Below are 517,973 nucleotides of genomic sequence, written 5' to 3'. Positions count from 1 at the left end.
ATTTGAAGGCAGTACTATGCTTTACCCAACCAGCAGCAGTGTTCATTATTAGTTGAAGTAGCCAAAATGGCTAGCTAAAGCGTTAAGGAGTCTGAGACAAATCTGACATGTTAAAGTGATCAGTCAAGAGCACTTTCCTGGTTCGTATTGTTAGAGTTTGTGTGTTGTCCTGATTGTTGTGAGCAGGTGGTCCCGCAGCCGCCTGTTCCATTCCGGTGCCTGGCAAACACCTGGATAGGTTGCTGGAATGCACTGACAGACTTCGCTAAAGAGAGCATGGCCCAGCTCACCACACCACACAGATATTCACACTCCGCCGAGCATAATAAGGCTTCTCACAGCTCACGCCAGCTTTTCTGCTGGAGCACAAAGTGCCTCAGGAATAAAGCATCACCTTAATGACCCCGCAATCTTCTCATGGGCCCTACAAATGTCTCCACAACTTAATCATGTATTTAAAAGAAATTTACCAAATCAACCTTCATGGCATTTTTCTAATCACACATCTATAACACAATATACAACAATGAATGCATGATGTGCTACAGGGACACTGTGGGGACATTTTTTATGCATTCTTACTGATAGTATTATATACAGGGTGGAGTTTGTATGGTGGCTGTTCTCAGACATAGACTCTTGGGTGACCGCACAATTGGGTCTGGACCTTTTCCGGAGATTTCCTTTCAGACAAGAACAGGAGCTCCGCTGCTCAGATTTGTTAACAACAACACCGACAACTCCTCAGCGTTCAGGTGAGGGCTGGTGCAGCAGGCAGGGGCAGGATATAACGTATTAATTCCGATGTAGAGATCACACGTTTTTCTTTACAGCACATCAAAATCGGCCATTATCACCAAAAACTGTCTTGACATCTCCGTCAGTGTCTTCTACGTGTGTGTCACTGCTTTATCATCCTGAGATATTTGTATTGTTTTCATTTTTGTCATTTTTATATCTATCACGTGTTAGAAACATCCCCAACACGCCCATTCGCTAATGGTGAATCCTGCAAAGGATCTCTGCTGTATCCTCACATTGGCTCATTCTGACATTCTCTAGAGTTTTTACAAGGGGGCTGGATGGGGGAACTCAGGTGAAGTTGTGTATGCTCTCACTCAGACATTTGCCTTCTCGCATATAGCCACTTCAAAGAATGTCATGAGATCATCTGGAGTTCAGTTCATGTCTGAAAGCAGCCTATGTAGGATACAGAATGTCATTTTACTGGACTTATATTTCAGTCTCCTTGAACAATTCTACTACATAATCAAAGGTATAGTGAGGTAGATTATATAGTGTATAGCTTTTTAATATCAGCTCTAATTTTCTTCCTTGCTTCATTTACTGGTACTTTTTATTAGTACAAGATGCAGGACATCAGTCTCAGCACAGGCTGTTAAGAAGTTAAAGGGAATATTCTGGTTGAGCACATGCCAACAGCACATGGAGAATCCAGAACTTCAAGCTTGAAAGCAAGTGAAATTACTTTATAATGTAGCAAATGGGCCACTGTCTGTTTTTGAGATTTCTTGTGTAGCCAATTGTAGTAACACACAACCTGTTGCTGTAAGCATCCCAAACAGGCTGCACATTCCACATTGCATGCCAAAGCATGCAGGACACATAATCATAGCATCCTGCACATTTAGGCAGCAGTATGGTGGGGGAGCTGCAGATCAAACATTAATATTACTCGCTTAAAAGTTAGATACATTGCTTTACTAAACAACAGATTTTAATCTAAATTTCATTTACATAAACCACATTTTCTTTTGCTACTCAGATGTGTTCCAGCAAAGGACCCTCCACATCCACACGTTTCATCCTTAATATTTGTTTTGAGCAGCAGAGCCAGAGCCAAATGCTTTGACATTGTCATCTTGAAAGTTTACAGCACTGCACTTCGCTCCCAGGGGGGGTAGAGGAGTCACTAGCATGTACATAAATGCATCAGTGAACAAGGGGGTTAACACTACCCTCTATCACAGGCTGTTGATGTGTTGTTTTCTTTCAAATAGGCCTACTTTATAGGAAAGTGTGCATACACTACCTGAGCATGGACCAGGCGGGTTCGGACAATAATCTTTAGATGATATTCAGGTTTGGGTCAGGTTCGGTCATGTTCGCTCAGCATTCTACTAGATCTCCTTATACTGCTCATGCCTATAATTGGGGAAACATCAAACTCCGGTCGGGTTCGGATACAAAAAACAGAATGCGTGTGAGGTTCATATCAGCCTTGGGGGGTTTAGGCCGAAAATTGCGGGCCGAGCCAGCCTCTAGCAGGTATGCCCCCTACACCTAGGTACGTTCTTGTTCTGTCCCAAAAAAATAGTGAAAGCTGAAAATAATGAGGCTGTAAAATGGAACTACCTCTTTAGGTCACTGATAAGCAGTGTGTTAGAAACAAATACACTCAATGGTTTCTCTCTCTCCTAATAGAAGATGTCATATTATGGCACAAACCTCTTCATGGAAATAGATGTCCATATGATTTTATACCTCATTATAGCGTCTCCTTGTCATGTAGATATAAGATGCAATTTTGGTGGCCATGTTCTCAGCCTCAGTGTTAGTGGAAGTGTCAGTGATTTGAGGTTGCTGGGAAATTTGTTGCACTGTACTTTGGAGGGTAATTGCACTGTCATCTGCACATTCAGATAGAGTTACTGAAGAAACTCAACCACAGCGGTTCCGCAGTTCACAGCGATGGTCCCGTAAGCTTGTCCATGTTTGACACTCCAGCTGACTACCTGATTACTCTGCTTTGGGCCCACCTATTTGTTTCCATGTCCAGAGCCAAACCGAAACATACAACATTGAAATTGCAGAAGTGGAAAGACTTGTGGCCTCAGAGGCCGATGTGGTTATTGTCCTTTGTTTCTTGCCTTTTCTCCCACACTGCTGATTGGTTTCTCTAAGCATCTCTCCCTCTGAAAATGGAATTGATCTGTCATGATGGCTGCAGATGTTTTTAAATCGGAACAGTGTTACACGCCGCTGCACCACAGCTCGTCGCACCATGCCACAGTGTTGACAGACGAAGTGCTTATTTATGGCAAGCTAAACCAACTGTCGGAAGCCCTTAGCAGTATCTCCCTCTCTTGCTTACTCTCTCACAAGGTCTCTCCTTCAGTTGTGTTGTTGAGTTACCAGGGCCTGTCAAGCCAGTCCGTTGTTTGTTTCTACAAAAGCAATACAACGGATCTAGTTGCAGCTGGAAATATAAGCAGTTGGGTTGTCCGGCCAGCGATGGAAATAGACCGTAGGATTTAGAGACCACACTGAGATGAGATCTATCCCCTACGCCTTCTGTCCTGAGAACCGCACGTGAGAGGAACCAGAGTCAAAAGACCCTTTGACAAGTAAATGGTATCTTAGAACTCGTAGACTGCAATAATATACCTCCTCAGACATAATGTGTTTGAACTCAATGGGTAAGAGCATATGCATGGCATGAAAACACTTATTTACAAGGTGGTTCTCAAAGCAGTTTATCGTGAGGGTGAATATGGTTTGCTTGACCCCTTGCTACTTCACTTTAAACTTGCTGCTGCTTCATTGAATTTACAGTGAACATTTTTAATTCTCGATCTACTCCAAGTGTGATTATTTATCAGCCTCTGTCTTGACAACCACGGTGCCCAGTGGATGACTCCCAGTGGCTTTGATGAACCGCTCATCTTGCATCTCACGCCACTGACATGTTCTCACTTATCCTGTGAAATGTCTCAACATCTGCTGCAGGGATAGACACAAGATTTTGCACAGATGTTCATAGTCCCCTGACGATTAATCCAAATGACTCTGGAGATCCCCTTACTTTTCTTCTAGTGCCAGGACGAGCTTAAAATATCAATATCATATTTCCTAGTGTTGTGTCTGAATGTCAACAAAAACACAATGACAGTAAGAATTAGACATTCCACTCCTATAACTTGGTTCCAACTGGAGTCTTTTTCGTCTCATCCAGTTTTGTGAAGGAATACAATTTACTTAGTGCTATCAAGCAGCCCACCCATGGAACAATATGCAATGTATTTTGAGGTGGTTCAGGCATCTGATCAGGATGGCCCCTGGAGGCGCATTCCACTGGAGGTTTTCCAGGCCGGTCTGACTGGTATGAGGCCCCAGGTAGACCCAGAACATGCTGGAGATACAATACAGTATATCTCATCTGGCCTGTGAATCCCTCAGGATCCCTCAGGAGAGGCTAGAGAACTTGCCTGTGAGAGGGACATTTGAAAAACCTTGTTTAACCTACTTACTGTCTCAAATGCTGCAGGTTATCCCCACACTCACAGTCCTGAGTGGATCCTTGGTTCAGGGGATGAGCTGGGTCCCAGTGGCATCACTCATCAGCACTTATACATTCTTAAAACCCCTGCACCACAGAGTTACCCATGGAAGATCCCTCTCATCCAAGGTTGAGTCTAGTGCTGGAGAAAGTGGGTACATGCTGTTTCTAATTAGATGCTGGGCCTATTTACTGAACAGTCAAACACTTGAGTGAAGCCCTAAGAGGAGCAAGCTGTTACCTCAAAAGTATGTCAGCCTTTCCCCTGACTTCTCCGCTTTTAACTTTGCTTTTGTTTGTATGTTTTGCCTGTCATGTGGCACTGCATTTTCCAGCATGAGCTCCAGATTGTAAAAACTCTCCTCTCTCCTGTCCTTGCCTCTCTGCCTGTATCTGGTCCTCGTTTCAGACCGTATAATTTCCCTTCTGCCTGTATCTGTGGGACGTTTTTGGAGCAAATCTCTGTTTCTATTACCAGGATTATTTTTGGCTGTGTCAGCCACAGCGGCAAGCATCTGTTTGCCTGTCACTCTCGTTTTGTCCTTTTGCGGCTCTGTGTGATCAGTACTTCCATGAGGACACCCAGAGTGCAGGCTAACCACGCACAGGACATATGTGCTTGTATCAGTTTTAATCCGTGTCCATGCCAACATGCCTGAAACGCACATCACATGACCACTCACGTACACTGGGCTCGTGCGTGTCAGTATAAACAGGAAGGCATGCACTTGCTGGTGTACACAGATTACTCAAATAATAGCTAGTCTCCTACACATGTGAACAGTTGTTTCATTGTAAAATACATAATTTAACTGCACAACAGCAATTCGCAAAGACAACCGGGTCAGTAACACTTGTAATCGATTATTCATATTGCATTCTACACTGGTAGCCGAGGCTGATGCTGGTTGTATTCTTCTCGATGGGGGTCAGGTGATAGGAGCAAATCAGCAAAGGCTATGTTATGACCAAAAAAAACAATCAGCAAGCAGTTGTGGGTGTCTACATCATGTTTCAAAATATCTCAGTTTCTGTCCATCAAGACTAAAATGCAGCCGGAGAAACTAAAAACTAAAACAGGTCCAGCAGCGTTTCCAAACGTCTCCATTTTGCGGGTTTTAAACTCTGGAGTAGTGTGGACACCAGGCATCTTCGTAGCAGTGTTGCTGTGTTTTCCACCAAAAACAGAGTGTGGATGAAGCCAGAGAACCACACTCATGATGAATGTGAATGCACACAGCAACTACAGTATATGCCCCTGTGTGTGTGTTTCCAGTGTTAGTCAGTGTCATTAATGGCCTGACCTTTGTCTGGCTCTTCTGCAGCCAGACCTTCTGGCACTATTTGGTAGTTTTGAGTATATATATTTCTTTTCAATGGGGGGATTCTTTTGTCAGTTTTCTTTTAATGAAAACCATAAAACTAGTAATTTTCTATTATTGTCTACAAAATGATGCATTACACCAGTTAAGTCTTTTTTATCAGTGAACTCATTCATCCATTTGCACCCTGCTCTGTTGTTAAACGTCTTGGGTTTCACATAATGTTACCATAATGACTTAAAAAGATGCTGCTCTTGAAACCCTGTATTTAAAGAGTTGGAACATCTAAAGAATATTTACAAAAAGGAAATGACAGCTATAATCATCTCACACCTTGCCACTGGGAAGAAAAATTAGGTATATGCATATCCAAGAGTGTGTGTGTGTTAGTGTAGTGGGATTTCCCTACTTTCACTTTGAAGTCAAAGGGATCATTACATGAAAAGGGAAATGTCATCAGTTGTCAGCCAGGTGCCAGGAGTTAGCGGAGAGCCAGAGAGACCATTTCCTATCCCATCAGCACCTGGGATTTCTGTCTTTGATGACGACAAGTGGGCCCGTGCCCGTGAGGGTGCAAAGGAGTGTGTGTGTCTGTGTGTGTGTCTGTGTGTTTTTTTTCATTTGTTTTTGTTACCAGGCAGAACTAAAGCCTGCTGCCCATGTGGCACCGCAAGAGACTATTTTCAGATTCACTTCGTCACTGGTGAAATTTCATTAACAGAAAATCAAATGAATGTGGGTAGACCCTTGTTCTGAATAGTGTCTCAGTCTAGAAAGCTTTCCCACTCCACATGACAAATAAAGAGGAAACTTGGTGTAGAACATATTTCCGTCACTCGCAACACGCTCTGTCTATATAATTGTCTCATAAAGTACTTTGTAACACTGTTTTGACAAGTGCTCGATTCGTAAAGGCTGATGTAATAAAAGTAAGAACAGTAAATCAATGGCAAGTCATTTGATGTGCATCATTGTTGTTAATTATTAACTCAATTCAGAGACACAAGCTCCTTTTTCATTTTTATGACTAATATATTTTATTTGTAGTCTGAGACTGGCGGGGCTTATAATGAATATGACATGAACAATAAATGAAACAGGACAGTGGCTTTTGCAAAAGGTAATTTTATATTAAATAATTGTTTAAAATGTCGTTTTCTTCAGGTCTATGAAGCACTTTAGCATCTTCTAGTTCATCGTTTGGGTTGAAAGGCATGCCAATGACTTTCATCTAAATATAAGGACTCACCATCACGATGCTATTGTGTCAATGTCAATGTCAATTTTATTTATACAGCACATTTAAAACAACTTGGTTGACCAAAGTGCTTCACAGGTATAATGATGCAACAAGAGGACATTTACATGTAATACAGCTCCTTAACTGGAGTGTGCGTATGGAGAAGTTTGGCTATAGGGCGGTGCCAATCCGTTTAGGGATGTAAAAGTTGACGGATTTTAAAATCTTAGCAAACAGGCGACAGGATGGTTGTTATATAGGTATAATAATGTTTAAGGTATAATGTGTATCATGCTCACCATCTTGGTTAAATATGTTAGCAAGCTAACATTAGTGAATTATAATCGAGACTTCGATTCATCGGTTTAACAAACATGCGCACAAGGAAAGTGATGTGAAGTCTTTTAATGTTTTGGACCCCTATGTGATGTCATGATTCTTACTTTGCAAATGTAGTTTTCTAGGAAAAGCGATGACGAAATAATGAATTTATAACTCAGTTCAATATTTATCGGATAAAAATTGTGGGGTGATATAGCTCTTGTTCAAATGCAGCTGAAAGCTAATGTGATAAAAGAGACATGCAAAATAAAGGTCTGGGAAACCAAACAAAGTAAGGATCTTAAATCAAAATAAATTTAAAGTCAGCAATGACGAACAGGAATTAAGGTCCGAAGACCGAATGTTAATTAGGAAGGGTGTTGAATGAGGGATGTATAATGTAAAAAATAAGTAAAAAGGTCAGCAAAGGACCAGACTTAAATAAAATATTATTTGACCAAAGAAAAATATTTAGGTCCAAAAAACAAAAGAAATTATCAGGTCCGACGACCGAACAGAAATTAAGGTCCAAAGACTGTGTTGGGATTGACCAAATGTGAAGATCTGAGGAAAGTGCATTTAAAAAATGGAAAAGTTGCTTTTGTTACCAGCACAACCAAAGCCAGTGAGTGATATAGTGCAAGTTGAATGAGGGATGTATAATGTAGAACGAAAAAAAAGTCAGCAAAGGACAAAACTTGAATAAAAGGTCATTCGACTGAATAAAAATTAAGGTCTGAAGACCAAATTCTATAAAATGCCAGAAGAAATTTAAGGTCCTAGGACCGAAAATAAATTAAAGTCTGCATAATGATCAGAAATTAAGGTTAAAAAACTGAGCAGAAGATGAAGTGCACAATGCAAATGTAGGGAAGACCATATGCAGTCCTAAAACCTTGGAGAAATGAAGACCTTGTATGGAACAGGTCTGGAAAATTAGTGAAGATCTGAAGAAAGTGCATTTTGAAAACAGAAAATGTAGCTTATATTACTAGCACAATCAGAGTTTTTTTTTGGTCCTTTGTGGCCTTGAACAGGTGCGGCAGGGCAGCCGGCTGAGGTCGCTGGATTGTGCTCGCGATGGGATCTGCGATCAGGTAGAATCGATTAACAGCTATTAACAGATAACATTTTATTCTAATCTCGAATGGTCATTTTAACTAACTTTAACGACACTGTTACTTTTGCAATGACCAGGTGTGGAGGTATGAATATATAGCAAGATTTGACCTTCTCTCCGAAGCTCCATTTTCTATTCTTCACAGGTTTAGTGTTCATCACCTTTTGTGTGTAATGACCCAAATTTATTGGAGGTGAGACTGTCACCAGCTTTCCTCCCTTTTCCCCAATTGTATGGTTAATTCAACAGACCTTTAAGGCCTAATAACAGGCATAATCTTTTCCTCCAGATTTGGTTGGATAACACACTGCATCGAGCCCCTGAAGATGCTTGCTCATTGTCTCGAATGGCACCGTGTCATCTCCAGACTGTCACTGACACAATAGTGCAATGTAACAGAAGTATGGTAGTGGATTAATGGCATAATTTCAGCCCTACAGTGCTGCTGGCATTTTTTAAAACATGTATTTAGGAGACAGGACAGAAATTAACAGCCTGATGTCACTTCTACTTTAAATACAGTACACAAAGTATAGATTATTTTCAACCACAAAACCAGGTTGGACTGACTCACTATTTTCCTTTGGACGAAAAGTCTTGAAAATCAGAAAATAATCACTTCAGTGCCCACATAGACACAGTTTACTATTTTTAGATGACATGAAGAGAAAACTGGAAAAAACACACCCATTTGTAAACCATGTATTCTCAAGAGTACTGTACATGTGTTTGATATAACACACACACACACACATACACACACACACACACACACAGACACACACACACACACACACACACAGTTCCTACAGTCTTTCAAAAGATGACTCAGAAGTGTGTGGCCAACTCTCCTTCTCAGTGATGAGTAGGATGATGGTAAGGCCGAAAGGTTTAAAATATTACAATGGAAGAGAATCCAAGCAGCTTTCAACCCCTCCCCTCACTCACTCTCCTGTGAAAATAGGAAGCCCTTTATAAAACTCTTATCGGACCAAAATATTTATAAGGTCTAATTCTTTGATACCTAAATATTCCTCGACAAAAGGGCAAGCCTGAGCCAGAGATACTGGGAGGCCGATTGGCTGGAAGAACCAGCAGCTTTTAACTCACACAGGGGAGTTTGCCCTGCTTTCATACATGCACTAAACGACCAGCATTTTCCTGAGTTTTTCCGGAGGGGCTGTATGTGAGAAGGAACATGTCCAAGTCAGTTGCTCTGGATATTTTCTGGAACTTTCCCTGCCCCCCAAACCAGCAGGGAAATGTCTGGAAAGATTCACTGCAAACAGGTGAGTATGATGATGTGCTGCAGGATGCAAAACTGAAAATTTAAAAAGAAAAACAAATAACTAAATTTTTACAGACATTTTCTGGAGAGAAAAACGTATGGGACATTTGACTTTTCATCAATCAGTCAATAAAGGTTTATCACCTGTTTGTGTGGTTGTACTTGTATGACTAAATAGGAAGTTCCCCATCTGTGTGTACGTGTGTGTTTGTGTGTGTTTGTGTGTGCACGGGTGTCCACTAAAGAGAGAGGGTAAGAGAGTAATTGCGCGTGCACATATGTAAGCGGAGCAGCATTACCTCATCGCATTTCCTGCTGGAACTGCAGGTAAAGAATAACAGAGGGCGTTTGTTTTGTGTCACATGGCGCCCTGGCGGCTGCAGATACCTGCTTAATGGCTTTACACAGACAAAGAGTTGCAGGCGTCAGGTGACAGGTGATAAAAAGAGCTAATGTTTGGCAAAACCTCACTGTCAGCACTATTCCATTCATATCTAGGTCTTTTCAGGCCCCTGCAGTAGACTGCTTTCGTGTTAAGAGGCCTTCAAGTTACAGAAGAACACCATATCACTGTGAGCATTACTTACAACACACCTGATTGTGGGGCGCAAACATGGCAGAAATTAACATCGAGGGTAGGGAATTAAAAAACATCGTAAAGTGTGTTATCGGTCAGTCAGGTTTGCTCAAATACTTTTCGAACATCTTGATGAGGTGTGAAGGTTCATATTTTTTGTGAATAGTTTTTGGAACACTGATTGTACAGCAGATGGACAGATGGATAACAGTGTGTGGGAGAGGTGACTTTACCATAAGCTGCACGATGGTACTAGTGAAGGAAAAGCTAACGCTGGTTGATTACTTAAATGAAAAAGACAGCTGAAGAGCAGTCTGATTATAGAATGAGAAACACTCCAATGGGTGCATTAGCTAGCCATTACCTTCATCAAACACATAAATTATGATAGATCATATGTCAGTGGGCGAAATAGAAACAACTCCTTTAACCAAAGCTGCATAAAAATGACATGATCCTAGATTTAAGTAAGAACAAGGCCTCATTAAGTCTCACTAGGCCATCTATACAAGCCACCAGCTGAGCGCAAAGCTGTAAAGCAAAGCTGAAGATTGTTTTGATGTCTACCCCTGTGTTAAAAAAAGGCAACAACTCTAAGTGTAGAGAAACATTATATGATACAGACCATTCAAATGTATTACTGAAATAGGAGACGAAGCTGTAGCATAAGATAAGTATCATGTACAGGAAAAGAGTGGAAGCTAAGCCACACGGGAGGCACACAGAGGTAGTGAACAATTACTAGGGTCATCATTTACAGTAAGATGTGTTAGAGGCCATATCTCTGTCATCTCTGTCGTTGTGTATTCAAACTTGTTCTACAGGCAGAGGGTGTTTTACAGCTGAACAGCATAACCTAAAGTAAGACCCATTACTGAAGCTATCTGACCTGTCCTCTGCAAGGAACTTTTGACTTGTGCTGTGACAGTACCAAAGAGAAAAAGAGCAGATGGGTCTGGACAGATGAATGTCAAACCGCTGCTCTTACAACCACAAATTATATATAAGTTCTCGAAAGCCTATGCCACACACACAAGCTTCAAGATGTGTCTCTTCAGACTAGAGACAAGATGTTTCCATATAATAATGTGATTTTAAAGAATTCTAAAAGGGTCTACTTTTAGAACATGCTCCAACAACAAATATATGGTGTGGAAGTTAAAGGGATGTTTTATGAAGCTGAAAATTAGTCCAAAATGCTAGCACACCTTGCTAGCGTAGAAAACGATTAGCCCCAATACAGGGAACTTTAGAAATTACAATTTGTCTCAAAGGCCTTAACAAGGGGCAACATCCTCTGTCCTCTACCTTCAACAAGAGTAAGGAAAAACTCCCAAAAAAACATAGAAACCTCAGATTGAGCCATATGTTAGGGATCCCTCTCCCGGGACAGACGGAAGTGCAATAGATGCCGCTTGTAGCTGAACACGTAGAATTGTGTGGTGTGTGTCAATGTGTGAAGTGTTTAAACATAGGAAAATATCTGTTAGAAGTGAAGGGAAAAGCTATAACAATAGCAACGGAGGAGTTATTGCCATTAATGGTAGAATATCTGATGAGGCGTATGTATATCAAGCGGTCTTGTTGAAATCATAGTCTATGATCAGCTGCTACTACGATCATGATCCGCCATCATGTGGATTGTTGTTATTGATGTTTTGTTTGTTTGTCTCTCAAAATGTTTTCCTTCTTCTCAGCACTTGTTTCACTTTAGAGAAGCTACAAATCCATTTGAATGGATTCACATCAAATTTGAGCATGGTAAGCTTGTGCGTGCTAAGCCAACTTGTCTGCAACACGCTCTTGTTCACTTTAATTCCACATTTGTGACAGTTCTATTCGGTGACAGTTCTCAGTACTTGTCAACAAACGATGATATTCAATAGCTTTTTTACACGCCATGTATATACTATATGGGAGGTTTCAAGGAGGCTAAACTAGCTGTCAATAAACTGTTATTTAACATGGACAGAGCAGACACTAGGGAAATAAAACAGATAATATTAAGATGAATGTCTCTTAGCTATATAGCTTGGTATAGCTTAAATATTTTATTTAACAAATGATTTTAAGTGGTTATTTGTCTCCCTCTCACTCTACTTGTAGGGGTTAAAAAGAAAGAGTAGAATAATTAAACTATACTTAGCCTGAAAATACAGTGGAAGAAAGAGGAGGATGACGATGCAGCAGCTAAAACAGAGTGAGAGGGAGAAAGTCTGCCTCAGTGAGTCACTTCAGAGCTGCTGGGATAACGAGGTCCGGCCAGGAGCCTCAGACATGCGATTCTGTTTTCCACCGTGGTACAAACACAACGTGACAACTGGCAGCTCTCATCCCTCTCCATCGGCGAAGGCCCTCCTGCCAATGTCCCTCCCGTCTGCCCTCCCACTCCGCAACACAGCTACCCCAAACCCATCCCAGTCATGTCAAGGCCCACTGTCTGTTGGCTCGCCATCAGTGCAGGAACACTGGCTTGGCCCTGCGTACTTGGATTCCCCATATTCAGTCCTGGTGTGCCCCTAAACCCCCCCTCCCCCTGACGCTGAGTCGGGCCCACTCACTTCCTGGGGGGACGTGACAGAGTGCAGGTCCGTAGCTGTGCTGTCATGCCATGGTAATATGGGCTAATTGCCGCTTACCATGGCTTTTTTTTATACGACACGTCATTGATATGATTGCGGTCGAGACCTTGGCCCAGAAAATAACTGATGTGAACTTTGATAAGCACTGACTAAACCTTTTATGATCCACAAATTATTGGGGCTATATTCTCAGATGCTAACTCTTTGCACAGAGTTTTTAGATTATGTTGACAAACAAAGGCCACATCTGTCATTGGTTCTCCTGATAGTATCTGGAGAACATTTCTGAAATCTGGTTTTTCAAACGGCTGTGTAATCTGTTGCAGTCTGAAATTAATCGCTGATTTGGTTCAACAGTGCATTTGAGAGTTCTGTGAAGTTTTATATAACAATGTTACTAATTATTCAGAATGCTTATGTGGAGAAATATGTGAACTCCACACAGAAGGGCCCCAACCTGAATGGCAACCAATGGGACACTGTGTCAAGTATAGTGTTCAGTAGAATTGCTTTGTTTCTGCATTATAAAGCTGCTCTCAGAAAAAACCTTAAAGATTCAGTATGTAGAATTTAGTGACATGTAGTGATGAAGTTGCAGGTTGCATCTGGATGTCCCTCACCTCACCATCACCTTCCAAACATGAGAGAGAACCTGTGGTAACCTTCATTAGTCTAAAAGGTTACTCAAAAGGTGTTTAGTTTGTACAGGTTGGACAACTAAAAATTTTTAATTATAAGGATTATTTTATATAAAATTTCTGCCAATAGATCTTTTTCACTTTAGGCCCAATCCCATTTCACCCATTCTCCCTACCCCAACCCCTACCGTTTTTTTTTTTTTAGGGTTATCTTGCCCCTTGAACCGGAGTCACAAGGGGTGGCGGTTGATTCCCCTAGGAATTGGGACAGCCCTTCAAGAAGCCATTAGATCATCACTAGTCGTCCCGGGAGCCCAACACGTCATCAGTAGTCGATGTAAACAGACCTGACAAAAAGTTTTGCCAGGGATGTCATGGTAATACCATTGTCGAGATCTTAAATAAACGGACGCCATTGCTTGCATTTAATGAAATGAAAATCCTATAATATCGAATAACATCTGTGCTAATGCAGGTGAATCAAATTACCAGGTAAATGCTCAGGACATGTTTTCCTGATTTCCCTCACAATGACATTTACCATTCATCCAATGGAAATTGAAAAGCTTTGATGCTTGTCATTATTTCATGTATAAATCAAAAGCTCACAGCTTCAGGCTGCTAGCAGTGGTCTGTAGGCAGCTCTGCCAGGATGCATTGTTATTAGAGGAGCAGTTAAGTTCAGTAACATCTCTGCTATACAAAGGATAAATCAAGTGCATCATGTACAGTATCTTCAAAGACGGGAGGATGCGACATGAAATTATTTCAAAATTGGGGATTATCATGCAAAAACGATGTAACATTAGCATGCTAGCAACACATTTAAACCATATTAAACTAAGATATTACAATCATTATCGTATTTTTTTAATCCTTATTAATGGAGAAAATACTACATCTGTCAACATCTTGCCGGAGATTTGCAAGGCATTCTGCGATATTCTCATTGTCCTCGGTTGAATTGTGGGCCTGAGAGATTCCCAGTTCAAGTGAGCCCAAGTGAGAATTCAGCAGGAAAATGTCAGGAAAATCCACAGCGAGGGAGTGGGTGTAAGGATGACCTTTCTAAGATGCAATGGACACAAAACGATAAGAAGTGCTATACACATATCAGATGCTGATGAAGATGTCAATCTGGAGAGACAACGAGATATCAGAGCTTTCGGTGATAAAGGCCCAACGCCGGTGTTAATGTGCTATAAAAAAAATAGAGATTTTCGCAGGGGAATTTATACATCGTGTCTTGCTTCTTGCATACTCTACCCTGAAGCCACTCCTTGTAAACATTTTCCAGATATTTTCCTATTGTGAACACATTTAACAAACTCTTCTGTTCTTCATAGTGGAAAGTCAAACTCAGTTCATGAAGCAAAAAAAGCTCAAGTCATAGAATGTCCCTATGCCTACCTCTTGCTCAGTCCATATTTTGATATTCCCCAGCCCCTCACAACCCTGAAGAGGATTTTATATAATAGATGGACTGATGGATTACCAATTATGGATTACTTAAACAATTTCTTTTTAAAACAGAAAACACATGCAAATACAACATGGTGGAACAAAAAAGTTGTTGAGTATTGGCTCAAAATAAGTAAAGTGGGAATTAAAATGGGCTGCATGGATATGGGGAAATACTGTATTCTTATTTTTGATTGTGTAAGCCCTTCTGTTTTGCAGCAGTGGGGATTTAAACAAATCAACCCTTGGTTTGACTGAACCTCTTTAAGTCTGTCTACATATATAACAAAACCCAAAAAAGAATCAATACGTGCTGAAACAAAATTTAAAAAGTGTTGATTTTTGTTGAATTTCTTATGTGTAGTGACTGTTATCCATTCATGTAGTCATTAATAGATTACATTGTGCCGTTGTGTAAAGTCAGTGATACAAGGACAGAGTGGATGACTTATGCTCCACGTGTTATAAAGAAGTAAACAACTGTATGTTAGTGGACTGCAATAGATATTTTCAGACTTGAAGCCGTCAAAGCACAAACTCAGCATAAATCAGTTTCAAGTATGAAGCTTTTCAGTAGCCAGCGTCCTAACCTTATTAGAGGTGATACCCGTTGCGCCAGTATCGTTATTGTATCAGGCAGAGGAGAAGCTGTGCGAGCAGCTCGGCCTCAGTCTGTGCTAGTGGTCAGCAGCCACAACCTCTTTCCTCCCTCCAGAGTGCAACAGACAGACACAGAGACGGATGGATGAACCAAAATTACAGCTCAACTGGCATTTTAAGGATAAACATCTCCTGTAAAAATACACCAAGCAGCTAGGGGCAGAAAAACCAGCAGGTTCGCCAGGGCGCAGTGGGGGGAAGGCACGTCGGCCTGCTGTATTTAGAACCTGTCTTTTCAGGGATAATCTCATCCTCTTTTGCACATGCATCTCAATTTGTGGCTTCTCTGAAGGACTTAGGGTGGAAGGGCCAATCTTTGATGTATTTATAAGTAGGCATTGCTTGTTTGTAAAATTCACCACAAAGTAGAAGGGAAGCAGAGTGCACAAGAGAACTTTAACCACAGGGAGGTAATTTACTTATGTTACATTTTTTTTTTTTTTGGCGAAACCATCATAGTTATTCATAAGAATTGAAACCCTCTGTTTTGGGGAAAAAAGAGATTATCTTGGGGATATCTTGGAGCATGGTGAAAAGCTATACTTTTAATCCCTAATGTCTTTCATGCTTCAGGTGAATCTACTTCTGATTGAATTTCAGTTAAATTGATTATTTTCCGACAGTCAAGACCAAAAATCGAACTTGCCGAGGTGTGAAGTCCAATGACCTCTCTGACCTCTTCTATCTGAACTTGGAGCCATGTTGTACTTTGTCAGTCCCGTCCGCCTCCAAGGGCCCCATTGTCTGGGGGTAGAATGTGGAAACCCTCCCCTGGCTCTAGCCTCCGCGGCTGAACAATGGGCGAAGACAGACCCTTGACACCCTGTCCTCCAAGGGGACAGCACTGGATTATTGCCGGTGATGTTGACTTTTCTATCTCCTCTCTTCTCAGTGATGTGTATGTGTGTGTATGTGTGTAAGCCAATTTGCTTTTTCAATATAAAGAAAAACACAGAAGGAAATACAGCGAGAGAGAGGAGAGGACAAAAGATGGAGGGCCTCAATGATGAAGTGACCTGAAGAGAGGTGAGATCATTTCAAATAGGATTACACACACACACACGCATAGACACGCACACACACACACACACACACACACACACACACACACACACACACACACACACACACACACACAATCTTTATTGTCACCCACCCTCCTCAACCTACACAATACGGACCAGGATATTGCTGCACCATGCAGTCTTTTCACACTGTGGTCTCAAGCCTGCTGAGTTAACAAAAGCTAAAGCTCAAGGATTTTGAGAATTGGCAAGCACTGAATGTTCTCTTGAAGTCAGTTACAAAGCAAAGCATCAATAGTAGAAAAGACAAATCATTTTTCCGTCCACTTCTCAAATAAGCTGAGGTAAACAAAAATGTCCCACTGGTGCCCATGTTAATAATGTAATTTGCAGACAGATGTGTAGACACAAAACATCTGCAGCATCTTCCTCCTCTGCAAGTAGCCCCAGGAGCTGGCATAATGAATCGAGCAACACAGCAGCACCGGGCGACAAGTCGACTTCATCAACGTGTCCCTGGTGCAAGTTTGTCTTTGTGTGCATGAGACAATGAGATGCTGTGTTCCAGTTTGTGTCAATAAAACAGTGAGATCAGGACAGGTAAGACAAGCAGTGCTTAGTCAGTAAAAGCTAAGAATAGAACAAATCCCTTAGAATGAAACCACAGTAGATGGCTCTACTTACAGCGTTTCTTGGACATTTGCACATCTCTTTGATGGATGACTATAGCCATGTTTGAGAATTTTTTGATAATTTATAAGATTTCCCACATTATTGAAAACATGTACAGACCTGGGTAAAAACATGTTACTTACATAGAAAATCATTTCAACAGTAATTTCTTCCCGAGCATTAGTAGGCGAGTAAAAGGGCAAATTACACTGTTGTCTCAAAAGCAGCTTTCAGACAAGAAAATGTCCGCACAATGGTGTCTGCCTTACAAGTATGATAAATGAAGCAGGAGATTCTCCGATCAGACGCGTTGGGAACATAAACATCTGTTCAGGTGAGAGACGGCATATAGCATGCAGGAGGCAGACCATAGTTTTGTGAATTCTGCTGCAAAGATCACATGTTTTTGTTTACAGCCCGTCAAACACCGGCGTCCATCAGTGTCTAGTACGTGTATTGCTCCTCTTCGGATATGTGTACTTTTTAAAGAATTTTTCAGTCTGTGAGGTGTTGGAAACATCATCAATGCCCCCACTTGCAGTGAATCCTTTGCATTATCTCTTGCTGACTTCTTACATGTGCTTATTTTGAGATTTACTTTGGGGCTCCCGAGAAAGTACACAGCCTCTAACTCTGCCATTTGTGTTCTCACATACAGCTCCTCCAGATAATTTAACAATATCATCTTTATATGTATATGTGAAAGCACTGACACCACAATGGGAGCATTCTCTCTCATTACAGATTGGGACATTTATGAAAAAACAAAACATACAAACTGACAACATTTTGATGCACTTTATTCAGTACAGCATATGACAACAATTTTCCATATCGATTTTTATCGATTGTTGGTAGCTCCGAACAGATTTCCTTTAGTTGAGAACGAGCTACTGGGCAAATAAGAGATATCTGAAATAATTTCCGATGGGAACACAAAATGTTCCAGGACATTTAACTATGTGAACCCTGCATCAAGTCTCTGTCCTATAGAAAAGAGATTAAGAAAAAGGGTTGTCTTTATATAGTAGAATTGATCCTCTTTCTCAAAAGTAAGAACATAATCACTTTTATTATCCTAATACAAATAATAATAATAAAATACAAGCAATAACCCCATCAGGGTTAGTTGTTGAAATAATCCACACTTCCATAATGTTAACCAGCTCAAAAAATTAACACAAATTAAAAATAATAACTACCATTAAATTTAGCTAGACTTTAAGGACTTCATGCCTCAGAAATACTTTGATAAATGTATCCATGCCTTTATTTTAATAGACTTAATTTTTGTGAATTAATTATTGTGTCTTTTAAACTGCAGCTTATTTAAAATGCTGCTGCCGTAGGCCTCTCTAAAACCAAGAAAGAGGAACACATCAGCCCAGTTATCAGAGATTTGCCCTGGCTCCCTATTAAATAATTGATTGCAGAGTATTAATAATGATTTACAAAGCACAAAATGGTTTGGGGACAAAATACACGTCTGATATGCTGTTCTGTGCATTTGTGCCTTAAATATGCTGATAATGAAAAAAAGTATCTTGTCTGTATGACGTAGTCCACATTACAAGGCAGACGCAGAGACCTACGCCATTGCTCAAACTCTTCATGAAGCAAAACAAGAATTTGCAATAGTTATATAACGATATCCACAGGATAGGGCTAAGCCTAGTATAAAACTTCAGTAGCTAAAAGTAGCACCAGTTGTGTTATGTAAACCACCTTTAAAACAACAAAGAGCCTCCCCACATGAGTAGATTTTGGTAACTTGTGTGATTAAGTCGTACACTTATTGATAGTGGTAGCTATTTTGAAGGCTAAAACATGGAGGCCTCATGCATACAAACTTTTTTTAAATAATGCAAATCAGTCACTTACCGCTGTCGTGGGAGTGATTACTTGGCAGTAAATCAGATCAGTCGAGATTTTTCCTTTCCTTATTACAGTCTCGTTTTCCTAAGCGTTACTAGGCCTTAACAAGTAAAAGAGAGAATTGTGCTATAGTCTCAAATTTATTTTACCAGTCCCCTCGGTCAACATGGGTGGTGGAGGTGAAGGGGTATACCCGGTTCTTCAGTTCTGCTTGTCACTCCCCCAGTTCATTAACAAAGTCCAACAAAATCAATCATGGGACAATCGTGCATTGTTTTGCATCTCAGGGAATCTTGTCACTAGATTTTTTTCCTCTCTGTGTTTTAAAATAAATACTTAATTTCCCCTCATCATTCTGTCTCATATTCTATATTTTCTAAGGAAATGCGGTGAATTCTTTCTCTGTATTGATCAAATGTCACTATGTGCAGCAGCATCTTGTGACATTAATGAGGTCACAAAGTTGGAAGACACAGTGACACGCAGCTCCTGTGGTAGGACAGTACGCTCCTGGTGCTTGGCGGTGATTTCAAAGCACCAATGGTACAGTGCTGACTTGTGCAGGATGGACGAGCCGTTCACAAATGACCAACCTGAATCAAAGGCTTGTGTGGCAAGGGAAACAAAGCGCCAACTGTTAACCCACTAACGGCATTGTAAACAATGTAGGCTGGTATATTTACCATTAGGATCTGCATGACTGAATCCAAATAGAAAAATGACTAATAGTGCTGACTTTGCCATCTGCTGACGTCCGTTCAACATTGGTGGGATATAATGTCTTAATGGGGTGACTTGTACTTGATTTATATGTTCAACAGGCAGTGTTCCCACAAACTTCAGCCATGGGACCTGCCACTCTCATCTTATAGATTTGAATTACAATGTGTTTCACTGCCTGCTGGTATGCACCATGCCAGGTAAACCAAATCGAGTGCAGCACTGTAACACTACTTGAACAAACTATTCCAAAATTTACAAAGATAAAATCATTCAGCCTAAGCCCTGGCAGTTAAGTATGACAGGGCATAATCTGAAGTAACTTAATTAAAGGTGTTTTGTAGAACAAAAAGAAGAAGAGAAGTTGAAGAAAAAAGGTAATTACATCTTCCTTTTAATTCCATCTTCATCTAAAAAGTATGAAATAGCAACAAATATAAAAATACATTAGTTTTCTCTCTTGTAGCCTGCTTGCTACCCCTTCTTAGACAATGTTCAAACTATGCCTTGTCCATATTTAAGGTCTGTCCATTCATTTCCACAGATAGAGCAAGCCACCAGTGTCAGCAGGCATGTACAGAGACACGTTCAATCCATCCATCCATTATCCCAACTGCTTATCCTGTGAGGGTCACAAGGGGGTGCTGATCCCAGCTGACATTGGGTTAATATGTGAAATTACTGCTACATATCTTAATCGTAAAACATATCTTACTGGTCTCTATTTTTAACATTTCCTAACAGTGTATCACAACATAACCCACTCTAAATAGCTGGTTTCAAATAAATCTAGAGTCCCATGATACAGGATAAGCTCTTCACAACCAAACAAGAACCCATGGAAGTGACTGAAAAGCACACAATCACACCATCAGTGTGTGAGATAGCTGTACAGCAACAAACACACATCCCATTCAAACACTTGACCTAAAATCAACCATCGGTGGTCTAACAAAAACATACTCAGTGATGTCTAACCAAACTGTTAAATCAGATTTCACCACAAGGCAGGATCATTCAACAATGCCCTAAGTTGCCTATTTGATGATATATTAAATGAAGTATATATATATAAACTTCATGAGTTAACATGAGTTTCAGAATCTTAATTATACTACTTCAGAATTAAACTGCATTCTTCTCACAACCATATGAGGACAATCAACTTCGGTAGAAATATTTATCAACAGATATAACAAATCTGTAACAACTATTGTTACTACAAAATGAGTTTGTATTTATTACACTGAATTCTACATGAGGAGAGATTGTCGGTCCTGTGCGTATGCCTGCTGAGCATCATGTTTTAGAACAAGAGAAATGTGTCCTTTTCTCATCTGTATATCACTGCACTGCTTTGAGCCAGGACAGCTGTAAAAGCACACTTAACAGATGAGTTCTCAATTAAGACTCCACAGCCAGTTCACTCCCCGTTTAACACCAGCACAGAGACACCAGAAGACTTGTGAACTTTGAAACGCTGCCTTAAATCATCCTGCTGACCCCGTTTCATCTAGTCGTTACTCTGCCACGCAGCGTCCCTCATCAACGTCAAGTACGTGAACATAAAATGCGTTCTTGTTTCCGATTTAAGGGGAATTCAGAGGATGTTTGCTTGGTTGTTGTTGAAAAGAAACGCTGAGGATTAAGGGATTTTCTACATGGTGGGAGGTTTCATCTCTCCGGTGATTTGGACTGAAAGTGATTTAATATCAGTATCAAAGAGACAGAGAACTGAGGCTCATTCATACACACTGCAGCCAAGGCAGCTAAAGAAAGCAGAGGTCTTTTGATAATCTTTCATAGGGCTGACTAATGAAGGTAATCTAGCCATCAATGTGACAATGCCACATTATTCCTGTTGCTATAAGAGCCCTGTGACCAGAGGCAAGATATAATCTAGCTGCGAGTAGCTTTAAAAAAGAACATTGTAATGTTATATTCTTTATCACCGAATGAAGAGTGTAAACCCAAGTGCGATGCTGCCAGAGGCTTCTGTTGCCTGCTTTTACCTCCCTGAAGATATAGGCTTCTACTGTTTGCAAAATTCTGTAGGCAAACAGCTCACAGCTCTCTCACTGCTCCTTTGATAACATTATACACTGTTTTAAATATTACATAAACTGTGGTCTACTTTGTGTCCCAAAATGGCCACTTGGAAGCAGTGCGAATATCTGCAAGTATAACATTTACATCGCATAATCTTCTGATGTTATACATGGCGAAGTTAATGAAGTGTCTCTTATTATACAGTGAACAGACATCAAGCAACATTAGAATGGATTTGCTTCTGGCCGCCTCAGCCCAATATCAGTCCTATAATCACTCTTCCTTAAGCCAACTCTGTTTGCGATTACAGCGGGTTTATAACAGCACTTTTCACTCAGAACAGCTGCCGGCATCTGGAAACCACACTGATGACAGCAGTGAGAGTGAATTCAAACAGCAGGAGATCAAGACCAAATAGATGGCTTAAAGATGGTAAATTCTCTGTTGAGGAGAACCTCATTGTATCAGTGGATTCATCACCATGAGCATCTCTTTCATATTTTACTCAGGCATCTTATCCATCAAGATGAATGATATTGATTATGGTAGGAAACAACTTTTTTGTAGTACTTTAAAGTTTTGTTTACTGGTAATTAGGGCATTTAAGCATCTAAAAGTCTGAGTCCAAGCTTCATCTGGTAAGTATTGGTTTCACAATGCAAAAAAACGTATTTTAATACTACACATGAACTGAACCATGGTTCACTTTGATCCGGGCCAAGACCACCTCTTTTGGTCTGGAGGTCTGGACTGTGATCTGAGGCCCTCTCAGGATTATTAATTTGGTTTGAACTGAACTGGAAAGTCAGAAGATCCGGAGCAAACAAGGTTGGTGTGAAAGCACCATTAAACTAGACATCAGCTCAGCTCATGGGCAGTAAAGTGAGTCCTTCAAGTTTTGTGCTGGCAGCGATAAGTGCAACATAAGGCCATTAGTAAAGGAGCATTGTGCATTATGTCCCTCCAAGCTGTAAACAACAGGAACACCTGTCTTCTACAAGATGGGATGATCTTGCCAGTAATAACAGACTTTTCATGGTTTCTGATCTGTGCTCTTGTCCACAAAGAAGCTGCATGTCAGCGTAACCAAACACCGACCAGAGTAAATAATGATAACAAGAGCGACCAGCAGGCACATGAGCTCATCCTCCGACAAGCCCCACCCATCCCACATCGGCGTGGCAGTGAGCTTCAGAGTGGTGACACGGCTCTTCTAGTCATCTGTTACAATGGAGGCCTAACTCATTTCGTCTGATCCCAGCGACTGCTTTCATCCGCTGCCAGGGCCATAGGAAGCCAGTCATCATCAGTGTACAAGTGTGTTTGTGTGGAAGGGGGAGTAGTTTATGTGTTTGTGTGTGTAAGTGTGTGTGCGTGTAGCCAGCAGGGAAGGGGTCTCTTGTCCCTCGATTTTCCGCCCTGATTGGACTGAATGAGTGGTCATTCTGTTGCTCAGCTGAATCTGTGTATCTCTCTTTTTCTCTGAGTTCACAGCGTGGAAGAAAAATAACTCTCTTACAGCTCGAGACATGACATCATCTCAGGCCTGATTCTTGTTTACGTGCCAAGGACGCACATGACTGAGAACTGTTAGCCTTTAAAAAGGCTTTATATTTGAGATATTTAATGTCGTTGCTTCTCAGTTTTAATGGATTTTCGATCAAAAATAGGGCTTTTTCAAGGCAACATACAGTATGGATTGAGAAAATGACATTAATAACTTTTATGTAAGCAGGTCTAAGATCCCTCTGAGAACAGGGTCCGACATCATATATCAATAAAATGGAGGAAAAATTGGAAAGACATGGAAAGTTTCTGTTTCATCCACAAATAAATAAACCACAAGAATTGTACTGACATATTTTTTTTTTTTTTTAAAGGAATTGAGAGGAAATGCCAAAAAAGCTGGAATATTTGCAAAAATGTTCATATCAAAATTTAACTTTACGAAAGACTTAACTTCTTCATTGAGAAAAAAAAATGTATGACATACTTGAAGCATTGGACTCAAATGTTGAATGATGCTTCCATGACACTGGCGATACAGAAATTGTTCCAGATCACATCAGATTTGTATATGAACCAATGAGGAGACTTTAATGTGTTTTCAAATGAACACGTGTAAAAACATAAATGCCATTGTTCTATCTTTTGTTTTGTTCATTTTGTTGCATTACAATGGCTTAATGGCACCCAACTATTTATATTAACATGCTGACTTCCTATTATTTTCATGACAGGAGTGCATGGAAACACATATTATCATAGTTTTTGGGAAATAAATCCAAAACGAGTGCTGTATGCTGCAGCCTGATGTGCACCTCCCAAAGTGTCACACACTGAAACAACTGATTGGTCTGCTTGGCTGCTTCTCATGTCATCCATTCATGTCCTTCAGTGGCAGAACAAGCAGCCTCTGTTGGACTTTTCTGTGTCGTAGTAATTTCAATAAAAGTAACTATTGTTCCATATTTACTTCTCTCAAACACAATGCCCTTGTTACCATCGCCATCGTTTAAAGTGCACAAAGGGGCTCAAGACACTTAACTGACTGGTACAGAAATCTGGGCAGTGTAACTGCAGAGCGGCGCAGACACTTGAGCACTTTTGTGTCGCTGTTCATATGCAGAAGTATAAACTTAACTTTAGATCCTTCACGTCACAGTGTTAAATGTAGGTAGAGATGCAGAGCTCAGCCTCAGGCCCGTTCACAAAGCACCCTGTGTGTGTGTGTATCATATAAGCTCAAGTTTCAGGTTCTACATGTATGTCACAACGCTCACTAATACACTACATCTAACACAACAAAGAGTTTTCTTTCAAATCAGCGCTTTTCCTTTCGACTAAGCTGCCGCCTGCAGCAACCCTTATTAAATTACTGTATACATGAAGGCATGCTGGGTCTTGATGGTGTGTGTCTGTGTGTTTGTGTGTATGTGCAGCACAGTTTGCAATTTTTTACAGATTTGTTTTCACTGTAGCCAGGGATTGAGTTTAAATATGCCAGACTTCCACCTAATATCTCTTCAAATCGCTGTGAATATTATGACTCAATCATCGCTCGGGGTAATGACTGTTTACACTCGGGTTTACAGCGTGGTTGCGTTTTTTTTATAATCAATCTGTTCAGTGGGAGGGTTAACGCCCAGACCCGTATCCCTTGCTCCGGGTCTTTTACTAATTTACTTCAGCAAGGAACCGCTACGATAATGAGCCTTTGCAAAGTCCTTGGCCTCGAAACGTGGAACAGACATCGCATGTAAAAGTTGGGCTGAAGGTGGAGAGCGAGCAGTGAGAGGTTACATGGATTGAGGGTGCTCTGGCAAGCACGAGCGCTCACATCCTCCCACACACCAAGAACCAAACCATGCAATTTTCATCATCTCACACACACACACACACACACACACACCTCTTTCTTTGTGTGAGAACACTCATTGGCATAATGCTTTCCTTTACCCCTTTTCCTAACTTTCATCATCACAGCTAACAGCCTACTCCCAACCTCCAAACTTTCCTCAACCTGGAAACGTAAAACCTATAAACCTGACATAAAAGTAATTCAAACAGTCACTTTAAGCAGGACCTAAAAAAGTATGTTTGACCTCATTAGGTCCAAATGAGGTCCATTGGTCCTGAGAAGGTCCGGGTTATTGTCATATGTTAGAGGTACCAAAAACAAGCACAAAAATGCACTTGGGCTTCTCTTTTTGTGGGATTCCCTAGACCTTTACATTAACCAAAACCACAACTTAATGCCTATCCCTAACCCTGACCTATACCTAATTCTAACTTTAACCCTTAAAAGCTAGTCTTAAGCCTCACGCAGCTCTTTGAATTTGTCAGCACTGAGCAAAATTCAGTCAGTCATCATCATTGTTTTTCTGTGGTGGGGCTGAGATTTATTACTTTTTCCAAGTCAGCATTAATAAAGTATAATATGCGCCATGGTATAATGCGAGCTTTTATGAATGAGAAACATGATCTTAGAAACCATCAAATTTAAGTGTGAGAGAAATCCCCTCATCTGCTCCAAGCGTCTGCATAAACAAGTCATTCAAGCGCACAGGTCTGCACAGGAAGCGTTACCTGTAGCTGAACGAGTGTGAAACTGTTGTTTGAAGAAAAATCAAACCTAACCAAAAGCCACAATTCTCAACTTGGATTACAAATGAGAGACGATAGTGCCAGAACGTCAACACAAACAAAAACAGACCATTATCTGTGCACTGATTGATAATGAAGCATTTGAAAACTGGAGCTGGAGACAGAACATGAATGTCAGAGATTGTCATTTTTGACTGGTAGACATTGTGTCACACACACAACAAAAAAACTGACACAAACTTAACAGCCAAGAGTATGGTTTCAACTACAGTCTAATTATGTGAACTGGTCTTCAACCGCCGCGTTTCTAACTTCCTACTGGAGCTCATTTGAGGATGTGATTAGATTCATGCCAGCAGAGCGCTTCCTCTCAGCAGGTTGCTCTCCTCATGTTGCCCACCAATCGTGTGTGACAATATTTGCCTGTAATTTGGTCCAACCCCCGGGAAGAGTTCTGGATTGTGTGTGAATGTTGACATTGTGGCAAAAAGTGCAGATCATGTCATGCACTTTAACCTTGAAAGAAGAATTTAAGACTCACACACACTCTCTCAAATTAGTCTCCACATCATCACAACATAAACCATTGGGTCAGTGTGTAGAGTCTCAGAGGGATACATGACGCATGTGTCCAGGTCCAGCACCACTGATAAACGTTGCTTGGCATGTGGTCAGAGGTGTGCTGGGTTGAGTTGCACCAGTAACCACGTCCAGCAGTCCAGTCCCTGTGTAGTGGCACATCCTGCACAGCGTTTCCACATCGCTGCAGAGAGGTGAGAAGTTAATCCACCGGAGATCAGCTCAATCGATACGCTCTGCAGCTGTGAAAGTTGTTTTTAAAAGCTGACAAGTCGTATTAGCATTTTTTCTTGGCATTGGTTTGTGCAGGCAGTCAGCTGGCTCAGCCTACAATAGGCATGTTTCTTATAACAATTACAGCTACCAGTACTTTCCACTGACAGAGGTGTTAAAGATTTTATTTAGGCATTTACGTGCCTGCGCATAGAGACACACCAGCACCACCCTACTGGTCAGATTACATTCAGCACTGGTGCAGCTCTTTCTAGGTTCAGCCGCACCTGAGTGTATAGGCTCGGAACCTGCAGCAAAACGTCGTTCACGGTACTAAAATCTATCTGAGAGAACGATGAGATGACACTTGTATTTCTTTACACGCATTAAATTAAACAAGCTTTTATATAGAATCATCCCATTCGATTTAATGATTTCTAATAAGCAGAACTGGGCGGCAAGAAGTAGAATTTTTCTGATTTTGTTTTATTCAAAAGCTGCACAGCATTGGCAGGGCACAGGCATCTGCAATACCCAAGTGCAAACATGGTCATTTAATCAGTTATTCATAGAATTCCTGTTGCCTCAAGGCCACCCTTGTTGGCAAACAGTGCTTCGTAAGGCAACAAACGTGCACTGAAATGCACCAGTGTATTATGAAGCTGTTATTGGAGCTGGGCTTTTGATACACACCACAGAACCAATTAGCAGCAGACGAGTCTCAGGGTGCAGGGGAACGGGGAAGCAGTTAGAATGTGGCTCATTTTCTCATCGGCCCTGTATCGACTGCAGGGGGAGACAGGGCTTTATTATTTGTCATACATCCAAACAGAAGAAAAATCAGTTCAGCTTCACTCTTCACTTCATTTCTCAGCTCTACACATACAGCTCAACCACTTTGCCGGCAGAGAATATCACAATATGTAATATAAGTTCTTTGTTATTAAAATGAGAGCTGAATATGTCATATTTTTAAGAAGAAAAAAAAAGCACCAAATAATGAAGTATTGTGTTTGATCGTCCATCCGACCATCTATCTAATAATCAAATAATTGATTCACTCACACACACAGATTCGCTTGAACCTTTCTATTTAAATACACATATGGAAACTTTGAACAGGACATAAGTGCTGAACACAAACCGCATGATATGATCCCTTCACTCAGGTTCATGTCCATATAGCTGCTTTCCAACATGCATTGAACTCTAGAGAACCTCTTGAGTATCTTTGGAGGAGGTGTACGTGTGAAGGCATTTTTCATTTTTGCATCTGTTGCCTGTTAGAAGTGTCATCTACCCCAAACGTTTGCAGTCAATGCTGCAGGGGATCTCCTGCTGTGTTCACGCCTCAAATTCTTCTGACTTTCTAAGGACTTTATACTTGGAGGCCAGGCGGAGAAAGTCTGCAGAAGCTGAAGAGGCTCTCACTCGGACATATGTGTTCACGTGCACCTCCTCCGGAGAAAATCTGCAGAGTTCAGTGCATGTCTGAAAGCAGCTTATGACTGGTCTCCTAGTATAAAGTCCTCAGAAACTGTAGGAGACGACACAGCAGGAGATCCTCTGCAGGACTCAATTCGAGCAAGGAGAGGGTTGTGCAGTGATTCAAAATGAAAAAAAACTAAATGAAAACAATTATCTCTGCATAAAAAAGCGGAGCCATACATGTAAAAGACACGGACAAGATGTCAACAGAGCTTCTGGTGATAAGAGCCGACACCGGTGCCAAATGATATCCGCAGCATAATCAATATGTTATATCCGGCCTCTGTCTGCTGCAACACCCCTCACCTTACTCCTCCCAATTGTGAATGAGTCTGAGTGGAGAATCTCCTGCTGTGCTGTTCAAGTGTGACAGGAGAACTAAGGAGAAAGCCCAGACACTGTTCTGTGGAGTTCCTCCGGAAGCCATGTCTGGAAACAGATTGTGTTTGCATTGCCACACCGGGTGCCTGCACTTTGGAGCAAGTTCGACTTACACTTATTTCATTATTTCTCACTTTACATTAAACTCCTTGTTCCTGTCAGGGTCCTGAGGAATGATGATCTCTGCTGTTCTCTCGTCATCTCTTATCACAAACCCTACCTGCTCCGGTGTAAGCTAGTGGTTGAACATATCTGGTTCACGCTATCAGTTCTATTCAGGCCAGGTCAAAGTGATAACCAAAATGTACCACGAGGAATTCCCAGTATTTTTTAAACAAGGAGGTGCTGACTTCAGGAAGAGACAAAAGCAGGCTCACGTTCAGCAGACGACCCCGACAGAACCACTTGTCTGGCTTGAATAATAAATGCAGCTGGAACACTCATGTATCAGAGCAAAAAGACTGATGCTGTATGTCCCCACAAGACATTTTAACAAAGGTGGAGCTATTTAGTTACGTAGCAAAGAAAGTAGGTTGAGTGTTAATGTTATTATTACTATTCTTGTTTTTAGTTTGTAGCTTAGCTCTTTCTGCAACTAACAACTAAATGCTTCCTGTTTGACCACAACCACTTCACTGTACGTTAGTGGTCATGTGATATGCGTTTTCAGGAATGCAGGTAGGACGGTGATTTTTTTTTGTTTTAAACCAATAATCCACTGCTTTCCATTTTGGCATCAACAACATGGCCAAATGGCCAGATATCGCCAAGATACACACACAGGGCATTTTGTATGACTAATTATACATAGTCTGAAAGTGCAAGCAGCCCTCCAACCATTTCCTGACCTTGAAATGTGTGTTGCCCAGGTGGGAGGTTTATTCGGATGAAGACATGCAGAGTGACTTGTGGCTGTTGCAGTACTAAGATCTCAGAAGCACGTCTGTTTCTGTTTTTCGGTCTTCTAGTACTTTGGTGATTTCATCAACATGAGCAAATCCAATTACTTCAGTAAAAACATAGTAATAATGGTATAATGCTTCCAATGTAAATAAGATCTTTATATGAAATACTCCCCTGCCAATAGATGCATTTCAATCTGCAGAGGAGAATTGATGTTTAATGTGGTTAAAGTAGGTACCCTGTGGTTAAAGCAGCCTGCATTGATTTACAATTTCAGATTTTTGATTCTGACAGTATCTGTTGTCCACAGTTGATTTATATGGTACGAAAAGATTCTTCGGTTCACACACGCCTCTGATTGGAAAGTGTCACAGTGCAGATGCAGTATCCACAATAGTCCACCATGTTAAGCTATATTTGTTGAGAAGCTCATTAATCCTGTGCACCATGACTCTTTCTTTCCAAATTAGTTTGCAGGTTTTTCAGGGGTTCATGTTATATTCTTGATAGTGTTGAATTAAGAATACAAATTGTAAAAGTTAAATGGCCTCACCAAACGTTTTCTTTAAATATCTTTGCTAAGTTTAAAAAAAGTAATTGGTTGTGGTTTTGTGGGTTGCCATCTTCCTGCTAGAAAACAGAAAACAGAAGCAATTTCTTCATTTCCTCACCAGCACTATGATGGTGTGATTGTAGTTCATGAGTAGTTTCTCCCAGGAGCTGTTCATTTTGTTTGGAGTTGTTGAGTTTAGTTAGGTAAGAGAACAGGCTGAGCAAGATGACCTTCATCATCAGTATGTTGCAGCAGCATAATATGGAGGACTACTTTGTATGTTATATAAAAATGAAGCTTTCAAACAAACAAAAAATTATAAAATGAAATAAATGGTGAAATACTGTCCACGCAATTGTTAGGGGATGTAATGTTTCACTTTGTAGTCACAGGTGAGGCCATTGAAACACTATTTAGAGGTACTTTGTTTGGCTTCCCCACTGATTTCACTTACATGATCTATATCTATATTTTAATTTAGACAATTTATTTTTGTATACAAGTCTGTGTCGTAAACCTATTTGTTTCATTCTACATTTATTATATATATGAACATTTAATACTTCAACCTGGTAAGGGCTATCTGTCTGACTGTTCAGTGTATTGGTGTTTATCGCCATCATGTGGCTTGTTTTGGTACTGCTGGGATGAAAAGCAGTATTAAGTATAAGGAGGGTCTATGTGATGCAGTACTGACCTTTAAGACGTTCTGTCGGTCTCCATGTGCAGTGTCAGAGGTCACGTCAGCAGCAGAGCAGACACACAAGATGTGACATGAGAGATTAAATCATAGATCTCGGGCAAGTGTAATGAAAGCAACAGGAGAACACATTTTAAACTTTAAAACTCAGCATTCAAGGTCACAGAAATACACACTTCAAAGGCCTGAGCATCAGAACATGTGTTCATGTGATCATGAATGTTTGTGCATGAGTGTATATTATCACACCTTTTTTGTATTCTATTTTTGTGCTTCCTATCCCTTCTTCATGTTCCCTGCTGTTACTTTTGCCACTGCTTCCCACAGAGATCAGTACAATGTTGTCATATCTCATTTCAACCAGAATTATATATATATATAGATATACACTGTACAGATGGAGACAGAGGGACGGACTCTCCGACCGCGACAAATGTATGGACTGACAGGCAGAGATAAAGGCGATGTGAAGGCAAAAGAGGTATAATCAGCTGACAGTGTTGGTCAAGCACCGACATGACACCAGCAGATGTGACGCTGTTTGAAGCAGCTTGTCACCCTCCTGGTGGTTAGTGTGGAAGACAGATAGCTCGACAGACCACATGTCCAGCACCAGGGCGACACTGATTTATAGGGTAGACTTACTGCACGGTCAGGGTGAGGGAGGAACACGGCCCCATGTTTAAACCCCACTCCCACTGTGTTCACACTGTGCTGGACTCTGCCTGCAGGGCCCTACCATGCAAAAAATAGCTGTTTTAAAACTCTTATAATCCACAGGTATGCAATCATTCATTGCTAATAAACTTAACATTTGACGGTTTCCCTTTTTTAATATGTTTCTTTAGAAATATTTTTTTTTATGTATCTGTACAGGTGGAAATATGTTCATTTATGATTTCTCCCCTCTTTTGATGAAAAGACAAAACCTATAACACTGATTTAAAGAAGACAAAACCTATAACACTGATTTAAAGAAGACAAAACCTATAACACTGATTTAAAGACATGCTCTGACTTTTGAAATGTACAAGGTTTGACTTTTGACCCGATTCTATTTTCTCCTCCAAAGGCAAACTGTATTTGTAACACTGTGTTTGACCACAGGGGTCAGAGGGCAAGCTCAGCTATTTTACCTCTGGAAAAGGTGCAAGTTCAGATGCCCTTTTTTCAGATGTTTTCCACAGCGAGTCAAACAGCTGCTCTGTAGACTCTGCAGCAGTGATGTAACACACATGGGCTTGTAGGTGGTTTGATAAAAGGTTTATTAAAACACAAAGAGAAAGGGCAAAGGTCTCCTGACTATTACAACTAACACATTGTAGTGTGTGTTTCATACAGACACTACCTGTAATTGGTATAGTGTAGTAACACTGAAACTTGTAGCATGGTCCGACCCAGTGTGTCTATATATATGTTAAAAGAGAAATCTAAGAAACTATCAAACCACAATTAAGAAGAGCCTAAAAAAGATGTTTGATCTGATTTGCTGTTATACATTCAGCTAAATCCAATAGCTGAAGTCTAAAAACAAGTATTGTACTGTAGCAGGTTTGAACAGAGACACCGAAGGTGGATGCTATTTACTGCTGCTTAGTGTTGCTTTACTGGTGATGACCATCACTTTCAAAATGCATTTTACCAAACACTGAACCCTGAACTCCTCCTGAGGCACAGATCTATCAGAAGACCTGAATAGAACATCTAACTGGACTTTGTCAGTGAAGTTATGCTTGAAGTGCTGCACATAGCAGGAGAGCACTCTTCATAATTCAGAAGTACAGAAAGTGGCCGTAGCCATTTCCCTCCTCCACATCTCAGGTCGTCTTTTTCTTACCTCTATCGTACATTTTATAGGTGTTCCCTGCTAATAGCCAGACCCTCCCTGACTCTGAGTGCACCAGGCCAGGTTTCTTTCCAGTACTCTGTCTGGCTTGAGTTCACTCCTGTCCTCAGCAAAAAATGTCTCTTTGTCAACCTCCTGCTGGGAGAGGTTTCTGTCAGACAGACTGGGGTACCCCCTCCGGTCTCTGTGCAGATTTTCCATCATCCTCAGTCTGGACCTGCTGCTCCTGAGTAGCACACACACAGCAGGAGGTTGGACATCGCTGTCCTCCACATCTTCCTTTCTCTTTTCTTTTTTTTTATTTTCCAAAAAATCCCGCCACCCTGCACCATCCTTCTGTCAAACTGCCTGTCTACCATCTCCTCTTCCTTATTCTACATATCTTCTTCACTGACCTCCTCTATCGGTCTCTCCAGCTCCTCCTGTCTTCTTCTGTCAATCTGCAGAAAGCATTAACCCTCATATGGGTTCAGCCATGGACAGAGGAGAGGATCAGTTTTCCACAGGAAAGGTAACACTTGTCTGGGAATTTTCCAGTTCTGGTATGTCCATATCACTCTCATACAGCTGCCCCCTTCCAGACACAGACGGGGGAGTGTGTAGATGGGAGGATGTGTTCACACTGTCGTTAATCTCAAGTACTCCCCATTACCGGGGAAGGTTTGTTTTAAAGCACTTCTTCTCATCAAACCATATTTCTAAAGGGAAAGCTAGCTCCAGATCCCACAATGAACTCCCTGGTTTAAACCTGTCTGTCCTTAAATCTGGACATGATATATTATTATGTTAGAAATTTACAGTTAACTATTGTTGTGAAATCTTCAAGTCTAATCCATGGTCCATAAAGTCCTGAATAATGAACAATCCAATTCGAAGCCCCTATAAGAAGTTAACACAGTGCAGAGATACAGTTATAGGTTCAGCCTGCAGGTTTGCTGTCAGCACCCAATGTCCTCCTGAAAAACTCTGATCCCCACAACGGCGTCATCAACTCTTTTGTATAAAGTAAATTGTTATTGACAAACAGTATTTATTTTAGCCCTGTAAACTATTCCACAAATTTAACCCTATATATACACATAACAGCACAAATTGAGCTGTACATCAGCATCAAACGCTGCCATGTATCTGTTTTGAGAATAATTAGCATAGCATAGCCTCCAGATTGAGCCAAACAGTGTGACTTGCCATGAAATACATACCGCTACTGACTTTGATGTGTTCCAGAGGGTGAACTTTTCCTCCGAATTTTCTTCTAGCACCATCAGAGAGTCAGATATTACTGCAACAACACGTTCCTGTAGATACAGTGCCTTGCATAAGTATTCACCCCCCTTGGACTTTTTCCCATTATGTACTGTTACTAACTGGAATTCAAATAGACTTAAATAAACTTTTTCCCGTTTGATCAACAAAACATGCATAGTACTTTGGAGGTGCAAAATAAATTTTATTGTGACACAAACAATAATGAGAACAAAAAAGTTGACATCTGTTGGGTGCATAAGTATTCACCCCCCTGTGTCAATACTTGGTAGAACCCCCTTTCGCTGCAATTACAGCTGCAAGTCTTTTGGGGTATGTCTCTACCAGCTTTGCACATCTAGAGATGGAAAGGTTTGTCCATTCTTCTTGGCAAAAAAGATGAAGCTCAGTCAGATTGGATGGAGACCGTCTGTGAACCGCAATCTTCAAGTCTTGCCATAGATTCTCTATTGGATTGAGGTCTGGGCTTTGACTGGGCCATTTTAAGACATTAACATTCTTTAATCCAAACCATTCCTTTGTAGCTCTGGCTGTATGTTTAGGGTCATTGTCCTGCTGGAAGATGAACCTCCGCCCCAGTCTCAAGTCTTTTGCAGACTGCATCAGATTTTCTTCAAGGATTTCCCTGTATTTGGCTCCATCCATCTTTCCCTCTATTCTGACCAGTTTCCCTGTACCTGCTGAAGAGAAGCATCCCCACAGCATGATGCTACCACCACCATGTTTCACTGTTGGGATGGTGTGCTCAGGGTGATGGGCAGTGTTGGGTTTTCGCCACACATAGCGTTTTGCATTGAGGCCAAAAAGTTCAATTTTGGTCTCATCTGACCAGAGCACCTTCTTCCACATGTTTGCTGTGTCTCCCACATGGCTTCTGGCAAACTCCAAACGGGATTTTTTATGGATCCCTTTCAACAATGGCTTTCTTCTTGCCACTCTTCCATAAAGGCCAGATTTGTGGAGTAGACGACTAATAGTTGTCCTGTGGACAGATTCTCCCACCTCAGCTGTGGATCTCTGCAACTCCTCCAGAGTAACCATGGGCCTCCTGGTTGCTTCTCTGATTAATTTTCTCCTTGTCCGACTCTTCAGTTTGGGTGGACAGCCTCCTCTTGGTAGGTTTGCGGTTGTGCCATATTCTTTCCATTTTCTTATGATGGATTTTATGGTGCTCAGAAAGATGTTCAAAGCTCTGGATATTTTTTTATAACCTAACACTGCTTCATATTTCTCCACAACTTTATCCCTGACCTGTTTGGTGAGCTCCTTGGTCTTCATGATGCTGTTTGTTCAGTAATGATCTCCAACAAACTCTGAGTCCGTCACAGAACAGGTGTATTTATACTGAGATTAAATTGCAGACAGGTGGACCCTATTTACTAATTATGTGACTTGCAAATGTGACTTGTGAATGCAATTGGTCGCACCAGATCTTTGTTAGGGGTTTCACAGTAAAGGGGGTGAATACATATGCACTCAACACTTTTCAGATTTTTATTTGTAAATAATTGTGAAATCCATGTAATATTTCCCCCCACTTCCAAATGATGCACTATTTTGTGTTGGTCCATTACATAAACTCACGATGAAATAAATTTAAATCTGTGGTTATACCATGACAAAATGTAGAAAAGTCCAAAGGAGGTGAATACTTATGCAAGGCACTGTACATCAGGAGAATACGCCCCCTTCTCACTCAGAAGGAGGTGCAGGTTCTAGTCCAGGTTCTGGTCCAGGCTCTGTTCATCTCACTACTTCAACTCCCTCCTTGCAGGTCTACCTGCTACTGCCATCCGACCTCTGCAGCTCATGCAGAATGCAGCAGTTTGACTGGTCTTTAACCTAAACCTAAGTTCACTCACGCTCCTTTTCTCCCTTCACTGGTTACCACTGGCTGCCCGCTTACATTTCAAAACATCATTGAACATCAGGGACATGGTCAAACCTTACACCCAAGCACGTTCACTCAGCTCTGCATGGGCTTGCTGCTCTCTCACTTCAAGCTAAACACTCAACAAAGTCATGACTGTTTGCTTTCCTGGCTCCTAAATGGTGGAACGAGTTCCCCAATTACATCAGGACAGCAGAAAGTCCACACATCTTCTGCCGCAAACTAAAAACACATCTCTTCCGACCATAACTTGAATAAAAAGAAAGTAGCTTTTTAGTAGCACTTTGTAGTTTGGCTTTCTTGAAGAAAATTGTACCTTCTTGATTCTTGTTGTTCTGGGTTTGTACCCTCATGGTTGAATGCACTTAATGTAAGGCGCTTTGGTTAAAAGCATCAGCTAAATGAAATGTAATGTCATTTAATTATCAGTACAGCCTCAGCTATGCTACTACAAGCGTGTGTCAGCATGATGTTTGCATATAAAGTACAGCCACAGAACAGCCGGACTGCAGTGTGGTTCTCACCTTCATTACTTTATATGGCTCATGTATATTCAGCACTGCTCTAACAACCAGAGTCACATTCATCGTTGATCGATTCATTTCAGCTGATTTCAAAATAATTTGTCCGTAGTGGCAACTCTAGGGCAAAGCAATTAGAAACTCCATGCATACAAGCAAATGAAAAATACAAAATGCGATGGAAGGTGACAGGAAATAGGGTTTTTCACAGCAGACATTTTTGAAATGTGACAGTAAGAAGAGCACAGGCGTGACTAATGAGTTTAATGAGAGGACACCGTGTCTGTCCTGCTGTGGAAACGTATTTAAAACGGTAACCATTTGTAGATGCTGAAGGCCACTGCTGTTTTGTTTAGTTTAAGTTTAGCTTTATATTGTTTTGGTTGATCTATCATTGCTTTGTGATTGTACTTGTAAAATTCTGAGCATTGCAAGGGAGAGAGCCTGTGACCCAAGCATTTCATTACCAGCGACTGCTAAATGTAATTGTTGTGCGTTTGACCACAAGCTCTTGAATCTTGATTGATAAGTCCTAAGTTAATGAGCTGGTCTTTGTTGTGGTTAATTTGTTAACTCTGCTTTCCTTGTATTATCCTTTGCTTTCACCGAAGAAGCGAATAGATCTTTGTATCTGCCTTGCAGTGCTAGTATTGTGTACTGAACATTTGTTTTCTGTCTCTGTTTGTTTGAGTGCACTAGGAACGGTTGCAAACGTGGCCGTCCGGATGGTGGAGGGTTTGGTGACAGAGTTACTCACCTGTCTTTAGCTCCCCCAATAATCGCACGTCCTTCACCATTTACATATTTTTCCTCCAGCATTTGCTTTACTTTGTAGTGTGTGCGTTTGTGTATGTGTAGGGCACGTGAGCTTGGTGAGTACTCCATCCCAGTATAACTTTGTCCTCTCACTGTCAGCAGCCACAGCCAAATCACCCTGTAGCACTCCCCTTTCCTATTTTTGATGTGCCCTATTAAGTATTCTTTATAAATATGGATTTATATATATGAATTTTAATTTTACGTTTTCTTGTAATTTTCTGAAATCCGGGCCTTGCCTGGGCGCGTGGTCACACATACATGACATACATAACATATGGCAGAAAGAAAGATCATAACATTCTTGAAATGAGTAACCCCAGTAGACACAGCCACAAAGAAAATTTAAAAAATAAATAAAAAGGGTAACATAACAAAACATCCCACTTAATATAATATATATAATGAGCACAATGTGTCAGGACCAGGTTTTCCATCCTTCCCTTGGGTCGGATTTATAAAAGAGAGCGTAGGATTCTTACTAAAAGTGTGCGTACGCCCAAAAGCAGGAAGTGGCTCACTCCAAAGCTAATTCCAATTTATAAAACCGTACGCATGTAAACCTGAACTCCAAATCCGCCCTCCACACGCCCAATTGCTACTATTAATGGTCAATGCAAAGCACGTCAAGAATATTAAATTATGAAGCTGACCAATGGGTTTCCACCGTGGGTCCTGACGGAGGCACTGCATCTGTCACAGTTCTCTGCCTCCAGTGCCCCTCCTCCTCTCTACTCCCCTTTTCCCTCAGGTGCAGCTCATCTCAATAGATGACTCGGCGGAGGCTCACCAAGGAGCGCAGCTGCACTCATCAACCTCCTGCTATATCTACCCTGGCTGTGCGCCGAGTCACCGCCAGTTCGTCCTTGTCGCTACCGTGGTAGATACTCGATCTCGGCCCCTCAGTCTATTTCTCCTGTTGCATATATCGTAACCCCGTGTTTGTTTCTCCTGTCCTCCAGGACGCCGTCATATTGCTCACATGCTCTTCCTCCCCGCTGACGATCTCCCAGAGCTATCAGCACTCAGTCATTCTGCAGTTGCCTACATCAATAAACACCCATGAACGCACCACCCTTGAACGCACCACCTCCGTGCGCTGTGCGCGCTCTGCACTTCCAACTTCTCTTTATAAATGGTCAATGCAAAGCACGTCACGAATATTAAATTATGAAGCTGACCAATAGGTTTCCATCTTGAGTCCTGACGGAGGCATGGCATCAAGCAATGTGAAGAGGAAGTGAAACTTATGCGCGCTGTCCGCTGTGCGCGCTGTGCGTTTCCAACTTCTATTTACAGTTTTTCACAATTGTTAACACACGTTTTTCAAAACAATAACGGCTTTCTCAAAACTGCACACAGAAAACTGAAAACATCACACACAAAATGCTAAACCTGACACTCCCTTTGCAAGATGACTCTTTGATATCAAATCTCTTACCTGTTCACAAAATGGAACTCGTGTTTTCATTTGGTACACAGCCATTTTTTCAAATGACACACACATACCATTCATTAGGAACACACAACTAAGCATTTGCTTGCACACTACCAAGCATTTACAGCACACTGAAGTGCAAAACTGAAAACACAATCATCAAAATGGAACACACCATATGAATGACAGTGACTCTGGAGAATGAGCCATTTCTCCTTTTGTAAAATGTCTCAGTTTAGGCCTACTTTTTTCATAGTCAAACATAAAACAGCACACAAATATGCAGCATAAAAAGGTTTATTTCGGTACACACAGAGAACAGTACAGTACTGTACACCGGCCTGCTCCCCCCCCCCCCCCCCTTCACAAAAATTACAGTTTTTCACAATTGTTAGCACACGATTTTCAAAACAATAACGGCTTTCTCAAAACTGCACACAGAAAACTAAAAACCTCACACACAAAATGCTGACAGGCCTCGCCACTCACGTCGCCACAAGCCTCCTCCATGGCCTGGAGCAGTGGAACCGGTCCTGTGGGTTCCGTTCATATACCTTCCACCTCCAAGCTGAAAATAATTCCTCAATGGGATTCAGGAAAGGAGAATAAGGTGGAAGGTATAGAACGGAAAAATGTGGGTGGTCCTGGAACCACTCACGCACTTGAAAGCTCACATTGTCCCAGATGACAACGTGATCGATCCGCTGTGGGTCATCTATCTGACCAGGTGGTACCAGCAGGTCATGCAGGCCATCCAGGAAGACGAGGAGACGGGCAGCGTTATAGGCCCCTAGGTGGGTGTGACGGTGCAAGATCCCATGGTGATTCATTGCAGCACACATTGTGATGTTCCCGGGACACGCTGGCCAGGGACCTAAACAATGGCCCGCTGGCCAATTACATTTCTGCCCCATCGCCTCCTCTTCACCAGGTTGAATCCCACCTCATCAATAAAGATGTACTGGTACAACACATTAGCTGTGTGAGGCTTTCTACCTCAATATTTTTTATTTTATTCTATTGTATTGTATTTTATTGTATTCAAATGTACCGGCTGCTATGACGACTTAATTTCCCTTCGGGGGTGAATAAAGTAATCTATCTATCTCCTGGATCCGCTAACACCGACAGCATGAGAATGCAAGTTACAGTATGGACACAGAGAGGTCAACACAGTGGGCTACACTGAGACACTGTAGAAAAGGAACAATATTGGATTACAGGTACAATACATGCATGTGTCAGTGCTGAATGTTGGTACTTACAAGCACAAGCTCTCGCTGTAACTCCTTCATGCCTGTGTTACGTTCAAATGGGACCCTGTACACTTGTTTCATCCACATGGCAGTCCTATGAAGAATACGCTCCAATGTAGAGAGGCTGACGGTCTTGACATTTCTAAATGTAGCATGGTCAGCCAGGATCCTAGTTTTTATTTGTCTGAGTGTGATAGAGTTGTTCTCACGAACCATATCTACAATTTCAGTCTCCTGTTCGGCTGTGTAAATGCTGTGAAATTGCTCAACAGACCTGAATGTTTAGAGATTTGAGTATTTGTGTGTTGTAGGTTGATGCTTTGGGATTTTACTTGAGAAGTGTGTGCAACAACTGAACATTGTGTGTAGTGTTTTGACAACAAGGTGATGTGTAATTGACATCAGAGTGTAAAGAATGAAAGTCAGAGTATAATGCAGATAAGGGAATGTGAAGTGGTGCCAAATTGGGTCGAGTGATTGGTACATGAAGTGAAGGCCGAATTTTAGCTTCGTGTGTTGTACCAGCTCATGTGTTGTACCAGAACATCTTTATTGATGAGGTAGGATTCAACCTGGTGAAGAGGAGGCGACGGGGCAGAAACGTCATTGGCCAGCGGGCCATTGTTGAGGTCCCCGGTCAGCAGGGTGGGGACATCACAATGTGTGCTGCATTGAATCACCATGGGATCTTGCACTGTCATGCCCACCTAGGGGCCTATAACGCTGCCCGTCTCCTCGTCTTCCTGCATGACCTGCTGGTACCACCTGGCCAGAGAGATGACCCACAGCGGATCGATCACGTTGTCATCTGGGACAATGTGAGCTTCCACCGGGCTGCTCATGTGCGTGAGTGGTTCCAGGACCACCCATATTTTTCCGTTCTATACCTTCCACCTTATTCTCCTTTCCTGAATCCTATTGAGGAATTATTTTCAGCTTGGAGGTGGAAGGTATATGAACGGAACCCACAGGACCGGGTCCCACTGCTCCAGGCCATGGAGGAGGCTTGTGGCGACGTGAGTGTCGAGGCCTGTCAGCATTTTGTGTGTGAGGTTTTCAGATTTCTGTGTGCAGTTTTGAGAAAGCCGTTATTGTTTTGAAAAACGTGTGTTAAAAATTGTGAAAAACTGTAATTTTTGTGAAGGGGGGGGGGGGGGGGTTGAGGTGGCCGGTTTACAGTTCTGTACTGTTCTCTGTGTGTACCGAAATAAACCTTTTTATGCTGCATATTTGTGTGCTGTTTTATGTTTGACTATGAAAAAAGTAGGCCTAAACTGAGACATTTTACAAAAGGAGAAATGGCTCATTCTCCAGAGTCATTGTCATTCATATGGTGTGTTCCATTTTGATGATTGTGGTTTAAATTTTACACTTCAGTGTACTGTAAATGCTTTGTAGTGTGCAAGCAAATGCTTAGTTGTGTGTACTCAATGAATGGTATGTGTGTGTCATTTGAAAATATGGCTGTGTGTACCAAATGAAAACACAAGTTCCATTTTGTGAACAGTTAAGAGATTTGATGGCAAAGAGTCATCTTGCAAAGGGAGTGTCAGGTTTAGCATTTTGTGTGTGACGTTTTCAGTTGTCTGTGTGCAGTTTTGAGAAAGCCATTATTGTTTTGAAAAACGTGTGTTAACAATTGTGAAAAACTGTAACGTCTCTTCATCCTCCATGTCCTCCAGATCAGAACCACCAGAGGGAGCAGGTGATCGCAGAGCTGAAGCAGAAGATAGCCGAGGTGATGGCGGTGATGCCGAGCCTGTCTTACTCGTCGGACAGCAGCACCCTCAACCCCGTCGCCCCGCACTACTCTTCCAAGTTCATGGACAATAGTCCCTCCTCCCTGGACCCCAACGCCTCAGTCTACCAGCCCCTCAAAAAAGTGACTCCAACGTCCACACTTTGTGTCAGACAGAACTTTTTCTCTTTCCTTATTTCAGTGATGTTCTCAGTTCTGGCTTTTTGTTTTTCAGTTTACCAGCCCCTCACACACACATTCACACAGACACACAAACACAGTGCACACAGCCCCTCTATATATGTGTACTTGGGTTAGATTTTGGTTCTATTGTGAGAACTATTATTTTTTGGGGGTTTGTGTACAATCGGATTCTTTTTGTTTTTACTATTGAGTTTTGGGATTTAGCCATTAGACGGCATTATCTGTTTAAAGGGGGAGGTAGAAACATGCAATTTGTTGGCCAAACTTTGACTTAAGAGCCATCATGCATCACGTCATGTCAGTCTTCTTTTGCTGTACAGTATAAATCCCCCCAAAGCCATACTCACTTCTATAGTGAACTCACTCCCAGACCTTTTTATTTGAAAACAACAATTGGCCTTCATGATTGTTTATATAAAGACAGAAGACGTGTTTAGATGTGTAAAGTAAAGCCAGGTGTGAGATACATGAATGTAAAACTATTCATGTTTTGATATTGCCATCTACTCAAATCAGTGATTGTTTGTTTTGTAACGTTTCAGTTCAGTTACACTGATGTACATTTCCTAGAAGATAGTGATATTGAGCAGGTACACGTTTGCTATATTCTTCAGATATTCCAGTACAATTTTGCCCCTTAATGCTGGAATATAGTAGATTCTCCAGGATTATCAGTAAGTGGATGAAGCAGATTCCGTTTTGTCCTAAAATAAAATAAAAATGCTGTTTGATTCGTACCTGGCACTGCCAAAAGCGTTCACCTGTTTGCTGCCGAAACCTTTCCTCTCCCTCTGGACCAAATTAGAACCCGTTACGCCATATTGTCCACTGGATTTATGATGTCAAGGTAACCAGTCGTTACCATTACTTGCAGATCTTACAGTGCCTTTCAGTTTCTCTTTTTCAGACGCAGAAACCACATACCTGGGATCTAAAAGCATCAGACTTCAAAACCGTCCCTTTCTCTCTATGGCTGTGAATCGCCTGATTTCTCAAAATCCAAAAATTGCAATTCAGTATTCAATGGTTAAACCAATGAAGTGTCACCTCAGAGACGTTCGATCGCTTTGAGCTAATTGATCTTCGCAAACCTAAAAGGGAAGACCTTACTTTGGACAAGGTGCATGTCATTTCACAGTGACACAGTATTGGTATGCCAGACACCAGCCAAACCGATTGTCTATTATCATGCCCTAGTCTCAGCATTTAGCTGTTTACAAAAATGTACGTTAAGATATTGAAGAAGTATAAGAATATTTATTTGTTTGTTTCTTTTCCGTTCTTAAGTGCCAAGTGTTGATGTTCGGTTTTCATCCATACTTTGATCGATGTAGCTAGCATAAGGTTTGCAGAAGAGTGCTGTCATTTTGTTTTGTTATCATTAGAACATATCGGGGTGGTGTTGTGTTTACATGGGGCTGGGCTAATCTTGATGACGCAGCAGATGGTCAGTCGGACCAATTGTGTTATTCACTCTTTTATTTATTTGTTCCAGACCTTTAATTGAGAGGCACAACTTTGATATCTCCCATCATGTTCAGTTGATTTCCAAAACGTCCACCAGTAAAGATTCAGTGAATGTGTTGTGTCGGGGGAACGGTTACCCCTTAACCGTTAGACCATGTTGTGCTGTCATGTTTCCTACCTGGGGGATTGCTCTGGCGTTGTGTAGAAGGAGGAAAAGGTTGAAAAAAAGTGCTTTGTTTTATTTCATCTTCGTTCCACCAAGCTTATTTTCTAAAAGTGAAGGTGGCTATGTCACCCTCCTCACTTTGACCATCACTATTAAAAAAAGTATTGCTGATGGCAATGCAAGCCGTTAAGTCTGAGTTTGTGTCTTTATCTGTGTGTCTGGTTTTACTCTTTCTAGCTCAAATGTGAACAAATTTTATCTGTGACATCCAAACAAAAAAGCTATTCTAATCAATGTAGTTTGCTTTTTTTATTTATTTCTAGTTACATTACAAATTTTACTACAGTAAATGCAACTGCAATGTGTGCCAACCTTTTCTGTCGTAACAATTAACAAAAGTTAAAAGGTATCCAAACAATCCTTTTCAATTTTAATTTCAAGACGTTCTTAGTTCAGAAGCTACAATTCCATGTAACTGACAACTGCTTGCAAGCTGTTAGTTAGGGCCCGAGCACTGAATGGTGAGAGGCCCTATTGAAGCTTCAAGGATTCCTCTTCTTATTATTATTATTGTGACGAAACTGAATTGGCTTTTTGAGGGCTTTAACATGCTGAACTTCTTACCAAACTTTGCAGCAAATGGAGAAATTTGAAATGGGCGTGGCAAATTGGCTCAACAGCGCCCCCTGGAACCAGCCCTTAGGTTTCCCCTAGATCGATCTTCAGCAAAATCGGAACACAGGTGTATCGTGACCAGTCATAAAAAAAAGACTCAAGGGATATTGTGAAAAACGCAACAGGAAGCCCGCCTTTTTCCATTTAGTGGCCATTTTGGCCATATTCCACATTTTTACTGTGAAGTCAGAAGACAAAGATATAAGGGACTGACTTTAGTTATTCAGTTATTGATGAGAGTTTTATTACGATAATTATTGATATCATGTTATTGCCTAGCTCCCTGTATTATTTGCAAACTCTTTCCCACCAGTAGAGGAAAGTAATGTTCAAATGTTACGTGCAGTTATCTTTTCACAAGATATCAAATATTTTCTTAGATAGCACTTTTAAAATAAGACTCACATGAATCAGATGTGCAAAAGCAGCCCGTTTAGTTCTGACAAGTAGTTCTGACAAGTGTGGCATGTGAAAAGTTGTCCACAGTAAACATGTTCTTAACTAGAACATTTACAAATCAAACGTTCCTATCAAATTCACACTTGCATACATGGGACATTTTTTACCCATGTGTGTAAACTTGATGTAGTAATACAAAAACTATTTTAGTTAAAAAATTAAGAGCGAGAAAATTAATATAATCATTTGTGGTAATCAAAAACAAAATATTTGAATGAATACTTTGTAATATTAAATAATTAAATAAATAGATTTTAAAAGATATAGCAAAGAAGCACAGCCATGCATGAAATAACATTTGAAATGAATACGGGTCATTTTTTGACCCATGTTGTGCTTTAGAAGGGTAGTGATACAAAAATTATTTTTATTAAAAAAGTTAAAAAGGACAAATGAAAACAAGAATTTGTCATGATCAAAAACAAGTTAGTTGAGGAATTCCTGGAATTCTGAATGATGAAATAAATGTTTTGCAAAGATATTTACAATTAAAACTCCATCGGGTCACTTTTGACCCATGATGTGTGCAGATTTTCCTTTGACCTTTATGTTGTCATCACTCCTTCTCCACCTCCTTGCTAAACATCTCCTCACATCCCACCAGATTGCTACCGAGCCACGACAGACGCATCATCAGGTAATTTACACAACTATATTTACTCTCCTGCTCTCTTCTTCCACCATCATCATCATATCAGTTAGCTGGTGCCTGCATGCAAAAAAGGATCCACAAGGGGCCTAAAGTCTCTGATTTGAAGCCCTGATCCACGAATTATTCCCTGTTTATTGGTAAAACTTGTTGGAAATGTATATAATGTTACTTTGAACTTTGCCTTAAATAAAGGCAGAACGCAGCAGGGGGTTGTTTGAGTCTGACACAAGACATTGTGTAAAGATTCTTCTCCAGAAAATGCATTTTTTTTGTTATTAACACATCAGCACAGGTTTCGGCCCTTGACATCTTTGTTGGCGTCTTCCACGTCTATAACATCTCTTTTGCATTCTGACATGTATATATGTTTTTCTCAATTTTGTGTCCTTGATCACGTTAGACGGATCGTGACTGACTTCTCCATTGGCAACATCAAGTCCATCGGCGAACTTTTGAAGCTCAAGATGACAACGGCAACCGTCATGCATGACTGCGTGGTCAAGCTGCTGAACCACAAAGACGAAGAGTCATTCGAGTGTCTCACCACGATGGGCAAGATCCTTAACTTAGAGGAGGCCAAGGTGAGCTGGTCGTATTCAATTTTACATAAATCTTAAATTTATTTTATTATGGTCTTAGAAAGGTCTGAAGGGCTACAGATTGAAAGCTTCGAAATTTACAGGATAATATGCGGCTGGTTTCCCTTTCCAAAATTAAATATTAAGAGAAATGCATTGTTTGCAGGGATGAAGATGTGATGTGAACTTTTTGATAGCAGTGTTTTTGACATTAGTGCAGCCGAAGATCAGTTCATGTCTCTGCTTTCATCCCACCAAGATGTATTCTTCTGCACGTGTCAAATAAGTGATTTAAGAGGTGATTCTGATTTAGAAGGACACACTTTCCAAGACATAAAAGAGAAAAGTTCCGGTGTGATTCAATCCCACAGCAGATGCTTACAAGTAGCTTATGTGGAAACGGGAATATACCCTCATTGTCCCCACTGTGCCTCACTTGGTGACTCCCAGCTGGACTCAGCCGGAGTCCTCAGATACTTTGAGAGACATGAATGATCCCCTGGCCTTTCTGCTCTCTCTCTCTCTCTCTCTCTCTCTCTCTCTCTCTCTCTCTCTCTGCTGCACTGTGATGTGTGATTTGATCCTCATCTTATACCAGTCACCCTGCAAACAAAACCTTCTGATCACGGAAACTTAAATAAACTCCAAACTTCCCTATTGGGCTTGTTTGGAGTTTACGGTTTTCACGCTGCTGTTGATGAAATGTTCCGGTTTCATCTTGGGCGGTCAGGACTGTTCCAAGTGATAAACTGGACAATTGGTCGGCTCTGTAGAATAATAATATCTGCATCTGCTGTCTGGTAGATTGAATGGAGACATGCTGAACATGAACTTCAAGTCTCAAATTAACCGTCTCTCTCCCTCTGTGTCTCACCAGCCTCAGATGGATCATTATTTTATCCATATTGAAAAAATCCTCACAGAGGGGAAGATTTCATCTCGCATAAGGTTCATGTTGCAGGACATCATAGACCTGAGATTGGTGAGTGGGTCTTCGCGATTTTTCTTTTATTTGCACAATTGTTAAGAGTCCAACAGTCAAATTCTTCAAAGTAACATGGATTTTACCACAGAGATTTATTTCAACATTATACTATATATTCTGGTCATATTCTTTTTAACGAATATCTACACTGCTGTTGTTAAGGAGATCTAACGCTTTTTAGAAGGACTGATTAAGATAGATACATAGATCATGGCAAAGAAATGTAAGTAACAGGGAAAAACTTGAAGAAACCTGAGGAAGACGTGACGACTATTGATCTTTAATGAATTCATCAGTGTGTCCCCAGTCAGGGAATATTCCTCTGTGATTGACTGATTCCTCTGTTTATCCAACAATGTATCTAGCACTGTGTGATCAAACCCACACATGCTCCTAAATTCTCTGATCTGTCAAAGATAAAGAGCAAAGAAATCTGTTTTACACTACAGAATCTGTCTGATTCAGGTTTGAAGTCATTGTGGTTCTTTACATTTTTTTTTCTTCAGCACAACTGGGTGTCCACAGGACCCGACCAGGGTCAAGAAACCATTGATCCGAGCCACAAGGTGGCAAAGATTGAAGAGCGGGAGGAGCCGAGAAAAGTGCAGCAGCAACTCCTCGCCAAAGACACCAAGAGACAGCCAGGTGAGGCCTGAAGTTTAAATCCTCTTTAAGGCTTAGAATTACATCGACACAGCTATAGTGACTCGGGAAGCCAGTCTGTAGACCTCCTGTCCCTGTAGCCTGCAGAGATGATATTGTTCCCAACAGCAGACAGGAGGCCCCCTCACTCCCTCCCATCTGCTAGCTGAGCTATAATATTTCATCTTGTAACGCAGCATGCCACAGAAACAGTCAGATATGTCACTCTGTCTGCCACTTTCACAGCCGTTTGACTCCATTGTATTTTCTGTGAACTAATCTTAAACCTGTATTTCCCTGTTTGTTTGTTTTTATGTTTTTTGTGTGGGTGTGTCTCCACAGATCCAAGTGAGCAGAAGGATCAGCAAGTACAGAGAGAGGAGCCGGGCAACACTGTGCCCATGAAAAAGAACAGCCCCAACAATATCCCAACGTTCTCTGAGGTGAGAAGAACTGCAGAGGCTTCGACACAGAACTTACCATTCTACCTTTTTCTTACCTTCTACTGTGAGGGTTGTACAAATGTACTGCATACAGGAGACGTGAAGATGCTATTTACTTTCTGTCATACATAGTTGATTTGCTCATATTTCTACATTGGAATCACAAAAACAATGACAAACAATTACCATGTGGTAACTGGTCGTGCTCCATGGAAACTTAAATCGTTGTCAGACGTGACCTCTGGGTAAAATCTGAAGAATTGGCTACAGAATTCGAAAATTAAAATTACTTGAGCTGAAATTTTGATTAATGATAGTTTGATCTGACAGATTTGAAAAGTACATTTGAATTAAAGCTGGAACCTAAAGCAGAGTCAGGACTTTTAAGATTCTGCTGTATAATCAGAAAAATATCATATTTTATGATTTATACAGATATTGGTAAACAAGTTTCTTAGATTTTCTACTTATTACTGATAAAAGACTCATAACAGGGGCATTTGTGTCGATTCATTCATGCTTCCTCCTCACGCCCAAGATTTTCAGTATGGCAGTGTAAGAGAGGGTAACCTAAATGATATTTATGTTGCCTTACTTATGACACTCACACAAACTTAAACACTGGAATTGAAAATCCGTTATTTTGGCTAATTTAAAAGATATTGAGTCATGGTAATAATACTGTTTTTCCCTTTCTTCCTGGTAAAGCTTGTAAACCGTTGGGCGCTGCGACCACAACCCAGGGAGATCATCGTGAGCCTGCCTGAGGATGAAGTAGTTAAGCTGAAGAAGTCAGAAAATGCCCGGAAACCAGGCAGGAATAGGGAAAACCTCCCAACGGAACCAAAGTCCAAAGGAACACAGGTACGACCAAATATACACAAACTGTAATCCACAAAGCAGTGGGCATATATAGAAATGACATATACATACTTTTCTGATAATTAATGTTAGTCTACGTGATGGAAGATTTTCAAAGAATTGGAAATTCCAGTAAAATTTTTATTTAAATCTGTAAATATAGGAAAATCATTGTGAGTATTTCATTTCCGTATTACTAGTAGCTTTACAACAGGACTAGTTTTTCATGTGGAGCGAGAGACTGGTCTTTGAGCTTGATGACCTCAAAGTTTAAGTACCTGTTATGACCTATTCCTCTCAGGTTCTGTTCAAGAAGGTCCGCATTATCCTGGACAAGCTGACGCCTGAGAAGTTCAACATGCTGGTGAAGAAGGTGACGGACGTGACCATCGACACGGAGGAGCGGCTCAAAGGAGTCGTGGACCTGGTATTTGAGAAAGCCATCGACGAGCCCAGCTTATCGGTGGCCTACGGGAACATGTGTAGCTGCCTCGCCGAGGTAAGCAGTTCGCCTAGTTGAGCAGAGAAGTGTGTCAACTTTGGAACGAGAGAGTCTTGTGTATATGAAATGTAATTGTTTGAATTGGATTTAGAGCAGTACATAAATATAGCTTTTTCGTAAATTGCTGCATTCATCTGATGCAAAAAAACAATGGAGGAATTAAGGGATCGTTTAACCATCCATTGGAGGGGTGTGCACAAAGTGTCTCAATATGCAGTCAACAACTTGTTAAATGTTTATGCAGTAAATGGATCAATTGGTTCATATTCAGCTCTGCCTTGATACAGAATAATGCTGTGAAAAGCAACACAATTCAGTACAGTGTGATGATGAGGTTTTATTGTTTTGATGCCTCTAGAGTCTACACCAGACGACACACACTATTTATTAAGGAGTTTAAAAATCAGTCACAAATAATCCTTTAAAACACAATTTATTAAACGTGCATATCCTTAATTATAGACTCTATTAACAAGAGTTCTAGAGAAACTAATACATTTTCTGTCTGCCATCATTTGATAAAATAACCTTAAATATATATCAGTCATTCAAATCGAAATAATCCAGATACGAAAATGTTAATTTGTCGATATATAAAAACAAATGTTAGACCCGCAGAAAACTTCAGTTTTTCAGGGTTAGTTCATTACTATTTTTATTTTAATGCTCATGTTCTCTACTGAATTAATTCCACTTACTGTTCATGTGCAGCTCAAAGTGCCCATCCCTGATGAACCCAATAGCACAGTGAGCTTTATCAAGCTGCTGCTAAGACGTTGTCAGAAGGAGTTTGAGAAAGACAAGGACGATGATGTGGTGTTTAGGACGAAGCAGAAGGAGCTAGACTCTGCTGCACGGGTAAGTGTGACACCGGATCTTTACCGAAACGTCTTTTACTTTCTGTTTCAACTCTGTTCAAGAGGTTTGTTTTCTTGGTCCCATTAGAGGGATCGTCACAGACTTCGGCTAGAGCTACAGGAGGCCAAGGATATTATCCGGCGGCGTTCCATTGGCTACGTCAAGTTCATCGGCGAACTCTTTAAGCTCAAGAAGCTAAAGGCGTCCGTCATGCATGACTGCATTGTCAAGATGCTGAAGAATCAAGACAACGTGTCTTTGGAGTGTCTGTGCAGCCTGCTCACCACCATCGGAAAACACTTTGACTTAGAGGAGGCCAAGGTGAGCTTGTGGTAGTATATCTGACATAAATCTTAAATTTATTTTATTACTGTCTTAGAAAGATCTGAAGGGCTACAGATTGAAGGATGGTTTCCATTTCCAAAATTAAATATTAAGTGCAATGCGTTGTTTGCAGGGATGAAGATGTGATGTGAACTTTTTGATAGCATTGAATTTGACATTAGTGCAGCCGAAGATCAGTTCATGTCTCTGCTTTCATCCCACCAAGATGTATTCTTCTGCACGTGTCAAATAAGTGATTTAAGAGGTGATTCTGATTTAGGGAAGGACACACTTTCCAAGACATAAAAGAGAAAAGTTCCGCTGTTATTCAATCCCACAGCAGCTGCTTACAAGTAAGTTATGTGGAAACGGGAATATTTATAATGTGGTAGTTTCCTCAGCAAGGAAGCATTAATGGTGAACGGTTACAGTGAATCGCCTCCGTTTGTTTCTGGCTATTACGGTTTTCATGCTGCTGTTGATGAAATGTCCCGGTTTCATCTCGGACGGTCAGGACTGTTCCAAGTGATAAACTCGACAATTGGTCAACTCTGTAGAATAATAATATCTGCAACCTGCTGTCTGGTAGATTGAATGGAGACATGCTGAACATGAACTTTGAGTCTCAAATTAACCGTCTCTCTCCCTCTGTGTCTCACCAGCCTCGGATGAATCAGTATTTTTACCAGATCAAAAAAATTGTCAGAGAGGGAAAGACGGCCACTCGTATACAGCTCATGTTGAAGGAAATTATAGACCTGAGATTGGTGAGTGGGTCTTCATGACTTTTCTTTCATTTGCACAATTGTAGAGAGTCCAACAGTCAAATTCTTCAAAGTAACATTGATTTTACCACAGATATTTATTTCACAGATCTGTCTGATGGCCAGGAACATGATACTATATATTCTGGTCATATTCTTTTTAACGAATATCTACACTGCTGTTGTTAAGGAGATCTAACGCTTTTTAGAAGGACTGATGAAGATAGATACATAGATCATGGCAAAGAAATGTAAGAAAATTCCATAGAAACAATGAACAGGGAAAAAATAGAAGAAACCTGAGGAAGACGTGATGATTATTGATCTTTAATGAATTCATCAGTGTGTCCCCAGTCAGGGAATATTCCTCTGTGATTGACTGATTCCTCTGTTTATCCAACAATGTATCTAGTACTGTGTGATCAAACCCACACATGCTCCTAAATTCTCTGATCTGTCAAAGATAAAGAGCAAAGAAATCTGTTTTACACTACAGAATCTGTCTGATTCAGGTTTGAAGTCATTGTGGTTCTGTACATTTTTTTTTCTTCAGCACAACTGGGTGTCCACAGGACCCGACCAGGGTCAAAAATCCATTGATCCGAGCCACAAGGTGACAAAAGATTGAAGAGCGGGAGGAGCCGAGAAAAGTGTAGCAGCAACTCCTCACATCACAGATGTCCTGTCTCCAAAGGCTATAGAGGAGGTGGTCAAAAAATTGAAAAGTGGTGGAAATCCACTCCCATTCTCTCTTCACACCGATGCTTCGAATAAGGGAAATCGGAAGATGTTTCCCTTGGCCGTGCAGTTTTTCACGCCAAAGGATGGGGTTGTCAACAAGGTGATATATTTCTTTGAAAATCCAGATGAGTCTGCACAGGGAATACTGGAAAAAATACAAAGCTCTCTTGAAAACATGGGTCTATCCCTAGATCATGTTTCTGCATTCAGTGCTGACAACGCAAATGTCAATTATGGCAGCCACAACTCGGTCTTTACAAAATTGAGAGAGGCCAACAGTGAGATCCTTCGTGGCAACTGCCATGCACATATTGTCCATAACACAGTGAAGAAGGCCCTGGACAAGCTCTCAGTGGATGTGGAAAATATTGTCCTCAAGATATATAGTTTTTTTTCCAACTCTGCCAAAAGGAGAGAGTCCCTAAAGGAGTTTTGTGAATTCTGTGATGTTGAATTCCATGAAATCCTGCGCCATGTGGTGACAAGATGGCTGTCACTCAACCCTGCAATCACCCGCCTGCTGCAGAACTGGGTCCCACTGAAGTCTTATCTCATCAGCATTGGTGAAGAATGTCCAAAGCGCCTGAAAGATTTGCTGAGGTTGACAGAAGATGCTGCTGGAGTTGAGGAAGAGGCAGACATTGTCGAAGTTTACCTCCTCTTCTGTAATAATGTCCTGTCCCTGTTTGAAGAGGTGGTGAAAAAGCTGGAGAAGAATGTAACCACGTCTGTTGACCTCTTCTCAGGGTTCCCACGGTACCTGGAAACCATGGAAAACATGGAATTTATTTTTTCATTTTCCAGGTTTGGAAAAGTCATGGAAACTGAGCAAAAGTGAACACTTACATGGAAATTGAAACAGTTATCCTGGAAAATTGTATTGGATGATGTGTAAAATAGTAATAAAATGAAACTATTGAGCACAGAATTAAGATAAGTTTATAAAAACCCTTTACATGTGAACAGCTCTTACTGTAGATAGAAATGGATGATCCCATGTTGTAGAACATGCTCTTGGCATCCTATCTGGTGTATTGGATGTTGGAATTTGATGAGGCAACCTGGTGATATGGACTTTAAAAGTATAGTTTCGGATTGGTGGACTTCGGGAATAATAACCGAGAAACATTACTCGCGATCTCAATAGAAGGGTCAAATACATGCATTTCCCAGCCAACACGGGAGCCTTGACATCTACAGTGAAACTTCTTATGCAAGTTTATCCTCAAATGTAAGAAGCTGTGTTTCAACTGTGTGATAAACCTGGGTTTATCAACGTTAGTTAGTAACCTGTGCAATCTTGCTAGCTAGCAAGCTGCAACTTGCTAGCTTCAGCTTACACTAGAATTGTTGACGTAATTTTTACCTTGCTTTTAAAATACTAGAACTATGTTCGATCCCCATATGTATTTCACTCACTGACTTTTCCTAAAACCGTGTTATTCACCACATTTAGGGGAGTTTGTTTTGAATTTGGATTCATTAATGATGGTTAGCAAGCACACGCAGTGCAATCTTGCTAGCCAACATTCAGCTTGCTAACTAACTAGCTAGTGTTGGCTAGCTTGCGTTGCTAGCTAACTACCAATACATTTTCACATTAGGCTGTGACATTACTTCTATACTAGTTGACATGACCAGTCTAGTCTTGATAAATTTTGTAACATTCATTCTTATATCTACTTTTAGCTATTTTGTGATTTTTCGTTTTTTCTTTAAAAAAATGATACTACTAAATAGGAACATTTGGGGTGAGACATTTTTTAGGTTGCTGTACTGAGGAACCACAGGGGAACCAGCCTTATGTTTTTCCTTTTAGGTTCATTAGTTTGATTTACAAAAGCTTTTACAGAGTAAGAGTAGGCATACTACCCCTTCTACGTAAGACTCATAATCTCAAATGTGTGATGCATTACAGGAGTGAGTGACAATGACACGCTGTAGATTCAGGATGAGGAAGAGAAGAGGGGAGAAGATGAAAGAGGAGGATACAAGAGTAGAGGATGACAGAGGAAAAGGGAGAAGAGTGGAGAGGAGTTGAGAAGAGTAGGAAGAGAAGACAGGAGCGGATACGAGAGGGGAGGTGTGGAGAGAAGAGGACAGGATAAGATAGGAGAGGAGTGGAAGAGAGAACAAATATCAATCACAACGCTCATGTGTCTCAAAATTCCTGTTCAATAAATTGTTGTTCATCTACAGATTGTTGCATTATTTCATGCATTGATATATCAATAAGACATAATCTCTAAGCATTTACAATGTAGTAGTGATGTGTCGGTCGTGAACGATTCGTTCGTTTCGAACGAATCCTTACAAGGACTCGGGAGTAACGAGTCCTCTCAAAGAGAGATTCGTTCATTTTCTCGTGGCCGCGCATCGGGACTGTTGCATAGGCTGATGCAGGTCACGTGAAAAAGGATCCAAAGACTCGTATCCGGCAGATGAACGAATCACTGATCCGAAGACTCTGTTGGCAGAAGAACGAAACACTGATCTGAAGACACGGTCGGGAGGTGAACGATTCGTTCATCTGCCGGGTACGAGTCTTTGGATCATTTTCTACGTGACCTCCATAGGCTCAGAAAAGGAAACAGTTACCTCATCCCCTTTCACGTGACCGCTGTTAAAAAGTAGCCATGACTTTGTGTGGCAGCTCATTTATTTTTTAAGAAAACCTCCTCTATTATATACAGTAAAACATGACAGTTTGTATGGTTTTAAATTGTCATTTATTGTCACACTGGCATTTAATTATCACGGGAAATAATTACACTGCACTAAACTGTAAGTGTAAATGTAAAGTAAAAATAACAAAACCAGTCATTATGACTTGTGAATAGGGCTGAACGATTTGGGGAAATAATCGAATTGCGACCCCCCCCCCCCAAAATATTGCGATTAAGATTTAATATGCGATTCTTTTATTTTATCCTCTCTTTCCCCCCCCAAAAAAACGTAATGAATGATTTAAATATGACCAACAGAATATTAGATACTGTACAATATTCTTTCCCACATTTTTATTTAACTGCTTATTACAGAAACAAGAATAACAAATCGGTGTGCATTTAAGTAATTTAATCAAAGTCATTGTAAGTATAAACCCAAGGCATGCACTTTTTAAAACCTGTGTGCAAATTTACCATCTTGAGAATTTTTTTTTTTTTTTAAATATAGGTGTCTCACTACTCTCAAGTCAGTAACATTTCCAGTGTTGGGAAGGATACTTTCAAAACGTATTCCGTTACAGAATGCAGAATACATGCCCAAAAATTTAATCTGTAACGTATTCCGTTACATTAACTAATCTGAGTAACGTATTCTGAATACTTGGATTACTTCCACATTGAATTGCATTTTATAAGTGTAGGAATGCGGCGTTGTTATAGTAAGTGGAGCAGCAGCAGTTTAAGCTCTGTGTCCGCGGATGCGGCGGGCCAGCTGGATGCGCTGGAAGGGCAGCTTGCGGATCAGATTGCTCCGTAGATTCCCGTTCATGTCCGGGTGGACGTGCAGCGGTATGGAGGCTCCGGGCCTCAGCAGGAACACCCCCATGCTGAACACCTCCGTCTCGCAGATGTGCATGTAGGCTCCGTCCGCCGCCCGCACCGCGGTCACCGGCGAGATGAGCTCGCTCTGTGTGGCCGACACGTCGGCCGAAGACTCTGTGGGCAGATTAACAAATCATTGAACCGAAAACACGGTCGGGAGTTAAACGATTCGTTCATCTGCCGGGTACGAGTCTTTGGATCTTTTGCCCCCCCCCGTTGAAACGAACGAATGACTCAAAAAGAGATTCGTTCATTTTACTGAACGAGATTCAAAGAACCGACACGGTAAAAAGATCCGAACTTCCAATCACTACAATGTAGACTTGACTGGCACATCTTTTAAATCAAGTTAGTAGTCAGGTGTCTTGGGGGTTGTGTTTGTGAGGGGAGGGGGGCGCGGAAAGCTTCAGGGGCCTATAGATCATTACTTAATATGGTACCTGGAAAATCAGGAGGTAGCATGGAATTTTTTTTCAAGGCAAGCGTGGGAACCCTGGTACTAGTACCTTCAACAGCTCAGCCAAGTCTTTGGCCAAGAAGGGCAGCACTGGTTCATCGGTTTGGTACTTTGTCAGGATGGGGTTGAAGGTCCTGGAAATCGCCAGGAAGAAATGCAGCTTGGGAATGATAAATGGATCCCCTTGTTCTGCCTCAATGGTGTCATACGAGGCAGGTTTGGGACTTTCTTCTTCTTGACAGCATCCACATACATCTGTAGCATTGGCCAAACCTCAACTGCTCTCTCTGCCACAGGGACATTTTCAATCCATCTGTGGCCACAGAATGGTAGTGGGAAGCTGGAGGACTGAGTCAGGCTAGTGAAGTCCTCTCTCCTTGCAGGAACATTGTGGAAGAGGAAGTGCATTGCTCTCAGGAGCTTTTCCAGATGCCACATGGTGAAGCCTGCCTTTACTGCGTTGTGGAGGGTGTGAAGACCACAGCTTCCAACCAGGACCAGCTGAGCACCTCCATAGAGCTCTGCATGTTCTTTCTGGAGAAGTTCCACCAACTTAAAGTTGACATTCGGGCCATCCATGCTGATGGACATAAGGTGCCTCATATTCAGTTTTACAACACATTCCTGTGGGTTGACAAGGCAGTAAGTTTATTAATGACAATAATCCTTGAACATTTATTCTTGAAATACACTGGCATTCAGACAGTAAGGTAGAACTATTGTCCAGATTCTAACTTATTATTGCATTAAAATTAGTTATTTTAAATAAAATTATTGTAGCAATCGTGATTTTGTGTTGCTCTAATTGCCTGAAAAGAAAATACAATATAAACCTAGATTTTGCTCAAACAAATTACAAGGGTACTGAACAATTATTGGGAAATTTGTGCAATTATCTTGTTTGTTTGTACACTAGACCTATTGACCAACTGTGTGAATATTTTACATCCAGGTCATGTTACTCTGGCTACTTCCAAGCCATTCAAGTCAATGTTAATTGCATAATTAGACAACTGCACTCCCAAAGAGTGGAACAATTTGCTGACATGCTAAATTGTAACTTAAATGCAATTCTAAATCGAAGAAAATTTGTCAAATCTGTATCCCAGCAACCAACCAAACCAACACAACATTTAATCATCAATACAAAAAATGCTCGGAGATACACTTACTTTGATGTGATGCAACAAGTCATGGGCTCTGCCATGTCCCAAGAATTGAGATCCAAGGTACCTGGATTGGACTCTGTCATCCTCCCAGTATTGAACGTGGACATCGAGCTGTTTGTTTTTTGTGGACTGATTGAGGCTCTCATCGAACATTAGCACAAACTGCCCAGCTTTGTTGTCACCATCAACAAGCTCTTGCTTGAATGGTGTGGAATTGTATGGTGCTAATCCGAATTTTGTTATGTACCCGGTTTTGTCCTTGCCGCAGGTGAACGTCTTGGCGATTACCGAATCGGGAAACATTTCTTGGAAAATTGCTGAAATGCCTTCATTTGATGTTAGAGAGTGATGTTTCACAATGGTGTCCAGACACCACAACACTTCTGCGCGCAGCGTAGGTGTGGCTCCCAGCGTCACTCTGAGGTCTGTTGCGGCGGCAACTGAGTGAACGTTAGCTACGCTAGCAGTAACGTTACCAGCTTCAGCTGTCTGAACTGTACTCGTTGTGGGCGGTGTAACCATAGATATATATATAAAGGCTAGATGTGTCGGCCAATGGAGTCGAACATCCGCACATGGCGGCCATCTTGCCACAGGCAGCTCGCTCACCCATAACATTGTGTTGTAGTGGTACGTACTTTTTAAACAACCATAACTTGCTAAATTCTCAACCGATTTTTAAACGGTTCGGTTTGTAACAAACGTCAGAGATTTAGTTATGACACTGCATACTTATTAATAATTATGTTATTTTCTAAAAAATTGAATAATGTTCTATATAGGTACAAGATTTCCCTTTACAAATATACATTAAGATTTTTTTCTTTTATTTAAAAAGTACATGTTTCACTACCATCACAATGTTATGGGTGGGCGAGCTGCCTGTGGCAAGATGGCCGCCATGTGCGGACGTTCGTCTCCGTTCGCCGGAAACGCGGACGAGACATCTAGCCTTTATATATATACATCTATGGGTGTAACAACCTTAACCGAGGAAGGTGTTGCCCAATGCTCGATTAACACCTGCTGTCTGCGTGTCGCAGCGGATTTGTGGCTTGCTCCTAGCATGTGCGACCGGAGCGCATTAATCCCCATTGAAGTTACGCTAATCTTCTTCTTACAGAACGAACAGTACGCCACCGGTCATTCCCAGAGACGGGCTTCAGCCAGGGCTTGAACGGCTCGTGTTCAAGCCACGACCCAGCGAATTTACACTTACCCATCGCGGCAATATAAATAATTTATAGCGCACTGTTCGCAGCCAGCCGTCCTACATGGAAGATTCCATGACTCGCGCTCTGAGCCCGCTCGAGCCCCGTCCCCGCTTGAACGCCAGGTATTTTTTTGTTGCGTTGTTGTGAGGATTAGAATAAATTAATTCACATAAACTTTTAACAACTTTTGACAAATATGTTATACACATTGAGAAAAAAACACATCTGTAAGCTATTTTATTTAGTGGCTTTATTGTGGAAGGTTGATGTGTAGTTCCTGTTATAAGCGAGGTGTTGGTTGGGACTCTTGTTTTGAAGGGGGGTTCTAACGGAAGGGGGTGTTGTCGAGAGAGAAGTGCAAACGAAAAAAAACGAGAGCGATCTCCCGATTCAATAACCATCTCTCGTGTCATTTTTCGACTGAGGCCTGACAGTATAAGAGGAAAAAAAACATCGGCTAAACAGTCTTGAATTCGAAAAAGATTCAAGACTTTTTAATACTGTCTCTCTGTCTGCATTTGGAGCTGAAAGAGACAGGTATGGTTATGGAGTGTTCCACTTCTAAGTGTCATTGTTACGTTTAATGCATGCTACTGTGACAGCTTTCTGAAAGAGCAATATAAGATGGCTGTAACGTGTAAAGTGCTGAGTTTGAACAGTTATTTCAGAAGTTAGGGCTGCAGTGTTTTCCCTTTGAAGTGCGCCGATTCGCGCCGCAGCAACCCGCGGTATTATGGGAAATGTAGTTTTCTTGTGGGATTTGTGCATTGTTTCTTTTCAAATGTTGTTTGTGAACCCACATTAAGTCATTGTGTATACTCTGTGATGGGTTAGACATGTAAGGCAGGGAATATTTATGTTTATTTTGTCCTTTGGTTTACATAATTATTTCATGCATCCTTGACAGCAGTCTAAGGAGATGGAACTGATGCAGTCCCTGTTACATGTTTTATCATTACAGTTATGATTGTCAAATTAATCACTATACGATCATTGCAATTGACTGGTTTTGTTTTATAATGTATATATGTTTTGTTATACTCTGTCTGCATTTGGAGCTGAAAGAGACAGTCTAAGGAGATGTGAACTGATGCAGTCCCTGTTACATGTTTCATCATTACAGCTGAAAGAGCCAGTAAAAAGATATCCAAAGAGAGCTGTGGTGTCGGGGTGATTTTGTGGTGTGTCGCAGACTCGCTACAAATGCAAACCACGTCACGAATATTAAATTATGAAGGAGAGTTTCTTCATTTCTTGTAAGTGATCTCATGTGCGCTGTGCACGCTGTGCACGCTCCATATTTATTTATAAATGGTCAATGCAAAGCACGTCACGAATATTAAATTATGAAGTTGACCAATGGGTTTCCACCGTGAGTCCTAACGGAGTCACGGCATCAAGCAATGTGAAGAGGAAGTGAAACTTTCTGACACTGACATCGACTTGTTAGTTAGTGAGGTGGAGGTAAAGTGATCTCCTGTGCGCTCTGCGCGCGCTGGGTGGCTCTGCGCGCCTGATAGCTCAGTCACGTTCACTGCAGTGAATTATTGATACACGAACAGTGTTAGAAGATATTAATAAAACCTGTTAATGACTCAGCTCCGTAACTCCGCGGTTAAATCTTATCTGAACGTAATTTGCTGTCAGTTGTTTCATATATTTTTCAATTAAAAGGCTTGTGTGGTCACCAACTCATGTCTGCGTCTCCACTTTCCCTTCTCCAAAACGTTTGTACGCATAGGTCAGAGTTTGCGTGGAAATACTCACATTTTCCCGTCAAGTTCGTTTTTATAAATCCCAACTTTGACGTGAGAAGTGGCGTACGCATGTTTCAGGCCCCGTTTTGTGCGTACGCAACTGTTGTAAATCCGACCCCTGGACTTTTTGGATCCCCACTGCCTGCCACTGCACTCCGGCTCTAACAATGAACCTTTTACTGCCATCTATGTGCTGTGTTCTTGTTCTGCACTTTTTGGGTCTGCTTAAATAAGATCATAAAGCAATGAGAATATACTCTGTGCAGAGGAGGAGGAAGTACTCAAACCAAAAACGTAAGTTCAAACTTAATTAATAGACAAAAACGTACTCGAGACAAAGCGCTACATTAACTTTAACACTTGAGTAAGTATATTTGTATACTTGCTGAGATTATCCTAAACCCCAATGCAACACTATACTACACCATTAACTGTCTCCTCTGTTTAAATGAAGTGGAGTAGAAATAACAGATATTTGCTGATTAATGTAGTTAAGTAAAATTGTACTTCAAAATAAATCTACTCAAGTACAGATTCATGAAAATGTACTTAAGCACAATAATGAAGTACATGTACAAATCGCACCACTGACATCTTTCACATAGTGTTTGTTCTCAGACTCAATCTTGTTTGTTCATTATTAAGCTGCAAAAAGGGTGTGTCATCAGTGTAATAATAATCATCACATCCTGGATAAGGTGGTATCACATATTACATGCATTACATATCTGTAACAGACTGGTGTTCTTTAGTGAGCTGCTGACAGTGACTGTCGGGCTTGAAATAAATATGGGAGAACAAATTGGAGCTTCCTGTGCTTCTTTATTGGAGGGAATACGCTGTAGTAGGCTGAGTTGTTGTTGGCATGATGCTTTAGCTTATTTTTGGTCAACCATATGAAAGTGGCTCTTCTATCAATTAAACCATGGATTTGTGCCCAAATACGGAGCCAAGCTGTTTGATATGGACTGTTTGTACTGAACGTGCTGCTTCCACAGAGCAATTCTCCTCACATTTTGTCTTCTTACACTAACTCTGACCAGGGGTTCTCACCTTATTTACTTCAAGGCCCCCCCTTTCATACATGTAGTGGTCCAGGGCTCATTAACACATGTATACCTAATTATTTTTTGCTAATCAATTCTATTCTTTGTTCTATCGTAACGGTATTAAATATCGACAACAAAAACTCCCTGTTTTACAGAAAAAAATAGTCTAATACAATGAATTCATAAAAACAAACAGGCTCTTTAAAAATGATATGGGTGTGACAGATGCCAAAAAAACGATTTCTCTGGCCAGAGGGATTTATTATACAAAAGTATATATAAACCTGCACATGCAACATTCCATATTTATATGAACCTTAAGTTTATGATGAACCAAGAGGCTAACAGTTCATGGAACTGTGTTCAAACTGCCGACTCTCTGTGTCGTTCCAGAGTGGGACTGTTCAGCTTCTCGCGGCTGCCTCCCCTATCAACATAGCCACAGCGGCAGGCAGCACCTATTCCTGCGCTATCGTGAAGGCTTTCTTAGTCCACACGTCTCGCGACCAAGTAGCTGGCTTTCAATGCAAATTTTGGGTTTGAAGTCAATGAGATGATAGACCTTTTCTGTGTTTGTAGTCCAATTTTTTTTCTTTTGAAGTTGTCTACTGGCTTCCCAGCAAGAGTTGGGTGTCCGGTCTCAAGATGCTGCTTTAGTTTGGAAGCTTATGAAATCTGGGTTTTACCTACATACAAATTTGACATTTTCTGTGGATTAGTAGCGTTACCTTCCTGTTTTTTTCGCTTTAGAAACTGTGGAGGAACATTCCACTGACCAGTGTCTAAGGCAGTGGAAGTCCCCTGACTAGGTGTCTCACTGCTGTGACCTTGACAAACAGGGAGTTTGCTACAGCGGACGGATACAGCAGATAGACACAGATGATGATTGCATGTCTTTTTTCATATGAGTTTTTATGAACTTGCGGCCAGTTCCATTTTGAGCACCCGTGCTTATTGTATAAACTCTGCAGAGCTAACTACACCGCGTTCCACATTATTATGCAAATTGGATTTAAGGGTCATAAACATTCATTTTTTAGTTTTGAATTAAACTCATGGATGGTATTGTGTCTCAGGGCTATTTGGATGAATGAAATCAATCTCAGACACCTGTGATAATTAGTTTTCCAGGTGAGCCCAATCAAAGGAAAACTACTTAAGAAGGATGTTCCACATTATTAAGCAAGCTACATGTTTCAGGCAAAATGGGGAAGAAAAAGGATCTCTCTGCTGCTGAAAAGCAGCAAATAGTGCAATACCTTGTTCAAGGTATCACAACATTGGTGGTTTCCAAAAGAATTGCGCGTGATCATCGGACGGTGAAGAAATTTGTCACTGATTCACAGCACAAGCGGGTTCGTTCAGACAAAGGCAAAATAAGGAAGATTTCTGCCAAACAAATGCGTAGGGTTAAGAGAGGAGCCACTAAAATGCCATTGAATAGCAGCAAACAGGTGTTTGAAGCCGCTGGTGCCTCTGGAATCTCGCGAACTTCAAGATGTAGGATGCTCAAGAGGTTTGCAAGTGTCCTTAAACCTGTTATTCGCCACCCCTAAACCAAGTTCACAAGCAAAAAAGGTTGCAGTGGGCTAAGGACTACATGAAGACTAACTTCCAAACTGTTTTGTTTACGGATGAGTGCCGTGCAACCCTTGATGGTCCTGATGGATGGAGTAGAAGATGGTTGGTGAATGGCCACCATGTCCCAACAAGGCTGAGACGTCAACGAGGAGGTGGCGGAGTAGTTTTGAGCCGGAATCATGGGGAGAGAGCTGGTAGGCCCCCTCAGGGTCCCTGACGGTGTGAAAATGACCTAACCCTAACCCAAAGTACGTAGAGTTTCTGACTGACCACTTTCTTCCGTGGTACAAAAAGAAGATCCGTGCCTTCCGAAGCAAAATCATATTCATGCATGACAATGCACCATCTCATGCTGCAAAGAATACCTCTGGGGCATTGGCTGCTATGGGATTAAAAGGAGAGAAACTCATGGTGTGGCCCCCATCTTCCCCTGACCTTAACCCTATTGAGAACTTTTGGAGCATCATCAAGCAAAATATCTATGTGGGTGGAAGGCAGTTCACATCCGAGCAGGTGCTCTGGGAGGCTATTATGGCATCCTGCAAAGACATTAAAGCAGAAACTATCAAAGAACTCACAAGTTCAATGGATGCAAGAATTGTGAAGGTGATATCAGAGAAGGGGTCCTATGTTAACATGTAACTTGACCTGTTAAGATGATTTTGATTAAAACTTTTTTTGATTTCAGTAAATATGACCTCTTAATGCTGCACATTCAACAAATGACAATTTTTAGTTCTTTACAACCTATAAAATATCTTGAAACTTTGAAACTCAGAAACTCTGCATAATAATTTGGAACACTGCATTTTGAGTTTTTTATTTTTGAAAAAAATACTGTTATCATTGGGAGGTTTGTTCAATAAAATTTGAATTATACTCTAACAGTTGATGACTTGAAAATTATACTGACTGGCTGTGCATTACTATTTAGGAAAATCTCAGCAAAGTGTAATTTGCATAATAATGTGGAACGCGGTGTATTATAAAGACTCAAAAGCAACTCCAGTCTGAGAATTTCATTATTTCAAATCTCAAGATGAATTTCCATCACAAACTTTTTCCATCAACCAACACACTACAGTCTAGCATTAGCTCAACTGTCAACTGGGCGTCTCAAGATAATATTGTATTCGGCCCTCGCGGCCCACTAATATCAAATGGAAAACATTACACGGCCGATCACAGGGCCGATCACAGCACACAAATTGGCTCCAATTTTTTTGATGGTATGATCTATGCAACAACATCCATACAATACTTGTTGGGCAACTACTGCGCATATAACACTTTACTGTACATCTGTGCATCTCCTATGTAATGCTGGTTTAAATATCACATTACACACCTCACTATTTATCCCATTATGTTGCCATAACATCTTTTCTCTGAATGTCTGAGCATTGATTAAAATTACAGGGCTGAGTAAAAACAATCAGCTCTACGCTGCAATATTTTCAGCTCATTTAATGGACTGATGTCTTGAATCTCAGACATGTAGCTGCACAAAGTGAACCACTTAAAAGACAGAGAAGAGGTGTCTTACCAAGCTCTGTGTTTGTGTTTGTTTGTGTGTGTGCGTCTGGGCTTGATGCCGGAGATGTTGATAGATCTGTGTCACCTTGGCTCTCTTGATGACTACAACTAAATGATTGGGTCACTGCCGCACCGGCCGACTGTTTCAGGGGACCCACAATACACTGCTGTCCTGCTGTCCCTCAGAGGACAATCTGCTCTCTAGATAACACACACTAATACAATGTCAATAAGCTGCGGTGATGACTGCGATTGTGTTATCAATCAATTAGGAGTCATTTAAACATACTGCAATAAAATGAATCAGGGTCAAAGGTCAAGGCCCTGTGTTATTCTCATGACAGCAGGATGATGATGAGCTCACTAAAGAGGCCAGCACGCTTCATCACAACTGCCTGGCTGATGGTTGAATAGCTTGGGACCCCACTCCCCTAAAACTCTCTGCTGTTAAAACTTGGGTGGCGGGTTTATGTCCAATTATTTCTGTACCTTTATAACCCTCTCATCCCAGCAAGGATAGCCGAGGTGAGAACTGATACACCAATCTATTTATTTGTCACTTTTTCTGTTAGTACAACAGCAAGAAGGCCAAAACATGAAGAACTATAAACAAAGTTTGGTGTATTTCTCTATCAGGAAGCCGGGTATCATGGGTAATATCAACCATGCAGTTGTGTTTCGGTTAAGTGAGTGGGATTACAAAGTCAGAGCATCGCCAAACACAACGAGAGGCTTTGTTTGAAAACCAGTCGAGGCTGATGCACCACTTTATTTCCCCTTCCTACAATTGCAGGGACGTTCCCGCCTGGGGGTCAGTCGGTGCAGATTATCTGCCCAAATAATCCTGAAGTGTGAGGGGTTTACAAAATAATCTTAATGCTACTGATTGAGTCAGAGCCTCCCCGATCTTGACATCAAACATGTTGGATATTTACGATAATTTACAAAAATCAGCAATAGCCAATGAGAACGGGCTGACAGGAGAAGGGCCACCAACCAGATGATGCCTACTTGTATAGCAACAACTATAACCAAAAATAAATTTCCGACCTACCTTCAGCTCGTGATGCAAAATGTAAAAGCCTTCTCAGCCATGATTTCATCCGAAGTATTTTTTTTCTACTGTTTTTTCGCAAGAGTTTAAAATCCTGTAGAGTGCACCATGCTTTAAACTCTGAGACAAGGAGCCAAACAGAATGAATTGCAACATTTACCTGCAGAGGGCACTATTGATCAGCAAAAGTTACATAATGTTGAGGGTGTAATATTTACCATCTAGTTTAGCTTGTTAATATTCAGGAAAAATACAGTAAAGTAAAATACAGTTATTGAGGAGGTTTTTCAAGTATTAAAATAAAAAATTCATTTGGACTTGATGATGGGGTTGGATGAAGAGTTAAGGTGTCAACAAAGTCAGCAGAATCCTGAATAGGGACTGATCCAACAGTTGCTGAGACTCGCAGTCAAGGAGGATTCATCCTCAGGGTACTTGAAAGGTAAATTCATAGTATTTCATGGCTATTACAGACGAGGCTAAAATGCAACCTAGAAGACACAAAGGATTTTTCAGAAAGGTCAGCGATCACAATCTACCAATTATTTTTCTTTTGACTGATGTTTACATGATGTATGGATGACAATCACTTGTGGATGGGCCGTATAAATTCCCCTGTGGTTGGCCACCTGCAGACTAAATACATTATTATGGTGTTTAATCTACAGTCTGGCAGTCACCTACATCTCAAACACAGATAACACCCAGGGAGGATGTCCTGCTGTATTATAGCAGGAGGTGTGATAGAGATACAGCCTTTTCCCCCCTGTGGCAGCTGTGCTTGCTTCCATGGGACACATCTGTATAGTGTTCAACAATCAGCATACTTTATGCGTGTGTCATCTCTGGTTATGCTTCCAAACATATATCTCTAAGGAGCCACTAAAGTCCTGAAAGGGGATATTTTTTGTATGTGTACACAAGATAATTTTTATCTTGTGCACACAAGTTAATTGTCCTTAGTGGCAGGAAAAAGAGAGAAACCAGAGTTGACAGATAGGAATACATGAGATGTGCTTTCACACATTTGCGGTTGATATAAATATCACCATTATTACTCAGTGTTACCTCTTATTTAGCTGACAGACCTTGCATCAGTCTCAAGGAGTAATCATCAGCCAATTATCTCTCCATCCTCCTACTTCTGTACATGTGTATCCAGTTTAGTTTTATCTCTGTCTTTAATCAGTGTCGTGAATCTATTTCTAGCTTTATTTCCCACAGTCACGTTATGAAATACCATAAGGCCTGTGACATTAGTGCTGCTTCCTGTTGGTCACTTATGTCCCTTCTTGTTCCTCTCCAATCAGACAAACAGCAGGGCCTCTGGACAGCTCCTACATTTGTTTGTCTCCCCATTCTGGTCACCCACCTCCTGAGTGCTCTGGTCAGAAAACCTCAGAGCAGCGTGACCTGTTTTCTGCAGGTACTGTGTGATGGTCATGAGCAGCACAGAGAAATTGTTGTTATTGTTAATTATTTCCATGAGGATGCATTGGTCTGTGCACACTATTGTCACCTTTGTATAAATGTATCCAAGTCAAATTTCTAAATTGCAACAAATATCTTTAAACAGAAACAGTAAATTGTTAGTAGATATATTGTTTGTTTATGATCTTCACTATTCATTATATGAAAATGAAACATCTTAGAAACCTGAGCGCATATCAATTAAATTTCTTGATCTCTGCTGCGTCCTAGTGGACCAATAAAGCATAAACTCTTAAAATGTCAGGATGGGCATCTTAACTGGTAAATGTGACGTCAAGGTTAAATCATGACAGTATGCTTCTTTGTGGCTTAACTTCAAATAGTACTGGACAAAATAAACATTTCCAAGTATAAATTCTTACACATTTTCTCAATCTGCCTGTTCTCAGTGGGTGTTATTTACTCAGACCATTGGCGGCATATACATTTGGACAAAGTGAGGGCTCCTAAAAAGTGTAGCAAAAACATCTCCATTGCCACCTAGTGGCTGGCTGCAGTATAGGTCATGCATACTGCCTCTTCCTCGATTATGGAGGTGAGATGGATAAAACAAAAAGTCATTTTCAGGTTTAAGTAATTTAGGCCTTCTCACCCTGATGTATGTTGAAATATTGAATTCTTCCAGTGACTTTTCCTGTAATTATCAGTTGATGTAAAAACAGGCAGCTGGGTCTGACTCATGATGGGTCAAGCACTTGTCAACGGGTCCTTGTTTCCCTTCTATTCCCTCCAAAAGTGCAAAATAGCTGCATCTGGAGTAGGGTTTAGTTTAAAAAGGAATAGAGGTAATGATGTCTGATCTGCTGAGCGACCACATGGCTTTCATAGTGCTGCCATATAAGCCAGTAGCCAATCAGATTTACCTTTAGCCTCAGTGTGCCCTCAGGTTCGGCCTGTATTGTTGATTACGAAGCCAAAACACTTGATAATGCTAAAGTGCTAAGGGAAGTTATGTCCCTGGTGGCCACTAACACCTGCTTACATCTACTGATAACCTACATTTTGCAGAAGACCTTCAAACTTACGTGGGATATTTAGCATCTTGTTCTATATTCTTAATGAAAAAAGGTTTCATTTCTGGATAGTGGGTGGACGTGGAGACGTGTGTTTATATACAGCGTATGATTCAGACATAAAAACCTAATAACATAGTATAACAGTATTCTCTGTGAATATTACCTGACCTTCATTTGCAAAATTAGGTCGCCTTTGGAGATCCTTATTGTTAGACAGAAAATGTCCAGAGTCTAAAATAACATGCAAACTCAAGAAGATACAAACGTCAACAAAAGAAATACAAATACAACTTAAAATCTATTTAAAACCCCTTACCTATTATTCAGAGAAAATTATTCTTTTGGATTTGTCTTAGTGAAGAAGAGATTTATTTCACCAGCGTGCAAGTTGATTAGAATACATCTATGAGGCAAAGCTTGTTTATCTTCTCCACTGGCTCCCTCCCACCTCTCTCTGACAGTCAGTCAGAGTTGCATGCAGCAAACGCACTTCAGGGGCGAGATGCTGATTGATACGGGGTTCAGACAACGTAAGTGGGTGTAACTGGAAGGATCTGATACAAATGCCAAACACGCCCCCCAGGGTTGTGGAAGTCACGCTCCATTTACACTACAGTCTCTGCCAAGGAACAAGAGCTTTTTCGCTTCATGTGGAGTAATTACACGTCCATACTTGTTAATCACATAACTGTAGAATAAAAGGGGATGTTCTGGTTGCAAGCTGCACTTATATAGCAATTATAAATGCAGCTTCTACAGCTGATAGTAAAGTGTCACATGTGTAACGTTTTCATAATGACTTTATTCTGGTATTTTCAAAAATACTTCTTTTAAATGAAAAGGGTAAACAGCACACACACACACAGTAACAAGGTTAGGCAGGTTCATCACAGTGATGATATTCAGAAAGGCACGCTTTAAAAATAGAGAACCTTTCATCATTTCTACATAAGGTTGACAGTATTAGTTTCAGTTGCCCACATTCAACAAACCAGGATTTTTCCCGCCACTTCAGATGAGCAGTAGTCATTGTCATGCAGAGCCCCATTGTGCAGAAATGGGCCTCTCAGAAACTCTATTTTGTAGCCTCTAACATTCACAGAAACCATCACACTGGTTAATGCAGTGCCTATTGTCATGCAGGAGACTGTGCATGCACAGAGGTAAGAGCACACAGAGTTCCTCTAAGAGAATCTCAACATAGTACAACACACACCTAACGCTGACATGTCTGTATTTTCATATTTAATATATATTGTTAAACTCGAAATTTGATATTCTCTGCAGTGGTTCTGAAATTATCTAATTCCAAAGACCTGCTGATACTGTGACTGAGGTTTACAAGGTTCAGTGTGTAGAATTTAGTAACATCTAGTGGTGAAGTTGCATGTTGCAGCTGAATACCCCTCACCTCACCCTCCCGCTGCAAACATGAAGGAAAACCTGTGGGAGCCTTCAGATGTCAACACACACAAAACAAATTGTGTGTTAACATAAAGTATTTGAATATTATAGGGCCCATACAAGGGTAAAGAAAACAACAAGTAGTACAAATTAGATGAAACACAATTGTGAAAATATCACTAGAATTACTTTATATTCAATTTCTGCCAATAGATCCCATCACCTAAATCTTAGACACGGATTCTGATCACTTTGATCAAGATCCATATTTTCATTTTTAAGGAATCATAATAAATGTAACATTATGACAAAATTCACCACTTTCTGTTTCACATAAGTTTCAAGAGGGAGCCAATTTGGGAACGCATCTCTCATGAAACAGTATGCATATTGAATTGCAGTGTTATTGCTGGTGAATGGTTACAACTGAGCCTGGTTCATGTAGCACAGTTCATAGTACACCTGATAGCCGGGGCACAACATTTTAAACTGATTGCTAAGCAACACCAAACGTTTTAAGAAACAGCTCCACATTCTGTGAAAGATGCTGCTTCACTTTCTAACAGAACATTCGAAGAGAAGATTGATACCAGTCAGATAAATGTACTGTGACAGCTTAAGTCAATTCAGCCTCATATCCCTTTATACATTTGGACGAAATGTAATATTCTTCCTCCCCTTCATTGTTATTCATTTTTGAGTTATTTTATAAGAAAATATTTAGCATTGGAGAAAGAGTAAGCTGAAAGTAGATAGCTAAATGGCACTCTGAAAAAGCACATCCCAGCTGGGAGACTGAACTCGGTACAGCCATTTGAAGACATGAACTCCGGGTCACGTCTGGAAAATTGGGTTAGGATGTTTGAAAAACTTTTTAAACATGAGGAACACAGCAGGAGTTTGTTTGGGTCGGATGTTTTGACAACAACGGGAAAATGTCCGGAACATTCAGGCAGTACATTCGTCTGTATGGAGCTTGATGGAGGCCGGATATTATGTATAAATTCTGCTGCGGAAATCCTGTATTTTTCTTTACAGCACATCAACAGCCCACCGGCCCAATCGTCAAAGGCCCTCAAATATAGTTATCTCTCCAAATTACCATCTGTATGAGCCTCTTCTACATGTATAGTTTCTCTTTTGAAACATGAAACATTTGCATTTGGTTATAGAACCTAGAAACTGAAAAAGGGAAAGTTTCCCTTGCTTGTGAATTTCCTGTTGTATTCTGACATGGACTCACTCGGACATTTACCAAACAGTTTACTGGGGGATTGGCAGGAAAATCTCAGGAAAACGTGCAGAGCAGGAGTTCAGTGTCTGAAAGCAGCTTCAGTATATTCATACAAAACTGGTGGATGTGCAGTATATTAGCCATTTGGGCAAAGTGCTGAAACCCTTAGAGCAAAAGTTGCCAATCTGTGACCTAGGGTAAGAGGTGGCATTTAATCAGTATAAATCTTAATTTGATATGCAATGCGGTCGGAATGCGGAACTCTGACAAAACAAATATGTGTAGAAATAAAAGAAATAAGACACTAACTGACAAAAAAAATTGTTTAAGCTTGACCTCTAGATGTAATATATAATAATACCTGCCACAATCTACGGACACGCTCATCTACTCCAGTTGAAACCTCGGCTTAGCGCTTCAGTTGCTTTTGAAGCAGAACATGTGCAGCTTAGAAGGAGTGGGTAGGAGAGAGGTTCTCTTCTGAATATGTGGGATGGATCCTCAGTCGTCCTTACTAGACCATTTGATGACTATACTGAATAGGGGCGGGACAAGAGGGTCTAACATTGTAAATCTAACTAACAGAACAGGGGTCATCCTTGCAGGGCTTGACATCCCCCTGCAGTAACTGGATCATAACCGCCTTGGTCAGATAGCTGGAGGTGCTTCTTTTTCCCACAGGAGCTGTGTTGTAGAAGGCCTCCATACCATCCTGGGACAAAGGCAACAGAGGCAAAGAGGGAGAGAGATCACATTCCTGCAAGAATTATAAAAAGTGCTCATTATGAAGCAAAGGCTAAAAATCTAATGCTGTTTTGGTATTAGATGCTATAAGAAAAGAAAATAACTGCCTCTGGGTTGTGCACTTGCATCAACCAGTCAAGTTGCAGCTTAAATCTCCGTCTGCCCACACTCATTTACTGTATATTCTGAGGACGTTAGGGACCTATAAAAACTGATTGTCTCGACTATGTGGAACTCTACAGTTCTTGTTTCACTTTGACCACTGTATAATTATGTTAATTTACAGAGTGAAACAAAAAACGGTCAAATTCCTTAGGTTTTCACATACTTTGTCAAATATGGATGTTGCTACAAAGAAGCCATGAGTTATAAATCAGGTTTCCACACAAGCCTGCAGCCTGGCAGCACAGAGGAGCTTTACAAACACAGAATGTGGGTCCCCACTACTTCAGTATCTGACCATATGTAATGAAATGTGGTCATAAATTGCCAAAAAAGTTTGATCATGATGTCACACTGAAGTTTACCTTTTGCCCAATCAGATATTTGTGGGAATGGCCAAAACATGTTTTGTGAGGCTGTGACAAAAATGAATCAGTTCATCTTTGAGTCCAAATGAACGACTGTGCAGAAATCCTACTTAATTCCCTCAAGTTGTTCCTGAGCTTTTTATTTAATGAATTCACTGCTGGACAAACATAATACCTTCAGCCATGTCTGTCGCCGGTGGAGTGACATGAAAACATCAGGGAAGGATTAAATCTCACAAATCTAATAAGGCCTTGGTGACTTGGAAAATGTCTGTCCTGGCCATTTAAACACCATTTAATTAAACTAACCCCTCAGTTGAATTAACAGTGTGAGGCTGGAACAGTAGCTCATTTCAGTTTGGAAGCATATTGACTCTAAAAAGGTGATGAGATCATTTTGTGGTTAAAGGAGAAAATATTAAAATCCACCAGGAGGATGACCTCTACCTGTTTCTCTTTGCCCTCTAAGCTGCTGTGATCCCTCTGGAAATCACTGAAGGCTTCCTTCACCAGAACGTCCAGATCCACCTGGTCGCTAAACTCCAGCTCCGGGTTTCTTTCCAGCAAGATGGACACCACCATCAGCAACTACTCAACCAGCAGAGACGGGACAAAACAGTGAGGAATTAAAAAAACAGCAATTGAGTCGAGTGCATTCTTTTTCTTAAGGTCTTCACCAGGCTTTGTGATCACAAGGAAGCTTTAAATTAACTTTAAAGAAAAAGACAGCCAGTGGAAATTTGCTCCTAATGAAGTCAGTTAATGATCCTGCTTGACGCTGCTGTGCCTCGACAGACTGAAGTGAGCAAAGTCAGTGTTTTGTCGATTCAAAATCCATACACGTCTAATTCAATTTAAGTTATTATTTGTTTATTTAGAATATATTCTCTGCAATTGTGATGGTCTGTTTACCTCCACTATGATTTGTCTGTACTCAGGCAGGACAATCTTCTTCAGCTTGTCCTCCACCAGCAGGGAGAAGTTCATCTCGTACATGGTCATGTCAGACAGTGTGGGCTGCTGCAGAGACCCAGCGGGAAAACAGAAAGTGGTTGACATGAGAGTGAAGTGTCATGTCAGCTGCTGTGATTGATGATCACTGTGGACGTCCTCTGTCAGTTAGTGGACAGTATAAATGTATCACATGGCTGTTGTCATTACGTGGTCCTGTTTTACTGAGATCGAAGGGATCCAGGTCACAAGTGCTCAAAAATCATACTTACAACTACATTAACAACTGGTTGTGAGGCAACACAACAACCGGCTACAGTTTGTGTGTGTATTCTTTGTGTTCCAGCTGTTGGTAGTGGTGAAGAGACCAAACTGCATCCTCAAACAGGTGAAGCTATTCTAACTTCTTCAGCAAAATTGAAGGATATGTCAGTCTGTTTGAAAAAAATATATCCAATTCCATTACCAACCAGTCACCATTTGATTTGATCTTGTTGCTCATTATGTACATGAACTTCAGTGGCCTCCCAAGTCACGAGATTCAAGACATTTGAATGTGCAGCTGGTAAATCTGCAGACAGTATGTGATGGAGTCATCTCAACATACAGCTGAATCTCAGAGAAACGTTTCCAACATGTTGTTGAATCCATTCCAGAGAACTGTGATGGGACATTTTGTATTTAGATAAGTTTGATGAAAGATTGACAATCGATATATATAGAATGTTATATCCTAAGATGTTTTCTGCAGTTAGACTGGTGAAATCCTCTGTGCTGATGTGTATTGGCTGGAGACTCCTGAGCCTGCTACTGAAAGAAATGGTTTTCACAGCAGGGGCTATCTTACTGTCTGCAACAGAGTGACCATAGGTGTTAACGGCGCAGACGAGGGGGTCTGAGACAACGGGGGTTTCACTGAGAGAAACAGGTTTGAGTCTCAGCAGAGGCCTCATCTAAATGTGTAGTGAGACTTCGAAGGGGTCCTCATTCAGATTGAAGGTGACCAAATCTAAGCCTGAAGACAACACGCAGAGAGCTGATTGGATGGACATTCTACCTCTGTGAAAGGAGGGGCTTATTTAGTATAAATCAAATGTGATTCCATTGTTCTGTGCCATTGACCCAAGTCTGACTAAATGACGAGGGTGCTCTGGTCCCTAGCCGCAGCTAGGTTGAATTGTATGAACCAGAAGATAATTGTTTGTTGTGTTATGTATTAAAAATCCCAATACAGAACTGAGACTGTTTAGAGAGCAACAGAAGCTCTAACCAGTATTAGGGCAAGAACAGACATATGTGAATGTAACAGTCGCTAACCGCTTCCTCCCGGTCGCTTCCAATCACCGGGAGTAGGGGGGTAAATAAAACATTATTTTCTTGTGAACTTTGACCAGCGATATTCGCTTTGCATATGAGTGACCATGCCCTTGGTATTGCATTCTAAGTGCTCAGTGAGGGTAGTCTCAGTTGGATTTTTGGGAACTAAAACCAAATATAAGTATTATCCTTAAAGGATTCTGCTCACATATTTTCTCCCATATTTTTTTACCCCAATGGAGTAAGAAAATATGTGTATTTAGAATACAGGTATCAGTTTACCTCTACCGACACACATTCTTATAATAACAAATACATACAATTAAACCTACAGAGCAAAAAAATCTGAATCAGAACTAAGAACATTGACAAAGGATTCATAAACGGGGAGTCATTTCAAACTGAGCTTACAAAATGGAATTCAGCCATAATAAATAAAAAAGATAGTACATCATCAATAATGTCACTAAGTCCAATTTAAATATTTCTGACGATTAAAAAATTATTCAACAGAAAACATTACCCCACCTCAATAACACCCAAAATGTACTTTAATTTTAATGGAGACATTTATAAATACTTTTAGGGATTTTGTATTCGTCAAAAAAATCTATGAATATCAGCACAGGCTAAATGTATTGTGCATGTGATCCATAATGAAAAAACTGTTTTGTGGATGAAACTGTCACTAGAACTTAAACCAGCAACACAAAATACATAAAGCCATACAGATCTGAGTCTATGAGGTACTGATGTTTATACAGGTTTCTATAACTGCTAGCTGTTTGTGCAGCAGCACACACTGATCAGTGTCACAGGCAGGTACCTGCGGGAGGTGAGTCCCAGCCACCCGAATACCGTTGGGGGTCCTCTCCAGGATCTGCCACACACGGTCATAAAAGCCCAAAGGGGTCCTGTTCAGAGAGCCATCGATCTGACGCCTGTTCAGCCATGACCTGCGGGCGACACGGGGGCGAAAATTTTGAACAGGTTCTTAGAGACAGGGGTAATATAACGTTGACAGCCAGTGTGCTGAAGGAAATTGTGTATTGAGTCGATGTGTATTAGATCAGATGAGATAAGATAAGAGTTTAATAATTCCCATGGGGAAATTGGGTTGTGGCAATAGCAGATAATAAGATACGGATGTAGACAAGACAGCACAGGAGATAAAACAATTGCAACCGAAAAGATTATACAAGTAAAGCATTAAGATACAGATGAGGAGTCTTCAGAGGTATGTTTGTGAGATGAGAAGGATGAGAAAGCATAGATAATAAATATTGTCTGTAGAGTGAGGGTGTGTTTAAAGAGCACCTGCCGGTGTTCTGCGGCTGCAGGACGTCCAGCAGGAGCTGCTTGATGTCGCTGGGGGAGAGTTGGTAGATGTCCTGGGGAGGCATGTCTCCTGCCCGGATCTTCAGCTCATGTTTCATGGCCTGGACGATCCAGCTGGAGATACAGGATGAGGATTACATGCTTCATATCCACGCACTCGCTCTAACCTTTACTTCCCTGTGACACCATGGTGGCTTCCTTTAAGCGGTAGGGTGAGTATTTTATAGTACAACTTTCATCATATCGTACACTACAATTTGGGGTTCAGTATCTTTCCCAAGGACACTTCATAATGCACACTGAAGGGGCAGGGATCGACCCACTGCCCCTCTGTTTAGTGGACGACCCATTTTCCTGAGCTACAGTCGCCACTTAAGCAATTATTAATGGGTTCAGAATGCCTTAATGGGCCCCTTGATGTTGGGGTCAGCTGTGGCTGTGTAGAGGGGTCGTCCACTAACAAGAGGATGGCGGTTTGATCCCGGTCTCCTCCATTCCGTGTGTCCTTGGGCCAGACACTGAACCTCGAAGGGCCCCTGATGGCTGTACCCGCAGTGTGAGTGATATGTGATAGAGAAAGTGCTGCTCATAGACTGTGTGAATGTTTGTGTGATTGGGTGAATGGCAAATCTGTAATATAAAACCCTTTGAGTGCCCATCAAGACTAGAAAAGTAATATATCAATTCAGATCACAGTATCGAGGTTGGTAGAATACTGTAATGTTAAAAAAAGATTAAAATGAGAGTTAGATTATGTACCTCAAGACTATATTTGAGTACAGCCAGTATTGGAAAAAAATGTCTTGTTAAAAAAATGAATCATTCTTAGTTGATACAAAAAAAATGCTACACTGCTCTAAACCTTGCAACACTTTGTATTTGTATTCTTCTTGCCTGACTGGAACTGTGAGGAATCTCTATGTGCAGGTGCACTGTGCTTCATTTACTGAGAATCAATACACAATGCAGGGTCTCATTGATATGGACACAATATATTTGACAGCTCGACGTATAGACTGCTTCATGTTTTGTTGAGTGGTCTGAGCTCCAGGGATGGAGATTAGCAGCAAAGAGCACATCCTCTATGAGTCCACCTTTCATCAGTCGAGGTGCTCGAGTTGTGAGGCAGAACCGGACTTTCTCCTTACCCGACTCTGATCTTGAGCATGCCGCTGAACAGCTCTGGGTTGTTGGAGATAATCCATCCGATGTGGATGACCAGCTCCTGCTGAAGAACAGCCTCCCGCTCGCCACCGTGAGGGGAGCACTTGCTGTAGATGATGCCCTGGATCACCCCAGGCGACAGCGGGTTGGAGATCACCTCTTCCTCATGGCCGAAAAGCCCGAGAGTCACCTGGTAATCGCAGATATTCGCGCACACATGCACACACACATACGCACACGTGGAAAAAGAGCAAACACAGAACCACACACGGTTAGGAAGTTGTGAGCAGCAGTGTAAAAGGTGTACATGCGTAGACTTGCATGTGCACACAGTTCTACTTCTGAGGTGCAATTCTCACAAGTATCTTTGTTCCATCACGCTAAAATTGGATTCCTCTCCCGCAGTCACATTAAAGTGAGCAGGAGAAAAAAAATGACAGATTCAAAGATTACTCTTTTGTATTTTTCTCCTTCTGAAAGGCATTTCATGAAAATTGCATCTCAGCAGTATAGGGGACACACTTTTATCCTCGTCTTCAGCTGATGAAACCCAGCACTTTGAAGACTTAGCTGTTGTCATTCATCTTTACATCTTACTGATTCTGGCTGAGGAAAAAAGCAGGAAGCCTGTATCTAAAAAATAAGGATTGGAAATGACTAGCTTTGAATTGGAGGGGGATACATAGCTGGATTTCAATACTGCCGTGAGATTTAATCAAAACTGAAGTCAGGATTGACTTCAGTGGGGCGGTGCCTCTTATTTCTTCCCACCGAGCTGTTATTGTAAGCAGAGGAACACAGCCGTCTCAAATTTTAAATCAGCATTTCCAATCATGTTGAAAGGAGCGTTCCCTCCGGTAGGCAATCTATATGCAGATTCACACCTTGAGCTACTCCGGGATAATGAAACGCCTAAAACTGTTCAGAAGGGTAAAAATGGGCCGAGATAAGCGACACTCTTGAGAGGAGTCTAATCTCTGAATAACACTTGACGGGAAACGATGCCCAAACTCATCCAGTGTTAAGTTGGATAAGGGATTGGCATCAGACAAAGTCCTGCGTCACAATATATCAATCGTCTTGTGGAGTGTGTCTAGACACATGGACACGGTGCATATTATGATTCTCCGGTGGTCATGCTGGCAGCCTCGCTACAATTGAAGAGCTTAGTTACACACACACACACAAAAACACACATTGGATGTGAGCCGTGATGAGAAACATGAACATGCAGCTAGCTGAGTGATTCCCATAGGATCACAGCATGAGGAGCTGATAATCACATCTTTCCGAATTCCCGTTTTCTAAATCAGTGAACATTAAAATCGTTGTCCTAACATGCTGTTTCCCCCAAATTGTCTCAAATATATCATTCTACAAAAGGGACAGTGAACTACTAAGGCCTTGCTGTCTGCGTGTCCACTTACCTGCTTGCCATGCACTAAAACACTAGTTATACTGGGAGCAAGGCTGTCCACTAGCTTAGTTAAGAGACTGGCAGCAAGGCGAACAACAGACCTAGTGGGTGAAAAGACACAAGAACATTTTTCACGTCATGACAGATGAACAACTAAAAGCTACGACTTAAACATCTGTTGTTCATTTGAAACGAAAGGCAGAGGAGCCAATCCCTCAACTTTACTGGCACGTATGATACAGTGTGCATGTACTGTGTGTGTCATAGTAATAGCACTGGAATGAAATGGACTTTCAATTCTAGATCACTGGCCTTCCTCAAATATTTGATGAATATTTTTAGTAAATATTTATAAGCTTTATTAAAATGATTGGTTGGTGCTAATTTCTTCCCCTTTGCTTATTGAAACAAAATCCACTGAGCTGATTCCTTCTCTAAACCAAAGTCAATCTTCAAACATTTTCTAAATTACAAACAAAAAGTTAGAATTATATTAATTCATTAATTTTATTTAATTATCTGAAGCCCAAATGCAAGTTTTGGCTTCTCACAAAATATTTTAATGTTCACTAAATATTGGTATTCATTATTCTCAAGCGTCTGTGCAGCATCACACTTCCTCCTCTTGCGTGCAGGAATCCTATGAGAAAAAAGCAGTACACACATATCTATAGGTTATCTTCACATAGGAGCCTACAGCCAGGGTTGATAAAGACGCACACACATATGGAGTTGAAGCAATCCTCACAGAAGCAGTGGACAAATGACATGATTTCACGAATAGGGAAATTATTATAATCATCAGAAAAGCAACTTCCTCTTTCTATATGCTGTTGGCAACTCAGATTTGTGTGTGTGTGTGTGTGTGTGTGTGTCAGTCAGTGTGTGTGTGATCGTGTGTGTGTGTCAGTCAATGTGTGTGCAGTTATTCAGTGCTTAAACCTGCGAAATGTGCCGGCACATCTTGAGCACAATGAATAAAAAGGCAACAAAGCTGTGATGTTTAGAAGTCATGATGTGGTGTCAATCCACCGGTGCTTTGTGCAGGAACCTATTTCAAGCTTCACTTCCCGGCCATGTTAGGGAAATGAGAAAGTAAATTGAACTGAGTATCGATGCCATTTCCCAGCAAGTTGGAAATCAGCCTCCAGGCTTTTTTTCTCCCTCTACGGGATAATCAAATTTTCTATTATTTTGTATTTAATTAATTAGTAAAACTTCATACAATAAAAGCTTTTATGTCAATTAACCTTACAAATTCCAATCAGAGCATGGACACAGAAAACACTGACGACTGAAGAGTGGGACAAAAGCTCACATGACATATTGGAACAACTATTAAAGTATGAAGATAATTCCTTGGGGAATCAGCCGAGCAATGTACTACAAATACAATGTTGGTAGCTTTGTGGTAAAAAAATCAAGAAGGACGATTTTTTACTCTCAACGGTGGGCACTGGACATCTTCTTAAAACTGTATTACTACACTAAAAAAACTCTGCAGACTTCTTCAATAAACATCTTAATTCGCATCTACAATGGAAGCAGGTCCTCGTCCATGGAGTCTGTCATGTTGCACTTTGTTGTTTCAAACTCTTCTCTAAAGAGGGGCTTTTGCTAGTTTCGATATGCAACTCTACCACTAGAAGCCACAAAATTCTACAAAGTCCTTTGTGCCCACTGTTATTAAATATACTTCCATACAGTTGCACTACTTCTTATACTTTATGTTTACTTCCTGTTATGATACATATCTGTATCTTGGATTATACAGCCATCCTGAGAGCATGAGTGTCCAGTCTCTGGGATGGTTAATGGAGACAGAAAGCAAAACAACGGCAAGTTCCTGTACACATCTGAGTCCAGGAGCCTTCGAGCTTGGTCTTGCTGGTTTGGTCAAACTCATAACTGTGTGAGAGGAAGCCAGTTTACCATGTTCAACTCAGTGGTTCAACCAGAAGTGCCTTTTGCTGCTTAATATTTTAGCTGGATGCTGACTACTGCAGTACACCACTTTTACCAGCGTGTCTACTGGCAAGTTAAATTGCCTGGATTATGTTACAGTATGTAACCAACATAATTATGAGTACAGTCAGCCTTATAAATAATATAAATAAATAATAGTAATAATAAGTAATATATTTAAGGAAAGACCAGACATATCCACTTCCTCCCTGTACAAAAACATAGCCAAAGTATCCTGGAGCTTGCACAGTAGTTATCATGCTATCAAGGTTCCATCAATACAATCACGAGTCATCCTCAGCTGCTGGGCGTGACATTTCACCCTGTTTTTATAGCATCAAATAAGTAATTTAAACCAAACATAAACACTTGAACAAACATCAGTGTGATAAGAACTACCACAATGGATGCGTATTTTCGTTTTTTCACTGCCCCGTCCACTAAACTGGGTCACAACCTAAACAGCAGCCAGCCATCAGGGTTGGTTGAGATGATTTGGCTTCACTTTTGGGGAACTGGCATGAGGCATTTGACTATAATTTAATTATGAGCTAACAGGAGGAGATGTAGGGACTTTTTGAAATATTTGAGTCACAAATCCAGATTTTGCAATTGTCTAATCAAATTAGTCCTCCAACAGTTTTTCTGTCGACAGCCTGGTTATGAGGAATCTCAAAGTAGGATTGGCAAAACCTCACACAGCTCTCAAGGTATGCCTAGCTGTAGCTAGCCAGCTACCTGGGAGCAAACATGCAGAGTCTTGCGTCATTCTTGGCCCGAACATTACCTGTTTCCCATTCACCAGAATAGTGGTGATGTGAGGAGCTATAGAGCTGGCAAACTTCTTCATAATGGCAGCAGCGTGGCGCACTGCCAGCCTACAGTTCAGCCACATTAAATCAAAAAAGATTTTTTTTAAATGGATGAAAAAGTGTGGAAATAGCAAATAGACACACAAAATTTGAAGCACAATTCTAACATCTCATTCAATTTTCTGATACAAACTACCAATTCTATGTCTATAGAGCAATGACTTATAATAACGTACATCTTTGGAGTTCATGTGGATGTATCTGGATGCTTAATTTTACTTAAAAAATCCCGTCTGTTCAGAAAAGATCATGAACACAGACTGATCTGGAATCCTTTTGATGTCACATAGATCGATGAAGCATTGTAAGAGTTGTATGTGTGAGAATATCAGACCAAAGCTTTCTGCTGCCAGCTCTTCTGTAGATTCTCTCCAGTTCAGCTGCCAGGTTCTCTGCAAGCACACATGTTTTTGTATTTAGATATTAAATAACATTATAAAGACTAATACAAATCCCAGCATTCTCTGTAATACTCAGCTATTATACTGAGAGAGAACATATTAAATGTTAAGGGTAATATTGGCAAAAACTGCTAACCGATGACACTTCAGACTTAAATTTCTTTTGCATTTAATGAGAGAACTTGACCTCTTGTTATTGAAATGCATACTCACCATCTTTAGCAAGAAAGTCTGGTCCTTCCCTCCTCAGAAGGATCCCTGCGAGCTGAGCCTGGCTGGCCAAGCAGTTGGAGTCCTGTGACAAACATAATTAAAAACGAAAAGCTTGTCTTAGTCATGGATACGACACACAAATAAAAAAAATAAAGACATAAACAAACAAATAAACTCAAATATAGTACAAACTAAAAAGCCAAGCTGAAAACAATGTTTTGTTTGCAATGCTAAAACATGTATACATTGGTTTGTATTGTGTTGCCTCATAAACATTTGGAAACAGTCTTAATGTATGAAAGAGACAGACTTTTTCCAGCATTGTAATGTTTGGTGGCCTCTATATGGCTGCTAACATGCATAAATAAGTAAAACACAAACTTACATGACAGAGCATTAGTGCACATGCAAAGATGCTGCAGATGGGAACATTAATTCATTATAAAATAGAATAAAAATCACTTAAAACCTAACAAAGTCACATGTAGATTCAAATTTGTTCTGCTGACTTCTATCCAGAATTTCTCACAGAGCCAACAAATAACAGTTAACTTTCAATGTCTTTAAAATGATTATGAACACGTTTAAAATATGATGAAGAACAACTTAAACATTTTCTTGTTAATAAGAAGATATAATGGGAGCGACAGGAGACACGTGGCCAGGTGAGCCATGACAAGACCGTTGTGTGACAGTGAGTCGACAGGAGGGAAGAGCGAGTGTAAAGAGTTCATCTTTCACACAAATGATGAAGCAAAAGTTTCACAGGAGGATCTGTGAGTTGTTTATGTATCGTGAAACAAGAAAGCTAGTATATATTGTATGTTTAATTTGTTTTAATTGTTCACTATCAGTAAATACAAGTCAAATGTTTTTTGCTTCTTCTACATATTTTTTCTTCACTATTAACAACAGAGAGTAACTCTAACTGCTCATATTGCCATTAACAGCAATTTCGTATAATATAGTAGTATATTAATAAGGAATACTACAGTTCTGAAGTAAATGAAAATAATGTTAATCTCAACATGTCTGTGTGTGTGTGTCTGTGTGTGTGGACCCTTTTCTCCTGAAGCCATTCAACTCACATGGAACTTCTGGATGATCTCATCGGTGGGCTTGTGCAGCCACTCCTCCACACTGATCTCTGGCTGCTGCTCCAGGTCTGAGGCGTTGGGCGTACTCATCTGACGCTTCACCTTGGAGTGTTTAGGCAGCTCCAGCTCCTCAAAGCTCTTAAACTCCGAGATCCTATGCCCACACACACACAAACACGTAAGCCGCGCCCAAACACATACACACACGTTACTCTATGTATGTGCTATTTTTTAATAGAACAAATATGCAGTTAACTGTTTTTCCCATTTGCAATATTTCCAATTTGAACTATTGAAAAAAATATAATGATGCGAGCATCGTTCCTTGGATATTTTTTTATTTTATGCTAAATTACTCTATTGATCCTGAAAAAATCTCAGCTCAGGTCTTTGTGTCAGCTATGCTGCAGTTTAACAACTTTGACCAGTACAAGAGCTCTGACCTCTGACCAATCATGCATGAGAACTGAAGGAAGCTCTTACTCTGCCTCATTAACACGCAGGAAGTCCAGCTGCTCCACCACTGCTCCAGATATCAGGGTCTAAAAGGTTGATGAGAGAAAGGATCAGAAAAATTTCATAATTTGCAATGTGATTATATACTACAACCTTACAGACTGGCTGAAATATATCAAATGGAAAATGGTCTATATTTATATAGCACTTGTCTAGTCCTGATGACCACTCAAAGTGCTCTACAGCACAGTTTTACATTATTTTTTCTATGAGAAAGGGCAATTTGGGGTTCAGTATCTTGCCCTAGGACACTTGGCACTCGGAATGGGGAAGACTGGGATCGAACCGCCAACATTTTGGTTAGAGGATGGCCGCTCTATCCCCGGAGTCACAGCCCCCCCAATAAAAGATTGAACCGTAATGTAACTGTCAATATGTGTGAACAGGAAATTATACTGTAGGGCTCAAAATACAAGTAGCTTTATAACTCTCAGAGGAGAGCTTTGCTCCCTGACTCAGACAAACAACTCTTTGAATACTGCCGTTCATAACAAATAACACATGGAGAAGTGAGGTATGAACGAACTCAACTGTTTCAAAATATTTACAAATTTGTACGGCTGCAGTAACAAGTGAGCGTCTAACAAGGTAATATTATGACAAAAGTTTGAGTTTCTTAAAAGCATTTCTGTGTGGGAGTAAAGAACACAGTTGAACATGACTTGCTCCTGTGGTCAAAATGTGATATTAGCCATTCCAACTGAAGTCAACTCCAAAACAAAAGTAAGAGGAATATAGAAAAGGAGCCATCCTTCTCCCCATAATAATGAGATGATGAAGAGGGGAAGTATTTCAAAGCTGTAGGAGTTAACTGTGAAGTGAATAGCAAATAGGCGAATGGAAGGAAGCACTTAAAAGCCTAACCGTATCAGGAAGTCTCTGCTGAACAGCACAAACACTCCAGGAGAGAAGTTCGGTTTGGAAAACCTGTCATGAGTTTCACAAAGCACTTGCTAAAAGTTACCAATTGAAAATAATTCTACTGCTACCTTGGTCCCTGCTATTTGCCATCATGAAGATTGTTTGTTTTCTGCAGCTTAAACCAACAATCTCAGCCATGGTAGACTGTAAACAAACTGTCTAAAGTAAAATGTTGATATTTCATTTTAAATTAGTGAACACTGCTGGAAGTATTCCTCTGACCTAAACTTGCACAGAGGAAGCATCTCCACATTTAGCAAATGAACCAGTAAAAGGATGGACATTATTGCAAAAGGGCTTTGGATTGGTAAGAGTCTAGTGATATTCAATTTAGATTACAACATTCTTTGCTAGTGGTCAGTGTTGAAACGGAAACTAACATTAATAGATTTTTTTTTTAATCAGTAAAGTATTACAATCTAATACTGCTTCAATCAAGTATATCAATATCTTTGTAACAACCCCAGAATGCAATAATAGGATGGGCATTTTAATAAAAAATATTGAAAGATTTTGAGAGAATAATACGAGAATTCGAAATCTTGATGACCAACTTCATTGTTTCTGTAGAAAACCCTCTTTAATAACATGCAGATATAACCAACAATAACCTTGCAGTCAACCACCTACAAACATTTCCACAAAAGAGGCAATTTCCTACAAGTCTGCGCGGCTCTTTCTTGAGAATAAACACAGTTTACTGTGCAATATTTTCTTATGAGCCAAACGAGTAAGTAGTACATAATGTGTGAAACTTTTACCAGAGCATATACGTTAACAAGATGCTACACATTCCTCATTTTAACACATTGTAACACTAAAGAAATTTCGACTTTATTCTCTTCCTATTATGTTTTTTCCCCATAATATAATGACTTTTTCTTTTAATACTAGGCTTGCAATCTCAGATGTGACCGTAATACTCAATCATACAAGAATAAGAGGAATAGCAAGGACCTATGCATCTTTTTGATATTGTTGGATATGAGGACCTTGTTTGCTCACTCAACCAGCAGAACTGGAGATATAGAAGTTTTCATCTGGAATCATGTTTGTGTCCAAATGCTGAATGTTCCTCCCATATTCACTCTACTTTAGCTCCATTTCTGGTCTCCACCAACTCATGAGAATCACACCTGGATCCCCAGCTGCTAAATTCTCAACTATGTTCACCAGTTAGTGGATTGTGCAGTGTCTATTGTTTAATGCTGGGTAGGTGACATGCTTAAGATGTGACAGTGCTCCAGAGGCAGCACAATAGCATCTGCAGAGGCAGGTGAGAGATCTGGTTTGTCACTGTGACTTTGCATTACATTTGATCCATTGTCAAAGTCACAATAGTGATTGCAGCAGTTTCAAAGAATCCCCTCTCCAATAACTAATTGAGTAATCCTCTCGAGGAAGCTGGGAACAAAGTTAACAGTCATTACTGTATGACAGTATGATTTTTACTGCAGCTATTTTGTGGTCCTTTCTTTTTAAGATGTGATTTACTACCCCTTTGTGAGGGCATGTTAAAGTCCACCAGGGAAACACCGACACTGAAACCCTATCTGACTGCTCCTCTGTTGTACTGTGGCTGCCTTTATTAGCATCTATGTCACCTCTTATTGTTCCATTCATCTCTCATGTCAAATGCATAGTATAACTCAGAAATGTAAACTGGTTGTTTTGTGCATGTTGGCACTGAGCCTTTGATTCAGATTTCTCTACAGCTTTCTCAGTGCCTCAAAAGACACATTTATGGATTTCTAATCTTTTAATATACACCATTGAAATTTCTGTTGCTGCTCCAGTGTATTTTCACTAAAAGCTGCACCCCATTTCTCTTAAAAAAAAAACGAGGCTGAATCGAGCTCCACCTTTCCAGGGCAAACAAAAACAGACCGTCCTAGAAATTGAATCTGACACATCGAGTTCAACACACAGATAAACACTTGCATTGCAATTGGAAAAGGAGGGTATCAAGATTAAGGGCTGGGATTTTCTTTTCACATTTCACCAGAAAAAGAGGTGAAGCCCTGAAAAACAATTTGTTGAAACATTTGTAATATTAAGCCCCCCTTTATTTCAGAGACAGCTGTAATATCCGCAGTAACTGAGCAAACAGAAGAGAGCGGGTGGCATGTTCTCCCCTGACATAATCTGCTATGAAACCCTTCACAATATGTAAACCATCAAAACTGCAGAAACAATGATAGCAACAATGATCTGATTGAATTGATATGAATGTTTTAACACCACTGAGTTACTGTAGAGCAGGGGTTTTCAAATTGGGTGAATGTGAGCCTCCCCTTAGAGTAGGTAAGGACAGCCGAGCCTCCCCTCCAAAAAAATGAATCCCGTCCGCCTGACCTAACCCACACACGCCTCTTCAGTAAATGCCATCTTTTGTGTGTTCCAGGCAATGATGATTTTCAATAACTAATCAAATGTAATGTTGAAGACATTTTATTTCCACAACTTTTTTAAAAGTGCATTCATAAACGATTCTTTGCAACAGCAAATCGCCAAAGCTACAACCAACGACATCCGACGGCTGATCGGTGCTGTGTGACCGGGCTTTAAGCGCACATTTGAAGGAGATGCACATCGTCTCGAAAAGAATCTGCACAATGGACAACTCTCTGATCAATGAACGACAACGGCATATTATCAGATCGAACAGATTCACATATTTTCATGAAATTTGTTAACGATTTCAGCCACGTACAACCTCAAATTTAAACAACAAACAAAATGCGTCAAATTCACATCATTTGCGCTACGAGCGGCATCAACCCTATGGCCCACCCAATTCATGGATTCAAGACAACACAACATTGACTTTCAATTGAATCGTCCATATCAGTGGGAACAATGAGGCCTCGCTTTTGATGCACAGAGGTGTTCGATGCGGGGCTGCAGTGCAGAGAGAAATATACACAAGTCGTCCTCCACCTGCAGCCTTGATCTGTATTTGTTTTTAATCACGGTCAGTGTGGAAAACCCACACACACACAAGTACGTGGAGGTAAAGGGGATTAAGACTTCCATAGCCCTATTGGAGATCTGGGGGAACTCGCTCTCCACAGACAACCAGAAACGCATTCAAGATCATTTTTCCTACGTTTTTTGCTGGGTCCTGTCTCCTCCCTTAATGCTGACTCCTGTTGACTTGGGACAGGGAAACGATGCATTTTAAAACTAATACACGCACGCACAATTATCGATATCACTAGAGCTGCATACAGATGTGTATTTTGTTTTTGCGAGTGTCTCGTGTCGCGCCTCCCCTTTGGCTCTTTGGCGCCCCCCAGGGGAGGCGCGCCTCACCTATTGAAAACCACTGCTGTAGAGTATACAGGATATAGCTGGGTGATGTGGCCAAAAATGTTACCAATAAATATGTCTAAAGATTATTTCTTTCAAGTTTAAAAACAGATCTTTGTTCCTGAGGGAAGGTTGTGAGATCGACAAATGATAAAACGGATCATTTATGTGTTATACCTCCTCATTGTGCTTACACAATGCAAAAGAACTATACATACATATAATGAACCTCTTTTATATTGTTATTATATTGTGATCAGCCCCAGTAAACACCTGAGCATTTGTGTTCAGCACTTGGATGATACTAAAGTGAGCCATCAGTGCTAAACACACTGAACTCCCCTGATCATTAAGCCATAATAATGTGTATATTCTTCCTTAAAACCAGTGAGACTGAGGCTGTTGCTTTTTGCTACTTTATATTTTTATTTTCTACTTGCTGACAGTTTTGTGCTGTTGTACGGTTTCAAACCTTCTTGTCAATACAAGAATAATTACATAAACGTCTGTCTTAGAAGTTATACACCAGAATTTGTTATATTCAGTATTTGCTGAATGCTGACAAAAGGGAGTCTGAACAAACCATTGTATTATATCATAATTAAAATTATGTTTATCAATGATTAAATACCTAATTACATTTTTACAGGATGGGCAATGCTGTTGTTATACAAAAAAAACACAACGAAATACTTTGACTGACTAGTAACACATCAAATAATCCATTGAGGACATTGACAAGCGTAATATAAAGAGTGTTTAAGAATGACAGAATGACAGACATACATCAATACATAATAAGCTCATTACATTAATTAGATCCACAAACCTGAAGTCTGTCGACATGAACCTTGACCCCACCGATGTTGCCTTTCTTGAAAGATGCCAGCATGTCTAAGACTGGGTTGAAGCGGCTCCCCCTGGCGACACAGAGGTCAAAACATTTTGCGCCCTTTCTCCATTTCCTCTTTCACAATCCAAACATCGGCGTCAAAGCCACCATTAGCATTGAATAATCACAGCTCAAACCTGTGAATATTAAAGCGCACTTCAACCAAACCCTCAATGCTTTGTTTCGCTCCGCTGTCATCGTCTCTACAGGTCATCATCCCGATCAATAGCAAACTAATGACTATTGACTGTGAGAAGCCACTGACTCATCCCAGATGCTGCGGTGTGAATGTACAAGCGTTCGTATCACATTAAACATATGGTTCTCTGGGTAATGGTCAATACTGCTGTAATCAGCCCACCAGCCAAGCAATAGTGATACAAATGAGCAACATTATCACCGAATCAGCAAGCACCTACAGTAGCACCTTCCTGATAAATTGCACTGACTCTGACAATAAGTTTTGTTGTGAGCTTCAGCCGGATCAGACAGAGAGAGAGATAAAGGTGATATATGGAGAGATTGGAGGACGAAGATTATTATGAAAAAGCTATAATAGGACAGGTAGAGCGAAAAAAAAGATAAAACGGCTATTATGGAGTGTGTGTTTATTACTTGATGTTATCCTCACGGATGAGAACCAGGAAGAGAGGACGTCCCTGCATCTTCCAGCACTGTTTGATGAACTGCAGGGCGTTCTGCAGATACACACACACACACGCACACGCACACACACGCACACGCACACACACGCACACGCACGCATTTGAGATTGGCATGTACAGTATTTGTTGCAGTTACAGTAAAGGTGTTTTTATTTTGAACAGAACTAACAAGTGTGGTTCAAATATTGATAAAATTATTGAGGGCAAGGATTTAAATAACGAAATTTATCGTTGACTTATGTTCAATATTCAAATCAAATTATTCAAAGGATATACTTTAATTTGAATGTGATTATATTAACTATTATTAGTTTATCTGTTTGTTTTTTACTTGCTGTCAACACGATGAGTGGTGAACATGCTTGATACAAATGTGGCATTGGCTTATTATTAACCTCAACCAAGGGGGCTATATTTAAATTTAATTGCAGAATTATGCAAATAAATCTGGATCTAGGTAATTTAAATGTGGTTTCATAAGGGGACTGTTGGGCCTTGGCCCCGGAGGGATGAGCTCGCCGAGTGGCATTCTAGTGTTAGTTCTGTGAGCACATCACAAGTGGTTGGCTGTGGAACAGTGACACTTCAGAGTTCTGCAAGTGTGACCCAGACTTACCGTGATGTCATCAATCAGCAGCATTACATCCTGGGACAGGTAAAAGTCACTTAGATCAAACACTATTGGGTAGCACACCACTGTCTTGCCCAGGATACGATAAATCTGGAAGGAAACACACAGAGACACACACACACACACACACACACACACACACACAGTATTGCATTAGAAGACGGATGGCTCACAAGTAGCCACGTATACATTATTCTGGGCAGCGTATAAAACAAGTCATCAATCCTTAGATAAGGAGGACACACAGGAGCTACACAACCACTCCTGATGACACACATATAGAACATACGCTTCCATACAGAATCACTGTTTCACACATGCAGATTGTCACAGGAAACACACACATACAAGAGCATCTATATAAAGACACACTGATGAGGATAATGTCCTCTGGCAGTCTGCCATTTTCTCCATAATTGTTCCATTATAATATTGTCTTAGCCATGCGTTGGGAGCCACGATTCATTTGCTTGGCGATGCCTTTGTATGAGAAAGCTGCTACAGCTCAAATTATTTGTTCGTGTTGTGACCTTCATTTGAGAGAAAATGCGAATAACATGAGCAAGAGATATTAGCACCAAGCACAAATGCACAATGACACACACACACACACACACACACACACACACACACACACACACACACACACACACACACACACACACACACACACACACACACACACACACACACACACACACACACACACACACACACACACACACACACTGCCTGACAGCAGTTTAGCCTATTAAAATGCAACCCGTCTTGTGGAGAAGTCAAATCTATTCAGCATTCATTGATGCGTACTGTATGTGTGAGGAGGAGAAAAGTTCTTGAAGCTGAATATTTTCTGTGCCTGTGTGAACTTTCCAAGCAATGGTTGACTCCTCTGAGCTTGAGGCAATGTATGCAGATCAATATGTGGGAGGTGTTATGCAGTCACCCATGACCTGTGTCGCAGGGCAACATGGACTGCACATATCAGTGAGTGTGTACATGTAAGTAGCTGTGCAATTTCATACCTTGCAGGTCCCGATGCAGCCCACTGGCCTCTCTGGACGCCCACTCAACCCCAGCTTCTTGTTAATGGCAAGGAAACGGTATGCCTACAAGAAAAAACACACACACGAACACACACACACACACACACACACACACACACACACACACACACATAGAGAGGGAGATACAAGCAATTGAGCAAAGCCACATATCATTAAACGTAATTCGAATAATTGTTCCTTGTTGTACCTCAAAAAAGCAAAGAAAATACAAAATTCTTGAAATAATAGTTACTGTTCATGTAAGTATATTTAGAAAAAAAACGTCTAATAAGTAAAGGGGGCATTTGAGGGGCCAATCAGACTTTAATTGGGGCCAGTGCCCCCCTGGCCCTGTCCCTTGATAGGCCCTTGGATTTCAGAGAAAACTAAATTGTTTATCTATGCAGTTCCCTGCGATTGCATCAGCATTGTTTTGAGATTAAAAAAAGCATATTTGATACAAAATGTTAACACAGTTCCATTTCTTGACGTAATGAAAGTGTGAGTTCGTCATCCGTTTGATCCACCGAGACATTTGTGTTGTTGCAACTCATAATCTGAAATCACCTCCATGTGGCTGAACCACCTTGCGTATTAGCTCTGTATAATGTTACGAGATGTGGAGATAATTACAGGTCCCCACGCTGCCATCAGTGACATGGTTAGTGGACCCAAGTGCCCCGGAGCCGATAACAGTGTTGTTGTGAGCTGCAGACGCCCATATGAAGAGCTGAGTCCTCATTACAATGAATAAACGACAGCACGTTGCTTGATGGTTTACATATGAGTCACGGACTTAATGAACACAACATTAAAAAAAATGATAAACTCAAAACAGTGGATCTTTAGTTTCCAGCATAAGCCAACAAAAGCAGGCTTCTCCCTTCTAGCTGACAACTGTTGACTCTGTCAGCTGAGACGCTAACTGTTGCAAGGAGATTTAATCTCATGGCCAATAAATGTTAACTTCGAGTTGTGTCTCCAGCTGGTTTTAGTTTCCAGCTGACTTGTTTTTTAGAGGGAGAACCTGTGAAAGGGTCTACAGTGTGCACATAGACACGACAAACATGTTACTCTACAAAAAATATACCACAAAAGGCAACAAAAATGTAATGTTTAGGATTAATATATACATATATATAAATATATAATGTATTTTCAAATGATTTCTCACGATAAGGACTTATTCGTGAGTTTTGAAAATTGAACCCGAATTCAACAGTCTGTGTCATGGGTTATAACTGCCACTGTGCTTTACATAATAAGTTGCTTTGGTAACATGTGCATATTATGTAAGAAAAGTGAATAAGCTCTTTCTACAAAAGAACACACCACCTACATACATGAGAGCAGTGAAATCTATATACCACTCTATATAATCTACTATATACGAGTAGATACTATATATAGTGTAAATGGTTGTCTTTCTCTGTATGTTGGCCCTGCTATACACTGGTGACCTACCCAGGATGTTCTCGCTCGATGACAGCTGGGATTGACTCCAGAGACCCTCAAAGGAAAGAGGTATAGATAATGGATAGATCATATGTATTTATTAGATCTATATTGCTAATGTTTCTGACTGATGGCAATTGTGATTAACATTTCTTTAAATTGAAACTTGTAAAATGTTATCTATAACAGTCCAATTAATCATCATGAGGAAAATTACCAAGAAAACCATTTGTAAAATGTCTTCTGTGGTTCAGGAGGATGTTTTTCAAGTCTGACCAAATACCCCGGATGTCAGAGCTATGTTGGATGTAGCATTTAAATGCAACATTTCAAAGTAATACATCACACTTTTATAATTTAAAAAAAACATTTGTAACAAGAAGTCTGTGTTCCAAACGAATAAGCTGGTGGAAGGTTCTTCAGAATAGAGGATTACAGGATTGATATGGACTGGAGGTGGGATGAGGTCCTGTATTTTGACTGTGGGAGGGATTTCTGCCTGCTCATTGCATAATCTGTTCTCACACTGAAACTCCATCTGGTAGAGGTACAGTATGTGTGTCTCCAGACTGCAGCCTGATCACAATCCAGAGGTCAAGTCCAATCTCAAGTATAAAGTTCATGAGCAGAAAATGTTAACATCAGCAGAGTCGAAGTGTCCAGAGCAAAGAGGCTGGAGGAGAGCTTGACATTTAAAACTCAACTTCAGTAGGTTTTTGGCTGAAGAAAAAAGACGGGTTTAGGTTAGCGCTCACATTTAATTGGTGGAATGAAATCCTGTGCAGTCAGTCAGAAAGAGGATGTTTCACCTTCAAGTTCAATTTATGGGCTGACTCAGCTTTTTTTTAACACAAGCACAAGTTTACAACATTGTTATGGCTGAAGTCTAATTGTAGTAATGCTGTTTTGTGGAGACAAATATAAAGGAAAAAAAGCAGGAATAGAAATCCTTGAGTGTTTTGCTGCACTAATTTCCCAATTATCAGGTCAAAAGGCTCCTATACTAGTCATACAAAACAGACGACTAAGTCCTACTGTCTCTGAGATGCATTCAGCGATGGCAGCAAGGAGGATACAGAGGCTCAATTTCCAGAGCACTGCTTTAGTGCTTCAGTTAAAAGCTTCTCACCGCTGTGTCGCCCGCAGTCAGACCACGCTGATACAAAGAGGCAGAGAGAGATGAGATGGACATTGATTTTTTCTCCTCTGCTTGCTTCAAGCCCAGTGGTGTGACATGCTCGCCACAAGATGTCATTTACTGTACAAGTGCGTTTGTTACACTTCTATGTTCTGATGTGTCTGGCTGTGAAAGCACTTACTCTCCTTGTGACAGCCTATAAATGCAAAATTTTAACATCCTACCAGGAAAAGACATCAGCACACCCACACACTAAGGGTCTGTAGGAAATCTGCCCATCAAGCCCTCTGTGCCGCATTCTACTCTCACTATAATTGCAATACACAATGTCAGCCAAAAGGTGGTGCTCTGCTACTCCTGTGCACTTGCTAACTGTTGCGAAAGGCTTGCTGTGGACACAGGAGTTGGTGTTGGAGAAAATAGCAGAAATTAAACAAAAAGGGAGGGAAAGTACAGTCTTTAGGTTTTAAAGCAGAACAATGCTAATTGAGGATAAAGTGACACTGCAAATCACTGGCCAAACAGACAAGCATGAGACCTGGAGGAGGAAAGCGAGGGAGGCTGGAGGAGCCTTCGCACCCAACACTTCCTGTGCGCAGAATACCAATGAAGAACGACAACTCACAGACAGACTATCAAGGCATCCTTTCATTTTCTCACATTTCCACTGACCGCAGCACAAACAGCACGCCTGACAGGTGGGAGGGACCATAAAAAAGACATATTTATAGGCTTCCTTTTAAATGTCCACAGTGGTCACAAGGTGTGAGAGGATACCACCGGCTCCTGCTTTCAACTGTTGCAATTCACTACAGAGACATTCCTGTTTGATAGGAGCTCACGTGTGCTGTCATTGCTGGGTCAGTGCCCCAAACAGGGTGAAGGGGAGGATCACAGATTTATTTTTTACATTTGATGTTGTCATCCAGAGGGACTTATAGTGTAGGGGCTGAACATCTCTCCATGGGTGTTGAAATAATACTTTTCATGTTTTTTAAATTTGGAATCAAACTTTCTGCTTCAGTAACAATTTTTCCTACCTGCTGTTTCACCCCATCACAATGTGTTCAAATAGTAGAATAGCCTTTTTTTAATGTATATCTCAAAACAAGCAATCCTCATATGTTCAATGAAAGAGTTGTTGGTTGCTATAATTGTTCTTCTTGTGGAGCAATCCCTTCCTAAAGGACTTGGGAATTGGGCTAAAGTCTTCAGTCCTGCTTCTGCATACAAATGAACTGGTCTGTTCCATTCACGTTCAGCGCTTTTTCAATAAGGTACCATTCATACACTGTCTGCACAGCTGTCAGAGGCAAATTTGAGTTAGAGTTTTTTTTGTACATAACATGAATACTAAATACATAAATGAAATGTTAAAGATATGAGGAGGATGTGGTAGAAAGCAGGTATGCCTTAGATGAAATCATCTAACTATAACACAAGAATTAAATATAAATCATACTAATTGGGATTTCAGTGCGTTGCCAAATGACATTTAGAATGCAGACTGGAGGTGCCAGGGATTGAACCAACGACATTCTGGTTTGTGACACAGCCGGATTTTTAACCTCAGGTGACGTCAGGCTTCTCTAGTCACAGATGTTTACATCAAGCAAACCTCTTCCAAATGTACAATGTCTTTCAGATATACTTCTCTTGCATAACCTTGTCTGCTTTGGTGTAGAGACAGCTACACAGGGAATACTTTTTTTACTAAAAAAAGGTTTGCTACAACAGCAATCAGTGCTTCTATAAGACAACATTTTGTGTTGTTTTTGTTTGAAAAGGTTTATTGGTTTCTTAGCATGTTTATGTAAAAATTACTGTACAGATTTGGTTATTATATTATTAAAAGAAGGGGGTATAAATCAGGAAAGAACTCAATAAATGTTGGTGCGGCTCCAGAAGAGGGGGTGAATCCAGGAAATCTGATATTAAACACTCTAATTTCTCAGTGAATAATTTATGGACCTTGAAAACAAAATGTTTACATATTTAGGGGACTGATATTTACGAGTGTGTGAATTTGGTGCTGATCCAAATAAAAAATTGGATCTTGTGAATTAAGGGCCTTGGCAGAGTTATGCAGTCATTGCCTCTTGTTTCAGTTCAAATTAAATCTGTAGCAGGCTCGTATTTCCCTATTCAACAGTATTTCCATGAGCTCTTTAACAGAAGTAGTGCAACTGCTTATTGTTATTCTGATCAATATTTATAACTGACAAAATATTAAAATAAGACCCACATACAATAATACTGGAATATTCCTTTATAGTCTTTTGAGTCCTTCCCTCAAAAACAGAAGGGAAAAAAGAAACAGCTAAAAGGGAGGCTATTTTTGGGCAAAGCCGTGAGTTGCAAGGGGATAAGCACTAGAGTATATGGGTGGGAATAACACATTGCAAAATGTAATTGCCACTCTCCCATCGTCAGGCAGCTGTTGTCAACACAATCAAATTGCTGCGAGGGACGAGGTGAGGTGAGCAAACGCAGCTCGCAGCACTGGAGATGGTGGCGACGCCGAGATAAACAGATTCTGTCGAGGAAGAAGGAACCGGCTTCGGATTTAATATTCAGCACAGGGCTCGCTCTGACTCACTATTGCATATCCATCTGAGAGGCAGCACGCAGCAGAAAGAGGTGCAAGGGGAAGGAGGGAGAAAAGTAACAGGTATGACAGTTCAAAGGGAGATGATAGACCTGGAAGGGGTGAGTTGTTTGGCGTAATAGACATAATGCGGGAGGGGCAGGATGAAGGCCAAGAGGGGAGAATAGGGTTAGAGAAGCCGATGTCATGGTATACTGTATTAGCAGAGGGACAGAAGGTAGAAAGGGCCCAGAGGAGCGGAGCGAGCCCAGTGAGATGACATGATACGAGAGATTGTTTATAGAACAAGGTGTGGAAAACAAATGCCCCATCCCCGATGTGACAGCCGTGGAACAGAGGCTAGGGAGGAGGCCAGGGTTTGAGTGACGGATAAGACGGGAGAGACAGAAGATTGGGAGATGGTAGACTTCAAACAGTATAGATGTAGATGAGGGACAAAGAAGACAATGTGTTTGAGTGAAGGATACAATTGGAGTAAAAGAGACGTTACAAGCAAGGGATGTTGTGCTTGGTGTCTCAGATATGACAGTACAAATGTTGTCATCTGCTGCAGATGAAAGAAGAGGGGTGGACAGGATGAAAATAGCAGCTAGTGTTGGATTTATTACTCAAAAAGTTACAATAGACCAAAAAAGTGTACTGAAAATAATTCCAGATGTGATAACCTCTCTTTTGTTATCTCATTGGAATATTTAGACCCAGAAAAATAATTTATCTGCTATTTCTAACCAAGGATTGGCATTACTTCCATCCAGGCAAAGCCACACGTAATTGAACATATTTTGAAAAATTTTCTTTGTTCAAATACATTGAGTATTTCAAAAAAACGTAACAAATTGTATACTTATGGACAGGACATAGGCAAATCAGGGGACAATCAGATTTCCGTTGGAGCCAGGCAAAGTTGGGTAGTTTATTTTTCCCATCTTACCTTCCCACTCGGTTTTCACTAGGGTTTAATTTGAAAGGGATGAGTCTTCTTCTATAGAAATAAATCACTTGTAAAAGTGTGGTATATTCAGCTACCTTTAACCTGGGTATGAACCAGAATTACATGTTTAAGCATGCAGCCACCATCTTCAGATTCTCAGTAATTCTTCTATGCATTTCCCTTTAGTTCATTCCCCTAGGGAATGATCTCTGACCTGTTAATGGATGAGTATAGAACATGGGTTTTTGTCTATTAAGCACGAGGCATGTCCTTATGAATTCATCGTTTCATTTACATGTTATGCGCTCAGATACATGCAGTCATGTACCTCTCAACCATGGGATGTGGGACGTTGTCATGGGCGTAGGCAACCTCTATATAATGTGGCCTCAACTCCTGCAAAGCAGGCTTCACTATTGGCTTGTGAATGTCTCCGGGTATACCATGGTGCCCGTCCTGATCTGTGAACTTCTTTGTAATAAAACTTAACTATACAAGCAAGTTCTGGGTCTTCGGAGAATTCTTCCTTCAGTATCAACTTCACCATCATCGTCCTCTCGGCTGCCCAGAGTATACGATAAAAGCCTCCTACTTACACTTCGAAAGGAACACCTTACCACTCAGAGAGGCTGTGTCTTTGATTGATTGGTATCAAGAAACCAAAATTTGCCCAAAAAAAAACAACCCGACACCATTTCTACTCCAACCGATCTGGCCATCCTCCTCTGACCTCTGCCATCAAAAAGGCGTTTCCATCTGCAGCTGGATGCAGCTCACTTGATGTTTTCATTTTAGGCTGCAGTCTGAGTAGAAACTCTCGAGTCTGTTGTGCATGAAAATCCCAGGTGTACTAGCAATACTTATACTAGTCTGCAATGATGCCAGATTCAAAGTCACTGGGATCGCATTCCTCTCTCTTTCTGTTTTTCAGGGGTCCCTTGTTTATGCGGCCACTTAAATGTCTGACGGGCTCCCCAGCTAGCTTCAGCTCGCAAGCTTACTGGGCCGGTGGAGCCCGGCTAGCGTTAGCTCGCGAGCTCGTCCCAGGCCATGTAGCGAGACTCCCTACATGGGCATGATGTGACTATGACGTTTATTTCGGTCGTAATCCCATTCGACGCACTCTAGCGTATCATTTCTGAAATAGAGGAACCAAAACAAATCGTGGGAGTTGTTTTTTCCACAGTTTTTGGGACGGTAGACATGCCAGATACCCAAATTAACGTGTAGAATTTTACTATAGAATATCACCTTACACTTGTGAGCGCCATTAAAAGAACGGTTTTAATCAAGTTTTTAAAAGCTTGTTTTACTTTTGTTTATATGTGGACAGAACCCTATGCACATGATTGCCTAATAAGCATATAAGGCAATCATGTACTTAAAAGATCCCTTAAAAGAGCTGTTTCTCTCAATTCTAAATACACATTTTCTAAAGTTACCAGGAATACCACCCGCAGCCCACAGCTCTGTTATATTTCCCTCAGGTTTCTAGGCAACTTATCTGCTCATTGTGACCTTTAAGTGCTTAATTGCAGGAGTGAAACAGTTGTGGAGGTAATGACAGAAGTGAATTCAAGTTATATATGTTTAATCTCTCATGCGATCATCTAACACACCCTTCTGAGAACAAATTTAAAAGCCACTCAGATCCATGCATCTCCAATTTGCTAGAGTGAAACAGTGGCCGCTCCGCTATCATTCTGATCAATCAACATGAACAATCACTGTTCGTCTAATCAATCACCTCAAACAATCCGGTGTTTCGCTCTGATTGATGGGAACATCTTAAGAGCAGAAAATCTTGTACTGACAAGAAGATGGACTGAACGAGCCAAGTTCTGTCTACTCAGATGTAATCTAGCTGACGGTAGGATTGATTTGTGCAGTTGTAGAGGAGGAGGTGGTGGCATCAATAGTCAGTCACAGATGACTGGAAATCTTCTTTACACTTAAAGCTACGCTGTGAGGCCAGGCAGCAAGACAAGGCAGATAACCCTGCTCTACAAAATGTCTGCAATCAGTGAGGTTTCAATAGAGGGTTGTTAAAACCCCTCCCTCATACGACATCTGCTTAATTAGCAAGTGTTACTAGGCACAGCTGGTCTGTCAAGCTTTCCGTTCATGGGGCTGTAGTAAGAGGAGTATTCCAGATATAAAGGGTTTAGAGGATGGAGGCTTTTTAAAACAAAGAAGGCAAGAGCAAAAGTGAAAGGAATTGAATAAACTGTGTTTGTCTGCTCAAAGGTAGACTGTTAGCAATAGAAAGCTGACACATTCATAGCACAAGCTGATTTAACAGATACTGTTAGCAGCCATATCGAAATCACAGTTAAGACTTGGTATTAACATCCGGCCTGAGTGATGTGATCATTAGAGATCAGCGCTAAGTACAGGTCTGAAATGCACACCCATGCATCCGTCCATGTATCCTAAGATGTGATCACTCAAACCACAGTGAGAGGTGTTCTGGGACGCATGTGGCCACATTCTTGAAGCTGCATGAAAGCACCAGAATCCTCTCTATCTTGTCTTCTAAAAGGCGAATCATTGTCTTCACATTGGCTATAGACATTTTACCTTTCTTTACGCACTGACAGTGATCTGCCAACTGTTTTGCAAGCTGTTAAAATGAATTTGTCCGATCTCATCTGTGGGTTGGAGCTTCTACATTGTCTGGACCAATATATGAACTGCATTATTAGGCAAAATGGCGGTACGCAGCTGGTTAGCATTGCTAGGATACTTAGTATAGCCTTGTTTTGATGTTTGTAGTCCAAAGACCAGTGGTCACCAAGCCCAAGATCACTTCCCCCCTGGGCTGCAGTGTTGTAAGGTTAACAACACAGTGGTGGGCAGGTGACAGGTGTGTTTGTTAGTGCAGTGGTGTAAAAATGAATATGTCCACCCGAGCTGGAGATCGTAAATACCTGTGACTAGTGCAGAGTCATTTGACCCAGGAATCAATGCCGATTATATCCTTTCATACTGCAGACAAAAGCCGGATACGTGTGTTTAAGGTGGTTTTGTTCAATGTGACATTTGGTACATTATACTATAACTCTGGGGCAGACTAACTTTGATACAGAAACATTGTTGCTCCTTTACTTACATTTTAACACATGGAAAACTAGTGACAGCTTAGTTTGTGACAGGCGAAAATGCAGCAGGTTTCTCATATTGATAGAAGCTAGGGGCAGTAAAAAGTCTGCTGCAGATGGAGTTGCAAATAGGTTAGGCTTGATACTGGAGCTAAATCGTTGCTAAAAACACGCTCCACTACTTGAAGATCAACAGTCCAATTGACAGACTGTGTTTGGGCAGGATTTTTGGTCTCAATATGACTTTCTGATCCTTAACACCCGTCATCTTCAGCTGCCCAATAGAAATGTAAAAAACTGGATGAGGTTTACTTGTTCCTGAAGTCAAGGACACAGAGAAATCATGAACCGTATCACTGTAATTTGAATATGTGCAATTCAATAACATAGTGCTTTGTGTAGCAACAGTAGCGCGGTGTAAATTCATTACCTTGACCAGTTCTTTCTGAGGCCAGATCTGGATCGGCTCCACCTGCTGGGGCGTCTGAGTCTGAATGCCATAGGTGTTCAGAAACACCTGCAATCTGTACATGCACAGAGAGAAAAGAAATACTATATCAAACTGACTATTTGAACAAGTAGCTGTAGCTGGACAATAACACTCACACTGGCCTCCGGCAGCTAAAAATAAAGCTTCATTATTTATAGTAAAAGCCATACTTGCTAGTACAACCTTAAAGTTGAATGAGTTAAGACCTGTCTTGTGTTCCTGTAAATATATATATATATCATGTAAATCAGCTATCTATTATGAATAGAGAAATATTCACAATATTATGAATATCATTTAGCTGATCCACAGATTATTACCGTATGTAGCGGTACACAGCTGTGAGAAGAGGCTGTAGGAGTCATAATGGGGTTTTGGCAGAAGCAATAATTAAAGCTACAAGTTAACAGCCTTCACATTCCTTTGGCCCTGTTTAACACTCATACACCCACTCTCTTGGACATGTATCCTAGCACGCCTACACAAACAAACTCACAATGGGATAAGTGACAGATGACGGTAGAGGTCAAGCTGAGCTCCAGCTTTAAGAGCTCACCACAATAACAACACAGTCAGATCTGAAGGAGAGATATGTGGAAAATAGCCATGCTTCATGGTATGCATGAACACATACACATATTACCTCTGGCTCTCAGCAATAAGGGCCACGTGAATCACAACATCATTCACTATGGGGCCCTGTGAAAAAAGACAGAAAAGAGAATTCAACATGTGAACCACGTCCCTGCTACAGGTTATGTTGTTAGTTACATACATTTTACTTTAAATGAAGGCACAATGAACTTTCTGTCTTGGGTTTACATGTTCGCCACATGTCTGTGTGGGATTGCTCAGCGTAGGCCGGTCACCTCCCATAGCTTTAATTCATGTGTCTAAATTGACTATATAAGTGTGAATGTGAGCATGAATGATCACTAAGTGCCCTAGTGATCTGTCCAAGGTTCACCTTGCCTCTCGCCCAATGTCATGGAGCTGTGATTGGCTCCACACATTCTGAATAACCAACACAAGTTCATGAGTGTTCTGCGAGCTGTGGGTTGGGATGGAAGGATGTGGGAAGTGAGAGAGACGAGCAGAAACTGAGAGAAGTATGAGGCTGTTAGACTGATGCTTTGTCCACTTTGTGCCCACATAGTGAGACGAACTGAAACTACATTAAAGTAGAATAATAATATTCTTTGCATACCTCAGATTTTCGTTTGTTGTACCATGTTATATGTCATATGATACTATGTTATATGTTATATTGTTATCTTGTATTGCCCATCTACTGAGAGAATTTCACTGCTCTGATGACGCTAAGTTATTTGGTGCATGTGACAATAAACACTGATTGATTTGATTGATTGATTGATACCAGAACATGAGTTCCAATCTAAAATAAATGGAATGTTTCACAATACTTTTGAGCCTTTTACTCAGGAGAAATGCATTTACTTGTTGCAAGTGAGTTGACTATTTTCTCTTTTTCATATCCTCCTGATTTTAAATATACTGAAGTGACTATAACCCTAACGATCAGACAAAACTGTTTTCACACACTATCCAGGGGTCCCACATCATGTCAGATGAAGTCCTGTCTTATTGGCAGACAATCCATCAGATTCAAATTCTTCACCTCTGTAATATCTGATTGGATAAAACATTGAAGTGGTAAACCACAAATATTCAATAGTTCAGGGATACGTCTTGTCCTTTTCACAGGGCATCTAAAAAAATTTCGTTTAAAAAGGTCTGTGGAGCTTCTGCTTATGACAACTTTGTATTTAAAACCTTCAGCTCTAGTTTATAATACAGTTAATACATTTATAGATTACATTATAGCTTTGATTTACCCCCCACATCTCTGGAGTACATTGATCCATTTCACAATTTATTAGTATTACGCCGGGTTCACACCGGACGCGGAAGCGACGTGGAAGTGACGCGCATTACTAATAATATCACATACTTCTGCTGCTATCAGCCTGCAGTAAAAACGGCATTTAATCATTTTTTTCAAGCATATACTTACTTGTTGCTCCAACATTAACTGCAACAGCGTCCCAACATGTGTCTTTTTTGGTGTTGTCTTTATACAACATATGCTAAGAATCAACAACTCAAGTTACTTCTCCACTTCAATGATTCATTTAATGTGATCCTTGTTGAAGAACTTCTACGCTGTTTGCTCCGTTAAATGTCGGGTGTCGAGGGTAAATTACGTATTCTCCACTCAAGCCTATGTGGAGAATACGAATACTTCAGCGTCCGGTGTGACCGGCACAAAGGTTTAACATGGGAGTGGATGGGAGCCAGAGGCTTGGCGCTGCGCTTACGCCACGCTTCGGCGTCGCTTCCGCGTCCGGTGTGAACCCGGCGTTACACAGACACAATGGCCGTTAATGTATACAGTATGGAAAGTGCTTTTGAGGCTTTGTGAATGTAATACAGGTAACATCAGTGACAACGGAAACTTCAAAAGCCTGTTTTTCCACTGCTTTCCTATAGGAAAAAAATCAAGGTAACACATCATAACACTGACAGTAACAAATGGCCAGAGTGGAGCATCACGTCACTCATGGTGCCTGCAATGCAGGGTGAGAGACAACATAAAAGAGACAGAACAAAGAGAAAATAAAGATAGAGAGAAAACCATCATTACAGTGGTTTTATCTCCATAATTCACAGACCTTTTAGGCTTGTGGACAATCAAGGAAAACACAGACAAGACATTGCAGTTGTTTGTCTTTTAGCGGAGCACCTGAACACAGAATAAATCACATGCAAATTGAGGCAAAAATGTTGAAAGAGAACTTGAATTTTGAAGCTTTCGCTTTGCAAAGCCGAGACTGCATCAATGTGCTTTTGGAATTTGACGGGAGAATAAGGAGAATATCTTTACACAACCTGTGTTGTCTTTAGTGATGGAAGATGCTTTATTTGTCTGTTTTCTATGACTCTTTCTTTGTTTGTTCCCCTTTTATATTTATATGCTGTAAATATGAAATATGAGTGTGTGCCTCTATCAATTTGTCCTGTCTTTACAAGTCGGATTCGGGAGACTGTGTCAGTATTTCTTTCTACTACGCTCTGCTAAAATGCACATTTACAACTCTTTGCCTTTAACTTTTATTCATGAGTGGTTCTGCGTTATTAACAAATATTTATTTTTCCTTTTCTTGCTTTTTCTCAATACAAGATTGTATGTATTGTTATATCTGTGCACATTTAAATGTCTCTGTACTGTATGTCCGTCACTGCCTTTCATCTTCTCTGTTATTGTAGAAGCTCTATTGATGTGTGTGTGTGTGTGTGTGTGTGTGTGTGTGTGTGTGTGTGTGTGTGTGTGTGTGTGTGTGTGTGTGTGTGTGTGTGTGTGTGTATGTGTGTGTGTGTGTGTGCATGTGTGTTGTTAGTAAATTGCAAAGAAATATGATCATCTTCATTGCACTGAGTAACAGTGTATTCAGAGCCGTTTAGAAAGCAGGCTGCAGCTTCTGACTCACAGGAGCAGCGGCTTTTCATCTTTTTCTCATCGTGGGTATTCGTGCACTCGCGCACACACACACACACTGATACATGCATACACACAAAACAGTCTTACACATAAAAACCAAAAGAGCACAAATGCTTAGATTCAGCCAGTGACAGAACTGTAAGAGAATGAACAACAGAGAAGTAAGCATGCACATTGAGGTGTGTGTGTGTTCATGCACATGCACATACAAACCTTCACAAGAGATGACACTCATTGACTTAAAACCTTATTATAAGTGTTTAACCCTTACATAGCCCATTGATGGTTTTTCAGAAAATTAAAAAGTGGTCCTTATAAGCACACACAATCTTCTACTTCTATCTTAGTGAGGACACTCATTGGGGTGATGGATTCCCTAACCCTTACCCTAACCTAATTCTAACCCTTACAGCAGATCTTAACCATCAAAAGAGTGGGAAAGAGAGAGAGAGAGAGAGAGAGAGAGAGAGAGAGAGAGAGAGAGAGAGAGAGAGAGAGAGAGAGAGAGAGAGCTGGGAGCCATTTTGTTTGGTCAATCTTAGCTAGTTGTAACCAACAAGCTCATTTTGATCAATCAGAGAGTAAAAAGACAACAGAGAGAGTGGGGTTGGCTGAGCAGAAGAAAAGAACCAGCTGAGCACGAATCACTCCTGATGAAGAGCAGAGCAATTGCTCCTAAAATACTGCAATGCAACTCTCATTAGCGCTGGTCTCTGAGCAGACAAAGGACTCATTTGGCAAAGGACAAGATATGGAAATGCATAATGGAGACACGAGAGAAGTGTACGCTTGCTCGCGTTCTCTCTCTCTCTCTCCCCCTCCTTCCCTTCTTCTCTTCTCCGTGCACCACTGTCGGACTATGTCGCCAGACAACTGAGAAAACCGCAGGGAGGAAAATGAAATGAGGCCTCAAATGTTTCTTTAAACAACCTTTTCAGAAGAACCCGAAAAAACATCAATGCAGTGTGACCGAAATGGTGTCAAGTCTCAAAGGGAAGTGGAAAAGATATGCCATTTCTCCACAGGGACTCTGCAACACACTGCAAAAAGGTATTTAACCAATCATACTGGACCCTGGATGTCCCCGATGGTGGTCACACCACAGCTCAGGACAAATCTAACAATTAAAAGACCTTTGTACCACTGGCTGGATTAGATTTCAGATTAATTAATGAAAAGTAAAAAAAGGTCGGTTGAACAAATGAGTCGCAATTGAACACAGGTAATTCAATTTCTACTGCAAATCGCTAGGTGCAGTCGAAGAAGACCAGGCAGGCTTAGGGAGGTTGAGGGGGGTCAAACGTTAACTGCATCACTTCAATAGGAGGCAACTCTTAGAATGCACTCAACTTTTCAGACTTATGATATCTGCCACGTTAACACTGCACGACTTTGAACATCATTGGATTACTTTGCTTCCTCTGTCATGCTTGCACATGTTCTTGTGGCATGAGTAAGCATCCTGGGCCTTGGCCAAAACGATGGCATTAAAGTCGGAAAGAGGAAGAATTTCTGCGCGGCATAGAACATGGATATGGATGTTTTGAGGATTACCAGGAGAGGAAGAATTGAAACATTGCAAAGCAACTGGATGTGTTGATGCTCCCACTACTGCAGTGTGGGGCTAGAGGCAGGTTGCAGACCAGATTTCAAAGGAATCTCACTTCTACGGAAAACAAATCAGTTTGATTTAACTGAAAAGCGCAACCACCTCATAGACTTGTAAATACCTTTGATAACAGGTTTGCCACATTGAGATAATAGTCTTGTTTTTAACAAATTTCACTGAGCATAGGTCAATGTATTATGAATGCCTATGCATATAAACAACAAAATTTAACAAATTGAATACTTAAAGTTTAGAATGTCTATGACTTTGTAAAGACTTCATGGACTATTTACGTGTACTCCTTGCGTCACAATATATATTTAAGCTGCCAATTTTAGGTCTTCTTCTGATACTGAACTATTCTTGCAAATATAAATAACACAACACATAATATCAATGTTTAGTGTTCCTTAGGGAAAATAAAGCTACACCATTAATGAAATACCCCTTGTAGGAGGAGTGCTTGAAAACAAGCAGAACAGTTTCGTGAAGCTTTTGATTTTAGGAGTTGGAAGGTGGCGAAAGCAGCGTGGCTGGACAATATAGTTACACACACTGAAGTTTGGCAAAGAGCTTTAAATATGGAAATGAAAACAACAGGAACTTAGCAAGATGGAATGACAAAAGGTTTTCTCGTCCTCTCTGTTCCTAAATAGAGCATCCTGCAGAATTTGGTCTGGTTCGACAAAATCCACATTTAAACCATTTTACCAAAAACTTGCTCTTAATCCAATGACTTGAAGTATAAAGATATTTAATCAAAGTGAAATGTTAAACTATAGCACTTAACTTACAGATAGGAATAACAATTACAGAAGTCTGTGCCAAAGGCATTTAGGGCATTTTTCGTCACATAGAAAACACCAGCTCAGCAGTCCCAGAGTCACAGCCCTATGCTGAGGAACTGGTCTGAGCCAGGCTGACAAATAGTTATTTTTATATGATAAAGTTATGTTATTTCATCTTTCATCATAAAAAAAGATGAAAGAATGATTTAAACATAACGTTCTGCCGAAGCCTTAGGAAACTTGTTTCAATGCATGTACCTGACTACTATAATGTCATTACCCTCAGTAAAGCTCAATCTATGGCTAGCTTTTAGAACTTCCTACCTATAGATTGACCTCATACTGATACCTATGACATGGACCTGTTCGACAATTAAAGGAATCGTTTAACATATTGGGAAATATACATTTTTGGTTTCCTTGAGGTACTCAAGGGTAAAAAAAAGATAAACTTGGGAGGCCAGAGTGACTTCTCATATCTCAGGAAGTCACTGTCTGCTGATAACATTTTTAATTCAGGTTTTTAATTTAGATTAAATAGCCAACATTTTACAATTGTCGGTAGGCGCTGGGTTGATGCCATCTGTTTTTCTCAATGCACCTGAACTTCTCCATCAAAGAAGCGGTCATGTGAGTGTGTGTCTGTGGCTGGAAAAACAAACACAAGGAAAGGAGTGAAAAATTTACGAAACAGGTACGTCAACAAAAAGAAATAGCAGATACCTGCACCCAAAAACTAATTTGAATAAACCGACGCTTCCTTTCTGCACAATAATAAACAGATTAAGAAAAGAAACAGCTCTTACTGTTATTGTAAAACCCATCAAAGGGGTTTGCTTGGATTCAACAGGCTCGATCACTACTCAGTAATTAATATTACAACATGATGCATCGGAAAAAAAAGATGTTAATGACAACATGGAAAGATTCATGTGTCCTTTGACCTGTGGCTTAACAATTCAAAGTATCCACCTAGAGAAGAAGGTGTAAAATGAAAGAAAAGAAAGAGAAGTGCTGGGTTGGACTTAGGGCTGCAGGATATATCGGCTATGTACGATATATCGATATAATTTCCACGGGGATACAAGATTTGACAATATCGTTTATATCGATATATGCGTTAAAATGGTCAGTTTCGCCTCAAGCGTCTGCGTTTGCCTTGGGAGACTGTGAGCGCAACCGCGACCCCTCCCACTCTGTCGTTCCGAACGTGCCGATTGCAAAGACGCGTCTTTCCCGCCCCCACCACCCCCTCACAACAAATCAAGCATGGAGGATCCCAATAAAAAAAACGAGACGGCGGAGCGAGACGAAATTGTTTCTAAAAGGAGAAACAACGGCTCCATCATATGGAAATGGTTTGGTTTAAAAAAAAAAGATGAGCAGCAGCTGCAGGTCATCTGTAGGGAATGCAACAAAACAGTTGCGTCCAAAAGTGGAAGCACGACCAATCTTTTCCACCATTTGCAGCAGCGGCACAAAGTGCAATACGAGGAATGTGTGAAACTCCGTGGCTGTGCTGCTGCTGCTGCATCACCGACCGCGAAAGCATCTTCTGCGGCTGCCCCAAAACAATGGCTATTGCAAGAATCCTTCACTCGTGGTGAGCCATATGACAAGAAAACCGCAAAGTGGCGTGAGATCACTAAAGCGGTAGCCTACCACATTGCAAAAGACATGGTCCCGGTCGCAACGGTCGCCCAGGATGGTTTCAAAAAGTTGCTCCGAACAATGGACCCAAGGTACAATTTGCCAAATCGAAACTATTTCTCTGAAGAAGTGCTGCCAGAGATGTACACCACTCTCAGGCAAAAGCTGACAGCCCGGCTCGCAACAGTAAAATATTTTGCGGTCACTACCGACATGTGGTCCAGTAGGACCTGCGAGCCGTATATGTCATTGACAGTTCATTTTATCGAGGACTGGAGAATGGAGTCGGCGTGCCTCCAAACCAGCTACTTTCCTCAAGATCACACCGGAGAGCACATCGCTGAAGCCCTGCAGGATGCGCTCTCAAACTGGAAGCTGGAGGAAAAGCGGCTGGTGGCCATAACCACCGACAACGGGAGCAACGTTGTTAAAGCGGCCCAACTGCTAAAATGGCTGAGGATGCAATGCTTTGGTCACCGACTTCATTTGGCCATTGGTGAGTACAATGGCAAAGAAATAGTTACAGGGAAGAGAAAATGTGTGCATGCTTTAAAACGGTTGTTTGCCATAACAACTTTTTCACACAGTTAAATGGTGTTTGAATTTGACATAAAATCTAAATCACACACCTCCCTCTTAAACACAGGTGATCTTCCTTTTTTAGATAATAAAAATCAAAGAAGAATTACATTTTTTAAATACTTTTATTTTAAATGTTTTCTATTAAAGAACATGAACACACAATTGAAAAAGTGAATACAAAAACAAAATAAAATAACACGGCGTACTCTACTTAACAGGTTTCTAAGACATTGTTTAAATTAAAAGGTTAAATGAAAAAGTAAATGATTTAAAATATTTAACAATTTTATTTCAGGACATGGCATGGATGATCACCGCATCACAAGGTGCATTGCGCTGTGCAAGAAAATGGTCAGCAGCTTTTCCTATAGCTGGAAACGGAGGAGAGAATTGGCTGAGGTGCAGATTCAGCTGGGTCTACCGACTCACCAGCTCATCACAGAGTCAGCCACACGTTGGGGATCGAGACAGCAGATGATCAGCAGGGTCCTGGAGCAAGAGGCAGCCCTCTCCAAAGTCCTGTTTGCTGACAAGAAGTCGAGACATCTTGTCCTTAACTGGCAGGACGTAGAGGTCCTGCAGGCAGTCCAGAAAGTCCTGAAGCCCCTTCATGACTTCACAGACGCTCTCTCCGGTGAAGAGTATGTCACCCTCTCCTACGTCAGGCCTGTGCTACACCTCTTCAACTCAAGTCTCCTAATACGGGAAGAGGATGATAGTGAGCTGTGTAGGTCGATCAAGACCAGAATCTTGGATTACCTTAATGCCAAGTATGCTGACCCAGACACAAGTGACCTTTTGGATATGGCATCACTTGCGGATCCACGTTTCAGGGTCCAATACATCCCAGGTGAAAGAGTTGAGGCACTGAAACACAGAGCTGTGTTGGAGGTGGAGGCCTTGCAGGCTGATTTGGGCGGCGGTAAGCCGGACCCGGCTGGCCCTGTGCCAGAGGAACCAGGAATGCCACCACCATCCACAAAGAAGAAGTCACTGGCCAGCTTCTTCAAGCAGAGCACAGCCACCAACACCAGGCTGACACAGAGGGAGGCGATTGAAAGTGAGCTTACAAGCTACTTACAGTCAGCTATCATCGACCACGACACAGATCCTCTCCAATGGTGGAAGATGCATGCCGATATTTTTCCAGCACTGAGCCTCCTGGCAAAAAAGTACCTTTGCGCACCAGCAACCAGTTCCCCTTCTGAAAGGGTTTTCAGTTGCAGCGGCAACATTGTCAACTGTCACAGGGCATCCCTGAAGCCTGAGGCGGTTGATAGACTAGTTTTCCTTGCACAAAACCTGTAAAATATAAGAGCACTGCAAATGAGAAACGTTTTTTTGGCCTGTTCTGTTGGTAATTTTGTTCTGTTTACATTCTTGTTCTTTGCACAGCTGTAGGAGAAGAAAAATCTTAACCCTTTTCATTTAATTAAAACTATTTAATATATTTGTTATTTCACACAATGTTAGATGTTGGCACCACATAATTTGTCAAAGAGATTTAAAGATTTTATTTATTTTGTTAAGAAGCATAAAAACTGTTCTGTTCATGTGTTCATGTGTTCATTCAATTTACCTTTCTTGCACTTGGCACATGTGCCAGCCAGAGTTCCATGTTCCATTCTGGTGAAAATGACTATACAAAATCACATGTTGATATATGTTGCAGTCATACTGATCTGTGTTTTATTAAAAGTGCTTGCAACGTCTCACATGTGGCTTTTGACTTAAAAAAAACCATCTAACCCACTCTATAGAAAATATCGAGATATATATCGTATATCGCCATTCAGCCAAAAAATATCGGGATATCATATTTTGCCCATATCGTGCAGCCCTAGTTGGACTGGCCGGATGTTACAACAGGCCTGGTAGCTGTGTCAGGTCCTCAGAGATATGACTACACTAAATTTTGATACAGTGAAAAGCCATTTGCCGCAGAATTCTGCTGTGAGTCCCTGCAGAACAGAAATTAATTTCAGCTTCGCTTCATTTGACTTTTTTCTCCAAAAATTAAAAGCAGTCAGTTGTGAAACAAGATGAGAAAATTGTCTGAAAACCCTCTTTCTCTCCGTACTTCCTACTGTTTTCTATATATCCTCCCTTGTTTTAGTCTTTTCTTACTTGATTTCTCTATTGCTCCATCAAATCTTTGTTTTCTTCTTTCCCTTCTTTTTCTTTTGGTCCTTCAATCTCTCTGCTCTCAGTCCCATTATTTTGCCCTCCTACCCTCTCTTTTATTTGTATGTTTCGCTATATTTTCTATTAATATTTCTTATTATTCTTTCTTTCTTCCCATTCCTCATCTCCTTTCCACCAACCCTCTTTTGAATTGTTACTTCTTTCCTTCTTTGTCCATTCATCCAACCACCTGTTCTTTTCCCCAGTATTCATTATATCCTTCATTACTTCCTTTTCTGCATATAACCCCTCCTTTTCTTTGCCTTTTCTGCTTTCTAATATTTCCAATGTTCTTTCTTTGAATCTTTCTGCTGGAGCTTCAACCCTTCATTTTTTCCTTCTCCATTTTATCCAAACATTCTACCTTCTGTCCTTCGTCTTTCCTGTCTTCAATCTCGGTCTCTTTCCATCCTGCAGTATTTTCTTAATTTCCTCCGATGTATTTGTCCTAATGTTCCTCCATCTCAATCTTTAAATTTCTTTCTTTGTTACTGTTTCTCCCTTTTCCTTTCTTTCTTTTACTTCTCTGCTTACCTTCCTTTCCTCTCACTTACTTTTTCATAATATCTCTCTCTGTCATTACCTGTCTCCATTCTCCTCAGTCTCACTGTCTCTCAGACCTGTCTATAGGTCTGAAAATCATCGACCTGCCAAAACATCAAAACATCTGAACCGAAACTTTGCGCTTTTCTCTTTTTCTTAATTACGATAATCTTTAAAGATGGTTTCCGTAAGTGCAGCAATTTAACAGCACTTTAACTGTCTGCTGTGCATGTCTGAAAGTAGAGTATACAATAAAAATGATTTATACTGTGTGTTAGGATGAAGAGCACTGAAAAGATAAGGAGGAGCAGGTGAGAGCAGTGTGTGTTCATGTCCTGAGGCAGCAAGTAGCAGCTGGGAGTGTTTACGGAGACAGTGTTAAATGCTGCTGTGAACGTCTACTTTAGAGATAACACACTCACATGTGCACACCCAGACAGACACTGACACAAAGTGATACAAACTGACACACACAGACACACATATTCTTCCCTACGGACAAATGTTAACAAAAGTACACAGTGACTTTTTAACTGATTGACTAATTGATGGGCTGACATTCCTTTATGGATTATTTTTTAGTTCAGTATTTAATAATTAAAAAAAAAAAACTTTTTGAATGCAACAAAAGAAAAACTACTCCTGAACTCAGTGAGACGCTACGATGTGATTTCAAGGTCAGATCCCTCAGAGTGTGGTGGCTGGCAAAGCGCAGCACGAGGAAGGCAGCCTCAAGCGAGCATCACATCACAAAGGAATAAAACATTCAAAGACTTTCATGAAGTTAAAAAGCAAGTGAGGGAATTTATCCACCACGTCCCCTACCAAAGTAAAACTATTAGAATAATCCCTTCTTTTCATGCCACTGCACAGACGAATGACTCTGGGCTCGGTATCGTCCTCGGGAAGTTGGTCTCTGTGCAGCTCAGAGATTCATATTTTGATGTTGGGTTTAGGAGAGATGCATTGGGAGGGGTTAAAAAAACATGAGAGAAAGCTTAGTCCTTTTCAACCGTGATTCGGGAGAGGAAAATGCCTTGTGTACGCGTTTAAAGTTAGATCTTTTCAAAAGGTCATCTTGTGGTAATAAAGACGAGACCATGACGAGAATCTGTCACCATTTTAAATTGAACACAGTCAGGGGAAGGTGCTGAGGTGATGAGGTCGGAGTTTGATTTAGGGAAACGCTTTCAGTCTGAAGAGGAGGAGGAAGAAAAAGGGATGGAGAGATGGTCGTAGAGAAAGAGGGAAACAGATGGAGGCTGGAATCATCTCAGCAGAGGGGAAGCAAGTGAAGAATTGGATTGCATGCCACTGGCGGGTGTAATTGTGAAGGCGCCCTGACTGAGAGAGCGATACATTGTTCCCTGGACTCAGCTTCCCAGGGAGGAGAGAGAGCGTACACACTCAGTATGTGTGTGAGTGGAAGAAGGTGGTGTTGGGGGGGGGGGGGGTTGACATTACACATTATGATTTCCATACCGCAGTGAAATATAAATGGATTTGAACATTTGAAGCAACATATGAAAATTGAAGGCCTAGCAGTGACAGGTGATGTTATTATGTTGTTCCTTGTGTGTGATTGTGTGAATGTAATTCTGGATAATGCTCTAACTTTACTTCACAAGTCATTTCAAAGTCACAAACACAAGCCGGCAAAAGGACAGACCCACAATTACTCTATAATCTGTCAGTGTGTATGTGTGTGTGTGTGTGTGTGTGTGTGTGTGTGTGTGTGTGAGCTCTGGCAATGACCCTGTAACAAATATGTCCTCAGTCCCTATGATGAGCTACACTCATACACACTCAGCTGTTTGCACAGAAAGATGTACGACACACATTATTACAAACGTTGGGGACAGATGGTCTTTATGGCTCCAATGTGTGCTCTCTTTTTTTCATTCCCATTCACACACAGTCACAAACGCTGTGGACATTTTTTTGGGGAGACTAAACAGACTGCACTGTTATATCCTTTCTGCCAGAGGAGCAGTTACAAATTGGTCCCAACACTTCCATTTGTACTAAGAGACATGATCCAGTGTGAAATCAGATGTCCAACCACGGAGAATATATAGAAGAGGGACATGTCAGTCAGCAAGCCTCAAGTACCAAGGCCACATCAGCAATATATGGTCGCCATCTCTTTGTATGCTTATACAGACTGACATATATTAAATACAAATTCAATAGTTCTAGTTCCCTAAAATATTGAGGAAATCAGCACAACCCCTGATTGGCTCAGTGTCCTCAGTTAACGCTTTAGGCCAACAGGTAAGGATGCCCAAAACAGTTTGATAGGATCTTTTTCTCCCTTTTCATTCCTCACTGTGCAGAGCTTGCAAAAATGCATTAAACTCAGAGATTTCTCGCTGGAAGTACTTGGGATAACATAAATACATAACTCACAAATGATAAGAAAGGTTGAGCTATAAAAAAAGAGTGTTATATAATGTTGGAGACATGAGGAAAGGAGTGATGAATAAGTTCAAGCTAGTGATATATGTTAACTATAGTTTACGGCTGTGTTTGAACAGAAAAGAGATTTGGGTCAGACACAACTCTACTCATTTACAAAGCAGACATTAGTGCATCACATGTACGAACCAATAACTTATCCAACCTGAATGACAATATCGATAGTTTGATCCTAAAATTGGACACAACCCACCTGAAATACTGTATATGACAAAACAATAATGAATGCATCTCAAAACCGTCATTGGTAACGATGACCGTTTGATATAAATGGGAAATGAGAAGCAGTTTCCTTTATCAAACCCCCCTGGTTGGTCTTATATTACTTCCTGTGTAATGACTACAACAACAGCTATTGTTTATGAATTAGTTGTATCAAGGTATCTTAAAGAGGATAGGACATCTGTGAACTTGTATATCATAACACAACGCAGCAGTGTCCAGTGGACTTTAGGCGTATAGGTGACAAGGGAACTGAAGTAGGCAGTAAATATTTAAATGACCACAAAAAAATAGGACACTTTAGAGCGAGAAGAAAAAGTATGTTGGGTGTATTAATGCTCTTAATGCCAACACATATAAACAATCAAGTTACTAGGATAATAAGATCTTGACAGACGAAAGGAGGTATAACTCATTCTGGGTGTAACACATATTCAGTCTAGTCTCATATGCCGACCTTTTCACGATAAAGTCTAGTGCCACATTGTCATTGGAATTACTGCCAGGTGGAAAAAGACTCAGGACTTGGTGATTAAAAAAGTCAAAATGAAAGAGGAAAATCTTTTAATAACTTTCTTAAAAACCAGCAGACCAGCCTAACAATGCAGTGCCATTTCATCTACCTTGAACTTTTGGTTGTTAAAGGTTTTCCACAACAATACTGAGGGTGTAAGCAGAGCTGGTGGTTGCACTTGGGAGAACAAGTCCCTCACGATGAAGCGGGTGCTTGTACACTGTCATCAGTACCCACCAACCAGCAGCTAACAGAGGCCAAGTTTCCTCCTCTCAACACAACTGGCTCCAAACGCAAACTACATATCCACCAAACCCTCTGAGTATAGCAGCGGGAAGCGTTGATGTACCTAAATGTGCGAGGAAAGTGACAGCCTCTTGTTCAGACGAGGGTTCGTAAGAATTGAGCACAGCAGGTTCAAATATTTGATCTCTGCTCGGGTCTTTTTCTTTTTTTACCATCCTCCCTGAGGCTGTGTATCCTGGCAGCCTGCCTCCCTTTTGTTCCTGTGCGATACTTCAGGAACAGGAAGACACTGTACACCGGAGCTGGCCAATAACACTGACAGGGAGATGAAGAAACAAGCGGGGCCAAAACTATCAGACACCACTAATGGTTCCCCTCTGGCACAGAGTACAGGCTGGAACACAGAAGAAGCCGTGGAGGTGTTACTACAGGGGTGTGTTGTAAAAGAAAAAACGCCACACACGCACTTAGTAAATATATATAAAAATAGACTGTACATGTGATGGTACTAGGGCGCTTTGTGGATGCTTTTGAGCACAGGTGGTGTGTCAAGTGTTAATGCATGCAAAGGGTGCCACTATGTCTGATGAGTGATATCCGTTTCCCTGCAGCTTAAGGTCAGTTGCCATCTCTCTGGGGCTCTTACTGTCACAGACCACTGGGCTCGACATTTCCTGCCCGCCACCAGGTCATTTGGCAAACAGCAGGGTTTAGAACACACTCAATCTGGGTGTGTGTGTGGTCCTGTACTTACACCGTTGTGAGGACCATTTTAAGCATAGACCCTACAGAGTAAATACATTATTGCAAAGTGAGGACATTTTGACCAGCCCTTTCTTTTTTAAAGGGCTGTTTGTGGGTTAGGGTTAGAATTAGAGTTAGGGTTAGACATTTGGGTTGGATTGATAAGGTTAGGGTAATGGGCTAGTTAATAAGTGTGTCTTCACTCAGATATAATTTGTTTACACTCACAATGTGTGAACTTGTCCTCTGTGTGGGGATATAAAGTAAGTTAAGATTACGATTAAGATCCATTTATTCATCCCAAACACATGCACAGACATGCAAAGGCACACTCATGCAGGTAGGGAAATTTAATCTCTGCTTTTTACCCATCTGGTGCAGGACACACAGAGCAGTGAGCAGCCGCGTACGGCGCTCGGGGAGCAGATGTTGGGGGAGTAAGGTGCCTTGCTCAGGGGCACTAGAGAGGGTAGGGAGACTCTTGGATTTTTGGACAGATCAATCCAGGTTCGTCTTTTGTTGTCTCTCCGTGGAGTTGAACTGGAGACGAACCAGAGACCTTCTCTGCCCATAGTCCAAGTTTCTGCCACTCGACCACTGCCTCTCCCGTGATCATAATGTAAATTATTCCATTTTAAGGTGAAGACATGTGTTAACGTTAGGATTAGGTTTAGATTAAGGTTAGGCTAAGGTTAAGGATAAGGTTAAGGTTAAGGTTAACGTTGGTTTTAGGTCAAGGTTTAGGTTTAGGTTTAGGTTAAGGATAAGGTTGGTTTTGGTTTAAGGTTAATCTTAAGGTTAAGGTTAAGGTTAAGGTTCAGGTAAATGTGAGGGTTAAGCAAGTAGTAAGTCCTAACAAAAGTAAGAGTAAGTCTCCAGAAAAATCTATTAAAGACAATAAAATGTATTCGGAAGTCATGGAAAGACAACTCTGTGTGTGTGTGTGTGTGTGTGTAGACGTGTGCATGGGTGAATGCATCCATCAGTTCCATGCTGCTCAAGGTGTCTCTTTGCCCTCCATCCAGGGACAGTCCGAAGATATTCAAAATGATTTACTTTTAACATGTGTTCTGCCTTTTGAATCTAGACTCATATTCATATTTCATTGATCTTAGCAGGTGTCTGTACAATACGAGCTGACCACAGAACCGCTATGTCTTCCACCATGACAAGCGATTGCCATGCTACATTGTCTTGTCCATTTACCGTCACAGGAAAAACAACAGTGAGGAGAAACTCAATTAAAAACATTCATGTCCTGCAGCAAATTGACTGAAAAGTATTGTTCACAGCAGGGTGAAGCAAGGTCACCTCTCCTCTCCACCTGCACTCCAACAAATAACTGCCCACATCACCTAGATATTTAAAGCACCTGTTCACATGAAATCGACTGCAATAATAATCGGTATATTATCTGAAAGCTTTGCCACATATGCCGATCTTGAACCAGGGTGTCTGATCAAAAAGTCCATTGGAGAATTTCACAGCTGTAAACAGGCTAAAGGGAGCCACTAATGGAAACTTCAGTTATACATTTATTTAATCATTTTGGCTTTAAAATAATAGGATACATATCCTGAATCCTATTGTTTTCCTATCTGGCCCTACAACAACTATTCACTATAATCACAGCCCTTTTTACAATCAAGGCGTTGATCAAGGCCTGGGTTAAAAGCAAATAAGGAAGCACCATTAAATAGAAGCTTTAAGGTTTTCAGAGTTTGTGTTTAAATGTAAAAGTGACTCCTCAGCCTTCCTGAAAACACTTCCTGAGACAGCAGAGGTGCAGCCGAACATCCAGAGCAGCTTGAAGTGGCAACTGTGAAGTTTCATTCTGCAAACATCTTTAGCTCAAACAGATTTTCCTGTGAAATTAGCAAAATCCTGGAATTCACCTGGTGATCACTTCACCACTCTCATTATAGATCCTGGTTGATTTAGCAACAAACCTGTATCGTGTATAGTTTTCTGAAACTGTGTCTTGATTCTTAGTGTATTTAGTTTCTTTATCGCTGTTCTGGTCTTTGTGGATTGTTATTACTGAATGTATTTCATTTAATCTTGCAGTCCCTTATTTACCTCTTATTTTTCAGAAAAAACCCTCATAGGGATGATATATAATATATATATCAGAGGTTTTCAATGTGGGTGCTTGGTCTCCCCATGGGGGGACTCAAAACATTTTGAGGGGAGGCTCAGTGAATGGTAGGGAAAATAAATATTACATAAGTTACTGGATCAGCTATAAAAGGCGGATCACGTACAGCAGCCTAAATGCATTCGATTTAGCCTAAGAGATAAGGAACTTTACTGTTTTTACACTTTTTCACAGTCAGACATGAGTAAATGCCTCAGAGGCACATAGAAGTTTGGCAAAACTATGCAAGTAAATTGAGGTCGAGTGAGAGGGCAGTTTTTCCCCAAACTTTGTTTGTAGGGCCACAGTCTCCGACTTTAATCCTGATATTCACATTCAGTCAGAACATTAAAAGCGGTAACTTGTAAAACAGTTTCAATAGTTCAGTGCATAATTTCATTGGGGACATTCTTCAGGTGCTATACAGTTGCAATCAGAAATATTCAACCCCCCAAAGATTTTAAGGATTTATCAATTAAAGTTGACAGAATCTTGCTCTTTGAGTCCATAAAGTCGACTTGAGAGCTTCGGATGACTTCTTTATTTTATTTATTTTTATTTTGTTAAGATAGCCATGTCACAATTATTCAACCCCTATATAATATTGTTGTTTTTAAAGCTGTCTAACAGTTTTTTTGTCCTAAAGTGGAGTTGAAACATTATTAAGCCTTTGGGAACTCTATATTGATCCTTCATTTGCTTCAGCTGTGATGCATATATAAACACTACCCATGAAGGTATTCAAGGTGAGTTGCAATCATGGGAAAGACAAAGGAGCTTCCACAAAAGCTGAGAGAGGAGATTATTTCATCACACCTGAAAGGCCTTGGGTAGAAGAAGATTTCCCCCAAAAATTATATTCCAAGAGACACAATTGGGAAGATTATAAGGAAGTTTAAAACTGATGGAGCAGCTTCAAACCTGCCTGGCCGTGGAAGAAAGCCCAACATTTCATCAAGGACCCTCAGCAACTTAGTCAGAACAACTCAGATAAACCCCTGTGTGACTGCAAGACACCTACAGGATGACCTGATGAAGGCTGGTACAAGTGCGTCAGTGGCAACTATAAGACGTGCACTGAATAAAAAAGGACTTCATGGCCGGCTTCAAGACACACTCAGCTCTTGACCACAAGGAACATCAAAAGTCGACTAGAATATGCCAGGAGGAATTTGGATAAGACTACTGAGTTTTGGGTGACTGATGAACCCAAACTGGAACTGTTTGGACGTATGGACCAGCGGTATGTCTGGCGTGTGAAAGGACAGGCTTAGGACCAGAAGAATACCATCCCCACAGTCCAGCATTGAGGTTGGTCAAAGAGGATGTTGGGCTGTTTTTCTGCGGCAGGAACTAGCAATCTTTATTGTGTACATGGCATCATGGATTCACAGAAATACCAGGCCATTTTAAAGAGGAATGTGATGCCTTCTGTTGACAAATTAAACCTTGCTGATCATTGGATTTTTCAGCAAGACAATGATCCAAAGCAAAACCTCCAAGTCCACCAAAGCTTGGTTGAGAAAAAGATCCTGGAACATCCTGGAGTGGCATTAACAGTTACCAGATTCAAATTTGATTGAAAATCTTTGGTGGGATTTAAAAAAGGCAGTTGCAGCATGGAAGCCATCAAACATCACTGACCTAGAGGCTTTTGCACTTGTAAAATGGGCAAAAATTCCAATCGAGAGGTGTAAGAAGCTTGTCCGCACTTACCGAAAACATTTTTTATAAGTTATAAAAGCTAGAGGATGCGCCACAAAGTACTGAAGCTGGGGGGTTGAATAATACTGAACATGCACATGTGTTGAAAGAGTTACATTTTTCATTTGAACTTTAAAGTTAAGTCAAACTCTGCTGTCAAAATAACCAAAATACACATCAATAAATATCCTTTGTTGTTTGATGAGGTTTTTTTGTAATTTATTGTCATTATCTGTCATCCACATCACTATAATGTCTATTGAGGTGAGGGGGTTGAATATTTCTGATCGCAACTGTATGTGCATAGTTATTCTGTGCTTCACAAATTTGTTCTGTAACCCTAACTAACACATTTTTGACCAACACAGTCCATAAAGTCGACTTGAGAATCTTGATTAATTGATAGAAGTATGTGACATTACCACTTCACGACAGCAAGAAACACGGGTAAAAAAATCAAATGTGTGACTAATTTAGTTTATGGTCGGACTCATTGGTGGTGAGCCACACTGGGATGTTGATTCTACATTAGATACTTGTGCTAAGATAAAACATTTTTTAAATAGAGCAATGTATTTGTGGTGCCCAGGTTCCTCTGAAGAAAGCCAGGTTTCCGACAAACAATCATTTTAAATATACAGAATGAAATTAGGTCATCTCTCTTTTTCTGCCTCCCTCCCTTTCCCTGTATGTTTCAGCTTCATTCCCTCTCTTCTCTCTGACCCTCTTAACCCCCCTCCTTGTCCTGCCCCCACCCCTTCGTTCCTCTTTTCCACCTCTCCTCCAAGGACGTACACTCGTTCCCCAAGCAGTTCTATCCAATCGGGGGCCTCTCTTGACCCACGCCTTATCTCTGATTGATGAGTGACGGCTCCAGCAGAGTGGACCACATAGCAACTTTTCCATTAACCTTGTTTTCACATGGTGCCAGATATGAATGTATAGATATGAGGGAAATCGCCAAAGCCAAAGGTTCCTCAAGAGTTTTACAAGGTCACAGTTGAGTGGTGCGTCGCTTTGTTTGTAATTCACACAAGAATTGCTCTTGCAAGCATTTGGGTGCATGTTTGTGAGAGTACGTGGCCTGTTGAATATACACCAAAAAAACAGAATGAGGCAGATGGAGGAAAAGATAAAGAGAGTGTGTGACACTGCTGCCATGCCAGAACAGCTTAGTGAATTAGCAGGGTAACATTAAAAGCAAGTGTGTGGCATAAGGAACATAACCAGCTAATTCACTTTTTATAGCTATTCGTGACTTGTCTAACCCCCCCAAGTTGCTACGCCTGCTGCGTATTATTGCATGTTTGTCAGTGGGATGTCACGCCACACTCCCAAGGGTGCGTTTGATCTGACTCACCCTCACAGCGCCGGCAGCGAGCTGTCTCTTGTGCAGATAAAGCCCCAGCACAGTTGACCACTGCTCATTGGTTGCTTAATATATGGAAAGCTGCACTTATCCACAAAGTCAAGCTACAAATAAAATCTATTTGTGACTAATATTTGGACACAGTAGTGCCAGCAGCACTGTAGTAAAGCATTTAAGTTGATTTTGCAAAAAATATCCACATATCTAAGTTGAGTAGCTTTATGTTCGAGCTTCATATTATATTTAACATGCTTGAAGTTCATTGCATAAATGCCCCATTCACCAACTAAATCTCCACTTCCCACCCTCAAAGTGCTGCTTGTTTGAGGTAAAGCCAGTGTTTCCGTCCTGCTAAGATGTACACATGATGCAAATTTAATACATCTCGCCTGCACCGACGGGGGGGGGCTCCACAAGTATGAGACCACTTTCCCACGTGCAATATGGGGAGTATGTGCTGTGTAATCGTAATTAAATTTAGACTTGCCATATAAAATTGATGCTGTGTTGTGCACATTCTTAAGACGTCCTGCCTGGGCAGTGTTGCTACGTCAGCTGCAACACGTCGGGAGTCACTACTTCTTCTGCAGGGCATTTCCGGGTGTCATAGCGGGGTTTATGTGGGAACGAGATTGAAATTATGTGACAATAAAAAAAACGGTTACATTGTGATGTTGTAAACTATCAAGTGGATTAAGCTGCTAATTTGTATTCAGGGCGAAACACATTAAGACTGCAGATGTAATCATATTTTTATGCAGCTGATACTCAAGTTATGTCTCGTGTCGTATCATCCGATTGTACAAAATTGGGTGCAGTAGATATCTAGGTGCAAAGGATGTACATGATGCATTAGCTACTTAAAGTGGTATCTGGACATTATTGTATAAGGTGGGTACAACCTTGTCAGCTCCTACGCACATTTTTCTTTTCAATTCTGAATCCCAGAGCTCAAATAACCCTGAGGTAACCTTATGTAAGTCTATATGTGGAAGCACACAGGACAATAGTGGAGTCTATTCATGTGTTTAATATTGTGCAGCATTTCATTCTCCCCCAGCTGTGGAATGAATTCATGCAGGGACTTTAAGTGGTAGCACAACATTCAGTATGAATAATACACGCATACATAAACACACAAACAAGCTTGCAAATAACAGCATCCAGGAACACACATATGCACACGCACACACGCATATGTCTTATACATAGACTGAGATTGTGATATGTAAAGATAGATCCATGCTCATACATAGCACATATTTTTGAGGGGAACACAAAATGGGATGTAAATAATACACATACACAGAGGAAGAAAGAGGGAGTGTAGACATCACGCCTTAACTGCATGTGAAAGCTCAGCACGCCCATGTGCCTTTCCTGCCTGCAGACCAAACACTCGATGTCAATGATGCAGAGGCAACAAGACAGCTGCTATACACACACACACACACGCACACAAACACGCACAGGCGCGCGCACACACACACACACACACACACACACACACACACACACACACACACACACACACACACACACACACACACACACACACACACACACACACACACACACACACACACACACACACGCACACACAGGCACACACACAGGCACACACACAGGCACACAAACACACAAACACACAGTCTTCCTTAAAGCGTAAAATAGTAAACTAAAATAGTGTAGCTACCTCCACCTACTTTCCTGTTTCTCCCCTTTTTTCTTTTCCTGTCCTCACATATTTTTTCTGCCAAGTTCAGACATCTTAGCCAACGCCACATGTATGCAAGTTGTCTGGCTCAGATAGTGTGAGAGAGACAATCACACGAATAACAATCGATAATAAAAAAAAAAGGAAGAATAAAAATCAGGGAGAGGTTGTAAAAAGCTATTAGCAGAACAAAGAGGTAGAAGCAGCAGAGGATAGTAGGAGTAGCGAATTGGGGCCATTTGACCATGAAAAGTGCTCAGCTTAGCGCCAGTCAAATAAATAAATAACAAGATTTAATTTCGCCTGGCTGGGGGCATAGTACAGGTTCTCTTTGAAACGTAAGGTCTCTGCCTTTGGGAAAAGTAAACAAACATTTTATGTTGCAAAATTAACCGTAGCTCATGGATGTATGAGAGGAAGTGAATACATGTACAACACATGGTGATGGTCTGTATTTTGAAAATACATTCACATTCAGACATATATTCTTAAAGTGCTTATATGCGAAGTGCTTTCTATATCACACACCATTAACACTCACAAGTAAGGAGTAATTTGAAGTTAAGTTTCTTTCCCAAGGACACTGGAGGAGTCGGGGATAGAACCACCGACCCTCTGGTAGACCTTAGTGGTAGCTCTCTCTAGATAGTGTGAACTCTTTTGAATGAAATTCGCCTACTGAGCTAGAAAACTTCTCTATCTTACGGATTGCCGTTGACCACAGCGCTTGAACATAGTATTTATCCCACTGCCCCCCCCAACACATCCTCGCTGTGCTAAACTTTGCAGTTAAAGTTCAGGTGTTCTTTCATCGGCCCTATACACAAATTCATGCTCTAGCTGCACTTTGAGCTTCTATTTCTTTATGTTTTGCTACAAGCAGTTCCCGATTGCACTGCTACCACAGATGGACAGACGACAATAAGTGGATTTGGCTTCAACCATACTACTATGTTTTGAATCGAAAAAAGCATTGACTTCAGAGCCGCTACAACAAGAGAGGTTTGGAATCACTGCCGCGCGACCCGGTTTTAGTTTGAAAACTCCGAAAGCTGAGTTTAAGTCGGGACAGTCAGAAATGTAGATGTTTGGAAACGATGTAATAGACACGCACTGATGCTTCCTGATTTGGTCTTTTCGTTTACGACGTTACTTTGGCAGATTGTTCATCATACTATCACGGGACCCCCTTCCATAAGAAAACAACTGGCATTACCCTCGGCTACCAGTGTAGTACGCAACATGGATAGTCGATCATGGGTTTTGGTGACCCTGTTGTCTTTGCTAACAGCTGTTGTGCAGTGAAGTTCACTTTACAATGATGATGATGGCACACGCATGCCTAGTGTATGTAAGTGGTCACGGGACAGGTGCTTTAGTATGGATGGGGATTTAAAGTTGGAAAACGCCACAATGCTTTGTGTGGACAGAGTTCGTTTCAGTTTGACCCCAGTCCTTTCCTTTAAATTTTGGATTGGTCATCTGTGGTTTACAACAGAGAATGTGACACAGTCGGACAGTGTACTTATTATGGCAATATATGTCTGTACTTTCAGATGTGATGTGAGGCACTGTCCAACTCTGAGAAGATGAGAGTGGAATCTACCGGGTTCAAAGGGTTAATGGGCTCGCATGAGCACCAAGCCTTCATCTCCCCTTCCCTCTGTGTCCCCCCCATCCATTGGCGCCGTGCACTACAGCGTATGTGACAGCAGCAAACCATTTACGGTCTGAAACATTCACCTTGACGCTCCAGTGGGTGGGCCGAAGTCATCAACTCCTCCCCACCGATACACCCTGTCCACTGGTGAAATGGAGCACAATCAGTTCGCCTTCACGGTTTGCCTTAATCTCAGTAACAAGTTGTCGGCTCTTTAATAACCTCATTAACAAGTTGTGTGGTTCCGTTTAAAATGGAAACATAGTGCCTCATCACTGGCAACAAAGCACCACGCCAGCAATATTAGTTTTTCCTCTTATATATATTAATATAGTCAAAGTAAAACTACCCATTTGAACATTTGAACATTTATTTGCTTGGACCACATGTGGCTGAAAACATCATACTAGATGTGATAGGCTTTTGTTGATGGGCTGCCCGCAGAGCGCTGCCTGCTGCCATTAGAGGCCGGGCTCACAGCAGGCCATCATGCTGCCTGAACATCCAGTACTGACAAAGTGTATTGTGATGAAACTTCAGATATACTCGACGAAAAATGCAGCCTACCTGAGGGGAGTCTGGCATTGCTCACACTGAACACTAGTTTGGAGGCTGGATTCATAATGGCATTGCGGCGCTGCATGTATTCATCCCATCTCCCTCCAGTGAAAATCACTCTGCATCACCTAACACTTGTAAGCTGATGTGATTTTATACTAACTTAATCCCAGTTGAAGGTTTTGACAGCTTGGAAAGAAAATCATTCACAATTTTACAAATACCCAGTTTGTTCTGTCATCAATGATTCCCTACTGGGGTATTTTTGTACCCTTGTGAGACATTAAGTTATCACACTGTTGCTGTCTGTTTTATGAATTATATAATAGAAGAAACAACAATTATACCGTGACTGTGACCTTTACAACAGCTGTGGCACCCTGGCAGTCGTAAAACACTCAGATCTCAATTAAGCCTTAATTGACCTGTTAGGTGCTTTATGGCAGGTGAAGAGATGACATAATGAATCATCAGATTATGAAAATTCCAGACCTTGATATGTGAAGAAGAAGAATAGAAGTTCTGGAAGATCAGAAAAAAGTAGTGCACATCATAAGAGTGTAAAAAGCAACGGCTAGGAGTCGATCTGGAGACACAAGCTGTGGACAACTGAAATCAAAGTGGAGCTCTTTGGCCACAATCAGCGATGGTGCATTTGGAACCAAAACAGAATGCAGTTGTACATTCTGTTTGTTTCTGTTATGGGTCATTTTTGTATGCAAACACTTGACCAACACATCCCAAACAATCAGCCCACCCACACTGTAGAAGCTGGAATCTCTCAAACCAAGCTTTAAATGCCAAAACATGTGAACAAAATAATTATAAGGGCCTTCGCTGATGAATTCTGATATGTCTTGCAGAGTTTAAAAAATACATTTTTACCTGTTAGAGGCAAATGTTCAACTCTTTCTCTGTTTCTGTTACGTTTCCTAATGGCTGTCATGCTCTCGTCCATCTCTGTCTTTCTCTATGTTTCCCCTAATCTTTATTTTCTCTTTTGATCTTTCTCCATGCAACCAATATGAAGAAAATTTCACCGCTGTGGATCTATGCTGCTACTTGTTCTAGCTCCATCTTAACACCCCAGATACAAAAAAAACTGAACTGAATACAGAGCGCAGGAGCAGAATGGGACATAGCAATCCACACTGCAAAGCAAAGAGAGTGAACCGTCAGGGCCACTGTGCACGTATGTCCAACCTTCATCTGTGTGAAGCTCAGAGCTGCTGCTCAGATATGGATTAAACCCCAGACACCACCACTGTTCAGAGACACTGTTTGTCATGGAAATGAACTCAGTTTCATTCCATCTACAATAATGGCCTCTTGCCTAGGAAACAACAGAGTACCCTTCCCAGGTGTTGATGGATGAAGTACATTATTAAAACTTAGCACACATGAATTACACAACAAAGGGAGCAGAGTAGTAGCAGAGTAGTAGCAGCCTACTGGGGTGTTTTTTTATGTTTCGTATAAAAGCAGGTGGAGTTTGATGTTGGAGTTTTGGTGGGTTTCCCGTTGTGTATTAAGGAGTTACTGCATAGCTCCAAAGTTTATTCTCATAGCTGGTGTAGCTATGCCTTAGCTGACGTGTGGCTCATGACATATTTAACTACACACTGGGTTTTGTAATGAGACAAAGTCACTTCAGGTCAAGTACAAATCCATTCCACTCACTGTGAAAAACAAAAATCCAGGTCAAGAGGATACTTCCACCAATCACACATGATTTTAATCCATCTAGTGTTGTGAGTGTGCAATCAGTGGGTTTTATCTGACACTCAACTGTAAAACCTATAAATTAAATGCCTGAAGTTAGGGTGTTTTGACACTTGGTGTAGTTTCATACAGCTCAACTCACTGAATATAATAACAAGACTGCTATCATGTATTTTATAAATATGTTGTTGGTGCTTGCCTTTTATGGAGTAGCTGGTACTATCTGCTATACATTTCTTTTTTTTAAATACATGTATTGGTTTATACCATAACTGTCATGTCTCATGCTATGACCAAAGGTCATGTTATTGTTTTTAGTTGTTTCACGTATTCAATTCCTTGTTTTATTTTGTAGTATGTGTATTGTCACCTCATTTTAGAGATCTTCACTTCCTGTCCTCATGTGTGTCCATGCCACGCACAATAGCTGTGTCTCAATTTGGGGGCCACATCCTTCGGAGGCTGCACTTGAAGGATGATCTGCAGTTTAAATGTCTGTGCAGCCCATGACGGATGCATCTTACTTCAGCTGCGTAGACCGGGTCTAGCTAAGTGATACAGCTTCTAAATTGAGACACAGCTTTTGCAAGCATCCGCCCTTCTCTGACATAGAAAATAAACGCAAGACACGAACAGGGGTTCATTTTATGTTGCTCATTTTACTCGCTCAAGTTATATTAAACGATAACTTCAGTGATAACAGTTACCCAGATTCAGCTCCTGGAGGAGACAATGAAATTCCCTAAGCTGTGTGCACTATTAGTCTAGTCTTGTTGGCCTCTTTGTTCTTCTCAATTAATTATCCAGAGCAGACTCCAATAAGGTTTTGTTAAAGGGCAGTAATAAAAACAAAATTACCGCACCACAGCCTAAGTCTTCATATATTTGTCCCATTGACAACTGGTTAAACATTTCAATGAATTTGCTTAATGCAGACTTGATTCATCATGTTAAAATAAAAAAAATTGTGACCGTCGACCTCTCAAATGTAAGATGCAGCCATTTAACGGCAAATCTGGCAAATACTTCAGAGAAAGTGTGTATTCCAGGGCTTTTCTCCATTCTTGGACAATGTGGGTTCAGAAATTCAAAGCAATATATCAAATCACTATTTATGTAAAGATCAAACAGTCAAAGTTGACTTTTTTGTTACCATGTATTTACTGCTTGAAAATATCATATACATTCCAAATATAAAACTTTTAGTTTCTTTCATCATGAGTGGGCAGTTCACTTGCAGCCAACTCTCTGTATCTACAGCAGAAAGCTATTAGGCTACTTGATTTGCTCTCTAATTCACAAGGGCTAGTACAAGTTTACAAGGAGCACTTGAATGTAGTAGCACACTGAGAATGAAAGCCAGGGACAACATTGAATCACAGTCACATTAAAGCGTATACCTGATTGGAGTATCGCATGCTGACGTTACGCTGGTCCTGTCGGGGCACGTAGCGGTGGATAGGATCAAGATCTTTAGGGCTGATCAATTCATCCACTGTAATATGAACGCACACATACAAACATAGACATGTAGACAATTAACACACACCCACATTTACAAGATATAGAAAGTGTTAAATATATGTATAAATATTTCATATTTTTTACATAATTTAATGACACACAAGGATGAGTCAAACTGAATCCTCTGTAGTAAAAATTACATTTACATCGCTTCATCATTAAACAATCATAAATATAATAAGAACGAATTGATGTTAAGCTAATTTAAACTTATCTTCTGTAACACAAAATGTGGTATAATAAACCCTATGGACACATTAGTAATGAGCTTACAGACTGAAATTAGAGCAGAGTGGCTGTCACACACACACACTCACACACTCACACACACACAGTATACTGGCATACCCAGCAGTTTGGCGATGTTGTACAAGGCCTGACCCCAGAGGAAGACCTTCCCATCACGTCCAGAGTTGCTAGGGAAACGCTTCTGGCTCCCGTGCTTGTTCTGCTCCGCCTCCACAAAATCGGCCGGTACGTAGTAGTATTTGGGGACAACAGCATGACCTGGCAAGAGGGACAAGGACCGTGAGCAGTGTATGTGTGAGTGTGTGTGTGTGTGTGTGTGTGTGTGTGTGTGTGTGTGGAGAGACCACCCTTTACTATACTACAGAAACCAAACTAAAGTAAGACTTCAGTAGTGACAATTAGAAGCAACAGTTCACTCTCTAGAAAAGTGCTATTATCTTTTAAACCAATTTCCTCCTCAAGAAAAACATTTTCACGTTTTGGCATACATACTTTCTTTATTCAACTGTCATTATGAGACCTCTTCTTTACCATTGGCACCATTTCCTTATACCAAGAAAGATAAGTATAGTGGTGAATGCATCCAAGACAGATTGAGGACACAGTTGAGATCCTCACCACAGTCACAGTCACAGCAGTGTAAATGCAAATGTGTCCTGTGTCACATTAAGGGACTGCCAACACGGCTGATGTCCTCTGACCTGCTTCAGTTTCATCATGAAATAGAAATATTTGTACACCTCTCAATGGTTCACATAATTTGATAAATTGATAGCAACCTACCAAATTCTCAACATTGACTCCCAAGATGTTTATTATTAATTTCTTTTTTTACTTTTTCAAATGAATAAAACCTTAATTAACCGCAGAGCTGACACAAACAGGCCTGTCCATTTATATTCAGGCTGGCTACAGACAGCAAAATATTTGCTCTCTGTGAGCAGAATTGATATAAGTGTGGTATTTGCATATAGAGCAGAGAAGAGGTCACAGGAAACCCATGGAGATGCTTATATAATGACACACATTCATACAATGTATCTGTCTGCAGCCCTTTCTCTTTCACACATCATTCACACATAATGTAATTTGCAGTTCTGGGCATGCGGATTGGAAGAGTTTCATGTGTATGGGTATTTTATGTCTGCTCAACTACCTGTAACAAAACCTACAAAATCTAAAAAATTACACTTTCAATAAAGGATCTGTGTCAAACACTGATTTTACAAATGATAAAGGTTCATAAAGGTATTTATTAATTCAGTATGAATTAAACCTTATTAAAGGAAAATACTGACTCAAATGCTGACACAACTGGACTGAGATGTCCACTCATAATAGCACAGTAGCATGTTTGCAGCCTACATATGTCTATGCATCATGGGGACAATGGGAGCCCATGACTCCTAGGAGGTCTGTTGGACCTGCACCAGAAAAGACAATGGCAGCCTTTGAAAGCAGCAAACTAATTTGCAGGTTAAGACTTTTCATTGGAATTTAAGAAAGAATAAGAAATCATAATAGTAATGGCCTTTAAAGCCCAGACAATATCTTCATGGGTTTGGTAAATTCATTCATAACCAGTACAAAGGCTCTGTGGAGAGTCAGTTCTGTCTCACATCATGATCCTCTCTGCTCTCCAATTATTATAACCTGTTCTATTATGAACGGACTGATAGAAACTCAAAGCTCCTGACATCCCTATCATTTGACTGTTTCCTTCCACAGCTACAGGCACTGGTGCATATAGAATTCAGACACTCTGCTCGTGAGGAGAGTATGAGTTCACTCGAATGTAACGCCTCTGTGAGCCTCTGTCACTGCATGCGGCGGATGAATATGGATGACACCATTTAATAAGTGAAAGATTTTCATTGCTAGGAGGGAGCAGGAGTCGACTCCGAAGCTCCAAAGTGAATCATAATGATGTCTGATGAGATAAAGTTATACGTGTCTGAGTGTGCGTTTGTGTATCTGTAATTTGTTTACATCAATCGGGAATTACTCACCCTCATATGACTGGAAGATGATGGGATCAAGGAGATCCTGGTATTCTTTGACTTGAGCTTTATTTCCTCTGAACACTCCTGCAACACACAAACACACACACACACACACACACACAGGGATGAAACTTAAAAAAAACACATACTGTCTAAAGCATTAAAAAAATCAATAACAATACAATAACAATACAATAACGTGTGCTGTAGTAAGTATGTGGGGAATGGGACACTATATATGCATGCCTATGTTTCCATTAGTGTGTTTGTATGCATCTGTATGTGGACAAATGTCATTGTCAATAACATTAAAACTGCAAATGATTTAACTACTTTTGATCAGGTTTGCTTCCGAAGCTAAATGCCTCCCCTGTATTCACAAGCTATTGTCTCTAACTCTGTCCGCCCTGTGGTGGTGCTCTACAGGGTTTTTCTCCTGCTGTTGCTCCAAGCATGGCTGTTGACAGAAGTGAGGGTGAAACGGCAAACTCATGGGCCATAAAATCAAAACAATGAGCTGAAAGTTGTTTGAATGCTTAGTAAAGTTGAGTGATCATGGGTGATAATTGATACGTGGGTTCATCTCTGTGAACCATCTGTTTCATATGCACATACAGCAGTAACTTCATCCAGTGTTAATAGAGAATACAAAAGTTGATCAGGGCAGCTTGTGTTTATGTGTTTTGTGTGTTAATGTTAAAGTACTGTTGAATGTGTCACAAATCAAACCCTCTGGGTCTGCCTATCCTGTATGGAAGTGATGAGTGTCATGCTTGTATGGCCTATTGGTAGTGTGGTAATCGGCAACACGGGGGCCATACAGTGCATGGCAGCATTTCACTTTTCAGGGTAATATATTGCCAAATTGCGTACATTTTAGCTAGCTCTGGCTGGCGCTACATAACCGGAAATCAATTATTTTCTCACCTGTCTAAAAAGAGTAGTGCAGCACAACTTATGATTTGGAGCAACGATTTTAAAATGTAATTTCTGTCTTCCTTCCCAATGACTTAAAGCATCACAACAAGCAGCTATGGATAGAACAAGGCTTACCGTCAATCATCATGTAGATAAAAAATATGGGAAACTCGCACTCGATTCCATCAAAAAGCTGGAGAGAGACAGAGAGGGAAGGAATTATTGCCTCTCCACTTCAGAAAGAGGAGAGCGGCACAGGGACTTTAAAGGCTGAACTTTAGTAGCACCGAATATATAGAACAGCAAGGCACAGGGAAAAGATACACAAGAAATGACATTGTGAATGAAAACTGACAAAGAACAACTTCCAAGGTAATTTTTATCTTAATACAAAGTTATGATGTTTGTCGCGACAAGGATAACTGAAGGTCTGAGATGTTTGAGTGTTTATGATAGATTTATGAATCAGTCGATCATTGAACATTTTGAGATTCCAGATAGGTAGACTGGAGATTTCATATTCGAGAGGCCAATAACATGTGTGCGAGGCAAACGTGACCTTGACTTTTGACCACCCAAATCAAATCAGTTAATGTGTGAGTCTAAGTGAACATTTGTGCCAAATTCAGAAAAGATTCTTTCTAAGTGTTATTAAGATAACGTGTTTACAAGTCCAGAACGAGCTTTGCAAGGTCACAATGACCGTAACCTTTGTTTGACAAATGAATGTTTGTGCCAGATAATTTTAGCCAGAAATTAACTATGGCTGTTTCTGATAAATCAAATTCACTAGAACATGAGGTCCTGTGATCTTAACCTTTGACCGTGGACTGGTGGGATATTGGGATTTTCTTTCATACAGAGACAGTTCCAATGTTTAATTTCAAGCAATTTTTTTAAGGTACCTGACAAAGGTGCTACCATGGTTGCCAAACTATCTAAAAAATAAAGAGTCATACATATACAGATCATGATCTTATGTTGGATTTAACAGTAGTTTGACTTTAAGCTGAATCCATGATCTATTATCATGAAATCCTGTAATACATTTGTAAATCTCTACCCAAGATTGGCTGACAGTATGAACACCAACCTAACCAGACGAAACCAACCAAGGGGGGCAGATGTATTTGTGCGTGTTTGAACTGCATTTAACAGGCTAGGTGTTAAAAGCTCTGAGTGAGATGATGGACCATCGTTATGGAAGTCTGTTGATCTATGGATCAAATTTGATTAGCACAATTTTGACCTCTAGTGCCCCCTAAGGAAGCACGTGCGTCACGTTGCTCCACTAATTTAATCAGGTTTTTCATTTCATTAAACCTCTGACTCTTCTTGCCAAGCCGTGATTGACTGAGAGATTGACTCAGTGACTGACCAACTGATCGATCTGAATGATTAACTGATTGACTGTGGGTCCGTGTTTTTTTCAGCCGATTGAATACAGATAAATAAAATCCAGCATGTGAAAGCTGGAGAGGAATTTTTCCAGGACAAACGCTCACAGCGCTATGAACATCATCACTTGTTGGATTATTCTCTAAATATTACTAAACCATAAATCCTATCGCATACCACAGTGTCACAAGTATCACACATATTCACACACCAGCCGTCTGAAGCCGTTAAGTTACACATCACAAGCAATCAAATGATCTTATTTAATTCCAATCGTTCATTCTAAGCTTGTGGTCGCCTACAGAGGACAGACACACAAACAGCAGCAGCGTTAGCAGCTCTGTCTTTACAGAATAACTGTAAGTCTTTAATTCTATATAAACACAACAACTTATAAAGGTCAACTTATAAAAAAGCTGCAAAATAGTAATAGCCATAAAATCCATCATCGCCTCTCTCTCTCGCACACACACATGCACACCCACACACATATACAAACAAAGAGTTGTCTTTCCATGACTTCAGAATACATTTTATTGTCTTAAATAGATTTTCTGGAGACTTACTCTTACTTTTGTTAGGACTTACTAGGGGAGAGCAGGGTAATGTGGGACATTTTTTACATTTGCTCCCCTCTAGGCGAGCTAAAACGATACATCAGTAAAATGTACACATTTCCCATTAATTCAGGATGTTTTCTAGCAATGGAAATGATCAGAATGTCTTCAGGACAAAGGGCAGTGAAAATATGATTGTTTTAAAAAAGTGGTCACACACACACACACACACACACACACACACACACACACACACACACACACACACACACACACACACACACACACACACACACACACACACACACACACACACACACACACACACACACACACACACACACACACACACACACACACACACAATGTCTGTAGGCTTGACTGTGCTTAATTAAATGGTTCAAGTTTGCACCACGTGATTCTGAAGGTATATGCATGGCTTCAAACTGTGTTTCAGCAGAGATAAGAAGCAACAGTAGCTATCAGATGGGGGGAGAGAGATGAGAGGGAGACAAATGAAAGACTGGGGGAGTGCGTAAAGAGACACCGGAGCGGAGGAGGAGGCATATTTAGAGGGAGGGGGAGAGAGTAAAAGAGGGAAGGGTAGAGCTGAGGCAGTCACCCAATGAGGCCTGTGCTTTTTGGTCCACTGAGGCTGTAAACAGGCAGGGATCCCTGGTGGTTTGTGCTTGAGCAGCTCGACTGATTGGTAAAACTGTCTATCACACAGGCTGCTGCTCTCTGTCAATGGTACACAGACAGGGAGCACAGACGTCTGCCCTGCTGTGAATTCTCTCTTAAACAACAACAACAACTTCCCTTGATGTCTTCTGCAGGGAGACCATGTCCAACTGGGTTTTCTCTTCTCCATATGGAGCTCATGCTGTGTTAGACACCCCTCTGGCATTTTATTAATCTGTACGTTGGCATATCACTCAAGGGAGGGGAAATTCACCTTTACTTTTCGACTTATTATCATGTTACACCTAAATATGTTTTACTTTTCTAACATTACAAAAACGTAGGGAGTGCGTGTTTTAAAACTGCCTGTTTGGAACTGTCCATTTCACAGTTTATAATAAAAACTGTAATCCAGCCTGATATAAAGCATTTCAGCAATGAAACATTTTTTGCGCTTTTACTTGATTGACAAATTCCTCTAAAGGAACTGATTCTATTATCGAGTGTTATTGTCATGATGGAGACGAGCGCCCGCAACACCTGAATATCTTCTGAGATTTCTGGAAGGGGGATAGATCTACAGTTTTTTTTTAAAGCCCTAACCATGCAATCTTAAATCTTATGTAATATCTACTGCATTGGGTAATAAATAACACAATGCAGCACTATGTCCTTGTATAATTCGATTACTTTAACTTGCAGTATTTGCTGATGTTGTAGCAAATATATTGCTGTCGGTAGATGGACGGCAAATGGCAACAGCAGTGAGCATTAGTTTACTTTCTGATACTTAATTGGCATCAGTGTCTTCCACAATAAATCTGCCTGCTGGTGGAACTGAGGGCAGGATGGAGCAAAGGCATTACACTCTTATTTCTTAGCCTTAAGAGTCTCTGTATAAGTATTGCTGCAGGATTAAGGAAAGCTATTTTCAAAGTAATCCACATGGTTCAGAGATAGCGCCCTATTACTGCACTACCACTGAAACATTTTTGTGTTTGTTTTCACCTGCAAAACTCTCATTTCCACCTTTCTCAAGTTTCTGACCATTCGGAAGATAAAAGAACAGCCAAAAGCAATTTAATTTGGTGAAAGTGATATTGTTTCAAACATTTTTCAGAGCCACATCGCAGCTGTGAGCGCCACGAGCAGCAATCTGTCAGGTCCTGCTAAAATACATTACAAATCAGGTCACTGCCAGCCACAAGGCTGAACTACATTTTATGTGTGTAGCTGTTTGAAAACATATTTAAAGAAAAGCCTTTTGGAAGTTTTTAGCAGTATTTTCTTTGTAAAAGAGAATTCTTCGAGAAAATAAATACCTGATGGAAGTACCTCAATATCATCATCCGTACTTACTTAATATATACACAGAAACACTAGACTATAATGTACGTTAAATCCGTGTTGTTGATTTTTGGCCACATGGAAGCAGCGCAAGTCATAAACATAAAGTAGATATTGTTAGCAACAGAGTTTTTTCTTAATTCTGGCCATCTGGTTATTGTAACAAAGTACATCTGTTTTGGTCTTCACCAAATATTGATCTAAACATCCCTCTCTTCAGCTGCTTGGCTGCTTTAGATCTTTGTGACTTCCTCCATCTGACTCAACCAGCTCATTCATTCTAGGGGTTCGTTTTGCAGCTTATGCAGTAATATTTTTAGCATCAAGAGTCCAGCCTTGGATGTTTGTTCTTGGTTCACTCTCTGAGCTGAATCTGACATTTCGCCAGGATCACAGGGGATCATAAAAGGACAACGAATATATATATTTGTTGCCTGAGCACACACACAGTGAAACGGGAGAGGTCACGTCACAGGAGGACCTCTTAGCATCATAAAAGGAGTACACCTTTCCAGGCTTATCCGTTTCAAATGTCACACTCAAACTTTTTCAGGTTTGCAGCCAAAGACATGTTCCTTTTCCTCAGATTCAACAGGTGTTTGGCTGAAATAAACTCTAAGCCCATTATTGAACATTGTATTTATACTTGAAGAATTGCTCCTGTTTTGACAACACAGTGTTTTATTACTTTTTAAATATCCATGACCTGAAAATCTGCTTGGGTTCCAGTGGACCGTGACATTTATTCACCTGTCTGCAAAGTTGCTGATGTAGAATTGGTTTTGCTCGCACCTTTCGAAAGGGTCATTCTCTTTATCATGACTTTTGTCTCCAGTGGTGCTTCCCAAGGCCAAGTTCTTTCTTGTATTTTAGTCTCATAGGATAATGTCGACTAGCACTTTCAACATTGCAGTATTTGTTGGGGTTTATCTATTGTCTACAACACCCACCTTCATTTCAGCAGGTTTGTAGTAGCGACGATCCTTGTCTTCGTTGGCCGTGCGGTAGCCATCGCGGAGGAAACGTTTGAAGCCATATTTTCCCTTCAGCTTGCGAACTATCTTGTCCAGTGTTTGACTGTACAGAGCATCATCATCCACCGCAAAGGCAGGATAGCTGATGGTTGGGAGCAAGGCTGCATCAGTGTTCTGCAAGTAGAAAAAGGTATCGGTATTACTATTGGGAAGGAAAATCTCTAGAAACTCTGAGAATGACCTTAAGTGACCCAGTCAGAGCCGTGGCTTGAATCCAATCAACACACACTCTGAATAGACCTGAAAATGGCTGCCCCCCAATGGTCACCACCCAACCTGAAAGAGCTTCAGGATCTGCAGTGAGGAATTATACATGATCCTCAAATCCATGAGTGCTAAGCTGGTATAAGGTTGCACTAGAAGACGTTGTAATTGATGCCAGAGGTTCTTGAAATATGGGTCTTAATACTTATGTATTTTATCTTTTAATAAATTTCTTAAATGTTTTAAAGTTCAGTTTTCAATACAGATTGATAAGTGGAAACATATTTTTGTAATAATAAGTGAATTGAAGTCTGGATTCACTGCTTAACAGAGAAAGCCTTTGGTTAAGAACAGCACAGTTGCCTTATTTAAAATCAAGGACTGCCAAATTAAATTTCAATTGGAGCAATCGTTAGGAATGAATATTGTTATTAGGCCCGACAAACTCTTATGACTGGTCATATAACTGGTCTAATACTCTCATTACATTTTGTATGGTTACTCTATTAAGCAATGGAAATGAAAGCTATTAAGTACCAGCTTCACTGCAAAGAGCTATGAATATTTAAGCTTTATTCAAATGCAAAAGAGCTTCCATAAATTAAACTTGCTCTCCATGTTCTGTATGGGCTCTGCTGTCTACGCGCTGACAGAACTAATAACAGCAGTGAAGTGTTTTCTTTGTGTCACAAACAGCCATGAACCAGTTTGTCAGTGTGAGATGTGTTTAACTGTTTGATGCCACTGTTATGTCTTGAACTATAGTCTTATTTTTAATTTGCGCGGATCTCTACAGTTCATGGAGGAGCCAATTGCTGCTCCGTCTACTCCAGTTCTCTCATATTGTTCGACTTCGTGTTGCAACCCCAATCTACATGTTAACATCCTCGACAGCTGTGGCAGCTAACAGATCACATTCGGTGCTGGTATTGAATGGGTCTAGGATTAAATATTGTCTTACAACATTCTGCCATAGTAAAAGAGTTACAGATTATGTCTTGATACTTTGGTTCTCTTCACTTCATCTGGTATGTTCCTCTCTCGCTCTTAACTACACTTTTTAACGTCAATCTCTACGGCTACAACGCCATGTCGTCCAATTACACTAATTTCCCCACACGCTGATGGCGGCTATTCTGCCTGAAATATTCAGCCCTCACAGTGAGAGAGTGGTGATCATTTAAGTGCCTGCAAGCGGTGGAGTGGAGAGAAGGGAATGACTTTTCTCCTGCTTTCCCTCTGTTCATTCTGCTGCCTTTTTTTAACTTTACCTCCCTGCAGCTCTGCCACCACTTGTCAACAGGGAACCATCAAAAGCACAGGGATCGACAGTGCCGTGAAGGGCACCGTGAGGGAAATGCACCGTCCAAGTACAGATATTCACTTGACGTATTGACATTAGTAAGTGGTTTGTTCGATGTGTGAAATTAACCTTTTAAGATTTGGCATGTGTGTGGCAGGCTTCTATTTCAGTCTTTGATTGGTAGAGATTATGCACACAGCTGCTCCTCAGAGTGAAAGAGAGCAAGAAGGGGGGGATGAGGTTGCAACAACATGCAATAGACAACTTTTTTCTAAGATCACACAGAGATCAGCTTACTAGCTCTGAGCCTAAACTTATTTAAATAAACAAAAATAATATGTTATGCAGTGATATAATTGTGTGACAGTGACAGTGTGTCTTTTTTTTTAAACAAGACAAAAAATTCTACAGTCCTTCCAGATTCTACCTGATGTTGTAGGCAGAGTTTAAGTTAAATGTTAACATCAGCTTGCTAGCAGGAGTAACATCAACCATGTAAATCATCTTGGATTAGCTGGATAGCTGCTAACATTTGCCAATAAGCACTTAAGTCTGTTGAGATAAATTAAAAAATCACTGATGTTAAACTCATAGCTGTGGTAGATAAAGGGTTGTAGGATCACCAGACAAAGTTGAGTGTATCCTCTGGGCACTTTGAACATTGACCATTTACAATCAATTTCATTGATGTTGCGATTTTTCACAAAAAGATCTCCATTAGTCAGTAGACTTAACGCCATCGAACCAAGACTGTATAAAATATTATGATAATGGATGTTAAGATATGGTCTTGACCAAAGTGAAGGAGAGGTTGACATAGTCGTCCCTTAAGCCACTGTACAAACATGGCTTAACATTTCAAATGTATTTTTACAATGTGTCTAGATTTTATATAATTGCTCATTGTAAATGATCTCTACAAATCTGGCAGGGACTCACATGGGAGCGAGACTCTCTGGGCAGCAGGGAGCAGAGGGTTTGCCTGTTCCTGTTGTGGGCGTCCAGGTCCACAAATATCACCGACCACGAACAGCCCTGCAGAGCAAAACACATACATAAGACATCATTGAGACGGCTGAACTATTCACCTTTCACAGAGACAACAGCAACGTAGGTTACATAACACTAGAGATTCATTATTCGTATTATTCTTCCATATTTATCAGAAAAAAATAGAGCAACTTTTGCTTAATTTGTACATTTTCTTTGCTAACAAACAGCTTTTGTTTTTACCATGATGTGTTTGAAAGACATGAGAAAAACATAATCTGAGCAAGGAGGCTTGATGCTGCAGGATAGGAAAGTGATGACCTGGGCCAGCAGGGTCGGGACTAACTTCAGCAGAGGCAGCTTTCCACTGCTTTGGCAAGTAGAGCAGTGACATTTTATTCTGAACATGAAGTGTTTGCACTTGATTTGTTAGCCCTCATCTGTTAAGGCTAACATTGGTTATGTAGCATTAGCATACAGCTTACGAATAGCTCCTTTGAAACCCACTTTAAAGTGCCCACCATCACAACTCACACCTCCGCACATCAAAACACACTCTTTCACTGTAAGAGGCTGATCTTTTTGGGTTGCCTGTGTTTTTGGAGTACAGTGTGGGAGTGCTTGAAGAAGAGTGAGTCAAAAGTCATCCCATCACAACAAAGTGATGCTAGTACAAAGTCAGCCTGTGTGTCCAGTGCACTTAAACAACTCTGGGAGAGAGGGAGGGCGGCAGTTCATGTTTTTACTTAGTCAGGCAAGTGGTCAAACATGGCCCGTTCATCCGTCCATCAGCTTTGCCCACATAAAACCAACTGAGTCAATTTCTGCTACCTGCTAAGGAGTTTCTAATGTAATGCTAGATGCATTATGTATGAATATTGTCAGATTCTATTTTTGTCCCTGCAAAAACAGGTCTTGTCTGGACTTTTAGTCAAATCAGCAAGCTTTCTTGTGGTAGTTTGCATAATGCAGTGGATTGCTGGCCAGCTATGTAGGCAGCTGCATGACACATCAGTGAAGTGACCCTCTCAGAGAAACCTTTTCTGCTGTTACTGCAGCACAATGTAAGAAGTACGGTTTTCCTTGAATGTGTGCTCAGGCTGTGGTTGCATTCAGTGGGTTAACGTTTTCTTTATCTAGCAAAACTGAATATTCCAAACCGTCTTTTCTGTTGGTTAACACTTTACAGTCTCATCTGGAATAAGAGCAGCGGAGAAATATTTGTATTTGTTTAATTTTCTATTTATTTTGAGCTTACCACACAGTTTTTAAGTGATGAACCTGTGGTGTCCATCTATTCATCATATGTACTGCTTATCCTTTGCGGGTCACAGGGGGAGCTTGAATTAATCCCACTCAACATTGGGCGAGAGGTCATGAGTTTATCAAAGGGCCAACAAGGGTTGTAGTGTCTCCAATTAACAAAACCCCAATCTGCATGTCTTTGGAGAGTGGAAAGAAGTCAGAGAACCCAGAGAAAACCCACACAGACACAGGGAGCACAAGCAAACTCCACACAGTAAGAAAACCGAAATTTGAACCTGGATTTGAATAAAACCAGGATTCGAACCGAGAACCTTCTTGCGGTGGGGCTACTGTGCTCAACGCTGCATGCTGCTATTGAGATATCCATTTATGGTAAAAGTGACATCCAAGGCATTTTAAAATTATGTTGTATGTTTTGTGGGTCGGTTGATCTGCTTCTTGTGATTTTCCTTTTATTCTGGATTTCTGTTGATTTTAATGCTGGTAAAACACTCACACTCCTACCCCGATCATTTTTACAACAGTTGCAGTGCTTAAACGAGTCCAGCTGCTTTTAAAGCACATCTATGTATTTTAGTTTTTTTGGCCTACATCATTCAGTTCAGTGACGCTTCTGAAACTGAACAACATTAAAAAAGGTCATATTGCTATAAACAGTTCTGTAAGGAAGGGGGGTTCTGAAAGCTGAACTGCATGGCACCCAGGGGACACATACTGGTCAGGAAGATGGATCAAATATCAACAAGAGGTAGAACAAATCAGAACCACTACCACCTACTCAAGGGATTTAGCCCTGATAATGTGATTACAATATGAGTCAATTATGAGCCACCATGATCTATTCCAGCAAGGCATCAATGTCAATGCTGTTATTATAGTATATAATTAAAGTTTGAAAGTTGAATATGCATTCTCCTTTCCAAGACCATATAATGACACAATGCGTATCAGCTTTCTGGGCAGTGATATGCACAAATTAAACTCAAAGATTCATGTGTGCAAACAAATCTAAACTATTCTAGGGGAATTAGATAACTAAGGAAAAATGGGGCATTGCTGGATTGAGGTAGGTGTGTGTCTGCTCCACTGCATCCCTGCTCTTTGACTGTGTGAATTAGGTGACAATCCCTGGATAGAGAGCGTAACCTGTTAGGATTTGATTGTCCATCCGTGTGTGTACACAGCTCTGTGAATTTAATGACTGGCTTTAAAGCTGAAGAATCCTCCTCTCGCAGAGATGAATTTAATCCCCCCACTTCGACTCATCGGCCCGCAAAGCTGCCATCTTTGCATCGGTTTCTGTGGCTCGTGAGGATCATGGAAAATCAAAACTTCATATACCGAAGGCTGCCTGTCCATTGATCAAGTACAACGGCTAAATGTGTCACACACCCACCAGAGTCTACAGCAGGTGTAAAATGTGATAGAGGACTTCATAATGTGCTTAATGTTGCAGTTAAAGGCTTTTGGGCAGGGGGGGGGGGGGTATGACTTGGTGTTGGAAGGATGAGAGTTACCTGGAAAAGCAAGAATGATAGTGATAATTTATAATCAGGTGAATAACTTGAAGCACTTCCACTCCCACAGAGGGACAAGAAACTGGATGTAACACACACACACACACACGGAGAGTGTGGATCATGGATCATAAAGCAGCACTTACAAATGGATTCTGAAAAAAGCTGCACTCGATGACAGAATCTATTTCCAGGCATGGTTAAAGCCCATAACTGTGCAGCTGATCAGAAGAGAAATACCAATGCTGACTTTAACATGCACTCATCCTCACGACACCACACCATGTTCAGAAGCATTAGGTGGCTTGAGAAGCCAAGTGGAGAAAATGGAGCACAACTGGAAAAAAAGAGGAAGAAGCAGAAGATAAGATAATAGGAGGAGGCTTGTTAAGTGGAAGGCTTCTTTTTCAAACCTATTAGCAGTTGTAACGGATGTCCCCCGAAGCAAGAAAAAAAAATACACATATGCACTAATGGACATTGTAAAGCAGAGCGGGAACAAACATCAACTGTTTGCAGAACCAAACACAAAGTAAATGAATCTCCTGATGGTGACAAAATGTTGCATCCATACTAATTATGCTTCAGATGTCTACAGCCATGCCTTTCCATTCATTGACCTACTGAGGGTGCTGCACGCATCAAGCATCTTGTTGAGGTATGGAGCTGTAATGAGGCCTCTGCAGGCCTCTCTTGAATTAGAAAGTAGACCGTCTAACTAGAATGCGATCTTGTGTCATGAGACACAACTAGACACAGGTGAAACAGGGCAGGAACATTTTCGAGGAGTAGGTGAATTATTCAAATACCTGGTTTCCAAACAGGTTGAATCCATTGATGGCCTCCAGAGCAGCTTTTGCCAGACCCACAGAGCTGCAGAGAGAAGAAACTGATTTCACTGATTCAAATATACAAAAATATCTTACAATCCATGAGAATGACAACAATTCTTGTGTTGTGATGAGGGCAGTGATATGAACCAATTTAAGTGTCCTTAAATTGTCAAAAGCCCCCCAAAGTACAAAGCACTCAGGATGACACTTGGCTCCTAAATTGCTATGAGCTCAGATTCATAAACCTGAAAGGTCTGAGATTGAGATGCAGACTAAATGTGAATCAATTTCACTGTCATTTTGTCTCCCTTTCTACCCTGCAAACATTTCCCTGGAAAAGAAAAAGGGGGAGGTAAAAAAAATTGAAGCAAACTTGGCGAAGACTGGCAGCAGATTTGCTGACATATCAAAAATGGACTCAATGCCATTAGTGAAGCCTGAATCGACGCTTAAAATACATTGGGTGGTTGGGTTATTCAGCCTGAAAAGATCTCTGTGAAAGTAGCCCTGTAGAAAGCTCTGATCACACACATGCACACACACACACATACAGGAAAATGGCCAGTAGTGGCCAGTGGGGCTGCTAGCACCTCACACAGAGATAGAGGGCATTTGATGCTTCGTCAGGAGACAGGGGTCGTTTTTTTAAATGGTGATTCTAGATAACAGCATCATGATGCAACACTTTACTCTAACAGTAGGAGACAAAGTTTTTGCATGATGAAAATGTTGCTGTAAGACTGCTGTCCATGATATTGTTCTGTGGACTGCCAAAACAATATGATGCTACTCTTACAGTCAATGCCTTTTCATACAGTACTGTCGAGGTCATATTGGGTTGATTGCTTCATTTGCTTTCTTTGTAATTCGGATATTCTGTGGGCCCCTCTTGCCAAACACCACACAATGTCTTATCCCTGGTGCATTGTGTATGATCCCTGTTTGCCCAGGTTTGCTGTGTGTCTAATCAGCACAACAAGATGTTAATGCAGCAATAACTGGAATGGCCCTCAGTTGAGCCCATACCTCCAGTCCCATTAAATTCAATCAGGCTGCAACACATACATATCAGTTTGCTCAATGTGTGTGATTTTTTTCATCAAGTTCAATGAATTAATCCCTGGGAAATCTGTGAAAATGGAAAACATCCTATCTCCCAATGTTAAATAAATAAATAACACTATTCCAGGGCTCATCCCCTGATCCTAATCCATGACAAAGTGTAATGGGTTCTTCCCTGACAAATACCACATATTTCCACCAACCTTTGTAGAAATCAATTTAGTTGTTTTTGTGAAATCTTAATTCTACAAAAACATACAGGCGTGAAAACACAAACTCTTTTGCAGAGGTAATTAAGATTTGCAGATAAGATAACAATCTAACAATGATACAATTCTGGTGGTCATGAAGCTAAGGAGAATATTACCCTGACTATCTGTCCAGCTTTATGCCACTTCATACTGAGTTTGTCAGTCGTTGCATTTAGCTCTGGACCAAAACATAATTGTGTTCTTTCACACTCACAGCCCTCATATCATCGTTTTCCCCTGTGTAGTAGATAGCTGCTCCTGGTGAAAAAGCAGATTTTTACACAACTGAGCATTTAGCAACTAAAGAGACAGATATTTCTCTCTGGTGTTGGTTGAGACCAAATGTTGAGCTAAAAGAGATTCAATATTTGGCTTAAATTAATCGAACAGGACTGAAAATGTTGGTCTGTAACTACTGCTTGTGTAAACAACCAAATATTAGCTGTTCAGCATTTCAACTAAAAAGCTGAAGATAAACCATTTTTGTGTTCATAACTTGCTTCCACTTATCCCAAATGCCAACAATAATAAACAACAAAAGAACAAAAGAAGAGTTACTGAAGGTCTAAGATTGACACTGGCATATTAAAACATGTTTTAAGTCGATGTGGGGAACATGCTCACTAAAGGTTTTTCATTTACACATCAAACAGACACAGAGCAACATTAGCATTCCTTTGGAGTAGTGCTTCTATCAACCTGACAAGTGTAAGTTAAGGTGTTTATGGCCTGAATTTATGAGGGAAATATGCTCTACGCGGTTTATTTGCTATGCTTACTAGCTTTGTGTGTCAGTTGTGTGGTGCTGAACAGGTGCTTCAAGATGGATTTATCAGTTGATGAGAGCGATAGGAGAGAGCTGGCCAGAAAGATAAATAGGCAAGGCAATTCATTTATAAAGCACATTTCATAACAAATTAATTTATTATACTTTATATTTAAGAAAAATACATAAAAATAACAACTAACATATGCTGCCCAGCAAACACACAAACTCATTCACACTAACATTGCTCATAGTCTTTAGAAAAAAGAAAGGTTTAGAGCCTTTTAAAATGCTCCTCAACAAGAGAGGACCAAAATATTTTCTAGTTCAGGACCCTGTGTAATTAAAGTTAAAAGTTGTCTAAAGTCAATACTATGACTCATTAGTTAGTAATACAATTACGAGAAACCATTTAAACTGTTCTGGCTATGACACATTTTCAAAATCAATGGGAGGGCAAAAATAGCAAATTCATCCTGATTATTTTAATTGGGCTGTTGTAAAATTTAATTTAAAACACTATCATGAAATATTCATAAACATATGAGCACAGTCCTGTTTAACTAATTGTAATAAAATTACATTTATCTCATCACAACTTGAGATATTTCAGTACAGCTCATGATTAAGAGATTAGATATGTTACTTTAAATAAACCGCTCCAGTCTGTCTGTTTGACCGAGTGTGGGGATAAACATGACGCAAAAAGCAATTTAAATGATTGATTTGATTTGATATGGATAAACTACTTCTCTCAAATACTCAATACAAACACATCCTGTCCTGTTCTCGTTTTCTGTTTTTGTGCCCACCGGCACTCTGGGAGTAGAAATGACTGCTCAATTAGATTATTTACACATCCTATTTGCATGGCACAATTCTGTATCTGCCCCTGCCCCAGTTCACTATTTGCATTTTTAATCATATTATGCAACTACGTGTGTAAGCTTGCTCAGTAAACGTGGAAATCCAGAGCATGACGGCGAGGGAAAGGAAACAGAAGAGGCACAAGACACAGTGGCTGTACACTACATTGAATTTGTTATCTTTTCTTGAGGATATCTTGGCAAGCTGCTGCCAATAGCCTTGAATTGCTGGAAAAAAATAACTGAAACATTCCTTCTCCAGATAAGCAGTGGTAGAAACTGAGGATCCTTATCATGACACTGGGGGAGAGAGAGGCCAGTTCGTCCTTGGAAGATGAATCAGTTCAGACCAGGTAACACAAACTAAATGTAATTCAGTGGCAGTGCTGGTGTTTTAACATGTGGTCAGAAGTCCATTTTATCATAGAAGTTATTAAGTCAAAGTATTGATCCATCACATTTTACCTCAATAAAGCTTGAGTTACTCATTGATAGAGGTTATATAGTGAACACAGTGTGTATGTAATGACCTTTCCATCAGTACATAAACACCATCCCTAGACACTCATCTGAAGACCCCCCCCCCCTTTTTTTTTTATACATACAGCATTTGCTGCTGCATCATTTTTGCAAAATTATTGTTGCCCCTATATTTGAACCCCTATTTTTTAGTTGGTTGGTTGGTTGGTTTGTAAGATTACACAAAAACTAAGGGGGCAGATTATTATGAAGCTTTCAAGTGTCAAGTATGTGGAATAGGTACTGTGTGCTACAGCATATCCTGCTGGTTTAGATATGGGTTAAGAAAGTGTAACTTATTCAGTTGTTTTATTTGTAATAGATTGTTTTGGGTTTACGGTCCAAAACTTTACCTATAGTTAATTTATTTCTCTGTCACTGCTCTCAGCAGCATAATTTTCATTTCAACCAGCAAATGACCAGAGTCAATAGGGATAATGAAGCATTAAGCAGCCGAATAGCCAGATATTTCCCTCAGGAATAGGTTGAGACGAGTTAGTATTGGTGAATATAGGTCTTCTTCCATCAGGTGTACACAAACACCCGCACAAATGCTCAAGCTGCTCTGTGTCTATAGCTTTCCCCATATGAACTTTATGAGGTAACTAGAGGGGCATTTAAAGAGCATACCTCCGCAGAGGCCCAGCAGTCTCTTAATGAAACCACATTTAAATTCATTAGGCCAAATTTTTATTTTGGATCTGCACAAACTCATAAATATCAGTCCTCTATATAATAATAATTATTCTGTATAATAATAATTTTAATTTTCTGAGAAATCAGTTAAAATGTTGAACGCACAAAATGCCACAATGTTTAAGAGAGTGAAAGAATTCCAGAATCTGCCCCCTGATACAAGTCTGCACCAAAATGTAATGGTGTCTCTTTCTCATTTAAAGAAACTAGCTTTAATACAGGCAAAGAATACAGCAACGGAAAAAAGACATTTATTTGGAGGTATCCATCAGTTAAAATTAAGACCAAACAAAAGCTGATTAAAAGGCTCAGTATTTGTTTTTTAATTAACCCATTTCAGTTGTGTAATCCTTGTTCAAAGGGAGAATTAAAATTACTTTCCTTTTCAAAACAGATTTACTTTTTGCTTTCTGACATATAAAATGACTTGTATATGGTATGTTTTATGTTCTGGTCTCAGTTCATTAAAAATAAAATACAAAAATAAAAGAAATCTGCATACGTTATCCTGTTATCCTTCCCCCCTTCCTTCCATTTACATCCTCCCTCTCTCTCACAGTAGTTGAATTGACTATTTATCCATTTAAACATTGTGTTAAGGTTAGAGAGACATTAGAGAGACGACTTCTCTCCTGTTGTATTTGGCACAGATTTTTACCTTCAGTTTATTTTTGAAGACCCTCCTGCTATCACATACACCCACATACCCACAAACAAACCCACATACAAACACCCACCCACACACAGACACACACCATGGGCATGGGCAGCAGAATCTATGAAACGCTCGAATTGTTGTAAAATGTACAGCAGTGACTCGTGACACTGTTTTATAAAGCTGTGGGAGTATATTCACTGGGAGTCCATGTTTTATTTATTCTTTACAGCATGCTTGCCATCTGCAGTTTGGAGAAAATTAAAAAACTATTTCGGTCAGACCCTTCCTGTAGCTTCTATGTGATCCAAGTATTGTTTATCTTTTATTGACAGCAACGTACGCTGGTGATTGGTGAACTACATTGAGGCAGCTGGCAACAGGGATATAGGCAGCCTTGGTTAAGTGTTTTTGATGTTACAGATACTGTATGCCAGCAAAGTCTTCCCCTCAGAGTGACTGCATATCGGCAATTCCCAGTCATTCCAATATGTACAATTATTGATGTGTGTTTGTATGTGTGTGTGCGTGTGTTGCTGAGCTATTGACAGACCTGGAATGCAGCTCAGTGCTGCCATTGTTGTATTTGCTGCCTCGTTCCCACATGCCGTAGTCAGGCACCCTGTAGGCCCTCTCCACACAGAACACCAGGTTCTGGATGAAGGAAACCTGCACACAGAAAACACAAATCAAACACAGGAAGGCAATAAAGACTACCTGCATACAAACATACAGCATCTTAGACAGACCCATCTTTTGCTGCAGCTACACATAACATGCACAGTCTCCTGTACATGCACATACAGTAATGCGCAACCTTTGATATTGATCTGGGTTGAGGTGTGTGACTCTCATTGGAAAGGTTAGTAAAGTAGACATGAAAGGCTACTCCTCATCAGCGCTCACACTCAAACTCGCCCTGCAGCCACATATGACGTGTAATTAAATAGCTATGGCTGCAGCATGTGTAGCTTTAGCATCGTTGTCTCATGAGACTTAAGGGACACATATCACAACTTCATTCCCTTAATGGCAGATTTTTAATTATCAGTGAATCACCCTTTCATTAGAGACTCCAGGCACCCATCAGCAGTGTCCTTGATTCCATCACCTCAAAAAAAAGGACAGTGGACTCATGATTTCTAAGATATAATTAAGAAAGTTGGGAAGTTTTTCGTATCTATCATCTTGCTCACATGGGCTGGGCTGAAAAAAAACAACTCAAAACCAATGTGAACTTCCAGAAAAAAACAGAAAGAGAGAGACATGGAATGTTTGATGACCTAAAGGCCTTGAATGATTAAAAAGACCTGAAAGTAGCAGTGTGTGTGTTTGTGTGTGTGTGTGTGTGTGTGTGTGTGTGTGTGTGTGTGCCTGACTGATGGGAGATTTAATCTAAAATGACATAGCAGGGGAGAGAGAAGAGAGAGATGATAGAGTGAAGGAGAAAGATGGAGAGAAGCAGATAGAACCTGTGTGAGGATTTAAATAGGCCAGATTGTGAAGGAAGGAGGGCAGGGAAGGAGGGAGCTAAGCGACGAGAGAAAGAGAAAAAGGTGTTTGCTCTGCCTCTTATTTGGGGTTTTATGAGAGGAGTGATTAACTAGGGGAACTTTTTAGTATCTTAATGGTATCTTAATGAATGTTACTGCCCATCAGCCAAACAAGGCTCTCTGTCACCCTGCGGCCAGAGTTGCTTTCTTTTGGAGGGTGTTTGCACACATTCTCAAGAACCATCATCTTAAAATGCATACACCTGTATCATTTGAAAAAAACTAAACAAAACAACACAAAGATGGAGATACATGCAGGCTAATGAGATGCTCCATTTCATGCTGAATGAAACTGAAAATGGCATCTGGAAAGAGGTTGATAGTGCATCTTCTCAGAGAACATGCACAGGGCCTTTCTTTACCACCTCAAGGATAAAAAAATAAAAATACTGCAATGCATCTTTCAGCTCAGTAAAGTAAATGCCATTGGACCTCACAAGCAGTGGCAGCTCACAACAAAATAATAATGCGATTAGTCCAAATTGAATGCGTTTCAGTGGGACCACAAATCACAAGTCCTTTTTTGCTCAGTGGATTTGATGTTTGATCTTACAAGGGCGGGTGGCGGAGGACGATGGGTGGTCAGACTGCTTTAGTTGGAAATACACAACCCGATAAGTACTGTTTAAACATGCAAATTACAGCTGCTGCAGAAACAGGGCAGCCCTCAGACAACAATACAATATGTCAACTCCTTTGCCATCAATGATTGAGAAAATGAAGGAAAATGAGAGGTTATTGAGGAGGGGTTGTGTAAACACAGTGAAGACAGCATGCTCTCTTTTATAAGTGCCCACTGGTCATGTCCGGACTTTCTTAAGATAAGGCCCAATCTAGAAAACAAATGGTGAACTCCATTACCAGCAGCAACAACTTTGTCGCTCTGTAGCAGTTAGTAAATCTGCAAAGGAGCCGACTATAAAAACATGACAGAATAAAGGAAGTTCCAACTACTCCTGAAGGCCACACAGCGATGCGATGATGCGATGCATCTGTAAATGTAACAGATGCATCGCCTTGTTGGTTTATTAGGAGCCGAGCGTAAAGAAGACAAAAAAACTGACAGCAGACAGATACATCAAACTAAGAAAGAAGCATTCGAAGAAGCTTTTCAGTGGTAGTCATGAATAAAGCTGGTGAGCTGCCAAATAAGAAGTTACTGGTTGGATTCCCAGGACAACATTAAAGCCCCCACAATGAAATCATCGAAACGTTTCCCTGTTGAAAGTCGATTGAGCGTCTCAGAAAAAATATAAACGTGAGCCGAGCAATAAAAGTGAGATACTGTCCCCTGATCCTACATTTGTGTCGGCTCTAGGATATCTCGGAGGGATTTAGGGTACATCTAACTAGCTTTATAAACCTCTAGGTCTCACTTTATAGCAGCTAGTTGGAACCTCAGGAGGTGGCATCACACTTTTGTATGTTTGTGAATATCAGTGGGTCTAAAATTAGTTTTAGTGTAAACACTGTTTTACAGTGAGACATTTTCACAATAACATTTTTAAATGAAAAGCTTAAAGAGGCTTCAGGACATTTTATTAGAGAACATGTTCATCCATCTAGCCATAACCTGTAACGCTTATCTTTAAGGGTAGCGAGGGGGCGGTAGCCAATCCCAGTTGACAATGGTAAAAAGGCGAGATAAAACCATTCAATCTCAAATCCACACCTTTTAGAGTTTATTTTAATTTCTCCAGTTAACTTAATCCCATTCTGCACGTCTTTGGACTGTAGGATGAAATCAAAGAATTCAGAGAAAAACCCACGCAGACACAAGGAGAACATGCAAACTCAACACTTAATGGGGTTGGACCAAGAACATTCTTGTAACAGTGCTAACCACTTCACCACCGTCCTGGCAGACCATGATTACACAATCTGTAAAACTTCTGACAGTATACTCAAAGACAGACAGTATACTGTCAAGTCAAGTCAGGAGAAATTTGACTAAAACGTCAAACTCCACACTTCCTGAGTCCAAACTGTAATAGTACTAAAAGCTAATATCAGTATTCTAATGAAAATGCTAACATGCTGCTATTTAGCAGGTACAATGTTTACTGCTTTCTCCATTCACGAATGGTGTGAAAGTGTTAGCAAGTTTATGATTAGCAATAACAAGCCAAGAACTCATGATGCTGATGGTTATGCAATTTTTCTTGCAGGTACTTGGCTTAAAAACAAGGTAGACAAATTTTGATTTTGACCTTCTCTTTCCACTAAATAAATTCCAGAATTATCCAGTCCGTAGGTTTCACCCGACCGGGATCAGGGTGCATACATCAGTTAAGATATGTCAGCTTCAACCAATGTTGTTGACAGACACTGACATTGCTTGAGCTACTATACTGTACTAGCAAGACTAAAAACACTTCCAATTCAACTAAATTACTTATTATTATTATAGTTATTATAAAACGATGTCAGTGGTTATACCTAAGATGGACAATGATTGCTGCTGGTAGATGGAACAGAAAACATCACATAAAACCAACAGGTCAGGGTGTAAATCCATAAATCAATCACCTCAGCAGCCATTTAAGTGTCTTGTTTACCTCATCAGTGTTGTAAATGATCTGAAGACCAGAGCAGATCATCTCCACCAGGTACAGCAGAAACAGAGAAACAGCATCGATCTGAAGCAATAACAGAGAAAAGGAGAGATGAGATACCAACAAAAAAAAAACTGCCATTTGTACACTGTGTGATATTTCCAAAATTGCCAATACGTTATTTTTTGATTTCCTACAGACTGTATGTAGTGACTGAGGCGCAAGCAGTATATTAGCTATTAGGCCTTTGGCATTGGATTGGGATCATCAATAATCCAATTCACTTCACGGTAAAGTTACTGGAAAAGAAATAACAGCCAAGAAATGAATGGCTACAGAGTAACATTTATACAGCTTTGATGATTTCTGTGTTTTCCTTTGTCACAGGCCAGTAACCCTGTGGTTTTATTCTGATTTTCCATCTACCTCTATTGATTTATTGGCCACCATCCATCCAAAAATTACACACCAAATTGACCTCTGTCCATTGCATTGACATAATAATAAGTCGTTTAGTTCCAATTTAATGCACATTCACCTCTGAGGTCAAGTCCCTTTTACAACTGTACATGTATGCCAAGGTCAGAAGAATTGTTTATCCTGTTGTCCATTCATCTTTAGCGAGGGTCACTTCTCATTGAGTTTCTTTTCTCACCAAAGCCAGTCCACTTATTTCTAATATTGTTAAATCACACTGCATATACAAATGAATGACATGACTGCTCCCTAAAATTAAGCCACAAAGTCTCGATCTCCCCTGGTGGCTCGCTGCTGTATAGGTCATAAACCCTGCCGCCTCCATGTTAATGGATGGGACATGAGGCAAACTACAACATGAAAATGCCACATTTTTTTTTAAAGATGTTCATTTAGTTATGCACAAGTGTAAGTGGGACCTTGCTACGTAAAATGGCTGTATTCATATAATCCAGGATATTTTAGCATAATTTCTGGGTCGTGTGGAGAAGTGGAGACATGTCATCCATCTTAATATACAGTCTATGGGTGAGATTCACTCTTCGAAACCAGCAACCTTACATATGAGCAATTCATCAGGATATTTCATTGAAGTGGATATATACACAAACATAGTAATGCATATTTCAAAAACACAACTATACATTGTTTAGATATATGTAAAAGATTTTTTTGTTGAAGGATTTCTCCACATGTCTGCTCAATGGCTGACCTGCAGGTGGTGGTAGTCGCTGTAGGAGTGAACCTCGTCACCGGTGTCTACGTCAAACACTGAGTGCAGACACTTAGAGGGGCTGGGATCCTGTTTAAACTGCTCCACCTGGTAAAAAGAGATGCAAAGACAGAGGAGAGGATCAGAATGAGAGGTTGAGGGAAAGCAGTGAGCAAATAAAAGAGAGCGAGAGACAGGGTGTAAAAAACAACGTGACCTGCAGGTGCAGAGAAAGAGACAGACAGAAGACTAAACTTCAAAACAGCCAGATCTTAACTCAGACAGCCCAGGGTCGTACTGAGGTCAGCAGTCTGATGGAGTCAAACAGTCACAGGCAAAAAAAGAGTAAGTAAAGTATGAAAAAGTATGAAATCAGAGAGCAATGCACACAGAATCAGATACACAGACAATCTGCCAGAGAACAAGGGAACACAGTGCATTACTTAAACAGGTTCAAAAGGAGGGAAACAGCAGGGGCAGGTAAGCAGGCGGAGATCAGGTGAGGATTGATAAAAGGCCGGGAAACACATGACGACAGGAAGTAAACTGACACAAGATGTAAAAAAAATGTAAATTTCCTCTGTAAAGATTGATCCTTCTCTGAGGAAACCTATCCCAGGATTTTGTTGCTCTTCAGTCATGAATTTTTTTTCAAAGACATAATGGTGACAGCAAGCAACGATTTTAAAAGGTCCAATGTTTCGAGTTTTAAATCTACCAGGCTACAACTGAACCGAAAAGCTGCATTCAAACTTTCTCATCAAGTCTAACTGCAGATCTGTTGTTTGGTTTTCCAGTGTTGGTTGGTTCGGACTCATACACCTTCTGTCATTGATACTTAATTGCACCTTGTGGGGCGATTGTGAGCTGATGTCGAATCAGCTTTTTTATCCCCTACGGAACCAACACAGGAGTAGAACACTTCCTCTGAATGAGGCGGCCCCTGAATTGGGACACAGCTACAGTCTACCACAGTGGCAGCTTTAATCACAGTTGGAAACCTTCTGTTTTAAGGTCATGCCTGATAATGATCCATCTTTGTGCTGGAATGTGTTATGCTGCAATGGCTGCTGTGTTTATTGGATATTAAGGCCACCTTCTCCCTCGGCTACCACTCGGGGCCAACTCAGCTTCTTCTATTCCTCTAAAAAAAGTTAGCTTTAAAGTGTGAAGCCTTAGCCTGAAATTCAGGAATGCATGAATCCACAACCACACCAGCGACACACATAATATGTTGTTTCTCACATGAAATGAACTGGAACAGTCAGCCATGTGCCTGTGCTGTGAACAACAACCCGGGCTGATACACTGTTCAACATAACACAGACTGCTAAGAAGCAGATAAGGGCCAATCAACATGTTAAGTTGTGTTTTTGTGTGCATTGGTTTGTTGGTGGCTGTGTGTGTATGTGTGTGTTTGCCGCATGGACCCGACTACACACTGAATCACGTCTAGGCCGCCAGCCCCATCGCACAGAGTTATAAATAATTGGCCCTTTGTCCCATTTTTACCTCGTTTGTTTCTCTTCTCCCCACCTCTCTCCATTGTCAAGTCCCCCATTGCAGTCTTCATTTTTCATTCTACCTCCCACCCTCCCTTGCTCCTCACTTCTACCTCTCCTCTCCTAGTACTTTCGATTATTCACCCGTCTCTGTCTTTGTTGTCCCTCTTGCTCTCATTTTCTCAGACTCCCACGCTTTCCTCTTGTCCTTTCCCCTGGCACACTCCGTCTGCCCACCTTTCCCTTTCTCGCTTTGCCTCCAAGTCGGTCATAGTGGAGACCCTCTGTCCTACTTTTACCTAAACTGCTCCACTTCCTGCCATCCCACAGCGCCTAATGTGTGTGTGTGTGTGTGACTGAGAGGGAGATAGAGAGCTACCTCCGTCAGCAGCTTACACTAGGTACTGTTGTTCATGCTCATGTAAAACCTACTTTTTTTAGTCTATGTCTCTCCGATTTTCGTCCAAGCCGAGCCACAGAGTCAAGTGGCTCTATACTCTCAGGATATTCTGAATTGCCCCACACATTGCTTATTCTTCCAGGTGCTGCAATACACCATTACAAGCTTCAAATTAGAGGAAATGCCTGCTGCTCCACACGGTAATAGGTTATTGTACAAGTCCGCCTTAGTGCATTTATTTTGCATCTACAGCCAACCAAAAAAATTATTCAATCTCATCAAACAAATGACTGCTTGTAATTTATGATCATTCAAAGATGACTAAATGGGAAAGAGCCAAGATAATTGCAGGAGTTCAGACAGCAGGGAGTCAGGAAAAAGGCTTTTTACTCTAAAGGAAGAGATCTACAGTTAAAATGATTGAAGGCACTTCTGAAAAAGTTGGAAAATCTACCTAGGCTACAACTTCCTGCGCTGCAACTTCAGCTCTTTTCACTCTCATGCTGCTGCCGTATGAAATGTCTGCTCTGAAACTGATAGACCACACTCTTAAATAAAGATAGATAGATAAAACATATGTGATTGCCTAAACGTAACAGTAGAAAAATATTATAATGCTGAGGTCACTACGTATGGATATTATATTGCAAGATCATGTCATGAATCTGCCCGACCCAAAAGACTGAAAGACTATTTTGGTTATTTTTATGGACTCTTTGGTTTATTCAGTTTAACCTGGGTTTGTGTTTAGATCTGTGTTTTATTTTGGAGTTATATTTATAGAGAACCCAATTACAGTCCGATTATGTTTCGTACCAACATATGGGTTGTTTTAATTAATGTTATTAAGGTTTCTATCTGAGGAATGACTTTATATTTCTGTACTTTGGTACCAGCATCTGCATCACTTTATACTTTAAACAGTGAACTCTTCCAACTCGCACGTGGTTGGTATGAGTCATTACTCATACTATGTCTTCATCAAAAGAAAAAGAAGACAAAAAAATACAAGTAAAACAGTCTGAAGGAGACTACCTTGGTTCCTTATACAATCACATAGGATGACAGCGGGGATCAGCTGCTGTATTTGCTCAGGGATATTTGCTCCGCAGTGGCCCTGTGTCACGTCTCCATTAAAAATGCCATGTTCTCAGTAAGCGTCGGAGACAGGCCTGTAACAAAAGCTGCTCTGTGTAATTAACTGTGTAAACGTAGCTTTGTAATTAAGACACAGAAAAGCTCTCCCCCTAAATTAGGTCGTCAAGGTCGAAGCAAAATTAAACACAAAGGCTTTCAATGGCAAACACTGTACACATGCACATACACAGTGGCACAGCAGGCTGCTCTGTTTAAAGATGTTGCTCGTGAAGAATCAAAAACAAGCATACCAGGATATACTTGGTTCTGCTTTAGGTGCATAAAATGGTTAGTTTCGCAATTTTTCAGTCACAGTCTGCGACAGACGCGGGGTGAAATTTTCCCCTTCAGAGCTAAAGTCTTTGGCAATTAACAGATTGTTGGTTATTAAGCCCTTAGGACTAAAGCAACCAACTCCCATTGTCCTTTTGTTATGATATGAAAGTGGAACCAGATGTGTCCAGTGCTCCAGCTCTGAGTGGCTTTGATGAATAGCAGCTCTGGAAATACGACTTTGATCTGTAATACAGCATGTAATTGCGAGGTGCTTTTCTGCAAACACGCAGTGTGAAGGCAAGAGCTGAGTGATGGCTGGTTAAAAAACTCACCTTATCAGCCTGTCTCATGTAGCAGTAGAGGATCCCTCTCATACACTTGATGGCAGAATGCTCCAACTCATGGGTTCGCCCCATGTTGTCATCAATGCGTCTGCACAGCAGAGAAAAGAGGGAGAACACATGAGGGGAGGACAAAGTGTTTTTAAAAGATAACAATGAATAGCTGGTCTAGTTATTATAGTGTTTCTTTCTCTCTCTCTAATGGTAATATGTTTTTAACAAAGTAAATAAGGCAATCAGCAGTCAGAGGATCAGACAGGCTGCAGACAAGACATCAGAGAGTAATGCCTTCAAGAGATGAAGTTTTCAAGATGCACTTACAGCATGTTTACATTTTAACTTAATCATTAAACCATCAAACATAAAACAGTTCAAAGATTTCTCCATAATTCCAAAGCCATCATTCTGACATTGACAGACTTACAAAATGTGACCACCACTAGGTGAGCGGCCCCTATAGTCCCACCCAAACCTGACCAAACAATAATAAATGAGTCCAAATCATATCTAATTAATTAATTACCTATACACAATCAATGGACAAATACCAAAAATATGGCTGCTACGACAAACCACATTTTTAAACTACTTTCTTTGGATAGATAAAAAGTAGGGCTGTGAAATGATTAACATTTTTAATCAAATTAATCACAGGTTTCTATGGATTAATCATGATTAATCACATTACCGATTTTCTCTGAATATTTTTGTGAAAACAAGATTTATGACATTTAACTTTTCTTTTGTGCTGCAACTCAGCAGTTCTTCAGCAGTTATCATTGCTTTTCCATATGGAACATTAATATAATCTTCATCCTAAACAATATTCGGGCTCCTTAGCCATTGTGTGGTTGAATAAAACTTTTTTTTTTTAAATCAAACAGAAATTATTTGAGCTTCTTAGCCATAGGATGGTTGACATTTTTTATATTTTTTGTCACACAACCATTAACCACACCATGATACAATCTAATGCCTCTAAAGGCCCTCTTAGCTACTCGGTCTTTAGCCAGTTGGTGAGGCAAACTAACTTGTTCAAATTCTCTGACAGTAAAGCTGACCGCTTCTTTTGCACAATGTGTCCTGCGAGTGAGTCTGGTTTGGCGCATTCCACTTGAACGCCCCTCGCCGACCAACACATGCTTCGCGTTGCGAACACGATCTTCCCGTCCAGAAGGTCCTCAGGTTCATCAGAATTATCCATGTTGTTTGTTTGTTTGAATGGCAGCTGCCGTCTGACTGCATTAGAGCGGCGACTTACGCCGGGTTCACACCGGACGCGGAAGCGCCGCCGAAGCGCCGCGCATTACTAATAATATCACATACTTCTGCTGCTATCAGCCTGCAGTAAAATCGGTATTTAATCATTTTTTTCAAGCATATACTTACTTGTTGCTCCAACATTAACTGCAACAGCGTCCCAACATGTGTCTTTTTTGGTGTTGTCTTTATACAACATATGCTGAGAATCAACAACTCAAGTTACTTCTCCACTTCAATTATTAATTTAATGTCATCCATGTTGAAGAACTTCTCCGCTGTTAGCTCCGGTAAATGTCGGGTGTCGAGGGTAAATTACGTATTCTCCACTCAAGCCTATGTGGAGAATACGTAGCCCCCCCCCTCTCTTTTTTATCTTTTGGACTGCTTGTGTGGCTGTTGTGGATGGGCAGAGGGGGACATTAAATAATGTGGTTGGTAAAAGTGGTAAAATTAAAACTCCAAGACAACAGAACGTGAATACAAAGTATGGGATGCATATTTGATCATTTATATCATATAAAATATGTCATCTATATCGTTTAAAATCATTTTTCAGTGTGTTTCCTGTCGCGATACGCTCGCGTCAAGCGGAAAAAATAGACTCGACGCCGAAACGATCGCTTCACGGCGCTAGGCAGCCGCGGCACAACGCTACGCTTCAGCCTCCGGTGTGTTCAGCGCTGCGGTTTAACATGGGAGTGGATGGGAGCCAGAGGATTGGCGCTGCGCCTCGCTTCGGCGTCGCTTCCGCGTCGCTTCCGCGTCGCTTCCGCGTCCGGTGTGAACCCGGCGTAATGCAGAGGCGGCGGAATTGGAAGGTCCTTCTGCGCATGCGTTAAATGCGTTAAAAAAAAAAAAACGAATTAATCCTGTAATTTAATCATAACGCGTTAACGCGTTATTTTTCACAGCTCTAATAAAAAGAAATGCACGCAAAATGTTGGTGATCCTGCAAACCAATGTTTGCTCAGGAAAACTGTTCACATGCAAATACGACAATAACCGCAGGTCAAAGTCAAAGTCAAATTTAACTTTATTGTCTTTCAGACCATACAACAAGAAGTGCACAGCAAAATAAATTGTGTTTTTCCCAGCTCTATGTGCAAAAATAATAAGGAAAGTAACTTAACACAGCAAAAATAGACATTATAGACAATACCAAAAGACAAACTAAGCCATAAAAAAAAAAAAAAGGTGATTTGAAGCCACCCTATGGAAGGTCCTCTCTGCTGAAAATAGATCTTCGTTCTATGTGAGCACCTTCAAAATAATCCAACAACTTTTACTTTCCTGCTGCTTTACAAGCAGTATTTCTAAGGTAGACTGCCTACAAATCTCATCAATGGCTTAAAAAACCATTGTGCAATTTGTAAAGCCTTAAACCTATACTATGCTAACAAGTATATCATTAAAAATTCTGAGTGGAAAGACAAGCTATAGTAATAAAATCACCTGTGGACCAAAATTGCGGTGTCAATTTTAAGGGAGTAATCTTGGCAACATATCACTCAAAAATCAGTCAACTATGGCTGTGGTGGCAGTCAGTGTATTCCTGTCAGGGCTAGTGGATCTGACATGCACATGACAAAGGTCATCCCAATAATGACTTTGAATATCGACAAAGGAAAGACAAACCACTGAAGTGGAACCTGTTTGAATTTCCGTGCTACGCGGTGCATTAATCACGCTGTCTTTTAAATGTGATCCTCCACATCAAAACTGATTGCAGGCAGAGGGTAAAGCAGGCGGCTTTTCATCTCCCAACGTCCTGTTCCCACAGTACAAGCATCTAATATGCATGAGATGATCCACGAGTGACCGCGGGGTTGCGGGAACATACCCAGCTCTTTTAATTTAATGACAATTAATCAGAAAAATACAACGTGTGTCAGTAAGGTTAAAAAACAGCCCAGCCCCCATTAAAAAGTTATAACGGATTAAAAGTCATAAAATAAATAATTAAATGTGACTGGACACGGTAGTGGATAAAAACGTACCTTGGCTACTTAGGTAAGAAGTTTGTGGAAAATCCTCCTGCCAGTTCAGTCAATGACTCTCACACACACTCAAACATATACCCACAGCAGCTGGGCGTGAAGTAAGTAATGACACTAGCCAAGCCTGTCAGATGAGAATAATCTTAATTAAATCCCAGTGACAATTCTAATAGGAGGCAGCCATGACTGATGACTGGGATCTGCCGCTGGTCACTGCGGTACACTCTATTTTTACCCCTGTCTTCCCCCTCAATCTCATTTCTTCACTTTCTCTCTCTCTCTCTTATCTCTCCTTTCGCTTGATTCCTCCCTCTGCCCACCTTACCCTCCAACTCCCACCTTATAACTTCCCCTTCAGTCTCTCTCGCTCTCCCTCTGTATCTTTCTTTCCATCCACTCCTCCACACTCTTTCTCTCGTATGAGATGCTCACTTTGTAGAATTTCTTAGAGACTAATCACTGCAGGCATCAAGAGTGGGGACAGTTGCTAAAGGAATGTGGGACCTTGATTCTTCTCAGTGAAATTATTCTCCTCGAACCAATAAGGAAAGTGTGCTTAAAAGGTAAAACCTTCAAATCACAGAGGCAGATTGAAAATCAGGATCAGTAAGTGTGAAACTTACTGAGAGTTTAACAAAACCATAACTTCAAGACAAAAGGGATATGGGGGAGAATATTGTGAAATAAAGATTGTAAAATGATGTTAGTGTTGATTCTTGGTCTGTTTTCCAAATTATGTTTGATGAATGTATCAGAAGTGATATTTCTTCACTTTTCAGCAAAGGATGGAATAAGTTCCAACCTTACGACACACATCAAACTATCACACAGTGTGACTAATATACTAATATCTGTTGCATCATTTATCAACCTGATAAATTTGGGAAGTTATTCTTTGTCATTGATACTTTATTATTCACAAAATGGTTAGTCTTTATCCAAATGCTTTTTGTCTGAGGTATATAGCTCTTTACTGTCAGCATTTTAGCACAATATTATGCATAACAATAGGCTAGCTCGCATTAGCTACTACAATATGCTGTTTTTATTGTGAGAAAAGTCGTTGGTTGCTGGCTGAAAGTCAGAAAGTATGAAATTCTTTCTTTTGTGTATGTCTGCAATGGACAGTGTTCAGCTCTAAAATAAATCTGTATGAGATAGTTTGCATTCCACAAAGCTGACAAACAGGGTGTATTGTTCCTTTTGCATCTGTGTGTACATCATACACTAACCTGTAGGCCAGGGCCAGGGCCCAGGCACCAGCAGCACAATACAGGGAGTCCCGGACCTTGGCCTCTTTGCACTCGGAGCATGTTTTGACAGGGAAAAGGCCTGTGGTGGGACTCTGGTAGTTCAGAATGGTTGTCTTGACTAGATGAAGAGAGAAAGCAGAAGTTATGACTCAACAGTTCTTGTATGATGGTTCCCTTATTAGTTAAAACATCAGTGAAGAAAGCACATGTAACACAACGAGACAGTAAGCACTGCTCCGTCAGACTTTATCAACCTAAAGTGACAGTAGGTTATTCAGTTCCATTCTTTACTGACAGTACTGTTTTTGAGAGCACACACACTCTCATGCCCACCCACATAAAATTACCTTATTTTGTAAGCAGAAGGGGCATCACTTCTATCACTCCCATCACACTTAACAACTTATTTTTGATCCAGTGTTTAGATGCAGGTACTGTACATTTTATACATATTCAAACAATTATCCTCTTGTGGTTGTATCCCTCCAAACACCATATAAGATAAGATGCAGTTCACTGTCCAGACCATATACTGGTTAGATAGGCGACATTCACCCAAAGTGAAGACAAAGCGTCTCGGTCAGCACCTGGTGCGGTGTAGGTCATAGATCCCCATCTCCTCAATTTAAATGCATGGAACACGGGCCAAAAAGTAAAGGTAAACGTCCAATTTTTCTTTTTCAAAGATGTGTTTTGTTGTTTTAGGTAGCTCTTATAACACTGATGTATGTTCAAGTGTTTTTCCACAATACTGGTTTTAATTAGATTCTATTAAATTGTTGTGAAACATCGTGATTGACAGCAGAGACTGACTCAAGATTGTATGAGTTTGTGTAACAATGAGACATCGCAACCGCGGCTCCATTCCCAAAACACTACTGTGCAGACTCTGGCCTCAAATGAACAAGATAGCGGTGATCTTATCCTGGATACTTCGGCTACTTCCTCCCACTTCAGGATAGCGGGAGGAAGTCGAGACACGTCGTTCCTCTTTATATTCAGGCTATAGCCCAGACTCATATAGTAAAGATGTTAAAGGGATTGAATCAAATGTATTAAGTGAATTTTGTCCTTATAAGCTAATTAATTATTGAGTTACTGTTTCATCTTTCAGTCCTAGGGAACCTTTGGACCAAATTTCAAGCTATTCCCTCAAAGCATGCCTGTGATAGGCTTTTTCATTTAAGAGAGTGGGACAAACGGACAACATGCTAAATATATAACCTCTGGTAATGGCTGTCGCTGGTGCAGAGGCATAAAATGGCTGCAACTTTTCTGTTTTTATCAAAGTAAACCTTAGTTCATGTAATAAAGTCCCTTGGAGCTCGTTCAGTTTGTGTTATGTAGACATTTACAACATGCGCTGTGCAAGTGCTACAACAGATGGAGTTAGATAACAGATGAATGCCTATTTAAATGCGGCAAAGTGTGAACTGTGATAAGTGTTAATGGCTGCAACAGTAGAGAAAATCAATAATTATCTGAAGAATATAATCTTTTAACTTCAGTGCACTTATATTGTGACTGCACAGGCTGAAAAGAGGCCGTTTTGTCCATGTCAATGTTTTGCGTCACACTGGCAAGACAGATAAGTTTCCAGACTTGACTCACATGACTGTAAGCAGAAACAGTTACTTTAATTTGTCAAAACAGCTCATCTCAGTAGCCTGAGATAATTATTATTCTTCTACTCGGATGAAGAAACTTCTAAAATAAAAACAAGCTGACCCCATTCCAGCTCCAGAGGAGTTCTGTAGCTGAACCTGACCTCTGATCTCTCTCTGGGAGACTTCGCTATTCTTACACGTGTTTAAAACAGTTAACAAATATAACATTGAATAAACTTAGGTCTTTCTCGACTTCTGCACCAGTATCAGGAACTGAAGAAATCAACCAAGGAAACATGGATGATGGATGTTTGCACCTGGAGCACAAACTTCAACCCAACATCTTGCTCCTTGACAATTGACTGAGGAAAAACAACACGGCTAGTTAATGTGAAATAAGACTATCAGTCTTACTAACAGTCAACTACAACTTAAATAGTACAGGTCAAAATCATCTGCACGTAACCCCTGTGAAGCCTTTGGGACACAAACTGTTGTCCAGGCATTCATGTCACAAAATAAATAAACTCTTACTAGTGCATGTGCTGGTATTAGCATTTAGCTAAAAGTGCTAATTTGTCTAATAAAAGCCACTAGCATGGCTGGAGACCAGTTTCTCTTCTGGCATCGATTAAACCCCTAAAAATCGTCTCTGTTCCTTGAAATTATATATTTAGAAGCTTGTTTTGAATCCCATCACAACCATAAAATGTCTTGGAGGTAACTCATTGCCTCATTAAGTTCTTGCTAATCTATAATTATGCAAATTAATTCCACCTCTATCTCCACCCACCTCTCAGCCGCCCGCCTGCAGCTTCGACTCTGCATCATCACACACGCAATCCACTGCTTGTTTCTTATTTTGCTAGCTATTGTGTGCTACACAATGTGGCGGTGAAAATAGGGAGCAACCAGAAAGCAACTCAAAAGGCTGAGGAAGAGTGAATTGTACAAGGTTGGCGTCAAATCAAAGAATCAAAATGGTGATGTATGTATGTTTCACTATCACTCTGTTTGTAACATAATCCTGACATGAGTCTTCAACTTCATTACTTTATTAAACTGCCAATAACATGCTGCTAATGTAAGATAAATCTTAGTTTTTTTCACTCATTATATGGTCCGATGAACATCATTACAAAGCGTATTTCCATTTGGGGAATAATTTATGCACTTCTTCTCCTTACTAGCTCTAGTCCTCACTTCAGACTATTATGAACTTAGTTGTTTTATAAAGTCAAAATAACCTAAATACAAAATGTTTAATGATTTGCGACAATAGCAACTAAATAAATTACATTATGAAATATGTGTGAACAAAACCTTTCAATACAGACCTTCAGAATATAGACAGGGATATATCTGGAAAGTTAGGTGTTACAAAAGTTGTGATTTCTGGCTAAGAGCATGACAGATCGTATTTCGAGAAAATGGCCTTCGAAAGATTTGTATTGAGATTGCAATCTGAAGATACAGTAGGTGTATTAGGGATGTTTTATTTCCTCATAGTCTGGAAGAAAACACGTTTTAGAATCAAAATAGCCTAAACTCTCAAAAGAGATTAGTGTATGAAAAAACAAGGTTGTACAATATAATGTCACTTTTATCGGATTTGAATCTGTCCAGTACTAGTTTATATATGTTCATATAAAAGAACATTTACATATTAAGGTAAAAACCAACCAGGCTACATAAATGAATACATATAAAGTCCTACAGAGCCAAGAAACAGCAGTTACATAATAACCGAGCGCTGGAATTCAGCCCACAAGATAATTGAGTTGTTTGGACATCTCTTGATCAGATGAATACTTAGTGGGGTGAGGGTGCATGGGTAAAATAAGCTTGAATTCCTACGGTGCAGTGCTAGCATTATCAACTTTAAGGAACCAACACCTTTTCATTATTGCTGGTGTAATCAAAATGACTGGAAAGCTCTCCAGTGCATAATAAGGTCACTTCTGTGGAATTAGGGGAGACTTTTTTCCGCCAGGGATATGACTTTTCCGACTGCACTAAACTGACGAGGAAAGATTAACTAAGATGGTTCAAGTTCACTTAAGTTCATGCTTGGCATTAGTTACAGAGGAGAGGACAATGAAGGGAAGCTCTTACTGCTAGTAGATCATAGTCGCCAATAATATATGCTGAAATATTACATACTCAAACAGAAGGCCTCCGGGAAAGTAATTTATCTATTTCACAAACACACAGAGACACAAGCACACACACACTCGTATCCTTCTCTCCTGCAGAGGTCTCCTCGCTGGTGACTAATCTGTCTGGAGGGATCACTTCATTTTTCATCAGAACATTATGCCGGTGCAAATGAAGGGGACATCCATTCTGCACTGTTGTTTGCCACAGAGCAAAAGCGAGTCAGAGAGAAGGAGAATGATAGAGAGAGAGATGGGAGGAGACAGAGAAGAGGGGAAATAGAGATAGAGAAGAGTGTGTGTGTAAATAAACAAGAAAGAGAGAGCGTATGTGTGTGTGTGAGTGTGTAGGCATCCGTGCATGTGTGTGTGCGTTTGTAAATGAAAAGCATCAAAGTAATGGGCACTGGGAGAGAGACAGGGGGTGGGAATGTCAATCGGTTTGCCTGCTTGTGTGTGTATTGGTCAATTGAAGGTGGCAGTCACACTGGCAGTGAGATGAAAGAGGTGGATGGGGGTGAATAAGGCACATTATTAATAAACCTCTCAGGTAGTCCACCACCCAAGTATCAGACTAATGAAGTGTACACTCGTGCATGCACACATGTACACACGCATTTGTATTACTAGTGATTCACCTGCCTCATACCGAATTTGGCGCTAGACTTATTAAAGTAACTGCATTTGAAAAGATGAACGCTGAATGTTAAGTGGCCTACATGCAAAAACAAATACGGATTGATGTCTGTGCCCTTGTGTGGACACTTGGTCTCAATGTAGAGCAAATTAAGTGTAAATACACATGCTTAGACACAAACTCTCTCTCACATACAAACACACACACACACACACACACAATACCCTTCATTTATCTGGCTTGCACTTATATTGTTAATAGCCACTGGGTATAGCCTACCTTTACTGTGACTATGGTGATGGTATGGAAAAGACCAATACAATCTATTGGCTATCACACACTGGTTCGTGTCAGTATGCTGTGTGTATGGTTAACAACAATTCCATTAGGAAAAAGTATTTGATATATTCTTCTTCATTTTGTTATAGATTATATTATTAGTCAAAGCCTGTGCTTGAATCTTCAAATTTTTCTGGGTCTACCTCACACAGAACACAAAACTTTGACTTTGCGACATCAATTATGTATACTGACAAACGTATTATTTTGGGATAATAGGACGAAGAGTTAATATGCTCTGATACTGCTTAATGTGCACTTATAAGGGATTTATGGGCTGTGTCCGAAATCACCCAATCACTCACTATATATAAATAAATATATATTTATTTAAAAATAAATATATTTTTTTCCCGCAGTTTGTGAGATGATGTGCTGCTCTGCTTGTATTTACATTGGTACGACAGGTCGGGCTGTTCCTGCTGCCCTCACTCCCATCGTCTCTTGCCCGCGAGCGCAATGCATGATGGTATATATTGCTCAGTATGTGACCATCGGTTGAACACTACTTTTCACGTTTGTGGGGAACAATCATTGCAATATATTTGGTATAAAAAACATTCAGACACCACTACAAAATGGCAACCTTACTATATAGCGCACTATATAGTGATAAGTGAGTGATTTCAGACACTGCAATGGTTTCATCTTTGCGACACAGTAGAGCTGTGGAGGTCATCATTACATGCAGAACATGAATGATGAGAATGCTGAACGGTGTTCATTTTCAGATCCCAAGTTTCTTGGAATGCAAATCCACTGTTGTTGGTAGTTTTGTGCCATCCATCAAGCTAATGTCCCACTAAATCAGCAGCTAATGTCTCAGACGCACACAATCTGCTCTTTCACAATGGGCCATTTCACTGCACTGACAGGGTGGAGAAAATGAGAGAAGATGATGAGAACGAGGGAAAAAATACTGCAAAATAGATTGAAAAGAGAAAAACAATTGAGAGGAAAAAGCAAGATGACATTTGTACAGTTCCACAGCAGATGCTACAGGATTCCAAAATTGGAAATACACAGACATGTGATTTCCAATCTTCATGCCAGTGTCTACTTCTACTGATGCTAACATAATGTTCCCTCAATATAACGTCTTTAACAGGAGTTACGGTTTAGTGAAAAGAAAAATACACTGGCCATAAAAACCTACTATGCTGAGTAAATAAACTTTCAGAGGGAACCTATTTAAAGGAATGTTTAATAATTTAGGGGAATTTGCTTTCTTTACAATGGTGGGATGAGAGGAGGAGATCAGTATCCATCGCATGTCTGGAGAAAGCTAACGCAGGAGGGGGTGTTTAGCTTATAAAAAATGCTATAAGGGCAAACAACTAGCTTAGTGATGTGTTATAATCGGCCAATATTGACACTGGTGTTATTCATCAATACATATTTACAGGATACAACTCAAACTTTGAATCATCAAACAAGGTACTGGAGGCTTTTTATTTATTTGGAAAGATCCCGGTATATCTGCAGTTTCTCCCTGCCTCCAGTCCCTATGCTAACTCATCATGTCCCAACTGAATGTACAGACTGTTGCTGATATCAAACTCATTCAGATCATATTAGATGATTTCCCCAAATGCACTATTCATATAACTGTGTTAGGGTTGGGTTAAGGTGATTTGACTTAAAACCTGTGCAAGGCTGCGGCATATGACAATAAACTATGAACAGTCATGTAAATATGACACAATGATGTCATGGATATGCTTATTAGCACATTACAGTTCCACGACAGCTTTTAACAATGTTATCCATTTTGCACATTGACCATATTCGGTTTTACTCTTGCTATTGATGTAAATGTGCATGACCTAAGCATTTTGAAATGTGTTTCTCAAATGTATTTTCATTTGCTGTAGCTCATTAGTAAGACCATTCTGTGATTACAGCAGAAGGTTTTACAATTAACTGCTTTTGTCTTTTACTGGAGTGTCACAACTTGCACCATTAACCATAGATTGCATTACCCTGATTTTGTTTCATATTAAGTTGTTTTTACTGAAACAAATCCAACGTCAATTAAAATCCAAGTGTCAATAAAAAGACCTGCTTTGAGAACAACTACTTTACAATTTCATGCGTAGGATTATGAACTGAGGAAGTAAATCACGGACACATAACATAATTGAAATGGTCTGAAATGGCTGAACACTGAAAAAGGTGAGGGGAGACTGAGAAGTTGAAAAAGAAGAAAAGCAAGAAAGAGTGAAAGAGAATCAAATATTGAAAATTACAAAGGAGAGTTCAGACAACCATATCTTTTTGAAGAAAACTCACAAAAATAACTATAAATAATAAAAGTATTGAATGAAAAAAAGAGAGTTTTCTTTTTTTCTCCATTCCTTAATCGCTGTGAGCCAGACGGCGGAGCGATAGTGCCTTCTGCCTCCAGTATTATCAGCAAGCAGGGTGAGTCAATGGAGTGTGGCCACATTGCCACATAAAAACGAAACCATAGAGAGGTGAGGGAGGGAAAGAGGAGGGGAGATGATGGAGAGATGAACTAGAAGAGATAGGGGTAAACTTTCCCCCTGTATATTGTTTCTTTGATGACAGAAAACAAGTCCCCTATCACATAAGCTTAATACCGCTGCCATCGACTGAGCTGGGGGGCGGCTTTGCAACAAAACAACAAAGAAAGAGAAAGGAGGAAAAATTTAACTGGTTTGATTTGTCATTGTCAGCCCAGCCTCACCCCTCTCCACCTCTTTTCCTTCCTAAAACTGAAAGAAAGCAGGTATATTGGCAGGCAGGTCTGGGTGCCGGCGATAACAATGTTGGCTTTGTTCCCTGCTAGAATTGGACAAGCGCTGCCAGCCGCCACCCAACTCCACAATTAAACAAGCCCAATGTTCAACGCTGCGTTTTCAACACACTGCAATCTGGCGGGGGCTTCTCTCTGCAAATCTATGGAGTTGCAACGCAGCTGATGCTGGAGGCAACGCTGCGCTCGCTGATAGCAGCAAATCAGTTCCTACTGATGCCTACACCTGTTGTACACTAAGCTCTGTTTATTGTCTTCTGTTATTTTCCAAGCACACATTCGCATGCAGTCTAATGAATACCCACCAAGCAAACAGCCATAGCATTTACCACACACACAAACACACACACACACACACACGCGCGCGCACACACGCTGCCCTGTCTTCATCAGGGCAGACCACTGGGTTGTGTCATATCTGCCAGCAATGCATTCATGTGAGAAAACGGTTCATCCAGACCAGAACCAAAGTTTTAACTCAGGACGCATAGACAACCACCCAATCCTAACACACCTGGGTTAGAGGAAGTGACATTTACTTTTACTCTGAGTATTTGTACAATAAAACAACACAACATGAGAATATAACAGTTCACTTCTGGCAAAGCTGCAATTTTCCATCTATCTATTAAGTAAATCCAGTTGAATCCTGACCCAGAGCTGTGATTTTAGGGCCCGAGCACTGACAGTGGGAGGCCCTATTGAAATTGTAGGGATTATTATTATTAGGGCCCGAGCACCAACGGTGAGAGGCCCTATTGAAATTGTAAGCATTATTCTAAGAGTAGTAAATGGGCTTTTTGAGGGCTTCAACGGGCTCATAAAGTTTCTAAAGTTTGCAGTAAATTAGAAATTGGTGAAAATTTACGTATTCTGGATTATTTGGAAATGGGTGCAGCAAAAAAGCTCAACAGCGCCACCTATGGAAAAGCCCCTCATTTAGCATTTAACGATCCTCATGAAAATGAGGACAGTTGTGTATCATGACCAGACGCACAAAAAAGCCTCAAGGAGCATTATGAAAAACGCAACAGGAAGCTCGCCATTTTGGATTTAGTGGCCGTTTTGGTCATATTCCACATTTTTACTTTGATGTACTTGCCGTAGAGCTTTCATCAGATCAACTTAAAATTTAGTTGAGTGTCATCACAACAAGATGTAGATTTAAATTATTCAAAGATCGATTTTTTTTGTCACACCGTGTGACCGTGGCGTCAAAGATTGATTACAGGCCATCTAAACAAGAGTTTCTGTATCTTGGACATATTTTATCCAATCAAGTCCAAACTAGACATGTAAGACAAAAGTCGCGACCTGATGACATCTACAAAGAGACCATGACTTAAAATCATAGCGCCACCTGCTGGCTACAGGTAGTGAAGCGATTATCCTTGCCGCAGTGCGCAAACGCATGCAACGCGGAGACGAACGCTTGCTCATCGAACGCTCTTTCTTCACCGACCGCAACAGACTTGAAATCGCCTGTGCTCGGGCCTTTTAGTGCTACACCGTAGCCCTAGTTAGGGCCCGAGCACTGACAGTGGGAGGCCCTATTGAAATTGTAATGATTATTATTATTATTATTATTATTATTATTATTCAGGCAAATTAATTGGCTTTTTGAGGGCTTTAACATGCTCAAATTCTTACCAAAATTTGCAGAAAGTTAGAAAGTGGTGAAATCATACGTATTCTGGAAAAATTTTCAATAAGCGTCGCAAAATGGCTCAATGGTGCCCCCCGAGACCCCCGGAACGTGTTCACATGGACCAATCTTCACAACGCAACAGGAAGCCTGCTATTTTGCATTTAGTGGCCACTTTTACTCTTGAATCTCAATAAATGTTTTTTTTTTTCTCTACTGTTCAGAGCGATGGCATTTTATACCTGTTAGGCATTATTGATGGATACTGAGTCTAAAGTATCATAAACATCAGTCAGCATAAACAAGTTTTGTGCATAAAAGTGTACAAACAAACAAAGGAAAAAATAAACTGTTTACAGATGAAAAAACAAATGTGACATTTTGCAATGTGGCAATGACAGCAACTTGTGTCCAACTGTGATTCACTTCCACTGGTTTTGTAGCCCTGAGCATCCCTGTGCATGGCGAGACTGTATTTATATAGTGCTTTTCTAATCTTTACGAGTATTTTGCAGCTTGAGTCATTTACACACACAATCATTTAACTTCTTTACTTAAATGTCTTTATATCTAGTGCTCTCTCCTCCTCTCTCAAACCCAAATCGATTCCATCTGAACCTACTTCTGATGAGAGGATTGCCTGAGAGGGAATTCTGTTGATTTTTGGGAGTTTTCAGCCCTATAATTATTTAATATCCAGCACTACAGTCCAGTTAATGTAAGCTGGAGTAAGTAACATAACTTTTTAACTACCACATGATGGAGGATTTATAGGTGAAGCTGCGTCTCAATAAAGGGGCCGCATCCTTCAGAGGCTGCATTTAAACACAGATTGTTTCATGGCGGTGGGATTAAGCTGTTCAATTCTGAAGGTTCTTCCAACAAATGCATTCTCAATTCCTGAGCATCCAACAGTTGGATCCTACTCAGACAAACCTATCCCAGGAATCATTGTGCACAGCTATCTGGATGGCTTCGCTACAGCAGTGTCTCAAAGCAGCTAATGAAGCAACGGTAAGAGCAGGACAAGTTTGTGACACAATTCTCTGTGAACTGGAAACACTTACATTTTCAGTACTGATTTAAGTCCAGCTGTTTAGTATCTGCTTTAGAGAAGTGGGAGGCGTCCCCTATAAAATGATTTGTGACACCCCTTTGGCCTATTTGAAGACATTTTTTGATGAACTTCTGCCAAATTCAAATTAAGTACCACCTTTAGGTAAGTCTTAGTTTAAGAGGTCTGTAATCACTTTAATGTCACAGGTAGAGATGCACTGGCAAGCCGCACCAGGCATCACTAATTGCTAAATCACTATTTATGTAATGTGTCTCTTTTTATTCCTAAAACTATGCACAGTGCATAAAGGGATATCTGCACATAGCTTACCAAATATGTATTATTACACATCAATTTGTCTTGAAGAAGCGAGACGGATTGAAGTATAAAGGTGTGGATAAACTCCTCCTTAGAGCGTGTCAACATTAGTGTGCTGTACTGAATCATACATTTTTGTTACCTCAAAAAGAGCAGCTGAGCAAAAGCCTGGCTTCTGTCCACAGTGGCTAAAACCCAGCCCTGATCCTTAGGGACAGCCTCCTGAGCTGTATTACCAGAATCTAAGGGCCACACACAGCCAGAGGCAACGCATGGTCCGGCCCTCTGCTCACTAAACTCAACTCTATCTGCTTAGAAGAAGTGGTGTGCGTGTGTGGCATATCCCCTCTTTTGCTCTCTGCCTCGACCCATATTGATTTTTAATGTGAAATGAAAAGGAGAATAAATCTAGTTTGCAAAGCACAAAATAAACTATTTATATATATATATATATATATATATTAAATATTTTAATCGTTTGACAGCACTAATATATGTATATATATATATATATATATATGTATATGTATATATGTATATATGTATATATATATATATATACATATATTAGTGCTGTCAGCACAAAAATATTTAATCGCGATTAATCGCATTTATGTCATAGTTAACTCAAAATTAATCGCAATTAATCGCAAATTTGTATCTATTCTAAATGTCCCTTCATTCATTTTTTTTCCATAATTTTTTTTTCGTTTTAATGCTCTTATCAACATGGAAAAGTGGATTGGCTTGCTTTATGCAAATGTTTTATTTTATTGAAAAACAACATTGCCAAACAGGGCATTACAAAATAAAATTATAAAGTGCACATTTCAGGTAAACAAGGACTCAGCCTATAGTGCAGTTTAACCATGGCTTAATATTTTCTTTTTTTCATGTTTGCTGTGAACATAGTAGTAAGGCCTCTTATTTCAGAAACAATGAACCGTAACAGTTAGGTTACCAATAAAAGTTAAGCCTACTACTTCTTTGCTTTCAGCCATCTACTCAAACAGACAAGCAACAAAATAACAAACAAACTAAATACACAGGCAAGTGCTGGCCTACTTTGAAACTACTCAACACAGAACTTTGTAGGGCTATTTGAGTCCTGCCCAGATTTGTGGAAAAATTTATAAAATAAGAAGTACCCTATTTTGAAATGAATAAAAACATATAGCTGCAGCCTAATAGCTTGAAAATGTATATTTTAGTTGGCGAAATATTAAAACAAAAAGCGAGAGCAGGTCAGACTGGAGGCGAACACAGATACTGAAGATCGATAGAAACCAACTGCAGTTTCTGCTCTGATCAAGAAGCTGCGGCGCTGATCTCTGATCAGCTGAGACCAGAGAAACTCTGTGTTTTCACTGTTTCCATAGTTAAGAAGCAGTCAGTCACTGAGCGGCTGCTTCACCTGAACGAGCTCTGATCTCACTGTGTCTCTGAGCGAGCGAGCGGGGGCGGGGGGTGGAGCCCCCGGACCGGTGCGCTATCTGGGAGCACACACACACACACGCACTCGCCCGCTCCTGGTACTTCATGACGGCCTGATACGATGATGTTTTAAAACTTATTGTGACTTAGTCACCAACCAAATGCGTGTGTCACACGGCGAAAGTGTGAGAGTTGGCAGCTCTGCGTTAATCTCCCGAGAAAAAAATTGACGTTGTTAAATTGGGTTTGTGTTAACGTCGTTATAAACGCGTTTAACTGACAGCACTAATATATATATATATATATCGTTTTTGGATAAGTATTTTCAGTACAAATGATCAAGGCTGAACCATAGACTGTGTGTGAAGACGGATGACGCATCTCCACTTGTATAAAAGCGCTGTCCTCTTGCACTTTTGATGTCACTTGGAGCGTGTGCGGTAGTGACCAGGGAGTGGGACAATGTTCTTCAGGTCCCTCTGATACCTGTGCTTGATCAATCTTGACTCAATGAGGATGTTATGTTTAGCATCAAATAATTAATTAAGAGGAGACTATGTTTATGACCTATACTACAACCAACCACCAGGGGGCGATCAAGATGTCTTGGCTTCACTTTTGTGTAGCTGTCACGCTGTATATAAATATATATATAAAGTTATACATCCAATTACTAGCTGAGAGGTTCAAGCAATAAGCATATCAAAAGTTCAGAATGAGACACACACACATTGTTGAGTTTGTAAACACAAAGTAAGCAACAAAACTGTAAGTCAAGGAGGAATCAAACCTCCATACATGAGGTGCCCTCTTAAAATAACACTGAAATACTGTGCTACTAACTTCAGACTTCAAAGCACCATAAATGTACCTGACCACACCTCATTTTAAGACCAACAAGCCCAACTGTGCTCAGATAGGCACAAATACATTCTCTATTAAACTGCATGGGCACTGGATGAAAAAAATAACAACTTTTCTAAAACTTTCGTAAACAGCAAAGAGACAACTTGAAAATCTTATGAATGAAGAAGCTGGTAGGCAGTTGCTCTAAATGCGTAACCTGCAGATGTGATGACTCCAGTGAGTACACTGACATTGCAGCCCCAAATAGGAAATATCATATTTGACCTCTGCCACCCACACAAGTATTTTATGACAGTAATATTTCACACCATTTTTTATTGATACTTCACTTTTGTAATAAAAGTTGGTTTTACTTGTTGAATGAGAAATGGAAGGGTATTGTGTATTCAGCTTTGGAGCGGTAAAGTGTGGTTCATCTTGTGACCTGGAAAGGTTCCTCTCGCTGATCTAGTGCTGCACTCACAGCTTCTGGTAATTCAGTAATCAGGACTAATGTGTATCTATCTCTGCTGCAGCGAGGCTCAAGTCTCCATTATTGATTACACATGCCAGCAGCATCACCTGGAGTGGGTTGCACCAGTGATTTGTAAATCGGTCGCTGAGTTTCTGTCCTTCTCAAGTTTGTCTTAACAGCTTGAATCGAGGGATTTGAAACAACCATTCAGAACCACAGTCTTTTTTACCTCTTTTACACCTCCATTGAAAGGTGCTGTATTCAATCAGAAATATAAGTTGTTTAGTTCAGGTAGATTCTCAAAGCCAGTTGGTATGGCTAAATATTTGTGCATTTCAGTGATGTGCAAATCTCTACACAGTGAATATGATTGATGTATTGTCCTTTGGGGGAATATTAAAACAATGACTAAACACAAACCCTTGGTGTATGCATGAGACATCCTCTCAGTCAATATCTGTTGCAACCAGGACTCGGACTTCTGCTGTGTCCAACCTCCTACCCCTGCTTGCAGAGCCTCTGGCCAGTCAATCTAAGAGCCTCTAAACGTTAGCACCCACAGGATCCCTCAGTCAGTTCCCACTGTGAAACACTGCCAACTGTGTTCGGTGCAGGGCCAAGTCAACAAAGAGCACCTTTGCATGAAATTAAATTCAAGTCAGTGCATCCTGGGTAAATGTGTTATTTTTATTTTTTTGCACTAAGGAAACCCCCATGCATTACTTTTCCTCTCGCCAGCCAAGAGCAATCTCTCTGTAAACAATATGGTCTGTCTGCAAGATGTAATCACGAAACCCAGGGCTGCAATTTTGGAATATTGGCAATGACAAAACAACTGCAGCCTTTACAGCTGCATACATTAGAGCAACAGTGTGGCCATGTTGAAGTCAGGCCTTGTGGTTTCAAAGACAGAAATGATAGAGAAGCTAGTAAACAGGTTTTTCTTTTCAGTTTCACAAAACGCACTTACTAAAACTGATGGTCTGGAGGTTGAGGGCAGTGCAGATTGTTTCAGTTAACTCGCAGTTCCTTCCGCATTTATTGCTGAAAACTTATTTTGGATATACGAAATACATCTTTTTCATGAGCAGCATTTGTGTCATATGTTCCTGACCTTTTTTTATTTAGAACATAGGTCAATACGTTTACATTTGTTCTGCACTCGCTTGATGGTAAGTTGCCGACCAAAAGTAGATGTTAGGGACATATCGTCAGTTGTGTCCCAAAGTGTCATCAGGTGTGACTGCAATTTCTGGTGTTAATAAAACAAAATCAGTTTGTCGGTGTGTGTAGCCAGCATAAAATGTTTTGTTAAGGCTGAGATAAGGGGTCAGTTGTAATAACTCGTTCCTAAGCTGAGCAGCCATACAAAAACAAACAATGTGAACGATCGAATTAGTTTTCAACATTTAAAATTTAAATATTATATAATAAAGTGTTGTATTAAAATTACTTTTCAGTGAACTTCTTCCACCTTCCTGACTTATACTGAAATATAAAGAGACTGAACAACATCTGTTACATCTGCACATAACTCAAAGAAGGTCGGTTTTACGTATAAACATAACACAAAATCATACATACTTTCAGTTTACTGTAATTACTGAAACAGGGCTCAAAAGTTAAAAAGTGAAACTTTGAAGCAACGGTGGTTAAAACGTCTAAGAATTACGTTTTAACCACCGATCTCAGATCTGCATCTATCCCTTGGGTTGGGATCAACTGCCACAGCTAAATTTCATGGGTAACCAAATAATCTTTGAATAACTGAGAGAAATGCTAAAAGTGTTATAAATGTCTCCTTATTTTTAGGTTCATGCCACTAATGCCGCTGTACTTACCAGCATTGTAGTAGCGGTCCAGCTTCTCCCATAGGGGCTCATCCTCACGATGGAGACTGGACAGCTTAAGAGGTTCATAGATGGAACCTGGTAAAGAAAGATATCTGTTCAGACACTAACTTTACCAGTGGGGCTCTCCTAAATCTTACGCTTTAGTTGTCCATGGATCCTTTTCTCCTTGCTTTAATAAACATTACGCCTAAAGAAAGACTAAACTAGAGTCAGGAGAAATCAATGTATCAATAGCTTTCCTGTCAAATTTGCATGATTATTACTCTTTTTTCTTGAGACCATTGTGTTATTTCTTATGTTCCAATATGCAAAGGAACAAAGGTTTGCAGGTAGCATAGCTTATGGATATTTTCTTTCATTAAATCATCCCCATTTTTCAATGAGTATAAAATAAAACGAATACTAGAGGAAAAAACACATAAGACACATGCCATAAGTAAATTTGCTTTTCACTGCAACACACTGCAACTCAGACAGCTCAACATACAAAACAATATTCAGGCCGTGAGCGTATGAATTCAAATGGTAATCTGACTCACCACCAGATACTCGAACATTTCCCTCTGAGCTGGGAGCGAGCAGGCAGGAGTTTGAGGGAAACCCCCGTCTCTAAGACTTTCTCTATTTTCAGAGACTTTTCACTACTGAGATTTGCATTTTAATGGGTTCGACCTTGGGTCAATACCACAGGTACTGAAAAATTCACATTCTGACTTAAATTAGCATAATTTCCATCATGTTAAAAGTTGCAGGGGACAAAGCCAAATCCATCTCTTTTTACAGATAATACTTTTAAAGAGCATAGAGGAAGTCAAATATCCCAGCTTTAATTTCAGATGAGTAGAATCTGGGCTGTCGTGTTTGGCTGGTTTTCAACAATCACATGACGAACCTGAGTGATGCAGACTTCTTACAAACTTAACAATGCAGTAAAATACTGTATATGACTTCTGTAATTTAGTTTGGTGTCATCTATGGGTCTTTCATCCTTACAAGAAGAATAACAAGATGATTGAAAGCTAAAACCACATGGAAGACTGAGCAATCAAATCATAGTAAATTATTTGTAATGTTTGACTATTCGGCACATCCACATTTCATCCAAGACTTTAGTGACCATTAGAGATTGAAAATAATAGGTCTATTTGTTTGTATTTCCAGTTATCAACATATTAAGCAAAGGTGTTCTCATCATGAAATAATAAGCTAGCTTCTGATGTTCAGATAACAAAATGATGTCCTTTGATGATATTTGTTGATCACCTCCCTACGTCTCCTCTGCGTGTCTGACCACATTGCTTTCCTCAGATCTGCTGCCACTACTTACCAAGTCGGACAACTTCCCGATGAGGCCGGGGGGGCGCGGCCACTGAATCAGCCATTCTCAAAAGGCGAAATTAAGGCCAATCGTCCCTCTCTCTCAGCTAAATCACAAATCTACAGCAACTCACAGGAAGGAGTTAGTAGCACAGTTAGATTTTAGACATGCATGAATCAACAATGAATTACACCCTGGAGTTATAATGATGACCATGATCACGAGCAACATGCACAAACAATGAAGATGGATTGTATTTAATTAGGATTGAAAGATGTTTTAACCCTTAAGCAGAGGTGGATCCAGGAGTAAGGTCAGGGGGGCAGTGGCCCCAGCTGCAATCTGATTGCCCCCTAAAGTGCCTCTGTACTATCAGTTGTCTTACTCTCACTTACAAACAATACTAACGATAAATATTACTTCTGTAAGGTTTTTTCTCTTTTCCTAAATGATTTTAATGAACACAATGTGCTTGAACAAGGAATCGATGTCAATAAATATTTTGTGATCTGTACCTTTGCTCCTAGTTATAGAGCTAACAGTAAATAAGGAATGACTCAAATGTGCACCTCACTGGATCAGGAATGGTACATGGATTATGGACATATAATTGACCCCTCAGAGTAAATTGTGGCACCTTTATGGCCCCTGGTTTCTGAAGATTCTAGATCCACCACTGCCTTTGAGAAATGTAGAGTAATAGTGAATTATTATGTGGGCAATGTAAACAATGTAATAGAATAACTGCGTCACTAAATTAGGTCAGTTGACAAATTAATACCTATAATGCTGCATAACATCCACCGGAAGACGGTGTGGTTTCAGAATATTATACTGCTGAGTTAAGTGGGAAAAAGATTCAAATCATAGCTAGTTTAATTGATAGAAAATTAAGGATCTGTGTGCCTCCAATTATCCTTCATGCTGCCTTTTAGCAAATTGAGTTTTCAATCCAAAGCAATAGTAATGACGCTATGGGGACGGTGTATTTAGGACTGAAGTATTACTAACAGGTTGAAAACACGTAGATTGAATAGCTTGGTTAGTTTACAATCCTACAATGATATGGATTTATTATGTGTGAGGTACACCAGAGTGTAGGAAAGACTCATTTAGTGGATCTGTCACTATTCAGCAATGATAGTGTCAACACAGGTGGTGACAACCAAATGTTGCTGTGGTGTTTGTATCCCTATACTGTTAAATACTGTAATGCAGTGGCACCACTTTCCCTCACGTGTTTACCACTGTATGAAAGGCACAGTCTGTTTACACAAACACACAAACAAACCCAGACACACAAACAACACACAGTAAGCTCAGGTTGAGATGTGACAGTGAAAGCAGACCTGGTGAGAGGACCTTAAAATAGCTCCTCTGACCTTTCATGCCTGCACCGTCACTGCAGTGGACACATTAAATGGGCAGATCGAGTCATATTATTTAGCACGGCCACGTTCAGGGGCTTCACAAACACACAGTGTCACACAAGCAACGGCACTCAAGCAACGACCGGACGGGTCATGCAAAGTAACAAGTCAGACCTGATCGTTTTGATCGGGCTTTGAATTCCAGGAGTTTCCAACCGACATCTGCCAGGCTCGCCATGTTCAAACAGCGTCCAATTCGCTAGCACGTTTTAGCTTTTCCGGCATCGTCTTTCAAAATAAAATACATGCAGTTCTGCTCCCGTGCAGCCATGCTTACAATTTGAGGTGACCTTTTCATAAACCATATACTTACTACTTGAGCTTAAATTTACATTAATATAAGCGACTTTAAATGTGGTATGTTTGTAATCCTATCTTTATTTCAAGTTATATTTATGCTACACGTTTAGTCTGAAAGTAAACTTCCTCCTATTCCAAGTTAGCTCTAGATAACTCTAGCTAGCTTGATACAGCTGTCAACTGTCAAACGTGCGGGAGCACGACATTGACGTAAACAAGGAAACGCTGATTTCACATGGTTTAAACCTTATCTTGCATGTTCGTTCTGGGTGTTTTCAGACAAAATGAGAACCTAAGAGCACATGTCTGACTTGAAGATGGATTTTTCGACATAATGCGTCATTGAAGTGAAATACCCTGTCGTCCAGCCTGTCGTAAAGCGGAGTGCCGTACTGCAGTCGGTGTTGTTGTGAGGAGCTGAAACAGCAGAAGGATGTGGATATCACAATTAAACACTTTGGCTATTTTATTAGCTTTTGTAGGACGGTACCACACGTCAGCTCTTCAGGATGTAACTGCGGACCTCTTCGGTGCCGAGAACTACGGGACGGTGGCGGCGTTTGGGGATTTTAACTCGGATAAACAGACAGACATCTTCATGATCAGAGAGCGTACGTGAACGCCTCAGCACTTTACTGCTAATTAACCGCGAGTACTATGAGACCTGGCGACATTTACATTATTTACAGATAAACTGTTATTCAGCGGTGTCGCAGTAATGATACAGACATTGACTTTTGAAACGCAAATATGATTTAATTTGTCTGTTGAGTGTCTAACGTCTAATGTGTGTACAAGCTATTTACAGTGTCGTTAAACAAACGATTGAGAGAGAGACTCTGACGGAGATGAACCGATTTAGCTCATTTAATTTATTTACTAATAAGTAATTAATATACATGTTGTTGACTTCTTCCTGTTTCAGAGTCTGAACTGGTCATATTCCTGGCGGACTCGAAAATACCCTACTTCAAGCCCAAAGTCCAAAACGTTAAAAACTCTTTGCCAAGGTAAATCATGTTAATAGTTAATTTTGCATCGTTATTCCATTTACACTTGATCTGTTATATGCAAAGTCCTCATTTCCATTTTTCTTTCCTTCAGTACAGTGAAGGTGTCTTTCCTCATAGGGAGGCTATGTTTGCTCTGTAGGTGGGAAATGTTTGTATAGGAGTGGAAGGAGCACCATGTGACCATGTGACCACTAACACACAGTCTTTCCTCCTGCTGCAGGAACACCATCATCACCAGCGTGGTCCCTGGAGACTATGATGGCGACTCACAGATGGATGTTCTTCTCACAGCTCAAATCAGCCCCTCCACAGCAACATCTGTTTTCATCTTCTGGGGGAACAACCAGACATTAGGTACACCTTCGACAGCGAGAGGAAGCTGCACACTTCTGACTTAAATGATTGCAGACCCCACCCGGGGTCTGCAATCAGGGTTACAGGGTTACTCAGGGTTACTATTCATCTTTAGCTCCGTAAACTGACCAAGCATGTGCAGTGGTACGCCAATAAACATGTAATAATGCGTAATATTTATAAAATATACAGTTCAGCTGGGCTATAAAACAACATCAAGAAGAGTTGCACTCAGTAGAAGATTTACCTCTGCTAAGGCCCAACAGCCTCCTTAAATTAAAGACCGCACAACGTGTCTCCGCTTCATGTAGGAGTTAAAGGTGTCTCTCCCCATTTGTTACCATACAGCAGGTGGAAAAAGCCTTCACTCCTATCCAACCACATTTAAATCCACAAGATGAGAAACTCATACCAACCCTCCATCAATATATATGAATTTTCCATCAAGATTCACACATTGTTCTCAGATAAAAACGACCCTATCTCACAATGTGAAAGAAAGTGACACAAATTCTAGGATCTGCCCCCTGATTTGGATCAGCACCAAAATTGGATGGGTTCTTCCCTGACCTTTACCAAATTCTCCCACTAAATATTGTGGTAATTTGTTTAGTAGTTTTAGTTTAATCCTGGTAACTAACAAACAACTAACAATGATGAAAACATAACCTCATTGGCAGAGGTAGTAAATGTCTCAATGTAATATTCATCAATAGCAAAGTTACAAAGCTATACATATCGATATAATCCTTTTTACCTGCACAGTGAGGAGTCAAAAGACATAATTGATCTACCTCAGATTTGTAAAAATGAGCACAGCCTGCTCTCATGTTTTCGTCATCCTGTATATTGAGACGTGACACAGTTGTGGCTTTATATTCTGAATCAATCCACAGTTACATTGTCATAATTTTGCCCTCAGTGATGGCTGGATTTTTTTTTTCAGTGTTGGGACTGTTTATGCCTGCTCCCTGTTACAATGTCATGGCTTGAATCGAACAGAGCCTGTGTGGTCTGTTATCATTCATCCCAAAACAGGACATCTGTGAAATGACTTAACATGATTTAATAAATTGTTTTTATAAAGTTACGTGTACAGTGATATATTGTTGAAAATTCACTCTTTATTCTGCTTCGGTTTATTCATGGCCTGTTCATTCTGTTCATCCTTTTTTTAGATATGGATTTGCTCAGACTGAACAAGACCTTCACAGATCAACCCCTTGTGATGGAGTAAGTATCCCTCAGAATGGTGTTCATATAAACTGTAGTTTCGATATTTTGCTCAAAATGATCGCTGTTTTTATGTTTTTTAGAATCAAATTAAAACAGTTTTACATTTTTTTGTATTTGTGTATTTCATTTTAGATAATATTAAAATAAAAAGTGTATTAGGTATGAGGGCAACAAAGTTCAGTGAAGGTAGACTCCGTAGACAGAACCACAAACTGGAGAATCATTGTCGTTGCCCCATCATTGTCGTGACCGAAGACGTAATTTACATCGATGAGTCGCAGCCGCTGCTGCTATAGAACACTGATCGTCTGTTTATTCCAAATTTTAATATTGTAATCTCACCAATTTCATCACTGCGGCCCCTTGGGCCCTTAATATTACAACTGCCACATGTGAAGTCAATAAGATGAATGGTTATTAAGATATTTGAGTCATAGGTAGACATAGATTTATGGAATTATTAGAAGTATATTTAAAACAAATCAATATAGTGCAGTTCATTACAACAACACACTTGGGTCCAAACCTCCATACCTCTCCCTGTGTGAGCAATAACTTAATATTAAGAGCATTTTCTGCACGACTGTATTGTTTGTACAGTATCTAATGAAATGTCAGCTGAGTACACACGTTCTAATTTAGTGTGTTGTCCCACAGCTTCAATGGGGACATGATCCCAGATATTTTTGGAGTCACCGACTCGGCACTTACTGAAGTCTGCTATCTCACCAACAGGTAATGTTACCATTAAACTGACTTAACAATCAGTATGTATATTTCTGTTGTTCTCGTTCTTTCTAACAATCTTACATTCTGCTCTTGCCTGATGGTTTTTCTGCCCTTTAGGGTTCAAGTGTGGCAGAATGTGCTGACTTCACCTATCAAAATGCGAAACCTTCACTCTCATGCTTTCATTGACCTCAACAAGGACTTCACAGCTGGTAAGTCAGTGATATTTAAAAGAAGTCCTCTTTTTTGCTGTTGTTTTAGGTCCTGCAGCGTAATTCTTCTGTGATGTCTTCAAATCTTTGAATTTCTAGCAAAAATCTGCCAAAACTCTTTTATAATCTCTTACATGTGAAATCTATGGGTTTTTGTGGGAAGGGAATTTGTTAATTGGAGTTCAACCTTAAGGTCATGTAAAGTAAATACAATTATTTTTTATTTATTTCTCTGTCCAAATTTTCCACTAGGCCTGAAATATTTGAATATAATCAGATTGTTTTTGGGATGGCAGGTTGATGAAGTGAGCGTAGATACACATCACATTAGATACCTGCAGATGTCATATCAAAATAGACATTGGACTTAAAATGGTCATTCTTCATCTCTGCTCTATAGTGTGAAACCAGGCCGCTGCTTTATTTGTGTGATGTCTGGAAGTTGTAGCTGAAGAACAAAAACACAGAGTGACTCAATGGTATCACAGGTCGTTTATGTCGTTGACTAATGACCTGTTTCCTGTTTGCTTTAAATATCATGCATAGATTTACATAGCCTGCTCATCCTTACTGATATACTGTACAAAAGCATGTGACTACACCTCCCTTTACTTTTTGTTATTTATATAAATAATACAATTGGTCATCGAACCTTGATTATTGAGCTTATGAAAATGATTTAAATAATGTAAAAATGTTACTGTAAAGCACAATTTCCAATCCAAAATATATATATATTTTTTTTTAACTTATAATTTCGGTGTTTGAATTAGCAGCTCATTTGCAATTTCGTTACATGTTTCTCTCTTTATTTTCTATCAACTCAAGCATTTCTGAGTTGAAACTGTTGCATAAAATACGTGCTTATTGGAAATTGCCATTATGAGTGTCTCCCTTCAGCTGAAAACATTATTTCTTAGTGCGACAAAAAAATCCATGATCTGCTTCTTTTATCAAATCCGGCTATTTGCCGGTGAAATGATCTCCTAATTTTCTGTGGCTGTCTGGTTTATAAATTCTGCCCCAAAACGATGCTGATCACAATAGGAAACATGAAGTGATGACGCTTTAATCCTAATGCAAATACACAAACGTTGCTTCATGAAGTGACTTCCACAAAGTTTCTCATGCTCCTCTAGAAGAACTCCAGCAACCAGACAGAGATTGAAACATATATTCGATGCAAACATTTTTCTAGTTGGCCAATAGAGAAGGGAAGAGCCATTTTCTTAACCAGTGAATGGAGAAATCACTCCGTTCTTGTTTAACAGCATCTCTCTCCTGCCCTGCCCACTAAGTGTAGCGCTGTCACTTAGACTTATGGTAGGATTTTTTCTTTCCTCTGGAAACTAATCCTTGTGTTCAAGGTATTCAGAGAGGATTTAGTCATGTCATACTCATTGCAGGTATCTTTTTGTGCAATGTGGTTTTATTCCCAGGGCTGTCACAGTTTAACCAGAGCAGATTTATATTCATATTTAATACTATCTATTGGGATTAGGAGAGTGTCAATAAACGTGCACTTTTTGAGAGAGACTGAAGAAAATGAATAATGGTTGCAATATTTTGGTTGTTTGTTTGAAAAGAGATTGGATTAAGTTAGTCGGACATCAATGGTTTGTTCACTGCAACTCATCTGTCAGTCAGAGTGTTGTTCTGCTAGTCAGCTGTCTTCTTTCTTTTGCTTTTGTCTTCTGTAAGAAATCACCTCTGATGTCCTTTTCTTAAACCATGCTTAGGCACACACACACACACACACACACACACATACACATACAAATACACAGACACACACACAAGGAGCAATGTCTACATATAAATGTGGAATATTGATATCCCTGTCCTCTGACTCCCAGTCATAAAAACAATATATGTATGTGTTTTGGATAAATTCATTATTATCCATCAACCTCAATCAATTATTTAGATAGACGTTCATATGGTCGAAGGTTATTGCTTATTTTAAAGACTAAATCCCACCCAGAGACGGCACATGAAGATGGAGAATCCCACTAGCCAGATATTAACCCAAAGTATCCCGGAATGTACGATAGCTGCTATATGGTGCCAATTACATAATTTAGAGCTAGAGCAAGTGCAGAAAAATATTACAGTTAATGCAGATGCAGCATTACATTTAAAAAAGCAGGAATTATGTTTCTTTCAGAAATTAGTTCACACTTTCTGGAAATGAAGCTAAAACATCACAGATGTTAACATCGCCATTTTGGCTAGCCAGTGTTTGTGTAGTAGCGCTCAGGAGATGGAGCTGTGATAGTGACGCCCCTAGAATGCATACAATTGATCAATCATGAGTCAGTCTCAGTCAGATAAACCATTTCGCCTGGTTTATATTGCATTAAAAAGGTAATCAATCCATCTTTGAGAAAAAAATACTTTATGTATACTTTTGTAGATTCATAAGTTTTGGCCTGCGTCCCATCCACTAACACGCAGAAGAAGAGGTATATGACCTATACAGCAGCCAGCCAGCAGGGGGAGGACAAGTGGCTTCACAATCGGGGAGCTGTCCTGTCATCCATCTTTACATACAGTCATTAACAGTGATGATTAAATCCTTATTTTCCTTGTCTTCTGTGGGTTAATGTACAACATGTTAGACTCCTTGGCTGCCACTGTCTGTAAGGGGATGCAGATGGAGGCTTGGCGCGAGAGAGCAGAGGAGAGTATGCAGGAAGTGAGGGAGAAATTAAGCTGAGTAGTGGAGAGGATAAATGGTTGGATGAATGGTCTGAAAGAAAAGGATGGATGGAAAGATAAAGAGCAGAGGAAGGGTGGGATGGGCAGGGTGAGCAGGGCGTTTGGTAAGGCTTCAGCACAGCTCGGCTCACTGTCTGTTGTGACCACCTGCTCCTCTAAGCGGCACCTGCTGGAGCATCACAGTGCGGCTTATCCAGGGAAAGACACGTTTTGAAGACAATCTGTGGCCTGCTAGTTAGTAGGTTTAAGATTAATTCAAGTTTGAATCATAAGCCCCCTTTTCCACTGGCCAAAAAACTATTAAAGGGGACATATTATGCCCATTTCACCACAGTTGATATGGTTCCTTGGGGTCTTAATGAAATGTCTGTAACATGTTTTGGTAAAAATACCACAAGGATCATTTAAAAAAGCACCCCTTTACCCTGTCTAAAACAGACCTCCTCAGATTGACCTGTTTTGAGGGCCCCGCCCCCCTCTCACCCCGCCCCCATTTTACCCCACCCCCTTTCACCCCTCCCCCTTCTCACCCCTCCCCCCTCTCATGGAGGTGTAGGACATAACGTTTTTACCTCCATTAATTAGCCTGTGTTTTAATGTGTTCTCACTACAGAATGCATTCAACATCTATAGGGCAGATTATGGGCCTTTATGTCTAGGAGGAATAGAGCAGTAATTTTTTTTTTTATGCATGGGATATCAGTCATTTCTGCAATACAAATATGACTGAGAAATAAAATACATAAATTACTCTTCCCTCTGTATTACTTTGCTAACTGCTCATCTTACACGTGTCAATTGTTGACATGTTACATATCAAACACTAAAAGCACTGTTTCTATACACTTTTATTGTCAGAAAGATTGCTAGAAAGAATGCCACAGACCTTTTTAAACAGTTATTAAATGTAGTGGCTGGGACAGAGGTAATAAATACAAAAAATACCAAGTATAATAAAAACATTGATTACAAAAATACACTTTGTGCCATTAGTAGCCATACTGTAAACAAAGGAACACTTTATATTTGTGTGTCACCTTTTATTCTCTAAATACAATGTAAACTTTGCTCAGCCGTTACAGGTATTTGGCGTACAGAAGCTTTGTTAGCTGGTGTTGTTGGGGCTATCTGGGCCGGAGAATCAGGGTGGTCCTGCCCTCCTGCGTGGTGCTCCAAATATGCAGAGTGTTCCCTGATGCTCACATTGCTGGCTATAACTTCCTGCTTGTCAGGTTTCTCATACTTGGCAGAGAGATCCTCTGGTATTGAGATCTTCAGCACCTCATTCACATATGGGGCCGGGTCCTGAAAAACCTCGTGAAAGATGAGGTCCAACAGGTTATCCACGTAATCTGTAATACAAATTGGGGGGAAAAGTTGGACATTTTGCACTTTTTTGTATTTATTATTTTCTTTTTATAATTATTTTGTAATTGTATTATTCTATTTATCGTGAAGACGATAAATAAATGGTCTTTAAATCGTGAAGACCATTTAAAGACAGCAGTTAATTGATATGTTTCACATACATTGTTTGGCTTTTAAATAAAGCCTGTGAGACTCACGGAAGGTTGCATCTGCTTTCACCGGCTTTGTTGTGCACTCGCCCTTCTTATATATTACATCTGTCCCCCGCCGACACACAGGACACACCTCAAACAGCTCCAGGAGGCAGTTATCATAGACAATATATGTGGGTGTCTTATGAACAGGGTTGGACGATTCCATTCTATTACAAAGACAAAGATTTCACCAAAAGGCTGCAACAGCTAAAAAAGTGTAGGATGGTAATCCATCTGATTATTGAAATGTTTAGATTAAATATTGAGTCACTCACGTCACATCTGCTGACTCAGTCAAGACTGTGATCGAGTCATCAGGATCATAGGTAGCATCCTGTGGCTCTCCGAAGTCCATACTTGAACAACTTGGGTTGTCCTGTCCCTCCTCCAAGCGAGGTCTCTTACAGCTGAGGTCCCAACACCGACATCAGTGCAGCACAGTTTTCTGTGTGCCTATGATAAAACAGACATTCAGTATCCGTGGAGTCACAACAAATTAGATGCTGTTACAACTTTAACACGGAGACACAATCAATTACATGACGAAGTAACTGAGGGTAAACAAACCTGTACTTTTGTAGTGAAGTCACAGTGTTTTCATACAAAGCTGCGTGCCATGTGTGCGCATCTGTGGTGGGTCCGTCTGGCATGCTACGTGATGTAGCCTAGCACCGTGAACAGATGTGCTTGCCTAAACACCAAAAGCAGCAATTTTATTCATGTTTGTACTACTGTCATGCATACAAAGATACAAGGACTCATTTCCCCAAACTAGGGCTGGTAATGAATAATCGTTCTAGTCCCGCACATTATGACAACAACATCCTCCGGTATCTTGCGAGCGCCCGTAACAGCAGCTGTAGCTGGAAGTTAGGTTTGTGAGTGTTGTGCTCTCCACGCTCTTCCCCCCCCCCCCCCTCCGGCCGGAGCTCGTAGCCAGCCGGGCTCGCAGCCGCAGCTACGAGCGCTGTAGCTAACTTCCAGCCCAGTGCTGCCGTGGAAAAAAATCAGCGGCACAGTACTCACGGGAGGACATACGAGCGGAGGGGGGGGGGGGGGGGGGGGAAGAGCGTGGAGAGCACAACACTCACGAACTAGCCGTCCTCGATTAATTGTTCAATAACGTTATTAATAGTCGAACATGAAAACTCCTGTAAAGTCTCTACCTACTAGACCACTACATACTAGCCCCCCACCCCCTCACACACGGCACAACATGCTAACGTCACTAGCCTCCACACAAAATGTCTAAAAGAAGCAAATACCAGAATTATAAAAAAAAAATACTTACATTTCCCTCGTCTTCAGTATTGCGATGGAAAGATGGCACCGACCCCTCTTTCAATAACAACCTTTTCGAGAATCCGGCGTTATATTGGCCCAGGTTGATAAAACAGTCAGATACAGATATTTGCCAACTCTTGCAGGAACGTTGCCATCATATATGAATTAAATCCATCTCAAGCTTGTTTTTGGGACGGTAGACATGCCTGATAACCAATGAATGTGTAGAAGCACTACAAAAGTGGAGTTTTCATAATATGTCCCCTTTAAGACCCAGTAACATCTGTCTTTTTCAGCTCTGTCACTGATTGGCAGTGATGGAAACATGACACTCAGGTGATTGTACTAATATCTTCTTCTTTTCCTTATTTGGTTGCCTACATACTGACTGTAGCATATTTTCTGCATGTATTGAACCTGAGGACAGCGGCGCATTAAGAGCATCTTCATTTTGCATCTTGCGAAAAACGTACAACAGTGCAAAATTAAAAAATCTTGCAAAATGCTAAAATCTTGCTAAATGCAAAACTGGCGTGACAGCGAGTTGAAAAGGTTTCTAGCACATCCGTGACATCAAATATACGTCAACAGGGGTTTGAAAAAGTGACCTGGCGATGGGAGGGGATTCTCAGCAAATTATGGTGTCTGAAATGTCTTACTGAAAGAAACTCTAGACAGTCACACCTTACTTCATGTCATTTTTATGCATAGTTTTTATGTCTAGAAGTCCTGAGTGTTCACTTTTCGCACCTGCTACTAAAGTAATACAGTGAGGTGTTTCGTCAGTGCAGTCCAAGGAGTTTCAGGGCCGTGTCCAACTCCAATCTCAGACCAGTGTCATAGCTGTAAACAGTCCTTTGATTGTGTACTGGCTGACCTCACTAATGCTTTCAATGAAGGAAGTCTGGAATTATTTCCTGGCTGCCGTCAAGGCCTTCTTTGGCCCACTACGGACTCTCCAGCCAACCAACCTGGCAGCGGCACACTGCATATGGCTCCTAATCTCTTTTGTTGCTATCATCGTCCTCCAGCCACTGTCTGTAACAGCAAAGCATTCCTTACAGCCTTGAGTTACTGCTGTTTTGTTGCAAAAACAAGTTATTATTTTTGCCTCTGTGCTCACACATTTCAGGCCTCTACAGAAGGTAATTTTTGTTGGTGCTCATTCAACTAATTTTGTTCTTGATTCAAAAAAAAATACTCAATGAAAGGAGTCATATGATTATAAAGAAAGGCAGGAGAGAGGAATGTGTATAAGTGTTACATGCATGTAAGAGAAGTTTAGAAGATGGATTGCAGTCCTCACAGTTTCACGGATTTTCCTCTTTAAAGTTACTTTCCCAGTGTTAAAAGAAAAATCCACTAACACCCGCTAACTTCTGGCTTTTGTCTGCAGTGGAAATCAATACAATTAGCATTCACTCTTTTTCTACTATATCAATGCTGACCCTGCAACTTTTCTGGCGTAACATTATGACAAGGATTGAACTTCTAAGTGATCCTAAATTGTTCAGTCACCGTTGAGCTTGAAAGAGGGACTGTAGTAAAAAATCTAAAAGTGCACCGTTGTCAGTGGTCTCCATGGGGCTTTCTGCTGTTGTGTGTTATGTTTCCTAGTTCTGACTTTTGGTTTCTGATGCATTTATGACGTCAAACATGCATTACCAGTAGCCTGGATGCCAGACGAACTTAGCCCCTCCCACAACATTTGAGGTCAGGAAGTTCGGTCTGGAGTCGCTCCGTTGGGGAGAAATTATGCCCGGTTCGAAAGTGACCGGACCAATCAGATTGTCAGGGCGTGCTTTATACGATGATGGACAGATGATCAACGGTAACGTAATCAACCACGTCATCAAAGAGCGCTTGGGTTGAATTAGTTTTCAACAAACATGCCTGCCGCTGGAGAGCTGAGATGTGTAGATGCTGCATTTGAGTCTGTTTTAGAAGACATCGACAGCGCATTCATTTTGAAAGAGGAACAGAGAACGCGGAGGCGACGCCAAAGCGCCGCGCCGCGCTAATCCCTATCGCGCCGGCGCTTGGGTGTTCACACCGGACACTGAAGCGACGCTGAACCGCCGGGCAGCGCTAATATTATCAATATAACTCACAATGTGTCGCTTAACATACGTCACATACTACGCTGCTATGATTGGTTGTAGGTCTATCCAATTGAGACAAGAGGCATTTTTTTTCTGGCTCGGTTGAAACACGCCCCATAATCACAGCCCAATGGAGCGGTATCAGACTCACATTCTGACTAGAATTGTGAGTATGACAACATCAGGCTACATTACCAGTGGAAGAGCCCCAGAAAGGAAGTATTTTCTAATGGCAATGGGATATGAGTCAATCATCTGTTTTTACTGGGTCTACCTGAATTTAAAAACCTGCTTTTCTTTAGTTGGCACCTAGAAACAATGTTAACATGAAAGACAGTTCTATGTACAATATATTGCCATAATGTCTTAGTCTTTTACCACAAAAGCAAAGACATCATTAAGCATTGACTGGCTTTGAGGAAGTAATTGCTCAGGTTAACATTCTCCACAGTGACAACCAATTAGCTTTTTGCAGGACAGCCAAGATGTTCTGTTTTGTAGAAAAGATGGCTGATGTGAGTTGGTGCTAAGATAATTTGTCATCGTCAAATCGCCAAATGACCAGAGGGATGTCCGTATTATTTGATTGATATACATTGTGAATGTAGCCCAGTATTAGATCTGTCTGCACAGAATCATAGTAACTCACAAGGGCCAAATCACATCATGTCAGTTCAGAAAAAGGACGGCTATTGTCGAGCCCGGTCCCGTCCGGACCGGACAGCGTCGTGTTCGTTGATTTGAGGTTCAGATGGGAAAGGCAATGATTAGACAAATTCAATGTTCAAAAGTTTCACAGTAACAAGTTTATTGTATAAGAACAATACTTACAGAGAGTCTCTGGGGTTCTGCCGGACACGTCACCAGGTTCACTGGATCATGTCGAGAAGAAGCCCAGTTCAATCCTAAATCCACAGTATATATAATCAGACACAGGGTGAGCACAGAGGCGGTTCTTTTTCCCTGAGGGAATTCAGCCATTGGCCAGATGTACACTGTTTCCTCAAAGTGCAGTTTTTTGCAAGCACATCACTTTCAACTGACCAGGTGTCCCACTACTGTGGCCTTGGCAAACAGGGAGCTTGCTACAGTGGAGAGACCCAGCAGATTAAACATTTCAGGAGGATTTCATATCTTTTTCTCACCACGTTTCATGAAGCACCTCATTGTATTAGTTCTGGCTGATACAATGAATTTCCATCACACACTTTTCTCCGAATTGTATTTTGGGTCAGATTGACATTCAGATTGATACCTGCTCTTTCAGTGGTCGTGCTCTGGGCCGAAACAGTTGTAGCATTATTGATTATATGGATTATACATCCAAAAATGTTCATAGGATATAGGTAAAATATAATCACAAGATACAGAGAAACATAGATATCTCAACACTATTCAGGAAACTATGACGAGCACGATGAGAACCTGTTTTGAGAAAAATATGGTAGTAATTGCAAAGTAATTATAGATGCTATTTTGGGCAAAACATGCTCAAAGACAAGAATATTGGCATAAGGCTCCATTGCTAGGCAACGGGTATGGTAATGCTGTGTGAAGCATCCAATTAAGCTAGCTCTGTGTTAGAGTGGTTTGTTGATTGTGTGACTAATAATGCACTAGTGATGGTGGTTGGGGAAGAGAACACCTAACAAGGGTGGTCAAGAAAAATACGTGATTAAACAGGGATTACATTTACATGTGGATGGCAGAATGATGCGTTTTATAAAAGCCATGTATTGTGTTTTTGATAAGTTCTCCCATCCACACAAATATATCCACTCATGCGAGGACTTTCGAAGGCTCTGTTTTCAGTGGAGGGATAAGCTGGCATAGATTGAATAGAAGGCCTAATTAACTTTGGGCTTTTTTTCAAGTATCTAAACAACTGTCTTTTCAGTGTACACATTCCAAGGCAGAGAATAACATCTCCTGGTGCTAAAGCCTCAGATACCACAGCCACATGTAGCCTACATCTGCATCAACACTTCAGTTGCATATGCTTCTGCGCCTATGTCCTAATTTCCCCCAATTTATAGTGATTTGGAGTGAGCTCACAGGCATGTAAGGGGCGCCTCGTGCGTTGTGCCAGCCCTTTGAGGTGTGGTTCGTTTGTAACATCTCCGCCTCAAGGAAAGCTGGCGCAGCGTCAAACAGGCAAAAGAGACGCCGTGTTTATTTTGGTAAGCATGAGTGTTTTTGCAGAAAAATGAATAATAGAAATAAATGAGGCAGAGCATTTTCCCTCTAATAATCACAGCTGTTAAGATCCTTCTTTTAAGCGGACCCAAAAAGAGTGCAGACCAAGAACACGGCAGATTGAAAAAAGGTTTATTTGGGAAGTCCAAAAAGTTAGGCAGGCAGGAAGGCAGGTAAACAGGCAGGCAGGCAGGCAGAGCTCAGTGGTAGGAGACAAACCAGGAAGGTGCGCAGCATAATCACACAGGTGAACGGACGATCTGGCAAAGATAGGGGGAATGAGCTGAGGTTTTATGGAGTGGAGGTGGAATTGATGAGATGAGTCTCAGCTGCGAAGGTCTCCCACAGGAGGCCCCTCCCAGCTCCAGGTTGAGCCATCTGTGGGAGGAGCACAGTGGGGGAAGGGAAGACAAGAGGTGGAGAGCCTGGTCCTGACAACAGCACTGTGACTGTAGTCTTTGGTTACAAATTATTGATAAAACTATGGGTTACGAGATATTCATACAGTTTGACTAAATGGATAATGATCTTGTCAGTCCACCATAAATGTTTCGAGACACAAATGACATCTCGACATCTTTAAACATGGGGTGAAGCACAATGACCAATCCCTTAGTTTGGCTCCATAAATATTCTGTCAATGAATTGCCATGAAATTTGAAACATATATCTTTTTGATTTTGAGACATTTATGGTCACCACTAGTATTTTTTAAATAACCAGTCAAATATCCGAGCATATATAGATGAACTGGCTATAAATTCGGGAGAACACAATCCCATTTTCATTTGTAGTTCTGGCATGCAAAAGACTCAATTTAATTATTAAAATGGTAAACATTTAACCTGTTAAACATGAGCCTGTTGCATTGTATGCAATCTCTGAGTCCATCGCCTCTGATGATGAATTAGCCTCTGTGGTCAACAGGCAATATTTGGTGCGTTCTGGTTAAGAGAGCGGATATCCGGGCCAAGTACTGTCATCTGTTGGCCGTATAGTGTTAACAGTCCGAAACGATTCTGTATCACACGAGTCAAATGTTTCTCACATTAAACACAAACAGCTTTACATTGTATAGATGTTTCAGTTCCAGATAATATTTTGGCTAATCTCTATAAACAGCATATGATGTGGATAAATTAAAAAGCCAGTAGCTGATGCATTTTAGTACATGTGTTCCGCCTTTTTTATGCTCTCCATACGGAATGTTTATTTGCAAGCAACTAAAGCCTGCTAAAACTTGATCGTTCAAACTGGAAACAGGCTTCCGGCCCGAGCATCTTCTCACCTACAGGTTCTGATTCTTCACATGCATGCCATGTTGTACTGTGCCCTCTATAAATGAAATCACTTAACAAAAATAGACACACATACATATCACTGTATTCAGTGGTAATACAATGCATGTCGCTCTTGATGTTGGCACACAAACGAGCATACAATTGCACACACATACACACACACGCGCACCTATTTAAGTACACATACACACTTTGTTCCAGTCCATAGAATAAGCTCTTCTTTGCTTGTTACAGGAGTTTTGTGAACTGTTTCTATTTACATAGACGCACATGTGCAGCATAAAGAGTGTTGTGTTGAACAAATAGGATAAAATGTTTGTGTGTGTGTTTGTTTGTGTCTTTGAGTCTTTAAGAGGGGTTGGCCATAATCCTCCCCGTAGCTACTGCACCTACGTTGTTCCCTGTAATGGTTTTAGGAGATTATTTTTTCCAGGAATAGCATAGCTCCATTCTCTGCTGGGGTTCTCTCACCATTTTTGTGAATGAGTCGTTTTGATGGATCAGTATGGAAGTCACTCAGTGTGGAGTAGGCCGACATATTGGCTCAGAGACAGATTTATCCTGTACAGCTTTTCACTTCGTTCCCATACTGGATTCTGCATTTATCTGAGCAATTGTGTGTGTGTGTGTGTGTGTGTGTGTGTGTGTGTGTGTGTGTGTGTGTGTGTGTGTGTGTGTGTGTGTGTGTGTGTGTGTGTGTGTGTGTGTGTGTGTGTGTGTGTGTGTGTGTGTGTGTGTGTGTGTGTGTGTGTGTGTGTGTGTTGGTTATGTGACTGTTTGAACATCAGAACTAACACCAGGGTGTTTGCTACAGTTTAATGATTTTCCTGTATGTGTTTGTGAGACATTAAGTTGCATGTCTGATTTTCATCAGTTTGTAATCAGTAAACTGTGCAGCTTTGTGTGTGTGTGACATTGGTATTGAAATAGTTTATTAATGTAAAACAGTGCGGTTGCCATGACATTGATAGACAGCATTCCTTCTTTATTGAAAGTGTTAAGACAGAGTTACTAAGCAAGCCATGTTGTAGCCTGTGGGCAAAATAAGAAAGAGAAAAGCATGTTTGAAGAAATCTCTCAACCTCTCAGCCTGTGTCAGACATTTTAACTGAGGGTTCCAAAGTGACTGACATATTTCACTGCATTAAAAAGTGACGTGTCTATAATGGCACGTCTTATCCCGACTGTTCTCCCCCAGCCGACAAGGTAGCAGCACAAATATATATATTTTAAAGCTTTTCTTCTGCTCCGTCTTTTGACACTGTAGTAAATCGTCTCTGTGGGCTTTGGGCAAGTTTGGAAAAGCTCGTTTCACAGTCTGCTGCTTCCTTGCTAGCAGAGGGACAGGGCCACATATCAGCAGAGGTGGCCAGTGAAGATTTGGCACCAGCCTGCTCACTTCCTTCTGTCCCACACCTTTGAAAGGGACACTCTGACATTGTGCATTTTGCTTTAAATGTTGAGGAACATCTTGAAAACCTTTGAGGGAACATTACAAAAATATAATCAATAATAATTTTCTGCAGTACAAATTATAGATGTGTTCATTTAATATTGCTGTCACCGCTTTAATGGCTTCTTTACCTTTCTTGGCAGAATGACTCTGACCCTTCAGAATGGTCCAATAATTGGGATGATATTGGATTGAAACCATATTGTTATTGGTCTTTTCATGTTGTTACTTATTACTTTAAAGGTCTGTTGTTGAGAATTTAGAAACATTTATAGACAGAAAATGAATAGATAATTCTGTTTTCATTAGTGTATTATCACGTGGAACTAATAATCATTGTGTTTTGTTATCTTTGAATGAACCCTTCACATTTCCATAGGAAGTGGGTCCTTTTCCAGGGAATCCGCCATGTCGCACCGCCATGTTTCTACAGTTGTCCAGAATGGACAAACAAGACATTGGTGCTAGAGAAAGCCATTTGTTACATGAAAGCCATTCTAGGTACTCCTACCCCAGTGATCCCCAAACTTTTATAGCCCAAGATCACTTTATAATTATAAAAATAGCCAGGATCTACAACCCTGATATCTTCCTAAAAAACCACGTACAAGGGTCATATTCATTACTTTTTGCAATTTATCTTAAAGGTTGAATGTACGAGCATAAATATAAACAAAGAAATGGCAGTTGTGCAACTTAATCTATACCATGCACAATATTCACATTAATATCAATTCAACATAGACTTTGGAGTGCTTTTATTTTGAAACGCATACAGAAATTGCTGCAACCATTTAGTATGTGACATATGTCACATATAGCAGATAAATTATCAAATTGAAAGATAAGTTTCTCTGATTTGATTGTTATCAACAGACCGGAAGATGCATGTCTATATACCATAGTGTCCTGGTGTTTAGTTTAGTACATAATCCAATTTGTATTGCAGGAAATGCAGTAGATAAACCAGCAGCTCCGCTGGCAGTAGCAGACACACATTGTGTTTGAACAACAAACAACTAACACACAGCTGCTCTGTGGCGAAACTGCAGCCTGTGACTGCGAGTTAAGGGACTTACATTGAAGGTTTTAGAAATCGACCGGTAGATTGCGGTCGACAGTTTGGTGACCACTGTTCTACACTCTTGGAAAGGGAGGTTGCAATATTCCACCTAACAACTAGATGGCACTACATTTTACACACGCTGTAAGCTTTGTATAGATTCAAGATTCCGGATTCTTATTATCAAATGCACAACAATAACATTAAGCAGTCGCTGGCAGTGAAATGCTTGACTCACAGGCTCTCTTCTAGCAATGCTCAAGTAATTACAATCTAAAAAATAAAATAGAATAATAAAGTACATATATATCGAAATATATATAAAAACAGCTGAAGAGAAAATGAAACAACAATAGTGCAATGGTGCAAATATGCAAATATTTCACGGTGCTAGTTTGGTGGAGTTATTGCAGTTCAGAGGAGTTTAAAAGTCGTATGGCCTGGGGGATGAAACTGTCTCTGAGCCTGGTGGTGCGGCCCGGATGCTGCGGTACCGTCGACCAGACAGCAGAAGGCAAAAATGTTTATGGCTGGGGTGAAAGGGGTCTTTAATAATCTGGCTGCTCTTCTTCCTGCACCGCTGGGTGTAGAGGTCCTCTAAGGATGGTAGCGCCGTCCTGGTGATGTGCTGGGCAGACTTCACCACCCTCTGTAAAGCCTTACGGCTCAGGGCGGTGCAGCTGCCATACCAGGCGGTGATGCAGCCAGTCAGGATGCTCTCTATGGTGCACCTGTAGAAGTTACAGATAATCCTTGAGTCCATGTGGAGCTTCCGCAGCCTGCGGAGGAAGAAGAGCCGCTGTCTGGCCGTCTTCCTGATGGAGTCTGTGTGATGGGTCCAGGTCAGGTCATCAGTGATGTGGGCCCCAAGGAACTTGAAGCTGCTGACTCGCTCCACCGTGGTGTAGTTTAAAAGCGGTTGATGGAGAGGGGGGGGGGGGGGGGGGGGTGTTCCACTCCTTGTCTCTTCCTGTAGTCAACGATCAGCTCCTTCGTTTAGCTGACATTGAGATGGAGGTTGTTGTCCTGGCACCAAGATGTCAGGGCTCTGACCTCCTCTCTGTATTGCCTTCTCATCGTTGCCGGTGATCAGGCCTATGACAGTGGTGTCATCAGCAAACTTAACAATGTCGTTGGAGCTGTGGGTGGCCACGCAGTCATGCATGAACAGGGAGTACAGGAGAGGACTGAGCACGCAGCCCTGGGGGGCACCGGTGTTGAGAGTCAGGGTGGAGGATGTGGTGCTGCCGATCCGCACCGCCTGTGGTCTGCCCGTCAGAAAGTTCAGGATCCTCTCTCGGAAGGCGATATTGAGCCCAAGGTCTCTGAGCTTGGTGGCGAGCTTCAGGGGCACGATGGTGTTGAATGCTGAACTGTAGTCGATGAACAGCATTCTCACATATGTGTCCCTCTGGTCCAGGTGGGAGAGGGGAGGGTGAGGGAGATTGCATCTGCAGTCAACCTATTTGACCTGTAGGCAAACTGAAGAGAGTCAGGGAGGGAGGAGGTGATGAATGGAGGAGGAGGTAATGAATGGTATCCTCTTATTTTAAGTGTATTCCTTGCGAGTCTTTGTTCCGTGCAGCCCGACGTCTTTGGACTGACACCTCGAAATGTCTGAATTTCTCCAAATGTGCTGTTGTTGTATGTCATCCGAATTTTGCACAATTCACATTTGTTTTGTGATAATTTGAAGTAACCCTATACTTCCGAAGCCTTGGGGCCTTCGGAAACTTATATACTTAGCTGTGTCAGATTCTTCTGCAACTGCCATTCTAAGACTAAGTACTGACTGGAGCATAGACTGCATGTATAGATGAGTCTCCCCTTCTTCCCACTATCCAAAAATGAAGCCAAATATCCTAGATATGAATGCTGACATCTTGCACCAATGACATAATTTGCAACCAGATTTGGCACAGTAGCGATCAGAGGATGAAGAAGTGGTACTGAGGACCTGCATACGCACACGCTCAACCAATCACAAGACAGTCTCAAGCTCTCAGCTGTCATCCATGATGTTTCACACTATTTTTATAGCATAAAATAAGCAACTAGGACCAATCTTATCAGAAAAAATAAACTCTTTAAAATATATAATAACAGGGTTCCCACGGTACCTGGAAACCATGGAAAACATGGAATTTATTTTTTCATTTTCCAGGTTTGGAGAAGTCATGGAAACTGAGCAAAAGTGAGCATTTACATGGAAATTGGAGCAGTTGTCCTGGAAAATGTTATTGGATGATGTGTTAAATAGTAATAAAATGAAACTATTGAGCACAGAATTAAGATGAGTTTATAAAAAACCCTTTACATGTGAACAGCTTTTACTGTAGATAGAAATGGATGATCCCATGTTGTAGAGCATGCTCTTGGCATCCTATCTGGTATAATCGATGTTGGAATTTAATGCAGGCCACCTGGTGATATGGACTTTAAAAGTATAGTTTCGGATTGGTGGACTTCAGGAATAATAACCGAGAAGCATTACTCGCGATCTCAATAGAAGGGTCAAATACATGCATTTCCAAGCCAACACGGGAGCCTTGACATCTACAGTGAAATTATCCTCAAATGTAAGTAGCTGTGTTTCAACTGTTGGGTAAACCTGGGTTTATCAACGTTAGTTAGTAAGCAGTGCAATCTTGCTAACTAGCTAGCTGCAACTGGCTAGCTAGGAGCTTACACTAGAATTGTTGAGGTAATTTTTAAGATAAGATTAAGATACATTTATTTTCCCACACACATGCTCGCATGCACCCACACACGACATGCAAGGGGGGAAATTTGTTTTCTGCTATGACCCATCTGGTGTACACAGGAGGACACACAGAGCAGTGGGCAGCCATGCACCGCGCCCCGGGGAGCAGGTGTTAGGGGAGTCAGGTGCCTTGCTCAGGGGCACTTAGACAGTGGGTCTGGGGTAGGCACTTTGACAGTGTGGAACAGATCCAGTTGTTGTCCAGGTGTTGTTCGTCCAGGTATGTTGTTTTTGTTGTCACTCCGTGGATTCGAACCAGAGACCACCGTCGGATTTCCTGCCCACAGTCCAACTTTCTGCCACTAGTCCTTGCCTTTAAAATACTAGAACTATGTTTGATCCCCATATGTATTTCACTCATTGACTTTTCCTTAAACCGTGTTATTCACCACATTTAGGGGAGTTTGTTTTGAATTTGGATTCATTAATGATGGTTAGCAAGTACATGCAGTGCAATCTTGCTAGCCAACATTCAGCTTGCTAACTAACTAGCTAGTGTTGGCTAGCTTGCATTGCTAGCTAACTACCAATACATTTTCGTATTAGGCTGTGATATTACTTCTATACTAGTTGACATGACCAGTCTAGTCTTGATCAATTTTGTAACATTCATTCTTATATCTACTTTTAGCTATTTTGTGATTTTTCGTTTTTTTCTTTAAAAAAATGATACTACTAAATAGGAACATTTGGGGTGAGACATTTTTTTTAAATCATTGATCATGACCAGACTGATTCCATACATCTATACTGTTAAGCTAAGCTTACTAGTGAGGTTGCTGTACTGAGGAACCACAGGGGAACCAGCCTTATGTTTTCCCTTTTAGGTTAATTAGTTTGATTTACAAAAGCTTTTATAGAGTAAGAGTAGGCATACTACCCCTTCTACGTAAGACTCATAATCTCAAATGTGTGATGCATTACAGGAGTGAGTGACAATGACACGCTGCAGATTCAGGATGAGGAAGAGAAGAGGGGAGAAGATGAAAGAGGAGAAGAAGAGAGGAGGATACAAGAGTAGAGGATGACAGAGGAAAAGGGAGAAGAGTAGGAAGAGAAGACAGGAGCGGACACGAGAGAGGAGGTGTGGAGAGAAGAGGACAGGATGAGATAGGAGAGGAGTGGAAGAGAGAACATATATCAATCCCAGTGCTCATGTGTCTCAAAGTTCCAGTTCAATAAATTGTTGTTCATCTACAGATTGTTTCATTATTTCATGCATTGATATTATCAATAAGACATAATCTCTAAGCATTTACAATGTAGACTTGACTGGCACATCTTTTAAATCAAGTAAGTAGTCAGGTGTCCTAGGGGGTTGTGTGTGTGAGGGGAGGGGGGCGCGGATAGGGACGAAAAGCTTCACTTACAGTTTTTTCCTATCGTTTTCGGTCATGTACCAATACTATGGTCACTTTTCCCTATCACTTAACACAGTGGGCTTTAGAGACACACACCTCTGCATATCTGTTAACCTTTGGTGCAAAATGCACTACAACAACCACACCACAAACAATGCTGCCATAACTTAACACATGTTTCCTCTCAGAACACTATGACCTAAAAAACACTAACATCTTGAAGCATTGCCAATTGCATATATAAAATGTTGCTGTGTCCTCCAGTTTGGCATAGATTTCCTGTAGTGTTGCATTGAAAAAAAGAGAAAAAACACAGACAAACACTTCTTTGGACTACAGTAATAAAGTTTGTAATATTACAGTATGACAATCCAAGCCAAGTATCTGCTGACAGTGTTCATATGTCGGTTTACCTCCCACAAAAGATGTCACAATTGAGTGTGGTAAATGTACTGTAATTGTAAATACTGTAAGTGTTTTATGAGAAACTGATAATAACAATTTTCAGTTTTTGTAATGCAAATTACATACAGTAAGTATGTAATATATGATCCAGAAACAAATCACAAACACAACAGTTTTTTTCACTGTGCTTTACTTTTTGGAGATTCTGTCACAGTGCAAGTGTTACACAAAACAGAAAATACATTACAAAGTCCACCTCCACCTCCACCTTCACCTTCACCTCCACCTCTTCCTCTTCCTCTTCCTCTACCTCTTCCTCTTCCTCCTACTCCACCTTCACCTCCACCTCCACCTCCACCTTCACCTCCACCTCTTCCTCTTCCTCTGCCTCTGCCTCTTCCTCTGCCTCTTGCTCTTGCTCTTGCTCTTGCTGCATCCATTTTCCTATACCAACTACGTAAAGAAGTCCAAAGCAAATGCCAAAGAAGGCCCTTTTTCAACGAGGCACAAATTACATGTAAAACACCTGAGTAGGTCTTTAGCTGAGTAGGTCTTTAGCTGAAATGACCACCAGGTGTTTTGCATTGCAAAACTTATCCTCTGTGTTTTGTACAGATCATTGTATGTAGTGTTGCTTTTACGTAAAAAAGTAATTCCATGCCAATTCACCAAGAACTATGGTGCACAGGGGGAAAAAAAATCTAAATTACTGTAAAATAAAATAAATAAACTATAAACTAAATATTTTTTCTTATTCAAACATGTAACTTCATTTGTCTGTCCAAATGCAGCATCTTTCCATCTACAGTGATCTAAATTACTGATAAGTTAGGTTTTGAACAGAAAGTTCACTGTTTTGAACAGAGTATCTAAACATTGGTAAAATATGCTGTAGTTCCACAGCGTTTTGCCGGTAGTGAACATTGACTGGGGCAGGTATCCATGAAATTTGGAAGAAGGCGTCATTGCCAGCATTTGTATCTTAGCATAGGGGCAAGTAACCACAGTTTGGTTCACATGGTCTACTGGTATGCTCACTGTGTGAAGTGTTTAGGGAATGTGAACATGGTTTAGGTAAATTGCCTAAAACGATAGGAAAAAACTGTAATATGGTACCTGGAAAATCAGGAGGTAGCATGGAATTTTTTTTAAAGGCAAGTGTGGGAACCCTGAATAAGAACTACCTAATCTGACATCAACAATCTTTTGCGATTATGTGTATTTTTGACTTTTTAGTTTTGACCATGTACAGTTCACTTTCATCAAAGGTGTCCAAACTTTTTTCACTGAGAGCGACATACAGACAAATATAAGAAGGGCTGGACCACTCACTAAAGGTGAGGTATATACCGCCTCACCTTTAGTGTATTAAAGTTACCAAATCAATAAAATGTGGTAAATTGTGCTTGGTAATTTAATATGCTTACAGAAAAAAACAGGCTACATCACAGATTTACATAAATGGGTTTTCATTTGTTTGGCTACAAACGGGTTGGCACTTCATTCTCGAAACAGTAGCCTCAGATTGTTTCCTAGTCAGGATGGTGATCCCCCTTCACAGCCCTTTATAAAGTGGGGAAAAGGTGATGGGTATATTTCAAGATTGTTATGCAAATACATTATTAGGCTCGTTAACACATCAACTAACGTTGGAATTTTTTTTCAACTTTATTTGACGGAAATTATTAAGTAATTGGGCTTATTAACACATTTAAACTCTGAAATACATTTTAAATTCACCTATAATGGGAACAGCATTGCAGTGATGCTGTGCTTTGGACTGAAGGATGTCTGGCAGGTGGTTGAGATGCGAAGGACATCACAGAGATGGCTGCCGGTCATGTTGGTCCTCAATCTGCTATTGTTCAGAATTAACAGAGAAAATGACTATCGCGACCATCGAGTATTAATTGTCACAGTAATGATATAAGCATGAATTATCTGTGTTTCGACAAGGTGCATTCAGGGACCTTCAGAAAAGCTAACATCCGCTAGCTTAGCCTTCCTGTGGGCCATATTCCATTATATCTTTAGAATTTGCTGGGGGCCAATAAAAAATGGACCACGGGCTGCAGTTTGCCCGCAGGCCGTAGTTTGGACACCCCTGACTTGCATGGAGGAGGCAGGTTTTATGAACTATACTGTAGCCAACCAGTAATCAGGCAATCAAGATGCGTTGGCTTCACTTTTGGAAGCCTACCTAGCACCCACTGACATTATGAAGCAAGTAGATATAGTGAAGGAAAACTTTCGCTGTTATGAATTGTATTGTTGTAATTGACCCTCAAATGGATGGATGTTTTCATTGATTACAGCAACTAATTGTGGCAGCTGGGCTCTCGGGCCTGCTCTCTTTGAGAATAGGAGTTTGTCTGTTTACAGGTGATATGAATAACAGAGTTGTTGTTGTCTATGGGATTATCCGCTTGTGTGATCACTGGAAGTATTGTTAATGATGTCGTTTTGCTTGTTTGGAAGAACTGAAGGTCTGTCGTTGTCTGTTTGTTTTTTGTTATTGGAACAGGCAGCAGATATCAATAGATTGGACTTGAAGGTCTGCATATTTGACTAATCATAATGCCTTGCAGTTCGTGCTGCAACCCACAATGTCTGTTGGAGGCAAAGTGTCTGTTTCACTTGTGACGGCTGTGACATTCCCTCAGAATGCCAAAGGCCCTCTCGCTGTCAAGCTGAGGCATGGATCAGTCGGAGGGTTACAGACGGAGGGAGCAAATCGATGCAAACAGACAGACACAGAGGACTTGACTGATATGCTGCAGGATGGGTTATTGCAGGACTATGGACAAATATACACAAGACACACCAACACAAGAAGATACAAGTGCAAGTGCAAAGATTTTTCTGTGCTTTCATCCTTCTCATTTTGCCCCGTTACAGTCAGACTCATTCAAACGCCCTGACACACACAGCAACCTAAGTACACACACAAAGTGGACATTTGTCCCCTAACTTCCACAAACAGCGCAATGAGATCAGTGGGCATGGCAGCCTTCCTTGAGCCCATCTCCCCAGCAGCCCCGAGGGGATAGAGCACAAGACTGTGTGTCTGCTTGTGTGCGTGTTTGTGAATTTCTACGTGTGTCTCTTTGACAGCCAATGGGGGAAAGGAGTCACAGCTTGTTCACTGAGTAACAGGCTAACAAATAACCTGCTCAGGGGCATTAAGGACATGACAAAAAGAGAGTATCAATTCTGCCTCACTGTCTGTCCTTCTCTCTTTTTTCTATCACGTTATCACGGTGTTTCCCCTTAACTCCATCTCATTTTCATTTTTTTTGGTTGCTTTTTTATCCTCCTATGTTGCACTTTTCCTTTTTTTGGGGCATAAAATTCACTTAATGTTGCCCTACGAACACACACACACACACACAAGCACACTAACCCTAACCCAACCAGCGTGGAGGGTGGTGATGATGAGTGAAGTGACAGTACACATGCACAAACACACACAGTGGATCAGACATTAATGCTGGAGCCATGGTGCTGGCTGTCAGATCTACTCTGCACTGCAGCCTGCAAAAACCACCACTACTGCTGCTGCAAGGGCTTTTACAGGTACAAGGATCGAGTGTAATGCTACTGTTACTCTTGTTGTTCACTTCAAATTTTCCTGTCTAGACAAAAAAAACAATGAACAGGGACTGGATAAGTGCTTGAAGGAGGAGCAGAAGAAAAGAAAACTAGGAGATAAGTGAGAGGGGAAGTTTAAAAAGTTTTTATGATATTGTAATGACTCACTGAATAATCAGTTTCCTCATCCGAAACTGCCATGTCTTCTGTAAAGATCCTTCCCCACTCTGCCTTTGATTGGCTTTCCAACCATTTTACCATAATAATTGTACCAAACATAGAACTATAGCCATTCAGAGTAGAGAGAGGCGGGTCTTCACAGAATGTAGGAAATTCACTTGCTTTTCTACCGTGAGGCTGACTAAAAGTATTATTGTGATATTTACAAAGAGTAAGGAAACCATTAAAGCCAAAATCAACCGAGGAAAAGGAGGATAAAGCTCTGCAAATGCTAGAAATGGAGGTTTGGAGATTGGAGAGTTGTACAAGGTTTGCTACAGTATAATGTGGAGGCTATTGTGATGAGAAGCAACAGGAACAAATCAAACCACCCCTAACCTGAATGTTCAGGACGTTTACTCAAGTTGTCAATGCATCTGCCATGGACAAACCCCTGCTGTGTGAAAAGCAAACTCTGGAAAAGGACTCGACCAAATTTTCCAAATAATTTCCACGAACGTTAGACACAAAAGTGAGATTGAAGCAAAACAAGGGCTGCCTTCCTCCACCTGGAGACGACTTGGCTAATAGAGGAATTAAGTATAATTAAGATACAATATTTTTTGCTATTATTGTCAATCAGCAAAAACTCGCACATAGGCCCTTTTAATAATGTGATTCCATATGAAAGAATATAACCGGATGTAGGATGGTAGTCAGTGCACTAAAAATTACCACAGTCAGGTGAAATCACACAACGATTTGAAAGTTCCCCAGTTTAACTTTTTGAAAGTTTATTGATCAATTAGGGACTTAATTCTGGTTCTGAGTGCCAAATTCAAAATTATAGGCCTGGCTTTCTTTTGAGCTGACAAATCTTGTGAAAGAAAAGTTCTGATATAAATATTATCTATCAGGTTGCACCACTGTAGAGAACAGTCAAAGGTCTTTACCAAACCTCTGTAAAGACCCGTGACTGTTCTCTGTCTGTCTGAGCTCCTGAGTCACAAAACTCTTGATCCACAGCAATGATAGTACTGTCCTGGGTTACAGAGTGTGGCAGATAAGAGGGTCAGCGTGTGAAGAGAGACAAAGATAGAGGGAAAGTGATAGTGAGACAAAACAAGGAGATAGTACAGGCTCTCTCCTGCTGCTGTCTTTTCTTCTCAATGTCAGAGTTCTCGTGCTCTGCCGAGTCTTAGCACCCGCCTAGCATCACCCTATCTGTTTATACAGAGGCTAATAGGAAGCCTGGTCTTTATCCCCACACTGCGGCTCAACATAATGGAATAGAGAGACATAATGCTTCTCCAGTCAAACAGTCAGCGGAGGCCTTTAAATTGCTTCCAATCCCCTTAACAAATCTGATGGAGAGGCTATGAATAACTCAAGGGCCACTCATCTCCCCATGCTCTCTTCTCTTCTATTCTCTTCTCTTCTCTTCAGCAGTCTAAACCACAGTATTAACTTGGATTAACTCACTTTACTTAAATTGTTTAATTAGGAATTGCAATACACTGATCTTTTGCAAGTCCAGCTTGCATTTCACGTTGATGATCCCAAACAAATGTCACGTGCTTGCAGCAGAAATGTTAATGGAGAACATAGAGTTGACTCCTGCCTGACTGACTTGTTGAAATTACTTGAGGTTTTTCTTTCTCTCATGCTCACCAATGCGCTCTCCCCAATCTCTCAAGGATTAATTGAAATGGACTTTTGAGAAATCCTTAAAATCATGAGCGCTAATGTTTGTTTTTTTTATTCTATAAGCACTCCTTACCGAGACGAAAAACAAACAGTTTATTTACTCCTGTGCAAATGGAAATAGTTCATATAGTGTGCTGGCAGAGTACAAAGAGTGTCAAAGTCTCTCTGCAAATAAGCAGCCTGTGCAGTGGGAGTTAGACCATACAGATTTGTTACAGCGCAGAGTCAAGATTGGACTTAAATGTTCCTGATCAGCTATTGTCGCATTGACTCTTTATGAAGTTTCTTTTTCATTTAGGCTTGTACAAGCAGAGCGTGACTTGGGCTGCAATTTTTTGTCCGAACTAACTGAGCCTGGTGTGAACCCAACAGGCTATTTTCTCTTGTGTCCGAACCAGAAATCATTTCAAGTTTGGTATCCCAAATTAAACTGTAACAGCAGATTTATGATAAACACAGAAGGGATCAATACATTAGCAATAACTTATTAATTAAGTGATATTAGATGTTTTGGTGAGTTGACACATACAAGTATAAAGTGTTTTTCTCTAAAACAACCGTCCTTGCTCATATCAGTATGAATAGAAACAGCACAGAGACCAACAGTATCATCTCAGTTCTGTGTTGCAGTTTACCTTGTGCTATTCGTTTCAGTATACTTGAGCTGCAGCATCTGTTGCTCTTAACACCCTGCTATTAGCAACAGTTATACTTGAAATTATTGTCTTAGTGTGAAAGGAGCGGTTGATTGAGGATGATTGGCTGGATATTTTAATAATGTGCAGAAATCAGCCATACGGTGTGGGTGTGGGTGTGGGTGTTTGTGGTGCTCGGCTTCTCATCATGTACTTGTTCATATCGGTGTGGCTGTGTGCTTTTTGAATTGTCTTTGTTCGGGAAAATGAAATGCAACAAGAGAGAAAAATCTGACAGAGCGGAAGAACTCAAAATAAATAATCAAGTGATTATAGATTGCCTCTCTAGTAATTAAAGGATGAGCATGCTTTTGCTTTGTAGTGATTGTGTTTTGTAAGCCTGTTTTACATTCAGCTGCACCTTGAAAACTGGGTGACCCCAGCATCTGGTATCATTTGCTTTCTCTCTCTCTGTCTCCCTTTGCCATGTGTTTTCTGATGCCTTGTGTAGCTGCAGCTCCAGCCTTCACAGTTAGAATGTCTTTAATTACCCGGCGACATGACATACCACTTAGAGCTCTGAATCCCTGTTGATGTTATGCAACCCCACCCTCCCACACACAAACACATTTATATACCTCAATTATGTATGGATCTTTTCCCAGTGGTTGAGTATGACAGCGGTATTAGCTTATACTTAAAATGTGTGTATGCACTCATGAGACAGAAGGCCAGATCGGTGCTGTCGTTCTAGGTTTGGATTGTTATGAGGGTTCTTGTTGTTAATCTAAAGTTGATAAATAATACCGATGTGTGACACTGCATCCAGAACAATTGCAATAGCTGCATAAGGTGTGTGTTTTTAAATAATTTGTGATTTTGTGTAGTTAAGGTAAGAAACAGCACCCGAATTTTTGAAAGCAATATATAGACTTGTCAAAACACAGGTATTAAAAGCATAAAAAAATACTGCACAGTAGCTGGGGGGGGGAAAACGAAGAAAAATGAATTAAGTTCAGAATAAGGCCAATTACAAAGAACATTTAACAATGTCACAAAGTGGTAGTATTTAATGGAAAATGTATTTGTATGAGGACTTTGTGTTGATAGGTTTTCTAATGAAATCACAGCAGTACCTATGGTTTCAATAGAGGGATGAACACAGACATTCATGTGTAAGAAGGAAGTAAGTAAGTAATCCAAATCCATTCAACCATCTATCCATCAGCTATGCTGCTTATCAATTGAGGGTCACAGGGAGGCTGTAGCCAATCCCAGCTGACACTATTGGAGACGCAGGTTACACCATTGTTGACACTTAGCCGGCTACATCCACATGAATTTGTTTTTGTTTTAAAATAAAACACTCTTGCTACATTTACACCTGGCATTCACACTACTTTGGAGAAAACACTACTGGACTGTTTTTTGTCTGTCTGATTGGTCCTGGCGTGTTGGTTTATCCTAAATAAGAGATGAGCCGGACTGGTCCAATTCAAGTATTTATTGAGACGCAATGAAATTTGAACAACATAGCTATGGACAATTATCACAGCCTAGGCTAAATCAGTTAGCAATAGGTAGTCAATAATGGCCCCGAACAGAAGGGGTTTGATATAATTATAACAGTAGATTTAATGTGATTGGTTTAAAATATTGGAGGAGAGTAACCGCAAATCAATTTGGTTCTCCCTTTTTGGTCCACAGCTGTAGCCCCACACCTCTTGTCACGGAATCCAGGAAGTGACAAGAAGACGTTTTTCGTCACGCTACAACCCTACGCTGCCGGTTGCTAGACAACCCTCCCTCTCCTGATAGTTTGATGTTGTTTCATAAACTAGCCTTGAGTAAAAAATATTATGTTCCTGCTCCCTCGGCTGTACGTTCTGTTTGTACAGACATTTAAACCAACTGCCTTGCTTGGTGTTGGCCGATGGGAGGAAGGCAGAGAAAAGTAAAAATGGAACAGGAAGGATAAGCAGACTTCACACAGATAGAAGTCAGGGAAACCAGTATTTAAACACATGGATCCTCGTTGCTTTGAGAGTGCACTGTAATGGCCAAAGAAATTTGCTAAAATTGCACTGTTTGTGCAGAATTTTTTTTACAGCTGTCTGGAAACAGCTTTTTTGGAATGATGGCAAAAGTGAATCTACCCCTAAAATTATGCAAATTAAATGATTTCAAAGGAATAGTTTGGAAGAGATAATCAGGCCTCATGAATCCTTTGATTCAGGCCATCTTGGCAGTTCGCAACATTACAGCTCGGTTCCTGCTCGTCTTTTACTTCTGAGCCGAGGCTTTATGGGATTAGCTGGCTTTGATGGTCGTGTTGGTCGGCAGCAATCATACAGGTCTAACAGGATTACTGGTGGCTCGTTATGATACTAGGACAGCCACAGTGCCTGCTTGATGTTACTGTGTGACCTCACAATCACCTTTTATCAAAATCCTGTTTGTGTTACCTTCACTTCTGTACGCATCCTGTCTGTCTGACAGTTCTGTCATTGTCTAACATGCTGTAGTTTTGTTGCAGGATTGGAAGGTGTCGGCAGATTTACTCTTTTGTTTCAGCAGTAGATTGTGTGTCTGCATAGAGTAGGAGTTTTAAATTCACTCTTGGACTGGATGACTAGGGTAGGACTGATGGTTTGTGTACATTTTCAATTATCTTTGCTTAGAAAACTGAATAGCTCATCAGTAAGTCATGTTGCTTTCTTGAAGCATTAAAAAAGTCCAGTAATCCTCAGAAAAGACTTCAGCAATGCCGTAATTTTTTTAACAAATTTAAGGTGGCACCTAATTCGTTGGAATATATTGGAATTCCCCCACGCATGGATTCTGTTAGACAAGGTTGAACACTTGGGTGGATAGATTACAGGTGAGCCCAAATAATTGTTGAAGAAAAGGGGAGGTTGCATGGTAAAAGATAAGAAGCAGCCTTATCTTAGTTGGTTACACTGTCTATGGTGTAGAACACAAAATACTTCCACACACCACTCCCCAGATGCTATGGTATCATGACTGTCTGATCAGGAGGGCATTGCTTGCTCGTCTCCAGCATAGCCATACCAAAACAAAGTAACTCTGCTGCGTTACCTTGCTGATAGGTCAAGAGGGCATGCGATAGGTCAAGCTGATAGTGAACACCCTCTGCTGGATCACGAGGCAAACTGCGTCAGAAGCTCTGATTCGTTTCTCGACTGCATATTTTGAATTTGAACAGATCATTACGGTTCAAATACGAACTTTACTCCTAACGTTCGAAGAAATGTTTGGGTATGAAGGCAATAGGACTGTCACTTTTTATTTCAATTCGGCCAGTTGTGTTCTAAGACAATAAGACCTTGCCTCTAGTGGTTGGCGTAGTCTTGAAAGAATATGCCAGCAATTTAGTGTTGCAGCATTGATGCAGATGACTAAGTTTATTTTTTTCCAAGTTTTCGCCTCCCTTTCAAAACCTGGGGCAAACATTTCACGCATGCAACTATAGCACAGATGGTTCAGTCAGTGATACAGGTGTGACATGTCAGTAGCAGCGATTGCAACCTTAGACCTCAAGTGGGGATAAGAGGCAGGCTCCAGATGTCTGGTATCATCAATATGTGTGAATCCACATTCCCAGATTTATAAAATTTTCTCAATTGTAATCTTCATCCCCAACCAACCACTGCATCCCTTGAGACAGTGTATCCGGTGTCCCATGGCTCCTACAGGGCCCTCAAGAAGTTGTATTAAATTAGCAACTTCTCCTTATTAATGGTATGTTAGACTCAGAGGTGAGAGTTGGCCACCAAACTGAAAAAGTAGTATCCATTCAAAGTTGAAGAAATTTACATGGTCTACAATATCAATAATCTTTCCAGGAGATTTAATACTACCAACAGACATAAATAGTTGAATATTTGTACATTTATTTTGGATGACTGAGCCTGTCCAGAAGAACTGGAAAGATTAATGGTACATCAGGGTAATAGTATGCTTTGTGAGTACACTAATTTGAAACTAAAATCAAAGCATGGCAATGAAATTAAACTACTTAATTACACAAATGACTTTCACTTAGCCTCCACTTTGTTTATGTTCCTCTCTGCTTGGGGTGTATAATATTGCTTTAACTTGAAAGAGGCCCTTAAAGACCCTTGGTGGAGCAGTAAAAGTCCCTGAAACAGTAAAACTGTGTTAAAGTGAGTGATGGTGGGAACAGTTATATTGCTAGCTACCCCTTTATGAGACTGTGTTGAATACTCTTTGGCAGGAACCCTGAGGAAAGCAGTAGAGACTGGAGCAATTGCCAAGAGGAGTACAATAAAATCCTCTAATTGCTAATTTAGTGAACAGATTTGGCTTTTCGACGTGTTTTTTTCCCTCTTGACATGTTCCTAGAGAGTAAGTTCACGTGTGTTACAGTGTCCAAGAAGAGAGCAGGTTGAAGTTCAATGTGCTACTCAAAGGCACTTTCAACTTTAATGTCAAGAGTTTACACCATTAGTACATTGCCGAACAGTGGTGAGAGTCATACCGGCAAAGTGAACAGCAGTTGGACTAAAGGAGGAGAAATTACTTGAGAAAATAGTTTGCAGTTGCCAACTTGGGTAAAAAAAATGTAATAGAGGCAATTGGCGAATTGAGGAGCGAAGAGAGGAAGCCCCCCCCCCCCAGCGAGAATGTTAAGTGTTTACAAGATGAAGATGTCGCCGTGCAGCTCCTCTGTCTGCCCCATGCCTCTCTCACTGACACTGTGCCATTACACCTAATCAGCCAATCACGACTGGATTCTGTCTATAAAGCCTGATTGGCTGATTAACCAAGCTCATCAACACACCACCCGGTGCGCCCCCATACACACTAAGTAATCCAGGCAAGCACATATACGCTCTGTATGTGTGTGCGTGTGTGTGTGTGCGCTCATTTGCCTAATCTATGCATGCATTTTTTTAACATTATTTGCATTTGTAAAATGTCTGTGTGGGCAACATGTCTGCAAGTCCACAAAGTTACAAAGATTAAAAGTTTAGCTTGAACTGTAATGCATCTTAAAAATGGTTTGACTTTTTAATTGGGTCTTAAATATGATGTCATATGGCTGTGCGTGTGTGTCTGTAGTTCTGATTCATGGTCGGGGGTATTGGTCAGAAATTTGAAAATTACAACCTTTCTGCAGTAGCTGTAGTTTGGTTTATTTAAATCGCCACTATCGTTTTCCTGTGAGCACACACACAGTCCAAGAGCCACTAATTACGTAAAAAAAAACAAAAAAACATTTAAATACAATATTATAAATATTAGCTTTTGATAAACTAGAAAATGTGTGTAAAATATCATCTATATCTGGTTACAGTCTGTACCATAGAAGCTCTTACTGGGACTTGTAACACAAAATAAGTTGTCGGACTGTCAGTTTGAACTAATTTTGCATTAGCACAATCTGTTTTAATGTATTGAACAACACCCCTCCCCTACTGCCCTCACTTCAGTGGAGAGCTAATAGGTGTCTGCAGATGTGTTCCTACTGAAGAGGAAGATGGTTGCATGGAACAAAGTTGACGGACAGCCTTACCATTGTTCGTTACTTTGCCATAACGTTGTGTTTTGGTGTGATCATTGTCTGCTTTGCTTGCTAGCGCAGCAAAATATAGGAGCATTAGAGGGCAGGCTGTTAGTGAATGTCGTGTGCTGAATCAAAATAAAAACAACTTCACATGGTCTGATGCACTTTTAGACTGTATATTCTTAATATGAGCTGGTCATTAAAGTTCAAATATTACCCCACCCACATGTTTGGGTGAATGATCAAAGTTTGAATGAATAGTGACGGCACAGATAGTTGATTGAATGATATTTATTATGAGGCCAGGTTAATTATACCTAATAATCCTGATCATCAGATGGATGTTGCATAGTGGGAAATACAAATTACTTTGGATAGAAATTGCAAAGCAGGTTATCAACAGCTAGGTTTAAAAGTTTCCTCTGACCAGATGTTCCTGGAGACGAGAACTCTCTAAACCAATCAGTCAATCCAATATTTTATGTATAGCAGCTTTCACACAGCTACGTTGATGGTGCTTTGCACTGGTGAAATAAGAAAAGAGAAACCTCCTCAGAGTTTTTTGTTCTTGAGAGGCCCCCTAACCCTGACTACAGTGGAATCATGGGAATCGTGGGATAGCATTTCATAGATCAACCATTCGAGTTAGGGGCTGACTTAAATAGACTTGCTCCAAGAAACACAAATTCACCAGAAACAGGGTTTGATACTTTCTGTTTTCTTTAGATATAATATGATACCTTTAGTGACAAGTCTGGTTATAGCCTATGTATATTTCCACAGCTGCATATACAGTATCATTACACACAACCATCATTCTTCCTGTCGTTATCGCTCTCCCCTTTCTTCCCTTCAGTCATTCCCCCTTTCCATTATCATTTGTATATTCCCATGCAGAGCACGGCAACAAGTAGAAGTATAACCGAGCCCAAAGGCAGATCAATGCCAATATTTATTTTATGTCCAATTACAAGGGCAGAACCGCAGTCCGGAGAATGCAGTGATGAAAGTAAACGTCCCCTCACAGAGGCAAATAGAAAACCACATTAGATTTGCAGCCTGCAGCCTGAGCTTCAAGAGCAAAGCATATGAGTACACGTGCAGGTTATAGGATTCCAGACGAGTGAGCTGCAGGCATTACCAGGGGGAGAAGCCTCCAGTCAGCAAAGTGAAATCCTGTTGCTTTCATCGGTATATCCCTGACTATCCTTTCCCCCTCTTTTCATCTGCTTTTCTTTTGATGCTTTAAGAAGTCAATTCATCTCTAACTTGAGGAGTCTCACCTATACTCTATCCTTCTCTATGACGTTTCCACCTTTTGTGTTTTCCTTTTCACATGATAATGTTCAAATAGTCCTGATATTTGCAATAGAAGTTACCATGCACATAATTCTTGATGTTGTCCGGAGTGGGTGTAATAATGCTAATTCTCACCTCATCTCAGTAACAATGATACTTGAACCATTTTCAGACATTAATTCCGGACCCAATTGTTGGATTAAAATTGCCAAACGAATCAACCTATTGCTTCATGAATTGCACCCTCTCTTTTGTCTCTCTGTCATCCCATCACAGATTTATTCCTAACAACTGAAGGCCCAGCATTTGAGACCTGGCTCAGCAAGGTAAGACGTTTTCTTGGAATTGGACCCTACTTCCTCCTTTTTCTCTAAATCCTGTCTTTGAAAGTTCCTGTTAAGTTCAGTCAGGGCAGCCATGAGTGAGTCAAGCCTGATTGCTGTGTGCATCATCATTTTGTAGAATTCAGAAATCAAGTCAGAAATGTTTCGTTAGTGCTTATATTCTCCCTCTTTGAAATAATACATAACATTCCTCCTATAAAGTTGATAATATTACAGAAACATTGCTGGAGTTATTACTTTAGATAGGACCAAAAACACAAAGCTGTAGTAACAACACCAGTGATGTTTGAAATATCTGTGGTCAAAATCCCTGATAGATAATGATGGGAGGTTAAAATCAGCAAATATATGATATTATTATACATTGACCATAATGACAAAAATGTTAAATTTCCTGGCTATGTTTTCTCATCTGGAGAATTGGGTCCAGCCTTTACCTGCGGTTTGCTTTTCACACATGAACAGCGCAGCAGGAGGTTCTCTGCACAGGTTCGTTTCCCAACAGCAACAAACCCTCCACATTATTCAGGCGAGAGTAGGAACAGCCAGGTGAAGCAGGCAGAGGCGAGAAGTAATACATCAATTCTGCTGCAGGGATCCTGAGATTTTCTTGACAACACACAGACTCTCTAGATATCTTCGTATCCCCGCTCGCATCGGATTCTCTACGCTTTCTGCAGACTTTGTACAGAGGCCCAGGCGGAGAAAGTCCACAGATAATCCGAGGGCCCTCACTCAGACATTTGGGTTCATACATGCACCTCCTCCAGAGAGAGTGCAGAGAATCTCCGGAGTTCAGTGGATGTCTGAAATCAGCAATACAGATCAGAGGGGTGGCTCCTGGGGAGAGCACGCCCACTCGCTCACTGTCTATATTTTAGTAATTTTCCTGCTGTGCTCTCACATGTTTCGGTCATTTTATGAGGGGCAAAGCAAGCAAAGTTTTTGAAAATGTCGGGAGTAACTGACTTGCATTCTAACATACAGTCCCTCCGGAAGATTTCAGGAAAATGTCCAGATTGCATGCATTTCTGAAAGCAGCTTATGTTTTCCGTGAAGCAGACATACAGAGCTAATGATCACTTTTGTTTAGATTACATTAATATCAGCCATTGATTGCCACTAACTATTGCAACCATCTAAATGGTCAAGTGTGCTTTTGTTAAACGCAACCAAAGGTATTCTCATAGTGATCAGAGAGTGATGACCCATCGACCATCAAGTCATCATTTCCTTATTGCAACAAACTGATCTACAAAGCTTTAGTGGGGTTGGGGGTGCAGGACTGTTGGCACTGCTGCAGCACTAGTTAATATTCTGGGAGAGCAGAGAGGGGAGACCGTGGCTCAGGGTTTTTGTCGAAGGGGCCTATTTGAAATTCAGCAGGTTCAGGCACCAGGCGAACAGTAGTCTATCTTATCACAGAGAGAGGGAACAGGAGAAAGGAAGGGGAGGAGGTGAGGAAGAAGACAGAAACAGAGGGAGATTGAAGGATTTGGCAGAGACAGAATGTGTGTAAGGTGGAGAGAGTGAGAGAGAGACCGAGCAGGAGCAAAACAGAGCAAATAAACTGCCATGCCCGAAGACCAGGAGGATCTGTGATGGGTGGCAAGAATGTTGATCAGGTGAGGGGAAGAAACAAGAGAATTTTCAATGGAAAACACAAAGATTATTCCGAAACAGTCCAGTTTGCGGTTTTCCAAATAACTCATTTGGCTGAAAGCCCAAAGTCATCTGTGTTTATAGCCGTCTGAGCAGCACGTCTGTAGGGATGGCAGTGTCTGTCTGCCAGTAGGTCAGGACAGCACTTTGGTCCACACTGAAATGCTGCATCTTGTCAACTCTGTGATGAATTGCCAACAAACTTGGTAGCGATGTCCCTGGGGTTGATAGATAGGCAACGGGTCTCTACTTCCTCTTACCATCCAGAAATGAACGCAAAATATCCCAGATATAAATGCTACCATCTTGAGCCGAAGCCGTCATTTGTAGCCAGTTTAACTCTGTTTCATCAAATACGTAATTGAAAAAGAATTTAAAAGGAACATGAACAGTTGAGCATTCAACAGGTTGATAAGAATTACCTAAAACAATTGTCTGCTAACATGGAGGCGGATGTAAAGGACTGTACTGCAGCCAGCCACCAAGTGGTGTTCAGGAAGTTTCACTGATTGAATGTTTTTTGTGATTCCATGTGAATTAAGTTTTGCACAAATTGCCATAAAACTTATATTCAAATCCATGAAGGAAGAAATTGGGTTGACTTTTACTCCTTAGTGCTCGAGAATTTTTGAATTCTATTCAAATATTGTATCTTGACAACTTTTCAATGAATACGCATGTATTTTTTCAGTTCATGAGCGCCAGAAGATGATTTGTTAAAAGACCAAAAAACCTTGTCTGCTGATCTTTCATCCAGTGCCTCTTTAAGTTTACATTAGTTAATGACATCCCCCAGTCTAGTATAACCACTCTGCGCATCCATGCTGACATTAGCATTTAGCTCAGAATGTCATTGAGCTTCAGCTGCTACTCTGCCTTTATACTGTTTGCCTTGCTTGATAGTTTTTAATAGCAGGATTGAGTATGCTATTTTGTCATAAACTACTGAATTTGCTTGAAACAGTATAAATCTTTTATCTGGTGATTTATATGCAGATTTCTATCTATAGCCAAAAATAAAAACATCAAAACAAAATGTTTATTATTAAAGTGTTCAACCTTGGCACTCACTGTAATCCTTTGTTTGTCTGACATAAAACAAAACGAAATATGTAGAATATGCCTCAGTAAAAACAGGATGCCATTTGACAGCAGTGTTTGTGTATTGTATGTGACCATATTCCAATAGAAGATGTGTGCATTTGTCTCCCTGAGTTTGTGTGAAGCATCCTTTTGTTTTTCTTCCTGTCATTTATTTATAATAATTGACTTATCGTTCAATCTGTTAATAGTTCTTCTCTCTGTAGGACAGGTCAGTGTCTCAGGCAGTGTGTCTTGTAATTGTGAGCACTGTTCCAGCTGCTAATTGACTGATAACGTTTCATTGTTTGGTGAGGTGGAACGAGGGGATTTGGGAGCAAGACAAAGTGTGAACACACACTCAGTTACAGACAGATAGAGTTTTAACCTTGTCAGGAGAGAATCTTGTTCTCTGCAGTCTAGCTGTAGCCCTTCGTCTCATTCTCTCCTTCAATCTATGGAAAAGCCATGCTCTCAATCTATCTTGCCACATTTTCAGGTTTTTCTTCTTACCTCAAATGCCCAAATATAAGATCTCACGTCTGGATACATTCAGAAATACTCTTCATCCAAAGGCACGTGACATACATGACCGTGGACGAACACGCGCGTACTCGCAAATAAATACACAAACACACAAGGCCGAGCAGTTGCCCAGCATCCTCAGAGCATTAGACCCCTGTTAATCCCATTGCGGTCTTCGGTTCAATGCAGCCGCATCTATCGGTCACAGGCCAGCACCCTCCTTGTTCTCCATCACTCTGTTTTAATTACTTTTCTCTGTTTTCTTTCCCCCTAAGTCTCTCTCCATCCCTTCCTGTTCCTCTGTTTTCCTGCGATTACACAGGAGAAGGCAAACACAGGGGGGGGGACAACAAGCCAGGGAGAGATGAGTGAAGAGAGATGTTTTCATTGGCATCCGGGTAGAGTCAAGGGGTTTTAAAAGGCAATTCTGCAATGATTGATATAATAATTAAGTGAATTAGTGAGTGATTGTTGTCTTATTCTTATGAATATATTGCAGTCAGCTTCATTTGAATAGCAATGTTTTGGATGTGTCTCTTTATTTGTATTTCTCTTACAAATGAGTATACACATCTGCTGGTTTGTACCACCCTGACACAAGGACAGGCGAACAGGGACATAACTATTACACATGTTCCCTCTGGGTTTAAATGCATAATACACACATAGTACAGCTTACATAGGCCTTCCCACCTAGAGAGAAACCAATTACCCTGCTATTAGATGGAAAATCCTTAAATTCTGACATTTATTATTAAAGATGGTGTATTCTTGTTTTCTATTGATACTTAATATATAATTGTATGACAGTCAACACATAATTGCAGTTTCATATTCAGTGCAACCAAAATCAGTCTTGTTCAACGGATAATCATATGTTTTATTTGACAGGCTTTATTTCGTAATGCATGGCATCTTGTTTTACAATCTTTTTCATTTGAAAAGAAGTTTATCCTGGCTAGTATAGCCATACATCAAATATTGATACAATGCATGACTGCAGTGTCACACACAATGGCACTTTGAGTAGATCCAGCTTTTAATACCATTGTTTCTAGTGCACATTACTTGACATATACACACTTTCCCCATTAGTCCTGTCATTAATACTGCATGATTTTGTTGTTTTAGTCATGTTAAAATCTTCCGGTTTCCAGACTTCCTCTCCTTTAAAAAAAACAAACACGTAGGCATGTGTGTGTGTATGTGTAAACATGCATGTGTTTGCGTGCATGGCTGCCTTACATGTGTTAGATGTGATATGAACAGAAGGGAAGGATAATAACAAGACGTGTAATCCTTTCATCTTCACACATCAATCATCTGTTTCTAAACTGTCACACACACACACACACATTGTTTTAATCATGACATGTGCAACATTGCAATCAAGCAACCATCACCAGTAAATCACACCAAGATCTCATCCTCAACACATAGAGAATTAACACGTGTGTGTGTGTGTGTGTGTGTTTGTGTGTGCGTGTGCGCGTGTGCGTTCGCGTGCGTGTGTGTGTGTGCGTGTGTGTGTGTATAATCTGATTGACATGTGTTCACCCTCCCTGCTTTTGAACAGATCAGCTTCACAGTTTGTCATTTTCTTGTCCATGGCATGTAAGACACAGAGTTGTTGTCTGTATCTTAATACAAGTTATTTAGTAAATTACAGGTTATTCCAAAGTTAAATGAATTCACTGTGTGTTGCATTACATTTTTGGAAAGTTGTGTATAATAACTGTGATAACTACATAATTACATATCTACTGTGACGTTAAGGGTTTCTGTCAAAGTCGGCAGTATTTTAGTGTTATTAGATTACAGGCGGGAATTAAAAGATAATAAATCCATGTGACTTTCAGAATAAAAGCTCTAAGGTCATAAGGGTGGTTTCACTGTAAATGATAAAAAATAATACCTCATATGTAAAAAATAAACACATGTATCTCAATTTATTTTTCCAAAACTAAATCCAAACTATTAAGCAAATTATATACATGTATAAAGCTATTTGGTAATCATAAAAAGATATGCTAAAATGTACAAACTCAAATCCCCAAAAGTCTAAACTGATAATCCAAAAATGTATAAACTGATACAAACAAATATAACATGTAAACCCATATCAAAGAAATGTATAAACTCATAAAAACTTAAACAAAGCATATGAAAAAAAGATAGAGAAAATAATAAACTCATATAAAAAACATATTAATTGATATCAAAGAAATATATAAACTCATATCAATAATCGATATAAGTATTGAGGCCTCCTACAGCTCATTTGATCATTTAATTGATTCATGAAATGTATTACAATTCATTATTAATATTTTTAAATGTTTTTTTTCCCTGTCACTCGTTCTTTCCACACATGTCTCCAGATTCAATATATTCTTTTATTATATAAGTTTGATATTCTTGTCAAAGATGAGCGGTCATGGGGAAGTCCTCCTTCAGATGTCAAAATATTGATGTACTAACCGACCTAAAATTCAGGTTACACCATCATGAATCTACTGGACTATCACATTGGCAGCAATATTCATTAGTCTGCTAATCTAAATGTTCCGAGGTAGTCTGGCAGTAGGATGATCAATATGGCACTTTCTGTGACATTCTGTCTGGAGGATTGAGAATCATGATACCTCCAGAAGAATTAACAAGTCTTTCTGGCATTTCTGAAGTTTCCTCTCAATAAATATTACCATCACTCTGCCTGTTGTTAGAAGCTGAGCAGATTTATGATGAGAAGAGAAAAGCTCAGCTAAAATAGACTGTAGCTTTCAGTTCCGACTAATCAGTTGATGTAATTTGGTTGTCATTGAAGGAATAACTCACTGTGCTCCCATAAAATACTGTTTCCACCTTATCAGGGTCAACAAGTGTTTTACACACATTCACTTTGGGAAAACTTTGGTTCAAACAAAGACGTCCCGATACCATTAGACAGCAGTAGATGTTGAAGTCAGTCTGACAGTGTGTTGATTTACAATGTCAGTGTCATGGGGACAATGTTCTGTGTAATTTTATGTAGAGGGCAATAATTACTAAAATTTATATGTTTCAAAATCTAATATTATATATTTTTTCTTGTACATGGTACACTGACTTATTATGTTACATTTCATTCAGGGGACATTGATGTGTGAATGAGTTTGTTGCATAAGTTTGTGACTTTTAATCACAATTTGTATTTACTGATCTGTACTAGATGTCTGTCTGTTCACCTCCTGTTGGCTTCTCATGTCTTGATATTCATTAAATGACACTATCACTGGAGAATACTAACATGCATATATAACATGCAAATGTTATGCAGTTTATACATTTTTTTTCTGACCTATTATTGTATCTTTCTCCCTCTAACATGCACACATAAACACACACACACGCACACACGCACACACACAAACAAACACACAAACATGCACACACACGCACACAAACACAATATACCCCCAATATGCTTATGTCATCTTCTGTTCTTCTCTTGTTTCTCTATTTCTCACTGTAAAGGGCACCACACACCAGTGGCATTCAGTGTGTGTCAAAACACTTACATCTATTGGTTTCTATGTGAGCCCACACACACCAGCTGCATCAAGAAGCATATAACCTGTGGTGACACAATATGTCATTACACATCTATCTGATCACTTTTTAAAATAACCAGAGCCTTGGTTGCATCATGAAGATCAGTTAGTGCTGATTTGTTCAGATTTGATCTCATGTCCTAATATGAATCTTTATTTGGGGGGATATATGCACCACAGTTTTTTAAGATGTATGGTGCATGCAGTCATACAATGTCATCATTCAGTGGAGGTTTCCTCGCTGTAAAAATCATGCTCACAGTCTGCTGGTTCTTTAGAAGCATGCAGCTGTGGTTTTCCAGCATCTGATTAATGTATTCATATATACAGCTCCTGGGCAATGATGCTTTTGCACATGTATGCACTTTGCATGTTTATGCACACACTGCACACTGACAGACCCACAAAAACCATCCTGTGTTACTTTGCAATAGTTTGTTGAAGGCACCTGAACCTTGGTCCTGTAGCACAGAGACACTATGCTAATGGTTACACCTACTCTCGATCTTTATGTCTCACACCAGAGACACTGGATCTGTGACATTATACACTACATTTATTGGACTGAAGTTGACTTATTCATGACACGTGAAGAAATCAGCAGCCCACGGTCCAATATGTATGATTTTTTATGACAATGCTTAATCCCCTTCATTCTCTTCTTTTCTCCCTCTCTCTCTGTCTCTACGTAATTGTTTTTTCTATCAGGACGGGAACTTCACCAAATCTGAAATCATGCCAGCAAAGCCACCAGCCAACAATGTCGGACAGTCCTCCTTTGTCGACTTCGGTGAGCAAGAGAGAGATTTTTCATTTTTAAAGTCCCAGTATGTTTGATTTGTGTGGATACGAGAGAGACGCATAACCTATAAACCTACATCAGTGGCTTGTACTGTGGGGATTTGGTTTGTTATCAGACAGTCAGAATGTAAAATCTCCAAAGCACTGTTAACACATTTACAGTAAGACACTTCATATATATGAGTGTATATGTGTGGAATCCAAGCTCACTTCTCATTTGAAGCTGCATAGTTTTGGGTTTTGGAATTTTCCCTACAGCTCTCTCATCACACAACTTTCTTTTTCCACACACACACCACACATGCTTGGCCCTTACCAGAAAGGCTAATCTTATTCATGGACACACAGACACACACTCTGATATACACACCCAATCCCACATATAGCCACAGTTTTCTGAACATCTTATCCCCTAAAACAATCTTGGCCAGTAGTATTCATTGTTTTGCTCAGCTTTACATTTATCCTCAGCAAATCTCTGCAGGCTCTGTAATCTCCAAGCTGCAGCCTGTGTCCCACAAAGTGGCCACTGGTCGCTCTTGTATGGTTTTTGAAGGTAGATCCCTCACTGATAATCAACCTAATGGTATACAACAGCCTGGTTTTATTACCTGGTTGAATGAGAAAAAATAATAAGTAACAGTCCTCTCTTTCTCAGCTTCTGCTTCCAAAATAGACAATGTGCTGTATGTCCATGAGCAGCTGGTCAGGTGACCAAGGGTAGTAGACCTCCCATTGTAGATGTAAATAACTCTGAGTGTGAAACTCTGAACACATTATACTAAGCTTTTTGGGAGCTTTCATGTCGTCAATATTTGTACATACAATTTATGGGTTGAACCAGACCAGCTAAAGGCTAATTGACACTTTAGATTTGCACTGTGAAATTCATTTTTGAAAAATATGGCTTTTCAAAATGTTGTGGCTGGTTGGCAAACTAGTGTTGCTGACAACTGCTAGTTCTCAGTTAACAACCTATCAACAGACACTACATTTGGACTGCTGACTCTTGTCTGCAACTGACTGCTAACCATGTCTCTGTGTGAGTCAGTTTATAGTGAGACAGCAGAGTGTGCAGTACAGCTAACAAGCTGTGACATGTCTCATGTTTCCAGCTTTCCTCAAAACTAAACAGCGAGGTCACCGACACAAGGTCATAAATGTTTTCTGTTGGTCAAAGGAGAAAATTCTCATGTCAAAGTTCACCAAAACTGACATCGACAGAGTTTCTTCACCCCTACAAGCCAAGCCACTGATTGTATCGGTTCCACCCAGGGTAGTTATTTTTGCCCACAAAATGTCAGTGTTTTTAATTCTGGTGTTACTGGACTTCTTTTTCGCAGCAGTGATTTTTAAGAGAGGAAAGTTAGCTTGTCCAAAAACTATGAACATTTTATTGAATGTCTCAAGTGGGAGAAACCACAGTACCTCCAATCATGTTCCATCTCTTTTTCCTTGGATTAGTCAGCTTGACTCTGCTGTATTGATGTTTAGCAAACAAACCCGAATCCATCACAATATATAATTGGATTCATCCTACAAGACAATAAAAACTAAATCAACTGAGATCACAGGAAGACTTGTGGTTATTTTTATGAGAACAATAGTACTTAAATTTGTTATGAAAATCAGGTAACTACCCACATTTACAGCATATTTAGCTTTCCTACTGTTGTTCTTTCCATTTGTCAGTGGTTTATTTTTCTTATAACATAAAGACCCTTAAAAGTAAGTTTAGGCTTTGTGCTGTCCTCAGCTGTGCTATGTTGGGTGCACTTATAATTAACTTTTGTGACTCCTGTGAACATGAACATACACAAATGCACACAGAGCTTTGCAATGATACACACATCTCTATTGGCAAGATTAATCTGTTAATCTCACTGCAGCTAAGGGTGTCCATCAAATATTTAGTGAACAAACTTCCCCTTCCCAAATTGCCAATAAGAATGAGCCGGAGGGGAAATGACCTGTGTGTGTGTGTGTGTGTGTGTGTGTGTGTGTGTGTGTGTGTGTGTGTTTGTTAGTGTTTGTTAGTGTGTGTATGTGTGCGCGCATGTGTGTGTGTGTCCTGAGGTAATCTGTGTGACTTCCTGCCTATTTTGCAATTTGCTTTGGAAACATGTATGTATTAAAGTCATCATCCCTTGGGCGGTGATCTTTTTTTGTTTAAATCTGAAGCTTAAGCTTATCTCAACAAAAACTTTCATTTCTTTAATCTTTTCCTCTTTTTTTTCTCCCTGGGCTCTGAAATGTCACTTCAAGACGTTGCCCTCGTTAGCTTGGGATTGGATCCTTTGAGGGTCACGCTTATCATAATCTGCCAAATTCTAAGAGAGAGATGTCTTGCCGGATGAAAAAAACTAATTGTTGGTCCCATTTTGTCTGCTTTATTGAAGCCCTCCTCGCCTGTCGCTATCAATCTTTATTTCTCTTGATCTGCTGTTTGCTTTTATATCCACAGCTTACTCGCTTTTCACGCTTGTTCCTCCTTCTTTTCTTCATCTAAACAGCTTTAGGTGTCACATGGATCTTTATACTTAATTACATTGTTGGAAAAGAACTTGAGATATGGGAGGCTCTAAATAAGGGAGGAGGTCACTCCTCTCTCCTCTAAAATAATACATATTCACCAGAGCCTTCCTACTCTAGTAATAGTATTTGATAGTAAAGAGTTCATAATATGGGTGTTATAAGCAATAATTGAATCCATGTTTGCAATTGAGGCAAGATTTCCTAAAATGTACTTAATCAAATAATATTTGATTTGAATTTGAACCACATTCATCTCTCTGCTTTTGTATTTTTTATGTCTCCCATACTGTCAGGCTAAAACAGAGAGATACTCTGTGTGAGTTAGGATTTCTTATCAAATAAATTGGGCTCAATGGAAGACTCAGTATGAGTCAGAGGACATTGACTCTGACAACATAATTGGAAAACAACATTCAAACTCTTGTGTAAAAATTATTTCAATATTTAAATGCCACTTGTCCATGGTGGATGTATTACAGCCTGAAGCATCCATTGTTCTTTCCTTTATAATGTGGTGTAGATGTAAAACAAGTGAACGCTGAAGTGATATCTCAGTATATCACATATACATATTCTCTATATGTTCAAGATTTTGAGGTAGGCAAAAGTCAAGAATTCAAGTCTAAACCAATCATTGGCCATGTTACGTATATCGACTGAGTTTAAAAGAGCTTGAATAAAATCTATTTATAGAAAAGACCGTTTTTTTTGTTAAATATTCTATAAAACTATAGACCGTGTGCTGTTGCATTAGCGAGTTGGTATTTTAGTAAATTTTTCTCTGAATTTTAATATCAACTAAAACAAATTTACGATAAAATATAGTGACAAATATAGGGCTACAGGTTTTCCCTGCATAGAGAATTGCGAGGTGGCTGCCTCTGTCAAATTTTGTGCCGCCTCCGCCTTCTGTCAAAATTCTAGTAGAGTTGCAACCACTTATACTAGGGATCCCTTTTGTCCCAGCCAAATTCGTCACTATGAGCAGTTGATTAGTGTAAAATAATTGCGTAGCCTCTATAGAAGTTCTGTTGGTGTTATTATCAGTCAGTGTTTGTATCTCTGTGTGTTGCCATCTTATGATGACCAGCTTCTCTCCAGGCTAACTAAAGAGCACATCTTGGCTTCCCCTTGATTCAATGACCACAGGGAGGCTGAAAGGAAGGAGGAAAAAGTGAGGCAAATGAAAGAGTGAAGTGGGAAAAGCACACTTCAAAGATGATATGAGCCGAGAAAGTAAAGAGGATAAAAATATGAGTATATGCTCAGCTGGATGATCTGGAAAGTGGGGAGGTGAAGATGGCAGGGAGGATAATGAAGGAATTAAGGAAAAGAGGAGGGTGAGGTGAGGAGGAGGCGGTGCAGAGTGCTGCATTGCATCCCTGTCTGATCGAGAAAGGGAATTAGTTCCATCACACATCAGTGTTAATTCTCCCTCTATCCTTCTACCTTTACCTTTTTCTCGCTGTCTCCCACTACAATCTTCCCTGTATCTGTCATCAAATTCCAATGTATATATTTGGATTTGAAATAATATATATTATAATATGCAATAATAACCGCTGCAATAATGATTCTAAACCATACATTAGAAAGGAAATCGATGCCTACCAACAGTGGCTGCTGAGTGTCATCCCAGTTGTGTTGTGTTCATATTTCTGCTGGCTAGTTGCAGTGCTGTGAGGCTGCACCTCTGCCTCCTTTCTGTTGTGTTGAGCTTTATCGAGGATCTGTTGGAGAGCTCATTTACTAAACTGCAGTCACTCTGGGATTCACAAAGAACTGTGTATTTAAATGTTTAAAAGAAGTTAAGCCATAATTGCATTGGCCGCATATATTTATTCCCTATGTAGCTATGTTCAGTTATTCCTGCCTCTCGCTTTGTTCAGTTTGTAATGAATACAGCTGTCTCAGAATCTGTAATTGTCTTCTGTTCGAATCATACATATTGAGTTTGTGTTAAGATTGTGTAGTGACACATATCCTGGCATTTCCATCAGCAGGGAGGTCATTGAATTGCTGGGAGCAGCCAGACCACCTGCCCAAGCATCTCTTTGCATGTAATGTTATGTGTAGCATGTTTTCACATTGTGAGTTTGGCATTTGGTGTCTGACGCATCATAGCTAATGGCTTATGTGCCATCTTACTCTCATATACTGTATCTTTGATGGTCTCAATCCACCACTCATCTATTCCCCCTCCCCCCCAGCTCTAAAGGATAAACGATACAGATAATATACGGATGCCCTCTCTCTCTTTCTACATTCACATAGCAAATACAGTTAACTGTCAAATCAACTTTGAGTGGCATTTTTATGTTAATTGCAGTACGTGTACCTACTTAGTAGAACCTGTGACAACTTTATTTATAACCTCCGTGAAGAAGGTTATTATTTCACCCTTAATTATTATGCAAAAACCAGTGAAATTATTAACATGAAATTTGCCGGGAAAAATGTAGTTTGAGTCAGGGGAGAACCCTTTCAATTTTGTTCAGTGGTCCTTCAGAGAATCAGTGATTTGCCAGAGAATACTTTTTTTTTCTATTACTACTTATGGGATCCAAATAATACACCGGATCTGGTGAATTTAAATGTGATTTGATTAGGGGACTGTAGGGTCTTAGTGCAGATGTGCATTTATTTATTTATTCATTCAAGTTTTTTTTCCCGGTGACCAGCAGAGCTTGACTTTGTATTTAGGGTCAGTGACTTTTAAGTTTGGCTTTTATGCTAAAAACCTTTATCTCATTCTCAGAAAAACTAATTTGTAGATATAAATGCAGGGAATTTTTTTATTTCATAAATTTAGTCTTAAATCTGAACATGGTTTAACTGTCAATGTGTCATTTTTAACTGAACATTCAGGGATTTGACACTTAATAAGTAGCACCCGCAATCAATTGAATACCATGCTTTGAAATTGGATTAAATAATAGTGATAATTAAAAACTGACACTAATGTCTCAACTGCAGGACTGACCTCAGAACAGTCATGCTCTCAACGATAAATACTGTAAACACCAAACAGGTAGAAATCATTTAGATCTGAGTGCTATGTTTGCTCGTTTTACATATTTTTGTGAGGTGATGTTTTTGTGTATCTTCCACGGGCAGCAAACATTGGCTAAACCTGCAGTGTGTGTACATGCGTATGAATAGGTTCATGGATTCATACTGTAACCCGTCCTCATGCTTTGTCTTTGTGTGCTTGTGCCGCTGTTTCCAGCTCGAAACTCTTAATAGATGCACAGCATATGCCAGACAAAACAGGCCCATCTGCCTTATCACTGAGGTAATTGCATTTTTCAAAGTGACAGCGGCCGATGCATAATTCATCATTAGGTAAAGCGCAACAAAGTCCCACAACGAAGTGTGTCAGCGAGCTTCACCGCAGGTAGGATGGGGGGAGGCTGCTCTGTGACCAGCAGTTCGCTAAGATAGGGAAATTTTCAGACAGCGAGACGGGATTGTGTTTGGAAGTGATATTTAAAATTGGAAAGGCTGTCATCATGCTGTGTGTGTGCGCGTCTGCATGCAAATGTGTGTGCGTGCAGGTAAGTCAGCATGTTAACAGGACGGCCTTTTTCTCTCTGCTCTCCCCTCAGGCATTCTTTCCTTCACTCATCTTATTATACTGTGTTACATCCAACCTCTCCTCCTCTCCCTCTTTTCTGTCTGCCTCATTCTCTTGGTAACCACTGCATACATTCCACAGTTTTTTGTTTTTGGCTGCCTTGTCAAGTTTTCAGCCCGTCTACTCTGCTTTTCCAGTTTGACATTCTCCATCGCTTTCTCTCTCTGTGTCGCACTCCTTGAAATGGGTTTACCTGTTAAAAAAATCCAGAGGTTCTGGAGCGCTGCCTGACGAGTAAACACCCGAGCAAGTTGTGTAAGCAGCATCACATTACAGCATACATCTGCATTTTTGTTAAAGGCATCCCCCCAGACCAGATTAAATGTGGCAAAGGAAAATATAAAATCTCCTAATCAAGCAGCATTTTGTGATATTTCTTGCATTTAAAAATATTCCAGTCCAAATGCAAATTACAGAGTCTCCCAGGCTTACCGTTTTCTGAATTCAGATATTCATTTGCACATCTGAATATGCAAACGGCAACGCACATCTGACACAAAAGTGTCCTTCATTAAAGGTTAAACCCACATCTCCCTCTTTCTTAGTCTGATATCTACTGCTCAGTAATTATGCATAAGTAGTACTCTCAATTATAAGAATCCACCCACAGTGATCTATACACTAATTAACACTTTATTTTTGAAGTCATTTTAAAACATCCCAGTGTGGCATGGTACATGTGTTCTGCATTTAAAGAGGAATTCAGGATTTATCATGCTGTCTTTATACATTTTTATAATCTGCCACAGATTTTGAAACGGACAGGGGCGTACTGGGTTTCAGGAAAGGTCAAGGAGGTCAGGGAGTTGTAGTGGGGCCAGTTGATTAGACCCATTCACCAACACAGTCCCAGGGAATTCTCTCTTAAGCTTCAAAGCCACAAAATGGCATTTAAAACTGTCCTCAACACCTGCACACCTGTTGTTCATGCAATTATACAATTAGCCAATCCAGAATAATTTTAGTTTGCATTTTTCATGAAGCTGCTGATCTCCTGGGATTTTCGCACGCAACAGTTTCTTGAGACAAATCAGAATGGCGGGAAAATAAAAACACACCCAGAGAACCGCAGTTCTGTAGACTGAATCAATTTGTTGGTGAGAGAGTTGAGAGGGGGGAAAGGCTGCAGTAACTGAGATAACCACTCTTTAACTATGATGAGAAGAATTTCATCTCAGAGAGAACAACATGTAGAAGCCTGGGGTGGATCAGCTAAAACAGCAGAAGAGTGAAAAATGCAGCCAGTTCTGATGAGTCTGGATTTCTGCTGAGTCTGAATATGCAATCAACAGCATGAATCAATGGAAATTATGTTAAACAATCGAGTCAACCTGGAGCAGAATCTCAAAGCAAGATCCACTCATAAGCTTGCGAAACTTGCTTAATTTGAATTATATATAAAAGTTAAATAGTTTTTTAGTTTCTCTCAGTCTTGAGTTTCAAGATCTATGTCATACGACCCACATTCCTCACTGTCTATTATGCCTTTAGCACACACACTTATAGAAAATGTGCACATGACAGTGGCACACACACAAAGCTCTGCTCTATGAGATCATAGGGTTCATAATGAGGCACAGCATCCCCCCATTTTGGATTTTCATGCATATTGTAATTTGCATTGTATTTGGCGCCCTGCTGTATGCTCTGAATTCCAGTGTGTATTCATACAGTGTATTCTCTTTTCATCCCTCTCTTTCTCTCTTTCCTACCTTGCCTTTAGCTATTTTCTCTTCCTTTTTCCCTGCGTCCTCTCCCAGGTCTTTCCTCTCTTCAAAGCCCTCTCCGTTTCAACCCTACCTGCAGTTCCCTCCCTCTGCGGCTCTCTTAGCCAATATCCATCACACCATACACAGTCAGCAGGAGGGAGAGAGGAAAAGTGGTAGGGAGGGAGGAAAGAGGGGAGGCAGAAAATGGGTGTGAATAAAGAGGAGGAGAAATTACCGAGACAAAAACCCAGCCATTAACAGTGAGAAGGGAGGAACAGAGGGAGTGACAGAGAAGTGAGTGTAAAGAGAAGGAGATGAAGGAGAGCGTAGCGGGAATAAAAGAGAGACAGATGAATAGATAAATGAAAAAGGGTAGTGATGGAGGAAAAGACAGGGGGGACACAGGGAGGGGACCTGACTGTGTTTAACAGAACTGACAGTAAAGCATGGGAGACAGAATGGTGAGTGATAACCTGAGTTAGGCTGATTTAGTTCTGAATTCTGTCTCTCTCTGCTGCTTTGTTCCTCTGCTTCCAGTTCCTCATATCGACACAGCGCTGTGTCTATTTGCTGCATAATACAGCTCGCATACTCAGTCCCAGCTTTTTTCCATTACACCCACAGTGATGCAACTCATTCGAACTCATTGCCCTCATCTAAATGTTTTGTCTAGAAAAAAGCACAGTTTTGGCTCTAGCCAGTAAGGAATAATCGGCAGTCGACATTTAGAGCAGGCCTGTAGCCTTTGTGAAGATTTGTGTTAATTGATGTGCACTTTAGAATGCAGGCAGAGTGGGAGTTAGCAAAAGAGTTAGGAAATAATCAAAGTAGGGCACTTGCACATAAGTCAGGAGACTTTGTAAAAGAGTGAATGTTCAAAATCAAAGCTGCAGAGTCTGAATATCTTTTCATTTAGTTTGACCCTCCCTGCCTTGAAAAAGTTAAATATCTGTAGTCCGCAAGCCCTCTCATAAGCAAATTGATTTGGGTTTCAATTTGCTGCAACACCCCATGAGTTAGTCAATAGAAATCAAATTCATTAATGACAACGTTGATCTTACATTATTACATTTTTTAGATACAAATATCTAGTAGTGGAAGTTTTCCAAAATGTTATTTGCTTGCGTTCCCTGATGTACTACACTAAACGAGTTAATGAAAATCACATGGTAATTTAGTTATCCGACATTGTCATTTATATGTTAAACAATTAAGCAATAAACCAATAAATATGTTGGAGAAGATTAATATTTCTTAATTGGAGCCCACAAAATCTACTCTAAACAAGACATGTTATTATATTTAACATCTGTTTAAAGTGTATGCAACACTGTCCCGAGAATGCACAGAATAAAAAATGGTTGTGTGATTTGATTTCCTCATCCCACATTCCATTAACCTTTAATTCAAGTTAGCATTAGACACAGGCTAAAATCTGAAAACAATGTATCAACATCTGGACCTTGACTGTTTTGTTGAACTTTTTAATGAGTATGATTTTCAAAATGAATAGTGCAGTTAAGGACTTGTTGACTTAATATCTATCCCACTGTATCTCATTATCTCCCCCCCCCCCATCTGCCTCTTGCATAGTTGCCCCTGACAGCCACGTTCAGGTTCTCCTCCTCCCATGCTTGGTACTGTCATTTATCATCAGTGTCATTCAGCTCTCGCCTTCCACATGGCACAACATCTGTTTGGGAGTGTTGCACTTGCACTGTTGAAACAGATTCAGATCCGCTGTGTGACGAGAGGCCTGGAAGCAGTTTCACCTCTTTATGTCTGGTGTCAATGTACATGCCAACCCCTGAGTGCGTGTGCAGTGTATTTTTGAACTCACCAAATCTCAAAGGTGATATTCAAAGGTTCATTGTAGGTTGACATTTAGGTAATCAAAATGAATGAATTTCATTTTTTTTGTCAAAGATAGTCTTTGTCTTGATTGTCAGGTGAGCTACTACAACATCCTACCCTTGATGGGGGCTTGAGTTGCAGAATATTTTGCGTTTAACGTTCATCTTTATTTGCTGTTTATGTTCACAATCCTTTAAATATTGTTTTCCCATTCAGTCCGACCAACAGTAGGGGAGAGCGGGGTAATGTGGGACATTTTTTACATTTGCTCCCCTCTAGGCGAGCTAAAATGATATATCAGTAAAATTTACACATTTCCCATTAATTCAGGATGTTTTCTAGCAATGGAAATGATCAGAATGTCTTCAGGACAAAGGGTAGTGAAAATATGATTGTTTTTAAAAAAGTGGTCTTGTGTCCCACTTTACCCCAGCTACGGGGTAAAGTGAGACACTTATTTTTTCAACTTTAAAACTACCATAACAACACATGTTGTAATAGTTATAATCCCGACAGCTAGATTGACAACCACTAATATCAGACTAGTAACAGAATCATGGGGATTGGTCAATTAAGCACATATATGATTATTATGAATCATGTGATCTCTTGCTCACTCTAGCTTACCTGCACATTGTTTCTCTTTCCAATTGGCAGGGACAGGGATATTGTTTTTCTCTGCGTATTCAAATGCCAGTTCACGGCACTTAACTGGAGCAAGGCCATGGAACTGGTCAACTACTGGTTTCAAGTGTTTGGCAAGCTCCTCCTCCATCTCATCTGTGAATATTCTCTTTACCTCAGCTACTGCACCCCAGGCTACTGATTTTACTTCCCCTTTCTCTTTTTTCTTTATGAATCTTTTGAGGGTTGTCTTATCAATATTTCTATCCCTTTTTCTATCCCAGCTTTTCTTAAGGACTTCTTTCCTTGCATGACCTCAGCGGCTGCACTCTCCATCTCTGTGAGGGGTGTTTGGCCCCAGGTTGTCTTCCTGGTGTAGTTTGTTGGCATGAAGGCTTTTCTACAATGTTTATGACATTAAAAATAAAACATATATAATGTAATATAACACTAGAATATGTTTAAGACTAAACTTAACTTGTGCTTCATGGTGGGGTAAAGTGAGACACTGTCCCACTTTACCCTGCTGCATAAATAGGGATAGGGATTTTATTTATGTTGCGGCTCTAATCTGTGCAATTTGGACTAGTTTGAGATGTCTTTATTTTCTCTTGTGCGTGCGTGCGTGGGTGCGTCTGTGCGTGTGTGTGTGAAGCTGTGAACCTTGTGTATTCTTTGAAGAGCTGTTGTTTTGATTTGGGAGCCTCAGTCCCTGTCCAAACATTAGACGCATGAATTACGATAATGATAATTAATAGCGAGGAAATCAATGAAGAAAATGATACTTCAAGTGAACTGACATTATTAAAAGGCTTCAACGATATGACTGCTGCTTGGATCTGTGTTTGCTCGTAGGAAACAAGCAGGTGTTCCTGTGATCCATCTTACAAATGATAAAATAAAAAAACACGTACAACTTTCTTTCTGAGGTATTGTGATCGAGCAAAATATTAAAATACCACATTTTTTGAAAACAATTCAGGCGGCTTCCCACTGGCACAATTCAGCATTGTTGATTTAAAATCAAATTCTTTGTCCTTTCTCTGGCAGATGGTGATGGCTATCAGGACCACCTCCTCCCTGTGTGTTTGGATGGAGCCTGTCAGCGCAGTGCCATCTACCTGGCCAAGTCAGGCTCACAAGAGGTAATTAATAGACACATATACAAGTCACTCTCCTGAGTTTATTATCTATCCAGTAAACCACTTTTTCGTTTGTCATTGTTCTGTGAGCTATTCTTATCCCATGCTAGACAACACCTCTGTTCTCTCTGCCCCTCCTGCTAAAAACACTCCCTTCTGAACACTGCTCAGCTCAGTTTAATTTCTTTCAGTTATAATTTCATGATCAGAGGAGACAGAGGTAGACTGCAAACTATGGATATAATTGATTTACATTTATTGCTCATTTTATTTACATCATTTATCTAAACCACTTATCCTTCGAGGACCGCAGGGACATTGGGCCAGAGGCGGGTCACTTGTCCATCAAAGGGCCAACATACAAAGACAAACAACCATTCAGTCTTATATTTACAATAACAATCAATTAAGGGTCTCCACTCAACCTGACCCCAATCTGCATGTATTTGGACTGTTGGAGGAAGCTGGAGAAAACCAACAGTGACTTGGGGAGAACATGCAAACTCTTGTACATGTAGCACTTCCTAAAGTATACTCAATACTTCAGCTAAAAATAAATGGAAGAAGTCCTTATACTGTATCTCACAAATATTAAGAATTGGTTTTGCTCCCTCATTTGTAGCTCTGCAAGAATTGACATTTCCAAGTATTGAAAATGTACAATAATACAAAATAGCTTTTTCAGTTCTTTACATTCTAAAAAAATGTTGGTGAATAAGTTGTCTGCACTTCTGTAGAAGTATAGTAAAACAAGTTGTTGACATATGTTTAATTTATAAAAAACAGCATGTCAGTTCTGTTAAATTGTATGTTAATTAGTTAGTCAGTTGAAAGAAATGTATTTGTAAGCTATTTCAATTTCTCACTAAATCTGTAGATTTCTTTTTTGATCAAGAAAATTATCTAGATTGATTTTGCAAATAATTGTTGCAAGTGTACTAGTCCGGTCAACAACTGCTTACAAATATGAATCCAAATAGGTTTTTGGTCAGTGTCTTTCAACAACCTATACATTTAAACATTCCAAAAGACTGACTCATATTAGAGATCTGATCTGTTTCGTCTGTGATCAATGGCAGGTTCAATTCAGGCAGTTTTTGTTCGAACCTCCATCACAGTCGCCTTTTCAAACTCCTCTGAGAAATACCACCTCACCAGTGGCTGTCTATTTCAGGAAGGCATTAAATGTGTTGCTCACTGCAGGGGTCTCTCGCTTAGAAAGACATCGGGGGCTGATCCAGCAGGCGTCATTTTGTTTCCGGAGCTATGCAAGATGGAAGTTATAGATATGTACACACAGTCCCATACAATTAACTTGCACATATGTGCGTGGACATGTTCTCTAACAGTTGCCCTTACACTCTCCTCCACCACCACCACCCACGTAGAGAACCATCTTGTGTGATTCTTTTCAGTTGCATCCTACCAGTTGGCAGGAGACCCTGGTCCTTTTTTATCCTTCCTCTGCCACCGAAGAACTAGCTTCCAGTCCTCTTTCAATCAAAATAGAAATATTACAGGCTTATCTGCATGTCCGCCCCCACACACATATGCACATAAAAGATACACACACACACACACACACACACACACACACACACACACACACACACACACATGTGCACAGAGGTACACAGACGCACACTCCATGTGGACATGCATTCTTTTGTTTGCCTGTCAGCTATAAAAAAATGATGAAGGAAGAAGTGAGTGTCGAAGGAAAGGGAGGGAGGAGAAGTGGAGAGAGGAGGACTTACAGGCACTGATGGATAAAGTGAACACATGTTGTGTTCTGTGCGGCTCTGTGTTTGAAAGACAGTCATCACTGTCAAAGAGGGAGACAGGCGGAGAGGGAAGGATGGGCTGAGTCAGAAGGAAAGCAGCCTCACTCGAAGATGCCGTGCTTTTATGGAAATGGTGATAACAGTGTGCGTAGAATCACGATGACAACCGCCTTCAACAGAAACTAACACACACATGCAGTTGGTCTGTTTCTCTGCATCACAGTAATGATCTAATCAATTTGTAGTTATCTGTGGTGTTAACACTCTGAGCCGTTATTACACACAATCTCACATCATTTGTGTGTGTTTGTGTGTGTTTGTGTGTGTGTGTTTGTGTGTACGGGAGTGCATGCGTGTGTGGCTCCATAACAGCGGCTCCCCAGCAATATTAATGTGGCAGCGAGTCAGCAGATGTCTTCCCGAGAGGTATCTGCCCACCATCATGGATACAGAAAATGGAAAGGAAATGGAGGGAGGAGAAGTGTAAGAGATAGAGAAAATAGAAGAACAGGAGAAAGAGAAATTGGAATGAAAAAAGGAAAGTAAGAGAGTGGAAAGACAGAAAGGAAGGACTAAAGAGGAAAGGCAGATTAGGGAAGGTAGGAAATTGAAAGAGGGCAAACAAATCTCATCTCTTGCTGGTTTTGCTTCATGGCCACTTTGAGAGGAGTACCCCATCAGACGGAATGAGGGCGGGAAATGCAGAAAAGAGGGGCGGAGAGTGAATAAGGCAAATGATAAGTATACAGGCAAAGAAGTGGCGAGCTGCCTTTGGGTATGCATGGAGTTCCCGCTGAGTAGAAAGTAGCGTGTGTCAATAGTTCATCTACAAACAGCATTTCACTCCGTCCTTCCTGCAGTCTCAGCTAAAGCCCTGCCTCTATCTCCGCTCGCAGCAGCTCCAGGCCCTTTAGTTCACCATAATGGAGGAAACTGCAGGGGGCTCCCAACACCTCTCTGCCTCATTCTGTTTTGTCGCAGACGCACACTGATCACATTTATTTCACTCTGGACCCCCTTCTTTATGCTATTATGTTCTGCAATGCAACTGGATACAGCCACAGGGCATTACATCTGATTGTCTGAGAGCACTTCTATAGGACTAAGTGCTGAATTTGTCAGGGCACGTGGCCTGTGAGTGTATAGTTCAGGTTCATGGCTCTTTTCCAGTTCAGTACAGGAATATTTATGTTGCAGAGCTGGGCAAAGACGTATCAACGTATCATTTTTTAAACCTTTGCTGACAAGGCTTTAAAAATGATTTTGTCTAATCTTATCTAACCTATTAATTATCCATTGTTTATTTCTTAAATTCTATTAAATTTACACATATTCACACTTTAAATTATTTCCTACTAAAAATAGAAATAAAATAAAACCATCGGTTCCAAATGAACTGGTGTCTTCCTTTTTTACATTGCAGAATATTGGAATATACTGTTTTGACATGGTCTAGGAATTGATCTGAACCACTCAGTAAATGGAGACAAAAATAGGCAAAAAAACACAAAGGGTTAAAGTAAAATATGTAATAGAATAATGTATCTAATCTTACCACAGTTAACACAAAGGCCCCTCTATAGAACATATCTCTAAACTGAAGGATCTATTGACCATTATGTATATAAGTAGTAGAATTATGACAAATTTCTCAAACAACTTACACTAACATCTGCTGCAGTAGTTAATTTCTTTATTCCAAAATAAAGTTAATAGTCAAGTTAAGAAATTGTGCCAGGAATGAACTACCGATCAAGTGAACTTGATCTGCCCATGTGCACATATACTACCAGTGAAGTCCCCTCAACATCGACTTTGTCAGTGCATGTTTTTGCTTTGTTGGAAAATGTAAAGACAGATGAGGTTTCATCCGTCATAATTTAATTATAGAAATTATAGAACTATTCAAAGGTCTTGGACCGTAACTTGAGAAAGGTAACTTTTTTCATGCAGCTTTTTCAAACACAGTCCATCCAGCAGTGAGTGACCCAAAATGGCAACTGTTTGGCTCCAGGCCAGATCCCCTGCCTCTGTTGCAGGAAGAAACAGGCAAGCATTGATTAGCTTCCAGGTTGTTGTTAATGTTCTTTTGTACTCGCTAATGTTGACTATATTTTGTGGTGTCTGAAGACAGGAGGAAAGTAATTACACACAAACTAATGTCCTTAATATCACTGTATGTTCTTATCAATAGGTTGGAGAAGCAGGATGTTTCCATTAATAATGCGTGCTACACTTCCATTCAACAAACAAAACTCATTATATTGAGTTAACCAATTCGGATCTTGGCATCTTTCAATTTCACTTAGCGTTGTTTTTTTATGCACATTTCTTTGCATATTTGTTCTCTTGGTAAAACCCCGACAATGCACTCATGCAAAACACACACACCGCCCCTTTTAAAGGCTGAGCCAGATGCCTACTGATGCTGCCCAGACAGTGCAAGGGCAGCCAGTATGAGCCAGACAGCTTCCTCTCAGTCATCCCAGTCAGCCGGTCAGTCAATGGCCAAATAGGTGACACTGACAGCAGGTATCAGCGTCCCCATCCTGCCCATTTGACAGGAAGACATATGGTCTCGCTCCATCACTGGCTCTTGACTGTATTTTTTAGTTTTTATGGACAAACTATAGCCCTATTTCCACCTGCTAATAAAATACAGTCTTGAGTTCTGTGGTTAAGGAAATGTCAGTGCCATGTTTGGGTAGTTAGTGTATGCTCATCATTTGATACAGATGGGAAGTGAATCTAAATAACTAGCTGGGTTTTATGAGACGAGATTTGAACACAGATTTTATGAACAGTTTTTTGATTAAAAAATGATGTGCTGTTGAATATTTGGACACATGCTTTACAAGGAACTGTCCAACAATGTGAGGGAATATGGGCATAGTTACATTTTTATGAGAAATCATTCAGTGACAGTTCAGTTTAACAAAATGGTGGAACCCTTGTAACCATTATCATGGTCTCAAAATTACATTTAAGAATTGCTAGGGTCAAACTAACACAGTGTTACCTTGAAAGGACATCCACGTAAAGCAGTTTATATTTTCTCTGTCTAACTAAAGAGTGCTGTGCCTGTTGAAAAATCTTCCTGTTTGGAATAGGCTGTTTGATTCTCCTGTGCTAAAGCTCTGGAGCTACTTTTTATAAACAGTCTATGGTGCAGAGTGAAGTTAGAAAACGTTGTTTGCATCGTACCTGGTTTATCTGCAATAAAGATTTTATAGTCAATGTTTTTTGTAAAATACAACCGAGTTTGCTTTATTACTATTTATGAGTTTTACGTTTACATGTATTTTATGGATCTATATTAGTTTGACTGATTGACTCAACTTCTGTTATTTTTTTCGTGCATTGCATGTTAGCAATTTCAGATGTCTGTTAAGCAGGCTACACGATCTCCAGTCCCAAAATTAAAGCTCTGTAATTCACCTAAAAATAAGGCATTGTAGAAAAAACCAAACAATATATATTTTGAAGATAAATTGCTAAATCTATGAATCCTGTTTCCATGACGGAGTTCAGTGTCAGTCTGTGTCAGTCCGATATGGTGATATGCTGCGATTTTGACCTGCAGTTTGACCCGCTGCTGTGGTTTAACCGAGGAAGTTAGTAAGCAAAGTGTGGCGCCAATAACATGAACGATAATAAGATATATGTTCCAGATACAGACAGGCATTTATAGAATTAGTAGGTGATTCGTGTTGCAGTTTTTTTTATTATATTTCAATATTTGTTACCTTTGCCTTGGTATTCCAGGATACATGCATATGTTCTCATCAACTCCTACTATAAATACTGAGTAACTGTGTAGCCAATTCCGGACTTGCAAACCATAATTTACTGTCAAATATTTCAGACGCTGCAACCCCCAAGAAACTATCATTACATACATATAGACCCATAATGAAAGCTAATATTATTCGGTTGCCAAGTTTATAGCAAGATTATAGCTGAACCTCTGCTTTGCTGAGAAGCAGTCGTGTGCTCTTCCCACGCACTCGTTGGTTCAGGCCCATGCTGTCTTTCAGTGCCAGTTCTAATGTGATGAGCATTACAGTCATTATATCACTGGGATCATAAAAGCCATTGCTTCATTACATGCCTGTTTTATTGCCTTTATTTTATTGCCTTGGACAGCCGTGTTGTCTGCTGCTGTTACAGCACCTTCCCACATTGCACCGTAAACGCAGCTCCCACCTCCCACCTCCCACCTCCACCACAGGCCACCCGCATTTTAATTTCGTGGCCTAATGAAGCGCGATTTCTCTCCAGCAAGTTGAATCAATGGGAGTCTCTGAGCATGCCGTCTCTTTTTACTTTAGTCGTCAGTAAAGCCAGGAAAGGGATTTTATGTTGGACTGGGAGGGTGTTTGTGTTTGTGCCCCTCCTGGTTTTTATGTGTGCTTCTATATGCAGGCTTCCATGGTTTGTGTGTGTATCTGCATGTGAGCACGGGCCACAATGAGCTGCCTGCAAACACTCGGTGTTCTCCTGCTGTTTGATAAAGACCCATTTGTATGCAAGATCTTTCTCCTCACAACCATTAAAGGTATCAGATTACCTCGCAAGTGCAAATCACATCATTGTCTTCATCTCCATTAACTAGGTCCTGTGGATCTCTGCACTAACACACATAAACACACACATTCATACTCGTTTCCCATAATGTTAATATGTTGACATTTGAACCAACGAACGTCAGTATCGAATCATTTAGACCTAGGAGCACTCTGTTTAATCTGCAAAGAGACACACTTGACATTATTGAAATAATCTGCTATATCTAGTGATTAAATGTCAAATCTTCTGCAGCCACGGGGGAGGGAGTCACTGCTTCATGACTTATTTAAGGAGCTCCTGTGTCAGGTTGGCTATTCATTGCAGCTTCACAAATAAAAAATGATTTGATCAGATTAGAAACCTTTAATATCCTCACGAAGGCCATATAATTCCCCCAGCCCCAAAGTCCCCACACAATACTTCTGAGCAATAAAAACAAAACAGGGTAAACACGCTCATTTTGCTGGAGGGAAAAGTGCTCTACATTAATACTTCCCTCCTCTGCTCGGTTGAGAAAGACTGACCTTGTGACTTCCAATTTGCTGCTGTGACCTGCTAATTACCCACAATTAAGTCTTCAATCATCTGCTTTAGTTCAGCCATATGTTCGCACAACATGATCATCACCTATAATTGTCTTGAGGTAATATCTGAGAGAGACAATCAAGCATCTTTGCCTGGAAACAATATAACGCATCAATAAGCGTAAGACAGACAACACTAAAGTATGAAGCTTAATGGAATAGTTCATCCAAAAAATATAATTCACTCATTATCTACTCACTCCTATGCCGATGGAGGGGTGGGTGTAGTGTTTGAGTCCACAAAACACTGCTGGAGTCTCAGGGGTAAACATTATAGCAGCCGAATCAAATACAACTGAAGATATTAGTGAGCTATCTTCAGACGTAAAAAAAGCTACAGCAAAAAACATATCCTATCCTAATGCCCCTGTGGTGTCATCCAAGTGTCCGCAAGCCCCAACATTCATATTCGACTCTAATCGAGTTCATTTAAACCATGTTTTGAAGTTTTTTTAAATCTTCTGGTCGACATTTAGGCTTCAAACACGGTGTAAATGACATTGTTTCCAGTTAAATATGAATTTCGTGGCTTGCAGATATTTGAATGGCACCACACAAGCCTGAAAGTACACCAGAAGTGGTAAAGACGCATGTTGTGTTTTTTTTCTGTTGTTTTTTTCCTTCTGGAGATAGCTCACTAATATTTTCAGTTGTATTGGATGCAGCTGCTAGCTTGCTGCCACACTGTTTACCCCTGAAACTCCAGAAGTGTTTCATGGACTCAAACACTCACCCTCCCTTCCATCAGCATAGCAGACATTAAGTGAATTATTATATTGGGGTGAACTATTCCTTTAATCTTCTTTTCCTGCCTGACGAAGCGTCTCTCAATTGTATGTTTGAATACAAATGCGTATGTTCACATATAGTTTGGGTATCATTGTTTCTGTATCAGTTTTCTTTGATCTACCTGGTCATTTCTTCTTTCCATCCATCCATCCATCCATCCATCATCTACACAGCTTATCCATTCAAGGGTCAAGGGTGGAGCTGCAGGGCGAGAGACAGGGTACATCCCTGACAGGTCGCCAGCATATCGCAGGGCCAACATACAGAGAGAACCAGCCATTCACCCTCATATTTACACCTTATATTTACAGCCTCCAAACAACCTAGAGCCTCCAAACTACCTAACCCCAATCTGCATTGCTTTGTACTGTGGGAGGAAGCTGGAGTACCTGGAGCATCCCACATAAGAATAGGGAGAACATGCAGACAGGATCCGAACCAGGAACCTCATTGCTGTGAGGCTGCAGTGCTCAATAGAACACCACCATACTTGCTGCATTTCTTCTCTTTTTTACTTAATTCATCATCTTCTTACCTGTACCTCGGCTCTTCCCTTTGCTGCAATGCCGCAATGAACTTCTACTTAGAGACTAAAGATTACTTATACCATCAACTATCTTACCGTGCCAGAGCAGTCATCTCTTTAACCTGACACATAATAGACTCTCTGCGTGTGTTTGTCTATATTTTTGCACAGATCACTATTCTCCTTGCTTCTTCTCTCTCTCCTCCTGTATTCAGCATTAGGAAAAAAAAGGCATCTGACAGTACACTGATTGCCTCAGGGTAAACACCAGCACAGCGGTCTGCTGATAAAACTGATGGCCAGCAAAGGCCTCACTCTGTCCTGAGAGAGAACATCATGGTAGCACTGAGCACAGACCAAAGGACATTAGTTTAAAAATGTACTCGCCAGTGAATTGATGTGCCTTCGTGGACTGAAATGCAAAGAAATTGAAGATGTTGCTGATTTGTGAAAACATGGCCACCTGCTATGTGAAAATATCAGCTTAAATGACAACTAATGAATAGTTGGTATTTATGAGATCAACATATATCTGCTGTTCTTCAAGCTAGCGTACCTTGATTGTCATGGTTATTTCTATCTTTAGTTTATTATATTGAAGAGATACTGGATTTTGGATTGGATCCAAATTTAGTTTGGATTATGAGCCTTCACTTGGACCTACAGTAATGTTACATCCAAACTATGTACATGTCTCTAATTTTCACCCAATCCTTTCCTATCGCATAACTTGTATTACTTTCTCTCCCCAGCTCTTCCTCTTGTAGGTTACTTTCAGAGTTAATGAAGTTAATGGAACCTCACTATGGACTATAAATAACTGAGAATAACAAATTTCCCCCTGGAACCTTTTTTTATAACTATGTAATAATGGTTCCTCCCATGTTCATGTGTGCCCATTGAGATTGCTGGCTACAAAATTGCCTGCAACAGCCACTCGGGTGTCCTCACGTCTCTCTGCCAGCCACTGCATAGTGGTCCTTTCCAGTACTCCTATCCACTCTGGATTGGATTAATCAAATCCTTATATTATAGCTTAATGCCCATATGGCACAGAGTCTTCCTCTAAAACTGCATTTCCACATCACTCAACAGTCATTAAATGACAGTTTGACTTTCTAGTGTTGCATTCAAGTTCTGAGTTCATTCAAAACCTTAAAAAAAGATTCAAACCTTGGTCTTGGTTTGCCACTGTTTATATTACACCATATGTATGTAGAGGTGCATATTCATGTTGTCAACTTACCCCATTCAGGTCAAGTCACTCCCTCTCCAAACCTATGGAGCTTAACTACACCCCTTATTTATAATGCATACAGAAAAAGGATGGTTTGGGCTTAGGTTTTATGTCATTTAAATTGGACTGCCATTTAAAATAACAACTGAAAAGTGTGTTGTGCATGCTAAAAACGAAATAGGTTTAATGTCTGGATATAGCTTGGGTATAAAATCAACAAATCTGATACATATGAATCAACATATTTCTGAAGAAACCTTTGATGGTACAGAATATCATGTTTTTAATTATTTTCCTCTAACCCTAACCCTTATTGTGTTGATTCATCAAAAGGTTATATGAATTTCGGAAGTTGGGGCTTAGAAATAGCAACCTTAGCAGGGAATTCCAGACATTCTTCTGAGGCATTTCCAGACCAGATGGGATGTATAACCCCTCAAATTAGTTCTGAAAGCACCAGGGACTCCTGATCAGATGCCCGACCAACTTAAACCTGTGATGTGAAGGAGCAGCAACTCTACTCCTGCACACTTTATAGGGTTTCCTAGGTAGCACAGCCATTCTTTAACTCCACAAATTATTTAATTATTTATTTGTAATTTGGACAGAATGGTCAAACTCCCTTTATCCCCTCACCACTCTCAGGATGGAACCTGCATTACTCCTCTTGAATCTGAGGTTCGGCGATTTGCTGCAGCCTCACCACCATTACTGCCTCATTTATATCTACATCAAGGCCTGTGGTCATAAAGTTTGCACAGCTGCTTCGGAGGTAACCTACATGTGTGACATCACGGTTTGTGTGATAATTGTCAAAATAATTGATAATAGACTGTGGTTGTCTTTCTCAGACATGCTGGTCCTATTAAGAGCTATTAGTGGCAGTTCTGGTGAGTTCCCTTTGGCGACTCTCCCCTGAACCTGCTCTCACTGTTTAACATTCATGAACACATTAAATCTCCAGCTTCTGGCCAAACGACCCTCGAAGATACACATACAACACACACACACACACACACACACACAAACACACGCACACACACATGGTTGTGTCTCCATGACAATAGAGAACATTAAATTGACTAGTTTTGTAGTGTATGTTTATCAGTCAAACTGTTATACCAAATATTCCAACACACATCCACAGTGATAACCCCCTTCTGGTATTTGTTGTAACAAATAGTCAGTGATCTATTTGCTGTGATAAATGTATTGAATGCCATTGGGAGAAGGACTTGTGCTCCACACTGTTTAAGTTAAGTTACATTAATTGACTTACTTGGCTGATGAAGTTGCAATACCATTCGTGTCCACAATGGAGTAAAACCTTGCTGAAAAGTTCACGAGGCCAGGTTGTATTCTATAGCTCGCCTTACTAAACCTAAAATAAAACCGTAAAATGGTGACTATTGAGCGCCTGAGATACAATTCAATTCTCATTCTAAAGTTTAATTGAGTGGCTATTATTTGATGAGCAGTGAATGAGTGAACGAGGCATTGATTTCCAACACAGCCCAACACACTGGTATGTGCCAAGGGCTGGAGTTTAAGTAGACTCTGTTAGACTATTGAGAAACAATTAATGGACCAAACTGACTGTACTGTACCATATGGTGAGAAACGCTTCCTCAGAATTGCTACTTATGATTGGTTGCTGTGTGAATTAGCAATGATAATGGTCCCTCTCTCTCTGTCTCTCTCCTGGTAACAAGTCCCTCTCTTGTATTTTCCAGTATGTAATTCACAGGAGTTGGATAACAACTCATTGAATTGGCACTAATGAAAGCAAGGGGACTAGCATACCCGTCGATGGTTGGAACTCTATTAAAATTTATTCACAGAAAAAAATATGGGCAGTAAAATCTTTCCCCTGCAAAATGAAAACGAATAGCTTCTTTCTGTTATATTGCAAAAGACACAGTGGAGGAGAAAGGTGTTGTGACATAAAGGGTGAGAGTGAAAGCTTAAACCTGTAGATTGTTTGAGAACTGATGCAGCTGCTTGGTGAAATAGCGTTCATATTAAGTGAGAGGTGATAATGGTCTCAGTGAGGTCTTTTAAAGCGCTGTCTCCAGCGTGCTGTTTGTTTTTATGGAGTTTACTACGTGTACCTCCTCAGCTTGACTACTTCCCTCTGTCAACATCAGTCCGTTGTAGCATTAGAACAAGAACCCCCTTAAGGGCCCTATTACCTCAACACTTAAATTGTCATGATGAGGGAAAGATGCTGTATTTGTGTTTGTTGAAATGAGTGTGAGGGCTTCTTCAGGACCTATGTCTGTTGCAGTGCTATGACCACAGACAGGGCACCTGTCTCAAACACAGCCTTGCAAGACTATTATGATTACGTTGGATCTGTTCTGCCTTATTTTTGTCATATGTTGCTTTTACCTGGGAAAAAAACACTAAGGAGAGGAGTTGCTGATTTAATGATCTACAAGTAAATATCAGCAAATAATATTTGCTTTTACTTCTCAAGTAAAAGCTTTAAACGTTCAAATCATTATTGGTGTCTCAGTTTGCATTCAGTGTACTGTGTAAGTGCTGTTAAATAAACAATTGAGGGTTGAATTTGAGTCGAATTATTATTTGACTACAGATAATCACTTGACCCCTGACGGGGACGAAGCGCCCTTCGATAAGGGTGCTGAACTACCATCACTACCTCACCACTCGGTAGTGGCACATGGTTGTTTCTACATATGCAGGCCCTTGTTTTCAGGAAGACAAAAGCGGACTCTGTCTCTGACAGGCTTACTCTGATGTTCTTATCTTTACTAACCAATCGGAAGCCGACAATGTTTTCGCTGTCCTATGCTGACTAGAATGGTTCTAGAAGTTCTTAATTTTGGTTATCATCATCTACTGTCACTATTATTGTGTTGTACAGGTGAATTCTGATCAGTGTCATTATTTTCTCGCGGATGTTGTTACAGTGGGTACCGATACTGTCAGATTTCCAGCAGAGGGAAACAGTTTGGAGCTTTGTGCCAGGGAGCCCCCGCCAACCCCTGGCCCTGCACCTTGGGGACTACAACCTGGATGGCTTCCCTGATGCCCTGGTGGTCCTGCGCAACACCAGTGGAAGGTAGGAAAAATATGCACACACTCACACCTAAGCCTTCCTCAATACTTTCTCTCACAAGTCTTCAAATGGGGTCGTGTTCGTTGGTGAGGTGTCTCGTAATAATTTTGGCTTATACACATAAGAGGTTAGTGTAAGTTCTTAATTTAAAAGTCTGTAATGTCTGCTAAGTGAATGAGATATTGCTGAAATTAAACTTATCCTTACTTGGCAGGGGTTCCCTTGGAATTCGATCAAGTAGGTCCCTGAACCCCCCTCCAACTAATCTTTCCAGTACCATGCCTCAGTTCAGGAGCCATCACTGTGTGTGCCGGCCCAGGGCCTGCATATGTAGGACACAGTTTGCAATGTTATTACCCTAGTTTTAGGAATCTAATGTCATGAGAATCATGGATTTCTTGCATATCCACATTCTCTCAGCTCTCATGGACACTCGCTTCATTTGTAAGCATCATATGAATTTGTCATGTAACATTTCCATTTTGATGAGATTATACTTACTATAGTATTCCAGCTGAACACAAAATTGAATTGGAAACCTAATAGCATACTTAAATGACTTAGGCAAATCTGTTTAGCTTTCAGAACTGTAAATGTGTTTTTTCCACGAAATGACACATGCAGGGCGGATTTACTCATTTAATTACTGTGAAATTACTGTACATGTTGACACATTCTCATGCTCATGGATGTCTTTATTACCAGCAGTCGCCCCAATGATGTGGTGCTTTTAACTTTTCAGTATAAGTTTCCAGGCTTAACAAAGCAGTTGACTCTCCATTCAGCTGCACATTTTAATGCTGATACACAAGGGCAGAAAATAATTTGTATCTATACATGCAACACCTATTGCACTTTCGGTCCTGGGAGAGGGTTTCCTCACATGCGGCTCTCTCAGGTCTTTATGTTTATTTTTCTTGCTGTAGAAAGGATTAACGGAAGTGGAAGTCGCATCTTGTTAATATAGGGTATACAACTCAAATTTGATTGATTCAATTTTACCAATTTAAGATTACAACCCATATTAGATTAGCTTTAAAGATAAGAAAAACTCTTAATAAAACAGTACATATTTATATTTATAGTCGTTTTCAAGCAAAGGATTGATTCAATCTTCTAATTAATAAACCATAAGATATTAGCTAAAGTATAAATAAGACATACGTTTATATAATCGCTGACGTCCATGACACTGTCCTTGGCTGCAGAATACAATACAACAATTTTAGAATGATTTGCAATCAGAATCTGTGACATTGTAGATAATAAACAAGTGATTGCATCCAGTTTACTAGAGCACCAACAGGGACAGCTAAGGTGAGGGTGTTCTGTAGTCTACGGACATGACAATTGATAAGGTGGCCCTGTAAAAAAAAATCATTACAGCATGTGCTAGGACATAGCCACCATGGACACATGGTCTTTGTGTGTGTGCGTGTGCAGTTTGCGTGTGCTTGTGTGTGTGTGTGTGTGTGTGTGTGTGCAGTGTGTGGTGTGTGTTTTGAAGGACCTATGTGGATTATCTGGTCCCAGAGATGAAGATAAGATAGTCAAAAGGGTCAAGGCTGTCTGTGCATACTGATTGGGCCGAGTGTGTGTATGTGTGTGCATATCTTAGAGTGTTTGAGTGCTTGCTCTGTCAGAAATAGTAAGATGTTGACTAAGAGCTTCAAAAGACTCACACACATGCATTAGAACCCTACTTTTTTGTCTACTCTCTATATAATCATTGTAAGTCTGGTCAGGCTTAACTCTTTATGGTCATCCTCATCTAGAAATGACCTCTAATCACAGAAGCTATCGCTTCACTCTTTATTCCCTCCCTTTTCTCAATTTAAGCCCAACCATTTTAATCCTGTACTCGGCCCTGTCATTATTGTGGAACTCCAACAGAAACATTCAAAATCACATCTTCAGCATATGAAGGAAAGAGGAAGATGGAGGGAGAAGGGATAAAGAGTGGAAAGGTCGGGTTGATGAGAAAGACGAATGGTTTCAAAGGTTATAGGACTGTCCCAAGATGCCTTCTGGTTTGAATCCCTGAGGCAGTAAAACCAGACATCTTTCTACCACCGTGCACCAGAACAAGGCGAATAGATTCCAACGGTATCGGTGGTTTAAATGGCAACTCCTTTGATCTAAAGAGCACTGGAATTGAATAGAGCTCCCACAAGTCAATTCATTCACAGTAATTCTGATATACAAATGAACAATGTTTCAGAGGTTATGTTTTAGTGATGAGATGTGTTGTTTTTGTTTTTCTAAAGACATTTTAAAAGGCCTTCTGTCCTCTTGCCTGCTTTGGATTCAGCACTCCACACTTTGTCCTGCACCGGCCTTCGCTTTGTCTTTGATTTCCTTCTAACCAAATGCTCTCTGCTTACTAAATATTTGCACAGCCCTCCACTCTATTTTAACTCCCTCTCCATCCCTGTCCTTCTTTCTCTCTCTTCCCTATCCATCTCTTCTCCTTCGTCCTTCCAACTAGTTATTTATAGCTGCATTTCAGATAAAAGTCATGCCAGTCTGCGTCACCATCAGCAAAACAAATGCCTTTTTAAGTGTTCAAAATAGAAAGAAGGAAGGAGAGAGGGTGTGAGATGAGATTAATTGGGTGGAATCAATGGAACAATGAGCAGATGGAGAGAGCAGAAGGAATAAATAGAGAGCTGGGAGGTCATTTAAGAGACTATTTTCTGACACAGTTCAGGTTTGTAGGATACAGCTGAAACATATACCAGTGTTTTTGGTTATATTGCCTCATATAGAGTATTATTTATCTTGTTAATGCATTTTGGTTGATTACACTACTTATTTTAATACTTTCTGTAAAACCTTAAATACGTACACTTTAGCACACATGAATAAACATACCCATAGAAAACCATATATGAACGGCTGTATCTACAGATGATACAAGATAAACTGTGGTTTCAGAAAATATTCAGACCTTATTCTATGCACACATCTGTGTTATTGGTTTAATTCTAAATTGATGAAATTGCTAATTTTTTTTCAAATATACACTTTTTTTAATATATATTTTATAGAAAGATCCTGGTCACAGGATCTTTCACAGTAGTATATGTCAGGCAAACAGCAGGCACTGCTCCTCACTTGGACATCCTAGGCATTGCTGCATTCAAGTATTGGCATTCAGAGCATCATGCTTTGGGGGAACTTCCCATTGGCAGGAAGAAGGTGACGGGTCAGAAGTGAAGGAAAGATTAATGAAGCCAAATACAGAGAGATCAACAGTACACCTTGGAAAACAACAACCCAAAGCATACAGCCAAGACAAGCTGGAGTAGCTTCGGGACTCCGTCTGTCCATGAGGGGAAATGTCAAAGCCTAGCTGCATAGAATATCTGTGGAGAGACTGACAGTTCACAGATGCCTCCCTTCCAGACTGGTGGAACTTGAGAGGATCTGTCAAGAATATAAAGATAAACTGCCCAAATCCACGTGTGCAAAGTTTGTAGAAACTAACCCAAGAAACCTGGAAACTATAATTGATGCTACATAGTAAAAGTCTTTGCAAACAACAGAATACAGGAAAAACATTCTGGCCTATTGAGTGTACACTGGTTGGCAAATCCATAGCACAATAAATTATGCTAAAAGGGAATGGGTCTGGACACCAAGTCCAAAATATTGTGAAGACATTTTAACCATCCATTCAATTTGTAAGACTTTAAGCACCGGGGTGAGTCCAGACTAGGGACACTCATCATTTGTATATGGTTATACAGTACAGGTGTAAGTATATATAATGTGCCCTTTTGTCCATGGGTATAACCCAACAATTTTATGTTGTGTGTAATTTTCCTTCAGCAGCTTCTTCAATCATCAGAGTCCACATTAAATCAAAGCCAGAGGACAGATGGTTCCTCGAGGCACTTAACAAATTGTTAAATCACAACAAAGAAAATTAGGCCGTTGCTCCTTGCTGAAAGTAGCTCTTATAGGTGTGTTTGCAGATACAATTGGCATCTTGGGGAAGAGGCACCAAAGTGTCAGGAAAGGAGATCCAGGCCCAGGAAGAGAAAAGCAGTATGAAATTATAGGAGAGATTTTTATCTTTTCCTTTAAAAAAAACCTTTTCCCTTTGTTAATCTTATTGAGGTACTACATTACTTTTGTAAACTGTATATACAATTATGTATAATTATCCACAATTATACAATCATCTACAATGGTGAAGCAGTAACTAAAGCTATTTGTATACACTTATTGATTTTCTTAATCGATATAGATATTGGTATTGTTACTGCTCTGCTTAATTATTGAAATAAAACCATGTTTAAATGAAATTAAACATGGTTTAATAACCATAACCTTTTCAATCATTAAGAAAGTAATCCACCTGGTGTTACAAATAAAACAATTTTAAAATAATAGACAATCACAAACCTTTTTAAATAAGGAAAGTTGTTGTTTTGTAGTCTCAATGAATAGTTTTAAGTGATCTAAAATATCCTTTAAAGACTACAAGCGTGTATCCAAGTTTAGCAAAAACTGCAACAAACCTTTATTTATCTCGATCTGCACTGGCTGAGTAAAAAAGGCCCTTTTGTAGATATATAAGCTGAACGTTGGTAATACAGTATATTATGGCCAAAAATAAATGTTGTTGCAGAGCACAGTGTCTCACAGACAAATCAAGTGCAGCAGCATGCAAAGTGAAGCCAGATGCAACCACCACAAACCTATTACAGCTTTATTTTTTCTCTGCTTTGTCTAAACCTATAGTGCTGTCTTTTTTTACAGTACCATTATCTATTTTTATCGTTTTAATAAATAAAGGTTATTTTCAGAAAAAAACAAACAAAAAAAACGGTGCTTTATTTTCAGCATTCACATGATCTGCATTAATTAATGAATTATGGTTTCACTGCCTTAAAAAGACAGAAAATCATAAACGCTTATCAAAATTCGACGTTAGAAAGGAAAATGTGTTGTAAAGATACTATAGACATCTAAACAGCTTCAAGCTGACCTGCGGCACAATCTGTTTTGATGGTTTCAGTTCATGCATACTCCGAAACCTAAACATTCTCCATGGTCAAAATGCGAGGAGGAAAACTAGGTGTGAGGTGAAAGTCTGGGGACTTTTTTAGCAGGACTAACAATCCAAAGCACACATCTGGCTTTTCAAAAGGTTGATTTAAAGTGAAAGATCGACTGTCCGGCAATAAGTCCTGACCCAAGTCCCATTGAAAACCTTCAGAGAGCTGAAATCTGCCGTTGCAAAAGGGACTCCTGCAATTTAAAATAGCTTAAATGCAGAGACTAAAAGCAGAGAGATGCAGGAAGCTTCTAGCTGATTATAAGAAACATTTGAAGGCTATCGTTGCTTCCAAAGGCTCTGCAACCAAATATTAATGAAGGGTGGCAATATTTGTGTCCAGGGCACATTTCAGTTTGCTTTATGTCGTTATAAGGCAAATTTAGTTTTTTTCATTTGTATTTTCTTTAGCAACCTTGGGCATTTTACAAAAATATTCTGGTTTTCTGGTTATACAAAATAGATTTATTTGCATTCCAATTGGAGATATTGCGATTTATGTAAATTATATTCATTGGTGCCAATCATTTTGACCAGGACAGTATGATGTGCAGTTGTCCTGAGAGAGTATTTAACACTTGCACCTGCTGCTGTGCTTTGGAGAAACATCAGTAAATAACTGCATTTTCTTGGAACAACATCAACTACGGGTCACTCTCACATTACTGTGTGTTTGCGTGTGTGTGTGTGTGCTATAGGATTGTATGTGTCAGACATAAGCTCTTATAGAATGGGATTATCTTCAGCTGCAATCATGCGTTTTCCCCCCCCCACTTCACTGTGGCATCCATACACTGATTAAAAGGTGCATAGGTCAGCTTTAATGTGCGATTTGCCGCGAGCAACTTCAATATAATCAGGCGTATGCTTGTGTCAAATGTGAACATCACCATGTGTTTCTCTGTTAGAAAAACAGCTGCTAGATCACCTTCCCTGCGATCTCCCTTTCCAGCAGATCAGCACCCCTCCTTGATCTGAGGCTGTTAGAGAGCCAAGGCTGTCATCATTCACAGTGACCTGTAACATAGGCAGATGACCACCAGTCAGATGAGACCACAAGATTACTATAGGCCATAGCTCTCTCATTACCCGCTCAGGCCATACACAAGGGTTTAACACCCTTCAACTCAGCATGCTTACAAACCACTGTTCATTCAAGACAGCTGCAGCACATTCAGAAAAGACTACTCAATGTCAGTGTAAATCAGATATATTCGTCAAACTACATTATGTTTACTAGTAAACCTTCACTGCCTGTCTTAAACCTGCCTCTTTCAAACGGTCTGTTCTTTTGGCCACTAAGAATTCAGATACCAAGAGTGAAGATACCAAGAGTGAAGCCATTAAGATTAAGGGTTCAGGAGATATCCATTTCACATACATATAGATATATATAAATAGATACACACTGACCGGTCACAGGTCAGTGTGATTTATTTTATTTTAAAATATGGATATGGTTTGTTTGGTTTAGCCTCAGGGTATTGCCTTGGATGCTGGTGTCAACCAGCTCCAGGCAGTTCTTCATCCCTCGCTTTCTTGTCACTCCCATCATCAGAAACCTTCAAAGAGACAGTTTTCAAAGTGTATGAGTCAGTGAGCGGCAACATGGCATAGCAATGACAAGCTCCTGCCCTTCTATCGAGACATTGTGGTTATGTCTCAGCAGCTGGAATCGACTGCTCTTTCTAAATCTCTCTATTTTCCTGATTTATCTGTTGCAACTACCGTCATCCTGGTATCCGCAATAGAATACCAGAATACGTGTGCCATTGTGGAAAGAATAATTAATTAATTTAATGCTTGTCTTACTTTTTTTCCAGCACTGTCTTGTTGTCTCTTAAGGGCTGAATAATTAAAGTTAATTAATAATGTATAACGTGCTGTCGTGGAGGTTTTCTTCTCCATATTTTGCAGCTCTAATATCCCCAGAAAATCGTCCTGACTGCAAAGATTGGGAATGTAACTATTTGAGTTTGGCCCCTTTGGACATTAGAGGAAGTGGGATGTTTGTGAAACAAGCTCCTTCCTTGTATCATGTCTCTGATAACTACAGACAGTCATATGGTAACAATTAATTTACTGTATGAAAATATAATTAATTAACACAAATCACAATATGTTAATACAATCCATTCCAGAGGTTTATTCGAGTGGATACAGTAACTCTGTGGCCAAGTCATTTAAAACCTACAGTGGTAGTTTCAGTGTAATCCCATTTCACCCCTCCCTACCTCTAACCTTGCTCCTTGTTTTCGAGGGTTATCTTGCCCCTTGAAAGTTAAAAGGGGAAGTGGTTGAAATCTTCCCTTAGCTACGAATTGTGATAGCATCATATCCGTTATTGATTGTCAGATACAGTTTAACAGAAATACCATAGTGCATTTTTGTTGGACATGCCGTATCTCCTGTGGTCTGGTTCTGGTTTAAGGAAGCATATAAAAACCAGCAGCAACATTTTCCCAACCTGCTTAAATACTATTAGGGTAAACCTGAGCGCTGCTTCAGATAAAGAATACAAATATATCAATCTTGGTTTCTATATAGATAAAGTAGATTGAATCTGGGTTTTTCTCTTTCAACCGCAACATCAACATTGTTAATAGACCGTCACCTCTCATATTTTGTGTAATTGGTGCATTTAGGATACATGAAACAAAGTGTGTGTATGTGTGTCCATGTGTATAGGTGGTGAGGTCCACAAGTATCCTCAGTGTTTTGTTTGCTCATGTCAATATCATGGCATTTGTATACATACAGGTTTGGAGAGCTTTATGTCAGCCACTGTGCTGCTGCAGTTGTAGAAGAGTTAAACTGTTCTGCTAATGAAGTGTGTGGAATGTTTTTGTTTGGTGGTTGAATTAAAGTGAAGAGTGCGAAGCGTGGGCAGCACTAGCTGTCTCCCTCTGCTCTCTGAGCTCTCGTAGAGTGGCTAATGTCAGAGGAAAAATAATGATCAGACCTTTAAATCTGCCTCCAGGCTTTTAGAGGTAAATGCCACCTACTACACATACGCTCATATAGAAGACAGGTGTTATCTGTTGTTGGAAATGACAGTTGCAATTTTTAAAAAAAACTGTTTCTGGTTGGAACAAAAATTAATTCTATGTTGTCCATGAGGCCAGTGTATTGGTATCTCTTGTGGTTTTCTCACTGCATGATCAGTACAAAATTCTAACTTGAGACATAAGCTTTTGCTGTAAGATATACATATTTGTATATAGGTGCTGCCTTTCTGAGATATAATGTGGATATATCTCATATTATTTGTAACATTCCAAGTAATAAAGTAGGTCCAAAAGTGCAAGATGCCTCACTAAAAGCTCTTGAGGGCTCCTATGATTAGTAGTTTAAATTTGTTCTGGTATTACTACTAGCTACATTACAAACTCTAGTCGAAGAACTCAAAAGTAGTTTGAATGCACCAAATGAACGTCCTTGTTCAAACATTACAAATGGTACAGTGTCTGACCTGAAGACTTCAAACAAACCTGTGAGCGGCTCCTGCTTTTTTTTCTTCTACTATTGTTTTAATGCTTTCAGCAATTGGTTCAAGGTCTGAACCATCCAATGAAGTGTAATCACACTGAAAAGAAAGCAAACCATAGTTTAGTTTGATCTGGACCAGGATCACAGGTTTGACGGCCTTTCATATCTGTTATTTTGGAATGTTTATTTAGACCAAACTGAAAAGTCTGAAGGCCCAGACCATGGTAGGTGTAAAAGTGTCCTTTAACGTTTGTGCATTTTGTAACCATATTGGCCCTGTTAAATTGACAAACGTGAGAAAAACTCATCATAGCGGGGGACTCTTCAAGTAACATACTAATAATCTGACTATCCTCCTGCTCTTACATTGTACTGATACAGACATACAGGAAATCAATAGGCTTGTGTACCTTCCTGTTCCCTCTCTCTTTCCCTCCCCATAAATTAGTACATCATCAGAGTGTTTTCCTGAATACCACCAGAGATGCCTCCTCCATGGAAACACACAATGATACCCTTGAGAATAAAGATAACAGCCCCATCTTTGCTCACCTATTTACTTTTAAATTTAATTAAGTCTCCTTTAAGGTTTGGAGGGTCTCTCAGGGATTGAGAGGGGGACTATGTATGTCCAGTATTTGTGCCACAGAGAGGGAGATGGAGAAATATCTGTTTGTGTTGCCAAGGCTATGTGAAATATTGTAATGTCTGGAGACAGCTGCTTGGAGAAAGGGAGAAGAGCTCCCTAAATGGACAAAAATGTCGATTGTACTGAGTTTTCTGACTGTTCTGTTTGGAGGAGCAAGTCATCGTACAACACCAGTAGCTTCTTATTCAACCACAGTCTACACTGAAGATAAATTATGGAATCACTTAAAAAGTCAGCAAAATCCCCAGATGTTCATATAATAGGTCTTTGTTGCTTTCTTCCTCACATAATTGCTTTCTTTCTCCCCTGCTTTCCACTTTTTTAAGAGAATGGTTAAACAATAGTGAACGCTAGCACTGGAGGAAAAGGAAACAAAACAAGAAATTATAGGATTATTATATAATGTGTGTCCCTGAGCGACCCATTGATTCATCCAGACTGATGAATGAGGAATGCACACTCAACACAAGAGCAAGTTCCACTGACGTCCTCCTCTGCTGCTCGGAGCAGTGCAGCTTTGCTACTCAAAAAATAAAGTTTACATTCCGTCTGTAAAGCAAAAATTATCTTCATTTTACTGCTGAAACTAAATAGACTTTTCATTGTGTTTAATTTTAGGATAGGATACTAACCCCCCTTTGTTACATAGTTTACGTTTTATCTGGTTAGTTTTGATTTCATAGCAATGTATAGAGCGGACTAAACATCTGTGTTGTCATCACCTATGTGGACTGTGTCAACTTATATTTTACGTTTGTAGATAGGCTAACTTGACGTGTCTGAACATCCGGACCAAACAGATTTTCAATATTAGGCTGTCCTTCAATTCATTAAGCGTACAGTTTATGTTTTGTCAAGTGAAGACCTTATCTGCACTACTTTTGCTTTTCTGTTCTGTATTACGGATGTGTTTGGGATCTGTTTTTCATTTCCCATCATTTTATCAAACTAGGAGTATCCATCCAAACAAATGCTCAATGAATACACTCAGATACAATAAATAGATACTGAAATCTTTACGATGTCATTTCACTCTCAATTCTCATCTTTTAAAACTGATGATTATTGCACCAGAATATCCACTCAGAAATTGATTAAGGTGCACAGATTATCAGAAATGTGTCTGTTTTCTTGACAGCTGTTGTGCTTTTCATTTGTTCAGTGTGTCAGCAGGAAGCGGTAATTGGTCTCTAGTGGCAAAACAAAATGATGAGAAAGAAAACAATAAGAAATAATTTACACTATTCAAAGGGATGGGTTTAAAACAAAACAGTGGTTATCTGTAAAGTTCAGAGTCCTTTGCAAAACACTTTCAAATTGATGTATATATGGCATATGAAATACCTTCTTGTTGGCTGCTGCACGGATCTGATCATCACTGTCCACATGACACACGGTCCAGAGCCCTGAAGCTGCAACCCACTGCTGCAGAGCTGACCATTATTCAAAGTTAATTAATAGTAAATCCGTTGCGTGCCAAAATTGCAGCAAATTATGAACCAACTGCACCTCATTGGGTCCACAGCAGTGAGCCCATCAAATAAGAAGTCGATAGGAAGAACGCTTCTCGAGACATAATCAAATAAATAAAATGAGGCGGATGAACTTTCTCAGCCTTCTCAGTTAGAGCAGGTCACACTTTGAACTGTTTGCCAGCATCCATCAGAGACTGTGGTATATTTTGTTTATTTTAAATTAACTTAAAATCATGGTTTAAAGATAATCAAGTTTGTGACTATAAATTGTAGATGTGTTCGTATGAAGAGTGCATGTGTCATGTATTATGGCCTTTGTAGCTGTTTTCACACCTGCCCAGGGACTGCAGTTGACAATTATCCAAAAGGGCTAAACTGGCTCATTTACAGAAATATTTACTAATGTGCATTGTCCCTGTAATTTTAAACTGAATAAATAAGATATGTGAGCAAAACCAGACCTACAATATTACAAACCAATATTAGTGTCTGCATTTCTTTGTGTACCCAATTTACACCTGACATTTAAATGCCTTTTGAGCAGTAGTAATTGTAGTTGTGTTCTCATCGTAAAGAATCAAAATGGAAGCACTTTATCTGTCGCTATTACAATGATTGCTAGGTAGACGAAGCACCCAGCATGCAGCGGGATTTCCATAGCAGCAAAGTGTGATCTCAACATAAGTGTCTAAATTAGATTTAGTCAGTTATGACGTAGATGGAGAACAAAGCTCCGGTAGCTTTTTAGAGTCCCCTGCTATGATGACGATGACTCAAGCGATGATTCCCTGAAGCAAGATGTGGTTAGACTACAAGCCTGTTTCTATATACTAGATCATATTTCAGAGCAGCCGCCAGCCCAGCCACTCTCTTTGCTCAGGTAGGCCCGGAATTCACTGAAAAACACACATGCACACACACTCCATTCATCCAGTGCCCTCAGGGGGACAGAGCCTCCTGCCGGCTGTGAGTGTTTGATGTTGAAATGGTCCACCCCAGCTTCATAAGAGCCCCCTATCGCGGGAGAAATGGTCTTAATGTCACACTCCACCCTCCACTGGGCTGCTGTGTGTGTGGGTGTGTTTGCAAGAGTGTGTATGTAGCATGTAGCCATGCATGTAGCAGTATGTGGTGAGAGGAAGCTATTTCTGGAATACAAAATTAGGTCACAGATGGAGACAGACGAATTTAAGTGATTTCTGTTTTATCTCACACCACTACATGACAGCACATCCCAATAATAACCGGTGATACGGATAGTACTGATGGATCCATCAAGATGCATGTTCAGAGGTCACTCTGTGTCTCTGTCGTTTGGAAATCAACAAGGAGACCGGAAAGGCCTCCAGGAGATGTGACACAGTTCCGCGCCTACACAAACATAGCACACATTTAAGTGTAGATGTCTTCAGGCTATAGGTCAGTGAGTGTCTGACAGTAATTGAATAATGTAGTTAACCTCTTTTGCAGGGTGTTGCCCAGCAAAATCACAACAAAGGTCATGCTGAAGAAAAGTCATGCTGTAACATGTCTTTTAAAGGAAAAGAAAGAATTGTTTTCAGAAGAGTGCAGCTAAACTCAAATCAGTTTTTTTAGTTTTTAGACCCACAAAATCAGTCACAGTCATGCACTCTCTAGAAGTGACGACTGCAACATTTCACAATGATTGTAACCCACCAAAACATCCATCGTTTTTGTTGCTCACATGATATAAAAATAATATTTTACTTTCATGTGTGTGCCCTGTTTCATTACGCCACCATTAAAGAGTCCTTCCTTGGCTGCCATTTCCTCAAATTTGAGATACATGATTGTCCCCACCTGTTTCCTATGCAAAGCCAAGATGGTGACCATTGAAATGTAGAAGTGTCTCCCATTGAACTCGACCTTTTAATCCTTTTGACTGCACCAGCTGGGTACTCTGCTTCTTCCCATAGTTTTCAGTGTGAATAGCAAGTGTGAGCAGAAAAGAACACCAATTTTAGTCTTGGCCTGTTCTGCTTCTCACACTCCTCTGTTCTTTATTTTTGCCTCAATCATCACAATGCACAGACATAGAACTGGGGTTAGTGGGACAAGTACAGTGTTATACTTAATTTGTCAGTCCAGGTTTTGATCTGATGTGGTTGTGATTTGCTCTTGAATTCAGATTTAGGGAATTTGGGTAAAATATGTAATAACTGTTTCTCGGACCAATACTGGTGTTGCGTTATATCTTGTGATGACTATTTTAAGTGTCATAGCAAAGGGTCACAATACTTTATGTGAAATGTTTGTTTGTGATATGTATTGTGATTTATGTTTTTGCTTTCTCATTGTGGGACATTGAGTTAAAACTTTAGCAAAACGCAGTAAAAAGACAAAGACAAACTCTAAATCTTACTCAAAAAACCTTTTGTAAGTAGTATTGTATGGCAAACACAATCATTATCATTCATTCATGATGCAGATGTGAATATACACTTAATTTATTTAACTTTTCTGACTTCCAGTTATTGGGATCAACAACCACGAATAGAAACTAGTCACACGCAGGGCTGTAGTACGGGGTGATGCAAAATAGCCTTCACACACCTTTTTATGGTGGTTTTACTCACACGATTTTTTAAAGTTTGAGTCAAATTCAACATTATTGTTTCCGGATCAGTTAATGACACTTCAGAGTACAGCCTCATCTCGTCCCCGCCCCTTCTCACTGTTGCCTGTCACCCGACCCCTGCTCTCCCGTCTCCTTAAGGTAGAGCCTTCGCTGCTTACACAATCTCAAAGTTCAGTTCCTGTTGCAAACTGACCGAGTTTCTGTGGTTCCTTCCTCCATGCTGTGTGAACGGTTCCATGTGAGGCAACAGCTTCTTAAAATGTCCAATCATAGTTCAGATGTTCCTCCGATGTGAGACGCTGTAAACTAGGGCAACAGAGGGCTGTGTCTGTTGTCATGTTGGCTTGTGACATGATGGCGTGTACAAACGTAAAACGTAAACTAGCATGTACGCCCCCTGCAGTTTCGAAGAGTACTGCAATGATCACCGTGTTGAGAACGTAGGCCCGGTGTAGAAGCATTAGAAGCACATCGACAAGGAAGAAGATCCGTCACTATGTCAAACATCCAGCCAAAACACACAGCTTGCATTACAGGTGGTTGTTGTTTATCAGTAAGTAAGATTAACAACATGCCTGTGTGAAGTTTGACGAGCTCAATCAGGCTTCATTTGCTAACAAATTACATTTTAAACTTAATTTTCAATAATGCTGGCTGAACATTAACCGGGACATTTTCACAATGAATGCACTCTGGGTATGTTGTTTCTGTAATTTGTACACATACATTCATGCAAGAGCAGGATTTTACTGTTGTCTCTTAATATGTTTTGGGAACAGGAAACAGCTTAATTTTTAAAGTAACTAGCAACTAGAGTGAGATAGAAAATAATAGTGGATAAAAAAAGTGGATAGAAATATTTTGCCTTCTGAGATTAACTGAGTAGATGTATAAAGAAACATGAAAATTGCAGCACTCAAGTAATGTAGACAGTCAAATTTGTATGAGGGAATTAGGTGAATGTACTTAGCTACATTTCATCCGTTTTTACCCCCACTCCAGTACAAATATACAATATCAATAATATTCACAATAATATGCTAATTATTGTTATTATTAAATATTATTGGTCAGTAAGTTTTGATTTCAGTTGGTCTAGCCTCCTAGTCTATATATAGTCTTGTATATGGGGGACTGAACAATACAATAATAATTAATTTATTTTGCAATGGATTCAGTTAACGTGAAGGTACTGTAATGTAGACTTCCCTCCTAAATTAAAATTTCATGCAAGAAACTCAGAGTTGAAGTTTAAGTCAGGACAACAACCAAATCCGTGCCTAATCAGAGCAGACTAACAATTAATATCCTTGGTTATGAAAAGCTCACTGCTCTTCACCTTGTGATGAGTTCCATCCCATTACGTTTTAGTGTTGCTCTGAGTGCATATGCGTGTTTGTCACCATCTATCAGTATGCATCCCGACCATGGAACTGCTAAGAGCTTAGCAGGCTGTTGCTAGGCAATGCTATTTAAAATCCATCTCTCTCTGTATCTTAGCTCTGTATGGCAGCTGTGTTTGTCTCTTGGTTTTGTTGCTAATACTAGGGTGGAAGCCGAAGTAGTGTGAGGCATTTGCCTTGATAGACCCTCTACATTATTTTCTTTTCAAGAAGCACCTTTTTTAGAGAGAGGCTGGTGTGGCCTCAGATGACATTCCAACAGAGAAATTTCACTTTCTAGAGAGCTGCTCAGTTAGAGTATAATGAAATGCAGTGTTGACTAAAATAATTATGCCACGTTCTACTGTGCAACGCTGCAAGCTATTACAGTAAAATCTGCAGAGTCCTATTAACCACTCGATATCTTAAATTAATAAGAAAACCACCAACTATTTAAGATTAATTTCAAAATTGTTTAAATGCAGTAATCTCATGCTTGAAAATGTTGTGGGGGGTTTCTGCTGAAGATGCTGAACCTTGACTAACCCTTTTCAAGAAATCTTGGATAGGTTTTTCACATTATCATCATCCTATACATTATTTGAAATTGAAATATGTAGAGTTATTGTGGAAAATCTTTTGAGGAATTAAGGCATAGGTATCTGTAAATTTAAGTTAGTTGTTGTAGCTAAAGGTAGAGCTGGGGAAGGACTGATGTTAATGTACTGAATGTAGTAATGTCATCATGTTTGCAGAGAGGTTATTCTAAGTATGACTTTATTATGGAGCCATGTTTTCTGGCCCGATCCCCCAAAAAAGACTTGAATGAAAAAACTGTTTAATGGTCTGACTTCGTAAGATATTGCGAAATACTTGTCTTTTACCATGTATTCTGCAAATATTTTCTAACTAGTATGTAGGGTTGAGAAGTGAGTTAAATGCTAATGTCAGCATGCTAGCAAATCAATAATAATATCACAAATTCGATTTTCGATGTATTATTTTGGTGTTTTTAACGATATTACTTTATTAAGTATTTTGAAAAGTAGTACAAACACCAAGTACAGCTGAGGTTCAGAATATTGTTATAGAACTGATGTTTTTTTTAAATTAATAACAGCATTTGATAAATATGCTGTCATTCTCGACTGGTTACCTTTCCAACTGCATTACAACCCCAGAGGCCTTGCTGCTAGCGTAGCTAAAAACAACAAAGCTATGAGTCTGTCTTGTATCCCTGTGTATTAACATTTAATTAATTGATCCAGTGTGCAATCTTTGTTGGATTCCTAAAATCAGGTCCATCCAACAAAAAACTGGATTATCCATCATAACTCCACAGAATTGAGACAATACAATTCCAATTAGTTAAGTGTGTTTGTGTTTTCAGCTACTGTATAAGAACCTTAGTCCGTCTTTTTTTAAGTATATTTTAAGGAAAACATTGATTAAGCCAGTGTTTCTGCCACAGGGGTTGTACTGACAAATGGGGATTAAGCCCTACACCCAAATTGAGACCCAAGCTTTGCCAGTAGCTACTCAACTATTCAAGTTTATTTAAGTCTTCATTGTTTCCCAGCTTGTTCACTCTCAAGCTAACGACACTAACTTAACCTTACTATGACATGCAATACACTCAAATTTGCAGTTGCTAGCAATACTTAACCCTAACCCTAACCCTAAGGCAAGTGATGGAGATGATAATGTAGTGCACTTTTTGCACAAGATTTACTTTTCTAATGAAAGTCGCGTATAACATTTAAAACAAACTCATTTGTAAATTGCTGTTGTATAATGCTGTGAACGAAAAATCTAATGAGGAATGACTAAAAGAAGGGTTACTTGGTAGCAAACCCGTATGTGGGACGGAGTCGCAGCCAGGGAGAGACATTGAGGATGAAACAGTGAGTGACGGCCAGCAGACCGTGTGGAGGAATGACACAACCAAAGGATGTACTTTGACTTTGATTGTGTGTCATTGCCTGTGTTCATCACCACAGTGGCTCGCAGAGTGAGAAACCACAGCGCCTCAGGGCCTTGACAACATATCGCTGTCTGACTGTCACTTCATCTATGTGGACCTGCCCACTGCTTGTCTTTGCTCACCTTTGGTCCACGTCTCTTTCTCTCACTGTCAGCCTCTCTCTCACTCTCTGTCAATCTGTCAGTAGTTGGGTGACCCGAGTCATTCCAACTGCAGCATTTGTTTGTGGGTGTTTTTAAAACAGTGTCGAAAATGTTTAGTTAATTCCAATTTAACTTCGACAAGTTAGATGCAGAATCCCAACCTGGAAAATCAGTTGTCGTGAACATCCCAGGAGAGATGCTAGTCTGCTGTTTATTAAAAGTGTCTCGGTCATCCTATTTTGCTTGCTTATCATCACAGGGAGTGAAAACACCTTCTCCTCTTGGTTATCCGAGTTCATAGAAGAAGACATGTTCAACTCAGTCCACAGACTGACTGTTAAGGCTCACTGCCCCTCCCCACTACTGCACAGTCGGCAAGGTGCTGTTTGCCTGTTTATTCAAATTGTATTAATAGTATACATATTATTATTATTAAAACATTTGTATTATGATAGTCATGACTGGCTTGATAGTCTTATGGCAAATCTGCAGGCCAGTTCAACTCTGCTTACCCCTCAGATGAATGCTGACGGTGGAAAGGGACGTGCTTTCGTTCACACTACACTAACTTGAAAGATAGTCTCATTATCAGATGGTTAGGAAGGTGGAGGAGGATAGCAGAGAGCTTTTAATCAAGGATGGAAGGTAAAAAATGTCAAGGAAAGTAGAGAGGAGTGTACCGCTGTGCTGCTTCCATCATCAAAACTGTAACGGGCATTATCAAATGCTCCTACACAACGCTTTGGGAAAAAAGTGCAACTCGTGAGCATTTTAACAAAGTCTTTAGTGTTTTATTGGTGGGGGGGGGATTAAGTCTGGGAGAAAGGCATATGGATGGATGAATGGAGGGGGGGGAAGTACAATTGTAGTAAGGAATAGAAGGATATCAAGAAGGAGGTGGCCTGGTTAATATAGCTCAGCTTGAGCGAGATGGATGGAGAGTGAACAGTCAAGGTGGACACGTGGCCTTTCGAAGCACTTTAGGTGAGGGAGAGGAGGGTCATCTGTGTGATCAGCTGGTCAGCCTCCTGCCATCCTCATGCCCCTCTGGAGGCCAATTAGAAGGGAGGCGGATAGAGCCAGCAGCACTGGAAGTCTCCCCCAGGCACACACACGCACACACGCACACACACACATCAGCGCTGATACCAGGTTCATACAATAATGGAGGGCCCCAGGCATACAGAGATATTAGTGATCGACTATAAATGCTGTAAAGGCTTTGTTTTAGCTTTAGCTCAGATTTAGTCATTTCTTGCACTTTATAAATCAAAGTTTAGTAAGAAGTGAGATTATCTGTCAATCGGCATTATGATTCTTAGTGCTGTGGCTCTAAGGATGGCAATGTCCATAAGTTGTTTCGTTGACCTCTCGGTGAAGTTTAGTATATAAATCCATGGTGCCCTGAGGATGGATCCTAATGACTTGATCCTATGATGTGTCCTTTAGGGCCACTATCAATGTTTTAAATACAATCTCTCAATGATTATTGGTTGTATTGACATTAATGCCTGCTGCAGATTGGGAGGCCACAGACACAACAACAGATGTAATTGGATGCACACACTAGACGATCCAGTCAAGAAGCAGGAACACACACCTGCCGTTTAAACAAAAGATTTGTGATTGGTGATTTCAGAGACTTGGGAACTCACAGCAACTCACGCGATCAAATGTGACTTCAGAATATAAACAAACATGGAGGTGGACTGCCATCATAGTTTGGTTAAACTTTTTTGAGTAATGTCAAATGTTTAGGTCTTGCTGGATACATTAAACATGCACTCATACTGTTGTCAATTTCTCAAGTTTATCCCCATTCTATACCGTTCACCAAACAAAGGTCTTATTTACATAGTAGGCAGACATTTTTTTCGGTTCTCAACACAAGAACACAACATCTAGTCACTGACTCTTGTTCTGTTCACCCAACCAATTGCTGCTCTTTTCATTAGACAGCATTAGATCTCGAATCGAAAATATCAAACATGTTTGATATGTCTGTAAGTCCGTCACATTAAAGGATGATCTGTTGTGATCAGCCCCCTGTGATCATCAGGACAGCTGAATCAGACCTGTAATCAGGAGGATTAAACTTTGATTTGAAACAGATTCTGAAGAGAGTTATTAATGGTCAGTATGAGGACAAACAATGAGAAGGCTGATGAAGCTGTTTCTGTCATCCATCTGATCTGTTTTCGAAATGGGGGCGTTTGAACTTGACTGAGCAGCGCTGAATCAGTTTTTTTGGTGTTTGGCTGGATATGTGACATTTGCTAAATGTTTTGTTCTAAATGGTAATGATGCTTTAATTTAGCTGTGTTCAAAACGAAAGGAAGAAATGTTGATTAGATGTATGTATGTGTGTGAGAGTGTATTCGAAATCATAATCCTGAGTTCATCTCCCCCCCCCCCCCCCCCCCCCCCCATGTGCTGGGGAGATATTGTTTTGAAGTTCAAAAATCGCAGAAAGGACACACACATTGGTGAATAACAATCAAATGCCGTCTAAAGTTCAGCCTGAAACTTTAAATGTTAAATCTCTTTTTGCGCACAGACACGCGCACACAGCGCATTACTGAGAAAGAGTTGGAGGTACTGCAGGTCCTCAGTGACAACCGGCCACATTCGCTGTTAAGCTATGCCGTTTGAGTAGGAAGGGGGGCTCCACGCACAACGATGCAGACATCCTGAAACACAAGCACGTCTGCAGAGAAAAGTGTCATCTCAACTGAGACCATTTCAATCTGTGCGCCTGAAGCATTATGTGTCCACTTTAAAAATGAATTACATTTCTGAACTTTGCTGCACTTTGCCTATTTAAATACCGATGTTCTAATTATTGGAAGCTAAGTAGAGGCCTCACCCAGTAATTTTAGTATTTCACCTCACACAATAACCATATTATTGCACTTACTCCTCATATATCAAGGTCAGCAGTTGATTCTGTCAGGGGGAAATTTAAGACAATATTTGAAATTTAAAAGTGAATTTGTTTCCCTTAGTTGGATGCAGTGATAATGATTCATATTCTGTGAAAAAAACAGTGACGTTGTGACTAATATGATCCAAGGGCGGATGTGGCTCAGGAGGTAGAGCGTGTTGTCCACAAACCCTTTGATCCCCATTTGTACCTCAAGTCTGAATTCCGAAGTGTCCTTGTGCAAGATACTGAACCCCAAATTGCCCCTAATGGCTTTGCTGACAGTGTATGAATGCTGGGTGATGGGAGAAAAGGTGCAGTGTGCAGAAATCCTGTATGAAAGTGTGTGTGTGTGTGTGAGAATGGGTTAAAGGAACTCAAAACCGCTTTCAGTGGTTGATAACATTGAAAAGTGCAATATTAATACAGTCCATTCAACACAAATGTATTGCTTTTTACCATGCAGCCTGAATCCAACATTAATTGGATTAATGCCCAGGCAACTGTGACGTTAAAAAGATTGCAAAAATGTTCGTGAGAAGAAGAGGATACAGCAGTTTTAGTCAGGGCGTTCCAATACTGTCGTCTTACTGTAAATAATTATTTTAATTTGGTTTTATCAAAGCAAGTTGTTTTCCTTTTTAAAACTAGAGTACACTGTTTGGGTAACATTTTAGGTTTAAATTTGAAATGTTTCATCAAAATTTGCCTTCTCCGTGCAACACACCATGCATGATACAAAGATATTGAGAAAAGCCCGGTGCTCACCCACACAGGTTGATGAACTGAGGGTCTTTTTGTCAGACCATCCAGTGCCACCAAAATGAACATGAAAACGAAAAACTGTAATCAAAACAGCCATTAGATACTTCATGATAGAAGAATGAATATGATAAAATAAAATAACTGCACTCTGTTATTGTTTGTCCACTTAGCAACCATTTTCCTAAAGCCAGACTGAGAGCAGTGGAGAGGCTTATAGAGCACTTTCAAGCACCTATTTGACCACTTGTATTGCTTTATTGCCAGCTGTTATGTAACATCAGCATTTATCACCCTGATATCTGCTTCATACTGTGCACTGTGGGTGTGTGTGTGTGTGTGTGTGTGTCATAATTGGCATCTCCATATTTGCTGCTTTTCTGCTGAAAGCTTCTGTTTTTCTCTGTATTCCCTTTTGTAGGAGACATGATAATGAGATGAGCTTGTTCCGTCTCGTCGTATAGGGACATGTATCTATCTCCGTCTCTAACTCACTGCTCAACAAATGTCCATTTTTCCTAGTTTCAGGAAGTATATGACAGTATATTATATTAGTGACAGTAATCAATCAATCCAGCTTTTTATCAAGGAGCACATTTATTTTTTTATCCCTTATCTTTCACCCCTATCTATCCTAGTGACAGGTTTTACTGCGAAGGCAGATTTAATGTTTTTCCATCACCGCCTCACACAGTCTTTCAACTTCTTAAGGCATCCTGGATTACAGGAGTCCCATCAGGCTCATAGCTTGAGGTGGGCCTTCACCTCCACTCCCAAGACAGAGTAAGGGGGGAGGGGTAATTAAAAATCCTGAGAGAGGGAGGGCTTTCACGGTTATTCTATTTTTAGTCCGGCTCTTTAGTCCGATTTAGTTTCATTAGATCTAGGAACAGGTACACAGGGCTAGAAAGACACATAGAGAAAAAAAAGAGGGGGATTCAATCTTCCCACAGATTTAAAGGGGGAATGTGACAAAGACTGAGCACACAAAGTACAGGCACAACGCTTGATAAAAAATACTGCTTGGGTATTATTTTATCATGAATACACTAGTCACCATGTGTTGTGAAAAAAGATGCCAGATACAGGGTGTGGTCACAGCAAACTGAACAACTACAAATGTATATGTTTTCCACCTATCTTTATACAAGGGCATGGTCTTTAAGAACAGAACATTGATTTTGCGCTCAGATTTTGTAAAAAAAATTTATGGGGAATTTTGACTGGCAGCACTTGCCCCAGCACAGATGTTTTATGTGTGCACACATGTAACGTTTGAGTGCAGGGTCTTCAGGGAGAGCATAACAAATTCTGGACGTGAAATTAGCAAGTCCTGCTCTCGAAATTAAAAAGACCATGCCCTTGAGTACAGATATAAAGAAAAAAAACATAAATGGAAGTCAATTTATATGTGCATATTTTAGTGCATGTGTTGCGGTTACAGTTTGACACTTGAGTAAATCCGCCTGACATCTCTTTTATCACTGAGAGGTGACACTGGAGCTGTAGTGCTTTACAGGGTGGGTGGAGGTATGGATATACTAAGTGGTTCCCACGTTGATTATCAGGACAAATGCTCACTTTCTGGCTCCATGCTGTTTGCTGTAAAATCTAACAAATGCCGTTTAGATTCAAAAGCCAAAGTAAATTCCACAAGGTCAACATTTAAAGTTCAGAGACACGTCATTGTGATCTAAAACCATATGGCTATATCAGACTAAAGTAATAAATGTCTTTCTAAGACAGAGTGTGCACTTGGAGCAGTTGGACGCTGGAGTTTATTCTGCAGGGACCAGGATCAGCTTCAGAAATGGAATGAAGCGTGAGAGAGGGAGTTTCCAGTTTATACTTTATCAAGTGTCACTGGGCATGATTCTGCAGAGAAACTGTCAGTCTGATCTGCTGATGATATAAACATGCTGCAATTGAGCAAGCACTGAGCCCTGTTGTTAGCAGAAGCAAATGATAACCTGCATGTTCTCTCTCTCTCTCTCTCCCTCTCCCAGTGTTCAGCAGGCCTTCCTGTTGGAGAACGTGCCCTGTAACAACGTCAGCTGCCAAAGTGTGGGAAGAATGTTTCACATCCACTGGGACCAATCAGATTTGGGAGCCATCCAAAATGCCATAATGGCAACATTCTTTGACATCTACGAGGACGTGAGTAATTTCTGATGACTCCGTATAATCTGGGGTTTGCTGTGGTCATAATGTACATGGGCTGTCACATTTTATTCACAATGCAAACAATCATTTGAAAATGGGGGGGAAATTTCATATTTAACCTGTAATGTCAAAATATACAATAGTCGTCACACCGTCAGATGTAGTTTGCTTCCTGAAGATGTCCTGAACAGCCAATCACAAGACAACAGCATCTGAGAAGCAGCATGTGGATGTATTTTGGTTTGTTCACCGTAGACGGAAAGACAAAAAGTAAATGTCTAAGGCTGTTTGTCATCGTTGTACCATGAAACTCACTCACTTGTTAGCAGCAGCGACGGAAGCACCACTGACGAGCTGAGCAGCTTCAGAGCGTTCAGCCTCATGTAACTGCGTGCACGAGGGGGGAGGAATATTCAAATCTATTCATTTAAACTTGTTTTTTAGAAAATGTGAACGCCCTATTCATGATCACACCATTCTCTCTCTCATTCTTTCTCCTTCCACGTCTCCTTTATGTGTTGTCTTTCTCAGTCTCTCCTTAGACAGTGGTGTCAGACCGTTAGATATAAAGATATGCAGCTCAACTTGCATCTCTTTTTGTCGACAGCGTTATACGTTGATGCCAAATGGCTGATTAAACCCCACAGAGCATACAACAAGACTTGATTCCTCTAATGCAGAAAAGTGGATTATGTGTGAAGTTTTTTTCTCAACTGACATAACAAAAATTATTTAAAGTTTATAATTATTTCCTTTCATGCTCAGATTTGGACTGAAGACTGGACAGTGTCATGTTCAGTTTGGTGCTTGTTTGTGATCAGTAATGCAGTTAAGAGCGTGCACAGCAGATTGTGTGTAAGCCGACTTTGCTCCATCTTTGCCAGCAATTGTTTTCACGAGACAAAGCACTCATTTATCTTCTTTGTCTGCTCTGCTGCTGCTGTTTTCTCATACCCGTACAAGCTTTCATTATATACTTAGATTCTATCTTCATGTATTTCTTCCTCGATTCCAAGCTAACGACAACGATGTGTTTTGTTTTTAAAATGCACCACGTAGCAACTTTAAAGAAGCTTAATGATACAGTCTAGCAGAGGTACAGTACATAGAAAAGGAGACGTGCATACACTTCGTGCACATATTAACTCATTTGCATACATGCAGTTGTCAAAACCCTCCTTTTGTGTTTTCCAGGCTCTGCTCCCAGATTCCAATGCACATCGTGCAGTAGCTTTATGGCAATCTATGTATGTGCTTGTCTTATCAGAATTAATTATTACTGCTTATGTGGTCTGTCTCTTGAATTCAACTCTCTCTCTTTTCATCTCTCTCTCACCCTGGAGACAGAGGTTTTGGATTGGGAGAGAGAGGGATGTGGTGAGGAGAAGAGAAAATAGGAAGAATAGAGATGATAAGATAATGCTGGATCAGTCATCCAGGGTGTTAGAGGGATAAAAATGTACATCAGAAGACACACACACACACATATACACACACACACGCAATGCTCTCATTGTCCCTTATCTATATGCCTGTCTTCATTTGCAGGGTATATTAGACATGCTGGTTCTGAGCCAGACAACGGGCAAAAATGACTTGATCATCCACGCTTTAAAGAACAATTTTGAAGCTGACGCCTACTTCGTTAAAGTGATGGGTAAGTGACTGATTTGCTCAGTATGCTCTGTTCCGCCTTCCTTTTCTCATTCCTATAACAGTGTATTGAAATGGCCAACAGCAGCAAGCGGTTCCAGCAGTTCTTTACATATACCACAAACAACTGGAATTTAAATAGTTAATGATTAAGTGTTTTTTTTCTTCACAATGATAGCCCCTCCTACACCAATTATAATCACTGAATATGGGCAGCTCTTTCTAAGTCCTTGAAAGCAGAGGACTATTATCTGTCATATTATTAGATTTTTGTTTTTAGCCTGGAGCTTCTCAGTTGGTGGTTCAGAAGAGGAGATCTTGCCTGAGCATGTTTCTTCTATTTTAGCCTCAATTAAGTCTCAGTCAGCACAAAACTTCTCTAGTAAATGCACCTTCTCCCAAAGGGCCATTTTAAATACTGCCTCTGACTTTTCTCCAGATTCTATAGAAGAAGCAGTAATTGCCTACAAAGTGAAAGTGGTCATTTTAAGCTGTTGATTAGGACGGGGTCTTGTTTCTGTTTACTAAATTGTCTGTATTTTATTTTATTTTTCGGGTTGTCCATCCGCCTGTCCCATTCTCATGAACGCGATATCTCAAGAAAGTCTTCGGTAATTCCTTCAAATTTGGTGTGAATATTAATTTGGACTCAAGGAAGAACTGATTAGACTTTGGTGGTCATAGTTCAAGGTCATGGTGGCCTTTAAAGTATGTTTTTTGTTTTTCTCGATCGTGATATAAGATCATCTTGAGGAAAAGTTTTCAAATTTGGTATTAACGTTTACTTAGCCTCCATGATGAACAGATTAGATGTTGGTGCCTGGAATTCAAAGGTCGAGGTCACAGTGACTGCACGTCCCTGTGAATGTGATATATTAGGACTGTGTAGATCACCTGATATCGTTTACAGCAGCCCGACACGGTCGTCAGCTCTGACACCTAGCCCTAACCCCATATGTACACAGAAACTTCACAGGAATTCTAGTATTTGATTGCTGTGTATGTGTGGTTCCTGGCGTTTCTAATATTTGTTCCCATCATTGACTTTTATTGGAAACCAGGATTGATTCCATGCCAGATTTTCTTAGTACAGAAAATGAAAATAGTTCTAAATCAATGATTCCTCAGGGCAGTGTTTATTATTTCATTTTGATGATTTTACAGTTTCAGTCCTACAAATGTTGGGTACAAAACAACATCCTGGGTTCAAAGCCGCACTGACATTTTTATTGCACATATCCTCCTAGCTCTCTCCTCATGTAATGTGTCCCTTTCCATCATCTATTGTCTGATAAAGGTGTCAGAAATGCCAGAGTAGAACCTATTCCTTTCCTTCCTTCTTAACCTTATTCTGTCTGTGTAACGAAGATGACTGAATGTTAACTAATTCGAAAGAAATGGAAGACGTCATCTGTGCCGTTTCAGTCACAGATGATGTCTGACTAGAAGCAGCTGTAGCATCAATATCTGCTCTCCACACTCAGAAATAGTTCCATATATTTATGGCACACGTCTTTTTTCTCTCGCAGTTAATAGTTTATGTTTCTTTTATTCTTTATTGTAAGAGCGTTTGAGTAAAAAGCAAGACATGCTCTTTTGAAGTCAAAATATTAGTACAGCGTTAGTACCTAGTGACATTTGAGGAAAGCAAAAATAGTTCCACTCTAGGGTGGGCCTTTACACAGTTTAATCTGTCACTCTGCACTGCTCATTAGTAAGAAAAGGAGCATAGCTCATTTCTGCACAGTTGGCAAACAGTTGTTGTTTAGTCTTTTGGGAAGGGATGGGCCACTCAAGCTCCTCTGCTTTCAGAATCACACACAAACACACACGGACGCACTCATAAATCATCACATGCCCTTGTAAATGCACACCAGTACACACATAATTTACTTAAACACTTAAAATGTGTGTAAGAAAGAATGAATATTCTTTGCAGCAACATCCGGTTCTTAGATATATTTGGGAACATGTTGGGAACAGAAACAATTCATAACAGTTCATAGCAGGAGCAAATGGTTACAATACATGCAAGGTTTCTGCAGATAGATCCAATCATCTAAAATGAAAAATAAAGTCTTATTTTTGAATATTATAGTCTAGTTCTTAAATACTAGGTAGTCTTTGCCCCTGACCCAATTCATCCCTTAGCCCTACCACTTGCCCTTACCCCTTCATTTTGTGTGTGGCTGTGAAGGGGTAGTGTTGTCCCATTTCTCCATGTGATGTAGGGATAGTGGCCGTCAAGCCCTACAAACACCCCTTCGACCGTAGTGTATTCAGGACCCCACTTATAGCAAAATAACCATGATTTTAATCAATGTAATTAATTCACTCTTGACTCGATCAGAACAAGCATGTAAAAATTCATTACTCCCACGTCTTCAGTGCGGGGCAGAAACGTTTCACTGAAATAACCAATGTAAACACGCTGACTGATCAATAGATCAATTTGTCCTGTCTGTCCAGAAATATAAGCATGACCTCCCAATAAAATAATAAAAACTAGAATCAGGTCAAATCAGGGAATGCGGTACGATAGAAGTGCGTTTTAAGCTTTGATTTAAAGGAACCTTTTGAATCAGTCTGCCATATTTCAGGGTGCTCCAGAGCCTCTGAACTCTTGGTATTTGTTGCACTTAAATTAGGTCTTGAATTTCTTTCAGTATTGTCTTAAAGGGTTCTTGTTGAATCCTGCAGAAACTCTATGGTATTTAGCAAAAGTTAAATTAATAAAATTACTAAGACTGGTATAGTACATAGCCTCCAGTCAGTCAGGAAACAGCTGTGGGCTAGGCTGTGTTTATTGTGGAGTTTCTTAGCACTTGGCAAGTCTAGAATTGTGTATGTGTGTGCATCTTTGTACATTTTTTTAGTGTCTATACTGTACAATACACTGCAAGATGAAGCACCAAACACAGGAAGTATCATTTGAGAGGTAGGAAGTTAAACAGTGAATATCCTTGTGGATACAGGTCTTTGATGTGATAAAGTAGCCAACTTCTCTCTCAGCAAAATGAATGACACACTGCAACCTTGCATTGATGTGGGAGCTGTGCCGAACTTTGATGGATGATTCTACAATGTTTTTAATGATGATACTAGGATGTCGAATGAGGATTAGCTGCATCACACTGAGCTTCTAAAATTGACACAATACCATCCTTTGTTTGGTCTTATTGATTTTAGAACCATTTTAGAACCATTTTATTCAACACTTTTTAACAGGAACTTTTAAAAGTTCAGATGAGTTCCGTGAGCACTGGGGTTTCAAGATAAGGTTAGACTTCTCTGCAGGAGATTAGAGAGACTAGACGCTAACTTGACGTCATTGTAGGTAGTGTACAGGGAGTCGACCTAAATAGACACATTTCACAACCAGACAATTCAGCAAGCCCATTACATATAGACAGATTTCCATCAATCCTAATCCAGGTCTTGCCAATCACAATCATTTATTTAAATTGATGCACGTTTGATGCGGGGACTGACATTAATCACTTTTTGAAAACCAAAATCTGTTTGACATTTCAAAATGTATGCCATGAGAAGAGTCTATGGTATGGACAATTTGTGGGTCCTTTGTTGTAGATGCCAGGTGTTGAGGTAACTGTTGGGTGCCATTGTAGGATACAGTGGTTTCCATTTGTCCAATTGAAGTCTGTGTGCAACATATCATCTACCTGTTGTGCTCATGTCCTTTAAATATTGTCATGTCCAGACTGGTCCTGAAATATTTATCATTTTCAAATTGAATGAGTGTAATTTTTACTTTGCAAAAGCCACAATTTTGATTAGGCTTTAACACTCATTAGCAATGTCTTTAAAGCTGGGATTGGTTATTCTGTAAAAGAAGATTCCTAACAAGAGCGGGCACTTTGAAAAAAATGCAACCAATACATCCCACCCCCGCCCAGCGGCCCTCTTCAAAGCTATGACCCCAGAACACATGAACGTGCACTGACTGACAACTGCTTGAAGCCGGTGTGCGTCTCCGTGGCTGAAGATTCCTATCATGCGCACTATCTAGTCATTATGTTTGGTCTGAATGAAATGATTGGTCTTTATTATTAGTGTTTTACAAGGGACACGGACACCTGTGTTATTTTTTAAGATGGCTTTATTTATAGATGGTTATTGGGACATTAAGAGGATTTTAACAAACAAGATAAAAAATAGTTTCAGAATGACCAACCAACCCTACATTTTAGAAGAGAGAGAATTATCCTGTGAAAAAACAGATCCTGCATCCGCACCTTCTTCCAAATCTACCCATCAAACTTAAATGTATTACTTCTTGACCCATACCCCACCCTTCCATCAATTCAATAAAATTGGCTCTGAAGTTGTTGCTTAACACACCTACAGTAGCAAAAACATAAGATCCTTGGCGTAGGTAATAGAAATGGTGAAGGTTTCATCCAATATCATCAGGCACAAGTCGGGAAGATCAATCTCATTAAAAAAAGAAAAAGTTAAATCAGCAATGTGGGTGCATTATATAAGTGTGCAGAGCCTTACTAGAAGAAAATAATACAAATTAAATCTCAGTGTCAATATTGGTGATAGAAATCGAATTCAGTGCATTGACTTGAGTGTTTTTTCAGTTATTCTGACAGCTGCTTTGTGCATTACACGTAGGTCAGTGAGTCTGACTCCCCCTTCCTCCTGCTGTGACTTGAATTCCCTTTTTACCAAGCGCTATACCCGCCACTGTTCTTACGTTATCCATGTTTAGTTTCACTGCAGCAAATCTAACCAAACAAACATCCACACACAGAATCACCCACACCAAATTGCCTGTTTTCCCCCTGGCGATGCGAACAGTTTCAGCTCTCCCACTTCTCCTCATTCGACTTCACTTATTACAATTTGGTTGTATATATCTTATACATGGTCAGTGCTGACTTTTTTACATCCAGCCAAATGCAGACTAGTGAGTAAACAACAAGCAATCAAAAAAAAATGTAATGTTACATCCTGCTGACATTTAATTAGTCTCCCTTGTGAATGTGAGCTCAAATCCAGCTTAATAGGCTTGCACCTCACGAGAAAAACCCCAGAAGGTGAATTGGTTAGTTACCTTTTTTTTTCAGTTTTGTTTGATAGCATATCTGATAGTCATATTCGTATTTTACACATTATATCAGCCAGTCATGTATCAGGCAGACTGATCCAGTGCTCTGTTGTGTAATCAGGAATCCTGTTTTCTCAAAATGCCATCCCTCAACCCTCCCCTGAGCCTTATTGAACAACACCCGCTGAAGGATTGACTTTTTGTCGCACTAGGTGTATGTGTCTGTGTGTGTGTGTGTCTGTGTGTGTGTGTGTGTGTGTGTGTGTGTGTGTGTGTGTGTGTGTGTGTGCGTGTGCGTGAGCGTGTAGTATATGAGTAAAAGGTAAGATCACATGATGCACACAGACATCCTGGGATAAATCCATGACAGGCTGGCCTCAGACAGCAGCCTTGCCTCTCTCCCTGACAGAGGCCTGAACTCTTGCTGGGCTTTTCACAATGAGATGACCTGAACCTGTTCCGTTCTGACATCTTATCCTCCTATGTGCACAACATGCGGTACTTCACTCACTGGTGCATTCCATCAAGACCCGTTCTTACCTCTGTTGCCATAGGAGCATTTATTATTTAGTGAAGCTGCAGCCAAGTTGAAGTCTTGGCAGCTATGATGCCATTCTTCAAAAACACATATATATCCTGAAAGCCAAGAAAAAAGCACCTCAGCCCTGTTTGTCCTTTTGTTTTGACAATCCGTCAAGAAGGGCTCTCAAAGTGGTTGGTTGAACATTATTTAATGATAGTTGAACGTTAGTTTGATCCCCTTTCAGTGTTTTCTCTGCAAAAACTTTGCATTTACAGTGCTACTAACTTAATGTCCCAGGCAATCATTGCATGTCATGGCAATGATTCAATGCTGACATTCTGTATTTAGTTTTATTTGATTTATTGACCATATCCTAATGTTTGAGTAGCTAATATTTTAGTTATCTGACCTCTGGGGATTTTGTCGGTGCACTGTTTTGGCCCAGACTCAAATATCTCATCAATTAAGTAATAGATTACCATGACATAGTATAGAGCCATTAATGGTCTCCAGAAAATGAAATTGTCAGATATTGGTGCTCCATCGATGTTGATATTTGTGGTTCACAGTGAAGGTTTAATCCCTAGCTCCTGCAGTCTGCATTCCAAAGTGTCCTTGGGCCAGATTCTGAATCCCAAATTGCTCCGATGGCTGTTCCTACAGTGTATGAATTATGTGATAGAAATAAAGCTGCTTATAGAACTGCTGTATTAAATGCATGAATGTGACTGTGAAAAACGCTTTCAGCGTTCGACAGGAAAAGTGCAATGTATATAGAGCCTATTTACCATCGATATATTCGATATCAGTAAATGAAGGAATGAATATATCTTAACGTCTACCTGATGGATTCCAGGTTCCCAGGTGAGATATTCTGATGGCTTTAGTAATCTGCTGAGTTTTAGCACAACCATGATGTTGATTTTTTTTGTTTTTTTATTGAAATATCTCAGCAACTATTGGAATGTAGGGCTCCAGATATGAGTTATTTTATTAATAGATCATTCTATTGATCATTCCAGTTTTTCAACAGCACCTGAAGAAAAACGAAACTTATGGGGTAAATGTAATTTGCTTTATAAGCCATGCTTTCTGTCGTCTCGATTCCTTTGTAATGCAGAGGGGAACAAAAGCAACGTAATCTGAGAACTTTCTCAGACTATTGTCGGCACCTATGGGGGAACTCTGCCCTCTAAACACACTCGTTGTGCAACAGTAATCGTCATCAATGCCGAACACAGTGGCCACTGAGCAGTACAAGAGCTCGTCTACAGCATTTGCCGGCAGTAAATGGATTAAATGAAGCTTCGAAGCAAAGAATTTGAATCGATGATTTTTAGTAATCGATTTACTCAAGGAATCGTTTCAGCGCTAATTGGATGAATTGCTGCGAGATACATCCCACAAGTTCAGCTTCACCTTTCATACCTGGCCTTTAATGTGGGCACAACCGTCTGGTCCTTTTTGTTTAATTCAAATATCTATTAAACTCAAGACATTTTCCTCAGCTGTTAGCTAAGAAAGCATGCAGACCTTGAAATGTTTGCTCAGTGCAGTTCACAGAACAGAATAATGGTAATGACAAGCAACGAGAACACTACTTTCAACCTCATTGAATTTGGCAAGAACATGCTGTACACAGTCCATATGCATAAATTGAACCCCTGTGAGTTCAACTTGCGTGGAGGATGGCAGGTTTTGGACTCAAAACTGCCTGTGGTTCATACTGACTCTCTGCAGCAGCAGCACAAAATGACTGTGTGAGGTGTTGCACAGACGGGATTAATAAATGTGTCAATCATTCACACCGCTGGTCTCGTAGCTCCAGAAAACAGCTGAGCCAATCACACTAAAGTTTGACAGCTCAACAAATGAAAAATTGGCTGGGAAATCATACTGTTTGCTGGATGTTGCACAGTGACATGATGTGAACGCACAACACAGCAGCAGGTTCAACAAAAAAATAATGAAAAATAATGTTAGGGTTATTCAAGTCGTAATTCTCCTCTGTATCCTGATATAACTTAAAATGTGGTGCAGCAGTATATGTGAGGCATTTCAAGAATAAATCACGAACCACTGGAAAACCTGCACACAGAGCTAGAAAGCAGAGTCACAGGATTAATGATCTCCTGTAATCCAATGTTTCCAGCATAACAGGCAGAACACAACACTGCCAAAGTAAGCAAATTGAGAGGCAGAAGAGCCTTGGCAAGAAAGGTGACCAAGAACCTGGCCCAGCTCCAGAGATCCTGAGTGGAGATGAGAGAGATCTCCAGAGGGACAACCAAATCCAAAGTGTCATGTCTGGTTTTCTCCAGATAACTGAGGTCACACAGTTCAATCCTGGTTTTATCAGACCAGAACATCGCTTACATCTTAGTCTTGAGACTCCCTCAGCTGCTCACCATAGTCTTCCTCTTAGTAGTGCTGCAGTTTTGGTCGTCTTTCCAGAAGTTTCTCCAGCTGCCTTAAGACGGCTGCAGGAATATAATCAACTGAAGGGGTAGCTTTTCCAACAGTAAGCTGTGCACAACAGATACTCTCAGAACTCATTTATAAATTAATGCCAACTGCTGTACCAGCGTTTGTCTGCTTTAAACAGATTAAAAGTATTTTTTTAATCTTTTGGATGCCTTTTAAATTCCAGCAGAGTGGTGTTGCCTACCCTCTCCTTGCCTCTTAGTAGCACTACTTAGGCTGGGCTCATACGACAGGGCCAGTTTAACCCTAATTCAGGCCCTAGGAATTGGAGGAGTAAGCTAGTCTGGAACATCCATGGTACCGATGTTTGGCCCAGATTATCTGGTGGTGTGAGGGGTAACAGAGACATTCGTAAACCTCCTGAACTGTCAAGCCGCCCTGACAATTAGTAAACATGTTTGATATTTTGGATTCAAAATTGGGACGATTACGTCAGCACTTTCCGAGCAGAACTACAACAGCTGAAACAGAGAGAACGGAGCAGCTGCTGCCGAGCATAGAGTAAACATTCTGAGGCTAACGACTGGTAGCATGCTACTGTTGAAATCTCACAGGAAGTATAGTTAACTTGTGTTGACCGCGTCTCTCCAAACTTTTTCTTATTTAGACTAGTTTAGCTTTTTGCTTATGTTTATTAACATTCCAGTAAGTGGTCACTCCAGGCCACTCTCATTTTGTTTATATCATCTTGAGTTCACATGAGAGACATGAGCTGGGGAATCGCTTCCTTTACTGTATGTCTCTGAAAGGCTAATATTACACACACTTTCTTGGCATTAGGCAACCAATCAATAGGGCAGTGACAAATACGGCATCATGTCAATGGTCAAACAAAACCCTTCCTACAACCTGAGCCAGGCTGAGTCTGAATTACATTTATTTTCAAGGGATCACATTTTAGCCTCCCGCTGTTTTGATTTCTGTTAATAGGTCCAATTCTCATATGGAATCCTACAGACTCAGGTTAAGCTGAGTTCATGTTTTGCATTAATTATCAGGGTTAAAATAGTTTGTGTCTTTTTTAGAAAGACATGGAGTGAAGGGAAATCAATTATACATCTACTCCTTTTGAACGTGGCTGCTCATTAATCACGGCCAGTGTTTGTGTTCACTTGTCGGATCCACTCAGGTCAACCACATTTTGAATCAGCTCTATTTATCCTCAGGTCTGTCCAATTAGGGTTTGAGTAAGAATTAGATCTCGGAAATTCCATCTTGCAGATGAGAATTTTTCAACTGGTCCATATTGGAATTTGGGACCAAGAGCAATAAGGGATATATTTGACATGCGAATTCAAAATGTGAACGTCAACATTAGAAAGAATGATCTAAAGAGCTCCTCACATGTATAAAGTATGTGAATCAATAAGTCATATTCTCTTATATAATATTTTTGGGGGCATTTCGCCATTACTGACAGAGTGGCAAAAGTCCACTTGAGATAAAGATTACTGCAAAGGGACGGGCAAATCCAAACCCACTGCTGCTGCAGCCTCTTAATGCCTCCATGCAGGGCACCCACTTTACCAGGAAGGCTCAGGAACCCCCATAAATCATTAAATTTGAAACTGTTTAAAGGTCAGGGTAATGTTAGTGTAAAGGGTAGGGTTAGACACGTTTTAGGTATGGTTAAGGTTAGAGAAAGTCTCCAGGAAAGATGACCTCTGAAGTCATGGAGACACGACTGTGTGTGTGTGTGTGTGTGTGTGTGTGGGTGTGGGTGTGGGGGTGTGTTTGGAGTCTGTGTGTTTGAGCGTTAAAAAGATGAAGAGAGAGACTGACAGGCAGAACTGTATGAGTTGATTAGTTTCCTGCTGACTTATTAGGATGCAGATTAGGTGCATTGAGAAACATCTGGAGCTTTTCTTAGGCCCGTACACCCCCTTCTCCTCTCCTCTCTCCACTCCTCACCTCTCCTTTCATCTCTTCTCTTCCTACCAAATACAGCTCTCTTTTTGCCTCTTTCCATATTTCCTCTCTGTCCTCTTCTCTCCCTCTTGTTCTCCCCTATTTTCTCATTTAACCTCTTTCATTTCCACTCCTCTCATGCTCTCACCCTGTTTTTTACCTCGCTCTCACCTTTACTCTGCCTCCGTTCTTGTTTCCTTTCTATAAACGTCTTGTTTCCTGTCCTCCTGCTTCCTCTCCGCCTCTCTGCAGTCTGCCAGTCAGAGTTGCCTCTTATTCCCTCTTTTCATTTCATACAAATGACAACGAGGAGATATACATGAAGTCTGTGTCGCTCTGTCATCCGGAGGAGGATCTTACTGGAGGCTACATATTCAGATTGGTGTGAATGTTGTTTCTCTGCTGCAGCACACAGAGACAGGCTGAGTGGGAGTGGCTGCTGCCATGTTTGTCAAAATAGCATCCTGCACCAGCTTCTGTTGACAGATGAAGACTTATTGGCTCTGCCTGCAAATGTGACCACAAACAGGAAATACAATACAATGCACTACATATTACAGCCTTTTAATGCATTACCTGTAGGGAGCAAGGCTTCATATTTTTCTTTTAGTAGAGTATAACTTCTTTCCAAAGGCCAAATAGCAGGGATTCCTCTCCAATGTAAAATGTGTACCCTTTATCTTTATTTTAGATCCAAACATAAACAACACAAATTAGTCACTGGCTAGGAGTTCCACTGAAATGAAAGTCGACTGTTTATTATTAAGATACTCCCTTTTCTTATCACAATCTTGTTCCTTGTAAAGAGGATGGTAAATTACCTAAACCTATTTTCTCCCAGTTGCAGGGAACTTAAAGCAATATAGCCTGAGAGAAGGCAGATTGAATCAATTTTAGGTTTTATCAAGTTCAGTTTTATTGGTGTGGACCACATCCACTGAGAGTTGAGGTGTCTGGAAGACAGACCAATTAGCAAATTATGGGTAGTGGTTTGGAAGATGAAAATAACAAGCCAGCACATAATTTTGTATAAGACTTGAGCACCACATTTGATTTATGGTTCTGACGGCTAATCCAATCAGCTGCAAATAATTTTTTCTCTTCAGCCACTGACAACTTGCTAACCAAGGCAAAGTCCCACTGAGTCTGGCCGGACTACAACAAGCAGTGGAGACATTAGTGGCCTGAGTTTTTAATCTGCCTTTTGCTAATGTGGAGCGGTGTTGCAGGCCAGTCAGTTTTATTTAGTGGTGGATGAAGTACTGTAACATTTTACAAAAAGTACAAATAATTAGGCAAACATGTTCTCAAGTAAAAGTACCACATGTACTTTCTTATTTGAGTGAACATAAGTAAGTTGTTGTTTTTCAATATTGTGAATGTTGAGAGTATAATTACTTGCAGAGGGTAGCCTTATTCCTTAACAATAATACAGATTTTGTCATATAAATAGAGAACTCTGCAGATGATGCAAGTGAAAACACCTGATTATCATATTAATAAACAGTTGAGTCCTGGCGATGGCATCAGATTCCCTTTTCGATGTGTCTTCACCAGTGATGCTGCTGCTGCAGTTGCGCTTTGCTCTCGCTGAAGAGGGCGGGGTCTAATGTTACCCACCCAATCTGATTGGTTGGTGGAACAGTTCCCTTGTAGTAGAAATTCAAGATATTTGCTGATGTATGCACTGGAGTCAAAGAGAAAATAACCTGAAAGTTAATCAACTTGAGTGAAGTGAAGTACAGGAAAGAAGTAAATGTACTGGGTTTATTTTACAAAGTTGTCCAACATCAGTCATCACTAATGTTTGTATTGTTTTAATCATTTAATGTCAAGATAGTGCTTTGTTTGTTGATGTTATATATTTTACATTGTATAGGGCTATTACCTGGTATTGTGTTTGTGAAAGCGTGTTTGGATCTTTCTCAGCACAGAAACGTTGGACTTGATAGTGACACACCCTGAATGTCCACCTACTTTCACTTACTCTGCTGTTAATGAGGAAAAAAAGATTTGGCTGAAATTAAAATAAACTGCCACATCTGATCTTTGCAGTCACATAACTGTAACATTTAGATGAAGTTTCCTTTACCCTCAGTGAGGATGTTGAATGTTATTTTAATTGATATGGCCAATTACCATAATGGTCACATTATATATTTAGTGTTCATCTAAAGTGAAACACAGTGGAAGCCATTGCCAGCTGTTCAGGGACAGTGACTAAACAACAAAATGTGATAATGATAATAGTATAACCCAATGTGAAGCGAGAAGAAAAAGCTCACTCTGGGATCTGAATCCCCTCAGCAGTACCTTGTCATACTTAAACTTTGACCAGACAGTAGCCATTACAGTGTGTATCATACGGACAATTGTAGATGTATTTTAGATTTCAGTTGTGCACTGTTGAGGCAACTATTTTAATGGGAGACAGTTTGTTGTGTGACAGCTCTTAACTGCACAGCCTTTACTAATAAAATTATGTTTATTTACCTGCCGGAAATGCTATATAATTGTGTAATATGTTGATATTGTCACACCTTTGCTATATGTACATTACCATATGTAGCAATAGTGTTTAGATTATCCTTTTAAAATGTATTATTTAGCAATGAGCAAGTGGTCATTTCCAAAGTTACGACTTGCTTTTCAAAAGATGTCAGCCTGCTGTCAGTCAAAGTGTGTGTTGGTATGTGTGAGTGGGGTGGGGTGGTGGGGGGGTAGATGTGGGCATGTGTCGTGCCTGTGCATGTCTGTAAGCAGCCCTGCGGTCAGCACAAGCACCCTGAGGACAATGAGATGTGATTAGCATCTCTGAGCAAATGCCATATCGTTGTGTTTGTTTGTCAGTGTGTTTGCGAGTACAGTGTGTGTCTGCTCGTCTCTCGTTGACCCGCGCTTGTTGTCACTAGTGCTGACACGGCATGGCATGTTCCCCCCTGTCAAGATCTGCTCGCCACAGTTTAAGCTTTATTATGTGTGTGTGTGTGTGCTTGTGCGTGTATTCATGTGTTTATGAGTGTGCGTATGTGTGTGTGACGTCAGCTGACCCAACAGCTAGAGACTAAGTTGTGACGTATGCATGTAGTTACCATGGCTCCCCTTAGTTTCTTTTTATAGTGGGCCAATGAGGCTGCAATTACAGGTGAGGCTCCTGCTAAATAAAGACAGGTATTATATAAACAGACTATTTGAGACAAAATACCAGCATGCAGGATTGTGTGTTTATAAGTGCAGTTGCAGAAATGTATTTACGCCTCTCTTCACTGTGAGGACTACTGCATGCTGCTGGTTATTTTCTCAAATGGGTGAAAGAGCATATCTGGGAACTATGAAGGTTTCATGCTGCAAGGTGGATTTCAAATCAGTGTTCTGATTCAGTTTGTTGGTATCTGATAAAAAAGGTTAGCTTTATCAAAAATAGAAACAATGTTGTATATGCTTGACAAGAATACACTGAGTGATAAAAGAAACTTAAACTTGTGTAAATGTTCTTTACGGGTTGGAGATCCTGGAAACACTAACAAGAGGAGGCCACACATTGAAAATATGCTACCGATATGTATCACGCCATCGGCCCTCTCATAAATACTACGCCCCTAATACACATGAACGTGGAATGACAGGCAACTGCTGGAAGTCAACTTCTCCATCACTCGCTCACTGACTTCTGACCATGGTCTCGGATTCAGCCATGTATATCCCCCCAGCTTTTGAAGACTCTTAATGTGCAGTGAGAGCAGTTAGGGAGTGCACAGGCAAGCAGGTTGGTTAGGGACAAACAGGTCCACCGGCCAATAATTTCACTCGGTCCTAACGTTGTAATAGCCACAGATACAAGCTTTTTATTTTTGTTTTTGTTTCAGAGAAGTTAATTCTTTGATGGCTGTCAGGAAAAATAAGAGTTGGTGTTTCAGCAGTAAATTACCAACTCTACCTTTAAAACATAGACTTAGAGTGACACCAACAGTTCACACTTTGTTTAAAGTGACTAATCTACATGAGATGGGACAAAGGTGTTAATTTTCTATTAAGAAAAAAACTTAAAATGCAAGCTTTGGTCTGATATTCATTAGAAAACCAGATAAAGTCATTGCTTGTGCTTGTTAATAAACGCTCAAAATTACAGGTCATTATTAAACGTCAGCACCTGAAACCAAACACCTCAGTTGTTACTCAATTATTTTAAGAACTGCTAGGCTGTCACAAATCTATTGCCGTAAAGAAAACAAGAAAAACTTTTGTAATCCTCAGTAGATGACTTGTAGTAATTTTGTAGAGGATTCTCATCCCCAGTTTTGTGCAACTTTTCTACAATCCCCCCGGCATTTGGTAGCACACTACACCAATAAGAGAGTTCTATGTGGTGAGAAATGACCTGATTTCTGGTGTTCTACAACAAACTTGCAAGACGGATTAGGAACGCAGAGGCTCCTCTTATCCCCAATAACAGCAGATATTACAATGTGAGGAATTTTCATCCAAAGCCATCAGTGTGGTTCTATTATTAAATCTGAGTTATGACACACTGGCAGCTGCAGTCACGTTGCCACTGAAACTAGACACGGCCCAACATGTAAATTGATGAGCAAAGCAGTTCGGGTCATTAAACTGGCCATAAACTCACGCACTGAGCGGTGCTTTATTAAACCAGATAGTTCTTCATGGTTTGGAAGATCAGATTCTTAACAAAAAGAAACATCCATCATATTGTTCTTCAAATGTCAATCTTTGATCACATCTGGTTTACTCGTCACAGAACAAAATGTTGAGACATCATGGTTTGTTTTATGGAAAACAGTGTTCTCACTCACAATGTGTGACTGGCCACAGTTATTAAAAACTGTCTGGATTCGTCAAATAACTCTCTAATTGGGATGAACCAGTTAAGCCGATCTCTCACAGGCCAGTTAAACCATTCTTTGGGGATGTGAGTTTCTCAGCGGGAGACCAGCGTGTTGTCTTCGAATTCAGCGATGTTCAAGAATTGTATGTAATTAAATACTGTGCTCAAAGGAATGTGTCCTTGTTGGGATATTACACATGTTCCACCCATCAATGATGTTAACAAGAATGACACTCAGCGGAGCGAATACCTCCGCCAAGGGTAAACAATCCTAAATATATCTAATATTTGTAATTAACGTTCATATATTATTAAGAGAAATTAATGGAAATATTTTTTTAGTTCCATACCTCAGGGGTCGGGCTGCATTATCACATATTGCACTCGTCTGAGTTTGGGGTGTTGGTAGGGCTTACAGAGGGGGCTGGTTACCACACATTGGAGGCCTCCTGGCTTCTCTCTTCTTGTGCCTGGACGTTGAGTATTTGCACAGGTCAACTGCTCAGGTTCATGGGATGAGAGACTGGGTTGTCGAGGCATGGTGCACGTTCTCAGAGAACCTCTAGGACCTTTTGCTGTGATGATCTGTAGTGGTCCTTTACCTGGACGCTGGGCATGGGGTGGGATTACTATATTCCTTGTTGATTTTTTGTGTTATTATTTGTGGATTTGGCTTATGTTTTGCATGTGTACAAAGCAAAAGAAAAAAAATACATTTTAAAGCCGTATTTTTCAATGTTAATTCCTGGAGCCTAGTGCTCAACTGGATTCAATAGAACATTTGTGGGTTTAACTGAGATGGGTGAAAACACATCTTCATTGGTGGAGAACTTTAATCTCAAATGCAAACAGAAGCTTCCTGATTCTTCTGGAGGTCTGGAAAATGACCTTTCTATTTTATTTATTTATTTTTTGCATCACCATATGGAGACATTTATATTTTCTCTTGTACACATAAACAGGCTATCCCTATCATTATCTGTATTACGACTTCATTAAAATGTTTACATCATGGAGACAGGTTCAGTGACAATAAAAGAGTACACACTCATGATAAAAACGCTGCTCGCTGTGATGTAAACACACACACAGAGTACACAACGTCCAGAGCCCATTTCGTCCTCCACTTGATCATGTTAGTCCTGCGAAGGAGCTGCCATCAGTCTTAATATTACACTAGAAAATAGGCTAGCTCAGTCTAATGGAGGCTGTGTGTGCGTGTGTGCGTGCATGCGAGAAACATCATCTGTACCTCACAGGATCTTTTTTCAGCCACGGAGGAAATGTTACATACTTGTTACATGTCAACCAGAGATTGAAGTATGAAGAACAAAGCGGTCTCACAGAAGTAACAATGGATTCAAGTTCCTTCTGTAGAGACAGCCTTGCCTTACAAACAAACACACACACACACAAACACATGAATACCCACCCTGAAACAAAATCATCTACTTCCAGGAGCAACGGTGTGCCCATTGACTAGTGAAGGACTGCGTTCATGCAGATTATGTCTATACCCCTCCTCTCTTTCTTTTTGCGCATCAGTTTATTTATGTCATAAATATCTTAATGTAGCATTTGTGCATAACCTCTCACAGTAAAATTTACAAATGCTTCACATTGAAGAGTAGTCACACATCTGGCTAAAAGTGCTTAACCAGGACATCAAAACATTATCTTTGATGTCCTGGTTAAGGTTATGGTTAATGAAATAAGAGGAACTAAAATGTATCTCACGATGGAAGGCCTAATCTCATCAGCTAGCTCCTTCACTTTCACCTGGTAACATTTAATTCAGCCCCTGTGGTGTATGTAGTTTAGTTGGATTGTAACTAAGTCCGGGCAGACTCATCACAACCAAGCAAAACATCCCAACATCCTTTACCAGTGGGCGCATGAACTACAATGCACTCCACATAATGCTATAACTCAACCCATAAATTAAGAAAAATGAACAAACCACTTAAAAGATTATAATAGTAATGCATAATTGGTCATGCTTAACGTAAGGGATAAGGCTTTGGTTTAAGTGATAGTTAACCGAAAAATGAAAATTCACTCATTATCTACACACCACTATGCCAATGGAGGGGTGGGTAAAGTGTTTGAGTCCACAAAACACTTGTGTCTCAGGAGAAACATGTTGCAGTCAAAGTGACCCCTTCCTCAGAAGTAATAAAATAACAGAAAGCCCCGACATTCGTGTCCGATTTGAAACAGGGTCACTTACATGCTGGTGGACATGGCGATGGGAACACGCGTGCCCTTGGGTGAAAGTGTGTGTGGTTTTCTGGTGTGTCAGTGAGAGCGTGAACGTGCCCCTGAGGAGGATATCAGGGGACATTTAGAATCAGAATCAGAATTATTTGTATTGGCACGTATATTTGCATATATTGGAAATTGCCATGGTGTGGTTGGTGCACTGTACATAAAAACAAAACAACAATATAAACAGTAAGAAGCAATAAGTTATGCAGATAAATTATGTGCGGGGGGGGGGGGCAGAGTCAGTGTGATGCAGGGGGCTTGTTTGTGAGCCCCACTGCCATGGGGAAAAAACTGTTCAGGCTTAAAACATGGCGTAAATGAAGCCATTTCAAGTCGAATATTAATGTCAGGGCTCCAGACCCTTCGATGACACCACACAATCAGTATGGAGACGGTTTATTTATGTCTGAAAAAGGGGTCCCGTTTTGTTTATTTCAATTGTATTGGATTTGGCTGCAGCACTGTTTACCCATGAGACTCCTAAAGTGTTTCACCCACCCCTCCATCAGCATAGTGGTGAGGAGATAATAAGGGAATTTACATTTTTCCGTGAACTATCCCTTTAAGCTGTCCACAATGAATGGAAGTTCTAATAAGGACAGCTGCACGAACCTGTGTGTGTGTATTCGCGTGTGTGCATGCTCAAGCTGCGTGACATAGTTTGTCCCCGTCGGTCCTTTCATGAACTGACATCTCTTTATTTAACACTGATGGTGACACGAGTTCACAGTTTGTGCTGCAGCCCACAGAAATGCACTGACTCCTGTAGGATGTGTACTCTGTTGCACATTTCAGCTTTCTCAAATGATCTGCAATGGCCACACAAACGCATTAAGACAGAAAACTGCTGAAGTGAAAATAATTGCTTTGTAATGTGTGAAAACATCCTCTGTGCTGCAAAATGACTTGGGAAAAATAATAAAGTAAACTTGTAGCAGAGGAGATCAGGGGGATATGCAGTGACACTTTGTGTGGTGGCTCTGAGTCCTGCTGCTGTCTTTGTATTACGTCCTGTGTTTTCTTTCCAGATAATCCCAAATGAGACCAACTTCAAACAAATGGCAGTCTAATCCCTGTGTGTTATTGATTTACAGTGTCAGTGATACTGGTGCCTATAGCCTGACCTCAAGCGATGAATAATCCGACCCCTATGATTTATTGATCAGCGGTGTCCTTCCCAGACGTCTTTGGTCCAAAGGCTTGTGATGTGATGATGTGGTTTTTGCTCAGAGTTGATGAGTGGTATGATTACAGGCAGGGCTGTCTCTGACCACTCTGCTGCGAATACGTCAGACTTCCTTTGGTTCTGCTAAAGGCTTTGATTCCTCAGAGCTAATCACCAAATATTTTTGTTTCTTTTGACTTCATTCAACTCAGCTTCTATCGGGTACTAGGAGAGCCAGAAATAGCCTTGAGTTTTTAAAACTAATTGCAGTCACCTTACAGGCTCCTGATTTCTCTCTCACGTATGTTTCCGAGTCACTATAGAACAACATGAATGGTCTGATGTCACTGCAGGCCTCTCCTCATGCCCTTGACTTGAAAGCATTTTGAAGTGCAAACAATAACTAGAAGTTTCTTAGAGTACATATAGTATGTGATTACAGAATATGCTTCGAAAAGCCATGTTAAATGACATCAAACAAACAGTGACTGATACGCAGTGTGGTCAGTTGGGGTCAATGTACACATGTTTGTCTTTGATGGGAGCTCAATCTGAATTCCAGTTCAGGCATATACTTAATAAGCTTGTGAACATCAAAGAAGCAAATTTGCTTTGGCCCCACGTACGCCATTTCTTCTTCTTGGGGGGGGGGGGGGGGGGGAAATCCTCTTGTCTTTTCACACAAAATGATGGCAGGGTTACCACATAAAGGGATTCGGAAAAAAATTGTGCAATGCAGTCATCAACCCTTGTACTTTGTCGCACCTTGTTTTGACATTAGTCCAATTAGAGTTAGTTACAGGACAATAATGTGTCAATGAAACATCTACTGACCATAAGTGAAGCCTGCTTCATGGTGATACTGTTCATATACTCAACATTCTTCTGCATGTCTGCAGCGGAGCTGCTATGTAAGTTTTTGGTCTGACTACTGTAATTCTTTCAATAAAAGTAAGCCTATGTACTCAACAAAATACCAGGACACTGCAGTATGAAGACGTGCATCTACAAGTCCTGCGATTATAGAAATCGGGTGTAAATAGATGACTGGATTCAGTCAACACAAATGCTTGAGCGCTTTTGCTTTGAAACGGATACAGGAAGTGTGCAAATATGTTTGTTTTTGACATATTCGACAAATAGACGATGAAACTAAAGTGAAACGGAATTTTCACTATATATTTTGCTCTGAACCACACGTTGTACGCAAAGAAAATAGGCAAGACCCTGACTCTCTAGAAGAACAGCGTGGCTCCCTCGCAGTCCATGTACCTGACATGCATGTCTCACACTGGCAGTGTGGCTAGCCTGATTACATGGCTGCCGAAATAAAAATTCTGATGCTCTGCAATGCACAAGCACTACTCATGTATTCACAAAACACAAAACTCACAATTTTGAGGCATGGCATTGGAATGGCATTGGTGTCCTAGATTGCAGTCAGTTTTTGTAGTTCTCCCTACATATCAGTCAAAAATACCAATGTTTAACTCATGTTGTCATAAAAGGAAAACTCAAGTTATTACTAATGGATTTTCATAAGTGTTAAAGGGGACATATTATGAAAATTCCACTTTTGTTGCGCTTCTACATGTTAATTTGGGTATCTGGCATGTCTACCGTCCCAAAAACTCTGGAAAAAAAAACAACTCCCGTGATTTGTTGTGGTTCCTCTACGCTAGAGTGCGTGGAATGGGATTACGACCAGAATTTACGTCACAGTCTCGCTACATGGCCTTGGACCCCCCCGGCCGATGATCACGGCGACTTTGACTTTATATATTTCCAAAAAGTTTTTCCAACTGCTACACATCAATCAAATTTCATTTGTGTATCCAATATTCACAAATCACAATTTCTCTCATTGGGCTTAACAAGGTGACATAATTTGCCCTTAACCCTAAACAAGAGTAAGGAAAAACTATCTTATTAAAAGGGTAAAAAGAATGTAGAAACCGCAGAGGAGCCACATGTGAGGGATCCCTCTCTCAGGACAGACAGAAGTGTGATTCCTTTTGATTAAATTTCAACATGTTCCTTGGTAGACCAGGCTTTAGTTGCCCAGAGTGAAGTTTGACAGCTCATAGTGAGGCTGGAGGTCTGACTGGTTGTAGTACATTCAAAAGTGCACAACATGATGAACTGTGAAGGTTTGTGGGATTTAAATGGTGAAAAAATGTAAATCGGTGGGCTGGGTGTCTTCACTTGTGTGTAAGAGATGGTGTAAACTGACACATTTGTTTGGTGAGACAGCAGCTGCAGAAGAATAGAACACTGTCTTGCCCCCTTTATTTAGGCCTTTATGAATAGTTTGTTAATGCTTAATGGTGTGCTGCACAGCTCTATAAATATCTATAAACATTGTGGAAGAATGGATAGAGGAACCTTTGTGATGATTGAAATGTGCACAAAAACAATTAGGGAATTGTCAAGAAGAATGGAGATCATGCTGTTTTGAACATCCAGTGACTTCTGCAAGTCATCTATGTGTACAACAACCCATTACAACAGACTATACACAACTCAAAAGTCTTTATAAAGTAGTGACAATTCTGGCCATGTATATGGCTTATTCAGAATATTTGTGATGAACAATCGAGCACTTGGTTTCTATCCACCCACTGTCTAGGCGAATGAACCAGGCCTACAGTGATGTTCCTTTTGAATGGGTGCAATGAGTTTGGCTTCTGTTTACTGCAGCACTGGGTTCAGACCTTACTAACGCAGTATTGGGCTTCAGCGTGATTCCATCAGGCAAATCATGGCAACCAAGACCCAGGACCCCATTAGTATGCTAATAAAGTCACTTCTCTAATAACTGATTAGCAATTCAGCGGATTTTGTCCTTGCTGAGTGAAATGCTCTCTTTGTGTGCACGTACGCACACACACGTAGCCTCTTAATAGTTTGCACATTTATTTTCTATGTCTCTCATTGCTAGCAATTAATTTATAGCCCTCCCTCCATCCGTTCTTTGCTTGTGTGCCTTGTCAGTGTCCACCTCCCAAACAACAAAGACGATTAAAATGTGTGAATTGTGTTAGTGATCCTCAAGAACAGTTAATATGAATTGTTTAGTTTTTTTTTCTGCTGTGGCTGTTCAGCCCTGTTGAATTGAAGTCATTGTGTTAGCAAAGTTTATTTCTCTGTGTGAGTTTGACTGCTTGATGATTGATACGTGTGGATACAGTGGTCCTTAGGGCACAGAAACGACAGCTTCACAGATCATTCCACAGCCGAGTGTTATTGTGCCAGTCATGTACACATGCTGAGCAACATGTCTGACTCTGTCACCTCTGTCTTTTTCAGTGCTCAGCGGCCTCTGCTCCAACCGCTGCCCAGAAGATGTGAAGGTAAGAAATCTGTCTGCGTCTTCCTTTTGGTTTTTCCACCTCTTTAATGACAAAAATTGTATTGTGTGGTGAAATGGCGGGGCTGGCTGATATGGTCATATCAGTCAATATCTATAATTGTTATGATAAATGTCTCATTCTTTTAAGTTCTGTTTAGTTTTTCTCTTGAGGATTATCATTAACCTGATTAAGCCAATATTCTGAATACGATGTTGCCATTTAAACGGCATTTTCTGATTATCCTAACTTGAATGAGGTTGATCTCGGAATAAGCAATAATTGAATAAGACTTGTGAAGTCTTCTGACCTTAGGTCTCAATCACATTATGATGTCCTACCAGCATTTCACAATTTCGCATATTTTACAATATATAATAACTAGGGATGAGCGAGTACAGCATTATCTGTATCTGTATCTGTATCTGTTAACCATATGAATTATCTGTATCCGTATCCGTACCCGGAGTGGGCGGGGCCTAACCCGAAAGTGGGTGTGATTTAACCCGGAAGTGGGCTGGATTTAACCCGGAAGTAGGCCGGGTTGTCTTGAAACGGGCGGGGCTTTAACCAGTATGTTATTTTAAGCATGCAATTGATATGGGTTGATCAGAAAGTGTTATATTTATTGCTGATTAGAAAACTATTACAGGACAGCATCAGCATTGAGCTTCAGATCAATGATTTTGATCACAATAGCAAACGAACTATTTACAGAACAAGTTTTGCAACAATGAATACAACATGCTGTTGCAATTATGAAGTGAAATGTAATAACAAGTGTTTTCATACTCAACATAACTTTCTTTTTTATCTTAACTATTTTTTTATTTTTTTTATTTATTTCCACACCAGGTTGTGTGTGTGTGTGTGTGTGTGTGTGTGTGTGTGTGTGTGTGTGTGTGTGTGTGTGTGTGTCTGTGTGTCTGTGTGTCTGTGTGTGTGTGTGTGTGTGTGTGTGTGTGTGTAAGAGAGAGAGAGAGAGAGGGGGAGTGTGTGTGTGTGTGTGTGTGTGTGTGTGAGTGAGTAAGAGAGAGACAGAGAGAGAGAGGGGGAGTGTGTGTGTGTGTAGCTTAATTTGTAATATTTTTTATACCACTACTACCTAGAAAGTGTCAGACACTCAGTGCGTGAAGTAAAATAAAACTGGTTAGAGCCAACTGAGTTTAAAAAAAAACAGAAAAAAAACTCCAACGACCGGCAGAGAGAGAGAGAGAGTAGCCAGATGCTAGAGAGTAGTCAGACACTCAATGCGTGAAGTAAAAAAAAAAAAAAATGTTTAAAAAAAATAAAATAATAATCTCCGACAGGCAGAGACGCAACACGAGTCGCTTTCTACCAGCACCACATCTGAACGAACCCACGTTTAACAGAACTCTACTGGTTAATAAGTAAGTAAAAACTGAAATAAAAACAAACTTCAAGCTGAAGAAACCCTAAACGTTAACGGAAAAGACCCGCGAACCTGAGTGACTGAGTGACAGAGAGCTGTTCTGTGAGTGAGTGAGCAGAGCGGTGTGTGAAGGGGAGGAGCGCTGTGACGCTGTGTGAGGATTTTCATTCAGTCCGAGCACAGATATTGACTCGTATTACTCGTATAATACTCGTGCTCGGCAAAAGTGCTTTATCCGTACCGGATACTCGTTTCAGCCGAGTATCCGGCTCATCTCTAATAATAACTGCTTGATAACAATAACATCATAGTCAAAATAATGCTGAATAAGACAGATAGTCCGAATATTGGTGGCCATGTTAGCTTAGTTCAGATAGACTCCTGACGCAGGTTTGACCTACGTCACTGACTCAGTCTGAATGAGGTCAAATGTTTTGCGTTGGCACAACATGACCTTTTTCATAGTTAAACATAGCTGGTATTTTGTTGGGCAATTTCTTTAAGCGCCTTTTTTATCTTAAAGAGCTAATGTGGGATGCTCTTGTGGACGGTGGAAACACTGCAGACAATAGCATCAACTCCTTCCACAACCTCTGACCAGTGGAAAGTCCTTTGCAAAACATATTAGCCTTGACACCAACAAGAGGCTGCTGGTACTAGAGTTGTTTTGGTTTTTCTGTCTCTCTTCCACCCGCTTGTTGTCTAACTGAAAGCTATGATGAATGCAGTCGACGAGTGGAGCTCGCGGCTGTTTCTACTCCTCTCCTCTCACCATCCATCAACCCTGTCTATCTTTTCATTTCGCCCTCCCACTCCTCTTCTTCTTAGTCACACCTCTCCTCCGCTGTCTTCCTTTCAGCCCACCAGTCTGCTTCTCTCTCTCTCTCTCTCTCTTTCTCTCTCGCTCTCTCTCTCTGTTTCTTTTCTGACCTCATTTCTATTCCTCTCTCACCCGACTGCCGAGTGTCACAGCTTACAGGGCCAGGTCTCTGTCACAGTGTGCATGTTTGCATGCGTTAACAGTGTCATGATTAGCTCATGTAAAGTGAAGGCTGGCCCAGCGGATCTCTTCATTAACTGTCATCCTTTCATAATGAAGAGATAACACAACCTCTCTGTGTCCGCCCACGCAGGCGCAGAAACTAGCGGCCGTCACAGTCGTTTAAACTTTAGATTTGAGGCAGTTAAGTCAGACATTTGTCCTGTCACCTAGTGAGTAAAACTGTAAAAAAAAGTGCTCAAGGTCGCCGGGGTGACAATGTGTCTGTCTGTCTTTCTGCCCACTCCCGCTCATGTATTCCCCTGTTTCTCTCCGTCGCAACTCGATGTTTATTTTTTCCCCCTGTCCTCTCTCGTCCTCACTGACAGGCAGCTGATGTGAAAAAACTTTCCAAAATGTAAACATTTATCAGTTCTTTTCATTTGTGTTTGCATGTGTGTTTTTACAGCCCTTTGGTGTTAACCAGCCAGGTCCCTATGTCATGTACACCACAATGGACTCCAAAGGTTACCTGAAAAATGCCTCAGGTGAGTGCTTTCTTTTCTTCTAATGTCTTTCAGTCATAGCTTGTGGAAATGACAGAACGATGTTTGCTTCTCTGAAAATGTCACTGCCTGATTTTTTTTTTACATCCACGTCATCTACGTATTAATAACTTAACCTCCTAACGATGACAGCTGTCCTCAGTCAGGCTGAAAACCACAGGCTTTTTAGAAGAGGGAGAATGTGGAGAAAAGGCAACATATTGATTTTAATTTCTAGCTTTTCTTTTTTTATTAATGTGAAAATAGCCTTTATGCCTCAAAGACAAAGGCTGAGGCAGAGAGGGCAGCGAAAGAAAAGACAAAAAGAAGAACTTTCCAAAAAGCTGTGTAATTGAAAGGAAAATAAATCAGTTTGATAAGCTCCATGGTACCGCGGCAGATCGTGCTTTTAGTTCACACCTATTCTTTCTACATTTTACAAGTAATTTTAAGGCCTAGTTACATGCTTGGTTACTTTGTTTTTACTGAATCTCTATGAATACAGGTCTCGCTTACATTTGCATTTTTTTAGTGCTGTGATAAATCTAAATATTATTGCTTGTCAGGATTCATTTATAAAAGATAAGTACAGGTTTTCCAGCAACATCAATCAAACATTAAACCTTGAGTTACTACAGTGGCTAGAGAAATAAGGTAAAAGCTTAAAAAACACTGGGAACAACAAGAGTATCCCTGCCAAAAATGGCAGTCAATAAACAGTGAACGTTATGTGACCTCAAAAAACATGGTTTTTAAGCAACTCTCTTTTGTGGCGCAACTTCTCTCTGGAGTTAGACTTGCTTTGATAAGTCCACTGAAGATCAAAGAAGAGTTAAGGAAAGATGATTTTACAAACCTTTGTAAAAATATGTAATTTTTTTCAAGATGACTTTAACTGACACATGGACATTTTAAGTTGCAATTGGGACTTTGGGAGTGGAGAAACTACCCCAGTAGCACAGCTCATCAGCTGTTGGCCATGTGGACAGAATTCCTTCAAGGATTCACTACTTATAGTCCCTAAGTCTGAAAATACATAGATGTCATCTGCAACTTGACTGGTTAGTGGAGGTGTACAAACACAATTAGGAAATATAAGTTTCTTCAACAGCAAAGTGAGACTCAAAAATCAGTTTTTTTTTAATTTGTTGTCTGATAAACTTCCAAGGTAAATCTCTATCTAGAAGGGACCTGTGTTTATATAGCAATGTTAAAACGCATTTTTGGGTTTTAAAGTGAAATTTTGCAGTGATGATGATGATGATGATGATACACAGTGATCAGGAGCCCTGACTGTGAATTTGTTGGAGGGATTTAACATGTCCCCCTTGTGCATTTTCTGATAAAAAACAAATTAGCAGTCAACACCACGGCTGAGTATTTCCACCTTAATACTGCAGTAAACTCAAACTAGTCTGAAATAAAAGATTCAGTCACGGTTTGTGGTGTCACAAACCTAAGAAACTGATCCTGTGAACTTGTGGATGGGATGTGAGGGTGGGGATACAGGGAACATTTTAGCCATTTTTAAGATCAATTGGTTTCATGACAAACCTTTTAAATATGTAAGAGCGGCTCCACTTTTCAGAGGCCGACTGCCTCTTTTGTTGTTACCTGTCAACACCTGTACCTTTGGGTTTAAGAAAGTAGATACCACATATGAGGCCTGGTCACAACCCATCCTCTCACATAAATTATGACTTGTATCGTTGTCATGTTGTGAGTTGTAGGATCCATGGGTGACCAGAGGATGAGGTCATAACCCCTGCACCTACCTCAGACTGCTTCACACTAATTAGGAAGGAAGGATACATATAGGTAGAGGGATGTATGGAGACATTGAGGACGGCAGTGCTGTGTTGTATTAGCTACTGTTAACCTAGTTGATGTTACATTGTGGGAAGGACAGAGAGCCGGATGAGGACAAGATGCGCTGACAGCCTGGGGTCAGGGATATATATAGTCTGTGTGTGTGCATGTGTATTCCTGTTAGCAGCCTAATCCCACTTTAACAGATTCCATTCTTTCATTTATCTGTTGGCGCATTTAGAATCATTCATATTTAAAGAACGAGTAAATAGATCACAGTTTAACATCATAATTATTTTACCAACATTAGACAGCTTCAAGCTCCTGGCAATAAAATAAGTCCTCTAATGGCTGCAGTTTTCACTGAGGTGCTTTTTGTCCAGAGTGACAAAATAAAATATCAACAACTACAGTCCTGTATTTAGACTTAAAGCATGATGCTACACACTGTTTAATTTCCTTCCCACACTTTCCACTGGTTTCAAATATGCAGTTGAATGGGCAAAGAGAGAAAGTGAAACAGTGGGGATCGAGGGAGAGAAGGGGAGGGCTACATCACCACCTGCACCCACACCCACTGCAGAGAATTTGTAGTGATAAAGACTTCAACAGAATGTGAAGGCGCTGATGAAAAACATACAACAGTGAGAGGCTGAAAAGAGACCAGTGATTTTCATAGGCACGTCACTGTGGATACCCCTGAGCAGGTCGTCCTCTAACCAGAAGGTCAGCGGATCGAACCCAGTCTTTTCCCATCAAGCATGCAGAAGTGTCCTCGGGCAAGATAATGAACCCCAAATTGTCCCTGACAGCTGTGCCATTCTTATAGAAAGAGTGTTGACCATATATGCATTGTATGAATGTGAGCTGCTCGCCTATGTCAGATGGGATTGGCTCCAGCTCCCCCTGCCACATCAAAGGATGAGCAGTATAGATAATGGATTGATGGATGTTCGTTTACTTTCAATGCATGGTTAAAAGTATGTGGACATAACAGTATGCTCACTTGCATTTAAGTGTATCTGCAGGCTTTCCTCAAAAGTCTGAATGCTGCCATTCAGCCTCAAGAGGGTAGTGGGGTTGACCACTGATGTTGGGTGATTACTGCCACGCAGTCGGTGTCACAGTCCATCCAAAAGGTGCTGGATTTGGTTGAAGTTCTTCGCTCATTTGTTTAATTGTCTGCCAAGGAAGTTATGTTTGTGTTGTGTCTACTAGTTAGCAGAATGATGCAAAAACTACTGGATGATTACCACAAACCTTGATGGAAGGATGTGGTATCAGATCAGGGAAGTACCCACAAAATGTTAGTGCAGATCTTGATCAGGGGATAGAAACAGGAATGATGGTTTTCCACTTTCTTTTTCATTAAATCGACATTTTTACAAATTTGGTATAATGCGTGGATATACCATATACATGGATAAGTAAGTGTGTAAAATTTGGTGGAGCTAGATTGAAATATAAGAGGACTGTTGGCCTTCATCGAGGTATGAGCTGTACTGGTTGCAATTCTAGTTAAAGCATGAATCTGAAATGTCTTCACAAACTAAGTGATGTGTTGTATGATATCACAAGTGCAAAAAAATATATATATGTTATTATTCAGAATATTGATCCAATTAAATAATATTCCAATATCTCTCACAGGCTTTCTAAGAGGTATAAATAAGCACAGTGGTGGTTGATTTTAAAAGCTAACGCCATGTAACTATGAATTTTCCTGTTTATTTGTGTTTCTGGATTAGTGACGTTCCGTCAACATTACAATATCCTACTATAGTCTGCCGATCATAACTCCGGTTTATTTTTCCCAGTGTGTGTTCGAGTGTGTTGAATGCAGAGATAGAGAGGAGGAGAGCGTGAGTAGCCAAAGGCTTTGCCGGCACAACTCCCCAGACCCCTCATTTAACAGCAGCAAAGTGCTGCCAGGGAGCGGGCTGTGTGTCTGTCTGTCTGTGTGTGTGTGTGGGGGTGTGCATGTGGGTGTTTTTGTGCCTGCATGCCTGTGTTTGTGTGTGGTGATTTAAAGTGTATTTATTCTGTAGCTTGTAGCTTGGGGAACTGCCACAGAGACTGCCAGAGATGAGCAATGATGGGGCAAACGCAAATACACACACACACACACACACACACACACATTCTCCAGCACACACAATGTCCAGGCCTCTCCACTGGGGCCCAACGATCTTCACTTACCCTTCACCCTCCTGAAAGGAGGAGAGAGAGAAGAGGAAAGGAGAGATTATAATATACTGAGAAATAGAGACAGGGATTGAGGAGGCACAGAATAGAGAGATATGAGAGATGAATGATTTAAAAAAGGAGATCAGTGTGTTGGTAGAATGAAGAGAGGAAGGAGAGATAGTTTGGATGTTGAGAGGAGAAGAAAGATAAAGCTATCTTTAATCTGGGGGGTGATACCTGAGGAGGATTTCACTACCCACACATTCATAGAGCTCATATTGTATCAGGCACATGTGATAATGCATTTCTCTGACAAGTAAAAGTCAACAGCCATTCTGAAAGATTTTATATTATCCTGACTGCGTGCGTGTGCGTCTGTGTCTGTGTGTGTGCACGTGTGTGTGTGCACCTGCGCACCCTGACATCTGTCTGTTCATGACCTTGCGTGTGTATGTGTGTACACATACCAGACAGTGGTGTACCAGGGCCCTTACTAAGCAGCTTGGATGGATGAGCCTGGACTGTGATTCTGACAACACCACGCCTCATTATCAACTAACTCCTGCTGAGACAGGGAGGGAGGAAGAGGCAGAGACAGGTGGGGTGGTGGAGATGTATAGTTGAAGTTATTCATTAACAACCTCTTCATACACTCTCTCTCTCCCACTCTCGGGGAAGCAGAGCGGGAAAAAACCCAGCCGTGTCGGCTGTTTTTTTTTCCCGTTGGGTCCCTGCTCACCTGACTTTAGGGAACAGTGTTCAGAAGTAGCTTCTGGCTCTCCTTTGCAACAGTGAGTTTATAATCACCGTTAACAAATATATAACTGTTATTGCCTCCTCAAATATAAGATTTGTTTCAGCCTACCCCTCACACACACACCATTTACAACTTGCAATTATTCTGACTTTAAAAAGTAACAGAAGAGAAAAAATACTTTTACTTTATTAGATGTTATCAAAAGAATAAACTCTAATAAATCTTCAAAAGATATCAGGGAAACTTTTTTTTATATTTACTATATTTACTTACTAAATGAGTTAAACAGTTTGAATATTTTTTATCAGTAGATACAGTTTACTGTTTGATACAGAGTCACCACAGACATTATCATCAAATTCAGTTTTCAGACTGCTTCACTGTTTGCACCTGGATGCACCCAAACACATTTTGGAGTGCAAAGGGTAAGGAGAGATTGCACTTTTTCAGTCTAAATACTTTTTGTGGATTATTGCTTGCAGAATAAACGTAAACAATTCCAACTTTATCAGTTTAAAATTAACTCTATACATCAATAAAATGTTTGCCAAAATTGAAAACTTACATCAGCTTTTTTTACCCCCCCCCTTCATTCCTGCTAACCTAGCACCACCGTGGCTGCCTACAATGCAAGAGAAGGATTTAGACGGACTAATCACATGATTTATGAAACATTTCCTGAAAGCAGCAAACAATATTAGTTTTATACCCTGATGTTTACATGATATTATTTTATAAATATCATGCTGCTTGTATGTATTCATACTTTCTCAGCTGTTTTCTTCTCAGTGGATTCTAGATTCATTTAGTCAAGGAGATATTTCAAGCAGCCAGGGAAACTTTGAATAACCAAGTTGTTGATAAAGACTGTCCGTGAAGACATGTCTGTTTGTCCATCTTTCACATTGTTGGTCAGTTTTAATTCATTGACAGAAAAAGGGTACTTAAAACAATTATTTGTGTCATTTTTCTTTTCTTTTCAGTAATAATTTCCTGTCACCTTTCATAAACAACATTGCTGAAAACGCACATCTTCTCAGTTATTAGCTAATGACATCTGTATCAAAGCAGCATAAGCAACATGCACTGCTTTCCTGGGAAGTTGTGGCAGACATATCATTGGCGTCAACTCATACATTTGTGTTTTTGTGCGGTGAGATCAAACTGTGCTTAGGCTTGTGGATTTATCATAATATACCATCCACTCTGGTTTTTCAAATTCAACACATCATTGCTTTCATAAATGTACCACATCCAGCTATGCCTGTCATTACATTAGCTTCTTTAAACCCAACCTATTTGGCTGTTAGTACCATCAATTAGTTTGCTGTCCAGATGGAGCCAGTGTGTATATGGTGCCAGTTCATTGTGCTCAGAAAGGATACAAAGGATAAAGAAAGAGAAGGAGGATGTTTGAAAGAGAAGGGAAGAGGCTGGACAGAGTCAGACGGAAAGAGAAAAGAGGGAGAGCTCACAGGGAGGAGAATGATATCAGGCAAAGATCAATGTGGAGCTCTCTGCAGACCGTCCAATTAGGCTAATGAGTTCAGCGGATTAGCACAGGCTCACGCACACACTCTCAAACAGCGCACACATTCAGTGTACATGCATACACAACCTTTAAAAAAACACATGTTCACCTGCAGCTACTCATCCACAAACTTATTTATCATATCTTAACCTTCAAGACATTTAAAAGATTCAAAACAATGTTAAATGCCAATTCAATGGATGTGTTCAAGTGTGTGTGTGCGTGCGTGTTCGTGCGTGTTCATGTGTGTTTGTGTGTGTGTTCGCGTGTGTTGAGTTGTGTTGACTTGTACATTCAAAGGAGACATTCATGTTGGGTAATGCTACGTCATGCCAATGCCCCTAGCAGAGTCGCAAAAACCAGCCTGTTGCACTTAATGTCATCCTGATGTACGGCCACAGAATACTCCTGTTCTCAGAGACCTCATCAGGTCAATAGTGAGTGTTACCCTATCCTCAACCCATTTTATTGCACAGCTTATGGAATATCGGCTTGGAGCACACAGGGAGAATTCACAATACGGGACTATGATAGGCGAGTAGGTGGATGAGAAGAATGAAAAGTCTGAACGAGAGGAGAGATTGCAGAGGAAGGAGCTGAAAGCAGAGAGGGGTGATAATGAGGGTGGAACAGAAGAGAACGATAGAAAACAAGCATAGAAGAGCTCAGAGAAATCAGAAGTGTAGTGGGGGGAAAATGAGGGGAGAGGCTACCCTTTTGAAGAGATATGGATAATTACTATTGATCGGTCTTAGTGTGCTTTTTCTCTTCCCATTTTTTCATCCCTTAGCCTCCCTCCTCCGTCTCTCTTTCCTCATCATTCATCTCCTCCCCATCCCGCCTCCAGCCCTCCTCCCGCTTTCATCTGTCGTTTTTTTCTTTTAGTTCTCACCCCGTAATCTTTCCTCTGTCACCAGTTTATAGAATCATAAAGTGTCAAAGGACTGTTTAGCTTTTAATTTGCCGCCATTTCTTCCTGTCTCTAAACATATGACTGAAATGCTTTTCATGCATCTTAGTGGTTAATGTGCATTATCACAGAGAAAATCACTGGGACCAAAAAAAAACACAAACCTGAAAAGGAACTTTAAGGTGCAGCACACAAGATATGTGTTCCTTAGACAGAGAGTAATAAGTAGATGGATGGTAGTTGTAACCTATTATTCACACTGTGTAACGTAATTTAGTAAAACTCTTCGACGAAACGTAAACAGCTAAATAAACCAAGCTAAGTGACGTGGCTGTCTGTCTATTGATTTGATACACTCTACAAATGGCGCTTTCCAAAAACAACACCTCAGGAGCTGTTGCATGTATCTCAGCCAATCATTTTGTTTAATGTGTTATTATCCTAATAGATAAATCATTGAGAAGATTAAGAAAACATTGCAACAAATATAAGCTTTGATTATCACCATAAGCTATGAAGATATGACAAAACTAATGATATCTAGCATCTTTGAAAAGGGACCATAATAATATACCATGAAACACTTAATAATATACATTGAAACACACACACACACACACACGCTGTATCATTTCAGGTGTTGTCCGGGCAGGTACTGGTGTCGACATGCCTCATTGCAGTGGGCAGATGTTGTCTCTGTTAACAGTTGTGTTTACATATATTGAATATTTTAGATTCCTGATTTAATCTTGATTTGTTATATTTCTATTGTCTGAAAAAGTATATGCCCTTCAGTGTCCATGCATTCACACACTTGAGTCAGTTTCAGGCTGATGTTACACATCACACACTCACTCTTACTGCTTCTCTGTCCAGAGGTGGTTGAACCTCCCGAAAGGACGAGATTTTACATGAAGATGTGTCATAAGACCTCAGCAGACGGAGACACACACACAGACACACACATGAGGATGCTGAAGCTCCCTCAGAGGCATCCATGTCCTCTCTCTGTTTCTGTTTTTCTATCTGATGTTTCTAACTTGTTTTGCCTATCGCCTTCTCCTGCCCATGAGGAGGTACGAGTATGTTAGCCTCAATATCAATGGGAGTCCTAATATCCCTAAATCCAGATTCCACATTGCAACAAACAAAACAATTTAATCTTAGTCAATAAAACAAAGGAGAAAAATATGCTTTCTAAGTACCTTTCCAGACACGTAAGGACGCTTAACAATACCAATATAACAATACAGAAACAAGATGGAAAAACAGCAACAAAAATGAAACATACTTTGATAAAAAGAGATTACCCTTCATGAAGTACCAGGAAAGGCCGATCTTACCAGGTGAGCTTTTAATTGCGTCTTAAAAGGAGCAGCAGATGTGTCACAGACCCTGGGGGAGAGCATTCCGGACCTTAAGAGCCGGCTACGTTCAAGGCTCTGTCCTTTTCAAGGCTCTGTCACTCACGGTGCAGTGTCTAGAGGGGAGATTGAAGAGTAGACGGGCGACAGAGGAACATAGTGCTTGTGAGGTGTTAGGGATAGAGAGCCATGGAGACATTTGTACACTATTATATTACACTATTGACCAGTAAGTCAAAACATACAAGCATTTTTGTAATATAACCAGTTGGATGGGTGCCTGTTTTAAACCTCTATTTCAGACACAATATTCAGGCCCAAATTCAAAACTCTTCAAAATGCAAGCCCTGTAATTCGGCTTAATACAAAATATCCGAGGAATAGAACAAACATTTTGCTTCTACTTTGCAGACAAATTCTTAAAGAGGAGGTAATCACTACCCACAACACCTGTGAATGTCTGTGTCAGTCCGATATGGTGAAATATAAATAATCGAATAATCAGGCAGGCCAGATATTGTCGCTGCCAGTTGTCAACAACTGCTGTAGGTTACATTGAAGAAGACTTGTTTAACTCCACAGACACTAAAAAGTGCTTTTTGTCTTTGTATTTAAATTTGATAAGTAATGAAAATACTGCTTGTCGACCCAATTTAGGTAACTTCTCAGACTATTAAAATACAAATGCCATGTGTGAAGCTGATCAAAATAATGCTTCTTGGGATATGAAAGACACATAGATTTGTGGAATTAGTAGATAGATGGTGTAAATTTACCAACAGCATAATTATAATCAAACCCATTCCCATATTGATGAAAGCCACCAGAGCTGTCCCCAGATCCAGCACTAATGGCAAGGTTCTTAAAAGAGCAGCTTTGACTTCATTCTGTGAATTTTATCTTTCTTTTTCCTCTTTCTCTGATGGCAAATTGCCATCTTATCTCCTTTTCTAACCTTTATGAAATGGTTTTTACCAACTCAGGTGTGTTTCCCTGTGTGTGAGTGTGTGTGTTTGTGTTTGGTCCAGGCATTATGTCATGTGGTGGGGAAACTGTTTACATAGTCACATTATGGGCACTTGTCTTCCTTATCAGGACAAAAATCAAGTCGATGTTTTAAGGGTAAGGGTTAGGGTTAGGTAAGCAGTAGCTGGTTAATGTTAGAGTAAATCTCCAGAAAAAAATCTATTAGAGTCAATGTTATGCTCTCTGAAGTCCTGAAGACACAGCTAGAGGTGTGTTTTTGTGTTGAAACTTGTTTTCCTTCCAAAGAACTAAAATCATTAAACTTGAAGGTGGAGACTGAAGACTGTGTGGTTTAAGTTTGTGTGTGCGATGCTTTGTCTCCAATGAGATGCATTGGCGGCTGTCAGTTGTGGGTGCATGGTAAAATTCTCCGCAAAGGCCTCCACTGGCTTTGCTGTAGGGAAATAGGACAGAAATACACCAACACACTCTCACACACACACAAAACAGAAACACTCCAATACACTGCTCTACATAATACCCTTTTGCCAGCCTTCCCATGTTGTGAAATGGCTTCGTTCCAGCCGTGGCCACATTTCCAAGCCAGTCTACTCAGACACACACACACATACACACAGCACTCAGCAGATGCTAAGCCAGGCTCCCTGTCTACAACGTTACCCTGCTTGATCCTCCATCATGCGCACAGACTCAGAGCCACACCACCCTGCTGATTGGCCAAGTGCAAGCCATCCACCACAAAGCAGCAGTCTGTCAGAAACATCAAACCAAGATGGCTTTGAAGGTCCAATCCCCTCAAAAATCCTGTCCTGTTGAGCCCAACAAGGTTCAGCATGGAGCACTGAGCTGCTTAGAACTGCTTCTTCGGCCTGATCCATCTCAGGTCAGCGCCCAAAAAGAAATGACATGACCACAAAGACCTCATCATGGTTCATAATAAACACAGGAATGGGTTTCAGGGATTAGATGTAATCATTGTGGGCAGTGAAACTAAAAGGAAAGGTTATTGGCTGAGGTTTAATTGGTCAGATCTAGTAGCTATCTTTACCACCTCCACTTCCTTCACACCCCCATCCTTTGTCCAACATGTATTTCCCTGCAAGGGTTGGGTCACTGTCAGGCCACAAATGATATTTTTTCATTCATTCCATGAGCAACCGTGATGTTGGTTAATGCTGAACAACAGCATTGAATCTGTGAACAACAGGGCTCAGCAGTGCAAAGACTTGTAACCTCACTGAGGAGTCTGTCACCTGCAGTATCTCAAACTGGTGGCTCTTAGAAAATCCTGAGAATGCTTTATTGCTAGCTAAGTAAAAAAAAACTGGTAATGGTCAATTTAACCAATGTTAGTGGGTGTGACCATACTTTACACTGTCATCCATATCTTTACTCCCACTCTAGGGCCAGCAGGTCTTAGTAAGACTCCAAAATGTTTCAATGTGAGTAATTTAGAGGAAAATAACATTTACCCTGGAAAGAACACTTTAATATGTAGATAAACATTATGCGTGTATGGCGGCAGGACATCTTGATTTTCATTTTAAATGAAGGTTAGCTGCTGTGATGCTCAGGGAGATTATCACCAGGGAAGATGAAGAGAAGGCAAGTTTCCCTCCTGGCTATACCCTCGCTCCCTCCACAGATGGGATGTGTTATTCACTGTTGTAAATATGATTCGCGGTCTCAGCCTCCCCATGTATGCTAAAGCTCTAAACACATACGTTGTTGACAAGTTCACAGAGAAGAAACCGGCAACCTCGGGAACCAAAGAATCATGCCGTCTGACAAGGATTTTGGGGTGTGGCTTCACATTCACTACACTCAGATTGGAACAGTAGCATACAAGCTAGCACAGCAAGCAAGCAAGTGGTTAACTTGCTAAACCTCCATTGAAATCGGTTTACCTGGCATATGACGGTAAACTGTCAAGTCAACTTCTTCACTTATGTCAAGCAGAGCATTAATGACCGGTTTGTCCAATAACAAACACTTTTTCCTCTTCTTCGTGTCCTTTGACAATGTCCTTTCGGTTTCTTTGGGGGCTGTACCAGGATGGCCTAACTGAGAATAGCGAGGTAGTTGTCTCTTATAGCTTGCTGATATCCCCGGCTCTCGTTGTTGGTGTGTGACGTTTGCCATAAAGCAGGTCGTAATGTTTCAGCACGATGTACCAAAGTTATATAGTGTCCAGGGGGCACTGTTGCAATGACAGACATGCCATTCCCCCTATTGTAAGTTGATGTATCATCAAAATGATTTTGAAACTGTTATTTTAAGGTATAAAACTACCTAGTGTTGCTTAATATGAGGATGTCTTTAACTTCATGTGTATCTGTCCAGTTACTTTGGAATCCGTAAAATTTGAGCACCATGTTTTAAAGGGGCTGTATCTCCCACACATGTCTTTCAATATAATTGTTAACCAACTCAAATTAAAGCTAAGATTTGATACTTTAATATACTTTAATGTACTATCCATTGTTTTATTTCAAACTGCTGAAGCTCAGACCCCTCTGAACACAATATGTGCAACTGTCTAGATACTCCTGGGGTCTTATTTATAACCGTTGCGTACGGACAAAGCGGGGCCTGAAACGTATGTATACCACTTCTCATGCAAACGTTAGGATTTATAAAAACATACTTGTTTGGAAATTGTACACATTTCCACGCAAACTCTGACCCATGCGCACAAACGTTTTGGAGATGGGAAAGTGGCGATGCAGACGTGAGGTGACTGTACCAGATTATTGATCCACTTCCTCATTGACAATAAAACCAACAGCTTAGTTTTGCTCGCGGGACAAATCTGTTACACACGAACCTTTTAATTGAAAAATATAACAACTTACAGCAAATTATGTTCAGATTCCATTAAACAGCGGAGTTACAGAGCCGAGTCATTCTAAGTTTTTAATATTATCTTCTAACTGTGTCAATGTATCATCAAATCACTGCAGCGAACGTGACTGTGCCATCAGGCGCACGGAGCGCAATTGAAATCTCTTACAAGAAATGAAGAAACTTTCCAAATAATATCCCAGAGTGGAGGTTAGGATCCGCTGATCTGAGGTAATCGGTCCGAATGTCTGTGATCCTTGTCCTGAACTGATCCAGTATCATACAGACGGACCAACGGAACCAAACCATCCCAGTTCAAACACGAGCATATAATAATAATTATGTTAAATTCTATAGATTGGGGACTTCACAGCTGTCTCTGAATTTATTAATCCTGCAGTTTTGAATGATTAAATACGAACAGGCAATACAACAGGTTCCCTAAAATTCTGAAAGGGTGTTTTTTTTTCTGCCTCCACCTTTGAATTGGTCTTTTTTTATTTCAGACTCCGTTCTTTCTATCGGACTCACTCTCACTCACTGTGATCCACAGCAGCAGCAGAGTATCAGCGTATTTTCTTCATCACTGCTGTCCCATAAAATCGTTCTTCACCTCCACCTCACTAACAAACACCTCGAAGTCAGTGTCAGAAAGTTTAGCTACCTCTCCTCATTGCTTGATGTCGTGACTCTGTCATGACTCAGGGTGGAAACCCCATTGGTCAGCAGAATAATTTAGTATTCATGACGTGCTTTGCATTGAGCATTTATGGTTGAAAATGGGCTTGTGGAGGGTGGACTTGAAGGCAGATCCACGTACGAACATTTCCAGGTGGACTTCGATTTATAAAGTGAACATTACGTTCAGGTGTGCCTGTGCATGGTTTTATAAATCAGAATTTTCTTTTGCGAACGCCATTTCCGGCTTTTGTGCGCACTCACACTTTTAGTATGAATCCCACGCACTGTTTTATAAATGAGATCCCTGGTCTTGACTGTGTAAATCTCACCTTACATCCTCCTCCTTGTCAGTAAACTTACCAGGTTATGATTTAAAATCATGTGTACATCATAGCTCATACAGCAGAACACAGCTTTCCACTTTACAGCCCTGGTGCAGCTCTCCTGCCCAAACCCACTCACAAACGCACATGCACCTCTCAGTAAATGTCAGACACCCCAGGTTTCATTTTCAGCATCTGTTAGAATTCGGGACATTATATACAAGTCCATCTCCGTGACCATGCTCTTCGTCTCTCTCTCCGCTCTCTTTTTCGCTATCTGTGGTGTGGAATTATGGCAATTATGCTGCTTCGTCACAACGTTATAACCCAGCAGTAAAAAGCCTGGAAAAAATAACACATAGAGCAAAAAGCAAGCAAGAGATAAAGAAAAAAACAGATAAAGAAAAAAACGACTCATGAAAAGCTTTTCTCTGGTAAAAGGGGGCAAGGTCGATGGGTCCATTCAGTGTTATGGACAGGCTTTTAATGCGCTAACACCCCAAAGCTGCCACGTCTGGTTATTACCTGAGTTAGCTTCTCACTTTCAACCATTGGCTGCTCTTGTCTTTCCCTCTCAAGGAGATGATCCCAAGGTAAAAAGGCAGCCATAAGAACATTGAAGGAGAGAAACATTAAGTTGGGCTGACTGGACCCAGGTACAGATGAGAAGGACATGTCTCTGTTTTAACTGAGCTAAAGTTAGGCAGTGATTAAGGAAAATGGAGTGAGACAGAGAGACAGAGAGAGAGAGAGAGAGAGGGGATGAGAGCGGAAGAAGGAGAAAGAGAAACAAAACTGTTCTGCTCCTCTCGGCCTGCGATATGCAGTCCATCCACATTAGTTCTGATCACTGGCTGCCTCGAGGCTTTCTCTCTCCCTTCTTCTTCCATCTCTCTCTCTCTCTCTCTCTCTCTCTCTCTCTCTCTCTCTCTCTCTCTCCTTGTTTACCACGTAGAGGTTGATTTATGTCGGCTGCACTTGGCAGAGTTGGGTGGCGTGGGCGAGAGATACAGCGGCTGAAGGGGTGGGGTGGGGTACGAGCAGGAGGGAGGAGACAGAGGGGAAGAGAAACAAGTAAGGCCAAATCGAAGTGATGTATCAGGGGAGAGGAGAGAGAGAGAGGAACAGAGACTACGAGACGGGAACCTAAGGTTTGGTTTAGATAGTCAGTAAGGAGGGAGACGCTGCGTGCTGTGGGGGGCTGGTGCAGAGGTCCTGGCCTGGCCTCAGGTGTCTCGCTCTGATTTGTATCTTTTATAATGCGTCTTCATGTCAGAACACAAGGTCTCACGCTGCGGTCCCTCTCGCTCCCTGCTGTGTGTTAACGTGAATGTTTTTGTCTTTTCCCTGACAATCATGGTCCAGCAAGCTTAGGTTTGAGCTGATTACATCGCATTAGGTAAAACTTGAATGGTCTCTTTGGGAAAACAGGACCAAATTTACAGGCGAAAGCTGTGAAGTCGGATTTCTTCACAAACTGTTAAGAAATAGCAGCAAAGCACTGTATAATCATGAGATAAATGTCAGAAGTTACTATGTAAAACATATGATTATAAAGATTGATTTTAAATATTTTTAAAAGATTGAAAAGATGATTGCAAGAGAGTGATCTGGGTTACATATGAGCAGGGTGAAACATCTACATCTACAATAGTATAAGAATCCTTTTGTGTTTTAAGAAAAGAAAAAGATAGAAAATACTTACAGATCAGCATGAATTATCAGCACTACCAATAGAAGAAGAAAATTCTGAATTAAAAAGAACCAAAGTTTTGTATTTAAAACAAACATTAATGTGTCATATGAAACTCAAGTGTATTAATGTTTCAGTCACAAGAGTCTACAGCTAGGCTCGCGCCTACATGATGAGGTGAAGCCGGTAGAGTGTTTCCATGTTAGCCATCTTAGTTTAGTATGCTAGCATGCTGACATAATGTTGGTCTTAAAGTACTGGACCCGTAAGAATTGACCTGATGATTTCACAAAAGGAAAAGTTAAGGGATCCCCAAAGTTAAAGAATTAATCCTGGGGGAGACTTGTATAGATGAATTATTTTTTAGCAGTATTACGCAAAAATGACTCTACGAATAACAACTACTGCTACTGCACTAGATCACCAGTACAATCTAGTGCAACGCCAGAGTGATCAAAGTGCCAACAGTATTAAGGTATGCATGACACGATTTTGCGGATCCATATTATGAGTCATGGCAGTACATATACCCAGCTATTTCCAAATAATTCAATTTCCGCTTCTCAAACTAGGTAATACCAGTACAAATCTCTCCTAAACACTTTCTCATGTGCATCTAACATACATTCAAGAAATGTGCGCGGGTAAATTTCATCAGCATCTTAAACAACGACTAGAGAGCAAATCAAGTTTACCTTTCAGAAGTGTACATGGGCCTTCATAGCAGCAAAAGTCCTGCCTCCTCAATATCGAAAACTAATTCCATCACATGTCACAGGTGAACTTGGTTTAGTTCCGGCTACTAGACGTCTGCTCAAAGCAGACAACTCCACAAAAAGTTCTTGCCCAGTGAAACATTACTCAGCAATTCACATTTCACCGCCCTTGCCAAAGTGCCGCCTTAGGCAATTACCTAGTTCACCTATATGTATGCTCCCACTCAAGGTATGGGTCATGAAAGAACCCACTGAATTTGAAAGTGGATCTAGATCAGGGTAATGGGTTTCTTTTCACTTTATCTAACTTATGAGATGGAGTGGATTTCAACATTTGTGTGTGAAATTTGGTGCAGCACGATTGAGGCATAACTCCACCAAGACCCAGCGGGGAATGCAGGGCAGGCCTCTACTCAGTGCCATTGTATTTTGGTCTGAAACTACTAAGGTAGAGTGCCCTATCTTGCAATCTAAAGAAAGTCTAATCCTGCTTGCATAGAAAAAACAAACAAAGCAACAAACAGTCAAAAGGGCAGGGGTGAAAACATCATCACCTCATTGGTGGAGGTTACAAAGTGATGGAATAACTCACTGACTAAAAGTCAAATGGAATAAAGTGGCAGTTTAAAATAATAATAAGGCAAAAGCCCCCTCTGAGATAAGCATCCTGCTGTTGTTCCATGTCATAAGAATTCATCCTTTTTTATTGACCACACTCTTTTCTCTTTTTCACTTTTGCAGCCGGTCAGTTGAGCCAGTCTGCTCACTTCTCCCTGCAGCTGCCCTACACAGTGCTGGGCCTTGGACGCAGCGCCAACTTCCTGGACCACCTTTTTGTCGGCATCCCCCGGCGGCCTGGAGACACGGTGAGGAAATATGAGCGTGTTTTATCCCTCCAACACTTCACAGCACTCCTGCAGAACTGCTACAGGCTGTACGTTCTTTAAATTGAAAGCATGTTCTTTCATAGAGGTGTTTGCATGCTTCCACAGATTGAGAAAAGGAAGGTCGGACTCTCAACCAAACTAAAATAAACTCAACCCACTGGGCACAAGCTGCATCTAAATACTTATTTCCTAGAAGATATCTTAGATCATGTATCCGGCCACTCAGGAGTCTAATGAAGTCATACCTCAGCAGATCAGTGATTTCCCTCTACAACTTTTCTCTTTTCAAATGAACAGAAATGGCTGTGTCTCTCATCTTGCTAAAACATATGAGTGCTTGGTTAAAGTAGTTTTAATTAACAGCATCAGTTAATGCATCAGAATATGTGACAACTGGTGTTTGTATCAGTAATTGATTCATGATAATGTGTTAAAAACATTGTCATATTATAGATTAAAACATAACAAGAGCATTTGAGAATCATCCACTTTTTTTTTACTTAAATGACTGATCATATTATATTTGCCAACATATAAAAATGAACCCAAAATACTAATCAGTTCTTAAATTTTCAGTTTTTTATTGCAAGTCTTCCATTTAATTGCATAGTTATGGATCATGCTTATTCTTTTTGACAGTATTTTATTTAATAACCTCTGTGAACAATTGTAGTTTTCATCTGTGTTTAATCTGGAGTGTTGTTTTTTTTAAATTTACTTTTAAATTGCCAGACAGGGCGTTATTCACAATTTGCGTTAATTTCTCAGAGAATAATTCATGGCTCTTGATGACAAAGGTCTGGCATATATTGAGGGGACTTAAAATTGTTAGTTTTTTGTGCAAATTTTATTCAGACCCAAACTAAAATCTGGGTCTAGTGAATTTAAATATGGTTTCATAAGGAGACTGTCTCTAATTTGATATTATATTATTATAAGTTTCACTTTAAGAGTCTTTAATATTACGTTAACCCTGTTCATTGGAGATAAGTATTTTTCAGGTGATAGCAGTGACTTTATAAACTATAAACTATAAACAGGTCCTGTTCATACTGAATGGCATGATTGATGACATTACTTTGGGAAATGATAACGGTGCAGTGAGCTCCCTCACTGGAGCTGAAATACCGACACTCCCGTATTATCGTATTATTCTGCAAACAATCTTTATTTAACAGGCCTGTGATTATAGAGGATGTATGAATGACTCTTTGGATGGGGCCCAGTGTGTATGTGCCTTCTGTCAATCTACAAGCTCGCCTATATAAATCTAGTAAATAATTGATTGGTTTAATGGTTTTAATCTATTCGTCAGCTACATTTCTACACTACACTTCCTCAAATGTCAGCTCTCCTCAGCTCAGCACTCTCACTCTTCATCTCTTATGCTCCCCCTCTCTCTCTTTCTCTCTCTCTCGCTCACGTTGCACTTGTCACGCTGTGTATTAGGCACGACAGGGCCCTTTTTTCCCCTCCCGTGTGGTACCGAGGTCTTCGTCAAGCAGCTGATTAGAATTGCAGATAGGCCGGTCCACGACTCGGAGACTGTAGTGCACAGAGAACACTCATCTCAAACAAGCTGCTTTTCTGTCCCCTTTCCACACACTCCTGTTTTTCTATGCAAAGAAATCTGATCTTTTTTCTCCCCCTTCATTTTGCCTCCTCCTCGCCCATTCCTTCTACAAAGTGAATTAATGAATGCCTAAATATGTGGTCCATTATGCAGAGTAGATCTTTTTTTTAGCGAGAGGGACTCGGGAATTGGAGTAACTCCATCAGATCTACCTGTAATGAGGAGGAGAAGCTTTGCCGAGGTCTTTAGGAGATAGGGGTAGGCTTCAAAATCCTGACCGCCACTGCACCCTGCTCAGTAGGCAGGTTCGTCAACTCTCTTCATCCCTCTTTCTCAATTTTGTTTTATGTCTCTGTCTTTATTTCTGTCCTGCTTTCATTCTCTCACTTTCCTCCCCACTGTGCCCTTTGCAATTTCTCCTCCAACTTAGAGTCCCTACCTGCTGTTTCGCAGAGGGAGAGGTTTTGTAAAATATACTTGTAAATCTTCCATCTTCTGTCCAATCATTCCTGTCTCTTATTCAGCCCCTCTCCTCCTATTCATTTATTTTCCACCCTGGGGATTCCCTTTGCTGCTCAAAGTGGTTTACTTCACTAATCAGTCCCCTACTTGTCACTCTCACTCTTTCTCTGTGTCTTGCTCACCCTCCATCGCTGCGTTTGTCTCCCTCGCTCTCTCATCACTGTGCCAGTTTCCCTGGCTTTGAACCAGAGTCTCTCTTTTTCCCTCTGAAGACTTTGGAACACTTTTTTCTTCCAAACAGCCAGATCGGATCTGCTCCCAGGCAGCAGCGGTGCGGTCTGACTCGTCTCCAGCTTTGCTCCCCCGCCAGTTGCCGCACCGGCGGCAGCGCTTTCCAAGAGCTAAGCGACAATGGCTGGCGGCGAAAATGTGCTTGTTATGTAAAAAACAATGCTGTTGCTGCACGCTTATTCAAAATAGCTGCAAGATGTAGTTCCTCGCAATTGAAGGAGAGCGGAGAGTCACAATTAAAGAGCAGTGGCACTTCCACATTCTGCCAAATTTAGATCTGGAAATTAATTATTCCTCCCAGCCAAGGGCATAATTGAGCTTTTAAATTGCTGATATGATGGCCCCGCCCCCTATTAATATATCTTAACCACTTTGAACTCTTAACCTCTGATGTGCCTTGGATAGAGAGCGGCAGCATCAAAATTCAAGACAAAATCTGACTCAGGAAAACGTGATAAGAAGACCGACCAAATCTGATGATGATGCTGGGTTTTCCCAGATATCAAAGCACTGTACGCAGAGGTTGAGTACAGTCCGTGTCTTATATTGGAAGTTATCACTAGATGCTGAGCATTAAGGCTGCAGAGCTGAAAATGAAAGTTGAAAAGTGAAACTGTTACCAAAGACTGTGCTGCAAATTACTGCAGTTAAGATCCTGACGGTGAACTTATGGAGTCTTCAAAGTCAGTAAAAGTCTCACTATTACCGACATAAACAGATAGATAGATAGATAGATAGATAGATAGATATATGGATAGAATAAATTTACTTTTACCTCACTCTTTTTCTGAAGGGCAGAGGATGTTTCATCTTGTTAAGCCCGGTGGGACAAATTGGGATTTCTGAATGTGGGCTATACAAATAAAAGTTGATTTATTGATTGATTGATTAATTATTTGTCCCCGTTGGGGGGGGACTTCCCACACTACAACGTTACAAAAAACCATCAGAAGTCAGAGCCAACACGTGCAATAACATTATACCCTAAGCAGCTCTGGATTCACAGAGGTGGACATTGGGTCCGGACCAGCTGCACATCCGTATTTTTGTGCACGTTCAAAAACATCAACGTTTATGTATTTTTCTTTATAAATAGAGTTGCCAATAATATCGTCCAGAGGATTCCTCCCTCGAACACAATGATCATGCACCTTTCGTGGATCTGACTCTAATTGATTAATTAATAACAATAAAAGAAGAAGTGGACAGAAGAAAGACAAATGTGAAGTAAACACAAATTACACCATGTAAAAAACAAAACCAACGTTAAGAAAGTGTTGAGTAGGTGCAAGCAAATGTGACGTGTGTATTATGTATCATGAGTTTTTTATAGTGCAGGGACCATTCGAAACCTGCGTGTTTGGAATGGGCTGTTTACTTGGCCTGCGGTGATACTGGTTTGAATTTTTCTTTCTGAAACTGTAAAAGTTTATTAATAGGGATCATATCACAAGTTCAATTTGAAACAAATTCGACACTGCATTTCCTTGGGCCGTTAAAAATACACATGCCAAGTGTAAAGATGATAAGATGAACGGTTATTGTAATATGTGAGCCACAAACTTATATAGTTTTCCGCCAATAGCAAAGATCCTGTAGTTCCATTATCTTGGTCGCTGTGTTTATTTTCATATTACTTTACAATATATATCAATTCTCAGAATATCTCAACTTACACTTCTATTAACCTGTTTCCTCAGATGTGATTTTGTGCAACGGTTCCTTGTTAGTTTTTTTCCTCCGGTCTTATTAAATAATACAATCAACTGGATAACATGTCTATCAATATCATTCTGGTGGATGAGAATCAAGTTAGTCATTGCTGGACAGCTTGAAAGAAATTGTTGTGACAGTAATTATTCTGAGCCACCTCAGAGTTTGTGTTTGAAGACTGAGATAACGACTTGCTCGTCAGGACGCTGAGCTCTCACTCGCAGCCACAGAAATACTTCATTGCACATGCAGATATACACACCATAGATCACACACACACACACACACACATACACACGTCGGGGGGAAATAGCTGCTCCCCAAAGCAACATTCATTTATTTCAAGTAGCAGGTTGTCCGTGTCATACACCTACAGCTTTAAATAGCCACTTCACGGTAGCTTAGAAAAAATCATGGGACTCTCTTACTCCGCCCCAGAGGACTTAACATACATATTGTTAGTGTGTCTGTGTGTGTGTGTTTCATATGGAAATCTGCACACGATTGCTTGTATTGTTACTATATTCTATCACCAAATATGTGCACGCTGAGTTTATGTGTGTTTTTCGATCTCTCCAGGAGATAAGGATGAAGGAGTGGACGGCCATCATTCCCAACTCTCAGCTCATCGTCATCCCCTTCCCACACGACCAGCCCCACAGGTACACACACACTCAAAGATATTACACAGCACAAATGAACCATACATGTGCCAATTTTTCATTGTTCAAAGCAGAGTCAATTTATTCCAGGCGGACCCATTTATGCTTTTTGCCACTCATCTGATACCACTTAACCACATATTGAAGTTAATGTTACCTGAGCTCAATACAGATTTACTCTCTGTGTATCGTTACAAAACCGTTGCCCAATTGTGAGCTGGAAAATAATTCTCTCCACTCTCGCACACACACACACAAACACACACACAAACACACACACACACAGCCACACTATCACACTCTCTCATCACATACCACGTATTCTCCTGTTATCATTGTTCACATGTAGCCCAAAACCCAGGAGGAGCTCCAGATGGCTATTCAACACAGACGAACACACACACACACACACACATGCCTGTGCTCCCTCTTCCAGTTCCACATAGCACTAGTGTACTCACCAAGCTTGCCAGACTTGCCATCACACACAGACGCGCCCAAATACACACCACGAGTGAAATAAGATCCAACTAAATAAAAAACTGGTACATTGATATTCGTCCTACATACACTATCATTTGGCAGATTGTAGTATGATATATTTAACGTATCAAAGTAGCTTAATTGCTATCACAGTTCCCTTGAATCAGCAAAGGAGCCCAGCTTTCGTTTAACTGTGAAGTGAAGATGTTCATTCATTTATTTGATCTTAATTTTGATAGTATCTCTGCTAGTGCGTACCATTGTGTAACTACAATGTTTTTTCCTGCCCCTCTCTCTGTCTTTAGTTGGAGCGCTAAACTGTACCTGACTCCTAGCAACAGTGTGCTGCTGACGGCCATCGCACTGATCGGAGTGTGCGTCTTCATCCTCGTCATTATTGGCATCCTGCACTGGAAAGAGAAGGTAAGGACACATACGTGCACACACAGAGAGTTGTAGTTAATGCTGGCCTCTTCCTGATGATTTACTGCTTCCAAGTGATTGTGTGTGTGTGTGTGTGTGTGTGTGTGTGTGTGTGTGTGTGTGTGTGTGTGTGTGTGTGTGTGTGTGTGTGTGTGTGTGTGTGTGTGTGTGTGTGTGTGTGTGTGTGTGTCTGTGTCTGTGTGTGTGTGTGTAAGTGGGAGTGAGAGAGCAGATTGGTAACAACAAGCAGCAGATGGCTCTCACTGTCCCCATCCTGTATTCCTCTAGCCTCCCATTGAGACACACATACATGCTTTCTCTCTCTCTCTTTTCCTTTCTCCGTCTATCAGTCTGGCTCTTCCCCGGCCACAACCGGGAAGGACATTCAGCAGTAATTGCCTACTTCTGTCCTTTGAGCATGGCAGATCTGCCGCTCACTACAGCCATAAATGCACCCCACAGGGAGCCTGTACAGGTTTTCATGCGTGTTCTGTGCTACGGCTTCTCCTGGTTCAGTTGTTGTTTGAGTAACACGGTGCAGTCGCGGCAAAATGTACCCCGACATAGCGTGGTGGAAGACACAAAGACACAAACATTAGTTACCTCGGATTCTCAAAACATTAACAATTTTTTGGGGATTGTCTTGTTTTGCACTGTGGTAATGCTGACTGCTGGGCTGAGTGGTGCAGCAAGTCACTGCCATCTTCTCCAAGCCATCTGCTGTGCTAGTGTCTGCACTTAGTGTGTGTGTGTGTGTGTGTATGTGTGTGTGTCTTTGTGCAGGACACCATGTTACACACACAGAAGCACTCTAATTGTCCTCTTTCTGGGAAACAACTGAGCATCAGCTTCATCTAAACCAACTCTGCACCTAAAAGAACATGGCTGGTGCATGAACCCAGCGTCTAGATATAGCGGGGTCGGATCAGGTGGATGGGAGGAGAGGCGAGTTGGGTGGGGGTTGAAGGCAGTGTGGAGCCTTTTGAGGATAATGAGGGGAAGTAAAAGAAAAGTGAAAATAAAAAAGCTGTTCACTCGTATTGGCTGGCATTGGACTTCACTTGAGATGAAATCTTGCATGTTACCACAGAAAAAAAATGAAAGGTTTGCAGACACAAGGACACATTTATCACTTTGCATAGATTTACAACATTTCATTTCTAAAGACATTAGGTTTTTCGGAAAAAAATGTAAATAATAATAATAATTTGTTGAAAATTCACTCCAATCAGCTCTTATCTGACAACGAATTAGCCTCTGGAGGCAACAGCCAATATTTGGAGGCTTTTAGTTTAGACTGTTGATATCAAGGCCAAGACTCTGTCTTCCGTACATCCTTTACAGTCCAAGTAGTTCCTTTAATCACTGAGTCAAATGTTTCTCCTCGAAAAAAGAATGTGTTTGATGGTGTTTAGCTCTAGATGGCACTTTGGATAATGTCTATTTACAGCTATCTACATATGAATGTACATAATTTAAAAAGCTGATAGCTGATAGAGTTCATTCAAGGTGTTCCCCCTCTTTTGTTCTGTACACGGACTGTTTACCTGCGGGCAACCAAAACCTGCTCCAACGTGATTGGATATTGAAAACAAAAGGTTTCCATCCCCCGAATCATGTCACTTCTCTCGGATTCTTTTCAAATTCTAATGATTTTACAAAGTAAGATGCAAAGTCATCTCTAGCTTTTTACGTTGTTTGCAGCTCATGCAACAGAAACAGAGGTACCAGCAGAGCTTCATACCTGCCCAAACCTTGTTTACATGTTGGATTTATAGATTCACTCTAATAATGCCCTAAATATAGTTAACTTTCATTTAATGACAGAGAGGGAGGCTATCAGAACCAAAATAGTAAAAAATATGTATATACATTTACAGGTTAAACAGATGATACATAATAAGAGTTTAAGGTGAGTCAAACATCGGAGCCCGAGTGTCCAAGTTGCCCAAGGTCTACTTTATTCAGTCTGATAATAGCTTTTCCAATGCTGCCCTCTGACCCAAGTGGTTATACCAGGAATTTACCAAAGGAGCAATGGAGGCCTTCCACTCACATTGAATTAGTTTGCATACCAGCTAAAGCACAATATTCATTTTGATTTTAAAAACAAAATTACATTATCTAAGGTTGTTGTTTATAAAACCATGCAATAGTGTTTCTCTACCCCCTACATTACAGCAGTATTTTCCCTACCTGGTTTGGATTACCAGAGGTAATATGCTACAGGACTGTGTTTAGACTGACACTTTTTGTTAACGCAATACATTTGGAGTATTGTTGCTTTAATGGACATCCATCGGTTCTGTCAGGATAATGTGGTGTGACCTCCTGCACCATCCAGAGAATCAAGAGTGAGGGTGAATCCTGTTAACCCGTCGCTAACGTCCTCCCTCGTATCTCATCTTCTCCCACCTCTTCTACGGCAGGGCGTCCAGTAAGGTCAGGGCAAACCGCTGAGTGACATTTAGCATTTCTGTGTGTTTGCGCTGCCGCCTCTGGTTTTAACTCCTTTAATAACAAAGTCGCGTAGAGGGCAGAAGCATGTGCTGCCCTGCCTAACAAATACAGCTAACCGCAGCTTTTCACCGCTCCCATGGCAGGATGGGACAGGAAGTGGCGGGACAGGAAAGGAAAGGAAAGGTTCAAATATGTAACGAAACTATATTATGATACAAAATGTATTCTCCTCACCTGAGATGTATCATCCTAATCAAGGCCAGACTTAATGATTTGACATTAGATCCCATTGAGACTCAAGCATGACTCACTTTCCACCTGTTTCCAGACACAGGCGCACCACTGCGTCATTGAACCCTTCTGATTGACACAAATCAATGTCTCTGCAGCTTAATGATGAATCTGGCTGCATGATGACAATCTTCTAGCATTCCCTGGATGGTCAATTAGATCAGGCTCCGACCACAGCACAGCACAGCCCAGTGGATATTTATCCAAAGTAAAGAACATCAAGTCAATCCATCTGCTCCTTAAAACATGTTCCCTAAAAAATGCACAACATGAATCATTATAATATGCTGGTAACTGGAACCTAACTGATGGGTTAAAAAATGCGGTAAATTTTTTGCTGGCCATCTTGTGCAGGCAGCACATTAGTCAACATCCGGGGAGGATTGGCTGTCCTTTAAACAGCACCGTCATCTCAAAGTCTGTGAGCTGCACTGAGACTGGGTTCAGTCATTATCATTCAAAATCAGGATCTTACTTTAATGTTTAGACTTGAGTGTATAAAACTGAGGATCAAACCTGCCTGTTTGGAATGGGCTGTTTACTTGGCCTGGGGTGATGCTGGTTGCAGTTTTCTTTCTTAAATAGCCAATACACTTCATTTGGTACTTAACAATACACACCCGATTTGGTCCAGTCACAGCTACAAGCTAACATTTTTCAGATTAATTAGCTGAAGATGGTTAATAAACCAGAGATTGCAGATCCCCATTTTCAAGTCAGCAGCGTGGAAACAATAAGGTTGTTTTGCTCATACAAAAAAACAAGGCCTGAACCAAACTTTGTTTCATTGTGAATCGTTAAACCGATACAGGCTCTCTCTTTCCTCAATTCATCACTAATCTCATAGAAGTTATCTAGTGTAACTACATGGTAGACAGCACTTTCACCGGTCCAGAATATACAGTCTTTTTCATCTAATTTAGTTCTGAAGTGCCATCAAACAGTGACCTCCAAAAAAGTATGATAATGTGCTTCAGCCCTTTCATCCCGGGCCCCATCAAACCTCATTACACTGCGCCGCCATAAAAACAATATCCGTCCTTTTCTGAGCCATTATGATCTCAAGAATTAAATCATTATGACATTTTAAAGTGGTATTCCATGTCAAATGAATCTATTGTGTATTAACTTACTCACTGATGCCTTTACTCAAATATTGCTCCCTAGTACAATATTGAGGAACTTGACAAGTTACGGGTTACTCTGCAGATCAATATTTAACAGTTGTAGCTACTGAGGACTACAAAGAAAGTAAAATTATCTTCTAAAGTAGGCTCTTACTTAAATATGAAGATACAGAAATATATAGATACAGATAAATACATGGTCACACGTTTAGTGGGTCTTGAGTGATGTATAGGAGGAATTATACATAGCTTATTTTTTAAACAATTCCTGAAAGTTTACCTTCGAAAAAAATGTAATTTATGGTTTTTGAGGTTAGTCAAACGTAAAGGCATTTATAATAATCCAGTGGAGCCATTGCATAATATGGCAGTATAATGCTTATAATGATTTCCATATATAACAATATAATAATGTCGTGTAAAACTTTCCTTACCAGATCGATACTGTCACAGTACTTTTGGAGTGCTCAGTCAAATGTGTCTGTAGAACAGTGTGTCTAAAACTGAAGATGACATATAGAATAAAATGTATAGAAGTGCATAGATCTGTGAATATGTAGACAAATCTGTAGATTCCTGTAAGCATTTGGAGATATCAGCATGCACATTTACAAATCTGATTATGCACATAGATTGAGATACAGTTATGCCACTCTCTGTACACACACACAAAAACAAATATATTGCTATATTGTTGGCCCCATAAAAATGTTATCAAACTAACATCACAATTTCCAGAAAGTTGTTAGGCTGTAGTTCTGTAGCCCAGCTAACATAAAACCTAACATTACCATTCATAGCATTTTGTGATATGCAGCACTCCAAGTCATTACTCTGTGCTATAATCACGAAATGACAAAAGAACTTTAAATCAGAAACATGACAGCAACCATACCTTTATGCCTTTAAACGGTCTGAGGTCTCTTCATTGTTGTGTGAGTGGCCACCATGACCACAGGGACAAATCCTAGTGGGCCATTGCATCGGTCGGCTGGTGGACCATCACAAGAGGTTTTAGACTTTCTTTGATTGTCACTCAAAGTGTATGGGATCAGAATTAGTGACTGGGCCTTTATTTGTGAGTATTGGTACCTTTGTTGCAAATGTTCACATAGCCCCCACAACTGCTCTCTCCTTGTGTTCAGAAACAACTGTAGATCATTTGTGCGCTGTGAGGAGGCACTCTGAAATTAAAGAATGTATTTCTCAGGCCCTCGGTTTATGAAATGTTCTCAGTCTATAGAGGGCAATGTCGGCTGTCACTTCAAAGATTCAAAGAGCCCAAAGAATGAGAAATTACGGCTGTTGTCTCAAATGTTTCCTCACCACAGCAGGAATATTAGGAGCATGTGACTTGAGCGGGACCCTCGGGGTGGAGATGTTGTGGGGGGTGTGGCGGTCTATGCCGCAGTCTGTCAGCTTGTTCTCAGCTTAGCTTGGCACGGCTGCCTCCAGTCATCACACCTGTCTGTCCGTCTCCATGCCCACATGATGATAACAGCCTTTTGCCTGTAAATACAATATACGAGCTGTTTTTATACTCGTATCCTTACATGGCCTTTTCATGTTTATAAGAACTGTGTGTGTTTGTGTGCTACCTGAGTGAGTAAGAGAGGGCGAGAAAGAGAAAGAAAGATTATGAACATATGAAGAAATAAATATTCATTTATTTTGTCCAAATGCCTTTCATGTCAGGAAATAATCAGGCCCTTGTACACAGTATGAGCTGCATCTACACTGCTCTATTCATAACAGCAGAAGTTTCAACAAAGCAGTGGATACACTTAATAGAGCTCTAAATGAAACTAGAGAAATAATTTGATTATCTACAAATTCACTCAGTCATTACAACTCTACCTACTGGATTGAACTCCCAACAGAATCTCTACATACACCGACAAATGCCTGTGGAGCAGATTAGGCCGATACTAACTGATTATTAACATTCAAAAGGAAGGCGCTCACATATTTGTCAGAGATAGAAAGTGGCAGGTTCAGGTCCAGGATCAGTGATCACAAACTGCCCGTGGAACTAAGAAGACACAAAAAAACGTGGCAACCGAAAGAAGACGGAACATGTGATCCCTGCTGGACAGATGTGGCTGAGGAAGAGAAGCAAAATGCGTGAAAAATAAATATTTAAAACAAAAAAAGTCTTGCAGAAAACTAATTCTGTATGTTCTCTTGTTGTCGCTTGCACATTTTCCAAAGATCAAGTTCCATCTTATTTGACATGACAAGCAATTTGTTCATTAGTTCACCCCTCATCCTAGTTGAGGTTGAACCCTTGCTGTTGCTCTACTCGGTCTACAACCCCTGCTTTTATTCGTAACTTTGATGATGGCCTTTGTTGCTAGCATCCTCCATTTTCATTTAAAACCATGTAATGTAACTCGCTTACTTAACTGACTCAAGAGGGGATGGAATGAGTCAAGCTGACTGTGAGCGCCATCTGCTGGACAGCGCAAACTACCTGAGACAGACGGATGCTTTCACGTTTGAAAAAATGTTTACATTTCAAATAAAAGTGTGCGACAGCCCCGACACGTTTTGTTGTTCATAACTAAACTTGATTCTTCTGTTCACCAAGAGGAGGAAAGTAACGCCAATGTTTTCTCTGGTTTTTCCTCTATCACTTATTTGCTTCTAATAAAGTTAGCATGCTAACAAGCTAGCCCCGTCCCCTCCTGTCTCCGACATTAGTCACTCTAGCGTTCAGCCTGCTCACAGGGCGTAATATAACCTTTTGTCATGTAAAAACACAACAATGACTGAATCTATTGGTTACCAAACGCCTCTACCATACGCCTCATGCAAGTTACCAACTTCCATGAGGCAAGTTACAACTTGCCTCATGCTCCAGCTGCCTTCAGTCAGACAGAAAACTACCACATAGCCCCTTCAATTTATGTTTTGCTCGCTTTCCCCTGTGCCTTTTTTAATTTTTAATTACATAGTTGTTGTTGAACAGGCAAATGAGACCTAAATACACTTATCTACCAGTGGGTCCATTAAATTAAACAGTGTGACCATGTTTAATCAGTGAATATATCAGTAGGCCTAGCTGTTTAAATAATCTGAACACATTCAGTGAGGTCGTGACTGTAGAATCCAATGATGTGCCTGAAAAAGAGCACTGAAGGAAATTTGCAGCTTGTGTGTTCCAACCTTTTCTGTTTTCTCAGCTTGGGCTTTAGTTCAGTTGACACACTTGCTCATACACCTGATTTACCTTCTGATAATTGTATGTCTGTTGAAAATAAATATAACTTTTGTCATATGTTAGTCATTTGATTATGTTAATTAATGAAAAAGTAAAGACGCTTTAAAGACATATGTTATATTTTCTGCACCTATTAACATCTTTGATCTATATAGTTCCTGCGATTACGGGTGTTGGCGTCAACTAACAAAGTTAGCGGCAAAAGCAGTGATGACCTGATAATATCAGTGATTAATAGGTCCCCATAGACTGTAAATAAGATTGACAACACTTCTGGGATACGAAAGCTGCCATCTTGTTCATGTTGAACCAGAGTCTTTGCAGTAGTGATCAGGGGGAGGAGCGTCGGTAGCAAGTTCCTGCTGATACACATGTTTGACCAATCAATAGACACTCTCAGCTGTATGGCAGCTTATAGCATTAAAACTAGAAACCAGAGAAATTTGCAGTTAAGAGAAAAAAACATCTTTGAGAATTAGACTTTTTCATTTGGTCCATGTTCTTGACACTAACATGGAGGAGGCAGGCTTTATGACTTGTACTGCAGCCAACCACCCGGGGGTTATTGAGACACTTTAAACCGTCAAGTTCTTCATCTTAATTAGGAGTCAATGGTTCTTCTCTTCAATAATAAGCGGCCAAATATTTTTAAAAAGGTCTTCTTTGTTCGTATTTGCAGGTGTCATTCATAAACTCTAAGTTAAACTTGCTATCTTGTCATTATTTTAACTGTACTCCATGTTTGGAAGGATTCCTGGGGTTGTTCAGTGCATGTTCTCCTTGTACCTGGGTAGGTGTGTAGGTGTGAATGTGAGCAATGTCTGCCTCCATTATCTCTGTGATTGACTGTGGAGCATCTGGGGATGGGCCCACCTCCCACCCATCAGCAGCTGGGATTGGCTCCAGCTCCCTCACGCCACCTAAGGTTAAGCAGGGTAGAGCATCTTTTAATGAATGGGTTCTTATCAGTAGCCCCTGGTGCTGTGTTGCCCCACTCGTTTCATTTTCAGTGAGGTTGTGGATGACTTCAGCTCATAAATCTGTTCCCTTTGTTTACTTTCTCCCTTTACAACATTAACCAACATAATCTGCTGAGACGTTACTGGCGAATCGCAAGATGCTGCTCATTAAATTTGTGAAAGGTCAAGCAGCTAAATCGACCTCTGAAGAAGATTCATTTTGGGGCAGATCATCTTTTATGGTGTGCGGTTTTACCAGTGGTTGGTTGTAGGCGAATATGTCTGAATATGTTCTGTTTGTCTTTCTCCTATTTATTATTAGTTTATACATTTTGTTAATTTGTTGTAGTTGATTAGTTTTAGTTTAGTATTAGGAAGTTTAGTTTTTTTGTTACACTTACAGTTCAACGTCATTGTTTTTGTTGACAATATTAATCATCTTAGAAACATACAAACACATACTACATCCTTAGACCAAGTTGAAGGATTTTTAAAAGAGATTGAGCTTGTATAAACTAAATGCATTTCTCTCTCTCCCCCTTTGTGTGATCAGAAAGCGGATGACCGAGAGAAGAGACAGGAAGCCCACCGTTTCCATTTTGATGCCATGTGAAGTGCATCATGGGAGAACATCCTCTCCTGCACTACTCCGCCCGGCCGCCACCCTCCTTCACACACACACAAACACAAACACACACAAACACACGGAAACACACATTTTCGCACAGGCTTATTTCAAGGGCCAATAAATTGTTCCTCATTTGCAGCAGAAACGTTTCTTTTTGAAATTTTTCAGTCCTCAAGTCAGATGTGAAAAATATATGCTCCATTTCATTTATTCATTCCAGTGTTAGAAGTACAGAGGCTTGAACAAGGCCAGGGAAACACAAGATAAATCCTAATGGAGAGTGTAAAGCAGGACTATTTTGACAAAATGAGAGATTTCTGTTGAATTGCCCAACAAGTTATGAGCAATGTTACTTGAAACCGATGTGTGTGTTCCTGTCTATTGTCTTTGTCCTGTTGATTCTCCTCCTGTTTCCATTTGACTGAGATGTTGTTCAGGAATCCTTCATTTTATAACCTGGGAAATGAAAGTGAAGGGAATTCTGTGATATCGATCTGAGCCTCGCAACTGCAGCAGCAACCGGGGCAATCTGAGCAAAAATGGACGAGTGCTTTTTTTCTGCCACCAATCTCACCAAAAATGAAGAAAGGCCGTCAGGTTTGCTGAGAGAAAATGTTTCTTTCTCACTCTTGACTGTATCACAGTGCATCATGGGAGTGCCAAAAAGAGTATCTGTCTATCATCTTGCAAATGTCTAATGCTACTGCACCGAGGCTCAGCGACGACTGTTCCTCCAGCTTGTTTCATTCTGTTGTCCTCTGAAAGTTAATCTGCTGTACATTTATTTGTATTTATTTTACAAGAATGAGCTCATGCCTTTCCATGTGATCTGCACTTTTTTTAACTACTGATTAACAATGGCTGTTTTTAATGTATTTTGTTTAGTGTATTTTATTTGCAGCTGAATGTTTAAGCTACTAAATGTGTTGACTTACTTACATTGAAAATAAAGATTTGTCCAGTTTCAATCGACTTTGTGTTGGTTCAGTTTGTGCTTTATTAGACATTATATTGTTGAAATTGTATTAAACACATTAGATGCAGTAGCTCCCGAACCCATAATTTACCACTTGTAAGAAATGCCCCGCTGGAACTCATTTCTTAGAGCATTGTTTGTTTTGTAGCAGGGAAGCTAGAGGGGAATTTACACCCAAAATAATCATCTCTACACGCTCTCGTTATCTAAATTTGAAGTGAGTGAAGCCGTGCAGAAATTAAACTGCCTTTTATTTTTCTAAGAGACCCCCGGAGCCCCCTTTGAGAAACCCTCTGGTCCCAGCATCCCAGGAGCCACCCTGCTAATTAATACAAGGAGGGTGTTGACGTTCCCTTTATGGCCAATGACAGGGGGATTTTCTCAATCAGATCTCAACTGATACAAATCATGGGCGATCATACATGTTACACTAACATGAACTTCACAGTAATAGCTGTGTGCATGTGAGAGTTTGCTCAGATGGAGAGAGAGAGAGTCTTAAAGCAATGAGGGGGTGGAGCACTACAACTTATGTTAAGCTACACAGAGGAGGCACTCAGAACCGGGAAACGAGGTAATATAGCAAACAAAATAAAAGCATGGAAACAAATACCATACTACTGCTTAGATGCAAAGGGTATAGTTGTGTCCCTAAACCCTACAGTTATATTTAAAACTAAATATAATTGTAAAAGTCAAACTAAGATTACAAATTTGCATTTGATTCTAAACAATCAGCAGTGCACTTAATGATCGAAGTATGTGTTGTTCACTCTGTCTAAAAACATAACAAAGCTATTGCACTTGTCCATTATAAATCCCAAAACAATGCAAATAGCAAAAATCCCTAGTGTGATTAGTGTCATGTGTTCCCTTCTCCTCCTTTGTTTTACCTATTTTAATATAACGAGCTATGATTTCATTGGTACTGTCTTATTTTGAAAGAGAGGACCGGATCAGGGATGTCCTCAGTGTGTCTTCCTTAACAGCGACTCACTGATGTCAGCTGCGCCCACGGCATAAATGAGGCTGGTTCAGGAGCGTTTGTGAGTTTGGTCACAGACGGAGCTCAGACACTCTCCTCCTCTTTCTCCTCCTCTTTCTCCTCATCCTCTTCTCCGTACTCACCTCTCTCTGTCTCCATCCACCCTGCATCCATATGCGTCCTCTGGATACCTACCTCTTCTAGAGCGCGTCAGGATCAGTCCATCTCCACATGTCTCCACCTCCGCTGTGGTCCCTGTGTGTGCAGTGATGATGCCTGGCTAAAAGGCACTGCAGCAGCGTTTATCTTCCAGCCTCAACGCGAGCTGAGTCGCGGACCGTGGAGTGACTCTGGTGCCGCTGCTGTCCTCTGAAGCGTGGCTCTGCGTAATGGATTTACTGTTGGCGCAGAAAAGTTGGATTTAGTGAAGCGCTCCCTGAGATGGACGGAGGAGCAGGTTGTTTTTAGAGAGAAAGAAGCGGCTGCTGGGGTTGGATTCACACCGGGAGAGGAGATGCTGAGAGGTGAGTGACAAGAAGCTGCCGAGGAGTCGTGTGGTGCGCGTCAGGGTCCGGCGCTTTGGGCTGGAAGAGCCCACAGTTCATTATTTATTATTAGTATTAAAGCTTGGAGTCATACATGCATCCATCAGTTCTTTTTTCATGTTCTCCTGTTAGGGCGGTGGATATTTCATCTGCAGCTGATTGAGATTCGAACACGCATCAAACATTAAGGCGTGAATCGTAAAACAAAGTCCTCGTTTTTATGTATTTCTGATCACCTGAGACAGAAATGACGATCTGCAGGTAACGATATGCAAAGTGTCCTCGGATCAATGTCCACTTGCGTTCTCTGTAGCATCCAGTGGCGTTCTTGTGACTTTTTATTGGAAATCTTGATTTTCTCTTGCCTCCACTGACATCGACATTAACCAGTGGTCTGTAATGCACCTCTCCAGTGGCAGCCTCTGCTACGCCTCTCATTGAGCAGGGAGACACACCGGTTGGGTTTGAAGCACGTTCAGTCTCTGCGAGGGGAAAGCAACTAAAACTGACTTCACCTGATCCCAGATGTTTCACTGTTCGAGTGAGAGAAGGCAGCAGCAGAGGAAGCAGAGGGTTTGTGTAGCAGCAGGTTTGAGCGTCTCTGTCCATTAAACTGAGATGCATGGCTCTAATGGACACTTGAGGTCAAACATGATCTGAAGCCCACACATGGGCCGATCAACCACCAGGGAGACGTGTTTCCGACCTTCTCTACAAAAAACTTTGTGGAGACGGAAGGAAGAAGCACAGGAGGATTTCCGGTGACATATTTTGATTCGAAATCACATAAAACATTTGATTCTGTGAATAGAAGTCAACTCAGCTCGTGTTACTTCTCATTACTCACAGCAGCCATCACGTCTCCATGAATCTGTCCAATCAGCGCGTGTCCGCTGTGCTGCGCGCGATACACTTCTGCACGCGCACGGCTCCAGCCCGTGTCTCGCGCCATCAACACCTGAGGCCCGCGCCGCAGCTGCTGTGCGACAGCTCGTGCTGCTTTCATGGAGAGTTCATGTAGATCTGGGGTAGAGGCTGTGTTATATGCAGGTATTATATACAGGTAGATATGTGTAGGCTGTGTGTATATACAGGTATTATATACAGGTAGATATGTGTTGGCTGTGTTGTGTTATATGCACACCAGTATATGATGCACACACGCGCCCATGTTAACGGATTAAACCTGCAGCGCTTCAGCCGCGCTTCTAGAGATTCAAGGTCTTGCGGTTTTTGTTCGTGTTTTGCGTGCGGTTCACAACATAATATACAAAGAAAAATATCTTTCAGATTAGTTTGAATGTTTATCAGTCCAAAATGTCAAGAACATAAATGTTTGCACCACCACTCTAAAAGCATACCAGCATTTCTGTTGACTGGTTCAATTTTTTAGGGGGTTTTATTGTCAAATTTTTGCTGGAGCAGAAGATACATTCTGTCTAGTACTGGTATTTATTTGAGTAACCAGGACTACTATTATACAAGGAAATACAGTAGTTCTACCAGAAACCCCACAAAGGCTAATCAAAAGTTAGTTTAAAGAACTCCAGGTGATGGGCAGTAGTCTCTCTCTCTCTGGGTCTTCTTCTCTCTCACACACACCACGTGACTGATGCACAACAGGTAAAACTTCTCAAGGCAAACCCACATCACAGTAAAAATGATATTGTTTATGGCCATTTTCAAGTTAACCCTGTGTACAAGCAGCTGTGGCAGGAGTAGCTCCGCCGCAGAACCGTGGCTGAACTGCAGCCAGTGTGACGTCAGAAAAGATGTCACATGACAAGACCTAGCTACCCGCAGTAACTGTTCTTGTCCTTATTTAAGAGTAGCCGGCGTTACATGAAACATCTCAGCGGGATTAGACAATGCATTTTTTTAGGAGGTGTCCTGCAGACCCAACCTAAACTAGAGTATGAGTGTGAGGATTAAGAAAATAAAGAGTATGAGGTAATGTGTTTATTGCGATGCTTTGTAGTGTGGTGCTTGATACTGTTTGTTATCTATATCCATTAATGAACGTTCATAATGTCTTCTCTTGTTTTTACCTGACAATGGTTGCAACTCCTCAGTTGGTGCAGTGGTGGATGTAGGATTTTTCTAACTCGGGGCCACAGTTCATACGCAGGGACCAGTTATATGTCCAAATGTATACTGTTAGCTGTGTAGCTGTGAGCAGAACATCATTGATATATTTTGAGTGCAGCACAGGTAGGTGTTCATAACTTTTACAGATTTAGATTTGTTAACATTTCCAGACACAGGCGCTGGTGAAAAGATGATTAGATCCCATTTTGCCTGCCGTATAGCTTGTTTGCATTGTTCCTGCTGGGCCCGGACGATATGGATGAAAATATATCAGTTGATATTGATAATTGTTATGACAAATGTCAGGTTTTTATCTTTTATGACTTGTGCTCCGGGGTAAAGGCTCTTCTTTATGAGCAGAGTATGACGCTTGATAAACAGTAAAACTTTTAACAAATCTGAGGTAGATCAGTATGTGTTATACCTTCTCACTGGGCATTAGCATTACATGGACTTTTGTTATATTGCTATTGATGAAAATTTTGTTATATATTCATTCATATTCTTTTATTGCCCTGCTCTAGTTCCCTCTCTCTGCAGCTTTAGCGATGGGCTTTCATGAGCTTCAGTAAAAAATTTGATCTTCCACTTGTTATTATTTGGGAGGTCTGCTCTGTAAACGTTCCCGCGGTGGTTCATAGTATCCACCTACGATACTGGAGACAGAAGTAATGAGGATCCTGGGGGGTGGGGGTGATTGTGTGTCTTTCAAAATGAGTCCATTTAAATGTGCTGGTCCACTGTGCAGCTGTATTCACTGCTTATGTTAACCGTGCATTATTCTTCATTAGAACCCCCTCTTATCCTTCTCTCCCTTTCTCTCAGTCTCTCAGCCCCCCATCCTTCCTCCCTTCCTTCCTTCCTTCCTTCCTGGGTTCCATTATGCAATGTGCCAGGCTCATGCTCGCTCTCTAATTTACTGTGAGTGGGCCAACCTATTATGAACTCAGTGGGGATCAGGTCTACAGCAGCTTATCAGAGCGAGCCAGTGGAAGCTGTAACATGCTCACCCCTTGGTGCAGATATCATTGTAATACAACATATTTCACCTATTGTCTGTAGTCATGTTCAGCCCAAATGCCTGTCTCCTCATCAGCGCTGTATAATCCTCTGAGCTTGTAATCCTGTTTTTTATACTCAAGCTTTAGTGGGTTAGATTAGTGGGTGAGAGTCAAGTGGCTTGGGTGAGAGGTGATGATGTCCTGTTAACCATTACGTACCTATTATGGCAAGTGGAGGTGTAAGTTCCCCAGCAACTGCTGCACATATATTATTTAATTGTTATATTAGGCTCTTATACTTTTACTTTACCATCCCTGCTACTGACGTTTACAGTTCTTCCCTAAACCACTTAAATTCTTTACAATTAATATCATGTTTTACAATAAAAATAATTTTATTGTAATGCTGAAGATAAAACTGATAAGCTGAAACAAACTAACTAAGATTTTAAACACAGTTTTGATGATGAGTGAATTGTTCGTTTTTTCGCAGATGCAATGGTTCCAGCTTCTCTATTGAGAATTTAGAAACCAATAATCAGTTCATCTGGAAGTCCGTCTGGAAAACAATAATTTGCAGCCATAGTTCAGTTCATTGAGAACTGAGCCATGCAGTCAGAATGTAACCAATGGATGGGAACAGTTCATTAATGCTGTGTGTCAGGGAGCTGACATATAGTCGATAACAAGTAGAAGATTGGTAAATATCAATAGTTAGATTAGTATCACTGGACCATATCATACATTTAATTACATGACAGCAGTTGACATTGATGAAAACTTTTTGTTCTTCTTTTACTGGGTCTGTCCTTTCTCTCCCTGGGGTTTGCTGGTTTGAGAGTTGTCATGGTAAAAACAGGAACAAACTGGTGACAATTGTCCGGCTGTGCCATAAGATTGCTGGAGCTTAGTCTCGTGATCTTTGGCATCTGTTTGAAGTTAGGGCCATCGCTTAGGCAAAGGCACAGACACTTGTCTTGGATCCATGGCATCTATTAAATGTTGAAGGTCCCATTATGGCTGAGGACCTAATGGGAGCACTGACAGATACAAACTGTTCTTTGTTCCTTCTGCTAATTAAAAAAAAAAAAAAATTAGAGCTGGGCCTATCGTGATCCTTGGAGATAGTGACGGTTTGATGGATCTGTGCCGTGTATATAATATGTATTGTAATTGTGTTGGACTATTGCCTGCAAAGCAAACTGCCTCTCAGGGACCTCTAGGTTTTGCTTTACTCAACCCGCTGGTCCACAGTTAGAAATGTGAAATTCAGCCTCTGCAACTCCCTAATGCTCCATGTTCAATATCTTCAGTCTTACTCATTTGTCAAGATGATTCATCACTAAACACAGTATGATTTTCACTACTGCTCATTCGTGAATGATTTCTATTGGCAGTGATATGATGACATATACATTACTACTGCATACTACATTATAGGATTATCTTTTCTCTCAAAGGTCTAATCCTTTTTCAGAGATTTACTTTAAACTGAGTCGATATGTATGTTGTGCTCACTATTTGTCACGGTCTGCTGAAATCAATACTGCATATGGTTACACACTCTATGGCTGCTGAATAAGTTGAACATAAAGATTTAAAGTGCGTTTTATGTCACCTGTGGCTAATGTGTAATATCTCTTCTTTACAGCGTTGGTACTCTTCTTCCTAATAGAAGAGGGTTTCGCTCTGGCACAGAGATCTAAAGGTAAGCTCCAGCTTGAGTACGTTTCTCTCCTGTTAATGTTGTTTCGCCCAAACTGACTCTGACTGGTCTGAAATCAGGAGGAGTTATCTTCACTTGTATCATAAAACAAAATGGCTCCGTTCTCAATTTTGTCCTTTCTTTCCTGCCTCTTAAGTCCCTATCAGTTTTTTTGTCAGTCACTCTACCTCATTCATCCCCCAACTCAATAATCAATCAGTCTGTCTGTTCTCCTTTCTGCTTTCAGAGGTCCAGAGCGAACATGGCGCCCAGAGCCCCAACCAGAATGACTGTGGCACGTGGGTGCGTAACATCAATGGCGGGGTGTTCACGTCGCCGAACTACCCCAACACCTACCCACCCAACAAGGAGTGTACCTATATCCTGGAAGGTAAAACTGGCTCTTATTTCCTCTGAACACTTCCTTTTCTGTTTGGTAGCAGAGCAACTGACATGGTTTCCTGCCTCTCAGCGCACTGCCTCTTTCAGTGAATGTCATTCGTCGGACTGACATTGTTTCATATAACCTTGCCCCTATCTGATTTTTGTCTTCAATTTTCTGGAGGGCAACAAGTCTGATATTTTCTGAATGAGCCATTCTGTTTTTTTTTTTCACCTCACGGATAAAGCCCTTTGAAAATGATGGAAAGTAGCGCATTGTGCTTATCCCTGACTTATGGCCTCATCAGGCTGGTGCTGTGTTCATCTCTATAGGCAGGGTAGAAGACACCGCTATTGAATGAAACATAAAAAGAGATGGAACATCTGCCGACTACACGACTTAGATTTAACGGTGTATACTCTGAATCGCAAAAATCTGTGTCATCCCTTTAGCATTTATCACCAATAATCACATCCATCAGTGAATTAGTGACCTGCTGCACTGGAAGCATAATGAAAAGCATCATTAGCAGCTATAGGAGGAGAGGTCTGGGACATTGGTTGATTTGTTCTCATAATAAACTGATGACCTGTTTGTCCATGAGGGTAAAGCACTCTCTTTCATGCAGATGAGATGTTTGCCTTGCCGTGGTGGGTGATATATTTTACACATGGCTCAAGGGCTCCCCCTGTGGACAAAGCAAGCCCAGCTCCGTCTCTGAAGAATAAGCAGGGACTGTCACAGTCAGCTCAGTGGGCTGCGTGCAGTGGTGCACCACAGTCGGTCTGGGAGGCAACAGATGGAACCTATCATTTGCCATCATTCGTTCTTGAATGGCCTGAGTCATATTCATATCCGAGCTGCAGTGCTGAGCCTTTTGTTCTGCCTCTTATAGCAACCGAGAGATGCTCACGATTGGCGAAAGTGCTAATCAGATTGCTTTGTAATCATGATTTGTGGTTAGTGATGATCATTGATTGTGTCGTGTCCCCCAGTTCATCATCTCAATAGATCGAGTGATTATACTTGATGCGCTTTCTCTATCAAGCTGTGACGTGCGTGCGTGCATGCGTGTGTGCGTGTGTGCGTGTGTGTGTGTGTGTGTGCGTGTGTGCGTGTGTGTGTGTGTGTGTGTGTGTGTGTGTGTGTGTGTGTGTGTGTGTGTGTGTGTGTGTGTGTGTGAATGTGAATGTGCGTGGGTGTGTGTGTGTGTGTTTGTGTGTGTGACAGATTGAGTGAGATTGAAAGTTACACAGAGAATGAGACTCAACACACCAGGGAAGGGACAGACCGAGAGCAGGAAGTGCAGGAGAACAAGCTGCTCATTCAAGCAGAGAGGGATAACAAATTCAAAGACAAGAAGTGAGACCCAGAGTCACACAGAGAGAAGAGATTCTTCTGTATTATTTTACTGCAGTTCCACGCTGTAACATATACACATGTTCCACCCTTGAACTCGCTCTTTCTATTCTCCTAATGGGTCGTGTTTGGCTTCACCATGATTCACAGCTTCCCCATCACCAGCATCTTTATTTAGTATGATTCATCTCCTAAGGCAGGCTCTACTTGCCCTTGACAAATACTTCCTGTGTGTGCGTGTGTGTGTGTCCTGTGCATGACGTGACGCATGCTTGCAAATGAGAACATCCACCTTCTTGTTCATGTTTAAGAGACCATCATGGTGAAATATTAGCTGACTTTGTTATTTCATGCTTTTGCAATTAGAAATGTGTTCACAATAGTTTTTACCATAATTGCTACGAAACAATTCTCCTTCCCGTTAATAAATGTTGCTCGATCATTGTGGCTCTTTCTTTAAATAGATCCCTTCATATTTGAATGATGCTGTAAGGAGTACTAACATTCAGGAAAAGTCAGAGCCAACCTTACTAGATGCCATGCTTCATATTCATTGGCTGAATAAGGCTTTATGTGCCTATATGATAGAAGCCTGCACAGAGGTCTGAGCCAACTTACTGACGTACAAAGGTGGCAGCAACAACCTACAGTGGTCAACTTCAACACCATGAACCCACATCTGTCTCTACTATTTAGTCTCTGCTTTAGAATTCCAAGTTGATTTGTCGTTGTGCCTGTAAAAACAACATTTTATATTATCCTTATCATGGATTCCCCCCCCCCCCCGGTTTTTCTTTCTTTCTCCTCTCTCCATTGTTCACCCAAGCTCTCCCTAGACAAAGGATTCAGCTGGCTTTCGATAAGAACTACTACATTGAGCCCTCGTTTGAGTGCCGCTTTGATCACATAGAAATCCGTGATGGGCCGTTTGGGTTCTCACCGATGATTGATCGCTTTTGTGGTGGAAAGAACCCGGGCCTGGTCACGTCAACGGGCCGGTTCATGTGGATCAAGTTCACCAGTGACGAGGAGCTGGAGGGCCTTGGCTTCCGCATCAAGTACACCTTCATTGCAGGTATTTACACCCAAACTGTTTTAATTCAACTCCATTACACCCTTTGACTTTTTACACACATTTCTGACTCAAGTCCCTGTTCAGACCTGGTATTAACATCTGTCCTCAGAGATCAGATCACAAGTGACAGAGTAAAAGACTTATAACTGTCATTATAATGCATCCTGAATGTGTCTCCTATTCCCACCACTGGAATGCAAATAAACTTGACTGTCATTTGTGTTTGTGAAGACCAAGTCATGTATTTTTTCTACCCAGTCTGAGTTTACAGTTTGCCTGTGTGCGTGTGTTGGCAGGAGTGAGAAGGAGAGAGGTTGAGAGAGAGGAGTCACGAGGTGCTGAGTGAATCTCGTGCAGCTCTGCTGTGATGAAAGTGTCACCAATTTTAGAAATGTGTTTATCATCGTGTTGATTTTGTGGTGAGGGTCACAAACAATTCAACTGAGAATCGTTCGCTGGGAAAATGTTGCAGGTCAGAGGAATTAAGCTGAGGAGGTGGTCCTTCACATGTGGCCCAGGATGTATTTGGGTTCTCACAGTGAAAACAAGATGGCCAAATGCGTCCAAGCCCATCTTTGAATGTGTTATTTTAAATCAGATCTCATTACACATTCAAGCAGCATCTGGGTGTGTTCAGACATGTACTTGGTGCTGACCACATATGATTGGATCAGTCAGGACGGATGTTAACACCAGGTCTGAAAGGCAATAAAAAAGAGACTATCAGCAGGCTGGACATCCACAGATCACCGATGCAGTTTTCAATATTTCAAACGTCTTAGGCCTCCTCCCTTCCTTTTTTCTTGCTTCTCAGTAAACAGAATGTTCAACGGCTCCTGAGTCTGAACCCAATGTACCTAGAAATCAGCGTCTCCCATCCTGTGACAGACATTAGCTTCAAACAGAGCCTTTTCAGCTTTATCTGTCCTCCCTTAATAGGATCTTATCTTGTGTTCTCTGCTTACGCATTTCTGCCGTGTGGATTGAGAGTGATGTGCCTCCAAATCTTATCATTCCAGACCCTGATTTCCATCTGCACGTGGGTGGACTGCTAAACCCCATACCAGGTAAGCTCCTCAGTATTTCATTGGTTTGTCTTCGATTCTTTTTGAAGGGCTCCTCTGTGGTTGGAAGCTTACCGGAGGCTATCTTTGTCTCTGACGTGAATGTTAAATACACAAATGTATCTTTACAAGCACCATTTTACATGAAAGGAAAAAGACACACAAACACGCATGTGCACACATTTATACACATGAAAGAACACACACTTCTTTTATCCTGCGATTCTCTCCCTGTCTCGCTGCCATTGTTCCACTGTTTTCTTGTTGTCTTTTTATCCTGATCTGCTGCGCTCACTGCAGCTCCACCCTAAACTCTTTACTTATCTGAATAAATCCTTCATCTCTCCCTGTTGGTCATGCTCTGCGCCTCACCCTACACCTTTTCCTCTTTTCTTTCTGCTCCTCACTCTGTTTCTCTGTTTTCTCCCTTTCTTTCTTCTTTTTTGCCACTCTTGTACCTCTGTGTGAGCCCTTCCTCTCTCCCACACCTTTTCCTTCTTTCCTCTCCTTCACATTTCTTCTTTCTTCCTCCAGACTGTCAGTTTGAAATTGGCGGATGGGATGGGATTATTCGCTCTAGTCAGGTGGAAGAGGAAGAACGGGTGAAGCCTGGTGATGCTCTAGACTGTATCTGGACCATCAGGGCTCCCCCTCAGTCCAAGGTTAGTATGAGAGAACACTGTAGGGAGGATGTTGTGGCTCATGTTCGCTATATACTTTCACAACAATCTATTTCAATAAAGCTGTAGGTCTGGTCTTTGGTTGTATTTTGACAAAAAAAATACAGGACTTTATTTATAACATGTAGTTGTGATAAAAAATCTCTAAACATCCTGACTTCTCACTGTTAAAGCACTCAAGGACATTATTCATCTCTCTAGGAAATATTTGTTAAAGCCACTGACATTGGCTGCACTGAAAGACTGAACAATGTTGGATTTTTTAAATTTTACATTTGACTCATGAGTACCATTGTTCTCAGTTATGTTTAGTTATATTTCAGTATCCATACAGCTCATCCGTCTCAGTGCTTTGTAAGAGCTGTATGGTTTTGATCACAAGCTGCTCAGAAATCTGTTTGGTCAAAGCCCTAATGATGTCTTATTATTGTTATCAGGGTTAACGTCACAGCAAGTGATACAAAATCCCTCACTAGTGACTCAGGCACTCTGTAGTCTATCTCAGAACAGATATATAAAAGGTTATCCAAAAAAGGAAAATGACGAGAAAATGATTTAGAAATTTCTCATCAAGTGGAACCGCTCAGAAATTCTCAATCATTGCGGAGTCAACTCTAAAGTTACCCTGTGTACTTTCAATATGTTCCCATCATCTGTCACTTTAGTTGTTCCTGCACTTCACATTTTTCCAGTGTTTCCAACATAATAAGTTCCATCTAGGCCAGTAGCAGGAATGCACGCGCACACACACAAACATTGCTGTCGTGCACAGATTCCAGGTGACGGAGACGCAAAGTGCACAGTCAGACTGTCCCACTTCGAAGGCTTCTTCAAATGTGGCTGACAATTACATGCTTCCATCCCTGAGAAATGAATGCTCGAATGTAGCAGTGGTGAATGGAACAGAAAGGCAAAGGCTGCACAAGCACTTCCAATCTGTGAGAGCCAGGAAGAGAAAGAAGCATTTGCTTTCTGTGGCGAGGCCAACGCGCAGTCTGGCTTCATATAGATTTCATCTCTGGTGAACTTTGACCCACAACATTCACCTGCATTCGCTGTCACCCGAAGAATAAGATAGAGATCTACGTTAGATGCCACGTTCAGGTACACACACAACAATTTCTTTTCTCAACACTAGAATAACCTTACGTTGTTTTCTATCTGTTTTAATTAATGTGAAGTCACATTCAGATCTGTTCTGTTCCAAAGGTAATTAATTAAGTAAACAATCAGTCAAGTGGATGTAGATCTATAAAAGCCTGGAGTGGTTTTCCTCATTCAACCATTTTGAGTGAGTGCATGTGCTCTAGTAACGTGCGCTCCAGTCACTGGGAACAAATCCTCTCCTATTGTTTTGATTGTAATTCAATACATGAAGGTTGTGAGCAGTGTGAATACACAGAAAGGCCTAGCATGGGGGAAAAGCAACACAGACAAATCAATTTTATTTTAAAAAAAACAGAGTGACTACTGATGTGCTCTCATAATTTATGATGTTTATGAGAAGACATCTGAAATCCCACTGAAATGATAACCATAGCCGGGCAAGCCTCAATTCATAGCTGCTCTGTTTCTCCCTCATGACTAAATGAGTCATCAGCACACTGATATGCTATTCACTGGCCATAATATACTCACACAAACACACGCACACGCACACACACACACACACACACACACATCTAATGAAGTATAAAAGAGCAGATGCACACATTCAGTCACAGATTACATAATACACTGTCACATACAGTTCTGTAAGCAATTACAAATTTGTGTACAAAGTAATATTTTTATGCACACACATGTGAACACAAGTGCATGACTAACACACGCACACACACACACACTCCTCCCACACAGACACAGATTCATCGCCCACAGATATTTCACTGGTCCGACATGTGCAGTGTGAGGCAGCCGTTAAGAGCATCTGAATTTAGCAGCAGCACTGAGTTGCCTAACCAGAAATTAGCTCGGCGGAGCAGAAGGTACAGAGCAGCACATCCAGCAGCAACATGAGAGCAGCTACTTAACTGCTGCATGGTCACAGGTGCCTGTGTGCTTGATGTGCGCATTTCATCTGAGGCTAACTCATGACACTGCCATGCAGCCAGGTCACGGTGGTGTTCATGTAAGTTACTGACACGATTCATCAGAGCTTTTCACAGAAGATATTTAGATCTATTAGAATATGAACAAAAGCAAGGTTGCTGCATACCCCTCCCCTCACGCCTCCTTTCACAAGCATGAAGGAGAAATTTAAGTGGCCTTCGGGCACAGATGAGTTTAGCATATTTTAGCGTTACTCGAGCATGACCAGTTTGGTACCCAAAGAAGAGCTTCCAACAAAACTGGTTCCAGAGCTTTAAACGGCTGCAATACTTTTTTTTTCAAAACTAAAATGTGCTTTGCTTGTCGGGTATTTGGTCAAAATCTTGGAAAGGCGGTATTAGTGAATGGTGAGGTCAAGAATTGGCTCAAAGGCAATGAGCATGTTTCAGAAAGTATCATTTGCTGGAACAGCTAAAACGACTTCTTTCACACAGCACTGTGTTTAGCAGATAGAATCGCCCCTCTAGAGCCAGTGTTTGGTTTTCTGGGCTAGTATAGAAACATGATGGTTTAGGGTTCTGTGGAAGAGGTCCTGATCCCAGTGTCGATTTGAAGGGCTCATTCTAATCTAACACAAACAAAACAATTTATCAATATAGGTGATTGCATATTATAAAAGCACAATGATGAATATAATCTTCTAAGGCACACACACACACACACTATACACATTAAATACATTATTTATTCAATTGTGGTTTAACAAGATGTAAATGTTTGTCCGGACAGTTTGACTCCTTGTTCATAAGATGTATCTACTTTTATGGCAAACAGAGAACAGAAGGAAATGCTGTCCTGTCTTACACTTCTTCATATTTTTGCCACACCATCAGCCACCATAATGTGTTGTAATTATTAACATTATTAATGATGCCTTCCATTTAGATGAGCAAGTTAATGTTATTAGTTACGCCAGTGTTTTTTTTACACTGGCTGACAGTTTAAGATGTTTGCTGAGAAAAATGATATAGTCAGTGACTGAGAAATTGGTTCCAGTGAACTGTTAAACCGTCACATCACGAAATCCCCATCCTCCCTAAAGTAGCATATGATCACTCCATCAGACTGATTTACTAAGCAGTTGTGGTTGGATTGTTATCGTCACATGGATCATGTGAACATTTCAACATTATGAAACAGGCCTGAATTTCCTGCTGGTATATCACTGCAGCGTTCATCGTTCAGTTCACTGCTCTTCAGTCCCTGTGGTATTCTCTGAATTGAGACACAGCTAAGAGACATGGGGAAGGAGATAGAGCAGGGAGTACTCATGTCAGATATTTTCAAAGTTTAATTAAGTAGCCAGCCATCAGTATGTGAATAATGCATGCTTGCATCTCAAATTAGATTCGATTTACTTGGTTGTTATTTGATTTGTCTGTCGGAGCATCTTCTATCCATCTTCTAAACTGTGTAACCTGTTCCTATCCCAGTGCTCTCCAGGGACTCTCTTCCACCTGATTCGATTAAAGCATATTTTTCATGTATTTGCCCTCATAAGCCCTCAGCTGCTGATTATGTTCAGACAGCTGTGAGGTGAGACTAAAGATCGCAGTAGCGTTGGCGCATTTGTTAGCCTCCACACTGATATCCATCTCTCACCTTGTCTGCAGATCTACCTGCGCTTCATGGAGTACCAGATGGAACACTCTAATGAGTGCAAGAAGAACTTTGTGGCCGTGTACGACGGCAGCAGTGCCATCGAGAACCTCAAGGCCAAGTTCTGTAGCACCGTGGCCAATGACGTGATGTTGGATAACGGCGTGGGAGTTGTGCGAATGTGGGCCGATGAGAAGAGTCGACTCAGCCGGTTCCGCATGCTCTTCACTTCCTTTGTTGACCGTGAGTACCAGTCATCTTGGTCAAAGTCAAGTTCTGCCTTATTTATCCAAACACTGTAGCTGTGTCAGTGAAAGACAAAACACTGTCCCAGCTCCCATTGCCTCCTATAACTGTGTAGCAGTGTGTCACAGACTACACGACTAGTCGACTATCAAAACCATTAGTTGACACTGTGAATAGTTGTAGACGAGTTGTTCATCTGTGGGTTTAGCACCGTACAGTAACTAAGCAGTGGCAGGGGCATCTACAGCATATATGCAGTAGGGGGTGCTGCTGTAAGTGACAAGCAGTTGTCATGTGTGACTTTAACCCTGCAGTGTGGGAACTAAATCAGCACACGTGAAGTAAGAGCCAGAAAAATGTGGCCAAATGACCAGATTCACATCCTCGACTAAAAAGTTTAAAAAAAATTAAGACTGCTCATTGTTCACCAATAATACCAGGCCAGTGCTACCTATTACCAGGTAAAGCTACACCGGCTTAGTGCTAACGCTAGCAGCAGAAAAGTTAGCAGGCAGGAGCACCAACAGAGTCGAGGGAGGGAGACGACAATCAGAGACTTATTTTAATGTCCTATCACTGACCATTAAACGCCCCGTCTCTTTATCACACATTGACAGGGATTAGACTAAATGTGTCCCTTGTGATTAAACCACTACCTAACTACTTGTTGGGAATAGTTGATAACCACTATCATAGACTACATAAGGAGCATAAATTATCACTTTATTATAACATCAAAAACCAGTCACCACATTACCCACACACAGAAAAACAGTTGCTGTATGAGGTTCCACATTCTGTCTGATTCCCTAGCTACTAACAAACACTGAAGGATCTTTTCGGGGAAGAAGGCCAAACAATTATTCATGTTTTTTCCCATAAACAATTTTTTGCTGTACCAGATTAATATGTTTTTTAATATAGACATATTTTTTTTAATTTATTTCTCTATTTTGGTTAAAAGAGAAGCTGATTGGGTTTAATTGATCTCCTGGGAATAATTATACATCAGGCTTAATTTTTAAAGAAAAAGGGAAATTAAAACAAATTAGGTTGAACATAAGGAGACAGAAATGTCTGTTTCTGTTGGTGCACCATAATATTTTCATTAAATGCCTGAAAAGAGGGAGATATTAATTGCCACATTCTCTTGCGCTCTTCTGAAACCCTGGGTGAAGGCGTACGTAGTTTTCATCAGCAAAGCCATAACCATTTCAGTCAGCACTTAATGGCATTTTAGATTCCAGCAAGGATGGGTTTTATTTTACTCTGAGAATCCTTCAGACCATTCGGTTGCTCATTAATTCTGATCACACAGTTCATCTTCGAGAAGTCTGAAGTGAATGACTCCCAAACTTTATTCGGTGAGAGTCAGCCACCAGCTCCCAGTTTACTCGGAGGTCAGAGACAACCATTAATCTTTGTCACTCGGAGAACAAGATGAGTTTTGCCTTTCACACTCCATCATCCTTAATGTGCTCTAATCTTCTGACAGAGCCACCGCTGAAATGCAAACCAGACATATTAAGACTTTCCTAAATCCACACATGCACTCTCCCTCCTGCGCACGCACACACACACACACACAGCTCGCATACCTTCAGATGTGAGTTGTGAGCTTGTGGGGGGGATAGGGCGAGGCGTCGTTGACACCCTCTGAGGAACTACATTTTGAAGGCGGGAGATGTATAATCAGTGTTGAAGTGATCATAGTGTCTCGGGATTGACCTCGTCTACAGGCTGACTGGGAGATGGGGAGGGCGCTCACACAACGCATTCACACACATCTTCAACACACACACACACACACACACACACACATACTGTACATCCATGACCCTTTGTCAAAGTTATTTAACCCTGAGGCAGAAGAAGCCTGCAGGCTCGGAGCTCTCAACACAGTGGACCGCATAACAGAGTGAAGCTGGTGGAGCAAACCACAATCTGTTTCAGTTGTGATAAAGATTCAGAGTGTGTCTGCCTCTGCTAAACAAGAGACAAGGAACATTTTTGTCAAGGGGGCTTGGAAAGGATAGTTTGTAGACTTGTATATATCATAAGAGAAAGAGGTTCAATGTTACAAGAACCAAAAAAGGCCGTAGTACCTTAAAGTAAAATGTGGTCAGATATTATAGCAAACATGGAAAGAAACCCAAGAGGAGCTAGAGAGAAATGTATCCAAAAGGATATAATACACAGATATTACTGGAAACCAATTAGACTTCGTGAAATGGAATGTTGGAAGTGTAAAAGTCAGCTGGGTACCTTGGTTCCCTCATTCTGGTGTGAGATGTCGGAAATATTGGTGAATTTGCCACTTTCTGCTCCACCATTACACGCACAATTTCGTCTCCTTGGTGACAAAACAATAAAACCAGACACACTGGCCAGCAAATTCAGTTTTTAAAAAGTTGGTTCGACCAACTGGAGAAATCCTGGATGTCGCCCCTATGGATGTTCCATAGCAAAGGAATGGATCAATGAAATTGTTAAGATTTGAATATAATACGGGTTGAATTGATAATAGGACTTCACATATAAAACCATTAAGATCATTTTAAAATTAGCTTTAAATAGTAGCTTCTAATGTGAACTTGCAAACTGAATGTCCTTCTCTCACAAGTGCAAAAAAGTGGTGACACACACAGAGATTACATGGAGCGGTCAAGAGAGTTGTTGGTGATACAACTGTGTTGCTCCATGAACGGCTGGTTTCAGATTGCCACTTGTCTTAGACATCGTGTTGTCTTAGATCTAATAAAGGTTTGGACTTTGACAGGCATCAAATCTAATTAGCTGCACAAACATGCCTGGTTGTAAAGCGTAATTTCTTAATTTGCAGTGTACAGAAGGTAAATTAACGTTCAGTTCAAACTAATTAATATGGCTGACTGCGTGCTTAGTTGATTGCTCAGCTCAATTATGGAAGGTCTGTGAGAGATTGGCAGTCCTCCACTATATCAAAAATGTATATCGTATCAAATGTAATCTATATCAAATGACTTCCTCTGGGCTGCAGCAGAATATGACGCCACTGCTTTTCAACTAATGTCCAGTTCACCCATCTGTGGCCATACATTAAATCCAGACTTCCCATAGCTTTTACTGTGGCTCCAAATCTACAGCAGGACCCAGGTATCAGCCTCATCCCTCAGCCACGCTCTCTCCTCTGACTGGCAGTGCATCGATCTCCTGAGCCCAGCAGCCAGCTTCAATTACTGCTCATCTCCGTCTCTGCCATCTCAGCCTTCATACGCTAACACTCACTTTAATGTTGGGTCTCTCATGGCACCTGCCTGACCATCTGCGCACCCTGTTGGTCCAGAGCCATTTCTACCTTACCCCCCAACCCCCTGTCTTCTTTTATTCTTTTTCTTTATTGCCCCTCTCCTCCTGTCCCTATTGTAAAATTATCCACACACCCAACTGCTCTCCCCCTCTCCCCCCTCTCTCACACTCCCTTGACGTGGAGGTTGCAGCTCAGTGAAGCTGCCATCTCCTGCCTTCATTAGTCCCTGATGTCACATGATGTTTCTGCAGGAAATGGGGATGTGTGGCTTTGTGTGATCTGTCTCCATTAGACCTGAGCTTTCAGAACATAATAGAACGTTTTATCTTTTATTACACGCAACTACAGATTTCTGCCGCCAAATGGTTATTTTATCTGCGTTATTGTTTTGCAATTATTATCCGGGTAGCTTCTGGTCCTTATCTCAGTGTCGTCATCTTTTACTCTGAACTGGAAGCTGTGGCTTTTCTGCTTGTTTTGACAAATGCTGTTTTCTCTTGTCTCTTTCGGCCTGCAGCTCCATGTTCGGCCAGTTCGTTTTTTTGCCATAGCAACATGTGTATTAACAACTCTCTGGTGTGCAATGGGGTCCAGAACTGTGTCTACCCATGGGATGAAAACCACTGCAAAGGTGATTATCCTCTCTCTGCCAATCATCGCCCGTTTATTTTATTGTGGTTAATTTCTATTTTAGGTTTGATTTATTTGTTCCTTCTCATACGTATACATTTTCTGTTTTCCATGACTTTATTTTGTTTTCTTATTCTCTCTTCTTGCCCCCTTGTCATCTGCAGAGAAGCGATCAAAGGGGCTTTTCCATCAGATCACTAAGACCCATGGCACTGTCATTGGTATCTCCTCAGGGATCGTTCTGGTTCTTCTCATTATCTCCATCCTGGTCCAAATGAAACAGCCAAGAAAAAAGGTAACTCGTCCTTTGTGACTGTGACTGGCGTTGACTGGCAGAAAAACATACCAAGCCAGAAAGATAGAAGTACTTAATTGAAAGGGATTGTGGGATTCCAGACCAGATGGGGCCACATCTAGCTATAAAGACAGAGGAAAAAAGAAATCCCTTGGATTTTACACCATTACTGACCATCACAAAAATAAAATAAAACACTAGCATAGCACAGGTAATTGTTTGGTTCCAGTTGTCTTTCTGGTTTAATATCTTTCTATTAACTTGCTTCATCTATTTGTACTTCAGTTTGTGATTTCCTTAAATTACCCCATGGCACTACTTAACCAGAAAGAGGTTTTATACCTGGTCTGTTGAATCTGTTGTTTACATTATTGTCTCTGACTCCTCTAAATACATTTATCCATCTATGACTGTGACACATTGTGAAAAATGTTCTAAAGGATCTCGAGGTTTTTGGCTCTGAGCAGATGGTTTTGATGCGTTGAAGTATTCTCACCCTGCAACTGTATGAAAATCATTTCAGGACTTACAAACTACCATCATAGTTACGGTGCGTTCTGATGGAAACTACACTATCATAACTGAGGCTTCAAAATGTAAAAATCTAAAGTATGGACAACATTGGTTATTTTTATAATGCAAAATATTCTAAACTAACAGATATGATTGACGGTGATCTGGCAACATAAGCAAGAATCTGTCATCAAATTATAATACAGTCATTGCTAAATTATGAGCGCTGCACAAATGCAACTTTTTTTCCCGAGCTGAGCTTAACTGACTTAGATCCATTATGAGCATTATAGACAAAAATGCAGTACAGAAATCTCTCATAAACAAAAGGGTCTAGTGTATTACTCATAGGAGAGTCATACGTGTTCTTACATCTGTTGTCTTGGTATCAGTGTGAGAACTAGTGGTCTCCTAATCACTTAATTTAATGGTTCTTTTCCAGGTTGTAGCACGTCGACCCGGTGTTTTCAACAAAGCTGGATTCCAAGAGGTGTTTGACCCTCCGCACTACGAGCTCTTCTCTCTACGGGACAAGGAGATCTCCTCAGACCTTGCTGACCTGTCTGAGGAGCTGGACAGCTTCCACAAGCTGCGGCGCTCCTCCACCTTGTCCCGCTGTGTCCACGAGCATCACTGTGGCTCACAAGGCTCCATGGCCACTGGTGGTGGCAGTATGAAGCACAGTCGCACCACCCTGAGCTCTATGGAGCTGTCCTACCACAACGACTTCTCCAAGCCACCGCCCATGAAGACTTTCAACTCCACGGCCAGCTACAAGAAGAGCTGCTACGGCTACAAGCAGCACTCACAGACTCACGACTGCGACCAGCAGGTCATTGAGGACCGCGTCACGGAGGAGATGCCATGTGAGATCTACGGCCGCGGTGGCGGAGGAGTGTTAGGAGGAGCCGCAGGTGGAGGAGCAATGGGAGGCCCATCAGGAATAGCAGGAGGAGGAATTGGAGGGCCAGTGGGGATAACAGGAGGATTGGCGATGGGTGGAGGAATGGGAATGCCGGGTGGAGGAATGGGAATGCCGGGTGGAGTGGGCATGGCAGGGCCAAGTGGCATTGCTGGAGGTATCGGTGGTGGGATGGCGGGAGCCTGTGGAACCCTCAGTGTCCGTGGCAACAGCGCTCGTAACAGCACCACCATAGTTGATCCCCAACAGCGCTCCATTTCCATGGACTTCTAGATGGAGAGGGGGGGAAGAGAAGCAGGAAGAGAATGCAGGCAGATCTTTGTTTTCACTCATCAACATGAAATGGCAAAGAAAAGAGTCATAATAATCTTAAACTGATCGCTCCTGGTTCTTCTTTTATTATTTCTATCCAAGCGGCATTTGGTACTGTGGGTAATTGGGGGATCCTCTCCACACAGTCACATGTGGAGATTTGAATGAGAGACAAGAAATGAGGCACCAGAAGAAGAGAACCCCTGAGGAAACAAGTTGTTTACTTCTCCACCAAATTGAAGGATTTCACATGCAGGAAGTGCGGAGACATCTGCTAGCTTCTCCAGTCTTCTACCTGCTCAATCTCTCCCTCCATCAGAGACGTACAGGAGAATGTTGTCGCATGCAGATCCAGACTTTTCTCTGCTCGGTCGCCTAAAAGACCAGGAAACCGATCAAATACTGGGAGAGAGAGAGATATGGAGAGACTGACTTTTTACATGTATTCACCTGCCATGCACAGATATATATGATATATAGTGCGTCTTCTAATAATTTATTTGAGTCTTTATTTTTGTCAGTGTAATGTACTATTAGATCCAGTATATATCCAGCCTCATGATGATGTTTGGCTTTTAACTCTTTAATCTTTTTTCAAATGTTGCTCAGATGATTTTTAATGAAAATGACTTTATCCATGGTGTGGTGTTGATGATGATGATGATGATGATGATGATGATGAGTTTGATGCTGATCAGAAACCCGATGAAGATGTGATATTACAATAATTATTATGTAGTTTTCATGCTTACCTCACACATACACAGGAGGTACGCTCCATCCAGTCTCTCCTCAGGAAGAGTACATGAAGAGACTCTTATTTTGGTAAGAAATAGAATTGAAGAAAATACTATTTCTGCTCTGTGAGCTTTATAGCATATGGTCATTCAGGCAATAAGTAATCATTTATTAATTCTGCTTGGTTGTGGGGCCTGGACTGAATCGAAAATAGCAACCATCCCACTCTCAGACCCCCGTCCCTTCCACCTTATCAAGACATAATGTGATTTCTCAATTTCCCCATGAACCGGGTGTTTAAAACAAGCACAACCTGTTTCCCTCCAGAGACAGACATGTAGCCTATGTGGGACTCATTTATTATTTTAACCGCTGGTTGTATAATTTCATTCTGTCGAATTAAACGAGAGCTTACTCACCCATGGGTTGAGCTGTTCTGTTCATTATAACCAAGAAAGAGCTGGAGATGTCACGTTCGGGTAAGATACATATCGTGACATGAGGATTGACAAGAAACATTCTTACAAGGTGCTTTAGCTAACTAGAGTAACCACACTGCGGTTGGATGCCTCCGCCGAACAGTGCTGTTTCTGTGTACATATTTCTACATACTTTTTTTCTAGATTCATATAAGGTTACTGTGACCTTTGACTGCTGAAACATAAATGCTTAATCGTAAAAAATCTGGGTCGAAATGACAACTGGTCAAAAGTGAAAGAAATTCCCTCAGGCAGTCTTGATATATCACTTTCACGTGAATGGAATAGACAGATGGACAACCCGAAAACGTAATGCTCTTATTAAAGATAAATGATCTGAACAAAAAATGAATCGTTGGCAAGACTTTTATAAAAAATTTAGATTTTTTGTTGTATAAAAAATTCCAGAGATCCAGTGCATTAAGTTGCCTTGAGTTTTTGAGTTTTATTAATTAATTTTTTCCGTGTAATGATTTATTTGTGTGTGAACCTTCTGAGTTCAAATAAAAAGCTTTTTCAAGGTGATTGAATCCATTTGTTGCGATATGATCAGATCTGATACAACGAAACCCTGCAGATAGAGCCGATCCTCTCAGAAAATGTTTTTAAATCTTTGCAGCATTTTCGGCATCTCTTCACTCACTCCTGCTCACACGCAGATTCCTCTTTCCCTCTGCTGTCATGATGAATTTGTTTGTGGAATGCTCGTGGCATCCTTTTGAAATGTCAGATACTCATCGCCTCATGCATTGTTATCTGGTGACGTGCTCCTCTGTGACACAGATGTGGCCAGATGCCTGTAGGTCCATGAGCCTTCAAGTCATAGATGTGTGATGATTATCAATATATGATGCTGTGATGACAGAGCGACACCGCTGAGCTGCTGGAATTACTAAAAATAACTGTCATTGAAAATGGATCATTGAATATACACATCACACAATGTGCTCAGTAAGTAACTCACGGAAAACTTTCTTATTGTTGAATTCTACAGTTCATGGAATTAGCTGGAAAGTACACAATAAGGATTTTTGTGGAATTAAAGCCTTATCCATGTTGTGTATTTTTACAACTATAATCCCTTAAGGGTCGCTCCAACATCACAGGGAACGATATAAACATCATTCAGAGGAAACAAATGAGTGCAGCTCCACCTGCAGACAGACTCCTCTATTTATCTGCTGATGAAAAAACCTTCAGGAGGGGCTGAGCAGCTTTCTGTGAGGGAACCATCGATCTGCACTAACTGAGTTAATGACATCTGTACTGTTAATACATTTTTACTCGTCAGAATGACACATGAAGATATACACTTTCACGTTTTAAGGATAGACAACTTTCTTTGTAAATGTTTTTAAATAACATCTGATCTTTTATGATTCAAACAATACAATTTAACACTTTTCTTTCAACAGGGCAAAAGCAAAACATTATAAAAATAGCTAAATTGTAACAACTGATATTTTGTAGCTCAAAACGTATTGTTAAAGTATTGTGACGTTTAAAAAATATACTTAATTTTACTTCGGCCAGCAAAAGTGGAGTCATATCTTTTTAATTTTACTTATAGGTTACTGAATCCTTTACTTGAATTCAAAATTACAATTATTTCTTCTTAAACCTCCATGTAGCCCTGTGGTAAATTATTGCAAATCTTTGTAGTACTTGATTTTAAAATGTCTGAATGTAATGAGACATTTAATTAGCGTTGCATTACAATGTATACTCAGTCAATTTATAAAATAATAATATTAATAAGATAAAATAGGAATAATAGATACAATAAATAGATGCACATGTTTATAGATGTGTCTATGCAATGTAAGTCTCAGTGAGTGCAGGTAGGAGATACTGGCTGCTGTGGCGTTATGCAGTCTGATGGCTGATGGAATGAAAGAGCCCCCCAAGTGATCTGAGGCACGTGTCTGGTTGAGTGTGTGGCTGAACGGGCCCCTGAGCCCCTCAGCTCGGCGTAGGGAGGATGAGAGTGGTTGTCTGTGACAGCTTTAAGCTGATCCTCTTTTCTGTCACAGTCTCCACACTGTCCTGCTTCAATCCCGCCACAGAGCATGCCTTCCTCTCCAGCTCGCCAGGTATGTTGGCACCATCCATAAGTCCCGGTGCTTCCCTTGTAGCACACAGCAGCAAAGAAGATAACACCGGCCTCTGCAGACTGGTGGAACATCTGCAGCAGCCCAGTGCACACATTAAAGGACCCGGACATCCTTAGTAAGAACTGCGTGCTCTGTCCTTTCCTGTAGATGCACATTATGCTCACTGTGCAGGCTTCTTCAGGTCGATGTAAGCTATGTAAAGCCGGCAGGTGATGACATCCTCCACAACGCTGTCGGCCTGAAACTCAACCAACAGTGAGTCCATGGCCCTGAGGTGCTGTGGAACCAGCCTCTCTAGGGTCTTCATGACATGTGACATTATAGCTGCAGGACTGCGGTCATTGAGAAGGATGGGGTCCATGGAGACTGAGCGGGGGTGTTCCAGATCTTCTGCACTTTTTATAGCCTCAGGTAGAGGTCAAGAACTGATGGAACACTGCCCCAGGCGCTCTGCACACACCTACACCACCTTCTGTCTTTCCCTGCTTCTCAGGTACTTTTCACTTTAACTGCACTACATAGATAAGCAAATATTTGTACTTGCTCTCCACTACAGTCCAACCAGTATTGTTTGACTTTTTAAGTAATCAATGAAGGAGGAGAGAGAAGGCCCCCATGCTAACTCTTAAACTCTGTATCACATCCCTTTGTCAACTCTACCAAACTGAAATCCATGTCAGTGGCTAATGCTCCTCACACACCTCTGCAGATTATTTATATATATATATGTAATTTTATTTACATTCTCTTTCAGGGGACATTGAATTGACTTATATTGATTTCCTGGTAATTAACCTAAACCCTAGTTGCCTAACCTACAATTAAAACATAAACTGTATTGATTTACGTTGTAGGATCTGTTTTTTTGTTCCTATAAGGACGATTAACGCCCCATAATGTGAAAACACATTTAGGTCCCCACAACATGAGTAAAACCTGGACCACACACACACACACCTATATATTCCACGTATTCTTAATAATGAAACATAATAACATGCATTAAACAGACCAATATAACCTTGCAGCCATACCACTATCAGTGAAATGTCAGCCTAGCATATGAACGTTATGAGCTGTACATGGTACCTGAAGTAATTAAACGGTGTAAAGATTATTTAATGGAGTGCACTTGACTTATATGATGCACTATGAAGTTAATCAGTATATGTTGTTGTTTCAATAATGTGTGTGTGTGTGTGTGTGTGTGTGAGTGTGTGTGTGAGTGTTCAACATGCCTGCAGCCTGGAGGCAGCAGCGGACACACTGAGCGTCTCGCTTGCCGGAAACCGACACACGAGGCGAGCAAAAACATTTTCCACCGGCTCCGTCTCTTTGTCCATCACCTCCCCGCTGAAGCAACATCCACAGCGACACCATGGCGAATGTAGTCGATACCAAACTCTACGACATTCTGGGAGTGTCCCCATCGTCGACTGAGAATGAACTGAAGAAGGTAAACGTATGGGAGAGGCCGAACAAACTGTTTCATCATTCAGCGTCTGTTCAGAGTTTCGACTTGTCACTCTGCTGCGATCAGGAAATGCGTTGCTATACGCAGCTAGCTAACGTTAGCCGAGAGCTGGGCTAGCCTGCTACTCATGTGAGCTAGCTGGCCGGGGGGATCATGTGACGGCTCTAGCGTTTAACCATCATGGGTTCAGTGGAATTGTGATATTCTCAATGTTATGCTCGACCAGTTTGTCATTTTTTAAATAGTTCCGTTTACGTGAGAAACGTCATCCGGAACTGATCTTGAGTTAATTTGTAGGAAACCATCGGTTGACCCCATGTTAGCTTTAGCCCAGGTGGTTGTCATGGTGCTAGCCTGTCGAAGGTTGCAGGTGTAGTAAATGAGTTAGCTAGTGGGTCCAAACAGCTAGAGACTAGTTACAGCTATCTAACTAGCAACACATCTGCACTGTCACTATTGAACAACGGCTCAGGAAACTGAGGTCACTTAATCTCCAGGTCGCAGATAGTTGGATTAGCGACACCCACACCCACAGTCAGTTTAACACTCTAATGTGGGCTTTTTGACATTGTCTCTATTTTACTGGCATCACTGTAGTGGAGCTTCAATGTTGTGTTCACCTCCACAGTTGTCGAACCAGTTCTTTTTAGAGATTAGCTGATGATGAGATGGCTAATGTCAAATTCAAGCTTTGCTAGCATCAGCTAGCTGGCGGCACTCGGCGTGTCCATCGAAGCAGCAGGTTGTGGTTTTCTTTAGTCATGGCTCTGATGTGACACGGCTGTGGTGTCAGTGATCAGTTCACATGTCCTGTTACCTTACTCTGACTCAACTACACCTGAAGGTTTAGCCCACTTGTCACATTCGACAGTTTTATCTGTTCGTCACCTGCGTCTCATCCTAGCTAGATGTGCTAATTAGCATACGCATGTTACAGAAAGCGAGGGCGCATAGCAGCCATAGTTAATCTGCTGTAGATTAGTCATCATACGCACCTCACAGGGGGACACATACAGCAAACTACCCAACAGTACCACAAAGCGTTTTAACATGAAAGACACCATCAGTTAATACACTCAGCCAGAGTTGTCAAAGTTACTCCTTCGACTGACATAGTTCCAACAAAAATATCTAGTCTTCTGACAGAAGAGAAGAAATACACAACACAAGTTGTTCAACAATGAGGACCTTTAGTTAGTTTTTCAGATGTCGATCGTCACATGTCATGTCAACACACTGTTCAGACAGATCATCTCTGATTATCATAGAACTTTGCATTGAGCTGGCCATGTGTGTGTATTCTTCATAACTCCCGGGGTCCACGATGAACGATGAGCATCAGTTTGTGAGGCAAGCTATGATCATGTAGCGTTCAATCTTTGCTCGCACTATCACAAGATAACAACATGGGTTTCCTTAAACCCATGTGGTTTATATAGTTGTTGGAAGGTGATGTTGACAGCAACATATTATATGAACTTGTGATGCGTTTTTGTTGTTTATTTCAACGCGACCTTCAGTATATCACCACACCTCAGACACAGGCCTTTTTATGAAAAAATTACGAATCTGAAAACATCTGGGACAAAGAGAACAAATATCACCTGTTAAACTGGAACACCAGCGCCACATCTGGTTTAGTCAGGGTGACTTGTGATTGCGTAAAGAGCAGTTAAGATCCCCTCACGTGTGTTTGAGTCATGTGTGATTCCAGTAAACAGTACATGTCTGTAACGATCCATCCATTAGCTAATCAAGTTTCATCTCTTGGCTTCTCCTACAGGCATACAGGAAACTGGCCAAAGAATACCACCCTGACAAGAACCCAAATCATGGTGACAAGGTAAGATATACGTGATTCACTGATGACTTTTATCGACAGTGAATGTGTCGAGTTTTTTTGTCTCTTTAAATGACAATGGGAACAAGAGTGACTAAAATGGTCTCTGATAGAGTTGCACCTATTGATTTATTTTCCTTTCTGATTAATCTAACAGTAATTTTTTGGTACTCAATTAATTTAATAATGAAAAATATAAAATGTAGAAACTTGTCATTTATATATATCATCTTCTCCTGAATAACAACAATTATGACAAAAAACTTCGAATGCACTTAAAGTCATTATTATTCCAAAACAAATTGCCCAGTCTGAACTGCTAATGTTCCATTCAAGTAAAAGGAATATATCAATATAAATGAATATGTCCAACAACAAAATAAATGAAAACTGAGCTCTGACTAAAAACTCCTACACTTTAGATCAGGCGTATTCAATTATAGTTCAAAGAGGTCCAGTTAGTCAGAATTTGAAAACGGTATCTTAAAATACAATAAAGTGCTTAGTTTTAGAAGATAAAGTTTCCCTTTTTTAAAAACTTTATTCTTACCTGCATTTCACAAATGAACAGTTCAGCAAATATGAACTAAACAGCTTTAACACTCCTTTTCTGTTTGTTCACTACTTACTCTTGTTCAGTGACGGAAACTCTACCCTGTGCTGCCAGGATTTACTACCGTAAAGACAGAAAAAGCTAAGCAGGTTAAAATATGGCTACCGTAAATGGCAGAAAAGCTGTGCAGGATAAAATGGAAACGAATCGAATAAATGGTCTGGGTCGTATAGAACAGAGTCTGGGTCCAGTCCGTGGTCCTCCGATTGGTGACCTATGCTTAAGATGGCCGTGGGAGTTTTTTCTTTATTTCAGCTTACTCATCAAGTAAATCCATGCTTTGACTGTGTGCAGCCACCTTCATTATGATGTGTCGCCCCAGCCTTGGTGTCTGAGTAGTTGTTTTTCTGAAAATGATTTTTAAAAAGATGTTTGTTTGACATTGGCATCTGCACCTTTTCCTTAAGCCATTTATCAGTCCTATTATTATTGATTTGAAGGTCTGGCCATGTAGTCTATGTAAAAAATAGTGTGGCGTTATTCATAAATATCCCAATAATTAACAACTACTGCCACAGATAAAATGTCTGATATTTGGTACATTTGCAGCCTTAAGCCGAGCTCAGACTACTTTGGGTTTGAAAACCTAATAGAAATGACAAATATTGAGTAAAGTCTTTACAGATATCCCTCTCTCTACTCTTAGACACGCCCACACTACAAGAACCGAAAATAATGGCGCATCACACACTACAGGATATGATTACGATTTTTGCTCTAGAGTCACCTACCCACCACCTCTTCTCGCATGTGACTTAATGGGGAAGCAGAACTTAATCTAATGTTGATAAACAAAAGCAGAAGGCTTAATGGTTCTGAAGGATATAATGTTTTTCTGTTCTCTTGGTGAGGTTATTATATTGTTTATCAGACATATTATTGTATCCGTTGGCAGTAGCAAGCTAGCTGACGTTTACCCCAGAAGCTACACACGGCCTGCTTCAGAACTGCTGCAGACTTTCTCTGGAGTTTCTCCTGCCAGCCCCCTATTCGAGTGAGCTCAAGTGAGAATAAAGCGGCAGATTATTCAGGGGATACACCGCAAGCGAATGGGGGCCTCTGCCTGCTGCACCATCCCTCACCTGAAAGCTTTGGAAATGTTTCTTTTGTTGTGAATGCGTCTGACCTGAGTATCTCCTTCTGTGTTCTTCATATGTGAAATGCAAACTCCAGAGAATATTCAGACATTTTATAGTCAACTGCTGGAATTTAACTGTTTCTTGGCAGCCACATCGGCTGCTCAAATCTCTCTGTCTTTCTCATTGGCTGTTTTTTGCTTGAATTCATCCTGATGTTATCATCCCCATTTAAACTCTTAATTATCAAACATGTATGATAATTGTCAGGGTGGCCCTCATGATTTTTATGGGAATTACAGTGAGCTGAATCAGTGTAAAATCTATCGTACTTCTGGTCGTCTGAGCCCAGCTTTAATGTTATTTTCTAATAAATTTCTTTAATGCAGACAATGCCCTTAAATTACTGACCTTTTTATTTTGTAACTAGGCCAACGCCCTAGTAATACATTTTGCCATTATTTAATTTGTTTTTAACCATGCAACAGATTTTTCTGAGCCCCCCAACAGTTTCATCACGGACCTCCCATTGCTCTACACGATATTGTCATTAGCTTCTAATGTAGTATCTGTGGAATATTAGTGGAAACGTTGAACATTAAGGGCTCGCTTTCATCTCATCTTTTTCCCCATGGCAGAGTGCCGTTTTCTCAGCAGGGGATCACAGTGTAAGCTACAGAAAATGGCAGATTCAGAGCATTAAGCCTGCAGGTGGTTCTTTGTAACAGGGAAAACAGTCACACTTAAGCAGATAATGTGTGTTCTCATCCTTTTTAATATCAATGAGATGGACTCATGTTAGGTTTTTCTTGAGATAATGTAAGAGGTGCTGACTGAAGTATAAGGGTTATATGGGATATTGGGTGGCAGGTTGTTTAATGACCCTTCTGTAACCACACAGCAGTTAAAAGCATTCTTTGCCCATAATCTTGTTGCTTTTACAGCATAGTTGAATGACTGCTGCTGCAATATGCATGAGATAAAGGTCATCTCCATAGTCAGTTCTCCTGATTTCACCTGCAGGTCATGTCTGGAAACATACGTTAAAAGACCTGTAAATACCCACTACTTTAATGTAAAGGAGCTATAATGTCCTCAGTGTTTTAAAAAAAATGGATGGCTCTTGTTACCGTTTGAATGTGATGTGACAATTATTCTGTTCCACTATTTGGAGTTTTGTGTGCCTCAACCTGCTGTCCATTTGTTCTGCAGTTCTACTGTTCTGACTTCTCAAATTGAAACTTTTTTTGTTGTTGATTTTGTTTTCTGTCCTCTCTAATCATAGTTTAAAGAAATCAGTTTCGCCTATGAGGTGTTGACCAACCCTGAAAAGAAGGAACTTTATGATCGCTATGGAGAACAAGGCTTGCGGGAAGGAGGTGGGGGTGGCGCAGGAATGGACGACATCTTCTCCCACATCTTTGGTGGTGGACTCTTTGGCTTCATGGGTCAGGGGAATCGCTCTAGGAATGGTGGCCGGAGGAGAGGAGAAGACATGGTCCATCCACTCAAGTAAGACTTAGCTTTGACACAAACTACTTGCGTGTAGGGCTGGGCCATAAAACGATAAGTATATCATCATGATATAACATTTCCTCTATAGAAATATAAGACATAGCTAATAAATTGTTGAAGAACTCATCCCAAGCATGTTTTGACAGAGTACATGAACAGCCAATGATAATGAGAAAAGCACCGCGCTGAACGCATCATGTAGCTAGAATAGAGTTACACCCACATCAGGTTAGGTTGACGCACACAGCACAGTGTGTAGGAGCAGTGGCAACACGGGTGCTAATGTTGGGCTCCTGCAGAGAGTTGGACGATTCTGCATAGATACAGTGACAGAACGTAAATGAATCATGTTTTCCGCTACATTTGTTGTTTTAGTGGTTTTCCATCTCAGAATAATATTGACCAGTGCTGCTTCAGGACAGACGCTCATTAAAGTTCCAGTCGTCCTGTGTCAGAGTCTCTGTTGGAGTCTGCTTCCTCCTCGTTCCCCCTCTGACCTGTGCTCACTTTACACCTTAACAATAAACACCTGCACAGATCAAGTTATTAGGACACGTACAGGACTGATGTTTACTTTGTTTTTTGAGTCACTTTAGAGTTTATGAGACACACATTTAAATCTGCTACACAACACAAGACTTAATTTGACGCACAGTCAGGACATCAGGGTTAAAGTGACGGGAAAGATCAGGAGTCATGATCCGACCCCATTGATTAATAACCGAATACAAAGGATTATCAGTTTGTGTGAAAGGGACAGAGACAAGCAGACACATTCTCACACTCGCACACTCCTGCAGACAGAAGTTCTTCCTGCAAATTGTGACGCAAAGTGTGATTTTACTTCATTGTTGCAGAAGAAGCAAAGACTTGTTTATCGAGAAACATAAATATAATTTTAGCAGGTTTTTATAAAGAGTGTGAGTGGCCAGAAAAAATCCGAGGAGCAGAATCCCTTATTGACCTGTGCAGAGTAATGTGCCTCAGTGCAGCTGATTTGATTTATATCTTGATGTATAGAATATCGCCCAGCTTGAGTGATATGTTTGTACTTGTATATTTTGTATTCAGAATTAATTAAAACCTCTTTTAATTTCAGTACAAGCTAACATTGTGGTTCAACTTTGTGGCACTTTACTACAGGGTGACACTGGAGGATGTTTACAATGGGAAAACAACTAAACTACAACTTAGCAAGAGTGTTCTGTGTAGCACCTGTAATGGGTAAGTTGTATAAATATTGTGGTGCTCTAGTCCCTAACGATGTCTGCTTCATTGTGTAGTCTATTGCTGTTTTAATCCTGTTACTGTTTCTCAGTTTAATCTCTGTGTTGATGCAGGCAGGGGGGAAAGACTGGTGCTGTACAAAAATGTACAACATGTAGGGGGCGCGGGATGCGCATCATGATCAGACAGCTGGCCCCAGGGATGGTCCAACAGATGCAGTCTGTGTGCACTGATTGTAATGGCGAAGGTAAGGGACACAGTAATCAAACCACAATCAATCATCTCTTTTATGTATCATCAGGTCTTGACCTGCTTCACTTCTGTTTTCTCTAACCAACCCAGGTGAAGTTATCAGTGAGAAGGACCGCTGTAAAAAATGCGAGGGCAAGAAAGTTTTGAAAGAGGTGAAGATTCTAGAGGTACACGTGGACAAAGGCATGAAGCACAGCCAGAAGATAACGTTCGGCGGGGAAGCTGACCAGGCCCCTGGCGTCGAGCCCGGAGATATTGTCCTTGTCCTGCAGGAAAAAGAGCATGAGGTAGGTGGGCTGGTCTCCCAATGTCAACACATTCATCTTACACTGCCCTCTGTAACACCAGAGCTCTCTGTGTGACATTGTATTAATAATTGGGGCACAATTTTCCAGATTTTTGCTGATATCATGGTTTTACTCGTCAGTTACGACTTCTTCTCTGCCCATATAAAGGTGACCATAGTTCTAAGCAAACTTGCCTTGCCCAGACACAAATTTCCCTTTCTTTTTTTCTTCATAGCATACATAGATTTGCAGGCTGCAGTTTCAATGTTTTGGTGAAGTTCTCTTTACGCATTAAAAATGCACCACATGTGCGGAAACATCTATTTGAAGTTTTGGTGCCCCTGACATCAGACAACTTCTGAATATCTACTGTGAAGGACTGTATCGAAGTTTTATGGGGTTATTGAAGCTCTTTTTGCCTACCTTTTCAAGGCTTTCTTCTCCAAATATGACAAACAAATTAGTCGAAATGAATCTAGAATAAATAGTATCATTTTCAGTTATTTTTTCTTGTGCAAAAGCTCCAAGTATAGCAGTATAGGTATAGAAATCCAAACCTCATTAAAAACATTATAACCAAAGATTTATTTCAGTGAATATAGCTCAACAGTTCACACAGCTGCCTCACAGTAAAAGTCACTTTCAAACCGCTTGCGATCTCAAACACAAGCCTCTTTTCTCCTCGTTCATTTGCTTTGTGTTGTCCTTTTGATCCATTATCAACAGGCTTCGTGTATTGAATTATTAAGCACTGTCATAAATATCCTTAAGAAAAACTTAAACTAGTGGTATCTCTCCTAAGAGGAGTCACCTGATCACTAAGGCTTATTCTAAAGTAGAATTTTTGAAAGTATTTTTTAAGGAGGTTTTTGGGCTAATGCCTCAACAAAAATAGAAAGGAAGTATAAAAGGTCAAAATCCTAGTCTTTTAGACAAAGTAAACTCAGTGGGGAGTTGTAGATCTCTCCTGGTAAGGGGATATATTCTTAAACACAGAGAAGCAGACAGGAAAAGCTTCAAGTGTTTTCAGTCTGCACACATCATGCATGCAGCCTAGCTCAGGTAAACTCGCATCGAGCAATGCAGCACAAAGCTGAGCTGCCCATTGAGTTTCCTGCCTTGTCTTTTGTTCCATGGCTAAATTCCATATCTCCCTGGATCAATTGATCGTTCTTTTAGCTGCAGAGTTAGAGCAGGTATAACAAAACAATGGTCCAGTGCACTGCTGTTTACAAACTTATTGGGGATAATTGATTCGTTTTGTTTCTTTCCGGCAAGATATATTGTAGAAGTAGTTATGTTAACCCAAGTTAGAAAAAATGAGCAATTATTTTGAGTAGTCAGGTTCAGCCGGTGGTGTCAAAGCTCTCGTCTGTAGGATCAGATTATCTTGACCAGAGGTAACCAACAGATCAGTCTCGAACTACTGGTTGATCTCGAACGCCTTCACTGTTGATCCCCTTAATGCTCTGCAGTAGTTTGTTGGTCAAACTGGCAGTATGTGTGCTGCGGTTCTGCAGCAGACATGCTGGTATATCTACTGTATTACCTTGAATAAAAGTCGGGTTATGAGCTCAACTAAATGAAAGGTGCATCTTCCACTCTCGAGATATTCAAAGCCTTGTTAAGGCATATTAATGGATTAACTCGCTGGAGTGCTTTTATTTTTAAACTGGTATAGGAAGTGTTGCAGAGATGTATATTTGTGACATACTCAACAGATAAACACTCAAGATTCATAGCAGAATAATCAGTGAAACGGGGGGGGGGGGGGTAGATCTCAGCTTACATTTCAAATTAAAAAGTTATCTTGGGATTTAAAAGGTTGTGTAAAATGTATACATGTATTTGGTTATTAAAATGCGCACTAAAAGGTTATATAAGTTCAATGTTGGCTATATGAGTCGACTTGTGTCACATCAGTCTTGTAAAGTGTGACGTGAATTATTACTGTTTACGTAAAAACAATTGTTGTTTAGGGGAACTCTAACCAGACATGGCTGATTGGATTAGATAGATTTATAGTGTTACCTTAAGATGCTGCCACCCTCATTGGATCAAGTTTCATCAATGTTATCAGGTTCCCTCTGGGAGTTCAGTTTAAATCTGAAACTGCTTTTTTTCATCTCTCTTTCCTCCGCTCTGTCAGTCAACTCCCTTCTTGTCTAATAAGACACTAATAATAAGACTATTCTGCGATGTGACTCGTCTGCTACTGCAGTGAGGCAACCATCTGACTTTGAGTGTCACGTTCGCTTTTACAAATCATATATTTCATTTGATAATCGTGGGCCCTGCCGCTGATTCACAAACATAAACCAAATCGGCTATCTGCGAAAACGAAATACACTCAGGGGCTTGTGGATAAATTATGCCCACAGTGTGTCTGAACCTTTTAACACCAGTAACTCTGACTACTAAGGCAACCCTAATATGCATAATAATGAAGCCCTTGCAGGTGTTAAATGACTTCTATTTTTGGTCAACAGTTTTGCTCATGTAGACCTAAAACAAAAGACATGTCATCTTAAAGTAATTTCAGGTTTGCTAGTTAACAGTAATCCTTCATCCCCAGTCTAAAGAGAGTCATGTGTTTACTATTTACCCCATAATGTCTGTGCACAGTTTTACACATTGGTATTCATGTGGTATAACAAGAGATTGTTTTAAAGTCAAGATGAAATTATAAGATCTCAGCAAAATTCAGTTTTGTTTTAACATTAGGTTGTTACGAGGATTTTCAAATTTCCGTGAATATATAAAGTTAGAAACTTTCCATGGGAATAAACTAGAAATTGTGGGGTAATTTCTACTAACTGTATCCAACTTGTTGTATACATACATAAATATAAACATTTTGCTTTGTCATAAGCAGACATGCATGCAGGCATTTCTAATACAAATTTCAAATATTTGCTTTTTAGACTTAATCCATTTGTGAGTAGATCTTTAATGGATTCTTTCATTGAACAACAAAAAACATGAATATTGAATAAAATCTACCAGCCGCGAGTAATCGAGGTGATGGTGTACTTTTGTGTGGACATGCATACCTCCTACTCTGCTGTAAAAAGTTAGCCTACTGTATACATATAAACTTGGTATTAAAATGAACATGGCTTCAGGGTAATCAATATGCTAGGTAATGACAAGATGTTCAAAAACAACAAAGTCATAGGTTTCCGTTTCTGGTAGACAATGTTCCCATCTAGCTGCATCCAGGGTCCAGCTGAGTCAGACTTGCCTAGTCTTGTTTTCAACAGTTTAAGTTCCCTGTTATAGGCTAACTTTTGCCAAAAAAAAGTGTCAACATTTCCAAAATTGCGGGGCTTAACTTCCCATAGAAAGTTTCCTCTTCTTTGCAACCCTAGTTGTTACTGACGTTGGACCAGACGTTCACTGATGCATAAATTATTTGGAATGAAGCTTAAAGTTTGCATACCCAAGTCATTGAGCACCCGCCAAAGAAACTCTCCGATGTACAACAACATATCAGCTGTAAAACAAAATCCTATTAGGACTAAACAAGAACTCAAGCCGTTCATCTCTGAACTGATGTCAGCAACATCAACGCATCTTGACTAACTTGTCTTAGACCTGTGCCACGCCCCATTCCAAACAGTCTTTACATACTGGTTTCATTTTAATGAAATTGGTACTTAAACCTTCTAGCACATTAGTGAGTTAACAGTAATGGGACTTTTCTTGGGTTTAAAAAGAAAAGGGGGACAATAATAAAAAGATTACATAATGTTGAGACTAGGGATGGGCATAATTAATCGACGATCGATTAATTGATCATTAAGAATTTCGTCGAGGACATTATTTTTTCATCGAGGAAAACTATTGCATGTTCGCTATGTGTCGGGAGGTTGGAATATCCGAGCTACCCTGAACGCAGCACAGCGAGGATGTTAGCAGCTGTAGCAAGCAGTCCGGTGCTAGCCTCCGCTCCGCTGCTCGGCTTCATTTCCGCACACGGACCGTCAGTCCAAGCGGAGGGGAACCCAGACAGACCCGGGTCTGGGTGAGGGGTTCCGGGAGTGAGGGCGTGACAACAACCGGACTGAGAGGTCGAGAACCGTCAAATCGAGCTAGCGTTCAGCGACTAGCTGCTGCTCGCTCATCGGGGCTAAAGAGTACAGCAGCGCATATTTTCAATTGTAATCATTGAACTGATCCCGTTTAACTGCCACAAGAGTTGACATCTTGTAATAAAGATCTCATTAAGGAAACACGCTGTGTTTTTTCTATTTTCACAGCATTTTTATATAGCCTATAAATAGTGAATTTTAATTCAAAAATATTAATGATTGATCGAAAATCGATCGTTTATTCTCCCGACGATCGATTAAGACCATTTAATCGAATGCCCATCCCTAGTTGAGACAGGAATAATCTATTAGAATTAATTCCACAAGCAACTGATATATCTAAACAGAGTTTCTACTTCAAGGAGCTGAAAATATTGGTTACAAAATAAAAAAATTTTTAATGTGCATCTATCATGTATCCGCTGAATCTTAATCGTCAAAGGTTGCTGCAATCGTCTGGCTTAATTTGGCTTCGTTATCAGTGTATACTGGCTTGGTTTAGTGAGGATACGTCCCACAAAAGGGATTTTGGCTGACCTGGAACAGAAGGCTGGGCTACAGTAATAGCCCTGCTTCTTTGTCCCAAAGAATATGACAAATATAACTTATGATCCACTATCATATGTTAGTGGAGGCTGGAGGCAAAATAGTTCCCTGATCTGGGAACATGAATACAGAGAGCATCGAATCTAAAGGGACATTACGCAGGATGATATTGTGCCAAGCCTACAATCCATTCAATAAATGTTTAAAAAAAAAACAGCCAGGTGTAGTATTAGTCTTTCAGTAACGAAAGAGAATAAGTTATGTAAATGTTTTTGCTTGCAAAATAAGTTTAAATTTGAGTCAGTTTTTAATTGTGAAGGCATCCCCCAAGGTTGATAACGTAATAGGCCAGTCAACCTTATCACCCTTCTTGCTTTTAGTCTCGGCCTAGATTTCAGATAAAAAATAGTTCCATTGGTCCGTCATTAAGCAGTGATCACGAAAGGACTGGTATAGCTGCGTTCAGACATGCACTGAAGTCTGCAGTTCCCCCGTATTTTCTCCGGAGGAGGAGCATGTGTGAACACAAATGTCCGAGTGAGACGTTCTGCAATCTCTGCTGACTTCTCTGCCTGGCCTCCTAGTATAATGCCTGTAGCAGTCCAGGAGCAGTCGATGTGAGAACACAGCTGGATTCACTGAGAGCAAGCTAATCCAGCGGAGGATGACGTGTCTAGCACACCACAGATGCAAACACTAAAAAAACTAATGTATCTCTGTGAAAAAGCAGTGTCATAAACTAAGAAGACACCTACGAAGATCTCAAGACTGTAATGATGTGCCCATCACTCCCGAATAACTGAGCACAAGGGATGACCCCTCCTTATTAAGAGCCAGTTCTGGTGAATCGTGATGATGGTGCACTCACATTGCCTCTACTGTTTTACTTGGCTTACACGTTACCTCTTAAATACTCCTGGTCCCCTGCCTCTGCCCTCCTGGCACCAATGTTTAGGATTCTACCTTTTCACCAGCGGATGCTGATTGTGTAAAGTCTGTTGCATTTAGTGTTGAGACATTTTGGTCACTTAGTCATAAATAGTTCATCAACTGTGTTATAAAACCATCTTTTCTACCCCCCCTCAGACATACAGGCGAGATGGCAAAGACCTGTTCATGAACCATAAGATCGGCCTGGTGGAGGCGCTGTGCGGTTTCCAGTTTATGGTGAAGCACTTAGACGGCAGACAGATCGTTGTGAAGTATCCTGCTGGCAAAGTCATTGAACCTGGTAAGACTATTTTTACTTAATATAGGATTTAGTTAAATTGACAGTTTGTGACATGGGTACATGTTTATTGGGCAAATTTTATTACCACAGATAAAGTGATCAATGTCAATCAATACTGACCTCACCCCGCCCTCACCCTGCCCTTAAACACTTTCACTCTCAACCATGACACGTTCACTGTCTCAGCTATGTGGGATTTGGGAGCTTGTTAGCCTGGAGGTAGCTAGAGGGACCCTTTTCCAGCAGCCTGCGCTCACTGGTAGCCTGCAACAGGAGTAGAGAGGCATGTTTGATTTTTTTTTTTTTGTGATTCAAACATGGGCCATAAACACAGCCTGTTACCCAGCGTTCATTCCCAATCTGCTGTGCTGCGGTGTTATAAAACTTATTTTATAGTAACTGTGGCGTCTGACAAAATCAACATAAATCCAAGTTAATGACACCAGCTGTTGTGTATTTGGCTACATCAGCACCACTGAAGGCTCTCAGCTTTGCTGCCGCACAGCCACGACCTTCACTGGGCTGACTTGGGGCATTTTCCCCCAAAAACTTTACACACTGGATCACCAAGCCAGCGTTTTAAGATTTCCACACTGTGGAGGTCTTTGGGGTGAGGGTTAGTCTGGGTGGAGAGCTGAGACAGAGGAAAAGATGACTGTCTTAATGTGATGTGTTTAGAGTTCCAACTGAGAGCTGAACTCAGCAAGGAGGCAGCTTTTATATAATGGACTCGGACATGTGTGCCCAAGTCAAGGACACTACACAGTACTTGATAAATGAGTTGAGACTGGGGTCAGCAACATCCTCAGTGAGATCTTGAAAGAAAAGTTATGAAACACCTTCCTCTTACACCCTGAGGCTATTACTATGCATTTGGTGCATTAATACATACCAATACACCATAAACATCATGGAGATGTGTGAAATGAGCAATATAACATTATCCTGCATGATTAAAATTGTCTATAGAAAATATGAAATTTAATCAATTGAAATGTTTTTCTTTTCCAGCCTCTGTCAGGGTTGTGCGAGGAGAGGGTATGCCCCAGTACCGAAACCCCTTTGAGAAGGGAGATCTGTATATCAAGTTTGATGTCCAGTTCCCTGAAAACAACTGGATCAGCCCTGAAAAACTTGTGGTACGAACTATTACTTCTTTCGTTGATAACTGTCTGTCAGGTGATGGTTTTCCATTACGAAGATCCAAACATTCAGAGCAGCTATTGACAAGAGCAAAAACCTCATCCATCTACTAGTGTCTGTATACTAATAGTGATGTTTATTATTCATGTTACAAAGTCACATTACAAACTTGGATGACAAATAATATCAAACATAAATTTAGAGCCACAAATAGATTTAGGGCCTTGTTTAATTTTTTTTTGGTCTATAAAATCTCCTAATTACTAATTAACACTATACTAGTTTGTCACGTATCCTGTGAGACTTGCTACCTGGAAAATTGTCCTCTAGCATTCAAGCCTCTGAGAGGAAATGGCCGACAGAATGTACACAGACTAGTTCTGTAAATTACAGCCTTTGAATGAAGTGGAAAAGAGAGCTTACTGCCTGAAACCTACGGTTTCCGCTTCCTCCCATTTTAAAGCCCTTGTCCTTTTCACATTTATGGACAGACAGAGAGCACATTCCAACACTTATTAGATCAACACATGAATCAAGTCTTTTAATACTTAATTATGTATTTGTTTTGAGTAAATGACAACAATACAGCGGTTCCAGCTTTCTTCATTTAGTCTTTGATAGACAACATTTTTGCAATTTTCGGAAATTCTTTTTGGCGATTTGTCATTTTATTTTTCTGATATGATGGTCTGTCACCTCACTCATTCAGCTGCATGATTAACCTACGAACTGGCATATATTATATATTTCATTAACTTGTATACATCGCTGACACAGATTCGGCTGACGTCTGCCACATTATCAGCACTGATCACAAATTTATGTACAGTGCTTTTCTTAAATAAGTCAAATCTTTCCTTGTAGCTGCACATATTCATTCTTTGATTCAAGCCCTCCTGACTCGGCCTGCACTCATCCCCTCTATCGCTCTCGCTGACACGTAGACACACACAGAGCAGTGGAGTGAGATCCAATAATAAGTGGTCACAGCTCTTCCATAACTGCATTCACTAGTACTGTGTTAAATGTGTACATTGCACACAGTACTACCTATTCTTCCTGAAGATGTTGTGCTCAGAGTTGCTTTTTGCATCATGATGACTGTTCTTCATGTGTAGGAGCTGGAGGATATGTTGCCCTCACGGTCCGAGCCGCCCATCATCACCGGAGACGCAGAGGAGGTCGACCTGCAGGATTACGACGTCAGCCAGAGCTCGTCATCAGGCAACCGCAGAGAGGCCTACAATGATAGCTCAGACGAAGAGGGCGGACACCACGGGCCGGGGGTTCAGTGTGCCCACCAGTAATCTCATATCTCCCCCCCCCCCTCATATACACACACAGACACACACACAAACACACCCACATTCTACAATGGGAGAAAATGTAAACCAGAAGGAAAAAGGCTTGACAGATCCTCAGGCACTGATCAGACATTACATTGAAACATGGCACCTGGAATTGTTGATTATTAATGTTGTTGACTGTGTGTTTGGATTTATTTGATCTTTGTGTGAGGAACTCACTGGGACAGCCACAGTCTCATTACACTGCACCTGCAAACGAGTCGTAGAGACTTTAAACTTAAACGTCAGATAAACATCAGATAATAAACTAAAAACAAGTGGTTGCCCCAGTGAACACTGTGCCCTGTGTGTGAAAGTGATCTGGTGTTAGAGGCAGCCCCCAACCCCTCCACCTTTCTATTCCTCTTTCATCCCCGTTGAATCCATTCCCCTGTGAACATGCGAACTCCCGATCAGTCAAAGAAAGGAATGTTTCTTGTTTGCCGAGTGTGTGACTTGCATTTTGTATTCATAGTATTTACAATAATTAATTTAAGAACTAACAAATGTGCATACACAGACAAAGCAGCTGAGCAAATGTGACTTGCAGATCCTCGGACTCATGTATTCATGGACTTCACTCGGCGCCATTCGTAGGATTTGTTTCAGATTTTTACAGCTTTATTTTCTTCATAGGTTTTTAGTTTTTTTCATTATATTATATTCAAACAAAAGATTGGTTATTGTGTATATCCTTGAACTGTTGGTAAGCTTCTTCAGCTGCTGTAATCAAAGTTGTGTGATTTTTAAAAAAGAAAAATGACAAAAGCCTCTATAGCCTGTATCTGTGCTGAGACCATCTGCATGTAAAAAGCTTTGGTATCCGCACTTCAAATCAAAACATTGGCCAGATAATACAGCACACTTAAGAAAACGTCTATGAAGTTGTTGAATAAATTGTTGAAATATGTACTTTGTGTGCGTCATATTTTTTTCTGCATTCTGATCAATAATCATAACATACCCCCCTTGTGGTTTTATCAAGCAGATCAACTTTTGACACTTTTGCCATCACTCAAGCACAGTAGGGATGAGCAGAATTGGTTTTGTGGAATATGAAGCCTGAAAACACTATAATGGAGAAAAATACTTTTTTCTTGCCAAACATGAATTAGTATAAAAAAAAATATCCACAGATGTCAACAATTGTGAATTAATCCAGTAACTTCTAAAAGCAAATCAAACCTGCCTAAAATACATCAATATTTTGTTAAGATCTGTGTCAGAACCTGAAAAGTTTTCCATCATCTTGTTCTTGTATCTATAAACCTGAGTGAGGTGTGACGCCGGGCTAACACCATACGCAGAAGTGCTGCGCAGCTCCAGGAAAAGCCAGGTGCCTCCTTTCCGCCCCCCTGTAACATAAATTGTGCTGTTCACGTCGGCTGCTATGCCCCTCGCATATAAATTGATAAATGAACAGCCAGGCAGCTGCGCACCGCGCGGCGCTGCCGTGTCCGGTGTAAACCAAGCGTCACACCACCACCACCAGCCTGAACTGTTGATACAAGGCAGGATGGTTCCATGCTTTTTTGTTGTTTACGCCAGATTCTGACTCAACCATTTAAATGTCACACATGAAATCGAGAATCATCAGACCAGGCAACGTTTTTCAAATCATTTATTGCCCAATTTTGGTGAGCTTGTGTGAATTGTAGCCTCAGTTTCCTGTTCTTAGCTGACAGGTCTTAGTGGCACCCGGTGTGTTCTTCTGCTGCTGTAGCCCATCTGTTTCAAGGTCTGACGTGTTGTGTGTTCAGAGATGCTGTTCTCCATACCTTGATTGTAACCAATCTCGAACCACTCTGCCGATTCTCCTCTGACCTCTGACGTCAACAAGGCATTTTCGTCCACATAACTGCCGCTCACTGGATATTTTCTCTTTTTCGGAGCATTCTCTGTAAACCCTAGAGATGGTTGTGCGTGAAAATCCCAGTGGAGTTTTTGAAGTACTCATACCAGCCCGTCTGGCACCAACAACCATTCCACATTCAAAGTCACTTAAATCCCCTTTCGTCCCCATTCTGATGCTCGGTTTGAGCTTCAGCAAGTCGTCTTCACTACCTCTAGTTGCTGCCATGTGATTGGCCGATTAGCTATTGGTGTTAACAAGTATTTTAACAGTTGTGCCTAATAAAGTGGCCGGTGAGTGTATATATGGCTGATATCAAGAAACCCTACCAGTGGCTGGAAAAGGTTGGTCTGACAGACAGCTTAGGGCAATAATCCTGGCAGCACAAGAAGAGGCCCCAAGCACAAGATCCATAGAGGCCAGGGTCTACCTCAGTAGCCAAGACCAAAGGTGCAGGCTGTGCAAAGATTCCTCTGAGACAGTCCAGCACATGCTAGCAGGATGTAAGAGGCAGGATGGGACAGCGTACACTGAGAGGCATAGCCAAGTGTCTGGGATAGTGTAGGAACATCTGTGCTGAGCATGGGTTAGAGGTACCCAAGTCCCAATAGAACATACCAATGAAGGTGGCTGATGTCAACAGAGCTAAAATCTTGTGGGACTTCTGGCTAACCAATCAATCAAAGTGGTGGTGGACAAGGAACAGAGGATGGCAGTAGAGATAGATGTGGCAATCCCAGCCGGCCATAACACCAGGTACTGAAAGAACCACTAGAACAGATGGGGAAGGTGAAAAGCAATGTGATCCCTGTGGTAGTAGGAACGGTAGGGGCCTTAACCCCCAAACTGGGGGTGTGGCTGAAGCAGACCCCAGGTACATCTGAAGCTCTGTCCAGAAGAGCCAGTCCTGACAAAATCTCTCTCTGTGTGTGTGTGTATGTGTGTGTTTGTATATGACAAATTTATATAATCAGTCAGACTACTGAGAGACAGCTTCTCCATAACAATTCACTCTGACCTGCCCTGGAGGCGTGGCGGCTTTCTGAGGGACAGCTAGCAGGTCAGGGGTGAGTTGGGCGCCACCTAGTGTCTAAACTGAGAAGTGCAATACACTGGGCCATAGTGCATTACATTATATGACATTACAATACATTACATTTCATTTAGCTGACGCTTTTATCAAAAGTGACTAACAATAAGTGCATTCAACCCCGAGGGTACAAACCCTGAACAACAAGAAGCAAGAAAGTACAATTTCTTCAAAAATAAAGCAAAACTACAAAGTGCTATAAGTAAGTGCTACTAAATAGTTAGTTAAAAAAATTGCTAGTATTTTAATTCATTTCTAATTAAATTTTTAATTTTGCGGACCAATTAAAAAACTGATGGCGGACCGCAGTTGGCCCGCGGGCCGTAGTCTGGACACCCCTGATAGAGCAACAAAAAATGTTCATGTGACCCCCACTGTCTGTGAATCAAGTTTCAGAACATTTACTGTAGACATTTTGAAAAACACTTAAAAGGGAAATTAGCCCGATTTGTATTATGGCTTTCATAACTTGCTCTTATTAAATATTTAAAGAAACAATTATCATGAGGTGACCAATAATCTTGACGTCCCTCTTTTTCATGGTGACCCCCACTCTCTGTGAATCTAGTTTCAGAAGATTGTTCATTAAGGCACTCATAACGTTCTCTTTTTAAAGTTTAAAAATCATTTAAAAAGGGAAATTCTCTAGAGGTGACAAATCATTTTCACCTCCTTCTTGTTCATCCTACGGAGCCCTCAACATAATGCCTGTGCTTACAAAATACAAAAGCACAAGATAAAAAACATAATTTTGGGTCCTCAGAGGCTCCGTACCCAACACAGTTAGCGTAACACCACGAGGAGACGCGGAACAGTTGGAGGTGGTCGGCCATGCGGCTCCTGTGGATGGCTCAGAAAAGTGGCACTATTACCTCGACAGAGGCGGAGGTAACGAGCCTATGATGCATTTTGACCTTTGGCATGACCGTATCACACACTTTGTGAAGTGAATAGATAGAAGCGCAGGAGAAATGAGCAGCTTTGGTGTTTTTTTCAGAGTGAGACAGAAAGAGGCTGAAACAACAACATGTAAACTCCTGTTATTTGACCTGTATGTTTCCTCCAGTAGAGTCAAACTGTTCTAGTTTTACCATCCTACCGCTTCTCATTAACTCGGGACGGTTGGTCTCCATCGAAACGTGATTCTTTGAATGTTGTGCAAAAAAGAAAGAAATATTAAAATATAATGACGTCACAGATTGAGTGCTCGAATACTATATAAATATTTTTTTTGATGCGTCGTCATCGGTGCCGTGGCTTAGATGGTTAAAGCGCCTGTCTAGTAAACAGGAGATCCTGGGTTCGAATCCCAGCGGTGCCTTTAACCGCTGTTACTCCTCTACTGTGTTCTACCCATAGACTGTATATACAGAAACAAGGGTTCTGCCAGCTGGGTTACCAGAGGAGTCTTCTTTTCTTTATAGTTCAACCAACAGTTCTCTTCTTTAAAACTCGACCTGCCCACTCTTCTTCTTTAAAACACAACATGCCCCCTCTTCTTCTTTAAAATACCACCTGACTTCTCTTCTTCTTTAAAACACGACCTGCCCCCTCTTCTTCTTTAAAACACGACCTGCCTCCTCTTCTTCAAAACACAACCTGCCTCCTCTTCTTCTTCAAAACACAACCCACCTCCTCTTCTTCAAAACACAACCTGCCCCCTCTTCTTCTTTAAAAGACAACCTGCCCCCTCTTCTTCTTTAAAAGACAACCTGACTTCTCTTCTTCTTTAAAACACGACCTGCCTCCGCTTCTTCAAAACACAACCTGCCTCCTCTTCTTCTTCAAAACACAACCCGCCTCCTCTTCTTCAAAACACAACCCGCCTCCTCTTCTTCAAAACACAACCTGCCCCCTCTTCTTCTTTAAAAGACAACCTGCCTCCTCTTCTTCTTTAAAATACAACCCGCCCCCCCTTCTTCTTCAAAACACAACCTGGCTCCTCTTCTTCTTCAAAACACACCCTACTTCCTCTGCTTCTTTAAAACACAACCTGCCTCCTCTTCTTTAAAACACAAACTGCCTCCTCCTCTTCTTCTTTAAACCACAACCTGCCTCCTCTTCTTTAAAACACAAACCACAACCTGCCTCCTCTTCTTTAAACCACAACCTGCCTCCTCTTCTTTAAACCACAACCTGCCTCCTCTTCTTTAAACCACAACCTGCCTCCTCTTCTTTAAACCACAACCTGCCTCCTCTTCTTTAAAACAAAACCTTCCTCTTCTTCTTTAAAACCCAAACTGCCTCCTCCTCTTCTTCTTTAAAACACAACCTGCCTCCTCTTCCACCGAGGAGCTTCTGTGCAAACGCCTTGCACATTGACTTTGTCAGAGAATTGCGGTGCATGCCTCTGACCACATGGGGGCGGCACCGAGACAATAAATCGCCTACAATGGAGGATGAGGGCAATCCTGAGGAACCGTCCTCCCGAGAACGCTTCATTTGACCAAGTAGCTTCAGCTTCTGGTGAGAAATTTACATCAGAGCAACGTCTACAGCGTCTACACGACTGCTGGTGTCATGCAGTCCTTCAGTGAGGACAGAACCAGACAGATAAACAAAGAAGAATGTGTCCGCTGTATGCAGGGAGATGCGGCAAGCAGATCAGACTGGATCACAGGCAGAGCGGAAGTTGGACAGCTTTCTCTCCAAAATAAGAGCTTCAGTCTGTGAGAACACTTTACACCACCATTGCACCATGCACCAGTGTTTTGAGACGATTCACTTTTAAAGTGTAGACCAATCCATCTCTGACCATATTTTAAGTTTGAAATACACAACGCCTCAGTGTAGTCTTCGGTTTCATTTCCCTGTGTCCGTATTCACCTTTTAATTTACACACACCGATGATGTTTGATGATTTATTTTTATGCTGCTTTGTTAAACAATTATAATCTCTTTTCCTCTAATTTTTCTTACAGCTAGAATAAAAGAATGTTCATACTTGTCTGCCAGATGAATGAAACTTCAGCCTTTAACTAGGTCTTGCACTTGCTGGCACTCCTGTGTTTTTATAATTTGTATCTCTTTTTTTCTGTTTTTATAACTTTTTTTTATTCAATTTTATGTATTTTTTCCCTTTTTAATTGAAATGTCCTTTTTAAGGTGTGTTTTTATGACTTAAAATCTGTCCTTATATTTATCACATGTTTTTATTTTTCATTGACGTGTTTATTTGTATCTATATTTTATGTAAAGCGCTTTTCTTGTATGACAGGTTATATTTAAATAAAGTGTGTTATAATTACTATTTACGTGGCTTCTTTTCTATATGTGCAATATCAAGATAAAAGCATGAGTGTAATTATCAAATTATTTGTGTTTCTTGGCTTATGGATTTTATGTGTTAGACTGTTTTTGTTAGAAGTGTTTTTGTTGATCAGTCAGAAAAAAACACATTACATTCACTTTAATATAATATTATATATCTGTCCTTCTTAGAAGTCATATAACTGCAGCCCTTTTTTTAGTATTTATTGTGTGTGTTGTCCTGGTAAATCACACAGATCTGCATATTGTGAAAATAAACTTTATAAAAACAATATCTGAATAAGGGTTAACGCGTGTCCTTATATGCACCTTCTTGGTTTGGTAGCTTTTATTTTGAAGACAATAACCGGAAGTCGCGTGGTATACCTCAGCTAACTTAACTCCGGTGTCTTGGCTGCTTCTGCAAAGGACACAATGGGCTTTTCTCAGTGAGGAACCGTCGGTGTGTGCGGTGTGTGTGTTTGAGATGAAGACAGATGTTGTGCTGGAGGACACAGATGTGGAGCAAACCGCTGGACCTGTGCTCCGGATAACAGCGGCCGTCCCCGCAGGACCATGGGAGTGAGGCAGCTGCTGCTCGGGCTGATGTGGTTCCGCACCGCTCTGCCTTGTGCAGGTGAGAGAGAAAACAATGCATCCTCTCTGCTGTGATGTTGACATGGAGATGTGTGCACGTCTCTGTATCCTGGGGAAACCCAGCGGTGCCCGCTCCTGGTGCTTCGGGTACAGTCATTGAACAGATGTTGTGTCCCTTGGTGTTTGTTTGCATCTGGATCACCACTGAGGAGCGTGTACTTCACAAAGCTTCTGATACCAGCCTGTCTCAGCAGAGCACTCCTCTGTCCACTGTGTCAGTGGTGGATGTTCTTTAGCCCGCTTTGTCCCTTGTCCCTCTGATGAAGAGGTATGAGACAGCCCTGTTCCCACTGGGGCGATGGGACGGGGTGAGAAGATGAGGGTATCATCCTGCTGAGACCTGTGGGGCTATCGATCTGTGGTGGCGAAATGATCAGGCTGTGTGTGGAAACATGGATGCTCTCCCACAAATGTGATGCTGCTATCAGCATTACATCACTGCTTCACTGCAGCCACTCAATCTCTCCCCCTCGCTCCCTCCACCCCTCCCCTCCGCTTTTTATATTATCAAAGTGTTTTTAAAGGTCTGTGTGTGTCTGTGTGAGTTTTCATGGCAACAAGTTGTGAAGACCATTGTGACAATTAGACCTTTGGACAGTTTGGCCTTAATTTTTGAAACATCTTTAAAGGGCTGATTGCGGGTTAAGACTTGGTTTTAGAGTTCTGGTTAGAACTAGGTTTAGGTTAAGGTTAGGTTTAGGTTAGAATGAGCTTTAGGTTAGGGTAAGGTTCAGGGTAGTGTTAGGTGCAGGTTAGTAGTATGTTTATGGTTATCTTTAGTATAAGGTTAGGGTTAGGTTTATGTTAGAACGTGGTTTAGGTTAGGTTTAGGTTAGTATTAGGTTCAGGGTTATGTTCAAGCTAGGGTTAGTATAAGGTTCAGGCTAAGGTTAGGGTTGGGGTCAGATTATCAGCTTGTACGGTTGTAGTCAAGCAATAATTCATCATGTCACAGAGTGTCCTCACAAAGACTGAAGTACAACTGGTGTATGTGACGAGGGACGGTTTCCTGAGGAATACACCTCATTATGGTGAACACATCATGTTGTGACTTGTTTGACTATGAAAAATATTTACGTGACTGTTCTTCTCTCTCGTTACACCCCCCCAAACACACACACAAACACACACAAACAGTTCATCTTCAGTCTTTCAGTCTACTGTCGCTGAGAGAGCAGAAACCCTGATATTCATCATAGTGATGCTAGTGTCTCTTTATTTCACTACACAAACAAACAAACAACAACAATGAATAGTTACAGCACTTAATGTACGGTATTAAACTTGAATCCTCCTGCAGGTATCAGTGGTGGAAAGTAGAAAAGGTACATTTGTCATTGCACTCTGCGAGTCTGAGGTTCTTGTACTTGACGTGAGTTTTTCTAGTCTCTGTTACTTTACACCTCTACTCCACTGCATTCCAGAGGGAAATATTGTAATATTCAACCCATGGGGCCTGGCAATGATCGGTATAGATATTGAACCTATGTTAAATCTCTATTGATATTTTGTGATAATTATTGATATTGTTTTATTGCTCAGACTTAATTTAACCTGTGTTTATATAACTGCTTTAAAATAAATTGAATTAATGATGTCCCCTTAAAACATGAAGAGCGAAAAATAAGTTTGGCATATTACACCTTACAAAAGAGCAGTTTACTTTCTTTGCAGACAAGGATTTGAACTTGTGTCTGGATTCAAAATAAAATATCTTGTAGCTGCAGTGCATTCTGGTTTGTCGAGACTGCTCTGGGTTAAACTGGTGCAGATGATAAAACAGCAGCCTAATCAACCCCAAAACAAACGGACTGAAAACCAGGGAATTTTACTTTCTACAAGATCCTGAAGATCTCATGCCACCATCAGCTTATTTTCACCCTTGAGTGTGAAGGCAGTAGAAACAGCATTAGCAGCCACACTGTTGTCTAGATGTATTGTCTCATAAAAGAAGTGATGCAACAGACCTGCTCTCACGAGAGTCCGTCAGAAGGGACGTTCAACCCCCCACAATCAAAAACCCAAGAGTCATTGCACCAGATTGCAACAGTGTGCAGCTGTACTTACTAGGTCTGGGTCGTCGATATCCATCACTGAGGTCTTAAGGATTCCTCCACCCCACCTCCGCTCCTGTCATTCTGCTGACTGCACTGAATCATCAGGAAAGCCTGAAACATACACACTCAGCAGAAGAGAGAGCAGACCTGCCGCTGTGTGCTGGTGTGGGTTACTCATGGTGGAGCCGTTCAGCTAATGTCCTGTCGTTATGGTTCTGGTTAATTAAGAGTGTCTCTCTTACTGTGGCATTAAGCAGTAATGTGATGAGCTCTCAGCACAAGAACGAAAATTAAATCCCTCCTAATTATGTGACGCTTACATCACGATTTAAGTTAATGAATAATTCTCCGTCCTCTGGTTTTAAGACTTTCTCTTATCAAAAACAAACCTCGTCCTTATGTCCTAACTTATTAGAAAACAATGGGATTCATTGCCTGCACTCAGCACATGCCTTATTCCTGCTGCTCCTCTTGGCCGCCCCACACTGTGTCGTTCCCTGGGGCAGGGGTGCGATGGCAGCAGGCGATGCTGTTGCCGTGGCTGCCAGTTTGACTGCTGCTGCGTCGGCTCCCGTGTGATCAGCACAAAGCTCTGCTGAAAGGCAATAAGGTCGTTTGTCATGTCGGAGTGATTGTATTTAGGTTTTGGCATCGATCAGAGAAATAAAAGAGACAAAATGACTGTGTGTGTGTGTGTGTGTGTGTGTGTGTGTGTGTGTGTGTGTGTGTGTGTGTGTGTGTGTGTGTGTGTGTGTGTGTGTGTGTGTGTGTGTGTGTGTGTGTGTGTGTGTGTGTGTGTGTGTTCTGGCATTAGCAGAATGGATCCTGCTGAGCACGCATAACTCTTAAGTTCATCATGAATAAAGGACAACCTCTCACAACTCTCATGTGAAAGGTTGTCTATTTGTTCCCTCTTAAATTCAAGATGGCAATGATTTGTTGTGGCTACGATAAAAAGTTTTGTTGGCGTAGGTTGCAGATTTATAGAAGAGATTTGTATTAATAATATCAAGAACTTCATTTGAGTAGCAAAAGAATACAAAGCATCAGAGAAATTGTCATTTAAATCGGAGACAACAGGTGAAATAATAAAACATAATGTAAAAGTAAATGCAAAAAAAGGGATACAACAAACAAGAGTAAAAAAAAAGGATGATTGAAGTTACTGTTACTGACACTTTGAAAATATCTCAATCACTAAATTGATCCTGGTATAAATCTTTCTGAGCAGCCTCATGATACATGATTATTCCTGTGTGAGTCACAGCGCTCCATTTTTGCCCAGAGACTATTAATAACCCATCACTGATTACCACTGATGCACTGGGTGACATATTCCTTCATTACCTTCAACACATGCAGCATCATGCTACTCACTAGCACATCAGTGTGTCAATCCGCAGCTTAAAATAGTTTCAACGTCATTATTTTCTCTTGCTTTAGTAGCGTTTGACATAAAACATAGAGCCCAGCTATTTTACCTAAAAAATAAAAAATATACATTCACTCCTACGCTAACACAGAAAGAGCTTGGGAGCAACAGTCAGGCTGGGGAAGTCTAATATCACATCTAATCCTTTAGCAGAGCCATTAAAATTCAGCCTTTTATCTCATTTTGATTTGTGGTGAATAAGAAAATAACAAATGCCAGTATGTGAAGCAGCAGAGTTAGACTCTGAGCACATTTGTTAATTTATATCTCACTTATCAATGAAGACATGACACTAAAATAATAACATTTCTTCCAGGTCGGTGTTTCATCAGTGGCATTAAGTATGTAAAGAGGGATTGCAGAGCTGGACTTCCCTGATGTGTTTATCCCTGTCTCTCCCCCCCGTCTCTTTGTCATCCAGCAGGCTTCAGTGAGAAGGTGGAGGTCCACACGGAGCGGAGGGGTGTGATCTACAGCCCCTCGTGGCCTTTAAACTACCCGGCTGGAGTCAACTGCAGCTGGCATATCCAGGGAGGTCAGGGAGAGGTCATCACCATCAGGTAAAGGTCACTTCTCAAACACACAGCTGTCACACGAGTTCTGTCTCTGTGTGAGCACCTGAAATGATAAACTCTGTCCTCCAGTTTCCGTAACTTTGACTTGGCGGAGTCTGGAAATTGTTCTGGAGACTGGCTCATGCTGACTCCCATGTGGCATGGGGAATCCAGGCTGTGCGGCTCCATGCTACCTCCTCCCGTCATTTCCACCAGGGGGCGTGTGTGGCTCTACTTCCACTCTCAGGCCAACGGCTCTGGGCAAGCTCAGGGCTTCCGTCTCTCTTACATCCGAGGTGAGAGGATATTGATGTCATCTTTTGAGGAATCTGTAACCAGAGTGAATTTAAATGTCTAGATTTATGAGGCACAAAATGTATATCATCTGAATTATAAATAAGAAACCTAATAAAGTATAGTCCATTTTTTAAACATATTGATTCTTGTACAAATAAAACATGTCATGATAAGATATTTTACCAAATGAGGACACTTTTCTTGTCATGAGACATTGTTGGGCTCTTGGTTCTGGTCAGAATGTCAGAGTATCTGCGTAAGTTTGGAGCCACCATGAGCTGATGGAGGCTACAACTGGGGGCATGGATCAGTATGACACTGTCAGCCGGTCCCACCCTCACCCTAAAACTAAATACTCCAGGGCACAGGGTGATACGGCTTAGGGTAATATTGATATTGACTGTACAATTATCAAATATTTCACGTTTTCTTTTCTTTTTAATATCGAATCATCAATGATAGCTGCTTGTTTTCAGGAATTTTATGGTGACCTTCGGTGTCTCTCAGTAAATTACAGTTTGAGGCCCTGTACAGTGGATCAGGGTTTATAGTAATCCGGACAAGGAGCATTAAAATTAAAGGGTGTTAGCTGCTAGACTTAAAACTGTTAATCTAAACTCATTAGGCAGTGTTAAGCCTGTATATTGAAGTGTGTTGTGTTTGTCCATGCATCTTATGAGTGTTGCTACACTCAGTTTAATGCTGGCTCATACGTTAATGTCAGGTCTTTGTCTTGAGTGATAGTTTAAAGTTCCATTCTGTGCATTTCTTTCCTCTGTAGGTCACCTGGGTCAGAGCAGCTGTCAGCCAGATGAATTCCTCTGTGGGTCCGGCAAGTGTCTTCCTCACTCCTGGAAGTGCAACGGTCAGGATGAATGCGGCGATGCCACCGATGAACGCAGCTGCTCCCCTCCCCCCACTGAAGCCCAGCCTGGCCTCTGCCCCTTTGGCTCCCTACCATGCACCGAGGTCCAGTCCACCCGGTGCCTGCCTCCCGCCCTGCGCTGCAACGGAGCCCGGGACTGCCCTGACGGGACTGATGAGCTCGGCTGCCCGGACACCACCTGTGGCAAACGTCTGGGGAACTTCTATGGCTCCTTTGCCTCCCCGGATTTTTTCCGGCCTAATCGCAGCGCCGTGTCCGAGCTGAGATGCTCCTGGCTGCTGGACACCCAGGACCCCAAACCCATCGTGCTACAGCTGGACCTGCAGCTCGGGCCAAGAGATTCACTGCACGTTTACGACGGCCTGCTGCATCAGGCCGAGCATCTGTTACAGGTGTTGTCGTATCATAACAACAGGCGCCTGGCTCTGCTGGAGTCGAGCCGGGGTCAGATGAGTGTTCTGTACATGGCCCAGCCTCACAGCCCTGGACACGGCTTCAACGCCACATACCAGGTAGAGCAATCTGGTGATATTATAATCCTCTTTCTTAAAAATGTCCCTCCATCCCTCATAACTGAATGTTTTGAACTCCTTGAAGCTCCTTCTGCTCAAGCTTTTAACCTTCATCTTTTTCTTCCAACTATCTGAAGGAATCAATACTTTTCTGAATGGTCGATAGAGAAAGTAACTGCTCTGTAGATGTAGAGAAAACACTCAGTCAAGTGGTCTCATCTTCTTGGTGCCTAGACGGTGACGCATTTCTCCTACCCACTCCCAGGTCAAAGGTTACTGTTTTCCCGGCGAGCATCCCTGCGGCAGCGATCAGGGCTGCTACTCTGAACGCCAGCGCTGCGATGGCTACTGGCACTGCCCGTCCGGCCGCGACGAGGAGGCCTGCCCAACGTGCCCAGATGGGGAGTTTCCCTGTGAGGGCGGCACTGGAGTCTGCTACCCGGCCTCAGAGCGCTGCAACAACCAGAAGAGGTGTCCCGATGGCTCGGATGAGAAGAACTGCTACGACTGCCAACCTGGGAACTTCCACTGTGGGACTAACCTGTGTATCTTTGAGACATGGCGGTGTGACGGCCAGGAGGACTGCTTAGACGGGAGCGACGAGAGGGACTGCCTGGCTGCAGTACCCAGGAAAGTCATCACTGCCGCTCTGATCGGTAGTCTGGTGTGTAGCCTGCTGCTGGTCATTGCCCTCGGCTGTGCCCTCAAACTCCACTCACTCAGGAGCAGAGAGTACAGGTGAGGACACAACACCTCTGTCCTTCATTTAGTTGTTATTACTGTTGACATACTTGTTTTTCTTCTTCTGGATGTATTTATTGCCTTGTGCCATCATATGACAATTTATGTCATCAAAGTAACTCACAAAAAACCTTGTCTCCTATGACAAGTGCTGTTTAAAGATAAACTGTCACTCAGTCTATTATTGTGTTTTATTGCTGTTGATGGTGTAGATGCTGCAAACTCTACAGGGATAACATTTTTGTTTTTCAAAATAAGATAATTGATTTATCCCAAGCTCTTTTACTGACCCGCTGTGCCCTCCTTGTTTCTCTCTCTCCTCTGTAGAGCTTTTGAGACTCAGATGACTCGCATGGAGGCAGAGTTTGTTCAGAGAGAGGCCCCTCCCTCTTATGGTCAGCTGATTGCCCAGGGTCTCATCCCTCCTGTGGAGGATTTCCCAGTATATAACCCCACCCAGGTGGTTTAACCATACATAATCATTCACTTGTGTATTTTCTAATGACTCTGGATTTGAGCACCCAGCTGTGACAAACCAATTTTTTGCAGTCTTGTGGAAGCCTGACCCTCAAACTCAAATTCCTCTCTCTGCATAACCAATGGGCCTAAACCGACAAAAAAACTGTTGTAATTTATAAGATATGATATGATGTGCCATTTATATGAAGATAAGTGGCATCCATCCACTATTTATAGTAGTTAAATGGCATCTATCTACTATCTATATGAGATAAATTGACTCTATCTGCTACTATAGATCTACTATTGTAAATTAAGGGTATTGTTTCAGTTTATTATTCAGAGTAAGAGTCTAAGATTTGGGGAAATTAGTTAAATGAGAAGATTGATATGACTAGACATTTTTCCTAGAAATCTAAACTACTCCTTCAGACAATTAATCGGGTTATACTCAGTCACATTAATACAATTCCATGTGCTATAGAGCTGCTACTGCATTTAGTGTGAGATGTCAAAATGGAGCTGTAGAGTCATGCTCTTTATGCAACAGGAAATTAAATTTATGTTATCCAGAGGAAATGGTTTTGGATTTCACTTTGAGCTTAAAATAAAATGAGCTAACAGCTTTAGTGCAGGTCAGGCTTCACTACTCTAAAGGCTCCTACTGTATAAACTTAAAAACTGCCCACACAGCCTCAGCTTGTTTTGGAACCAGGAGTGCAAGAGGACAAAAATAGACAGGAATTACATTGTGCTGTGTTTAGCTGTAGCTTTGCACCAGCGCACGAATATGGCTCTAAGTTGCCGGCTATCTGATTCATTGTCTCTATGTGTCTTCCTCTGTCTACCCTCTTCCTCCTGCAGGCCTCCATCTTACAGAACCTGCGTTTGGCGATGCGCAGACAGATCAGACGTCATTCAGCACGGCGCTCCACTTCCTCCTCCTCTTCCTCATTCTCCTCCTCTCGAAGACGATTCGGGCCTCTGTGGAGTCGTCTGTTTCACAGTGGAGGGAGATCCCGAGGCCAAGCCCTACTGCTAGATCCCCCTGGACCCACACAGATCATACTGGGGCTCCACAGCTACAGAACTGTGGTGGAGCAGGGGCCTCAGGCAAGGGACCAGCTCGGGGATGAGGTTGATGTGATGGGTATGTCAGGCTCCACCTACTCAGCCACCATGGACCTGCAGCCCTGCTCACCAGAGAGCCCTGCCTCACCTCTCTCCTCGCAGTCAGCGGACAGTCCAGAGGACGAGGAGCCATCACCTGTCAGCGGGGAAGGAGCCATGACTCCACATTGTGACTCTTCAGCCGCCAGCAGACATCATCCCTCCCCAACGGAAGCCTCTGTGCCCCCGTGCCACCCCAGGGCTTCTAGGAAACTTGTTCTGGAGCTTGCAGTTAACTTGAAAGGAGTTTCCTTGAGACGTTACTCCCCTCTAGGGCCTTTGTCCCCCATCTCCCCAGCTGCGTTCCCCAGGTGCTCCCAGACACCAACATCCCAATACCACCCACTGGGTCCAGGTGTGACTTCACCCATTGGGCCATTGTCCTCTTATGTGAAAGCAGAGGACAGTGACAGCCACTTTAGAGTGGAAGTATCTATCGGGGACAAACAAAGCAGGGATGAGAGGAGGGAGGGCAAGAGCAGCGTCTGCAGGTTCAGCAGGACCCTTAGTGATGAGGAAGGAGACTCAGGGAGGAAGACAACGCCATCTTGAAAAGTTTATTTAAATCTCCACCTGGTGTTGATAATGTCTGTTCTGCTAAAGTGTCCTTGACATGTGTCCTCGCCAGATCCAGAGCTCAGACTTTATCTTAGCCCGACACATGGAGGAGGTATAGCATCACACCCAAATGAAAATGAACCAACTCGTGTCCATTATACACTTAAAATGCTTGAAATTTGACATAGCAAAAGGAAATTACCAACATGCAGTGCTGATAGTGTTTTTGGTCTGTGCTGTAGATCTCATTGAACAGGAAAGTGCATTCAGACTTCACTGTTGAACCTAACTTACTGTTATAGTAAATTACACTCAGTTCTGGACACCACTACCAATACAATATTGGCTACATGTTCGCCAAAGCAGCCTTTTAGTCGTTACCCAGAGACATTATACACCGTTATATACTGTGAACCATAAAAAACAATTGAACGATTGCCCCTTCCCTGTCCTATCCCCAATTTATTGTGTGAGGTGGTGTTATAATTATCATTATATGACATTTCACATTGAAGGATGAAGCTGGCATTATTTTATATTTTTGATATTGTCAACTAATTGTGTGTAAATGCCCAAACCAACGATGCTTTTGTGCATCTGTCAATACTTTTCCAATTCACCTCCCTGTGAATGCACTTTACTGTATACATCTTTTTATTGAGGCTTTATAACTTTCTAAAATACCATGGCAGTAAAGTTTTGAAGTTACATTACCCAAACAGGAGTAAATAGTGTCTTTTGGGGACTATTTTCAGCTGTGCATTTATACACATTTGGTGAACTGGTGTGTATTTGATGCAGCAGGGTGGTGAATTTAGCACTGAGACAAAATGAACTACAGTGTGCACATTTATGGTGATGAGAAGAGATGCCAGCGATGTGTGTTTTTAATGAATTTGTCCCAAAAGTATTGCATTTGGGATAATGGAGTTCTGTGGCACAGAGTAATTAGCCACAACGCAAACAGTACTTTGTTGGTTTTGGTGTTTACATTGGGGTTTGTTGACAAGAAGAAAAATACAGAAAATGACCAGACAAGCCACCTAAATGCAACCACTCAAAAGCAAATGTTTTACATTTTGGGAAATAATCATTCGAGGAAATGACACAATTGATACAGCGTATTTCAATATATGGCTTCATGTAATTTTTAGCTCAGGTTAGCTTAGCACAAAAACTGGATAAAGGGTAAAAAAAACCGGGAAAGTTAAGACCTGTCCACAGATCCATGTAGGCACGACCCAGCTGCTGCACAAAGAGCTTTTCATGAACGTACCGATTTTAAACATTCATTTAAAATCGGTAGTCGCAAACGTGTTGTTTTTCCGGGTTGACAATGTCACTTGAGCTCTAGTTGTTAATTCAATTTCTATTAATATTCAACATATCGCTTCTCCAGATTACACCAAATCTGACACTGCACTTTGTTGGGCCCTTAACAATAAAAATTCTAGACAGACAGACAGACAGACAGACAGACAGACAGAGATTAATGGGATAATAGAGATATGAAATAAGCATGAGACAATAATTAATAATCATAGTTTCAAAGAATGTCATACTATTCAACAAGCAGTTTAACCATGCCAAACCTTTGTCAGTATTTGTTCAACATGTTTGTTTGCGTTGCTTGTCTGCTTCACTTGTACTTTCAACAAACCTCTCTTTGTTAAGTTTTTTGAAAGTGGTGTTTGGATTTAAAATCTTTATACACCATCTTCTTTAAAACAGCCAAACCTGGATGTAGACTGGATTGTGAGTCCAGTTATGGTGGAGTCCGTTCCTCTGCTCAGCTTCTCCTCTTTGAATCAAACCCCAACCTCTCTCCTCTCCAGCCTTTCATCACTCCAGGGAATCTGCCTGTGTGCTCTGATTTACGAGTTAACGTGGATATCCAGGAAATTTGGGGAACAGAGTAACCATGTCAGACTAATGACTGTTGGTAGAGTCCTTCTCTTCCCAGCGGTCCGTCTGCCGCACGGCTGACTGCACTATGGTACGCTGCACATGTTTTGACTGCTGGTTTATTTCAGTGGAAATCATATCAATGCTGTGGAATTTTCACAAGACATTGAAACAAAGACCTCTATTTTTTCAGCCTCCAGTGGAGACCTATACTAGTCTTTATACAACTCTTTCTGCCTTGACGAACTTGAACTTGAACTTGAACTAGATTAAACCTGTGAGGCTTTTTGTGAAGCCACTGCATCCACTGCTCACCTTTCTTGTTAATCACTGTTGGACTTAACAGAATGTCCTGTTTCGTTTTTTTTGTTGAAATCAGTGAGTTTCTCCTTCTTTTACTGCAGGACATTAATACTGAAGAGAGAACTGGCTGATTTTTAGCTGCAGTGTCAGGTTTCGGTACTAAATACACTTGTCTATCCTGCTGTTTTTCATTCAAGTGAGCTTAACGTGCCATTTATAGAAAATGTATTGTGAACGGCTGCTACATATTATGTGCCATTAGAGATGTCTTCATACCCCATATTCCCATAACTTCTGCCTAAGGACTTGATTAATTCAGAGCCCTTGACTAAGGGCTCTGAATCCTTTCCATTTCTTTGAGCTACATTATGGAGAAATTCCAATCTCTTTAGTCATTCCTAGTCTCATGTATTCTGTGCTTAAATTCATTCTGCATTGCCTTATTGTTTATATTCAAAGCCTGCAAGTACATATTTGACTTAAATAGAAATAGTTAGCTGCTGTCCGTCCTTGCTTTGTAATGTAAAGACATTATCAAATGCCTTAATGGTTTTCCCTTGCCATTTTACTGATCATTTCACGGATCACAGCTGTGGTTTACATGTTTGAAGAGATTAGATCTGACTGTGTGTGACATGACATTGAGGATCTACAGGGCACTATACTGCATCAGGAATCTTGACTCTGGGATTATTATGAGAGGAGATTTAGTGAAATGAAAATGTTTCCTCCAGTGACCTTAACTCAGTGTATTTACATGATTATTTAATTGATAATCTGCAAGACTCTCTATGGTTTTTATAGGAGTGTTTAATAATTTGTAATGTAGATTGCAACATTTTTCTGTTTTAATTAGTTTTATGTGATAAGTGCAATTGTGGCTAGGTTGATGTTTTATCTGTCAGGTATGAACATGCAATGTAAATACACTGGATCAAGGCCATCGGTGGATGTGATGGTCTGATAGTGGCATCCCTTTTCCTTGCTGTATGGTTTTGAAGCTTCAAACGCCGAAGTTAACAAATACCGTGTTTGTATAGAAGCATTTCCCTCATTTTGAAATATATATTTGTATATTTTCTGCTGAAAGAGAAAATACCACCATGACATTGTGAGATTTGCTGATCAAATCCCTGTAATGATACATGAGAGCTTTCTTGTTGATTTATCATTGTTTTCCTGTGCCTGCAATTAATAAAGTTCAAGCATCTGTCATCATTTGTAAAATTTGTAGTAGTGTAGAAAATACACAAGGATATAATTTTATCTTTTCAGTAATTAAAAATACCTTTTAGTGAGTAGTCAATTTTGCACAAACCAATCTCCTACCCCCCAAAACAGTGATGCATCTCAGATGTTGTTGTTTTAATTTGCAATTACATTGTTATTCTTGTTCAAGTTTACACTTTTACAAAACAGAGGTACACCCATCAGTTGTACAGTATGTAAATGTAAAACATGTCTGAGGAATGATCTTTCAGGAGTTCCAGGAACATTTGTAACAGTTTTTTTCTTCTTTCTTTAGTATTTACAGATCTCGACTGAGCTAGCAGCACCTGGACACTACAGACAGACATGTTTTCTTAAGTGTGCGTCCATGGTTTGATGGAGACGGAAAATCCCAGTTGCTTTGTCCTGAAAAAAAAAGGTTTAATCAAGGTACCAACCAGCTGGTTTACATCATGTTAAAAAGGCCCTAACTTCATATTTTCTGTTCTATAAACAACATAAAGACCTTAGACAAGAGTTATGAAAGATTATTATTATCTTCAGGAGCACAGACAAAGGTATCAAAACTTCAAAAAGGATATTCATTTGACCCAAATCATTTGGAGTGAACTTCATTTTTAAATTGGGACAGGACAACAGAAAGAAACTCAGTGGGACTTTAGTTAATTCTACCATATTATTTAAATGGTATCACAGTAAGTTGATCTAAAAAAAGTCACAGGGCCAGGGTCCACTGCCAGCCCTCCACCTATCTGTGATTGCTGATGCTGCTAATGTGATTCAACAACACATAGGTGGTAAGCACTGAATCATCACGTCAGATGAAATATTTGAAATCTAATAACAAGTCTTGGCAGTTCAAGCTTCTTTCACAGTGGCATTCCCGGAGATGAGGACATTTCCAAAGCACCAAAGTTTCAACAAAGGCTTGTTGTGCTCGACTCAAAAGACAGAAGAGACGGCTAAGGATTAAAAAGACAAGACCAGTCTGTCATCGTGGGTCGCAACAATGCAGCTTATTCATTTCTGAGAGCGTTATTCGTTCCCTAGGATAAAGCCACAAACTCCACTGTCATTTAGATATGGCTGGGAAAGATGAGTGTCACTGTGTACATCTCTTATAAGAACGGAGAGGTGAAAAAGTATAACTCATGAGAAATGAATGATAGTATAAGAAAGCGGCAGAGAGAGATTTACAAAAAAAGCATGGCCAGGTATTGTTGCCAGGTAGAATACTCATCCACAGTTGACAAGCAGTAAACATCTTGTGAGTAATTAGTGTAACAGAACTGAAGATAGCAGCAGTAATATGGAAACATTGCTAAGGGCAGAAACTGCTTGCATATATTTACTTCACAAAAGTTACGATGCTGTCCAAACACCCGCACAAACCAACGCAGGGTTCCAACACACACGTTTCATAAGGCACATTAGATTTAGTTTAGGTAACAAAAGTAAAAGACCTTGGAAGTGAAGCAGATGGAAGCTCCTTCAGTGAGTAGAAGGGAGAATACAAGATGATAATCTGTATGAAAGAGAAAACCTCGCGTACTGGTGAGGAGAATGGAAGGACAGTACTACCAAATAGACAAATAAAAAAAAACACGCCCTAGCTTTGGGGCTTAACGTGCTAGTGTCCTAATTAAACCATCCACTTCTTTTATAGGGGAGGATTCATTGCAGACCCTTTAAGGCTGCACCCATGGATGAACTTAGGTAAAACCATCCCTTCAGCATTCAAAAACTGACCAAACAAAATTATAACGCAAAAACTGTAAGTACAGCTGCTAAAGTAAAGAGGGAGTTCCTGGTTCATTGCGGTGCTCAGTCCGTGGCTTTGGAGGAAGTGAGGGGTTCAGTCTCTGAAGGGTCTCCCTGAGGAAACACCACGTAACACAGCTTCTGGCCCACATACGTGCATTTTTCTGCAAAACAAAGCCAACAGTAGGTGTTTTAAAAAGCCGGAGGAACTTAATATAATCTCAATATGTACTCTACAGTGTCACAGCAACTTACCCACTACCCTGTGGATCCATTTTGGTTTGTTCCTCCAGTGAACCCCCACAAAGTACACAGGGACTCCGGTAAGCATGATGACCATGCCCAGGCCACAGACCACCGGCTCAGAGTAGAGACTAAAGCACAGCAGCACTGCCCAGAATATCAGGTAGGTGATGGGGATCAACATGTTCACCTGCACATAACAAAATCAGAAACACAGGATTTCACTCCCGTCACTGATTCATCCCATCCATTTCTCCATCTGAAACCGATTATTAAACATTTGACACAAATTACAAATTCAGAAACGCATACTTCTTCATATTGGTAAATCGTCTGTATTTATATATGAATATTCTAGTCTTGATGAGCATTGTTTAAGGTTTCAGTTTTGCCATTCACCCGGTCACACACAGAGTCATACAGTGCATGGATTTATATGCACTACTTTCTCTATCACATATCCCTCACACACTGCTGGCCCAGCCGTCACGGCAATTTGGCCACCGAAAAAGAAACGAAGAGCCAGGATATAATAGAATTTTAAAGGTTCAGTGTGTAGAATTTAGTGACATCTAGCGGTGAAGTTGCATGTTGCAGCTGAATACCCCTCACCTCACCCTTCCCTTCCAAATATGAAAGAGAACCTGTGGTAGCCTTCAGTCATCATAAAAACTCAAAAGGAGTTTAGTTTGTCCAGTTTGGACTACTAAAAAACATGGCGTCCTCTGTAGAGAGGAACCGCTCCTGATATAAAGTATTTTAACATAAAGAGTCCATTCTAGGGTCAGAAAAACAACAATTTGTACAATTTAGAAGATTATACACAAGTAAAAACATCACAAGGATAATTTTGTATAAAATTTCTGCCAATAAATCCCTGTCAACTAAACTTTATACACTGGACCTTTACAAATATATCCATAGGACAAAATCATTCATAACTTCATATGTTTATTATTTTGAAAAATAATGTATGTGTTATCCTGCTTCTGTCAGAATACCACACACAAACAAATCAATTTAACTCAGAGTGATGACAGCTGTAACTCAATACTCAGTTTGTTACCATTCACTGACGGGACACGCCACTGCTCAGCTGAAGTGACAAGCTCAAAATATCAATGAGTTGTTTTCTCATTGAGGTTAATGGTTTAAAACGCCTAACTGAACATGACACTGAAAACACAGTTTGTATGGACATCATGTCAACACATTAGTTAGCTAATTAACGTTTGTTGGCTCCAGCTACTTCACCTGCTAGTTACATGATTAACCCGTAGACCAGAAACCCCAGAATGCTAACGTTCCCCTCATGGGTTTTCCAGATGTGGCCACAACAATCCAAATCAACATGGATTTTTTGATGTTGAAAGTAAAGAAAATAAGTAATTAGGAAATTGAAGGGAAGGTAAGTTTAACGTTATTTATGCAGCTTTAAAATGTTCATGCTGTTTAATATATTTATAACTACCACTGCCACTTATCAGTAATGATCAATGCATAAATATTTGGCACAATTACAGACAATGAGTTGAAAGGTTGATATTGGAGCATTAGTTTTGGCTGAGTTTTTTTGTTTCAGTTTCAGTTTCATCAATTTTCCAGAAGGGCTGTTTGTAAAAATGGTAATTTCTGAGTTCATTACTCCAGACATTTGTCACATGTAAAATTGGAACGATATCGAGATTTGAGAGCGCTTTAATAAAAAATGTGATGTCTACAGTGGAATTCATATATTATATCCTGCCTCCTCCTGGCTCTAACCGATCTCTAAAAAATGTCCAGACCCAATTTCCCAAACCTTTTCTGTGATTCTTGTCTGACAACGTCTTAGGTTACATCTTGTTTGTGTCATTATGGTTATGTGTGTCATGGGTTAGTGTACCTTGATGGGTCTGACCAGGTTGGGTCTCTTTTTGCGAAGGTAGAGGAGGCCGGCGATGGTTACCCCATAGGACAGATAGTTGATAAAGGACACATAGTTGATCAGGTTGTGTGTCTCTCCAATACACAGGATGAATATTGTGGCAGCGCACTGTGGGACATGAACACAGGCACAAGGATCATGAATATCTGATACCAATTTAAAAATCATAAAAAATTGCGTCATATTAATGGGGACTCTCTTTTCCCGTTTGCTTTTGAAACAATAGACAAACCTGGCGGTACAGTACTTACACAGACCAGCAGGGCGGGGATTGGAGTGCAGTTCTTTAGGTGGATCATGGACAGCAGATAGGGCAGGTGACCCTCTCTGGCCCCTGAGAAGCACAATCTACAAATAGACCCATTTGTGTTAAGAGGCGGTATACGCCCTACTGAGAGCCATTCTAGGTGTAATTTTGAGCACATAAGGTCATTCAAACTATTTGGCATGTGGTTTGTTTGAAGAAACCAACGTGTGTATGTGTGTTCTACCTGGAGGAGGTGAACAGATATCCATTGATTCCTCCAAAGGTGGACAGTGCTACCGAGATTGGCATCACCCAGGAAAACATCCCGAGCAGCTTTTCCCCGAATGTCTGGAATAACACAGTGATTAATGTATTATATCATTGAATTCTACAGAATGTTTGACCTATTCATTGATTCATGATTCATTTCACAAGAGTTCTTGAGTGTACAGAGATTTTTATTTTTAACTTTTTTCTTATTAGATAGATCTTAACTTATTTTTTGCAGCTTGATGAAATAAAAAAGTCACAAATTGACCTCATATGACCGTGTCACCAAATGTCCCTCTGGGACATAAATAAATTATTATATTTACTTATTTACTGATTGAGTAAATGGCTTGAGTCGCTGTCTCATGCGATGAATTTCAGCTTCAAGGGGCTCAACAGTTTCAGTGATTATATTTCCAGACAACTGCCAGTCTTGTTCATCAGTAAATAAACTGATATATGCTCTGCGTAAACATGCTCACCACTGCCACAGCATTGGAGGCCAGCAGCTCCTCAGGGGACATGGAGGAGAAGTAGGCAATGTTGGTCAAAGTGTACACCAGGGTCACCAGTGGGATTGAAATGTAAATGGCACGAGGCAGGTTTCTGAAAAATAGTGATATACTGTAAGTAAGCTTTGTGTAGGCTTTACATGGCCTTAAACAAGACATTATGTAAAAATATAAACAAGAAAAAAATGAATGAATTCAAATGATTATTATAGTTCTATGTCTATATGATGTTCCACATTATAAACATAGGTGTATATTGTATACTAGCTCATATCAAGTACTGAAGACATATGAAAGTTCTTTGTGTGTGTGCCGTACTTGCGTGGATCCACAATCTCCTCCGTGACATAGTTGAGGAAATTCCAGCCGCTGTAGGCAAAGGAGGCCTGGAGGAAGGCCAGAGCAATCTGACCCACTGAGGGGTCCTGGCGGAACTCAAAGGCCACACTGGGGCGCAGGGCATCGTAGTGACCTGGAGACAGGCGAGATGAAAATCAGCAGAGGTTGAAACAGTAATGATGTCATGATCTTGTGTGCCTCATATGTTTCTAATAGAAGAGTAAAAAAATATAATTCACAGATTATTGGCTTCACAATTATTGAGTATTAATATTTAACACCACTTTTGAACTGATTAAACAGCTGTACAGTACGGCTTCATCCACATTAGAGCTTTAAAGTGAAAAATGATCAAATCACATTTTCCCCTTTCTTGATGAAATTGTGAATAACCATCAAACCAAAACCACAATGTGTGTGTGTGCGTGTGCGTGTGCGTGTGTGTGTGTGTGTGTGTGTGTGTGTGTGTGCGTGTGTGTGTACCTCTACAGATTTGGACGAGTCCCACCACTATGATGAGTACCAGCGCGAGCAATTTTCCTACGGTGAAAACATCCTGGATCCTGGTTGCCCAGCGTACACTCGAGCAGTTCACCCAGGTCAGGAACACTGTGCACACACAAATACACAAAGAGAAGAAATAAATACACTTTTATGAAATAAGACCTGAACCTCATGTTAAAAGCAGTAGGGTTTTTCTCCAGCTGGATTTGTTGAAGTTTGATATTCACCAGCTGAAGTCTAACTTCAAAGTCACTAGTTCTGCATTCATAGCATCAGTTGGTCTGACGAGTGGAGAGCTCAGGCCCACACTACTGCCTCTGTGTATTACTGGGTATGATTTTAAAAAATCGGAAATCTTAAGATCTAAACATGCTGAATGTAGACTGTGTAAGACAAACATACGTATAGACATGAAAAGACAGAAAGTGAGGGATGTGTGGAAAAAACAAGTCAATCTTATTTGTCGTGACATTTTGGGCAGGACACAAGAGACTTTATTTAACCACCAACGTTAGTTTCAGTACAAAGAGGGCATGTGTTATATACTTGTTAAGTTCAATATGAAAAAAAACTAGAAAACCACTTATGACTTCTGTAACCTAACATGAAAGTCTCATGTATCTGTGGGTCTGTGCAGCCCTCTACGCTATTTTACGTGTTGAAACACATGGATAATGTTTTCAAGATCCAGTGAAATTGGAGCAGAGGGAGAGAGTCATTGTGATGCCCAGTGAACATGCCCACAGTACGCCCTCGTATGGACCTGAATAACAATTCATACTATGGGGGTATGTGAAACACTGTATAAAACAACATGGCAGACTCCTTGAAGGAGGACCTGCTCATGATGTAGATTTAAAGAGCTCCTTTAGGTTAGGCTAGATTAGACTTTTGATTTAACTTGCAGTCTCAAATACACTAGATTGGTGTCAGCACCTCTGAACTTGTCTAAGGTCAGTTGCTGTTCGCTTCCTCTGTACTGTCATTAGAAAAGTAAGTATGTTAACTTGCTTGTGTAATTTTATTTACAGTGAAGGATGAAGATTTTTAACTGAAAAATAAAAGTGGTCAGCTAATATCAGAATGATTGAATGAAATTCATAGTAACTTAGATGTTTTTCTGCAAGGCCTCAGAAGTCCACAAGGGCTAGTTAATGAACAGACATGTTGATATGCAAAACAGGAAGTAAATCAAAGCCAAAACTTCACTATGACTTATACTAAGATAATTATCACCTTTTATTTTTAAATCTCTATAGAGACAGTGTATCAGCGTTGCCCAATTATATGTTATTATTAAAAGAGTTATGACTGAAGTGGACCATAAACTCAAAGTGCCATTTTATTCTCATCTTTTGAAATGTTCTGTCTCTTAAAGAAATGTAAGAATCTATCTCCATATACCAGTATGATTGTCTGCTGTATATAAACTCATTCGTATTGTTCATGGGACTGTTACAGTCATGTGAGGCCTTAACACTAACCCTAAGGTTACTATGTTTTCTCACATCCTCTACAATCCTCTTCTGTCAGCACAAAGAAGTAGAAGAAAAAGAACATCTTTCCTGACAAACAGACAGAAGGAATTGAGCACTTCCTACCCTCTGTTTCCTCTTTGCATAGAGAGTGTGTGTATGTTGTAGGACGTCCTCATGTATTCCCCTGCTCCCCAAATTGTACCCTCACACTGACTGTTAAAAGTGTCTCAGAACTACTCAAAAACAGATATCAAGTTACGTAGCTCAAAACATATCTATATATCTGCATCTGTGCCTCTATAACGACAGATATTTCATTATTCATAAACAACTCAATATATTTGTGAATCTCCTGTAGATCCTTGGTGACACGTAAAATGTCATATTCAATTTATGTCTTGACACAATCCACAAACAAACGTACACCGATTTGTATACGTAAATGTGCAGCCTTTAGATACTGCTTTTCTGCAAATTTTTTGTCACACAGAATTCTCAAATGGAGAAGTACCAGTCACTTGCCAGTAGATGGCAGTAATCCAACTGTTATATACAGGTTTATTGCAACTGTCTTAAATTAAACGGAAGAAGAACACCATAGTAAAATGATAGTTTTACCATGAAGATATTCTTTAGTTTTTCAAGAGCAGAATTCATATTGAGCCAAACAGAGTGGTTACAAGTGGTCCTCCAGCTGCCTAGAACTCAAGAGCCGGCTTCCCAGGTAAACCCAGTGATGTGTGTGAGTTGGGCCAGCACAGAGGGGAATTTTGAAAACTTTTGCATAGTTTTATTATTGTATTATATAAATGAATTCTTCTGTAACCACTGTACCCCACATTTGATTCTGAAAGACATTGTTAGAAATGATATAATAAGACCCTTTCAGACATGCAGTTTGTTATCTTTCTAACCAGTTTCTTCCTGAGTCAAATATTAACGCCCTTAAAGACACAAATCGGGCGTCTCTTCAGCAAGTCTCTTTAGAGTTTGATGTTGTGCATCTGAATCCATACGTCCATGCCCTTGAATGAAATTGAATAATTACACTATTCACATGACGATCAATATCTTATGCCAAAGTGTTATGTCCAAAACTAACTCAAAAGTCTAGTCTTCAACCTCTGTATCAAATTGGTCAATGCTTAAGTCCCAGTCACCTGTACTTAAGTGGAGTCACAGCTCTTGGATTTAATCACTACAACACTGAAAATAATACAAGTTGGATTTAGAGCTTTAATATCATTGGCATATCATTGGTCTGCCGATGTGGTGACTTCTTAATTTGCCAAACCTTGTCATAACGATGAGTGTCGATGAAACCGGTTGATATAAATTCAAACCAGTCCGACAAAAAGCTTGGGCACAAGACAAATTTCCCTACGGAAACAATTAAGTTTATTCGATTTTAATTTGAAAAACCAACAGCCAACCCAACATTGTACATGTATACAAACTAATTATCAAACCTCAGTTTAACATTAAATTGAGGTGCCAGCATCTATTTTATTTTCTATGGAAATAAAACACATTTGGTTGATTTATGTGAAACACTGCACACCCCCCCAATTGCTCAACAAAAGTAAGGCTGCCCAAAACCAAATCTAGTGTAAACATTAATTAATTAAGCCAATACACATCTTTTCTTTTAAATATCCGTAGGCAGTGACCTTTTGGTTAGTTCGGCCACTCACTGGTAATGATTGGTATTTATGAAAAAAGGACATTAATGTATACCCACTGTTATTATGTACTATATCAACTGGAAATAGGTAAATGTGCCTTATGGGCGGTGAAGTTCATATAGTTTGTGAACACCCCTACCTTGGCCTTTATCCATTTAGTGATCATTGCCTGTGTTTCACATTAACTCAGAATAGTCTTACACTTCAAAAGAAGAGCTAGAGATAAGGAATGAATTGTGTGGGTCACTAAGATTGTCTAGACTCTTGTCTTTCTTTGCCTCGTCCCTTGTCACTGATCTCTTCATCTTGATCTTTAGTCTTGGTTCTCTCCTCTATATATATCCTATTGAAACTGTACTTCTTACTTTCTCTCCTGGTGTCTCATTTCTGTTTGGTTTTACTCACAAGTGCAGTCTCCTGCAAGAGTAGCACAGCACTGTGTGTGTGCACGTATATGGGCATATATGGGCATGGGTGTTATCAACCATGTCATCCATCAACGACGCAAGGTTGCCCTCCTACCACAGAAATCCGAACAAACTGCTTCCGCTGGCACGGACACACTCACATACACACGTGCATTTTTGGCAGGAGGATTTGGTGGCACTGGGCAGAGCTTTCTCCTGCCCACAACACCATAGTGTTTTATAGTCAATTTCCCTCGTTGTGTTACACGCATTTCCGTTCCTGTGTTTCAGTGAAACACCCCCCATCTCCCCTCTGTGTTATCCCTGACAGGAAGGAGGTGCCAGCTGTCTTTGAAAGTGACAGCGCAGGTAAATCTGTGTCCTGCTGTCACAACTTCTATTGAAGGCTGCCTCAGCACTAGAATACTAAACTTATTACTGCTTTTACTTTTAATGGATTCTGATCCAAACTCTGCAGATTTATCAGGGGGCTTCAACCACAGGAACGCCTCCTCCTGGTCACTGGAATCACTGAACTGGCAATAACCTCCAGATCCTGCCTGCCGAACACAAGATATTTGACCCGAGAATCCCTGAAGACTACTCTACATACACTGAATTTCGTTTGGGTGAAATACACATAGACATACTGACGATGACGGCATAGTACAGCTAGCTATGCAGAGTAGTAGTGTATAAAAGGAAAGCTGCATCAAGTCTTTACTGTTCATCTTTGTACATGTGAACTCCCATTCACACCGCAGATCTAACTTCTTAAAGTAGATAAAGCTAAGAGGTCTGCACAGATCAACTGACATATGAGACAACACATAGTTATGTCACATGTTAATATGTAAACTTTATTGTCTGTTGACGTGTGAGTTCATTTGTGGTTTTGCACCGTTTTGCTCTGGGGCAACAACTAGACTTGTATCAGCTTGCTGCAAAAGTCAAAATATATTGAGAATCCCTGGATGACAGGAGTTATTTTTCTCTTCTGTAGTTCAGAGTTGTGTGTAGACAATGTGTGTCGTTTGTTAAAGTCAGAAACCACAGGGATATTCACTTTTCCTTTAGATGGTAGTTTTTTGTTACTGTGCTGCATTTACATTTGATTGTCTTTGTGTCTTCAACAGAAAAGATGCTGTCTATTTAAATTTTTCATTCATTTTCATGTTGGAGATATCGCCTTTTCCCTTCATACAGGTTTGATGCATTAGAATAAGTGTTGCCAGATGGGAATTATTGAAGTATGGGGAAACTTATCGTACATGACCAGAGTAGGGAAGGAAGGCTCGATGCCTAACTTTCCAACTGTGTCGAGATTCTGAAGCGATTTAACATAGATAAACTATGCTTTTCAAGGCACAAGGCTCTAATTTTGAAACACGTGACAGTACTATACTATTGACTGTGAGTGCTGCTGACGCCACTCACACCGGCACATTCATCATCACAAGCATGGCTGAAAAGACTTCAGGTGAAAAGAGATGTGTAAATACAGACGTAGGGTTCCATATGCACGTTCATCCCAACATGCATGAATTGCTGGAAAGACGTCATGAGAGAAGAGATGAGTAAACACAGACGCGATCCATATTTTGTTATCATGATTACAACTGAAAATACTTTCTGGTGTGGGTCACATGGGTGACCTTTGTTGCATACCACTCTCTGTCTCTACAACTCTGCCATAACTAGAATATAAATGATTGAAATTAAAATTAGGTTCAAATGATTGCTCGGAATGATCAGGATTTGTATTCATCAAATTAAAATGAAATGGAAAGGGCAGTTTGCATATTTATTTGAATAATGGTATAATTCCTTAGGCTTGTTTTTGTGGAATGTAACATCTGGTCGGCTGAAACATATTATTCCTTCTCTTTCTTCCTCTGCTGCACCAGCGAACTGACGTGGCAGACACACATGTGGTGACTAAAATTGGCACCATGCTGTGCTGGAATGAACAGCAGAAGCTGATACTGTGGTTTCTCCTCAGAATAAGTGAGTTGGGATGTGTAATCGATGCATGGATCACTGAGACTATACATTATAGTGTCCATAGCTGGTGTGTGGAGTGCTGTCTTGTTTGTAATCTAGGCTGACTCACACTCGTGGACCCTTAGCTGGGAAAATCTCAGTTGACTCTACAGGAGTTTCAGTAAGAATCAGCAGTGCAGTTAACATTTAATCCACTTAATCTCCCTGAGTGTTTCAGAAAATCTGTCATCACAGAGCTGAGAAGTGTTGACAATTTATACTTGAAAGCGGAAACATTTCTTTCCTAAAGTCACGTAACACTGATCTCAGGCGGCACATAATACTTTCTGAAACAACGTAACAATCAAGTCGCAGTCTGACGATGTTGTTAAAAGTAGAGGTTATAGCGCGCTGTTAATGGGGCTGTGTATGCTTTGTACTGGATTTTCCCGTGCAGAGGCTGGTTATCCAGTACGGCATTGACACTATGGGAATGTCAGTATTTTTGTACATAAATGGATAAATGAACATTTTCTTTCTCTTCTTAGTTAAGGCTAATTGCGAAACCCTGAATCTGTATCTGTATCAGTATAAGTCACAGGAGTATGTTATAAAATACGTTATTCCTGATCTATTTGTCAGAACATGGTGTATGGTTTATGTCTGAAGCATTTAAGATAAGCACATGTGCAAAGTGTCTTATTGCATCCAGAGCTGTAAACCTAAGGCTAAAATAATGTGTGACTTTTGAATGAAAAAATAAATCCATCCTCTGCTCTAAGTAATTGCTGAAGGTGGGGATTATAACAGTCATGCCCACATGTGCAATGACGCATGGTGAGCTAACTAACAGTTTATTATCTTCCCCAGCAGCTTATAGAGGAGTCACACATCTCACCTACACCAACTTCTGATGTTTTAGGATGTTGGAGCAACAGTTTGGAGAGACATTTGAACATATATTTATCTTATCATCCATGATTCTTGTGGTGCTCACAGAAGTATCCTCTCCATCTGATCAGAATCGGACACTTCTGCTGCTCAAGTTGCTGATAAAGCTTCAGACATGCATACAGAAGCTCATTCAACTACAGACAGCTGATTACAATGTCCGAGTCCCTGTTGCTCTGAAGTGCTATGCTGTGGACCAGGGAGGAGGATGGGGGGTGGTACCAGGCAGCCAATAGGGAAATTAAACAGGCAACCAGCATGTCATCTGGCCAATTGGAATCCCCATCTTTGATATGCAAGGTGTCCTGCCCATATCCTGTTACCATGGTGCTCAGTGACAGGAGCATCACGAAAACCCCTCTGAAACAATGCACAATGGCGTAGACACAAACTGTCATTAGCGGCGTCCTCAAAGGCTGGCACCATTATGTAGTCTGACTCTGACACTGACACACGGGCACACACGTGTGCAGTCACACACACAAACTGGTTCAACACACAATCACACTCACAGAGGGGGCGACTGGCCTAACTAAGCTGCAGTTGTAACATTCTGTCGCTAAAAATAGTGGAGGTGTGCTCTGTTAATGCTAAAGCTAGCCTGACACATGCCACACTCTCATGCACAGATTGCTAAGCCTTTCCTGTCCATACCCCTGTTTCCTTTTCTCCATCCATAGCAAACAAGACCAAACTGGCTGGCATGACGCCCACATACGTGCACAGACTGCTTTTGCCAATTAGCTATTTTGGTACATATTGCTGTTCTCCACAGTTTCGAGGGAAGGCGTTGATCAGATACTGAAATTGAGCACATGATTATTGAGGAATTCTAAAATGACGATAGCGGCCTTCAGCATTGTGTGAACTATGACAGTCTCATAATACATATTCAAGCCATGACAAGAACGTAGCTGGACTTGTCCTGTACAGTTTAATTTACCATTTTCTTTCTATATTTTATATATAGAGAGACAGTTGGGAACAGGATTGTCTTGCTCGTTTGCTGAGCACTTATTTATGATCCAACATCATTCAATGCTAATTATTTCTTCGATCAGAGTCAAACAAAAATGCATTTTTGTCTTCACGTTAGTAAATCCTGGCAGCACACAGTAGAGTTTACTTTCATCCACTGAACCAGAGAAAGTGGGAACAAAGAGGAAAGTTAAAGCTGTTTGTTCATATTTGTTGAGATTGTTTATATGTGTAATGTAGTTATATATTAAGAATATTAATGGCTGTATATATTGAAAAAATTAAGCACTTTATTTTAAGATGCCTTTTCAAAAGCTCTTTATTTTGTTTTTAAATGCAAACCTTACTTTTTCATAGTGGAACAATGCCTTGCAGTGCATACTTTGTTTTTTGTTTGGGAAAGGCTAAATTCTACCTAAGTGAGATTTAACATGTAATATGTAATGTTGCATAGAATTTAAAGTGCACTCGGTAATATGTTAATGTCACAAAATGATATTTTTTCTATAGCCGCACAATGAAAGAATCCTGCCAATGTTTGTTGTAATTGGAGCAAAGTATTCTGTATCAAAATATCACTCTGTGACATCTGACAGTATTGCGTAGCCTGTGCCATGGAAATACCCTCTTTTGCATCAGACTCCATGTGTTTTAAGTTTGTTTGTTAGGATCGACAGAATAACTATTTGATTAGTTTAAGTTACAATGACTGAACATTAAGAAATAAGTGCCACGTACATAGACTGGAGCATCATCATAAATATAATAAAAACACAAACTTCATAGACTATCAAAATAACTATTGAATTATGACTTAATCTCATCGGACTTAAAGACGTTTTGTTTATGACTCACAGATACAGATGGTGGCGAGGAGTCTGGTGGCGATGTATGGAGGCAGGCAGTCCTGGAAGGCTGGCTGCAAGACGTAATTGGAGAAGGTGAGTGCGATGACAGCCAGTGTGGTCGGATACATGATGAGGACGGCACTCCATAACAACAGGAAGCTGCAAGACAAAGAGACAAGGTTAATGCCCTATCTCATGTTAGAGTGAAAAAAAATCCTGGATCGGCACATTTATTTTTATCGGCTGCAAAATTCTATGGGTTCTTCCTTGGGTTGTGACCTATCCCTTCACACAATTTCATGGAAATTGGTTAGGCGGTTTTTGAGATAATCAGCTAATTAGCAGACAAATGGAAATTAAAAACATAATCTTCTTGGCAGAGGTGATGCGATATTTATATATAAAGATTTATATGGAGAAAATGCAGCTACAAGGTGTTGTTGGTCAACTGTTAATGTGACAAGGAAAGAGGCCTCCCTGTCCCCTACATCTTGATTTCACACACATTTGGACTGAGCCCTGTCATTACAACCACAGTTTCCTGCTTTTCATTTCTGTACAGCATTGCAGCAATCTGGCCTTGATGACTTGCTTAAACGTATCCTTGCATTAGTTATTGGAGAAGTAACATGAGGAGACATTGGCACTCTTTAGCTGGTGGAAACTGTAGGAACCAGAATGTATGCCTCACCTTGCTGTGAATGACTCTGCAACTATTGAGCTCTCCTGTGGATTTTTGTCAGATTTGCTTCTTCTTTTTCTCATTTTGTTTATTTATTTAATTGGAATAGTGCTCATTAATCAACAGACAAAAGTCTGTAAATGAGCCAATGTTAGCTATATGGGCAAATTTTATCTGTGGTCCCTAGCCAGTTTCCAAGCAAACGGAATAAAATAAAATGCCCCTTTTGTGGAATATAGTTATGGATTATCCAGAGCTAATATTAAATATTTATTTGTTTTGCTACATGTAGGGGTATAATTAAAGTTGAGCATTTAAAACTGATTCCCGTTCAAAAGGTGGGTGGGGGGGAGAGAGCAGCGGAAATGCAGCAAACGTAAGGTAAGAGGGTAAGAACCGAACCTGGGGTTGCTGCATGGGACTCAGGCCTCTGTACATGGGGAGGTTATTTTTGATCTGTTGTGATGGCTGTTGCTTGCCAGGTTTAATGGTGAAAAGAAAATCACCTGCCTTATTTTACACGTGCGAGTGAGCAAGACAAGGGCACAGAGGACCAAAGAGGTTCCTCCACAGGCATGCATGGTGCTGGACATGCTTGACCTTAGCAGATTTATAATAACACTCTGTGATCAGCTGACATGTCACATGACAACATGATAGTCACAAGACCTTCAGAGGGGATTGGTTCCGGACAAGCTGTCCTCTACACCAAACCTCAAATTTACTGTTGAAGCATATCCATAACAATGTTAACATTAAACTTTTCAAAGCTGAAATAGTGTCAGACTTATTTGTTTAAAGAAAAAGAAAACAACAGTGTTTACCCAACAAGCCCTCCAAAGATCTCTGTCACATATGAATAGTCTCCTCCAGACTTCGGGATGGTGACACCCAGCTCAGCATAGCACATGGACCCAAGGGCACAGATCCCCCCTCCACAAACCCAGACGATGAGTGACAGCCCCACTGAGCCGGCATGTTCCAACACTCCTTTAGGTGAGATGAATATACCAGAGCCAATGATGTTCCCTGAGGAGAAAAGCAAAGATTAACATTATTTTCAAACCATTGTAATTGTGCTTGCGGTTACACAAAATGATACCACACTACGTGAAGGTATAGTTCAGCCAGAAATGGATATTTACTCATTATCTACTTATTATCTGCTTTAAAGTCCAACAGAAGTGGCTAGCAGACGTTAGCATTTCTGACGGCCCCTGAATGCACCTCGTCCGAAGATATCAGAGGACCTTTAGGCATAAAACAAGGTGTAAATGACCTAGTTTCGAGTCGAATATGAATGTCGTGGCTTGCGGACACTTGGATGACACCACAGGAGCAGTATGGAGGCATGTTCTAGTTTTCTGTTTTATTACGTCTTAGGAGGGACTCATTATTTACTTCAATTGTATCGGATTCTGCTCTAACAAAGTTTACCTGAGACAAAAGTGTTTTGTGGACTCAAACACCTCACCCACCCGTCCATCTGCATAGGGGTGAGTAGCTAATGAGTGAATTTTAATTTTGGGATTAACTATTTCTTTAAATAACATTTGCTCCATCAGACTTAAGTTTCTGACTGAATTTCCCATTTAGAAAATCCCTTGTTATATCTGAGGCTTTTCAATCAACCATTTCAAGGTTTTTTGGTCAACGACAAATGGATGAAAACTAAAAGTTGGTTGAACAAAGAAAAAACAAAACAGCCAAGAAATCCCAAAAGGCTTATTAAAACATCACATCCATTTAAAAGAGGTCTCTAAGGATTTATTTCAGCTGACTTTTGTTCGATTTAGTGACTTCATTAAAACAACATCTTAAATCAACAATATATATCTGCGTTGTGTTGGACTGGTTTCAACCATTTTGGTTTTAATATATTTGATAAAGTAAATATATGGCTGACAGTCAAAAACACTAAATGTAACAGAAGAACAGGTAACATATTTAGATACACATCAGTAAGTAAGGTCAGAGGTTTGTCTCTATTACCAAGGTCATTGTAATCCAAGAATAGTAGTAGTAACTTGACTTTTTTGTGTTATTTTCATAATAAATCTTTTTCTTTTACACATATGCTTTTGTCATTAATGTTGCTTAATTGTGAATTTGGCAACCTCTACACTGCGAAGAACTCTATATCCTTGAAATGACTTTTAATTGACATTAAAGCTACCTCTGAGTTATTATTAAAGTTATTATTTAACATTAATATTAAATATTACTATGATAGAAGAATTTATTGAATGCCTAAAGGCACAACATCAAAGCTACCTCAGGGCACCACCCTTTGTCTTTTAGTCCTGACTGACTGGTGGGAAGTCTCAGGGCTTTTGGTTAAGGCCATAAATTTCATTTACATGGCTCAACACCGGAGGGTTTAAGCCCTCAGGTTAAGACGAAGTTTACCTACACATGAAGGAAAAAGGCCACTGCTGCAACGACATTAAAATATCTTGCATAGCGAGGACAGGTGGTTTGAAACCGGAGTAAAGAGACTATCCCTTGACAGAGGATGTCTACAACACAATTTACCCCCCCGCGCCTAAAAAGCACACCTTCTTCCCAGAGGATTTAACAACCATTCAAACCTGACCCTCTGTGACTCACAAAACAGCAGCTGTTAACACCTGCTCTCAGGTGACTCCACTGACTATACCTGTTGTTGCAACAGCAAGAAGCATTGATGATCACTGACATTGTTAGAAGTTAAATAGCTGGTATGAGAGATTAAACGTCTTCATATATCTAAATTAAGTAAATCAAGTCAATGCTAATACAGATAGAGAGGAAACAGTGAGAATTTTTTTAATCATGATTATAGTGACCAAAATTATCATGGTTATCTATATTTTTGGTGACAGTGGATGTTAGTATTGTTAGCTAAGGCCAGAGATTGCTTTCCTGAGTTTTGCTGCTGTTACAGCCCACACCTGCCTGCCGCTACTTCCACCACGTTTTTTGCAACACACACAACATGCTGCGCTTGCTGCGCCTGCATCTTGGAGATCTGCTGACTTCGATTGATGCTGGTCAGTATCCACCAAATAATCATTGTAAATACTGTCAGTAAAATTAAACTGTATACACCTAGGGATGGTGATCGCTAAGAAACTTATTCTTCTGACTTGGAAGTCTACTTCTCCACCCTGATTTACACACTGGCTCAATGAGGTGTTTTCTGTTATTCAAATGGAAAAAAAAACTGCGTCAACACAAGGGCAACACACAAACAAAGGTTTGAGAGAACATGGGGACCTGCTTTAGCGCAGTGCAATATATTTTCCTCCACAGGAACTCTGACCTACCTGGCTACATTAGTTGATGTAGTATATTACTCTGTTCACTTATTCATGTTACTTGGCCCTATCTCTGAGATAAGGCTATTGTGAGATAATTCCTGAAAGACCATATATGTAATTGAGTAATCTGTCTGGCAGCTTGTTTTTATTTTGTTGTAGTTTGTTTTTGTTATGTGTTTTTACCCTATGTTTTGTTTTTGTTTGTGAACTTGTATTATGTCTTGTCAACACTTTGTTATGTATCTACAAATTTGAAAATAAACTATAAAAAAAAGAAAGTTAACCATAAAAACAGTTATCGTTTCATTCCTAAATACAAAGATCAGGGAGTAAAAAAACACCGATATATCTAACTTGGCAATGATTACTTAGATAATGTCATCGATCCCTTATGACAGGAATGTATTTTAAGGTTGATTTTTTTATAGTTTGAACATAAACTTTATGATGAATAAGTAATAATATATGAATAATACTAAACAACGAAAAAGATAGAACTTGAATTAAGTAAATCTCTTTTTTAAGTAACATGTAAATATAACTATACATTTTGTCTGCATTTTGTCGGTAAAATAAGTTTCATGATGGCAGAAGTAACAAAGATATCAGTATTTCTAGTGTTGACACCCATTCAAAGCACACGCACGCACGCACGCACGCACGCACGCACGCACGCACGCACACACACACACAGTGCATTAATGTGGAGCACCTTCTCTATTAAATACATCTATCATACACTGCCAGCACAAACGTCAGGGGCAATTTGGGTTCAGGATCTTACCCACCGACACTTCAGCATGCAGAATGGGGGAGACAGGGATCGAACCGCTTTCCTTCTGGAAGGTGAATGACCCGCTCTCCTCCTTAGCCACAGCCACACAAATCTGGCGTTATTAATTGTATAACAATGCATATAAATTATGTATGGTCGGTTATGACAGTAGGCATATTTTTAAATGGAGCTGGTCAAGCCAAATAGGCCTTGTGACATGGTGGAAACATGAGTCACTAGGTCCCTGCTCAGCTGTCCCCCGATCTGGTGTAAAGAGATGTTCCCAGTGGCTCAGTTGGCTAAGATACAGACTAATAAGTGGCCGTGTCACGCACTCTAATCCATCCTGGCTCTCATTTTTCAACACCATCTTGAGGGGAAAAAAAGATGAAACAAAAACTAACACATTAGCAGCTGTCTAAGCAAAAAATATTTTGCACATTCTTGCATGTTTTTCGCCCTCGTTGCCGGACATTAGGACAAAAGGAGCCTGACAAAAAATAAATATATATCCGTCCAATATAACAGCTTAAATGGATTTTAAAGCCCAGTCGTGAACAAAATCTCAGCTTCCCTGTCAGAACAGCTCTGAGTGCTTTCTAATGATTCAGAGCAAGAGAGGGGGTCTGAACAGTGCATTTATCACTGTCAGATTTGATTGTGGAGGCCGTGGTGAGATGCAGAGCAGTTACATAATGCCTGTGTTGTGTTTGTTATGTCATATAGTTTGGCATCATAGCTGAAAGCATGAATCAGAGTCCTACTAACCCTCTCAGCCTCCCTGCACTGGCGAGGTAATGTTCATGAAGAAGGGTAAAAAATCACTCAATCAGTCCTCTGTGTGATAATAAAACACTTGTTTCCTCTTCACAGATCAGATATATTTACCATAATGTCACACTTAATTCACGCGTAAATTTGCCTTTACCCAATCTACCGGTTGACCATTCATGCATTTCCACTATTTTTAGGAAAAAACTAAATATACTTTATTGTCCCATAGGGAACTTTGTCTTGGTCCAAATTGCTACAGCAGCTGCAGAAGAGTACATTGTAAAACAAACAACAACAACAAAAAACTGTACACAAGGGCATATTACGCAAGACCCATAATAATAATGCAGAATAAAAGTAAGTTGAATATTTCACCTGCCTGAAAAACACTTAAAATGATGAAAAACACTAAAAGGATATAACAAGACAAGCAAGATGAAAAATGGAGACTGGCTTTAAAACTTATAAACCAAAGTGTGAAATGTGCTAGACAAAAGGATGTTCACACTGACAAGTATGTCAACACTGCAGTTCACTATAAGTACCTGGATGGTGGGACTCAAAACTCTCAAAAAGATTCTTCTCATTCTCAACAGTAGCCCTATACGTTGTGGAAGGGAAGGACCACCAACACATTTTCAAATGTGTGAAAATGGCAGCCGAGTGAAGAGGTCAGGTGGTGGTTTAAAGCTATAGTTCTCAGAAAAATGAAAATTCACTTATCTAATCACCACTATGCTCCTTCTAGAATATATATAGATATATACTGTATATATACAGTCATTATTTCCAGTGGGTGCATAGTGGCTGTGATTGATTTGGAAAGTTTCTCTGTTGGAATATACATACTGTGCCAGTGAGTACACAGTGTGCACAAACCAATTTGAGACACAGAATAACTCTCCTGCCATTTCAGACACTGCAACTGCTCTCTAGTAGCACTGACTTTCCTAAACAAGCACCTGACTCTTACCCACCCACCTACTCACCTATTCCTTATTCTCTGATCAGCTCTTTGTATTTACACTCATTCCCTGCTGGATCGTGTGTTGTTTACTCCAGCGGTAGAGTTCCAACCTTTCTTGCCTGTTTTGCCTGAAGGTCTGTTTTTGGAATAAGGATTCGCTTATACTCACTTGAACTGGTTAATCTACCTGCCTGTTAGCCGCCTCGCCCCATACAGTGCCTTGCATAAGTATTCACCCCCCTTGGACTTGTTCCCATTATGTACTGTTACTAACTGGAATTCAAATAGACTTAAATAAACTTTTTCCCGTTTGATCAACAAAACATGCATAGTACTTTGGAGGTGCAAAATAAATTTTATTGTGACACAAACAATAATGAGAACAAAAAAGTTGACATCTGTTGGGTGCATAAGTATTCACCCCCCTGTGTCAATACTTGGTAGAACCCCCTTTCGCTGCAATTACAGCTGCAAGTCTTTTGGGGTATGTCTCTACCAGCTTTGCACATCTAGAGATGGAAAGGTTTGTCCATTCTTCTTGGCAAAAAAGATGAAGCTCAGTCAGATTGGATGGAGACCGTCTGTGAACCGCAATCTTCAAGTCTTGCCATAGATTCTCTATTGGATTGAGGTCTGGGCTTTGACTGGGCCATTTTAAGACATTAACATTCTTTAATCCAAACCATTCCTTTGTAGCTCTGGCTGTATGTTTAGGGTCATTGTCCTGCTGGAAGATGAACCTCCGCCCCAGTCTCAAGTCTTTTGCAGACTGCATCAGATTTTCTTCAAGGATTTCCCTCTATTTGGCTCCATCCATCTTTCCCTCTATTCCCTGTACCTGCTGAAGAGAAGCATCCCCACAGCATGATGCTACCACCACCATGTTTCACTGTTGGGATGGTGTGCTCAGGGTGATGGGCAGTGTTGGGTTTTCGCCACACATAGCGTTTTGCATTGAGGCCAAAAAGTTCAATTTTGGTCTCATCTGACCAGAGCACCTTCTTCCACATGTTTGCTGTGTCTCCCACATGGCTTCTGGCAAACTCCGAATGGGATTTTTTATGGATCCCTTTCAACAATGGCTTTCTTCTTGCCACTCTTCCATAAAGGCCAGATTTGTGGAGTAGACGACTAATAGTTGTCCTGTGGACAGATTCTCCCACCTCAGCTGTGGATCTCTGCAACTCCTCCAGAGTAACCATGGGCCTCCTGGTTGCTTCTCTGATTAATTTTCTCCTTGTCCGACTCTTCAGTTTGGGTGGACGGCCTCCTCTTGGTAGGTTTGCGGTTGTGCCATATTCTTTCCATTTTCTTATGATGGATTTTATGGTGCTCAGAGAGATGTTCAAAGCTCTGGATATTTTTTTATAACCTAACCCTGCTTCATATTTCTCCACAACTTTATCCCTGACCTGTTTGGTGAGCTCCTTGGTCTTCATGATGCTGTTTGTTCAGTAATGATCTCCAACAAACTCTGAGTCCGTCACAGAACAGGTGTATTTATACTGAGATTAAATTGCAGACAGGTGGACCCTATTTACTAATTATGTGACTTGCAAATGTGACTTGTGAATGCAATTGGTCGCACCAGATCTTTGTTAGGGGTTTCACAGTAAAGGGGGTGAATACATATGCACTCAACACTTTTCAGATTTTTATTTGTAAATAATTGTGAAATCCATGTAATATTTCCCCCCACTTCCAAATGATGCACTATTTTGTGTTGGTCCATTACATAAACTCACGATGAAATAAATTTTAATCAGTGGTTATACCATGACAAAATGTAGAAAAGTCCAAAGGGGGTGAATACTTATGCAAGGCACTGTACTTGTATCTGCACATTGGTGCTTCAGCTTGCCAAGCTTTGTTTAGGATGAACAGTTTAGAATATGAGTAATGGTAAAGTCACCCAAAATAAGACTCTTATAAGTGTGATTGAAGTACAATCAGTTTGGTGTAGATATTATCACTGATTGTGATTAGTTAAATTTGGTTTGGTGTGTAGCTCCAAATGTTTGCAGTAGCATTAGTTGTTACATTCAGTGAAGCAGCATCCAACAGCCACACTGACAGCTTCAACATTCCACCTAATCAGAGTGAGGCTGTGTGTAGGTTGTCTCCCGTTGCATCACTTAAGTTGGTGGTGTGCACTAGCCGAACACACGTGACTCCATCTCAGAGAAGTCTTGGCAAGTGGTCAATATTAAGCTGAGTGATTTGATGATTCATTTCACTGTTGCAATCGTAAATTAGACCAACTAGACTTCATAGCCATTGAAGCTCTCTGACTGTGGGGGTCCTGTATGTTGAGAGTGGAGCAAAATAATTATACATCTACAGTTTCTATCAAAGCACAATAGCCGTTAAGATAAAATGAAAATGTTACATTGACCCTGTTGCCTTTTCCTTTGTAAATCTCTCTGAATGTAGCAGATTGTGCTTTATGTTGTACCTTCCACTGAGATCTCATGTAAGGTGTTTGTTACTTGTAATAATGAACCTGTTGGGTTTTTATATTCATACATTAAACAATAAGAAAACTACTGTGGAAACCACTAGATCTACAGTCTGTAATGTCCATAATCTGCCTTCATATTCTATTTATCTTGGTTTGTTGTGCTATCCCTTTGATTTGGAGAAGTGCGCCTACTCTTGATTTACAACCTTATCATTTGGTGGCTATCTGCAGAGGCAAAGCAGAGACTTATTGAAGTCATGGGAATACTGTACGTTTTAAGTGGCACATTCCTAATGCCCCATGATACTAAGCTTGCACCGAAGGCATACAATTAAAGTCTGTCTTATGATTCTGCTTGATCTGTTGTGTGACCAATCTGTTAATGAATGACAACCTCAAGTCAAAAACAAAAGGTCACATTTCAAGATAAGGGTTAGGGTTCTCTTCATCCACTCTCTCATTCAATCAGTCTTCCAAATGCATCACCAACAACAAAACGACAATACAAACATTCACAATCAGAAGGACCTCAACTGCATTAACTCACCTGCTGCCAGTGCTGCAGATGCAGCCTGTTGAGCAGTTAATATAAGTCAGTGCATGGATGGGATGTGATAGAGAGGCGATATAGAATGCGTATGTATGGCTATAAGGACTAAAGGACCATATAAATACCTTTAATTCACTATATACTGTGTCAATCATGTAACTGTTATTTTAGTTGGGGCAAGCTGTATATTTTTATATACAATCCGTTGTCTTTCAACTACATGTGTCTCGTGACTATTGTTGTCCAATCCTGCCTGCAGTGAAAGTTAGGCCAGTTTAATTAACTCAAGATGTACAATAAAACCCTGAGAATGAGGAAAGCCCCCAGGCACATTCAAGACAGCAGTGTTGGAACATCTGTGGTTATCTTCATCATGCAACAATTAATCAAGGTCTTCTATCTGTGGTTTTGGAGAACTTTCAGACAGTGTATTAATGTTAACAAAGGTTAAAGGGTACAATGCTGATTTATGAACAGCAGTGTTACCCTACTCTACCAGGTAAGGTTAACAATCCCTGCTGTACAATAACCAATAAGTGAGATAAAGTATCTTAACCGAAGAACAGACTAAAATAACTTCATGACAGCCTTCGTGCCCGTTCATTAAGTCAGTAGCGTGTCCTCCCCCTGCCTCCAGAAATAGAGGCTAGATATTGTATGCATCCAGACCCAGCCCGCTTATCAGCTTCAGTTGCTGCTTTAAGGAGAACTCCGCATTAATGTCACATTATAATAACACATAAAGAATAACCGGTAGATTCACTGCTGTAGCTGAAGTTGTTTTCAATAAATACTGTTGTGGCATCGTTCAATGCGTCCAGTTCCCTCCATATATTTTGCACAGTTAACAACTTCCTGCTTCACACAGACATTTTTTACAGTGACTGTTCTGCAGTATAAGTACATTTATTGTATAGGCTGGTCATAGCTGGTCACTGGATGGAACAGTATTAATGCCGGTGAGACTACTTGGGAAATCGAACCCCTAACCCAGACAAAGTTCGAGCTTTAACTAAGCTGTGGCACAGAACCACACAGAGGATCTGCTTTTTGCGTTTCAAGCTGAACGTAGGAAGATCCAGCCACGTAAGCATGCCCATTTTCAGAATATCAGCGAATGATGCAACCGTTTTCACCTATGTACAAAAAGCCAGGAGTCCGGACTGGATCCAGACATCAGAGGAGGAGCATCCGTGCGTAAAATCGACCCCCGGTGCGTATTTGGCGGTTTAAGTGCCATAATTCCACATATCATTCAGAAACTCCACAAGGACACCGCAGGGAGATCCACTCGGTGTCCTTATAGTAGCTCAGGACCAGAACTAAACCTGAACCCGATGAGGAAGAAGAAGTTTTGAGCCAACATACTGTAACTTCAACTACAGAGCAACAGCTGCACACCCGCCACGTTACAGTAGTTCTTTCCCCTCTGATACGCGTCTCCCTCACTGTATCCACCCGCTTCGCATCAACAGCTCTTCTGCACACAAAGGCTGTCAGACACTCACCGATGATAATAGCGCAAGCGCTCAAAAGTCCAATTTCTTTCTTCAGAGTCACTCTGTCGTTCTTGGACGAGTCTTTATCCCTCCTCTCTGTCTCGTTCTCGTTGTCCTCCATCTCCTCCGCCTTGCAAATGTGCCTTCTGCCCGCCTCGGTCCGGTCCAGATACTGTACACTGAACCAGGCTCCGCTCTCTGGGTCGACCCTATAACATCGTCCTGATGAACGGAGGAGGACATGCGCATGCGCACGACGCTCCACTCGAGCTGCTACCTGGCCTCAGGTAAATTGATGAAATAATCACTTGATGCTAGTAATGTATGTTACCAAGGTGCAGTGAACGTTTTCCATTTTAGGCAACAGATATTTATTCAACCACTTTTTATATTTTACACAAATAGAAATATATCCGAAATTTAAATATTCAATATTATATCAATATTATGATTTTAGCTTTTTTAACTCAACCTGCTGAACTTTGAACACACATCAGCAGTTTGGTCCTCCTTCTCCAGTTCTAAATGTGTACAGACAGGATTCAGTTGAGTGTGTTGTCATTGTGTGCTGCTGTAATCTGAGCCTCTGCTCATTCTTTTGAAGTGGGGCTATACAGAGTTCTCTTCCACACAGGCCAGTTCGCTCAGTACTGTACATTTTAGAACATAATATTACATTACTTATCACTCAGATTATGTGGCATACATGTTTTATAGGCTGTGTGAGCTAGTTGGAATAGATAGAACCCAAGAGCACAGCTGTGCTTTGAGCTTAATACATGAGAATGCCCAAATGTACTAATAAGCAGGGGTGTAATTCGCAGGAGGGGACGTGGCCCCTTTTCAGAAGGCAGAGCTTTCTCCTTTTTTTCGATTACTCTGTACGTAAATGTTACATGTAACTCAACATGTGCATTCTCATGGGCATGTGTTTTTGCTCTCTCCCTCTCTCTCCTTCTCTCGCTCTCTTCTCTACCTGTTTCTATTCAGATGTAGAGCAGCGCCTGAAATCCATCATGAAATCCAGTCAGAGAAGTGGAGGCCTGGGGGGGAAGAGCATAGTTGCCTAACAGCCGAAGACACTACTTCACTGGGAGCTGCTCTGTCCTGAGTTCACATTCTTCTTCTCCCAGTTTCAGGGTGTTGGAATTTGTTCATTTTGTTAATTATTTTTCTTATGTCGGGTTGGAGTTCCTTTTCTTTCAATCTTTTTTGCTGGGATCTCCAACCCATATGCTTCTTGTACACCAAACCACGCTCCATATATATAGAAATCCTTTGAATTCTCTGCACTTGTAAATACAACTTCTAATTCCTAAAACCTGGAACAGTTTGCACAAAGGTTTTAGGGGCTCTAATGAGTAGGGGATTCATTTACAGATTTAAACAGCCACTTGATGATGCCACAATGGACAGCGAAGGACCGCATTTCAAAGACAAGACTGATGACAATGAGAGTGTGAGCACTGAATGTGAATTCATTTTTTTTGTAGTTTAATGTAAAAAAAATTGTTGTGTCTTTAATTGCATTGCAAAGTTAACAATAGTCTGAGTAGCCTTTTATTGGGGTAATACAAATTTTCTTTTTAACTTTTTATTCTACAAAGAGCCCATTTACCGTGCGCATCAAAAGCATTAAACTGAAATTGTAACGATCTGGCACTTTAGTCTATGTTTAAAGCTTAATTGTAAAGTGTTTTCTGTTTTAGTGAATCTCTGTTGTGGGTGTTCTAGTTGTTTTCATTTTTGCACACTCTGTTTCTGTTTCCTGTTTTATTTTGTAGTCTCTGTTCCTTGTGTGTTGTTTCTGTCTTCACTTCCTGTCTCTGATTGTCAGCCCAGTCCTCATGTGTTACACCTGTGTTCAGTTGCCCCTTCCAAGCCTCTGTCCTTCCCTTTGTCCTCTGTTGGATTGCCTGTTTCTCCTGCTGTGTTTCTTGGTGCTGTCCTTTCCTGCCCTGTCCAGGGGCCCGTTTCACAAAGCAGGTTTAGTGAAAACTCTGAGTTAGTTAACCCTGAGATGAGGGAAACTCTGGTTTTTCAGTTTCACAAAGCCAGTTCAGCTTTACTCTGAGTCAGTTACCCTGGCAACATACTCCGTGAACCTAACCTGCTCGCTGGCAGGTTTTCTTCAACTAACCCCGAGTTTCTCCTGCTCTTAAGTTGAAGCCTGCAGACTGAAGGCAGTGGCAGACATGGCGTGTCCTTTTATTGAAGAGCCAGTTGATGTCGAGGCGCAGATACTCCGCAGACATCTCCACCGGGAGAGGATTATTAGACCCCGATTGGATGTTTTATCATTCCCTGATGAGTATCTGTTTGAGCGTTTCCGTTTCTCTGCATCATCTATAATTTATATAAACGATATTCTCAGCCCTCACATCGCTCACATGACGCATCGTGGACATGCTCTCAGTTCCGAGCAAATTCTTTGTATTGCACTTCGTTTTTTTGCCAACGGCAGTTTTTTGTATAACGTCGGTGATGCAGAGCATGTGTCCAAGGCAACTGTCTGTCGGGCTGTCCGAAATGTGACACTTGCACTGAAACGGCTACTATGCACGTTTGTAGTGTTCCCAAGTCACAGACCCACCAGACTTCTCAAAGAAGAGTTCCACAGAATTGCAGGTATCAGTCTAAGCAGTAATTCATTTATGTCATAAAGCTTTGAGACTTGAAGCACTAATCAGTCAATTTGATATATTTTAGGGTTTCCAGGTGTGATTGGCTGCATAGATGGCACTCACATTCCTATCATCGCTCCTTCAATAAATGAAGGAGATTACGTGAATAGGAAATCTGTCCACAGCATTAATGTGCAGGTAGGCCTAAATAGTAGCCTTTAACATTCCAAATTAAATACACTACACCATACAGCTAATTACTGTTCTCCACTGTGAAGATCATATGTGATGGAGCCCACATGATTAACAATGTGGAAGCGAAGTGGCCTGGGTCTGTGCATGACTCACGAATGTTTCGTGAGTCGACACTGAGTGCCAGATTTGCCGGTGGTGAGTTTATATATATAATTTATATACAGTATATAGTTATATCCTATGGATATATATCCTATATATCCTATATATCCTATATCCTTTGTTTCCTCCTATTGCAACTGAAACAAACTGTATCTTGTATTATCATAGTAGAGTTCGATGGTTACCTACTCGGAGACAGAGGGTACCCCTGCCAGCGCTATCTGCTGACCCCTTACCCTGACCCTGAGCCTGGCCCACAGCGACACTACAACTTGGCTCACTGCAGGACACGAGCCAGAGTGGAGATGACCATCGGGATACTCAAGGCCCGGTTCCAGTGCCTTCGTAGGCTCAGGGTCACCCCAGAGAGAGCTTGTGACATTATAGTGGCATGTGTGGTTCTCCACAACATTGCCACTATTAGAGGAGAACAATGTCCTACTCTTTCCCCCTGTGATCCAGGTATTAATCATACCCCCCCTGCTGATACACGAGATGGAAGAGCTGTTAGAGACATGATATGTGTCAATCATTTCTAACTGACCCATCACCTCCCCAATGTTCAAGAACGACAATATGCATCTCATTTTATGAGGTCTTCTTTATTTCCTAGAAGGACAAATTTTGTACAGTTGTTAATCCTTTGTTGTTGAAACAATTAAAAAACATCCACCTGTGGGCACGTCACCCACCTTTAACTGATGGTCCAGCAGTTGTATTTCCTTTTCTGTTTTGGTGATCTGCAGCCTTATGTGCTCCATTTCTAGGTGTGATTTGTTTATTTGAGATTCTAAATATACCTTGTAAAGTTGTTTCACAGGGAGCTATAGGAACATAAATGACATTGAATTTCAGTGCCATGTCTATTTAGTGTCATTGTAAGTTGTGGGTCAATGCTGAACAACATCTTACTGAGGTAAGCTGTGCTGTGGAGGTTGATGGACCTTCTTCCCCATTGTAATTTCCAGCATGGCTCTGTTAGAGAGAAAGAAGTTGCAAGTTGTATTGTGGAACAACACTATTAACTGAGCCAAAGTTATTTAAAAAAAAAAAGGTGTATACTTCAGCAGGCCTCTCTGCATCTTCCCTCTCTGTGGCAGCTGATAAGGTTTCTTCATCATCCTCCTGTAATGAAACAGAATGTGTGTGTTATATTCTACCAATTATGAAAAATCTGTGGAATATTAAGAGTACTTACAACAGCATGGAGGTCTGTTATGGCAGAAGGCTCAACGAGACAGATTACACCATCAGTAACTGGTAGAAAATGAAGATTAGACAGTTGATGATTACCCAGAAAAGTGCCCCACCTAATTTAAACACAATTTTTCAAACTCTGAGTCACCTTAAAATAGATTGATATCTGAAAGCAAAAGCAGCCAATTGCAAAGAACTGTAGCTTACTGCTACAAGAAAAATCAGTGTGCCAACTAAGTTGTGTCTAAGATGAATGGGTGGCCATTACTGAGCGAACACTAGAAAAAGGATTAACGTACATGCCATTCATTTGAATAACTTACCTCTTATGTAGGCCCCTGTGACCTGGGGCGTGGGTGGGTCCGATGAACTCCCCCCAGAGATGCCCTCAGCAATGGGTCGTCCACTGTTCTGACTGAGGGCCATCTTTTCAGCCTCTGTGAGAGGTGGTGGTGGTGGACCGCCACCTGTTTTGCGGGCCTCAGCCTTTTTTCTGTTGGCTATAATGGAGGTCAAATTTAAATACATACAGAAAACACAACTTTGGAGACTTGTATGTATAAAAGGCATTTAGGTGTTGCTTTCATAGAGACAATATTAAATACTGGCAGTGTTGGGATTTCTCTTTTTTTTGCAGATTTCCCTAATTACTTAAATATATCCATCACATGTTGAATGTAGCCACTAAATGCTGTTTAATGAGGGCAGGCTAAACAACATCACAATTGCTTGTACTTTATTATACCTTACCTGTTTGAACTACATTTTTATATTTCATCTTTAGCTGCTGCCAAGTCCGTTTGGTGCCTGTTGGGTTGCACCTGTGCTCACAGACACACATATGGAATATAATTGTTGAATAAGTGGAACATTCAAGACAAAACATTTCTTTTTTTTCTCAAATTAATACTGACGCATTGACTCGGTCAGCAATTTCCTGCCACGCAAGATCCCGCGCTTTTGCTGCTGCCACAGTATTGCTTCTTTTTAAAAATATATGCTCACTTTCTGCATACGCAGTCATTAATATTTCCAACTCCACTGGGGAGAAGTAGGAGGATCGAGGCTGTTTACCACTTGTTGCCATGGTGAATCATGTTATCTGTGTTCCATTGATGAAGGCTTTTTATATCCTCATGCACAAGCTTCACTCAGGGTTACCTTGACTCTGAGTTGATTGAACTAAGTGTTATCACCTGTTCTGAAACCGAAAACTTAGAGTTTGACAGCTCAGAGTTGCTCAACCCAGAGTTAAGGTTTTAACTCAGAGTTTGTTGAACCTGCTTTGTGAAACGGGCCCGTGATCTCCTGAGCCTCGTGTAAGCTTCCTTGTGTTTTGGTCCTCCTGTTCTTTTCTTTCCAGTTTGTCAACTCGAATCAGAATCAGAACAAGAATCAGGTTTATTGGCCAAGTAAGTTTGCACAAACAGGGAATTTGACTCGGTAAAGTGGCTCTCAGGTGCTTACACAGAATACACATCACAAAAACAAACATAACAAAACAAAACAAAGCAAAACAAAACAATACAAACAGTCCGAACAGTGCGACGGTCTAAGAAAAGAAGTGCAGGTTAGCATATTACAATTATCCAGTGAGGGTGAAGTAAGTAAACATAATTAATATATATTATATATAATATAATATAATTTCGGGAGTAACTGTTGGTTATTATAAGGATCCAGAGTTATTGCAAAGTGCCAGAGTGGGTTGGCTGTTCAGTAGTGAGACGGCGAGGGGGAAGAAACTGTTTTTGTGTTTATCTAGTTAAAGCCTCTTTTTATATTAAATTCTCTTTTTGTTAACTACCTCTGCTCCTGGGTCCATCAAATTCCACCAATCCTGACAGAAATAAAAGTATAATCTCCTATGAGAACTGATTGTGCACTTGATATTTTCCACTAATTACTTGTACCTGTTATGGTAAATGGTTTTGTATTTATATAGCGCTTTTCTAGTCTTGATGACCACTCAAAGCGCTTTACAGTACAGTTTTACATTCATCCATTCACACACACATTCTTACAGTGCATCTATTCGCAGCACTTTGTTATTCTATGGGGGGGCCACTCAGGGTTCAGCATCTTGCCGTAGGACACTTCAGTATGCAGATGGGTCAGACTGGGGATCGAACCGTTGACCTTCAGGTTGGAGGACGACCACTCTACCCCTCAGCCACAGCCGCCCTAGACTGTCTGAAAGCTCTATTGTTCTTTGAAATACAAGGAAACTATTTACATTAATTTGTTTTATATGTGCTCATGGGAGGAGCACCTGTAATTATGAATGTGCTGTCTCACAGCAGGAAGATTGTGGGTTTGGGTGCCAGGCCCTTTCTGTGTCCGGCTCACCTGTGTGGATGTTCTCCTGGTACTCTGGCTTCTTCGCACAGTCCAAACACATCCAGATTAGGTTAATCTGTGACTCAAATTTTTTCTCAATATCAAGTGGAAACCTACCATGACATCACCCATTTACTTTTAAACTGTCATTTTGAGGTCTTGAGTTTGGCATTTTGTCCAGCGTCATCTTTGTTCTTTGAAACCAGCAGTAACCATATTTGGAGGAGGGTGGAGCCTGACTGAAAACTTGAGGGCTCTCGACGCCCACCTTCACCGGCAACTTGAAACAATTTGAGGGTTTTTGCTGTCAATCACCCATTATCCATCCCCATATGCATTCAATGCTTTATCGTCTATTTTTCCCCAAGTGAGACCCTAGTATGGAAAATGAACCTGATGCAGAAAGGATTGGAAACTAGTTATTGAGAAAATAATCTCCATAGAAACTGACATAATTTAGAAAAAAGAATCGCCCTCTGATGATCATTTCAGAGATTACAGGTTTCAGGCACTTCACTTTTCGAGCCCTGTCCATATCCATTTTTATAGGTAGTATAATAAGTATCATTGCTAATGGATGGATCTTGTTAACATTTAGTAGTTAATTAAGAAACCATTAATCAACTAATTACTCAACCATAACCAAGAGACCTGTTCTTGTCCCAATCAGTGTGGATGTAAGAAAATGTTTTGAAGTTAGCAGTCTAGTCTCTTGCTTTGTGCGCAGCCCAGGAGTTGTCATCAGGTCTTGCTCAGTTTTCTTCCTCATACCATTAAGTCAAGGTTGTAATTATATACTCAGTGAACGTGCAATCACACAGACACAGGTACGCACAGAAACTCAGACAAGTATTGTATTGTCAACAATTTGGAGTCTGTGCAGTAGTGATCGGGAGTGGAGCAGCAGTATCGGGGTTCCGCCAATACACGCCCAGGACCAGTCTCAGTTAACAATTATCCCGTATTAGATAATAAAATAACTAATTTAATCAATTAATTGTTCATTAATCGTAATTGAGATAAAAGTTTAAAATAATCATGATATTGTAGTGAGAGAGAAACTGTTGTAGACAAAGCAGCAAAGTGATATTTTAAGCTCTGATCAGTGTGGAAAAATCATTTGCAGATTTTTGTGATAATTCAAAATAATTTCGACTTTGAGACCAAATGCAGGAAGTTGAGACAACATCAAACAAGAAAAGAAGAAAAGGAGGGAATGACTTACTGGTCTCTTCAGAAACGGAGTTGCTCAGACTCACAGGAATGCTTGCACTCTTCGCCTGCGGCAATATAATGTTTGGACGATGGAGGATAATCATTTGGTACATTAAAATTGTAAAAATGTTGAGTACTGAACCTAAAGTTAGTTGGTTGGTTGGAACAAATGTAAATATTGTCACAAAGACATGAACCTTTTAAGTGTGAAATTTACATTAATTACTTTGGGGATTCCTTGACTTTTTCTCTCGTGCCACCGTGAGGTTGACATTTGTAGTTTAGCATCAAACATCTCAATAACTATTGGGTTAGAATCTTAGTTTGAATTAGGTGCATCCAGTTTCTTTTCTAGTAATGTGTCTACAGCCAAAAACACAAACACACCCACACCACTTCATCTACAGCTTAAAGAGTTAAGGTGTCAAGTTGCGGGAGGCGATTGCTAACGAATGCACAATTAACTTGGAGAATGGCCTCCCTGTCCAAAAGGAGGCCCCAACAAAGAGAGGAGTTGCTTTGTTGGCGACAGGAAGGCAAGCTGAAACATTGGCTTCAGAGTGATGAAGGGAGGGGGCGAGGAAGAGGAGATGTAAAGGGGAACAGCCAAAATACTGTGGTGAAATGGGAGGAGTTGTGTTGTAGACAAAGACAACACAGCATCCAACAACTTTTGTCGAAGGAAAAAGAGGAGTAGGTGAGGAGGATAGTGGAAGAGGAGGACCAAGAGGGCAGGCAGAACATATGGATGAGCAGCAGAAAAAAATTTGTAGAGAATAATGACACAGGAGTTTGGAGACTGAGGCTGAGAATTAACTAAATGATTTGGGAGTTGATATGAAGCTTCGTCTTGCCTCAGAGACGTAGAAAGATGTCGATTGAAGTTATATGGCTGATCTCACCTGAGGAAAACCCATACCAGCTAAATTTCTAAAATCAATAACTGATAATAAGTTAATAAGATCTGTACCACCTTTAAGTATCATCTTCCTATTCAAGTACAATTCGTGGGGTCGTCCTCCAACAGAAGGTCCCAGCACATCCCTAAGTGTTCTTGGGCAAGATGCTGAACCCTGAATGGCCCCTAGTGTCGCTTTAGATAAAAGCGTCAACTAAATGACATAATGAAATGTAAATTTACCTTAAGATCACTTCTGAATATTTCAGCAAATAAATGTGGCTGTTCATTCAGCCATTGCAGTGGCTGTGACGAGATTACATTTCTTTTCTGACCAGTACTTTGAGAGATTGTCATGCAGTTAAAAATACAAATAGAAGATACAAATACTGGATGTAAAATAAGGACATCGTTACCAAGATCATTTTATTTGGGTTGTTAACACCTCTCACTTTCAGTTTTTTAATATGATGTCGGAATAAAGCATCTAAAGTTGAGTCATTCTCGTCACAGACACATGTTTGTTACTCTGAGAGAGAGAGAGAGAGAGAGAGAGAGAGAGAGAGAGAGAGAGAGAGAGAGAGAGAGAGAGAGAGAGAGAGAGAGAGAGAGAGAGATGTAAACAGGTCAACAGGGGGAAATGGAGACAGGAAGAAAGTCTGGGGACATCTGGTGGGCAGTTGAAATATGACAGATAACTGAGAGGCTATGAAACGTGACACTCAGTTCAAAATAATAGTTAATTACGTTCAACCTGTTGTCCACCAGACAATTTACTCCGTTTATCTTGGACTGCTTCACATGGGAGACACATCTGGCAAACCTCAACCGTCCTCACCATCACTGGTCAACAAATTATTGATTTAAGCACACAGAATATAATAATAATCAGGAGTCATTACCTATTGTTTAACCTAGTGTGGCTTTTATGTTATATACACCATTGTAACCATTATAACCAGTAGATGGTCTTTTAATCTTTAACAATGGGACGGCCATCGTCACCCTCTGTGATAGGTAAGGTGGATGGATCTTCAGTCATTTAGGTTTAAGGTGATCTTCTAAATTGCTCTGCACATCCACCCCAAAGTATCCAAATGTTTCTGGTTCTCTTTTCGCCTTGATAATATTATCATGGTGCTGCAGGCTCCAACAAATGTTCCTCCTTTGTCATTATCCATGGATTCAGTCTTGAGTTCAAATGCTTTGAGCTGTTCTAAACAGTATTTGTCCATTCACTATTATATATTTCTAAATTAATCCATATTTAAATCTGCAGATAGGTAACATGGTGTAGAAAAGTTACATTTTATTATTTTCTAGTGTACTCTGGCCTGGTTATATCATGTACTAAGATGCTTGTAAAATTTGTATAACTGGCAGATAAACTGATTAGTATGTACCAAGTTTTAAGTACAGAAAGGGTCGAGAAAGAAAAACAACAACAAAAAACAATGATGGAAAGGGAGACAGGAGGTTGGAAGGAATGGAAAGGGGGTCAAATGGGGGAAGGAGATGAGAGGGAAGCAAGTAATGAAGAAAGGGAGAGTCATTGAGAGAGGAAAGGTAGGAGAAAGGAAATGAGGAACAAAGGCAGGTAGAGAGAGACAGAAAGAAACAAAAGGGTTGGAATGAAGAAAAGGGGATGCTAAGAGAAAGGAAGGAGATGAGGCCGTGAACCCAACACCACTTTGCAGCCAAGGACAAACTATCACTCCCTCTCATTCTCTCTTTCATCCCGGAATTGATCTATTCTTACTGTAGAGCTTCTGGAGTGCCTGTTCAAATGGTTTGCAATACTGCCCTCACCACACATCATTTGTTAACAGGGAAACCAGAGTTCTTGCGGTTGTGGAGCAGAGCTGCATAGCAACCCCAGAGCACTTCCTGTTGGGTCGGGGGTTGAACGCCGGTGCCTGTTGTTCAGCGCCATACCCTCTCTGCCTTCAGAAAAGCAGCCGGGAAGCAGTTGACTTACAAACGGCTTTGTGTTGCGTTGTGAGGAGAAGAGAAATGAGCGGAAAAATAAAGTATTCTGTGTTCACTGCTCTCTGTAACAGGCAGGGACTTGTATATGATTGAACTAACATCTGTTTCTGATAGCCAACAATCATATTTTTTTTTTAAGAATGACGGTGTTGATCGCTAATCATTGATATCAAACTTGACTACATTTGAATTTGTATTGTTTGCATGAGCAATATCATCTCCTCAACTCTAAAATATAGACCATGCAGCCATGTTGGTGAAGGATGTCAACTTGTACATTTTCAGTAGCAAAACACTAAAACATTGAGTGGGAAATGTGTTTTTAATAAGAAGCATTTATTCTGTCAGGACCCGATGGGTTAACTCACATTAAAAGCATATGTTGTTCAGACATTAACTTTACATGTCAATCCATAATGTCTTTGACTGGACATATTGTCATACATGTGGACCTCTGTACATCTTCTGATAAAAACGTTAAAGGGGAACATTTGCTGTGATAGTGGCTGAACGCGAAAGCTCAGCAGACTTTAAGGCCTTATGTTAGTACAGCATTACAAGATCCAGTGACTTCACTTGAGTTTAATCATTCACAACCTGAGAGAACATCAATATTTGCTTCTATTCATCATTTTACAGCTGACATGTCAGCAAATAATTGTATTACAGCTCATTGAAGCTGCATTACATTTAGGAGTACGTTCATCTCGAAAACATGGGCCACAGCTTTCCGGGACCCCGTAGAGTTTTTAAGTAAGGTAAATAACATTAACTCTATTGACTACACATTTTCAGCACTATACTTCTTTCTGTTTTATTTGGGTTTTATATACTTTTATTTCTTTATCTTTTATGTGGCCAATGTCCTTTTAGTTGACTGCATTTCTTCTTGCCAAGAACTTTGTAACATTGTTATACTATACAAATAAAGTTATTAATAATAATAACCATATTTATAATAACATATTCTGTTATATATTTTTTCATGTTGTTTTTCCTGCACAAAAACATTAGACAAATATCTACAATGCCAAATTGTAGTAATTGCAGGTGATTTATTTCATTGGTGTGGCAGCTACAGCACCCTTGATATTTTCAGGTGGTTTTCTTGAGTGAAACTTGGTCATCCTTGTGGTTTCCTGTTGCACCTGCCATGGCAAGAAAAACATTTTGTCTTTTGAAACAAAGCCGGTCTTTGGCAGCGTCATACTGAGGGTCTGTAAATGTTACAAACACAAAGTCACATCACAGAGTTAGGACAGCTGTTATTGTTTATTCCATGCGTTACTGGAATCGGAAACTAAAAACGTGATGCGTTATCATGGAATCAAAAATGGAATTGGATTTTTTGTCAAGGGAAAGGATGATTGTAAATATAGTGATGATTTATTCCACACAGATAATCTAAACAGTAATTCAGCCTATCAAACAAATGTCTTAATATGTGTTATGGTTAAATGTTTGAAAAACAATCAGAAACAGGAAACAGTATTAACCTCTACCCCCATCTAGTGGTTGACATTATTTATTACAACAACCATCCTCCATCTCTATGACCACGTAAATGGTTTTTCACCCATTAAATATGTCGACAATACATTTTCAGTGAGTCCATTACTGAACAACTGTACTACTGGACCTTCGCATGAACGCAACCACAAGAGGCGTCCTAATCACAGATTCGGAAGCTCCTGCACTCTTTAAATTTAGTCACTTCCTTCCATTTTTCCAACTATCATGTTGATGTACAATATGTCAAATATATTTTCAAAAAACATTGTTGCTAGTCTCTTCTCTGACCTTGAACAAGAAGCGGTGAAACGCTGACTATCAAACATTTTGCTGACCAATGATGATACAAACTTTTTTTTCTTTGGCTGTTTTAGGCCAAACAGCAATGTAGACTGAAACTGAAGACAGGAAAGACAATGTGTCAGCTGCCTGAAGTGGATTAATGCCAAGTTTAAGTGTGAGCTGGTCACTAACATAACCAGCTTGACTGGTTCGACAGGGTGTTAACTTCTTTCCAGCTCTGTACTGTGACAAACACCCAAGTAGAGTGAATGGTCATTAACAACTTGATCTTACATCTTGTGCAGCTGTAATCTCTTGTGTCATAGCCCTGGATACAATTTGTATATATGTGAATGTTTTGCCTCAAGTGTACCTGCTTTGGGCTGACACGAAACACACACTAGTTCCAGTGAAAAAAAGAGACAGGAAATTGTTCAGCCACACAGATGTCAAATGAGGTTAAAAATAAACATGTTTCCGCTCTAAAAACCTTTGTCTATACTTCACATGCAGAAAGGTTACAGACAAAGAGAGATTAGCCTAGTTTATAGCCCAGAAACACCCCCAAACCATGGCTTCCCCTGTGATTAGTTGTTATCAATTATCCTCCCCTGACATTAATAACCACCTCGTCCACACAAAGGAATTTAACCTGCTTTCTAACTGGCAAAACCAGCCACAGACAAGCCGAAAGCGTCACTTGGTTCACCTCAGACACAAGTAGACTGACAAAGCTGAAGACACAAATGCTGTTGTTGTACCCTTGAGCTTAAATTCAAGTTAATTCAGGGGTAGATCCTCTCACTGGGACATCATAAATTGCCTTATTGCAGTGGCCAGGCAATCAAATAAAACTGTAGTTTATCGACCACCTGCTCTACATTATTATTACGTCAGTACTTTTTGTGGTGTTTGTGTTGATCTGTATGTGTATGTCTGCATCTTTCAGACTATCTTTCTCAAGCCCCATATGTGATGAGAAAAAAAAATGGACAGCAACATCAGATAGGCCCTGCTATTAACATGAAAACTGCTCATTGTAGATTTAAGATAACCTTGCTCCTTCTTAAAATACATTATTTTCACTTATTCTTATGCTTCATTCAAATGTGAAACTTTTGCAGATATTTTTTTACAACACGCTATCAACGCCAAGTGATTATAAATCTTAAAAGTGACATAAAATAGGGTATTAAGTTATCTATCTATCTATCTATCTATCTATCTATCTATCTATCTATCTATCTATCTATCCATCCATCCATCCATCCATCCATCCATCCATCCATCCATCCATCCATCCATCTATCTATCTATCTATCTATCTATCTATCTATCTATCTATCTCACTGGCTTCATGTGAAATGAAGTTAAGAAAATAGCAATATTAAGCAAAACAAATCTACTGCTATTAGTTCCTTTGTGAGTGGTTCAGTAACATTTGTATTTGATTGACTTCTTTATATATTGATATCCTATTAAGCTACATCAGACACTATAGATTGGTCAAGATATGTAGGTTTTTATTATTTTTATAGCTTCAGATAACTATTACCCTGTAGCCTCTATGTTTTCCTGTGGCTGAGTTCACTTAGATGTGATCACCACTTTGATGACTGATTATTTAATTGTTAATATAAATACAATATAAAGGAAACACCCTCTGGTCTTGAATCAGCCCAACCAGGCTGTTTTATTATAACAGTGATTTACTTTATTTGGCCTAACATGCTCGATGCTAACGTTAGCTTTTGCAGCTCAGTCTTTTGTTGTGACCAGTGTTGTTGAACAGTGTTGCTAGCAGTGTTAGCATGTAGCCTGTGGGTGGACGTGCCTGCCCGACTGACTCAGGTGGGAGTGTGCGGCCGTGAACGCACCATGCGCTGTGTCTATGCTGGGGGGGGGGGGGCGGAGTTAGCGGAGGAGCTGGTTCAGTGTGTGTGTGCGCAGCAGCAGCAGATTGACACACACAGTGTAGGATACTCACCTGGAGAAGAGGAGCAGCAGCGGCACCGCTCTGCCTTAAACTGATCTTACTTCACTTCGCTTGTGGTTCCAGCTGTTGTTCCTGCTGTTGTTCTTGTTCCCGCTGTGGTTCCTGCTGTCTTCAGGATGACGGACACGCTTTTACCGAACGGCCTGAAGGACGGCGGAGGAGACAGGAGCTACTTCAGAAAGGTGAGCGGACTCTCGTCTCTTCACTTTCCGACAAAAACCTTTCAAAGTGTCGCAGACAGGCCGACAACACATCTCCATTCGCACATAGAAGAACGAGGACTTCACCGGAACTTGCCGCGTCTGCTTGAACTTTTAGTTGAACTTGAATTATTCTCTTCTTCTCTCCAACATATACATTTATTAACATTTACTGAACTACCTCGTTATTTATCCCAAGGATGGAGCCAGTCCGTTGTTACGGTGTGAAACTACACATCAGGTGAAACCACAGTTATATTTGACACAATAAAACATTGCATTCATACAGAACACCACATACAATTTGTTAAATAATACATATTGAACGTTGTTTTAGGTATTGTATATACCTAATACTTTTAATATACCGGGGCATTTATATTGTCAATAATAATACACTTGCTTTTTAATATTTAATTAATATAATATATATTTTGTCAGTTATTAATTAATTGCTAATTTGATTCAAGATTGTAGCTCACCAAGCACATACTAAACTCCACTCAGGTGAACAGGAAATCATTAGAAAAGACAAACTAAAGACATAACAGCAAAATGATTATAATTTTTTATAAGTCACTTTTCTTAAATTTATTGTAACAAACATGGCAGCTCCTGATACAGTATGCCGTAGCAGTATGCCAAGCAGTATGCCAACAGCAGTAGCTGACGCTGTCAGCTACAGGTGTCTGTCTGTCTGTCTGTCTGTCTCTCTCTCTGTGTGTGTGTGTGTGTGTGTGTGTGTGTGTGTGTGTGTGTGTGTGTGTGTGTGTGTGTTGCACTCCTTGAATAGCCATATCTCCTGCTTTTGCTGATAGTTAGAGACACTAAAAGAGCAGTGACCAAACATCCCATAATTAACCTTTTCAGTTCCCTGGTTGTTGTCAGTGGTGTGAGAGTGATTAACAATCAACAAGTGGCCTGACTGATACTGCTGGTAAACTGAGGTCAGATTAACCTACCCCCATTTGTCAGACCTGTTTTGTGCTTACTGTTAAGCTGGTAAAAAAAATTAGGGAACCTTCTTGATGGTTGATCGTATCTTAGAGTTCCACACGGGAGATGCTCAGCATCTAAGAAAAAATAATTGGGTAATTCAGAAATGCTGAAATGCAAATGTTAGTGATATCCAAATTGGTACTCAGGAAAGGTGATTAATCTCCCTGTCTGTATTTGTGTTGAAGTTAAGACCTTTTCATTATGGAGATTAATTATATACGGTGACAGTCATCAGTGGAACAATCAGCATTCATGGCTCCACCAGCAGAGAAACCTCTCTAACCAGTTTCATGTTGACATGTTTCTGCGACTGTAATGTTTTCAGGAGCTTGTCTGTGAGAAAGACACTTGTCAGTGGCTGAGTGATTATCCAGTGTGTTTTTACTGAGCTCCCCGTCTGCCATGCAGTGGTCCATGTCTCATTCCTCAACATTTGTAACGGTGTCCTTAACTGGAGTGTTTTTATAGACAAGCTTGTTTTGATGGGTATCTGAACAGGGCCTTTGTGTTTTTCATCCCCCGAATCCCCCTCTGAACGCTGTCTGGATTTAGGTTCTGTGCTGCACTTCCTGTGTTTATAAAAAGGTCATTGGGATGCGTGTGGGACTGTGCCACTGGACCTGATGGAAGACTGGGGAGCTGGACGGCTAAACCTTCAATACTATTACATCCATGTTTTTCTGTCTTTCTCCATGGTCTTTGAGCCTCTCTATGTCTCAGTTAGGGAATCTTTCATTGCACAGCCCTCCTCCGTTTGCACGTTTGCTGATACCACAGAGTAATGAGTTCTGCCTTCTCATTGTGTCATGGTAAAGAGATTTGCAATTTGGAAACTTTTTGGTCAAATTTCAACTAAGCGGAGCCAAGAGGAGCTCTGCCGCCATTTATTCTGCCCCACTTTCTCTTGGCTGAAAATGAGTTTAATGAGTTACAAGGCCTCGCTGGGTTCGACCGATGCCCTAGGGAGCTGTTGTGGTTCGAGGCTTCCTTCCCAGCACATCCACTGTTTCACCTCTAGCTGGCTGATGTCTGAATGGACGGCTTCAGGATGGAAACATGGCACAACAGAAAGCTGATTCGGCATGTTTCTTCCCCTCATCCTCCTCGGCCAGTGAGAGCATTGACGTAACATCTGGCCCAAGGCCGTCTTCCAGCCAGACCACAGACACAAATTGACAACATGTGTCCTGGTGCACAAAGCTGAGGAGCTCCCTCGACTTGTAGACTCTGAGATTCCCTCACCAGGGTTTGTATTGGCAAAAACAAAGGAGAGATGCAGCTGTGATCCTATATTGTCTCTTACATTAATTCACTGAAATTACCTTTGTCTCTCATTGGACTGAGTGAAGCTGTCAATGGCTGGTTTCCAGTCCTAATCACCACTTGTATCAACCAACTATCCCAAGAGCCATTCCTCCACATGTTCTTTATGAAGCGGCCTCAGTTACACTACAGCAAATTATTTGCTGTTTGATGGATATGATAATGGACTGCACCGCCTTTGTGCTTTGCTCTAATTAAGAGTTCTGTTTGCTTGTAGAGAAAGGCTGCACTGTTTGAGCATGCCCACGTTATGAGAGGTTCAATTCCCTGAGTGGTTCTGTGGGTTAGGCAAGGCATTGGCAGGGCTGGCAGCCAGGTTTACGGGGTCAGTTCCCTGTGTGTTCCCTCAGACCAGGATGTCTAATATGTCTGTGCAGCAGTGACTAGAAACTTTACTTTCCAGCGATGATATATAAGGTAGACAAACTAAAAGTTGCAGGCTAAAAGAAAAATTATATTGAATACAATAACTAGAACATTCCCAATCGCCAACAGGTCCCTTAAATTCGCTTTTTCATTTAGATCCATGCATTATTCTTTGGGAGATTGATGAAAATATCAATATTTTTTCAATATCATAACTAGGATTGGTAATAGTGGAAAAGCTAGCAAGATCAGGCTAAACCCGCCGAAAACACACGAAGGCACACTGTCTGAAAACTGCTGGAAGACGACTTTTCGGCTCACTAATTTTTGACTATGGTCTCTGAAAACCCAGGCAGAGTGCACACAGGCAGGCAGGTCTGCTGGTGACAGACAGGTACGCCAGCCAATCATGAATGAAATGATGATGTGTTTATTACCATCCCGTTAGACCACGGACACCCATTTTATTTATTTTTTTCTCCATACAATGGGATTTATTGATAGCTGTCAGGAAGTAAAGAGGGTTTAAACAAATAGGATAAAAAAAAGTTTTTGAAAAACTTGACTTAACATTTAATGAAAGGGATTAAACATTCCAAGATCTGCCCCTCTGTCCAGATCCACGCTTAATTTAAAGCGGTCTTTCTTGACCCATGTCCAACCCTTTCTCCTATTTAGTTGTAAAGCTGTTTGGTAGTTGTAGCGTAATCCTGCTGATAAACAAACCAACGAGTGGTCAGGGGCAAAAACCTCGACACAATAGAAAGGGTCGTAATTTTTCTAACATAGCTCTTCTGATTTAAAGGTGTGATGTCAGACCATCAGGGTTGTTTTGATGAAAAGACAAATTGTAAAAGGTATTGAATGAGCGCCACAATATTTCTGGAATGTAATCACAGGCTGAAGTTTTATAAAGTCCTTGATATCAGGAATTGGAATCCTGTTGCCGCGGTTACTATCAACAGCAGGCCACTCCCTTGTTCTCTTAAACAAACATACACCCCATTTTTTATGTTACTGAGTGGTGACACGCTGCAGTACGTCCATGCCCTACCCTGTTGTGTACTAATTTCCTCACCCTGCCGTCATTCCAAGAATAGCTACCACTCTGTCCCGCCACACCATGTCCTAGGCGGGCCCTCAATACAGCTCAGTTGGTAATTACCGAGGCTTCTGTTTGTATTAATGGTTAATCATTACACTCTCAGTTGCTGAAATATTTGTAGAGGTCCACCCAGGTGATGATGCTCAGTGGTTGTAGAGGGAAATACACTGTAAACAAAACATTTGACCAATTAAATGTGACCCATGTTGCAACAGTTTGAACTCTCATGTTTATTTCAGTACAGGAGGTACTGTCAGGTTCCTCTGTCCTGTTCTGTATCTTACAGGGAGTTTCTTCCAGTGATATGATCCATATGTAACACTAAATGCATGTGGAAGGTGGAGGGGCACACAGGTGGTGCAGGGTAAAATACTGCGGTCTCATAGCGTCCCGGTTTCATAAACGTAAGAATTGTAAAAACTACGATATCTAACTCTGGTGTCCTGCCTCTCACGGGTCACGTAAACTGTGCGCGCGCCATGCGATCAAATCTCCTCTCGTGAGTCATGCTCCGTGTGCGTGCGCTTGTTTGTGTGTGCGAGCCATGTTACTCAACCTTAGTAACAACCTTTTTTCCACCAACGCCAAACAACTAATCAAGTGATAAATAAGGATATTGATTTTGAGCTATAACTATCATTATCATATGATGAGTGCATTTGAGTGTGGATACCTTTGGTATATATGTGTGGGAAGCCAGTGAGGAATCACTGTATATCATTGACAGAGCAGAAGTTGTGAGCGGATAAGAGGAGGTTGAGTGTGGTCTTCTTGATATCAGGTGACACCATGTGTAATGGAGCCAGGTGGCTCTCTGCGACCTCTCTACTTTGAACGCAGTAGGAGAAAAAGGTTTGAAAATTGGTGGGAAAAGACAAAGTTTGGACAGGTGTAAACATGATAAATTTTTTTATTTAATTAATTTACTCCCTGTTCAGTCAATGAAACCAATATTAAAAAAACACCCAAGTCTTTTTAAGTACCAGAGTGGTGACACCACTAGTTGGCTATTGTTTGAGCATTAGTCAGAAGCTTGACTTATGCTGATGTGTGTCTTACCTTGGCACAAAGGAAGGATGACATGCACTGTCATCTCTGACATCTGTATGATCAAACCAATATTCAGTGTATGTTTTAAGTTGAGAGCGGTGACCTCTGGCCCTGACGCTGCTCAGCAGTAACTGAAGCTGATTTTACTCCTGATATTAGATTTTAGTCTGATAAATCACGTTAATGAAAACGTTTTCCATGCTGATGAGGACAGTAAACTAACTGGTTTTACTGAGCTGACAGGTCTCCATACAGTATAGGCCACACCTCTGCTGTGTTGTTAGTCAGTCACTATGAATGTCTGAGGTCAGTTTATCTATGCTGCTGTGAGTGAGTGACAGTCTGTTGACTTAGGAAGGCTGGGACCTGGTGGTTAAAACAAGGACACTCAGTACAGCCAGATACAGGCCATTACATGTCCACACACAAACACACACATACACACAAATGTACTGTTAAAACAAGGGGGAAGATGAAGTAATAATAGTAAAACCTAAAAAAAATTAAATACTTTTCTAAAGAATCACAGGAATGTATACAGCAAATGTGAGTTTTAGCGCACATATCTAATAGTTATATTATCAACTATAATATAGTTTAAGGAACAATAAAAATAGATTCAAGAACATACAAATAATAGTTGACATTTTCTGAAGGTCATCTGTCACTGAGTTCATGACATTTTCAGATTTAAATTGATGAATTGCTAGATGCTCTGAATAAGAAGTAAGACTGGCTCAGTGGATCATAGTATCACTTGCCTGGGATTCCCCTGGAATAGAGATGGTGGCGCCCAATAGCTCACCTGGGCTCCTGGTGCATGGAGGCTTGAATCCTCCCGAAGCGGCCGCAGGTTCATTATAGGGCAGTTTTCTCGCTCACAACATTTCATTATGTTATTATTCTCTGCTGACCTGACTGTTCTTGTGTCTCCTCATCTCAGGGTTGTAACCCATGCGCCCAGACTGGACGAAGCAAACTGCAGAATAAGCGAGCCACTCTGAACCATGAGATCATCAAAGAGATGAGGATGAGGGCCGGAGCTGAGAACCTGCTGAAGTAAGCACAACATGAGCAATAAAAACACACATTGTACATACTGTGTATCTGATGGGTTTTTAAGTGGGAAGATGGAATCAGTCTGAAACATACAGAGAACAAAGTGCAGGATTGGTTCAGCTCATAACATAACATAACCTCACAACATAAATACACATATGCAAAGATGTGTAATTGCAGGAGTTACACAAGGGAAGGCCCACCATTCTAATTATATCTTTGCTCACATCATGTATAGTTGCGTCATTCATTTCTCCGAATTGCTTGGCAGGTAGATCACTTAGGTATATGGGACCCATTGTAAACTCTGCTCTGTTGATGTTGGGACAAGTCTAGCTTCTCTTCCGTCATCGTCGTGTTTATGAGTTGCCAGGAATTCATGGTGAGCCTTAAAACAACCAAACGTGGGCCGATGATAATAAATGATGGTAACACAAGGAGCAGTTCATGTATTCAAAGAGCTACTGAGAAATGTGACCTTAGAACAAAAATAGACATTTTCCTGGGCTTTAGTTTTTTATTAGAAGTCTCAAAGCAGTGATGCTTCCTATCAGGCCTTTTGAAATAGATCTGGCTGCTTTTTGTGATTTTACATTGGTTCTCTGTTTGGCTGTAGAGGTCTGAAGTCTGAAACCAAATGTGTCAGGGTTGTATGGATGAATTTGAGATTAGACGTCCCATCAGGTACAATGCAACAGGGAAATGTGAGCAACTCACCTGCTCAGTCACAGCCTCTGAACCCTTGTGCTTTGTGTCCAGTCATGTAAGGGACTTTTTTTCTACAACATAATTACACTCAACATCCTGATGACTAACACTTCATTTCTAGAATAGAAACTAAACAGCCTATTAAATATTTCTGTGGTGACACAAACAGTTTAATGTAGAATACATATCGTGATACTCAGAGTCACCTTTAAAACAAATATAGGTTTGGCTTTTAATACACTTTCATGTTTGTACAGTTTCTGTGTTTAAAAGCCTTTGATTGAGCTGGACCAATAATGCAGTGTTTACATTTAGTTTTAAACTTTTTTTCCTTTTACTTTATTGTTTTTACCTCTGTTGAGAAGAATAGGTTTTAGTCAAATTTCCATGAAACTTGGTGGAAGGAAGCGATGCTGATTAGTAAAGAATTCACAGCATTTTAGTTTTTCAACATATTTGTTGATTTTTTTAGACAATAATAAAACAAAATAAGGCATGTTTATGGAACAGATTTGTGTATGTGAAATGTATTGTTGTGTGAATGCCATAATAGTTATATTCTGTAGCCTTCAGCCTCCATTCTGTAGAATCTGCATTTGAGATAGTGTTAAATTAACTGGGTGTTATATTTTTGCTAAAGCAGGAGCACCTGCTGCACACTGAAGACTCTAATCTGTTTCTGACACTCTTTGGTCTGTCATTCGTTTTGTTGCTCTGATTGGTTGGAGCTCTACTCCTTTACTACTGAAAAAGCCCCTTGGACATTGAAAATGAATCGAGAAGCATTATCAAATGTGAATATGTCTGTTGACATCAGGCAAGGAGATTAGGAGATTGACTATGATTTTGTTGTAACACCACAAGAACCTGCTACACTGGAAAACAAACACGTCTCTCAGCTATTAGCTTCCTGGTGAGACCAAAATAGGAAGCAGGAAACATCCAGAGTTAAACGTCATCTTTTTATGGCTTATTATTGCAGTTAATTGTCTACTGGAAATCTACAGCACAATGTGTGGAAAAACTACAACCTCAGAAATGTCCAGAGTAAAATAAACTGGAGAGCAGCTCACTGACAGAGTGTCAACAGAGTTGGGAAATTATAAGCTTTGTAAAAGAAGTGTTTACTGCATGCTGGCTGAATTGAATTGCAGTTGATTATTATACTTCTATTTATGAAGGTGCACTTAGCGACGTAATGTTTCTATGAAAAAGTATCGTGGTATATTTAGTCACTGAGGCTGTAGCTTCCTGTCAAGAGAATCACTATAAGACAATCTCCTCAACTTGGCCCACTGGGATCTGGGATTACTGGTTCAATTCTTTGAATTTTTATGTTAAGATTAGTGTGTGTGTGTGTGTGCGTCTGTTCGGCCTGTCTAAGACTACAGTCAGCCTCAGGAACCTCCACATTCCTTCAGTCCTTCAGATAGTCTGCCCAGCCAAGGCCAGGGGCAAGTGGACTCTCTGTGTGTGTGTCTGTTTGTGTCTCTGTGTGTGTCTGTGTGCCAACACAGCTGCAGCCCAGACAACAGCCTGGGTGCATCTTTGAGTTTCAGGTATGCCCTCAGCTTTATTTTTAAGGCCTTGAATCATATATGGTTTGACTGTAGTTCTCCGATCTCCCAATCTTTGGTGTGTGTGTGAGTGTATGTGTGTGTTTGTGTCTATTGGTATGGCCACAACATGGTTGTCATTGGTACCTCTCTTATTTCAAAATCAGCCAGGATTGTCCCCTACTCATGTTAAAAGTAGTTTCTCAGCTTCCCAGGAGGAAAAAAAATCAAGAGATGACGTGTTAAATTATCTTCTAAGCTCTTTGCCAAAACTAAAACTGTGTGTTTGTGTGTGTGTTATTAAATACTGTGGGGACTGAATACACCCACAACCTACGGTCAAATCAGGGCCCCCATGGGTCCAGACTGCTTATGAGGGTTAAGACTTGGTTTGAGGCTTCAGGCTGCTATTTCTTAAGGGTTACACAGTTACACAGTGTGTGCATGTGTGCGTCTTCTCTCTGGTTCTGCATTCTTCTTTCTATCAGCAACAGGTGGAGTCAATCTGGTCTGACCAGTTCTCTTCTTTCTATTCTATTCTCCCCTCAGGTTGGTAGAGAGCAACCAAGGCCTTTATTGATACCAATTTATTCCGTTAACCATTTTTAGGGGTTTTAGAGTCTCAGAGATTGAGACCACACACTTTCATTAAAAAAAAGTGTGAAATAAGGTGATCTAATATATAATTTAGCAAAGTTCAAACCAAATGATTTTTTCTGTCTGGGTGGGTTTTAATCTGCCTGGACAGGCAACCCAACTAGAGCTGATGTATGGGAAATGCCAACACACTCCATCTCTATCCTGACGCCTTGTTGCAAGTCTCCCGAAGCATTTGAATCTGTTGTTTCAGACAATTTGGCAACTGGACCTTGTTCTGGATTCTCATCCTTAAAAAAGAGCTGCATATTTCAGCAAGAGCGAGATATACTGTACATCGTGCTTTAAAGGAATTCTAAAGCAATTTTAGTGTTGCGCTTACATGAAGTTAGAAGACACTTGTGAAATACAACCAGATGAACGGCCAAAACTTAAGCAGCACATGATGAGATATATTCTTTTTAGTCAAAAGCAGAGCAAGAAAGCCGAGCAGTGCTTGACCTGTTGAAGCTAAACGTTAGCATTTATTATCTCAGTGATATCTGTTGTTAGCGCCGATCCAAGATCCATGGTTTGTCCCATAAAGAATTTACTTGACCAAAACATAAAAAACTTTGAAGAATAGCTATATCTTGAGTGAAACCACACTTACTGGTTAACAGTCCTATTCCCACTCACTGCAGGATGATATTCAACAGGCTGTTATTGTTCACAGTTCACTCAGGGATTCAGACAATGGCTAGAAGAAAAGTGAAACCAATATGCTCACTGATAAAGTGAGCGCTATGTGCTGAAGTCATCTGTCAAAGTTTCACTGTTAAAACCTAAACCACACATCTTGTCCTGTTGGACATCAGTAGATAACAAACTCCTGTTCCAGGAGCCACTATAGTCATCAGACTGAGTCACTGCAAAGAGTCAATCTCTCTCTGACACGATTTAAGAGTTTTTGGACTTTTTGAGCTCATCATCTGTGACAGACCTAGTGGTTGTTTGACCGATTTTCTCCCTGCTTCACTTCTCATGATCTTATATCCTCAGTGGCAGCAGAGCAGGTTACATCAGCCTTCACACTCATGCAGGTTAAACTGGATGAACCAACACAGGCAGATTTACTCTGAAATACTCATTATAGACGCACTCAAAAACACTCACACACTGTTGGTCACCCAGCAACATCAGCAACAACAAAGGAGACAGATAACCCATAATGCAACATTCTATAAAGACTAGGTATGGTAGGCACTCTTTGAACTGGGAAGTGTGCAGTTTCATCAGGAACACCCCCAGTCCAATTTTCAAACTAGCTCCATCCAAGTTAAGCAGCTCTGGGTTGACATATTTTGTTTTGTATAGAAAAAACACATCTGGTTAAACCAATACTTTATCCAGTGATTCTTAATATATTCAACACAGGTTCCACCACAGTATGCAGATCTAGAACAGCTATGATGGCTTTAATAATTGTCTAATAATGACTAAACCCTTGTTTTCCATAAACTTCAGCAAAAAGCTGCGGGTGCTTCTTCACATTTCACCTCGTAAAAAACAACATCCTCTGTAATTACAGGGTAGAGGGAGAGAGAGAGCAATCAGGTGACAGAGAGACAGGCTGACAGGGGTGTGTGTACATTTGGGACCCATTAGTTATGAATGACAGATAATAGATGTAGGGTTTGACTGTAAACCAGCGATAAGGATATAGTCACACCACGAGCGGGGGGGGGGGGAGTGTGTGTGTGTGTGTGTGCTACCATGGATCCACTTGAATTACAGGTTGACTTCTCAGCAAGTGATATTGTATCATAAATTCTTCATTTCAAAGGAGTCCCCCCCCCCTCCCAGAGTGTCATGACATCCTTATCTCTGCTGTGCAGTGAATCCTAATCCCTTATCTGGGTTTCCTTATATATAGTCTGTGTGCACACACACACACACATAAACACACTCTCACACACACAGGGACAGATTTAGCACCATGTTCTTCTTCACCTTAACACAAAAATGTATATGTTGTGCTTTCGTTTCAGAAATTGTTCAGAATGAAATTGGACACAAATCAATCGCATGATCAATTCTTAAGGGATGTTGATTTTTTTAATGTTTGACCTGGTTAACTTAACTCCCAGAATGCTTTATTAAGAAACCATGCTAATGTGACCTTGAACTAAACCTACATGTGACAGGATTGTGGTTGTGTATATGACTTTGTACATTGACAGATATATCGGCCCTCTTGCCCACTTGCCTGTGTACTGCTGCATATACAGGGTGATCATATCAAGTTTATCATCTAATGGTAAAGTTTATTTGTACCGTGGGAATGAGCTGTTGAGCTACATTGCAGCTGTAGATCTTTGCTGTGAGCAGGAGAGTAAGTGATGTGCACAGCAGGGAACAGTGACGCAGGTCTGTGGTCCAGAATACCACTTGTTTTAATAATCAGAGGCAGGAAAGCTGGGTTGGCTCAGAGTGGATAATAACAAGGCTGATATTTCTTTTTTTCTGCCCTCTCTTTAACTGGAACATGTTCTGACCTTTTTTCTTTTTCTTTCTCTTTCTCTCCATCCCTATCTCTCCCACCTATCTTGTGAGCAGGGCCACATCTAATAACAAGGTTAAAGAGATGGTTTTGTTGGAGATGAGCTATGTGAACGCCAACCTGCAGCTTCTGATGGGACAGCTAGAAGAACTGAACAGCTCAGTGGAGGTCTACCAGAGCACCCAGTGAGTATAAACATGACTCTTTCTTCTTTGTACTAATTCTACTGTTTATACTCCTCCTATACAAGACACTGGCTCTTTTTCAAATTATCATCTAGTTAACAATTCAACAATTGTCTGTCTTTATGTGTATATCTTGCGAATTGCTCGGCTAATCATCTTTATACTTGGCATCTGTATTCTTTGTGGTCATGCAAAGTGCAGTGTTGAGTTTGGACTTGATTTGGATTTGTGGTATGGTCAAAATTCACTGTTGTGAAATTGAATGAAGAAGCGACAAGTGCATTTAGTCCATGGACAACTGGGACAAATGCTGGTCAAAATCACAGCTAGATCGCTTTGATTTATATATTTTTTTTAATTTATCGAACTGACACAGACAGTCACAGGTTTTTCAGGTGCTGAGCACGGCTACATGTTTCACAGAATTCCTTCCCCCTTTGGCGATTTGTCTTTAAAGAAAAAACACAGTGTTTGTTTTGTTGCTGTAATACTTTGTATCGAGTGGAATTACAGAGCTTTTTCTTTGCTTAACAGACCTCTGAAATAGCCGATATGCAAAATATTAAAAAATAACACCAGTTAAGTAAACCATTCAAACTTAAATATAAACTACAAAAGTGGTCAATAATAGAGACATTTAACTTTTTATTTCATGAAAAACATTAACTATAAAATCCTCAATGCAGATAAACCAGGTCATCCCACAGTTTTCTAACTTCACCCTGCACCATAGATGGTTTATGAAAAGCTCTGCTCACAATGTCCAGCACACAAACAATATAAAAATGACAGTATATTGTAGAACTGTTTGAGCAGGAGTCACTAATGACAAGGAATAATACGGAAGTAGCTCTGGAGCATTAACAAAGAAGAAGCAAACAGGCAGGTTTAGAACTGCACTTGTTAGATAACAATTATCATAAGTGAGAAACAAGAAGTGTTCTCTGAGAGTACATAGCACCTCCACTTAGCTGATGCCCTACCTTGCCATGTCAAAGCAGTCTGCAGGAATATTATTAATAATAATAATCAGTGTCTCAACCTTGACGCCCCCAAATACTGTATCCTGCTATTGATTTTCCAAACCTGTTGTGAGTGAGGACTGTTTTAAGTCATCAGTATTTATATAAGTACTCAGTCTGGAGATGTTACCCTCAGATTGCTATTAAAACAAAACCAATAGACAAAAAGACCATGTGTAAATTGGCATCCAACTTGAGACTGACTGCTCAAGTGCTTGATGACAGATGAACGGAGAAGAGAGGTGTAGGGAGAAAGAGGAAGACATACAGAATGACATGAACGTAAAGTGTGACTTAGTTGTTGTTGTTGAACTGGATCAGCAGGTTTTTTTTGACGCAACGCTCAGACCAAGAGCAGTGGAGCTGGATACGAATGAGATAAACATCTAGTTCAAGGCTTGTCAGCCTGACGACCGGGTGTGTTGAGGTGTGTGAGTGACGGTGATAGGTGCTGGTGTTTTCTGTTTTAGAGTTTATGGGGTGTGGTTGACACGTGTCAAGTTAAACACAAAGGACTTGATAACTGGTATATGGAAATAAAGTCATTTATAAAATGTCATCTGTATGCTGTAGATAACTCCTGCTTCCTCAAGAAAACCCATCAGGACAAAATAACCACATAGGTTTAAGTACATACTTTGTAACCATTGAGAGTACTTTGAAGACTTAAGTGGCATGGGCTCAATTTGATATGTAAACAAAGAAGAAAATAAGGGCAATTTTATATTCCCTTTGTGTAATGTATTGAAGATAAAAATCGTTGTATATTTTTGGGGTAAATTACGGCAAATACACTGAAATGGTGGTTCTGCTTGATTGAAGTAGCTCAGTACCTGCCTCCAGCTGGCTCTTTTTATCAAGAACACTTGAGGCCTCTGTAAGCCATCTGCCTGGACACACAGACACACACACACACAGACACACACACACACATCCATATGCCGAACACACTAATCCTGCTCCACACATTCACTTACGCACACATAAGGCAAAACCAAATACATTTACATGTACACCACAAGCCTGTGTACTCCAAATCCAGGAGGCACCAATACATATATGATACATATATACACTAACACACACACACAAACATATACAGTCTTCTGTAGTAAATGCCATGTTACCAATGGCAACAGATAACAACAGAGCAGTAAAGCAATGGGGCAGATATGGGGGGTTGTGTAGATTTGTGAAGGTTGCATTGTTGTGTGCTGGTAACTATGGTGATGGTTCTGAGGGTCATTGACAGAAATCCGACATGATTAGGTGTTTAGTATCAACCTGCTGCTGATCAGCCTGTTTGCTTGTAAAAATATCACCTTATAAAACCAAAAATGCCTACTCGTATTGGAGCTGCAAAAAGACCAGATTAGTTTGTTTGCCTCCTCGAGTCTCCAAGTCTGCATGGTTGCAATAAGACAGGACTTCTTGTGTTGGAAAAAAGAGGAATTTTAACCATATGTGTGAATATGGTGGAGTAAAGATTTTTCTGGATGCATTTTGTGTTTCACTATGTGACTGAACTGATGTCCTTACAGACAGGAACGTACAGTTTGTCTGATGTGAAGGGGTTTGGTGTCCAGCTTAAAGCAACAAGAAATATCCTCCTCCATCTCTTATCTTTTATAAATCAAGAAATACTGTACTGTGGTTGCATGCCTTCACCAACCAGTGCAGGATCAGCCTGTGTACATTTCCAGACTGGTATGAGGATGCTGTGACCATCCAATAAGTCCAAATTTAAAGGACTATCCGTCAGGCAGTTTTGAGATGTCATGTTTTGTGAGACCACTGTGACTTTGACCACCTACATCTAATCAGTTAATCTGAGAGTCCAAGTGGATGTATGTAGCATATTTGGAAGGATTATCTCAGGGCATTATTCAGATAAAGCGTTCACAAGGCACAAAATAGTGTTTTTAGGTCACAGTGACCTTGGCCTTTAACCCCCCAATGCTACTGAGGTCATCATTGAAGCCAAGTTGATGTTTGTGCACGATTTGATGAAATTCCCTGTTTCTGCTCCTGACATATCACCTTCATGTGGAGGCCTAATAGCTTTAGATATCAGCCACTAAGAAAAACCCTATTAGTTTACTAATAATGAACATCGTAGCAACATCATCAAGATCAAAAAGCTGCGTCTCTGTACAATCTCTTGGCCCAAATGTCCCCTGTCACATGAGACCATGGGGACTCGAGTGTGGGAACATTCAGCCTGTTCCGTGCACGGAAAACAAACAGGGTGAGAAACGGCCATCAACTGTTCACCCTTGTCACTGTTTAAAAGAAAATTAAACATGTGCCGAGTCCAATGGTTTCATGTCACCACATTTACACTACCAGATATACAAAAGGCCATACATACAGGTGCACAGGTAACGTGTACGTGGGAATATCAGATTTATTGAGAAAGTTCTCCACTGTCATTTCTGAGCAATTGTCTCAGGGACGACGCTGCACGGTCACGATGGAGACTTAGCCTCTTCCTTTCAGCCTGAAACACAACCTCAGTCATAGCTGCAGAAACAAAAACCTCAGCTCGCCTTTCAAGGCTTTTCCCACCGGGTCAGTCATCCATTGAATAGTGTCCTTCAATAGGTATTTCTCACTCAGACCAGATTTAGCTGGTTTTGGAATGAGGTAATGCAACAAAGAGAGCACGTACAGTAAATGTGACTGGTGCAGTACACATGCCTTACTACTTTCAGCACCAAATGAAAAAACAGCAGCTAATCTTGCTGAGTTCAATCTTATCAATTGACAAAACAAATACAGAAAGAAAATGTTGAACATTATTTAAATGATGTACATTAATCAGTGTAATATTCAGTCTGTGACACTCTTGATACCAAACTGTTGTTTCTTCGGTGATTTGTAATGTAGTAAATGTTTGTTCAGTACCTGGTTGTACTGTTCTTGACCTGGACAACAAACTGAACCTCCTCTGGACCATCCAGCAGTGATGACAAAGGAAAACAGTCAGATTAAGATATCAGCACCACAGGCGGATACACTTTAGAGAGGTCCTCTGCTTCTGTGAATTATGACAACTGGTTGTTTGTAACAAAAACAATGACTTGTTTATGATAAATGGTTAGATTGTACAACGAAAAAAAACGGAGCTAAGTAAGTAAAAGGACTGAAAAAAGTAATAATTTTATGAGATAAAAACAGCTGAGGGAAATTGTGCTCACTGAAATTTGACTCCTTCTGGACCTAAATCTTGAACCAATCTCACTGTTTCTTGATAAACTACTAAATTTGAAGAGAACACAGAGATAACAAATGATACCTTTAAATCCGACCACTACAAAACAGAAGTATGTGGGTGCTCTCTGTTTCTTGATACTAATAATAATGCAATATTAAGAAATCAAATGTATGACTTTTTTCTGGAAATATCACTTATAATATTAAAACTTTACTTTAATAAAATAATGAATTCAGTCTTTAAAATCTATAACTATTTTCTCAAAAAAATTTCACTATTTCGTAAAACCCTTTTCTCATACTTGAGGATCTCCTTGAAAACAAGATAATACATTTCAAGGAATTAATCCTAATAAAGAATTTCAAAATATTATGACTATGTACTTATCTCAAGTATATATTTTTTATGGGGCTTTAGTTTTAAGACTGTGACTTCGCGCATTTTAATATATTCAGTCAACATCTGAAGTTGTACAAGTTTCTCACTGTAAACCAAAGCTGGGGCTGCACTTGGTGCCTGTTCCATGTCTTGAACACTGGCACTTCAAACGGTGGTGGAGGAGGGGCGGGGGGTGATCTTCTTAGGCGGCTTTTCAACATTTCAGATTCCCTACAGAACAGATATCCTCACCCCCTCCTCCCACCCTCTCCCTCAGTCCAAGCCAGAGAAGAGAGCAGTGATCTCATCTACAGGCACTAATGGATCACGCTGCAGCCTCCACCGTGCTCGGTCAGTGTTACTGATGAATGAGGTTTTCTGTGAATCACAGAGCCAGTGTGCCAGAGGAATGCTGCCTTATCAACAAGTGATGAATGAGTGTGAGCAGTTTGGTTTCTGGAGATTCTGTTGTTGATGTCTTGTGCAGTGAAAACGCTGCTGACCTCTTTGTTTTTTAATAACTTAAATGTCTAGAAGCAACCCGGGTATGTTGTTAGAAAGAGCAATGCATTCAGCGACGTCTCGTTATTCTTCTCTCTCGGTTAATAAACTCTGATCAGCAGCAGTTACCTGTCAGTTTATATTTCCTCAGCTCTAATAACAAGCTGCACCTGCTTTCTATCTGTCAGCAGATTGGACCTCCAGGTAACTGCAGCATGACAAATGTTATCACTGCAACTGAGATCAAAACAGAGGTTTAGCATGGTGTTTTATTGCACCTTCTGTTTACTGTTTGGTAAGTTTCAATAAAAGAGGGTAAAGAGCCTGTTTTTAAAGCTGTGCAGCTTTGCAAGACAAGGTGGTGTGTCTGGGGGGGGGGGGGGCTCATTCGCCTTTAAATCCTGACCCCTGCAGTGTGTGCGGTGCCTTGCTCGAACAGCACCATCTGTCTAATCCAGACTTACCATGAAACCACGGTTAAGAATCAATGAAAACATAAACTTTCTAAAGCCAAAAAGCTGTGGCTGATGTGACCAGGCTGATCCCACAAATGTACACATGATTATGAAATAATATTATTGTCAACAGCATGATATCCATAACCAGGCTTGGTCTATGGTCAAAGGGAGTTTCGGTTGGCGATAGCATGTGCCGCACCTCAGAAACTGCTTTTCTTCACCATTAACCTCTTAATGTATCTGTAGACTCATTGTCGATGTTCACAGAATGAGCCTTGCTTAATTGTTGAGGAATCAAAAAAGCACAGCATTGAACTTTTTATCGTGAGGCCCTGCTGTAACATGTTTACTGTGTTGTTGTCCTCACTGCCAACACGTCTGGAGGCAAACTTCAAGAGTATTTACTTCATATGCATAATGATTACGATGAAATGATCGGTCATGACTTCTCTGTTTCTTTTTGTGTGCAGGGAAACTGCTAACATCCCCCTCATTGCTCTGGGACTGAAGGAGACAAAAGAAGTTGACTTCTCTACTCCATTCAAGGTACAGAAGAAACCACAGCAGTCTCACCATTCCCTCCTTACAACCGCACAATGTAAAAGTGACTGTAGTTATAAAGCTGCTTTTCAAGTCTTAACGACTCGACTTAGCGCTTTACAGTTGCATTCACACCCACGCCTTTCTACACACACACGCACGCACACACACACGCACGCACACACACACACACACACACACACACACACACACACACACACACACACACACACACACACACACACACACACACACACACACACACACACACACACACACACACACACACACACTCACACACACAGTAGTTATGATGCCCAGCAGCCAGTGGTTTGTTGACAGACATCGTGAGAGTTGTTCTGATGTGATAATCTTTGAGCAGGTGATGGTTCTCACCAGCCACTTTGATTTCTGTGCAAAGTATAGAAACGTTTTGTGTTGAGATGTTGATTTTATTCTGTTGTTGACAGGACTTTATCTTGGAGCACTACAGCGATGATGGCAACAGCTTTGAAAATGAGATTGCTGATCTGATGGACCTGCGACAGGTAGGAAACACTCACACCCCCATCTGACAGTATATGTTTCTGATTTTGTGTTTTGCTCTACTGATCTTTAGTTTCTTTAGAGACAAATAAAACCAAGCATTTTAGATAGATCATTTCTTCCGGTGTATTTAAGGAGTGTCATAAATCAATTAAAAGTTTCTAGTATAATCACAAAAACAAAAAGATTGTTTTTATTTTCTAAATTATTATGGGATAATGGTATTTTGTAGTTCACAGGAACGGCTGAAAACAGAAACAATGTGAAATTTTTCTCTGAATCGTTCACAGACCTTGCTGGATTTGCAGCAGTGTGCCGCTTCATTGCTGTGTATTTTTTTTAATTGGCACAGTTTTCAGAGAAATAAATCTTAAAGTGGCAGGATGAAAAGTGAAACTCTTGAGACAGCTAGGGGAAATTGTGCAAAGTTTTCAAAATAACTGTTTTTGTGATATGGGTGAACCCAATGTGACTAATTGGAGCCCATTATCGAGAACTGTATCAGATATTTTTTCTTACATGTTGTAGGCTTGCCGAACACCAAGTCGAAACGCAGCTGGAGTGGACCTGTTTGCAAAATACTTCAGCCATCTTCCTCTGATGGAGAGCAGATTCTTCTCCCCAAACCGGCCGACTGGCATCTTCTTCACCTGGTACCATATAAAACTATAAAATTAGTTATACAGAATGTACTTCAGCAGGAAATGCAAATAGCATTATAATTTAAGCTGTTCTTTAATGCAGTTGACATGAGCCATTACACATTTTGGTTTTAATCTGCCCCTGCTGAATTCACTTCATTCAGCAGAGATGGATAAGAGGGCTTTAAACTGTCACTATCTTCAAATATCGAGGAGAGAAGAATATATAATGTTCCTGAATATAAGGTTTTAAAATGTTTTTTCCCCCTATTTACCTGCTTATTGCCTGGTGGACATATTAATTCCAAATGTCATGTACTCTATTACTAGTTATATCCTCTACATTGTTACCTTCTCCTGACTTGATTTATTTTGTGTAAAACATTTTGGGCTGGTTTTGATGAGTCAGTGACAGCTTCCTCCTTTTCCCCTTAGGTATGACTCATTCACAGGAGTGCCATTGTGCCAACAGAACATGTCACTGGAGAAGGCCAGTATCCTCTTCAACATGGCCGCCCTCTACTCTCAGATCGGAACCCGCAGTGACAGACAGACAATAGTCGGCCTGGCGGAGGCCATCTCTTCCTTCCAGAAAGCTGCAGGTAGGAAGAGATGGGTGTGGTTAACTGGGAAAAAAATTGATTATTCCTCGGTTTGAAGTGGTTTTGTCAGACGTTCGAATTAGAAACTTTATTTTCCAAATTTCTTTTATCTAGCCAGTTGTATCTGTGATCCCATTCAAAATCTGCTGTCTGTTATACACACAAAAAAAAATGGAAAAAAATGGCATTAGAGACAACCTGTCAACCTGTATCCTCAATTGTTTTGTTCTTTTAAAGGGGACATATTATGAAAATTCCACTTTTGTAGTGCTTCTACACGTTAATTTGGGTATCTGGCATTTGTCTACCGTCCCAAAAACTCTGGAAAAAAACAACTCCCGCGATTTGTTGTGGTTCCTCTATGTCAGAAGCGATACGTTAGAGTGCATCGAATGGGATTACAACCTAAATAAACATCATAGTCACACCATGCCCATATAGGGAGTCTCGCAACATGTACTTGGACGAGCGAGCTAACGCTAGCCGGGCTCCACCGGGGCACTCAAAACAGGTCAATCTGAGGAGGGCTGTTTTAAACATGGTTAAAAGGTTCTGTTTTAAATGATCCTTGTGGTATTTTGATCAAAATATGTTAGAGACATTTCATTAAGACCCCAAGGAACCATGTCAACTTCTGGTAAAATTGGCATAATATGTCCCCTTTAACGGTTTGGCATGCAAATTAGCTGAACATCACTAGGTGACAATTTTTTATCTGAACAAGAAGTGTTCCTTTCCCTTGAAAACATTCTCGATTCACCCTAAAATCAGAAAAAGCACACACTGTTTGGTGAATGAGTATGAGTGCAAACACAGCCTTAGTTTGAAAAACTATATAAGCCTCCACCCTCTGACTTTGGCTACGTGATGAAAAAATGAATCCATTTGATGCTTCTCTGGCTTCTTGTCATGTGGCTGTGCTCCAGAAATATATCATACAAGCTGCTTCCCCAGCTCTCAGAGAGTTCAGGAAGCTCAGACGAGTCTTGATAGAATTATGAGTTGGCTCATACGAGGAGTATGGCATTATAATTACAGCTTTGAATGAGCAGGGGGTTCGGTTGTATTGCTTTGATAGTTGTAATTGAGGCTTGTACTTAGTGAAACAGGATGAGGGGCATTGTTACTGGAGTGAAGAGGTAGTAGGTGAATGGCATGGACGCTAGCTGTTGAAGGGCTGCCGCAGTGCCCTTCAGCCAGTGAAACAAAAGCGGATGGGAGGGGCCAGTCAGATATCTCAGAGTCTCAGATGCAGACTATGGAGTCAGTGCTCTGTTATTAAGTTGTCTTCAAGTCTCTGCTGCCAGCTTTTTAATCCGTAAAATAAGAGGGAGGCTCCCTCAGATGGAATGCTCATCGTCTTATTGCTCCCATTAAAAATGAAAAACTAATTGAAGAGGGTTTGTGTTTTGGCTAAATTCTAAAGAAACACACTGACATTGATCCCACTGCTGGCAGTGAGCTTTTCTCCCTGACTGAATACTCTAGTAAATGCAGCAGACCTTCAGAGGGGGAAATGTGGAGAGTATCTGACATATGGAATCACATAACTTCTGTGTGGAACTTTCTCAAAACATGTATCATAGTTATATTGTTCATCAACTCAAGGCTATTTTGTACTGTATGTAGTGCATGTTTATGTGTAAGCTACCAAAACTGCTTACATTGCAATTAGTTTTCAGTTTCTGTTTTACTACACACAATCGCTTGTTACCTCAGGCTGGACAAACTATTAACAATCTTCAATATTAATGGTGAAGATGAAATTACTGCATTAGATTACAACCATCATTATCATTATTAACCATTATTAAATATTGAGGGATGACTGTCATTTACAATCATATTGACTTAAATTATAGAGACAGAAAAAGAGGAGGAAAAAAAACAATAGCATAGGGTCATACTAATACGCATTTTACCCTAAATAAAGCCATTTTTAAATGTTGGATTAAAACAATCAGAGGAATCAAGATTGTCAAAATGTAAGGAAATAAAATGACTTTGCAACATTTAAATGTCAAATGAAAATATCTACGTGAGACATGAGTGCTGCAATAATTCGATTGACAAATATTAAATAGTACTACCTTGGTTAAAAAAAGGCAGTCTCCACTGAAAGTTGGTAGGTTTAAGATACATTTTCTGAAATTGTAAGGAGAAATATGTAAATAACCCTACAATTTGTTGTTTTGTGATCCGGTAAACTATATGCGTTCTTGACTGGATTATTCCGTTTTTCAAAAAGATTCACTGGGAATTCACAAAATTAAGTCAATGGTCGGGATGCACTCTCCGTTTAATTATTTTCGCCAAGACAGAAAGCATGAATACAATCTCCCATATAACCTCTATGTCTCTTTTTCCATTCAGCTTTCATCCAAACATCAAACCAATACCCCAAAATACAGATAAATAGAGCATTTCAGCAGGGGAGGTTAATCAGAGATTCTGCTTGAATTATTTGTTTGAAATACAAGACAAAAGACATTTAATTCCCTACAGGTCATAAACATAAAAATACTGAAGTCTTCTACAACAAAATGCCATTGATTTGTCTCAGAACATCCCAAATGAATTAAATGAGTGTTAACTATCATTATTGCGGAGTTGGAATCGTTTTCTTTTGAGTTGTACTGAGGACTCATTCTCCTCCAGGTATCCTGAACCACCTGAAGGAGACCTTCACCCACACCCCCAGCTACGACATGAGTCCAGCCATGCTCAGTATGTTGATCCGCATGATGCTTGCTCAGGCTCAGGAGTGTCTGTTTGAGAAGACTGCACTGCCTGGGATTCGAAACCAGTTCTCCTCCTTGATGAAAATGGCCCAGGAGGCTGCAAAGGTATATACCAGCACAGGCCACACACTGCTCACATCTTTAAAGACATTTGTTTTACATTAGTAGGATGTACTTGAATGTAAAGCGATAATGCCACCACCTCCAGATCCGTCATCTCCAACAGTGATTTTATACACATCAGTGCTAGAATTGTCCTCTCAGTAACTCTGTCTATCTTTTCCTGCCAGGTCTCGGAAATTTACGACCAAGTCCATCAGTCCATGATCCAGACGCCAATCAAAGACAATGTCCCATTGTTCTGGTCCACCATGTCGCAAGTCAAAACCAACCACTACCGCTCCATGGCACACTACTTCGTAGCCTCAGCCCTTCTCGACCACCAGTGTAAGTAAACTGTACATGGGGAAATTAAAACTCTTATACTCATCACATAGTGATGAGCACCACTGTTTTAGCAGGACAATGCATAGTAGTTTTTTATATAGTGTGAACTGTGGACTAGATGTTATATCAGAAACAGAATCTGAATTCTTTTATTTGCCAAGTATATTCACACATACAGGAAATTGCCTTGTTCAGGTTGGTGCATTGGACATAAAAACAACAATCGGACATAAAACAACAATATATACAGTAAGAACAAGTAGAGCGGTGTGCTCTTCACACACTGCAAACGCTAAACAAGCTACTACCATCTCCGCAGTAGCTAGAGTCTATAACATTATTTCACATTAACATAGCTTGTGGTTAGTCAACCTCGGATGGTTAAAATATTATGGCTGATAATCCAAATCTGTGGAACCGCACAGTTGAGCTCTGTGAGTTTAGGTTAACAGGTGGACTTTGTGTTTGCAAAGATTTAGTGTATGTAGTCAACCTTTTCTTCCTCTCCATCTGAACACCTGCCATAACATTTAATGGACTCTCTCTGGGATATCAGTGCAACTGTTGGTTTACAAGGTGTAAAAACACAAGACTCCTTCAACCTGATCTTGAATGCCTTGTAAAACCGAATCCATCTCTTAAACTGTTGTTGTAGGACACCACGTTGGTCATGTTAAATGGCTGGTCTGAGCCACAGCCGGCCACAATGCTATTACATAACAGCTATTTAAGGGACACACACCCCAGGGTAAAGAGAGACTGTGTTTCCAGGAACGCTGCTTAGAGAGAGAGAGGCCGAGAGAGCTTTAAGGAAATAAGAGACAGTTGGACTCAGTGAAGTATAAGTACTGTAGACTGCTGGAGAATTACAGTTTGTGTAAGGTCTTAAGGTCGTCTACATGATCAAATGGCAGATAGAAATAGTGTGAGAGCCAGAGACTGAGTGAGGGAGGATGTGAAGGATGCTTTTAGAGCTAACAAAAACTGGTAGCATTTGTTGCTAATCATTTATCATATTATTTCATTTCTTAATGGCTTCTCCTTTTTAGGGGATACCAGTCCACTTCACAACTAATCATTTAAAAGCACTAGATTTGATGGGCTATTACACTGTTGTTGGATTCCTGTTTTTCTTATTACATATTCACCATTCAAAGTTATGAGAGATTAAACTGAAAACAGAATTCAGGAGATAGTCATGAGCTTTACCGTGGATGGTCCTAGTTCTCCTCGGTACTATGAGTGGGACGGGGTCTGAATAGGGGAACGGTGGAGCGGAGCAGCTTTTAGTTTGGCAGCTCATTAACAGATTCCTGCGTGACTGAGGAGAATAGAGCAATTACCACAGAATTATAAACGGGGACTAGGCCCAGAAATTGAGACAGAATAAAGGCCACTTCAGTAAAAGGGTCAACCACAAACACACTGCTAAATAAAAGCTTCATACGGCCTCTGTGAAACAGACTGGTCAGGCTTCCAGAAAGAGCTGCTGCTCCAGATTTTACAGTTCAATGTGATGAGCCAGGATGTGAAGGCAGTCAAGTTCAACTCAGAACTGAGTCATCAATATCATTGGCTGATAGATAGATTGTTCTCTCTGATAAATGTATTAGTTTATATTTCAGTGCACTTGACTGTATCGAATTATGTACTGTGTTTACTGACTTATCTGTAAACAGTTTCCTTTCATATCTCGCAGTGTGTGAGTGTAGTGTTAGCTGTTTGTTTCAGAAAATGTCCTGCATGGTAGATGGTTCTCTGAAACTAGAATGGCACTCAGTAGAGCGCATACTTCTGCCTTGGCCCAACAGACCCCTTAAATTCAATCAAGCTGCATCAAATTGCACAGACACCTAAAAGACTCTTCTAAGTATGCCTGATTTTTAGAATTTTTTTTAATTTTGTCCAATCGTTATTGAATAATCCTGCTAAGAGACATACAGCAATCAAATTTTGTAGAGGTGAAAATATATATATTTCTCATTATTCCAGCACCTTTGCAACCCTCAAAAGATGATGGATGGATAATATATCTAATTTTGTGATATTTGTCATATATATAATAATATGATTAATTATTGGGGTTCTTTGTGTGTGCAGTGGGGCCTAGTGATGATGAGGACCAGCAGGAAAAGACCTTGTCTCAGGTCTATGATCGCCTTCCCGAGGGACGCTCTCCTCTGGACATCCTGAAGAACAAAGAAGAACGTGAGCGCATTGGTAAGAGTGAACACCCAGAGGACAGCTAATGTAAACAGTAGAACACAGCAGAAAGAGTTGCTTTAACACCTGACCTGACTCTACCTTTTCCTCTCTGTCCGTCCTCGGGGCTCTCCTCCTAATTCTCTTCTTCTCTCCCCTGCTCCTCCCCTCATCCATTTTATAAATACATTTTCCTCCCTCTCTGTAGGCAAAGCACACATCAGACGGGCCATCCTGGGTCACGAAGAGGCTCTGAGGATATATAGTTTGTGCCACCACTTGACCAAGCTGGATATCCTGGAGGACATTTTAAAAGCAAGTCACCAGCGCTCGCTCAACAAGTTCAGCGAAAATGACAACGAGGAAGAATTTACAGACTACACGGAAGCACCCGACATAATCTGTGAGTGTTGAGCTGCGCTGGAGGACGTACTGAAACATTTGAATTAAGTAAAAATACAAATCAATAGACTAAATATACTCTTTGCATTAGCTTTTGTATGACTCTCATTAAAGGAGGCAAGCTCTAATGTAAGCTGCCTTCACTGCTTGGATCAGTGGACCAATTCCCCCCTCGTTATTGATTAATTTTAGAAATGAGACAAAAGGAATATACAACGTTATGTAGTGCATTGTAAACAATATAGTGGAGTATGTGTAGTGACATAAATGTAAAAATGACCTCAAAATAAATCTACTTAGTCAAATGCAGATCCAAACAAGGAACATTAGTACAGTAATGAAGTAAATGTACATCCCACCACTGGTATTAAGGGATTAAAGAGAGAGCAGCACCACAATCAATATAAACATCCTGTTAAAGTAAACATGAGAAGTGAAGATAGCATCAGGATGATTGTTAACTTTATTTGAGTGACGACGATTCACTCTGGGGTCGACATAGAAACTGACCAGTCACCTTAAAGTCACCACAACAAACAAATGACACTAATGTCCCGTTGTTGATATGTGAGCTCCGTCGCCGAGGAAACGGCTCATAAAAACTGAGCTGTATTGTGAACCACACCAGCTGCAATCAGATGTGATAAGTGACGTTTGCTTCCAGACACGCATGATGTAATGTTTACACTGTCAACTCCCTGCCTGCCTCTCGGCCGAGCTACTGTTTAAAATGTGGTTGTAAGAGTAGACACTGTAGAATGACGGCTTTGTTTTCTCCCCCCTTCTTTCCCTAGCTAAGACAGAGCACAAAGCAGAAATGGAGGTTCCGGCAACCACAAAGGTGAAAGTCACCGACTTTTTCCAGAGGCTGGTATGTGGGTTACTAATCTTCTTCCACTCACAATGCTGTTTTCTTTTTGTACATGTTGGTTGGTTTATTCAGTAAATGATTTGAAATCAAAGTTTCACATGTTTTTAACACCTAGAGTCAATTTGTTGTTATTTCTGAGTACAACCAACCAAGGGTGATATTCTAGGAGGCTTTGGCCAGTTGGTCCTCTTTTCTTCCTAAAGCCTCCTGGACTTCCACCATGGGCAATAAAGGCAAAACTAACACTAACCATGGATACTGACTTGAACTCTATTTAGGTTATTGTGAGATCTATTCAGAGGGAGATGGCAGGAGCTGAAGTTTCAAACTAAAAACCTATCATAAAGTCGTTCCTGCTTATTTGAATTTATCTTAAGACAGTTTCTTAAATATTCCCAAAGCTTGGGGTTTGATCTCTTTTGGGATGGCTCATACTAAAATGTTTGTTTGGGATCATATTATTATACTGACACATATTATGGTGGTGGCTTGGAGGGGGCACTGGCATATTCTGTCAATGGAAGTGGAAACTTCTGTCTGCATCCTTGTAAACTAACTTGCATACTTGCAATTTAACCTCTTTTTAACATGAGTATAACAATAAAAATAGGCTTCAATCTTAAGACCAACAGGTTTCTAAGCAGATAGCTGTTATGGAGGTTAAGGAACAGTGCTTGTTCCCAGGCAGCAGGTGTAAGAATCTCTGAATAACTCCCCCTCTGGTATATTCCTCTTCATTAACAGTCTCAGCAGCAAGACAGTAATCCCTCGGGATCTGCCGGGCACTGCGAGACTGAACAGATAAATCCTGCACTATCTCTCCATACAACTGCTATGGTGATAATTGAAGTGGTAGGAGAGGCAATGCTGTTTGTCAGGCTTTACTGGAGCAGAGATTTTCCCAGCAGATAAGGGTATTAATGCAAGGCAACAGTTGGCTTCAGCAGTCGAAATGGGAACGTAGGAAATGTTTGTGATCAGTTCTGTTTAATAGAGATTTTATTAGTCAGTATTATACTTTAGAAAATAAATAGATGACTCAATTAAGTCATTTTAAAAGAACAAATATCAAATATTTGTCTTGAAAAAGCTTGTTTTCAAACCATTTTAATTTAGAATTGCACTCAGTAGAGCACATACCTCTGCAAAGGCCCAACAGTCACCAAAAGTTAAACCAAGCCTTATTACTAAGGCTATATTACTTGTTTCAGCTACACATTGGTAGTTACAGGTTTCATGTTAATATACAATGTCTTAAAAAAGCCTACATCCTTATGAAACAACATTTGAATTCACTCGATTTTTAAATCTGTTAGAAAATTCATAAACTCATGGATATTCGCTCAAATATATCTACAGTCAAGGCTCACACATAATTCCCAAAAAATGTTACACCCCATTTTCAGATGTTAAAGAAAGACAAACAAAATCCTGGATCCGCATCCTGATCTGGATCAGATATACAGGTTCTTTCTGGGGTTATGGCTTACCACATAACACAATTTCGGTTCTATGTTCTATGAGTAATGCTTCTAAATAACTAACCAATATAGACAAACCCCAATCTCCTTGGATTAGAAAATAATATACTTTTCAGTATTTTTTACTGTTTGGCCAATTCTTTGATGTCTATTATTTTATACAATACTGCAGGTTCTGTGTATCTACAACTCAACATGTCCAACATAAAGTATGCTGGGAATGTTTTGATATGAGTCACTTGGTAAACTGAGGCCTCTTTTTTTCTCTCCAAAGAAACAGTGACTGTGCCTGTGAGTTATAAAACAGAAAATGACTTGTTCACTAAATATAGAAACTTATAAACCAAGAGGATCTGTTGTGTGAGAGTGGTCATTTAAATATGGTGCATAGTCACTTGACTTTCCTGAACCACCTGTGAAGTGGGGCTGAAATGTACACATGCAGGTATTATTATGGCGCCTTCACCAAAATGATAAACCTGTACCCATATTAAACAGTGCATCTACTTACTCTGTCGTCTCAGGGCCCTCTGTCCGTCTTCTCCGCCAAGCAGCGGTGGACGGCCCCACGGACATTACGACTCCGCCCAGAAGACAGAGACCTGGGTTTCACCCTGAAAGGAGAATCCCCAGTCCAGGTTGTTTCGTTGGACCCACTATGCCCAGCTGCTGTAAGTTAACCTATCCTCCTTATCTTTCACAGAACAGGGAAAGATTAAGTTTTCTACAATGTTTTCATCTCTTAGTATCAGTGCATGTCAGTATGGTATCAACATCATGCTCTCTTGCAGAGACTTGAAATCATCACACGGATCATCAAAGTTCTCTGATTCAGTTTAATTGTCTTTTAGCCACTTTTTAGTTTAACTATGAAATACTCTCATCTTCATTAACTTATGAACTCATTCAACACAGAGTGTTCATTACGTCCAGTATGTAAAAAAAATATTTAACAAACAGCTTTTTTTGTAGCAAGGGCCCAGCTCAGTACTCTCCACTGTCAAACTTAAACTAAAGCCAGATGCAAAAGTTGTTAAATCTGAACTCTGTGCACCAGCATGAACCAGCAGTGAGTGGAATTTAACAGCTTAAAATGTCAAGCATGTTTGCATACTTAATATGAAATAAGTTAAAATGACACAATCCTATTTGCTTAGAGAACTGTTGATTAATTAAAGTCCGTGTCCGAAACCGAGACAGGATTTGGCCCATCAAGTGTTTTGAGCGACCACCCCTCCGACCCCAGCCCCCCTTCATCCACTCTGGCAACTAATTGAATTAAGAATCCGAGAGTATTAACCCAGTCTGACTGCTCATTAAGAGGTGTTGACAATGAGCAGACTCTTATTATGCCCAACAGCCTTTACAGAGAAACAGTCAAGTGGTATTGCATAAGCCTAACTAGGTCAGACTCTTTATAACGTTTAATGCTGCATTCAACTGATTCTCTGGAGTCGATCAGCCTTCAAAAAACTCAGATTGAGTTTTTGGACATAAATAGCTGAGAATGTGTAGATAAGAAAGATTTCCCACAGCTATGAAATAATGTTCTCTTGAAGTTTTAATTCCCTACTTTGTTTGGGACTAAACCTCAGTATTTTCTCTGCTGATCCCCTCCACCTCCAGGGTGTTGAAGGAAAGTAGGTGACCCAGTCTTTCAAACAAACCTTCCACTGTAAACATTTACTCTGCGCTGCCACAACATAAGGACTCCTCACTTTAACCCTCCTCTCTTTATGGCTCTTCTACCTCAATGTCTTTCTCAGGCTGATGGGCTCAAAGAAGGTGACTACATTATTGCCGTGGGCGAGACTGACTGCAAATGGTTCAGTGTGAGCGACGTGATGCGGCTGCTGAAGGACGTGGACGAGGAGGGTATCGACATCCAAGTGGTCAGCATGATGGAAAGCAATCCTGCCGTGGTAGGCCCCGCCTTATTTTCTTCCTACTCACTGAGAGAAAAGAGAAAAGTCATCTCTCAAACAGTATGATGGCAAATTTGGTGTTAGTAACAGATGACTTGACAGAGTGTCAGGTTTCTTCTTGAAGGTAGTGTTTCTTGACTTAGTCAGTAGTCCATACGGTTTCTCATGAGAAATAGACCTTTGAATGTGACCTACATGGATGGAATTAAACAGAGAGCATTAAAACTAGTTTATTGATATGATTCTGTGTATGTATCATCAAGTTTTAAAACAGCGACAAAAACTGGTTGGGATGAGAGAAGAGAGATAGGGGAGAAGTGGGATAAGAGAGGGAGATGAAGAGGAAAAAGAGAGATCGAGAGACCTGGAAGAGTTGTATTTATGCACTGTCATTGGTTGTTTTTAATGACAATAATAACGGGGATATTTATAGACATAATTAATGTTAAAACTGATAGCAGCAATTTGTAATAATAGTTCAATCAGGAGAGACTTTATCTGAAGAATGAATAAAATGTATTGACTTGACAATAATAAATAAAAGTGATGATTAGACCCCATGCGATGCCATCAAGGTTGAAAGAGGGCGTGGCTGCATAGTATAGGACCCCCTGCTAGGGTCTAGACACTGATGATGGTTTATGGGATCAAGAGAATGTTGAGGATCTGATGAGATGAGATGACTCCGCTGAGCTCGACCAGGGCCCCGGACTCAGAAACTAATTGTGACTGAATTAATTGTCTCTCTGTCTATCTCTCCATCAAGACTACCAAGAGTGCCACCTTCTCTGGAAACCTGCCGAAGACCTACTCCATGATTTGTCTGGCCTACGACGACGACGACAAAAACTCCAAAACCCGCAAAGTGACCAAGAAGTCGTCCTTCCTCAGCTGGGGTCTGAAGAACAGGCTAAAGAGCGCCAGCACACTCAGCCTCCCCACGGCAGACAACTCTGGCACGCTGCCCTGGAACAAACCCTGTCCCACCTTCCCCAGCTCCAGCTCCTACAACAACGACAGCGTCCTGTACTGAACCAGCCGCAGACCTTTTGATTGTCTGCAGACATTGTGCAGTATCCATAATGAGCCAAGCATGACTGCATAAAGTACTGTGCTGTACGCATACTGGACCTGCGATGGTCCAGTGTCAGTGCCCTTTGGTGTTTTCACTGGAACATTGAGCAGTAGTGTGTGTGTAGCTTGTGTGTCAACAATGTGACATTACTGCCAGCTACCTTGGAAAGTGGCTGTGCCCAATACTGCATACTGGTGACCTCACCAGTACAGTACCTGAAATAAACTGGACTGTTCCATGCCAGTCTGCGTACAGCACAGTACAACTGCACCGAGGGAAAAAATATATAATTCCAGGCTATATCTATACAGCACTTAGACAGGTTTCTAAGTGAAACTGTCATCTCACCGTGTTTTCTGGAAGAAACACTCCAGACGAATTGAAGGACGAAATCAAAAAGTTGCAAGAACACACCCGGCATCGTTCTCTCTACTCGACTGCAGGGGAGTGATTTTAATGTGGCTTATCCCTTTTTAGTGCCATTGTGTACTGATGTAGCTGCGCACTGAGCAGTTACGTCCTGTGTGTATCCTTAATACAATGTTTCATACTGTACATGCGAAGGCGTTGGTCATTGCCACAATATTTGTTGCAATCAGTGGACACTGATCATTTTTTTGGGGGGGAAATACCATATTTTCTCAATATATATATATATGTAACCTTGTTACAGTATGTTAAACAGTGATTGAGGGAAACAAAATTTGCCGTGCAGTTTTTTTTTTTTTTTTTTCTGTGGAGAATTGATGAATGCAATATTCTATAAGCTGCTAAAAAATGTATATATACACACTTTGATTCCATATTAATGTCACTTTTGTATTTGTGAGACAGCCTTTGAGGATTTTTGTTGCCTGGGAATCGTTGGAAATGGAAATGTTGGCATTTCTGCTTAATGTACCAGTGATGCCACAAACCAAAATGCCTCCATATCCCCATTTTGCTTGTTTATACCTTTACCTGACTATTCTTAACCTCATCAGTGCTGCCCCTGCCTGGTAGTTTGTCCATCGATAAGACAAGCACTAGCTGTCTGTCAGTAGTAATGTGAGTCGTCCTGCAGTTAAAAGATTATTTACCTCCAGAAGGGAAGAATGTGGGCAGACTGATAAAATTCCTGCATTGAACCCAGACAGCTGGTCACCCAACAGTGACTTTGATCAAACCCTGCAGTCAGGTTTCTATTTGTCTCTACTCGTCTTAATCCTCGTCACATCCGACATTCACCTGACACTTTGCAGTGTTGGACTATGGCTTTATCTACAAAGTAGATTCTTGTACACATTTGATAATCAAATTATTTATGTAACGAAAAAAAGTACACACAAAAATATATATTTACCTGTATGTTGTAGGTTTCAGAAGTAGTTTGTGAATGGTCAAGTTGTGAATTTTTGCACGTTGGATTTCTTGGTTGGTGTCTTTGAGGAATGTATTTTACTAGCCTCGCTTAATCCTTTGGTGAACGTATATACTGATACATGTTGTCTTTGTAAAGATATTTTAAAATGTAAATGTTTTTAGACATTAACACTGAGAAGATGTAACAATCTGTTTACCTTTTAATGGTATCTGAAGTGCCATTTATACAAAATCATGAAGGAAATGTCATAATAACAAGAATTTGCAGTAAATTAATCGTATTAGTAAGTGCCAAGTAAACAGCTAACAGAGGCAAGATGTTTTAAACATATCTTTGCACTCATTTCACAGTGCACAGTGATCTTAAACGCCTTGGTGTATATGCAGAAGGTCATGCTTCCTGCTTTTCTGAGGTTTCAGATTGCCTTTGCTTCTTATCTGTACTCATAGCAACTGTGGTGTAAATGCGTTGTTGGTAAGTCTTTGTGTTATGTGTGTAAACTGAAACGTCAATAAAATGGGGGCAAAACAAGTTTCTTGGGTTTGCTTTTAATATGCTAGTGGTTCTATGCAGCTCATTGGCCGATACTGTCGAGCAGGTTGGGAATGACTGGAATGAAGTTTGACCACAGGCCTCAGCGAGCTGTCACTCACTAAGTTCAGGTCTGAGCTCACATGGCATCTTAATCCACTACCATAGAAGCAGAGCAGAAACAACATATGATAACAAATTTGCCCAGCAGGACTTTCTTCATCCATACCATTCATAGCATCAGACTCTCTACAATGAGTTTTATCCTATTGAGTTTTTGCAGGACAATTGAATGTTGCAAGGATCAAATCTGTTGACTTTTGGTTACAGGATTCTCATTTCAACCATTCCTCAGGGCAAAGGACAGCACTTGATAAAACACACACTGATTTTTTCAGAAGATTTACAGCCAAAGGGGGGAAACCCTTTCTTAAGTAAATATATTTTCTCAATCGCCTGCACAGAACAAGTGTGCTTAACTGCACAGATTTACGTTACACCAAAATATTTCTACATAAAACCAACATTCTGAAGATCTGCTGTGATAAATATGGAGAAGTTTAAGACATTTTTAATCTGGATCTTTAATAAAATTGAATTTTGTTTAGTTATTTAAAATAGTTTAAATCATATTGAAAAAATTATATATTTGAATGGTCAACAATGTAATGTGTGTAGTGGGTACTTTATGTATCACATGTCATACTTAGTTAACTGTATATTCCACATTGCGGTATAAATATCACGTTGGATTTATTGAAGAAAGAAAGAAAGAAAGAGTTTATCATTAAATGGAACGATACCGCCGCCTGTTTGTCGGTCCGCCTGTTGTTAAGGGCAGGGTTGCTAGGTGAATTAAGTCAGTCCCTGATTGGCCTCCTGCTTCGCTCTTAGCCAATCAACGCTCCTGTTGTTTGGACGTGTCTCCAGCTTGTGCAGCGTCTGGATACCGTCACCGTGTCAACACAGCAGCCTGTGGAGTCCAGCAGCTGGTGAAGGAGAGACCACGAGAAACATCACAGAGGCTTCCCTGACGCGTCCACACTGAAGGACCACGCGGTGAACTGGTCTCCCTCCGAACTGGAGCAGTAACTCAGCTGAAGGAAACGTCCAAGACCTGTTTGACACCATGTTGAAAAAACTTCAGAGGGACAAGGACAAGCCGTTTGTAAGTTCGGAGTCTTCCAGGGAATAAATGCAGCTTTTCCTGTGTCTAGTTAGCTGACAGGCTCAGTGCTTATACTTCTGGTGGAGATAACATGAACCGAGCAGATTCAACATTCAAGCTAACGTCTGGTAACGATAGTTGAGCCCTGATCACACTTCTCGTGTATTGTATTAGTTTTGTTCAGCCATATTAAAACAGTAATTGATTAACAGTTCATTTATTGCCCAGTTTTAATCTTCTGCCAGTTAGTGTGAACATGAATATGTGATCTGTAGTGGCTGATACACAGTGTGTTTCCAGCAGAGTAAGTCCTCAGGCTGTTGTATAAACCTGTCAATGTGGAGGATATCGTTCAGATCAGATCAGACCTTTGACTTTGTTATCTTCTTATTTAGCTTTTCCTCAGTTTTCGTGTTTATTCTCATTGTCTGTTCCTTGTAAAGCACCAATTAACATTGTCATTATTATTATTATTAATATTATTAATAGCTTCCGTCCTTAATCATTGCCATAGAACCAACACTCTGTGTGTGTTAGTGTGACTTACAGTATGTCTATGTTTTGCTAACCCTGTCCTTCACCTAATCTCTACGTGTGTGTTGTGTAGAAGCATATAGCCCCTGGTTTGATCCCTGCTGCCTCTATTGCTCCTAAACCTGCTGTGCCTCGTACCCCACCCCCCCGCAGTCCAGATCCCTCACCTGAGAGACCCAGGTACCTAACGCTCCTCACTAGTTTAACCCCTATTTTGTTCTTTTGCGTCTCATTGCTTTCTGTAAGACCTGTATTATTATAATCTCCTGCATGTACCAGAAAACGTACTGACTGAACCTTTTAAAAGAGAGGGGTAGATGAGGGGTACATTTGTGTTGTTGGATCAATCACACTATACCACATGTTGAATGTGAAACAAGGTTTTTAACTCATTAAACGGAAGTATCAAGATGAGAAAACATAAACAATTTAAATTTGTGATGTGGCAGGTCACATTTCTTGTGCTTTTATGTTACACATGATACACAATATATATAGGCAGTTGGCTGAAGTGTCCTTAGAAAAGACACTGAACCCCAAATTGTGCATGATGGCTGTGCCACAGCAGGGATCATATCCGCCCTACCCAGGGATAGGGTCCAGTCTTCATCCAGGACATGGTTAAATCTTACAACCCTGACCACTCGACAAAATCATGACTGTGTGCTGTCCTGGCTCCTAAATGGATGAAGAGCTCCCTGTTGATATTGGGACAGCAGACATTCTACACATCCTCTGCTTCAGGCTAAAGACATATCTGTTCTGACTATAACTTGGATAAGAAAATAAAAAGTTTTTGTACTTACTTGATTCTTGTTGTTCCGGGTTTGTACCCTCACGGTTAATTGCACTTATTGTAAGTCGCTTTGGCTAAAAGTGTCAAGTAAAATGAAATGTAATGTATGAGTGATGGTAGAGAAAGTGCTGCGCATAGATACACTCTATGAATGTCTGTTTGAATAAGTGAATAGCAAAACTACACTGTAAGGTTCTTTTAGTTCAAGACTAGAAAACCACTTTAAAATAAAGAGCATTTACCATTTACACAAAGTGTCTGTCTCTCCTCATTTGAATTGTGTCTTCTCATCCACAGATCAGCTTTAGCTGCAGCCATCTTGTCTTCTTCGCTCACTGGACAGACCTGGGCCATCCCTCTTGCCGGACCAAGGACTTTCTCTGAGAGTGACCATGACCATTCAGAGTCTTTCATTTCTGAACCACACATCAGCACAGCAATTTACACCAGGTAAACCTCCTCTGAAAATAATGTTAGTATTATCACGAGACACTTTTTTAATCTGGCTTTTAATTCAGCTTCAGTCTCATTTATGATTCTGTGAAATGTTGGAAAAGTAAAATAGTTGTATGTAAATGTGGGATTTGAACATACATTTACATTATAATGAAGAATATAGGCCTTGTTTTTTTTCTGTACCCAACCCACTGTTTGTCATGACGCAGAAAATATTCATATAAATAAATCATAATCTTGTGGTGAGCCTTAAAATCACTTACTCATCTGTCATTGAGGAGATTTGATATGTCGCAATAGGAAAAAATCGTTGGAATTAATGCAATTTATAATGGCTGATATCCATTTAACTGCTTCGGTTTCAGGGTCTTGATTTTTGGTCCTGCTTATTCATTGTCAGTGTTTCATGGCTTTTTGAATATGAGTTTTGCTGTGATAAATAATTCTAGTATACGTTAAAAAGGTTTTATTAGTTTTTCCCTACAAGAAAAGTGAAATTGAATTTAGATTGAAGCTATTTTTCCTCCATTAATCTTTTTGAGATATTATCTTCTTATCCTCCTCAGGGACAGATGGTCAGAGACAGATTTGCCTGTTAGGCGACACCTGTCTTCCTCTGACCACTCAGACAGGGAGCTGGAAGACAAGGAAGAGGAAGAGCAAGAGGATGAGGATGATGGGGAGGGGGAGGAGGAGGAGGAGGATGAAGAGGACAGAGAGGACCATATCTACCAAACACTTGATAGAGGGGACACTTGTTCACTCACAGAACCTGTTTATGCTGTGCCACTAAAACCAAAGGTAGGATTCTATTCAAAGATTTTGTCTTCATGTGAGTTTTGGATTAGAATGATTATTGTTCCAATCTCAGTAGCAAAACCGTTGTTACTGAAGCTGACTAGAAACATTCTTCCCACCGATAATTACTGTCTTCTGGCAAAGAGCTTTTTTAAATTCTATATAGTTAACTTCAAACTGGAGCAATGACTAGCAGCAGAGGAATTGCACTGGACAGATGTTAAATCTTCATGATAGACTGGAGGTTCACAAATCCAATGGTGATACCAGTGTTTCCCACAGGGAGGCATAGTCGTACACAAGATAAACATGAGCTGTCGAAAAGCATCTGTGTAGATGTTGCTGCTACTGTTAGTCATTTTAAGGTTAAGTCAGGCAGTTTTCTTATTTATAAAGCACATTTCATACAAAGAGGTAGATTCAACAACACAGAGTCAGAATTAAAAGAAATCAATGTAAAATTTGAAATGACAGTTTAAGACACATTTCAAGCAAATTAAAAGGGATTTATTAGAGTGGAATAAAAGGAGTAAAAGAAATACAAATAATCAGTGTAAATCTATTTTAGAATAAGTTGATGGAGAAAAGTAGTTCAATTAAAGTCCATGAAAATGTTTTAAAGAAAAATAGAAAAAATATTAAAAGCATTGATGGGATGGTTAAAGGCACTTGTGAATAAAAAAGTATTTAATCTGTTTTTAAAAACTGCAATGGATGGACCATTCCTTCGATCATTAGGCATGCAGTTGTTTAAATACTGCAAACTCATAGCCTTCAGTATTGAGATTGTAGTCAATAGTCAGCGTTACTTCTTCAGTTTTGCTTGTGATTTACTTTTGGCTGCTGTTCCTTTTTTGGTGTCATTTCTCCAATTGCTATACAACAATCATTTTACAGAGCCTCCCACCAAAGGCTTGGCTCAGGTCTTGTTCCAACCTGAATGCTGCCTGTAATTGTTTCTCATAGTAGTCTCTGACTTCAGAGTATAGCCACACATCTGAAATATACTTCTCTCTGTGTCTGAGATGGTTTCCCTTACCGATTCATCTTTAAGTATTTTTGTCATGGTCTATACAGTATATGCCATTTCTCCTTGTTAGGCTTCTGCTCAATATCCCAGTGATTGTATCCCCAAGATACTGCACAGACTTGTGGGAAATTGTTCAGCTCATGTTCTGGTCCTGCACACTGCTACCTTGGGTGATTAACCTCTAATGGCCCCAATGGGCTCTATTTTCCTGTTAGTCATCTCTCCAGGCTGTGGCTGGGTCGAGCTGCCCACTGGGTTATTCACAACAATACGCGGTCCAAGTTAGTTGAAAACATTTAATCCACACACAACATGATGTTTCTGCTCCTTGTACCATAATATAAGGTGAGCAGTGGGGGTACAGAATAGCAGTTCATATTTTAGAGTCAGAGCAATGAACAATCTACCACCATAAAAACAAGATCCACAAGAATCATCTGGCTACACTTAATGATATAAAAGGAATCAGGACTGTAAACAAACAATCACTTTTATAAGCTGCTGTGTTTATTATTCAGGATGAGGATGTGAGTGGGTGTGAAGAAATCACTGCACTACTTAAGTGTTCTATAGTATTTTTTCCAAGCACATTTTAGTTACGCCCCTGGCCATTTGACTTATAATTGTGGTGTGAAACAAACTGAACAGCCTTCCTTAGTCATGTATTTCATTCCTTCACACCAAACCCACCACTGCGACTCAGTTTTGTTGCTTTAATGTGTCCATAAATGTAAAAGATCGTATTGTGCATATCCGACAATGGCCATAAATTTGGTGGTCTCTGAAATAGCCTTGCACAAATGGGTTCCTGACAGCAGAGCTTTGGAAATCAGTTTGAAAAGATTTACTCACTGCCTTTCTGTGTGACTGACTGTCTAATTGACTGACTGCCTTTCTCTCTAACTGACTGTCTGACCGTCTGTCCATTTATCTTTCTTCCAGACCAGAACGTCTCAGCCGGCTCAGATGTCTGGCAGACGATTGCCTGCTCCAGGTACTGACTTCACACCAATGAGAGATGGGTTAACACCATTTTAGACATATAGTATGAACACAGTTGTGATTTACTCATAATGTATTGGTTGTCGTAAAAAAAAAAACTGAGTAAATTTGCATTTTGCACAGGACAATAAAACAACAACATTAGTCACTGTCTCCAAATTGTAGATTTCCAACAGGCTATCTTGGATACAATAAATTATGAAAGATCTCAAATATTTTCATCACATTTGGCTATTGAATTTTTTGTTTGTAAGTCATACTGTGGAGTGGCAAGATGGTGGCGAGGCTACCACTGTTGCCTCATGGCGAGATGGTTCCCAGGTCGAATCCTGGTTTGTGGATATTCTGGCTTCCACAGTCCAGTTCCACAGTCCAAAGACTGACAGATTTGGGTTGGGTTAAACTCCAGACTCAAAATCGAAGGCTGTAGGGGTGAATGGTTGTTGTCTCTGTATGTTGACCCTGTGGTCAACAAACAGTCATCAGTTTTCAGCACTAATGCAAAGATAGTTGGAACTCAGTCCATTTAGAAAGATGGGCAAATGGATTTTTTGAAATCTTGTCCATACAGTGAATCGGACAGGCTCAGCTTCACCATATATTACTCCCTTGCCTTTAGCGAATAGAGAAGACACAGTTCTTATTCAACCAACCGCTGTTTCTCAAATGGAAATGCTCATTCTGGCTGTTATTACCAGAGCTGGATTCAGGCTTTCGATGGTGCCAAATTAAAACATTTTAAAATATTCCTACCTTGTTCAGTGTATCAGTGCATGCAACACCTTCAAGCAATGGGGAATGTCATTATGTGCAGTTATTGTCAAATGTAGTTAAATAATCAAGCCCTTACTCCTTCTGCCATTTAATTAGTTTGAAAATTATGATCTTGTGTCACAGTTTTCACTGAGCAAACCAGTGTCCAGTCTCCTGAGGCCAGCTGTGATTCCTCTAAGAAGAAAATCAGGAGGAGATCGAGCAGACAGAAAGAAGATGAACAGAGTGGGTGGAGATTCTAAAACTACTGTTTTCTTGTAATTTTAACTTCAGTTTTATTTTTCTCATTAAGCTAAATCCTTGATAAAAAGCAACTTGATTAGTGTGATATATCGAACATTAAAGATATGATCCACAGTTGTTCATCCTTTCCTCTTGCTGTATTCTTTCTTAGACGGCAGCAGAAAGAGCTCTCTCCAGTGCACTCACTGATGCTCTCAGTGAATTCAAAGAACTAAAAGCTGTAAATAAACCTTTGGGCAATCTAAGAAGTCTGTAAACCGGATTAGCTTTTTATTCCGTAACGAACAAATTTCAGCCATTGCCCATGATTACTTTTCATCCACCTTATACTACTGTTTATTGGTAACACTACTGCTCGCTGCTGTTGATTGGTCTTGGTGCCCTCTTCCTATATGTCTTCAAAGTGTCATGACAGATCCATCACAACAGATCTCTGAAATGAGATGATCTTGTGGCATGAAAACTCAACCAAGAAAGGAAATGGTAGAAACTTCAGCGTGAACCTTTCGACAGTGAATTGAATTCAATGTTGATCTCATGTTTTCTTTTTCCCTCTCTCTTGTCTAATCTGTCCTTGTGTCCGTAGTGTTCTTGTTTAGCTTTCTGCAGTTACGATGATTTCTGTTTAGAGATTCAAACTTTGTATCACAATTCGAGTGACCAAAATTAATATGGTTATCACATTGAAGAAGGACGGCTTTGGCTGGCTCAAGATCTCATCTCTGGCTCGCAAATGTGCACACAAGAAGCGAAGTGGAGCCAAATTTGGAAAATTTTTGCGACAGTAGATGCTAGCATTTGCTTGCTATGGCAATAGCAGTAGCAGCTCTCCTGCTATTACAGCCCCCTGTCCCCATCTATCTCTCCCTCCCCAGTCTCCCCACCACAAAGCACACTTCTGATTTTGTCCACATAGACAAGTTCAATAAATCTGTAGCTTTGCCACTTCTTCTGCACAATTGCTTATAGCTTGCTACGCCTTTGTCTTTGAGAATTGCTAACTCTGGTTGACGCTGGTCAGTATATCAACAAAACCACAGCAATAGAGAAAATAAGGATTGAAACCGTCTGGGATTTTACTGATTGATCCCCATTTCTGTATTACTGTGTCTATAATCAACCAACAACATACCACAATAATTTATGAATTGCCATTTGTTATTTAGGTTATTACTGTACATGTATTGTATGCTAATAGAGCTGTTAGTTTTAGTAACATAAGGTAACCTAAGCCATTGTCAAAGTAACAGTCAAATTCATATGCTTTATTTAATGTATAACAGCTTGAGAAATGTATTTTACTCCCCACGATTTAATAACCACGGGAAATACTTACTTTATTTTGTAATCCTTAGTCTGTATTAATACTACTTATTTTTTGTCTATTGTTTACTCACATTAACCGTTTTCCCTTCATATTTCAGCTGTGCCACCCATCCTAACCACTGACCTCCCCAGCAGAGCCAAAAGCCCAAAACACCCCACCCAGCCATCTCCAGAGCCCAGCAAGGCACACAGTGGGGTTCAGAGCGATGCAGCACGAGCCCTGCCAAAGGGAGCGAGAGTGGCAGATGAACAAAAGCTAATGGAGAAGAGACTGCTACGCCTGGAACAGCAGATCTGTCACAGCCGAGCCTCCTTAACCCTGAGGTCATCTGCAGGTCGAGTAGAGGAACCCACTGGAATACACACACACACACAGAATTGAGAGAGGGAAAGAGGGAGTGATATAGGCAAATGGATGGAAGGAAATGAGGAAGACAGAGCGGGAGTGACGCAGGGAGTCACAGCAGATAGATGCATATGCAAGGGTGAAAGGAAGGTGCTGGAGATGCAGCTGTCAGAGGATGTGGCTCAGATCCTTGATCACTGCCACTTCTTCTTAAAAGAAAAAATCATGAAATTTAAGAAAACAGGGTTTAAAGGGAGTGATTATGATTTCCAGGTGGCCAGGAGAAAGCAGTAAGGAACATTACTGGAGTTTTCTTGCCAGTCACTGCTAGTGATGCATTGATTATGTACTTTATTATACACCAGTTTACACTGTAGCTTTCAGCATCAGTCCTCCAGTAATCAATAGTCAGGCCTCTAAGCTCTATGACTTTGACACATCTTGTTTGTGATATATTAGAATATGGAGATTCATAACTTATTCTTGTGCATTCAATTCGTATAACATAAAATCATTCTATAATGTATGAAAAATATTGATAGCCGGATGTATTGTGCTTCCAGGCAGTCAGGCAGAGCTGCAGAATTTGAGGCAACATGCTCAGGAGCTGGTGGATGAAAATGATGCTCTCAAATTGACAGTTCACCGTCTGAATGTGGAGCTGAGCCGCTACCAAACCCGCTTCAGACCACTGTCCAAACAGGAGGTATGAAAAGATGCAAGCAGATGCCTGTGCTTCTCAGAAGTACCTTTTTTTTATATAAGAAGTGAAGTTCTCAAGTAGCCTATATTAAACTGTAAAGGGCCAATGCCTTCAGAAATTTGTTAGAAAGAGTAGAAAAAACTGGCTTACCTGTTTCTTTGAACCACTACTATCAAGGAATTGTACCAGCAAACTCTCCACATCTCGGCCTGTCTCAAGTTGACATAGTTAAAGTTAAACTTCTTCTATAAGTTTTGGTACAAGTGTCTCTCCCTGACAAATGGGGAAAATGCCTTTAGACACAGTACCACTTGCACAGGTGGTGCAAGCGGAGAGGATGGAGGGGTGTGTCCAGACAATGTGGTGGTTTAGATTTGAACATGAATGCGGCCCCCCAGATTCCCACCACCCTTATGAAATATATACATGTCATGATGTAGAGACATCCCAAATGGTTGATTCTATATAAGCATTGATCCTGAAAGGACCAAGACGGTTTGAGACCCTGGATGACTTATGAGCCATGTTCAAACCGTAAATGTAGATTTTTCATATATGGTAATACATGTGAAATTAAATATAGTTTTTCATTAAAAAACATTTAAGTCTGAAGTATCTCTTTATATTAAACCAGGTTCTACCAAACTCCCATTTCTTCATTTCAGTATCAGGAAAATATTGTATCTGTTTAATCCTGTCGTGTAGTCCATTCATCACTTCTCCCTGTCATCTAAATCAGTTAAACAAAATCTATTATCACTTTATTTTCACATTTTTAGCACTAAAACAATTTCTTTGTAACCCGGCCTTTAAGATGGAAATCTGCCTTTGAACCAGGTTCCTGCTGAGCAAACTCTCTGTCTGTCCTTCCGTCTGATTTGTTGGACTAAAGGAGTTTCTTGTTTCTGTCTGTCCGTTCTGGACTGTGTGCGTGCGCTACACTGCAGAAGATTGTATTCATGGCTACCTCATGCTGTGCCTTCACACCGGGAGATCTCTTGCTCCCATCGTTACCAGTTTGCTTCATATGTAGCTGCATGTCCATGGAACCCCTCATTAATGACAGCTAAAATGTGACTGTTGGAGGGAAAAGATGAAGGGATAAAATGAGGGCATAGTTTTGCTGTAAAATATAGCAATAGCCAGAGAAGGAAGCAGTGTGAATTTGTTAAATTAGCTTACAGTGTGTGCTTCCATATAGGCAATATAGAGAATGTAGTTTTCTTTTGAATGGCACATTTATTCTCTTGTTACAAAACTGTAATGCCCTTTGCTATAGAAAATGGGGGAATAGGTTCCCTGTGAATTTTCTCCAACACCTAACATGCATTGTTTCTGATCTTGGTTTGGTATATGCATGGTATATGGTATATGGTATATGGTATATATATATATGGTATGTACTCTACGAGACTTAAAGCTAGGTCTGGTTATTCTAGAAAAGGTAGCAAGAGCCACAGTCACCAGATTTATTTCTTTTTTATTTATTGATGGCTATCAGGTCATAATGAGGATTTCCACAAATAAACCAAAGTAATTCAGAAAAAAATCACTAACATACCTTTAATCCCTCTTGTTCTTTCAGTGTAATATTTATTTTGTAGTTGTATGAACGATAATATTTAAAGCTAATCCACAGAAATAGGGCTGCCCGATTTTCCAGCATCGAGGCAATAGTCTCACAAGGTTGAGCCCTTGACGTTTCTCCACTCATCTGTAGTACCTCCTCAGCTGTTTCTAACAGGTGGGCCCACCGATATGGTATGGGGATTTGTATGGTACAAAGACAACTAACAGCCTCAGCTCTGATCGTTACGCTTTCACTTTAATCTTCGATCCTCTGGTGTCATGATGGTCTGCTCAAGACGCCTTTGCTAGCTCATGCCCTCCATTTCCGTAGCATAACACTGGAACATTACTTGCTTAATTAACTGAAAGGTCAAGAGGGCATGCAACAGGTCAAGCTTACAGGGATCTCCCTCTGCTGGATCAGGAGAAAAATTACTTCGTTTGGTGTCAGACCTATACAGTGTAAACAATGGCTAAGATGATGCTTTTTCTTTCTCTGTCTTTCTTTTTTCTCATGCAGAGCTCCGAAATCAGTGGCTTACCAAAGACAGGCTCTCCTCCTCCCTGGCTGGTCAGTATCTGTATTGTAGCATTATTACATTAACATGGCAGCACAGTCATCTAACTGTGTAGTTGCTTAATAGTCACATTAGGCTAATCAATTGATAGCTAGTTAAAATGCTGGAGGATATAGTGTCCATTGAGTTAAAAAACAGATGGGAAGCAGATAAATGCGGCCTTTGACCTCATGAAATGGGTTTAATGTGGGAAATCATACCTGCTCTGTCTGACAGTTTGGATGCCTGGGGACAGATTCACTAAACTTATAAAAGTATGATATTTCCAGGCTTTATCACTCCAATGACCAAATCATAATTGCAGGTTGTTTACTATCCATCTACAATGACTGGAAACCTGCTGAACAGATAAATTATGCCAGTTTGGACTTATCAACTTTTTTATTCCTGCCATAATCCTTTAAACTAGAGTAATGATTTATGGCTTTCATGTTGTTGATAATTTATGTTGTGACATTTTGTCCCTTTTGTGTAGCTCGACATTAAGTATTTGTCTCCTCTACTGCTGGCATACGAAGACAGGATGAACGAGAAAGATGCACTTCTGCAAACCACAGAGGTAAAGTGACTGATTGTATGCATTCATGTGAGTTTCTACTTATTACCACCTCAATCATCTGTCACATTAGCTTTCGTGAGCAGGTTAAATGGGCTGTGATATTAGAGACATGAGCAGCAAACAGTTGATCAACATTTGCTGTCTTCGATATACACAGCCCATGGGATCGAAACTGGCAATTCACTTGGTGGGGAACATAAGAGATTATAATTCAAGTGCTGGTATGTTTCTGAAAGCTATTTTTAGCTGATTTTGACTATGACTCACAGTCAGAGTCTGGGAAGTTAGGTAAACATCCCTGTAATCAGACAATGAAAGATAACCTTAAACATGTATTTCTTACGATAATCATTTTACTTATGAATAATGCTTTTCTGGGGGAAATTGCCTCCACCAAGGAGGTCATGTTTTGGTTTTGTCTGTCTGTGTGAGTTAGTAATAGTAGTGCGTAGTACAAAACCTAGATACTGGCTCTGTTTCTTTTTGTTAACACAATTTGATGACAGCAAATTAGTTCACTAAAAAGATTGTAATAGTATGTTACAAATTACAGGGGCATGTTTTAATATTAATTTCTTGATTTAGTTATCTAAAAGGTTCTGGCCCACCATTTACCAGCTTAGAAAAAATCTTTATGTGTCTATGTCTGTCTCTCACAGGAAGAGGTAAAGAGGTTGCGTGTTCATGTTGAGGAGGTGATCAAAGAAAATGAGAAACTCCATGATGAAATTGCAAAGATCGGAGAGGTCAGCCAGAAGGACTGGTAAGAAGACATGCTTTGTTTGTTTGTGTGTGGCTCAGCATGGTCAGCACTTGCTTGTCTCTACCTCCTGTATTCTCTATTTCCCTGCTGCTTTCTCGTCTCTGTGTTACTAAAGCTTATACTGCATTGAATAATAAACCAAAAGCAGTAAAGCCTTTAAATTCTCCTCTCTGCTCCTATATATTCATGATCACTTTTCCTGCTTTCATGATCCCTCTGGGTATAATATTGCTGATGCCTAGAAACTTATAGTTTTAAGTAATTGTTGTAAATAGCTCTGGTAAGTCACTCTCTTTTTACACGACACAGCTGCAGTAAGAGACAGGGTGTGAGTGGAGAGTGCTACCTCTTAAGCCCTGACCAATAAAAGCATTTTAACATCATCCTTGGCTCAGTGTGAGTGTGTCTGATGTAAGCCCAGAGGCTTCCCTTTGTCAACTCGTTTACTCAATCTTGCATTCACTTGGAATGGACTACTTCAATCATAACAAAAATGTGTACATAAGACAAGGATTTTAAAAATACAATGAAAAGATAAAAATAATTTAGGTGTTTACAAGGATCCATATATATGCAATATGTAGTATCAATACATTTGGATACTACACTTTATGTTAGTGGCTTAATTCATCTTATAAAGTCTATAGGAGCCCAGTTAAATCTTTTCACCTGCAGGAAATGCACCCAGGCATAAAAGCTGGCGACAACTGTGGACATGATGTACTGATAGAGATGGCATGATCACGAAAGGGGAAATTCAATTTAATACTACATAAAACTCATTATCTAAAAACACCTCTCAGAATCACTACCAGCTACTACTGCGCATTCTACAGTACAGATGATTCCCCTCTGTAAAGTTGGAAAAAGCATTTGATTTGGATTAAATTTTCCACTTTTTGCTCTGAATTCTTCCACATACGTCTTGTAAAACCTAAAAAATCCTGAATAAACTTTTTGAATGATCACTTTCCTACAATGCTTTTTATTATTTAGAAAATAATTAACTTGCAAGTTGTTCTTTAAAAGATAACATTTCTTAACCTTCTCAAAAAACCTTGGCGGGTCTTAAGGTAGTTTAAATTGACTTTAATTTAGTATTACATGCTAGTATAGTATAATCTTCAAAGTAAAAACGATTCAGTTTCATAAAGAACGTATTCAGTACCAACTTAAAGAGAGAAAGCTTGTTTTGTCAGAAAATTTGTTATTGCTGTTTTCATATTATTAGGCCTTCTGCTCTGCTAACTCAGTATAAACATTATAACTCTCTCTCTTTCCCTCTTTCCCTCTGCAGTCATCAGCTACAGCAAAAGGCCTTTTTGGTGCTACAAGAGAACCAGGTTTTGATTGATCAGCTCGAGGCGCAGCACGTTAAGGCCAAGGCCAACCAGAGCAGACACCACTCTGAAGGTATATTGGGTACAGTCTGAGATTTGAAAATGTGAAAATTAAATCAATTCTTCATAGGTAAATGTAAAGGTAGCTACACATAAAAATCCTTTGTGAGTAAATGTTTAACATTCCTCTCTTTCATTGTGGTCCGGTGTCCTTTTCTCTGTTCTGTGCTGCTTTCAGTTAGACAGTGTTTTATACTCAGTGTTCCCTCTCCTCTCTTCCTCCCTCTCTTTCCTCCCTTTGTAGTGTCTAAGGTGTCTAAGCAGCTGATGATGTTGGAGGCAGAAAATCAGCGTTCTCAGGAGGAACTGGAAGAGAGCCGGAGGGAGGCGCAGAAAAATACAAGGCAGGTCCAAGTCCTGCAGGCCCGCCTGAAGGATGCTGTCACCTGGGACGAACATTGCAGCATTGCTGGGAAACTGAGAGGGTAAGGTGCCTTTTTTCTTATCTAACATATGAATAAGTCAGTATTAGCAGCTGTTCTGCTCCTGAGCAAGGGCACATTTATTTTCAGGAGACAAACAAAGAGAAACCGGAAAACAACAGTTTATTTTGGGGACACATTTTTACTGAATGATTGTTAGGAAAAGCTGAAAATGTCTGGGTCCATCGTCCCAACCAAAAACACCTGGTGTAACTGTATAGCAAATTATCCATGAAATTAAAAAGATGGAGTCGACTCCTCACTGTTACATGTTCAAAAAAGGATCCATGAGTCAAAGATGCATTTTGTGGCTTTTATCAATACTTCAACTTTAAGCAAAATGTTATCGTCAACAGAAAACATCTGAGCCCTATTCCCTTCTTTGTCTTTAACCTACCAAACAATTGAGCAGGTGATTTAGAAAGAAGGAAACCAAACCCCTGGACCCCATTACACGGTTAAGGGGGATTGCATTTGTCAAAGTTATAATAAAACAGGCTCCTGCCGAGTTCTTTATCCGTCAAATATGTTTGATGACTCGATTAAGTTTATGTTCAGTTTATTATTAAGTCAGTTGACAATCGATTTGCAGCATATAAAAAAAGACAAGAAGAACAAACACTCGTAGGTTCCGAGGATTTTTATATTTTAAATGCAATAGAAAAGCATTGGGATATTATGAATACAATCACGTAGTCGGACAGAAGCTGAAACTGTTTGTTTAGAATAACAATTTTAACAGAATATGTTGCTTTCCAACAAATCATGCCAAATATGTATTGTAAGGATGCAAGTTAGACGGATTATTACTATATAAATAAATCTCTTTATACTGGTACTTAAAAGAGGCCTGGACACATCTTGTTCATAAGTGTCCACCAAGTACCAGATGTTGTGTTATAATCTGCTCTCGCCTACTCAGGCAGCTGGAGCAGCAGGAGAACAGCAGCAAGAGCACGATGGACGAGCTGCTTCTGCGCGTGTCCAGTCTGCAGGAAGAGAGCAGGAGACTGGCTCTGGACAAAGCCAACTTGGGCGCTGATATAAAGAGGATGGAGGCTGAGCTGGAGCTCTGCAGACAAGACAACAGGTACCAACTGTTCCATGTTCATTTACTGCTTTTGTCTGTGCGGATGCCACACAAATCCTTAATGAGCCTGACTTCTCAAGGATGTTCTCGTGGTCAATTAAGTCATCCCATGATCAATTGCAAATTCTGTTTGTATTTGCGACCTACCGTTATCTAAAGAGGTGTAAAGTAGAATCAAAACAAATTAGGTTACAGTTGAAGTCAATAAGAGAGGATTGAGATAGTATAAAGCCATTTTATTATGTTGTTGAATTCAGTACATTGACTGTTCACCTGTGTGTTCTCACCCTGTTGCTTGTTTGAGAGTCTTCTGTGTGGGAGTAAACACTGTGTTTGATCGACATCTCCCTCAGTATGGTGTTCATACTGTTGCACCAGTACATGCGTGGCAACTCATATGTTGTCTTTTCATTATTAGTGCATGCAGTTTTAATGATCTTGCATAGTCTTTAGTATAGCTCTGCCCAAGTTGGGAAGTGCGCTCAGGTTGTAGAGTTATGATTAATGTGAACCTTCTCATTCTGAAGTGTGTAGACTGTCAGGATGTGTTTGTTTGATTAACCAACAGTGTTTCCACCCTGTCTGTTTCAGAATCGCATGCAGCAAACTCTAGTTTCTCTCTTCTGTACCGTGTCTCCTGTTCTGTCATCTGTCTTTTGCCAAATTTTTTTGTCCTGTATTTTTCCTAAATCTCCTCCCTTCGTCAATATGTTTGATCTCCTTTGTTTTACTTGTTTCTCGTTTCTCCATCACTCTTTAATTCTCTTTCACCCATTCACTTCTTATCTCTTGTTTCTCCATCATCCAGGAAGGCTGGGCGGAGGATGTGTGTATTGAAACTTCAAAAGGAAGAGTGTGTTTTAAAGGCGGAACAGACTCTGCATTATCTCGGAGCTGTCATGACTCTGGCGGACCACATTTCCCAGGAGAGGGACCAACTACAACACATGGTACTACTTATACCGCTGATACTCTATTATATTGTATAATTCATGGTACACATGGTACTACGGATGTCCTAGACCAAGTGATACCAGGTTTGTATTTACACAGTAGTATATTATATTCCCTTGACACTTCTGTATTAGATTACATATTCTTTTTTAATTTTTTTGATATAGGTATTATACTTCTGAGAAGTGTGTCTTTTTTTGCCCATTCATCCAGATTGTACATGCAATACATCCATTTGTGAGGTCAGACACTAATGTTGGGCGAGAGGGCCTGGCTCGCCATCTCCGTTCTAGTTCATCCTGGTGTTGGATGGGGTTGAGGTCAGGGCTCAGGCCAGTCAAGTTCTTCCACAAAAGACTCACGTAACCATGCCTTTATGGACCTTGCTGTGTGCACTGGGGCAGTCATGCTGGAACAGAAAAGTGCCTTCTCCAGACTGTTCCCACAAATTTGGAAGCATAAATTGTCCAAAATGACTTGCTAAGCTGAAGCATTGAGATTTCCCTTTACTGGAACTAAGGGCCTAGTACAACCAATTGCAATGGGACTGAATGAAACTCCTAAATTTGATGATTAAGAGGTGGCCCAAAACTTTGGTCTATATAGTGTATTTCTCCAGCACAAAAGCAGAATTAATTTATGAGTTTGGCATTTAGTAAAATTGAATTAAAATGTTTCCTTTTTTACTAATTTCCCCTCATGCTACATTGTCACAAATAGTAACATTCGACTTAATTGTTTTAATACAGCAGGTCAAACAAAACTGTCTCAAGCTAAAGGTTGTCCAACACAGCTGTTTTTTCAGTGAGACTAATGGCTCGATCTTACACCCAGTGGAAAGCAGCATCGAGCACAATGGGCAAAGTGTCTCTGTTTGATCCATACTGATGAAGATAGTAAAATCCTGTCCACTCTTTATAACACAAGTTTTTTCAATTTTAGAACAAACATCTGCTTGGACTAAAAGACAAACTGATTAGCGTTGCTCACTTATTATATATCACGTATAATTATATTTGTCACATTTTATAAGTAACCAATCAAGCTGGGGGCCCTCTGTTGGTAGTCAGGACTTTGTGCCTAGTACTCATTCTTTGGTTAGATTGTATTTGGTCATCATCCAACTTCTTTGTATCTCTTAGAATTGCAAGATACTGACCCAATTGGTCAGAGATATTGACCAAATGGAAATTAAGATTTTGATTTAAATCGTTCATAATTGTCATCTTTTGCTGATTTGCTAATTTTGATTTAGACAGTATTGAGAGTTCTCTGATAAGTAGGTCTCAGGCCAGTTGACAGTTTTTGGGGATCAAGTCTGTTTTTAGTGCCTAAACTTGAGATGCATCCAACATTTAGGTATTATTGTAATGTATGTAATGTCCAAATTCCGCCCTGCATGTATTGTTGTATTTTTGATGTTTAATATGGACTATACAGGTTCTCTATGTGAAGCTGGAGGCTCATTACTTGGATTTCACTTTTTTTGTTTCATTGCATTGACTGCCAGAATAGATGTCTGTTTCCGTATTGTTGTTTGGTTTACTGAGATATGCGCTTCTTTAGGAAGATAAGGGTTTTCAATATGTTAAAGTTGACTATGGGTAGGGACCCATATGTGACAGCACTGCTCCGGGAGGTCATGGTGTTGTAGTCCTTGGTCATTAGCAGTGAGCAGAATTCGACCGCTTTATGTCAAAGGGTTAAGCCTAGGCTTCATCAGTACTGCTGTGTTATAGATATTAGATTTAGTTGGATACACAATTTACTTGAGTGCTCTCTAGAATTGTGACAAATTGTATTATTTATGTCTTAAAGTTTACGCCCTTCACCAGTTTGGAGAAAGTGTATATTGTTATATATTTTTTTGTATCTTTGAAACATCCAAAAATGCTACAATGTTTTTGTGTGTACTTGATAATTAATTTGATTATGTGTAAAAATAGACAAAAGTGCAGTGATTCATTTGATGAGTCATCTGATTTTCCGCCTGGATAATCTCTGAGGATCCCAACACTGAACTTTGTTTATATCGAGCTCTCGCTCACATGTGTAATCTGTCTGGTGGGCAATAATGAGCTTCTATACTATAGTAAACTTAGTCCACGAGTGCACATAGAATAATAATATTCATGTCGGAAATTCTGTCTCAGACTAGTGCAGGTGTGGAAAATATCCAGACTGCCAAACAAATTGTGCATTCACTCCAGGGAAGAGGATTAAATATCAAGTAAACTAACTGAGGTAGCTTTTTTTTAGCAGGCTGCTGACAGATGCCCAAACAAGATGGCAATTAACAGCAAATGAAAATCTTTTATTATTTGCCCTAGGCCTCAGTTTGGTTAAAGATTAAAATCGATTAATTCTAGTACCAGTTTACTGAGAAATAAATAGAAAACATCTCATTTATATTCACCAAAAAAACAAAACAAATAGAAAACATGTCTCTTGCTGTGGTTGTGGAACACTGTATTGATAAACAGATGACTGTAACATCCCATTAGAAATACCTTTTGTTTTTTCAAAGGCTTGATACCTTACTGGAATCACAACTTATCTTGTAGTGTCATAGTACTCAGCTGACTCTTGAGACCCGTATAACTGTTAATTTTATATATATATATGTTATACTATACATTAGGATTGATTATTGTAATATTGTATATTTTAAATATTTATATTAATATTTATTTAAACATATACTTTCATAATTTGACCACTCAGGCTTTGCATTTGGTCTCCCTGATAGGGGGGATGCTCTGCAGTCTTATCAGCATTATATACACTCATAGCCATAATATACAGGCTTGCTTAATCAGGAACTCCAGCTCATCTGAAACAGAAAATATCAGTAAGCAGAGAAAGTACTGCAGTTTGTACTTGGCTCATTTGGCAACGTGCCTGGAAGAGGAATGGAAAAAGTTTATCTTGTTAATGTTAATAGATGCAGGGACTTTGCCATCGCTAACTGTTTCAAGGGTCAGCAAAAACACACAATGTCGAGAAGGTCAGACTGACACCACAGTGTGTGTGTGTGTGTGTGTGTGTGTGTGTGTGTGTGTGTGTACCGTTGTTTTTGTGCTGCAGCATAGTGACGGTTAGTGAGCATCACAGCTGTTTCTATGTCCAGATTATAGGGCGGACACACCAGTTGAATATTGATTGTAATTTACCTCATTAATCAACTGTGATTTTGTAACCTTGTTTAGATAAACTTTATATCATCAGATTAGCTTTTTTTGCATTTAATAGCATTTTGAACCATTTATTATATTATTTACTGTTAGCACAATTAAAATCCTCTTTAATAAAGCTGTGCAGGTGTTTAACTACTTTTACAGGTCAAATTGACAATAATGCACAAAAACATTATTCCTTAAATTATTTAAAAAAAAAACTTTACTAAGTACAGACCTTATGACATCGGTATTAAGTTAATATTGCTTGTTGTTTAACCTGAACATTAACAGTTTCTTGATCTTTGATTATATTAACATGTTAATGGACAGTTTGTGTCAGTGTTTGTGCTTTACACATGACTACTGTAAACTGGCTACTGTCTTTCCTTCTTTCCTGTCATCCACCTCTCCCATAATCCTTTGTTTTCTTTCATCCTACGTGCGTTCCACCTCCCTCCGCGCTCCTCTCTTAGATCAGTAACCCCCGTCTTCCCTCTCTCCCTCTTCAGGCTTCAGATCTTCAACAGGAAAAGCAGCACTTCATCAGCAGAATTCTGAATGGCACAGTTCGATTTGGAAAACTGCGGGAAGAAGTCAAAGTAGGATCATTTATTCAACCATTACTTTGGCAAGAATATCAGCCCCTTTTAAAAGGCTCGCTCACTGCCTGACTGCCCTGCTTGCTGTGGTAGGTTTGTCTTTTAGTGGCCTACATCGAGTATTGAGGTCTTAACCAGAGCTGTTGAATTAAAGGATTTCTTATAGCCCTGTAAAACTTCCCTGTTAAATAATACCCAACTGTGCAAACTTGTGATGCTACAACTTCAGTTCAGTTGGTTCCTCAATGGACCAGACTGGAACAATTTACCTAAACGTCTATTAGCCCAGGATGACCCTGCACTTTACTCCCTATTGATCAGCCCACTCTTCTGCCCTGATGAACCATCAGTTATCGGCCATCACGACTCAGAAAGTACAAATTGATGGAGAGTAGTGCCTCTCAGATTGACATCTCCATGAGCTCATTGGGTGTCTGAGGACTGTATTTTTCTAACTTGTGTAGAATCACAGCACACTCAGTGATCAGCAATGACAGCAGTGGTACTGTGCGTACTATTCTCTTTGACTTTGGTCCAATAAACTCAGAGTATCTTTGTCACACTGCTGCGGTTGGTTATCCAGTATATGCACAAATATCTGTGGTTAATGCACAGGGCCCTATCCTGGAGCTATAACTCCCATATCCAGTATACTATTTTAGCAGCTGGAAATGAAGAAATACACAGTTACTTTATGGTTCATCTGTGACATGTCAGAACTGAGGGCTGTATTGTGATGCTGGAAGGTGGTAAACTGAAGGACCAGTGTCAGGTAGGTAAACTCTGGGGAGAAGTATGTGTACACTTGATGAGTAGTATATGCAAATGTGCAGACAAATTGCAGGTGTAAGGGGTCGAACATACTTTCTGCGTTTGCTCCGTGTTACGTACTCGCTTCAGTCACAGATACATGCACACAGTTCCATTGACTCTAGAACAAGGGCCGGCGGGTCATGCATGTGTACGCGATCCCACATTTCGTTCCAGTCAATGGGAATATTCGACACAGTCGCCTATTTAAGTCAAAAATGTTGGGCTGCACAAGGTCGTCCACACAGGGGCCTGTGCGTACCTTAGCAGACATGGGTGGATAAGGAAATTAACGTCACAAGGACCATAGCAGATCCCAGTGGACTGGCGCACACGGAAACTATGAATTTGGCTATGCAGAATCCTGTTGCAGCAATTTTGATTTCTAGCAATTTTGAAAATACTTAGTTTCACATTAAACCCATTGCTTGGTTCAGTTGTGCTCTTAGCAGTTGTTTGTCTGTTAAATATCCCCTCATATTTTATTCAGTCTGATAGATCTCACTCCGGTCGAATGTTTTTGCCCATGGATGTTTTTTCACTAACAAGTCAATGTTTGTGATAGACAGTATGATCATAGATGAACCTGTTTTCATAGATGAACCTGTTTTCTCCTCATCTATTTTCTGGCAAAAACAGCCTTCGCTCTCCATAGGAATAAAATGGAGCCCAGTGTAGCGAGTCACCATGGAAACCTTTTTTTCCTACAGTGCCACATTGGTCTGAAAATCTCCACAGTATCATTGACAGTATTCTGCAACACCAGTTAGAACACCCACCATTTGACTGTTTGTTTGTAAGTCAGAATGTAAGCATGATCATTAGTGTGGCAGTGTTGGTGCCTTGCTCAAGGGCCAAGGATGTCTGTGTGTTCCAACTATCAGCAGCTCCTGTCACTCGAGCCCCAGCAGAGAAAAACATCTCAATGGTTCTGACAATCTTATTAGTGTCTCTATAGCAACAGCCCAGAGAGAAGGAGCTCTGTGTTTTTGTGTGTGTTCTGTTGGTGATGATCAGACCATGGAAAGAGGAAAGCTGCAGCTGTATAGGAGGACATCATTTCCTTTCCTCCGTTTATACTGGATTTGTGTACTCCCCACGAGAGGGTCAAGAATTTAATTAAGATGGCATGTAAAGGTGGAATTTCACTTCTTCAAAGTGTTGCAGATGTTAAACTGGAACTTAATGTGACAATTTGTCCAATGCCCCTTGTTAACCTGCTTGTTTGGATTGGGATACTCAATTGTCTCTTTGTAGCTGGATGCAGCCTTCTTTCTGAAACTGTCAAATTGGACCGCAGTAATTGAGCCAAGGCAAGTAAGACCTCCTGCAGGGCTCAGTCCACAGAGCTATGAAGCCATGTCTCTGGTGCTGCACAAGAGCTGTTTATTCAAAGTTCAGAGAAGCTTAACTCAGTACACAGAACCCTGAACTGAAAATCAGTTGTTGCCGTTGTCGTGAACCCAACAGCGTTTATACATTGATGAGCCCTAGTTGCCGCTGCTACAGGGGGCTGGTTGAATCTTTATTTAAAGTGTATAATAAGTCAAAATTACGACAAGTTCACTGCTTGTGTGCAGTGTGTGTGTGTTTCCGGTGTGTGCCTGTTTACGTGAACAGAGGATGATATAAGACATTTAGGCTAAAAACATGATATAATAAATGACGCTGATGTGAGAGGAATATGAATGTCGTGGCTTCCGGACACTTGGATAACACCACAGTAACAGTATGGAGGCATTTTATGTTTTCTTCTGTTGTTTCATTACGTTTGAAGAAGGAGTCACCATTTATTTCAAGTGTATTGGATTTGGCTGCAACACTGCCTTTAGTCTGCAGACCGAGTTGGATCCATCGTCCATGGTTCAATTTTAGCAGTGGTCATCAACTGGCAGCCTGCGGCCTGTAAAATGTGTCCTGCCAGATCATTTAGTTTATTGTTTTATTTCACCATGTCAGACTGACATAGAAACCAACCCTATCCCCATTTACCTGGGTATCCTGGGTGCTGATCTCTGTCAAGGCAGCAACGTTCATAGAATCACTTTCTGTTTACCAAGTTTGTTGCTGTAATGCTGCACATAGAGCTCATTTACAGAGCTTTTAATTTTTAAAAGTTTTGAACTGGGATCGGAAGATTTAGTCGATGTTTAACAGATCTCTGAAATAAACCGCAGTCGATGCTAAATAAACGACACCAGTTAAGTCTATCATTCAAACAAAAGCCACACACATGAACAGTAATAAAGAAAATTCAGTAAGGTAATGAGGTTCAGCAGTTACAGATTATAAATAATACATGACCTTCATGCTGGACAAGAGGGATGGTACTGTCAAATAGATAGAAGAAAAAGATACCGTTATGAACAGAAATTAATTCAATTTCAGCAATCCTGATTCAAGTCTTATCACCACATAACCCCACAACATTTGAAAGTCCTCAAATTGGACTGTAAATATCTTTGAAATTAGCTTACTAGCCAAGTCCAAATTTTGTCTTAAATCTACTACATATGGTGATTTAGTTTAGTTTCTATCATGTCACAAAATTTCACATTTTCCAACTCTGCTCATGGAATTAAATCAAATGTTCCCACGGTTTAACACTCCAGCAGTTATTCCGATAATGAAAGATTTTGTGTTAGTGCCATGATACCAGCACATAATCTCACCAAATGTCAGCTCCCTGCCTGATGAACTCTCACCCTGTATGAGTTCCTAAAATGACAATAAAAGTCCTCAAGGAGGAGGCCACATGATAATTAATTATCGATATTAAAGCTCAATTATTATTCAAAATCAAATATTCTTTTGTCTTACCATTTCACCTGGCTCTGTCAGGATTTCCACAACACTCTGTACTCAACTGCATCATATTGGGGCTGAAGAACTAGATGAGTTGCTCATCCTTACGGCATTTAGCACATGGGAATTTAAATTAATCTTGTTTTTTAACTTTAATTATTTAAAAAAATATAGAAATATCTAATTCCGACAGACTCGTTCTTTTTGGTACCCACCCAAAGAACTCACTCAGCTTTAGCTTTTTTTTTGCTGCATGTTGCTTCCTTATGAATTGAAAAGTGTGCGCTATAGAGACAGAACAGATTGTGAATACATTATTCATGTGTAATTAAAATTAATGACGCCATCTTTTTGAAACACCTGAAAATGTTGAATATTTTAGTGAGTGCATGTGCAAATATAGCCGGGTCACAAGTTTGCATGACCAGTGCTGCTTGACGTCAGCCTGAGATGAATTTCATTGATTAAAAATGACTTACTTACATTATAAATCTTCAATTCTTTCTTCTTCAAGAACTTTTTTTTTTACCTGTATTCTGTTACCTTTGATCCTCATTATTCTTATCTCTATTGGTTAAATTAAGGGCTTTTATCTCATCAAATCAGTGTATGTATTAATGTCAAATAAAGCTTAAATGTTTTTAGTGCACTTTCTGTCTCCTGTTTAATAGATAAAAACTAGGCAGTGAGTTGAATCAAGGATTCCTTATTATCACATCTTTTCCTTGATAAACTGCATTTCACTACAAATTGTCAACTCAGTAACTCACACTGTTTTCAAAGATAGAAACAGTGAGTATAAAACTGATGACCAGCAGTGGCCAGGACAAGGAACATTGATTTAGAGTTGACTTATGTTTGGACACATATGGTAATTCTGTTTTCAGACAGAGGAGAGGAGAGTTTTTTTATATAACCTGCTACTAAGCTGAGAGAGTTGAAAGGCAGGTTCTCTCGGAAAGGACAAGCAGCAGGACTAATGCTCCACTGTATTGACACTACTGTCAAATACTGTTGGAAGTCAGGCAGAGAATAAAATCTCTTTTGTCTGTCTGACCTGCCACCGTCTCTCATTTCTTTAAATTTTTTCTGTAACTTTTCATTTTGTCACTGTCCTGCTGGTCACACTGTATAAATCAATGCCGTGACTTGAGTAAGACCTGTACTTTAAAATATATCTGTAAATTGATATCTGTCAGGTTGGGTATGCTTTTATCCCAAGTTGTCACCACTCCCTGGAAGAAAAACCTTGTTTTGCTGTGCTCTTTGGAGACATCTGAGATATTTTTGGGGATATCACTTTTTTATTAACATCTGACTTTGTGCAATCTGATCTTATTAACCTTTGGGATGTTCAAAGAAACATTTTGTCAAAAATGGGAAAGGAGACTTCTGATTGCAGAAAATGGACGTAGAGCGTTCAAAATGAAGCCAATATGACAGCACCTGAAAAATGAACTCTCTCAAATGTCCAGCAGAGGGCGCCTCCATTGATTGCAATAACAAGTCTGTTTCTATGAAAGTCTTTAGAAATCGACTCTTCTTCTCTCCAGATTTATAATGTGAGGGAGCATTACAGTTGATGGTCTCAATCGCAAGTTTCAAGTCTTCTAAACAACATGATGTTCATTTTTTAAGTTAATGTTCCATTTAGAGTCAAATAGACAATAAAGTACATTATGCATTGGGGCAAGTATACAGTATGATTGACAGCCAGTATGGTCGAATGGAGGCAGATCGAAGTGGTAGTTGACATGTAGTTTCCATGCGCTCACTTAGTTTTCAGACTCACCCACCTCCCCCAAATATGGTCCCTTCTGGTTTTCAAAAAACCAAGATGTCGCGAGGAAAAATTCCCAAACTCTAGCCTTCAAAAGTTCAGATACCAATGGGTCATGCTATGGTGGGTTGCCACTTGGTAGTAGTGGATTAACATTTGCAACTGACTCTCATTTGTTGTCAAATGGTATAAATGCAGTAATGATGACATCATTATGAAATAGCATTATGACAATATCAAAGATTCTCATTGCCTGATAAGGGTATAGACAGTGTGCCCCTCCAATCATTTTCATATGGTGTGAAATTGCAGATTAGCTCTCACCTTTTGTCTGAAGTATATCCACAGCCTTTAGTTCCTTTGAGCGTGATGAGAAGGACCATGCAGAATGTTACAGTGATCACAATATTAATGATTGTGTCACTTGTGTTTCATTTAAAAAGTGGATTTCATCAGCAGACAGCAGCAATATAAATAAATACAAAAGCAATGTTTAGAAAATAATCTTCAATTTATTCATTGTCTAATAGCATCTTTAATCAGAAGTGTGGCATTAGGCTGATAGCTTCAGTTAGTAGATCATAGAAAGAAGCATAAAAATAAAGGAGTGGGTAGATAGAGAGGTGGAGCAACAGTGATGGTAATGTAAAAAGAACATAAGGAACAACATCAGGGAAGGGTTAAGCACATTCCATTTTCATGAAAATGTTCTTAACTGAAGTTTACCATTTAACATATTAAAAAGTAATCAGTCCAGGATCCTCACTTATCAAGGTTGTGGAGAAAACTTGCTTCTTAGAGTAAAGTGTAGCTTGAGTGCTTGTGAGTATAAGAAAATTGGTAACTGTCAAAGGTAAATAATTGCTCCAAACATCCACTGAGGTAAACCACCAAGCACAATAACTGCAAGTTGCACTGCTGGAAATGTTACTCACTGGGCATGAATGCAAAACATCGCAGAAGTCAGACTAACAATGTAGAATTTATATTGTAGTCACAGAGCGATAAGGAAAAATACTTTTTGAAATCCACAGTAGAAGCTTAAACCGCAGGAGGTGATAGGTTTGAAATTATATTTAAAATGTTTGATGATTGTTATAGCAACAAGATAGGTCATTGTGACTCCTATAAGTCAAACCTCCATATGCTCCCCTATGGTTCACATGGGGCAGCACTTCCCTCACACTCTTAAGAAATTCAAGAAGTCCCATACATTTCCCTCTATTGCCTAACTTTTATAGTTATATGATACTAACTAGTGTCATGTTGTGCACATGATATCTGGTTTTAATATCAAAAGAATCTCAGCTTAAATTTTCTTGAATTTACATCCAGATGTCCATCTTAAGGTGAGCAAAGGTAAAGTAACTTGGAGTAACTTGAAGTTAACAACATTACATTTTTTGTTGAATCACCTTTGATTGAAATAATTACATCAATCCTAAAAACCACTGAAATCCGACTGAAACTCAGAAACTTCACAATGGGGGGTGAAGTGTTACTCTGTTGGATCCCATGAGGCATTTTTGTTATTTGTTTCCAAACCCGACACAAGCCCCATGCAGTTAATATGAGCTACACTGACTTTGTGTTACCCTGTTACACTGTCCCTGACATGCATGGTTATTGCTTGGTTTCCCAAATATGCATATGCAGTGTGAAAAATACACCCAGCCAATGTGGCAAACCTTAACTATACCTGAATATCACTTCAAAATATATGTTATCTGGCAGACAAAATGTTTCTGTAGACTTTTGGATTTTATCTGCTGATCAATAAATATAGTGAGCAGCCATGACACCACCTCCACTGTTCTTCAAAGATGAGCCTGTATGATTCGGATCATGAGTGGATCCTTTGTTTCTCCACACTCTGGCATCTGCATTACTTTGATATAGATTAATCTTAATATCATCTACCCATAAAACGTCTAAACTCTACCTATGCACGAACTCCAATCTGGCCTTTGATTCTCATTGCTGATGACTGGCTTGCATCTTGCGGTTTCTGGTTCTCTCACAGTCGTCTTGGAACGGTGTCATGTGATCCCTTCACTCGTGCCCTGTGGAGGTTGGGAGTCACTGCTGGTTGTTTTGGGGTTTTTCTTCACAGCTCTCACAATGTGTCTGTCATCAGCTGCTGTTGTTGTCCTAAACCGAACCTGTTCGGTGTCTGTTGCTCACTTCACCTGTAGTTTTTGCCTTATTCAGGACTTTGCAAATTGTCCTGTTCACAGGGTTTGTGAAGTGGAATACATTTTTCCTCTTTTGTCCAACAGAGAACATTCAGAGCTATATTTAATGTGTGAAGATTTAATCCAAAAGGCAACATCTGGGCCATTTGAAACACCTGTTTATCATGTGATCCAATACCGTTGCTCCTTTGAAAAATGGGTGCCTTCAAACAAAAGGTCCTTGTTGTTTGAAACATCTACATGTTGACAAACTTTTTATTCATATATTGATCTTCAACCCAAATGTCCTCAGTGTAGGGTAAAGGAAGCATTGCCCATTCCAATTGTTTCTGAGGGGAACGCAAATAATTGACACAACCTCTAGGTGTCCAATAAGAATTCCACATGGCTTAGGTGTAACAGTGTGTGCACCAAGGAGATCTCATTTGCCATTGTTGTTTTTTTATCCAAATTTGCTTTTGACAGCCTGTACTAACAGCCTCTCTTTTCAACCCACAAAGAAATTGTAGTTTCTTGGTACACATTGAAAATGTATTAAAAAACCCAAGACATTAGGCCAATGGCACGTGTGTATTTGAGAAAGAAAAAGAGAGGAGGAGACAGGAACATAAAATAGGCAAAAGTAACAACCTCATCAGACATACTGCATACTCAAAGTAACTTCTGTGACTTTAAAACAGGTAACAAAGTAATATGGCCAAATCACAGTCCATTTGGTACTCTTTGGTACTGTATGGTGAAATGTGCTTTGCCATTAACCTCTCTCTACCTCCTTTGGAAGTGGATTTTTGCAGTGAGAAAATAAAGCAACATGGACACTCTTTTTCTGGGAACATCCCTTGCATTGTTCCATAATACAGAGCATTTGATTAGTCCACATTCATTGCAACTTGGTTGATTGATGACCTGTGAATCGCAGTATTCCATATTCTGTTTCGCACAGTGTGTCAGCTATAGTGTATAAAGACATTGCAACAGACTCACGGGATACCACTGGGTTCAACAGACTCTTAACTTACAACACATCCTTCATAAAATATTAAGTTATTTCAGGTGTTCTTATCATAACGACTATCAATCTTTCGATTCTGATTAACCTAGAGTTGTAACAAGTAAAGTTCTTATTTTTTATAATAAATAAAGAATATATTGAGTGAAATATTTGGTAAAATGTAATACTATCATAAACACACCAAATAAAAACAATTGTTTCATTTGAAAATAATGAAAATTTAAAATGAAAATCTAAAATAATGTCAACTGACAAATTTCCAGCAATGCATAAATGCAGTTTATAATCAATGAATTGTAATCAGGGAAAACCAAGGGAATGACCTTACCTTTAAATCAGACTATTTGAATACTGTGGTTTTGTCCTTATAGTTTACTCATGTGGTCCATGATGTAAATACCCATGCCACCTAGTGAATTATTCTTTCATCTTTCGGGCTATTCATTGTTTAGAGCTGAATCAAGATGTAAAGTCATCTTACTTAAATATACAAATTCATCAAACCCACTGTCACTTAATAACGATTGATAAATGAGGGTCCATGACTTTATCAGTGTTATTATTTTTTAAATCAAACATTGAAAGTCTAATCTCAAATCTGATGCCAGACTAGGTCATACACACAACACAGAACAAATAGGGTCACAGAAATGTAGATATAGGCGCTTCTCTCACAAACAGAGCTCCTCAAGCTGGTGTTCCATACATCATCCTTAAAGATAGACCATCACTGAAAAGTGTCTGCTTCAGTCTAATGACTGGCACATCATGTGCATGAGAATAACTGACAAGTAGTCAGGCAGTTTCCTGCTACAGGCATCACCTTTACGCTTGGGCCTCCTATTCTTTTACATCTACATCTACAACAGACAAAGAACCTGTTTTCTGCAGCTGACTTCATCCCATCAGTATAGAGGTGTCATATCAGCCCCTGGAGGAACAGTCACATATACCTTGACAAAGACACTGGCAGAATCCATAGACCAGGCAAACTGTCAAGCTTGATGGAACCAAGCTAACGCATACAATACCTAGAGTCACTCTCTGGATTACTAATAGGTAAATTCCAAGAGGCAGTGAGCCAAAGTATAAGAATCCCAGCAGCCAGACCAGGATACGTGGAACATGATTACAGACTTTGGACAGGGCGTCCTGATCAACTGGTCCATTCGAGCCCATGGATTCTGAGTCCAGGCTCTGCTCAGCATAAATGTCAGAGCTACCGTTGCGAGTTGGAGAGTGCTGTAAGTCCCTCTGCACTTCCATAATGGTGATGACCAGACAGTTGGATGATTCATGAGACGGGCTAGATGAGGAGAAACTCTTTGGAGTCAGGACTACCTCCCTCTTGTGGTTGGAGTTCCAGGATTTGTCACGCATTGCCAAGTGGGATATGATGTTGGCATCGTCAGGGAGGGCTGACACCTTATATTCGGTGATCTCGGTTTGGTGTCTGCAAAAAGGGCAGGAGATGCAGGCTGCCCCGTCAGCAATGTCCAGGATCTTAATGAGGCAGCGGGCGCAGACCCGGTGCAGGCAGTCCAGGATCTTGGGCTTGCGATTATGGGCATTGTAGCGTTGGTAACAGATTTTACACTCTAATTCCTCTGGTGGAGGACAGTCCTCCTCCAACTCAGGTTGAGGGCAGCTCATCTTCAAGTCATGTTCTGGAGAAAGATATAGAGACAGATTGAAAAAAAGTCATTATAGGGATGAAGATTGTTTTCCAGCAGTAGATGAATAGGATGCAACAAGCAAATGCTTATGACTACAGTATATAGTCTATCTCTGCCTAACAAGAAAAGGTCAGGAGTTTTTCTCCCGACTGCTTCTGCTCTGTACCTGCTGCTGATGAATGATTAATGTTTTGGGAATTGGATCAGTGTGTCATCCCAGAGTCCTTTGTGGCAAGGTAAAAACCAGTAAAGCTATTGATCTTTGGGGAGAGTCGGCACAGATAGCTTCTCCTTATAGATATTTTGTTGATTCAGTGTTTTGTATAGGATACATTGTTGTTGCAGTTCTTAATTAAATGAACCAAATCTTTTATATTGTTGTTGTGTTTATTTGTTATCCCTTAAACCCCTGTTTTGGAATTATATAGCAACACTATTTTCTTTGTTAAAAGCTATTCACTTATGCTGTTCATACTGAATTACCTTATTGAACAATTTAGAGTTTTGGTTTAAAATAAAAAATAAAGGCATCATTATTGTTCAGATATCACAATTCATACAACATTACCCTTACACAGTACTGACTTGAATTCAATCACCACCACACATGAAGACAAATTTAAGTTGTGATCTGGATCAAGTGTGTGTGCAAATAATCAACAACATTGCTATTGCCCCCTCTGTATCACTTCTATGAGATACCAGCGGCTTCACTGGGATTCTATATAATTGCTGATAGCTATTGAAGTGCTTCAGAGCTGAGAAGACTCAAATGATCAGTTTTGTCTACGGAGAAACAGCAAGACACCGTCACTCATCATTAATAAGGTCAAATAGCTGTAAGCAAGCATCCATAGAAACCGAGCATGAATAGGAATGAGGATAAAGTGCCCCCACCACCTTTCCTATGCCTCAGACCTTTACAGTGGCAGATAATATGCAGGGAAATATTGTGAAGCTCTTTTAAGATTTCTCTATAATATGATAGCAATAAAGGTTAAGTTTTAAATCAATTCAGTGATTCATTAATAATTCAGGCTTTTTTTTATATATTCCACGCCCTTTGACATACTTTGTCATTTTTGTAATTTTTGTCCAGCTCTCACTGTGTAAAAGGCAAATGCACGTGTCCCATCTGAACACCCTTGGACATGTTGGTCATGGTAAAATGGGGTTTCTCAGGTGATTTGACAGCGTATTGTTGTTACAGTGGGACATTATTCCACAATTTTTTTAATTGCATATATCAATGTGCACAACATGCAAACATGCAAAAATGGTCTGCTTGTAGTTTGTTATGGTGTTGTAATACGTAGCACAGAATCCGTTTATTCTCTGGCTTCATTAGGTCTACAGGAGCAAGACTAACATAAAATATAATGCAATAATACATACATGTTGCACATTTATTAGCAGGCTATGTAACACATATGATTCCATAAATATTCTGCTGTATTAAATAGATCATGCCCCAACAGACAAGTTAGTTGTCTAAGAGTTTGTGTGAGAGAGAGAGAGGGTTGGATAAACAGTGTTGTCAACAGCTATATAATGAAGCATTAGACATGTTTTATGTTGTTATAAGAAGTAGGATATTTTTTCAGTCAGGGTAATTAATGGGAGACTCAATACTCTTTGGTAAAGAAAAACTAAGACTTGATGGATTTCTTTGAATGTCCCTGCGAGCTGTGAAAGAGGTGTGATCACACATTACTATTTCATATTCCCAGATAAAACCCGGAAACAGATTGTATAGGAGTCTGGATGAGAAACTTTCTCCACTCCAGATACTGTCATCAAGCATGGGCCAGTGGTTGTATCATTGTATTTGTGTGCCATTTCAAAGTTGTGTCCAACGGCAAACAACTTGTTGCCGAAAACTGATAAGACCTTTTAATTTCAGAGATCTTCATTCACATGAAAATGACATGCAAGTGAACTGAATATTCCATTTCTTTTCTGTCTTTAAAAGACATATTAATCATAAATCATTAATTTATTTACATGAGATAAATATCATTTCTATTCTTCAAGGATTATGGAGAAGCATATCGCTTACTATTTTGGAACATCTTACAATGTAGTTGATGCTTTGAATTGATTAAGTCCTAATATTTATATATTTCCTTTTTATTTCTGTATGCTCTTTTCTCTTGAAATAGCATACAGAAAAAGCAGAATCTGAATCATTTTGTCCGCAGGGCAAAATGTCACCTATACCTGGCCATGTGTGTGGGCAATGTCGTACAGATCAACCCCTTTGGAGAAAATATGAGAATCACCACCATCACTACGAGAGTTCAATGGTCCATAAATTGTTAGAATTTGGACATACTGAAGAGAACATGAAAACAATCTGCAATAAAGATCATAATTTAGATTTTTGGGGATTGTGATTCTGTGTTAAAAAGATTGTGATATGATTTCTGGGACATCACCCATTCTTAGTGGATATTATTATCAGCTAATAGAACATATAACCCATCTATCCAGCCATCCATCCATTATCTGTGCTGATTGTACTTTGGGGGGGTAGGGGCTTGAGCCAATTAGAACATGTAATATATAAAATTGTATAATCAGTTCTCCCTTTAGTTAGTTGGTGCGGATAAGTATGCACAGTCCCAAGAAAGTGGAGAGTACCTGGAAAGTTTGTGCAATTATTGAACTCCTGTCACTTCCTATTTCACCTTATTACTTGGTCATCAACAAGTCCCCCTCCCGGCAGGAAGATGTCCATTCATTCATTCATTCATTATGACTATGAAATATAGATTGAAAAGGAGGATGTTGCATTGGAAATTACCCAGCAGGCCTCTCCGTGACTTGCTGACAGTTCAATATTTTAACCACCAGTCTGATGGGTTTAAAAAGCCTTCTGAAACATGTTAGAAAGATGTCAGAAAGAACCGGCTTGACTCCATCAATCCCAGTAGAAGAATCGGCCAATTTGACTCTGATGTCAGGACAAATAATGTTGTGGGGAACAGTGTGAGGACTGTGAAAAGAAAAAAACAGCTCCATGTTGTGAAACATGAACCTGAATTTAAGGTAACATTAATTCACAACGCTATCTGGTGGAGTTTACATTAATAACAAAAATGTTGCCTTTTGACTAGTACTCAAGGCCTAATATTGAATTTCTTATCTTAGAAAACATTTAAAAGTATTTTTAAATCTTGTGAAAAACCAGTATTGTTAACAAAAGTCAATTTTCTCATTGTTACCTTTAATGGCACATTACTGCTTCCAGCTGTCAGTATGCATTATCGCTCTGCAGCTGCAAGTGTTCATCCAGTTGGGAGTTTCCACTAGAGCCAAACACTTTCCCCTTTTAAGCCTCTTGTGAAACTGTCTGCAAACAGATTATATAAAAAATAATGCAATCTCTATGTGCAGGTCACACTCCCAATCAGTTGATCCACACCAGTTACCAGCCATTCATTTGTAAACCTAAAAGCCACTTTATATTTAGAACAATTACAAAAATTGCCATTAGCTCTTGTCATTAGAGCTTCACATTGTGGTATGAGTTTAGTAATTACATTACTGAGGTTGTCATTGTCCCTGGTCAATGAGGGGGAACATCACTGTGTACAATCTATTAATAAACACAGTCTCCATCACTATGCAACACTCCACACGATTGCCTGTCATCACTTTGCCGACCTACAAGATGGATGTTCCACAGCAGTTCTGCCATGTTGTCATCCAGGACAACATTTTTTTCTGCTGAGCTCTGGTTCAAAAACTGACCTAATCTTTTTCTGTTGCCAGATTCTTCATTGCTCAACCCTGACATTATTTTCAGCTTGCCATTGGAAGGTCCACTTGTCTACCACTAGTGGAGGAAGCCTTTGGTGATGTGGATAAATGTTAGGGTAGGCCTCATCGTGTCAGGAAATGCTTTGCCTTCTACAATGCAGTCTCTTGGCTTGAGATGAAAATCAAGCCATTACATCATTACATTTACAGTATATTTAACACAGAATGCTATGATTTATATCTTAAAAATTAACATCTCCATATTGACTTATAGGTTGGTTGTTTTGTAAATCTCAGAAGGAGAAATAACTTGTCAAACGGCATGGAATGATAGTGTTGCAGAATAAAGTACTAGGGAAAAGAATGTAGAGAGAACAGCTTCTTAGTGTTGTTTTGTGTATGTGTGTTCTGACTGAGTTGATTGACTGGTGTATTGACTACAAACTAGTTATTTGACTTAGTTGACGGATTATCGACAAGGTAACTTACTGAGTTGGATTCTCCAAGGTAAATATGTTACATTTGATTAGGTCCACTGTGGATGTGGAAAAGCACAGGGGAGGAGCTGGACCGTAGCTGACATTTGACATTTAGGAATTGGAAGATTCCGGTAGAGTAGAGGCAAGAAAGAATGAAATAGTGTTCCTGTTCACCAGAGCGATTTAGAGATCCAGCTACATACTGTAGGTTATAATGGGGCATAAAGGAGAAAATATAGTCTGGGTCTCACACACATTCTCGAAGCCCATACATTTTTGTTTAACATACATGCATACATACATTTTGACCCCCACACACAAACAGCTTTTACCTACATGAATTGTCACTTTCACATATTTGTTACACTTATTTATAAGGTGTTCAGAAAGTTCAGACCCTTTCACTTTTTTCACATTATGTTGCGTTGCAGCCTTATACAACATAAAGTTTGCTTCATCAGTCAACACACAATACACTGGACCAAGCAAAAACAGATTTTAGAAAATTATAGAAATTTATTAAAAAGAGAAAACAAAATTTCACATGGACACAAGATGGTTCAGGGTCCTCCCATCTGTCTTGATCAGCTGCATTCTGGCTGGAGTTCTCTTATGGTAAATTAAATTGAGTGGATATGATTTTTCCTACATAAAAAAACTGTTAATCGCTGTTGCCCAGCAAAAGTTGCATAGTGAGTGGCTCATTTAGCTAAACTGAAACATCATGGGTGAATGATCTCAGGTGAACAAGAGCCCAATGTGCACTGGGTGTCCAGACGGGACCCTGCAGCTGACTTACTGGTAAATATATTAATGCTTTCTTGGAATTTGCATTAAAGTGTCAGCATAAAAGTGTGTGAAAATAAAGTTTCTCTGATTTGATGAAACCAAGATTGTTTGGCCTCAAGTTCAATTCAATAACATTTTTTATGTATAGTGTCAAATCATAATATACATTATCTCAAGGCACCATACCTAGAAGGTCAATACCTTAACAATCATAGAGAAACCCAACAGTTCTCAAAGTGAGCAGCACTTTGGCGACAGTGGAGAGAAATCTGCATCGACCGGTTGGGGGGACTAGAGAAAATGGGGAAGAGATAAGAGATGGGTAAAAAGAAGGGAGAGAAGAGAGAGAGATAGGGGGGGGGGGGGAGGGAGGAGAGGGGGAGAGAGAGACCAGGAACAGTTAAGTGTCATGTCTGCAGAAAACCAGGCACTGCTCATGACCTGCCACAGTGACTTTGGTCATGGTTAAGGGAAACTGAGCAGAGCAAAGTCGAGTGATACGATCCCAACCAGATCTTTCAAGACCTCAGACTGGGCTGAAGGTTCACCTTCCAATAGGAAAATAGATGTAATTATACAGCTGAAACCATGCAGGAGTGGCTTTGGACATTTGAAAGTTCTTAAGTAGCCTACGCTTTTATTTCTGCGCTTGCTAGCCATGTTGGCCATTACAATAGAACTGCATGAGTGGAATCACAATTTGATTGATGCTTTTTTATAGGGTGATTTTTAAATGAAAATTAAGCATAAGTTAGATGACAAAATAAAAACATTGAGTCTCTGCAAAATACTGAAGAAAATAGAAGATTTGGGTGGAACAAAAGAAAGCAAGCACTAAGAAAGTCTGAGTCAAGGGAGCCGTTTCAGTGATAATGAGATATCACTGCAGAATATAACATCATCACAATTCCATGAAATACCTGCTCCCCATAGACATCCATCATGGGACCTTGCTTGCCTAAAGTCAACACGGCCTTGTCAACTTGCAACTGAATCCCATTGGACCGTGCTGAACCAGTTGCTCTGTCTGTGCTAGTATCCCCTTGTTATGCTATAATTACAGAACTTGCTATCCCCTTCAGACACTAAAACATGCAGCTTGAATTATGTTGTCCTCCCAAGATTAATTAAAGGATCAGTCATGTTTGCAAGTGCTCAGAACAACATGCTTACTTTACAGTCAACAGCCTGGTGGTTGTAGCCTAATTAGGATGGGTAAAATGTAGAGGAATAAGCTGATGATGGTGTTCTTGACCAAAACGGTTTGTGTAAGGAGGAGGTCAGTGGGACAGTTTGAGGTCACCAGCACATCAAAAGACCAATGCTCATGTTACATAGTCAATGATCGTTCCATTCCCCTTTAACAAAATAAGTAATTTGCTCTAAAATCCTGATCTTTCCCTAAAGGCTATGTGTCTAACCCTAACCGAACCTTAACCAACAGTAATCATTTCCGACACCGACGCATTTTGTCATACTTTCAATTAAGCCGTCAGATCAGAAAACGTGTTGATCTAAACGGCGTCTCAAGCAATGCATTTTCTCATTTCATTTTGACAAATTAGTTAGAACTGTGTGTGCTCACCAACAAGACGTCCTGATCCCTGTCAGCTGCATTGGTGCTGTTTTGTAGCTGAATTTCACAGGAGGTAGAACAGGAGGAGAGTTTCCCAATGGTGTAAATCAATAAAGTTATATATTAAATGCTTCTTTAAACCACTACAAATAACAAGCCGGTATTATTTTTAAAAGCAAAAAGTGCTCTGATCAATCAGTTTTACTCACATAGTGTAAAAAAGACTCCAAGATTAAAGCAAAGTCTAAGCTGCAGAAGTCTGAATAACACTGAGCCTCAGGCGTTTGGACCTGGATCTTTATGGCCAGGATTACAGAACAATCAATATTCTGGATAGATCCTGGCAAGAGGAATTAGATCAAAGACTGGTTTTACCGGCATATATACTGTAGCTTACGATATGGGCAAAATAGAAGCTATACTGTTCGCTCGTTTTTATGAAACAGAATTTATCTGTTGATTAAAATTCACAGTTTGACTGTCCGATTTTATTGACAATATTATATTAATTTGGAAAATATTTTTTTCTTACGTGCTTTTCCATTTGAGTAAAGAACTGCTGAATGTGAAATGTGTTATGTAAAATGTTACATCTATGTTAAATATCATCAAAAATAGCCTCAAATATGGTCTCTTAAAAGCGACATGTAACTATCACCACACTTACAGAGAATCTATACCTCCTACAACATTTTTATTGTCAAACCTACAGCAGGTGTTACACAACACATATATCACAAAAAGGCCCCTAATGAACCCAACTGTTTCTGAGAGCTCATGGCTACACATTTGTGTGTGTGTGTACATGTGTGTGTGTGTGTGTGTCTTGTGATTTATTAAATCTTATGTCAGACAAGGTGGTACATTTATTCTCAAAATACTGTATGTTCCCTATTAGCCTGTCCCTGCCTCTTGCCAACTCCTCTCTGGGTGGATAGTTGATGATAGCTTTGACCTTTGCTGTCGGAATATCTGCTTAGTGAGCCTTTTCTGAATCATACCATTGATCCAGAGGATTACGTTCATGCTGCTGGTGGCAGACCTTTCATCCTTGTTTACCACAATTAGGTGTAAAAATTATTTTGGTTGCTTAGTACCTTTTGACAGATGGGCTGTTAAGGGGCCCAAAACGTCACACTTTGCTGATAATATTTTCATTAAACTTCCGGTTTCTTTGGCCTTCGTAGTCTCCTTAAGGCCTGTTCTTACAACATATTCACTTCCTCTGTAAAGTACAATAGTACAAGAGGTTAGTTCCAAAATATAAAGGAATTGTGCATTTTGTGATAAAAGCATGAAATTTGGTACACTTATAGCCAAAGGCATTCTCAAAAGATTTGGATGTGGAGCCATCATGAATTTTCAACATGGCGCCCATGGCAGCCATTTTTCAAAATGTCCGCCAGCAACAGCTGTTTTCTTATGAATGATGGATTTAATATGATATTTCAGACTTATTTACCATTCATACTACTTGGTAAATGTCTTTTGGATAGTGGAACATTTTCATTGAAAATTCAAAATGGCCGCCAACTGGTTAGATATGGATGATCTCTATGTTTAATTATACATTTATCTTGATGCAGAATTTGATTTGGGAACTTTGGAATTTCTAAGAATCTTCTTTCTATCTCAAAATACTCATGTTAAGCAAGGGAAACCTAGGGTCTATCACAGGGAAGACCAGTCACACTCGCCTTCACAGACACAAAGGGCTGTGCACTGTAAGTGGGATTTTTTGCACTTACACTGCCCAACACAACCTTTCTTGCATTTGCATGAGACAAGTTCATAACTTGACTGGCCTGCATCTGGTAGGCATGTCCAGAAGGGTTCATAGTCCCCCTCAGGTGACTTTGACCAGCCCCATTCGCACGGTGAAGGTAGTTCTGGTGTTGACACCAGGACTGTACCCCACACGTGCCCTCCTTGGTATACAGCTCTCTTAACATGCTCTTCTAGGGCAGCCTTGGTAGGGGGGGTTGTTTGCACATTGTGCCTCTTTGCAAATAACTTCCTCCTTGCCGTATTGATTTCTGTACATGTGCTGGTTCGGTCATAGACTAAGATAACAAACCTCTCAATTGTGGCCATTACCTCCTGTGGTATGTCATCTGGGGCTGAAGACACTTTCAACAGGGCAAGTGTAAGTTCTGGAAGCACAGACCATACAGCCCATGCAGTCTTTTTCCCATGGCCAACAAAGCTTGACACAGTGTCACAACCCGTCAATGCATGGAACACTGGTAGTGCACATGCTTTCTCGGGCCCGAGCCCTGCTGCAATTTCATAGGCTGCCAAATATCGAAAATTCTTACCAGTACCGAAAGCCAACCAAAGCTCATCCTCTGGTTGTAGAGTCTGAGCCACTGCCACAGCCAGCACCACAACATCAGTATCAACTGTTTGAATCATAATTTTGTGGTGGCCGTTTCTTGCTGCATGGGCTACGTGCAATAACATGCGACTATCCGCTTCCTCATGCGTGCAAGGAGCAATCGATGTCCTATCTGGGAGAGGTGGCTTGCTAAGGACTTCCATGTCACTTGTCACATGTCAGAAAGCGCTGGTGGACATGGTTGGTTCTCGTGTCGAAAGAACTCCTCTAGGTTTCCATCTCGGGTCTGGCAAGCAATGAATAACCTTGAAAAGAGCTCCATGTCGTGTTTGAGAGAGACCATTTTCTGTTTCGGTTTTGATACTCTCCTCACGGTTGAAGTACCAAACACCAGAAGCTTATTTCTTGGTATGGTGTTGTCCACTGTCTTTGTTCTCTCAACAAGGCGTTCTTTGGTGAAAGTTTCAAATTGGTGCTCTCCTATCTGCTTCACCTTTCTGACTACCTCAGCAGCTGAAGGTCCAGCAAGTTCCTTTGAGTGGAGAACAATCAGGTCCTTGCTTTCCTCTTCAAATGGATTTCCAAAGTGTTCCATTGCACTGACCAAATATTGTACATCTTTGATGAATGAGACCTGGACACTTGTTGTTTGGTCATGGTGACGTGTGTTATCTGATTTCTTGGAATCAATCTCAAACTCCTGTATGGATCTTAGCCTACGCACGTGCTTTGTGCCCATTGTGATGCATGGGCACGTGCGTAGGCTAAGTACGTGCTTTTTTCCTTTGGGAAACCCATAAGAGGAGTGTGTTTAGCTGGCACTGAACCCCATGCTGAGTTTCACAGCAGTGGTGTCACCAGTGTGCCCTGGTTGTGCTTCAACATCCACTCTATTACTTTTTTTTTTTTCTTTTTTTTTTTTTCATTGGATAACATTTCAATTACAATAAAATAGATGATAGTGTACTTGAAATTATAGATTTAATTTCAGAAATATGGCTGCCATCTTGTTGTAGGTGACCAGTGGTCACCAAGTGTGACTATTGTGGTCACCATTTCTGAGTTAGAAGGAAGCTTCTGGCCAATTGTAAAGTTCCAAATTTGAATTCTGCACAAAGAAAAGGAAATAAAAAATAATACTGGTTTGACACCGAGATCACCCATATCAGACAGTCATAAAAGTGATGGCTGCAATCTTGAAGATGTCAGCCATCTTGAATATTTAATGACAAATTTAGATTATCCAAAAGACATTTACCAAGTACTATGTATGGTAAATAAGCCTGAAACATCATATTATATCCATCATTCATAAGCGAACAGTTGTTACTGACAGCCATTTTGAAAGATGGCTGCCATGGGCGCCATTTTGAAAATTCATGGTAGCTCCATATCCAAATCTTTTGAGAATGCCTTTGGCTATAAGTGTACCAAATTTCATGCTTTTATCACAAAATGCACGATCGTTCTGGTTACCAGCTGCACTACAAGGGATGTGTTACTTTAAATGCAAATGATCCAGTTTAACAATTCTGTCTCAATGGGCCATGCTGGGATGTGAGATTTTTAACATTTGTTTAAAAGTTTATAAAACATTTTTGGGATTTAAGCCAAATTATGCTTCTGCAAAGATACATTTAAAAATCTCCTTTGAATTTACTTTGAGCGTGTAGAGACTATTGTTATTGTTATTAAACGGGACGTTAGCAGGCCTCACAAATTTCAACACTACATCAATGTGATCTCCCTCCAAAGGATCCCAATTGGTTGATTCCAGCCTCTGAATTTTCCCAGTGCATATTTTAATGAAATTAGAGCAGTTAGTAGAGCAGACTTTCCGTGACAGAATAACTGGTATATTTGCTTCATTGGCTTGATAATCTGCTTAGAGTGTTTTAGAATCAGTTGTGACGTACATACTCAATATTCTGCCTGTGCAACTTTTGTAGCTGCGGTCATTTGGACTGATATACAGGTAATGATCTATATTCTGTGTTCTTTAGCTGTGACCCAGACAAATCTGTGGATCTAAATTGACAAATCTGACACAAACAATATACTGTCACAACCCTATTTTTCGAAGTATATTATAAGAAGCAATTACTGCATGTCAGAGGATGTGGTTCAGTTTGGATGTTCCCTGTGTAAGGCAGCGAGCACTAACAAAGTAGATCCGGTTTGTACGTGTGACAATGACAGAGGTGCTTCAGTGTTCAAGTGATTACAGTTACAGTGATTTAATAAAACTATGAAAATGAGGTTATGTTCTGTATGTGACAGTAACAATGTGAGTGTGGCTGCCGGTCTCATGAATAGCTCTTCTGTATCTACTTTATGCTTTTGATTGAGTGGGTAGGAGCTCAGCTCAATACCACAGTAACCACAACCACAGGGTCCACATCATATTCCAAATGAACATTTACGTCAAATTACCCGTCTGGGCAGCAGAGCTAGCAATAACCAAGAGCAATTTGTAGGCACCATTAGGCTGGAAACAGCTCTGTGCAGCAGAAAGAATCAAATTATCCAGCCCAAGTAAGTGAAAAAGACTCACCTCTTTATACCTTAACCTCTAAATGATTATACTACAGAGGGCATACACAGAACCAAAACATCGGTTTCAACATGCTTCAAAACATTTGTCCTGCTATAATGCCTACTAACCATTAGTTCTGTAGCCCTAACACTGGTAAACAATTAGTAAACCAACTTTTTGCCTCCTGCTACAGAGTCTGGCCCATAGTCTGACTCTCATTCAGTGTATCCTCTCGTCTCTTAGAAATGAATATGGAGTAAGGTCTTGTGTTCTCTTGCCTGCCCTATGCAACTGCTTCATTACTACCTCTGCTGGATTCTTCCTTGCTAATGACAAAAGACAGCCAATTCCAGCAGAAAAGGTTAATCTGTTTACACAGACTTCTAGGAGGTGGTAGGACTCAGAGGATCGACTTCAGCTGTATCTGACAAATAGATATCATGTGACTGGTCATTTTAGGGAAATAATGTTGTGAAACCTGCAAGTTGATGGAGACAAGTCACGTGTCCAATTAGTAAGTACTGTAGAAGCCTACAGAGAGGAAGTTGACAGCCTGGCTTCCTGGTGCAGCCAGAACTACCTGGAGCTGAATGCTTTGTTTATACTTACATATATTGTTGTTTTATGTCGTATGCACCAACCACACAAAGTCAATTTCCTGTATGTGAAAATATACCTGGCCAATAAATTAATTCTGATTCTGATTGTGATTAGTACAATTTGTGAATTGTGCTTAGTGAATTATCTGAAAGGACAAGTGTTTGTTCATGTGTAAAAGTGCTAGAAATTGATGCAATTCATCTTTAATACAGCTACAATCCCCCACTGGGATGTGGTATAAGAAATACTTGTCTGCTCTGAATTTTTAGTATTTTTGATATTACTGGGTGGAGAAGGTCAGCCATCCTCTGGGCTGCAGCTACAAGGGGAGATATATTGGTTTGGCATTGCTCAGCTCAGCTTGTTGTGAGGGCTAAATGTCACCGCTTCAGCTGGGCTGATGCTGGCGCCCTGCTGCCTCCCTGGGGGGTTGATAGCTTGGGAGACATTTTGCCCCCCAGATTATAGTTCTCCAGCATACAATAGCATTTCCATTCATTACTGAACACAATAGGGAATTGGCATGATGGGGAGATGGGGCCATGTTGAATACTAAGGCTCTTTACTGTCCCGTTGTATTTAATAGGAATAGATTCAAATACATTTCATTTCAATATTCAGATTTAGATATTCAGCAGGGACTGGCCCACCTGCTGAGATAAGGTTGGCACTGTGCTGTTGCTGAACTCTCTTTGAGTGCATTTTGAATGTGCCTGGCGTGTGCTAATGTTTCTCAAACATGTCATCTGGTGTTCTGTTGTGTGACCTCCTTGAGAGAACCACAGCAAATACATACATGAATAAATGGAAAAATGTATTCACATTTATAGAGAGTTTCGGGCTGCCCTGCATGGTCCAAAATATAGAAAATATTAGAATTGTAATGATTGTGCCACTTACAGTGATCAGTATATTAGTTAATTTGACCAACTTGGTACATACACGTAGCTTTGTCAGAACATCTTGGTTAAATTATTTTCAGTGGTGGTTTGATTAAGTTTTGTGAAACTTTATCAAACACCATCCCACTTGCATGGAATCAGCACTTTTACTAAGGTTGATTCCTGAAACCCCCAGGCTTTGGTCATTAGAGAAAAGTGATGGTAAGTCGCCTGTAATTGTTTTGCCTTCAGTTCACTCTGTTTACACAGACCAAATCACACATCTTATAAAATGTCACACACTATAAGCATACACAGCCCTTTCATTTCTGGTTTCGAGTAAAATGATGATAAATGCAAAAATGAAACTCACTGTTATTGTAGAGTTATTGTTTTCTCTTTTTTCAATGTACTGCTTGTTTTCTTAAAAAATTAAGCTCTAACTGGGCACAGGAGATAGAGGAGGTAACCTGAATGTCTGTGTTTTGATCCCCAACACATCCCCTGTCCGCATGCTAAATTTCCTTGGGCAAGCTACTGGACCCCAATTGCCCCTGATAGCTGTGCCGGCAGTCTGATAGGAAAAGCGGCATCTGTGTAAATCGTTGAATGCGGTTCGTATTAAATACAGTCCATTTACAGTTAATTAACCTTAATTTAGACCCAGACCATTCTTATATATATATATATATATACTATAGTGTGTGTTGTATGATCTTGCAAAGGATCAGTGAATACAAAAGAAGATTCATGCATCGTTTTCATTGGTTAATACATTAATTACTGCGAATTAACTTTTGATATTTTTCTTTATTTTATCTTCAGTGACATTACCTCTATGCGTTTTCACACAACCTGCTCAACTTAATTCACATTTTTGCTCTTTATAAACAAAGCAGAACAACTTTTTAAAATGCTCTTTGCTCTCAAGTCTGTCCAGGAGACAATCCATCTCTCTGTTTTCCCCCAATATTTCATCCGATAGCCTTGGAGACAATCAAGCTGCCAAACGCTTTCCATTTATGAAATCAGTGTCAGCCATATACATGTTCTTTCATTCAAAATATTGAAACAGATAACAAGCGTTGACTGTGTGATTTCAAATACTTTTTTTTATAGGTTGTTCACATTCAATAGGAGAACAGTCATCTATTTGAGAAATGGTACCTCAGTACTTTATATTATAAGTAACAGTTTATCTGTTAATTGCTGAACTTATTCAACAGAACCCAGTTATTACGTTGACCATTTTTTCCATGTTTTTTGTTGTAGTGAGCTTCAGAAGAACAGCCATTTGTATAAATCTGTATCAAAATCATGACCATTATCATTAAAGTGAAAAACCAAGAAGATGTATGGTAAAAGTGTTGAAACAACTTGTTTGATTTATCCTTTTCCTAAAAGACAGAGACATTACATCTGTTGCTGACAGAAAACAAGCAGAGTGTCTGTCCTTATTCAGACCTTGTTTCTCTCTCTTCCCAACCTGCAGAGCACAGAGCCAAACATAATATTGCTGTTACTTCATTTTCCTCTGCCTCCCTCTTTTCTCTTATTGGTTATTTCTTATCTGTGCTGTCCCTCTTTTTCCGTTATTGGCAGCGAGTTTGATACTGCATTCGGTGAGGTAAACTAGTCCACATAACAAACATGTATTCCACTTGTGTGTGTGTGTGTGTGTGTGTGTGTGTGTGTGTGTGTGTGTGTGTGTGTGTGTGTGTGCAGCACTGCTAAGAGGAGCAGTTATGAAGTGTCAGCAGCCCAACGGCTGCTCATCTGTGGATACAACAACTTAAAATAGAAGTCTCCAATAGAACTGTTATTTTCTGGAGGCACGGACTAAAACACATGCACACACACTTCAAACAAATAAAAAGCAAATGCAGCGCAGGTACAGATGCACAAAACCTGCAGATCTTCTCTAGGGAGGCTGGTATGTGTGTGTGTGTGTGTTTTGTTCCTCACCTTGTCCAAATGTGTGTGACTCCCCCTCCTCCACACGAGTTGTCTCTGCTGTTCTTTCCTTCATGTATATCCACCTTGTTCATAGCAACACTCCACATCTCATTCCTCTGCGTGTGCGTGTGTGTGTTTGTTATGTGCAGGTGTACCGGAGGCAGGCGTCAAGCAGACTGGCAGCGTTGGAGGAGGTAGCAGAGGGGAGGACGGCGTCTCACCGGAGGGAGATTCTTCACCTGCAAAGGCTGCTGAGCGAAAGACAGGAGGCTGAGGAGAGACTGCTGCAGTCCAAACGGTAGGAGGGGATGAGACGGAGAGCGAGAGAGGGACGAGAGAGTGGAGGAGAAATGGCAAGAGGCAGGCGGGCAGGAAAAAGGGAGGAGGATAGGGAGAGATTGTGTGAATGAGAGGAGGAGGAGAAAGCGTGAGGCAATGGTGCGTGTGCAGTTTTAAAAAGGGGGGAGGCCAGAGGCAGCAGTAAGGTGTGCATGGAGGCAGAGCAGGTCACATCAACAAAACAATTACTGACTAGAAACAGACGTCTAGACTAACAGATCCGTTTAAGCTCTTTTCTTCAATTGTTTGTGTCAGGAAGAATTATTCTTATTTCAGCAAGACGACATGACCACACAACAATAAAGACTCTACATAAATATGCATTCATGTTTATCATTTAATTGTACCTTGTCATAGACATACTGGTATCCACATAAAGCACATGTTTGGTTATAAATAACAATGAATACAGGAACAAATATTTCTTTGAGGTAGATCAGGAACCCTGCGAATTACACTGACGTCTGTCTGTTTAGCTGTGGCCGGCATTTCTCGAGAACCGTTCTACATATTGGCTTCACACTCGGCGTGTATATTGTTAATTGCCCAAGCAAGTGTTTCGTGTAATTTTTTGCAATATTGATTATATAAATTATTAATATTGATAATACAGTCAGCGTGCTGACAGGCAGTCTGCAAACTTTATTTGTCACATTAAAATGCTTTACCCAATACTTACTCATAGGTACTTTAAAAAAGATATATATTTAAAGCTAGGGTTGGTAATCCTTGGAAAGCAATTTTTACTATTCACATTTTTCACTTAAAAAATGCAATAGATCAGGCCACCTCTCCAATCAGTCCTCTCGTGAAAGCCACGCACCCAAAAACACAGTAACGCTCACTGCCTGATAACTACTAGAACTTTTCTTTGACTCGCTCGCTAACTTCATGGCTATTGTCCCTGTTCAGTGGTGTAGTGACAGTTGGTGACAGACAGGTACACCAGCAAAAAAAAATGTTCAGTCCAAATGAATGTATTGCTCATGTTCATTACAGTCCTGCGAGGGCCACAGACCACAGCTTTTCTTATTCTTTTTAGACGACTTTATTTATTATTGACTATTGGGACATGAAGAGGATTTCAACAAATAAGATAAAAAGTGTTTCAGAACCAAATTATAAACCCTGCCGTTAGGAGATGATAGATGGTGACCTGCTTTGCAGTTCACCTCAGCTTTTTTTTTTTATCTCTTTTAATCATCTCTTTTGTTTTGGTGTCACAATTTAAAGTTTTGGATTAACAAGCTACAGAAACCTGGGTTTGCAAGATACAGTGCAACACATTACAGTTCAACAATCCAACACACAATAGGGCAACACAACCTGTGAATACAGAAACAAACGCAACACACAACAACACATCTCCTCTGAAACAAAACATCAGTCCTTCTTGCTTAAGTACATTTTTGCCGTGTCTATACAGTGCTAATTTCACTCTTGTTGTTGGGTTCAAGAGGTAGATGCTGACATCTCTGATGATCACACAGATCCTTTCTCTCCCCGATGAATCAGTTAACCCTCTCTAATGGCCATGTCGTTGAGGGTGGAGCAATCGCATCCGCTATTCAAAAGGATTTGCATGATGAAAGGGCCTGAGACATGATAATTTGGAATAACACAAATAAGCCTACAGCTAAGACCAAACAACATAACTTGATAGGCAATAATTGGTTAAGGTAAAGCTGCATTTTGTTCTGGATGTGTTGTATTGACATATATGTATGCTGTGGATTTGTATCACCTCCGCCATGGAGGTTATGTTTTCATCTGTGTTAGATAATAGGATTACGTTAATACTACTGAACGGATTTACATGAAACACAGTAAGATCATGTGATCATCTTCATTGACTAATTGATTAAAAAAAATCAATGTGTGCACTTTGCTGCAACTTGATTGAATGTTCAAAACAGACAAATAGTCGGAATCATAACCTCGTTGGCGAAGGTAAATATATGTTCTTATACCTTTTGAGATGGTAAGATAGTAGTTGTTGCCACTATGGCAAAAGAGAAAAAGAAAAGAGCACACTTTTAAATATAGGCTATTTGTTAATGATCATAACCATCCACTATTGCATTAAGCTAATTGAATTGTACTGATAAGGGAAGATATTGTGTTCTGGATAGTAGTTGCAAATCTGGCCATCATCTAAGTATTTGGCTGTGGCACATAGAATTGTTTAAAACCTGATTTTCAGGGATTATTTCAAGGTATTTTTACTGTTACTGCTTGAAAACCTCATGCTGTTACTTTGTTGTTCCTCAAGCAACCCACCACTTCCCCTTCATCCTCCTGTTAGTACGGCTGTTTTTAGCTCAGTCTCTGGGCCTGCTGCCTGCTGCTATCAAATGAAAGCTAGCTAATCAGATTGTTAGAAGATCCTGTCCTGCTCTGCCCTGAGGGCATCTTAATGACAAATCACACAAATCACCTACACCTCCAATTTACTGCCTCCAGCACACCACAATCTGCTAAATGACTAAACAAGCACACTCACATAACCACGTAAGTCATTGAGATGCAAGTGGGTGAATCCTTCACCACCACATGATGGCAGCTGGAGAAAATGTTTACCAGGCTCAGAATAAAATCAATGTAGTCCTTTTGAGTGACCTTCTGTTTGACTTGAGGTTTGTAGGGACCAGGTTTCTCTCTGTCAAACTTCTCACCACCAGCACCACAGAGGACACTCGGCCGCATCGTGTTTTCTCTCTGATCCACTGCTTTATTTCGTGAGAGATGTTGAGAGGTTGTGATTGTCACCTGCCTGCTGAGTTCTGCTCTGCCTCCTGGGAATCAGCACTGCCTGAGACTTCCAGGAGCTCAGGGGGAAGCAGTCCTGTGTTACCCATACCAACCACAGAAACATAGACAGGTCTGCTGTATGTGAGGAAAGAGTGATATTCATAAATTTAGCTGAAGTTTCTACTGTATTTTCACTATGGCAAGTAGGTCTGCTTTCATTTGAAATCTTTCAACAGTCAACAGGGGGAAAACGTTTTTTTGTCAAGACCGGAAGTAAAAGGACAGTTATATTTTTCTTTGGGAGTTTTGTTTGGTTTGAATGTTAGTACAAACACAGCCACAGAGGTGACTCGGGATCAACATGAGGACCGAGGGAGGGAACCTGCATGTTAAGGAAAAGATGACAAGACACTGAAGCTAAAATCTATCAGAGATATCAATAATAGTTTGTGTGAAAAAATCAGCAGTTGTGTTTACTACGAAATAGAAGTGAGCACAAATTCAGAGGGTCAATGAAAATATTTTGCATTGTGAAGAAAAGGTGCTTCTTGACTGCACATTAAGTCAAGAATGCTCTGCAGGATGTATGCAGACATGTGTTCTTGTCAACAGTAAAAAGGAGAGTTTATGACCAGAACAGCACAAGATACCACTGGTAATTATGATGAAACAAATATGAACAATTAAAATGATGGAGAGTTAAAAGGTAAAACTCATGACCCAAAGATACCACCTCATCTGTCAACAATGGTTATATTTGGAACATAAATGTGTGCCAATGAATCTGACATGAACACATAGAAGCAAAACTCAGATTGAGACAGGTGAATCCAAAGTTAATGGATGACATTTCAGTATCCAGCATGACAACAATCCTAATGTTTCAAAAGCAAACTAGGAGATTTTCAGGGTGAGGAGGTGGAATATTCTCGACTGGCCGAGTGAGTCAGCTGATATCTGTCTGAGCTGCATTCCCACCGGTGATGACTAGACTGTTTGAAATCAGGGAGGATACAATGCATGTGGTTATGTGGCTATATAACTCCCATACAATTCATTCTACATTCATGTTGATCTACTCAAACGAAAGCTGAAACTTGGAAATTAAATGTAATTGTTTTATTTATTTGTGCTGAACCTTAGAGATGGAAATTCAGACTTGGTTCAAAGGCATGTTATATTCAGGATTCGATGAGTTCAGTAATAGTAAGGAGGATCCATTATTATTTGTTAAAATGGATATAGTAAGTTGATGTGCTTTCTATCTGTTTACATTTTTGAGTCCTTTTTAGTTGGTGTAAAATTTGCTTGGATTTGAATAGTTGTTACTCTTCCTGGTTTAAGTCTTCCTGTATAGTGTGAACATTCTCTCCGTGTTTAGGTGGGATTTCTCCAGGTGCTTCAGTTTCCTGAAGTAGACTGGGGATCGATTGGAAACTTTAAATTGTCTGTATAGGTGTGAATATGTAGATGTAGATGTATAGAGGGTTAGAATTTATTATGTTAAGGTTTTTAAATTCAGTGGAGATAGCTCCCAGATCATTAAATGCAGGATCATCTTATTTTGTTCAGAAATAGTTTCAGCTTGGTGAAACAGAGATTCAGTCACTACTTTACAACTGATCTAAATTCAGTCTGCCTGCTGGAGCCCATGGTTGCTGCAGTCTTAATCTCTCCTGACTTCACACACTGGAAAATAAGCAGTGTAAATAGCTGACATTATTTTAATGGCACACACACTTGGAACCTCATGCATAATTAATGCTAAAGCCCATGAATGCAGATAAACACATTTTAGTAGTACTTCATTGTCCCTTAGTTTCACAACACATTCAGGAGTGGTTCTGAGGTTCCAGCAGAGCAGAAACAAACAGAGAGAGTCATGGCGGATTCTCTGTCCCTACTAAGTTTCTTATTGTATCTATGTTGTTGTGACTCCAGTTTCAAGAATCTTTTGAAATGTGCTAAGCAGAAGCTTGACATTAATAGTGATTGGCGGTGATCATACTGCGATTTCTAAAAGAAGCTTCTAAGTTATTCATAATAATTGTGCTCCCGTGTCTCTAGGTTTGTTTTGTGGTTCACACAGATAATCCGTAATCCATTTGTAGAGCTGCAACCGGCACAAGATTCAGTTTCGTAATCCTCATGAAATTATCCTCTGTTGATATGTTGTTGTAGATTATCCGGAGTTCAGTGCATGCCTGAATACAGCTTTAGAGAATCATTTGGCTTGTGCAAATGTTTTCTGAACACAACTAACTTGATTAAGCATTATAGCTATAACATAATATTTAAAGACATTAAATAGTTGTATTTGGACTGAAGTATGTGCGTATGTGTGGTGAAGTGACACACTCTTCAGATATGGAACATGAGGACAAAGGCTTTCCTGAAGTGATAATTAGTGACTGATTGTCTAACCCTAGTGCTGGTGTTACTCCCTGCAGTGGTCTCACAGACGGACCTGCCTTGTAAACCCCACTGCTCAGAATACTACTGGATAATGTTAGTGTTTGGCCTGACAGGGTGAAGACTGTTGCAGAGTGACTGACTAAATCCTGAGGTAGGTGCAGCTTAGTACAGCTATAATTGTTATGGAGCTCCTCTGGGGCAGTGGAGCTGCTGCTGAGCCTTTCACTACAGGTCAGACCGCAGCTGCGTGGCCTGCTGGTCACCACGGCTTTCCCACCAAAAAGCACATACGCCCATGTTTCTTATGGCTGCAAGATCCATCTTAATATTGTGCTTGAGTGCTTCATAGGAAGCAATGAGTGTGGTTGCCATGGGTTAGGCTGTTTGGCCTGGAGGTAATTAGCAGAGTGTAGTTTGTGAGGGTCTTTGCGCAACAAAGACAACGGACAAAATGTGTTTCTCAAAGAAACATCATTAATTAAGAGTGAGAACATTTTCTCCTTTCGTGATAGGGCCTTTTTCAAAGTTTACTTAGATTCCTTAGGAAACAATCCATGGATCTCGGTAAATAGAAATCAGGCATGTTTAGGGGATTGATATTTATTTGTGTGTGTTGATAAAAATCCAACAACATATGTTCAACTTGAATGAAGGTCTCAAGCCACCTTTGAAGATCACGATTTTCTCAAACATTGTCTGCGATAAAGATCTGTGAAAAGCTCATTTAAGATGTTATAGAGATCAGTCTTCTGACATTAGATGAGATTCTTGATTCTCTTAATGACTATCTCTTAGATTTTCCTCTGTTCTTTCATGGCATTCTCATATAGAGAGGGAATAGATTAAACAAGTCCCAAATTAATATTCTGTCATTCAGAGCTTCTAAGTGTCAGATATTATAACATAACTATGTACTCTATCCATCCATCCATCCATCCAGTTAAATGGAGTCATCATTATTCACTAATAACATATGTATCAACCCAACTGAAAGGAAGAAGAGTTTCCTTTCTTCTAGCTTTGAGCCACAAAGAGGGAAACAACAGTATGTTAATCCTCAGACAAGCAGACTGAACAGACATTATTCTGTTTAGTCTTCTATTGCGAGTTGAGTTTATAGCCTGTCACTTTATTTTCAATAAACATGTACTAAACATTTGTGTTATACAGTTAAGCTGATGTTCCCGCCACTATAATAAGCAGTTAACTGAGTCCAGACAGGGCAGTCGATTGCTTCAGTTGCTGACGTGTGAAGAGCATATGACAGAAAAGCTTTAATGCTTCAGCCATTATAGCAATAACAGCACACACAGGTAAATTACCTGCTGTCTCCTTGGAGCTGTTATTCTCTTCTATTATCATTATCCCTCCTTTCTCTCTTTGTGTGAAATGGCAGGTTGTTACTTGATTCACACAACATGCACACATGTCTCTTTCCGTGTTACATCCAACAAGCATCCTACTAAAATTCTGAATTCTGTCTGTCTGTCTGTCTGTCTGTCTGTCTGCCTGCCTGCCTGCCTGCCTGTAGTGTATCTGTCTGTCTGTCTGTCTGTCTGTCTGTCTGTCTGTCTGTCTGTCTGTCTGTCTATCTGTCTGTCTGTCTGTCTGTCTGTCTGTCTGTCTGTCTGTCTGTCTGTCTGTCTGTCTGTCTGTCTGTCTGTCCGTCCGTCCTTCCTTCCTTCCGCCTGCCGGCCTGCCCATCTGTCTATCACCGTCTATCCTTCAGTTACAGCTACTCATCTGTTCGACTTCAGACTTGGCAGGCGTGTTGCTGTGGACTCTGGGAAGTGATGTGACGACTGTGTATCATTTTAAATGAGCGGTTGTTGAGAATCCAGCCCTAAACCCCCATTTAATTTAAACTATACTTGCAGTGACATTATAGTGTCTGCAAATCAATGTATCCCCAGCAGGCTATTTCATTTTTAATAACGCCACACACCAACAGACACATTTTTTACATTTTGAACATAGTTACTAGTGAAAATAATGAGAGGTAGTACACGATCAGCTTGAACTGAATGTTTTTTGATCTGATCATATACTGGAGAAACATAAATGACATTTAACAGCAGCTCTCTAAAACTATTGAGATCATAAAAAGGTATTTCTATCATGACTGGAATGTTGAAACTAGGAACGGAAAAGCATCTGGTTTTAGGCTATGTTAAGTTAACGTAAGTAATGAAACTCTTTACTTCATGGTATTATGAATACATTTTGTATAATGTAAAAATAATCAGACCAAAAGCTTAACAACTGAATTACTGGGGAATATGCAGATATTCTGTGCAGCCCAATTAACAACTTTACATGTTTTTTTATATTTTATTTTAGTTTTGGCATTTCACAAAGACACAAGACAACCAGATAACAGATTTACAGAATTACATTTTACATCGTTGCACTTTTTTTTCACTACAATTGGCAACAGATTTTCTTACTTAAGATTAACTACATACTTTTTGAGAAATTACTACATAATTTCAAGACCATTTAATGTCCATGTTTAGATAAGATAAGATAAGACTTAATTAATCCCGAAGAAAAATTTTGCCAGCTTGCTCCAAGATGTTGAAACCAAATCTCTTATTGAGGCTTCACATCTTTGTTACAGGAAATAAGGGTTAGGGCTAGGTTAGGTGTTTGAATGTGTGAACACTTTAGAAGTCAGCTCTGATATGGTCTAAAACACATGGCCAAATGATTGCTCGTGTGCTTTCGATAAAGGTAATTTTCAACATGAAGGTGAGTGTGTCCAGCAGACAGATGCACTGGTTTAAAATAAAATAGCAACAATAATTTTTCAGGAAAATGAAGGTGAAACTTTTCATCATAATTCTCAGTCTAACACACTCATCATCTCCTACTGTGTTCCTCACTGCTGATACTACAACTCACATTACAAACTGTGCTCTCATGGATTAATAACTAAATGCAGGAATTATATCTATCAGAGATGAGTTACACAAGCCAAATATATCAAAAATTCTATTAATAGTACCAGTGCCCTATGTGTCTGTCAATAGGAGCTGACTGTTTGTCCTGTGTTTGTCCTGCTTTCATGAGAAAATCATCCTTCATCATTCCTGCATAAAATAGAACGAAAATTGCTACATGTAAATGAAAAGATTAATGATAAAAATATGAAAACAAGAAAAATATAAACAAAAACAATATAAAGAGCAGAATAAAACAGTCATCAGGTAAAACACAGCATATTGAATAGCTACAACAGAATCAAGACAGCAGAGCATGTCAGGAGGAGACTATGGTAAAAACATTTGACTCCATCTTTCTTTAGAAAGCGTCAATAGATGTAGAGCATATGTGGCTTGTAATTGAGAAAGGCTGCCTCTCCGTGCCTTATGCCTTATGCCTTAAGTCTCCGCTCCGCTTCCCGACTGTCAGCTGGGTGACAGCGTCTGCCCCTGTAGTGTTGTTCTACTGTTAATATGCAAACAGGTGGTGTTTGAGGCTTTCTCAAGAACCGCTCATCCATGAAAGAAACTTCACGGTTGACACTGCTCTTCCTGTGGTCCTCAACACCTGACGGACAAACAGACATCGATTCCTCCTTTTTTAATTAGATTGTTGAATAGAGCTTTGATAATCTGTTTGGTCAGAAACATGCTAATCTACAGTTTCCTGTTGTGACCAACTGAATGTTGCTGCTGCCATTGACACATTCATAAACACAAACACTAACAAACACAATATAATGTGGGGTGCAATGGACCATGTCTAGAGTAAATATGTTCAGTAGATACCTGGTATTTGTTTTGAATATTTTATGTTGCAGCTTCCTTGGAAACACTGCAACTGACATCAGACGATGTTTTGCATTGAAAGAGAAAAAATTGAAAGGACAAATAAAATTGCTAAATTATATTGATTTGTAAACAAACATTTATAACCTCTCCTTCAAAGTTTTAGTTCATGTCCATGTTGGCAGAGCGTTGTTACGCGAACTGTTCTCTGCTCCATTCTTCTCGTGCTAACACAGTTTTGTAGACAAAGCCACCGCAGCCAGGTTTCTGCTCTAACACAAATGATCATTGTATCTACAGGCCTCTCTCCATTTCAGTTACAACATACAATGTTGTATTCCCACCAGTCCAGAGCTTTTGGATGAGTCAGGGTGATGAGTAGTGGGAATTTGGAGAACTGAGGTACTTACAGGATTGTGCGATGGTGATAGAAGTTTGAAATGAAGCTGTGTGAGCTGTGGGAATCTGGTGTCCCCACAGTAACACCTTCTGTGCTGTTGTTTTTATGTTGATGGTAATTGTGCAGTAGAACACAGGAGATATGCTGAGACCGGTGTAAATCAACATGTAGCCATGAGTGATGGGAGAAGATGTTGGTGGATGCTGTGCAGTATATGCGACAGTGACCAACCCATTAAAGTGTACATAGGCAATTGGATATGCTTGTGTATCTTGAAGACGTGTCCTCTTGGATGAGAGATAAAATGTCTCAGAGTCTATGGACACTTGTACAACTCTTGAATATTGTATGACCTGGACGTCTTAGAGTCTTCAGATATTTTAACAGTTCGGGTATTTTATTTTTGTTAAGTTGTGTTTTTTCAGAAAGTAATTTTATCAGAATCTCATTCAGAAATACTTTACTGAAATTGTGTTTGTTACAATAGCTCCATGCAAGAGGGAAATATAAGCATATGAAGATTAAAAAATATATATACAACAAATTAAATATGCAATATATACAGTAAGTACATTGAGTATTTAGTGCAAGCATAGATATGTGCAGATCTTATATATATTCATTTTACTCCCAGTATTTCAACCCAAGCAACTGACTGACTGACGTGTTGTCTCCTCTCGTCTCTTTGCTCCTCCAGAGAAGTCGAGGAGGAGCTGGAGGTGGTGTGGGAGGCAGCAATCAGGGAAAACCAGCAGATGAAGGAGACTCTCTTGGACTCGAGACTCACCGAGGACATCCACGGTTTGCTTGTTTCCACCAGAGCCTCTCCTGTCTGGCCTCCTCCAGCTGCAGCTGAGAACACCTCTCCCTACCGCTGTCAACCTCACAGTTTTGGGCCCCACCTCTTGTCGTCTGACCGAAGCCCCGCGTTCCAGAGAAGGTCTGTATTCAGATCTGACTCGGACCACCCAAACGACTCCATAGATGAAAAGCACAAGCATGGGCTGGATTTCTATTGCTAAAACTGTTTGGAGGTGTCTCTGTTTGTTCACATGAATTTTGACTGTAGACCAGCTTCAGTCAACATGTTAACTCACAATAGAACATTCACCATGTCAGCTTGAATTTGCTTCAAAGTGAAAACCAATGTCAAGTTGCACAATGTCTGGAAAATTCACAACTAGGCTTTTGATCTCTCTGCTGGAAACCATTCACTCAACACGTCATGTGAAACTGTGAACAGAGGAAAAATAAAACCTATTAAACATTGAAAGAATTAAATGGAAAATAAAAATTATTCAATATTACAGCTAAGGGTTGATAGTTTGGCCAAAATATACCTGACATTGGTGGATTGGCAGTGTGATGTTCAAAGATTTGTACATGTTTTAAGTTTTTTATTCATCGTATCATTTTTTCTTTTTGAATTGGTCTCAGGATATATAGTTTCTGCCAAGAATATGAAATGAGCGCCAAGTAAGAGCAATTATCTACACCAGGCTGAAGCCAAATGAACACAGCCAATGTTTCCATCTGCTGGACACATACGGTACTATCCTGATCTATATCATTATGAATATTTGGATCCCTGGAAATAAAACTGATAGTTTTGATCGTATTTTCAAAGGAGTATCACATTAATGTGTTAAGGTTAATAAAGCGTTTAAATGTACATACATATCTACATGCCTTTCCTAAATGTCACATTTTTGTTATTATTAATATTACTATCACTATTGACAATCATATCTTGAGGCATAGTTGTGCTTTGCTGTCTAAATATAAAAAAGGTTTCCTCATTATTTGTTTTTGTTACTGACTCATACTATTGATTTAGATATTTTGTGTTACAATGACTTTTACATTGCAACATGAGGTAAAACTGAAACCAGTGAGTTTTTATTGTGCAGAGGCAAAGAAAGTGTCTATAAGTTCAGACAGAGCAAAAGTTCTTGTGTGACTCACAGTGTGTGACTTCACCTCATTGATGCAGCCACCGACCTGCAGGATTAGACTGAAGCCACAGAGCAGAGCACTGACTGTATAGAGATGAACCACAAATCCCTACTGACGAACACAGACCAGTGTGACGGCAGCGCAGCGTCTCAGAGGAGCGGTGGCTGTAATGGGATGACGGCTGCTACTGACACTTTATGTAATGTCAGAACGTGCAGTTTACTTACAGCTAAAAAGTCAGCGGAAAAAATTACAGTCAGTCAAGTTACACCATCAAACCTCTCAGCCTCTGTGTCGTCAACAAGAAACGTGTGCCTTCATAATCTGCAATAAAAAAAGAGACATCCTCCTGACTACTGTGCTTCTGCCGTCCTCCATATAAACATATACATTTACAAATGCTTTAGCTGTTATTAAGGCCTCTGTTTGATTACAGTAGAATGGTTGGCTGTGTTATTATGAAGCAGAGAGAAAACAATCACCTCTTAGTGTGTCATAGTATTTATACTGTTTATTTTCACTGTGAACCTTTTCAGGAACACATTCATCCTGAAATCTTCTCACACAGGAAGTTTTATTGGCCTGTTTTTAAACATCCGAAAAATAGTGAGAAATGGCCCTGAACACTCCAGGTCATATGTTTTCATTTAATTTAAGAATTTTCCATTTTTCCCGAAAACTGAATGAATTTTGCACAGTGAGAAACTTTAAGATCTTCTTCGGTCCCTAAAACAAAATATTGAAAATAATTAAAAAAAAAAAAAGGTTTAAAAGATGTCTGAACTTTCAGCAGTATGTGTATCAAACTGTGTAGATTGTAGGGTTTAAAATGTGCAATGTAGTTTTATTTGTGAATCACATAATTTTAACATGTGGAAGACACATTAATTTATAATAAAGTGCTTTTTATACCCTTTTAAACATTGTCTGAGTCATTTGTGTTTGACATCTTGTTTTGCCTTATATATCTGATGAACCCAAAACACAAAGAGAAGTGGGATTAATGATGTCAGTCACTGTCAGAGAGAGAATCTCTGATACCGGTAAATTAACCATTTAGAAAAACCTTCAGATTTAAAACGTTCATCAGAATTAAACACTCTACACACAGAAGCAGGTCTGAAAATCTCAAACTGGGCCGACTGTAAGAAGAGGGCACATCAAGAAGAAAATGAACTCTGTTATTCTCTTAAACATAGTGCCTTGCTTCTTCATGATGTTAAACTGCATCTCATTATTACTTAAATTAATTAATTCACAGATGCTGTCTATTTCATGTGTTATTTATATAAGTGATTACAGTACTCAGAAACAGTCTGGTTTGGCTCCTGTACACATCGATACTACTGTACTGCTTGTGATTGTTATAAAACGAAAGCAGGACTTGTTGCTCTTAACACTACAAATATCTTGTTCAACCAGAAGACTTGGAGTTTGACACATGTTAGTGGATCAAAGCTTATTTTCAAATAGTTTTTAATAGTTTTTCAAAATACGCAAATAACAACACCTCTTCAAAGAAACTTATCCTAGAACTTAGCTGTGAAACAAACTGTGAGATACCTTCGCAGTTTGTTTCTCATAAACTAACTATTCAAATCTGCTAATTTTAAGTATTTTAAATAAATTCAGTCCAAGCTGTGACCAAACTCTCTTTTCTTTAAAATGACTGATTGTTTGTGTCTTTATTTCCGGACTACTTTCAGTTTGGGGGGTGTGATGTCTCACATGGTCCATGTGCATGGCTACAATGGATCTGAGTTAAGATCACCATCACTGTTGGACTTAAATCTCACGTCTACACATTTCCACCTAAATCATCACCTGTCTCATGACTCATGAGGTAAGGTGAAGATTTCCAGACACACTGTGTCTGCTGTGTAAGAGACATACACAGCCACATGCCCCACAGAGGTCAATGTGGATAAGACAGGAGAGGGGCACTTGGCCGACAGAGACACATGGGTGAGCTGAAGAATGAGTTGAAAGTTCCTCCTTTATTTTTTTCATGTGTAATATTTATAGTTTCAGTTTTTAACATTCCTCTCTACGGAGGCTGCCATGTTTTTTTACAGTAGCCCAGACTCAACTAACTAAACACCTTTAGAGTTTTTATGACAACTGAAGCTACAACAGGTTCTCTTTCATGTTTGAAAGGGGTGAGGTGAGGTTTACTCAGCTGCAACATGCAACTTCCCCACCAGATGTCACCACATTCTACACACCAGACCTTTAAAGGACCCATCGTATGCCCATTTTACCACAGTTGATATAGTTCCTTGGGGTCTTAATGAAATGTCTGTAACATATTTTGGTCAAAATACCACATGGATAATTTAAAACACCTTTTTACCCTGTCTAAAACAGCCCTCCTCAGATTGACCTGTTTTGAGTGCCCCGCCCCCCCTCCCTCCTTCACGAGATACAAGCACCAAGATTTTTAGCTATCCATTACCTCTGTAGAAATATGGCTACTGGAGACGAAGATACAATCTTGCAACCATATCGTTTTGAACCAGAGTCAGGTGGGCGGAAGCCTGGCTGCGAGAGCCCCAGCGCCCCAGTTCCAGCGAGCTAACGCGCTCCACCATCTCCCCAGGGAGAGACGGCGAGACGGTGGAGCCTGGCCCGGCTCCATCGGCACCGTCTCCCCGGGGAGATGGTGGAGCGCGTTAGCTTGCTAGCTAACGCAAGCCGGGGAGCCTGGAAGCCAGGCCGTCTCTCCCAGGAGCCGGTGAGATAATGGTGGGTGGACCGGGTGGTCCAAGGCCATTAAGGGAGACTCCCTACATGGGCATGGTTGGAAAATAACATATTTTTTGGTCGTATTCCCATTCGACGCACTCTAGCGTATCGTTTCTGACATAGAGGAACCACAACAAATCGCGGGAGTTGTTTTTTTCCAGAGTTTTTGGGACGGTAGACATGCCAGATACCCAATTAACGTGTAGAAGCACTACTAGTAGAATTTTCATAATATGTCCACTTTAATGTTAGAAGAAATCAAATATTTATGTGGAATATTTACAG

The 517,973-nt window shown here is 40.4% G+C and overlaps 11 protein-coding genes and 1 non-coding gene across 18 annotated transcripts; 8 read left to right on the top strand and 4 right to left on the bottom strand.

Annotated features, from left to right (window-relative positions):
* Positions 1-68,524: 68,524 nt before the first annotated feature.
* On the bottom strand, positions 68,525-178,247 carry phkb (phosphorylase kinase, beta). 3 transcript variants are annotated; one of them, XM_053433465.1, is made up of 32 exons: positions 178,156-178,247; positions 176,621-176,730; positions 175,282-175,368; positions 160,127-160,265; positions 155,626-155,725; positions 151,979-152,086; positions 150,793-150,873; positions 147,235-147,350; positions 141,843-141,906; positions 138,200-138,295; positions 135,670-135,867; positions 130,872-130,929; positions 129,825-129,902; positions 127,915-128,073; positions 127,443-127,537; positions 100,739-100,794; positions 100,036-100,129; positions 90,352-90,435; positions 89,312-89,416; positions 88,646-88,728; positions 87,968-88,058; positions 82,873-82,931; positions 82,381-82,543; positions 81,293-81,374; positions 81,013-81,070; positions 77,852-77,942; positions 76,409-76,614; positions 75,240-75,374; positions 74,749-74,878; positions 72,567-72,674; positions 72,102-72,242; positions 68,525-71,137 (listed from the first exon to the last, which is right to left on the bottom strand). In XM_053433465.1, exons 2-32 carry the CDS (start codon positions 176,673-176,675, stop codon positions 70,955-70,957), a joined length of 3,303 nt encoding a protein of 1,100 aa, XP_053289440.1. In that variant the 5' UTR covers positions 176,676-176,730; positions 178,156-178,247; the 3' UTR covers positions 68,525-70,954. The 3 variants fall into 3 exon arrangements, with proteins under 3 accessions (XP_053289440.1, XP_053289357.1, XP_053289517.1); XM_053433382.1 differs by lacking the exon at positions 176,621-176,730; XM_053433542.1 differs by lacking the exon at positions 176,621-176,730 and having other exon boundaries at positions 68,525-71,092.
* A 259-nt stretch (positions 178,248-178,506) lies between these two features.
* itfg1 (integrin alpha FG-GAP repeat containing 1) lies at positions 178,507-325,903 on the top strand. The gene is made up of 18 exons (XM_053419527.1): positions 178,507-178,952; positions 179,267-179,351; positions 179,575-179,708; positions 180,887-180,941; positions 181,602-181,679; positions 181,791-181,885; positions 213,316-213,365; positions 220,952-221,033; positions 232,454-232,548; positions 244,971-245,122; positions 267,600-267,750; positions 269,305-269,413; positions 290,990-291,033; positions 293,872-293,950; positions 310,491-310,615; positions 315,255-315,337; positions 316,126-316,243; positions 324,857-325,903. The coding sequence occupies exons 1-18, from the start codon at positions 178,775-178,777 to the stop codon at positions 324,914-324,916; spliced, it is 1,773 nt and encodes a 590-aa protein (XP_053275502.1). The 5' UTR covers positions 178,507-178,774; the 3' UTR covers positions 324,917-325,903.
* Positions 325,904-326,969: 1,066 nt separating this feature from the next.
* LOC128437835 (neuropilin and tolloid-like protein 2) lies at positions 326,970-348,442 on the top strand. The gene is made up of 10 exons (XM_053420125.1): positions 326,970-327,416; positions 332,178-332,234; positions 332,479-332,622; positions 334,799-335,047; positions 336,067-336,114; positions 336,646-336,773; positions 340,517-340,745; positions 344,555-344,668; positions 344,832-344,962; positions 345,918-348,442. The coding sequence occupies exons 1-10, from the start codon at positions 327,407-327,409 to the stop codon at positions 346,668-346,670; spliced, it is 1,863 nt and encodes a 620-aa protein (XP_053276100.1). The 5' UTR covers positions 326,970-327,406; the 3' UTR covers positions 346,671-348,442.
* A 2,870-nt stretch (positions 348,443-351,312) lies between these two features.
* On the top strand, positions 351,313-367,594 carry dnaja2a (DnaJ heat shock protein family (Hsp40) member A2a). Its single transcript, XM_053419583.1, has 9 exons — positions 351,313-351,496; positions 353,298-353,357; positions 356,329-356,555; positions 357,702-357,782; positions 357,899-358,032; positions 358,128-358,324; positions 364,051-364,195; positions 365,207-365,334; positions 366,457-367,594. The coding sequence occupies exons 1-9, from the start codon at positions 351,419-351,421 to the stop codon at positions 366,643-366,645; spliced, it is 1,239 nt and encodes a 412-aa protein (XP_053275558.1). The 5' UTR covers positions 351,313-351,418; the 3' UTR covers positions 366,646-367,594.
* A 3,279-nt stretch (positions 367,595-370,873) lies between these two features.
* trnat-agu (transfer RNA threonine (anticodon AGU)) lies at positions 370,874-370,947 on the top strand. The gene has a single exon. It is a non-coding gene; the product is annotated as a tRNA-Thr (tRNA).
* A 2,292-nt stretch (positions 370,948-373,239) lies between these two features.
* Positions 373,240-383,423, top strand: lrp3 (low density lipoprotein receptor-related protein 3). Its single transcript, XM_053421915.1, has 7 exons — positions 373,240-373,512; positions 377,443-377,581; positions 377,666-377,871; positions 378,654-379,270; positions 379,536-380,008; positions 380,339-380,471; positions 381,335-383,423. Exons 1-7 carry the CDS (start codon positions 373,452-373,454, stop codon positions 382,190-382,192), a joined length of 2,487 nt encoding a protein of 828 aa, XP_053277890.1. The 5' UTR covers positions 373,240-373,451; the 3' UTR covers positions 382,193-383,423.
* Positions 383,424-385,742: 2,319 nt separating this feature from the next.
* On the bottom strand, positions 385,743-411,016 carry slc7a10a (solute carrier family 7 member 10a). Its single transcript, XM_053421917.1, has 11 exons — positions 410,789-411,016; positions 401,276-401,480; positions 399,777-399,928; positions 391,419-391,544; positions 390,915-391,068; positions 390,567-390,690; positions 390,059-390,162; positions 389,819-389,915; positions 389,526-389,675; positions 387,653-387,830; positions 385,743-387,561 (listed from the first exon to the last, which is right to left on the bottom strand). The coding sequence occupies exons 1-11, from the start codon at positions 410,898-410,900 to the stop codon at positions 387,461-387,463; spliced, it is 1,503 nt and encodes a 500-aa protein (XP_053277892.1). The 5' UTR covers positions 410,901-411,016; the 3' UTR covers positions 385,743-387,460.
* LOC128439313 (putative nuclease HARBI1) lies at positions 410,795-414,458 on the top strand. Of its 2 annotated transcripts, XM_053421919.1 has the most exons (5): positions 410,795-411,066; positions 411,770-413,407; positions 413,489-413,601; positions 413,682-413,793; positions 413,932-414,458. In XM_053421919.1, the coding sequence occupies exons 2-5, from the start codon at positions 412,975-412,977 to the stop codon at positions 414,297-414,299; spliced, it is 1,026 nt and encodes a 341-aa protein (XP_053277894.1). In that variant the 5' UTR covers positions 410,795-411,066; positions 411,770-412,974; the 3' UTR covers positions 414,300-414,458. The 2 variants fall into 2 exon arrangements, with proteins under 2 accessions (XP_053277894.1, XP_053277893.1); XM_053421918.1 differs by lacking the exon at positions 410,795-411,066 and having other exon boundaries at positions 412,424-413,407; positions 413,929-414,458.
* LOC128439339 (uncharacterized) lies at positions 414,344-416,249 on the bottom strand. 3 transcript variants are annotated; one of them, XM_053421921.1, is made up of 8 exons: positions 415,872-416,249; positions 415,708-415,778; positions 415,281-415,457; positions 414,959-415,017; positions 414,823-414,885; positions 414,673-414,735; positions 414,453-414,584; positions 414,344-414,369 (listed from the first exon to the last, which is right to left on the bottom strand). In XM_053421921.1, the coding sequence occupies exons 1-8, from the start codon at positions 416,042-416,044 to the stop codon at positions 414,349-414,351; spliced, it is 759 nt and encodes a 252-aa protein (XP_053277896.1). In that variant the 5' UTR covers positions 416,045-416,249; the 3' UTR covers positions 414,344-414,348. The 3 variants fall into 3 exon arrangements, with proteins under 3 accessions (XP_053277896.1, XP_053277895.1, XP_053277897.1); XM_053421920.1 differs by having other exon boundaries at positions 414,344-414,584; XM_053421922.1 differs by having other exon boundaries at positions 414,344-414,584; positions 416,032-416,249.
* An 8,871-nt stretch (positions 416,250-425,120) lies between these two features.
* Positions 425,121-457,822, top strand: rhpn2 (rhophilin, Rho GTPase binding protein 2). Of its 2 annotated transcripts, none has more exons than XM_053419453.1 (15): positions 425,121-425,371; positions 431,176-431,291; positions 436,751-436,879; positions 442,926-443,001; positions 443,466-443,543; positions 444,070-444,194; positions 444,618-444,784; positions 447,443-447,630; positions 447,816-447,972; positions 450,073-450,192; positions 450,383-450,577; positions 451,371-451,417; positions 453,453-453,599; positions 454,695-454,850; positions 455,620-457,822. In XM_053419453.1, exons 1-15 carry the CDS (start codon positions 425,306-425,308, stop codon positions 455,884-455,886), a joined length of 2,034 nt encoding a protein of 677 aa, XP_053275428.1. In that variant the 5' UTR covers positions 425,121-425,305; the 3' UTR covers positions 455,887-457,822. The 2 variants fall into 2 exon arrangements, with proteins under 2 accessions (XP_053275428.1, XP_053275423.1); XM_053419448.1 differs by having other exon boundaries at positions 451,371-451,447.
* A 945-nt stretch (positions 457,823-458,767) lies between these two features.
* Positions 458,768-515,406, top strand: cep89 (centrosomal protein 89). The gene is made up of 18 exons (XM_053426067.1): positions 458,768-458,990; positions 459,598-459,704; positions 460,618-460,770; positions 461,343-461,577; positions 463,547-463,598; positions 464,504-464,605; positions 466,048-466,284; positions 466,859-467,001; positions 469,088-469,138; positions 469,621-469,704; positions 470,364-470,467; positions 471,765-471,880; positions 472,112-472,292; positions 473,212-473,379; positions 474,188-474,329; positions 478,022-478,111; positions 503,459-503,607; positions 513,685-515,406. The coding sequence occupies exons 1-18, from the start codon at positions 458,952-458,954 to the stop codon at positions 514,007-514,009; spliced, it is 2,478 nt and encodes an 825-aa protein (XP_053282042.1). The 5' UTR covers positions 458,768-458,951; the 3' UTR covers positions 514,010-515,406.
* zgc:165481 (uncharacterized protein LOC100073327 homolog) lies at positions 483,999-503,719 on the bottom strand. Its single transcript, XM_053426080.1, has 2 exons — positions 503,319-503,719; positions 483,999-488,380 (listed from the first exon to the last, which is right to left on the bottom strand). Exons 1-2 carry the CDS (start codon positions 503,380-503,382, stop codon positions 487,638-487,640), a joined length of 807 nt encoding a protein of 268 aa, XP_053282055.1. The 5' UTR covers positions 503,383-503,719; the 3' UTR covers positions 483,999-487,637.
* Positions 515,407-517,973: the final 2,567 nt, after the last annotated feature.

The sequence above is a fragment of the Pleuronectes platessa genome, chromosome 1 (assembly GCF_947347685.1).
Source record: "Pleuronectes platessa chromosome 1, fPlePla1.1, whole genome shotgun sequence".
Taxonomy (NCBI): Eukaryota; Metazoa; Chordata; class Actinopteri; order Pleuronectiformes; family Pleuronectidae; genus Pleuronectes; species Pleuronectes platessa.
Note: the sequence above shows the minus strand (reverse complement) of the source record. Positions and strands in the feature narration are given on the sequence as shown.

Bases quoted from the DNA above. Each gene is read 5' to 3' on its own strand.
- slc7a10a (XM_053421917.1), bottom strand. From the start codon at position 410,900: ATGGAGGACAACGAGAACGAGACAGAGAGGAGGGATAAAGACTCGTCC. The intron at 401,481-410,788 runs GTGAGTGTCTGA...TTTTCTCCTCAG, and splicing joins CGCTTGCGCTATTATCATCG to GGAACATCATTGGCTCTGGT. The intron at 389,676-389,818 runs GTAAGTACTGTA...CATGTCCCACAG, and splicing joins TCCCCGCCCTGCTGGTCTGT to TGCGCTGCCACAATATTCAT.
- itfg1 (XM_053419527.1), top strand. From the start codon at position 178,775: ATGTGGATATCACAATTAAACACTTTGGCTATTTTATTAGCTTTTGTA. The intron at 179,709-180,886 runs GTACACCTTCGA...TCCTTTTTTTAG, and splicing joins GGGGAACAACCAGACATTAG to ATATGGATTTGCTCAGACTG. The intron at 310,616-315,254 runs GTGAGGAAATAT...CGATCTCTCCAG, and splicing joins CCCGGCGGCCTGGAGACACG to GAGATAAGGATGAAGGAGTG.
- cep89 (XM_053426067.1), top strand. From the start codon at position 458,952: ATGTTGAAAAAACTTCAGAGGGACAAGGACAAGCCGTTT. The intron at 460,771-461,342 runs GTAAACCTCCTC...TATCCTCCTCAG, and splicing joins AGCACAGCAATTTACACCAG to GGACAGATGGTCAGAGACAG. The intron at 470,468-471,764 runs GTAAGAAGACAT...TTCCCTCTGCAG, and splicing joins GAGGTCAGCCAGAAGGACTG to TCATCAGCTACAGCAAAAGG.
- LOC128439339 (XM_053421920.1), bottom strand. From the start codon at position 416,044: ATGGCAACAAGTGGTAAACAGCCTCGATCCTCCTACTTCTCCCCAGTG. The intron at 415,779-415,871 runs GTCAGTATTAAT...CTGTGAGCACAG, and splicing joins ATTGCTGACCGAGTCAATGC to GTGCAACCCAACAGGCACCA. The intron at 415,018-415,280 runs GTAAGTTATTCA...ATTTTCTACCAG, and splicing joins CACAGGGGCCTACATAAGAG to TTACTGATGGTGTAATCTGT.
- rhpn2 (XM_053419448.1), top strand. From the start codon at position 425,306: ATGACGGACACGCTTTTACCGAACGGCCTGAAGGACGGCGGAGGAGAC. The intron at 443,002-443,465 runs GTACAGAAGAAA...TGTTGTTGACAG, and splicing joins ACTTCTCTACTCCATTCAAG to GACTTTATCTTGGAGCACTA. The intron at 453,600-454,694 runs GTAAGTTAACCT...TGTCTTTCTCAG, and splicing joins ACCCACTATGCCCAGCTGCT to GCTGATGGGCTCAAAGAAGG.
- LOC128439313 (XM_053421918.1), top strand. From the start codon at position 412,975: ATGGCGTGTCCTTTTATTGAAGAGCCAGTTGATGTCGAGGCGCAGATA. The intron at 413,408-413,488 runs GTATCAGTCTAA...GATATATTTTAG, and splicing joins AGAGTTCCACAGAATTGCAG to GGTTTCCAGGTGTGATTGGC. The intron at 413,794-413,928 runs GTGAGTTTATAT...GTATTATCATAG, and splicing joins GAGTGCCAGATTTGCCGGTG to TAGAGTTCGATGGTTACCTA.
- lrp3 (XM_053421915.1), top strand. From the start codon at position 373,452: ATGGGAGTGAGGCAGCTGCTGCTCGGGCTGATGTGGTTCCGCACCGCT. The intron at 373,513-377,442 runs GTGAGAGAGAAA...TTTGTCATCCAG, and splicing joins CACCGCTCTGCCTTGTGCAG to CAGGCTTCAGTGAGAAGGTG. The intron at 377,582-377,665 runs GTAAAGGTCACT...TCTGTCCTCCAG, and splicing joins GGAGAGGTCATCACCATCAG to TTTCCGTAACTTTGACTTGG.
- dnaja2a (XM_053419583.1), top strand. From the start codon at position 351,419: ATGGCGAATGTAGTCGATACCAAACTCTACGACATTCTGGGAGTGTCC. The intron at 357,783-357,898 runs GTAAGTTGTATA...GTGTTGATGCAG, and splicing joins CTGTGTAGCACCTGTAATGG to GCAGGGGGGAAAGACTGGTG. The intron at 358,033-358,127 runs GTAAGGGACACA...TAACCAACCCAG, and splicing joins CACTGATTGTAATGGCGAAG to GTGAAGTTATCAGTGAGAAG.
- zgc:165481 (XM_053426080.1), bottom strand. From the start codon at position 503,382: ATGAAGGAAAGAACAGCAGAGACAACTCGTGTGGAGGAGGGGGAGTCA. The intron at 488,381-503,318 runs GTGAGGAACAAA...ATCTTTCTCCAG, and splicing joins GTCACACACATTTGGACAAG to AACATGACTTGAAGATGAGC.
- phkb (XM_053433382.1), bottom strand. From the start codon at position 178,219: ATGGCGAGCCTGGCAGATGTCGGTTGGAAACTCCTGGAATTCAAAGCC. The intron at 150,874-151,978 runs GTCAGCCATTGA...TTATTGCTTCAG, and splicing joins GCGACTACCACCACCTGCAG to ATCGATGCTGTTTCTCTGTT. The intron at 127,538-127,914 runs GTATGCCAGTAT...TTCATATTACAG, and splicing joins CAACATCGCCAAACTGCTGG to TGGATGAATTGATCAGCCCT.
- LOC128437835 (XM_053420125.1), top strand. The intron at 335,048-336,066 runs GTATTTACACCC...TTATCATTCCAG, and splicing joins CAAGTACACCTTCATTGCAG to ACCCTGATTTCCATCTGCAC. The intron at 336,774-340,516 runs GTTAGTATGAGA...CCTTGTCTGCAG, and splicing joins GGGCTCCCCCTCAGTCCAAG to ATCTACCTGCGCTTCATGGA.